Below are 442,621 nucleotides of genomic sequence, written 5' to 3' on the forward strand. Positions count from 1 at the left end.
TTTAAACCTTAAAAAAAATAAACTGTAATAAATAGAAATTTCGACGTAAGAGAGAAAATGCTTAAACACAGGTCTCACAGTAAATGGTGTGCGGATTCCGGAGAGTTCGATAAAAACACTGTACAGTCTTGGAATGACGTACTATCATAAGAGAAGAGAGACCTACTTAAAGAAGGCGACAGAGGCAAATATCTGCTGCATTGGTAGAAATCAAAAGCGAAATCTTGAAGAAAACAAACTTGAAAACATATTAATTACGATGAGCACGACTTTCCATTCCAAAGTTTTGACGAAGCTGCAGGTCTAGTAGAAGAAAACTATGATGAGAAACTATTAAGAAGCATCTGATCCGAAAAACTGACCCATTTAATAAGCTCACTTAACTAGTTCTTTCAAAATCGAAAACGAGGTAAGCAAACGATTACGGTAACCCAAGCAATGGTTCCAAACACCGAGAAGAGAGCTTAACCCCTTTCCAAAGAGTTGAATGCTTATGAGGCCTGAAAAAAATACGGGAACAATAAATCGAAAAAAAATCCAAAATAACGATTACAAATGTTTTGAAAGGCAATAACAAAAGCCTTTATAACCTTTCAAAGAATTATAAAAAGTAGTTACTATTGATATGTAAGACTCTCTACCAATAAAACAGAAAACAAATTCCCAAGTCTCTTTGAAACCGGATTTGGCAGCATTTACTTCTTCTTCTACTAACTGTCCACTGTGTCTAACACCTATAAGAAAGCATCGCACACGTCGGTTTCTCTCCAAGAAGGTGCTCATTTGTCAGAAAACGCCGAGATCGGACCACTATGGCATATATGTAGGTTAGTTCAGATTAGATAGCAGATCCAAAGAAAAAGAAAATAAATAGAAAAATAAAACTGCTGTGTTGGTTCTCATAAGTTAGCAAAGCGCCTAGTTTTCAATAAAAATTGGGTAGAGTTGATGCGCTCCCAAAAATTTCAGCCTTGAGCTCCCGAACGCGGAGCAATCCAGACGGAAGGGTTGAGATGATTCCACCTCGTCTTCTTCCATACTGCATCTGCAGTTGGCTTCCATTAACATTTCCAATCTTACAGCATGACCGCCTAAAGGGCAATGGCTCAGACAACCAGGATGAAGCTAGCCTTACTGAGGGCAAAGAGTTCACCAGATCTCTTACGATCGTACTTGAGTCAAAATAGTCTTGGAACAGCTCACGAACCGATCGTAGCTCAACATTGACCAAGCTCCCGGAAGATTAGCTATCTAGTAGCAGTATATGAGACAGGGGGAGCGACCAGTTCCCATTCTCCATTCTACTGATCGTGGGGCTAGGGTACCCCTTCTTGCTAACTCAACAGCTTTACAGTTACCTGCATTTCTGCTGTGTCCTGCCAACCACATTAGTCTTATCACAAAATTGGACGATGCCTTTGAGATCCCGTGAATGCTAGTAACGCTACCTTTCTATCGGCTTGAAAAACACTGCAATTGTCAGTAAGTTTGAACCTATAGCTGACAGAGAGTTCCTGACAATACACCCCTCTACCAATGATCCCTCGCCTGTATATGGACAGAAATGAAGGCAATAAAGTCCGGTTTGGCGCCCTATGATCCATGAGATCCGATATAAAGTCAAAGCGTGTGAGGATCTCCGAGTGTTCAGACTTGTTTTTATTTACAAACCCAGATTCACTGAGGCTGATAGCAACTTTCGCGGCCATACACCTTCCATCGATATCTTTGGGCACTATTTGCCATGGTTGGAGTGAACCTCAGTGCACCACACGTATTTTCTAGAGCCCTCCACCACACAAAACTCCAGACAACATAATGGGCTTGATTGTAGTGTCGTGGAGTCAGAGAACCACTTTCGGTGAGAGACTCCACCTATTGCCAAAGGCTCCTCTGCAACAGTATAAGAAAATCAATGCCTTCTTTGGTCTGTCTTCGGTATCTGACAATTAGTCACGACGCTGAGATGCCCGCAACGTATGCCCTTTTCTTTGAGAAGGTATATCAAAGTAGAGTAATAGGACAATCTCCGAACATATTTTTTGGATCGGACTACCGTAGCATATAGCTCTCTTTGATTTCTTGCAGGGTAACATCCACATCCACACAAACTTACACATTCTACAAACTGCAAGCCTGTCGTGGTGCATGCAACGTGCAAATGTGCCAACGCCCGCATCGTCGTTTGCATTAAATTCAATGATGTGCCACTTCGTGTGGCAGCCGCTACAGCCTATTTGCAGCCACCAATGCATATGCGCCACCTGTCGTCCCTCGGCCCTTTGCCGGCAAACTTATTTACTCAGCCCATTTGTTGGTAGGCGTGCCGAGTAGAGTGATTAAAACAATCCACACCCTCTCCACTGCCCATGCTTCCGCGCGCTTCGCCACAAATACACTTAAGCATAATGTGAGACGGAAGTGTGTAATGGGAGCTCAGTGCAACGCTGCAACACGCTGCATGCGAAGCGCACCACGCAAATTATGATTAAACAAATGGGGAAACTGGAAACTGCTTTCGAAGGCGGCGCGCATAAAGCGGAATTTGATATTATGAATATTGAATGAAAATGAGTCGGTGAAATTTATACCAATATAAATAATCATAATAATGGTAACGGTAATTTAATGCTTTCTATTTTGTGCGCTGCAGTTTAACTTCAACATGATAGTTGCTTAACGGCCCTTTTTTAGATATTATATCGTTCGAAGGCGTGCTCATTGTTTGATTTGATAATATAGACGACGTGGTTCCTGTAAGACCAAACCTTAACATAGCAGCTACAGAATTCCAATTAGTAAGAGATATATCATAACTAGGGCCGACCGATCTCGAAGCTGACAGACAATTTAAGACTATCATGACTCCAATGAAAACGTCTCACCAAATTTAAGGGCCACAACAGTATGAAATTTCGAAAGATCAAATTTTTTATTCTTGCATACTTTTTCGAGTGTCAAAACCTTCAGTAATAGCACATCACTTTCAAATTCTGATTTTTTCCACCGTAAGTCATTGTGAAAACAATTTCTTCTTCTTCTTTACTGGCGAAGGCACTACTTACGCGATTATGCCCGAGTTTACAACAGCGCTCCAGTCGTTTCTTCTTGCTGTTTGGAATCAACTAGTGATTTCAAATGAAGCCATGTCCTTCCAGACCTGGTCTTTCTAACGGAGTAGAGGTCTTTCTCTTCCTCTGCTTTCCAAGGCGGCTATTGCGTTGAATACTCTCAGAGCTGCAGTGTTTTCGTCTATTCGGACGACATTACCTAGCCAGTGTAGCCGCTGTCTCTTAAGTCGCTGAACTATGTCAATTTCGTCGCATATGCGTAAAGGACCATATATCTTCCGCAAAGAGTTTCTCTCGACCGACTCATCAGTTGATGTCATCGTCCAAGCCTCTGCACCATATAACAGGACGAGGATGATGATTGACTGTAGAATTTGGTCTCTGTTCGTCGAGAGTGGACTTTACTTCTCAGTTGCTTACTAAGTCCGAAGTAGCATCTGTTGGCAGAAGTTATTCTGCCTTGGAATTCGAGTCTGATATTGTTGTTGCTGTTAATAGTGGTTCCAAGATAGACGAAATTATCTACGACTTCGAAGTTATGACTGTCAACAGTGACGTGGGAGCCAAGTCGCGACTGCGACAACTATTTGTTTGATGTCAGCAGATATTTCATTTTGCCCTTGTTCACTTCCTTAATCATTCTGGGAAAAGGAGAACTAACGGTGCGGATGTTGAGGCCAATGATATTAAAATCATCGGCAAACACTCTTACAGAAGATTGTGCCTTCTCGATTCTGCTTTGCAGATCGAATTATTTTCTCCAGCAACAGATTGAAAAAGTCGCACGACGCAGTCGCTTTGTCAGAAACCTCGTTTTGTATGGAAAGGTTCGGAATGTCCTTCCCGAACCTGATGAAGCTTTTGGTATTACTCAACGTCACCCGTATTAGTTTTTCGGAAATACCAAATTCCGACATCGTGGCATAAGGGCAGCTCCTTTTCATGCTGACAAAAGTGGTTTTGAAATCGACGAAGAGATGGTGTGAGTCGATCTTTTTTTCACGTAATACGTTCGATAGAACCTTATAAGCGATGTTGAGAAGGCTTATACCACGGTAGTTGGCGCAGATTGTGGCGTCTCCCTTTATGTGAATTGGAAAGAGCGCAGTTAAATTCCAATCATTAAATTTAACTTAAAAATTAAGGAAAAGAGAATTCAATCCAAAAGAAAATTTAACAATTTTACAACATCGATTTTGACTTGTACAAAATGCCGTCAAACTTCTTTCCAATTTCATTTCGTTTTCTTTCATATCATTTTCTTGCCCGAATATTTATTTTAATTATGCAATACACTCATATAGTCATGTACATACATATATTTTTCCATGTATACAAACATATGTATGTATCTATGTATATTCCCACGGTCGCAAAGAAAGTAAAGGGATATGTGAATGATTCGTCATTATTTATTTATGCTCACGCATTCACTGCTTCTCAAATTCTTAAATGTTTTTTAAAGTGTTTACAATACCGTTATTCAATGTGACAATATTATAAACACATAAATTAATTTTTTTTATTGAAATACATATGATTATGAAAGGTTATATTCATTCCTGTAGTAGCAGCGGAAGTATTAAAGCGTTTGATTGTTGTTGTTAATGAAAGAAAAATATTATAGAAATACGAGTTAAGCATCACTTTCTTTTTAATTTTGCTAGACATTATTTAAAAAAAATTCTTTTTTCATTATGCTTTCTTATAAAATACATTTTTCGAACACAAAAGCGTCAAAATTCACTCAAGTTAGTCTTTTGTTAATAACCGTTAGGTAATAAGTCTTATAAATAAAGATAAATGTTGGAAAAATAAAAAAAATATTAATATCAAATTAATGTTTATATATTTTTTTTTATTTTTTATTTTATATATACGTATGTACATATGTATGTATATACTATACATATTTTTTTCGATAATATCGATTTTTTTTTCTTTTAATGGCCGTCTCTATTATTTTTGCTACATGCACAATTAAACAGGAAAAAACGCTTATCCATGCATTTCCATGTTATTTGGGCAAATATTATACTTTTTTCAAATAAACGTAAATATGTATATGTGTATATATTTGAAGCATTATACGCAATCAATCAAGGCGAAACCCTTACAATGTGCCGCATAATCAATCAAAGCTTCAATTGAAAAGGATTATACAACCCACACTGTGCATATACATACATACGTAGTATATACAAATATGTGTATGTACTTATATAACGGAACTTTTTTACAATATGTTACATACATATGTACATGCTTTATAAGTATACATATATGTACATATGATATATTTCAACATTCTACGATGTCACTAAGGCAACAGATGAGGCATGAAAAAGAAACATATTTAAATCAATTCGAACACACGTATAAAAATGCATCCGTCCTTTGATATACCTTCACACATACATACAATGTACATGTACACAGAGTGATACATACGGTGGATTTTTTAAAGAATTTTTAATATTTATACAACACCACACGTTTGATAGAGTATTGTTACTTTATTTTCTCAATCCGCTACTTGTAATGTGTACAACTGAGTTTCCCAATCTCCGATTTTACATATATCACGAAAGGTTTTCGCATTCTCCATCTAATCAGAATGATTTGCATAAGATTTGCTTCAAGTTGCGCTCCTAAAAATGTTAAAATTACAGCTTAATTGATATCTATGAGACGACTGATAACGGTACTAGCGAAATGAATACACAAAATATTGACTTTGGCAGGGATTGCGATAGATACTTACTTATATTTTAGAAGATCTGTAACATAATTTTTCATTCAAGATTAACATAGGCAAGACTGAAATATGGAAAAGGAATTATATAGACCACTCTTTTACATCAGAAGAAAAAAATGTTCTCAGAATTGCTTTAAGATACCTTTACGAACAATATACATATACATACATGTAATATCTGAAAATCCAGAAAAAAATCCAAAAAAGTAAATTTTCCCTCGGTTGTACATATCTATTTTAAGCACAAAGAAACACTGTTGTTGGCAAGAGACACTCTGTGAATTCTATTAAAATAACTCACATATTGACTGGTAAATGCCTTGGAAAGTCACTCAAACTTCGAAAAATCTTCCTTTAAGGTTTGTGAAGTCTAAGAGCGGCATTAGCCCGATTCTACCTAATTAGCACAGACAACCACACCAAAATCAAGAAAATAATCTCTCCGAGTTTCAATAATATATTACACAGATTGACCGACATTTTTGCTAAAAAGTTCGTAGTTAATACCGCATTGAGGTCTATATATTCGGTATATGTATAGAGGTTCGAACAGTTAGGGTCCGATTTCGACTTTTAGTCGTGAAATAGCAAACCTTAATCCTATATGTGTATAGATTGGTCCTGATATATTCATTGTTGCTTGATTTGTATATTGGAAAGTGAAAAAACAGATGGAGTTTATAATTTTATTATATAGAAAGCCCGATTTCGCTAATTTTCATATCCTAATATAAGAACGACAGGCTAGCTTAATCTACCGAATTTATTCAAAATTTATCAAGTAAGTTCAAGGATATGACATTTCACGGTCACGCCAATTGTGCTGTTTTGTCACCAGTCCAGAGCAGTAAAGAAACTCAACTGGTAGACTTAATTCTGGTACCACGGGAAGGAAGAACCTTTGGAGTTCGCTCCAACCTGATTATGCGGACTGGACCCTCTGGGAGTATCGTGGTGGTTGTGGTTAAAACCCGAATGCGAGAAGAACTGACGCTTTCTCAGTTGAATGTACAGTTGTATTGCAACCGGAAGCCGGACCCAAAGTACGGCATAAGTTTCAGATGAACCCTATCAAGTTGATTAGTGTGTGCATTCCACGCCATCAATTGGTACTGAAAATGTTTGGCATTTTCAAGGCGCTGATCATGAAAGATGAAAGAAATCATCCTCAGCGAGTTGCATGGAGGGATAGATTTCAACTCGTCTCGTCTTTATCAGCATTTATCGATTAGTCTTAGGTGGTTATTTGTATCCATTAGGGGAACAGAACTATTATACTCTGTAGCTAGACCACAAGTATTTAAATTTATTTAGAGAAAAAATTAATAGCCACTTAAAGACTCAGTTCATATTCCGATTCTGCCTTTCTTTGAATATTTACATATTTCAACTCTTACTAAAAACATCGCCCCTGCATAACAACTCAGCCATGGGTATAAAAATATCTGTGAATTTTGGTTTCAGAATCGCACTTCTTCACTTCGAATTGTTGATATCAAATCGAATTCTTGTTGTGTAAGCATCTTATGCGTGAAGCCATTCAATGGCAAAGAGAAAATTTAAATTGAATCTTATGACAAATGCAAATAATCGAAAACTCATGAGCATGAACCCACACAAAGTGAGCTTCGGATTTCAGTTTGAGTCGGGTGATATTTATGGTAAATATTTCAATGATTGTGGCACACAAATAGAAATGCATACATATATATGTATGTATGTATATTAGGGTGTTTTTTTTAACTATTCGTTTTTTTTAGTCCCATCATGAAATTTCCTTGGAAATTCCCTAAAAAAATTCCCTGCAAATTTGAGCTCTTAATATTAACATTAAGAACTGGACCAAGGCATGTAAAAATTTTCCATAGAAAATACAGGACAACCGTGATTTTTTATCTTTTAGATTTCTATAGCTCAGTGGCATTTTATGGTACCGCTTTGCCTTTAGACAGATATTTCTCAGAATTGAACACTCTACAAAAGCACTCATTGCGTCAAATTCGAAACTCACACCGACGAGATAGTAAGGGGCTCTAAACCTGACTTTTCACGAAATTCGCATTTTTTTGTATATATCTCGTAAACGACAAGAGCTATAGAAAAGATGTGCATGACAAACTTGTAAGAAATTTTATTTGCTAGAAAAAAGATCCGAGGTCAAAACAGTTATCATTAATACTTCTCGAGATATTCGGCTTTTTAAGTAAGGCTTTATAGAATTTTCATAGATGGTATGTAATCAAAAATCCGAGTTGACAGTCATTGGCCAAATAGATAATCCGGGCCTGTTCCGATTACGTAAGCCCGACTGTCGTGGGAACGGAAGTTAGGTAAGGTTAAACTGTCCGGCTGTCACGTCATACATAGGCCTAATGATCCTTAGCAATGCTAAAGATGATTGGTTAAAAATTCCTGGAAAAAAACGGTTTCTAAAAGTAAAAATAGTTTCTCACAGCAAACTCAGAGTCTACAAGTAATTCGCTCAAAGTAGCAATGACAGCATAGATAATAATATTTTTGCACCGGCGAGGAAACTTATTGTTGACTTAAAAACTAGTTAGTGAAGTCAAACCTGTGATATTATCCTAGTATATCTAAATCAATTCTCTTCGAGGGATCTTTAAGTGATCAAGCTATGTTCCAATTATGTGGACGCTTCTTTCGTAAGGTTGTCCAGAAATACTAGTATTACCAAACCTTTAAGATTTTCTAATAGAATTTTTGCCTTCCGTTCACATTTGCTCAAATACTAATATCAATCATATTCTACTCGCAAATTCTTACCTCGTGAACTTCTTGCCAATCCAATTTTTTTTATAGTAAAAAGTTTTTGTGTGATATTCACATGTCTCTTCGTCTGCACAAATTCACGTTAAAACATTTATGCTTGCAGACCACACAGTGAACTTTTGCTCTTACTCCCTTAGGTCTGTTGTAGTTTGATTTACAGTTCCAGTAGGTGGTTTTGACTTCATTTCTTATTTTGCGAAAAATTCTTTATTGAAAAGTTTCATTTCACACTTTGCCTTTCACATTTCGATTCGATTTGCAAGTTGGTGAAATTAAATTTCACAAGATTACCCTGAGGGCGTGTACAAAAAACAAGAATTTATAGAATGTATTGACACACAAGTAGGTGTTTGAGCTGTGGATAGTCAACAATCATAATTCCTAAAGCCACCAATACACAGAAGTGAATTTTTTTGTGACACTAAAAATGTATTTGTTATCGGTATAACGGTATTGTGTGTGTCTACCTTGCGTATCGACATTTACTAAACTTTGTGTTTTTGTTAGAAAAGTTGTTCACCAATTGAACCCAGTCAGCATAAGATCGGCAGTAATGTGGGTAGTTAAAATTAGAAGTTCAAAAGAATACAAATTAAGATGGTATATAAAGCATTGAGTAAACACTTACTGATCCCTTTACTACAGATTTTGGAATATGAGTGATGACAAGCAAATTGTACGACTGCAATATACAGCTCTCATCTAATCGATTCTTCAAATTGTCACAAGTGTTCAAGTAGTTGAAAAAAATAGTTAAGAGAACCAATGCTAAGCTCAAGAAACTATTCTCTTACACCGAATTTAGTGTGGTGGAACTTAGTCCTATCAAGATCTAAATTATCATATTCAAAAGTAGAATGAATTCAGCAGAATAATACCTCTGAAAGAAAAGCGATTAAATACTCTAAGATTAAAAATTACCATCTTAAGTTTATTATAACTGTTTGGTTAGGCATATGGGATCAGAATTTGTGACAGTACATAGAGCGCAGCTGATTCTACGCCTTTTTATTTTAGGACAGCCAGGATTGTTGGACAATCAACTACCTACATATGTGGGCAAAAGCAAAGTTCTTAGAGGAAATGAAGAAGTGTCTAAGGAATAGAATATGTAGAAATTTACGGGATTGAATTGATGATCTATGAATTCGGTATATTTACAAAATAAAATACAAAATAAAACCCTTTTTTCTCCCAAAGAACATGATCATTTCTTTTATTTTCAAAGCACATTATTCTATAGTTTTACCTAAGTGGATCCTTGCTGCACTATTACTTATTCGAATTACGGATAACTGTCATGTCTCCAATGAGGAAATATTTTCAAAATAGAGTGTACATTTTTTTAATAAGATATCCAATCAGCATTCCACTCTTGCCTCTGAGTTCGAATATGAGTTTTGTGAATTTCAATTTATTGAAAAAGATAAGACTAACAGTCGAAACTCTCAATAACATTTTATATATTATCTTCAATGAAAGTATAATCGATAAATCATTAGGGGTATTATTAAAGACTTTTAATTAAAATTTGAAAACTGTTTAATAAAGACTGTAAGTCCTCTTTAAATTGATATGATATAAAAAGCATTTTTGAGTACTGTAAGGTCTCCTTCTGGGCATGTTAGTTTGTATGAAACTAAACTAACTTCAGATGAGGATAGAGCCATGTGTAAAAGTTCGCGCAAGTCCGGAAAGTTCTCTGAGCACAATTTACTAGAAATTGGCCGGAAACGATTCTTTTACATATGGCTCAAGCAGCTCACGGCATTCGGTTTTAGACCAATTATGCAAAGTGAGGAAGGGAATTATCCCTCCTCAGGATTGTGAGCTGGGTTCGGGACCCGCCACGTAAAAAAACACCTCCAATGAAAAGGACAAATCAGCCTTGGATGAGAGACCACCTTTTTGATGACGAACCTATAACTGCGTAAGCGTTGTCTACGCCAATAAAGAAACTAAATTTAAACAGAGGGTCAATTTGAGCTTCTATGATATTCATTTCACTAGAACAAAGCGGCGTTTTTCGTCTTCAGTTATTCTAGATTCAAAGCCGTTTTTTCGATTTTCCTGCGAATTTCTCATTGCAGGAGCTATAGTGAAAATAATTTCCGCGTAACGCGAGTGTACGCATATATCACGCTTTGTTCATAGATATGTAACTTATTTTTGATGAATAACACTGATTTGTTACCCATTAATCAATTAATATTTTTGAGTCGGATGTACATATGTAGTTTAGCTTAGAGTCAAGCATCATTCCTAAATATCTATTTAGCGGGTTTAAAGTATGGTATTCTTCTGGTTATGTATGAAAATAAAGCGTACAGACTTAGCTTCATTGAGTTTTATCTGCCATTTCTTTGTCCATTGTAGGACTTTCTGTACAGTTTTTTGGAGATTAGTATATAGTTGACTCGTGTTCACTACTACCAACAGCAAGCAACTCGGTATCACCTGCAAATGTGACTGTTGTATAATTGCATTCTACTGGCAAGTCACGCGTGAATAGAATATAAAGAAGAGGAACCAACACACCACCTTGTGGAACTGTTGCTTTTTTACGTGTTTATCGTGGAAGTAGCGACTTGATAAATATGATTTTATGATATCAGAATGCCACTTCCGAAAAATCAGTTTGTGACACACTTTATCTAACGCTTTTGTAACATCCAGAAACACGGTAGAACAGAATTTTTTCACCTCAAAGGCTTTTTCAATAATGTGTATGATTCTGTGGATTTGATCAATGGTAGAATGGTTAGCTCGAAACACAAACTAATGCGCTGGAATTATGGTTTTTCGTCTTATAATTTTATTGAGACGTTTTCTGAGTTTTTTCAATAAGCTTCGATATTATCATATCTGGTTTCCCTGACTTTTGAATCATCATAATTTCAGCAATTTTTCAATAATTTAGCAGCAAAAGAATACGAAACGACGCGTTAATAATGTTGATAATTTTTACTGTACTAATTGAAGGAAGCTGTTTTAGAACCTTGACAGTAATCAGGGGATTTTTTGTTTTTCAGATTTTTGATTTCCTCACTCAGCTTACTGCTTGTGCAACTTGAGATTCCTTCGCATTCTTGACTGGAAACAGTAGAATAATGAAGATGTGTTTCATATGAGGAAAATATTTTGGCTAAATAATCTCAAAATACTTCCGTTTAGGATCGGTTTTTTAGTCACTCTGAAGTGTAAATTTTTTCACAGAAATGAACTTTTTTGGGAAACCGCCACTTTGCCAAAGACCAACATTTTGCCTAGTCCTTCGATCATTGTCTGTATTCACTTATAGTAATAATCAGTTTTACCATTTTTATTATACCCTGAACAGGGTACATTAAGTTCGCCGCGAAGTTTGTAACACCCAGAAGTAAGCGTCGGAGACCCTATAAAGTATGTATATGTATATATAAATGATCAATATGTTGAGCTGAGTCGATTTAGCCATGTCCGTCTGTCCGTCTGTCTTTCTGTATATATACGAACTAGTCCCTCAGTTTTTAAGATATCCTTTTGAAATTTTGCAAACGTCATTTTCTCTTCAAGAAGCTGCTCATTTATCGCAACTGCCGATATCGGACCACTATAACATATAGCTACCATATAAACTAAACGATCGGAATCAAGTTCTTGTATGGAAAACTTTTGCATTTGACGTTGTATCTTCACGAAATTTGGCATGGATTACTACTTAATATAATAATCTAATCTCCTAAAAAATTGGTCAGATCGGCTCACTATAGCATATAGCTGCCATACAAACTGAACACATAGTTACTTAAAGAAATGCACCTGTGAAGGGTATATTAACTTCGGTGCAGTCGAAGTTAACGTTTTTTCATGTTGTTGAATTTGAAATAATTTTAAACTGAAAAATCCTCCTCACCGCCAGATACGTTTTTCACAGATGCTCTTGGAGATCGACTACGAGATCGGGGTAGTCGAAATTTTTAATTATGAGTCACGAATCGTTTTATTCAGCAATTTTTTAGCTTTGTCCATTTTTTAATGTTAAAAATTTCGATTTTTCATTGCTCATGCCATATTTCAAGAAAATTGACTTATTAGAACTTGAGCTGTATGTAGCAGCTCCATCGACAAAAGTAGTTTCGAAAAAAGACGTTCAAAGTTTTACTGTCGGCTATTGTGTCGATCGTTCGCTAAACCTGTTCAGTTGACACGACACAAAAACGGTAAACAATAATTTGGAAGTAATGTGTATTTCGAAAAACCGTTTTAGAGGGATATTTTTGAATATCTCAACTATCGAATAAAGAAAACAGTTTTTTCGAATTGTTTTAATTTCTACACCTAATACCGCCTTAAGGATCGCCATTTCCTCAAAGCAAAGAGTGCAGGGTTGTTTAAAGTTCACCAAAGCAGATATGCTTGTTTGAGAGACATATTTCATAGATGCTTTCAGCGAGTTGGGGTTTAAGCTCCCCTTAGAACTTGTAGCTAATTCCAAAGAGCTTAAGGGATTGAAGAAAGCAGAAACAAACATCGCCTCAAGGTTGACTTTTGTATTCACATACTTATATGTATGTATTTTCATACACTTGCTAACAAGATTGTGGCACAGCTGAATATTTACATTTGTAGATATGTAACCATATAGCTATCTGATATGCCAGTGATATTTTGGTACGCAAATAACCTTATAACTGTCAAAATTGTCGAAACTTTTATTTTCGACGTTTTTTCACACTTAACCGGTTATTTGTTTCAACCATTCGCAACCCCACGCCCCCCACTCTCTTACCAAGAACTCACGACGAGCGGTGTGAGTGAAACTTTCAAGTGTCACATGAGCGCTTTTCGGCGCAATAACTTTGTATATACGTAAGTATGTAATGTGTGTGGCAAGGAAGTATGCGACATTTCTAAAATACAGACGAGGTTGTCTATATATGTATGTATATGTAAGTATGTGTGTGTGTGTGCAACGTGCCGGGACCAGAACCGAAATTCTATTCAAACCAACTCGAATACGAGAAAGAACATGGAATGGAGAAATAGGCGAAAAATAGCAGCAGTGGCAACATGTGGAATGTGGCATGGTAATATGATGTCGACGCTGCACCGGAACCGGCGATAAAACAATCAAATTCAATTGAAATTCAATAATTTTTCCAAATTTTCTCACTCTCTCGTTGCAGTTGACTCAATTTACTATCAACGCTGCTGTTGTTGTTATTGTTGTTGCTATCCCCAGTCACCGGTGGCGCTGCCGCACATTGCTTCTACTTATGCCACAATCCATTGGCTACACATTTGGGCAAGATATTGATTCACCTGTCGATTGGGAGGCGTGCTGTGGTCGGGGAAGAGAAAGAAGCCTGCTGATTGCTATTCGACGCCTGCTGCCGGCTGCTGTAGCACAATAGCAAATGTTCCAACAGTCACTTAGTTGCAACTTGTTCACATTTGAGTGCCAGCAATTTTCGCAAATGTTGATAACTGTTTGTTTGTATTTTGTCCAATGCAATGGCGTTGTCCATAACAAAGTAAGTTGGGATGTAAAGGAGTTTATCGAAATTTCGGTGTTCTTAGAAAGCTTAGATCACCATCATGGTATGGATGAAGGTGCTAGGGTCATCATTTTCGAACTGACAGGGCTTACTAAACTTCATAAATGCTAGGGGCTCTGATACCGTGTAATACATAAATCCGAAGTAGAAGGTCCTAACAATGCTTAGAGTAGGTGGAGATTATTATATTTAGGACATATGAATAATATCTGGCTAAGTGGTTTGAAATGTTTACCATATAATTCGAAAATATATTACAAAGGGAAATTCACCTCCGCCGAAGATAAAATTGTCAAGAACGAAATGTTTACTGAGAATTTGTATGGGTTCCTTTTTTATATCTGTAAACTTAATACTTTATATGGAATACTCAAACTCATTTAGATTGCATCGAGTCGTAATGAAATTAAGGCTTGTCCAGGAACTCCGTGGATTTGGTAAAATACCTGCTCCAACTGCCCAATGTCTCTTAAGTTGGAGCATTGGGAACCGGGGAATATATCCCATCTCATCCGGCTGAGCATGGGCAAAGATAATATTTTAGAGTGTGATCAGCCTCCGCGCATTGAAATGATCTGCATTCCATCGAAACCACTTTTCCAATTTTCCGGAGGTGGGATCTTAAAAGCAGGTTCCCTGTGATGACCCATTTTGCTTAGTAGGAGCTTTTTGATCTGCCCACCGTCAATTGTAACATTGTAGTATGCCCCGTGTTCAAAAACTGAGGTGTTCCTCTGGGATTCATTGCTTCAAAGAACCCCTGAAGTAACAGAATGGTCTGATCTGGACACTGTGTTCCCAGCTGTCCCTGATCATGCCAACTCTACTATACCTCTTCGTGTGTTTTTTCTATTCCTATGTGGCTGGATACCCAAATAATATTAACTGACTGAGGGCTAGTTATTGTCTCCTTGTAAATCTAAGGCAGCAAGACTTAGTTTTGGCGCTACGGATACCCTTAAATGCCACTTGGCCGTCCCCTAGAAGGTTTGTGGACCTGCGGGTTAGAGCAGAAGCCTACTCGGAACCTTCTGTTATGCCAACAATTTCGACCCGAATGAAAGAAAAGCTACCTTCGGCATATGGGTTACTACAGAAGAAGCCGGCTCCTGTTCCTATTTCACCGTTCGATCAATCGATGAATGTGTAGACTTCGTCGTTGAAACTGTGTTTCACAGAATCATTGGTCCATTCTACTCCACGGAATGAAAACGTTGTGTTTAATTCCTCATTGTTTTCTTTTTCTCAGAAGCATTACAAATAAGCTCGAGTTCATTAACAAGTTCGAGCATGATACCATTGCAGTAGTGGCACCGAGGCTGGATCGTAAGCATTGCTTCATGCTTTACCTAAATATGTACTGGCTCGATATCAAGGATAACCTCCAGAGCTTTTGCTGATTTAGTTTTGATTGCGCCAGTAATCCGCAGCAAGCAGGCTAGTTCCACCTGCTCCAAGGATTTAATGCGACAATTGTTCGATAATACTATACAGTACACCATCGCACCATATATTGACATGGGACACACTTGTATAGAGCCATTAAACCACGTGGTCATAAACCCGCCTTTGAAGCCATGGCTCTTTTGCATGAGTTCTATAAGGGCTATGGCGGCCCTGCTCCTAATGTATTCTCTCCAACTGGGTTTTTTATTTAAGCTAACTCCAAGATATTTGACAGAATCGAGAGTATAATACTTCTACCCCTTAAAGAAACCAACAGAAAGAATTAATAAGACAAAAATTATATGGTTGCCAACTTTTGGAAAATTTTTACTGCAAAAACTTTTACAGTTTAAATGAAGACTAATAATATATATTATATCAAAATGCAAGATTTTTAAGAAAACTGCTACCAAAATTATTTTTTACTAAAGGTTGCCACCTGATTTGAAAATGTTGCCGAATATAATGAATAAGATAAGCGATTTATGGAATATGAGTATGAAACTAAATAAGTTTAAGCAGCATATTGTTAATTTTATTTTTGTTCAGGGTTGCCAGATATTAAAAAATATGTATCAAATAATGACTATCTAACACTGCCAAAACTTATTGAATTTAATGCTCAGTTTAAGACACAATTTTTCAAGAAAACTGCTACCGAAATATTTTTTGATAAAGGTTGCCACCTGATTTAAAAATGTAGTTGAATATAATTAATAAAATAAGGGAATTGTGGAATGTGAGTATGAAACTAGATAAGTTTAAGGAGCATATTTTTATTTTTTTTGTTGTTGAAGGTTGCCAGATTTTAAAAAATATGTATCAGATAATAATTATCTAACACTCCTTAAACTTATTGAATTTAATGCTCAGTATACAGTTTTTGTTTTTGATTTTATTTCAGAACACAATGTATATTTTCCTGCAGGGTCTCTTGAGCACAAACACTTCTGCTACAAATGTTTATAAGTTCAAATGTCTGGGCATCCGCTGGCATAGCTGTCATTACACACACATGCATGCACACGTGTACTTATTTGCGCTTTGCAACTGCCATGACGTTCAGCTGTCGCAACTACAGTTGATAGCCTTATACTTTCAAATATTTCCTGCGTTACTATTTACATAGATATGCACATATGTATGTATGTATGTGTGTGTATTTGCATTTCGCAAGCAATTGTCGAGCGTGTCGATTTTTATTGCTCAGTGCCACTTTACGCGTCTGCAAGTGGTGGCTGGTGCTTCAGCAACAACTTACCTTGGCACTTCTTGGCGTAACGCGCTCTGCCGCCATGGCAGCCCTATCAGTTAACACCTTTCACATTTGCTGCTGCCATCAGCGCATTATGCCACATTCACTTTTCAGCGCATTTTTTACCTTTTTCTTATTTTTTCAGGCTATTTGGTGCTATTTTGTGGCGCCAATAGAATTTGCATGAGTTCACAAGCGCATATGTTCCATGTATGTATGTATGTATGTATGAATGTGTATTTGTATGTATGTATGTATATGTTATCGAATATTCGTGTGGATGTTGCGTCTGATTATTGTCACATTGTCATTATTTTCTTTGGCTGGAAATTGCAAATTTTCGCTTAGTTTTATTTCGATTGTTGTTGTTTTTGTTGTCAAAATGACAGGCAAACAAACTTTGTTGTTTTTTATTGTAAATTTCTTTCTTGTTTGCTTTTGTTGGCTTTTTATTTCATATCAAAAGCAAATATGCCACATTTGAAATTGGCAGTAAAGGAATTGCTGTCATGATGAGGCCCCTCCTGTATCTGCACGTATGTATAATGTCACCTTCCACGTATCTACTTTTTTTACAGCATCGATTTAAATCAGATTGTTATGAAAGGCATTTATGTTTAGACACTTATTATAAAAGTACTATGTACGTATGGCAGTAAGCCGAAGTGAAATGGAACCACGCTCGACCGGTTACTGAAGGGCGTCACTATCCAGTGGTGCACTGACGGCTCGAAAACACCTTAAGGCATTGCGGGACCACATACCAAACTATCCATACCAATGGGAAGTTTTCCGAGCATCTTCCAAGCAGAAGTCTCTGCTATAAGTCAGTGTGCCGAAATCAATATTCACGGCAACCCGCGTATCGCGATACTTAGCAATAGTCAAGCGGCACTAAAGGCGATCTCAGCGTATGTGGTTAAATCGCGTTCAATGGAGGAGTGTATAGGAAGGTTGAACCGCCTATCAGTTTGCAACCTAATCTGCGTACCGAGGCACAAAAGAGTACCCGGCAATGAGCTGGCCGACGAACTACCATAGCCCACTCTGAGGCAGCGACCAGGATGATTAGGCTAGAACCATGAATTGCGGTGGGGTTCCACGCCATAAAGAAGTTGCTCCGCACGAAGGAGAGAGTGAGGAGAAAACAGCTTTGACTTACGCCATGCCAAGCTACTTCTGAGAGGGTAAAACCTTGCAAGATATAAGGAAATGATCAACCTCCGCCGAAACCAATTCCGCCTCCTTGTCACGGTCTTTACAAATCACTGCAGGCTCAGGAAGCACTTTTCCAACATGGGCATAGTCTCTTGCGCAAACTACCGGTTCTCCGACATGGAACAGGAAACTCCAGCACACCTGATTCTGGATTGTCCAGCAATTTATAGAAACTGGCTCTAGACCTCTGGGCTCCATCCACGTGGATAGGGATCACATCACCTCAGTCGCGCCCAGCAGGCTCCTTAAGTTGTTCAGAATGCTGAACTTTTGTAACCATATGTGATATAGGAGAGGGCGCAATACACCATAGGTCGCAATACAAAGCCTCAATTTTTCAATCTCTATGTATGTTAAAAATAGGCATAGTAAAAGGATATCCATTATTTTTCCAATATATGGATTCAAAAATCTTTATCTCGCGTTGTATGGTATAAGTAAGTGCGACCGGGCTACGCTATAAAGTATTATAAACATAAAATTATATAATTAATAAGACCACAGGGAAAAGGCAGTTTTCCGCAATTTGCAATTTTGGATTCCTCAATTCATGTCCTGTAATTGTCAAAGATGTACCATGGTCAATTGTCGAAAAAATCAATAAAATATTGGAAATCGTCGTGCCCGACCATTATTTGATCACTGTTTCAAAATGCCGATTGGATCCATTTGAAGTATGGATACCATACCTCTCACGGCAAAAAAAAAAACCTCAGAGCCTGAGTTTCGCTGCTGAATCACAACAAAAACAATTCATTTCTGAAGCGGATGTTTACTGGTAACGCAACTTGGATCATTTACGACAACGTCCTCACGCATCGATATTGAATAGTCAGCAGCTCCGAGAGTTGGTTGGGAGGTTTTTTTGCATTCATCTTATTGTCCAGATCGCATCATATCTATCCCATTACATGGCGAATGAGTTTGCTGCTGTAAAATTCACCTCAGGAGAAGCTTTTGAGGCAATAAGACCTAATATTACTTCAAATTGCATCCGTACGTACCATATGGTAATTTCTAGATATCCGATTTTTTTTCTAATCTCAAGCCTCAAAAAAATTCGCTGGAAAAAATACCAACAATAGAGACGTAATCTCCAAGTATGAGATTTATTTTGATGCAATTTATTCCAAAAATAGGCTTTTCTTACTTGTTTTGCAGTAAACCGAGTTGGGTCAAAACAAGTGCAGCACTATTTTAATAAGAGGATGAGTGGAATTCTTTTATATAAATAAACAGATTACCTAAAGCTGTATAATTTATATTAATTTGACGTCTCATACAAAACAGCAATTTTCACCTCTTTACTGTATTTTTCTTCATGATCATAGAAAATAATTTATTTATTATAGATTAGTAGGGATGTTGACATAATGTAAATATGCGAAATTGAACATTTTTTACAAGTCTGAAAATGAAAATATGAAAAGAATTTTAGATGGACAGCCGTTCCCAGCCTAATTGATCCATATTTCGGTGACGATCACGAAACATCTCAAAAACTATTTCGGATTGCGCTTAAACAAATTCATACACTGTTGTGAATTTGTCTCACGGCCTTAAGGTCAATTCTCCATGTAAGATATGTATGAGATACCTACTGTCTCAGCTATTTCGTTCACTTCCAGTCTATGATCTACAAGATTTCGTAATCTTGTATGTTTTAAATCTCTTTAAGGGGTTATAGCAGTGTGACACTTTCAAAAAAAAATTTTATTTGATTTTTCGATAGTTTGTATTTTCAAAAATATTCTGTGAAATCGGCAAGGTCGTATTTTGAATAGTTTTTGGATGGCAGTGTTCTAAAAAACGACCGCTCGCAGGTATAATCATATATGAGTGAAACTTTAAGGGGTCAGTAGGGTAATTTTTTTCAAAAAAAATATTTTTTCAAGAAAACCGCCTAATTTTTCATGCGTTAAACCATATTTTTCCCGATAGCTATCGAAGGCGAAGAATCGCCGTATACAAAATCAAAGCATTTCTTGCCTTCAGGATACCAAAATTGATAATCAAGTGATAAAAGGTTTGGTAATAGGAATATGAGAAAAGCTGTTAAAAGAAGGTTATGTTTAAGGATTAATGTAAATTAAAAGGAAATTACTACTATGGACAAAAAATAGTAAAACTTTGTTCATAATAATAAAAAACTTAATTTATTCTTCAAAATATATGTCATCCCCCCAAAGTAATCCCTCTCGGCGCCTTTACACTTGTGCCAACCTTTTTTTTCCAATCTTCGCAATAGATATTAAAGTCAATTTCCGGAATAGCATTGGTTTTTTCGGCTTCGGCTCACCACGAATTAATTAATTGCCTGCTTCCGGACTGTAAGCATAGATACATGACTCATCGCCAGTAATGGCCGATTCGCATGTACCAATTCCTTTATTTTATTGACTTGTTGATCATCGGTTGATGTTGATGGCCATCCTGAACGTGGTTCATCGTCAAATCGTTCTCGACCCTCTTGGAATAATGTGTTCTAATCAAAAATACTTGCTCGTGATAACCAGTTATCATCAAAGGCCTTTTACAACAATCTAAACGTTTTGGCGCCAGATTCGAATACAAAATTTAATGGAATGAATAATTGCACTCATCGAAAAACTCGACGACTTTATGTCTTCAGAAAGACATTTGACACATATGTCACTGACAGTTATACCAATCTGGAAAACAAATATTTCAATGAATGGGTTTTTCGTGCGAAATTTTAATTAGAAAGTCTTACTATTTTTTGCCTACAGTAGTATGTTGAAAAAGTAATGCATGAAAAATTGCTAAAATTTTTCGCTAAAAAATTGTTTAAAGTTGCTGAATTTCCAAGTAAAAAATTACACAAAGTTGGGAAAGGAATAACATATTTACTAAATCCAACTTTTTGGAACATTTTCTTATGCTTCACTTAGGCGTTATTTCACTAAAAGTTTTGTATAATAATTTAATTTGAGAGTTAAAAATATGTCAAGGAATATAAAAGAAGCGCTTCCCTAAAAAATTACTCACTAACCCAAAAGCATTTGGTATGCAAATCAGATATTCATACCTAAATTTCATTGACCCCTCTTTACCTCGCGTACACACCTACATGCACACATCCATATAGCAAATTATTATATCCTGGTGAAATTCAAATATTTCATAAATTAAAATGTTCACGTTTCACGCGAGAAATTTTTGCTTTTAATGCAAAACTCCAAAAATAAATTGGACAACAAAAACAATTTTTTTGGATGCAAAATAAAAGTGGCAGTGCATAAAACACCGAAAAGCACACAGAAATAATACACAAGCAATGTAAATGTACATACATACGTTTGTGAGAAATGTGTATGTGTGTATGTGTATGTGCATGTGGTGGTGTATCGCTTGAAAGTTCTAAAGCTCATAAAAGGAAATAAACACACACTTTTGCTGACATGTGTGACTACATAAACACGAATATTAATATATGTACGTATGTATGTGTACACATAGATATGTATGTCCAAATATATGTATATAGATATATTTATGCATGGGTTTTAGGTGCTTGCCTGTGTGTGTTCATCATCACCATCAAGTTATGCTTATATCTTCACCGCATTTACTATACAGGGTGCTTCGTGGTAATTACTTCACGATATAATTTATTATACCTCATACATAATATTACTGTTTTTCACAGAAAGACTCTATAATTTAGCTATAATTTAGGAGATTATATTTTTTGGCAATTATTTCTTGAAGATTAGCTCTTCGCCAATCGACCGCCCCAAAACGTGAAATTATCTGATCACCGTAGTGTTCTCTCAGTAAATCCATTGATTGAAGCGATGTGTAGGAATTGGCGTCATCTTGTTGGAACCAAAATGTCGCCGAGATCACGAGCTTCAGTTTCAGGTATCAAATTGTAGGTTATCAAGGCGCGATAATGGTCGCCATCGACGGTCACGATCTCAGCGGCATTATTTTTGAAGCAACATAGACCAATGGTTCCACCAGCTCACAAACCACACAAAACTGTTGTTTTTCTGTATGAAATGGCAGATCTTGAATCTCTTCAGCTTGCTCTTCGTCCCATATGTGGCAATTTTGCTTGTTTACACACCCATTTAGCCAGAAATGTCCCTCATCGCTGAACAAAATTTAGCTCGAAAACGTCAAATCTTCTTGGAACTTTTGAAGCCCATAGAGCGAAGCGATGTCGCTTGGGAAGGTCGAGCGGCTTCAGTTCTTGTACAAGTTGTATTTCGTACGCTTTCACCTTAAGATCTCGACATAAAAAGCCCCAAGTCGTAACATAAAACAGACCGAGTTGCTGCGAACGGCACCGATTCGACTCTCCACGGTCTTCGTGTATACTCTCATCTACGGCTGCTAATTTTCTTCACAGCCTGCTGGACGGGGTCAATTCGGTCGAATGTTATCCAATAATGAATGCTGGGTCTCAAGATTGGTGATGCTGTTGTGAGTAGTACTCTCAGTAGGCCGATTTTGTTGACCATAAGTTGAGCGAAGCGCGCGAAACAAGTTCTTTACAGAACGTAAACTGTCGTATTTCGTTGAACGATTTGTAAACTTTGTTCGGGCGAAATTCTTACCACGATGAAATGCCAAACAATATTGAACAAAAATACCATGACAGCTTGACACAACTCACGCGGGATCTATCAAAAAAGACTATAGAAAAAAGTACCCGAACTTGGATCAGACCTTAGTGTTTTGGTTCCTAAAACAATTAATTTCGTTCCATACCTTTCATTATATTTTTCTAGACAGTAGCAACCGCTCTAGTCTTGCTCAATGTCTTCTTAACATCTAATTATCTTTACTTTCTAGAAATAATGTAAGGACTCAAACTCTTAGGATAGAAACCACCAAAGAAGTCTTGCGAAATCTGTCAAATAAAAATTGTAACTACAAGTGCTGTTGTTTCTAAAATGGATTCTGCGAAAAATTTATGAAATATATGTTTAGTTTGAGTAGAAGCATAATCCCACTTGGATAGCTGCTGGTTCTTTGTGATTCTAAAAAACTGCTAGATATGGGCCTCCAAAACCCTATAGATAGACGCTTTGAGCCTACCACAAATTTGTTAAGACGACTAATAACAATCGCAGCAAGTTCGCCAGTAAGCTGAAAGTGTGTATCAAACCAGTCTGGCAAATGATGGACAATTAAGGGTAAACAAGTATTTGCTAAGCTAATTCCTTCAAATCAAAATTTAATGAAATTTTGATCTAGTATATGCATATATCATCTCAATCATCTGATCACCGACAAATTTAATACTGCTAATATGCCTTCAATTGGAAAGTCGAAGATTCCGTTTAGACGGTCTTGGCGCTTCTTCAGTTACTTTTCTGTAAAATAAAACATGATAAGCATCACCCTATACCTACGTAAATATTACCACATATCAAACCTTTATACCTCTCCACAAATCCCTACCTTACGCTACCAAAACAAACGAAACAGCGCCAACAACAACTGCGCATGTCGGCGGATTTGCTGAAAACAGCTAAAATGATAAAAATATTAAAAATACCCAAAGAGGCGAAAAATGCCAAACAAACGAAAATATTCGACACCACAAAAATCCTCACGAAATGGCAGAATAAATTAACGGCAAAGGCAAAACGGGTAAAGATTAGCATAGTGCGGAATTAAAATACACAAGAGACACGTCCTCCGTATGTGTGTGAGTGTGTGGGTGGGTATGTGCCGCTAGGTTGCAATGATAACTTTTACATCCGCGGCCACAGTGTGCGCAAAAAGTGCACGGACCACTGCGCTGGAGGAAGACTTCAAAGCATTCTAATCGCTGTAATATAGCGGCTTTCGCTGGCGGCTTGAACTCGTAACTAACTACCAACAACAACTTCCACTTATTTAATTCACTTCAATGGAGTAAAGGAGAAACAACAACAAAAGCAGCAAATATACTCCAAAAGCATATTTACCCACTCGAAGTTAAATTTATACCGAAAATGCCAAGCCAAAATTGAGGTCTAAGCAAAAGTGAAGGAATGGAAGGAGCAGAGAAATGAGAGCAATAAAAACAAAAAAATAAAAACAACACAAATTTGAAATTAAAACAACAAAGCAAAAACATACTACAACAACAATGAACACAACAAAAATAAAATAAAAACTATAACATGAAAACAAGAACAACAACACAAAACCAGTAAAAGCAGAAAATAACAAAAAAAGAAAAACCAACAGCAATAAACAGTCAGTACAACAACAAAAGATCCGAAATCAACAAAAAACCAACAACAAACGAACCCATGTTGCCACTCATACACACAACATCAACAACAACAATAACAGCAAGAACAAAAACAACAAATTCAGTAAACAAAAATAAAAACAATAAAAAACAACAACAACACAGACAGCAAAAGCAGAAAACAACAAAAAGAAAAAACGACAACAACAAACGTATCCGTGTTGCCACTACAAACAAAACTTCAGCAGCAATAACAAGCAGCACAACAACAACAACAAACAAGCAGTACAATAACAATAACAAACAATTCAATAACAAGCAGTACAACAACAATAACAAACAATACAACAACAATAACAAGCAGTACAACAACAAGTAATGCAACAACAACAATAACAAGGAGTATAACAGCAATAACAAAAAATTCAACAAAAATAACAATCACAACAACAACAACATGTTAGATGTCTGCAATAACACAGCAACTTGAGCCACTAAAAACTGTGAACAACAGCCGAGCAATTGAAATTGGTAAAAAGGAAGAAGAAGAAATTATTGAAAATTGAAACCATAGTAAATAAACAGAATTCGAACAGCGCAGCACACAAATCGACTACCAGGCAACCAAGCCGCTGCTGCTGTGCCCGGCAACCCACATGCCAAGCGCCCCACCGCTGTGTGAGTGGTGTGTGTGACTGTGGTGGACTGGTGCGCTGTGTCTGCTAAGTCCAGTCACCGACCCGTTTGACTGCTGCCGGTCGACCTGCCTGCTTGCCTGCCTATCGCTTTGACAGCCTAACAACCGTGCTTACCATTATTGTTGTTGTTTATGTGTGTATGAGCATTCTACTCCTTAGCAGACCTGTCCGCGACTGTCCACCGCAGTGGCATAACAACCACATGAGTTATAGTGGACATGTATATATACATACATGTATATGAGTATGTGATCACACAACAGGCTGCAAGTGAAGTGTTAGTGGAAAGGTATGCGCTCACTCAACTCAGCGGAGCAAAAACAACTTCAATGGAGCAGGAAAATACTATGACGGTCATGCTGATTGCATGGACTGCCGTCGCTGGCACATACATATGAGCCGAAAAAAACAAGAATAACAAATGAGTACGGTCAATAATGTTTAACAACTTCACTCATGAATGCGAGGCAGCGAAGTGTGTTCTTATGCTTTTATATAACACATACATACATACATTTGTATCTGAATGTACACATACAAATACATACATATGTATACTTTTTTATACAAACATACAGACAAACGATATGAAAGTCCATAACAAATCTTATATAGTAAATCTACTGACCACTTATTTCTCCTAGTTCCAGTTTTGAAGAATTAGATACTGTTGTTGTTGTTGTTGTAACATTTGAATACAGGCCTTGGCCGGTTTTGAATCCGGGTCTGTTTCGGTTAAGCAATCCTGACAATGCTAGTAATGGTCCTATAATGTCTAGTAAAAAGAAATCCATTAATTGAAGGTTTTATTTGGCAAAGCTTAAAAGATACGATTTAAGTCAAATATTCCGGTTTTTATGATAAATTTTTGCCATTTTGAAAATAATTTCATAATGGCACCCTCAGATAAACGATCCTTCTTACTGTCACCATCAAATCATTTGCCATAGTCAGGAATAGATAGTCAGCACTTGTCGCCAGATCTAGATTATAAGTTTGATGCATAAAAACCTTACTGCTAAGCTACCGAAGCTTCTTAGGAACTACAAACGCTGTGTGTCATATAACGTTGTCCTGGCATAACACTATTCCCCTCCTATTGGTCCACAATTATGGTAGGTAATTCCTTTCGAATCCCATCCAAACCACATAGCAAAACCTTACTGATCGTGAATCCTTACCATCAATCCTGGCTTAGTCACTTTTTATGGCGGCTTTTTGTTACTATTTTTTAAACAAATAAATAAAAAAATATAAAACAAATCGCCCCACTCCGGGATTTAAAAAAAAATCTCAAATTTTCAAAAAAGAAAAAAAAAAATTAAAAAAATATAAAAAAAAAATTGATCCACTCCGGGATTAGCAGGGATAGTTGTCAAACTAATTGAAGTTTTTTTTTAGGAAAAAAAAAACAAAAATGGCGAACTTTCAAACAATGGCGATCTTCCAAAAAATGACGATTTTACTTAAAAAAACCGATTATTTTATATAATTGATCGTGCTAAATTTTTTTCGTGTATTTTTTCGAAAAGTTCGTTCAAAAACAAAAATTTAAAAAAAGGTCCCCAAAAGTCAATTTCTACAAAAGTTATGGCTATTTGAAAATAAAAAAGCCTTTTTTTGAAAAATTCATAACTTTTTTTGAAGTTGGACAAAAAATTTTGAAAAAATTCTCAAAAATGTTTTTCCAAGGGTAGAAAAGGATGGTTAAGTTTCAGCAAAATCTAAAGGGGTCGGGTACAAAAGTGGTCGATTTGGTATGGAATACCCCTTATGTACTTATGAATGTATGTATATGTATGTATATGCGAGCTACTTAATGTAATAGTATTTTAAGGTAATATATCACTAAAGCTCTACCACACACAGCTGTCTGTATCAACTAATGTAAACATGTATGTATGTATGTGTGCGTGTGCTTTCAAGACGTTCAATGACCTCACATAAAACAACTTAAGTAATCTCAAACATAAATTGCCCTACCTCAAACCATAAAGTGCGCAAACGCATTAACCAAATGTATGTACATATGTATTAATATACATATACATATGTACATAGGTATATGAATGTATAATGTACGTAATATAAAATCAAAATATTAAAGAAGACATTAAAAATATAAATTAAAATAATTATAACTAAAACTACTTATTAACATAACTAAATATGGACGAATACATACGCACCGAGCATTTGAATACATGAGTATAACACCTCACACTACCTGGCATATTTACATAGGATATATGTACTTACTTAGCTATACAGATATCTATTACTAACAAGCTGATTGGGGAAAACACTTTCTTGTTTGCCAGTATTTCCTATACATCTAAACAAATATAGAGCTAAATATTAGGGTGAAACCAACAAATTTATATTATTTTTTTACTTTATATTCAGAAGAATTGGTTGGTAGACACTTGCGAAAACTTTGCAGCCATTTTGCAACAGTGATGTTAGAAGGCTGTTTCTTGCTAATTTTGGATAGCTAAAACTGAAAATGTTAGTAAAACTTTCCTAACACGTGGGTCAAACCACCACATTTTTCTGAAATGACAAAAAAAGCTCTCCTTTATGGTACCTAAAACTCCTATATAATAGATCATAAGACCCTCATAAAACGACAAAGCATTTCGAGCCTAACACATTTTTTTCAGACGGCTAATGTCAGTTTCTGCTTAATATGTCGCCTCCCGCTGTTAAGAGCATTTAGTTAAGAAGATCTCCTGCGTTTCACTCTTAGCCAAAAATAACTTGAAGTCCTCTGTTCAATTGCTAGAAAGCAAGACACCAAACTAGAACACACTCGGTGCCATTCCGATGTGAGCTCAGTTGCCAGCGAGTCCACTATGATAAGGCACTGAAACGAGTGTGATGATAAGAAGCTTGATGCTATTTCTAATGAGGACAGACACTCCTTGCCTAGCTTATTAGTACTAGTAATGCCGCTCAGCTGACGGAGTGAATGCACATCTCCCTAAAAGAGTCTGCACTTCGTAGCAGTACGTCTACCGCTTCTGCCTGAAAAACACAACAGTGGTTCGGTAGCCTAAGGCTAAGATTGACGAAGAGCTCAAATTTCAGCAATGCACCTGCTGGCAATATCTACGGGTACTAAGACATTATTCTTTCCTCAATGCTTAGCCTCCATAAAAGTTTACTACCACGGATAAACACTAAAGAATTGAATTTCTTACAAATCTAAAAGACAAGATATTTTTTTCACATAGTACATACCAAGATATAAACTTTTCATTCTAACCTTCTCTTTCTCTTCATTAGCGTAGACACCGCTTTCGCAGTTATAGCCAAGTTTCCATCAGAGCACTAGTCGTTCTTCCTTCTTGCTGTTTGTCGACAATAGGAGTTTCCGAGTGTAGCCAGGTCCTTCTCCACCTGGTCTTTCCAACAAAGTGGAGGTCTTTTCTTCTTCCTCTGCTTCATCCGGCGGGTACTGCGTCGAATACTGGAGTGTTTTCATTCATTCGGACGACATGACCGCTGTCTCTAAATTCGCTGAACTAAGTCAATGACGTCGTACATTTCGTTCAGCGCTTCGTTTCATCGACTGCGATATTCGCCGTCGAGTCTCACGACTTCACAGTTATGACGTGGGAGCCAAGTCATGAGTACGACGACTGTTTGTTTGATCACAGGAAATATTTAGTTTTGCCCTCGTTCACTACCAGATTCTTGTATTTGTCGTTTGTCCATCCTAGAGAAAGCAGAACTAACGGCGCGGTCGTTATGGCCAATGATATTAATGTCATCAGCATACGTCAACAGTTGTACACTCCTGCAGAAGATTGTACCTTCTCTATTTAGTTCTGCAGCTTGAATTATTTTCTACAGGAGGAGATTGAAGAAGTCGCAAGATAGGGAGTCGCCTTGTCTGAAAACTTCCCGATGTCGATTGTCTTTGCACAAGTTTTTTTCAAGATTTGGCGCACAGTGAATATCTGGTTAGCTTTTGATTTTCCAGGCTTGAAGCCACACTGATAAGGTCGACTCAGTTTGTTGACGATGAGCTTTAATCTTCACACAATACGCTCGATAGAACCTTATATGCAATGTTGAGGAGACTTATCCCACAGTAGTTGGCGTAGATTAAGGAGTCTCCCTTTTTGTGGATCGAGCAGAGTACACTTAAATTCCAATCGACGGGCATGCTTTCGTCCGACCATATTCTAGAAAGAAGCTGAAGCATACTCCTTATCAGATCTTCGCCGCCGTGTTTAAATAGCTCGGCCGGCAATCCATCGGCCGCCGCCGCTTTGTTGTTCTTCAGGCGGGTAATTGCTATTTGAACTTCTTTATGGTCGGACAAGGGAACGTCTGCTCCATTGTCATCGATTAGGGAATAGAATTCGCCACCTGCTGGTGTTATGTTTTCACTGCCATTCATCAGGCTGCAGAAGTGTTTCCTCCACAATTTCAGTATGCTCTGGGCATCAGTCACGAGATCACCTCTGGGGGTTCTACAAGAGTCAGTCTAATTGTAAGGAAAAAATAGGAAGCTGAAAGGTCCAGGACCTCCCTATTAATTTTAATTAAATTAATTAAATATAATAATTAAAAGTTCATTCCTGCAGCGAATTTTTTGAGGTATCGACCAACCAATTCTTCAGAAGAGAAATTAAAAAATAGCGATTTTGCTCACCCTAATCAATGCAACGCCACACTTTTTCGCTCTAATTTCAACGCTTCAATTGCGGCATAACCCGCTTTGACAAGTTATCACTAACGAGAAATGTATGTATGTACATATGTATATAAAATGTGCGTGTGTATGTGTGTGGAAATTGAACATAACACAGTTATTCGGTAACTCTAGCGGTACAGTGTGGGTTTGGAATGGTATTTTGGTATCTCCCACCTTTCCAATCATAAATTATACAACGTACCCGTTGACAAATAAACACTAAAAACAAAAAAAGGCACGCATATCAATAACTACAACAATAGCAACAACAACGAAGAATAAATAATTTTTATAAAAACAATTTGAGAAAACAAACGCTTATCAGTTGAGCATTGGGACTAAAAATAAACGCCACAGTTGATTAATAAAGGCACGCATACACACAAGCAACAACACACACACACACACATATGCATACACTTTTAATGGAGCTCTGTGCAGTAAGCAAAACAGAAGCGAAATGCAAACAACCATCGAATGTAAACAGAGTCAACAAAATAGTAAGTAAACTGTGTGTAGAAGCAAAAACAACAAGTACAAAAACAAAAATAAACAAACCATGAAAAAAGCAAAGTGAATTAAGCAAAGCGCGTTGCAGCAAAAACATAAAAATTCTCGACGAAAAAAAATAAAAATCTCGACAAAAAAGTCGGCGGCTATCAGCAAATGCGCCATTTGGACGCGCTTATCGCTCGTGGGAGAAGAAGAAGCAGCAGGAGTCGCCAAGGCAACAGTGCAGCGCCGCTACTGGAGCGTGAAAATCGTGAAGAAGAAGTCACTTCGCCGTGCAGCTTGCAGCCGGTCATCCATCTTGGCTCTGCAAATAAACATATACATAAGTATACATACATACATATGTACATATAGACACGCATACAGCCACAGGGATAACCATTTAAGAGGCCAGACGGCACCAGGCACTGACATTCAAACGCTCGACGGCCCACCACCAGTAATAATCCCCGTGGAAACCAGGCATTCAATTTGTAGACGGTAATCAATCATCAAAGAACTTTATGAAAATAAGCAAGTATCCTGCAGGATAAGCAAAAGTGGTGACTAAAAGGTTAGACGTAAGCCGAACGATACATAAAATAAGAAAGAATGCTAACTTTGCTTGCACCGAACTAAGTATGTGTTCAGTTTGTATGGAAGCTACTTATATGCTATAGTAATCCGATCTGAACAATTTCGGAGATTACATTTTTGCCTTAGAAAATAATCTATACCAAATTTGGTGAAGATACATTGTCAAATGTGAAAGTTTTCCATACAAGAACTTGATTCCGATCGTTCAGTGGCAGCTATATGTTATAGTCCGATATCGGCCGTTCCGACAAATGAGCAGCTTCTTGAAGAGAAAACGACGGGAGCAAAATTTCTGATCGACATCTCAAACGCTAAAGGACTAGTTCGCATACACATATACAGACATACGGGTGGACTTCATATTCATATACTTATGTATGAGGATATAACGATGAAGCAACTTCAAGCTATAATAAATTTCCTTAAAAGTTTTATTAATTCACTTGGATGTCTGAAGGCGTAAGATCCGTGGTTTTTCCAATTTGATCTCACAAAAGTTGAACATTCACGAAAAAAGAGTTGAGATCATTTTACCTATTGTTCTTCCAAACAACTTTGGCTAATTTTTGGAACGCCATTTGCTAGACTGTTGGACACTTTCGACATCATATTCATAAATCGACGTCTTGGTCAACAGCATTAATGCCTTTGATAAATGTAGGACTCTCAGCTACGTTGATTAAAATTTAAAAAAATTGGTATCAGTCTAGCATTGGCACCTTTCATAGCGAAGACATCAACCAAAATGTTTTGACTAGATCCATAAGATGTTGTGATTTTCTGCTATTCCTCTGATACCAACACCATGATATCATAGCGCTATTTATAATGCTTTGTGTCACTCAAATACTTGAGTTCATGATAAAGTAGACTCCCTAAAGCTCTTTTGCAATATTTTCGACTATTATGTAGATATAATTTCATTGGAAACACAAAATTTAAAGTAAACTTCCAAGATAATAATCGCCAAACAAACCTTCCTCGTCATATAGAAACAAACAAAGTAATTGACATATGGATATCAAATTTCACGCCAACATAAAGAAGTTGTATCCCCATTATAGTAGCTGTAAATCTGTGTATACTATTTCTGGACCTATTCAATAAGTTCTTGGTTCTATTCCTGCGTCACATGGGTCATATCTGCTTTATGGTCTTGCAGCTTGTTATGGATTCGCATCTGCTAGGAGGTATTTGTTCTGAATACATATAGAGCGTTTTTTTTGTTTGCTCTCAAGGGTGATGAAATTAACTCCGTCTCAGAGGCGCCTAGCTTGACTAACTTGTCTGCCTTCTAGTTGACGAAAAATTTCGTTTAAATGGTAACCCAAAGTATGAGCATGTGGAGCTGACGTGCCAGCGAGTTTAAAGCATTCCTGCAATTGTATTCTCCCGTAGTTATTCAATGGAATGAAGATCCATGCATTGTCTATATGACAATCTTGACAGTAGCATGGTAAAGAAAATCAAAACCCGATGGAACGAGCTACCTGGCTGCAAAACTGCAAAAGTCATGTACAAAAGGGTAATTCGGAAGTACACAAAATACCTATTGGTACTCGATAGAAGAGACTGTAGGAAAATGATGAGAATTCTAACTGGTCACTGTCTGGTGCTGGTGCTACGCTGTAAGCATCTGGGCTCCCCGCGGTATGTTACACTGTAGGAGGTATCGATAGTGAGGCCGCACAGTCTGTTAAAATTCGCGTCAAGCGATTACTTTACAAAGGATGACTACTCCTCTTAGATTTAGCAACTGAACTCTATCTGACAAAACTGGTATATGCGTGGCTTTTTAGCCTACCAGATTAACATAATCTAATAATAAATATAACCCGTTCAATGGATCTAGACAGTCCGCTTGGAAGATGCGGCCTGAGTTTTGTTGACGAACAGAAAGAGAGATGTCAAAATACTTGGAATACATATGTACATATATCCCCGCCCATACTTCGCAGTCCATTTTGGACTCCTTGTATTAAGTTTTTTTTAATCTCTAACATAAAGTTTGATCTGTCATGTGGAAAACTTTGAAAAATTTATGAAATTTAGGATTATTTTTGCATCTAAAGTTCTATCTCGTAGTCGAGTAGTTGGATGTCTTAACTAGATCTTTAACAGGCTCTTTTATTATATGAGACTTTATGTTATCCATGCAAATGCGGAGTCTCAAGAAGTTTCTACAAGCCGACTCGAAACCTAAAGTCGACTTTATGATAAAGTTTCGTTATAGAAACGCGCTTGAAACTTTGATACTGCCTGGAACGTGGTGATCCTGGATGTTTGGATATTAGACGAATTGTGATTCTCTGGTTGGTTAAATAACGTGGTTCAATTTGTCTAATATTATTATGCCTTCTCTTTACAAGAAAATATGGCTACTAATATTTCATATAGAATCCGAGATATTTTACGTGGACCTACCCACCGGCACGAGCATCAAATAATCAACAAGCAATATGTGAATACTTTTGTATGTATACATATATACTTATGTATATGTATGTACGTATTATGTATGCTTACATATAAAGTAGTTGCATTAAAGTACTAAGTGCTGATAAGAACCGCAGCGAAATAAATATAGAAAAATAATGGACTATAAAAAGTTGTAAACAATTATATAATGGAAAGTGCGTATTTACATATATGCATATTCCCCTTTATTGCTAGAATGGAGCACAAGAATCTAATAAAGTTATGTGGATATGTACATACATATGTATGTATGTGACTTGGCTACAAAACTCCACATGTGTGGCAGTGCCACTAAAAAAGCGCTGACCCTAAGAAGCTCCCATTACCATTTGTCAGTTCATGAGAACGAAGACAATCAAAACACAGAGCAAAGAACCTGTTTAAATTAAAACAAACAAAAAATAAATTATAAAATTCTCAGTAAACTAAGGGCACTCAAAGCGCAAATAGGGACTTAGACTCAATACTAAACTGAGTTGAAAGAGAGTATTTTTGTGATGGAGTGAAAATAAAAATCTTGCAAGTACTGAGAAAATGGGCACTCAACAAAAATCTGCCGGTTAAACAGCTTCGCTCAATACTAAGTTCCAAAGCACTCAGCGCTCCAACGAGTTTACAGCTATAGAAAATAAACACACTCATACTGTGGTAATAATTACTCACTTTTCTACGCTCACTCACAAATTAAACTCTTCGCAGTGTATCTCATGAGCACTTAATCTACTCACTCATCCATTCATTTGCTCACTCTCTCTCCCACTCACTCAATGGTGTCAAATCAGAAGTTCACCGCTTCACAGCGGTCTCAAGAGCACTTAATCCACTTAATCCACTCAATCTCTCTCCCACTCACTCAATGCTGTCAACAACCAGTCTGCGCGCATTGTCTGGCCAAGTAGTGAGCACATTTACCTCCATAACCATTGCCCGGCGCTGGAATTGTACGCCACTTGAAATCAGTTTGACTTCAACGCGCTCAAACGATTGTAGTGATACGTAATAACTTCGAGAAAATCTTATATATTTTCGGTAATTAAATTGATACAAAGAAATAGCGATTTTTAATTTGAAATTTTCAATGCAAATAAAGTGAGTGTTTCAAACAACAACGATAAGTAACAGAAGGAGCATTAATTGCTCTCAAACTCAGACACAGCATCTCTGCGCAAAAAGAGTCCTTGCTGAGCGCCACATATCCATATCCTTTTGGGAAAGCATCTCAAATTCTTTTAGCAGAGCGTCTCATATCCTTTTCGGAGAGCGCCTTATAGCTGAATACCGTTATAATTGTGAGCCGCTGAGCCTAGTGAACTGTTGAGTAAAAGCGTTTGTGTAGGCGTTGTTAGCCATTCATTCGCTCACAAAAGGACTTAATAGCAATAACAACAACACTGTGCTATATCCTCCTTGAAGCTCATGTTGAACTACTGCGTACGTAAGTGCTTATAACGGGAATTGTATGACAAGTGCGCGCGCATACTACTCGCAAAACCTCAAATTTATTCACAGGAGAGTGCAGTGAACGCTTCATTCGCTGACAAAAAGCCAAAAGTGTACGCAAAAAAAAAACAGAACACGAATTAAATGCGAATAATTTCGAGAGTGACTTCGTCGTATTTGTTTATTCACCACAATTTGCATTTGTTCGCCGCTTATTCAACAAATAGGGCTTGAGTCAGCCAGCATCGCCAGCGGCATCCTTCAGCCACACAGCAAAGTAAAGGCAGCAGCAATAACAAAAACAACAAAGCAATTGCTTGCGTGTTGCGCAGTTTTCTTTCCGTTGCCATTTATTTATCGCCTCCGCTCACACACAAGCACACACTCAACCACACAGAAGCAGGTAAGATAAAAAGTCGGCAAATCCGCTGTGATTATAAGTGGTAGTCACACACACACATGCATGCAATTCCACTTGAATGAGTCAATAAAATGTCTGTATGTATGTACATATGTATGTATGTATCTGAAAAGGTAACAAAGCTTATCTGCATATTTCATATGCTTAATAAAATGCAAACAACAACAACAAATGCGTAGGTGTCAAATCGATTTTTCCCTTCACCACCCTTCATCACCCTTTGTTGGCTTTACACATTATCCTTTCTGGTAATTATTGAAATAGTTGACATCCCAAAACGAAGAGAAATAATTTTCCGAAGTCTTATGTCGAAAACTATAAAAAATATTACGACCGAACTTACTTGTTACCGCGTAATTGCCTCTTGAAGGCTGACTTAGTATTACATTACACTAACACTAAGCGACTCAAATGTATGAATCGGTGCACTTTAAATAATTTTGAAGCCGACAATCAACAGTTAGAACACAAAATGCTCGAAGCATCAAAAGGAGTCCCCTTTCAAAAATAATCAGCACACAACAGTTGGAACCACACTACTCTATTGATCTAGCCATTTCTCGATTACATAACGGTTTGTTTTTTAAGTTACAGGGTGAATTTTAAGTTAAGTTTGACGAAAATTAAAAATAAAGCTCGGTGGAAATATTTTTGAAATTATCCTCGCTTTACAATATTTACATACAATTTAAATTTGATTAGAAACCAAGATATTCAGGAATTCAAATGGCTATGTTAAACTTATTGGCCTGTAAAAAATCTCAAAAAAATTGTGTCCTAGGTCTAAGTAACCCAGTAATTTCAAAGTATTCTTCTTCAAAATACTTTTTTTTGGTATTTCATCAAACCATTTTTTACTTGATATAGACAGTTGCTTTATGGCTTCGATTTCGGGTCTTCGCAAAAAATTAATATTTTCTATATCAACTAGTACGGAAATATTGCATACTTATGAATGTAACCGTACAATTTATACTCCTTCAACTTAAGCAGGGAAAGATCTTAAGGTGCAAATCGTCAAGCAGTTATGTATACTGTTGAAATTCCCCAACCTGAATCACCATGATCCCCAAAAGAAGACTTCGATTTAGAGAGACTTCGAGTTATGGAAAGACATCTAAACATATGTACATATGTAGTATAAAAAGGTTGGAAGTATTATTGACCCGATTTTATCTAATTTTGCCAATACCACATGCCATTAATATGCCACATGCTAATAAAATATTCCCTGAAATGCATTAGGGTACCTCACATACCATTTCCAATCATTTGGAGTAAAGTCACGCGTATGTTTTATGTTTATTATATGGTGGCTAGATCAAGTTTTCGCCCAATTTTATCTATTTTAGGCACACATAACAACAACAAAACACGCTCTCACATTTTCATTGAGATAATACACATGTTGGCCAATATATGTACATATTCGGTTTAAAGGCAACTGAAAGCTCGAAAAATGCAATAATCTGTAGCAACATGTCGCAAGAGCATAAAAATATTGGCCTGATTTTGATCACTCTTCGCATTTGTTTAGTAAACTTGATCAAAACACATTTATCACCATTCAAATGAGAGGAAAACGTTGATGACATCCAAATTTTTAATTCCTTGAGAACTCACATACTAAAATTAATGATTACGTTTATTGTATATTGAAACTCCAGTTGGGAATTTAAAGGCAAATATTTTGATTTTCAAGACTACTTTCGAAAAGCGAAACAATATTTCGAATGAAATTCTTTTGGTCCAATACTCAGCTAACTGTTGTACAGTGTACCGCCAAGTATATTACAGATGTTCAAATTTGGCACTAAAACTTGGGACAATTTATGAAAAACTAGAGTAAGTCTCTCTTCTTGATCGCAGAAGCTCTAAAATATCCTAACAAGGAAAATGAATGTTCTATCTGTTAAAGATTTCAGTTCATAAGCTATTGGTTGTCATTGATTTAACAAACTTTGGCGAGTGACGAATCGAACAATCAGTTCTATAAATATTATGATATTGTATGTACGTATAATGGAATGCGTTACTTTTTTGTATATAGAAAAAAATTATGACTAGAGAGAGAGAGATATGAGAGAGATCAGCGCTAAAATCAAAGACGAAAACTTTTTACAAATTTATGTGTAAAGTAAAATTTGTCTAGCTTGACTGGTTTTGGAAACTTACTCTGGGGTTTAAACTTATTTTTATTTACTATATCTCAAACATACATACATATGTACATATAGTATATTCTACTTCTCATTTCTAAAACTTTGAGTGCCACCTGGCCACTAAGACATGATGCTGTCAGCCTAACCAGGTTTGTTCCTAAAAAAAAGTAATATACCAGATATATATTCAGTAATACACCAGATGTACTTGGAAATATATTAATATACCAGATGTTGACTTTATGCATTAATATTAGGTAGTCGAAAAAGTCTTGCGGTATTTGCGCTAGTTGGCGCTGAAAGCGCGTAGTTCTAGTTTCATTCGTCGCATCAGGTCATGCTTTACCTCTTTGGAAAGCTCATTTCACGCGCTAACCTGTGTTTGATTGATTGTAGTTTCTTCTAAGTCGTGCATGAGTTATAGCGTTGCAAACATGGAGTTAAATGAAGAGAAAATACGGCATATTTTACAGTACTACTACGATAAGGCAAAAATGCATCTAAAGCCGCCAATAAAATTTGTGCAGTTTATGGACCCGATACAGTTTCCATTTCCATCGCACAACGAGGGTTTCAACGTTTTCTCCGGAAGGCCTGTCGTCGAAAATTGCGATAAAATCGCTGAATTGGTCGAAAGAGACCGGCATAGTAGCAGCCGTAGCATCGGTCGTTGAGCTGGGCATGAGTCATCAGAAATTCATTTCAATTTCAATAAAAAAAAATTCAATAAAAATACCGCAATTATATGTCACTGAAAAGCAAAGCAAAATGGTGTGAACCAATTATGAAATCTTCATCAGCATGCTAGTGTGGGATTATCTTCAGTCAGAACAGCACTCTATTATAAGTATATACATATATGTATATAGTATACATAACAATCTAAGGTGCTACACAATATAGTGAAACAGATATTCTAAAATAATTCAGAATTTTGCATAAGTCACTGTTCTGCTCTACTCTAGCCAACGACGTTAGGAAATCCAAGTTACAGAGTTATTTGCTTACTTTATAAGTTAAAAATTAGGTCTAAATTAACTTTACGGCCTCAAAATAAATTTTTCATAGGTAAATAGTTCCTTTCTCTAATTGTGGGAATATTCACCAAGAATAATATCAAACCAAGAAAACGTTTCATAAATATCAGAAACTTATTGAACTTAAAGGACGCTCGAGAAACATAATAAACGAATTTCGAGTCTGATGTAAAGATTAATGTTTTATTTTACAAGTATGCTTGACAACTACAACCAAGAATTAAAATCTCCAACGATCCCACATCACCAGCTCACAATAGAGCAATTAAGGTGCCTCGTATGAATATTAATTGCTCGATTGTCAAATTGTCAGCAGTAATCTATGGTAAGAAAAAAGCACTTAGTCTCTAGGTATGAAATTCCGAGAGAGCTGAATTTTTGATTTATCGGCTGGAATAACCGCTTTATCACTGATTGAGGTGGCTGAATGCTCATGTGACTATAAGTAATTTCATGCGCGGAAGTTTGATAAACAATTATGGATTTTCATGAAAGGGATTGTTACTGCAGCGTTCAGATATATGAGCTATGCAAAAGCAATGCTTGAAATAAGTATACATGTATGTTTGTGTGTGAGCTTGATTGCAACGCGAGCTGCAAAAATACACAGCACTTAGTGTTGTTGCCACAGCAGATAGTTCAAATTGCATTAAAAGGAAGTGATAGCACAAATAATTACATATATATGTATGTATATCAGAATGCATGTATATGATAATCTGTATATGCATGCATTTATATTTGTACATATATATGCCGTAAATGCTTCTTTTATGCATAGCAAATGGCACAAATACAGTTTAATGCTTTGTAAACTCATTACACACATTTATGGTAATAAATATGTTCATATGTATGTATGTATGGTTGTCTCTTCGTAATGCATAAAAATAATTCTCATATTGCAGCGTTTAAAGATAGTCGTTAATTTCCGTGATATGCTGTCATTATGTGTGAACTATAATAATAACCCAATGACAGTGCGCTTAAACACAGACATATTTATATATGTATGTATGTATGTCTATACGTGAATAAATACATATAAGTATAGAAAACAGGAAAAGGCATTAACTTCGGCTGTAACGAGGCTGAAATACACTTTATAAAATTTATAAAAATATCTTTGTCCTAATTTTGTTTGTGCAGTTTGTATGGCAGCTATATGATATAGTGGTCCGATCTAAACAATTTCTTCGGACATTATACCGCTGTCTAAGGCAATTATTCTTGCTGAATTTTGTAAAGTTATCTTCTCAAATAAAAAAGTTTTCCATATAAGGACTTGATTATGATGTTGAGTTTGCATGGCAGCTATATGGTATAGTGGTCTGATATCGACGATTCCAACAAATAAGCAGCTTCTAGGAAAAAAAATAAAGTGCGCAAAGTCTCAGACCGATAACTTTAAAACTGAGAGACTATATACATATATCCTACTCAGGGTATAAAAACAGGAAAATTCCAATGCATAGAGTATATTTATAATGAAAAGACAATGCAACGACAGAGACATAATAAACTGCATGAAAATCCTGGAAACAATGCAATTTGACAAGCGACAATAAAAGCCAATAATGCGCTTACACACACTCCCTCACATGCCAGTGCATAAGTACTTATGTCTAAGTGTGTGTATATATGTAGGTGTGTGTGTGCTGGTGACACCAGCAATGACACTGCCAATCAAATGTGAAGCGAATTTACTATTGCTAAGTAGACGCATGCACATACACACACACATATCGTAACCGTGGCGATAATCACATGGATAATGCGCGTATATGTGTGTGTGTTTGTGTGAAAGTCCGATTGCATTTAATGCACAATCAACAGTCACAGTGTGCTGTGCATGTGTGCTCTTATTGGCCGCCATTGTAAGTCAGCGCTGATTGACACTAACGCTTATACACACACATGCATACCTACATACATAAATATGTATGTTTCAATACTCACGCAACTATTTAATATGTTGAAATGTGCTAATTACGGTTGTGTATGCCGTTTAATAGATAATATGACAACTCTTGCATGTGTGGGTGCACGTAAGCTGGAAACAGAATTTGATTCACAAAGGTGAAAGTATTAATTTCATAGTTTACTTATATTCTCGACGGACCGAAAAAGAGCCAAAAACATGTGTATGCACTGAAGAGGGTATATTTTCTTTCCCCCAAAGTCCATAGCACGCAGCGTTGGAGATCCTATAAAGTATATACATATGTATATGTAGATATAAATGATAATCGGGACGAGTTGAGTCAATCTAACCATATCCGTCTGTCTGTATATACCCGAAATAATCTCTCAATTTTAGAAAAATCGATCTGAAATTTTGCACTTGTCACTATCTTCCCAAGAAGCTGCTCATTTGTCGGAACCGTCGATATCGAACCTGTATATCATATAGCTGCCATCCGAGAAAAATCAAATTCTTGTGTGAGAAACTTTTGACAAAATATCTCCACAAATTTTGGCGTAAATTATTTTTTAAGAACACGCTGCAATATTCGAGAAATATCCCAGTTCTGGCAACTATGTATATCACATGTTCGTTTGTCATATGTCAGGTCTTAGGTTCAAATCTAGTGTGTCAGCCTCAGAAATATAATTTTTGGAAGATGTATTTTAATAGAATGTAAAATGTTTGAAGAAAGCAATTAAAGTCGCAAAATCGACGGCACTTGAAATAAAAGGTCATCCTGTGTTGTATTGTTTTCGACCTTCTCCGTCGATGAAATCTAAAATCGGTTGAATGCAAAATATTGTCTGTACAATGACCGTGGTGATAATCGTGTAAAGAGTATGCGGGGGTTCTGTTAGGAGCGTTCTTCCCTGGTCAGAGGTACAGGCACCTCAAGCACAAGAGGTTCCTTTTCCTCTGTTAGACCATGAGGTCATTATTGATAAGGTCATCCGGGAGGGATATTTACCTCACAAGTCTAAAATGCTATAGTTGTTCACCTTTTGAACTCCACTGATGAGATTAGAATGACCCTCCTTATCAGGACATCAGTCTCTTTCCAGTACTTAGGAAATTACATCCAGGACTCCGTTTCTTGAGCGTAACCCAGGTTTCATATTTTGTCTGGGACTAGGTTTCTTGCTTCTTGCTTAGTCGGTATGCCGAACAGTTGGGATCGTATGTTATGCTTCCATTTGAATTGTTAATGCGGCGAAGGCGTTTAATTTAGAATTAGAGTTAACTTTTTGTATGAATGACACTATTAATAATTTCGGATACGAAATATGACGGAAGACTTAGTTCTGGTACAATGGGGAGCAGGAGTCCTTGAAGTGCGTTTCAATATGCTCATGCGGCATGGCCTTACGGGGACGATCGTGGTGGTCGTGGTTTAATAGGCCGTGGGGTAAGGCCATCGTAAAAAGCTACCGGTACGGACACCGGAAGTTGTCCATACAAAGGCTTATGGTTGAAAAAAACATAATTGACAAAAGTTAGATTAGGTTAAGTTAGTCTGGTAGTTCTAGACCAGTATGGTCCTTTGCGATACCAGTTGGAGTTAATAAGATGCTAAATAATTGAAAAAAAAAAACAGCAGCGTTTTTTCTAAGAGTTAATTGGAAAGTCTCCGATATCATAGTAAGCGAACATTCTTTTGAGATTTGAGAACAGTAAATCGTCGCTTGGGAGCCAGATCTGGAAAATACGGTGATCTCGGAAGCAATTCGAAGCCCAATTCTTGGATTTTTGTCATTCTTTTTACTGACTTGTGTCACGGTGCACTGACTTGGTGAAACTGCACTTACTTTTTTTTCAAATGTGGGCATTTTTCAGTGATTTCGGCAAACGGTCCTTCCTTTTTCAAGAAAAATTGTTTCATGTGCATCCCAGAATACAAGCGCCATAAATTTGCCAGCCAACTGTTGCGTTTTTTCGCACTTTAGAGCGGGTTCCTCGTGTGCAGTTCACTCGGATGACCGTCGATTTCACTTCGGAGGGAAATGATGCATCCATGTTTCAACCATTGTTACATATCGTTGCAAAAACTCTGGTAAATTATGCTTGAATATCTCCAAACACTGCACCGAATCATCAACTCGTCGTTGTTTTTGCTCAAAAGTGTGCTAGCGCGGCACCCACTTTGCAAAGAGCTTTTTCATACCCAAATATTTGTGAATGTTATGATGTACAGATTCTATTGATATCTTTAGTGTGTCTGCTATCTCGAACAACTTCACTTTACCGTAATCCAAAATTAGTTTGTGGGTTTTGTTTTTTGATATTTTCTTCGGTAACAAACTCTTTTGGGCGTCAATTGTGACCATCGTCTTCGGTGCACATTTCACCACGTCTAAGCTTAACATACCAATCCTTGAGGGTTGATTTTCCTGGGGCAGTGTCCGGAAACTCGTCTTCACGTCATATTTTTCTTGAACTCTGTTTTCTTCTTTTTTCACAAAAACAAAAGTTGCTACACTCAAAATGATATAATTCACAAACTAATGATCCGACAGCAGTCAAATTTATACACGCGCCTTTTTAAGGTTAGTGCTAACTAAGTCCATATAGATTTAGTTCTAGTAAATACATCCAAGTGTCAGGCTGGAGACCTAAATTGACCTGTTAAGTTAAAATTTACCCAAAATTTTGGTCATTTTTGGTTTACCAAAGTTTGATTTTTCAGCCGATCCCTTCGCACTAAGACCTTAAAACTTTTTTCTACGAATCGGTCGTTGTATATATATGCATTAATTCCCATAAATGTCAAACAAAACTTATTGCAAATGTTGCAGAAACTTTATTACATTGAAAACTCTCGCTTAGAAGGTGAAATTCTCAACCTAAAGATCGCTTACAGCGCATAATTGCCTCATAGTTGAAACTGTGTTTGTACTTCTCAACTGACTTATGAAATAAGAAGCTCATCGCAAGCCAAGCTTATGACAATTAATTACCTCAAGGCCCAACTCCACACCATAAAACTTTATAACCACGTATAAATTAGCACCTGTGACATCTTGGCTGAAGTTGCAAGTTTCAGATTATACAACATATACATACATATGTATATAAATATATGTTAGTTGCTTGTTATTGCATAATTTAGCCATTAGCTTAATTATTTTACGCAAATTAAACGCTTGTTAAATATAAATTATATGAAAAAAGTGCCAAATTATGTCGCCTAACATGACTTCCAGCTATGTGATTATGTAAGCAAGTTGAAAATGTCACTCACATGCTAGCGTGCGCTTACGCAATGACTGATAAACGCACGACAACAAAATGCATAATCATTTTCCTTTCAACAATTTCAACAGCATTGGTGTGTTTTGGGCGCTTAACCGTTATTGTGCATAATTCCTGGTTGCACAAACAAAAACGGTTAAATAAATATGTTTATATATGTGTGTGTGCATATAAATTTATTATTATTGTTATTATAGCGAAGCAGTATGGCATAACATTTTATTAATAATATTTATTTATGGTTAGGCTGCTAAGTGATTCTAAGCCGATTTCATAACAAGAAATGCGGTAAATATGCCATGCTGTGTGCGTGTGGAGTTGCCACATGTACATAAAGCAATAATAAAATTAAAAATAACTGCCTGCTTTGGTGCATATATGCGTTTGTCACTCACTTTAAACGCTTGTCCGCCTTCATTTCACGCGCTGACATTTTCAAAAGCAATTTATGCGCCCATAAATCATAAATCATGAATGCTTGGCACCCCAGCTTAGCCATTTCTTTGCTACACTTTCGTGCCGGCTTTGAATCGCCTTCCCGCTTTTGCTGCAAGCTTTTGCTTTCTTTCATTTTTAATAGTCATTTGAATGAAAAAAGAGCAATAAGAAAGAAAAAATGAAGACAAAAATTAAAAAAAAGTAAGAAAGAAATACAAAAACAACATGTCACTTAAGGGGATTAGCGTTAATCGCTGACATTTCTTTGTTACTTTTTTACCAGTTTTATTGGATAATTCGAGTTGAGATTATGTAAATTATGAACAAAGAAATTGAAAACGCATATTGAGCAGGTTTTGTTGAGCGAGCGTGTGGGGAGTGACAACTCTGTCACATATTTCTGCATTTTTTGACAGCTGCACGCTGATTAGTAAATTAGACCACAAATAAGCTTTGTCTGAGCTTTTGAAAGAGTCATTAGATATCTTCTTGTTTAAATAATAATAATTGATTTGCAAGGAATGGGCTTAGATTAGACCAGAGTGGAATGAAGATCTTAAACATGGCACTAAAAATATAGGAATTAAAGAAAGAAAACAAAGGGAGAAAACTGAAGGGAATCCATTTGAACTTTTTCAAAGAAAAAACACTTCAACTTAAAATTTAATGGTAAGTGTTTACTATCATTCGAAAGAACATTCTTTTGCATATATTTATTGAAGACTATCTCTTTCAAATGTTGGCCGTTACTACGTCTCAGATGGTCCATCCATTGAGTTCAGTTTTCGATGACTCGTTCGAGCATTTCGACTGATAACTGTTGAATGACACGCGTGATGTTTGGACCCAAAGCCTGGATAGGAGCGTGATTGTCCGCATAGGCTTTGAACTTTACTTATCCTCAGAGGAAAAAGTTTAGTGGTGGATAGCTCTCGATATTGGTGGCCAATAGACCGGCCAATAATGTGAAATTATCTACTCACCGAAGTGTTCTCTCACTGGATCCATTGATTATTGATGCGATGTGCGGTAAGTGGCGCCGTCTTGTTGAACCCAAATGCCGCCGAGATTACGAGTTTCAATTTCAGGCATCAAATAATCGGTTATCATAGGACCGATAATTCAACCACACTAAAATGTTGTTTTTTATTAGATGAAATGGAAGCTCTTTAGGTTGATCTACGTCCCAAATGCGGCATTTTTGCTTGCTTTCATTCCCATTGAGCCAGAAATGGGCCTCATCGCTGCCATAAGGTCAGCAACGTGAACGTGACTTTTCAAGTTCGATCTATTTGACTAAACCGATTTTAAGACCGCTTTCTGCACCTATTACTATTCTCGATTAACGTTCCTTCATCTTTTCCTCGTATTCTCACGTTCTTTTCATATCTCATTAGTAATACCGTATGTGTCAGAGTAGCTTATCTTACTTCCAAATGTGTAATACTACATCTAATTCTTAGAAATGGAAAAATTAATTAAAATAAATAATAAACCTAGCAAAATTCCTTTGCTATGACCTAAACTTAGCTTAGACCGTCAAAAACCAATTCAAATTATTTTCTATAAGTGAACAAATCTCAGTATATTGTATTTTCAACCTAATTTTTGTCCAATCGGTAACAACAACTGTAGGGTCCATTATGAGAACATTAGATTAGGCGAGTTCAAAATAAATACAAATTACAAGATTCAGGAATGTAAAGACAAGACCGACTGTCCAATAAACAAGAACGATGTGAATAATAATGATGAGAATTTTGTGCAGGCATCGCCATTGATGCACTCCCAATCCACAAAACTAAGCTTCAATCTCAATTCCAGACGAACATCGAAAAGTCTAACGTTCCCTGTAGGCCGCCCATTGGCTGTTCGGCACAGGCTTAAGACTTTTAGGCTGCATAAAGGGAGCAAATCACTACAAGAAGTACATACTTACTTAATCAATTGTCATAATGTTCAAGTGCCAATAAGCCAAGGAACCGAAATAATGAAAATATTCCCGCAGTTCAGGCAGTTTGTCGATTCCAAGATGTTCTCTATAATTGGGACTGTCTCAAACCGCAACCTGGCAGATTTTGAAAAAGGATTTGGGCTTGCACTCAAGAGCTGAAGCTATTGGAATAAAATTTTTTTAAGAAAATCATCTGCTCCGATGAGGCTCACTTTCATCTGAGTAAAGCGGTACATGAACAAAACTCTTGATTCTGTTGCAAAAAACTACACAAATTATTCATGAGCAACATAATTATTCGTGAATTTACCTAAATTGACCGTTTGGTGTGGTATTTGGTTTGGTGGAATCATTGGACCGTACTTCTTTCGAAATGAAGCTAGTCACATTGTTACTGCCAATGGAAAGCGATATAGATCGATGATAACCAACTTTTTATGGCCGCAATTGGAAGAAGTTAATCTTGACAATATATGGTTACAACAAGACGGGGCTAAGTGTCACACAGCACTTGCAACAATCGAATTATAGCGAGAAATGTTTGGAGATTCGACTACTTGAAGACAATTTTACATTGAATGACCCCAAGAAGTTGTGATTTAACACCGTTAAACTACTTCTTGTGGGGTTATTTGACATCATTGTTGTCTTACAATAAGCCAGACTCTCTTCAAGTCGATGTAGAATGTACTATTCATGACATACGACATGATTTCGTGGAAAAAATAGTCAAAAATTGGGTTAATTGGATTTTATGAGTTAAAAGCGATCAAGTAGATATTATGAAGTACATAAAATTGTTTTTCCAACTTTTTTGTTTAAATGTGTTAACAAATCTCATTTATTCTTTCTTTAAATTAATGTATAAATGCACTTAAATCTGATAGTTTAGGTAAACATTATTCTAACAAAAAAAGTTTGTGAAAGAGAGTAATGATAATAAAATTGTGTAAAAATAAGTACTTGTTAGTGAAATTGGATGAATTCAAATTAATTGAAACCGAATTTGCATGAATTTTAAAAAACAAAGTAAAAAAATGGGTATTGTTTTCAGATGTGTAAAAATATATAGTATTTGGATTTTAATGAAAGGATTTCTCCTATCAAAACTGATGCTTACATTTGACCGTGTTCGTAAAAAAAAAAACAACATAAAAATTTATGCATTCATTAGGCTGATAATGTCAATTAATTTATGTGATTAGAAAAAATGAGTACGCGACAAAACACCTAGCATATGTGTCTGTCTGTATATGCAAGTATGTATATTTCCAATATATGAATATTTTAATCCAGCTAATGAACTTATGTATGCATAGGTAATCAACATATAGTCTTTAAAAAATTAATGCAAACAATATTTTTTATAACAATTTACACAACGAACACATGTGTAGGTTGCCTTTTAACATATAGTTCGGCATTAGCGAACAAAAAAAAAACTAATCAACGAAAAACGCTTTATTGTTTTTTTAAATATTCTCAATTAAGATCCATAATGACTTGTGGTACATGCTACATATCGTCAACTAAAATGACAAAACAAGGTATCAACAAAAACAATAGAGTTTTTTATCGCTTACGATTCCGCTATCAGATATAACCAATATACTTGTATGTAACTATTTTCAATCAATGTTTGAAGTGTTCAAAAATCCAGTGGTTTTATTCGATGTATTAGAGCTCATATTGTGGTGATCCGTCATCAGTGGTTGGTTTTCCAGATTTCTTGAAAGACAACAAAACAAGAAAAAACGTTAACTTCGGCTGCACCGAAGCTAATATAACCTTCACAGGTGCATTTCTATTAGTAACCATGTGTCCAGTTTGTATGGAAGCTATATGCTATAGTAATCCTATCTGAACAATTTTTTCGGAGATTATGTTATTACCTTAAGCAGTAATCCATGTCAAATTTCGTGAAGATATATCGTCAAATGTGAAAGTTTCCCATACAAGAACTTGATTCCGATCGTTCAGTTTGTATGGCAGCTATATGCTATAGTGGTCCGATATCAGCAGTTCCGACAAATGAGCAGCTTCTTGGAGAGAAAATGACGTTTACAAAATTTCAAAACGATATCTTAAAAACTGAGAAACTAGTTCGTGTATATACAGACAGACAGACGGACATGGCTAAATCGACTCAGCTCAACATACTGATCATTTATATATTAGGTTGTCAAAAAAGTCTTGCGGTATTTTCGCTAGTTGGCGCTGAAAGCGCGAAGTTCTAGTTTTATTCGTCGCATCGGGTCATGCTATACCTTTTTGGAAAACTCATTTCACGCGCTTGATTAATTGTCGTTTCTTTTAAGTCGTTCGTGAGTTATAGCGTCGCAAACATGGAGCAAAATAAAGAGAAAATACGGCATATTTTACAGTACCACTACGATAAAGGCAAAAATGCATCTCAAGCCACCAATAAAATTTGTGCAGTTTATGGACCCGATACAGTTTCCATTTCCACCGCACAACGATGGTTTCAACGTTTTCGTTCTGGTGTAGAGGTGGTCGAAGATGCGCCACGCTCCGGAAGGCCTGTCGTCGAAAATTTCGATAAAGTCGCTGAATTGGTCGAAAGAGACCGGCATAGTAGCAGCCGTAGCATCGGTCAAGAGCTGGGCATGAGTCATCAAAAATTCATTTCAATTTCAATAAAAAAAAAATGCAATAAAAATACCGCAAGACTTTTTTGACAACCCATTATGTATATATACTTTATAGGGTCTCCAACGCTTCGTTCTGGGTGTTACAAACTTGGTTAAAATGGTTATGTACCACTAAGAATTTACCGTTCTGCGTTGTTCTAGTGGTATGGTTGCGACAAGTTCTTCCAAACAAACGAACAACCATTTGCTTGAAGTGCTTCGTGCGTAAATGGCTTTTATTGCATTCGGCTTATCTTGAAACACCCAAACTTTCGATTGCTGCTTATTTTCAGGCTCATATGTATAAATCCACGATTCATCACCTGTCACATTGTCAAGAACCTGCTTCGAACCGTTGTCGTATTTTTTTAACATTTCTCGCAACCAATCGACATGAACCTATGTTTGAGCGACTGGCAAATTGTGTGGGATCAAACATAAACATTTTTGTACTGTCAAATCATGCAATATTGAATATATGTTGGTCCCAATCTACGATATCTAACGATAGATCACATGACAACCTTGCACAGCGTCGCGTTAACATCTGTGAAACAATATTTTCCGGCTACCACGATGTCATCAAACGTACTATTACTAGCGATGAGCCTGGGATCTATGCTTACGACCCGGATACAGACAATCAATCGACTAAATATCCTGGTAAAAGTGAGCCGAAGCCGAAAAAACCACGTCACAGCAGGTCAAACATCAAGGTTACGTTAACAGTTTTCTTCAATTATCGAGGTGTGGTGCACTCCGAATTCCCTCCGACCGGCCAAACTGTCAACAAGGAATACCTCTTGAGTGTTGTGTGTCGTTTCCGCGAAGCCATTTGTAAAAAGAGGCCGGAATTGTGGGCCCACAACTCTTGGTTTTTACACCACAATAATGCACCGTCGCTCCGTGTGACTTTTTGGCTATTCAGCAAACTCAAACGACCGCTCCGGGGAAACCGTTTTAAGTCAATTGCAGATATTAAACGTGAATCGCTATGCGCATTGAAGGCTATTCCGGAAATTGACTTTAACAACTATTTCGAGGAGTGGAAAATATTGGGGCCTAGAGGGATTAATTAATAAATTTAAAATTATGAACAAAGTTCATGATAGTATATGTATAATATATAAATGATCAACATTACGAACTGAGTCAACTTATTCAAGTTTAGTTGTATGTCTATCCATCTATATGTATGCGAACCAGATCCTCAGTTTTTGAAGTATCGATCTAAAATTTTTAAAATTTTTCGGAACCGACCTTAACGAACCACTGACATAGCTGACATACAAACTGAACGATGAAAATCAAGTTTTTGCATGAAAACTTTTATTTGTAAAGGGTTTTATGACTTCGATGGTGCCGAAATTAACATTTTTTTTTTGTTTTCTAACATATTGGTATGTTTTTAGGTAATTAATTGACTCTCTAGCCAAAAAAAAAAATTATACTAAGCTATTGTTACTAATAGAAGTAGATGACTTTCTCTATTTGTAAGAAGCGGCTTTCCAAAATAATCAACTAAAGAGTTAAATAAAATCTGGGAGTTGTGAATCGAACAAGCAACTGATATGAGACAAATAGACCCAAAATTAATAAGATATAAAAAAAGATTATAGAAAATGTAACAGTATCATTATACTCTCTTCTAAATAAAGCAAGTGGACAACTTGTTGCTCTGACCTGTAAGTTTTTGGGCAAAAGAGCAGAGCTCGAACTTATTGAGCTAAGAAGTGGCGAATCGAACATGGCAGTAGAGGGTGTATAATATTCAACGGGGTTTGATGAAATTAACATATAATAATTAAATTACTTTCTTAATTTAAAACAAAAGTATAATATTAGATATGTTCTTATTTATTGGTGTAATTAAGCACAGCTTCAATAGATTTCGCTATTTTGTCGCAAATTAGCAATGAAAAACAATGACACAGGCGGCATCAATAACAATAATCACGCTACATTAATGCAATTAAATTATTTAATTAGTTTTCCAAATTCAAAAATCAACTAATGATTCACAAACTGATTTTGTATCAAAAAAATTTAATAACGATTTTATCGCCGCACTTGAACAGCGCTGGAAATTTCGCACAAATCGTTGGACTTTTAATTACAAACAAATAAGCTTATGAAAAGCCATATTTATATACACATATGTATGTATATATGAAAACTTGCGAAAATTTACTTTCAAAAGATACAAATAAATTCCACGAAGTCTCTAAAGACTACTTCGAGATTTGCTGGCATGGAGGTTGGCACAAAAACACATTGCCCTCGCAAGTAGAATTCATGCAAATGCTAAATAGCGCGCTATTAATCAAATCTGCAGTTGAAACTGAAAAATTCACAAACGTAAAAGTTTACATTACCACAATTAAATGTTGAATTTTGTGGCGTTAAAGTGAAACATTTATTTTGTTTGGGTGTTTGGTAGTTTTGTTGATTAAGTTTGGGCGCTGTTATAAAGCATATGGTTGCCACATTATTCACGCGATGATAAGTACTTCTATGAATGATAAATAGATGTTGTACAAACATACATAAATGCATATCTATTTACAGTTATAAATATGCATAAAAAGTTATGAAGAATGAGAAAAACGATGTTTTGCTTTAAAGCGAATATTTTCATAATATTTTCCTAGAAATATTTTTTTTTTACCTTTGATTAATTTTTCTATTTATAAATTCGTTTTCATTTCAATCACATTACCTGTGTGATTATTGACAGATGTTTATATCGAAATATATATATATTTCTCTGGCGGATATTAAATCGCATATATATGTATATATCGGTACATACATATGTATATATTTGTTCTCGTATATCTAATTGACTGAAATCACATTAGCCATATGGCTGGCATCAAGGCAATCAAATGAGACCCACAAAACTGCCTGTTTGCTGATTAGTTGGCAACGTCAGGGGGGTAAAGGTGGGTCGGTATACCGATAAATATTTACTTTGCAATTAAAATTAAAAATAAAATGTAAATAATGCTAAATGTCAAGATATTTGTGTTAAAGCAAACTTAACACAATCAATCTTAAATCGACTTAAGTTTAGTTAGGTATTTTGTTTTTTTTTTGAAAGTGTCACACTGATATAGCCCCTTAAGGGAGTTCTGCATTGTCCGAAACAAATGGTAGTCCGAAGGCGCAAGGTCAGGGCTATATAGTGAATGCTTCAAAGCTTCCCAGCCAAGCTCTACCAGTTCTTGCCGAGTCATCAAAGATGTGCGTGGTCTAGCGTTGTCCTGATGGAAGACGAAGCCCTTTCTGTTGATCAGTTCTAGTCGTTTTTTCGATTGCTTGCTTCAATCTCATCAGTGGTTGACTGTAAAAGGTAGAATCAATCGTTCGATCAGGCTGGAGCAATTCATAGTGGATGATTCCTTTCCAATCCCACCAAACACTCAGCATAACCTTTCGAGGCGTTAATCCTGGCTTTGCGACCATTTCTGGAGCTCCACCACGCTTGCACCTTTATCTTTTTCGCACATTATTGTCGTATTTGATACACTTTTCGTCCCCTGTTACATTCGCTTCAGAAATGTTTCGATCTCATTTCGTTTCAGTAAAGAATCACAGATGTTATTTCTGTCCATTAAATTTTTCACAGACAATTATTTTGGTATTCAAACATTAAGCTTCTTTTTGTAGCCAGCCTTTTTTAGATGGTTCAAAACCGTTTAATGATGAAAGTCTAGTTCCTTAGCGATGTAATAGCTACTTATGTGATGGTCCTGGTCAATCTTTTCCATAATTTCATCGACTATTTCAACGATAGGTCATCTTTCAGAACGGAAGCCAGCAAATTATTGTTGTGCTACACGAACTGGTACAGCATCGTCTACGCAAACTTCACAAATTTCATTGGTGGCTTGCGTGGCAATCTTTCCTTTTTTCAACTTCCCCGAATTTAATTTGGTTAAATCAAGCTTAAAATCTCACCTTTCCAACATTATATGGTATTACTCAATGTGATTGGTAGCACTAGAGATATACGACTGTAACGACATCTATTGACAAAATACGAAAAAACTTATTCGACTACCCAATATTTTAGCAGACTGGTCCATTTGTAATATTAAAACCCGATCGCAGTGTCGATATAAACTTCTTTCTGTGTCGGTAAAAGACTAATGAATATTTTTCAATTCAAAGATAACTAAACACGAACCAATTTTCGAGAGAACGCTCACCAAAGAACGCCTTGACGCATCTTCATACCAAAAAGTCAAGTTTCCAACCTTTATATAGATATGAGTATAGCCTCTAACCAGCGAACCTTACCAGTCGGCTTCGCATCATTGAGTTGGCATACAGAGATCGACTAATCGAACTGCCATAGTAAACTTTGTACACTTGTGGATATGTGTACTTGTAGATATGTATTTACTATATATTTCAGTTCATTTCGTTTGCGCTGCGTGAGCTGCGAAAGCCACAAAGGCCAACTCGTGAAATGAAAATTCACCGTTTACCACAACTTCGCAGCGGTGCGGTCGGACAAAAGAACCAAGGAAATGGAAAAGCTGGAAAGCTGAAATGTTGAAATGTTGAAAAGCGGTCACAACCGCATTCCTGTTGTCGATCATTTTTTCGCATATTTTCTTGTTGATTAGTTTCCGGCTTAAGGCATACAGGTGCTGCTCGTCAAGCGGAAAACGCATGCAGTGGTTAAAACAACAACAACAAATACATAGAAATAGCAACCACAAAGAATTAAATGTCAAGGAAGTATTAGATTTGTAGTGTTACACTAACAACAACAACAATAATAATAGCAACAACAACAACAATCCCCATTTTACTTAGCATTGCATGCCACAGTCAAGGCAGTCAAGTAGTCGAACAGTCAGGCCACTAGCCAACCAGGAGGCAACCGTTTAACCAGTCAACGGCTGTGATTCTCGTTTTCCGCATCATGCCACATGCTATTGCCACGCCAAAATCACACTGCGGCAGCGACAACACCAAGTTGCATGCCACATACATAAGTATATATACCGCTATGTCTCTCTGTATATATGTGGAAAGCTGGTTTCTTTGTACGTTCGTCCAGCACTTACAACACCAAGCGTCGTGTGTATGCCACAGCTGCTGGAGCATAGCAATTTAACGTCTTGCACGCGCATACCACATGTGCATTTGCATGTGTGCGTGTGTGTGTGTTTGCAAGCATATCTTATCGCAATGCTGCAACGTGTTTCCCATACAACCAAGTACAATTAAAAATGTGGCATGCAACAAACGCAGATTTGTAATTGCAGTTGCACCGCCAAACTGTAGTCGACACAACACAACTTCGCTGACAACAACAACAACAGCACGACTGCGAGCAACAGCGTGTGCACCTGTGTAAATAAACGCTTTATATGTGTGTATGTGTGTGTGCGCTTGCATAGTTGAGTGCATATGCAAAATGAAGTTGCATGCCTCGCATTGCTTGCCTTGCAGCAAACGAGCAGTGAATTGTTAAGGTAAATGCTGCATGTAATTGCGAAAACAGTACACCACAGTGTATGTTTGTATGTTTGTATGTTTCTGGATGCAAGTGTGTGCAAAAAGCGCTGAAATGCATCCACATTGGGCTGCAGTGAAATGGCAAGGCGGCTGCGCAATTGCTGAGTTGGACACATTGTGTTGCAAGCACTCGTTTCTGATTGTTTGTGCTCATTTGCTTGTATGTACGTATGTATGTACATATATGCTCGTACATATGTAACATTGTATATTGCAATTGTGCAACTTAGCCCGCCCATTGTTTTTCTCCACGTCTTTCTCAGCGTCGACTTCAACAGTACTTCATTTGGTTATGTCTTCAATTAACACAGAATTAAACATGTTGCAACAGCACAGCGTGTAAGCAAGTAAATAAGTTCCTTCATAGGCGAATACTACATATTGTTACTTATCTCAGTCCCGATCTCAGACTTTCTTACAGTCTTTTATAGCCTTGACAAACATCCAAAAATTTCAAGTATATTAGGGAGGAATGAATTCCATTATCTATTTGGATAGCAATATTTTCAATGAAAATTGATAGAAAATAAGCATTACGGTTGTTAGCCGACCAATTTTTACCAAACCATTTTTTATTACAAAAGCATATCAACACATTATTTTTAAAACTGCATCATAACATAGAAGTTTTATTGATATTATATTGAGAATTTGATAAACAGCTGTCAGGGGTTGTTGTATTTCATTCACAATGGATGATTAATTGGCTATTTTTAACAATGTTGCCAACGAAAATCTCACAAACTCCCTAAAATTTTGAGAGTTATTTTTGGATTCAGCAACGGAGTTAGCTGTGGTAACTCCTGAATTAATCCCGAAAAATGCAATTAATCTGGTTTAACGCTGCCGTCTGTCAATGCTATTACGCTAACATTGGGATCTCAAACATCCAAAAATTTCAAGTATATTCGAGAGGAATGAATTCCATTATCTATTTGGATAGCAATTACTCATATGTGACCGATAATGTTGGAAGATTGAGTACTATATTACTTGGTAAGATGCCCAGCAGCATGTATTTGCTATGATTTGTTGGAAAAAAAGCTTGATCTCTTTCACTTAAGATGTAGAGAAATGTAAGTTGTATCACATGAATCTGTAGTTGTTGTTGTAGTTATTTGGATTCGTTCCGGTTACGTAGATCCAACTTTCGTGTGAACAGATCACATATTCTTCTTAAATGCTTCATAACTGTAGCCCTGAAGGTGAACTAACCGTTTTATAGACACTTTTGTACTTTGATCCAACGATACATTAAGATGCATTACTTTCTTCTATTTTCTCCTTTTTGCGATTTCTCAAATATAATTATAGACTATGTCTACGCCAATTAAGAAGAAGAAGAAGAAGAATTATAGACATGCAATATATACTTACGTACATATTGTGTCCCTCCAAGTACGCCCTCCACTACGCCCATTAGCAGCAATAATCGGTAACTTCCGATTTTAAGTGAGTAAGGAAACAGTTTTTGATATTTGCCTTGCCTAAAAGAGTGCTATAGAAATTTGGGTTGTATCGAATATACTGAAAATATAAAAAATAAAGTTATCTAGTATCGAGGTCCCAAATATGTACATAAGTATGTACATACATATATAATATATTCTAATAGTTTCTGAAAACATTTTTTACAAAATTATTTTCAGAGCCCATTATCTTCAACCAGCATATCTGGATATCACCAGCTTCAATTATACCATCAGATCAAATTTGACCCGGACTTACAAAAGACCTTTTTACTTATTTTAATACAAATCTTTATTATCATCCATTGCCCAATTTTCTCTTTTTGGACACATTTTTAGAGCGCCATTCGCTAGATTTTGAGTTTGGTTTTTGTTCGTCGAGAGAGGACTTTACTTCTCAATTGCCTCAGTCCAAAGTAGCGCCTGTTGACAATAGTTATTATGCGTTGGATTTCGAGGCTGACGTTGTGGTTGGTGTTATTGCTGGCTCCGAAATAGACGAAATTATCTACGACTTCGAAGTTATGACTGTCAACAGTGCGACGACTGTTTTCTTGATGACAGCAGATATTTTGTCTTGTGATCGTTCACAACCAGACTCATACCATAAGCTTCCTTATCCAGTCCGGAGAAACAGAACTAACGACGGGGTTGTTAATCAATATCATCGCCAGCAGCTATTATAAATACCCTTATGGAAGATTGTACCGTCTTTATTTAGCTCTGCAGATCGTATTATATTCTCCAGCAATAAATTAAGGTAGTAAGAATATAGGGAGTCTCATTGTCTGAAACCTCGCTTGATATCGAACGTCTCGGAGAGATTCTTACCAATCCTGACGATCCTGCTCAACGTCAGCTTACAAAGCCATCTTAGCTTCGCGGGGATACCAAATTCAGACATAGCAGCATAAAGACAGCTCCTTTTGTTGCTGTCAAAATGGACGAAGAATTGGTGTGAGTTGCTCTTTTTTTCACGGGTCTTTTCCATGATTTGGCGCACGGTAAATATCTGCTCAGATGTTGATTTTCCAGGACTAAAGCCAGTTTATTCAGGACAAACAGTTTGTCGACCGCGGGCTTCAGTCTTTCACACTTTATCTCGATAAGACGTTATATGCGATATTAAGGAGCGTTTAATTGGCGCCAATTGTGGGGTCTCCCGTTTTGTGGATAGTGCAGAGCTCACTTATATTATAAAGAAACGGATGCATGCAACTTACCAGTTCTTTGCAGCCGTATTTGAATAGCTCGGTCGGTAATCCATTGGCCTCTGCCACTTTATTGTTCTTCAGGCGGTTAATTTCTATAGGTACTCCATCATAGTCAGGCAATAGAACATCTGCTTTATCGTCATCGATTGCGCAATCGGGCTGGCCATCTGCAGATGTTACACATACACTGCTGTTCAGCAGGCTACAGGTCCTACAAGAGTAAGCTCCGATCTTAAACCTTCCGTTTGTCGGGCTGGCTACCGCATCTTACATAAAATTTACTCAAGTTTCCAGCACACAAGAGTAGGAATTGGGTTTAGTACTATGACTGTAAATGCTCACCTAGAAGCATGACTGTTCGCCATTACACCTCTATGACTATACCCCTGTACTCGATTGCTTTTTGCAAACGATTCAGAGCTTTTGGTACGAGTACTGCACTTACACACATCATACCCAAAACATTAACCAAAATATGTTGAACCAATCCATAAGAGATGTTGTGATCCTCTGCTATCTCTCTGATGCTAACGCGACGATTTTCAAAGATGTTTTTTTTTAACTTTTTCGATGTTAACGTATTTAACAGTGGAAGATGGACAACTCGAAGTTGAGACTTCACGGCCTTCACTGAATATGTTCAAATATTTCTTTTCCATGATAAAAATCGCCAGGAAAACCTGGTGCAAAGGTCAATCAGATGATATTGCGTTTCTGCAATATGCCTGGTCGGTCAAAGTTGCGTTCGTTTCTCAACAAATTTTCAATTTCGTTTGCAAACAAATAACTTACATAACCACAAAAATTTTTAGAATTTCTTCGAACCGGCAACCGACAGGCGATAATTATGGTAAAAATAAGTATTATGACATAACACGAAGTAAAGAACGCCTTAATCACCAACAACAGCAAGAAAAGGCTGTATGTACAATAGAAAGATTATACATATATATATGTACATATACATATGTAGGTCTCTATATACATACTTGTGTATGTGTATCCCACAATGCATCTTCTATTTTCATCAAGACTTGGCTGCTGCTACTTTGGCTGCCAATGATTCCCATTTGTGTCCGATTTCAAAACAAACTTTTCTACAGAAATTATACAAGTACCAATAGCAACAACAAGAACAAGCAAAGAACAAACTTGTCGACAAAAGCAACTACAGCATTAGTAATAACAACAATAATAACAACAACAGAGTAGACAAGTAAGAAACAAAGCACAATGTTGCCACAGAAACCAACAGGCTGCCCCACCAGAAACGCCACAAACACACGCACACATATGCGAGAACAACAGCGCTGCTAACAACACACACAAAGAAAAAAACACAGAAGAAATGTGCTTGTGGAGTTATACATATAGGCAGCAGGCAGCTCCAACTTCTGGTGGCAGTGGCAGTGGCAGTCATGGTCGCAGCAACCAGTTTGCCGCCGTCAGATTCTAAGATGCGCACTCAGATCTTTTGCTTTTTGGCGCTGACGTCGCTGCTCAGCGATAGCTTGTTGCCAGCGCTGCATTTTTCCTCTATCTAAGTTTGTTTGCCACTTTTTCTACAGTTTTTTTTTGTGTTTTCTCAACTTCAACTTTATACGCATTGGAATTCCCACATGTGGCACGAACGCCCGCCAAGCGGCTGCTGCGCCAAAGTCAGTTGGCAGCAAAGTGCTGTGCTGGAGTTTGCTTGGGAAATGCTTAACCAATATTCGCGCTTGTTGTTGTTGGTACATTTGTTATTTCTGTTGCTGCCGTTGCTTTTGCATTTGTTATTGTTGTTGTAGTCTTAGTTTGTGCCGTTTTTGTTGTTGCTGGCACGCATGTCATCCGAACCTTTCGTTTCTCGCACGCAACATAGTTGTGATGCTAGTTGCCACAACAATTTGCTGTTGTTTTTGTTCTTGTTATTTATTGTTGTTGCTGTTATTTGTTTAGTTCTATCGCATGTGCATTGTTGTTGCGCCGCTAAGAGCATTCTGCAGGCAAAGCGCTGTCAACGCGCTGTTATCTTAAAAAGTTTCAACCAGCAACAACAGCAATGACAAGAATGACTTAAAACGCAACACTTCTGCGCGCAAAACAAAAAAAACTTAGCTGCCATCAAAGTTGCATGAAAATTTATAGAAAACATATATTTTTTCTGCGCACGTTGCACAAACGCCCATATTGCCGCACGCGCGCAAGCTCCGCAAAGTGGCGAAATTTGTACGCTGTCAGTCGCATTGCGAAACTAGGCGACCAAAAAAAAAAAAGCGAAAAACTTTGAACAATAACTTCGCCGCGGCTGGGAAAAACTGAAGTTGCACCAAAATATATATGATATAGATGCATATATGTGTGCGTTGTTGTTGCGCTCTCATGTGCCAAAGTATTTGGGTCTATTTTCAAACAAATAGTCAGCAATAATATGTTAATACAAAGCAGTGTGTCGCAAAATCTGCCAGAATGGCAAACAGTGTGCAACGTTGTGGCATGCAACATGCCTTAATATGAGCGCCAACACAGGCAAAACAAAAACGCAATAGTTGCAAAAGTTACGAAAGTTTCGCATAATTCTTGCTGCTGGGAGATAAAGTGTTGCGTTGTCCTATTGGTTTGATGCAATATTTTCAATTAAATTTGCAGAGATTTTGCGCAAAATACTTGCAACAATTTATAATAAGTAAAAATATATGTCAATAAAAAATTTGGAGCGCCTTGGCAAAAAAATTGATCATGGATTATTTTTACATCTTACATTTTCAAGTTAAAATTTATAACCGAAACATTTTCAATGGCAACCCTACGAAATATTTTAATCAAAATTCTGACGTTTTCTTGTAAGTCCAGAAAATATCATAAACCAAAAACTTAAGCATTAAAAATTATTAAAACTTTTATTTTTAAAATCATGTGGCAAGGTTAACGGAAAACATTTTTTTCTAATAATAATTTCATTAAAAACAATTATTTCATATTATAATTTATTTGAGTTAATTTTCAAATTAAAATTTAGGCACAAATAAATTTCAATGGCAACCCTACCGACAAATTTCAAGCAAAATCTGTCGTTTCCCTGTAAGCTTAAAACCTAAAATACTATATGGAAAGAAATTTAAGCATTTACAAATATTTAAATTTTTATATTTCACGTCAGCTGGCAACGTTGTCGAAAATATTTTTGGAATAATAATTTCTTTAAAAACAATAATTCCATACCCAAATTGATTTGATATTTTTTTAATATTTCAAATAAATATGTACATATATAATATGTAGATATGTATGTTTAATAAGTGTGGCAACTGCATTTCATCTTATACTAAAACTTTAGTTTTAGAATACATTTATGACTGCGTACACACTATTGTAAGTTTGTGACTAAAAATATTTTTCATTAAAGTTTCGTTTTATTTAAAAAATGTGGCAGCTTTGCCTCATAATAAAACTATTATTATGTGTTTGTTTGTTCTTAATAAAATCTATTAAATGCTGTTTCTTGTGACTCTATTTATAACTATATTTTTTTATTAAATTTATTTTTTATTAAAAACATGTGGCAACTCTTAATAACTATATTTTTTCTCGAAAAAAATCATATGGCAACTCTATAATTTTTTTCTCTAGTAATTATATTTATAACTACATTTTTTCTCGAAAAAACCCATATGGCAACTCTATATTTTTTTCTGTTATGCGATTTTTTTTTTTTTCAAACTAAAGTATGTACAGTAGAGGCCCGCTAATCCGGATCAATTAAAACCGGCCCCTATCCGGAATATAAGAAAATCCGGATTACCAAAGACATATCAGAACTATGTATTAAGAAAAAATATTTATAAATTTCTGTTTGTTTATTATAACAAATAATACACATGTTCCAAAAAAAACAATAAACGCTTTAACCAATAAAGCATAAAAGCGAATGTAGTGATTAATAAACATGTGATCCGGATTATAGAATACGGATAGAGAATTTCGGTCCGGATTACAAAGGACATAATAGAAATTTTGAGTTTTTTAACCCTCTCCGGATTACAGTGGAATGCGGATTAGGCCATGTCCGGATTAGCGCACCTCTACTGTACCAACAACTTCCCTCTCCTCATCTCGAAAAGCAAGTTTTAAATAATATTGCCAAGTTTTTCGTTCTCAAGGTAGTTATTACGGATATTTTTAAAATTAATGTACTCTTGATAAAATTAGACTTTTTTGATCGGGTGGCAACTCTGTTGCAAAGAATTTTCTAAAAGTTTGTTTTAATGCTATTACTTTGCTTTTTTAAAGGTATTTTCGTTTTCTTATAAAAAGGGTTGCCACCTTTTTAATTTTTTCTTTGTATTTGTTTGATTCTGCAATAGATCGAACTTTTTCACAGCAACATTATAATAAATAAAATAAAAAAATTACAAAACTTCTAACAAAAATCCCTAACAGCTAAAATTATTAGTTGTTGGGAGGGTAATTTTAAGTTAATTAAATTTACCAACTTCAATAACCGAATCCACGAAATCAAATGACATATTTGAAATCATACAATAATTCCAGTATTTTAAATTGCTATGTGAAGTACATTTCTGAGCAAAATTAAATTTTTTAACACGAGAGCATAGCTCATACATATTAAACAGAGAAGTGGTGAATCGAACACGACATTAGAAAAACAATGTTGATCAAACTTCAATTTTTACAACTTCTTTTATCTTCCAACAAAATATTACTTTTAAATGAACTTAACAAAAAAAATTAATTTAGATAGTGAACTAACATTGAATCAATTGCAAAAAACATTCATTTCATTCCAAAACTCTGTCAATCAAAATAATTAAATACTTCCACGAACCATGATGTTTGTATTGTAATTCACACTAATTGCTTTGTTTTGTTTCTTTTGCAGGTGAGTTTAAGGATTATACAGAAATTTGTATGCACACAACTCTTCGAAAGGTTGAGCACACAATTAACAAAAATCAAGAGCTTTTGTGCAATTAAAGCACTTAAACCGTCGAATATATGAGTACTTTATAATGTATATGCGCATTATACATATATATGTATATAATGTAAACATACATGCATACTTATGTAAATCCTCAACAATGTGAGTATATTTAAATTTAAATGATATCATTTGTGAGTCTGATATTTGCCTTAATTTAAAGTCAAATTTATTAAATATTTGAACTCATTTGAATTAGGAGTTCCGCTCCTGTTTGATGTATGACCTATATAATCTTTAAAGTATAAAATTGACCATCAATCACAAAAAAGCGGTTCTAAATAATCGGAGTCACAACTTTTCTAATTAAAAACTGTATATAGATTCTTGAAAAATGAAAAAGTCATTAACTTCGGAGGCACCGAAGCTATACTAGCCTTCAGATGTGCATTTTTTATAGCAACTACAAGTATTTGTACTATATGTATACCGAACTAATTCTGAAACCCAATTTCTAGCACAGACCCCTTGCCTGAACGAAGCTCAGGTCGAATCTGAAATCACACAAAAAGTCTGTCATTAGAAATGCTCTTTTGAAGAGGTACGAGTATCACCGTACAGTTGTGTGATTGTCGAATACATACTATCGTAGCGACCATGGCTCTGTGATTTTTATTTGCCGAAGTTTTTATATAAAATAATTTGACCAATAATAGCTTATTCAGATAGAACACGTAAACCAAAGCAAGCTGAAAATGTTAACGGCTTCATCAGGAAATCCCCGAGAGTTTTTTTGAACCAATGCCAGTTTATTCTGCACTCTTGAAAATATAACATTCCATAAGCAGTTGGTGGTTCATAAAAATAACCACTTCATAGTCTTCAATGGGCTCATGCATTGTAATATAACCTACTAACTAGAGAACTGCGGTTTAGTCAACTTCGACTATTTCTGCGTTCGGAGAAATCTAAGAACCTTAAGCATATTCCATCTCAGGAAAGCAGGGTGAGTGGTTACAAGTGTGGAAGAACAAAGTTCCGTATTTTTGATATCGCAATTTCAAGTTAGATGGCTTATCTTTTCTCTGCTAGAGAGTCATAATTAAGCGTAAGAATTTTTTGATATACTATATTTTTAATGATCACTATTTAAACTTGGAACACGCTCTGCTGATTAAGTTGCTTTTGGGCTTAAGCTTTTATCAAGAAATGGAACGAATCAGGGTTCTGTACCTCGACAAACCAAACGCTTAATAAATCATATAAAACATAGATCGACTTGGTACATTTTGGTTAATGTTTTGAGTACAAAGCAGTTCACTGCTAAATTCGTTCCAAAAGGCGTAAAACTTTTGCAAAAATGACGTTGATGCCCAGGCAGGCCGGGCAGCTTTGAATAGACAGATCACTAAAATCTCACAGCGTTTCGTCTAAGTTAGCGAAACAATACCTTGATATCTTAATGGATCTAACATCACGATAAACCTGCAATGAATCCAAGGACAAAGCGACATCCAAGGGAACTGTGAAGCAGTTGAATTAAGCAGAACAGGAATGATATATGAACATTAGTAGAAACCAGTATAAATACCACCAACAATTATCAGCCTGGAAATCCAACGCAGGATAACTCGTACCAACAGGTGATACTTCGGACGGAGTTGGAAATTGAGGGCAAGTAAAGAAGAAGAAGAAGTAGGAATACTAACAGGTCACTGTCTAATAGACAGACATGCATATATACTAGGGACGTATTATAACGACTATTGTAGAGGCTGCCAAGAGGTAGAAGCAGAGGAGACAATCAAACATCTTTTATGCGATTGTTAGGCGCTATATAGGAAAAGAATCCCAACTATCACTCGAGGGTTTCTTGACGACTTCTCGGAGGTTGCTTCGATAAAACTTTTCATGCTGATGAACTTCATGAAAGGCAGGGAATGGTTCAGAGACTTTAGTTCCGGTGGTAATTCAGTGGGCCTCCTAAAAGCCCAGGAGCGTTGTGAGACAGCCACCTTCCTAACTACTTACCTTATCGGCAGTTGTTAGCTATAATTTTCAAATAAATATATTCTTATAATATAATTTTTTCAAGTGTAGTTCCTTTAACCCAGAACCAGTTTAACATATCTCACCTTTGGCTAAAAATTTAGTAAAAGAATATCGAGTTGAGGGTCACAATGCAACGCAGCCTGCCAAACTGAAATGAAACCGTATGCCACCAAAAACCGGCCGAGTAACATTGACTTTAGCGCTCCACTGCTGTCAGACTCGTTGTCCAACTAGCACAAGGTGCCTCATTATGCGCAACACTCAGAGCTATGTTTTACCTACTCGTATGCACAAGTACAAGTGTTCGTTGTAAGCGCTAACAAGCACTCGGCTCAACTTACAACACTTGATATTTTGAACAAGGAAAGCAAATTTCACAAAAATAAAACAGAATAAACTCTATTGTTTAATTAAATTTTTATGTGCAGCCACATCTTGTCGGTGGCTCATCATTCAAAGCACAAACGCACACGCAAATGAACGTAATACATACAGACATATACAGTTACACTCGAGCTGTCAGTGGCTGCTGCACAAAAATTATAAATTTTCACTTGCTGACTTCAAAGCATTTTATTATTTTCTCTTTTTTTTTGATGGCTTAGTGCTTGTGGCAACCCTGCCAAAGGCAGCAGAAATATGGCAAAATAAATAAACAACAAATACTCATCATAATAATAACACTGAAAACCGCACTTATGGTAAAAGCTAAAAACAATCAATTATTACACTGTAAAAGGCATTGTTGCTGTAATTTACTTAGTACGATACATAAATACTCTTATAATATTTATGTATTTATATATATTTTGCTACTCAGCCTTTGTAAAAGTTCTCTGCATTTCTTAAGTGTTGGCAGCAAAGTTCACCTCAACGCTTGTTGTTGTAAAATGCATTCATTTCCTCAGATTTTGTGTTGAAAATATGCAGTTATTTAATTTTGTTTTAAATTTAATTCTTTGTCTGGTTTTCACTGCACTTCACAGGCACAAAGCCTCTTTAGTTATAGTTATTGTAAGTAGCTTACAAACGAACTTAACCTCAAAGTAGAATTAATAGTATGTAAATTTAAAAAAAGCAGTAAATTTTCGTTTTTACTTTTAATATAGCAATAGTTTCTTAAACAAAAGCTAAAAATTTTTTTTTTTTATACTTATTGAGCTTCAATGGTTTTCTTCTTAGTAAGTGGAGCAAAAGAACAATCGCTTACGAGTCAAGGCTCGCAAGTCAGAAGAACGCGTTGTATTTGATAGTTAAACAAAAAAAACTGTACATTTAAGTACGTTAGCAATGAATGATTTTCAAAAATTATGATCTTATGAACTTTGATCCTGTAGCCAATCTCCAGCAGGACCTCTGAAAACAGGTGTCAAGATAAGGAGAAAATTTGTTTGCTTAAATTTAATTCAAATCCAAAATCCCCAAAAAAATATTATTATTATAGATGAATAGAGGTAATAATCGAAGGACTCGTCAAAATTTTTATTTTTGATAAAATGGCACTTTCAAAAAAAATGCGTTTTTTGTTTAAAAAAAATTGCACTTAACTTTTAAAGTACACCAGGTTGCTTATAAAATATGCGACTTTAATAAATGTAATATTACAAGATAAAAATAATTTTACAATTTAAATTTTTACGCTGCCATTTTTCTCCAGTCTCAAAAATGATTGAAAAAAGGCCCTCCACTGCCTAATTGCTTTTTCTTACTAAATGCCTCTGCCTCAAGTGGGCTTAGCCAACGCTGGTCAACTACTTACTCGACCTAAAGCAGTCGCAAGATCCTTCTAACCCTTGATCTCGGCAGTTCTTTGCCCGTAACAAAGTTTACCTTCCCCAAATTGTAGGGGCTCTAACTCATCATTGCCTTAACGGTATCTACATAATAAGGTTAGAAATCTCACCGAATACCATTTGTAGCAACTGCTTGGAAGAAAACGAAAAAGAATCATCAAAATTACCTCGTATCTCACATTTTTAGTCGTGCAGGTTTATATCAGATAAACTGCAACTATAAGTATTTTCAGTCTACAGAAAAGGCTATTTACGTATATAACAATACAAATGGGATCAAATAATAATGGGATCACTTAATTTCAGAAAAACATTCAATTAATGATCTAAGGATGTTACACCAAGGCTTTGATATTAAACTTTACAAAAATACCTTCACAAAAGATTGTCTTTATAACAATTCAAATGAGATCAACCGCAGAAACGAAATGAAGAAGCTAACGTAATATTCACTAACTTTAAAGCTTTAACAAGAAACTCAAACTTGTATATTTTTCCACAAATTTTTGTTCAAAAGCAAGTTAGTCTAAGTTAAAGTCTTTGAACGTCAATGCCCTGACTAATGGCGACCAAACTTGTTGAGCTTCACCGCGCTTGGACCACGATTCTTTATCCACATTATTATCGTATTTGATACACTTTTTGCCTCCTGTTAACAGTCGCTTCAAAAATGGTTCGATTTCATTTCGTTTCAGCAAAGAATCGCAGATGTTAATTCGGTCCATTAAATTTTTCACAAACAATTTAAGTGGTACCCAAACATCGAGTTTCTTTTTGTAGCCCGCCTTTTTTCAATTCTTCGAAATCGTATGATGATGATTATTTAGTTCCTTAGCGATGTCATGGTTGCTTATGTGGTGGTCCTGATCAATCTTTTCCATAATTTCATCGACTTTTTCAACGATAGGTCGACCAGAGCGAGGTGCATCTTTCACATCGAAGTTTAAAAAACCGAGGCGAGCGAACAATTTTATGCTACACGAACTAACACAGCATTGTCTCCGTAAACTTCAGAAATTTCATTGGTGACTTACGTGGCATTCTTCCCTTTTTTAAAAAAAAATTGCACTAATTTTTGAACAGCTGTAACTGTTTTTCACTTGCTCGAATTTAATTCTTTTTGATTAAATGAAGCCTTCCTTTTCTTTCTAACACTATATGGTATGACGCAATGTGATTGGTAGCACTGAAAATATACGACTGCATCGCAATCTATTGACAAAATACGAAAATACTTTTTCGACTAACCGATATATACTCCAAGAGTAATACAGCGATATGAGTACAAACACATTGGAAATAAACTAAAAGATCTGTGAACACTAATTGACAATTCCTTTTATTTTATCGTCTCAAGTGTCTAGAGCCCACAGCAAAGCTTCTACTAAATTAAATCGTAATAATCGGCCAATACCAGGAATGAATGGAAAAAATGTCACAAAACAAACTTGTTTTAAGTGCAGTTATATCTAAGCGTTCGGCAATAAGATGGTTCACTGCATTACTAGCTCAGATACATACATATGTGGCTAAATCGTCTGATGAAACAACATTTTCATGTATTTTAATTGAATTTACCAAACACTTACTAATACCACTGTGAGTATTCGCGGCACTAATGATAATAGCTCGGCCAATTGCAAGCCAAAGGAGTCTTCTGAAGTATTCCACAGCTAATTTGACCTGGACTTAGTATAAGCCTTGGCTGCGATGGCTTTCATTACGTTCAGAGAAATTTGTGTTTCTCGGTTTTGGCTGCTTTTAGTAGTGCTATTCACTAGATTGTTGTACAGTTTTGGCGCCACATAATGTGGCCCACATTCATATCCCACCTCTGGCCTGATGTAATGATACATTCAATGAATGTAAGGTCCTCAGCTACCTTGTCAAACAACTCTTTTGCAATTTCTACTCGACTATGTTTTTGCAAAAGATACAGTTGTTTTGATACAGTTCTAGCATTGACACGCATCATACGCAAACATTAACCAAAATGCGTTGAGTCGATCCTCGCATTTACAGCGATGGATGGACGACTTACATGAAGTGAGTTGTTGATGGTTTCACTGAGTGTTTTGCACATCTAAAATATTTGAATTTGTGATGCAATATACTCCTCAAAACCCTTTTGCGACATTTTAAACGACTCCATAGCTGCGATTTCATTGAAAACACAAAATTTCAAGCAAATATTTTTATATATTTTTTCATGATAAAAATCACTAGAAAACCCATTATGGTATAGAAACAGCCGTAAAACACATACATTATAATCGACATATGGAAATCAAACTTCACACGATCATAAGAGGGGAATAAAATTTTATAGATTCGGTGTGCGCGCCCACCTTAAATGCACCTGTCCAAGTGAATTGATTATTATAAAGTAAATCTTATAATAACAAAAATTTAGACAAAAAATTTTCAAACGCAGATATTGCATATTCACATCCAATAGATTTTCGAAATTTTTGTGAATAGCAACCCTACCATAAATATCATGTTCTCATGATCTACGAAATATTTTGCTAATTTTGAGAAATTTAGTAGAGTATTCATAGATTATCACTACTCAATTTTCAGGCGAATTAAGTTATATAAAATATATTTGTAAGTCTGTGGAATTTTTACATCGCGTCAATAATAATCAAAGCACTTAACTAAATTCACAGTTACACGTACACCGTTATGCGCAGCAGTTCTAATACACTTAAGCAAAGTTCAAAGCATTTTCGTACGGATGCTACATGCAATAAATGTGGGAAAATAAACGAAAATTTATGAACCTGCAGCCAGGCACACACACACACACAAACAAATACTGGAAGAAAGGTCTAGATAAATACAATGAATGGGGGCTAAAATAAACTTTTGCACATGTGCCTCGAAGAAACTTTGCAATATTCCTTGGGCGCAAATCTCAAACAAAAAACAACGTGTTATAGTACACACACACTCAACCAAAGACTAATTTGTGGCTCTGATGCTTTTCCTCACTTCATTGATGTGATTCTTGTTGTTCGGCGCAGCCTTCGGGGCATTTGTGGAAAACTCATTCAAATCGCTTTGCTTTCTGCTTTCAATTTGTGTATTTGCTTTTGTTTGTGTTTAGTGCTTGTACTTTTTGGTTGTGCCTGCTTCACTTTCCATGCAATCACATACATATCCGTATATATCTATAGCGTGGTATGCACATAATTTACCGTTTTTATCGCTTTTAGTCCCGTTTATGCTCGCATAACTCGCATCTTGTAGCTCTCACCGTCTTCTTCTGCTGTGGAGCACATCACTTTGGTTGCTTGGCAGTTTCTGCTTCGTTTCTCAGCGCAGCGCAGCGCTACATTCGCACATTTGTGCCAGTGCCACGGGGCGTATGAGCAATCAAGCGTCGAATGCTTGGCGTCTGTTGCGGCGTTTGCCAGCAGTTTACGTATGAAATTGTTGCAGAGATTTGTGATTTTTGCGGTTTGTTTGCATATTTCTGACAGTTTATGAAGGTTCGCCAGTTTTTGCAGGCAAATCTTTTGGACCGACGGTAATTTGAATATAATAATTTCGCTGGTTTTCGGTTTACTCACGTCAATTATTTATGTTTGTATGCGTGTATTTCACATGCATAACGGGAAACTGAAACTGTTTTGATTAGTTATTTTTGTTTTATGCGCATGAATGCGTGTATATATTTTACCACCGGATGCTGGCGGCGTTCTTTAAGGAAGACTTTAATGCCTTTTCAAGTGTTGGGTTTAAAGAAAAAAAAAAATGTTTGGTGTCAAGTATCCAGCTTTCTAAACAAGAGTATCTTATTTGATTTCATTTCTTCAGAAAGACTCTTTAACCTACATATAATTTGTCTATCACGTAACCATTTCATAAATTTATTGAATATCAAGGCAAAATATTAGGTTGTCAAAAAAGTCTTGCGGTATTTTCGCTAGTTGGCGCTGAAAGCGCGTAGTTCTAGTTTTATTCGTCGCATCGGCTCATTTCACGCGCTAACACGTGTTTGATTGATTGTCGCTTCTTTTAAGTCGTTCGTGAGTTACAGCGTCGCAAACATGGAACAAAATAAAGAGAAAATACGGCATATTTTACAGTACTATGTACTACGATAAAGGCAAAAATGCATCTCAAGCCGCCAATAAAATTTGTGCAGTTTATGGACCCGATACAGTTTCCATTTCCACCGCACAACGATGGTTTCAACGTTTTCGTTCTGGTGTAGAGGTGGTCGAAGATGTGCCGCGCTCCGGAAGGTAGCAGCCGTAACATCGGTCAAGAGCTGGGCATGATCATCAAAAATTAATTTCAATTTCAATAAAAAAAAAACATTCAATAAAAATACCGCAAGACTTTTTTGACAACCCATTATATCGGTGATTCAATTCATCAGAGAAGTCGACTAATGAAATCAAAAATCGTTTGCATGCTGCATACAGTGACTCTTCTCCTTCCATTGCGATCATCAAAAAATAGTTACACAAGTTTCGGTTTTTGTTTAGCCACGCCCAGCTAGCGCGAAACAGCTACCACGAAAATTAATTTCAAAAAAGTCCACGATACCGTCCGTTACATTGGTCCTTGCTCAAAATTCTACACGAAATATGTGGCATGAGAAAGCTTACAGAGTAATGGATGCCGTATTTGCTCACTCCGGATAACAAGCACAACCATGAGACTACTTCACAACAAAGTTTGACGATTTTGAAGATCAGTCCGAAGGAGTTTCTGCGTCGTACCGTGGTCATCGACGAAACCTGGATCCGATCCCAGGACAGTTGGGTATACGTAACCGGGAGGGACCCGGATTTTTTAACCGTTTAAGGACTGACAACTCGGAAAAATTCTGCCGCTACAATAAAAACAACAATAACGAAACCTGGATCTACTGGTACATACAAGAGACCACAATACAGTTAAAACTAGCTTACTAGGCGAGATTGTGTCTAAGAAGACGTAGACGATCGTCGATCAGAAAGATAATAACCACTGTTTGCTGCGGTTTATAATATGTGATCTACATCGACTATCTGTAAGAGGTCAACACGATCTAAAGAACTCCACTACGCCGAATTATTGAACCAATTCGATGGAGAATCGAGAAAATACGATCCTATTTAGCGAAAGAAAGTTGATCTTCTACCACGACAAAGCATCCACTCACACTGCCGCTTTTGTCACTTCGAAATTGTTCGAATTTGCTTCCGAACAAGTCTCCATTCTTCAGATTTAACTCAGGATATTTTATTCCAAACTTGAAAAGTCAGTCGCTGAGCAATAATTTGCGTCGAATAAGGACGGTCGCTGCTGTACTGACGTCCAGAACACGTATTTTCGATTGATAGAGCCGAATTCGGATTTTGTTCCCCGCCAACTTTGACAAAATGCTGTTTAGGTTAGGCTTCTTTTCAAAAGTTTGTATTTTTCGTGGAATTTCAGCTCCTTCTCTAACTTCTCCTCGCCGTCGTCACGATCAAATTAACCGAATTAGGTAACTAACTTCTACCCTATCTACCGTGTACTCCGAATTTGGTGCATTGGACATACTATATTTAGGTGCTGACCTCCAGAAAATGTATTTTTCAGTCTTTACAGCCAAGGTGACAGCTTCAGAGCAAAATCGATTTTAAAAATATATTTTATAGGTTAGATTTTTTCAAGACATTATAATTTTTACACCCTGGAATTGCAATATTAAGTTTTCCATGTTTGTAACACCCAAAAGAAAAGGCCAGAGAGATAAAGAGATCATATAAAGTATATACTACATGATCTATGTTCGTCTGCCTGTATATTCGCGATCTACTCTCTCAGTGTTTAAGATATCGAACTGAAATTTTGCATACGTCATTTTCTTCTCTAGAAGTTGCACATTTCTCGGAAATGCTGATAACGACCTCTATAACATACATTTAATTGCCCTACAAACAGAACGAACGGAGTCAAGATCTTCTAAGAAATCTTTTGTATGTATTTGTGAGGGGTTTAATAGCTTCGGTGGAAGCGAAGTTACCGTTTTTTCTTGTTTCTTTCACCTGCTGCTTCTTCTCTATCTTTTATAAAAACACGCTCAAACATATGTAGGTGTATAATGTGAGTTAACCCATGCTTAAAAGCTTTAAAAGCACTATGCACTTTTCCCCACAACTTACGGAACTGCACTTACATAAGATATACAAACACACACATACACACACCTACATTTTTTAGAATTTTTCCCGCGCCAGCAGCATTTCAATGAGCATTTATCAATAGCTTTGCCGCAAAGCGTTATGACAGCTCAGCTTACAACGAATGCCTGTCAACGTTGCTGCTAGCTTTCCTGGGCATCAACTGAAGCCAGCACTTTATTGTTGTTGTTTACACTTATTTGTTCTTCGCACACATGCATTTTTCTGCACACTTTTGTAAACTTCAGTTATAGTGTCAAGTGTATGTATTTATTATATATGTATATACATACATATATGTATGCGTGTATTAGTGTTATGTGACTTCCAATCATTTTTCTAGCACCAAAGTTATTGACTTTCATAGCTTCCTCTCAAATGCTGTCAATTCTCTTGTAACTCGCTAGCATTTTTCACACTTATGTCATTTTGTTATTACTTTTACTGTTGCTGTTGTTGTTGGTGTTGTTGCATTTTTATCTACACTTTTAAAAGGGAATATGGCTCTAAGGCGTTGAAGTGCGCTTGACTTAATATTGGCCAACACTTTATGTCAATGTGCTTATGAAAATCGTGTTTGACACTTTAACGGCAAATATTGGCAAGAATATGTTGCAGAAAGGTACACAATGGAGGTATGTGTCGAATAGCGGTAAATAAATATGAGTGTGTCGATTACTACTTACCTAAATCAAGCAGTGAAGCGTAAAAGTATTTTATTCTTATTTTCCAATGCTTTGAGACTTGCCCTTGTCATTGTAAGCGGATTTTTGAATTATGTTTGCATACCCAAGGGCCCAATCTGATACGGACAGTTGACATATTTCATTCTGAAGGAAACAAACGCTGAGATTCTTAGATGATAAGAGTCAACTGTCAGTTATGAAATTGCCACCAAATTCTTATAAATTTTCAAAGGATCGAAATATATTTCTGACTCTCAAGTGGATAGTAGTCGCTTTCACTAATAATGATATTACTTGACTATCTTATATAATAATAAATATTATATTTCGTCGTAGATCGGTTGGTAACTGTTCTTTGCTTCAAAATAGGCCTCACATTTGGTGATCACCTCTTCATTCGGGTGGTGTTTTGTGCCATATTTCTCAGGTATTGAATTTATGCCCAATAATGCAAGTATATCCCGGGCAAAATTTAGTTCCTTTTCTCTTTTAAAAACCAAAAGGCTGATATATCAATAATCAAATACGACAGAGATATAAGATTTTACACCCGAGATGATATGACAGGGCTTTATAGGAGACAGAGTAACTTCCACTTCATTTCTTCACTTTCCAGTACAAAAATCAAGAAGAAATTAATAAAACGGGATACAACTTTGCACCAACAATTTATTTAACGAATGCCACCTTATGACCAAAAACAGTCTAAATTCTACCAAAATTGTTCAAGACCCCAAATACCGGAAATGTGGACTCCACTATCTAGGTTTGACATTTGACCGAAGATATCGGTGAACAATTAAAATTCACAGAACATCCTCCCCTGATAAAATTATCTCTGTGCAAGGTTTGTCCGGACTGTACTTCAGAGCGTGCGCGCACCGACTGTATTCGGTAGAGGGCGTTCCTAGCCAACGAACGAGCTACATAGACGTTTGATATGATCAAGCAGACTTACCCAGATGTTGCTTTTAGCAAGAAGTAGTGTGTTTCGGTAGCACCAGGTGTTTTTGGAGGGCCGGGAAGAACTCGCTGATGAAGACCAGAAGAATGAGCAAATCCAAAGTGAAAACGATGCTCATTGTCTTTTTTGACATCAAAAGCATCGTCCAACAGTAATTTGTTCCTCCTGAACAAACCGTCAACGCCAAGTTTTACGTGGAAGACCTCAAGACACTCAAACGAAGGGTCAATCGGGCCCGACAAGACATCGCAGCCGATTGGAAGCAGCATCTCGACAACGTCCCGGCTCACAACGCCTTTCTTGTGAACAGCTACCTAACCAAGGCCGGCATCCCAACGCTTCCGCAGCCTCCCTACAGCACAGATGTGGTCTCCGGACATTTTTTAGTTTCCGTGTCTGAAAAGACCGATGAAAGGCAAGCATTTTGAGACGGCAGAGGGGATTCAAGCAGCATACACTTCGGCTTTCAAAGCTATTCCAGAGAATGCCTTCCGCGACGCCTTCAATGCTTGGAAATCGCGCTGGCAACGCTGCATCGACACATCGAATTGTAACGATTGGTTCAATAAATTTTTTATATTATCTATATTATTATTAAATTGAATCGGGTCAGTACTTCCCCCCCCATATCTTCTTCTTTATTGCCGTAAGCACCGCTTTCGTGGTTATAGCCGAGTTTACAACAGCGCTCCAATCGTTCTTTCTTCTGAACGTTTTGTTTGGCGCCAATTGGAGATTCCATGTGTAGCCAGGTCCTTCTCCGCCTGGTCTTTCCAACGGAGGGGAGATCTTCCTCTGCTTCCAACGGCGTCGAATACTTATAGAGCTGGAGTGTTTTCGTCCATACGTACGACATAACCTAGCCAGTGCAGCCGATGTCTCTTGATTCGCTGAACTATGTCAATATTGTCGTATATCTCATACAACTCATCATTCCATCAACTGCTGTATTCGCCACTGCCAATGCGCAAAGGACTATAATTCTTCAGCAAAACCTTTCCCTCGAAAACTCGTAATGCCGACTCGTCAGATGTTGTTATCGTCCATCTCCAGGCACCATATAGCAAGACTGTGATGATGAGTGGCTTGTAGAGTTTAGTCTTTGTTCGTCGAGGAAGGATTTTACTTCTCAATTTCCCACTCAGTTCGAAGTAGGACCTGTTGGCAAGAGTTGTTCTGCAGTGGTTGTAGAGGCTGACGTTGTTATTTGTGTTAATACTGGTTCCAATATAGACGAAATTATCTACGACTTCGTAGTTATGATGTCAACAGTGATTTGCGTGCCAAGCCAAGTACCAACACTACCCTCAACTCCCATATTTTCCTGAAGGAGCTTCTCGGACTTTGATTCTTGTAAGTTACAAGACTATAAAATTTTCGGTTACAACTGAACTTAGCCCTTCCTTACTTGTTAGTAATATCATAGTCATTCAATAATTTATTAAATATTTTCAATGTCAGACTCCCTCGCAAATATTTTGAAAGTGTCCCTTGAAACGCTTTCACAAGACTGTAGATATTGTACGACATTAATAATGACTTACACACGCAAATCTACATATTTTCGTAATTTTTCGCATAATAAAAATAAATTTAAAATTTCGCACATGAAGAGTGTGGCGAAATAGCCACTGAGATTTTGCTATCTCCGAGCAATAATTCTAACACAAAATTCCTTTTTTTTTGTACTTGAATTTTGTTCCAATTTCAAGTTACAACACATTTACGCTTTCACACACTATGAATAGGCGGACTTATGCTAACTTATGCATGTAAGCATTTATGTGGAAATGTTGCCACCTCCTCACCCTGCATATACCGGCTCATAGCTTCCATTAATTACAGCATTCGCCAACGACGCTATCACGTTGCGTCTGCTCCATTTCACGCCATTCACGGTATTCAAGGCATTGTCTTACCAGCGCTGCCACACAGATCGGCTGCCCTCTGCACCCCAACCGCCACCAATAAAAGCACCATCAAACTACCACACCTCGCGCTAACCATTCCATGGCAATTTGTTCAACGAAGAGTGAAGCGGGTGCTCGCGTGTGCCACACGCACGCACACAGCCATAAAAGGCTAATAAAGCGTTCAGAGCCAGTTCCCGCTGCCAGTTCAACAGCGACTGTCAACTGCAAACACAGACACACAAATACACATAATATAAGTATACAATAGACGTCTGCATATATTTGCGGTTGATTCATGTGGGTGGCAGCGGAGAGGCGGCTTGTATTGTCTCTCATCAAATACGCGCACAATATTCTGGTCGACGAATTTTTTTTCGGGCTCACGCTTCCCAATTTTATTCTTGCATTTATCACTTGTTCTGAAGTGTAAATCTGTGAAGTTGCCTGCGAAGCGCGACGACCGTCGAAGCAGCCGCGTGAGCTGTGTGAAGGAACGCCGCATACCATCAGCGGCAGGGGTGTTGGCAGCAATAGGTGTAGGAATGGGTGCGGTGCGAGTGACGGCTCGCGCACGCGAGATGTGTGCGTTGAGCTAACAGTAGGGGAGCTCCGTTGAGGCGCACGCACACGCGTCAGCACGCAATCGATGCTGTTGAAATTTAAAATTTATGCGAATTCAAATAACTGAACAACACTGGCGCTGCGGAAGTGGGCTGGTGGGTGGCGGAAGGCTGTCTGAGGATATTGACAAGGAAAACTGTTTCGGTATTTTAAGAAGAGAGGATACAAAGGGGTTTTTGTCATTTATTTTTTTTGTTGTTGGTACAACTACAACTTTCTGACCAGTTCCATATGTATATCGGGCCAATAATTCTACATGGTAGAACCTTGTGACCATTTTTACCATATCCAAGTAGTTACTGTGAATCACATATAACGGTGTTCATTATCTTTTCGGCAGATAGAACAGTCTTTCGGCAGATAGAACAGTCTTTCAGTCGCATTCTTCAAAGCGGATTCGTCGGGGCAAGACCTTTGTTTCGAGTGGTCCTTGGTCTCTGGCGTATACCATCGGATCCATGTTTCTTCAATACTCCTTCGGCTTTGACGTTCGAAGTGCCGCGACGACAGCTGTCTCTATTTCAGAAAAGGATGGACATCACCTTACGGACAGATAAGACAATATTCGTCTTCTTCAGAACAAGTTCATCAGGTGAAGTCCACTGTTTTGAATATTGGATTCATATTTTGGTCTTTGCTGGTTCAACTTGTTGTTCGGAGTGCCATAAGGCGACAGCTTTGTCAAGCCCAATATTTCAGAAAACGGTAAATATCACCTTTTTGGACAATAAGATTGTCTTCACCTTCATCGGAACAAGTTTCTCAGGTGAAGTTCATAGTTTTGTGTACCATTGGATCCATGTTTCGGTAATTAATGGTTCAACTTGTAGTTTAGAGTGCTACACCCCGACAGCTGTTCCAAGCTCAATATTTCAGAAAACCATGGACCTCCCCTTTTTGTTGGATAAGACGGTCTTCGCATTTCTCGCACCAAGTTCCTCGGATGAAGTTCATTGTTTTGACTATTTCTTAGCCTCTGATGTGTACCATTGGATCAATGTTTCGGTGTTTGATAGTCCCTCCAATCTCGCTTAAATTTTGCTTCAAAGTTTTCCTAAAATTGAACTTGTTTTTGGAGTGCCACCATTTCGGCAGCTTTCTTTAGATTTCGTGTCTGGTCTTCTGAGATATCTGTCTCATCTATCTTGTGTATCTACAATCCCCACTCGAGATAGAGAACTTTTGCCGCGTTATCCTCCGTATCAACACGGATGTGACCACGTCGAAACCCATTAAACCAAATTTTAACAGTTACTATCGAATAAGAAGTGCCATAGTATGCAGCACCCACACCTATTTGATATCATTGCGGGATTTCTCTTCCAAAATTCCAAAATCGAATCACCGATACTGCTCTTTCTTCTTCCTGAAATCTGCGGACCCTCCTGCTTTCCCATGCGCCCAAACCAAAAATAAGAGCACGATTCGGGTACAATTTTGATAATAACCGTCGTCCGATGGCGTGGCCAAGTACAAAAGCCTTTGCTGCCTGAAGCTTTACCATAAAACAAATAGGCTTCTCAGGCAAAGAGAAAGTATTCTTGGTAACTTATGAGATTTCCACAATATCTACTTAAAAAAGAGAGCTAAATTTTAGCTAATTCGTCCTGAGAATTTTCGGAAAGAAACACTACTCTCGTTCCTGCTTATCACACCAGTTTTACGTTAGCTTGGTTTTTTTCAGTACCATAAAAATATTGACAGAAAGTCTGGATTACTATGAAACAGCTCAGGGACCAATTTGGCTGACAAATTTTGATTCAACTGTAAAAAATGCTCCACCAATAACTCAGATAGACCCCAATGGATCACATTATCTCAAGTTTTAAACCAGCCACTACTTGAAATATTTTTTCTCACCACCTCTCCCACTACGCCTCTGTTTATTTTAATGGCAAACGGGCGCCGCTTCACTGTCACGCACTCACAATGCCTCTTTGCGCCAATTTACCTCTTCTCTAGGCGACTACACTCACGTCCTACGCCAGTGATTGCGATCGTTCACAAGTAAATAAAAGCGAAATGGCAGCCTAAAACAAAAGCAACTACAAAGTATGCGCATGTAAGCAAGTGCAAAGGTGAGAGGGGGCAATATGAAGCATGTCGGTTCATGTACCACCACACGGAAGTGAAATTGTGCGAAGCATATTTACGGGCGCAAAGGACAACGCAACACAAAAGTCGTTGCTGCCGCATGGTAAGCAGCCAACATAGCGGCCTTTGTAGTATCGCCGAAATTTGGTTAGACAATGTGGCTTATTAAAATTCTAAGCTTGTCGTCACAACAAACGCCGACAACGCCAAATACACGGCGTGCGGATGGAGTGCACAAATATTTACACGTATCTAGTTAAAAATTCAAACTTTGGTGGTCTCGCATGAGCCGTGGCAGATCGCTGCCAAGTGATGCTGGTTGGCGGAATTTTCATGTATGTGTGTGAGTTTGTAATTTATTTTCTGCGCGTCAGCTCACAATATTTTTGTTGTTGCTTATGAACTTTTATTATTTAAATTGTTTTTTTTTTTAATTTTTTTTATCACACATGCACACAAACATACGCAAAAGATATAATTGCTTGTGTAATTTAGCGCTCGTGTGTGTTTTTTTATTATTTTATAATGTTTTTCAGCAACAAAAAGATATGTAAATATTTAACTTTTCATTTCATTCATCAACGCAATTCTCTTGTGTGGCACAAATTTAAATTAAATTCACCATAAAACCGAAATAAGTTAAAAATGAAAAGTTTCTTCTGGCGTGCCGAAAGTGTGGTTAGAATGAACTTGAATACTTGTGGGCTGGTTGCTGATTAAAATCACTTAACTTTGCTTAACTTTAAACAAAATACAACAAAACATTTGAAGCGCGCTTGTGGAAGCGCTTTGAAGCTTTTTCCATTCCGCTTTAATGCGTCATTCGCAGCATGCAAGCCAAGTCCTGCTTTGGCTACTGAATCCTTGCTTGCTCCATAGCATTTATTTTCAGAAATGTTGGCTACATTTATATGTCTATATGCTATATGCACACACTCACATAAGTACAGTTTCTATGGTATATATACATATATATAGTATATATGTTATATGTAAATATATACATATACATTGCCCTTTTTATCAAATACTTTGTAATTAATTACTTTTTTCTGGCTTCTTCGTTTCTACATTTTTTTTATATCTCCCTTCTGCCTACAGATATGCATTTATTGTTGCATACTTACACCCGCACTAACAGTTATATTCACAATTTACTCGCTATCAACGACTCAATCGTTTGTAGACGTCTGCCTCGCTCTCTAAAATGCTCATATCCTTTCTAGTTACTTTGTAACATTCAGTCTTTTATGAACTGACCTTTCGTGCAGTCATTTAACATAGCATACCCTTAGGCCATGTAAGTACATTTGAAAATTAAAGCTCTTGAATTGCTGCAGTTAAAATGGTTTTCGAGGAATCCTTTACATATGTAGACTTATATTTGAATTTAAAATTGATTTATTTGCAACAACAAAATCATAGATTGATTTGATCTAAAGCAATCTTTATAGGCGCTCAAAAGTATGCAATGAGTTTTTAAATTGCCTGAAAAATTATATTTATTGCGTTTATTTTTATTTCCTTATTTTTTATATTTTCTGTATCTAATTGCCTTGAATTAATTACATTCAAATATTTTCTTTCATAACTTTAGTTTGGCCGGAGCGTTGACACAATTTTACTTTAATTTTTTCTTATAAAATTGTTGTAAAAATTTGTTATACATATTTGTAAATCAATTTTGATTAAAATAGATAAGATCTGATTCAGAAGTACTGCATATGTTCGATACTAATGCCATTTTGAGTATTAATAAAGCTAGCATAATACTTAGCAAGGCCTTTCCCAAGTCAAAAGGGTCTTCTTAAGTATATACATATGTAACACATTAAATTTGCTCCGTCCTAACCAAAAACACATCACATTTTTACTCCATTTCCATATACTTATTATAAGTCTCTGCTGGTATTTCCTTCACTGCCTTCAGCGAATTCTGGTTGTTTCTGTTTCGACTAATTTTGTGAAATATCATTCGCTAGATAGCTGGACAGTTTCGTTAAAATATTCATAAGACCACATCTCGCACACTTCACAGCAATGATGCGTTTAATGAATGCGGGGTCCTCAGCTACGTTGTCAAGCATTTCTTTTGCGACCTCTACTCACGTCGTTTTTGCCAATAATAGCGGTATTTTGGTACGAGTTTAGCATTAATACACTTCATATCCAAAGCATTAGACAAAATGTGTGAAGTCCATCCATAATAGATGTTGAGATCCTCTGCTATCTATCTGACATTAACTATCTATCTCGGTAGATGAACAACTCGCATGGGGTCAGTTTTCGAAGACTTCACGAATTCCTTCACTAAATGCATTCTGATACTGAAATACGTCTGTTCGTGAAAAAGTGGACACCCCAAAATATTTCAGCAACATTTTTAACAATTCCGTAGTCTTAATTCTATTGCAAACCCAAAATTTCAAGTAATCCCGCTGTTAAATTCCTTTTGTGCTAAAAATCGCCAGACACACTGCACGCCTCGTAGACAAACATATGCCATTGTAATTGACATATGAACATCAAACTTCAGACGTACTTAAAAATATGTTATGTCGATCAAGGAAGAATAATTCTGTCGATTCGGTTAATACTCAAAGGCAATGAAAAAATATCCACTTCGATAGAAAATCAACATTTTCTTCGGCAACATATAAAAAAGAAACTTCAAAAATATCATAAAGAATATGTATTGTACATTTAATCACAAAGATCTTGAATTCTGGAAAGGCAATATATGGTATTTTTATCAAGATAATTTATCTTCACAATTCTGTCAAATTTTAAGTAAATTTTTAACAAAACATGAGACAGAAGACTTCATTGAGCCAACTTTTTTGCTTCATGCGACTTTTTCCTGTGCCCGAAATACAAACACCGGAAATATGCTAGCGGAAACGTACAATGAATCAATTGATGTCATAAAAATTTCAACAGAGTTGCATTTGTATCATTAAAAATTAATTAAGTAAAATATTAGATATTAGTTCAGAAATATAAAATTTTGGCGGTTTCAAGGAAAATTATAGAAAAACAAGTAAGGAAGGGCTAAGTTCGGGTGTCACCGAACATTTTATACTCTCGCATGGTAAAGTGATAATCGAGATTTCATTATCCGTCATTTACATATTTTTCAAATACCGTATTTGTGTAAAGTTTTATTCCGCTATCATCATTGGTTCCTAATGTTTATACTCGTATTATACAAAGAAGGCATCAGATGGAATTCAAAATAGCTTTATATTGGAAGAAGGCGTGGTTGTGAACCGATTTCAGCCATATTTCGTACATGTCATCAGGGTGTTAGAAAACATTATATACCGAATTTCATTGAAATCGGTCTAGTAGCTCCTGAGATATGCTTCTTGGTCCATAAGTGGGCGGCGCCACGCTTTTTCAATTTTAAAAAAGCCTGGGGCAGCTTCCTTCTGCCACTTCTTCCGTAAAATTTAGTGTTTCTGACGTTTTTTGTTAGTCGGTTAACGCACTTTTAGTGATTTTGAACATAACCTTTGTATGGGAGGTGGGCGTGGTTATTATCCGATTTCTTCCATTTTTGAACTGTATATGGAAATACCTGAAGAAAACGACTCTGTAGAGTTTGGTTGACATAGCTATAATAGTTTCCGAGATATGTACAAAAACTTAGTAGAGGGCGGGGCCACGCCCAAAATTTTCCAAAAATGTCTTCCCTAATGCGATCCTTTGTGCCAAATTTCACTTTAATATCTTTATTTATGGCTTAGTTATGACACTTTATAGGTTTTCGGTTTCCGCCATTTTGTGGGCGTGGCAGTGGGCCGATTTTGCCATCTTCGAACTTAACCTTCTTATGGAGCCAAGGAATACGTGTACCAAGTTTCATCATGATATCTCAATTTTTACTCAAGTTACAGCTTGCACGGACGGACGGACAGACGGACGGACAGACAGACATCCGGATTTCGACTCTACTCGTCGCCCTGATCACTTTTGTATATATAACCCTATATCTGACTCTTTTAGTTTTAGGACTTACAAACAACCGTTATGTGAACAAAACTATAATACTCTCGTTAGCAACATTGTTGCGAGAGTATAATAAGGTTGTAGTGAAGTTTACACAAAACTTTTGATACTCGATAGTATCAGAAAATTACTCAAAAGATGTGAGGTATATAAAAGATATCGATATTATTAAAGTGAAAGGTCTAAATTTTGCTTCAAAACGTTTTTACTAATATTTTTACCTTACTCCATATACAGAATTATATAAGTATCTTTTCATAAAGTATCTCAGAGGTCACTGAGTATATTAGTAAAACTTTTAACGATCATTACGTTGGTACCTAGGTTGTTATAAAACTCGACTATGGTATCACATTAGATAATCTCTGGGAGAATATCTGGAGAAATTGTGCTCATAATCGACGATGCGCTACTAATATTATCTTAAAATTAATTCCTGAAACTGCAATAAAAATTAAGGTTCTAAACCGCAAACCTCAGCATTAAGTAATAGGTTCCTTCTTAAAGAACTAATTTATATTTAGTAAGATTCCATCGGAAGCTTGAATTAGGAACAGAGGCTTGAAAACCGTGGACACTTCAACATTCACAGTAACGACAGGGCGATCCATAAAGGATATTCAACTCATTCCGAATTAAACAAAGGAACAATGGAATCTTCTTTTTTTACAATTTTCCCTCATTAATGAAAAAGATATATTCATTTTGAGACGATTAGAGCATTATCGCACAGTTAATCAATGGTTTCACTTTAAAAAAGTTCTTTGTCGCTTTTGGAGTAACTTCCTGTCATAATTTGCATTCTCAGTTATTTATTGTTATTGTTGTTATACTAACTCACACGCACAAACATAAGCACACTTGTTCATTATAATATGTTATTCAATCATCCATTACACTCAATTCTAAACCAATTATTTGAATACTACAGTTCACTGATATGTTTGTATTTGTGTATGAGTACTTGTATGTATTTATGCAGGAAAACAATGAATACTTAAAATATACGTACTACAATATTTCTAAGCAATTATTATAATTATATAAATGCAAATATCGACAGCAGTCATCTAATTGAAATTCAACGGTGCAGAAGCTTTTATATACAATGATGCAAAGTGTAGGCAGCGGTTCCCAAACTAGTTGAACGAATTGTTTAAATATCAAAATTCAAATGAATTTTTTTTTTTGGTGCAACATTTCGTAGAGGATGTAATTATAAACCTGTGAATTTGTATTTTTTTCATAATGTTAAAAATTTGAGCTTCGAGGATACTTTTTTCTCGTTATTCAAAAAATATAAAAATTTTGTACATAGACCTTTTTGAATAACAATAGTCTTAAATAATGTAGACACCTGTTGGATATCTCATACTTTTTCCATCTCTTGTCGACCGTAAACATTTCATTATGTGGTGTATTTACATAAAACATTTTTGAGGTTATTTAACTAGTTTAGGTGTTTAAAAATGTTTCCCAATTCAGTTCTTCTTAGTTTTCCTTAGTAGTAGAATAGTTATAGAACAAAAAATTAATTTTTTAACAGCAAAAACTTATTTTTCACAAGTTTTATATAAATTAAGTTCCTCAACAATTTTCGAAAACTTCCAAAAAAAATTATAAAAAATGGTATTTAATTTTTTTAATTTCATTAAATAAACTTATTGTATTTCTCATTATTTTTAATTAATTAAATAAATACTTTTTAAATCATTTATTTTTTTTGTGCATTTTTCTGCAAATGTTCTTTTTTTACTCATTATTTTTAAGTAATTAAATTTGTTATTTATTATTTTTTTATATGTACAATAAATATCTTGTAATTCATTATTATTTAATTAAATTTTTATTTTTAGTCATCTTTTAGAAAATGTTAATAATAAAATTAATAATTACATTTTTTTTTAATAATTGAAAATTTTAATTCAGTTTTAATTTTATTAAATGTGTATTTTTTTAAATTAATTATCTTTCAATTAAATTTTTAATTTCAATATTTTTTTTCGAAAAATGTTAATTTTGTTATTCATTATTTTGAAGAAATAAAATATTTAATTAATTTTTAATACTTTATAAGTTTAATTAATTTTATTCAATATATATTTCTTAATTAAATTTTTATTTTTAATAATTTTTCTGAAAACGTTTATTTTATTATTCATTATTTTTAAAAAAATTTTAATTAATTGTTAACTTTTTAAATATATATTTTTTTGAAATGAATTATTGTTTAATTAAATTTATGTTTTTAGGAATTTTTTCTGAAGGTGTTAATTTTACTACTCATTATTTTTAAGAAATTAAATATTTAATTAATTATAATTATTTTTGAATTTTTTATTTAACTAAGGTTTTATTTTTACTAATTTTTTGAAATTTTAACAAAAAATTAAAATTAACATTATTTTTAATAAATGAAATATTTAATTAATTTTAATTAAAATAAATATATTATATATTTTTAATTAATTATATTTTAATTAAATTTTTATTTTAATAATTTTTTTCTGATATAATAATTAATAATTTTAAATAAAATTTGTATTATTAATAATTATATCTTAAGTGTTAAAGTGTTCTATAATTTTCTCGTTATTTTTACTTTTACCTTTTCAATAATATAAAGGGAAGTAAGAGCTAAAATTGGTTATGAAAAAATATATGTATACCTTTAAATATTTATCTCAGAATTTTAAATTAATTTTTTTCTAACTTCCTTCCTCTTATTGGTTTTTCGTAACCTCAAATAAATTTTCACACGAATCGGTGAACCCGTTTGTGCCAACCTGACCCAGTAGCATTGCTTATAAAGCCTTTACAAGTTCGCATGTACACATATACAAACAAACAAAACGCATTCCTATGCTGTAATTGCAAATAAGTTGAAATAATAGGATAACAGCAGAAGATAATGACAGGAAAACAAAAAACGAAAGCAACAATTGTTACAACAACACTAGTGTAAACAAGTACTCGAGGCAAATGCGAACTAAATACATGCAAGCAAAAAGTGATACCTAGCTATGTACATATGTGTGTGTGCAAGTGTTTGTTGAATTGTGAAGAAAAATCAACAAGAAAATTTCACTGTCAAGACACAAACTAAGTTGGTTTAATGATTGTCAGCGCGCTAGTGTAAGTGCTCAATTATAAAGAATACCGTAAAGTGCATGCAAACAGCAAGGCTGCATAGCAACAACAAAATAACAACAATAACAAGCAATTGCGCTTTCAAAGCAACACTTTTTGAGGAAGACAGAGCAGCGCTTCCTCCCTCCCTCCTTTTGAAAGGAAGGAAGAGAGGCTTTCAAATTCCTAGAGAGAGTGCGGTGTGGGTGCGCTTACTTGTAGACGCATATAAAATTATGGTGCATTGTATAAGCATACATATACATATGTATGTATACAGTGCCACACTTGCCACCTAAAACGACTGAGTGTAACAGGAAACGGTTGACTATGATGCTGTGAGCAACCTGCAATCGGCGGAGAAGAGAGCGGTGCCAAATGGCGCTGAAGTTGATGAGACGACGGCAGATTGCCTTTGTAACGGTGAAGTGTAGCAAATTGTCATGCAACATTATTAACAGGATACTGCAGCAGGCAACGTGCAACGTGCGCGTGTCGCCTGAGCCGAGCCGTCAATGTAGCAAAACTAGCAATTATATTGATGCACATCACAGACGAAAATAGCGCTTGGAGAGCTGACGTAAAACCGTTGACGAGTAAGTAACCCAGACAACAGCTGCAGCCAACAACAGCAACATTGCTTAGTGAAAGCGCAACTAGACGACAGTGTGGCAAGCACAAAAACAACAACACATTTACATAAGGCTGCCTATATACCTGTGATATTGAAGACTTGCCTTGTCTTACAACCTAAATTGCCGTTATATTTACGTAAGTTCCCATTGCTTTTGGCATCACCTCCTCCACTTGCGCTACTGTTGTTGCAACATTACTTTGCTGGCTTCAAATATATTCAATTACCTTTCGTCACGCGCACTTCCCTTTCATGCAACAACAAAAATAACAACAAAAATTTTATAGTAAGCGACAGTTGGTTAAATTATTATTCAAATTGCTTGTTGCCGCAGCACATAACTGTTTATGCAGCCGGCTATTGTCATAATTAATAAAAGCCATTTGCATTGAGAGCTTCGAAAGATCACTTCGAAGGACTTAATCGGTACTGTAAGAGAAATAAAGGAAAAATGTGGTAAATCCGGGTGTTGAGCATATATACCTTTCTGGTTTTGAAAAACACCGTTATGTGGTACTCGTATTTATATAATGACGTGATCATCTATGAAGAAATATACGGAGCTTGAGCAACTCGTTTCACTTATATGTATCACGATTTTTCTTATACAAGGCTAGAAAAGATGCACCATTCTTCTGACTATACAACAGCTGCAGAGAAGCGAAAAACGAAGACGGAAAATCACCCACGGAACTGAGACTTCATCCCTCAAGTATGATTTTGATGGATCAATTTGTATGACAGATATATCCTTTTGTGGTGCGATACGGACGATTCTGACAAATTTGCAATTTCTTGAGGAGAAAAAGACGTGTGGAAAATTTCAGATCGATTTCACAAGAATTTGTCCTTCCTTTTCCAAGTGATGTCAGGTCCTTCTCCACCTGGTCATTCCAACCAAGTGGAGCTCTTCCTCTTCATCCACTGTCTCTTGATTCGCCGAACTATGTCAGTTGCGTCGTATATCTCGTACAGCTTATCGTTCCATAGGCTGCGCTATTAGTCGTTGCCAATGAGCAAAGGACCATAAATCTTCCGCAGAATCTTTCTCTAGAAAACTCGTAACGCTGATCATGCCTCTGAATCATATAGCAGAACGGGTATTATGAGTGGCTTGTAGAATTTGGTCTCTATGCGTCGAGAGAGGAATTTACTTCTCAATTGCCTACTCAGTCCGAAGTAGCACCTGTTGGCAAGAGTTGTTCTGCGTTGAATGTCGAGGCTGACGTTGTTGTTGGTGTTAATGCTGGTTCAAAGATAGACGAAATTATCTACGACTTTAAAGTTATGACTGTCTACAGTGACGTGTGAGCCAAGTCGCGAGTGCTTGTTAGATGACAGCAGTTATTTCGTCACTACCGGACCCATTTGCTTCACTTCTTTTTCCAACCTGGAGAAAGCAGAACTAACGGCGGGGTTGTTGAAGCCAATGATATCAATTTCATCGTCGTACGCCAGGAGCTGTACACTCTTGTCGAAAACTGTACCTTCTCCATTCTAATCTGCAGATCGAATTATTTTCTCCAGAATTAGATCGAAGAAGTCGCACGATAGAGAGTCGCCTTATCTGAAAGCTCGTTTGATATCGAATGGCTCGAAGAGGTCCTTTAAAGGTTTACGCATATTACGTTACAAACTTCGCTGTAAATTTAATACCCGTAGTACCTGTTCAACCTCTGTTCACTGCAGAAATCTTTGACTCAATTAATATTTTAAATTTGAGACCAAGAATAGATTACAGGGTTAAAAAGCAAGTTTATATGGACATAAACCGAAGTCTGGATCCGAAAAACTAGGGTTATACGTGCTCAGAAACAGATTGTTCTTCTCTTTCTTAAAGAAGACAATACCAGTATAATAAACTTTGAAAAAAGGCTCAAAACTTTACTGCGCAGAAAAAGCGACTTTGCAGCAACCAAGCGAATAGGACTTTGTTGTGAACTCCATACATTTCGAGAGAAGCTACGGGAGAAGGAAAAGGGGTGCAGTGAGCATTTTAGCATTTTCAGAGATGGATTGAAGTTAGGGGGGTAGTGAAGTTTTCTGGCGGGAGCTCTATATCAACTCTAGTTTCAGACTACCAGACCACTACAGCGTCTTTCAAGTGAAAGTAGCTGCCAATAGCAGTAGATATACTACAAGCTTCCTTCAGAGAGGTGTTCATTCACTCCGACGGCGCAGCGTCTGTACGGGCTTTGAGCTCTAAACTAGGCTAGGAGTGCATGACCTCATTAGCATTCCCATCAAGCTTCTTCTACATTAGTTTCGTATCGATGGTCACAGTGGAATTGCTGGAAACTGCAAAGCCCATGAGGGGACTAGGGAGGTTGGGGTCGAGTCGGTTCTCCGATGTCTGCTTGCGTTCTCGCGTTAGACCTTTGGACCTCCAGTGAGCTCATCAAGTGGTGGTCAACAATCAGAACGCTGATAGACTCAAAACCATTCGCTGATCTATGAGGCACTGGTGATCAACTTTTGAAGAGTTTATGTGTAACAAACGGACGAACTTCTGGCCAAATGAGATTCATCGATTTAACCACGATGTAACCTAACCTAAGCTGGTTGCGATTTGTGCAGGCAGGCCATGGAACGTTTGAGATTAGATTTACTGAGATTTTGTGTTAGTTAAACAGATGAGTTTTTAAAAGATTAAATAATTTAGGTATAGAAATTAGATTTCAATGAGTAATAACTCTTCGAAATGTAAAAAAAGAAGGAGTTCGGGCTCTCACGCAATTCTTTATACGAACATCTTTAAAACATTAAAAGCATCAATTCGAAGTCTATATGATCCGACGCTTATTCTGAATTCGGTTTCTTAACGTAGTACATCACTATTCGTCTTTTCTCGACCGAAAAAAATATTGTATGTTCAAAACATTCATAAATTTTTCAAAGATAATGAGGAAAGATACGCAGTAATTGAAATTTTTTAAAGGGAATTGAAATAAAATTTTGTGCTTGAAAATTTTTAATTTTGAAAAATAAAGTTTTGAAAAAAAATGTTTGAAAAGTAAAATTTTTGAAATATGTTTTTGAGAAACAAAACTTTTCGAAAAATACTATATTTGAAAAATACAATAAAAAAAAATTAAAAAATGAGAATTTTTAAAAAATTAAGTTTTTGAAAAAAAATTGTAACGAAAATATAATTAGGGTTTTCACAAGTCTCATAAAGTTATAAGTTATAACGATTCGAAAACATAGCATTGAGAGTAGTTAATGTGTAAACTCATTTTTGTATGAAATCCAACAACAATTTTTTTAAACAAGTGTAAAAATGTATGATTTTACGATTTTACGATGCTTTACGACGGGTTGTGAGTACCCCAAATATTATAAATTATAGAAAAAAGTAAAAAAAAAAAAAATTGTGAAAAACTCATATTACGTCAACAAGAACAATTTCAACAATTATTTTATTTTCGATTTGACGAATATCTTTTACCACAGAATAGATCTCTCACAAATGCTTTTTGTAACGTTGTTGTACAACAACTCCATGATCATTAAAAAGATATTTAGAATTTAAATAAGTACAGCGTATGGGAAACAGACAGATTTATTTCTGTGGAGAGGAACATGCAACAGACACTGGAGGAGCAAACAAACACACCAACAACATGCATATGTGCCACAAATCTAGACAGTCTGACACAAAAACGAATAACAGGCAGACGCTGACACATCTATGGAGCGTAATTCAAGCGCCACGGCCATATATCAATTCACACCAATTTTATTTTACGAGCGTGCAACACAAGAAACAACATGCCCCCACATGCTTACAGATACATATGTAGGCATAAGTGCAATAAGGCAGACACATACTCCTATATTTGTATACAAAGCGTTTAATTGAATTAAAATAGAAGCTATACGTGTGTGTATGTATGTATGTATGTATGTTTGTGGATGGAGCTCATGGAGCCGAAAAAACTGTTTCAAGTAAAGCATTATTAATAGCAGACGTTGCACGCGTAACACCCACTCCATTTTTCAAGTGCACACACACACACACGCACAGAGAGACATTTGCATACCATTCCATGTGTGCGTGCGTCGTGTTAAAGCACCGTACGCGCGTGTAATTGGGGGTTTGAGGCGACAAAGTTAATAAAGCATTTAACGTGCCACATCTGGTGCGCAAATGTTGCGATAAAGCAGCTACAGCCATAATGATCGCTCCACAAAAACATGCTTGTATATTGTACAAAGAGAAGAAAAATTAAAAAAGCATCATAAAAATGTTGAAAAGAAAGCAGTTACAAAAACAAATAAAAGCCCAGCATTTGGCAGTGGCAATGAAGCAGCGCTGTTAATAATAAAATCTGTGCATCTGTGGCACAAATGTGTGGCACAGACGCGCTACATCAGCAGCTGCTGGAGATTTACTTCACATTTTTTATTATTTTTTTTTTGTTTGCATACAATAATTTTAGTGTTGGAATTTCATGCCAAAAAGCATATTCACATATGCAACCATGCCACAACTGAGCGCTTTCATTATTCAATTAAAATAAAGTGAATAAGCGGCGTAATAATAAAATGCATAAATTTGAAAAGAAAATGTGTGGAAATATTGATTTTATGGAGTCGAAGTTGTACTGTGGGGTCAGTCGAATACACAATGCGTACAAAACTTCCATAGGCTTAGGTATTGATATCCGATTCTTTTAAGAAGAAGAAAAAGACGAGTCCAAAAAATTTAAAACATTGTTCGGAAAAAAGAAAAGAGAAGAAGAAAAGGAAAAAGCATTCACTTCTGCTGCATAACATTTCAAAGGAAAAGCCTATGGCCTATCATCGTAAAACCCGTTTTTTGACAAAATTTGTCTTTTTTTATTCAACAAAACGGGTCTTTCAATAAAAGCGCTACAAAAGTTGTTTAAATAAAACAAAAACAGCTTGGGATATCAACGAAATTCTTTATTCCTATGAAAGTACATTCGATGCCATTGTGTATGGAACTCGATTTCTTTTGCATAGCCACCGCGGGCACGCTTGCAGAAGTCCAGACGCTGAACCCCATTTTCGACGGTTCTCAAGCATAAATCGGCCGATACTGCTGCAATTTCACGTATGATATTCGTACGAAGTTCATCAATCGTCGCTGGCTTGTTGGCATAGACTATAGACTTGACGCAGCCCAACAAGAAATAGTCTAATGGCGTCAAATCGCACGACCGAAGCGGCCAATTGACAGAGCCTTTCGTGAGATAATACGTTGTGACATTCGTGGTGTGGCTAGTGGTGTAGTCCTGTTGGAACCACATATTATCCAAGTCCATGTCATCCAATTTGGGCTGCAAATATTCGGTTATCATTGAGCGGTAGCGATTCCCATTCACAGTAACGTGCCGGTTTTGATCGTTACGCAAGAAGTACGGACCAATGACGCCGCCGGCCCATAAACCGCACCAAACCTTAATTTCTTCAGGATGCAATGGTGACTCATGGAGTACATGTGGATTGCTGCCTAACCAATAACGCATATTTTGCTTATTGACGAAGCTGTTCAGCCAGAAATGAGCCTCATTGCAGATGATTTTCGAAGATGATTTTTCGATGAAAATCCGGTTCATTTTCAAACTCAGCTCAATTCACGAAAATACGACAAATCTGGTGATCAAGCGGCTTCAGTTCTTGCGTCAATTTGATCTTGTAAGGATTTAGGCCAAGATCTTTTCCCAAAATTCACCTTAACGACGTCACAGAGATGCCCAACGCTTGAGAACGACGTGTGAGAGACTGATTCGGGTCTTCCTCAATTGATGCGCTAGCGGCAGCAATATTCTCGACACTATGGGCACGTCTTTGTTCTTTCATTTTGTACTGTGCATGTGGATTCAAATTTTTTCACTAGAGGCTTAATTGTTGATCTGATAAATTGGACGTAGCGCTCTTAATGTTTAGGCCACAGGCTCTGAATTTCGGTAGTAAATTTTAATAATTTTGACTCGTTGTTGGATCGTATATCTTTACATAATGAAATGAACTGAACTTACTGAAGAGAAATGTCAAAACGCCGTTAAAAAGTTTGGCGTCGTTTGCTGTCCCTATCGGTCTACATTTGTAGCATTCTTATTGAAAACCCCATTACATTATCGAAATAAGGGAAAGAATAGATTATATCGTCATTTAAGAAATTTTGGATATAAACTAAAATATTTTCTGCCTACTTAATTCTTCACTGCTGGAATTATACATACATTTTCTGATTTTATTTTCAAAATTATCGGAGAAGTGACGAAACAAAAATTTTCATTATTAGAAAATAATGCGAATAAACTGACTTTAAAAATATGAAAGATACTTCTTTAGTATTCTCTCTCAATTGGTAAGGTTTTAAGCAGTCACAAATATTTTCGGATATCAACAAAACTTTATTATAAATAAGATACACAGTTTTATAAAAATTAGTGAGATATCTCTTATACTGACATTTTGATTGCAATATACTATAAATAAAAAGGAAAGCATATTCGTTCTGAAAAACCTTAGGTTTGGCATACGTATGGAAGAAAATATATTCCATTTTCGGCGCTAGGCATAAAGATCAGTCCCAATTATACATATAATATTTTTCAATTGTTGTTGAATATATGAGAAGTATGTTTGGATTAAGGACTTGAATGCTATATATTAAGTATAGGGCAACTAAAATAAAGCTAGACGGCGTGTATCCAGTTTTGAATATGAGTTGCATAGAGTATGGAGAGTACTTAGTCTTAATGTAAGTAACATTCCTCTGCCGAAATCTGGTCATTAGGTGAACGACGCTTATATACCCTAATGGAAAATATTTTAAGGATGCAAAAATAAACTTTAATATGCGCGCTCTAAACTCATATATATTGTGACAAAAAACACATGGAAATTGTCAACCAATTAATTTACAGCAGCTGCTTAAGTCGATAAACCTCAGTAGTGCGTTGCGGTTTTTACAATGTATAAGAAATCGAGCAAACAATTTTTCTCAAATTTTTTATTTCTAACCAAAATTCGTGTGCGGAATCGTTGCGAATGTTGGAAAAGGCTAACGGTGGTTCAGATTTATCAAAAACAAAGCCTTCACTATAAATACTTTGGTCTATCTATCTAACCCAGAGGTTAAGTACAATAGTACTAACTAAAAAATAACACACGGACCAGCTTAATAATAACTAGTTGGGCAGAAAAAAAACAAAAAAAGCTTAAAACCATATCTTAAAGGCACCTTTATTCAGCATTAAGCGTTTCTTTAATACTAATTCGTTATTGTTATCTATCTGTCAAATCACCCTCGTAGATTTCAAAAGACTTTAAGCTGCTTATCGTAAGCAGATAGACACACGTATCAATGTGTCAATTAAGTTTGTTTTCTTTACAAAGGGTTCCAATTTAAAACTTTGCCTAAAATTACAACAACAAAATTTGTGCAATGTCCACTTATGACCTTCGGAGCATTTGAGTTTGCGATCTTTTTGCTGTAAAGGGTTATTGTCCTTTAAGGATTTGTCACACGCCACTAAAAGCTCCCAAATATTGTCCAAATTTGAAAGAGAACATAGCAAAAAGGTAACCGAACAAAGTTTTTCTATTAGCATACAAGCTTGAGCTGTTTTGGTATTAAATTGTTAGGTAACTGGATGGATTTCACAAATTTTCCGGATTTTGTCACTTTTTTCTCTCTTCGTTTGTGTCTGCTCTTTCAATTCCATGCCAGCGATTTCAGTCGAACAACGCAAACAAATCAGTTGCAAATAACTGGACAAAGAAAGCAACTAAAAGTAAAAAGAAAGTAAAGTTTTTTCCAACAAAACACAACAACAACAAATACATTTTTGCATTGTGTTGAAAATAATAAATTTTACGTTATCAGGCAGGGCAAGTTTTTTTGTGCCACGGCACCACTTTTTGCAACACATACATGTGTAGTTATTGCAAGGGCATTTTCAAGTGTGTGTGTGTATAGTATATGTGTGTGTGTTTGAATCTACAAATAGTTAAACAATCGGCAAATATAACAATGTGTATGCTCTTTATCCACACTTTGTTGGCATTTATTTGCATATTTGTTGCACAAAGTCTGCCAGCAGAAATAAATAGAATAATGTAATGCATTTGAATATAAATAAATTCAGTGAAAATGGCGGAAGAATCGGTAGACAGCAAAGAAAAAATGTGTAAAAATGTGAAATCACAATAGAATTGTACGGAAACACGAAGCCAAGGCAGAGAAAAATAAATGAAATTAGCATGAGGATGTGGGTGTGTGTATATAATATGTAAATATATGTTTGTATGAGTATGTATGTATGTATGGGTTACAAGGCTCCTAAGTAAATGCATTCACTAGCACTCGCACACACAAGAATACACAGAAACACACATATACACATACATTTGCACACTCCTAATATATTCCGTAACATTTGCGTTATCATCTCTCTCGCTGTATTCTTTCCATTTTCTTATTTGTGTACGCTCTGCTCTTCTGGTCATTTCTAAATCGAATTTTACATACATTTCATGCCGTTTTTATTGTAGCCATACACTTCATTTCCTTTTTCCAGTTCGTCGCATTTTTTCTTTCGCCTGTTTTTGCTTTTGTTGTTGCAAGTAAAAATATTACCAGCATCACATTTACTACTACCGAACTACCGTTACTCCCGCAATTTGTGGGTGTAACTCAGCGACATGCGCCAATGCATTTAAAGCACAAATACTAACTTTATATTGCCTACTTGTAGGCGCATTGCACTATTTGCTTTGCCGATTGTTTGCTTGCAACAGAATGCAGCATGAATGGCCATTTCCATTTACACTTGAATGGTTTTTAGTGCCAATACATACGTTCTTTTTATATGTATGCAACCGAACAGCGAAATTAAAATGCATATTTATATATGTATGTATTAGTAATAATATTTGTACATATACGCACACAATAACAGTTGTAGGATGCTGTATTTACAATCGAGTATATAGTATAAAATTTAGTTGCCCACTTTGTTGCCTTGTTGCACTGCATTCAGAAAGGCGCGTATTTATTACTTTCTCAATCATGTACACATGTCAAGTTAGTGTTCGGAATCCCGAATTCTACGCGGCTTCAGACTGCAAGGACTTTTGAGTTTCCCACATTTATTATACTTATTACAAATATGAGTAAATAAAAAAAATTAAAATGTCATATAACAAATATTTGGTAGAGTTAATAAATAATTTCGGGATCCCGAAATTTTCATAAAATATTAAATGCGTTTATTTTATAAAATTTCAAATGTGAGTTCCATTAAAAGCTAAATTTGATATTAAAAATGTTGGTATTTAAATTGATATGTAAATAGTTTCGGGATCCCGAAGTTTTCGAATATATCAAAAGTTTATTTCTTTCACTTAATGCTCGTATGTAAGTTTACTGAGGCCCTAAACTGCATTTGAAATTTTTCGGGATTGTAAATGAATAATTTCGGGATCCCGAAATTTTCAAAAATATTCCATTTACATGTTTTTAATTAAAATTCAGTTTAGAAATGTAATAATGACAAAATAAATTGAGTAGAGGCAAATTTGAAGCACTAGCCCCTGAATGTAGGCAACGTTTATACCTAGTTAATATAATATATGCAATATAATAATACTAGAAAGTATTTATTAATACAATTAATGTGAAGTCATCTTATTTATACTAAATTTTAGCGGATAGAAAGCGGTTTGTAGCAGCGCATTATTTCAGAATTCAACTAACTTTTAACTAAATAAATAACTGTATTAAAAAACATTATATAAAAAAATCGGCAGATATACATACATACATACATATGTACATATGTACATAAAATTACTTGCATTATGTTGCAAGCAAACAATCGGCAAAGCAAATAATGCAATGCGCCTACAAGTAGGCAATATAAAGTTAGTATTTGTGTACATATGTATGTATGTACGTATCTAAAAGTAATTTCGTATTTTATTTAAAAATATTTCAAAGTCAAAAATTTTACTTTGAGTGTGCTTAAGCTTCTGCATCCACGCCAAATTTCAAATTTTCCGGTGAGTACTAAAATAAAAATAATATATTAATAAATTCCGAAAAATATCGGGATCCCGAAATATAAATTTTCCCATAAAACCGAAATCCTTGCATACACTAAAATATTTCACATAACACTCCTCGCCGCCCACGTGCACTGCACTTCTTATTTTATGCATTGCCTACATCCAGGCGCACTACCATGAAATTCACCGACTTCACTACCGTTCGCGTAGCAAGCCTTACATAACTCTGTTTATGGAAAATACTATTTTCTTGTTTCTTTTTCCTGCACTGTTATATTTAGTATTTGCCTGCGTTAATCGTTCAACCGTCCGACATGAGCTCTATTGATGTTGCCACATGTGCAACATCATCAATGTAAAGATAATGGCTGCTGAACGGCAACGTGATGCTTTTACAATTTACGGTGGGATGGTCAGCTGTACTCACCTCGTAGATGTAGACGAATTTGTATATTTTCTTTGGATGTTGTAGGGAAATGAGTGCGTATGTGTTCATGTGTGTGTGTGTGTGCGTGTGTAAAGAAGCTGTATACCTGCATATAAATACGTATATATACAAATGCACTTAAGTTGCTAATGGTGTTGTCCATCACTACCCTCACCTAAGCACTTCCCACCTAGCCACCTCACTCTTTTTCTCCTTCTCCGTATCTCCACCACCCACCTTGCTTACTCCCCACTTTGACGCCATAAATCACAGCTCGGCGACAGTTTGTTGACTGTTATTGCCTTCAAATGAAAATATGCACTAGTAATATAACGGTTCTGCCGGCAACAATAACGCTTTAGTAACATCTTATAACAGCAACAACAACAAAAACGACAGCATAAGCGTATATTGCAATTGCATTTAACAACTACTTTCCGAGCTGTTACATTGTGATGACAGCATGAAAAATGCATTTATTAAAGTGCAAAATACATGGAGTGCACGCCAGCGTAGTGCGCAAGATGAATTCGCTTTCGGTTAAGCCTTCGTTGCTTGCTGAAAGAATTTCCATGCCACCTTAACGTTTTCGCAGAAATTGAGTAAAACTGTGAAAATAATCGCATGCTAGTGAAAAGACTTAAACTGTGGTGGCATGTAAATAAGCGTTAAGTAAGAAAAAAAATTTCGGGATCGGGATCAAGTTCGAGATTGTCTTCGCGGTCGAATGGTTGCATGTGTATAAGAGTTAAACATTTTCGTAGTTGAAAAAAATTTCGGGATCGAGATGAAGTTCGAGACTGGCTTCGGGATCGAATGGTTGCATGTGTATAATCGTTAACTATTTCCTTAGGTAAGAAAAACAAATTCGGTATCGGGATCAAGTTCGCGATTGGCCTCGGGATCGAATGTATGCATGTGCATAAGCACTAAGTATTTTCGTAAGTAAAAAAAGAAAATTCGGGATCGGGATAAAGTTCGAGATTGGCTTCGGGATCGAATGGTTACATGTGGATAAGCTTAAAGCATTTTCATAAGTAAGAAAACAAAATTTCGGGATCGGAATCAAGTTCGCGATTGTTTTCGGGATCGAATGTATGCATGTCCATAAGCAATAAGTATTTTTGTAAGTTAGAAAAAAATTTTCGGGATCGGGATCAAGTTCGAGACTGGCTTCGGGATCGAATGGTTGCATGTATATAAGGATTAAGTACTTTCGTAAGTAAGAAAAAACATTTCGGGATCGGAATCGAATTCGAGATAGGCTTTGGGAAGTTAAGTATTTTAATAAATAAGAAAACCATTTTCGGGATCGGGATCAAATTCAAGACGGCTTCGGGATCGAATTTGGGATTGTTGACCAATAAAGCCAATAATATCAATAATTATAATTTAAACGATGTTTATTAGTTGATATAATTTTTTTGAGTTACTTCCTGTCAAAGATCGCCTGATTTTCGTGATGAATAAGGAAATAACAATAGAATCGGATAAGGATATTGACAAATTGAAATTCACGAACTCGCATAACTCTTACTGATCCGAGCAGATTTTTTCGAGAGTAAAGCTATCGCGCGGAGCTTCTTCAAACTCTCCAGTTCACTGTATTTCACAAAAAAATAGTTTTTCAGAAAGGATATCTAATACAAAAACGTTTCGACTTAAATAATATGTTCAGTCTCAAAAAAGGAAAATCCATAATTTTTCATCTCATTCGATAACTGTTGCCATTCGGAAGAAAACTTCATAATAACGCTCTCCTGAAAACCTTCGACCCTATTGGCGAAAAACTAGAACAATCGATTTTCACAAGCTTCTCTCAAAGCGAATAATTCAACAAAATCATTCACCATCTTAGAAACAGATAGTCCGGACTATAAAGTGTATGCATAAGAAAATCCAAACCAAGCTCCCGGAGTTTCTGTAGAGTGTCTATTGATATGTGTGGCCTGGCATGCTTCAGATTGAACATAATTCCTCTCCTAACGGCTAAAGATGAGCAACAATCTAATAGTTAACAGTACGTGTCCGAATTAAGGACGTGGACTTAGAGGAATAGCTCCTTGTAGATGATACCCTGCCAATCTCTTGTATAAGGTGAGGCACAGATTACTAGAGCTGTCTATTGAAAAAATTATGGATTTGTTTTTACTAGACCTATCACCTTAAACCTACAGACTGTATATAAAATGTTGGACAAAGCTTTATTTTTATTTGTTTGGACTTCTAACAATACCGTTCTATAAGATTTAAGACACTTTCGATGGACGTCAAACCTTCGTTGACTTTATAAGTTAACAAATGCTCCTCAATCGAAATTTGAACTAGTGAACCACCACCCGCCGGGGGAAGCAGAGGAAGAGGAAGACCTCCACTCCGTTGGAAGGACCAAGTGGAGAAGGACCTGGCTTGGCTTGGAATATCCAATTGGCTCCACGTAGCGAAAAGAAGAAACGACTGGCGCGCTGTTGTTAACTCGGCTATAATCGCGTAAGCGGTGTCTACGCCAATTAAGAACCACCAAATGGAAGCTATATCACTGAAGACCAGCCGCGATGATCCTCGTATTTCGGGTACTTAAAGTTTGAATTCGTGGTCGACCAAGTTCAACCTAACCTTATTTAGTTTATTTTTGCGACAGTGTGAGATAATGGAAAATGTTTGCTTCATGTCCCACCGTTTTGATGCCAGACAAAGGCATGTAGAAACTTTCCTAGACCACTTGTGATAACAGTGTAGATTCTTAAGTTACTTGGTCTTCACAACATCAACGTTGGCTAACTTTAGACACGCAATCAGCTAAACTACAAAATGGTTATCGGAAAATTCTAGCTAACGAAATCACTCTTCAAACAATTTTCGTCACCATTACCCACCATTCATCCACATATATGAACATAATTCATATTTATGTACACTCTAGTAGAGTCTTATTAAGATTCCACAAATTAACCTTAATTATAACTTTGCGTGCAATTCATGGAACTTCATTGCATATTTATAGGTAAATCGCTGGAATTTCGCCTGAACACAGTAACCATAAAGCGGCTGTCTGGAGCCACTCTCTAATGCATTTGACCCAAATTGAGATATTTGCCGAGATGTTGCACCGCAAGCAACAAATACCGACGTTTCGGGGCAAATATTCACCTGCAACTTTCTACAAATGGGTGCAAACATAGTTGCACCTACTCAAACATGCCACACACGCTCCACCCACTCAATCACTCGCATCTTTAGTGCCGAATTCGCCTATAAGCTCGAAGCTATCTCCAAAGCCACCCACTCTGCTCGCCTCTGGGGCAACCAGAATCCACTATATGGTACTTAAATGAGATAACTTGCCAATAAATTCTTAAACTTTGCACACAGCTCGAGCGAACAAGCAAACGAATGGTTGTTTTTTGTTTATGCCGCACTATGAGACTTAAAGCCACCTATGCACCGTGGCATGCCGCATGCCACAGATGACGTGCATAGCCATGTTTTCATTGTATCCTTTGCATATTTTGGCAACTACATACATGAATACCGGCGCAGGTGTGTGCATGGGTGTGTGTGTGGACTGCGGCAACACGACGCCATGATAAACTAACTATTAGAAAACTGTCATTATGCAAAATTTGATTACCACGAAAAGTTCATAAATGAGTTGAGCTGGTATGTGAGCACATTATACGACATACTATATACATATAAACGCCTTGTAGTGTCTGAATATGTAAATGTGAAAATTCTTTAAACTAGTTAAGATACCAGTTGAAGCTAGTTCTTGAACTAGTGCCTTTTGCTCAGTATAATCGTTATAACTTCAACTGTACTTAGAGTAACATTTTGATTTCAGATAGAGTCCAATAATAGAGGTTGTGGTGGAGCCTTTTCTGGTTAGGGCCAAGCGGATTTTGGTTATCCTTTACTTGTGGAAATTGAGGCAAATATTATGACTTTAGATATTGGAAGGATTGTCCGCATAGACTTTTGACTTTACATATTCCCACAGGAAAAAGTCTAACGGTGTAAAAGCTTGGTTGGAGCTTGGTGGCCAATCAACCTGCCCAAAACGTTAAATTATCTGCTCAACGAAGTGTTCTTTCAATAAATCAATTGGTTGATGCGATGTTTGGAAAGTGGTGCCGTCTTGTTGAACCCAAATGCCGCCGAGATCATGAGTTTCAATTTGAGGTATCAAATAGGCAGTTATTATGTCCCGATAACGTTTGCCATTGACGGCTCTTGATACTCTTCAGATAGTTCTTCATTCCAAATGCGGCAATTTTGCTTTTTTATATACATATTGAGCCAGAAATGGGTCTCATCGATTAAAAAAAATTTGGCTCGAAAAAGTTGGATCTTCCTAGAACTTTTCAGGACCTCATAGAGCGAAGCAATGTTGCTTGGCAAGGTCGAATGGCTTCAATTTTTGTAAACTCGACGTAAAATGCGCCAAGTCGTTCCATACGTCAGTCCGAGTTGCTGCGAACGGCGCCGAATCGACTCTCCACAGTCTTCGTGTGCAGTCTTAGCTACGGCTGCTATACTGTTTTCACTGCGTGCTGGACGTGGTCTGTGCTGGGTCTCAAGATTAGTGTTTGTGTTGCGAAAAGTAAGCTTAGTAGACCGATTATGTCGACCATAAGTTGAGCGAAGGGCGTGGACAGGCGTACCCCGTCCCTAATAAAATCGGATGATGACCCCGCCATCAAAACTGTTATGTTAAACTATACTAAAAGTGCGATTAATCATTGAATTAATGCATCAGAGCCATTAAATTTTACATCCAGGATGGCACAAGAGGGTCTTATAGGAGCCGGTGTCAAAATTCGATAATGAGCGTGGCGCCGCACACTTTTAAATAAAATCACATAACTCAGGATCTCCTCGACCGATTTGAACCTATATAGCATTCTTATAATAATCCTATGCAACACTGTAAAAAATGGAGGCAATCGGATTACAACCACGCCTACCTCCTATATAACACAATTGTAAAATCCATCTGATTCTTTCACATTTCAGCGTATAAATAAAGCTCCAATTAATGTAGCGGGAAAAAACTTTTCCAAAAAAATATTGAAATCGAACCGAAACTGTTCAAGTCCCTAGATACCGAGGTAAAATGTGAGCCCTAGTATTTTTAGTTCACTTTTTAACGAAAATATCGGTCAATATATGAGATATATAACTGAAATTCCGAGGGAATTTTCTACTGATGATAGTATGTCTGCATGTCACAAATGGGCTGATTCCGGTTAACACTTCCCTTTGCCCATTATACCTAATATAAAGATTTTCGAACTCGAGATCGGAAATTTTGAAAAAATTTTATACTTTTAACAACAAATCGAATCACCCTCATACATTGGTATACGCGAGTATGTTTCAACAAAATCAATTTCACGTCAATGGCATTTGAGAGGAAATCAAAATGTAAAATAGGAACTCATTTTGTATAAAATCCTTGCACTTGAAGTGAGAGCACCGTTATTATCGCACTTGAATGGTGATATTCGCTGCGAATATGAAATGAAAAATGTGTTGCACTGGCTGTTGTTGGTGTTGCTTTAAAGTAGTTGCTACTGCCACGTACATACATTTGTACTATGCTATGTGTTGCCACCGTCAGGCTCATTGCGAGCGATTTCTGCAATTTGCAACTGCGTTGCATGTTGTAACAACAACAACCTTTTTGTTATTGTTGTTAGTAAAATACATAAGTGCATGCATACATATACGCATTTGTAATATTACATAAGTAAACCGTTAAATGTTTGAATGTAATACGAATGTGCGCTTTGCCATCAGTTGCTGACAGTTTCATTGAAAATATGAAAATCAAAATTTTGACAGGTGTGCAACAACAAACACGAGCGTGTCGAGTCATAGAGCAATGATGTATACAGTCTCTCTAAAATGCATTTCATAATGCTATGTTTAGTATTTGTTAAAATTAAATTTATTTCAGCATAAATTTATTCGAAAAAGACATTTTAATAAGCTTCGCTATGAAGTTCGTGTTAGGCAGACATGATATTGACTGACGTTTTTTTATCCAAAAAGAATTTCCACTTCTGCTTCTGAAACTATCTTTTAATCAGCTATACAAGTATTTCCTATCCACTTTCTTAGGTTCAGTTATGTTAAATTGTATATGGGGAAATCTGTTTTTATAGCCTTTTGATATAATTTCCAGTATATTTGTACTGGACCAAATGTTTCTTTAAGTTCCTCCACTGGTACCTCTAAGCCTAAACCATAAAATAAAAGGAAATCGAATTGATGTTCCTATGTCACTTCAATTTAATACATCTTTCTGTGGTCAATTTATAACCTTATCTTTAACAAATCGATTTCACAACGTGATTGGCCTCCCCTGTTTGTACATGCTTCAGCAGAAGTTTACGTTACTGTAATCATATTTAAAAATGATACTTATGAGTATATGGTACATATGTTTTCAAAATTTCAAGTTGCCTGAAGAAAATATTCCATGCGTGAGCTCACACCACTTCATCTAATAAACGGTCAGGTAGCCAAGCACACACTGCAACAAATGACAGCAGAAGGATGTGGCAGCGGTAAGATAATCTCGTCGTAGCGGATGAAAGCGTTAAATAGTACAATACCTTTGGCCCTTCTGCCAAGTAACAATTACCAAAAGGAATGAACTTCACCAAGAGTTCAAGGTTACCCTAGGCAGCAAGGCTGAATGGAATGATTCCACTCTCGAGCTACAGCTTAGAGATGGTACAATCAAGAGGTACAAGCACTTAAATACCGTGACGAAAACGTCGGACGGAATCGGTGCAGGACCACACACCAAACTCTCCATACCTATAGGAAGTTTTGGGAGCATTTTTCAGGCAAAAGTCTTTGCCATAAGTCGGTGCATAGAGATAAACCTTTAACGTGACTATCGCAATGTACATATAACTGTACTTAGCGTTAGTCAAACGGCACTTGAAGCAATCTCCTCCTATGAGATCAAATCGCTACTGGTGCAGTGGTGTAGAGAACGACTGAATAGCCTAGCGAAACATAACCAAGTACACCTCATCTGGGTGCCCAGTCACAAAGGTATAGCCAGGAATGAACTGGCTGATGAACCCTCCCGCTTCGCAGCATCCACTAACACGTGAACCCTACACTTAGGTGGGTCCCCATACCATAAAAAAGCTGCTCCGCTAGAAAGAAGGAATAGGGTATTGGTAACAACTATAATACATCTTGCCAAGTTGGTATTGGGGGTCTAACCTCAGCAAGTTTAAATATGCAATCAACCTCCCAAGGGATAAACTCAGACTACTGGTCGCATTTTACACTGGCCACTGTAAGCTGAAGAAGCACTTACACAACATGGGCCTAGCTTCTTGCGTAAATTGCCGGTTCTGCGACAGGCCCTTGGATCTATGTTTCCAAATAGGGATCACATCTCTTCGCTAGCACCTAGCAGAATATTGGACTTTATCAATATTTTGAGGCTAGATGAGTCTTTGTGATTTAGGAGAGGTACAGTAGACCTAAGGTCGCGGTGCATTCCTCGCTTATCAAACAAATATTCCAGTACTATGAGAAAATTGCCGTCTCGGTTGATACTTTTACTCCACAAAATAAAGTATTGTTAGGTCCATTAAAGTCTTATCTTCGCTGACGAAGGCTTTTGTCATTAGTAAAAGATTAGTTTAAATAACTCATTAAAATATTGCAATCTACAACCTTTTTCATTGCCTTTCTTCACAATATGTCAGTCTATATGACTTATACCAGTTATTTTACGACTTATTTATTACTTATTGATTTTAGTGAAGAAAAGGTTCTAAGTAGCTTTTAAAATTGGTAGCATATAATCTAATTCCATTGCAGGTACATAGTTATGCCAGTATTTTTGATTTATACCAGTTGCATGTTCGATTCGCAGTATTGCAAGCTTTTGGCAGCTTGCAATTATATTTATAGTAATACTGAAAAGAAAATGTCAGTCTCAATGATTTATACCAGTTACTTGTTCGATTCACCACTTCCATGTTCTTCATATTTACAACAACAACATTGTTGCACCTTAATTTCAATATACGTGTGTAGCTTATAAAATTTGTATAAGCTCCTTCTATTCCACCACTCTAAGATTATGCTAGTATTTGTGATTTATACCAGTTGCATATACGATTCGCCAATTAGCCTTTTTATGTGTCGAAAAGAAAACATTTTATTATACTATATTTAGATATTTATATTATATATCTTGACAAACGTTTTTATTTACAGTTATATGCATACATATCTAAAACTTATTAGTTTTTTTAACTTTTTTTGCAGACAAAACTGTAGCGATAGCTGCTCGTTAAAGGCGGTCATCTCATAAAACTGGGCATTCCAATTAAAAGCAAAATGTAAGTAAATTTCACAATTACACCGTTAGTCAACAAATGACGATTTCGAAGCAACTATGTACCGTGTATTTCTGTGTATGTGTCAGTATTTGTGCGTATCCCCTCGAAAACCGCACTAAAATGTAAGGGTTTTTAGCTAGGATATCAACAACAAAAATTCCAAAAATAAAAATTAAAAAATTTCTAAAAAACATAAAATATTGCATATTCGTGGTATTCGTGATAAACATAGACAGCGTGGCACTGTGGCTTATTTTATTTAATTCCTATACCCTGTATAGGGTATTTCAGTTCATACAAACGCGAACTAATCCCACAGTTTTCGAGATATCGAACTGAAATTTTGCAGACATCATTTTCTCTGAAAACAGCTGCTCATTTGGCGGAACAGGCGGTATTGGATAACTATAGCATATAGCTGCCATACAAACTGAACGATCAAAATCAAGTCCGCGTATGGAAAACTTTTTAATTTAAAGAGATATCTTCATAAAATTTGGCATAGATTATTTTCCAAGGCAACGTTACAATCTTCAAAGAAATTGTTCAGATCGAACTACTATAACATATAGCTGCCATACAAACTGAACGATCGGAAGCAAGTGCTTGTATAGAAAACTCTTTCATTTGATGCGATATCTTCATGAAATTTGGCAGAGATTATTGCCTAAAACAGCGCTCCAATCTCCAAAAACATTTTTCAGTTCAGACCACCATAACATATAGCTATCATACAAACTGACACATCAAAACTAAGATAAATTCCTTTTTTTTATACCCTTTTAAGCCATAAGAAATGCACCTCTGAAGGGTATTATACTAGCTACCGTGAAGCCGCATTTTTCGAATTCTCATATTTTGCGCACTTAAAGGGACTGTAGTGCCGCTGAGGCGAATAGCAAACGCAAACTCCATTGCCACCAACTAAGCCGCTCTCAGTCAGCTGAAAAATAATTGCGTACTTCTAATAGCGTTCATGCATAAATTTTTGCGCATTTTATTTTATTTTTTTGTTTCCTTTTTTCGTGTTTTTGCTTTGAGCGCAACAATAATAATGGCGCTCAACATCAGACACTAGATAATTTGTGTCAAAAATGATTTTTATGCGGTTTCTCAATGACTCTTGTACATAACCTATAAAATATGGTTTGCATAAAAAATATATAAAAATATATATAAAGTGTTAAAAATATCTTTGCTATCTTATGTAACATGGTAACAAGTAGGTGAGTCAGCAAGTGCGCGTTGCGACTTCTTAATTGCTCTTTATCCTTACTATTACCGAAGCTAGCCTGTCATCTTTTGTGCCACAAAATACGCAACAAGGCATGCTTTGGCATATATTTAACTTGCCACGCTTTTAATTATGTAAAAATGGGATAAAAAAATTAAATTTGCCCAACTCATTTGCAGGCTGACAAAAACCGCTTTTGAAGCTTAAGCAACGCCCCTCACCTTCCACCCACGGCGTCAACAAATTTATTCTTATTTCAATAAATTCTTCAGAGACTTACGCGCTCAATACCCTCAACCAGCTTTTTTCTTGTTTTACGCCTTTGTTGCTTATGCTTGCTGCCGTCTTATACAACATAATACAGCACTCCGCCACTTTTGTCTTCGTGACTTTTGCGGCGCTGCCGGTTTGGTCCTTGGCATGAAAAATGCGCGGCTTTGTCACTCATTATACAAACTATGTACGGTTATGTATATGTTTTTGTATGTGTGTATGTAGGTACATGGCATCTCAATTAGTAGTTAACACTTCCGTGAGCCATGCCCACTTAGCCCGCCCTCTCGTGAACTGTTTGTGAGCGTTAGTTCATTTAAATTAATTCTTACCCATACTTTGTGTTTGAGCAGGCAACCACAATTACTTAAATTTTGTTGTTGTTGTATTGTTTTTTTCCTTTCTGTTTTCTTTGAACCAGCTTCTTTTGGTTATATACGAGAAACTTGAATAAATGTACTACAAAAACTACAACTACAAATATATGTATTCGTTATGTAAGCAGTTGGCACTCAGAGTCACGCACACACAGCCACGCACCTAAACACATATACACGCCAGCTTCGTCAGCTTCAAATTTTACACCAACTGCCCTGCTTCTTGCCCTCCCAAACTGTTTGCTGTTCCTTTAAGACTCTTGAGTACTGCAGTATTTCATTATTTCCCGCACAACTACAACCCTTTTCGCAATAAGCACTCATTTATACTCGCACACATACACACATACATATATTTATATAAGTGCTACTAAATTTTTTCAATTACTACTTTTGCACTAAGTTGTTACTTTTTGCCATACCTTGCCACCTTCCTTTTCCATTTGCCACTTCCGCTCCGCCAGCATTTTTGCTTTGCCAAAAGAAATTTTCAACATTTCGCTTCTTCTTTTTGCCTTCTGTTTTTTACATTCGCAAATTAATTTTTTCTCCTGTTCCTTTTTTCCATTTTTCTCACTTTTCCGTTTTTTCATTTTTTTTTTTAATTTACTCTTTTTTTTTGTACTTTTCTGCTTTTATTTTGGCACTCTCTTCGTATTTTTTAGTTATCACCAGCCATTAAAATAAGTATGTAATAACTAAAGTGCAAAAATCGTCTGTTTCGTTCAGTCATCCATCACTGGCACTCTATTTTTCCTACTAAAATTCAACTTAAGTCTTTTTTAAATATTTTTTAATTATTTTATGGTAGTTATTTTTATTTGAAAGGGTTTTTATTTTCAAGCATGACTTAAGAAAACGTTGGCTCAGGCAATAAATGGCGAAGCGCTGAAGTAGGCATTATAATGTTCTCTAAATGAAGTCCTTGCTATGTGAGGGTAGTTTGAGCAGTCAATGAACTTTTTGTATATTTCAGATGGTAAAAAGTATTTTATTCCACAGTATTTCCGCGTCGCGCAATGATAGAAATAAAGATTAGCTTAAATACATATAATTGGTTAAGAAATAATAGAGCAGCTCATCCAATTTTTCTAATCTTTTTTGTATAAGGTAAACACCTTACTCACATGATGCATTTGAACTGTCTAAAATAGAGATGAAAATGTACTATATGTACATATATTAACCCTGTGTAGACCTTAAGTATGTTGTGTATATGACTGAATTCAAAAAATATAAAGTTATAAACATAAGAAAAAGGAATTAAAAAAACGTCTCTTGTATTCACTGTTAGTGATGACTTTGTTGTCATTTTACGGCTGATCGAACATCGCACGTGGACTACTAAATATAGTGCTTTAGGAAGCCATAGAGAAGAGAACTCCTGTTTCACACTTATGAATTTGCAAAACGCTTAGTAGCCAATACAAATTTGCTCAGGCGTTTAATGTCCACTCCCCACAACTAGGGAGAGGCTAGCCTTACTGAGGGCAAAGAAATCACTATATCCCCCTCCGAACAAACTTGGAGTAAACGGCTTTTGCGACAACGCTTGAACCAATGGTGACTCAGTGCTGGCCAAGCTTCTGCGAAGCTCAGCTAGTAGAAAACAAGAATATACAGGAGCACCAACCCGCTCCCATTCTTCCGATAGCGGCTCCAGGCTGCCTATCCTAGCTACCTCAGCTTTGCAATTTCCTGCATTTTCACCCATGCCAATCTTCTCACAGAGACACTCGATGCTATTGATAGCGAGGTTAGGCACTCCTCGACCTACCATGAACGCACTGTAAATGAGTTTAAGGCTAGTATCGCCGCTCTCCTATCTGAGTGATAGAAAGCTCGTGACAATAAACCCCTCCACCAACCTTCCCCCAAGCTTTGTCACATGCCTTTCTCCTCCAACGGGTTCTTCTCACCCGCAACTCTCTTGTCGATATATGGCCAGAGAAACAGCCGCCTGAGTTCGGTTTGGCGACTCCATGATCCAAGTGATCCGGTACGAAGTAAAAGTGTGTGAGAATATCCGAGTGTTCAGGTACGTTCTTTTTGTTCTTTTAAAAATCGAGATTCTCTGAGTCTGATAGCAACTTTCGTCGCCATACATAATGTGCTTGACTATGGTGTCGTAGAACCAGAGGACCACTTTCGGTGAGAGACTCCACATTTTGCCAATGGCCCCTCTACAGCAGCACAAGGCAATCGATGCCTGTTATGCTCCCTCTTCGATATTCAGCTTCCATGAAAGCTTCCTATCCAGTATGGGCCCTAGATATTTCACTGTATCCGCCGGATGTCTCCCATTGTTGTTGCTTTAAAATGAAAACATTCTTCAGGAAATTGTAGTGCAACTAAAGTGAGCGCAATGACGAATCGCAAATTACCTACATATGTTTGAATTCAAAAAATTTAATTGAATACTTTTTCTCATTAAACTGTTACAGGAGCTAATTTTAATATTTATTTCATCGTACTTATTATATAAAAAAACCTAAAATAATTTCACATATAAAGTTTTAATTTTCATGTATGTGAATCCGCTTTGCAATTCATCTTTTTTACCCCTCTCACCTGTATTGTACTATACAACGACAATAACAAGATACATTTTCCAACACTTTATCCAATATTTTAAGTTATGGCGCGTTGACTATTCTACTTCTCCCCCACAAGGTTTTTGACATTGTAATGCTGATACCTTGGTTTTTATTGCTTTTTTTAATATCCACGCAGGTAGTTATTGTACATACATAAATTTATACATGCAGATAAATATATAGTACATACATTTATATATAGATATATGCACATATACATACTTCCATACATAACGCTGTGGCCAATTCAGACATTGTTTTTATTACTAGTCGCAAGCGTTGGGGGAATTATTAGATTTTTTGTTTCTGGTATTTCTTTCCTACCCAAAAGTCCTTTATATACATATGTGTAGTCTACAAATTCATATACATATATCTGCGTGGTGACATATGTGTGCGTATTGGAGATCCCGCAAACTGTATTTCATTGCTTATTCGTTATTTTTTAATTAATAAATTGCTTTGCTGACAAATATTTCATGCGATTGTGGTATTGGTAAGGTGCAAAATATGGTATGCCATGAAAGGTAAAATACAAGTAAAAATGTAACGAATTTATTGTTGCAGCAATATTGGCTTGACAATTTGGCGTGTGAAAGCAATTGTTTGCATTGCCATAAAAAGAAAAACCAAACAGAGATTTTATGATTAGAAAGTTTATGTGCATTTACATATATGCATACGAGTATAGAGAAAAGTATTGTTCAATAGTTTGATCAGTCTTTATACTACACGCACACGCAACACTACATCTTCCTGTAGCAAATTATAATTTTGGTTTTTGAGGTACCAATAAAGATTAGGAGATTAGGAGAAATTTTATATTTTTATGTATAAATTAATTAAAATTTTCCATCGTGATTAAGTTTATGAATTGTTTAAGATGCAGCGAAGAGCAACCTGAAGAGATTCAAGAGCTGCTATTTCATATAAAAAGAATCATCGGTCCATATTTCTTTAAAATAGATTTGATTTTTTAGGTACCAATAAAGATTAGGAGAAATTTTATATTTTTATGTATAAATTAATTAAAATTTTTCCTCATGATTAAGCTTATGAATTGTTTAAGAGGCAGCGAAGAGCAACCTGAAGAGATTCAAGAGCTGCTATTTCATATAGAAAGAATCATCGGTCCATATTTCTTCAAAATAGACTCCGATGAGCTCGTATCCGTCAATGACGACCGTTATTGCGCCATGACAATCGTCTATTTGATACCTGAAATTGAAGCTCGTTATCTCGGCGACATTTGGTTTCAACAAAACGGCGCCACTTCCCACACATCGCATCAATCAATAAATTTATTGAGAGAACTCTTCGGTGAACAGATAATTTCTCGTTTTGAGCCAGTCGATTGGCCACCAAGATTGTGTGATATCACACCATTAGACTTTTTCCTGTGGGGATATGTAAAGTGTAAAGTCTATGGGAACAACCCCGCTTCGATTCTGGTCTTGGAACAACCATCACGCGTGTCGAGACAATATTCCAAAAATAAATGCCAAATAATGTTCTTTCGAATGATAATAAACATTAGTTATTATTAACATTAAGGTTTCTAAGTTTTTTCTATAAAAAAGAAGGGAACCTCGAAATGGATCACCCTTTAAAAAAAAATATGATCCATTACAAGATAGAAAAAGTATATATATTTATTACAGTAAAATTGTCAAAACATAAGTAACATCTATATTTTCTAGAATGCACAAAAAATATATTTCTTTATAGAAAACTTGAAATTAAAATGACTGGCAACCCTCGCAACAGTTCAATAAATGGCATGAAACAAATTTGCAATCAATATTGCACACTTATATGTATATATATGTACATGAACATGTATGAACCCTCTAGGATTAACTACGTAGAAAGTATGGTTAGGTGAAATATGCCGTTTCACAGCTAACTTTGTATTGGCAATATTTTCTCTTGAGAATTGTTGATTGGAAATTCCATATCAAACCACTTCTGAAGCGCTCATGTGCGTACAGACGAGTATTTGAATGATATTTTACACCATATCCAAAGGATATTGCTTCATGTGAGACGATGTATTTATGCCGTTATGAACTTATGATTGATTCTTTTGCACATAACATAACCAATGAACGTTTGAGAGGCACTGGCACTTCAAGAAGGTTAAATGTACGCATTTTTATCTTTCATAAATTTAAACATTAACTTTATGACGAAGCGATGCAGTATAAATTTTGATGATAAAGTTAAAGACATGAATTTCATTTCTACAACATATAACAACCAGTTTTATATACCTATTACTTCCACTACTAAATTTAATAAAAAAATACTATTTTTTCATATTCTAAACCCTTTTCCCTTACGAAGGGATCGGCTTGATATATATTTTGTGTGGAAATCTCTCTAAAATTAACTTTAATCGCTGGAGGATTCAGTTACCTCGGGGTCTACATCAACCGAATCGCATAAGAAAATCAGAATAAAAAATTTATTAAAGAAGAAAAGGCACTGATTATACAACTCCTCTAATGAAGCAGATGGCGATGTTTTTTTCGACTACCATCGAAATGTTTTTTCAGCTACGTCGAGTAGCTAGGAAGTAGTGGAGCCTTATCTTCGTCAGGGATAACATTGAGTAATATCTGAATCTTAATCAAAGTAAATTATTTTTACTTCTGAGTATGGCGTTCAACCAATTTTTCAAAAAAAAAAATCAATTAACTTGGAACAATTAAAAGTTATGAAGTAACTCTGATCATAAAAACGTCGAATTCCGCATGAAACATCAATTATGTTTCAAAACATATGTATGTTACATATACGTGGTACACACACATTCATACTTTTAACTTTAGAAGTTAGAGATGTAAAATTTGTAATATGAAATCGATAGATATGTGTGATATTGAATGGAAAGACCTCAATGGATAATCCAAGTTTATGTCGAAAATATCGGTCTGCGACTTCAATTGATAGATAACAAAATCGTACAAAAGTAACTGCCTGAAACTGAGTATAATAATCAGTTGCTAAATACACCGATAACCACTAGCTACATGTCGTAGCCACAATTCGATTAGTTTAGGATAAACAAGTGGAACGTATTTGTTCAAACTTTGTCAACGTATAAGAAGAAACTAAGCGAAAATATTTCTTTAAACGATAAATTAAACGATTCCAAAATAGCGATTATTTGAAAAATCGATATATAATTTCGAAATATCGATTATTGAAAAAACTACATATATAAATTATTTCGAAATATCCATTATCGAAAGTAAGCCAAAATATTTTTTTCCGAAAAATAATCGATTCCAAAATATTTATTAATGAAAAATCGATATATTATCACTTCGAAATATTGTTTATTAAAAAAAATACATACATTATTTCGAATTGTCGATTATTGAAACTAAGCCGAAACTTTTCTTTCCGAAAGTTAATCGATTCCAAAATATCGATTATTGGAAAAGTCGAATTATAATAATTTCGAAATATCGATTATTGAAAAAAAACAACTATGCATATTATCTCGAAATATCAATTATTGAAACTAAGCCAAAATAGATGTTTCCGAAAATTAATCGATACCAAAATATCGAGTTTTGGAAAATCGATAGATTATCATATCTAAATATCGTTTATTGCAAAAAACTACATATAAATTATTTCAAAATATCGATTATTGAAAAAATCGATGACATGCAATCAGCCCTAAATGCTGTTTAATAGGCAAAATGCAGCAACGTAAAGTACCAAATGAATAATCATTGAAAACTATTCAAAATGTAAAAACAACAATGAACAACTGCGATAAAGTCAGTTTGAAAAAGTGTCAGAAAATATTTTCAGCGAACAATCCGGCCAACTAAATTCGTTAGTGTTAGTAGAAAAGCGCACAAAAACAATTGTGCAGCAAAATGTGCTATAAATTTGCTAGTGCTTCCTATACATACATATCTACATATACATATATATATTTATTCAAATGTATGTGATTGTAACTGTGTACATCTAGCTATGTTTCCGATTTAAGTGATTGTGCATAGACGGTTTATACCCAACGGCATTCATCATCCATAAATTGAGTTGTGTGTTGGTGACCAGTGGTTTCCTGCTAAACTGTCAAAAATATTTCAATATCCAGCAAATGCACTGCATGTCAATTAAGCACTTTTCCATGCATTGCTCCGTAGCTGCCAACTTCAAATTTTCTATGAAACGAAACTCGATACGATTCACATACACATAAGTATATATACAAGTACATATATGTATATGTACAGAAATCCATTCTTTAATCTATATGCACACACATACATACATAACAATTTGCATATGAAAAATGATTGACGAGGAGAGAGTAATAAATTGAAAATGGCTAATAAACAAATGACCATCGGTACGTCTCTTCTGTCTCTGACAGTTTTAAACTCTCCAATGAGTTGGAACACAAAATTGTGCTAATAAATAAAGATGTATGCAGTGATTTTTAAATTAAAATGTATTCAAATGACAGTCAATCAAATAAAAAAATATTGTTTTTTGATTATTGGAATAGCTATTTGTTAAGTTTTTGGTCGCAAAAGCGGTTAATGAACCTTGACTTGAAGTCAATTTTGCACCGAAATCAGATCCATTGGAAATACATATCGTTAATATTTATCCTCCACGCCAAAGCGGGGTTTATAATGGTGCTATAATGATTAAATCAAGCATAAAGAGACTATCAGTTAATTGCAGCAAATCAATATTTAAAGTTTAGGCGAGTTACAAATGAAATACCATCTGATTAAAGTAGGTTAAAGCCGTCTGCTTAAGCTATTCACATAAATAAGTTGGCTTAATTTTAGGTTAGTTCAACCTATTTGAGTGCATTATGAAGGTGATAAGAGACTTTAATGGGTCTTACACTAGTATTTCTTTATATACCTTCGAAAATATTTTATTAAAAATGCAAATTTTTAAGTGACACAAAGAATTACGTAAGGTCATTTCTTCATGAATAAAATTGTACTCGAAATTGATATTAGAAATCAAACAAATTGAGTTATCTTAGCTTTCTTTCGCTAAGCGTAGAGAGTAGCGTATCGAACAAACTATGCCAACTATTGTGGTACTATTGCGATGCAACCTTTAGTTTATTTTTTTGCTTTTGCATACGCAGTTGTGTTGAGCACCTCTCTTTGGAAGAAATGTTTCTTTCGGCATAAAAATACATTTCAGAAAACTCGGTTTCTATAAACAAAATATTATTTTTTTAAGTGCCTTAAGGGGTACATGGGTTTCCTCGGGTAAAAAACAGCCTTTTTTCCACGATTTTTTTCTCATATAAAAAATGAAATATAAAAATATTGTTACAAACATACACTACCATATCAACAAAGAAATTCTCAAATTTTTGCAAAAAAAAAATGTTTTACACATGGCCATTGCGACGCTATTCCGGTGACCCCCCTGAAAAAAGATGCGCCGGCATTGGCGGGACAACTTCTTACAAGATCTTCTAAAGTGAAAAACAAACGTGTTTTAGTTAAAATCTTAACTTAGAACTTTGACAAAGGAAAAAAACTGAAAATCAGAACTATTACTCGGATCAACTTGAAAATTTAGGACACTACTCTAGAGGTGTTGTAGAATTAAATTAAAAATCGATTCTTTGAAACCCGTAAACCCATGTAACCCCTTATGCTTCTAAAGGTTTTAAGATCAATAAAAAGTGTTTTTGTTTTCTATGCAAAAAAAATTATAGTAAAGATCGCTAAAAGACATTCTTATTTTCGATGTATAATCCAGAGCCTACGTCTAATCAATTTATTCATAATGTAAATCAAACTTATTAGTTGGTTTTGCTTCCCATTTATATTTGTTTGCTTAATCAACAAATCTTGAAGAGCTCTCGATTTGGCTCTCTTAGTCGCATATTAACAGCCGACAAGGTTGCATTTTAGGCTAATGGACGGTAGACGAACGCTGAAATGACACTCGTTTAACGAAACGAACAAAAAACACAAGTTTCAATGGGTGTCCATCCTAACTTGAATACTGGCATAAAAAACATTTAGCCAAACATACACATATGTATGTCAACGAACAGTTTTTTGGATTTTTTTTTTTAATTTTCAAACGACCTTCTGAGGCATAATTGGCCAGTAATGATGTATAGAATAAGATGTTGAATAATAATTTCGATTTTTTATGCCACTCTAAAGTGTAAATTTTTTAAGAAAGTACGAATTTTTTGGGAACCAGATATTTTACCAAAAATCTAAATTTTCCCTCGATCATTGCCTGTATTTATCTAAGAAAATACTAGTGCCTGCAAAAGTGAACCAAAAATCGAGATCGAGCAGCGAACGCGAGCACCTAAGTTTTGGTATACCATATGATCAGAATTGACCCGGACTGTCAAAAAAACATTTATTTTTTAAATATATCTTCGCCTCCAAAATAGGTCCAAATAGCATTTTTGTACAACACTAGGGCCGTAGCGGATTTTCCAGCTTAGAAAACAGAAAAAACGTCACAGGAAGCCAAATCTGGCGAATGAAATAACTTAACGATTACTCTCTTGTTGTGTTTAGCCAAAAAGTCAGTCACAATCATACAAGAGTAAATATTTTTTTTTTGGTTTTGAAATAATTTTAAGCCGAAAAATCTTCTTCGCCACCAGACACCTTTTGTCGAAGGGGCTCCTAGAGATGTTCTACGGGAGCAAGGAATCCACAATTTTTCAAAACTAATCACCGATTTGTATACACATTTTTTCTAACTTGATTTTAAGCCGAAAAATCTTCTTCGCCGCCAGACACCTTTTGGCGAAGGTGCTCCTAGAAATGTTCTACGGGTAGGAATCTACAATTTTTCAAAACTACCGATTGCTACACACATTTTTTCCAACTTATTTGCAAGAAGGGGTTCTGCTTAACTCGCAAAGATATTTCCGAAAATAAAAAGAAAACATAAAGCAAATTCTAAGAAAGACTATAAACGCAAATCAAATTGGTCTAAAAAACAGTGAAAATTTCTAATTTCACATAAAATTAAAGCAACAGTTCTTTAATTTATTTCTTCCTCAAACTTGCGCTCAAATGCTCACTTCAGCAAGTAGGTTACGTATACGGCGCGTAGCACCGTGTGAAATACTCTAAAATTCATTGCAAATGTCAAAGTAGCAGCGCTATCTCGCTTTATTTCCACCAACTAATGCTACTAAAAATGAGAAAGGCCATTACTTGCAACCACCACTGACATAGAAACTTGCTTGCAACGACTTTCACCGTTTATTCAGCGGCCGTTTTTATTGCAGCACGTTTAAATGTACGTTGCATCGCCTTGTTGTTGCACATGAAAATGTGCATTTTACGCAAATGTGTGCACATAATTTCGCTATAAAGTGTGGCAGGCTAGTGTAAATTGCAATTAAATGTAAATTGCAAGTGCAAATTTTATTTTATTTTTATTTTATTCTTGTCGCTCTTGAATGGGTAATTAATTAAGCGTTAATTGCCGACCACAATGAGAATGTAATTAAAGTTGTTACAAAAATTACACCCACATGCATGCATGGCATTGTTCGGTGGCTGAAATATGCTTTTGGTTAGTGTGTTTGTGTGTATGTGTGTGTAAGTGATTTGTTTTTAAAACTCTTAATAAAGTTCAAGAGCGACATAAATTATTTTTAAAACTTTTCTTCACTCGTGAAAGTTTAATATTGGTGAAGAGATACGGCCAATTTAATAGATATATATTTTCTTTTAAAAACAGTTAGTACAACTCATTACCAAAGAGATATTAAAAACGCTTGCTGCCGTTAAATAAGTTAAACGATAGCTTATACCAATGGCAGACGTAAAAAGAAAAAGAATCCATAAGCAGCAGTTTAGCCGCAGAAATAAGATGGATTTTTTTAATGCGCCACCAGTTTTTTCGTGAAAGCTCTCTCTATCTCCCGATTTTTAGTGCAGCAATAAAAAGCTTCGTAAAGTTCACATTATTTTTAATAAAGCGGTTTCAACCGGTTTGAAGAAATTTTTACAACTACGAATTTCACATGAGTGAGTTTGTACATAAGTACAATTGAAATACGCTCTTCTATAACTGAATCAGTTGGTTTTTAAGGCAGTTAAATTGGGTTTTGGTGCCACAAACAAATCCAATTCAAAGCTTGCGCTTTCACGTAAAGTATTTGCTTGCACGATATCAATGAAATGAACTAAAAATGTGACGAAAAAAGTTACCCAATGGCAATAAAATGTACACAAAAGGTCCGAATTAAATTTTTCAATCCATATTTAAGACATAAATTCGCAAAAAAAAGTATTTTTTTTTTACTTTTACTTTACCCCTAACCCCTCCCATAGCAAATTTAATCCATCACTGAGTAACACTACATTCGAAAAGTAAGTCTGAGAACTAGGGAAGAATGCATAGACCTTTCTTCAATCAATAAGTTGAATTTCCAAGGTTGGAAAGAAAATATTTGAATTTATACCTTCTTTCCTCAGAAAGCCATTTAAAGTATATAGGATCCTCAGTTAGTCGAACAACGCAAACAAAAAAATTGATAAAATGGTTCAAACAACCGAGAAAGATCTAAGATTCTAATACATGTCAATACTAGCACCTTCAAATATATACCAAAAATCGAGATCGAGCAGCGAACTCGAGCACCTTAAGTTTTGGTATGCCATCTGATCAGAATTGACCCGGACTGTAAAAAAAAAATATTTCACAAGCTGTATTTTGTATGCTTTCAATTTAATATCTCGACGTAAAATGCGCCAAGTCGTTCCATATGTCAGTTCGAGTTGCTGCGAAAGGCGCAGAATCGACTCTTCACGGTCTTCGTGTACACTTTCAGCTACGACTGGTACACAGCGTGCTGGATGTGGTCTATTTGGTCGAATATTATCTAATAATGATTGCTAGATCCCAAGATGGGTGATAGTCGTGCGAATAGTATGCTCAGCAGGCCGATTAAGTGACCATAAGTTGAGCAAAGCGCGCGAAACGTGAGTCTTTAAACTACAAAAGACACTTTTTTGTGCTAAGACATACTTTAACTCTACTCAGTTAGACATAACTTAACGCAACATAACTCCAACTTCAGCATAACCTATAATCCAACATAGCCTTTAACCTAAACTATCTTACCAACTAACCGAAAACCCATTTCACATGCATTCTTCACTACAACACGGCGTAGGAGAATGTACAAGACAACGATATCATTATTTCTGAAAATCGAATTTCACAGATAAATGAAGTTTTTGATTTGCTACATCTTCGCGCATTTTCAAAAGAAAAAAGAAAAGGGAGAGACTTGTTGGCTGTTGGCGCAAGTAGGAAAAACGACACACATGTTTCCGATCACGCCTTATTGATTTGTTGCGAAATGCGCGCTTGGAGAACGGCATGCAACCACCCGCACATGCGGTAGTATATGCATATGTGTGCGTATGTGCTAAACTGCAACGAAGCAAATAAAGCAAGTGTTGCATTTCTGTGCCATCCAAGCAGCAGCTGGCGATGATGGAAAATTGGTTAGTAGCGGATTTTGTGCTATTTCGCACTTTTCGTTTCCCTTTCTATGCACCGTTTTTCGATTCAGCTGTTAACGTTGTTTTTGTTTCAGTTAAGTGTGCACTTTTTCCTTCACATTTGCTGCATTTCTTTTACTTACGTGTGTATACTTGCATATACTTGGATGTGTATACTTGGAAACGTGTTTGGAAATGTGAGCGGCTAATGTTGCGCTGTGCTGGTATTAATGAAGTTTTAAACGTTTTACTACTCGTGACGTGTTATCTTTTACTTTTTTTATATGACAGCAACACCATGCAGCTGCTACAATGCATGACAAATTCCAAAAGAATTTGCTTTTCCGGCTTATTCTCTCCCTTAACTTAGCTTGCTCGAACAAATGCACGACTTCATGTGAAAACACATGAAGACTCGATAGATATAACACATCCCTAATTTCAGATTTTCAACTCTCACAAACTCAACGCACTACATAAGTCAAGCTGAAGATCACTTATTATTTCGAAATTTACGGTTATGAGACCATATTAATGCCGAGTTTTTGAGACATTGTTCCAAAAAGAGTTTAAATATATGTATGTACTACTTCAAGAAATAATAAGACTTTGTTCACAATTTTAAAATTCTTAACTTTCTCTTCGGAGCGTTCGTTTATAATTGCTGAATAGCCAGAAGTCACATGGAGCTAAATCAGATGAATATGGTGGTTGCGGCACGAAATTGCTTGAAAATTTGGCAAGAAACTCACGTAGAATCGACACAGTAAACGACGGTTCATTGTCGTGCTGCAAATACTAAGAGTTGTCGGCCCATAATTTCGGCCACTTTTTACGAATATCTTCGTGAAAACGACCCATAACATTCAAATAGTATTCCTTTTAACAGTTTGGATGCTTGGAAAGATTTAAGAGGTGTGGTGCCTCGTAAATCGAAGAAACCTGGCATCATAACCTTGTTTTTTGACCTGCTTTAACGTGGTTTTTTCAACTTTGGCTTACCTTTGCCACGATATTCGGCCGACTGATCGTCTATTTCCGGGTCGTAATCATACATGCAAGACTCACTGCCAGTAATAATACGTTTTTTCGAAAAAAATTAGTGTCTTTGGACCAAACGTGCTTTCACTTCGGCTCAAATGATCTTTCAAAATGGTTTTATTGATTCTGCCGATATGACAACGATGGCAGAAAGATCTCTGACTGTTGATCGTCGATTTTCAAACACCAATTCCTTTATTTTACATAGAGCTGAGAAACAGACTGTCAGGGTTTGCGATGCAACCTTCCGCTAACATGTCCTCATGGGGTTTCGTTTCTCTCTTTGATGGAGTAATACTTCTTTGAGCGTCAATTACATTTTAGTAACCTCTTAGTTTCGAGCCTTATCTTTTCTATAAACAACTAAACCCCATTTCATGTCTTAAGGCTTTAATAAACCTTTTTCTATTTACCGTAATTTTTCTAATAAAACTGGTATATAATTTGCAAAAAGAAAAACCTGAAACAATGAAGGAAGCAGTTATAACATTTCAAAGAGTTATCCGCATACTTCTTTGTATCAAATTTGACTCATTATCTTTGCTCTTGTATTCACATGTAAAATTTTTAACTGACGTTTACGAAACACGAATCTTATTAAGAGCCAGGAGGTGGTGGCCAGTTGTAGTAACAATTTAGCTGAGGATCGCTGGTTTTATGAATATGACGTTGAAACTGACCAACAATCTAGCGAATGACGCTCCAAAAATGAGCCGAAACCAAAAGCACAAAATCCAATAAAAGCACTGAAGACATTGAAGGCACTGAAAGCCATCCCAGCCGAAGCTTATAGCAAGTAGGTATATAGAAATTTGAATTAAGCGTTGACATACTTGTATCGGCTCAAAGAAGCCTATTTTGAAAACGTTAATAAAGATTTGTGTTAAAATATATGAAAATTTTATTTAAATGTCCGAGTCAAATTTGATCTGATGGTATAATAAGTAATTAAGTAAGTAAAAACATAGATATATATCTATTGATTCTTATTGTTTCTTATTCTCAGAAATCGCTCATTTCAAAGTAGTTATTGGGTTCCTATATCATATAATTTCTTTCTAAAGAAAGACCTCTTTATATCGACCTCTGGCTTAGACCATCATTTGCCTTTTAACTTTATGGCATATAGTTTTTATCAGGTACTTTTGGGGTACATGTCCAATGGTTTAACTCTTTTTTCTCTCTCAATTTTCAGCCAATTCCACTCACAAAATATATGTTTCTATTGTTACCACTATTTATCTTGCACTTCAATAACTCTCCAAATTTTTTTGTTCTCCTAACGTCATTACAGAGATTTCTTCTTGGCCAATAGTTCACCATCAAATCTGCACACCAACCGACAGCTACAACAACAGCAACGGCGTTGGACGACGAGAAAAACCAGCCGCAGCACACGCACTGCGATTCGGGCTAGCAACGCTGTCACCAGGGCTAGAAAACCGACACCACTCGAGGCCGAGCAACAGCAACAGCAGCAACAAAAACAACAACACCAATCAAAACGTCAACTCTTTGTTAAAATGAATCTTCTAATGGTCTGCGTACTCTTGCTGGTGGCATTTATCTGCCAGCCAACATTGATTTATGGTCTACGCGGCAGTCACAACTCCGCCGCCGCTGCAGTCCCCAACACCCACGGCGACCACGAGCTCGTCCACCATCAGCGTAGTATCAAAACATTTGGCGGCAAAGTGAAACGTTCACGCTCCCATTTACCACACGCTTCGGCCGCTGAGCAGGCGAATGCCAAGCTTGTCATGGCGATGGAGTCGGGTGACGTATTGGTGCGGCGTGCAGCGCGTGGTGCCAATGTTGAGGGCGGCGATGACAGCGCAAGCAACGTTGATGCAGCTGCTGTTGGCGGTGGAAAGCGCAACAAGAATGGCAACAACAACAATAATAAGAAATTGAACAAGAGCTCGGATGCGTCGAACGGCGGTCGGAAACAGGACAAAAAGTTCTCAGCTGCAATTGGCGGTCAAGCACAACAACAGCATCACGGCAGTGGTAACGGTAATGGCAGCGGCAAGGGCAGACAACGCCAGCAACTGCGTTCGCAACAACATCAGGGACACGGCAAACGCGGCGGCAACGGCAATGGCAGTGGTTCGGGCGCCAAAGTGCGCATGGAGAGCGTGGAGAAGACCTCAACTTCGGAAAAGTCACGTAAGTTGTGGACAAAAAACGAAATTAATCAGTTGTAGTTGCAAGATTATTAGATGTAAGTAGAAAAAATGTATAACCGGCAAGGCAAGAATACATTTTCGAATATCAATTTTGAAAGTCAAAGTCAAAAAAAGAAGCAGCTGGGATGAAGACAGCGTTTTAAGATATTATCTGATGAGTTTGTTATAAAGGTTTCGAAGATCCTTTCTTGCAATATATCAAAAGGAGCTGTCTTTAAGTAAGATCATGATAATTTCCTGCGAAGGAAATTTTAATCTCAGATCCAAAGAGTTAATATGAATATAAAAAGTTATCCATTTTTATTTTCACTTCTCCCATACAAATACTACAGTTCCAAAGGTTAAGACCGATTTAATATAAATTATTCACCTAGCTTCCTTAATATCAAAACTTCCTAGATAAAGTCTATAGGGTAAACTCCAGGTCAGCTCAAACCAAGACAAAGCCGAAACCGGTCTTACCAGTAATCCCTATAAGTCTAAACTATTTTGATTCACTGGAAGAAAAACTGACAAGTTTTGGAGGTTGCGTGGATGGTGAGCTAGAGAAACGCATGTTAACGGTAAGGTCGATAAGACATATCAATAGTGTGATCCCCAAAAGCTCCTATTTCACACCTTCAGACCATTTTATGGTATTGATCGAAGCGAAGTGTCCAATGCACATTCGATTGCAGATTATCGCTATTGACACTGAGCTTAGTAATTATATGCCCCAAACTAAAGATGGATCTCACTTTTGATTGCCTATTTTTTCCGTTAGGAGCCATAAGGGTTCCAATAATTGCCATTCGATTTTCATTATATCTAGGCAAGAGACTAAAGAAATTGGTAATTTTTTTTTGTTTAAGCAAGCCTTTAATGTTACATGTCTTAATTTCCCATTTAGAATACATATTAACGCAAAATCACTTAACCTAAGGCAACAAAAATAGATTCAATGCCAATATTAATAGCAATACTTACGACGAAGAGTATACATGTTTATTAAAGGAAGCCGAAAGCAACGTCATAACATAAACTGGTTTGCATACCCACTGAGAAAGTGCACTGCTTGACATACCCAGCAGGAAAGTACTCTGTTTAAAATGAATTGATCACGACATCCAACTGAAAAAAAAGTTTCGACAATTTTAGTTATACAGGTACCATTGTATGTTTAAGACACCCAGTAGGAAATTCCAGGACAAATTTTCGATTTTTTTTTTGATAGGATTTCTGATAATTATACCCTGAGCAGGATGTATTAAGTTTGCAACGAAGATTTTAAGCCCAGAAGGAAACGTGGGAGACCTTATAAGTTATATATATAAATTATCTTATCATCGATTCAGCCACAAGTAGTACCCCAGTTTTTGAAATATTGATCCATTCAAACTGCGTACGAAAGGTTTGTTTGGCTACTTTCACCGTGGAAAACAACAATTTTGCCGATTAATTTTGTGTTTCCAATGGAATTACGGCTTCTGAATCATTGAAAAATCATTGTTGACGAAGTGTTTTGGGGAGTCTATTTTATCACGAGCACAAGTATTCGAGCACAAAACAGTCAGTGAAGTCATCGAAAACTTGTCTCATTTGAATCGTCCATCCACCTTTATTAATGAAGATAACATCGAAAGAGTTTGAGTTACAGTGCTGCTTGAGAATTATTGTGTTGGCATCAGAGTGATAAAAAAGTATATGAACAACTTTAATGGATCAACCCATTTTAGTTAATATTTTGGGTACGAAGCGTACAAAATTTAGACTCCTATCAAAAGAACTCAGTTTTTTGCAAAAACGATCCCGAGTAAAGATTGCAAAATAGACGGTTTATGAATATGACGTCTACACTATCCAATAATTTAGAGATAGAATATGAAGTTAAATATTTTACGGAAGGGCATCCAAACCGCTGCTTATAACAAGCGCATGGAAATTTGCATTACACAGGAACCTGCTTGTCTTGACTCACAAGCCTATTTTGAAGGCTATGCCTCCTTATTGACTTAAATAAATTAAAATACCTGCAAATGTGTTTTTTTATTGACAGTTCAGGTCGAATTTGATCAGATCAAATTACATTTTATTATATTTTGATATTGATTGCATTTATATTTACTTTTGCTAAATATTTTCCTACTGGCGCGCCTTGCAGCAATACATACATATTTAATCCTTAAAGGGTGGAAACACGATACACTCAAATATTCCGTTACTGACCTCATTCGTTCAAGAAGCTGTGCATGTAAATACTCCTATTTGCGCTGGTATTGATGCCCAAGGGTGATGAGCTGCTGGAAAATTGCGCACAACCTTTTTTGCATACAAATTAGCCAATACGAACGAAATGGTTGAGAGCGTCGGGCAAGAAAATAACCAAAAGCAACTGAGCACTTTATTGTATAAATATGTATATATATGTAAATATACATATATGTATATATACGTACATATGTATATTGTATATTTCTGCTCATCAATACGCGCCCTTCACCCACACACACACACACACACAAACACCTCAGCACTGGCCAAAGCAATTACCCATTTATTTATGAACTTAAGCAAGCAGGAAAGTAATAAGCGTAAAACACTATCCCGACGCCGGCAACTCACGCTTAAGATATGAATGTGGAAACAACAAGCCATGCTAACTGCTTTTGCTTTCAGTTAAAGAAAATTTGTATGTTATTGTTGTATTTTGGCTGAGAATTTTTAGCTGGGCGTTGTTAAGCGTTTCGTTTGTGGCTGACAGCAACAGTCAATGCGGGCAACGATTGATGAAGCTATTAAAGGCGTGTCTAAATGGAGACGTTAACTTCCCAGAGGTTCTCATAAGCAATACGCTTTGATTCGAGCCCAAATACACACAGACACTTAACAATATAATAGCTTAAAAAGGGCTTACTCTTAACCCAATGAACTTGAAAGTTGCTGATAGAAATGTTTTCTATGCTTGGGACTGAAAAGTGTTGAACGAAAGTAATTGAAAATGGGAATCAATTTTCTAATCATTACAACTAACATCCATCAGCAAATTTCACCATAAGTCATTTTGTATGTTCGCCAATTTTTAGATGTTCTGCAATAAAAAACGTATGTGACTACTCAGGGACCCTTTGTGCTTTTGAGACAAAACTGGTGGAGCTTTAAAGAAAAAAGGGGCTTATAAGATATTAACAACTTCATTAGTATGGAAATCTCCCAATAAATCGTTGAACACTATTAATGGCTTTGTACAATATCAAATCAATAATGCAAAGGTTTGGCCAATACACATCGATAATCGAAAGTGACTAGCCAAAATCTCCGAAAGCTTGGGTAGGAGGTTATTTTTCATCCACCTCATAATTCGAACCTGGCACCAAATAGCACCAATTTCTGTGTATGGCGATTAATTTTCAAAGGTAGCTTATCAAAGTCGACAGTTTCAGTCTTTTGCCAATAGTAACGTGAGTTTCAATGAGAATTTACTTTCAAATTAGTAAGTATTTATCGATGCATATTTGATTTAAGTCGGCTCTAACTTAGTAACGCATCGAATAATGGTTTCAATTTGGTTCGCCGTAGCTTAGATAGTTTCAAGTGCTGGATTTATTGTTTTAACCAAAAAATTCTCGTTGTGCCATCTTCAGTTTCAAGAAAGTATGAACCAATAGTGACTTCGTCTTGAAAACCACTCCAACCATTCACTTTTCTCACTTCTCATTGCTGATTTAGGTACCTTCATATTCTTTACTTGCCTTAACAACGCTTAGGCGGTTATAGCCGAGTTAACAGCAGCGTATCAGTTATTTCTTCCTTTCGCTATTTGGCGCCAATTCGAGATACCATGTACAGGTCCTTCTCGACCTGAGGGTACTGAATCGAAAACCTTCAAAGCTGGAGTGCTCCGTTTATCTCGTACAGCTCATCGTTCCATCGATTGTGGTACTCGCCGCTGCCAATACGCAAAGGACTTTATATCTTTCGCAAAACCTCTCTCTCAAAAACTCCTAAGGCCGGCTCACCAGATGATGTCATTGTCCAAGCCTCTCCACCATATAGCAGAACGAAAGTGATGAGGGACTTATAGGGTTTCATCTTTGTTCGTCGAGAGAGAACTTTACTTTTCAATTGCCTACTTAGTCCAAAGTAGCACCTGTTACCAAGAGTTATTCTTCGTTGGATTTCACGGCTGGCTTAGATACCCATTAAGCGAAAAATGTGAACACGGAGGTTCAGGGGTGAGTCTTTGCTAGCCTTTTTTTTATTCACTGTAGCATTTAACTTCTTCCTTTGATCTTTGTTACTAGGCCCGACTGTATTGAGAAATAGATTTTGAACGAAGGCATTGGTTCTCATTTAGATACGTTGCAGGTCTAGCTCATGTCGTTTCACAACTTATTGGATAACTTCTCAAAGTCTAAGATAATGGACGACAAAAGCTTTAGAAATTAGTCGCTTCGAAATTTTGCAACTCATCCGTCAAATCGTCTCCCACAACTTAAACACTTTTTCCTCGAAATGCTTATCAACATGAAATCGATATTTTTAAATATATTTGTCAGATAAAGATCGCAGCAACGTCCAGTGTGTTTAATGTGAGTAAATGCTGACAACAGCCTTACCCCGCGGCGCTCAAAAGCACAGCGATTTAAGCGATTCGAGGTCGGTGGGTTTTTAACCACAACCACCACGATATTCCCCAAGGGGGCAGTCCGCATAAGCCGGTTGGAGCGAGCTCCAAGAGCTCCTGCTGCCCGTGGTATCGAAATTAAGTCTCTGGTCAAACCTCGCAAAAGATCGAAGGAATAAAATTTTTGATACCGGTTTCGATTTTTAGGCTGGACTGAAGTTTTGATTCTGTCACAAAAATACATTTTTTTTGAGAAGCCGCCCTTTTGTCTAATATCAAAATTTTGAAGTAATAACTTTTTTGTTTTTGGATATTTCTTAGGTAATTTTCTGAAGAGCAATCTCCCGCAAGACATCTTTTGTCAGAGGTCCCGTAGCCCCCGTAGGGAACCCAAAATTTGATTTACATGTCGATATAACCCTTAATACATCTTTTTCTCTCTCTCTCTCTTCAAGAAGTGAACCAAAAAGCCTTCGACTTCACTTGCTTATTTATACAAAATCTTGAGCCATGCTTCACCGCGATCTCATAAAAAATGCCTTAAGATTAAAATGCCACAGTTACCCTGTGCTTAAGTCACTTTCATCTTTATTCAATCTTAAGGCGTTACATGGGTTTACTGGTTTCAAAATATCAAATTTTTTTATTACCTTATTGAACTCTACAGCAGCACCACTAGACTAATGTCCCAAACTTTCAAGTTGATCCGAGTAATAGTTTCGGAGGTCCAGCCTTGAGAAGTTGTGCCCACGAGGTTAGCTAGGCAAAGTGCGCCGTTTTAAACGCGTTTTTCTCGAAACTGTTTTTAAAACGCCTGACAAGACTTTTGGAGAACTACCCAACCTATCTTCATGAAATCTTATACTGATTGTTTAGCATGGTTTGCGTAGAAATCGACTTGCTTTATAAACTGTTTGAGAACCAAGTGCTCAATACTTTCAGGTACACTGTACAAACTCTTTACTCTTTACGTATATACTTTTCAAAGCCTTGGTACATTAACATAAATTGTGAAAATGTTCTATTTTTAATATAATTACCCTCATTACCAACACACATTCCACGTTGATTCCACTTTATCTACAACAATAAAAAGGATTTTTTCACGCAAAGTTTCGCGCCAAGAGCTTAGTTCAGGCCATTTTATGTATTTGTGGTAAATTTTAAAATAGCAGTAAACGATTTCGCCATTATAAACATAGCCAGGGTTCATAATATTATCCGAATATGTACAAGCGTATGAATTCCCAAGCGAACGTTTGGATAATCTCACGCGTTCACAACATAAATAAAGCGAAATCATGCACTGCATTTACGCATACGAATTTTACTGCCGCAATTTATTGCCATGAGTATTCATAAATACACACATCCATACACACCTATGTATGAACCGATGCTTGTGTGTGGCATGAATGGGCGATTTTTGAGAGCTACCAGGTCACTGTGTGAATTTGGGGTATTCCATTGAAAATCTCTAAGGATACGCACAAAAATATGTTTATTGCCGTTATGTGCACTCGTGTTCTATATGTATGCATGTATTTTCAGTAATACTCGTATAACCACTTTCATACCCAGCCAGAGTTATGATAAGCAGTTGAAAGCTATAAAGTGCAAAATCTTCGAGGATCGTAAAATAATGACAGATATTGCCGAACAACATCAAATATGCACCTCCAAACATGGCAAATCAATTCTCATAAATAACTGCATAAAAAAATACTAAGATTTACCATTGCCAGCGTTTAAGGGTATTCCATTTCCATTTTAGCATCACCTTGACGTTTTTCACCTTTTCCTAAGGTATGCTCATACAATAAAGGGAAATAAAAAGATTATGCAAAGTATTTAAATATTTTCTTCGGTTATTGTGGAAGTGTTAATTTGCGAAGGCATTCGCCAGCCCATTGCATATACCTACAGCTCGAGGCAAAAAGGACTGTTTTAAAGCTAATTATTTTTTTTTTAACAAAATATGTGAAATTTAATGGGAGGGATTAAAAGTTTATGTTGCTAAATTAAATAATATTACATAAATTTTATACCAGATACGAGTGTACCCTAGAGAGACGAAGTTTATATAAATGTTTGGCGCAACAAGCTTAGTCGATTAAATCAACCTATTTTCTTTCGGTCTGTCTGTCAACATATTTTATTTTTCCATTGGCATAACGGCTACGGAATCGTTGAAAAGGTTCCAGAAGTCTTTTGAGATATTTCCATTAACATGAACATAAGCATACACTTCTGTTAATCTTGATAACCTCGAAAACTTCTAAGAAATAGTGCTTTAAAATCATCGTATTGTCATCAGAAAGTTACAGAGGGATCTCAAAATCAGTTGTGGATCGACTCATTTTTGGTTAATATTTTGGGTATGAAGCGTGTCAGTAGCACGGAACCCTACATTCATTCAAGGCAACAGTACTAGTGACGAGACGTGAGCTTATGAATACCTACATTTATTTGCTATATGAAATGCTCTTGTGAAAGGTATTATGGTTTCGGTTCAACCGAAGTAAACGGTTTCTCTTTTTTAACATTACTTTAATAAGTAAATTTTCGGACAGTATTAGAATTTGTCTTGAGCTATTACTTTTGACTTAGACAATAGCGCTGCTTTTTCGCAATGGGTGATTGTGAAGGGATCTAACTGTTTTACAGCAATTCTCCAACTTTTTTCACGCAACAGAGAAATATTTTTTTCTGAAGGTCTTGAAAGTAGACCGCCGTGAATGTGAACATCTTATCATTTAACCCAAATTTTGAAAGAATTTTGACTATTTCATGTTTGAAAACATAAAAAAGTTCTACGAAGCCAAATCTGGAGAATATGTTGAATAGGGGAGTGGTTCGTCCAATTTAGCAATTGCGATTATGAAGGAGTGAACTGATACATTGTCTTTGGGAACCTTTTTTCTGCAATTCGATGTTGATTTAACTAAATAATTCGGTGTAGGAGAGTTCTGTGATCATTTTTTCCTTCCGCAGGCTGGTCGATGTGGATCAGACTTTGTCTATCTCGGGCAATCTCACCATTGCGCTTGTTGCCTGAAGTGAGCCACCGTGGCATCCAATGCGTCGACTGCTTTCTTATACCACTCATATTCTTATATAAGTTACTATGGTAAACATCTATACGAATGGCTCGAAAATGGACGATGAGTTTGGTACAGGAATATACTATATATTCGTATGTGCGTTAGACATAAGACAGCCTTTTAAGTTGCCGGACCATTGCCGTATATTTCAAGCTGAGGTCTTTGCTATTGGGAAAGCCCCGGAGCTGGCCTCTAATGCACTTGCAGACAATTCCAAAATGAACATCTACATCTAAGCAGCAATAAAGGCGGTAACCTCATATCGCATATCGACCAGAAGTGTCTTGGGAAACAGGGCAGCAGTAGAAAGTGTTGCCAGAAGCAGGTAGCTTCACTTCTACTGGGCGCCAGGCCACAAAGGCATAGAGGGCAATGAAATAGTGGTTGCCAGAATGGTGTACGGCGAACATCCGATAAAGTGATCAGCATTGGGAAAGAAAATCAAATCCCGATGGAACGAGCTGCCTGAGTGCAAAACTGCAAAAGTCATGTCAAATGGTAGATCGGAAGTACACAAAATTCCTATTGGTACTAAATGTCTAGAGCAGATCACCAGGGAAACAATGGAGCACTTGTTTTGCATTGGCAAGACTATGGTGTAAGCATCTGTGGTCCCCTCGCTGAAGGTGGTATCGATAGTGAGGCCGCAGGGTCTTTTAAAATTCGCGTCAAGCGCAGGCAACCTAAAGGATGACTATTCCTCTTGCACCTAGCAACTGAACTCCATCTGGTATCGCAAAGGACCAAAACTGGTCTATGCATGGCTTATTGGCCTACCAGATTAACCTAAAGTAACATAACGTGTACCAAATATTTCAAGCATGATATAATATGAGCCACTCAAGATCAAAACGATACGATTTGGCTGAAATTTCGACTCTTATCTCGCGTTAGTGCTGAGGCTATGGAATACTATGTACCTGTCCTACCCTTACCATAGATCTTCTGATAATAATTTCTCCTACTGGGAGTTGTATAAAAAATTGATAGCTGAGACAAAACCATATTACAATTAAAATGGTGAATTTATTAAAAACTTCTCAAAAAACGCTAACAGAAAAAAATTAAGTAAGGAAAGGCAAATAAGAAAACTGCCAGTGCTTTTTTTTTTTGTCAGAAAATCATGAAAAAGTTGTAATTAAGTGCAGACTCGTACTAACCCGCATTTACTTCCACAAACTAGATGAAAGAAATTTGGAAAAAAATACCAATCGGACTCATGTCAGTAGCAGCTGAAACTAAGGCTTAGCTGGCGTTTGCACGGCCAACTTTTTGTAGAATGACACGAGTATGTATGCTAATGGCCGATGTATAATGATAACAGACCATAATTGATAGAATTTTACATACATATACATATGTATATATTGGCAATACAACACTACAAACACACATAAATATACCTAGTATACAGAGATACATATATGTGTAGTGTGTATATAACTTGAGCTTGGGCTTACTGACTCCATACACAAATGCGCAGCATTCCCTACATTCCTTGCAATTTCTCTGCACAGAAGTAGAGACAACCGTTAAGTAGTTTCATGGTTGTGTGCGTATTTATATAGTAACCCACACGAATCACTGTGCAAAACATACGAAAGGAAAATTATATTGTCCAGCTTCCTGCGGGAGTTCCATTCGAGAATAAAGTGGAAAAAGATATGAAAACGAAAAACGTATGGATAATTGCTTTACGTGTGCATGCGGCAAGGTTTTTACGAATATGGGAATATATTGTGTCCTTGCGCTGACATACACAAATCCGTACTAAATATATGTATATGTATGTAAGTATATTCATATGTGCGTACATATTTTGGTGGAGAATAAATAAGCTTGAAAGCATTTGGGGCAGCTTTAATGTAACGGACAAACTACACGTTTTGTTTCCCGTAATGTACTCATTCATGGTAAAACATTTGTATATGTAAGGGAGAATACATTGGGTCTGCACACAAAGTTATGGCACAGTTTTTTTCAAACCCTTATAACTGCAACCAAAGACATATCATGATAAGAAGCTCACGATATGTAGAAATTTAAAAAACAGGTATATAACAATAAATCGAAAAATAATATCTTGTCTAGACGATAACTTCATCTTTTATCTGTCACTCCCATTAAGTAAGTAGAAATAACGAAAAAGGATGGCTGTATAAAATACCTTTACACTTAACAAAAGTTCAAACTTAGGCTCAGTACCGTTATGAGCACAATATCATATAAGCTCAGTTGCAGAACTTAGATCAGATTTGATACGTAGATGATGGTTTAAAACTCAAAGGACTTCCACTTCCAAGTGGACTTCTATCGTATAAAAGTAAAGTGCATTAGCTTTCTTTCTAGTGAAGTGGAAATATTTATCAAGTCCAAATATTTCCAACTAAGCACTGAAATATTCGATGAGGAACAAAGTGAAGACTTGACTTAAGGGTGTTTTGACATTTGGTTTTCAAGAAAAAGTAAAACTTATATAATTCAATGTAATGGCCAACAATTTTCTATAAGGATACGAGATTGTCATTTTGTTCTAAAACTGCTGGCTCGACTAAATTTCAGCCAAAAGGCCCAATTTTCGACAACTGTTCGCTGCGATTGGGGCCATATGTCTGCAGTTAGCGCCGAATGATCTCTTTCAAAGCGTCAATCATCTCGGGATTATTTGCGTAGACAGACGACTTCACATACCACAAAAAATAGTCTAGCGGTGTTAAATCGCACGAGCACGGAGGTCACGCCACAAGCCCACGAGACGAGATAATGCGCTTACCAAAAGTTTGCTTCAATAAATTGATTGTTTGGCATATAGCGCTTCTTGTTGGCACCAATGCATTGGTCGTCCACATCAACATACTTTATCAATCAGACACGAAAAAGTTTCTCATTGACTGCAACATGTTTGAAGAAGTATGAAAAAACGAAGTGGAGGTCTTCCTCTCCTCTACTTCACCCGGCGAGTACTGCGTCGAACACTTTCAGGGCCGGTGTGTTTTTCTCCATTCAGCCGACAAGTTCTAGTTCCTCTTAATTCACTGAACTAGTATGTCTATAGCGTCGTACATCTCATACAGCTCATCGTTCCGTCGAATGCGGCATTCGCCGTTGTCAATTCGCAAAAGACCATAAATCTTCCGCAAAACCTTTCTCTCGAAAACTCGTAACGCCTACTCATCAGATGTTGTCATGGTCCATGCCTCTCCACGATATAGCAAGACATCGAGGATGGGTGACTTGTAGAATTTGGTTTTTGTAAGTCGAGAGAGAACTTTACTTCTCAATTGAATACTCAGTCCAAAGTAGCCCCTATTGGTGGGAGTTATTGTATGTTGGATTTCAAGGATGACATTGTTGTTGCTGTTAATACTGGTTCCAAAATAGAAATCTACGACTTCGAAGTTATGACTGAGTGCGACGACTGTTTGTTCGATGACTGAAGGTATTTCGTCTTGCCCTCGTTCACTACCAGTCCCATTCGCTTAGCTACCTTATCCAGTCTAGAGGCAGTAAAACTAACGTCGCGGATGTTGAGGCCAATGATATCAATATCATCGGCGTACGCCAGCAGCTGTACGCTCTAATAGAAGATTGTACCTTCTCTTGAAGCTCTGCAGCTCGAATTATTTCTCAAGCAGTAGATTGAAGAAGTCGCACGCCTTGTTTGAAACTTCGTTTGGTATCGAACGGCTCGAAGAGGTTCTTCCTGATCCTGACGGAGCTTTTGGTATTACTTAACGTCAGCTTACACAGCCGTATTAGTTTTGCGGAGATACCAAATCAGCGGCATAATGGCAGCTTCTTTTCGTGTTGTCGAAATCGGCTTTGAAGTCGGCGAAGAGATGATGGGTATCGATCCTCTTTTCGCAAGTCTTTTTGGCGCAAAATTTGGCGTAAGGTGAATATCTGGTCAGTGATTGATTTTCCAGCCACACTGATAAGGTCAAATCAGTTTGTTGACGGAGGGCTTTAATCTTTCACACAATACGCTCGATACGCTATGTTGAGAAGGCTTATCCCACTGTAGTTGGCGCAGATTGTGGGGTCTCCCTTTTTGCGGATTGCACAAAGGCCACTTAAGTTCCAATCGTCGGGCATGCTTCCGTCCGACCATATTCTACAAAGAAGCTGATGCATGCTCCTTATCAGTGCTTCGCCGACGTATTTGAATAGCTCGGCCGGCAATCCATCGGCTCCCGCCCGCCCCTTTGTATTAGGTTATACAGACAAAATATAGAGAAAGGAAGAGGAACCGAAGAAGAGAATAGGTAGGAAACTATATCGGAAATAGAAGATTTTTTTTACTTTAAGTATAATGGTTAAGAAAATATGTTTATTAAAAGACTAAGACTACAGAGTTACGAAAAACATTTCAGAAAATTTCGAAATTTCTTTTGAACTTAAATTTGCCAATAAAATATTAAATATATTTTCAGTGCTATCGAACCCACCTAATGCATTTATAGTACATATCAGTTATTACTGCTATGTACACATACATACATACAATATACTGATAAAATAGGAAAATACACACATTTATGTATACAACTATACATACATATGCGTATGTGAGCTGCTGCGGCTGGAATTGCAATGACAAGAGTTGATGAATTTTGTGGGTTTTTGTGCGCAGTTAAAGCCAATTTGCAACTCATTTGCCGACATTGAATGGAAGTTTGGCACAAAAACGTCGATGCTACAGCTTAGCTTAATGCCCAACAAATATACGTACACATACGTACTCACATAGTTATATACACTTATTACTCGTACAGCAGCTGTATAGTTATTTGTACAAAAATTGCGTAACTCTGTGTGTTTGTATGTGAGCTATGTAAGCATACTTGAGTGCAGTGAAGCGTAAAAGTTCGAAGGTCACGAATTTAAAGAAATACAGATGTCGACCATTTGTTCTCGCACAAAGGTTAGCCAAATAAATGTGCAGTCCATATAATGCTGCTTTAACTTGGAAAACTTTGAAAAGTATTTCAAATGTTAAATTCAATTTTAAGCGAATTGCCTGAAGCCATATTGCCTTAATAAAAATTCTTTGTATTCTTTGTCGAGCTTATAGAAAGTGTGTAATACAAAGAGTCGAAATGTGAAAGTTAGTGGAAGTGCAAACACATGTTTGAGAAAACTGTACAGAGACACGTTTTGTACAACAAGTTTACACTGAGAAATAAATGTACGCGTAAAATAGAGAATTTTTTTTTATTTGAACTATTCGTTTGCTATTATAAACTGTTACAAATACATATTAGAAAATTAAACTAAGTTTTAAGGCATAAGGCAAATACTAATACTAACTAGAATAGATGAAGACATTTTTAAATGCTCCAGAATGAAACTGTGTAGAATAATTTTTAGAGCCATAACACCTAGCAAAAATTCAAGCATCTCCCACACTATTAAGTCATGAGCAAATATGGATACAATATACTGATACTGCTTTACTCGAAATCGCTAGACGAACTAAATATCTATTTTTATTCTATCTATTTATCGAAAATTCAATAAACTATATTAATTTTGCCAGGATGTTTGTAACACCCAAAAGGAAACGTCGAAGTCCCGATCGATATACATAAATGATCAGCACGACGAGCTGAGTCGATTTATCCATGTCTTTCCGTCCATCCGTCTGTATATACTTGCGCTAGTCTCTCAAGTTTGGAGATATGATATTGAAATTTTGAACACGGCCGGAAACGCCGATAACGGACAACCATAACATATAGCTATCACACAAACTGTACGATCGGAGTCAAGTGCGGTTTCCCAAAAATAAGAAGAAGCTCGTGTTAAAATTTGAGACTAATCGGTTTAGCCGTTTTCGAGTAATATTGGTCGCCGATATGAACTATATGTACTTTAAGAAAAAAAAAAACGATTTTTTGAAAATTCTAACTGTATATAACCCCAAAGAGCCACAACTAGTGTGACAACCTAAAAAAACCTCGCCTTTTGGGAATTAAAAAAACTACTATATCAATTGTTAAAATTTTCAAGGTATATTTAAGCATGTTTCAAGAATACACAGCGAAAATTTTGAGAATACAAAATTAAATTTGTCCGAAGATATAATCCTTACAAATCTAACCCGATCAAAAAAAATCAAAAATTGACAATATGGCGGCGTTACAAAAAAAGTTGAACTTTAACCCAAATTTTGGGTCTGCCAAATTCGATTTTCGATCAGATAAAAACAACTGGGAGGCCATTGTATGGAGAACTATGTATATACACAGTGTGCAGAAGAAATGTATTTCGAGAAAAACGCGTTTAATGATAAATTGAAACTCAGAACCTATGAAGGAAATTGAATTGCAGTTTTAGTATGAAGATATAACCTATAGAATAATTAAAACAAATATATTATTTTCACACTAAGTGTACTCCCTTAAACTGGTATAAGTATACAAGAACTTTCGTAGTCTCAGCTCTATAATCATTCTTACATGTAATACGAACTGAATGTCTAGGAGTCTTGCTGTGTTTCGTCCAAATATAGCAAGGGCGGTATGGACAGTGGTTTCTGGAAAATCTTTCATTTAGTGTTGACTTTGTGGTCTAAGCGGTTACGAAAAAAATCCTATAGAATGATATCGCGATACTATGATATCAACTAAAATAATCAAAAAAATTTAAATAAAAATTTAATTTGAGATTTGAACGAAAGTGAGATCGTGATGGTAATGAAATCGAAGATCAATTAATTTGAACTCAATTAACAATATTCCAACCCATTGAAGCTTCTCAATGTAAAAATAGGAAGATTTTCATTAACTACTTTATAGAAGCTTGAATATATTGGAAGTTGGAAAAGTATTTTGGTATTTCTAATAAAACTTCAATTTTTTTTATATTTATACTAATAAATAAATAAACAAACATGTACCATTTTGGTCGACTACTTTTTGCCATTTTTCCGCTAGAGACATTATTCCATCAGTGTAAATCGAAATTTCGAAATTTCCAGAATGGAAGCGAGCGAACCATTGTTGTACGAAAAATAACAAAAATATAACGAATTTCTTCATTATTTTCCCTCATTTTTGAACAGCTGTAACTTTTCTTCAACTTCCCCAAATTTAATTTGTTTTTGGTTAAATGAAGCTTAACTACGCTTCTCACCTTTCCAACACTATACTGGAGATATACGACTACAACGACATCTATTGACAAAATACAAAAAGACTTTCTTGATTACCCAATATTTTCCTCTCAGGTGATTTTTTAATCATTAGTAGGCAATTTATTATTTCCGTTCGCTTTTGTTACAAGTATTTTTCAGCTTTTTTTAATTTAATTTTTTGTTTTAATTTTAATTTTACTTTTTCCTTTATTTTTTCTTTATCATTATTTATCGTATTTTTTATATTTTCACTTGATTTACATATTATAGAATCCAGTTGTCGTTACTCGAAAGGCGCTTGGACCGATTGCGATCCCAAAACCAATGTGCGCACACGCACTTTGACGCTGAAAAAAGGCGAGGCGAATTGCTTGACCACCAGAACCATGCAAAAGAAATGCAAGAAGCGTAAGTACAAACATATCTGCGAGTAAATAACTACAGTTAAAGAAGCAAAATTGTTTAAAGGGATAAATAAATACATAATCAACTTTTGGAGGTAGCATCAAATGTTGCACAGGGTGTTACAAGAAAAGAGACTTCAAAAAATCTTTAAAATCTTCCTCCAAAAAAAGTTGTAAAAAAGAAGAATTCAAAACTAAAGTTTACTTTTTCGGTATGTTGATATGTAACAAATTTACCCACTTTACAAACCTTGATGTTTGAAATAATTTTTAAAATGTGCTGATTTCACATAAAATAAAAAGTATTTGTTGAGGTTCCAGGAATCAAGAACCCTGCGGTCTCCCACGAAATTTTAAGCTTTAGCATTTTTATGCATTAAAATTGAATGAAACCCAATATGTACCACATATAAGCAGCAGAAGTCAATTAAAGCTAGCATACTAAATGCAAAACCCTGTATTTACAATATAACCGAATGGGAACAAAAATTTCATAGTGCGAATAAAATTGAGTGGAAAAGGAAATGAAAAATTGGCCACACAAAGTTACATTCCGGAGAAAATGAGAAATTTGTGGGCAAAGAACAACGAAATATGCTGTACACACTGTTAAATATATATTTTTGTATTAAAAGGCTTGTAGTCAGTTAATTAGGCCTTTAATAGCTGATTAACTGCGCAGCTTGGATTGGAGTGAGACAAGTTATGAAGCATAATTATGCAAAAAATCATCGAAGGGTTGGAAAACACGCATACTCCCCGTTGGGAGATTCAGTAAATTAAATGTTATCGAACTTGGGTAAATATTTGGTTAAGCTTTCATAAAAAAGCGTGTTTCATATAATCAAATAATTTGCCGACGAGATATTTGTATCGGTAAATTATTTCGAAGTTAAGAAAGGAATGCGTCATTCCAATTAGACATTTCCTCAACATTCCTCACGGATCTGTAATTTAATAGTACAATTTTCATTCATCCACCTTCACCAATAGAGGTGAAAGCATAAAATTCAATCAAGGATCATTCCTTCAAAAGCTGACTGTGTGGCGATGGAAACAACAGAGCAGCTACTGCTTGATAGCCTTGCAATTACAAGTAGCAGGAGTGAAATGTTGTGGCAAGAAGGAAGGCCTTCTTCATCAATCCATCAATCGAAGTTGATTTTCTTAGAATATTTTTCACCAAAGCGGTATATACATATATGTATCTGTATATCTGTCTGAATATAAGCGAAATAGTTACTCAGTTTTGAAATAGAAGTTAAGGTATTTCCTTAACTTCTTTCTACTTTTCAAAGTGGTCATGAGGACATAAATGAGGATCAATATGGGGGCCAATCAAAATCCATGATCACCGGAAATCCCATCGAAACTGTGCGTGAATTCGACAAAAATCAGTCGAAATTATCATTGAAATTCATGGAAATGGAATTGAACATCTCTAAAACATCGATTTATCGCATTTTGACCGAAAATTTGAACAGCTGTAAATTTGTTTCAACTTTTGGTAGCACTGGAGATATACGACTACAACGTTATCTATTGTCAAAATACGAAAAGATTTTTTCGACTACCCAATATAAGGTATATGGGGAGCTCAGGGAAGTGAGTGAGATTTCACCCACGCCCATCGTACAATTTTTACCCCGGCTCCCATAAAGTCTTCTTATACAATCTCAATCGTAAAATTTTACACCTCTGACATATTTAGTCATTGATTTATCTCACTTTTAGTAGTTTTTTACAGTGAAGTTATATGGGGAATGATCGGAGTTATCTTCTGATTTCAACTATTACAGTGTATATAGGAGTGCTAAAGGAATTTGCTGTAAGCGAATTTGGTTATTGTAGCTTAAGTGGTTTAGGTGATATATACAATAAACCAAATAAAATGCAGGGCTACGCCCACTTTTTCAAAAAATTTGTCAAAGAGAATCACCGCTATACTTTTTTGCAAAGGAACATGGGTACCAAATTTCATCAAGATATCTTAATCTTTACAGGTTACAGCTGGTCACTCAGATTTCAACTCGACTCATCATCCTGATCAGTTCTATATATAAACCCTATGTCTATCTCTATTAGTTTTAAGTGATACATGCAACCGTTAGATAAACAAAACTATTATACTCTGCAGCAACATGTTCCAACAGTATAAAAATAGCGAAAAACTGTATTACCACAGCTTTCTAGGTACCTTGGTCAGGCTAGGATAAGAATATAAACATATCCATACATAAATATTGTATGTATAAGCTTCTCTTGCTCTTTCCAACTCCCAAAGCAATCAAGCAAGGACACAATTTTTTTTTAATTTTTTGCAATCGACAACATACTCGTACATATATACATACATGGATATTTTGTGTAGATTTCTCTCAATGTACTTTTATACATGCATACGGTACTACCATATACCATATATTTATTTGTGTAATTATCCACGTGCCTGTCATTCAGCGCAAGGTCAAACAAATTGTACAGGAACACAAATTATTACAAAGACTTCGCAGATGTCAAAAACACAAGTCATTAAGATAGAATGTCACTTTATAAACATACATACATACGTGTATTATGTATGTACATATATGGCCACATATGTAGTATTAGAGTATTACAATGATAAGCTAGGAGTGTTCTGAAAGTTGTGTCCTTTCCACCAGGGATGCATTTTTGTACTTTCAAAATGTTACCGTTACTTCGCTAATGAATTACTATCAACAAAAATTAAAAATTTTCAAATCTTTCCAATATATGGTATTTTTTTGTGAATTAAAACCAACAAAGTATTAAACCTCAAATATATGCCCATGCATTAACAATAGCACTTTTATATGGGAAACTATAAAGTCAACTTGATTCTGCATTTCGTATTTAATTATACCTTCAGGCCAAAAGTTATCTGCTTGTTTTTGATCCTTTGACGCAGCCAGCACACCCTCTTGACCCGCATGCTCCTTTTGTATATCAAAGGCGTCTCTTTCATGTGTCCTTTTTATATTTGCAGGCGTACTGCAACAGAGAAATTTAAAGACACTCACACACATACATACATACTAATGCATACGTACCCATCGATTCAAATTCGTTATGTGGCTCCCAAAGTGGAGTACATTGTAGCAAAAATAATTTAAGTAATCACATCAAAGTGCTTGCAGTGCCACAAAACGGAGCAAAAATGCCCTACAAATTATGACGTATTTTAATCTCAAATATAATTAAAATACTTTCATATTAAATATTTATATTAATCAAATCATACAAAATATAAATCTTTAAAGAAGTTTGGAAGACATTTTCACATATATTTGCAAAAATAGTTAGTATAGTCCTGTTCCCGTTCATACCATCCAAAGAAGGAGAAATCACTCATACGCTCCGTAGTCTTTCATAATTAAAATTCCCTCCAATACTAAAGCTGTCCTATTATACATGACCTATTATTAAACGCAAATTAAAATGAAGGTTAAATAAACGTTTTATTTTTCTGAAAGCACTCTGCTTTCAAAACGTAATTACAAATGATTGGAGTAGTGTTTTAAGCAAAGTACCTCTGTTGAGACATCGTTCTATTATTTTGCATACGTCGTTTTTACACCAAGAAGATGCCCATTTGTCGGAATCGCCGAGATCGGAAAGTTTATAGCTATCATATAAAATTACCGATTAAAATCAAGTCTCTGCAAATAATGGAATACAGTTTTATTTGATTAAATATCTGCGCGAAATTTGACAAGGACTATTTTCAAAGCAGCTCTGCAGTCTCCAAACAAGTTGATTAGATCAGACCACTTTAGCAAATAGCTGTCAAGATAAAGAATTTTTATGGAAAGCATTTAAATAGAAGTCCCTTATCAGAGTAGGTCAGAAAGCAACGAAATAAAATAACTAATGGTATTTTTTAAATTCCAAAGCCAGGTCCTTCTCCTCCTGCTCTTTACAAAGGAGTGGAGGTCCTCCTCTTCCTCTGCTTCCCCACGCGGTATACGGTTTTCATACATTCGGACGACATGACCTAGCCAGAGTAACCGCTGTCTCTATGTCAATGTCGCCGTATATCTCATACAGCTCATCGTTCCATCGACTTCGGTATTCGCCATTGCTAATGCGCAATAAATCTCCCGCAGAACCTTTCTTTCGAAAACTCGTAATGCCGACTCATCGGATGTTGTTATCGTCCAAGCCTCTGCACCATATAGCAGGACGGAGATGATGAGTAACTTGTAGAATTTGGTATGTGTTCGTCGAGAGAGGGCTTTACTTCTCAATTGCCTACTCAGTCCGAAGTAGGACATGTTGGCAAGAGTTATTCTGCATTGAATTTCTAGGCTGACGTGTTAATGCTGATTCCAAGACGAACGAAATTATCTACGTCTTCTATGACTGTCAATAGCGCTGTGCGAATCCGACGTCTGTTTATTTGATGAGAGGAAGTATTTCCTGTTGCATTTGCTTCGATTCTTTGTCTAATCTGGAGAAAGCAAAACTAACGGCGCGGTTGTTACGGCCAATGATATCGATGTTATCGGCGTACGCCGACAGGTGTACACTCTTATAGAAGATTGTACCTTCTTTATTGAAATCTGCAGCTCGAATTATTGTTTCCAGCAATAGATGAAAGACGTCGCACGAAAGGTAGTAGCCACCTTGTCGCTGACTAAAATAGTGAGTCAACATGGATGGTTATTTATTCCCATCTTCTGATTTCCGTATTGTTCCAAAAATATGGCGAAAGTTTTGACTCAAGCATTATCTTGAATGTGAAATGGGTTTGATCATTGAGACAACACTATTCAGAGGCTTTTTTCAATGTGAATTGTAACTTTTTGACTCATCGTTTATGTGTAAAGCGATTTACGATAGAATTTTCCCAAGTTAAGATTTTAAAAATATTTCTGATAGCAAATGGCAAAGTTACACAATGTCTACATACTAACAGAAAAGATTATGCACCCTGTAGAAAACTCAAATTACCTTCAGGTCAGATTCGATCCGGATAAAGAAAAAAACTGCACTTTCACGTATTTTAATACAAATCTCTGTTTACTATCCAATTTTCCATACACATGTTATAAGCCACGACTGGGATAGCTGAAGACACTCGAGCGAATTTTGATTTTTCGACTCATTTTTGAAGCGCTTTTCGCTAGATCGTTATTCAGTTTCGACGTTATATTTATAAACCCACGTCTCGTCACCACTAATGATACGATTGATGAACGTGAGGTATTCAGCTACGTCGTCAAGCAGTTTTTTTGCGACCGCATATCGATTTAAGTTTTTTGGTACGAGTCTAGCATTGACATGCTACATACCCAAAATATTAACCAATACATTAACCAGCACATTAACAAATACATTAACCAATATATTAACCTATACATTAACTAATAAATTAACCAAAACTGGTTGAATTAATCCATATGAAATATTGGGATACTCTGCTATAAGTCTTATGTACGTCGATACGAAGATTTTTAAGCACTGTTTATTTAACTTTATCGAGCGTCAATAGCAGAGGTGGATGGACGACTCTCTTGAGGCAAGTTTTCTTATAACAAATACAAGCTATTTGCATCTGCTGAGTTTTTCGGCCTATACAATTATTCTCTACTATTTAATTAATTTAAAACCAAATCGGGTTTCTTAAGCATACTCATCCTGCAAGATCTGTCTTTCCTTACAAAAATGTTTCTCTATTTGTAACCGATGTTTGAACGCATCGAATTTTAGTCCATTCTTATTCCTCAAATTCAGATTTTTTAAATAAAGGAACACGTAATCACAAACTAATAATTCGCTTAATTAAACGGCATTACGATTTATTTCAAAATTCCATATTTCCGCTTAATTAAAACTCAAACTACTGGTTTTCCAAATTGCTCACGTTTCGTCCTTGAAATTTTTCGAAAAAAACAGCAAACTCATTGCATTTTTGCTCATTTTCTGTTCATGCAATGAACCACACCACACCATTTGTGATTGCTTTAAATGTCAGCGAGTCCTCTTCAACCTTTTCGCTGCTCGCTGAAGAGCAAGAAAAACGTGGCCAAGTTGATGTGGCTTTGAATGGCGACGACGGCGCTGGGAAGAGGTGAGCAAATGCAGCAGCACATTTTCTTTTATCACGAAATTTCGTTTATTTTTTAGGAATTTTTCGCTCAATTCATGCACACACACACACACAAATATAAACATACACACACACAGCACTTTGCAATGCATTTCAAGTGCCACCAGCAACAAATGGGTTAGCACCTGGTGAAACAGACGCTTGACCTTCGTGTGCACTAATACGCACACAAACACAAAAACCTGCAAATATCTTCAGCGCGAGTGCTAGCTTATATGTACATGTGTAATTTGTGGATGTGTGTGTGCGAAAGTAAATACAATCTTCATTCAAGTGTAACTGAAAGAAGAAAGAAAACGTGAGCGTTGGAAAAACTTGTGAAAGCAATTTATTGCATATGTAGTAGTATATGTAGTTCTATATACCATATATATATATGTATATATATAACGTTGTAAGCGAATGCAAGTGCATTTGGTACACGTTTGACACACTCTATTTATCACCCGCTCACTCTAACACTATCACGTTGCTATGAAAATGACTTGGAAAAAAATTTTGCTTAAAGGAAAGATTTCACTTCAATAGTTTTAAGTGTGAAATAGCACACTTGATGCGACGGTAGGGACACTAAATGCAACAACAGCACAGAGTGCATGGGAAAGTGTTGCACTTGCCACATTTTATCTGCCTTTTGTTATTCTTTGTACACATGCGGCGCTTTAGAAGAAAGGCCAGTTAACCTGAAATTTTCACACTGACAGTTATCACAGATCTAACCTCTATATACGTCTACAGGGCAAATGCTTATGACTTGTACCACGTACTACGTGTATATATTTAAGACGATATTTTCTTCTTTGCTCTGGCAAAAAGTGTTTGCAGTAAATTAGGCACCAACTCGCTGAGTTGACGGTACGTTTCTCATAGTTCATATAACGATTATTTTTATAATATATATAAAAAGATAATTTCATTAAACAAGATGACTGAATATGAATTTGGGAAACATACAATGAGCATTAGGCTGAAATTGCTTGGATGCTGTTTGCGGTGACTATTCTCCTTAGAAAACGTTCGTCAAAATATAGAGAAACAATTTTCATTAAGATCGCAAGTCGTTTTTGTTGTGACAGTCCCAGGTGCTCCGAAAATGGCTACCACGGAGGAAAAGAGTACGCGATTTGGATTGACCGATTGACCGGGGGGACCACATCTGGGCTGTAGGGCGACTGCGGAAACGTTGGGATGCCAGCCCTGATTAGGTAGCTGTTCCCAAGAATGGCGGTGTGAGCCGGGGCGTTGTAGTGGTGCGACTTCCAATCGGCTGCGATGTCTTGTCGGACCCGATTGACCCTTCGTTTGAGTCTCTTGAGGATTTCCATGTAAAACTTGACGTTGACGGATTGTCCAAGGGGAACAAATTCATGGTGGACGATGCCTTTGGCGTCAAAAACGACAATGAGCATCGTTTTCACTTTGGATTTGCGCATTCTTCCCTTTTTAGGGCGAAGAGACGCCGGCCGTCCTAAAAAGCCTGGTGCCACCGAAACACACCACTTCTTGCTAAAGCGATATCTGATCATATCAAACGTCTCTGTCGGAGATTTACGAGTTTCACACAGAATTTAATCGCGGAGCTCTGCTCTAACGAACGATGCATTTTCAGTTTGCACCGCTCACAGGAACACGCCGCACGAACTATCAATATGGCCTGGCGAACCAGCTCCGAAAAAGAGATGCCCACCATTTTTTGCGACTATTTGTGGAGGAAGAAAATGATCACAGGTCTTTACTATGCCGAATTATTGTACCCGGCTATTTATGGCAGACCTCCAAAAAAGTATTTTCAGATAGATTAAAGAAGTTTGAGCACCATTGGTTGAAGTATGTCGAGCTAAAAAGAGACCATATTATCCTGCTTTGTGGGCTAAGTTCTTAAGTAGGCTTATCGTGCCGACTTGGTGCTTGCATTATCAAATGAAGCAGTAGAAGCTAAATCAGAGGTTCGGTATAAACTTCGATAGTAATTTCTCTTACCTATCCTTGGCTTTAACCAATATGACTGATCTTACATTGTTAATTACACTCGGGTGTAGTTTTGTGACTTCAGCCTAGCGACCACATTAACCGATGCAATCCATGGTTCTTGAACTAAAGCCATGTCGTAGCCGCCGTTTTCTAAAATTGAACCTCTTGTGGAGGTTTACTTAGAGTATCCTCAGCTCTTGGTTTTGGACCATCAGACTGCTGACTATGTCCTTTCTCCACCTCCACCTCCAGTAGGATAAGTGAAGTAGATCCCGAGATGCCGAGATCCTTTTCTACTTCACCTATCACTAACGTGTTTTTATTGCCTTCAGCGGAATGGCATTTCTTGAGACGAAGAAACACACTTTCCACGCCCACGTCATCTGTTCGAACCTCGCGTACAGAATATCCTCTGCCACCTTATTGATCTGGAGGATGTAGCTTTGGCGTCCATCTTCGTTGATCGATTTCTCCACGCTTAACAGTCTCCAGTCGTTAATTGGCACGTCCGGATTATGTCTTTGTATCAGCCTACATGGCTTCTTGGCCTACCAGTTGAACCTAACCTATCTTCAACTTAAGATTAAAAGAAAACATTAGCCAAGAACTTTCAGTTTTTATTATAACAACAACATTTTTTTCCCCCAAAATCAAATAAATCGTTCTATTGCAATAAGACACTTTTGTAGTTGTTGTTGAAATGTCAAAAGAATGAAAAATCAAATGAAGTAAAGAACAAACACTTACTCGGAAGTCAAATATATGGAAAAAATGCAAAATAGGATACGCTTGGCCAAAGCTTAAAAGACGCACACAAAACACAGCCATTGTTGCTGGCAAAAGTTACACACTAAAAAAATGCCTACATGCTTAGACCAGAAGAAATAACAGTGTCAGAAATGAATTTCACACTTCACTATCGCTCCAACTAGCTTGCGGCAAAGTCCTAGCACCATACATATGTACATATGTACATACATATATACCGTTTAGGTGAATATTGCATGCACTTGAGTGTTTCGGTGTGTTGCGTGCCACTTTTGTTGCAATTTATTAATGGTGGCACGTCTTCAGGCAGAGCTTTTACGACACTGATTTTTTCTACGTGTCACAATGCATGGCAAGAGAGACCTTTTCCAGTGTTTTTGCAACACTTTCCATTGGAGCAAGCACGTAACTGCATTTTTATATGTATATAGGAAGTTGATTTTTGTTAAGTTGAACGTTTTTTTATTTTTGAAGTGAATGGTCAATAGTGGAAATTGATAAACCAGTCATTTGACTCTAGTATATTTTTACTGGGTTTGCTGGGAGTAATTACTTGAAGTGCGAAGTTTGGGTGGATCCAATTGATTGTATGGTGGTTGTTTTGTTGGAACCGAAGGTCATCCACATCAACATACACCAATTCAGGCACGAAAAAGTTTAACACATTTTTATCAGAAAAATGTTATCTACTAATCTCAATAATATATATCCCACACATTGATTGATAATTTCAGTATAATCAGACATTGACACTGAAGTCCACATATTCGGTATATGGGGGCTTGAAAAGTTATTGTGCAATTTGAACAATTTTCGGTTATGAGATGGCATTTTATACCGATATCTTTGTAAGTGCTTGTTTTACATATACTAAAGTAAAAAAAATCAGATGAAAATCATAATTTCGATGCATTGAAAGTATATACAAGGTGCGTTCCAAAGTAAACAGGACTTAAAAAAAGCAGAACAAATAGTTTTTTTTCGGCAAAATCAATTTATTTTATTCAAAATAGTCTCCTTCTGCTTCTATACAGCTTTTTACACGGTCCAAAAGCATGTCGAACGAGTGTTTTAGTTCGCTGGCCGGTATGGCCGCCAGTATGCCGGTGCAAGCCTTTTGAATGGCCTCTACGTCTGCATAACGCTTTCCTTTCATGGGCAAATGCATTTTTCCGAAAAGGAAGAAGTCGCACGGTGCCATATCAGGTTAATACGGGGAGTAGTTAATAGTTAAAATGTTATTTTTGATCAAATAATCGGTCACAAGCGTCGATCGATGAGACGGCGCATTATCGTGCAACGAACGCCAACTTTCATATTCGCGATATTCGGGCCGAACACGTCGAATACGGCGCACCAAACGCTTCAAAACTGCAAGGTAGAATACCGCATTAACGTAGATCGCCGGGTAGATCAAATTCTTTGTGGACAATACCCTTGGAATCATAAAAACAAATCAGCATTGTTTTCTCTTTTGACTTCTCCATGCGGGATTTTTTGGGTACCAATATTGTAAAGGAAGTTTTTGTCATTTTTGACCTCTTTAACGGTGACCTTCGAATGTTGGATTCTGAGCAATTTTCGGTCGTCAGTCAATTTGTGCGGAACAAACCGTGCACACACCTTTCGTAAGCCCAAATGTTTGGTCAAAATGCGATAAATCGATGTTTTGGAGATGTTCAATTCCATTTCAATGATGATTTCGGCTGATTTTTGATGAATTCACGCACAGTTTCGATGGAATTTCCGGTGATCACGGATTTTGATTGGCAATTTTAAAACAAACTTTTATGTTGGCTTTTTGTTCGAAGCTCATTTTCGCACCGATGACACAAACATACTGTCACTTAAAAAGCAATAATTTCACTTCCAATAAATGAAAGTCATGAAATTTTCATTGGACCATCGATAAAGATAGCAGATTCTAACGCACCAGTCGATATATAGGTGGCGCTAGATTCAAAAGGTCCTGTTTACTTTGGAAAACAACTTGTAGGATGCAACCACACATTTGTCGCACATTTTCACACCGTGTATCGATCGCGTAGTTGTTGAGATTGTTACCAAAAGTAGATCTAGTACATCTACGCTGTAAAATGTACTGTTTCTGCCATATTGATAAAACTTAACATTTTGACTGTAATAATAAATTTATTTGGTATATAGAATTTTGATAAATTTAATTAGATAAATCTTTTTCACCGCCCGACACATTTTTTTCCTCTTAGAGATCGAAGAATCCAATATTTTTCAAAATGAATTACAGATTTTTTACATTCTTTTTAGTTATTTATTAAATGAAATACGATAAAAAAAATTAACAAAAAATTGCGTTGAGGTGTACAGGTATAACGTAAGGATAAACAATTGCACCTACAGTTATTTTAAATTCCTTCTCTCTCTTCTTTAACTATTTATCCACTTTTTCAAGTGTTTATAGCACACTAAAGATGCATTACATATTGTATATAAGCTTCATTTCCAAATTTAAAAAAATAGCATTTTTTAATAAAATTCGTTAACAGTTTTCCAAACTTCTTCGTTATTCAACTCACTTATAAAAAAAAAAATCAAATAATAAGCAAAGGAGACCGTCCATACACCAAAAGCTTATATGCATACACATTTTTTTAAATATTATTAACTTTTGAAAGTACTAATCGCATTAGAGTTGCACCGCTGAGCCACTGAAGGCAGGGTTTTTGGGGGCGTATGAGTAACAAACAGCGCAATGAAATACACGCCTGCTATGAGAGTTGACGTTTGCGATTTTAATGCAACTATGAATTTGAAAAAAATTAATACATTTCTTTATGAATAATTTCAATTTCGGCTATTGCAAATGGCCTTTCACATGCCCTTTATTGCTTCGTAATATGTTTGGGGTAAGCACACTGAAAAAAGTCACTCATACGCCATGGGGGTGCGCAAATATTTATGCCCGCTTTATATTTGAAAATTCTAATTAAAATATTAAAATGCGCTTGAGTGGCACGCATGAATGTAAAAAACTGCACAATCACGAAGCGTTTTTATATATGTGTGCGTATGCATGTATTTATGTTAGTGTGTGCGCATAAATGTAATGTGATTGCAGTTGACATTTTTAAGCCGACTGTCAGAGACCGCTGATTGCTGAATGTTGGCTGCCAAACAGTTTAAAGTCCTTTTTTGCAGGATTTCCAGCGACTGTTTTGTGCGTTTTCACTCTCTTGAATTTTAATTATGCTTTGTGCTGTGCGCAGCTTCTACTGCATGCACGCAGGGTTGCATTTGACTTATGCGTATTTATTCCGTTGCATTTGTGCAGGTATATATGCCGGTGGAGAATGAAGTAGTGCCGGACTAGTTGGGCTTTGAGCCATTTTGGCGTAAAAACTTTGATTTTAGAAAAATCGAAATAAAAATCTGTCTTAAGGTAAAAATGTGTCTGTCAAACCTACTGCAGTTTCACGTTAACCCCCAACAGGGTCTCGCGCAATTTGTAATACCCAGAAGAAAACGACGGAAACTCTATAGAGTTTATAAGTGCAAGTATAATTATATAAGTGATCAACTTGACTAGCTGAAATGATTAGTCATGTCATCAATCTGTCTGTCTGACTGTCTGTATATACGCGAAATATGTAGATCCCCAGTTTTTCAGATGTCTTAGTTGTTGGAATCGCCCACAACGGAGCACTTTAACATACAGCTACAGCTACACCGATCAAGATCAAACTTTTGGCCGACGCCAGTAGACATCCTATTGAAGAAGGTGATTGCGAGGATTATATCGTCAATTTGTAACAAAATATGAAATAAAAAAATTTATTGTATACTCAAATATGTATATGTTTCATAAAGCCTAAGAGAGAGAGTCTCGATTTATTAATTTTTCCTTACTCCCAGCATAAATTGTCAAAGTTAGAACCATTTTTTAAAACACTATACTAAGGCGAGAGTATGAAGAGTTTGGAAAGCTGGCCGACAGGGGAAATGCTCGAAATTTCTGCAAAAAGATGCGGCGACTAACGGAAGGTTTCAAGACCGGAGCATACTCTTGTAGAACCCCCAAAGTTGATCTAGTAACCAATGCCCAGAGCATTCTAAAATTGTAGAGGGAACACTTCTTCAGTCTAATAAATGTCAATGAAGGCATAACATGAGGAGATGGCGAACCGGAGACGGTCCATTGCTCGACCATGAAAAAGTCCTAATAGCAATTACCCGCCTGAAGAACAACAAAGCGGCGGTGACCGATGGATTGGCGTCCGAGCATTTCAAACACGACGGTGAAGAACTGATAAGGAGCAAGCATCAGCTTCTTTGTAGAATATGGCCGGACGAAAGCATGTCTAACGTCTAGAATTTAAGTGCGCTGTGCCCAATTCAACATAGCATATAAGGTTCTATCGAGCGTATTGTGTGAAAGATTAAAGCCCACCGTCAACAAACTGATTGGACCTTACTGACCAGATATTCACAATGCGCCAAATCTTGGAAAAAAACCGTGAAAAGAGAATCGACACGGACCGCCTTCTCGTCGATTTCAAAGCTGTTTTTGACAGCACGAAAAGGAGCTGCCTTTATGTCACGATGTCTCAATTTGGTATCCCCGCAAACTAATACTAATACAGCTGTGTAAACTGACAATCAGCAATACCAAAATCTCCGTTAGAATCGAAGAAGACCTCCCAAGCCTTTTGATACCAAACGAGATTTCAGACAAGGCGACTCCCTTTTGTGTGACTTCTTTACTCTACTCTTGGAGAAGATAATTCGAGCTGCAGAATTAAACAGAGAAGGTAGAAGGCAGAAAGAAAGAAATATTGATATCATTGGCCTTAACATTAGTTCTGCCTTCCCTAGAATGGATAAGGTAGCGAAGCAAATGGGTCTGGTGGTGAACGAGGACAAAACGAAATATCTTTTGTCATCAAACAAATAGTCGTCGCATTCACGACTAGGATCCCACGTCACTGTTGACAGCCATAACTTCGAAATCGTAGATATTTTCGTCTACCTTAGAGCCATCATTAATACCAACAACAACGTCAGCCTCGAAATCCAACGCAGAATAACTCTTGCCAACAGGGGCTACTTCGGACTAGGTAGGCGACTGAGAAGTAAAGTCCTCTCTCGACGAACAAAAACAAAACTCTATAAGTCACTCATTATTCCCTTCCCGAATTAAAACCAACGCTGACTAGATCAAGTCGTCCGCATGGACGAAAACACTGCAGCTCTGAAAATATTCGATACAGTATTCACCGCGGGAAGCAGTGGAAGACCTCTAGTCCATTGGAAAGACCAGGTGGAGAAGGACCCGGAATCTCCAATTGAAGAAGAAACGACTGGCGCACTATTGTTAACTCGACTCTAACCACGTAAGCGGTTTCTACGCCAGTAAAGAAGAAGAATAGAAAGACTATACTAATCCGTTTAAACACTAAGTTTTAAGTATAAAATGTTAATTTGTTTCCACGGACGCTACAACAAAATTTCTCCAATCGTTTTTTGAGGTTATGTTATATTACACCGAGCTGAAAAGGCCTTAAAAAATTAATTTTCGCGCTGATAAAACCCAGAACTGTGCCAACGACTCGTTACACTGACAGGGAGCATAACCGAGGACTCCGCGGTCATTTCAAAAGCGATGTAGTTCCAAAGTGGCTATTTATGTAACCAGTTCGACTAGTTTCAGTTGCAGTGTGCATTTGTTGCAGCTCTTTCTCCACGCATTTAATATTTCTATGAATATGCATCGGTGTGTGTGTGAATATGTTTGTCTGCACGCGCGCTTGCTCTAATTAAATTGACTATGCTAACGGTTAGGAGCAGCCATGGCAGCGCATAGCCTCAATAGTTGTATGTGGAACCGCAGTAGCTCAATGCCTCACTGCACTTGCCACTTTACAGCTTTTGCTCACTTTACCGCGCACGGTGACACACTTATACGCTTAAAGTCTGAATGCATGTATGTGTGTGTATATAAATTTGTATGTAAAGAACGCTGCACTGCATATTAACGGTGACAAAAGTTTGTTGTATGTGTGCCATATGTATGTGTGTGAGTGTGTGTTTATGCGACTTTCACTTTTTGTGGCTACCCCCAATTAAAATTGTAAAATTGTATTTCATTTACTCTTTTTTTTAGAATTTTTTTCTGCTTTGCACAAAGGCATTCTCGCATTTTATGCAATTGCAGTAGACGCTTGACGCAGCGGAAGCTTAAGAAAACCAAATTTTTGCTCTTCATATTCGCGTTTTGTGGAATGGTGCGGCAGGTTGTGGAACTGCAGCAGCGCACAGTTTATTTTCCCTTCAAATGTATAAAAATATGGCGCATTTCCGTTAGTTTCTGTGCATTGTGAGCATTCTGAGAATGAAAAGTTTACTTTAAAGCGGATGTTGGGGAGTATAAAGCCAGCGTCTGATCGAGCATTATTTTGTTGTTATAACTATTTAATTATATAAGTATGTACATACATATAAACGACGTAAAAAAGTCGTTGTATGAATCAATTTTTTACTTGACAAGATAAGAAGTCAATTAAAAAGTCCCCGGACTACCAAAGTAAAACACATTTTTTTTTACATAATTCGTTCTGTTTATTCAAGGATGATACATTGTTTATAGCGACCCTCCAACTTTTCAATACCATTTTTGTAAAGGGTGATTCATTTCGAGGCGATTGACACGCTTGATGTTTTGGTCAAAGGCCTGAATCGAAACAGGATTGTCCGCATAGACTTTAGACTTTACATATCCCCACAGAAAAAAGTCTAACGTATGATATCGCACGATCTTGGTGGCCAATCGACCGAGCAAAACGTGAAACTATCTGCTCACTGAAGTACTCACAAAATCCATTGATTGATGCGATGTGTGGAGTGGCGCCGTCTTGTCAAAACCAAATGTCCCCGAGATCACAAGCTTCAATTTCAGGCATCAAATAATCGCTTATCATGGCGCGTTAACGGTCACCATTGATGGTGACGTTCTCACCAGCATCATTTTTGAAAAACTATTGACCGATGATTCCACCGGCCCACAAACCACACCACACTGTTGCTTTTTCTTGATGAAATGACAGCTCTTGAATCTCTTAAGTTTTGCTCTTCGTCCCAAATGCGGCAATTTTGCTTGTTTACATACGCATTGAGCCAGAAATGGGCCCCAACGCTGAACCAAATTTGGCTCGAAAACGTCGCATTTTCTTGGAACTCTTCAAGAGCCCAAAGAGTGAAGCGATGTCGCTTGGGAAGGTCGGATGGCTACAGTTCTTGCACAAGCTGTATTTTGTACACTTACTGTTTAAGATTTCGACGTAAAATGCGCCATGTTGTTCCCTACGTCAGTCAGAGTTGCTACGACCGGTGCCGAATCGACCTCGTGTACACTCTCAGCATTCTTTAGAATTCTGAGAACATCAAATAATTACTGAGGGACAGATCTCAATTCAATGGGCAATTCTAAACCCAATTCATGGATTTTTGTCATCGTTTTCGCTGACTGACGTTGAATTGTCTTGGTGAAACACCACTTTCTTTTCCTTCAAAGGCGGCCGCTTTTTCGGCGATTTTGTCCTTCAAATGGTCAAACAAAGCTTCCGAGTAATCAACTCTTGGTTTTTTTTGGTCAAAAGAGCCCTCGCGCGGCACCCTTTTGCCCAGAGCTTTCTTATACCCAAATATTCGTGAATGATATGATATACTCGTTCATATCTTTATTTATCTTCATAGTACCTACTTTCTCGAACTACCTTTTTGATGTTTCCTGAGTAATAAGCATTTTTCACTCCTTTAACCTATTTCTTTATTCCATTTTAACGATCTTTCACAATTTCATTCTTCAACAGCTTGCCGTTATGAAAAGGGCGCCTGGTCGGAATGTACTAACGGTCAAATGACGAGACAAGATAAATTGAAATCGGCCATAACAACTAATCCAACTGTTGCAACTGACACCACTGATACCAATCCAGATTCAAGCTGTGAGGCAATGCGCAAAATCACCAAGAGATGTAATGTCGGCGGCGCAAAGATGGCTAATAAGTCCAACAAGGAGCGTAAACATAAGGATAAAGGTAAATGTATAGAAAAATTTAGATTTATATTAACATAATGGACGTACCTAACCGAAACGGAATAAGTTTTGTATTGTCTTGTAAAATCTGCTGTCGCTATGTCGACAAGTATTCAGAGATTGTTCTTTGCTAATTTATTAGGTTATGTTTGATTTTTCGGTTGTCCCCTGTTTCCTTAACTCAGGTCCACGAATCTGGAACGGACCAAGAATCTCGAAGAAGATCCTTTGTAATGCCAAAAATTTGTACTAAGTTCTTTACAATTCGACTACCGGTAGTAAATTGCTAAACGACTAAAAGCCAATTGAACAAAGAATCAGTATGAATCCGTAGAACTAGAGAAATACATACGTCAACCGAAAGAGATTAAGTGAAAATACCAGCTTACTTACAGTTTCTTAACTCGTTGCAATTGAGAGTGGGTTTAAGCAGAACACTAGTTTTGGATCATGGCCTTGGATCTTAGAACTTGTATTGCTACTACAAATTTTTTAAGGTGATTAATATCAATCCTAGCCACTTCAAGCGGTTTCCCGAAAATGTGACTACCGAGATTTTTCAATCCCAATCCGGCAAAAACTGGACAGTTACGATGAACGTCCCCAGTTGAATCCCCCTAAGACAAGACTTGCCGATCTAAACCGGGTTAGAACTCCGAAATAACAACCCTTTTCCGGATAAAATCCGGGTCAATTACGGTGAGTAAAACCGGCTGTTGTGGGATTTGTTGAATCCCTTACTTCTATACTACTTTGGCTATTTGAGGTCGACAAGGTATGTAGGTATGAACCTATTGGACAGTGTCCAGTCAGAACACCTACATTGATGGCGAGTAGTACCTTGCTAAGAGCTAATAATTCAGAGGATCTCTTGCGCTCCACTTTGGGCCAGAAGTGTATCACCGTATAAAATTTACCTTCCTAAGAAACTCATTGGCTTTGTAGTATCAGGCGAATCTGCTGTGATTAGGCCTAAATATGTCGGATAACAGAGTAGCTTAGTGCTATTGATAGGATTATTATAGGGAAGTCAGACACTCCTGACTAGTCTTGAGCATACTCAAACCTGGTATTGCAACTTAAACTCGCTAACGAAAGGATGCTGAATTTTGGAGCAGTAAAACTACTGCTACCTTTTTGGCAGCCACCTCCACTTGCAAGTTACTCTAGTTGCTACCGACTGAAGATTCCCAATCACGTCTTCCAACTAAGCTTCGATTAGGTAGCGGAAGATTTCAGAACGTCCCTTCCAAGAAACCCTAATTATTCTCAGCTTAGCTGAGTCTTAAAGCAGCCTTCACCGCAATATCACTGCCACTATGTCCCTAGGCGTAATATTACCTAGCTTAATCATCGATCTCATTGCTCTTTCATCAATCTAAACCAGTTTGAATAGAATAAACATATAATTTAAATATATACATATATATTATTATGGTACCTCAATTACATTATATTCATGTATGTTTTTCCTTCTCATTGCAGGACAACGCCGAACACAACAGCAGGCTCAATGAGAAGAGATATAAGAGAGAAAAAAATTATCAAAAATGTGCTAAATGGACAAGGGCACGCGGTTTTAAATTAAAATATCATAATTCTAACATTTATTTTTAAAAACACGAACTAGTGTATACTTAAAATACATATATACATACAAACATTTTACATAATATAATAAAGTATTAAGTTCTAAATTTGTAGAGCAGAACGCGCAGCGGAGGGACATGCATGTCTTTTACAATTAAAATACCTTAATATATACATACATACATACAACATTGTACATGTATTGCACAACAAATTAGAATAAAACAAACTTCTTTGAAATAAAAATAATAAAACTTTATTTTTTTTCTTTTTTTTTGCTTCAGTATTTGCTGTTGTAGCTTTATTTCCATGCATTCATTTCAATTACAAATGTTTAAATGTAAAGTATTTAAAACGAAAATGTACATATTTATATATGTGCACTTCTTTCCTTTTTGCTGTATACAAAGCGATAACTCTTCTTTCTTCTCTATCTTCTTTCCCCAACGTAAATACCAAGGGTTTGATGCATTAGTAAAATAGATATGCCGAAAATATGCCAAAAAATAGTAAATTCGGTTGCTGCCATCCAAAAGTGTTTAAATTCGAAAATAATTTCAGCTTACAATTGAGCTGTTGTAAACTTATGACTTGGTGTGGTGCGAATGAACATGCTGCCATCGATTGTTGCACCGCACATCAAGCACAAGTGATATGGATTTTCAACATGCGCGCTCATGCCAAATTCATACTTCTTCTTTGTCTTAAGAAACGTTGCGAAATTCGAAAATCGAAACGAAATTAATGCGAATTCATTTTATACCCTGTATATGCTTTGTATATGTTAAACAAAACCAACTCTTGCAGTTGACAAGTTCTCTCCATTTTTACACAATTGTCTTTACACAGTATGTTTGTTTTTAATGACGGGAATTGTAGCTACGCGACCTCGAACCGCCGCCAGATAAATTGCCATTCGAGTAACCACCACCTGCACCAGTACCACTATTGGCACCATAACCACCATTGCCGCTATGACTGCCAGCCATAGCAGCACCACGATAACCATTCCCGTAGCCAGGACCGCCAGAACTAGAATGTCCGCTCATACCACCACCAGAGCTGAATGCACTATTATTGCCACCACCAACACCGCCACCTCGTCTGCTCGACGTCATATTACCACCACCACTATTGCCATTTCCACCACGACCACCACGACTGCGCCCACCACCAGTACCCGAACTTCGTGCTATATACTCCAATTCGGGATTTACATTTTGGTTAGCTTCGCGCAGTATGTCGATTAGAGCGCGCGCACATTTGGCGTTCTTGCGTGTGAAAAATGCATACGATGTACCTGTGGAATGTTTACGCCCAGTACGTCCGATTCGATGTATATAGTCCTCAGACGATTGTGGAAAGTCGAAATTGATGACATATTTGATGCCATCCACATCTAAACCACGCGCCGCTACATCGGTGGCGACTAAAATATTCGAGCGTCCACTACGAAATTCGGCCAACACATTATCGCGATCAACTTGTGATTTGTCGCCATGTATTGAACCGACACGTACACCAAAACCATTGATAAAGCGTGACAGCTCGTCCACTTTCTTTTTTGTTGCGACGAATATGATAATTTTACCCGGCGCATGTGACTGGTCATAAATGTGTGAAAGTAAATCCTTTAGTTTTGTGCCCTTATCATGCTCATTGCAAACGTCGACATATTGACGTATGTTGTGATTTGCGGATAACTCTAATGAACCAATATTGACCTGTAAAGTTATAAATGAAATTAAAACAAAATGGATGGTAGATTATAACTCAATATATTTTCCACAGCAATGTGAAGCGGAAAATGCATACCTGTATATACGAACCGAGAAAGTCCTCAGCCAGTTGTCGGACCTCTTTTGGCCAAGTGGCGCTCCACATTAAAATTTGTCTGTCAGGTCGTATTTGTCCGAGAAGTTTTCGTATTTGCGGCTCAAAACCCATATCAAGCATACGATCAGCTTCATCCAAAACTAAGTAAGTGCAGCGTCGCAAATTTGTAACGCCAGTTGCTAAGAAATCTAATAGTCGTCCCGGTGTGGCAATTACTATTTCTACGCCACGTTCCAAATCATTTGCTTGTTTACCCTTTGGTGCACCACCAAATATGCATGTATTGCGCACGTAAACGCTCGAGCCAAAATCATTTGCTACAGTTTGTATCTGTTGGGCCAGCTCACGCGTTGGCGCCAAAACAAGTGCAATGGGCCCGTCACCGCGTTGCAATGGTGGTTGATTATTTATATGTACGATAGCGGGAAGAATGAAAGCAAGGGTTTTGCCAGAGCCGGTCTTAGCGATGCCGACGAGATTGCATCCGCTCATTGCGATTGGCCATGATTGTGCTTGTATAGGTGTTGGCTCTGTATAACGCTGACGTCTGATCTCGTTGAGGCAATAATCGGGGAAGCAGGCTTCGTCGAAGTATTGTATTGGATTGGGTGCTGGACCACGAACCGTTATTTGGTGAGCTGCGCGGTATCTTTCTACGTCTTGTGGTAGGCGATTTCGCGTTTTTGGATGTTCTTGGTAGAAGTTTTTCTGGAAAGGCGGCAGGCGTACGTCTGACCAGTTTATGGTGCGTAGTCCTAAAAAAATAAGGATTATTAGAAGAATATTTCATAAGAATAATACGTTTTGAAATATTTAAGCCTACAAAAATTTAAATAGTCGATGCATTTTTATATTATTTTTTCACGGAAATTTTAAATTTTGATCTATTTTTTTTTTTTGATTTTAAAAGCAAAACCTGGTTGTTTCAAGAAAAAAAGGGAAAACAGAAATCAAATTAATAATCTACTATAATTTTGGGTGAACAGTAAGTAACATAAAAAACTTTTTATCCCAAACTTAAATAAAAATAACAGATCTTTGATAAATAACCAATTACATTAAAAAACATTATTTCAATTAGTCGCTATAGTGTTAATTGCGGTACACCATGTAGATACATAAGTATATAAATTAGTTGTACAATAAATTTACCGGCAAAGTCGTTGTTGTTACCGCCGCTATTACCTCCTCCACCACCCCGACGGCTTCGATCATCATAGCGCTTCTCTACACGTCCGGAACGTACACCATCATCGCGTCCTCTGCCACCTCCACCTCTGCCACGCCCACCATCACGCATACCGCCACTTCCTCCACCACCACCTCCTCTGCTATTTTCTCGACGATTACCAATCCGGCGTTGTGGCATTTCCTTTATATACTCTTCAATTTAACGGTTCGCACTTAGTTTTTACAACTTCTTTGTTTATTATGCACCCTTTATTGACAAGTAAGAAGAAATATTTATTGGGTTTCAACTAATTATTATTATTTTCCTAATTGCCCACAAATATCGCCAAAACGGCACAGAGAAAATATTTTGGCATTTTTTGGGAAATGTTCGGAAAGTACAAAGTATATTAGCAAAATTCGCGGTAGATGCATTCAAAAATAATAATTAACTTAAACTGAAGCTAAAACTACAATACATGCGAAAATATATTCCCAAGCTTAAACGTGCGAAATGTATTTATTTGCGTGAAATTTTCACAACTTCAATGTATGCATTTATATGAGTAAAATTTTATGTTATAAAACATAACGTAATGTAATAATTTAAAGTAAATCATGTGTGGGTTGCAAGCCACGATATCCCGATCTATTCCTACGACAGTCGGGTCAAAGTGACCGAGACGGACCCGGTTCTTTATCAGGTCAAGAACTATCAACCATTGAATAAATCTATATTTAAACCTTAAGTCTAGATTTATACAATCTTTAATTAGCAACAGTCGGATCTTCGTATTCGAAACAGATACAATTTTCAAGCGATTAGTACTGTCAACTCGACAGCAAAAGTTTATGTAAGAAAAATATGTGCATATTAAAAGTTTTAAATAATAATTATGTTTTACTGTATTATATATGTTATAACAATAATCTGAAAGAAATAACTATGATTCTGCAATTTTGTTCTTCTAGAACGAATTCGCAATCATAAAAACCTGCTATTGTGAATAATAACATTATTGGGTACCGGCCATTATACAATTGCAAGTGTATAAATTTGTAAATAAATATAGTGAACGGGCATAAACATTGCATTTTGTAAAAATAATAGCAGTTACTTTAACTTACAACTTTGCATATGTATATAAAATCACATACTCAAAAATTAATTTAATAAAATGTCTGTGGAAGAGCTAGAAGGATCTGAACTTGGTACCAAGAACTACTGGGATAACAGCTATGACCAAGAAATTGCTAATTATAAAAATCATGGAGACGTGGGTACAATTTGGTTTGACGAAGATTCTCAAATTCGTATCATAAATTGGATATTGAAGCAAGATACATTGAGTAATGATGTAAATATTGTGGATATGGGCTGTGGCAATGGTATGTTCTTAATAGAGCTAGCTCGTGAAGGTTTCTCCAATTTAGTTGGTGTGGACTACTCGGAAGGCGCTATTGAATTAGCTAAGCAAATAGCCAAAGATCAGGAGTTAAACATTCGTTATCAAGTTGTAGATTTATTGAATACGGAACTCTGTCGACAACTCGGAACTTTCGGAATCGTTCATGACAAAGGCACCTATGATGCCATCAGCTTATGTCCAGACAATCCAAAAGAAAAACGTGACACATATCTTAATACAGTTTATAGTATTATGGATGAGAACAGCTTATTTATTTTAACATCTTGCAATTGGACGGAAGATGAGCTCTTAATTAGTTTAGGAAATAAGTTCCTTAAGCAATGTTCAATTCCTACACCTACTTTCAAATTCGGTGGCAAGATCGGTAGTGTTGTCACTTCCATGGTCTTTTCAAAAAAGTAGATGTACACATACTTTTAAATAACGATATTTTAACATAATAATAAAAATAATTAAAAGTGGAAAGTTTTTAAATTCTTTATTTACAAAAAAATTCTACACATATTAAAACACACAAACGTTAATGCACATGCACATACATGCATATATGTAAGTCTGTGTTCAGATGCGTCTTATAACGCCCCTCGCATTCGTGTTAACTTCAATTCGCCATAAAAATTTGACATTCCTCTTCATTTTGAAATTCTTAAAATTATTGCGTTTGCATTGATTTCACAATGAAGCATTCCGGTTTTCTTCAATTATCGTACATAAATTTAAAAGAATTTTAGCCTTAAATAAAACGTGTATCTTTATTCATTCATGACTCTTGGAATTCCTTTTTTTAATATATTTGTTAGAATATTTCCAATAAAATCTTAAGGTAATGTAAAATTTTTAAAATTATTTTTGAATTTTTTCAGTTTAAAAATTTAAGAATTTTTGCGATATTTAATTTACAAATGTTAATATACTTAATTGAAAAATTTTACTCAATCCACTTGATAATTAAAAATACAAAAAATTATATTAATTTCTGTGATGAAAGCAACTCTACGGTGTATGACGTCACATGACACCTCTTCAATATTTGACGTTTGTTCGTATTCGTTGCAGCTTCTGTCAAACCGAAGCAAAATTTCACGGGCGGTGGTGTGTTCGTACTCGTGCAAACGTGGAACGGACGAAGCAGAAGCAGATAGGTGGACATCGAGTTCAAGCAGAGGAATAATTTTTCCCCGTTTTCAATTATATTTTAATTGCAGAAAGCAAGAAAAAAGTTTATTAAATAGCGCATTCGCTATAAATTATCAGTGCTAACACACCCGCTCTAAAAAGTGATTGAAAATTAAAGAAAATGAGTGGACCCGCATCGACAAGTCCAGCCACGGCGACAAATAAGGATGGTGATTCCGCGTCGTCGGCACCAAAACGTCGTGGTATTGTGAAACAGGTCAGTAAAATAATTTCAAAATCTTATTTTTTTTTACTTAATATACATATGAAAGGCAGGGAAATTTGAATTAAATTTAAAAGATATTGGTGTTTGAAGATTTTCATTTAAGGGACGGTAAGAAAAAGTGAATGAAATTGAGGCAGCGTGCTGACGACAAACGAATACGCCGACAGAGTTGCTTTTATGTATGTGTGAATGCGATATGTATATAGACATTAAAAAGTGAGTGAGCAGTACAAACAGCAATACATGAAATGAAAGTTTCATGGAGGTGCCAACTTGGCAGATTTTGAAATAGACTGTTGGTATTTTCATATATGTACGCGTATATACTGAATGACTTCAGCAAAGGATTCTGCGTCGAAGGCTTCAGAAACAGCCATGCATTGTTAATTATTATCCATATGCATACAATACTTAATTTGCCGGTTGAATAATTGCATTATTTCTCACTTGTATTTACCAAACAAGCACATCATTGGCAGCGTCAGCTGGCGTCGCTGCCCCTAACATCGTCGCAGCAGCAAATTTTGATGTTTGCCTGCTCACCGCTTTCAGAATTCATAGTTCGTTTATAACCTCAATTTCGATAAAAATGCTGCTACCACATACATATTTTAACATAATATCCAAGATTATAGGACTTTTCACAAGCATAACTTTTCAACCCAAACCAATTGTAGAGTTTTAATGTTTCAATAGATAACAGATTGGCTATTCCACAAATCTATATTCATTTTTTAAATTTCTATATTTAATGATCGCATTTTGTTATGCGGTTTTTACAGTTTACAAATTTATATTACTTTTTATTCGAATATATTGTTCGACATTGGTATTATTTCAAAATAATATACACTACAGAATTCATATTTATTTATTTATTTTGATTATAACATAAAAATCCTCGGATACAAAGAGTAAAAACTAATGGTAATTGAAGAAGTGTTCTTATACATATTTTATATAATTATGAATATCCATGACTTTAGTTCAACTCAAAACATTCATACAATACTAGATAAGATTAACGAAGTTTTGTCTGTAATTAGAATAATGTTTGTAAGGACCAATTTAGTTAACTTAAGGAAATTGCAATTTCATATTTAATCAAATTGTAAGTGTGAACTCTCGTATTTGTTTTTTACTTCATGTGCCGAAGTGCACAAGTGTTAAAGGTTTACACAACTACCGAATCAAATAATTCGTTTTTGTGCTACGTAAACATAAATTATTATTTATAATTATTATAGTTTACAATCAAGAAAAAAATTTAAAATGCAAAAAAGTTGACAAATTTTTTTTCGTGCTCCTCTATCAAAAAAACTTCTGTCGATCCTCACTGCTTACACACAATGAAATATAGATGGCGCAGAAAATACCTAAGCTGTTCATTTTTTGCAGCACACTTCACTCATTTCATGTTAAAACACATGCCTAAAAAAATTACAACATACCAGTGAGGAAGACCAGTAATTTCAATATACCTGCAATTTGTATTTAACCTTCTTGTTATATGTGTATAAATAATAAATAATTTTTTATTCTCAACAGGTACTTTCGGGAGACACTGTGGTTATTCGTGCATTAAAAGGCGCACCACCACCGGAAAAGCAAATTACATTCTCTTACGTTCTTGCGCCCAAGTTAGCACGTCGTCCCGGTGCAGGAGGTGATGAGACTAAGGATGAACCATGGGCCTGGGACTCACGTGAATTTCTAAGAAAGAAACTCATTGGTGAAGAAGTTTTGTTCTCGTTTGAAAAACCTGCCAATTCTAATAGAGAATATGGTTTCGTATGGCTGGGCAAGGATGCGGAATCTGGTGAAAATGTTGTTGAAACCATGGTGCGTGAGGGATATGTAACTGTTCGTCGAGAGGGAAGACCTTCCAGCGAATTGCAACGACTTATAGAGTTGGAAGATCAAGCCAAAAGTGCAAATCGCGGTAAATGGTCACATGTGCCACCTGTTGAAAAAGTTCGCCATATTAAATGGACTCAAGAGAATCCCGCCCATATCGTTGAATACTATGGTGGTAAACCCGTCAAAGCGATTATCGAACATGTTCGAGATGGTTCGACGGTTCGTGCCTTCCTCCTGCCAGATTTCCAATACATAACATTGATGATTTCGGGAATCCGTTGTCCAGGTGTGAAACTTGATGCCGATGGCAAACCAGACTTAAGCGTGAAAATTCCTTTTGCCGATGAAGCCCGTTTCTATGTAGAATCACGATTGCTACAACGCGAAGTAGAAATTCGTCTCGAGTCTGTAAACAACTCAAATTTCATTGGTACGATTCTGTTCCCAAAGGGCAACATTGCTGAATCATTGCTGCGCGAAGGTTTGGCCAAATGTGTTGACTGGTCTATGGCCGTAATGAAGAGCGGTAAGTTTTGATAGCATACATTTATTTAAATTGATGTTTATTGATAGATTTTCGCAAATTGTTAGCAACGAAAGCATCATTTTGTGTTACTAAAGCACTAATTTGTAATATCATTGAACTGCTTTTGTTTAACACAATGTGATGCTAAATTAAAGACGGACTCCAAGATTTTGATGCGTTTAAATTTATAAGCAAAAAGATCATTTCACCCCGTCGACATTCCAATTTCAACTCACATGTATGAATGAATAAGGTTTTATTATTTGTACATTTGTAAAATTACTATTACGAGTTTATCTATCTATAAATGCAAATTTACATGTGTGTACCTAAAACATATATTATCCTGTTTTAAATAGGAGCCGAGAAGTTGCGTGCTGCCGAGCGAACTGCTAAAGAAAAGCGTTTACGTTTGTGGCATGATTATCAATCCAAGGCGCCTACTGTTAATGCTAAGGAGAAGGATTTCACCGGCACAGTGGTAGAAGTTTTCAACGGGGATGCCGTTAGTGTACGCCTGTCAAATGGACAAGTTAAGAAAGTGTTCTTCTCTTCGATACGCCCACCACGTGACCAACGTTCAGTTGTCGGCGCTGATGGTGAGGTTGGTGTACCTCTACGCGGTAAGAACTACCGTCCGCTTTATGAGATTCCATTCATGTTCGAAGCTCGTGAATTTTTGCGTAAAAAGTTAATCAACAAAAAAGTGCAATGTAACTTGGATTACATTTCGCCAGCACGCGATAATTTCCCAGAGAAATATTGTTATACCGTGAATATTGGCGGACAAAATGTTGCTGAAGCTATGGTTGCTAAGGGTTTAGCAACCTGCGTACGTCATCGTCAAGATGATGATCAACGTTCTTCAGTGTACGATCAGCTTTTAGCTGCCGAGAGTCAAGCTATTAAGGGTCAAAAGGGCATGTTTGGCAAAAAAGATAATGTGCCATTGCGTATCAATGATTTGACAGTTGACCATTCCCGTATCAAAGTACAGTATCTTCCTTCTTGGCAACGTGCCTTACGTACCGAAGCTATTGTTGAATTCGTCGCTAGTGGTTCACGTCTGCGTTTGTATGTGCCGAAAGATAGTTGTCTGGTAACATTCCTGTTGGCTGGCATTTCTTGTCCGCGTTCTTCACGCCCTGCTCTAAGCTCCCCACATGTCCCAGCTCAAGATGGCGAACCTTATGGTGAGGAGGCGTTAGCATTCACACGTGATCGCGTTCTTCAACGTGATGTATCAGTACATATTGATACCACCGATAAAGCCGGCTCTTCCGTTATCGGTTGGCTTTGGACGGACAATAATGTGAACTTGTCGGTTGCATTGGTTGAGGAAGGTCTTGCTGAGGTGCACTTCAGTGCCGAAAAGTCTGAATATTACCGTCAGCTTAAGAATGCCGAAGATCGTGCCAAGGCGGCTAAGAAGAACATCTGGGCCAATTACGTTGAGCAAGTAATTGAGGAGAAACCCGTCGTCGTTGAAGAGGAGAAGGACGAGAAAGTACCCGTAGAACGCAAAGTTCATTATGAAGATGTTATTGTAACTGAGATTACTGCCGATTTGACTTTCTTTGCACAAGCCGTGGAAAATGGTGCCAAATTGGAAGCGATGATGGCCAAATTGCACGCTGAATTTCAATCCAATCCACCAATCGTGGGTGCCTACACTCCAAAACGTGGAGATGTGTGCGCAGCGCAATTTTCTGCCGATAATCAGTGGTATCGTGCCAAGATCGAACGTTTGCAAGGCAACAACGCTACCGTGCTTTACATCGACTACGGCAACAAGGAGGTAAGCATATCCAAAATTTGTTAATATACTTTTTTATGCAATCATTATATTTGTTTGTCATTATTGCACGCTCCTTAGATCCGTTACCGTTTCAAAGTGTAACGTATGAGTCATAAGCTTGCTAGAGAAAATAGCGAGAAAATCGGGCAAGCCTTATCGGCATTGTTCACTGCCTAATCATTGCTTGTCGTGAGCATAAACCCTATCGTCATTTTGACTGTAGCGTCATTCAATCCGATTGCTGGACGTGGTTGATGGTGTAGAAACAATATATTTTTGTTATGTAACGCCGTGACGCCACAGATAACGAAACGGTTGAACCGCCAACGGTAGATGTTAGGGGATTAGATTATGTGTGCAGTGAAGCTCGGTTATCACGCAACAATTTCACTATAATATGACATACATATATTAAATACAATATCTTACGAGTTTCTACCATTTTCAGACTGTGCCTACAAGCCGTTTGGCCTCCCTACCAGCCGGCTTCACCAGCGACAGGCCGTACGCAACGGAGTATGCACTGGCCTTGGTACAACTTCCCTCCGACAATGAAGACAAGGAAGAAGCCTTACGTATCTTTGCCGAGGATGTGCTCAATCGTACTGTTAAATTGAATGTCGAACTAAAACCTGCCACTGGGCCGGCATTAGCAACGGTGCATGATCCAGCCACCAATGTGGACATTGGTAAACAGTTGGTAGCCGATGGTTATGTGTTAGCCGAGAAGCGTCGCGAACGTAAACTCAAGGATTTGGTGGAGCAGTATAGAGCCGCTCAACAAGCTGCCTTGGCTGCACATTTGGTCATCTGGAAGTATGGTGACATCACCCAGGACGATGCGCCTGAATTCAGCCGCTAAAACGGACGTGCGCGATAGCGTTTTTAATGTTTGTCTGCCACATACCCGCCCTACAAAAACAACAACAACATTCATAGCTACATACATACATACAAGAATATAATGGAAATGAAATTAAACTGAGGTATAGTAAGAATACAAAACAAAAAAATAAAAAAAAAATACAATGAAAAGACGAGTATTGATTCAGAACATGCTCTCGAGTGGAGTAAAATCAAAAGAAAATTCGAGCAGAGATTCAGTAACTATATGTAGTAATTACATATAATAAAAAAGCTCAGAATTTACATGTAAATTACAACACATGTACAAAAAATTAAATCGATATCGTTGTGCAAATAACAACAGGACGTTCACATAAATTGTACACTGCGCAACAACGTCGACAACAATTCCACTCTATATACAGCTCGATATACGATCAATGTCTCATTATAGAAATGCTGAAGTAGCCACACAGTCTTCGCATATAAATATATATACTTCCATGGCCACGAAAATTGTAAAATAATAAAATCCAAATTTTTTATGACAAAACGTTCTATTATATGCCTAAAAATATCCTTACGCTTCCCACTTTATGGACGGTAATTAGAGACAATTAAAAAAGAAACAGTTTAAAAGAAGCATGTGGAAGAGAAAATGAATTTCAAATACAACTTCAATGCTGCGCACTTACGTATATCATTGCTTATGTATGCTGTTACACTACAAAAAACAAAACAAAACATACTATTAATGAAAGCATTTCAAATTTAACTACAAAATCAACTATTACAAACAAACAAAAATCCAACTTTTATGATTATAAATTTTTTTCTTTACTATGATTTTTTATTAAAACAATGAGAAAATGCTTTTTATGAATTAAATTCAGTGTTTTTCTAAATAATATACTACATATATACAGTCAAACGATAAATATATCACATTATAAAAAGAAACATATTAAAAAAAAAAATAAATAAGTACAAGGTTGAGGGATAATATGAAGACAAATGAGATTTTTTCAAACGCAACATGATAGCAAGTCAATAACGCAAATTATAAACTCAGTGGATATTCTTCAATTCCATTTTCATTGTTGTGCGCAATTTCATTTCACCGCATTATTGTGTGCTGGTCACTTCATTCAACGTATTTTGTAAATACCATCTGATTTGTCCCAAGCTGACAAAAAAAAACTGCATACTGACATATTTTAATTTAAATCTTTGTTATCGTCTTCAAATATACACTCTTTTTTGGAGCACCGTTCGCCAGATTGTTTCACAATCTCACGTTCCAACATGACATTTTTCAAGCAATGTTTTCTTATGTTTAACAGAGGTAGATTGACACCTCGCTGAGGCAAGTTTTCGATAACTTTACAACATTCACTGAATGCTTTGTGCCACTCAAATGTTTGTGTAAGTGATAAGGTAGTTACCCCATAAACTCCAGCGAATTCGTAGCCGTTTACGTTACTTTACGACTCCCAACAAAGTCAGTTACCACAATGAGCCATCAGATTTACCACTTAGTGGTTGGTGGTGAAGTGCTTAATACTTGAGAGTAGGAAAGCTCTAAATATGTTAATTACGAATTATCACAATTATCACATTTCAACTTCGCGCCCAAAAACAGACTACGGCCGTTATAAGCTTCGGCCATTCTCTTCTGAACTACTTTAATTATGTCAAGGTAGGCTTTATGCCACACGCAATCACTGGGTGTACCACTACTCTTCTGGTGATTTATTAACCTTCAAAATGAAATAAATATTTTATATACATATATATATATACATCTTATTAAATTATAAGCAATGGAAACGTACTTGCAGAGATAAATCAGCGGCGTGTATAGTGTATCAATTTCATCAGCACTGACCATTTCTTCGGCGTGTTTGGCAATTAAATCAACATCATATGCTTCTGGTTTGTCGGCGCTCTTTAACCAAGCTAAAATCATTTCTTTACAATTCACTTGCATGAAAATATTGTCGGCAGATATTTGTATTTCCGGCCGCTGTGCGTCAGTATTAGCAGCTGTCTGTGTGCTAGGTATTTTCTTAAGATCAGGTGACTTGCTTTTTCCCGGTAGCTGCGCATATTCCTTCTCAAGTTCCATACGCAACTCTTGTGGCAACGCCGCTAGAAATTCCGGATCAACATGCGGCACATCTGATGAATTATGTTCGTATGGATGATTTTCTTGTTGCTTTTGTAATTTCTGCAGCTGTTTACGTTGTTTTCTGTGTTCTGCTGCTTTGGACGTTGATGGTTGGAAATCACTTTCGTTGAGAATGCTTAAATTCGAATTGGTTGGCGGTTGAACTGGCATAACTGGTTTCGTTGTTTGTTTTATACTTTCATTATGAGCTTGCAAAATTTCATTACGTATGTCGGCTGGTAGAGCCGCAAAAACATCTGGATCGATATCCTTCGGTATGGAATTATTAATAGTCGCAGCGTTACTTACAGATACAACTGGTTGCTTTTGTTTGGCCTTTTGCATCAAGTCCAATATATCAGGTGTTTTTTTGGATTTCTTCTCCGAGACAACACTAGTGGCCTTACCCCGAGTGCGCTTTCCAATATCTTTATTGTTTTGTTCGTATTTGTGTTCATTTGATGCTGGCTTACTTATTATTGGCACATTGGCATTTGTGGTACCAGCATTATCGCTTATGACAATACAGTCACTATTATTATCGGACGGTTCACTGATTTTGTCTGAGAAAAAGTTTTGAAAATTAGTAATTTGGTATTAATGTAAAAAAACAGCATTTCACCTTTTTTCTTTTCCACCACTTTGCTAAACATATTCATTATTGCATTCTCCTTATGTGCTTTGCCTTCGTTAGGATCATTTAGTTTAGAAAGTTGAATGCCTATGCCACGCAATTCATTGGGTGGTATCGTTAATGCCTTCATTGTAGCAATTACGGTTCGTATGATTACTTCTACATCGCTTGTATAATCTGATAGTGAAACTGATTTTGTCACGTGATCACATACGCCATGACCCATAAACTTGGCTGCCTCAAGGGGCGCATCTTTGGCACGCACCATTACCTTTAGGGTAATGCATTTCGTGCGTCGTTTTAAGTCGGTAAGGCGAGTGTGCACTTCAGTGCATAATTGCCCCAAAAATGTTTCCAATTCACTAAATTCTTTGAATCGTATACCATAATTTACTTCGGCTGAAACAGATTTACGTATCTGAAATTAAAAAGAAATGTGTACTTAATTTTTCTACTCAATTTAATTACTATATTTCTTACTTGACCATAAGTCAGCGGTCGATTATCGATACCACGGCAGAACTGATAAAGCGTCTCTCCAAATTTTTTGCCAACATGCATTTGCAATTTCAATAACGAAATCATTTGAAGATCTCCGCAAGTTACTAAATTATTATTTTTCAAAGTATAAGCCGTGCTACTTCCCACACCGGGTAACTCTTCGATTTTTATATTTGCCATATATTTCTCAGCAACTTCTGGTAGCAACAAGTATTGACCATCTGGCTTGGCTTGTTTTGTTGCCATACGTGCTTGCAATCTGCGAAATAAAAAAATCCAATTAACATCTCACTGGCAGAAATTAGTACTTTGATACTGACTTATTTCCACCTACACCTGCGGAACATGGACATCCAGTTTTTGCTCGCACTTCTTCGCGCACAGCACGCACAAAATCCATGGGTTCCACTTGCATCTCGTCTAATACCTCCGTTAAATCAACAAACATTTCATCACAACTTACAGCCTCAATATTTAAGATGTACTGCGCTATAGTATCGTATAAGGTGTAAGCTACTTCACGATAGCCTTCGAAATCATAAGGTATGGTCTTTAACTCGGGACATAAATTTAAAGCTTTTCCGACAAACATGCCATTGCGTATACCTTTGGCGCGGGCCTCGTAGCTACAAGAAGCAATTTCCGAAAGTGACATTTTAGCTTCGAAACCTCCACGTACCTTCTCAGATAAAATATTATTGTGTAAATGTTGTTCAAAACGCTTTGCAAACAATTCCATTTCAGTTTTGCGATCAGCGCTAGGGTGAACGGGCACTTCATTTGCGCTGGATCCGCCTGCAAAAAGTACGATATATAAAGAGTTTTAATAACACTTATGGATGAAAACTAAAGAACATTAAACCTTTAGAATGTGTCACAGCCACTGGTTGACCCTTTAATTCGGGATATTTCCGCAGGCCAACCGACACAAAGAAGCAATCCATATCGATATGCATTACATATTTTTTAGATGTTTTAGTGTTTAGATTTCCACCAACATTTAGTTTTTCCTTTAGTTCCTTTCGTGCTGGAAAATCTTTTGTGCCATGTTGATCACGCAAATCGGAGACGTACTGCTTAAAACCAGCACCAAGTGTTGCGATATGATGTAATCTCGAATTATTATAAAATTCTGAAAGAAATTTCGGATCCACAGCAGTACGCGCCAAATCTTTTCCACTGATTTTATCAACATCTGTCAATGTACTTGTATCGGGCGAAACTACAGCGTTATTACATTGTGTAGCGTTGTGATTTTCTTTTTTTGATTGATCATTCTCACAAACACTCTTTTTAACATTCTTAAAGACTAAGCTTGGTTGCGATACTTTTTGATTTGTATACAATAAATAACGGGTATAATCCAATACGCGCATTTCTTTTACCGAGTCGACCACCCATTGTGGGCTTATAATTTTACTGGTATTCATATTACGAACTTTTACATCTGGCAAATTAGATGCTATAATATATGTAGTATGTGAACGTTCATAATGATGGTAGATCCCTCCATGAACCATCATGATTCGTTTTAACTCATCAGCTGAAGGATTAGTTAAACCGTTAACAAATATGGATATTCCAGAAAATAAATTAGATTTTCTATAGGGATTGCTACCAGCGGAAAATTGTTCCTCGAGCTTGGTGATTTTTGCTTCCATATAGCCTCCCTAAATAATTCAAATTAAGTATGTACATTTTTCTTCTGAAAAAATGCATTTTATTAATGTTTACCCATTGTTCAAACCCATTCGCGTTCATACTGGAAGCAAAAATAAAAAAAACTTTGAATGATATTATATTTAAAAATTTAAATAATGTGATTTTTGGAGATGGATGTTTACACATTTTGCACAACCAGTTATGGTGAAATTGATAAAAATCGACTTATTAAAAGTTGTATATTTATCGATAATTTATAGAAATCGTTGTAAAGGCGACAGAAGCAAATCCGTACGGTTTCGAAAGTACACGCATTTTAAGCAGCCAACGCTCAGAAATAAAAACTTAAGCAAGCATAACAGTTAACTTTTATACTTTCCTGTGCTAAAAGAAATACACTAAGAGATTATTTCTTGGAGTTTCGCTTCCCATGTCTTGCTGGGTACTTTCATGCACTTGAATTTGTAAGCACAACCAACTTCAGGTTGTTTTGGTTTTTTATGAGAAACATTGAATTTTATTTTTTTATATCCATTTGTAGTCAGATAAAATTCTTGTAGAGCTGTAACTAATCTGTAAAATATTATAACATTTCTTCATTTAATTGTTCATCGTTTGCTTCCAACAAGCATAACATCATTATAGGAAATAAACGGTTCCATCATTTGATTCTTCATATAAATTAATTTGTTGTTGAATCGAGTCTTCCTGGTTGCCGGTTTTGTAAAAAACTTAGATTGCTCTTAGAACCCTGACTTTTTGAACAGTTTTTTTTTATAATTTTTCAATAAGTAATGGAAACAATTACTTCTGAAGAAAGTTATTTGGTGTCTCAGGCACAAAAGCTCCGGAGCACTGATGGTGCATCAGCCAAGGCCTGGTTGATAACAGCAAAAACATTGTATCCCACCAGCTTTGAAATATTGGTAAGCGCAAAACAAATATATGTACATATATATTATAATCTATATATATGTATATTATAATTTATTTCTAATTTCAGTTTGAAGCATATAAACTAGAGAAAGAATCGAAAAACTTTGAAGAGGCTGCGAAATGCTTTAGCAATATGTAAGTAATATTACCGACATTTTAAAAGGCACATTTTAATAGAATTATTTGTAGAGCGTTAAACTTTCAAAACCAAAATGCGGAATTGTGGAATGAAGTAAATGAGCTGACCAATGCTCTGCGAGCTCCAGAAAATGAAATTACTCCGGCACAAGAATTCTACGTGAAAATGTTCCAGCATGTATCATATGACGTGCAGCATAAAATATTATTGCTTACAGTTAATAATGCCGAAAACAGTATCCATCAATGCAAATTATTGCTACTCATATTGAAACGTTTCCCACAAGCTGCCATCACACACTCGGTAAGTTTAGAAGTGACATACTTTGAATAATAACTAATTATTTGTATTGTAGCCAAGATTACTAGAAATGATAGCGGACGGCATGAAACAAAATCCTCAAAAATACCAAGAAATGCTTGTAGAAGAGGCATTACCACTGATTTACCACAAAACACCAGAGCTGCCTCCTGTACTCGTTTGCAGATTATTCACAATTTCATTGGAATATTATATACGTCAGATAATTGATGATGAGAATAAGTGTGATAACACTGAAATATGGAAAAAGATATTTCAAGTTTTGATGTTGTGTGGTAAAATTTTACGTTGGGAAACATTTTTACCGTTCAATAAAACTTGGGGCCAAAATGTTTATTGGGATAAGCTTATAGAAATTGTGTCAATTAGTCCAGCTGGCAGTACCCAAGTGCTTTTTTATGCTACAACTTTATTTATTTATTCACTACATTGTTATATCAAGAATTGTTATACACAATCAGAAGATGCTGGAATTAATCATGTTTTGGTGGAAGGTTTCACAGGTAAAATTAAAAAAAAAAATTATAAATTTTTTATAAACTGATATATATTGTCAATAAATTTCAGTTGACTGGAAAATGGAAGCACCAGATGTACAAAGTATGGAGCCTCCACAGATCTCACTAACCACACCAACAAGCAAAGATATTTCCAAAGCATTTGTTCACGCCGCACAATGTTGGCAACTTTTAAATACGGAGCAATTTCAACGTGATTTCAGCAAATTACTACTCACCTTACCTTTGGCTGCATGGATATCGCGATTTCTCTTTGATTTGGCGATATACTTCGGCCACCAGGAAGAGGCAAAGAAATTAATGTCTGAGATGATAGTAACTAGTAGCTTGGTACAGAATTTGCAAATATTAAGCTTAAACCTATTACAAGGAAATTTGACGGTAAGTAGTTTGGACCTACTTATATATACGTTTTAATACAGTAATTTAAATCTTAAATTACATTTTTAAACAGCTACAGGGATTCGAATGCATAGTCAAAATTATTGACGAATTGCCAGCAACCCAAGGACATAATTTGGAACATTTAACTTTAAAGGTGCCCCGCCATATGATATTTATACCATTGACACAGAAAGCATTAATACAGTACTGTACGAAAGCCATCATTAATACCCTAAGTGTGAGTATTAAACAGAAATATACAACAGAAATATCTTTAATTAAATTTATTTTATTTTACAGCGAAAGCTTTACGAACCTAACTGTCCTGATCAAATACTGGGTGACTTATTGGTATTACTACAACTTGAATATCCGCGTGAGACGCTAATGGCTGAGCAAATCTTTACGCTGATAACATCGCGAAGAGCATTCGCTTATCGCTTATTTACTACCTACATAATAACAATCGATTTTATCGAAGAATTCTTGCATATTTGGCATGCACATAATGAAGACTTTGCGTTTGATTTGTCGCCTGCGCAAACCGGCTCAAGTGTTTGTCGCGTTGGTACCCGTGGTGCTGACAAAGGAGCCCGTGAAGATTTCCGAATTATCATAAAGCAGCAGATTTTAAGAGCAAATGAGGTACTTACAACATTAATGGCCAATTTTATTCAACAGGAACATATGCAGTTAGCGCGAAACATGTTCGGTGTTGCAGTCACTGATGACGTAGGATTCCAATAATTTGCATACAAATGTGTATTTTTTGCTTAATGCTTATTTGTGCATAAATAAATAAGTACAAGTTGAAAATAATATTTATAAACTATAAATATAAAAAAACACAACGCGGATTCTTCTTATAGCTATTTATTCTACGAATGGCTATTTATTTAATATTTTATAATAAATAATTTTTTTTATTTCTAAAAAATTAAATTAAAACTACATTGTGTTATAGTTATCCATATCATTAATCCTGAGCGTGATAAAGATATTCCACACCGTGAAGTCGTGCTGGTGGAATAACCGTTTATTTGATTTGAATTTTTTGTTGTATAACAACAATGCCATTTCCATCAGAAATTTATTTCTGGTATAGCCTGTTACGATTTACTCAATTGCTTATTTAAAAACAAAATTTTCTATTAGGTACGATATCACACGTATATTAAAGCAATACAGCAAAAGTTCACATTAATAGTCATGTTTCATATACGAAAGAAATATATTATAAACTGCTGTGCATACGTTTACGAACATAACCCGATATTTGGTATCCAAATATCTAAAGTTTATATATTGTGCTGCTGGCCACATAGCCCAATCCATTAAATAAATAATTGGAAATTTATCACACAACTCCTTATTTGTGTCTTGCACAGACCTCTGCTCGAGATAGCAAGCGGAATAAAAAAATATTAAAATGCAAGCTGGTGACATAAATATTTGGTCAATTAATATTTTCCAAAGAGTGTTCTTCACGTTACGAACTGGCATCGCATAATCCATCCACTTGTAAACATAATGGTGTAATGGCCCTTGTAAACATCCCACCACAAACATACGAAAAACTCGCTTTGTGTCATAGCGTTCTTGCTTGATATCGAATTCATCCAACTCGTTGTGATGACGCCGATATTCAATCTCTTGTGCAACCAAATCTCCAATTACCATTAAAATACCCGAACTCAGAATATTTGTAGCTAACAAATATTTTCCGAAAATTTTGTTCCAAATATTTTGAGTTATGGTTGCATCAGTAGAAGATTCACTACGTTTTTGATAGAACTGACGAGACTGAAATGGCGTCAGTCGTTGCCTGCTTAGCTGAGGTAACTTCTTTGTGTTTGGGGCTACGTTAAGGAAACATCTTTGGGTTAACAACACCAACGGCCGTCTGTATGCTATATGGGCAAACATCGCGCTTGTTCCCGTTGTTTGCGTAAATCAAGAAATAATGTTAAAAACACTTCTATACCGAAACTATCACATTTTCGTCACAAGATTTTCCGAAATCCATTCATCTATTTACTTTTGGTTAAATTAACAGCTGATTGACATACGCATGTAATCAGCTGATTGCAAAGACAGAGTGTTCTAGTAAAAACTAAGCAAAATAATTGCTTTAAATCTAATTTAAGTTTCGGCTCTAACTTTAATTTAATAGTTACAAATTGCTTCGAAATTTATAAGTTAACTGTAAATAATACACTGAAATAGAATTATTTCGAGTAACGTGTTCGCAATTTCGTATTATAAAGCTACGAAAAACTCTTACTATATGGATTATCATGGATTTTATTCTAGTTTTTCTATATGCAGAACATCATTGAACATATTTGGAGGGGGTTTGCGAAGAAAATATATATCTGATTGGTTGTTTCAGAAAAACATGCCCAAAGTTATCATTTTAAGCTATCGATAAAGGCAATTCGGGGCCAAATATGTTTATTCCGCCGTTATAAATTGGAAATGGCAACCATGTAACAGCTATCGATGCTTCGTGTTCACATCGTTTGATTTCTTTTTATACAATTCCACCGTCGCGAAAAGAGCAACGTGTGAAATAAAGCTTTTGTGATTGGATCGCGTTTTTCAACAAAAGTATTTAGGAACTTTTAAGTTTGATTATAAATCTATAAAAACCAAATTCGAACGCTTAAATTGGAATTTGTTTTAATAGCTAATAAACGTAGCTTGCCTAACTGAAAAATAAAGTTTTAAGCCTAGTTTTTCCATTAAGGGACTGAAAAGTTAAATTTCGTTGTCCATCTGCATTGAACGAGTAAAATGGCCGAAGTTGAGAAAGAGGTTCCAGAGAAAACCATTGCTGAAGATTTGGTGGTAACCAAATACAAATTGGCCGGTGAAATAGTCAACAGTGAGTATACATATAGAATAAATATGTGTTTGGTGCAAAATCTATTATAAGAATATAGTCAGTTTTTCTATTTTTCAATTAACAATACAATTGTAAACTAAAGATATATATTATAAGTATAAAACTAAAGCGCTGACATGTACAATGAAGTATGTAAGCAAGCCACGCGGCGCGTAATGCATTACCACTGAACATAACCTCTAAAAATTGTGAACATTACAAATATAATGGTAAATTCATTATTAATTGTGGAAACAATATTTGTGATTATTTCTAACTTATTACTCCATTCTATATGACTGGTTTTTTAGTTTGCTTGTATTTAAATGTCAACGAGAAATAATCCAACTGGTTAAATAGTAAAAATGCCACGCATTTGTTTTCAAAACACTCGTAAAGAGCACACGTTTTAAGTTTGTCTTTTAATGCATTGTATATTAATATTTACACCTTTAACGTGGGATTTGAGCAATTTTCAATTTATATTATGTTGTGTTCTTAAAAAAAATATTAATTATTTCCTTGTATTTGCAGAAACACTTAAAGCTGTTATTGATCTCTGTGTGGTCGAAGCATCTGTTCGTGATATCTGCACTAAGGGAGACAATCTTATTGTCGATGAAACCAGCAAGGTAAGATTTTATCAGTTTATCCATTTTATAATTTTTTTTTTTAACTTACTGTTCCATGATTAAAAACAGCGCTTGAGAGCTAGATATATCACTTGAATTAAAATTGCAGTAGTTCATTTGAGTTACTACTTCTGGTTATCGACATTTCATATGGTAACTGGTTTGGCGCATTTTAAAGTTGAGAGATATTGATGCTCAAAGATAGTAAGATTATGAGATCTGAGAACAAAATATCTATAAGAAACATTAGTACAAATGCAATGGCAGATACAATTACATTTTTAATTTCTTTTAAGGTATACAAAAAAGAAAAGGACTTGAAAAAGGGAATTGCATTTCCAACATGTTTATCCGTTAATAACTGCGTTTGCCACTTCTCTCCATCCAAAAATGATGCCGATTACATTCTTAAGGAAGGAGATGTTGTTAAAATGTACGTGCGATGTTAGAAAAAAAGAAATTCAATAGTAAACTATATGTTAATTTGATTTTTTTATAAGAGGTATTTTAGATAATACAAATATGTCGAGATATTTCAAACTTGAGAGTAACTAATCTTGCAATTGCACATTTTTACAGTGATCTTGGCGCACATATTGATGGTTTTATTGCCGTAGCAGCACACACAGTAGTTATTGGTGCCTCAAAGGAGAAAAAAGTATCTGGACGCCAAGCTGACGTAGTTTTAGCAGCTTATTGGGCAGTGCAGGCTGCACTGCGGTTACTGAAATCTGGAAATAGCGTGAGTGTTATACGGTCCAGTCTTGTATTAAGTAGTTTAATCAATTTTTATTTTATATCTGAATGAAACGAAATTTTATATAATATGCAAACAAATTAAAAATATAGTTTCGCTTTTGTGGCAAAATCAGACCATTTGTTTGCAAAAGTAAATTTGTCGAGCCACAATGGTGCAATGCCCTTACCATGCATTTCTCCCTAACTATCGTCAAACATTATTAAAATTAATCTTTAGTTATATACTTAAATATATCAAATTGCAAGCAAACGGATTAACTCTTGTATGTTCAATGGAAGAGTTCATCTCAACACTTGCATAAATAAATATTTACAGTCCATCATGAGAAGTTTGCGATACTGGAACTTCTCTTTTTTCGACTGCCGACATCAATAGCTATTTGTTCATATTACAGTGCAAATATATACATACCAATATATATAATTAATACCTTGCAAGCAAACGGATTAACTCTTGAATGTTCAATGGAAGAGTTCATCTCAACACTTGCATAAATAAATATTTACAGTCCACCATGAGAAGTTTGCGATACTGGAACCTCTCTTTTTTCGACTGCCGACACCAATAGTTTTTTGTTACATATTACAGTATAAATATATGCACATCAATATGTATTTTTATTAACTAACACTTTGCAAGCAAACGGATTGTCTCTTAAATGTTCAATGAAAGAGGTCGTCTCAACACTTGCATAAAAAAATATTTACAGTAATACCAAGAGAATTTTGTGCTATTACTGCCACTTCTCTTTTTTTCACTGCCAACATTTGAAACAATGCAAGAATAAATGTGTATGCTTTTAATGATAATAATTGTTTTTTTGGCTATAAGTATTTTTACATTACTATTTTCCAAAAATTAAAAAAAAAAATAATTTTGTTGCAGAATTATACGATCACCGACGCCGTGCAACAAGTCAGCGAATCATACAAATGCAAACCCATTGAAGGTATGCTTAGCCATGAGTTGAAACAATTTAAAATTGATGGTGAAAAAACGATCATACAAAATCCGAATGAAAGTCAGCGCAAAGAACACGAAAAATGTACTTTCGAGACGCATGAAGTTTACGCCATCGACGTAATAGTGAGCACCGGCGAAGGCATTGTAAGTTTGAAAAATATTCATCACACATCTCACGTCTCACATATCCAATGATTAAAAAATAGCGCTTGAGAGTTTGAAGTCAGTCGGTAAAGTTCATGTGAAAGTAATCGATTGAATTCTCTTTTGATTATTTTCCAATTCATAAGTTGTTCTACTCATCCGAATTGGCACACTTGTTCTGAACCGTAGACGGATGCTCAGAGATTGTAAGATTATGAGATCTGAGGACATCTATACAAAAACTAATTAGTCTTTTTTTAAGAACTGTATTAAACAAATATTTTTTTCTATTAAAGGGTCGCGAGAAGGATACAAAGGTCTCAATATATAAGAAAACAGATGAAAATTATATGCTGAAGCTAAAGGCATCACGTGCGTTGCTGCAAGAGGTAAGGTACAATAAAGTTATGTAGTAAATAGAAATATGTGTTTTGTAATTGTTAATTGTAAAATTTTTTGGCGCATTCAATATTTCTTATAAAATATTAATAATTCGCCCAATTACAGGTCAAAACAAAATACGGAAATATGCCTTTCAATATCAGACACTTTGATGAAGAAACAAAAGCGCGTATGGGTGTTGTAGAATGCGTATCGCACAAGATGATTGAGCCTTTCCAAGTTCTATACGAAAAACCAGGTGAGTTTTTGTCGTAGCAGTCAGGTGATATCTTCTGCAAGCATTAATTCCGTTAATGAAATTCAATTTCGTCTCACGGCCAGACACCTTGCAAGATAAAATACAGTTATAAATTTTCTTAGAGCACTTATTGCCTGCTTTAAGCAAAATTTACTACTGCAATAATTTATTCAAAATTTTTATACACTAATTTTGCAAGAATTTGTTTGCTACAATTGCTTCCTTAATTTACTGTAGTACAAACATTTTTGCATATATCAAATTGCGGTCTATTCGTGGATGACATTATCTCTACATAGAAATGCCATCTTACAGAACGTATACAATTTATTCCTCACTCTTTGATTGTTGTGCATAAATTTGTACAGATTTTTTAAGCATATTTTTTTTTTATATTACAGCTGAATATGTTGCGCAATTCAAGCATACTGTGTTGCTTATGCCCAATGGTGTCAATTTGGTTACTGGTATCCCATTCACGGAGGAGTTGTATGTCAGTGAGCATAGCATAGCTCAGCCAGAACTGAAAGTAATTATTAAAATCTATTGATGGTGAATTAAAATTTATTAAGTATATTTGTTTTTTTTTTTTTTTTAGGAACTTGTCGCTACACCTTTGCAACCCAGTAAGAAGGGTAAAGGTGGTGCTAAGAAGAAGGGTGGTGCCGGCGCCGCAGTTGGTGCGGATGCGGCGGCATCGAAGGTCGAAACCACTCCGGCAGTGGAAACAAAGGCCTGAAGTGTGGCTACCGTTACTGCCTTTTAAACAATATAAACACAACCTAACAGAGATGAAGTCAGCGAATCCAACAGCAGCAGTTACAACAATATATTAGAAGCAATAAGGTGTTAACTAAAATGGAGCAAAAGTAACAAACACAGCCATTTTCTATTAACCTCCGCTATATATATATTTTATAGGAGCGGATGTTTTAGGAATTAGTGTGCGTGTGTATTCTTGTCGATGCAGGAGCAACAATTGAAACCATCGATTAGATTTTGCACTGCAGTTAATTTCTATTTTAACTGAAAAAAATAACATAATAAACTTATTATCAACAAGAACGAACTTATCGATATGCAAAGGACCTTTTTGAACAATGATAGTCGTAATTAAATATAAGAAGTTAATGATAACTACTTACAGAACGTACATATAAGGTTGCACCTTTAAAAAGAAAGTAAAGTAAAAAAACTGCACGACTTTTATTTTATAAAATTATTAAGATTGTATATCGATAGCTAAGCAACTTAAGAACATCATATATGTGTGTATTAAAACGCATTATATTATCATTTGCGAAGCGGTAAAAATGCAATTTGGAAACTGAAAACTAAACCTTAAATGGTAGCAGTTACACAATAAAATTAGTATTTTGTAAACATGGAATAAAATCGTTTATTATCCACCGAAACATTGCTAATTGCATTGGTATGCTATTCATTCGTTACATATTTATTGTTGTTGTAGCGAGCTGCACATTCCTCCATTGGCGCTACATGTTTAATGCGTTTCTAAATTATTAAATAGTTTAACAAGAAGATTCTTGGATAATTCTAATCTTTTCCAGCACTAAAAAGCGAGTGTTTTAAATGGAGAATTTTTATTAGAGCATGGTTTCGTGGCGTGCCTTTTTTGCAATATTCGCATGTAACTTGCAGATATAAGGATGGTTATATCACACAAATCCTTATAGTTTTCGTATAATGTAGATCAATCTGTTGTGAAGATTTCATTACTCACACGTTGTTGAATTAAGTCTTAATATTTGTTTAAATTAATTGGTAATTCGTTTTTACATAATTTTATTTAATTTGCATTAGCTTTTATAAATAGAAATTGTAACATCGAGTATTTTATACAAAAAAATAAAGTTTTACTTTTCAGTACTAGGGGATGGGGGAGTAGAGAATTTTTCGAATTCCACTTTAGCTTTGTGCAACAATTGACCCGTATAACATGGCAACATTTCAATAAAGTGGAATGTGCTTTTAACTCCTTCGTTATAATAATGCTTAGCCAGGAAACGTGCTTCTCCGGTTTCTGGTAACGCTGGAACTTCAAAAGGTAATTTCTTTTCCAACTCTTTTGCGTGAGGGCGAATGCTCTCTTTTAATTCATTGTATAGCTTTTCCGATTCTTCTGGGCTACCCCATACTCCCAGCTTCTTCGAGTAATATGCAGCACCAACAATAATGCCGGCTCGTACAAGAAAGCTATAAATGTTCAGATAATTGCGATGGACATAAATGGTAAAAACCCATTACGTAAATATGGGATCTGAAAAAATTTATATTTTAATACGTACCCGATCATTTTTAAGTAATATAGCAGAATTTAAGTTGGTGCGGGAGTTGTTTGTGTTAAGACAGTTTTGCAAAATCCTATCAGTTCCTATGGGATTAACGAGTTACCCTATCCTTTCCAGCAATACTTTAAAAGAATTGCAATATAAAACAGCTGTAAATACAGTGTTGGTAAATAGATATTTAAGCAAGAAAAACGTAAGTGGAAATATACAAAATTCAAATTTTGTTGATTTCCCAAAAACATATTGTATCAACACATTTTTCAATATTTTAGAATATTTAAAAAAGTATTAGTATTACATAATTAGTACATATCACTTTAATAAAAATTAGGTGTAATTAATTTTAGAAATCGAGAAATTAAAATATAAATACAGTATGGCATCTCTGAAAAATGGCTTATAAACAAATTAACTACAGCTGATTAAGGAATTATTTTAATTGCATATTTAGCAACTCCTCTGTTTTAAGTGCAAATAAAGACTTTTTCATTAAAAATAAAAGGAAAAGTAGAGAAAAACTAATAAAATGGAAACACTCCATTATATTGAACTGTCCAAATGTCCGATACGATTTGACGCAGCCAGCCAATTAACAAATGTATTTTTTGATGACTCCAATTGCCAGGTATTAAAACAAGTGTGTAAGATAAATGATACTAAGTAATTTTTTATTTAGATTTTTGCTGTGCGTAGTGGTGGCGCAACTGGTGTGATAGTTAAGGGCCCAACAGAGGATTCAGTTATATCATTCTGTATGAATGATCGTGGTACTATTCGTTCCATTAAATTTTCGCCAGACAATAAAATATTGGCAGTACAACGTCGAGAAAATGCTGTGGAATTCATTTGCTTCCAAGGAGAGCAGCCGTTACTACAAGAAAGTATTGTTCATCAAATTAAAGCACTCGTATATGGTTTCGTATGGGTTCATACGCGCGAGGTTGCAATAATTTCAAATAGTAGCATAGAGATCTTCACCGTTATACCAGAAAAGCGACAATTGCGTGCTGTAAAGTCTTTGAATATTGGCATCAAATGGTTTGCTTGGTGTACTGTATCTAATATTGCTCTGATTTGTTCAACAGACAACAATTCTTTGGTACCAATATTAATCAAACAAAAGTCTATAACAAAGCTACCAAAGCTGGAAAGTGAGTATTATTCAATTTTTAATTTAAGATTGTTATTATATATTTATATATAATTTACAGTGGGCAATACTAATAGTGAAGTTCAGGAGAGTAAAGTAACGCTGGGGCAAGTATACGGCACAATGGCGGTGTTCCTGCTACAAGCAAACCCGGAAGGTATGATGGAAGTCGAAGTGTACCTACTTAATGGACCCGGCTTAGCACCACGCAAATGTCATGTACTTAGGCTTGGCCATGTTGGACGATTTGCAATCAATACTGTAGATAACTTAATAGTTGTACACCATCAGGCTTCAGCTACCTCACTTTTATTTGATATTGCTTTAAGTGGTGAGCAAGCAAATGGTGTCACATATCACACTCCCATTACGCCAGGACGATCGATTCGCCCGTTTGCGCTGAAATTACCAAGTTTATCGCCGGACGGACAAACAATGCAATGCGAATTGTGTAATGTGTTAAATAATTACATAAATAAGTATTTTATGCTTCTAATAATTGGTTTTGGTTACAGATTCTATGCATTGGGTGCTATTCCAACCGAATATTGTAATTGATGCCAAGCTCGGTTGTATGTGGTATTTAAATCTTAACGTAGAACAACTTTGTACACTTATATCTGACCGCATACGGCTCACAGAGTTCTTGCTGCAGCGTACAAGTGGCAAACAGGCACTTTTAAAAATAGTGCATCAAATGGTAGACGAACAATACAACGGCACACTGTTGCCTGTGCTGGAGACCATTTTTAATAAAATCAATAAGGTTTATGCGTAAGTATTAATAATAAACTGGGTAATGGGTGTAATTATTAAAATTTTCTCATTAATATCTTGCTTAGCTCATGGGTGCAATTAGAACTCCAAACGCAAACTGCCCAACCGTCAAATGTAAAAACAACTATAAAACTGCCACCTGCTCCGAAAGTGCTCATCGAACAACAGGATATGTTCCAATACGTCTTCCAGCTTATAAGTGAGCGCGCAAATACCGAAACGATATTAATTCTCTATTTATACTCTTTGAACAAACATAGTATCGCCGCGCAAGAAGATCTTAGCAAGATGATTATAAGTGAACTTATACGCAATCGCAGCTTTGATACATTGCGGCATTTAGTCAGTTACTCACTGTTGTTGGAGTCAAAACCAATCGCGTGTTTTTTGCTTTCACATTCCGATGTTGATCCGGCTATTTCGCAAATAGCGCTCGACATGTTGAGTAAGATCGAAGCGCATGATGTAAGTACATATATAACATATACTATCCAGTAGCTATACCCTAATAAATATATATTTTGTATACTTATTAGATAATAATCGAGGTGCTCTTGGGTCAAGGTAAAGTGGTGGATGCCCTACGATTGGCACGCAATTCGATGAACAATGATAGCATATCGGCGCGCAAATTCCTCGAAGCAGCGCAAAAGGCTAAGGATGATTTAGTTTTCCATAGTGTTTTTAAATACTTCCAATTGCGTAATCTGCGCCAACGTGGCACAATGGACTTTTTGAAATGTGAGTAAATTAAATACTGGTAACAATGTTATAAATAAATGAACTGTTTTTTTTTTCTTTAGCGGAGCAATGTGCTGAATTTGTTCAATACTATAGCAATTTATATCCCAAAGAACTATCATCGCAATGATAGTTGTTTTTCGCATTTTAAAACACAAATAGTTCATTTTATGTAAATATTTATATTTAACTACATTCGGTTTGTGTTTTAATTAATTATTTGTTAGTTAAGTTACAGTATTGTATATATAACTTTTCTTCAAATGCATTGCAGGCATTTTTCGAATAATTTCGATTATTATTATTATCGTACATACACACATATACATTAAAGCTTAAACAAAAACTTATTCGTAAATTTGTGACTTAAACAACACATGATTTTCGCTATTTAGAAAATTTTAGTATGCAGTAAGTAAATTGCAAGGAATACTGTTGGCTTAATCATGCGCAAAAGAAAAACGAGTGCTGCGGATCAAGTGATCAACTGAATAACAAACTGCCATGATTGTGTTATCTAACTTGAAGGAACTATTTTTTTCTTCTTAAAAAAATCAAATCAATTGCAAACACTGAATCACTTTCATTGAGTCTCGAAAATATATTATAAGCCGTTTAAATTGTGCATAAATTAACGTACATGAAATTAAGTTAAAAAAAATAAGAGGAACAGATAATCTAAAAACGAATACTAGATTTTTTATATCCTTTTAAAAATGTACGAAATTTGCATATATGGTACATATGTTTATGTTAGCATCAATATATGCGAATTACCTGGTATCATTAGTTAAAATGATTTTTATTTTTATTTCGTTGAAATACAGTGTATAAATTTATGTATGGAAAATCTGCTTGTGTGTTGTTTACGTTTTTGTTTGTAACTGCAAAATCTCGGGCATGTAGATATATAGAAATGTTAGATAATTTTTATTTGGTTTAATTAAAATATTTTGCAATAGTTTATGAGTATTTCAATTTTTTTAGCGAAATTTCCCCGACTGATTTTCAATAATTTGTAGCATTGAAAGTGATTCAGTAATCATAGATGACACATTTTTCTTTACAAAAACAAATAATAGCAAATGAAATACATAGTTATTTATGAGATGTTTAAACGAAGGAATGCAAAATGCCATATTTAACTTTCATTATTATTATTAGTTGCAAGTAAACTTTCGTGGTGGCGCTTTTAATTTCAATACACCCATTTGATTTACATTTTGTTGTTCTTGTTGTATATTAAAAGCCGCATCACACAGCGCAAACACTGTAGGCTTAGGTTCTGATAGTTTAATTATATTATTGTAAAAATTGTTTCTCATTTCCGCTGAGCAATGCGGACATGCAACATGAATACCATTATATGCATCTTTCTCCGCTTGCGTCGTTTGCGAAATATCACCGTTATTCAAGCGCGATTGCACTGTTTCATTATATGTTGCTGCACATTGGTCATGGACAGCATGTCCACAGCCGCCTAGGACAAGTATATCACTTTGGTTATACAAACGTTGTTGGCAAATGGCACAACGCATTGCCGACACTAGCAGACCGCGCTTAGCCTCGGAACGTTTACGTGCAAAAGCGTTTGCTAGATCTTGACATTTGACTTGCAGCGTTTTCTCCATGGTATCTGTCTCGAGACGAGATTGTGACAACATACTCATTAGTAAGTCTTTAATATCACCGAAATTTCCCGATACATTACGGGTGTTCATCACAAGTTGCACCAGTTTTGGTAAGTCGACATACTGTGACGACAAATGTAACATATGCTTTGTGCTGGATTTGAGGTCATCACGTGGCAATATCTGCTGTAGGAGCGTAAACCAAAACTGTTCGCAATCCGCTTTTGGAAGCACATTTGTGGCACGTACACACAAATCGCTTATTTCTTGGGCAAAAGTAGCGGCCGCTTCTCCATGTAATGTAGCCAATAATTCTACGGATAACTCGAATGCATTGTGATAGTTGGCTTGCTTTTCATATAGATATATGGCCGATTTGTTCAGTTTATACGCTAAGACTAAGCTTAGCGCCTCATCTACACGATACTCGTCGCATTGACGCACAAATTCGTCGACTTCTTCTGGTTTAAACTTGCATAAAAGTGCTAGCAATTGTGCACTTTGCGCGGCAGTTAAAACAAATCGTCGTCTATGTAAATGCTCTAGAAAAGTTAATAATGATTGATCATCTTCTTGCACCACTTCGAGTAATTTGTCAATTTTCGCACTAAAGTGGAAATCTACTAAACGCGTTGTTTCCTTGGCGTTTATTTCCAGCATACGTTTGAAGTGTTTCTCAATTTGTTCGTAAATTTTACGCTCTGGTTGTTGAACATGCCGCTCCATATAGCTGAACATGGTGTCATGACGCTGATCATTATTTAGATAACATTCAACAATATCATCGTAACGCTGCAGCTTCTCCAGTAGGTATTCTTCCACATAGTAGCAGTGTGCGCGTTTCGCCAGACGCAACTGTTCCTCATCCGTACTAATTTCGTCTAGACAATTGTTGATGAGCAGTTCATGCCATGCACTTTCGCGTTCAGAATGTTGCCGTGTAGTTTCGTTAGTTATTTTTTCTTTCGCCAAGTGATTGAGCACTTTCTCCAGCAGCTGAGTGTCGGGTTTTAAACATTGTTGGGATATTTGCTGGGCGATGAAATTCAGAAGGCAACCGATCTCCGCCCACTATTTATTTAAAAAAATATAAAAGAGTAGAAAAGTGCGTATCAAAATATATTTTATCATATTTATATTCCATATGTAAAAAACAAGAAAAAAAACATCAACTCCGGTTGCACCGAAGCTAAAATACGCTTTACAAATACCGTTATCGGCGGTTCTGACAAATAAGCAACTTTTTGGAGAAAAACAAACGTGTGCAAAATTTTACATCGAGATCTCAAAACTGAGGAACTAGTTCGCGTATTTTATTGTTTCTTCTGCGTTTCTTACTGGGTATTAGAAACTAGGTGACAAACTTACCAGGATATAAAAATATATAAAATATTATCTTACCGTTGTGTTTTCAGGTGTCATTATTTCTAAAAGTATGTTTATTATCCGTTTGCGATGCGAGAAGCCGAGTTCACCATTAAATTCCTTCTCCTGAAAAGCTAACGAAATCACATTTAAGGTTTCTCTAGTATCGAATTTTAGTAGCGCACGCAAGTAAGGATATGGCAGTTCATTCGGTACACTAGTATTTGAATGTAGCGAAGTTAAGCAGCGTAGGACCTCGTGTTTGACATTTTGAACCAAATCGGTGGGTATTTCACCACTTGGATAACTACGTCCCGCCAGGCAACTTGATATGTACACGAGTAGCGCGTTCCCTAGACCCGATGGTTCTTGCGCTACTAAAGGTATCAATTCCGTAAGCGGACTGGAGTAGTCGTTAAGTGCATGTGTATTGAGGTAGATTTGTGCGCGATAAAGCTTATAACGTTTGGCTGCCTTCAGCACTTGATTTAAATCAAGGCAGGTCCAGTCAAGTTTAAGTATAATTTCTTCTAATTTTGTTGGTGATATTTCTAGCCAATGATCTACTAATGCTTGCGAAATTGTTGGGCTGACACGATGAATATTATCGTTTTCTATGTGCTCGGTGATATGTTGTAGATAAAGGCTTTTGTTTTGTAAGCGCTCCCACAATTGTGTCCATAGCAATTCCAGTTCACCTATTGTGATCAGACACTTCACAATAGGCCCCAGACAGTAATCAGGCGCTCTAGCCGATGCAGCCAAATACTCTTTGAAAAGCATTATGATACGCTCTTTTGCTTGTGCTTTACGTCTGGGACGCTCCGCAGTGGCGCGATAACCATCTAACGCAAGATCACATGCTTCTTGCCATCTTTGATTTTTCACCTAGATATCGCATATATTAGGAGAACTTTTAATACAATTTATAATATTTCTAAATACAATTTTCTTCTTACCAAGTAGCTAATGCGCTCTGTCCATGTACGCACAGCAATCATATGCAAGGATCGTGCACCCAAAATGTACAATTGTGTGCCTCGTGACATTAGGGAGTTGTAACACGCATGTGTGCCGGCCAAAGCTAAAGCAGGTGACACATTACCGCCGGTCGCAAGTCCTTTGAATTGCGCTGAACCATATACTAATCCTGCATTAGCCATATCAATACATTCAAGTTCTTTGCTGGAACGTACATCTATTAGATGTAGTATTTCCGATATATCCATGCATGCGACACACTTTGGGCCCAACCAATGAACCGATAATAAATTTGTCTGCATTTGTACATGCCGCAAGTACAGTAAAGAAATACGCCCATTTGTCATAAAAAGTTGATGGAAAAACAACTGATTGCCGCGCCCTACTACAAGAACTGGATCAAAAGATCGTGTAGTATCTGCTGCTTGTATTAGAACCATTTGCCATGCCAATACGGGTAAACAATCAGCTGGCCCCTGAAGTGCGTGATACTTAATCACTTTAAGACGTGGACGTATGGTTACAATAAAGTATTTGGATAAAGTGGCGAGTGCAATAATGCAATATTGATCTAAGTCATGCGAACTATCTATCAACAATGGTTCCATGGTACAAACTTCTCCACGTGCTCCACTGAAAAGACAGCGAGAGGAGCAACCACGTATGCCCAACTTTCTTGTGAAGCTCAACGACCATACTGAACCTCCTGAATCGGAGCACAGCGCAAGTGCCGGTCTAGAGGTCCATTTTAAATGCAGAACTCCAGTATTTGGAGTAATCGCGTCAAATAGATTGCGTAAAACGTCGCCGGATTGTGTGTCAATCATTACAACTAGTCCACGCGCATAGCCAGCTAATAGACGTGTACAGTCCGGATTATAGGACAATGCTGATACAGCACCTTGTCCGTGTTTGTCCTGATGTGCCCAACGTAGTGTCTGTGTTATGTCGAAATTGAGAATGTGACCATGTGAGGTACCAATGCCGATTAAGGTTGACACAGCGCACGCAGTTGCAAAACCAGCATTTACCCGATCCTGAAGGTTCCATTAAAAAAAGATAAATTAATTAAGAAACTACATAAAATATTTCTAATACTTACAGCAGCTGACGCAATTTGTGCAGATACACCGTGCATCATGGCATAACGCATTATGGAACCGCCTCCGCCTGCACCACCATTGCGTACTCCACCCTCCTCTGCTAATGAGGGCGTTGGTGTAGGTGCTGGTGCTGGTACGCCCAATTCCGAACCTATGTCCGAATCAGCTTCAAATTCACTTAATGCCGACTCTAAGGTCGGCAATTCACCACTGGGAGGAATTGAATATTCCACATCATCCAACTGAAAATTATGCAAAATATATAGCATATATGCGTATATAAATTATTAGCTATTTATTTACATCGTCCACATCAAGAAGCGATTCGGCAAGCAAACTGTCACTAGATCCACGATCCGACTCCAAGAGCGATTGTAGAGACGGTGCTTTCAGTTCGTTCATGCTATTTCACTTTCAAACTAATATACACAAAATTTTGCTTCCACTTTTAAGTTAGTTAATGAAGTTAACTTTTCCTTTTTTCGTTATCAATTAAATTTGCACCCCCACATTCACTTATTTAATATAGTTTGTTGACTCCTCCTTCCGCTTGATCATCGTACACTTTGCTTTGTTGTGACACAATCAATTTGACAGCACAACAGCTGATTCTACAAAATATACTAACTTGCCACTTACCAACAAATAGCAATCATGTATACGTTTGCAATTTGGTTGAAGCTATTTGTTTAATGTATTCATTATTTTGCATAATTAATTTTTCTATTGTGAGCAACATTACTTTAAATTGTTAAAAATTGACACTTTCTTACAGAAAAGATTTCAAGCAGTTGGTAGGTAGGCAAGATCTTCGTAGTTAAATTTATCGTCCTGCGCACTGCGTGTAAATTTTATCATTTGTTATCATTTTAGAAATTTTTTTAGACATATTCCACAGATGTTGCCTCAAAAACAACTGAATGCCAAAAAATACATCATTTTGCTGGGTCTCTGTGTGCTGGCATTTCTACCATTTCTACGATTTATCATAACTGGTTCGTCGAATATGGGGCACTGTATATTTTGTGAGATTTCTGCGGGAAAACAACCAAATACTGTGATTGATTTTGAAAATGAGGATTTTGTTATATTCAAAGACATAAAGCCGTCATCAACTTATCATTACTTGGCTGTTCCAAAGCGGCACGTAGAGAGTTTGAAGTCACTGACAAAGAATGATATAGGATTAGGTAAGAGGAAATTTCCAGTACTTACGGCCAAATTTGGTTCATCCTCGAAAAATGTAAACATTTTGCATGTATTTCCGGATTTTCCATAATATTGGAAAGCCACAAGGAGACTATATTATTGATATGAATTTATTGAACAGTGCATTGTAGTCAAATATAATTGGACACAAACTTTTTGCGTTCAATTTTAGTGAACAGCATGGAACAAGGTCTAAAGTCGTTTTTTGAAAAGAATAATATCACCACAACAGATGCTTTATTTGGTTTTCACCTACCGCCTTTCATTACCGTAAAACACTTGCATATGCATGGAATAGCTCCGCGATCCACGATGTCCTTTGTACATAGGATGATGTTCAAAACTGGATCCGCGTGGTTCAAAACGGTAAAATTTACACATTTGCACAATAGTTTAATAAATAAATTGCTTTTTTTTAGGTTGAAGAGGCGCGACAATATTTGCAAGAAAAAGCATAGATGCTGCGTGTATATATAAAATAAACAATATGTATTATAAAATTCAATACATATATATTTTTGAGAAACCGATGAGAGTTTAAAAATCAAAAAATACTTCAAGTATCAAGGAAGAATTTATTTGAGTCTAAAGGACTAGGTTTAGGGTGTAATTGTAGGGTTATTGCCAGTGATATATTATTTGAATAATTATTATACATAATGGTAAATAAAAATTAATTTTTAAAGCTATGACACCAATTTTTTTAAGATTTGTGTATATGAAGTTCTTGAAAGGTTATTCAACCCTTATTAAATGACAGGCGCCGAATATTTACAAGTTTATTTGTATGTGCATATTTTTATATGCACAGTAAACGAATATACAATGGAGTTGACACGGATATTGGTTAATTTGATAATAACTGTAGTGAATTTTGGTGTTTCTACATCGAGTCTCTACGAAGAAAAAGGTGCTGCTGGTCAAACATTGCCAAAGGCAGCAACATTTCACTTTCCTGAGTATGCTTACAAGGAGACTAGCAAAAATGTGTGATTATTGATTTTACTAAGTTCACTTCTTGTGTAAATTATCAAATTGGTTTAAATATATAACATGTATAGGAAATTCTATATCACGAATTCGAGACAGCATGTGAACGGAACACCCTATGTGAAAATTTGGAAGCTGTCATGAAGAAATCATGTGTGCGGCGTTGTATTTCGTATACCTGCTACCAGGATATTTACGGATTCGATGAGGTACACATATAATTATTGAAACTGTTACCAAATATTGTTATACTTCTAAATCATAATTTTCAGCTTGAAGAGGGCGAGATTGACGTTCGTCTGAATTCTTTTAAAGGATGTGTAATTCAGCGCACTGGAAAAAACCATCGCCGTTATCCGAGCACACAGGGATTATTATTTAACCGCTTCGATTTAGGAGAGTTTTTCTTCAATGTGCAGTGGAAATTAACCAATTTTCTCAAAAATATGCTTTAGCAAATTTTTATATTAAATCTGGTGTTTTTTTTTATCAAAGAATAAAGGAATAACTTATCAATTCTCATGAAAGATAAACATTGAAATCTTCATTTATCGTCTGGTCTTGATTAATTGTGAACACTGCTGTTGTTGTTGTTTTAGCGGCAGAATTCTGCCAAGTTGACAGGCCTTGACCGGTTAAAAAATCCGGGTCCGTTCTGGTTACGTAGACTCGACTATCATGGGAACGGAATTTTGAACACTCATAGCTGCTGTTTTAAATCAGAATCAGCTATATGAGAGAGAAATACTGGACCACTTCAGCTGCCGAAAGCTCTCGGTACTGTTAAGCACGTAATTTAAAAACCTAAAACGATCATCCTTTAATGAGAGTTACCAATGCGAATCACGTATTATCCTAACGATAAGCAATTTCGCTTCGTTCGGTCGTTTATATTTTCAGATTATTATGCGGTTTAATATGATTTGATAAATTTTATTTACTTTTTTTAACTTTCTTACTTAACTAGTGTATGACCGCACGATAATGATGTGGGAAAATGGAAACCATAATATATTTTTGGTAGTATATGACTCTCTTTTCGATCTTGCTCTCTTTTTCACAGTAACTAACCCAAGCCTTTTATATTTTCCCTTAAAATATACAAGGATTCACTTTAACAACTGGACGATGGGGTAACAACTCGAACTAAATATTGAGATTGAAAACATGTAATGGTCTAGTCCCTCTTTTATACCCTGATCACTGTACTATATTATGTTTGCCATGAAGTTTGTAACACTACGAAGCAAACGTGTGGATTATACATATGTTATAGTTGCCCTTATGACGGATTCCCACAAATCATCAGTACAACATCAAAAAGAGTCTATTTATCATATTTCATTCGGATATCTCAAAAACTGACTAAGAACTTTTTAATAACCCCTAAAGCTAATCCTCGTCATAAAAATCGCTGGATCGTAATCAATTTTCGACCCGTATTTTCTTAAGCAAAGTTGTTTAGAATGATCCGTAGAAGATTTCCTCAAACTGAACCAACTGACCAGATTTCGCAAAGCGCACAGTACTTAGCTTCATAAACGTCCATATAGCTCGTGGCCTTAACCAGAAACCGCCCTATGAGAGGGCTGTACTCGTAGCGTTGGAGTTGTCATAAGCTTTTAATGTAGTTAATCATACATGTAATCTTATGCTTGACAGTGTCGCCTTCTAAGAATATACCTTAATACGTCAACGAACTGGAACAATATACTGATCAAACTTCGGACACGACGAATTTCTGACAGGCACTGAACGCTATTCACAGTAGAGCTATTAGTACCTTCATTGACCCCCTGCCAGTGAATGGCGTACTTGGAGTCAAAACTCCGCCATTTGCATAACAAGAGCACGACTTGCCGCCTGAAACAAGAGCGCAACTTGTATGAAAAACTGGGTCTGGGTATCAGATTAAACTTCTGCTTATTCAGAATAGAACCTGACATACAATATCTATGTCTTGCATACAGTTAGTCTACGCATGACACTAATAATCTCTTTGCCTGTCCTATGAAATCAACTTCACTCTACCTATGATCCGAATCCGTCGAAACAGCTCGATTCTTGATTCTTGTATGTAAAACTTTTTTATTTGACATGATACCTTCTCAAAATTTTGCATGGATTATTGTTTAAGGCAACACCACTACAATCTCCGAACAACTTATTTAGATAGGACTACTATAGCATAAAGCTTCCATTCAATCTGGTCGATCAAAATTAAAATAAAGGTTTTTATACCCTAAACAGGGTATATTCACTTTGTCACGATGTTTGTAACACCCAGAAGGAAATATCGGAGACCCAATAAATTGTATAACTAAATGATCGTTTTCACGAGCTGAGTCGATTGAGTCATGTCCTAAAGTCATTAAGTTTTTAAGATATTGATCTGAAATCTTGCACATGTCCTTCTCTCCGCATGAAGCTGCTCATTTTTCGGAATTGCTGATATCGGACCACTATAGCATATAGCTGCCAAACAAACTGAACGATCCGAATCCAGTGCTTGTAGGGCATTTTTTTGTATCTCAAGTTAATGTTTTTTTAATTTTTATCGGCAAACAGTGTTCAAAAAAATAAACACAGTAAATGCGAAAAACCAAAAAGTCAGTTATATGTGATAATTTATTGCTTCGTCTTAAATTAGTTAAATTTACATAAAAATATATTTTTGACTTACTTTATAGTTACTATGTTAAATACGATACAAATAAGTAAAATTAATATGTTTACTCACTAATGTGTAGTAGCTAAATTATTATGGCTGTCAGCGAAATCTTCGAGACTCATATCCAAAATAAACAAATTTAAAGGATAAAGACGATTTAGGCAAATAAACAAATCTCACTGGGTGTATTTTCAAATACAGTATTATTTTATTAAAATTTTGATGCCCAAAGTGAAATTCAGAATTAAAATAACATATGTATGTAGTTAGGAAAGCTAGACTTTGAAGTACATTCGAAAGTATCGAATAAAAAATCAAATTAAAAGTTATTAAATTTTTCAAATTATAGGTTAAAATTTTTAAATTTATATACATTTGTGTGCGCAAATAATATAATAATTTTATTTAGGCACATAACAAGTTGGGGTAAGTATTAAAAAACTTATTGCTTTTGCAAGAAAGTAATGAACAAATAGTGTGTAAATACATTAGGGTATCCGATATTTCCTGAGCTGATTTTTTTTGCAGATGCGGCCTGAAGTTTCAGATTTTTCCCATAAAAAGGGATCCAACGTAAACAAGCTCTTTATTTTCGATTTAAGCCGTGCCTAAACATTTTATTTGTCCTATATATTTTTGGGATTTTTTGATCTTTGCAATTAAACTTTTATCTCCAAATCAAATATACCTAAAAAATTTAAAAAATATTAAATAATATAATATAAATATATATAACATTAACACGTTTTTCTTCTTTACAAAAAAAAAACATACATTAAAAGTTATTTACACGCAGTTTAAGTTATGCATCAAATCATATGTCAGTCTTATGAATTCTGTGTTGCTCATACGACATGGTGTACTTTGGGATATGAATGCTCAGTTACCGAATTACTGAGACTCATTATACTTGATGTATAACCTATAACATTTAAAAGAGTGGTTTTATGATAAAATAATTCAGAACTTTTTTTAAGATCACAGAATTTTTTATTAGAATATCACTTTTTCAAATTCGTAAATTTACTTTAATTTAATTTAATGCAAAATTTCAAAAAAAACTTTTTTAAATATATTCATGGGAATATATGTATGTATATTCATTGGATAAGTTTTTTAAAAAATAAAACTGAAATTTTAGGCGGCGTTTGCAAAAAAAATCTATTTGGAAGCAACAGATACCCTAAAATATACATAAAATAAACGAATTTTACTTCGCGAATTCTTTATAAGATTTTCTTTAAACGTAATCACTGCTCGCTTGTTTCTTAAGAATATATGTCTGTATGTATGTATGTATATCCTTCCTCCGACTATCTTACATACATGCGTAGTGTGAATTCATTTCCTTATGCTCAATTGGGTTCGGGCTTCTCATGCAACCACGGACGAAAGATAGGCAACGTTGACGGGTAATGTGTGTCCGGTTTTAACACTGAATCTGGCCAAGTATTCGAAACATCATTGCCGTTATTGCGAAATGGATATGTAGCTAAAACTATGGGCAGCTGTAATTTGATTTCTTTCTCCAAAGATTTCGGCTCGATTACGAAAAACACGTCGTAGGAGATTTTTATCAAATGGCAGCCATGCAGATTTGTCGGCGGCAACGGTGGTACATACAAACTATCGTTTTGCCACTCATCCTTACCGCCTGGACGAATTTTTCCACGCGCCAAAGTGGCCAATGCGCGTTTCTCCGTTTGCACCACTTTCCCACGTGCCAAGTATTCAATGGTCTGTGTGAAATAAATTAAAATATTTTATATACAATTTCTTTATAACAACTATATTCAATCGCACCTCGGTTAGTGAGGCCTTTGTCCGTTTAATCGTCACATTACTGTGATTCGAAATGTATGCGGTAATCAATATGCTCTCCCCCGGCACGTAGCCGCCACGATCGAGTGCCACTCGCGCAACAACTTTGCCGCCGCCCACACAGGCCACGCCAAGTTTGTGCTCGATCTCACACGTAAATGGTTGCTGAAATGAAAATATATAATACTTGTGTATTTAAATAATAAATGTATGCAATTGCATGACATACCGACAGAATCGGACGCTCCAAATTTAGATCGATCGGATTCATCACTATGAATACTTGATGATTTTTGTGTATCAGTCCGTTCGGTTCACGCAAAGCCGCCTTGCAATAGTACTGTATCCAACCATAACGTCCTAAAAACGTGGATGGCAAACCCACGGGCAGACCCAATTTAAATGGAAAACTGTGTATGCCAGGCGAGAGCACTGAGGGTCCTTGATCCACATCGCCCAATAGTCGCATACGGAAATCAATATAATTCTCTTTGTCATAAGTACGCTCCTGCCGTGCGGTACCTGCGCGTACTACACCTTCGCCGACAACGTGAAAGTGCAGACCCAGCGCGGGTGTGTCATCTTGTAGTTCGATAAGTACGCGACCGGATAGAAATTGGCCAGGGAAATACAAGAGTGATGTATTATCGAAGATTATGAGGAATTTCAAGAGTTTTCGTGGCATTTTTTGTAAATTACTGCTGCATTACTTTCTATTTCGAAAGCTGTTATGGTGATTGGTAACCAATTCGGTAGTGTTATGAGTATTTATGTAAATAGTGTACTATATTATAGTCTGAAAAGAAAATATACAAAGCGTAAATTATAATGATGATATATATACACGCTTCTGAATTAATTAGGTTAGGTAATGGCGTTGATCGTCGCACCAAAGATCACGAAGGATCCTACTTGAACAGCTGTGCACTCTGTTTCTTCAAGATTTTTATCAATTTCTAGATATAAATCAAAGAACCCTAGAAAATCGAAGTACTTTGAGGCTATCAGAAAATTTCTTATTTAGTTACAAAATATCGCTTCCAACCAATTTACAAAGTTCACCGAAGTTTTGTCTACCGAAATGTTTTAACCTAGGTCTAGCGAAAGCTGACGTAAAGGGGAAATGCATATTTCTAAAGGGAGCATCCCCTTTCACCGACAAGATTTTTACCCTCGCCACATCTATGCCGATTGCGGCGAAATAAGCTAAAAGCAAGTAGTTTAGACAAAGATCTATTCTATCTGATCAATCTTGATCCGCCTGGCGATTTTTACGATGAAAAAAATGCAAAACGAGCTAACTTGCTTGTTTCCAATGGAATCACGGCAACAATACCGTTGTAGAAATCTTTTTGAAAGTCTTTATTAGTCATAAAGGCACACACAACTATTTGAGCGGCCCAAAAAAAATAATGGGTTGTCAAAAAAGTCTTGCGGTATTTTTATTGAATTTTTTTTTTTATTGAAATTGAAATGAATTTTTAATGACTCATGCCCAGCTCTTGACCGATGCTACGGCTGCTACTATGCCGGTCTCTTTCGACCAATTCAGCGATTTTTTCGCAATTTTCGACGACAGGCCTTCCGGAGCGTGGCGCATCTTCGACCACCTCTACACCAGAACGAAAACGTTGAAACCATCGTTGTGCGGTGGAAATGGAAACTGTATCGGATCCATAAACTGCACAAATTTTATTGGCGGCTTGAGATGCATTTTTGCCTTTATCGTAGTAGTACTGTAAAATATGCCGTGTTTTCTCTTTATTTTGCTCCATCTTTGCGACGCTATAACTCACGAACGACTTAAAAGAAACGACAATCAATCAAATACTTGTTAGCGCGTAAAATGAGCTTTCCAAAATGGTATAGCATGACCCGTTGCGACGAATAAAACTAGAACTACGCGCTTTCAGCTCCAATTAGAGAAAATACCGCAAGACTTTTTTGGCAACCTATTAGTAAAGGTCATGAAGTCATTCAAAACTCAGTTCATGCGAGTCCACCTCTGTTAATAACGATGACATTGAAAAAATTAATGAAGCAGTGCGACAAAATCATCGTGTAGACTTCAGAGAGATAGCAGATGATCTCGACAACTCTAATGGATCCACTTGGATACGAAGCGTGTCAATGCTAGACTCTTAACTAAAGACCTGAAGAACGACTTGACAACATAACTGAGGATCCTGCTTTCATGAAACGCATCATCACCGGTAAAACCAAAATTCGCTGAAGGCACTAAAGGTTATCCTAACCCAGACATATAACAAGTATATGGAAAATTGAATTAAACGTTGGCATGCTTGTATTAGCTCAGGTATTTTGAAGACGATATATAGTTTTGGTCAGTCCTGACCATTTATATCACAGTTACTGCTTTCTGCAAAAAGCATATATTGTGACAAAAAAGCACCCGGAAATTGTAATAAAATTCCCCGGGAAAATGAAATTTCAAAAGAATGTAGTTTCCTAAGTTGGTGGGACTGTTCTTAATTACAATGCCAAATATCATCTGTTAACCGGTTTGTTTACAGCAGCCTGTTTATGTCGGTACACCTCAATAGTGCGTTTCGATTTTTACAATGGATAAAAATATAGAACAAAGATTTCATCTCAAATTTTGTATTTCCAAACAAATTCTGTATGCGGAATCGGTGCGAATGTTAGAAAAGGCTTACGGTGATTCAATCGTATCAAAAACAAAAGCTTATGAGTCTTGCAAAGCTTTCAAAAACGGTCGAGGGATCGTGGAAAGCATGCCTCGTTCTGGACGACCTCTTCAACTGATGAAAAAAAGTAAAGGATATGGTGCTTGAAAATCGTCAGGCAAGTGTAAGAGAGATGAGAAGAGAGCTCGACATCTCTAGCGAGTTCCTGCGAATGATTTTGTTGGATGTTTTGGGTACGAAACGAGTTTTTTCTATATAACTGCCGATGAGACATGCAAACAAGTCAACAATCAACACAATGAAACCCGTTTTCAGTCAATAGAAGAGATAAAACAAAATTTTTTGAAGGCCATACCAAAAAATGCTTATGATAAGTATAGGACTGGAAAAATCGTTCTCATTTAGTGGGGATTACTTTGAAGTTGACAAAATAAATATGGATGAATATTTAAATATTGTGTATTTTATTTACAATTCCCGCGTAGTTTTTTGTCACATTTTATAATATCTGCTTATCATTGAGAATCTACTAGTATGCTTAGAGCAATTGAAAGGTCGCTACCTATGTTTTTTGCCCGTGATTCCATAGCACATTTTATATTTGACTTAGTGAATACTTTCGAAACTAATTTTTTCTGAAATAATGAATGAAAAGCAGAAAAATTCACTAATGAGTCCAACAAATAATTGCTATAGTTCCATTTTAAATATACAATATATCTCTACACTTTGCGTGGGCTAACATCAAATATTTACGACAGTAAGAAGAATAAACTATTTCTGTTTCGTTTCCAGCTTCAAACCTTCCTTACTTGTTACAAGTATATACATATACAGGTATATTGCAAAGGTATTTATTTGTGCGAAAAGTCAGCTCGTAATTAAATACATCCGCTGATATAATAGTTAGTGTGTCTGTTTACACGTGCGTAACATTGCTGTAGTCTGAGTGTTATGATGCCGTAAAACTTGTTAATTTGCCGTTTTCACTTTTATTTTACAACTATATGCACATAATAACTTTACGCATACATTCTTATGTAAATATGTAGGCATACTCATAGTCAAATGACATCAAATAGTGATGTATACCTTTGCACGCTTAATTACGAGCAATTATATATATTCTTCTAATTAACAAACCAATTTTGTAGATTTCTTATACATATGTATGTACATATATAGGTAGATTTGTACTAATGTAGGTATATTTGTTATACATATATACACCCTAATGTATTGGCGAAAACTAGTTGTTGAATCAATAAAATTAGATTTTCGTTTGGGGTGTTTTAAAGTGAATTGCATATTTGTTAAAACTGTTATATGTATCTTTTCAAATCTGGGTGAACATTGTAAAAATATAATAAATTGGGATATTATTTGAATTTTTTGTTCATAAAAATTAAACTTCGAAAGTGGTTATATTAGTTCTAACTAGTGACCCAAGTAGAGATAATTTTTTCAAGAGCCTGTTTTGACAGATCTCAGTCATGTCACTTTTGATCAGTATTCATCATGGAAAGACTTACGCCTGAACAACCTTTCTCAATCCTTTAACTTTATTACGAAAATTGACGTTCTGTAAAAAATATGTTTTTCGCGTTTCGCTCAACTTATGGTTAACATAATCGGCCCACATATCGTACTATTCGCAACACCATCACCCATCTTGAAACGCAGCATTCATTATTGGATAATATTCGACCGAATAGACCACGTCCACCTCACAGTGAAATAGCAGACAAAGACCGTGGAGAGTCGATTCGATGCCGTTCGCGGCAACACGGACTAACTTAGGGAACGACTTGGCACACTTTACATTGAGATCTTAAATTGAAAGCGTGCAAAATACAGCTTGTGCGAAGAACTGAAGCCGCGGACCTCCTCAAGCGATATCACTCTTGGAAATTTTCAAGAAGATCGGACGTGTTCGAGTTAAATTTTGTTCAACGATGAGGCCCATTTCTGGCTCAATGGGTATATAAACAAGCAAAATTGCCGCATTTGGAGCGACGAACAACCCGAAGAGATTCAAGAGCTGCCATTTCATCCAGAGAAAACAACACAAAGTAGGCAGCCAGCTTCTCTTGAAGTCAGCTTGTGACTTTCAAATCAAATCACATCGTGGCATGAGACTCATCTAAGCTCTGGTCAAACACAGTACCTGCTTTACTTATATAGAGCCACTTCCCATGAAGTAACCTCACTCTTATCAAATCACATTACATCGCGGCTTGAGAGGCATCTTAGCACTGGCTAGGCCCGATAGCTGCTTTACTTATATAGAGCCAGATTTCCCTCAAGTCACCTTGTTACTTTCAAATCTTATCACAACAGGGCATGAAAGTCACTTTGGCACAGGCAGCCAGCTTCCCTTGAAGTCACTTCATGCCTTTGAAATCACATCATATCGCTTTGTGAGGGTCACCTAAGTACTGGCCAAGCACAGTGCCTGCTTGACTTATATAGAGAAGCACCCAGCTTGACCTGAAGTGATATCATGCTTTTCAAATAACATCACATCGCGATGTGAGAGTCACCAAAGCACTGGCCAGGCTAGATGCTTGGTTCACTTATATAGAGCTAGCTGGCAGGCCTGAAGTCACCTCGTGACTTAGACACAATTATCGGTCCATTTTTCCTCGAAAATGATGCCTGTGAGAACGTAACCGTCAATGGCGCCCGTTATCGCTTCATGATAACCGACAATTTGATGCCTTAAATAGAAATTCCTGATCTCTGCGACATTTGGTCTTAACAATAAGGCGCCATCTCCCACAAATCGCATCAATTAATGGATTTATTGAGAGAACACTTCGGAGATCAAATAATTTCACGTTTTGGGCCGGTCAATTCTCCTCCAAGACCGTGTGATATCATTGATTAGATTTTTTCCTGAGGAGATAAGTAAAGTCTAAAATCTCTGTGGACAAAAACCTCACGCTTGTTATTCGCCAGTTAACAGTCGAAATGCTCAAAAGAGTCATCGAAAAATGGACTCAACGGATGGACCATCTGAGACGAAACGACATTTGAAAGAGATAATCTTCAAAAAATTAATGTCAAAGAAAGTTATTTCGTACGATAATAAACATTCCCCATTAAATTTGAAGTTTCTGTGTTTTTTCTTCTGTAAGGAACCTCGAAATGGATCACTCTTTAGTAAAAAGAAAAGAAACTGTGCTTAGATGGGAAGTTTTATGCATCTACCTTAGAGTCCGGAGATCGAACCAAGTGATATTCATCTGTTTTGGTCTAGGGCGAATAATTTTGCTGATGAAAAGTTCACTTCAAGAGAATCTTGTGAAAATTAGCATTATGAATTTGCTTTTAAAATTGCAACAGGTTATTGCACTGACGGAAATCGAAAGCAAAATTTAATGCATTGATTTAAGATATAAATATGTAATTTAAGGACAGGTCAGCTACTTACACGTTTCTACTACAATACTAGAACACTGTAAACACCGTCAAATACCGCATTTTCAAATGTGGAGCAGTTAATCACACAGTAGAAGGACTTATGTGGTTTTGCCATCTAGAGTAAATGTGACTTCACTATCTAATAATTATACCCCGCACAGGTAATGATCGAATGACTAGTTCAAATTTTGATTTTTGTCAAGATGGCGGCTTCCAAAAAAAAAGATTTTTTATGAAAAAATTTTCACGTCAGAGTGGCTTAAAAATGGTAGTAGGTCAAGAATCTTATACCTGCGATCATTACCTAAAAAATATATCTGGGAAGGTCGTTTGAAAATTTCAAGTCGATCGGTTCAAGCTGGATCAATATTCGTAGAATATTTTCAAATATATATGCATACGATTCAATACATTGTGTATGCAAAAAAAGATATATTTTTAAATTGACAAGTGGATATATCGCCTTAAGGGGTTACATGGGATTACGGGTTTCAAAAAATAAAATTTTTTATTGTCTTATTAAATTTTACAACACCTCTAGAATATTTTCCTAAATTTTCAAGTAGGAGATACAGCCTTGAAAACTTGTGCGCTCGAGGCTAGCTAGGCTAAGTGCGCCGTCTATAAACCCGTTTTTCTCGAAACTGTGTTTTTGAAGACCGTTAGCAAGATTTCTCGAGAACTACTCAACCAATCTTCCTGCAATTTTACGCAGGTCTTTGAGATAAAATTCTTAAAGACTTGGACGAAGGATTTTTTTCGATTACAATTATTTGAAAAAAGAATGTCGCGAAATTTTCACTGAAAATTTCATTTTTTTGTAAAAATTTCTGCCAACAATCCAATTTTCAGTTTTTTTTCCTTCGTCCAAGGTTTTAATTATAACTCGTATATTTTCCTTTTAGATGTCCCTGAAAGGAGTTATTCTGCCAACGCGGGCGCATCATTTTTCCGAGGGATCATTATTTATTTTTACCCGAGGAAACCCATGTAGCCCCTTAAGTGAGGTTATCACTCATCCAAACATTTGTATGTTTTAAATTCCAAATAGCAATTAAACTACCATATTTTAATATTAAAAGTCCAAAATACATTTTTTTTTAATAAAATTTTGGAAAATCATAAATGAAAATCACTTAAAATCTCTCAGTACGAAAAGCCTCATTTTCTGCTTCGTCATGTAAGTACTTACTGTACGCAAATAATTAATTGCTTTTCGTTTAAATAATTAATTAAATGCGAAAACTTGTATGTATTATTTAACGAATTATCATTACGCTGCCAAGCCCATCTCTACTGTCTTTTTACGACCTTACAGCTGTTTCGCTTTTATAATATTACGAGTATTACGGGTACTCATACCAAATAAAAAGAACAATAGTAAATATATTTACGGTATGTACATACATACATACATATGAAAATAGCTGAATACCTATTTTGCACGTCACATATCAAACGCTCACGTAATTTATACGCGAAGATCAAATATGCATACATACATACAAGCATGCATATGTATATACATATGTACATACATGCCATACGTACGATTTTCCGATCGTGGTCGGCAATAACGATTACTGCTGCGCCGGCGTAGACTTTACTTATATCACTGCTTACAAACACAACTTTTTTGTGATGCATATTCAAACAAATACTCAATTTAAATAAGTAAGAAAGAATAATTTCAATTTTTATACAAAAAGTCTTAATATGTATGTATGCATAAAATATGCCTAATAAGTAAACACATGCATATACTATGTATGTATATATTTATGTACATATGTATATACAAATATATATATGTATGTACATATTTAAATATGTTGTTTGAGTATCTGCATAAAAGTGCTTTAAAGGCATATTCATATATACATATGTACATTTGCATTTTTTAAGAGCTATTTGATACATGAAATAACACCAACACAAGTACTTATTTGGTAGAATTATAAATCTGCTAGTATTTGATTTCTGATGTGGTGGGTGCAATTCACTTAAGCTCACGATCACATCACTTCTGACTACACATATGTACATATTATGTATTTATGTAGATAAGTATTTGTACTCTACGTCACTTTAACAACTTGTCATTTACCTATTTGTCGTGAATAATTCGCGGAGAGTTTAACGCGGCTTCAAATTATATTTATATATATATTCTTTGCATTTTCAACTCTGCTCGATTAATTAGATTTGTTTTTAAAGTATTATATCACAATTGTAACTTTATTCCAATTTTTAATATATTTTTAAATTATATATATATATTGAAAATAAGTCGATCGTGCGTCTTTCCACATCCGTCGGTCATTTCAGAGTATAACAGCGCCCAACGTCGATCGTAACACAACTAACCAAGCACTATTCGGCTAACTTGGCTCAGATGTTGGGCACAGCCGTCGGTATATACTGGTGTATGTGTGTATGTGTACTTGCAATCGTACTCAACTGTGTCTCTTACTTTGGGCCAAGCTCAAAACACGTTTATATCAACTCATTTGGCCTATTGAGCACTGAGAGGCCAACTGATATTCAAATCGAGCATTTTAAAGCATCATACACCACACTTATAACCATCTATGTGTGTGAGTGTATGTGCATAATGTTGATCGAATGTGGCGTACTGTGATTTAATTCAAGCAGAAACGTGATTAGAGCGTTTCTTAAAGCTTTGCTTGGCCTGAGATATACCTTTGTAGATAATGGTGCTGCTAATTAACGAACATCTCTTTTATAAATAAATTGTATGGATAGCTCATTCTTTGTTCCAGGTACAACTATTGATAAAAAAAGCTTCAGAAAGTTTAAGCTTAGTTGAAAATAAATTCATAGACACTGCTTAAAGCTTTGAAGCTTATGTAAAGCTAATATTCGCATATACAATTTTCATATGGTGAAAAGGGTATATTAATAAGTGCAACGTCGGAGACCATATAAAGTATAAATATAAATTGTTAGCATGACGAGCCGAGTCGATTTAGCCATGCCCGTCGAGCCCCTCAGTTTCTTGATATCGATCTGAAATTTCGTACACGCCTTTTTCTCTTCAAGAAGCTGCTCAATTGTCAAATTCACCGATATCGGACAATTATACTTTGATAAGATATCTTAACGAAATTTGGCATAGATTATTGTCCAAGGCAATGGTATAATAATCTCTGAACAAATTGCTAAGATCGGACCACTATAGCATGTAGCTGTCATATTTTCTGACTGATCAAAATGACGTTCCAGGATAGGACACTACGTAACTTGAACACACCCGGATTTTTATCCGACCGCAGACTATCAACTCCGAAAACATTGTTCAGATCGAATCACTATAACATATAGGGTTTGTAATATGGTTTGTTGCTTAAGTCTTTTGTTTTAACACTTCTAACTATTGGATATAAGAAAGTTATTTCTCCTTGCAATTTTTGCTTACTTACTTCAAGTTTGCTAACTATGTAATTTATAACTCACCCTGTGTGCCGTTTAATGTTACATAATAAAAATATTAAAGAAATAAAAAAAAAGATATTAAAAAATAAAAAAAAAGAATATTAAAAAAAAAACAATTACTTTTTTCGTTTTTCTGATTCTTTATTAAAGTGCATACATACATATGCACATTTATAACATTATTCACTTTAGTTTGTAGATAGTTAAATAGCACACTAATTTTTCTTATTTGCGCTTGTTTCTTCAAATTGCAATTAATTGTATGCAGCTTAATAAAAACTTTGTTTCTTTTTAGCTGACAAATAGGATGCTATGTCTTGTTATTATTATTATATAAAATTTAATTGCATGCAGCTCACGTTTGAAATAAAAGTATTGAACTAGGCAAAAATATTTTGCACGATCGCTTAAGTAATGTAAGTGTAAAGTGCTGTGTATATTCTTAACTCAGTGCATATTTAGTGTATTTACTTGTTCATGCAAGACATTAAGAGAGTGCAGAGAAATAATGCTTACATTTTATATTATCAATATATTGGCCCGAGCCCGAGTATATTATTTTTTGGTGGTAATATTTACTATTTTATGAATTTAGTTTGACTATTTATTATTGTGGCAACTGTGTTTAAGATGTCTTTGTTCATAATTTTCGCATTTTATTCTCGGCAGTTAGGTATGGAAATGTTTCACTGTACGTTTTTGTGTTTTTGTTATTTTTGTTTTATTTGCTTTAGTAATCGTATAATTAATATACTTTCAATCATCTTTTATTTATCACCAAACAAGCTGTCATATTCCACATTTAACTTTTTACTTAGTTGATCGCTTTAATATGTGCCTTCTCCTTAATGTACATTTCGGTTGTTGAACGTTTCACTTATGCTGCTGCTTCCTAGCTTTTCATTAAATTCTAGGCTAACTCCAGACGTTTCATCTCTTTGTACAATTCCTTGCCCATTTGTGCCGGGCTTCTGGTTACAATAACACCAGCTTGTTCGAGAGCTTTAATCTTGTCACCAGCACCTCCTTTACCACCAGAGATTATGGCACCAGCGTGACCCATACGACGACCGGGTGGAGCAGATAGACCGGCAATAAACGATACGACCGGCTTCGCTTTAATGCCCTAGAAAGAAAAATAATTTGTTAGCAAAATTTCGGCGTAAAAAAATATTCAAACTCACCGTGTTATATTGTGTCAGGTATTCGGCAGCCTTTTCCTCAGCTACACCACCGATTTCACCGATTAGAATAATACCTTTAGTGTCTGGATCCTTCAAGAATATTTCCAGACAATCGATGAAGTCGGTACCGTTGAACGGATCACCACCGATACCAACACACAATGTTTGTCCAAGGCCAACTTCAGTAGTTTGATTCACGGCTTCATAAGTGAGTGTACCTGAGCGTGACACAACACCGATTTTACCACGCTTGTGGATGTGACCAGGCATAATGCCAATCTTGCACTATAACAAAAAAAAAATTATAATGGCAATTACAGGCTACATCAGCATCTAACTCAAAATTCGGTTAATTTTTTATTAATAAAAAAAATTGTTAAATTGTTGCTACTATTGACCTTTTGATTTATTATGGAAGCAACCAATGAAATAGATTTCATTGTAGTAGATGTATACACCTAAAGTTTAATCTGAGCGCACTTTGAACCTTTGCTTTAACGTATATGTATACATACATATGTGTATGACTACTAGCCTTATCAAAGGAACTATTGCAACATTAAGTAATTGCATAATTAATTAAATTATTAGATGTGTGTACATACATACAAATATACATTGTATAGTACAGGACATTTTTCAAAAACCTTAATTACATCGAAGACTTACTCTTTCAGGTGCAATGATACCGGGGCAATTGGGACCAACAAGGCGTGATTTATTTTGCCTCAATAGAGCGTGTTTTACGCGCACCATATCATGCTGAGGTACTCCTTCGGTGATACAAACAATCAATGGAATTTCAGCTTCCAGAGCTTCCAAAATAGCAGCCGCTGCACCAGGTGGTGGCACATAAATAACAGTTGCGTGGGGATCGGTTGCCTTTTTCGCTTCAGCTACCTATAACAAATAAATTTTTAACATTATAGTCATCAGTCATATATAACATAATCCTATTAATTACCGAAGCAAATACTGGCAGACCAAGATGTGTAGAGCCGCCTTTCTTGGGAGAGATTCCACCAACGAGTTTGGTACCATATTCCAAAGCTTGTTGGCTGTGGAAAGTACCTTGTTTACCCGTAAAGCCTTGGCATATAACACGTGAATCAGCGGTTAATTGCAAGTTGCCACGCGTCTTGGCATATTCCGAGCCAAAACGTACACCAACCGAGATACTATCTATTTGAAATTAAAAAATTAAATCAATAATTCTATATTTTGTATATGCACGTATTAACAGGTTATGAAATAAAAAAAAATATTCAGAGTATGCCAACAGATGTTTTCGCACAAATTTATATACTCATGGGTATTACATGTGTGTGTGTACATATGTATGTATAATTTTAATGCATAGTGCCGAATGATGGAAAAATATACTTTTCCTTTCTGTTATATATGGTCAATGCCACTTCATTGTCACAAGTAAACATATTTTACATTCGTTTAGTAGAAGAACCATATAGCCTACTACGTTTCAGTATTTACTATAATAATTTTATATTTTTTATATAGCGGTGATTTTGATTATTATCAAACCATTTCTGGGTCCAAGTATATGTGGTGCACACAATTTGTTACTAGTTATATAATTTTCACTGTAGCAATACCGATTTTAAAAGTAATTTTCTTACCTCGAAGCTTTAGTAGTGATCTAGCTGTAGCAGCCATTCCTAATTCGAATCTTTTATAAAGATGTTGACCCCTTCAAAACTATAGAAAAGCAAAAATTAATCAGACTGTGCAAATTAATTTTTCTTTCGTTCGTTCGTGTGTGATATCAGTGCCGACTTACAGCAGTAAAGTAAAATGCAGCCAGAGATGTTATTTTTCAGTAATTCCAAAAAGGGAATTTTTATTCCCCTAAATGAAATAAAGCCATGATTTAGCATTAAGTGCGCATTTAAAAAAATGTAAATTAACATGGGTTCAGAGTAAATTAAATAAATGCAATTTAATTACGTGTATAATTCAAACCAATAAATATCAACTATACTTTTTTTTCAAAGTTTAGTAAAGGTGAAGAGTGATAAGTGTTACATCACTGAAATAAAAGGTGCCATAAGTAAGGAAAACAGAGGGAAATAATCATAAAATGACAGTTTGTCAGTTTACAGTTATGATCGCATGATCGATGTGTCATAAAAATAAATTGTAATTGTGGAGTTTAAAATGACAAATATTCAACTATATTTATAAATAATGATCATTAATCTTTAATTTCCTACTGAAAGTTACAAAATGGAGGTGTAGATCACCCATATCCACACTCCTTGTGCTACAGTTGTTTAAAAAACGGTTTCAGTCGTTAATGTGTTAGAAATAAATATACACAATTAATAACTATTTTTTTATAATGTAAAACTTTATTTAAAAATGTATTAATTCCTAGAATCTCTATTTAATTGTAAAATTTTCATAGCTTAGTTTCCCAGTTTTATGAATAACTCCTAGATTAATCTATTTTTTTAATATAAAAGACTTATGACAGTTCTGGACATGCAAAAATGTACATACATTTATACACCGGTGGTTTAAACTTATTATTGTAAAAGACGTACTCATGTACACTTCATTGACAAGATTTTTAAACATTTATAGCATCTGCATGTTTTCGGTTTCTTTTCTTTTTTAAGGAGATTGGTAGTATATTCAAAAAAATAAATAAACACAAAGTAAAACTTACAAATATATGTATATACGTGTGTATATAAACATTTGAGCAAATCTGCTTTTTGCACTACTTAACTGATATAAGATGTTTCTTTGAGAAACAAAATTAATATCATCATTGAAATTTATTGTTATATTGCATCGATAGATATGCAAAAATTATGTTGGCACTAAATGTACCGAACAATGAAGCACCCACGATTGTGTACTTTCACGTTGCACTTTCTAAAGTGTTTTCATAGTGTCAGCTGTTTAATTAAACATATTGTGTTGCTGCTTCAATTCTTCATTAATGTTAACGGGTGTATCGTCTTTTACTTGAGATTTTTGCGGAATCTTGAAGTCATCTCTATTGAAGGTGTTTTCTTCTCCCGCGAGAAGGCGTTGATACACCAATATATTCTTACCTATGCGATTGCGTACATTTTTAAGTAATGATTCAATGTTTACGTCTTCGTCTTTCAGTACTCTTGACCATTCATCGAGTAAATGTTCTGCCTGAATATTCTCGTTCACCTCAGCGTTAAAGACACGATGTAAAATTTTGTAGTTAATTAGAAATTCATTTATGACCGGTGCTAATGGTTCAAAGAGCACAATATGTGAGGGCATAGCAGTGCGCGGATACGAAGGTATGTGTGAGTGGAGCCAATGGACTGGTGATCTATAAAATTGGTCGGCCTCGTCGACGTAATTGGCTGTATTTTGTAAATTAGGCTCACAAGTTAGAAACCGCATGGTAATGTTTTCATGGACGTGGCTGAAAAAAATATATAAAAACAAAGCAATAAATTAATATTACAAAAAAGTATATTGAGCAAACCTATAATATGGTGTAGAATGGCAAGGCATTAAAAAGAGTATGCTTGCACGATGTTCGTTTTCATCTCTGTAATCACGGGCAATTTGCTGGACATGTGTCATAACATCTATGGGTCCTTTCTGATGTACAGTACTTAAGTACCATGCTGGGAGCGCATTGCCAACAACTATAACCAACGCAGCGAACCAAAGAACGCTCCTATAAAATAATTTAATAACTCCGAAATAAATATTTAAAAAATAAATCAATTTACCTGGAGGCATTATAACTCCATCGCGTTAATGTATCAGCAATTATGTAGAGACATAGAGGCAATAGAGACGCAACAAAACGGAACTCTTTATGCTCGATGGTACTTAACACTACTAACGACAGCAAAATGATAATAAGTAGCTGCTTACGTACAGGATAATTCCTCTTATGGCGTACGGTATCAATGACTCCGAATATAAATGGTATTGTATTGATGCCCAAAACCGTTGGTAAGCCAACAGTGAAGTACCAGTACCTTAAACAAATTGATAATATTATGTTTAAGTTAAAAGAACTATATATAAAAATTTAATCTACCATGGATGTGAACCATAAAAACTGCCAATATTATGTAGAATGTTATATCTGAAGAATTCATACGGTGTAATGATAATCCTACCATGCCAGTAAGTATCTATTGCCACACAAACTGCACCAACTAACAATCTATAAAAAATTAAAGCGGTTAAAATGACAAATTCATGACTTTTTTATTTCGTCTCCACTTACCCAATAACCAAAAAATGTTTGAAGATGAGATCACTTGCTGACAAACGACTTTTACGCAAATGATAAATGCATAATGGTATCCAAATAATGGCTGAAGTAGGCCTTAAGAAACAACAAATTGCCGCAAACCATAAATATGTGGTATTTTCCCCACTCCAAGGAAAGTAACTCAAAGCTATGGTAGTCAGTGATGTTTCTAGAGTATTTGATAAAGTTCGTGAACCGATATAGAACCAAAACCACGGCACAAGGACTAAAAACAACGCCCATTTCTTTTTACCAGACCACACAAAGAATCTATAGTCTGAATAAGCCGACAATGTGGCCTGCAGTATGCGGGGTACAATTACCTATAAAATATTATTGCAGAATTAGTTTTGCATAAGGGTACATTAAAATAATAGCATACTTACCAATAACTGCACCGTATCTAAATTAAGTAAGGCTAATAATTTGTAAACACCTGCTATCAATAATGGGTACACATAGCTGCGTATTCCCTGCACCCATTCCCACGTTAGATATCCATATCTGTTTAAATTAGCAAATATTGAGAAAATCTCAAATGTTACTAATTAGTTCTAAATTAAAACTAACTTACCCAAAAGTTAATTTATGGGCCACCTCCAAGCTTTGCCAATATTCATCCGGCACATAGGACGTTTGGACTATAAACACCGATGCAAGTCGTACTGCCAATATTAGCAGAAATACCAATAGCAAATTCATCTTATTCCTAATATGTAAGTAATTTTTTATAAAAATGTATATTCTATATGAACAGTAATAAATATTTTGTATATCTAAAAACTAGAGTGTATAACTATTTACGTAAGCAATGCTAACATAATTTTTCTAAATAATGAATAAAACACATATTAAAGTATTAAAATAATAAATGAAATCACATAAGAATTTTAGTTTAGTAGATCATTGGGTAATTATACAACTTTGATTGGTCTTAAACACACGCAAGAAAAATATAAGAACGCTAAAAAAATATAAGAATTGCTTCATTGGTTCTCTGTGGGAGGTTTCTTCACATGAATTCTGTTTATATTGTTTGCAGAAGTAATGCGTTAATTATAAAATTTGTTACAATTATAATTCACTTTTTGTAAATTCTAAATTTTCATTGATATGTCGAATTCCGCGCGACTATCAAACAACCATAACCTTAAAAAATTGGTATACACGTCAACTGGTAGCAACTTTTACCTAGCTTATATTTATTTTCTAGAATGTAATAGCGAAACTGGCTCTGATAGCTCTTCACATATATTTATACGTTTGGCACAATTAAGTCTTTTACAATTTAATAGAAATGGTCATAAAGACCTACTCGAATTTTCACACATTCAATGGCAAAAGAATCTTTATTTTGCTCTGCTAATTCGCCGATCACAAAATGCCTAAAAATAACACAACAAAACCAGTCATGAACTCAGTACCAAAATAAAATCACTGGAAATGGTTGCTAAGTACGCCATGACGTCATCAATAAAAACGTTGACAACTGCTTACACTGGCGTTCATTAATTGTTCGCCATATGAAGTTAAATTCTTCTAAATTTGTATATTTATAACTAGGATATTTCAAAAAAAAAAAAATAAATAAATACTATACTTTTATATACTGCATTAATTAATTCATTTGAATACCTATTTACCTAAAATTTAACTAGATATTATAGTTAAAATATATGGTTCTCAATTTAAATGTGTCACTAATCAGTAGTGTAAGCACCTTGTTAATACAAAGTTGCATTTTTTTGAAATTGTAGGGTTTCCTGTAATACTAAAACATGTGCACCCTATATAACAATACAGTTGATAATTTTAATTTATTATTATTTTTTTCATTTAAAAATCTGCAAGTTTTGCGATCATTATTTATAAAACTGCCTTAACTCATGCGTTTACATATAAATTTGAGCATTATTGAAACGATGTATAACTGAAATGAAAACAGAAACAGAATACGATAAATTAATAACAGAAACAAAATATTTTAGAACAGAAACCTTTTATATACTCATAATACATGTATGTATATCGGTCATATCGTTAATGAAAAAATCTGTTGTTTTATTGATGGAAAGCTGTTTCACTGTGAAAATTAAATAATCAAACAAAAAAAAGAAAGATATTTTCGTTACTTTGGAACTAATTTTTATTATTGAAAAAATAAAATAAAACATTTAACGGAACGCGGCTCGCAAGTTCACTTGTTCCTTATGACGTTTTAAATATTCATAGACAAAAGCACGGAAAATTTTATTAAAATTACGAATCGATGGCCAATGCAAATTTGCCGCATTATCGTTCGGTGTGTGCCACTGTGGTGGAAACGGTGTTGTTATGAGATGTAAAACCGGCACATCTGTAATAAATACAAAAAATAGAAAACGAACAAAAGCCGTTACTAATAAGTATATAAACAAAGTAAGTGCAGAAAATGAGAATAAAAAAATCTCAACGTACTTTGTTGTAAAAATGGCCTGTGATCGTCATCGATAAACCCGGTTGATGGGCGTCTCATAAACATCAGATTCTTTCCCTCAAGTTTCTTGCCTGCTGACAAAGACAGTTCAATTTCCGATAAGCTATGATGTAAGCCATAAGTATTTGGATAAAAACTGTAGAATTTTGGATTGGCAGCGCCAATCAAGTCGAGTAGCACCAAGACTTCCTAGAATACAAAAGTAAATGAATAAGTTCGACATTTAAGTAGTACTAGTTATCAACTACTCACAATTCGATCTATGCTGCGCCCTAGACCCCCTGAGGTACGTGTATTTGACAATTTCGTTGCCAAGTGACGCGATCCATATATCGAATCGGTATCCGACCAATCCTTTATAGCTTCCTCACCATCGAAAAATATTAACTAGAATATGTTGGTATGTTTATTATAATTGTTAAACGTTAAAATGTGTATATCACCATTAACCCAATATCGCTGCGATCTTTGAAATTGCCCAAAAGGTACGATGATAATGTCTTAGCAGTATTCAACATAGTGGCACAAGGCACTGCTGAATCTATAGCTGCTACGAAACCGGGATCATCTTGAAAATATTTGCTGTCATAATGGCAAGCCAGCGCCAAAAAATCGCGAGCGTTGGGATTTAAGACGCCAATAATGTTTGTGAAAGTAACATTTCCGAGAATGGGGACCCTTTCGGAAAATTGGTCAACTTCTGTGCTGAATCCGAGTGTCTTTAGTTCCCTGTAGAAATGTAATAAAAAAGTAATAAAATGGCATGTAAGAAAGCGATTTGTTCGGACGGAACCGAAATAAACCGAATTAATTGTAAGGTTCGAAAACATTCGTTATATAGAGTAATTAATATCCAGTACAGGGTATATTATTTTTATTTTTTTTAAGTTTGCCAGCCAGAAGAAAACGTCGCAGTCCCTATAAAGTACATATACATATGTATAAACGATCAGCGTCACGAACTGAATCGATTTAGTCATGTTCGCACGTCTGTCGAACGAACTAGGCCATCAGTTTTTGAGATTAAATTTCGCATTCGTCGGTTTCTTTCCAAGAAGCTGTTCATACCTCGGAACTATAGTAATTGGACCACTTTAGGATACAGCTGACATATAAAGTGATCAATCAAAATCAATTTTTTATTTCGCAATATATCTTCACCGAATGTGGCGCGGGTTATTATTTAAGGCAACGGTACAATTTCTAAAGATATTGTTCATCGGTCCATAACTGCTCTGGAAACTCATTGAATAAAATAAAATTCTTGTAAGGAAAACTTTTTTAGTTGACGCTATATCTTCACCAATTTTTTCATAGAATATTGTCCCAGCAATTCTACATTTAGTAGAGGGAGGAAACATTTCTGCAATTATTTTGAAGAATGCTCCCGAGTTGACAGTCCTTGACCGAAAAAAACTCGCCCTGTTACTTAGATCCGATTGTCGTGGGCTATAGGCCTAACCGATTTGATGTTATTGTATAGGTGGAACAATTAGTTCCACATATCTGGAACGGACATAAACTTTCATTCGGGAAAAGACTGTCATCACCGCATTCATTCTCCAACAACAACATGGAAGGCACCTGTTTCTGTCTCTGCATGGAATGGGAGCTTTATAACTCATTTTATCAGAGATTTGTTACCACAACTTTTTTTCAAATAATATTATTTTAAGGTGTCACGAAAACGCGTTGGGTCAAACTAACTTTAAAACTGTCGCAGCTTCTTATGAGAGCATCAAAAACAAAATCATACAAATATAAGGTTCCATGATTCATAATATTTATCTTGAAAACATCATGCCGAAAATAGACACTGAAAGTAATACACAGTTAAAAGAAATGTAAAGTTAAGCTACCAATCACCTTTTTATGAAATCCTCAACTTCTTTGTGGCCAGTCGTGCCCACCACTCTGGGTCGCATAATACCCGCCAATGTCCGGTTGAAATGCTGATTGTCATCTGGAAACTGCACAAACAAATATGTGTACATATTACATATTAGTTATGCACATATATACATATATGTATATATATAAATATGTAAATTGATATTTAACCGACTTGTGTGACATCCAGCGCCAAAACCGCCAAGACCAATAACTGAATGGTTAGACCAGAAACTAAGGCAGACCGCAACATTTTGTCGTTAAAACTTATTACTTCGTAAGTAAGCGATTTCTTATATTCCACCGTTAAATGGAATCACAAATATTCGCACATCACACGATCCGAACAAAGTTTACGTGTTCACCAACATCAAAATACACCGACCAACTAAAAATAAGAGTGCCAAACTGTTGTTGATACAAGCGGAGCTTTCCAATAAAAAAATTACAACAACAAAAACTGCGAAATAACAAACTAAATTTAAACTAGCTTTTAGAGAGAAATAGCGCCCAGTTATGGATGCAGTGCTCAAAGTGAGTCTCTCAGATTTTGTAGTTCACGAGTTGTTTGTATATACATATGTATTTACTCATGAACATTAGGTTTGTGGGCACGCTGGGCATTAACTCAGTAAACTCAAACTGAAGTATTTTCAACTACATTTAGTCATTGTGGTTTTTATTTTTTATATTTAAGTCTTGTTCAAGTCTGAAATCAATGGGTTATATACAGTTTGAAGGCCGAAAAAAGTGAATTTTCCAGAATTTTTTCTGAGAAAACTTTTAAATTTATTAATCCAAAAATTTGTACACATTTTATGGTATTTCTTAACTGTATTTTAAGACTTAGTACAAGTATTAGCCCTCTCTGAAAGACCTTTTGCGATGACCACTATATCTCTGAACTGGATCCTCTGAAATTAAAAAAACTAAACAGATTTCATTAAAGTAATGTTAAATCTAGTAAAGTAAATCAAAGAAATAAGCAAAATAAAATTATTTGACAAAATGGCGGTTTCTAAAAAAAATCGATTTTTGACCAAAATTACGGCCTTAAATTGTTTATAAAAAAATATTTAGCGATGAAAAAAAATATTCGTTTAATTATTAAAAATTGATTTAAGAAGCTCGTGTTAAAATTTGAGACTAATCGGTTTTGCCATTTTCGAGTAATGTTGAGTTTGAAAAACTATACTGAGAAAAACGCGTTTAAAGTTTGGTCTTGTACTTTCGAGCACACTAAACGGGCTTTTCAAATTTGCGTGTGACTTTGAAAATATTCACCGGAACGATATGAAATATTCTGTGAGCTTTCTTAAATATAATATATTATATATGTATATACATATGTATTATGTACATTGAGAAAAAAAATCGATTTTTATAAATAAATAAATAAATAAAAGTGCTCATTATAGTGATTCTAGAAATATGAAACATTCCCTTATACTCTTTTTTGTTGTCTTTGACGAGATTTATACTTTTATTGTTGTAACGATGATTTTTTTTTCAAATTCAGCTTATCACGTGATCAAAAGTATAAACAATTCGAGCTATGAAACTGGTTTGATCCACCCTAATGTGTAAATATTTATATAAGAAATTGCACTTTAGCTGAATAAAATATTTGGAGTTATCTGCAAACAAATATAAGTAGGTATTTCCCAAAATATGTAAAAAATCATTTGCGTATTCGGAGAGAGCCCTCATATACAAACATATACACGTACGTTTGTATGCTCTCATACTTGTATGTAATTTTTTGTTTATGCGTTTTGAAAACTTTTGTTTTATTAGAAATACTTTTAACAAAGAACGTTGGTATTTAACTTTTTTACTTCCTTGTACAGAGTCAATCAAAACCGCTCATTCATGTAGATTTGTCTCATTGTATACAGGGAGCCAATAAATGTACATATGTAAGTATGTGTGTGCATATACTCGTATACATACATATGTATGCTTTTACTTTGAATTTCATTTGCGTGTTCTATGACATAAATATGTTTATAAATTCTATTAACAGTTACGTGCATTGAATTGAAGTTTCTGTTTCTACATCATAAAGTATATATGCGTATACATTTATATATGTACATACAGTTGTGCTCATGAAAATAGTAGTGCAACAGCTTCTTATATTTAAATATCTTTACTAACATATTCTGACTTGCCAAGTCATCGAGCGTAATTCTTTTGGTAAAATAAACATTTTTAGTTTTAGGAACTAAAAAGTCTCCTTACTTTTGTTTCCGCAGTCTTTTCGATGGCGCATTTTACTATTTTATAAAAAAACGCTGTTCATTCGAATAGTAATGCTTGTCGTTAAATTAAAAAAGTAACAACAAAAAACGTTAACTTCGGTTGCACTGAAGCTTAAATACCCTTCACAGGTACATTTCTTATATACTACAAGGTATAAAAAGATCTTTATCTTGATTTCGGCCAGTTTAAAAGGTAGCTGTATGCTATAGTAGTACGATCCGAACTCTATGTTATGTTCGAAAAAAATCTCCCCCAAATTTCCTGAAGCGATCTTGGTATATAAAATACTATAACTAGATTATGATTGGTCAGTTTACATGGCAGCTTCTTCTTAAAGTGGTCCGATATATGTGATGCCAATAAACGAAAACATGTTACGATTTTTACGACGATTCTGCTGAAGCGGTTTCAGTTCTTATGTCAATTTGATCTTGTAAGCATGTAGGCCAAGATCTTTTCGCAAACGTCGTCACAGAAATGCCTAACGCTTGAGAACGACGTGTGAGAGATTAATTTGGGTCTTCCTCATTTGATGCGCTAGCTAGCAATATTCTCGACACTACAAGCATTTATTTGTCTCACTGGCACGGGAAAATTCCGTACTGTGCCTGTGGATTCAAATTTTTCCACTAGACGCGCAACTGTTGATCTGACTGGACGATTATGACAACCATAAGTCTTCCGTAGCGCTCTTAAAGTTGGGGCCACTGATTCCGAATTTCGGTAGTAAATTTTAATAATATCGGCTCGTTGTTGGATCGTATATCTTTCCATAATAAAATGGCAAACCTTCCTGAAGAGAAATGTCAAAAAAAGCGGGAAAAAATATGACGTCCTTTGCTGTCCCCATTGGCCTGCTTTTGTAGCGCCCTATTGAAGAACGAGTTACATACACATTTATTGGTATAGAATGATAATAAAATGCTTAGTTTATTTGTAACAATTAAGCTCTGTTCCTAACCCGAGTAAGACTTGTTCTTGTTTTTGTATATTAATAAAATTAATTACATTAAAAAGAAATTGTTAACAATTCATTTTATGCTTCAACAAATTTATGTACTTTTATCGATTTTTGTAAAGCTTCTGACACGTCCATCTGTAACTTTAGTTGAGCTCAAGTCTAGTTCATCCACATTCTGCAAACATTATTTCTTTTTTTTTCTATTTACATTTATAAATTCTTCTCATCCACTCGACGTTAGAAAATTACCATAACCACATAGCATAAGGAAATCAAACAACCATAAATTATTTGTGTTTATTTGACAACAGTTGTCATATATTGTTCTTTAGTAGTGTTAAAAATGGTTTTTAAAAGTTATAATCAGGTACTTTAAGATTAAAGTAGCTGACCAAATAAAAAAAACATCTTTCAAATCTAACTACGTACGTACTCGCAGGCATTGGCCTTCAATCGTATAACAAACATATATACATACATACATTTGTATGTATGTGTATGTTATGATGGTTGCTCACATAAAATGTGTTCCTTCGTTAATTCTTTCAAATTCAAATTAAAACTAAATATAATATACAATTTGTGTAATATGATATTAACGAATTTCAGCAACAATATTTCATGTAACTATAACTAAAACTTTGTTGTTGCTTAATAAATTATATGACTGTTAAAGAATTGTATATAAATTTGGTTTATGTTTCTGAGTTTTCGACTACGCACTCGTTTGACTCGATTAGTAAAACTGAAATCTGCCTTAACAGTGAGACGTACTTACATAAATATAAAGTATACATATACATATAATTTTTTGTTTATAAAATTAAGTGTCAATCGTTGTTGCGCATTTCTCAACATTTAAAGGTGAAATTAGATGCGAAAAATAAGATTGCAACTAAAATTAATTGCTCATGCTTATCAGTTTTCTATTACACGGCTGAAATGTTTCATGTACACACACATACCTACATAAGTATGTATGTACACTAAACTGCAATAAGAGATGAAATCTAAAATGAGGTATTTTACTTAACAATAATGTTGATTAAACAATTTTGTACATACATATATGTACATACATATGTATTCTATTATTTGTTATGAATGCCCATGAAAGTGTATGCGTCAGTTTTTAACATTTCAATGAAACCACATTTGCCTGGAGCCAACAATTCAATATTGATATACAAATACAAATTTTTTTGTAAGAACTAGGGCTTTGCTAGCAATTATTTCACTGTTAATAATTGTTTAGGTTGTAAACTTTGCAAGGTCGAATGTGTTTTTTGTTTTCATAATTTAGTTATTCAACAAATGCGATCACTATAGTGAAACCTTTATTACCAATTGCAAATAAATCAATGTCAAATCATAGATTCAAGGTACTTGTTGACTATTCAACAACACATTTTTTGTTTACACTCAATTTGTAAGTTTGGTATTTTTTGTTCATAAAAAATATGATAAGTAAAATTTTGAATTTAATTTTTTTGTTCAATTTTGTTTAAAAATTAAAATAAATAATATTTTGAATTAGATTTTTTACTTAAAGAAGAAATATAATAAATAAAATAATGTTTTTTTACTAAAAATTCCAATAAACAAAGCCAGCTTAATAAGGTTTGGGAAGTTACTTGTAAATAAATTTAAATCGAAAACATAATATTTTGGTTTTCAAAGTTTCTTACATAATAAATATAAATGAAACCGCATAAATTGACACAATACATTAATTCAATCCGCTAAAAGAATTTTAAATAATATAATAAGCAATATTTAAAACAAATCAAGTTTCGAAATATGTTTAGTCACCTGCAGGGTTGGAAATAATGCATTTAAAAATAAAATAACTAAAATTTGATTTAAATTTTTTTCATTTTGTAATCCGGAAAATTTTAATTAAGCGCAATATTAAATTTTTAATCCCAAATACCGGTTTGACAAATAAAAAAAATGTAATCTCAATCTTCTTATAAACAAATTGTTTTAGAATTCACATTTTTTCAAGTTTGCGTATTTTGTTTTCTAACATGTGAAGCAAATATGAACATAGTTTAGATTTTTTTGTCTTATTTACACTAAATACCTTCTAATTATTGTTTTCTGTAAAAAAAAAAACATATGCAAATCTTTCGTTTTTATCTCTTTATAAAAATTATTATTACTCAAATTTTGAAATTTAAAAAATGTATTTTCAGATTCACAATGTTTAATTCAGGGTTTTAGTTTGAAAATTTTTTTATTTGTTACTTAAATTTTTAAATTTGAAAAATGTTTTGGAACTAAAGTTTGAATATGCAATTTTTCAAATTTTAACTTTTATTATTACATTAAAAATTTAAATTTTCAATCCAAGATATTTGGGATATAGGTTAACATTGGAATTAAAAATTGAAGTTTAATCCGAAATTTAATTTCAAATTTCGCAAGTTTGATCATCCGAAAGTATTATTCTGCAATAGCGCGCATTATACGGTAATTAATTAAACATTAACATTCTTAATAAACGGCTATAAAAACAATCTTTGGAAATAAAATTTTATAAAACATTCATAAGAAAATTTTTCAGACTGCAAAAAAATTAAATAAAAAAATATTTAAGAAAAAAAATTATTTATGAAAAAAATATTTAAAAAAAATATTAAAAAAAAAATATGAAAAACAAAATCAAATTATCAAATATTTTTCATAAATATTGTGGTCGTTTATTCTTGACATGATTTTAGCATTCACTATGTACCATATGTATTAAAAATTACACATATTGTCATTTTAAAATGAAAAAATAAAAATATTTGTTACTTCACATTTGAACGGGGGAAAATAGTCTAATTTTATTTTAAAAAAAGTGTGTGTGTGTGTATATATAAAAAAAAAACAACGATTAAACCAGAGTTCATATGGAGATATATGTATTCATACATACTTACGCATATGTAAGTAAATTATAAAGCCTAAAATAAATATGTATATTGTATACTGTGGCTCCGCGGGGGAGCAAAGGGCCAATAAATATGTGTCTAGTTTAAGAACTCAAGTACATACATACATACATGCATGTCCATATGTTTATATTAATTTTTTAACTTCACAATTCGATAACCAAATCATCACTCTCACTGCATAAATGATATGGCACGCGATTTTTAAATCAGGCGCCATAGATGGTTTCCTAAAAATTTCTAAAAACAGCATTTTCTCTCTCTTGGAGCGGGTGTCCTCGGAATTGTGTGAGGCAGCAATTAACAAAAACCAGTTTATAAGTATGCATTTGACTACCTACGTTTGTCTATATGTTTTAGTTTTACTTTTGCATTTTTAAAACAGCTTACATTCAAAAAGTGAGTTGTTCATTTTAAAGATAAAATATGTGAAAAATATATATAAATATTTCTTTTGTACCAATGCTTGGTGCGTAAACAACGTATGTAGCACTAAGCTCACGCTCATTAAATACATACATACATATACCAAAAAAGATTCACAAAAAAGTGTACGCCCTTGTACATTTCTACCATTTGCACTGACAAAATTCATCATGCATCATGCTCTGGTGCATTAAAAATGGACTTTGTTGCACAGCAACTAGTCTTCTCTTCAAAATGACACGCTGGTACAAATCTGGCTTCAAGTACATAACCTCTTCAGTTTTTTACATTTGCAGCAATTTTTTCTTTCGTTTTTCGAATACAAATATTGATATCTTGCACTCCATGCAAATTCAATTTGCACTAGTGGAGTTAAGACATTATGATTAACATTTTCTTTTTTTCAATTAAAGGTGGGACTTAAAAGATGAACACCTTTGAACCAAAGTCAAAGGTTAACTTGGCCCACCTTACAAACAACAATTTTTTTTTTGGTCTCCTGCAGCCACTGCTGCTGGTTCAACAATAAATAGTTTTCAAAGTATCTGCAGCACACTTAACGCTTTCAAATGGATTCCGTTTTGGAATAGAGTCGCGTGCTACTGCCGCCACTGCCGCTATTTCCACTCCTGCCGGAGGTACCTGAGTAAGATTTACTATTGCCATCATTGCCGGATGAAGTATTTGCCGCTTCATTGTTTTGCCGCTCGTGATACTCTTGAAAACATGGTACAATGCATAAATTCGTTTGGCATTCGGGACAGTGGTATTTGGTTTTGCGCCGCAAAATTCTACCATGTCCGTCTATAGTGTTCCAACAAAAATTACAGCCCAGTGCCGGACCGGGCCGTATAACGGGACAATGACTTGAACGAGGATTCTCCAAAGTGATGATCTCCCGAGAGGTCTGAAAAGAGGGATATACAATAAATGCATTTTAAAACAAAGTTGGAAAGTCAGAAATCACTATATAGGGAAATTTGGGGACAGAAAAAGATTAGGCAAGATTGCATCAACTTTTGACATTACTCAGGTATAGCTAAGGAAAGTATTGACCCCATTCAACCCATTTTTTACAGAAATGCATCTATTATCCGGAAAAGCTTCTCCAAGAATTTCGATAATATATCTCACAGATTCACCGATGCTTTCGATAAGATATTAGTCCGTTCCCACGACAGTCGGGTCTATGGAACGGGCGTGGATTTTTATACGGCCAAGGACTGTCAGAATTCTGCCGCAACAACAACAACAACATAAAATATTAGTTTTGGTCCACATATTCGCTCTCTGGGGGTTTGAAAAGTTGTAGTAAGATTTAGTCATGCGCAGGCATATCTTAAATGCTCCAGTCGTTTCTTTTTTTCGCAAGGTGGCGCCAATTGGAGATTCCAATCGAAGCCAGGTCCTTCTCCACCTGGTCTTTCCAACGGAGTGGAGGTCTTCCTCTTCCTTTTCTTCCCCAGGCGGTTACTGCGTCGAATACTTAAAGAGCTGGAGTGTTTTCGTCCATTCGGACGACATGACCTAGCCAGCGTTGCCTCTGTCTTTTAATTCGCTGAACTATGTCAGTGTCGTCGTATATATCATACACCTCATCATTCCATCGAATGCGATATTCGCCGTGGCCAACGCCCAAAGGACCATAAATCTTTCGCAGAACTTTTCTCTCGAAAACTCGCAACGTCGACTCGTGATATATTCATTGCTAGAATGTGAAAGCATTTAAAAGCACTTACTTGTGGAGAAGACACTGATCTTTGCAATTCCTCGCTCTTGACACGCAACGAAGGTAAGTGTTCAAATGAACTGCTGCCCATGGCTGCGGTTCCAGGATGCAAACTACTCATTCGTTCCGGTAACATAACACTAGATGTAGATTTCGAGCTACGAATCTTGCCTGTTGTTGCTGTTGGTGGTGGTGTATTCGACTCCGTTGAACGAACACGCTCCAATGGTGCTGAACTAATACTTGACGTATTAGTATGGACACCGCCCATGGATGAGGGAGTAGTGGGTGAATTGTTGCGACCACGTGAATCGCTGTCATCAATGTAAGTAGTGGTGAAGTGTGGTATGCTGAGCACTTTTGACGGACTGGCTGAAGAAGCACCGCTGCCTGGCTCGTTCGACGTGCCACTACTACCGCTGGACACAATTTGCTGCGGCACAACATATTGCGACGAACCAACAGGTGGTGGTGAACCGCCGGACGTGTACATTGATTCAGGTAGTGATATGTGGTGTGAATGCTGTAGTGGAACGCTGGTGATATGACTAGTGCCGGCACTGTTGTTAGCGCTACTGGTTGTTGTACACGATAGTGGATGTGAATACTGACGATGTAGCGGTGCAAAAGGATTTGTGCCACCAATACCACCACCACCGACGATTAATGCGCCAGCGCCACTAAGTGAATGTTGAGTGGGCAGTAATGGATCCGAATGCTGTTTCATCAGAAAAGGTGTACTCTGCGGTACAGAGAGCAAGTGTGGAGAGGATGGTGTTAAACTCGGAGCCGGTTCGGATGAGTGACGCTCTATACGCGGCGGCACTGTCAGCAGGTGATGGTGACTGGGATGTGTGTGCAATTGCAGTGCATGGGCTGCGATGTAGTTCGAATGTGAACTACCACCAGGCGAATTGCTAAATGGATCGAAATCTACACAAGATCCCTGATTGGGTTCGGGTGAAGCCTGAGCATTTGAAAGACTATCACTGTCGCGTTTAACACGCGGCTGACGTGTCAGTATACGATTACGTTTCGTGCCCATTTGCTGTTGTTGTGAATGTTGATGTTGCAATTGCGCTGGAGAATGATGTTGTTGTTGTTGAGAGAGTAGATTGCTAGGTGACGGTGACATCGCCATATTGACAGCGCGTGGTGAACATTCCGGCTGAGCGACAATTGTGGACATATTAGCGTTTGACGGCTGTGATAAATCTGTAAATAAATGAGTTTGCAAATTAGTTAACGAGAAGTACTAATTGAGTGATTACTAAATCGAAGATGTAGAACTTGTTGCTAAGTGGATAAGCGAAAAAGTTGATGAAAAAAGTAGCGAGTAACTATATAACGCCTGTAATTTTATCAACGCATATGGTTATAAATCTTCATATGAACATCGTATTTGAACTTCGGCTGTATTTTCAAATTGCCGAAATAACAGCCCTCAGTCGGAATTGCGAATTGGAAAAATATACTTCGAGCCTAACGCTTAGTTGATGTTGAATTTTCTTGAGATGAGAGTCCATACGAAAATGGTCTAATATACCACACCGAAAGTTGTGAAAACTATACATCATTTACATGGAGTGGTTTTTTGTTAACATTTTTGATTTTACAATAGCAAATTAACCGTTTTTCGCAAAAAATCGTGTACTTCCTTCAAAATTTTCCCCAAAAGGTGAAAATTTAGTTTTTTACTTCAGATAATCTACTGGTAGATGAAAGTTTAATTTTTTTCGGGGAGTATTTCTCCATGAAATTTTCATAAATATTATTCGAATTTCATACTATAATGTACCATCAAAAATATATTTTAACTATTTCATTAAAAAAGGAAAAATCATAAAAAGGGGTCTTGGGCACGAATTAACCCTACTAACCCTTAACCTAATACTAAACAGAATGGTTATTTTATAAAAAAAAATATCAGTCCTTAATGTTTAGGGTACTGCACTACAACAGATCTATAGTCACGGTGCAAAAATCAATTTAATTCTACTCTTAGTATTTAACACACATAGTAAAATTATACCAACTCATGTATATATTTTTTTATAAACTATTTATATTTATTTCTTTACACGTATATCGCACATTTATTAAATTTAAGGATATCATTTGTATTTATACTTTAATTCTTAATTTCGCTGGTTTGAAATATGCAATCTAATTCTTATTTTTAGTTAAAAAACAAATTTTTTTCTTTATAATAAATAGTTACGCAGTTAAGTCTATCAGAAGATGGCGCACTGCTTGGTGTGCTTTGTGTATGTATGTGTTTTTTTTTCTTTTTAATTTTTTTCACGGTCGCTTGCTTGTTCTTCTCTTTACTGTACAAAAAATTGTTTCCTAAAACTACAAAAAAAATCGATCTCAAAAATTTTTCTTAAGGAACGCCTTTGATGTGGCATTGCTGCTTCTTGCTTGTTGAGATGTCGGTGTGTTTGTTAGAAGAATTTTAATTGCAATTTACATTTTGCACTACTGTAGTTCACGATTGCAAATAGTTTTAACTACCAACACTAACTATGAATGATGATAGAACTTGTTGTTTATATAAGAAAAAATTAATTAATATACAAATTATAATAAAATGACAATTTAAAACTCAGTAATTTTTTTCTTTGCTTGCGAACTTTACACATAACTTTAACATTATTTTAATATATATATATATATATATGTGTGTGTAATGCTTGTAAATGTATTATATATATATATATTATTTTGCCAAGAATTTTTAAAAAATATTTACTTAATTAAGCTACATACGATCTTAGGGTATTTAATGAATTATTATTTTTTTCAAACAATTTCGAGTTTACGCTCTACGCGTGTGTATCTATTTCACTTTGTTATCAATAATAGTTGTTACACATCAGTGTTTTTGCGGTGCACAGAAATATGAAATGTTACGGCCACCTTTCCACATGGGCAACCCGATAAAATGGTATTAACCATGGCTCCGCGGGAGCGCAAACTGCCACAATTTATGTATACCGCAAAAACTCCTTGTATTATATGTGTTGTTGCTGCTTTTTCGATGAATTTGATTCAGTTGAATTATATTTCCTGTATTGCCATTTTCTGCCTATGACTATCTGGTTATTGGATGACCAATTTTGGTTTATTTCATTTAAGTTCATGTTATGAAGAGCGCTGTCCCAGCTGGTGCACCGCTATGAGCGAGCGCCAGTGGATGTGAGTGAGCCAATACCGTATGATTGCCACCACCACCACCACCAGCACCACCTACTACACCAGCCGCACCAGTCACACTAGCAATGCTATGATGTGTGGGATGTGTTGTTGTTTGTATTATGGCTGTTGTTATTGGATGTGTATGTGTGGTGGCGGCTACTGCTACCGTTTGTTGTTGTTGCTGCTGATGATGCTGTTGTGCTGCTAGGTGCATCGAAATCGTCGTCGCAGTGTTTGCACCCGAAACTGAATTCTATATTGAATTGAAGTTAATACTTTGTAAATTCATTGCAGCTGCCGGATTAACGTTGATTGTGCCCGTGCCGGTGCCCGGACCGACACCGGTCGCATCAATATATCGCTGCCTGGACACTGTATGCAGACCAGCCGCAGAGAAGTCCATATGTCGCGGATCTAAAAAGTTCATTACGCCCATTGCGGGGTGTGCACCGCCGGCACCACTACCTGAGCCAGTATGGTGTGGTGTACACATCACCGATGGTGTGGGTGTGTCGGCTGGCGGCGGTATTTGCATATTCAATGCAGCTGATTGAGCAGCCGCAGCTACTGCTGCTGTTAGGTGTTCGTAATTTTCATTGGTCGTATCATCGGTAGCGGTGTTCTGTGGTGGTGGTGATGGTGACATATTTGGTTCTTGTTTAACGACACGTGCTTTAATGCTGGGTCGCGATACCGGGTAACCGCGTTTTTTGTATTCCAACCATAATGTACGATTATTTACGCCGAAGAGGCGTGCAGCCTTACAGAAACCTATACCACCGGAACGTACGGCCTCTAAAGCGCGTATGAAATTTTCATCACCTTGAGGGTTGACCGAACGTTTACGTTTACCACCTTGATTGCCACCACTGCCGCTAGTTGTATTTCCACCACTTGAGCTACTGCTGCCGCCAGCACCACCGGCGTTACCGGCACTACTACCGGCACCACCACCACTTGGCGTGGCGTTGGCGGTGGAAATGTTACTACCACCACTGCCAGAGGCATTGCCTGCCACATCGTTGGGATGTGCTGGTGATTGTATGGGCGTAGGACCTTGACTGTACACCGATTGCACCATGCTCGATTCATTGGGTGAAGTTGGTGATAGGTTTTGTGCTGCCGCACCGGCTCCACCATAATTGCTGACTAGGCTATTCACTGTGATAATCTGTGGCGAATAAGTGGTTGCGGTATTTTGTTGCTGTTGCTGCTGTTGTTGTTGCTGCTGCTGTTGTTGTTGCTGATGTTGCTGTTGTTGTTGCTGCTGTTGTTGTTGTTGATAATGTAACTGTTGAAAATGCTGCTGTTGCTGTTGTTGCTGCTGTTGACCAGCAGCGGCTTGTTGAGCTGAGTCCTGCGCATGTTGTTGCCGTTGCTGTTGATCGTTATTTGCTGATGCGTTTGCTTGTTGTGCGCCAGCGCTGCCACCAGCATTTCCGCCGCCGTTGCCAATCAAATTTGGCTGACAAGTCGATAGCGAAAAGCGTGAATAGTTCGAGTCAACGACCGTCCATTGCAGACCTGGGAAGGGGAGAGAGAGTAAGAGAGTGTGAGAGGTTTGTATTTTTTTGTTTTTGTTTTGTTCACTAACACCACTATTAAGTGCAACTATTTTGGTGTATCGCAATACTTTATTTTCATTTTATTATATTTTCTTTTGTTTTTTGTTATTAAGTTATTTCAACTAACTAAGTATTAACTACAATTACTTTATCACAAAATATACACCAACAAATTGGCTCGTCCATTGGATTGAGAGAGAAACAGAGGCTTTGAAAGTAATGAAAAACAAGGGACGCTTACGCTCAAGAACTTTGTAGAAATTATTTCACAAGCTTTATATAAATATTTTTCAAACAAAAGCATTATATCAGTCCTATTTAAGTTTCGTTAATATATAATTTAGCAACGATCACTCTTTGCTTGCTACAAATGAGGTAAATTACAAAATTTATAATTTTGATCAGACTCTGTGCATAGCTCTCTCCTGATCCCCAAGTACAGCAAGATAGGTCTTATAAAATATGATCAGCTTTAGGTATTCTTAAAGCTGTAGTTTTTTTTAATTTTATTTTTCTTACTATTATCTTAAATATATATAGTGTAAAATAAATTATTATATTAATCATTTATTTAAATTTTACATTTACATTTGCCGTTAGGTTACTCTCCTCCTATGCCTATTGTTATTGTTATTATTACTTTATGAATAAAACCCTATATAAATTTTTTTAATTATTTTTTTGCCCCTTAAATTATACATATGTAATTGCCTGAATATTAAAAAAAATTAATTATAAATATCTTACCGGTTTTATGAATAGAATATGAATGATGCAATAAATCAAGTCTAAATATAAGGTATGAATGTGTTATGATGCAAATTTTATATTTCAAATTGAAATGGGGAGTTATTAAAGAAGAAATTGTAGAAAAAATATACCAACACAAAAAAAATGTGGTGGTTGTTGTTGTAGCAGCAGAAATCATTTCTAAAGGAATTTTGAGGAATGGTGCCTGTCAACTCGGTCCATGTCCGGGTCCGTTCCGGTTACTTAGACCCGACTGTCGTGTGAATGGATTTTGATCAATCAAAAAATAGCAACCTTTATTTGCTGTAATGGATCTGAACAATTTGTTGAGAGATTGTACCGTTGTTTTGGTCAATAATCCATACATGGATTTGGCGAAGACATCTCGGGAAATAAAAAAATTTATAGGGCCTCTGACGTTTACTTCTGTTTGTTACAAACTTCTGGGCATAAAAAATATTCTATAACACAGTTTGTGATTATAAATTTATTTACCAAAATTTAATCCGCATAGTGCAGAAACGACGTTCCTTTCGTAAAAAAAAAATATATTCAAATACCTCACTTATAAATCTTTGTTTGAGTACCAACAACTACGAATCGTATTCGATGAAACTATCAAGCTAAATATTCTCACTTAGCTTGAAAAAACGCGATACTAGCTTACAAGGAACACTAGAGGAAATTTGTTATGATACGCTTAAGTTTTTACCAATAATCATTTATCAAAAAAAAAAAAATAATAATAATAATAATATAAATAATAATAAATAAGAATTACACTAAAATTTATGATCCTACGTCATGCAAACTATGAAATCTAAATGCAATAATTACTACTTACCAGAATGAGATGATTGAGAATTTGGTGCATCATGTTCCGAAGGTGTTGTAGCAGCAGAAATATCTAATGGCATCGATTGCTGAACGCTGCTCATGTCAACTTCAGGTTTCTATTTTAATGAAAAAAATAAAGTTTATTTATTGAAGAATTCAATATAATGAGCAATATTTAAATTACAATTTGCATGTGGACGTGTCCATGACCATCGTCCAAGCTATCATCCTGTGGATGTGGTTCAACCTCGGTGCTAGACGATTCTTTTAACAATTTTGTAGCGTGTAGAGTGTGAGTTGGTATGCCACTGATGGAACCACCTGTGGTTCCAAACGACATTTGACTCATCTGTGTAAGACTTATGCCACCAGTATTGTTTCCACTGTCCAAAGAAGTATTATGTTGCTCGTCCGAATTAGTGCGATCGCCAGATCCTGAAATATGAAATTAAATATGATTATAGAAACATTTGACAAACGATTATTTTCTATTAATTTAGATGTAGCAGAAGATATTACAGTATTTTATTGTTGTAACATACCGTTATTTGAAGATTTGCGAAGTCGTTTTCGTCTAGTTGCCGGTGAAGCCCCCGAACCTAATGGTGAGGGAGTGCGTCTTAATTGATGATGTTGTTGCTGCTGTTGTGATGTTTGCGTTTGGCTGTTTTGTTGTTGTTGATGGGGATGAGACTGAAACTGTGTTTCACCGTGTTGGCCATGGTGGTGCTGGGGCTACGATGACAAAGAAACAGATTACATTTATATTTAGCGTAATAACGAATTTTTATTTATAACGACTTTAACCAAATAAAAAAATTTACGTGCGAATTGGAAATATGTACAATCCATGTACGCATTTGAATGCACTTACCTCCCAAAGTGTCTCATTTATGCTACCACCGGCACTACTACCCATGCCACCGCTAGTAACACCACTGCTACTTTGGCCGTTACTGCCAGTACTACCGCTACCCACTAAATCGGTGGGTTCATTCGATGATTTACTTTCAGATTTAGTTAAATTGGCAGGATCGGTGGGCATTTCAGCAAGTCCTTTGATTTTAAGCATCTCAGCCGTTTTTAGAATGTGTGGTAACTGCTCTTGTGATACATTCACTTCCCCATAGTACATAAAATCAACCATAGTCTTGAGGTCATCATATTGGACATCTTTAAGTATTACAATTGGATGTTGACAGGGATTCGATGTAAATAATGTCTGAGAATAAAGAATTATGTTAAAATTTCGTTAAATTTCTTATTAGTTTTAAAAACTTACTTGAAAGTATGAGCTGCAAGCAGAGAGGACAATTTTGTGAGCTTGAAGTTGTCGTCCTTCTGCTGCTAAGGTAACGTCTACTAATGTTCCATTATGTAGTAACGAGGAACATACCGAAATGAAATTCGGTTGATGGTTATTCCAGCGCAAACAAAATTGTTGCACCGACATGATCAATGCTTATTTGACCGACGTTGCCGGCAAGAAATCGTTGTGGTCGTCTATAAATGTTTATTTTTCTTTTTTATCCACTAAAAGTAATGAAGCATGTATTTAAAAATTGTTTCTTTGTCTGTTCAGCAGTGTTTTCTAGAATTAGATTTTCCTTCAGTAGCGCATACGCATGCTGCTTCCACCACCGTACTAACGCGCAATGTTTGTTTTGATATTCGTAATTCGATATACCCGCTTTTCTTTACATGGTCTAGATAAAAAAGAAAACTGTAGTTATATAGTATATAAACTATTTTTTCGAATATTTTATATTTTTTAGTTTTTGGCCCAAGACATAAAACGGGAATTAATTTTAAAACAATCCACATTTTTCGTCAATGTACAGACATCAAATATTTGCTCCCCGTTTTGTCATTTCTGCTGCGTATACACATTTGTTCTCAAGCAATACAATAACAATAACGACACGCCAGCTTTTATGCTATCGGTCAGCACAGCTTTCTTATTAGACGAAAAATAATAACAAATAAAGAACATCTACGTAACGAAATTTAATAGTTTTGCTAGTATGCGTTTGTGTTTTGTGGAAGACCTTGAATGACGTCATTTGCGCGTATTTTTCTTTACAATGAAAATTTTCCGACACTTAATTTTTTCCTTGCACTAGTCTTAATATATGAAATTTATTGTTATGTGCTTTTTATAAATACGCATGTTATTAGACATTTCCTAATTTTACGAACGTTTAGTTTTGTCAGCATATAAATTTTGTATGTTATCTTATTAACTATAGATCAATTATACTGTTTTTTGTATAACCAACATGTAAATAGATAAATACTATGTCCTCTTGTAAGTTTTAAAATGTTAATAATTAAACGAAGCGTGTTTTAACTAGTATGGAAAAGTTTTTCTTCAACACTTCAGTCCTTGAACTTTGATGAATGAAAACTTAAGAATAATGGTGAAAACACTGTCACACTGTCGCACTGGCGGGTATGTACATACATGGAAAAGCGTACTGTATACATTATGAATTTTACAATTGTTCTCCATTTGGTTTGAGTTGTTGTTTATCACGCATATGCCAAGCTATAACCAATATTTCTAACTATCACAAAATTATTATTAAAATTTTTACTTTACTTTACTTTTTAAAAGTTATAAGCCAACTTTAATTCTTCTATAATCCATTTTTATTTTTCTCATTCACTTTCGGCTTCATTCTACTAAATGCAACCGTGCGCAAGACGATTAAGAACACACGAAGCAGAAGGGGTGCTATGTTCGTCTTCGTCTTCATTTGCATACTTAGTTCAATGATTTTTTTCATTCACACATATATTTTTTTATTTTTAAATACTTATTACATTATGCGACTATTGCATAAACTTCATTAAACACTTTCTACTAATAACACAAATAAACATCACGTATATATTCAGTGAAGTTTTTCCCCGACTTTACACGTTTCAGAATGTGTGGAATATGAAGAAACCAAATACAAAATGGCGCGTTCGCATAGAATTTTCGCTACATCGCAAACAGCACACCCTGGCCCGTCTTCGTATGTTTACTTTCTTTATATTGCATACCCAAAAGACAATTTATTCAATTATTTCAAATGCACAACAACTGTATTTTATGAATTATTATATTTACAAATACAAAATATGCACTTTTTCAATTTGTTGCGAAGAAAACTGTATCTTACTTTGATTTTCAGAGGATAGCACAGCAAAAGAGCAAAAGAGAACTAACCAAGAGCTAACACCGAGGAACTGTTTCTTTATGTAATGAGCATTTGCGTTGTGCTGCCTGATGTACGCAAATAACTGAATTTATAATTTTATTGTTTATTTAAGAAATTAGATAAATAAATATATTTAAATTTAAACAGCATAAACAAACCTTGAACAAGTAATCTTTATTATAAATTAATAACGCTGCAACGTTGAATATTCTGATATTCACAAACGAAAATTAATTTTAAATCACGCAGCTTGTCAACACTGAAAATATGCTTCTTCTTCCAAAAAGCTGCACATTTTTAATAATCTGGCAGTATACTTTTGCATGAACGCGTCGGTTAACGGTTCGGTAAAGTGAATTAGTAAAAATTGATTTTTATTAAATATTTAAGTGGAATAATTATGAAAAGTGTAAAAAGGAACCGCGAAACATGTTTATTCGTTTGTAATTAGTGAAAAAAGTGAAATAGTGTGGTGTGATCTAAGTTAATTAAGGGACTTGCAAAGTGCTTGCTCTGATGGGACGCCATTGCTTTAAGCGCCTTAATATTTGTTGTTTTTAAGTACATTTTTGTGAATACGCTGTCATAGGCCGCTATTGTTTTAAGTGCACTAATATTTGTTGTTTTTGAGAATATTGTTGTGAATACGCAGTGCCATACATACATATAAGTATGGATGTTTCCGATACCGTTCCGGATATGAGGAAATGAATTTAAGCTCACGGTAGCAGATGAACGACAAAATCTATCTTCCGCTCTAGACCTTGACTACAGGGTGCGCATTATAATTGAAATTAGAAGTGTTATTAGCTGTGATTAGTACATATGTATTTGAGTTCTAGTTGTTACGGTTGAAATTGCGGGTAGTGATAATTATTGTTTTGTTATTGTTGGACAAAATATTAAAATTCTTCATGTAAATAATATTGTTTATAAAAGTTAAATGTTATTAAAAGTTGCCATGAAAATGTAGTGCTTTCAATTAAATTTGTTTTGATAATATTAGTTATTTCGAATAACAGTTTGAGAGCTTTTGTAGTGTTGTGAAAATTTGTTGTGTGTGGTTATGCAAAAATGTTGCTTTAAACGCCGTTACTCCGTCGCGTGATTTAAAAAATAAAATTTAATCTTTATTGTCGACGTATCTAGTGTTTGCGTTCATATGTATATGTAAGTATGTAAGATTTTAAATTATTATTATTTTTTAAACTTCCTTATGTATTTTAAATTTTTTTTATATAAATCTTATAAAATATAGTAGTAGGCTTATAAGTTCAATGTTATTTGATCGCACAAAAAAAGTATTGTTTTTAATTACTTGCTTACATATTTATATAGCGACCGTTATCTGGGCGCGCAAACCGAATCGATAGGTATTTTTTGCCTAGATTAGGTACAACCTTTTTAACTTCTCAATTAGTGGAAAAGAATTGCTTGTTTACTTGAACTTTTGCTTTTCCAATCACACTTACGGAATCGCAGAAAATGTTACAAAAATGTGTGATGTCCACTTTCACTTCTGTTAATTACGATAACATCGAGCAGTCCAACTACAGTCGGGTCGAGATTGGATCGGAGCCAGAATTTTATATGGCGAAGGATTGTGAATTCGAAATTACTTCAGGAATGTTTTTTGCCGCTACAACAACAACAACCACACCGATAACATTGAAAATGTAGAAGAAATAGTGTTTGAAAATCGTCGTCTGGCATAGGAGAGATAGCATATGTTCTCTTACCGAACGATTCAAAACATTTTGGTTAATGTTTTGGGTATGAATGCTAAAAAGGTTGAAATTAAACTAAATGAAAATGTAGTTTGTTTTGTCAGTCCGGGTCATACTTGATGAGTTGGTATTTATATAACGACTCGCATCTACATATGTATTTATATCTACTTAAAATAAATCACATCCTTATTAAATTATTTTATCTTTATTTATGCATTCAGAACAATCATGTACATTTCGTAATATACAATAGTATACATACATAGTAACTATGCATGCACCAAAGCACAATATCTTTGACGTACAAAAAGTAAATTTGAGAATACAAAGATGAAGTGAAGTTGAATTTAAGTGAGTTCCTTTAAAAATGCTCGCACCTATATTTGCATTTGATGATGTCTCCCAAAAAGTGAACTCATAATTTCTCCTTCACTTTCAATAGGAATATACAATAAATAATAACTATTTCGCACCAATTATTATTTATTGTATTTACAATTTACATTTAGTTCACTTGTTCTCTTTTTACGTTTTCATAAATTTTGCGACATTTTTAATGTTTTCTTTGACATTTTGACATTTATCACAGATTTAATAAATAATAAACAAAACTAAAATTTATATAGTATATGATATCGAAATTAATTTTTTTAAATATTTCAAAATTTTTTTACGATTATTTTATGTCTTCTAAAATTGGTATTTATATCCTTTACGTTAATATTTGCCTCCTTAATTAAAATTCTTCACAATCCATTGGTTGTAAAAATTCTCTTCGCTCGCATTTTTAAACCTCTGTAGAAAAATTTCAATTGTCGGACACAAATATTTATGATTTATGATTATTTTGCGTAACACATTTTCAATGAGATTACATAATCGACATATTACAATTAATTAAAATCGCTGAATGAATATAAAACATTTTCAAAAAACTATTACAATTACGTGCACATACATTCACACATAGGAAAGTATGCTGTATAAATATGAAAATTATCAGTAATTACATAAATTAAGTGATTTAGTAAAATTAGTAGTTTCGAAGCTTTCATTGCTTTGTTGTTTTCTCTATTATGATTTTTACAATTTTTGCAAATTATGCAAATTAGCTATGCAATGCATCGCAGTTTTTTATAATTATTTTGAATTCTTCTTCTTTTTGCTCTTTGGCAATTTCGCCCAAATGCGGAAGAAGTATTCATCTCGGCGCAGCAGTTTACCGCGTGCATACGAATGTATATCCGCATCCATATTATGGTCACGTAGCCACGACGATGTGTTGCATGAACTCATTTCTGTGCGCGGTTCGTCAGGTAAACTCAAATGTCCTGCAAAGTGGAATAAAATAATAGTTGAATATATTATATAAATATATTTTTTTACTTATTCTGACTAAAAAACTAGAAAAATCGACAAATTCGTCAGCTCAGAAGCTGCAATATCACACAGGTATAAAAAGATAAGGAATCTTGATTTTGATTGACCAGCTTGTAAGGGGGTTATATGCTATAGTGGTGCGATCTGAACAATATTTTCGGTGATTGTAGCGCTGCACCAATATCGGTGATTCCGACAAATGAGCAGTCTCTTGGGGATAAAAGATAGATTGATATCTCAATAACTGAGGTACTAAGTCGCGTATATACAGACAGGGATGCCTAATTCCAGTCAGTTCATCACGCTGATCTCTTATATATGGTACAAACATATGTACATACTTTAAAGGGTCTCCGAAATTACAAACTTTATGGCAAATTTAATATACTCTCTTCATAATTATATTCTTTTCTTACCTGCAGTGATAGCCACATATGGCTCCTCCGATTCGAGCGGTTCGCTCAAACCGATTTCATTCTTTGCAAATATGCGTATCATATATTCATGATTCTCTTGTAAATCACGTATTTGGAATCTTTGCACACCGGCCGGTACACGGCCCACTTCGATCCACATGGTCTTCTTCATGTCACGTATGGCAATGTGATAGCCGAGCAGTGGCGCACCACCATCTGACTCGGGTAAACCCCATTCAAATACATGAGCATTGGCAGCCAATACGCGCGCCTCCAATGGCGCAGTGGGCGGTGAGGGAACAGCTATAGGATAAAAAACGCACAAGTTGTAAGTGTGCTACATTCAATGTCTTTCATTTGTACTCACTTGCATGTGTTTTGAGTGCGACGCTCTCGGTTACGGCTGGTGCACCTATTCCAACCGCATTTTCCGCCGACACTCTAAACCAGTATTCGCATTTTTCCTTCAAATTATCCACTGTGTATTGGCGGCAGTGTGCGTCTAACGTAATTACCTTTGTCCATTTGGTCGACGTTGCCGAACGTTTCTCAATACAATAGCCTTGTGTTGATGAAAGTCAAGTGAATGATAGGAAATTGATTAATTTCTATATTGTATAAAAGTTACAAGGTAGCAAAGTTCTGGCTTTTTAAGCGGCTTAAATTTGATCTTTACTGAATACTAACTGGTTCCGTAGGTTTCACAGAACCAAAGTATGAGTTCTGCAAGACACATGCCAGTTTTTCTTAAGTCGAACTAACCTCTAAACTTCAATTGCACTGTTAAAGTGATTTTAGCAGCCCGACAGGAATTAAAAATAGTCTAAACTTTCTTGAAATAGTGTAATCTGTAATTCGCTTAAACTTACCAGTTATTTCTGAGCCTCCGTTGTTCGCTGGAACTTCCCAGTCGAGGGTTACGCTGCGATTCGTCACATCCGGAATGCGCAAATTTTGCGGAGGCGATGGAGGAGCTGTACAATATTTGCGTACAAAAAATATTAATAATTATGAACATAAATAACATTATAGACCTAAGGTCGCGCTGCAATCCTCGTCTATTAATCTTATGAACATAAATATATGGTTATATATAGGTTCATTATATAATAAAAATTTCGTTAGCACTTTTATAAATGATCTGAATTATTACATATACATATGTATATTTTGATGAAACAATGATAGATTTGGACATTATACCTTCTGATCAAATTTGACTCGGACTGGTCCATTAAAACATCGAAAAAGTTAAAAAAAGAACATTTCTAGAAAATCGTTGAATTATTAGGAAGTATCAGAGGTTTTCAAAATCTCTTATTGGTCCACTCATTACATTTAGTTTAATATTTTGGATATGAATTGGTTAAAATTTTGGGTATGAATTGGCTAATATTTTAGGTATGAATTGGTTAATATTTTGGGTTTGAAGTTGACTTGTACCAAAAGATAAAACCGAAGGCCATCCCAGCCGAGGCTTATAACACGTGTATGGCAAATAAGTTTAGACGTTGGCATGCTTGTATTGACCAATAAGCTTATTTTGAAGGCGATAAAAAAAGATTTGTCTTAAACTACGTCTAAATACGGTTTCCATGTCAGTCCGGATCAAATTTGATCAGCTAGTATTATTATTATATTTTACATGAAATAGACTTATTATGTATGTTATTATGTTTGCATGCTTCATGTATGCCGTGTACATACCTATATTCTCCCAAGCACGTACTGAATGTAGCACAATTCATTTTAGTTAGTGGCATTATTTTAAGCGTGACAGCGTTTTGCGTGTGAGGAATTAAGCAAAGGTTTAGTTAGATAATAATTGGCTAATTCTTATTTCAATGCTTATTAAAAAATAAATATTCTTAATAAGAGCATAATATAAAATATACCATCAAAATAATGTAAGAACGTCGAAAATTGTTGATTCATTCGATTAGTTGGAATGTTTTCGAATCCCCCAATTTCATTAATTTAGAGCGATACTACTTCAATACGATCAGTGGCTACTGAATTGTACCTCTAAAGGGTAAATTTTGGCGGGCTAGGAATGTAAGATTTTTTTGAAGTCTATTTATTTTTTTATTACCTTATTAAATTCTACAACTAGAATATTGTCCTAAATTTTCAAGTTGATCTGAGGAATAGTTTCGGAGGTCCAGCCTTGAGAACTTGTGCGCTCGAGACTAGCTAGGCTAAGTGCGCCGTCTTTAAACACGTTTTTCTCGAAACTGTGTTTTTGTGGTCAGCTAGCAAGATTTCTCGAAAACTACTCAACTGATCTTCATGAAATTTTACACAAGTCTGTGAGATTCAGTTCTTAAAGATTTGTACGAAGAATTTTTTTCTATTACAACTATTTGAAAGAAAGAAAAAAATTGTCGCGAAATTTTGACCGAAATTTTAATTTTTTTTTGTAAAAATGTCTGCCAAAAATCCAATTTTCAGTATTTTCCTTTGTTCAAGTTAAGGTTTTAACTAAAATACGTATTTTTCACTTTAGATGATCCTGTAAGGAGTTATCTTGCCAACGTGGGCGCATCTTTTTTCCGATGGGTCACCGGAAATGGCGTCGCAATGGCCGAGTTAAAAATATTTTTTTTAATTTTTTATATGAGAAAAAAATTGTTGAAAAAATGCTGTTTTTACCTGAGGAAACCCATGTAACCCCTTAACATCAATGTTTTCTCTTGATTTTGCAATGTTAATTTAATTATATTTTGTATTTTTGATATAATAACCGCCTTAGATTCGCCACTCTTCTGCTCGCTATCTTGACATCTGTTCTCTTATCAAGCAAAATTTACTTTTGAAAGCTATAACAAAAGTTATTCAGTTGAATTTAGTGTAAGAGAGTAATAGCTTATCAAATTGTTATACATTTTATTCTATCATTTCATAATTATGCCATTCTATTGCATTTATGCCAATTGTTTGTTCGATTCGCTACTATTTAAAATTTGACGAATTTGATACTAAGCACCTAATTTAATTAAAAGCGGGTTTTACTTTTCACTTTTCTCTATATCTCATTGCGATTTCTTCATTCTAAAGAGTAAAGGTAAAGAAATCTCGGACCTTGCTAATTACTTTTAGCCATAGCTTAACTGGCACTTCGACATTTTTCGAAGGTTTAACGATTATTTCGAAATTAGGATGACTTGCTAAGCAGCTTTAGTACAGTTAGCACAATTATAATAGCTCTCAAAATGTTTTAAAGCAAAAGCAAAGATTAGATGAAGCAGTTAGTTGAAGTTGCTGAATTTGAGAATGCCAATGCAAGCAATTTTCAAGTTAAAGCCCATAACAATCATTAACTAGTCATAAAGATCCGTAAAACTAACTAATAAAATATGAAAATATATTCTTTATGTATATATGTATGTTTTTAAATAAAAAATATTACAAATAGTCATCGCTGTGCGGCACTTACTTATTCTGCGGCCTACAACTATTTTGTCTTCAGTCTCTAGAGCTTCACTAATGCCAACTTCATTCTTTGCATAGATCTTGAATTGATATGCACGATCCTTTATCACCTCGCTAACGAGTATATTTGTAACGTTGCCGATCGTGCTGCCGAGCAGACGATATTCGGTTTCATGGAATTCTTTGATTTCGACAATGTATTCGATAATCCTTGAGCCGCCATCGCTTTCCGATGGTTCCCATGAGAGCGTAAATGCTGTATCTGTCATGCCGAAGACGTCTGTAGGACCACGTGGCGCTGATGGTTTTTCTGTGGCGTGACAAAAAAGATTATAATTTTTTGTAATTGTGCAACACAACTAAACTCTATAGATCTTTGAATATGAATATGATATAATTACTTACCGAATTTCTTGGTAATTGTCACCGGGTCACTCTCAACTGGTTCAGATTCACCGACCGGGTTCGCTGCTACGACTCTGAACATATACTGAGCGTTCATGGAAAGTTTTTGTATAGCATAGGAGTGTATGTCTTTTTCCAAATCGGCCACCTTCATCCACAGATTATTTTGCAAATCACATTTCTCCAGCACGTATTTATTCAACTCCAGACCACCATCATCGATTGGTGGCGTCCATGCTAGTGTGATTGCGTCCTTTTTCATTTCCTTAATTTCCAGCGATTGTGGTCGACTTGGCTTATCAATAACTTGTATTGTACACTCCGTTGTCGTCGTACCCGAAGTGTTGGTCGCTGTGATCTTATAACGCCCGGAATCTTCACGTGTCACCTTCTCGAGTGTATATGTTGAGGTGGTTTCTGTGGTTTCGATTTGCACACGTTCCGTTGTGGTTGTTTGTTCGATGGTCTCTCTATACCAAGTGGTTTTCGGTTGTGGATAACCACCTATCGTGGCCGGAATGTTCAAAGTGGTGCCAGCACGTATTTTCTGCGCAAGATACTTCTCATCGATATCGATGGTCGGTTTCTCCTGCAGTATAACTTTACATGAAGTCTCCACGCTGCCCATTTCATTTTCAGCTACGCATGTGTACGTCGCTTCAGTCTCAATTGTTGTCTTCTCGATTGTATACTTCGATACACGATTCTCATAGCGTATGCTCTTTGTGGTGATAATCTTACCATTCTTCTTCCACGTCACCTTAGGCTCTGGAATGCCACCGAATACGCAAGACAATGTAATCTCCTTGTTCAGCTCGGTTACGATGTCTTGTAGTGGTTCTTGTACTGTGGGTTTTTCCTTCTTCACCTCAGCCACAAGGCGTATGGGTGGTGAGAGTGGTGATGGCGGTGACGGTCCAACCTCATTTACAGCGATGGCACGGAATACATACTCCGTATCGATTTTCAGTTTGCTGATAGTGTATGTGGTGTCTTTGATTTTGCGTATCTCAATCCATCTGCGTATTTATATATAAAGAGTTTAATGTTTGTTCCCAATTAGCAATAAATTATTTTTAAATTACCTCTCCTCTTTCACGTCTTGATATTCCAAAATGTATTCTGTGATTTCACATTTGCCATCATCTTCAGGCGCCTTCCAGAAGAGTGTAATAGAATCGTGTGTGACCTCTAAAGGTTCCGGTGCACCAGGTGCCGTTGGTTTTCCTATAAAAAGTTTTTAAATCGTTAGTGTTGGATCAATTTTTTAGATAATTAAGTTCGATTAGGTTCAAAAATATCATTAAAAAAGAACATCAGAATTTCTATGCTTCCAAAAAACTGGGTCGTATATGATACGGAGATTCAAATCAAAAATATTGGATTTCAGAATATTTAAACCGCTCTTGAACAACTGACGTACTTCTTATATTTCTGATTTCAAGTTCCATGATGCCCCCGAATTTAGAAGCCAAACATTTTTCAAACTACTTTAAGTTCCAATAGTTCACTTTATTGCAGGACCATAAAAAAAAATTGAACACGTTTTTAATCTCAAATACTCACTCATTATGATCAAGTTAAGCGTGGCTTCCACTTCGCCAACTGGATTCTTCAGTCTTACAGTATATATACCTTCGTCATCGTCCACCACCTTCTTGATGGTAAGCGATGCCGATTGTTCATCTAATGTGGGTATTAAATGCTTATTCTTGACAACAACATTCTTTGTTGTACTCCATTCGGCATCTGGTTTTGGCGTGCCAGTAAATTTGACTGTCATCGTAACATCATCATTCTCCTTAACCTTAATCGTTTGGTCCTTGTCACTGGTGATGATGGGTAATGTTTGAATTTCCTCAACACACAATTTACTTGCTGTTGTTGCATTAGCAGCGGTACAACTAATCTCACCACTATCATCATCATCAGCATCGTGTATAACCAAACGTCTAACGGTACCCTCAACAAATACTTCATGCTTTTTGTTGGGTTTAATGGGTTTAGACTTTTTATACCAAGTAACCTCGACATCAGGTTGTGACAATTCAACTGTGAATTCGGCATCTGTACCCTTCGTGGCGATAGTCACATCAGGCAATGGCAATACAAAGTTCACCAACGGTTCCTCGACGATTAGTTGTGCCTTTGAAGTTTGTGGACCCACTTGTATGGTATACTCTCCGGCATCCGATGGTTTGGCCTCTACGATTCTTAGCGTTTGTTTCTTACCATCGATCGTTAGTTGCATGTGTCCGTTCAGAGGCAGCTCTTTGCCATCCTTAAACCATTTAACTAAAGCATCACCCTTGCTCAATTCAATTTCGAAACCGGTGTTCTCGCCTTGTGTTACGGTAACATCCTTCAATGGTTTCACAATTTCGGGCGGCAATTCAATGACTGTGAGTTCAGCGCTGCATTCCTGTTCGTCTAACTTACAGGTGTATTCGCCCTCATCGTGTATGGTGATGTCACGTATTATGAGTTTACGCACCTTACCCACGTTGACGAATTCTACATTCTTCTTTTCGGGTGTGATCTTTTCACCGTCCTTAAACCATACGACTTCAGCATTATCCGTGGATACTTCAACATCCAAAACTGCAGTCTCCTTTTCGGTTACTTCGTAGTCTTCGAGTATTTTTATGAATTCAGGTTTACGTGGCAAAACTTCAACTGTCGACTCGGTCTCCTTATTCTTAACTTTGCAAACATAAGTACCGCTATCACGCAAATTGGTATTACGTATAACTAGTTTATGTACTTTGCCATCTTCGACGACTACACGATGATCCATACCGCTGAGTTCTTTGCCATTGAAGAACCATTTTGTTGTGACCACATGTGAGGTTTCACACTCCAACGTGAGTGATTGTATTTCTTCGATAGTTATGGTTTTCTTAAGTTTCTTGGTGAACGTGACCTCATCAACCTCGACAATAACACGCGCTCCATGTGATGTCTTACCGATCGGATTGCTGGCGATACACTTGTAATCACCGGAATCTGTATCGGGGTTGGCGTCCTTGATAATGAGCTCAATATTCTCACCATCGTACATTTGTTGTATACGTTGCGACGGATAAAGTGGATTGTTATTGAAAAGCCATTGCACCTCAGGCACTGGATTACCGGTCACCTTAGCTGGCAAACGGATTGTGCCCTTTTGCGGCACAGATTGTTCCTCGAAACGTTCGACGAACAACGGTGGTTCGGCATTGCCGGAGGAAGGTTCTGTTTGGAGATTGGAGTACAGAAATTTTGTTTAGTAAATGGTAAAGTAAACTTTTATATTTATTGAAGGTTTAAGCTAAACATAAAACAATAAACAAAAATACTACCTTCAATAGTTAGGTTAGCCGTTGTTTCTACGCTGCCCAATGGATTCTCTGCCTTTACAGTATATTCACCACTTTCGGGCGCCTTCGGTGAGATCAAAGTCAAAGTATGTGTATCTTTGTCAGATTTAGTATTCTTTGTGATTGGTTTGCCATCTTTGTACCAGGTCACCTTAGGACGTGGATTGCCCACAATTTGTGTGGTTAAGACGACGCTCTCACCCTCACGCACAACAGTGTTACGTAGCGGTTCCAAAACTTGTGGTGGTTCTTTATCACCAGTGCGTACCTTCAAAACAATCGGCAGTCGTGATTCGCCTTCCCGATTGGTGGCAATCACCTCATAGGTACCTTCCTGATATTTCTTTACTTTCGTAATGTGTACAACACTACAATACATATGCATATCAGATTCGGTAACAACGCGTATATTTTTGGTTTCCTCAACATCGATTTCCTCGCCATTGAAGGTCCAAACAATATCAGGCTCGGGTACAGCCACCAAACGACATTCCAATATAACATTTGTATCTTCATCAACATATTGTGCTTTCGGTTTGCGTGAGAAGGTCGGTGGTATGCCTTCGAGTATATCGGCTAGTGAGGACTCACGTGACAGACTCTTACGCGATAAGCCCGTAGCATCGGAACCATGATCAGACAATGGTGTTTCAACAATCAGTTCCGTTGTGGATGATGTGAAACCGGCAGCATTTTTAGCCACACAAGTAAATTTACCAGCATCCTCTGGGAATACTTCGCGTATTATCAATGTAGCCACATTGTCATCATCATAGTACATTTGGAAGTCTTGGGAAGGCTTTATTATGGCAGTCTCACGGAACCAAGCGATTTGTGGACGCGGTATACCCTCAACTTTGCATTCAAATTGTACGGTATAACCATCAGGTGTTTGAATGGGTTGTAATTTTTCAATGAAACGTGGTGCCAAAGGTTTCTCTTCAGGTCCGGGACCTTCAAACATTGATGTGTTATAGAAGAAACAATAGAACAGAACACGTTGTGTTAGACATAAAGTAAACAAGACACATTCTTACCAAATTTTACAAAAACAATGAACGATATTCACGTACGTTAAGAATTAGGTACATTAATGGCTATACAGGGTGAGAAAAATTGATGTTTTCGAAATTAATAAATCTTTAATGCCAATTAGGTTTTATTTATTTGTATTGAATGCGGTTCGCTTAGGAGTTTGTTTATATTTTTATGCTGGTTTTACATATGTATATACTAGTTTTTGTCACCCTGTATGCCATATATTTTCAAACAATTATAGTCCTCTTTCCATTATAATATATGTAATAGGAGGAGCTTACGTTCAAACACTGGCAGCTTGTCGATTTTCTCGTGTAATTTCTTCTGTACATAATGTTGGTATTCGACTGGTTCCATAAGATATTGTGCAGGTACCCAGCCCTCCTCTTCGGTTATGTTCTTCTTCACATACCACCATTCTGAGCTGTGCCGTCCGATGACATAAACCTTTTCACCCTCGACCAAATTGATTGCCTCGTCGTTGTCGGCGATATAATTGCAAATGGAGTACATGGCATTCTCGTCATCGGTTTCTGAAAGGAAGGTACACTCGTTAGTTACCAAGGCTTCCAAGTTATACACCGATTCAAAAACTTACCTTCAATATTCATTTCGCGTGTGATATTTAATGAAGCGCCCTCTGTTGGTGGGAAAAAGTAAACAAGAAAAGTTAAAATTAATGCCAAATGGAGAGTAGTTCCATCATTTTTGACAAGTGAAATGTTAATGGTGCAACAAATATTGATTATGAGTACATTGAGCATGGAGAGACATAGATGTATGCATTAAAAGCCATTACCTCACATTACTAACGCTGTTATCATATAAGCCTGCTAAATTAAATTTACGCATTTGAAGATAAAGAATAATATTAAATATTTATTGCCAAGCAGTTAAATGATCAAATGCGATGTATATACTATAATTCAGGTGCTATCATATATCTCTTATAATAAAAGGTTTCGTATTACTGACCTTCGTTGAAAATCTGTTGCACAACCTTTCGTTTCTTTTTGAATGTGAACGAGTCCTCATCGTACGTTACCGAATCGCTTTTCGGACGACGAATTCCAATCAAGAATTGCTCCTCTTCCACATCTTGTATCGAATATCTGGGTTTAGCTAATTTTGGTTTAATCGTGAAATCGAAATCGTCAGGTGGCAATTCTTCCACTTGATATTCTTCGGGTTCTTCCACATCGTACATGGTATCTTCAATACTACTATCATCGCGTATCTCTTCAATAATAGGGCCTTCATCATCATCATAATCTTCAAAGACCTTGACTTTAACCTCATCAGCCGCTTCAGAGTATGTCTTAGTTATCGGTTTCTTTAACTTAACTTTGCCGGACATTGAGATCTCTTCCTCAGCATATTGATCTAATGCAATATTGAATTCTTGATCGACATCTTCTTTAGTTTTTGTCGTTTTAGGACGGAATGTAACATTTTCGACATCGGTAAATTCGGGTATTTCTACACCCTTCTTGCGACGTCTCAATTTCTTAACCGTATATTCTTGTTCGTTTTCTTCGGTTATTTCCAATGGTTTTGGTTTTGGCCCTTTTTCGACGATAAATTCTTCGATATCTTCACCCTCTTCGTATTCCTCTTCCCGTTTGATAGAAAGTTCTGCACCAGCTTCGTCGAATACCATTGGTCGTGAAGGACGTTTCTTTAAAACTGTTGCTTCTTCTGCCACACCTTCGTTTATGCGCCTAGGTTTCTTCAAAGACAAACTAAATTCTTGTTCGTCATGTTCTTCAACGGTTGGTTCGAATGGTTTCTTCGGTTTTCTGCGCATAACGACAGCTTCCTCGACAATTTCTTCTTCCTCAATTTCAACTGGACGTTCTTCGATGACTTCTTTGGTTATTTTCAGTTCATCAGCCGCCTCTTCGACAACTGGCTTGGGCTTCTTCTTCTTTTTCAGCGCAACTGTTTCGTCCGTTGTTTCTTCTGTTGTTTTCTTTTGTTTAGGCAATTGCACGTCGACTGCGAACTCCTCAGTTTCAACTTGTTTAGGTTTCTTCGGCTTGAGCACAACGTCAACTTGCACATCATCTGGAATTTCTTCTGGCACAGGTTTCTTCAATTTCACTTCAACCTCTTCAGTTTCTTCTGTATGTTTTGGTTTTTTAGGCACAAATACCTCTTCGATCTCTTCTATTTCTTCAACAACAGGTTCGGGTACAACTTCTTCCTCAACTTGTACTGTAAACTCGGTTGTCGCTTCTTCCTTAGGTTTCTTTTGCTTCTTCTTTACAACCTTCAGTTCTTCCTCCACTTCTTCGACCTTCTTTTTAGGTTTCAATGTTACTTCCGCTTCAGGTTCTTCAACTACTTCCGGTTTAATTGGTTTCTTCTTTGGCAACGCAACTTCCTCCTCGGCAATTTGTTCGGGTTGTGGTTCAGTTTCTTTAATTTTGAACTCATATTCTTTTGGCTTCTCTTCAGGTTTTTCTTCCTTAGGCACTATCACTTCTTCTATTTCTTCCACCTCTTCCACTTGTACTAGTTCTTGTGGTACTTCCTCTTCAATTGTAACCTTCAGTTCAGCCGCAGCTTCTTCTGGTTTTGGTTCTTTTTTCGGTTTCTTCTTAATTTTAATTTCCTCCTGAACCTCCTCAATTGGTTTCTTTGTTGTCAATTTAACCTCGGTCTCCGGTTCTTCTGTGACTTGAGGAGTTGGTTTCTTTTTCTTCGGTAGTGTTATTTGCTCCTCAGAAACTTCTTCTTTTGGTTTTTCAGATTCAGTAACCTTGAACTCATATTCCTTTGGTTTCGGTTCTTCTGGCTTCGGTTCTTCAGGTTTCGTTTGGATTTCTTCCGCTTCTTCAATTTCTTCAACCACTTCAGGAGCGGCAGGTACCTCTTCCACAACAGTCACCTTGAGTTCGGCCTGAGCTTCTTCAACTTTAGGTTCCTTTTTGGGTTTCTTCTTAATTTTGATTTCTTCCTGCACTTCCTCTGTTGGTTTGGTTGTTGTCAATGTAACCTCTGCTTCTGGTTCTTCGGTTACTAGAGGTGTGGGTTTCTTTTTCTTCGGAAGTGTTATTTGTTCCTCAGATACTTCTTCCTTTGGCTTTTCAGTTTCTGTTACCTTAAATTCGTATTCCTTTGGTTTCTCTTCCTCCGGTTTTTGTTGAATTTCTTCCACTTCCTCAATTTCTTCAACCACTTCAGGTGCAGCAGGTACCTCTTCCACAACAGTCACCTTGAGCTCGGCCTGAGCTTCCTCAACTTTAGGCTCCTTTTTGGGTTTCTTTTTAATTTTGATTTCTTCCTCCACTACCTCTATTGGTTTGGTTGTTGTCAATGTAACCTCTGCTTCTGGTTCTTCAGTTACTTGAGGTGTGGGTTTCTTTTTCTTCGGAAGTATTATTTGTTCCTCAGATACTTCTTCCTTTGGTTTTTCAGTTTCTGTTACCTTAAATTCATATTCCTTTGGTTTCTCTTCCTCCGGTTTTTGTTGAATTTCTTCCACTTCCTCAATTTCTTCAACCACTTCAGGTGCAGTAGGTACCTCTTCCACAACAGTCACCTTGAGCTCGGCCTGAGCTTCTTCAACTTTAGGTTCCTTTTTGGGTTTCTTCTTAATTTTGATTTCTTCCTGTACTTCCTCTGTTGGTTTCGTTGTTGTCAATGTAACCTTTGCCTCTGGTTCTTCAGTTACTTGAGCTGTGGGTTTCTTTTTCTTCGGAAGTGTTATTTGTTCTTCAGAAACTTCTTCCTTTGGTTTTTCAACCTTACTTTCCTTAATCTGAATTTCATATTCCTTTACTAATTCTTCTTCAATCACTTGAGGTGTGGGCTTAACTTCTTCTTCCTCCACAATTTGCTCTTCTACAGCAGGAACAGCTGGCACCTCTTCAATAACACTGACCTTAAGTTCAACTTCTGCCACTTCTTCTGTTGGCTTCTTCTTTGGTTTCTTTTTGATTTTAATTTCTTCTTGAACCTCTTTAACAGGTTCTACTGTTGTCAGCTTAACTTCAACTTCTGGCTCTTCTTGAACTTGTGGAACGGGCTTCTTCTTCTTCTGTGGAAGAGTAACCTCTTCTGCAGTAACTTCTTCCTTTGGTTTTTCAGCCTCACTTTCTGTTACCTTAAACTCATATTCCTTTGGCTTTTCTTCTTCAACAATTTCAGGTACAGGTTGTACTTCTTCCACTACTTCCACAACTTCTTCGATTTCTGGAACAACAGGTGTTTCTTCTACCACCGTTACCTTAAGTTCAGCTGTAACTTCTTCTTCGGCTGCCTTCTTCTTAGGCTTCTTTTTGATCTTAACCTCTTCTTGCACTTCTTCCACCGGTTTCGTTGTTGTCAATGTAACCTTTGCTTCTGGCTCTTCTGTAACTTTAGGCGTTGGTTTTTTCTTCTTTGGTATGGTAATTTGTTCTTCAATGGTTTCTTCTTTAGCTTCTGTTTCTGTAACTTGAATCTCAAATGCTTTCGGTTGTTCTTTTACTTGCTCTTCAATTTGGACTGGAGCGCTTATTTCTGGCTGCGCTTCTTCTTCAACAGGTTTTGGTACTTCTTCTACTACATCGACCTTGAGCTCTTCTTTAGTTTCCTTCGGTTTTTTAACCTTTTTCTTAACCACAGATACCTCTTTAGTTATTTCCTCTTTCGGAGTAGTTGTAATAACTTTTACCTCTTGTAATGGCGCTTCTTCGACTGTTTCCTCTTGTTCTTGTGGGATCTCGATTTCTTCAACTGGTACTGGTTCAGGTTTTTCTGGCATAGACTCCTTAACACCAATAACATATTCTTTGGGCTTTTCTTCGGTCACAATTTTTTCAGGAACGGTAACTATCTCTTTTACTTCCTCCACAACTGGCGTGGGTTCTTCTGGAATTTCCTCGGTGACTTTTACTTTTAATTCAACTTCTTGCGTCTCTGCTGGCTTCTTTTTGGACTTTTTGGTCTTTATCTTAGCTTCCTCCACGACTTCTTCTACTGGTTTACTTTCTTTGACAACAAACTCAGCTTCAGGTTCTTCTCTTGGCTTCTCAGCGATTACTTTTTCCTTAACCGTGAATTCAGGCTGCGAAATTTCTTCTTCAACTTGAGATTCGACAATGCCAAATTGGTATTCTTTAGGCGCTTCCTCCTTAGCAGGCACTTCTGTGATAACTGTTACCTCTTCTATAGCTTGCTCCAAAATTTCTTCCTTTGGAATTTCCGTTTCAATAATCTTAATTTCATGAACGGCAGATGCTTCTTCTTTAGTCTTAGGTTTCTTTGGCTTCTTCTTTATTTCCACTTGTGTTTCAACTTCTTCCACAGGTTTTGGTTCGGTTAAAACTACGGAAGCTTCAAATTCTTCAGGAGCCTGTTTCTTTGGTTTCTTCTTGATTGAGAAGATTGCGCCATCTGGTTGATCATCTTCTTCAACTACTGGTGCAGCTACTTCTTCCACTATTCCAACTTCATATTCTTTGGGGGTATCTGCTACCTTCACCTTTTTAGGCTTTTTCTCTTTAACTTCAACTTCTTTAACTTCTTCTATGGGCTGTGGAATCTGAGCTTCTATATCTGTTGTAGTAATTTCGTATGTTGGGAAATCTTCTACAATTTCCTCCTCTACTGGTTTAGGTATTTCAATTTCCTCTTGTATTTCTTCAACCGGTTGCTCAGGCACTTCTTCAGCCTCTGTTTCAGTTATTTTAAATTTGTAGCTCTTTGGTTTCTTCTTTTTAATAACTTCTTCAACGACAACATCTTCAACCTTTTCTATTTCTGTTATTTCCTCCTTGACGTCCTCGATGAGAGGTACCTCTTCAACTTCAGTTACTTCCTCAGGTTTCTTAGCTGGCTTCTTCTTTTTCACAGTGACCTTCGCAACTGGTTCTTCAGGTATGTCAACTACTTCCTTAACTTCCACTACCGCTTCTTCAATAATTTCTTCTTCTGGCTGCTTAGGCTGAGTTGAAATTACTTCCTCCACTGCTGGAACTTCCTCTACTTTGGGTTCCGTAACCGTGTGCTCATATTCTTCCGGCTTTTGTGGTTTTGGCTTCTTCTTGCGTGTAACCACCCTTTCTTCAACCACTTCTTCTACAGTAACCTCCTTTTGATCGTAATCAATAACACGTACTTTATGCTCTTCTGGCACTTCCTCGGGCTCAATGACAGTGGTTGTAATTTTATACTCAACTGGTGTTTCTTCTATGATTTCTTCTGCAGGAACTTCTTCAACTACTTGTACTTCAGCCACTGGTACCTCTTTAGGTTTCTTCTTTTTAATCTTGATTTCAGCAGATTTTTCTTCAGCTGGTTGCTCTGGTACAATTACTTGTTCCTCGGTAACTGAGATTTCAAATTGTTCCTCTGGTTTCTCCTCAACAGCTTCTTCCTCCTTTTGCTGTGGTTTCTTTGCTTTCGGCTTCTTTTTCTTCTCAATTTTTTCCTCAGCTTCGATTGTAGGCACTTTTTCAACTTCCTCTTCGATAGGTACTACCTTAGCCTCCTCTTCGGTTGCTGGTACTACCTTTTCCTTTTTAACTGGTTTTAGTTTGACTTCTTCCTTTGTTTCTTCCGGTGTTTTGCTCTCTGGAATGCGGAATTTAACCTCCTCTTCAGGTGCCTCTTCTTGTTCTTTAGGCACCCCGGGCACGATTTGGGTTATATTTACTTCTGGCTCAGGTTTTGGTTTGGGTTTAGGCTTATGCTTTTGTTTGGGCTCCTTCTTGCTTGGTTTCGGTTCTTCAGGAAATTCGATGGGTTCTATTTCCTCCTTTTCGTATTCTGGATGTTCAAAGTCGGTTGGCTCAAATGGCTGCAATTCATAAGTGGGCTGTTTTGCAGTTTCTTCAACCACTGTAACTGTTGCCACTTCCTTCTTTTTGGTAACATCTTCTTCGACAACTTCAGCCTCTTTGGGTTTCTCAGGTGTCTTTTTCAATGTTACACTCTCAGGCTGTTCCTCAACAATGGGCTTCTTCTTACCTTTACCTATCTTTAGTTTAACTTCTTGTGGCTTTTCTTCTGGCTTTGGTGCCTTTTCAGGTTTCTGATAAGGTGTCGGTTCTTCTGCTTCCTCTTCACTGCTCACATATTTCTCATATGTCTCCAACTGTGGTCTTTCCAAATCATCTTTAATTGGCTTCAATTTCTTTACCTTACGTGGCTTGAACTTCAAAACTTCCTCAGCTTCCTCAATATTTCGCGTAAGCTCACCACTTTCCCGTGTCGCCCCGATTTCCGTTATTTTCGGTATCAATACTTCTGGCGGATATGTAACCACCTCCATACGACTCTTCAGCTTAAATTTAGGCAATTGCACGGTCTGTTCTTCGGCTACCTTTGGCTTGCGTTTAGTTGGCTTCAACTTAATAGATTGTGGCACCTCTGCTGCCTCCACAATAACCAATTTCGTTGGTTTCTGCTCTTCACGTATGATTTTCTGTGGCTCAATATTGGCAAATTCGGCCTTAACCTTTTCTGGCCTCTCAAACTCGAATTTCTCATATTTCTCAAGTTCGGTTTTTTCAATCTCCTGTTCCAATAGTTTTTGTATGATGAGATCATGCTCGTCGATTTTTTTCTTCGTAGTCTTCTTCTTCTTTCTAGGTTTCTCCGGCTCACCCACAGTGGGCACTTCTACTTCCTCCTCCTCTGGCTGCTCCTCTTCTATCACTTCAATCGGATGGGAATCCGCTACCTCGGGCACTTCTTCGATGATCCTCACCTGTAATGGACGTTCCTCTTCTTCTTCTTCTTCGATTATCGTTGGCTCCTGCTCCACAATGCTGAATTCGTAATCCTTATGTACCACTGTTTCTTCTCCTAATATATAAAACATATTATATGAGTACAAAGACGGAAATAAAACAATATTTTTGGAAAAAACGATTTTTTTGTTCTTTATCCTTGTGGATAGGCTTTTGACATATATACAGCAAAATATTACTAATGTATAGTATTGGATATTTTTTCATTTTTTAGCTAATGTATAACGAGGAAAACGAAGCTGGACGGACAAGAGAGGTACAAATGCAGTACAGAAATTCGAAAAGTGGCAATTAATTTAGGGAGGAAAAGTAGTATTGTTTTTGTTTTTTTTATAATACTTAAATTTTCAACCATTATAACAGTATTAATAAGATAAAAGAACACATAAGTCGGCTAAAAACTAATTTCTTAAAGACAAACACAATTTTTTTGTAAAGGTTTTGAGTTTTTTTAGGACAAAACGAAAATAAGCGGACGAACACTATAATAAATACGGGGAAAGAAAAAGTGCAGTTGACAGTTGGTGCAGTTGGCAGAAAAGTGTTACAAGTAGAGTCTGGTTATAATATAATTGGAAAGTGATAATTTATAGATAAAGAAGAAACATATTTAGAGGTTAAGGCATAAATGTATTAGATATGGCGCATAGCTTTTTAGAAAAATATAATTTCAAAATTTTATCCAAATTTCTGGTATTTTGGGTCTTTTATTTTTTATTAAATGGAATGTAATTTTAATTTAGGTCTTTTTGACTTTCTAATTTTTGTTTTTGTTTTGATTTTTTAGTCTATTTTGAATTTATGAATATTATGATTATAATATTTTTTTAGCCGAAATTAAATTTTTTTGTTTAAAATTTATTGTGTATATATTTTTAATTTTTTTCAGATTTCTATTATTTTTCAAAATTTAAATTTTTAAAATTTAAAAATTTTTTAATTTAGGTGTTTTGAATTTCTGAACCGTTTTTGATTTGTTAGTCTATCTTATTTATTAAAATATTTTTTTTTTATTTTTTATTTATCCGACAGTTAATTTTTTTGCCTTAAAATTCATTATGTTTGAATTATTTTCCGATATTTATAAGTTTTAAAATTTTTTTTTACTTTTCGAAGGTTTTATGATTTTTTTAGTTTTTTGTTATATATTTTATTTTAAAATAATATTATTTTATATCATTTTATTTTTTATTATACTTCATAATTTTAATTTAGGTTTTTTTGACTTTCTCAACCTTTTCTGACTATTAAATCTATTTTGGATTTATTACTATTATGTATTAAAATATTGTTATGTATTAAAATATTTTTATTTTCTGATATTTTCGGACTTTTTTGTTTAAAGTTTATTATGCATATATTTCTTAATTTCTTTCTGTTTTTAATATTTTTTCAAAAAATAGTTTTTATTTACTTTTCGAACTTTTCATGATTTGTTTAGTTTTTTGTTATTATTATTAAATATTTTTATATTTTTTTATTCGAAAGCTAGTATTTTTTGTTGAAAATTTATTATACACTGATGTTTATATTTCCTTTTACAATTTATTCAAATATTTAAGCATTCAAAATAAAAATATTGTATTTTTAATTTTCTGACTTAAGGTTTTTTATGTGTTGTTTTTACTTCCTGCGTGAATTTTTTGGAATGTTATTTAAAAGTTAAAAAAAAAAGTTACATTTTATGTAAATTTTGGTAGATTAAAATTTTTTTTTGAAATGTTTTTTTTTCTTCTGATACAATAATATTAAATTTTTATATTATCAATATATTTTTTAACCCAAAATGTAATATAATTTTTGAATGTTTATAGATATACGTTTGTTTACTTTATTATTAAAAGTTATTATATGTTATTTAATTATTAATATATTTTTATATTTTGTAAATTAATGATGTTTTTTTGATGAATTTTTATAATTAGAACAAAAGAATAAAAAAAAAGACATAATATGTCAGTTATAAAAAAAAACTAAAAATATTTTTCTGTTTTAGGCTTCATAAAAATTTATGTCAATACAAATTTTTCATTTATAAAATGATTTTAAAATTTAAATTAAAAAAATATATTTGTTTAGTATAATATTTATTAAACAATATATTTTTGTTTACTTATTTCTTCTTCTTTTTCGGTTTACTTATTTATTTTATTTATGTATATATTTTAATTTTTTTCTGATTTGTATTATTTTTCAAAATTAAAATTTTGAAAATTTAGAAATTTTTTAATTTAGGTTTTTTGAATTTCTGAACAGTTTTTGATTTGTTAGTCTACCTTATTTATGAATGTTATCTTTTAAATATTAAATAAATTCTATATAAAATATTTTTTTTTTTACATTTATACGGTATATTTATAGCTTTATATTTTGTATTTGATTAATAAATATCTCTAAAATTAAATCGTGATTATTTTTCAAATTTATCGGAATAAAAAAATTTATTTATATTTTAAGTGTAATTTGGCACACTTTAAAATATAAAATTTTTACTCTGAGAATTAAAACATTATTTAGTTATAATGAAATATTAATTATTATTTTTTTTTGTCCCAAATTTTTATTAAATTATTAAATATTCTCGGAAAAAATAGTTGAAAACATTTTGTGATAATTTATTTTTATTTTTAAAAGTTGTTTAATTATTTCTATTTCTATTTCAAAACAAAATTTCAAATATATTATTTTGAACGCAAAAATATTTGATCAAATTGTAAAAAGAAATATAATTAATTTTAAAATTAAAAAAAAAATATTAGCACTCGAATAAAACAAAATATAAAAACAGTTTAATAATAATAACAAAAAAAACTAAAAAAAATAAAAAATTTCGAAAAGTGAACAAAAAATATATATATTTTTTTAAATACAAATACAAAATTTTATGTAAATTTAATTTTTTTCTTATAATTCTGTATTAAAAATTAAATTTTTCATAAATAATTATGAAAGATCGAGAAGTTAACAAAAAATATTTTTTTGAAAAATTATGAATAAAAAAATATATTCAAATTTTATTTTTTTCTACTTGTCTTGTATCAAAAATTTAATTTTTCCTAAATACTATAATTAATGAAAAATAAAAATTAATGTTTTTAATTGTATTTGTAAAATTTTATTTAATAATTTTATTTTCAAGTAATTTCCTTGATGCTTATTTATATTTTTTTATAAGTGCTTACATTTTATTTCAAATTAAATTATTTTGAGTTTGCTTTTTAAGTTTTTTATTCATTTATTTAGTTTTATATAATTTATTTTATTATTATTTAATTGTAGTTTTTTTATTTTTTATTGTTTCCGTTATTCATTTTTTTTATTAAATTTTAAAATAAATTGCTTAAAGGTTTTTTATATTAAATTATTTATATATTTTAACTAATTTATTTTTTATTTCAAATTAATTTAAACTTTATTAATTTGTTTTAGTTTTTTATAATTTATTTTAGTGTCTATATTGTTATATTAATTACTTATTATAACTCAAATAAAATTATTAAATTAAGAATGTGAAAAAATATTTAAAATTTTCGAATTAGTGCTCAATAACATACTATAGAGCTTCAAGCATTTATGCCTTAGCCCAGAAAATTTTTAATACATACATACATTTTGCTTAAAAATAAATTTTATGTTTTTTATTTGCTCAAAAATAGTGTGTTATGTTTATTTGTGTTGTAGGTAAAATGTTTAGTATTCAACATGTAATATATGGGAACTCAGTAGCAGAGAGAAAGGGGGGAATAGTAGGCACAGCAGATAGTTTAAAAATATAAAAGGCTCTTTGCTTTATGCAGAGGGGTTTTATGCGTTTTTGTCGCAACAAATAGAAGGTACGAGTACATAAGTAGAAAGTAAATATGTGTAACGAAGGTTTTGAGCATGGCAACACTTGCTGTGGCGGCAGCAACAAAAGTCGCAAATGCACTTACTTGTATCTTCAGTGATTTTTTGTTCTTTTGGCTTATGTTTTATTGTTTTTGGTTTTGTATCAGTGGTATCCGATGTTGTGGTTGTTGGTTCTGTGTCCTCTAACTGTGTTTCTTGTGGCTTTTCTTGTTGTTGTTTTGGCTGTTTACGTGTTTTGGGTTTAGTAGTTTCTTCGACTACGGTAACTACCTCGTCTGTTGTGTCTGTAAGTGGTGTTTCCTCGACTTGTGTAGTCTCAGTGGTTGTGGGGTTTTCAAAAGGTTTCTTTGATTTTTTAGGTTTTTCTGGTTTTTCAATGTCTTCGAGTGTTTCTGGTTTTTCTACTACTTCAGTGTCTTGTGGTTTAGTGGTTTCTTTCTTTTCTTTTGGTTTCTTTACTATTGACAGATCTGGTTTTTCGTATTGCTCAAGTTCTACTTTCGGTATTTCTTCTTCAATCAATTTCTGCACATATTCATCTAGTTCATCCTTTTTAATTTTCTTGATTGTCTTTTTAGGTTTCTTTGGTTTTTGTTCTATGGTTTGTACAGTTTGTTCTGGTTGTTCTTCTTCGAGTATTGTGGGCGCTGTTTCTGGCTCTTCACTTATAATGACAATAGCTTCGGGACTACTATCATCTTGTACAGTTATTATGTTTATTGTGGCATCTTTTTTGCCTTTTTCTTTCTTTTTGAGTACACGTTTGGTGGTGACTTGTTGAATTGGTTCTCCTTTCTGATCTGTTATCTCTTCGACTTTAATTTCAGCTGGTGTTTCCTCTGTAACAACAATGGGCTCTTCTGTTTCTATGACCTTAATTTGTGCTTTTGGTACGTCGATATCGTCCGTTGGCTGTTCTACAATACGTACTTCGGCTAGTGGTTGTTCTTCAACGCTTTGTTGTGGTTTCTTATGTTTAGGCTTTTTCTTCGCCTCTGGTTTCGTAGTTGGTTGTGGTGTTTCTTCTTCCACTGTGATATCGGCGATTTCTTCGCTTTCCTTTTTAATCTTTGGTGTAGTTTCAAATTCGATTTTTTCATACTTTTCCAATTCTGTTTTGGGTATTTCTTCCTCAATCAATTTTTGTATGTAATCATGCAAATCATCCTTTTTGACCTTCTTCACTTTCTTTTTCTGTGCTTTAGGTTTAGTGGTTTCTTCTTCCTTGACTGGTTGTGTTTCAATGATGGTTACCTCTGCCTCTGGTTGGTCAGCGGTTTGTATTTCTATTATTTCGATTACATCTTCTCTTGGTCCCTGTTGGCGCTTTAATTTTCGTTTGGTTACTACTTGTTTTTGCACATCACCTTTGTCATCGACAATTTCTTTAACTTCCGTTTTAGTTTCGATTTCTTCTACATGTACTGGTTCTTCAAGAATATCTTCAGGTTTAACCTCTTCTTCAACTTGTACCTTCGGCTTAGTGGGCTTCTTTTTCTTTGATTTTGTTTGTTCTTCTGTTACTGTCACTTCGAAATCTTCTACCTCTGTAATTGGTAGATCATTAACTTCTTCCACAGTGTCTGCAACATCAACACTGTCTACAGGTGTTTCTTCAGGTTTGTCTTCTTCAATGACTTTAACCTTATGTTTGACAGTTTTCTTTTTCTTTGGTTTTTCTTGTTTTTCAGTTGGTGATACTTCGAAGTCTTCAGTTTCGGACGTTGGTTGTTCTTCCACAATAATTACTTCCTCCGATGGTATTTCCTCAACTGGTTTAGGTACTGCTTCATCGACAGTAACTATATCCGAAGGTTTATCCTCAGGTTTCTCCTCTTCGACCACTTTAACTTTTTGTTTACTTGGTTTCTTTTTCTTTGGTTTTTCTTGTTTTTCAGTTGGTGATACTTCGAAGTCTTCAACTTCGGACGTTGGTTGTTCTTCCACAATGTTTACTTCCTCTGATGGTATTTCCTCAACTGGTTTAGGCACTAATTTATCGACTGTAACTATATCGGAAGGTTTATCCTCAGGTTTCTCCTCTTCAACCACTTTAACTTTTTGTTTACTTGGTTTCTTTTTCTTTGGTTTTTCTTGTTTTTCAGTTGGTGATACTTCGTAGTTTTCTGTTTCGGATGTTGGTTGTTCTTCCACAATGTTAACTTCCTCTGTTGGTATTTCCTCAACTGGTTTAGGTACTACTTCATCGACTGTAACTATTTCAGAAGGTATATCCTCAGGTTTGTCTTCTTCAACGACTTTAACTTTTTGTTTAGTTGGTTTCTTTTTCTTTGATTTTATTTGTTCCTCCTTTACAGTTACTTCGAAGTCTTTGGTTTCGTCCACAGGTTTTTCTTCGGTAATTGTTATTTCTTCAACGGTAGTTTCCTCATTCACATCCTCAGGCTGTGTATCTTGAACAGAAATTTTTTCAGAAGGTACGGTCTCGGGCTTATCTTCCTCAACAACTTTAACATTTTCTTTAGTCGGCTTCTTTTTCTTAGATTTAGTTGGTTTTTCAGTGGATTTTATTTCGAACTCTTCACTATCAGAAGCAGGTTGATCCTCAACAATCGCTATAACCTCTGACGGTACATCCTCAATCTTATCCTCTTCAACATATTTAACCTTTTCTTTGGTAGGTTTCTTTTTCTTAGGTTTCTTATGCTCTTCCGTGGCTGTTACTTCAAAGTCTTCAGTTTCGGATGCAGGTTGTTCTTCCGTAATTTTTATCTCTTCTGATGGAGTTTCCTCACTGACGTCTTTTGGTACCATTTCTTGAACTGCAATTGATTCAGACGGCACTTCGTCGGGCTTGTCCTGCTCAACAACTTTAATTTTCTGTTTAGTCGGTTTCTTTTTCTTTATTGGTGTTTGTTCTTCCGTCACTGTTACTGAGAAGTCTTTAATTTCAGTTACTGGTTGTTCTTCTGTTATCTTTATTTCTTCTTCCTGTGGAGTTTCCTCAATGGTATCCGTTGGTACCGTGTCTAGCACAGTAACTGTATCAGAAGGTGTGTCTGCAATTTCATCCTCCTCAATTATCTTAACTTTTTGTTTGGTTGGCTTTTTCTTCTTTGGCTTAGATTCTTCTTCTGTTGTTGTTACCGTATATTCTTGTTCCTCAGGAGAGGTCTTATCAGCTTCAACAATTTTTATATTATCAGATGAATCCGGTATGGTTTCGATATTTTCAACTTCACTTTCCTTAACAGTTACTTCAGCCAGTTTCTCCTCTTCAGATTTTCCTTCGTCCGTTATTTTTACTTTCGATTTAGTGGGTTTCTTTTTCTTTGGTTTAGACTCCTCTTCAACTGTTGTGATCTCATATTCCGTTACATCGGGCTGTACTGGTTCTTCCTCTACAACCATTGTAGTGAATTCATGTACATTCTCCTCTTCTTTAACACCTTCATCCACAGTTTGTTTTATCTTATGCTTTGGTTTTTTCTCTGGTTTTCTTTTAGTATCTTCAATTTCGTCGTGTTTGTATTCCTCGAATATTTCTGCTGGGATTTCATCCACAACTTTGGCAATATACTCGGGCACATCTTTAGTCTTTAATTTCTTAGTTTTCTTTTGTTTAACTTGTACCTCTTGTGGTGTGTCCTTATCCTTGCTGGGCGTTGTGGCTATGACAGTGATTTCAGCTTCATCACTGCTCTTATCGTGTACTTCAATAATGTCTAATACTACTTCTTCCTTCCCCTTTGTATGCTTAACTTTTTTCTTTTTAACAATTTTCTCTTTGACCTCGCCACTTTCGTCGGTCGTCTTTTCCTTTTCGACAGTTTCCTCGATGATTTCTATTTTGTATTCTTCATCGATATCTTCCTGTGGTGTAGTTTCGGTAACAGAGACAGGTAATTTCTTGCTCTTCTTTGGTTTTTTAGGAATATCCTCTTCAACTAGCGTTACAGACATTTCCTCGTTTGATTGCGGCGAGGAGACATCCTCTTCCTTAACTACTACATCTTTGGATGGTTTCTTTCTTGGTTTCTTCGCCTTCACCTCTTCGACATCCGTAACGTCGATTTCAAAGGATTCAAGTTGCTCCTTTGAAGGTTCTTCTTCTTTTACAGTAACTTTCTTCTCGGGCTTCTTCTTCTTTTTCAATTTTATTGGTTCCTCCAAGTCGACTCTCTCATATTTCTCCAATTCAGTTTTTGGTATATCTTCTTCAATTAGTTTATAGATATACTCCATAAGATCATCTTTTTTAACTGTCTTTGTTTTCTTTGGCTTCCTAACTTGTGGTTTGTCTTCCTCCTTTGCATCGGGTTCTGTTTCTACCTCTTGCACTATTACGGTAACCTCAGAAAGTGGTGAGTTGCCTAATTGTGTCTCAATTATTTCTATTATTTCCTCTTTCGGACCAACGGTTTTCTTTATCTTACGTTTCTTCGTTGTCTGTTTTACTTTTTCACCACCTTCATCGACAATTTCCTGTACATCTTCTGTAGTTTCAATTTCTTCTACAACAATATTATAATCGTCCACGGGTTGTATTTCTTCTGGCTGAGTTTCGGTTACTTGCTCCTCACGTGCAATAATTTCGGGGGCTTCTTCAAACGATGAGACGCGGACCATAAAATCTGGTGATTCTTCATCCGGTTTTTGTGCATCTGATTTCTGTTTCTTGATTTTCTTGGTAGTCTTTTTGGTGGGCTTTTCAGACACTATCGACTCGGTAACACCAATCAGGTATTCGTCCGTCGCTTTATCAACTGTTTCGGTGAGTTCCTCTACCAAAGCAATTTGATCCTCAGGTACATCCTCAACTGACTGTACATCTTCTTCTGTGACTTTGACTTTATGCTTTTTGGGTTTAGGAATGCGTTTCTTGATGTCATCCGTTGGTGCTTCGATAATTTCTTCCTCATTTTCGGACACTATTTCACGTTCTACGAATTCATCGATGACATTCACTAAATAGTTCTGTATGTCTTCCTTTGGTACATGTTTTGGTTTCTTTACTATCTTTTTAATTGGCTTAGCTGGTTTTTCCTCATCAACAGTTACAGGAGTTTCGTCTATTTGCACAATTGTTATTTCGGCTATAGGTTGATCTGATCCTTCACTTATTTCCGATATTTCGAATACAAACTCTTTAGGTCCTTGCTTACGTTTGACTTTACGTTTGGTAACTGTTTTTTCTTTGACTTCACCAGTTTCATCGGTCTCCTTGACCGTTGCAACGGTTTGTTCAATTTCTTCCAAAGTAACAGGAGCTTCTTCAATTACTGTAGTTTTGAGTTTCTTTGGTTTTTTAACTTTAGTGGGACGTTCTTCCATTATTTCGTCATCGAATTTCATTGGCTCAACTTGTTCATCAGTCACACCAATTCTGTAATCTTGATAATCTTGTGGTGCTGGTTGCTCGTCTTCGACCACCACCTCAGCGATTGGTTCTTCAATTTCTTCCTCCTTTTCGCTGGGTATTTCTTCTACGTCGAATTCATGTATTGTAACAGCTGCTCCGTCCACGACTTCAACTGTTTTCTTGTGATGTTTAGTTTTCTTTTTAGGTTTCTTTGGTGTTTTACCAAATTCGATTGGTGTAAATTCTTCCAATTCCGTTTTCGTTATTTCCTGTTCTATTAACTGCTGCAAGTATTCGTCGAAATTGTCTTTTGGCGATTTCTTCTTTTTAATCTTCTTAGTAACTTTAGTTTGTTCCACAGCAGGTTCGGTTAAATTAGTTGGTGTGACTTCTGTTGTTGAGACGGTAATCTCAACTTCTTCGGGTTTATTTTCTTCAAATGTTTCCACTACTTCTATGACATACTCTTTGGGACCTTCCTTCTTTTTGAGGCGGCGTTTTGTTGTTGTCTGTTTCGTAATCTCTCCCTGTTCGTCAACGATTTCTGTGGTCGTAACTTCAGGCAGCGATTCTTCAATTCTTACTACATATTCTTCGATTTTTTGCACTTCTTTCGGTTTGACACGTTTCACTTTCTTTATTTTCCTTAGATCCTTTTCTTGCACATCGATGACATAGTCATCTATGATAGGAGTTTCCTTAATGTCGATTTCCTCTTCAGATTGTATTTCTACCTTTTGTGGTAATTCTTCTTGAGTTCCTGGTTGTGTCTCCGTAATTTTGTATTGTTTTGGCTTCTTCGGTTTCTTCTTTTTCTCTTCGACACCTTCTTTAATAGGAGAAATATCGTCAGTTATTGGTTTTTCCGTTTCATCGGCGGTCTCCTCTACTACAGTAGTTCTGAAGAAGACATCTTCATCTACCGGTTTTTCAACTTGTTCCGGAATTTCTTCATATTCTTTAGGCTGCACTGCAAATTCTTCTGGCATTTCTTCTACAACCTTCATGACGTAATCCTTAAGTTCTTCCTTTTTGACTTTCTTAGACGTTTTCTTAGGCGCACGTTTTGGTGTTTCTGGCTGTGGTGTTGCTGTTTTCTCCACATCTTCTGTTGTAATTACAGTTACTTCGGCTTCAGGTTCATCCTTGGCCTGAGTTTCAATAACTTCTACAGTGTAGATCTTGCCCCCCTTCTTCTTCTTAAATTTACGTTTTGTGACCGTTTCTTCTTTAATTTCACCACTTGGTTCTTCTTTTGTGACGACCTCAACATATTCAGAGATTTCTACAATGCTTACCACATCATCTGTAGTCTTTTCTGGCACTGTCGGAAGTTCTTCTGTCGTTATGACTTCTTCCACCACATCCTCTTTTTCTGTTTTGCTGGGCATAGTGTCTTTAACTTCAACTGAAAATTCAGCCGCTGGCACCTCTGGCGTTTCTTCTGTCGGCTGTTCCTCCAAAGGCACTATTTTCTTCTTCGGTTTTTTCTGTTTTGGTGCTTCCTTTGGTGCGGACTCTACAACGTCAACTTCCAATGTGTCCGGTATTTCAAGCACCGCTTTTTGTGCCACCTTCTTTGTTTTCTTTGCCTTTTTAGGTTTGCCGTCCACATCGATTTTCTCATACTTTTCGAGTTCGGTTTTGGTAATTTCGGCGTTGATTAGTTTTTGTATGTATTCATCCAGTTCATCCTTTTTCAGTTTCTTCGATTTTTTCTTTTTCGGTTTTTCTTGTGTTGAATCCGTTGACGGCGCTTCTTCGGTATCTACAACAAGCACTTCGTAAACAGTTTCCTTTGAATCAGGCGTTGTTTCCGTGGTTTCGACAATTTCGATCACTTGTTCCTCGTCGCCCTTCTTATGTAGTAGCTTGCGCTTTTTGCGTATTTCTGTTTTAATTTTGCCATCATCCTTTACAATAGTTTCCTCAATGAATTCTGGCTGTAGTTCTTGTATTTTAATCTCGTAGAAGTCCACCGTATTGAAATCATAAATCTTATCTTCTGGCGCTTCCGTCAAATCGGCGATGAAGTCATCGAGCTCATCCTCCTTCATTAATTTGACACGTTTCTTTTTCAATGTTTTAGGTTTCACGCGCTTCTCAGTGGATTCACTGATATCTGTTGTCGTTACCGTAACTTCATATGTTGGCTGATCTTCTATATTCGCCGCTGGTATTTCAATGATTTCTATTATGTTTTCCTCAGCAGGAGTTTCTTGTTTAATTTTACGTATCTTCTTTATACGTTTCTTAACCACTACCGGCGCTTCTGGTGCCTCCGGCTGTTCAACGTCCTCTGGCGCGAATTCGAGTATTTCAATTTTATGGTATGGCTTCAGCTTAATACCTTCTTCCTCAACATCAGGTTTATCACCTTGGGGTTTCCGCAATTTCAATTCGGGTTGTGTAGTACCTTCTGTTTCTTTTGGTTGTTGTGGTTTGATAGGATATTGTATTGTCTCTGGTTGCGGTGTTGTCTTCTTCTTGCGTTTGTATCTAGGTTTATCTTGTGCTTGATCAGTTTCCGGTTGTGATGTATCCGTTCCCTCTGAAATCAGTTCTTCATCAGATTCCATTTCATCAAAATCTTGTGGTTCGAATTGTATGGAAGTATCACCAACACCCGGTTTACGACCTCTCTTCTTCCGTTTTGGTTTCTCTTCGGTTGGCTTTTCGGGTGTTTCTTCAATAATACCTTCGATAACATCCTTTGATATTGGTTTCAAAGTAATCTGCTCAATATCATCCGCACTCTCGGGCACTTTTCCTTTGCCTATTTTTAGCTTCTTCGGCTCGGCAGCAGTTTGTTCCTTTGACACCTTCTTTGGTCGTTTATATTTCTCCACCTTTTCAGGTTGTTTTTCCTCTTCCACTTTCGTGTCCTCATATGTTTCGAGATCCAATGTTTCCAATTCCTTTTCAGGTCTCTCGCTGTGTTTTACTTTAACGCGTCGCTTTTTAATAACACTCATTGCTTCTTCCATCGTTCGCGATAATTCACCGCAGCCGCGTATTGGCTCCAACTCGGTTATAGTAGGCTTAAAGCAATATGGTGCAAATGGTATGAAATTAATCCAGCTTTTCAATTTGAAATTCCTAAAAGCTGCTGTTTCCTTCTTCGGCTTCTCTTCTTTAGGTTTCTGTTTCGGTTTCTTTAATTTCAACATTTGCGGAAATTCCGCTACCGATGTAATTTCAAGTCTCTCCGATTTTTTCACCTCAACACTTTCGATTTTCATTGGCACCAATTTGATGGGTTTCGGCGCTGGCGTTGTATCGCTACGCGCCTTCTGTGGCTGCTCCAATTCCGTACGTTTATATTCTTGTAGCACAGTTTTAGGTATTTCTTGTTCTATTAAGAATTGTATATATTCATCTAGGTCATCCTTTTTCACCACCTTCTTCGGCTTACGTTTTTTCTTAATTGATGGCTTTTCATCGACCTTTGCCTGCGGTGTATCAACCAACTCTTCAACGATTTTAACTTGTTGGACTGTCGGTTGTATATCTTCCGGTTGCTCATCATCCTCCGAATGTACAACCACTGTACTCTCTTCTTCCTTACCTTCTTCTTGTTTAGTAACCACTTCAATAACCTGTTCACGACCGTCGATCTTCTTTTTAATCTTACGCCTTTTAACCACTGTTATTTTGGGTTCAACCACAATCTTTTCTTTTTCTTCGTCTTCGACCACAACCACTTCAACCGGTCGTTCCACTTCGTAGACCTCTTCAGGCATATACTCTATAATCACTTCTTCGGGTGCTTCGTCGATATTTTCAAATGGTTTATGTGTAGTTTTCTGTTGTTTCTTAATTTTATGTTTCGTTTTCTTATCTGTATCTGGTGTTTGTGTAATGTCTTCAAGGACATCATCTGGTTCTGTTATTGTGTACTCTTTGCTATCTTGGTCTATACAAGAGAAAATTTGGGTCTACGTTAGCTCTAAACAGTATCGGTAGCACTCATCTCTTCTTCATTCTCTATCAACTAAGTAACTGTATATTTTCTATAACCTACTTAAATCTAATTAGACATGTTGTGCAGTCACATTCAAATAAATATTATTTAATGTGCAACACAAACTGCATGAAATTTAAATACAAAGAAATACGCGAAGACATTACTAGTCTTTTCATTTGTGGTTATGTTTTGTTTCTGCTTTAACTTTTCAGAAGCGCTCTTACGCAATAATACTTATTTCGAAATACTGATATGTCAATATGTACATAAAAAAATGTTATGAAATAAAAGAATATCTACAATGTTGAAACCACAAAAATGCCAACTTATAAAATTTATTTTCAGTGTATAGTTTAAATTGTTTGTAAATATGTGTAGAGAGGTACGTATGTAGTTTAATAATAGTATGTATAATAATTCACCTGTGTATCCGTCGACTTCTACAATTTCAACATTCTTTAAGGCAGTCTGATCATCATATATAACTGGCTCGGTATCGCTAAGAACTTCTTCGATGACGATGCCTTCCTCCTCAGTTATTTTCTTACTTTCTGTTTCAATAACTGTTTCGCCGTCTTCATTTTGTACCGATTTGAATGTAGTAACGAAAACTGGTTTTTCCGTAGTTAAGTGTTCGGGGGTGGGTTTTTCCTCTAATAAAGGTTTGTATATTGATGAAATGTTAATATATATATATATATATATTTATGTTGTTCGTTTTTTTTAGTTATATAAGTAAAAGTTTGCAACTGCCATTAAAAATGTTAGTTTATAAAATAATCGAGCTCAGGGTATACAAATATATTAAGTGATAGTGTAGTGCTGTAGTGTTGCATTGTGTAATCATCTTACCCTTGGTTTTGTGTAGTGTTTTGGTTTTCTTTTGTTTCGGTGTCTTTTCTTTTGGTGTCTTTTCATCGTCTAATTGGCTAATATCGATTATATCCGCAATGCTATCATCACTAACAACACGTATAAGCGAATAGGGCTCTTTGCCTTCTTCCTCAATTGTTTGGATTTGATAAAATTCAGGTTCTGGCGATACTTCTTTCTTAAATGTTCGCGTTTTGGTTACTTTTTGTTTGGGTTTTCTATTCTTATCTATAATCTCCGAGACAATAATCTCCTCCGGCAATTCCTGCATTGGGGTCGGCGCAACAGTTTCGTTTGTTGGTTGCTCCTCCGGGAAGGGCTCATCGTATTCTTGTACAGTCACTTTAGTTACAGGCATTTTTTCGAATTCTTCTATGGTTTCAACTTTGGTAATTTCCATTTTTGGCCCGTCAATCTTCTTAATAATTTTGGTTTTAATTACTTTTTTTGTCGGAGTGCCATCTTCCTTTTCTGACATGACAATAGTTTTTTGTTCTGGCATCTCTACGATAGATACTTCGTCGGTGGGTTTCTGCACACGAATTCTTTTCTTTAAACGTGCTTGTGTTATTGTTTCGACAAACGGTTTTTCTTCAACGCTGACAGTTGTTTTCGGTTGTTTATCATCTTCTTCGACGGTTTCGATTTTGGTGATTTCCTCTTTGTCACCCTTGACTTTTTTTATCACACGTGTGCGTGTCTTCTTCTTCTTCGGTTTACCGTCTTCGGAGATGGTTTCGACCACACGCACCTCTTCCGGCATTTCTCTAACTTCCTCGGGTGCTTCTTCAACAGGAGTTTCTTCAACTGTGACTGTGGTTTCTGGTTGTTTATCATCTTCCTCAACGGTTTCGATCTTTGTGACTTCTTGCTTATCACCCTTGACCTTCTTAATTACACGAGTGCGTATCTTCTTCTTCTTTGGTTTACCGTCTTCGGAGATGGTCTCAACCACACGCACCTCTTCGGGCATTTCTCTAACTTCCTCGGTTGTTTCTTCAACAGGAGTTTCTTCAACTGTGACAGTGGTTTCTGGTTGTTTGTCATCTTCCTCAACAGTTTCGATTTTCGTGACTTCTTGTTTGCCACCCTTGACCTTCTTGATTACACGAGTGCGTATCTTCTTCTTCTTTGGTTTACCGTCTTCGGAGATGGTTTCAACCACACGCACCTCTTCGGGCATTTCTCTAACTTCCTCAGGTGCTTCTTCAACAGGAGTTTCTTCAACTGTGACTGTGGTTTCTGGTTGTTTGTCATCTTCTTCAACAGTTTCGATCTTTGTGACTTCTTGTTTGCCACCCTTGACCTTCTTGATTACTCGTGTGCGTATCTTCTTCTTCTTTGGTTTACCGTCTTCGGAGATAGTCTCAACCACATGCACCTCTTCGGGCATTTCTCTAACTTCCTCAGGTGCTTCTTCAACAGGTGTTTCTTCAACAGGTGTTTCTTCAACTGTGACTGTGGTTTCTGGTTGTTTGTCATCTTCTTCAACAGTTTCGATCTTTGTGACTTCTTGTTTGCCACCCTTGACCTTCTTGATTACTCGTGTGCGTATCTTCTTCTTCTTTGGTTTACCGTCTTCGGAGATCGTCTCAACCACACGCACCTCTTCGGGCATTTCTCTAACTTCCTCAGGTGCTTCTTCAACAGGTGTTTCTTCAACTGTGACTGTGGTTTCTGGTTGTTTGTCATCTTCTTCAACAGTTTCGATCTTTGTGACTTCTTGTTTGCCACCCTTGACCTTTTTGATTACGCGTGTGCGTATCTTCTTCTTCTTTGGTTTACCGTCTTCGGAGATCGTCTCAACCACACGCACCTCTTCGGGCATTTCTCTAACTTCCTCAGGTGCTTCGTCAACAGGCGTTTCTTCAACTGTGACTGTGGTTTCTGGTCGTTTGTCCTCCTCCTCAACGGTTTCGATCTTTGTGACTTCTTGTTTGCCACCCTTGACCTTTTTAATTACACGTGTTCGTATCGTTCTCTTTTTGGGTTTGCCTTCATCGGAGATTGTCTCAATGATGTGTACTGCTTCTGGCATTTCAGTGGTTTTTTCATCTTCGGTTATAAGTGTCTTTTGTTGTGTTTTGTGTTCTGTAGTGTGAGATGTTTTCGGTGTGTCTGTGTAAGAGAATGTACTTGGTTAATATGGTAATGTTGTTGGTTGTGATTTTTTGTTGTTCTAGTACTAAACTTGTGTGTAATATGTGTTTTGTTTAAATTTAGGGGCTCGATGGGGTCGGAATAAGTAATACGCCATATAGAAATTTCCCTAACATGGAATATTTTGTACTTACCGAAATCGGTTTTTACACTTAGTGTTTCTACTTTTTCTAATTTGTCTTTCATGGTTTCATGTATGTACTTAGGTTTTTCGTGTGCTACACTAATTGGTTGTATGTCATCGACAGTATGATATGCCGGTACTACCTCAACAGTTATTCCCTCTACAAAATCACTAACACCGCTCGTTGTGATTGGTGTTTTTAAGGCTTTTGACGTTTTGTCTTCTGCTATTAAATCGGAGACACACTCATTTAACATTTCTTCACCTTCTATTGGTAAAATATGATTTGGTTGTGCGCTTGTTGTTTGTAATTGTTGTGCGTTTTGTTGTAATGTTTTAAGTTGTGTTTCTTTTTCGTATTCAACCACAATTGATTGATCGAATGTGATGTGTGGCTGATAAGTACTGATAGCTTGACCAGTTTTTGTTTTTGTATCTTCGTGTATATCCGAGTGTTCCGCTATAAATTGTGTTGTTTGCAGCGCCGTTTGTCCTGTTGTTGGTGTTGTGGTGATTTGTGGTGTTATTGTTGTTGTTGTCGTAAGAACTGTGGTATGTGGAATCGTATGCTCGTATGTTTGCGCATCGCTACCAGCTAGCGCATACTGTGGCATAACGGTCATTTCGGCCGCAGCCGTTGTTGGTGTTGTGTGTGTGTCCAATGTGTTGAGATTATCCTGTATTTCGGTTTGTTCATGCAAATACGTACTATGTTGTGGTGTTATGCTAACATCGGCATGCTCATCGGTATGTCTAACATCCTGCAGTTTAGCGGCACTCTCGTTAACAAGTGGTACGTCGGTGATGGTTGTCTGTGCGAGTGTGTCTGTCACACGCACTTGTGCCTTGCGCTCATCTACCGCCGGCTGATTTGTGATCACAGAAGCACTTTCATAGGCTACTTGTGCACTAACGCTTAAATTGTCGAACGCTGTGGTGTTGGTTGTTGCAGTTTCCTGTTGCGGCACACTTGCCACCATGTGTTCGAGTGCCGGTTTCACGGTAACCTCATCGATGAGGGGCGCTTTGAGTTCGCGCACAACTACGCTGCTTTCTATGCCCGCCACGGTGTGTGGCCTAAAGTCGCCAACTTCTTCTTGTATACTTTCGTAAATATTTACTTCGGTTTTCTGCGCCGATTTGGTTTGTTCTGTCGGCACAGTGCTGCCGATTGGCAATTGTGTTGCGCGCTCCTCTGTGGGCAATGTCGTCGCTTGCTCATACGATAGCGATTCTGTGACTGTTTTACTTTCATTCAGATCGGCGTGTGTACTGTGCGCTATACGCTCCGGCTGTTGCTTCAAGTCATATGTGTCGGTTATCAGATTCAGACCAATCGTTTCCTCGGTCGTGTGCGCTATATTCTGCGCGGTGACTAAAATGGCGCTTTGCTGCTCGGGCTGTGCGCTTGTCAGGCGCTGTTCTTTGGTGAGGCTTTCCTGCAGTGTTGTGATTTGGCTGTGCGTCAATGTTGTTGTTAAGCTGGCGCTGGCATGTTGCGGTTTCGCGCCATCGCCGGTTTCAAACGGCAGCACGCCTTCGTAGGGCGTAAGCTCGGCGATGATTTTGTCATTTTGCATTGCGGCAGTTTGTGGCTTTGCCACGTGCTTTGTTGGCTCGGTTTCGCTTGTTGGTGTTTCTTTTTCTAATAAGATTTGTGTGCTGATTGTTTGTGCTTGGCGCATGCTCTCCTCTACCAGCTGTTGGCGTGCTGTTTTATCTGTTTTTTCCAGACCCGCTGGCAAATCGCTTAGTTGTTCTACAGCTGCCATCTCCGTAATGAGCGTTTCGTGTTGCGTGCCCTCTATATACGGCTTGGCGCTTTCTGTGTTCACCTTAATTTCAAAGGAGTTCTCCTTGTCTAACACAACATCCAGTTGCTCAACCTGTAACTGTTGTTGCCCATCAATGGTCGGCTTGGCCGCCTTAGTTTCGAACTCTGGCTTATCTAAAACATCGGTTTTTTCAAACGCTGTCACATCACTCGTGATGGTTTCTGTGTACATACCCTCCACATAGGGTTTGGCATGCTGCTCATCGCTCTTGAAACGCTCTAAATCACCTTCTTTGGCGTAGACGGCAGTGAAGGTCTCGACCTGCGCTGGTCTTGGTATATTTTCTAAATTGACCATCGTTTGCGCGGTTGGCGCGTTGTCACGTGTTAATAAATCGTCCGTTTCCTCGTAGGTTTGCACTTGCGTAGTCTGAACTTCGTGCTGTGCGCCGGTAAGCATCGACTTTACTTCTGTTAAGCTTGGCACCTCCGTTTCTAGCAGTTTTGGCGCTTCAGCTGCATTGGTTTCGCTGACTATTGGCAGTCCTAAAGTTTTGCTCAAGTCCGCTTCATTCGCTTGCTGTGGCGCGACTTCTTTTGGCAACTTCAGTTTACCTTCCCGCTCGGCAATCTCTGGAGCTTGTATCGTAGGCAAATGTTGTGTGGCGTGTCCGATGTTGGCTTGTGCCGTGGGCTTTGCCTCTTCATCCTGCACAGGCTTATATTGCTCGTATATGTTTTCCTCTTTAACAACATTTGTGGTGAGTAATGTTTGCTCCGTGCCCGGTTTTGCCATATCTCCGAGCTCTGTGTGCGTTGGCAACTCTGTCGCGGCATCAAGTAAGCTCGTTTCTTGCAGCAATGGTGCATGCATTTGTTGCTCGCTTGTTGCCTCGCGTGCGTTCTTCTCAGTAAACGTTGGCTTATCTTCGTAGAGCTGTGCATCCTCCATAACAATATTTTCGCTAGCGATTGCGGTATGCTCGGCGAGTGTTAGCGCAGCTTCAAGCGGCTGTTCGACATGCTTTTGCAGTAACATTGCATCGGGTCGGGAGTCCTCATAGGCAATGATTTCCGAAATAATAGTTTCATTTAAGTTTTGATATTGCGAGATGGCCGAGCTTGTCGTAAGTTTCAGCTTGTCGATGACACCCACGCTCTCCAAGTCATAAACATTTTCGTTTAACGGTAGTTTTAAATTTTCCGTTGGTGCTGCCGCTTGCGCATTCATCGCAATCGGTTGTACTTTATCGAACGTCTGCTCGCGCTCGTACATTACACTCTGCTCTATTTGCTTAGCATCTTCGGTGTTGAACGTCACGGTTGCCGCAAATTCTTTACCTCTTTGATAAGGTTCAAGTGAGGTCTCTTTCTCATAGACACTTTCTTGTTGTATCGAGATTTCATAGCTGCTATCAGTCGTCGGCTTGCCTGTGGTCTCCAAGGATTCCACACCCTTTAGCTCACCGGCACTCTCGTGCACGTAAGGCGCTTGTGTTATGGCGCTCTTTTGCGTCAACTCATTTATTTTCACCTCTGCTGGCCCTTTAGTGTGCGGCATGTCAGCGCTGAGTGTTACTTCTTTCTCATTGAAGTTGGTTGTGCGCACTTCGAAGGCGTTCTTATGCGACACCAGCTCCACACTGGCGACGGCATCTGTGGCCACTTGCTTTCTTGCGTATTCTTGAATACCCTCTAGCGTTACATCACTTGTCTGCACTGTCGATATGATTTCGGTGTAACCGTAGCGCGCATGTTTTTTATCCAATTGTGTTTCGTCGAGCGACGTAAAAGCTTCCATGGGTTGCGTACTTTCGGTATCAGCTACAGGCAATGTGTCCGTGGTTATCGTTTGCACTTCCTTTGCGGCAGGCATGTCGGCTGGTGTTAACTTGGATTCCTTGTCGTGTATGGCGGTTGTAATGATCTCCAAGGGTTGTGACAACTCAATATCACTGCTGATTGTTTGCTTGACTGGTAATTCCTCCGTTACAAGCACATCTACCGCATCCAATGTTGTTTGTTGTTGCACTTTTGTGCTACGCTGCGTTTGTAAGCCAAATTCTGCTTGAGCTGTTTGTGGTTTCATTTGCTCCTCGACTTTTTTTGTTGTATCCAAAGTCATAACTTCGGTGCGCTCGAGCGGTGTATAAGTTTCAGGTGCGGTTTCCTGTAGAGCTTGCATAACTGGTTTTTCCGGTAAATTTAGTGCTTGATCCGTTTCCGTAATTTGCACTTCGTAAACGGTTAATGGTTGCATTTCTCTGCCAGGCAGCGGTTGTACCGTTTTCTCCGCCGGCTGTTCCAGCTCGTTGAGCTCGGTATGTGTCTCTAGCACAGCCTGCATTTCGCTTAAACCACCATAGATAGTGTCGATTGTTTTTGTGGCGGCGACTTGTTTCGGTGTGTCTGTTTCTAATAACTCAGAGCTTGCTTGCGGCTGTACTTCGAGCACGTTCGGTGCGGTCAACCTAATTTCCGTTTGCTTGTGACTTGCGATTTGACTAATTGGTTGCAGTACAGAATGCCAATCGCCTGCCGCTTCCAGCATTTGATCCGTTTTGATCGACAATGAGGTCTGCTCCACGTAACCGTACTTCGCTTCAGCTGTTTCGGGTTTTTGTGTCGGCAGTGTCTTTTCCTTATCATGCGTTTCTACAGCGCCTATGTTGGCTACGGGAGCCGCGCCTTCGTAGTCGAGTTTTGTATGCTGTTCGCTGGGTTGTGTGCTCTCAATCAACGCGGTGGCATCACAAATTAAGTCTTCGTTGCGTAACGCTACCGCATTGGCTGCGGTTAATGCAGTTTTAGTTAGCTTACCTGGTGTTGGCGTTACTTGTTCGAGCGTCTCGGTGCGCTCTTCCGTTAATGTTTCACTTATCTGTCCTACAATTAGACTCTGCGTGTGTTCGCTTTCTGCCACTGCCAACTTGGGTTCTACGGTAGGTATTAAATCCGTTGGTTTCTCTTCGAGCGCGGTTACTTCCGCACCGACTATATGTATATTTTCGGTTAAGTTACCCATGGCCGTTTGAGTTATCATATCCGTTTTAGGCACTTCTTCCAATGGGCTTTGCAGATCTGGTTGTGTACCAATCAAGCTCCGTTGCACTATTAAATTTTCCAGCGCTTTGCTCGTGTCCGGCAACTTCTGTGCTTTGAGCTGTAGTACCGTTTCAGCCGTTTCACTTTGTGTTACTTCCAATGGCACAGTTTCTGTCGTGACCTCCACGTCCGCCGTCGACTTCAGCGGTGATTTGGCTTTCTCAAATACATCCTCCTTGTCGACAGTTTTCTCTTCTTTCTCTACATATGTTAAATGTTCGACCAATGTCGGCACTGCATCTTCTTGTTTTATATGTGGTGTGTCGTACGTTGCCGTCGTATCATGCGGCTGTACTTCCACCACTTCAACGCTTGTCTCAGCCATCACAACACCGATTGGTATTTGTTTCTCAGCAACTTTCTCTTTAATAACATCCTTTTCAGTAGTCTCGCTACTTACTAATTGCTCCACTATGACACTCTTATGTGGCACATAATCTGTTGTGGCCTTTTCAGCCGGTTTTTCGCGCAGTACGTCCGCGGGCAAATCACCCACCGCATCGGCGGTTGTCAACTCCAATTGTTGTTGTGAAATATGTGGCACTACAGTAGGCATAGCATGTTCTTCTGGCGCTTTGGCGCCTCGCAAATCTTCGACTGCGTCTTCTACTAGTGGTTTCTCCACCAATACAGTTTCATTTTCGTCCACAGTCGGTTGCGCTTGCGCCGCTTTCGGTTTTCTTTCGCTTACGAGCTCAACTGCGTTTTGCTTCGTCTCCACTTCAGTTACTGCGGCGGCACGACGCGTGACTTCCGTTATGGTTTCGTGTAATTTTTCACTTGGTCGCCGACGTTGCGGCTTTAGACCTTCTTCCACTTCGAGCATACTCGATTCCTCTTGCATTGCCACAGCCTTGACGGGTGCGATATCGGCATGCGCCACTTTCGGCTCGGGCCGTTCAGTGGACACCTGTAAAACTTGTGTTAGCGCTGTTGTTTCGATAGTCTCTTGTGGTAGTGTTTGAATCTGTATGGTTTCGTATGGTATGTCTTCGGGTTGTATGCTCGTAACTGTGTCGGTGGTGTAGAAATCTTCGAGCATCTGATGTGATTGTAAGTCTTTATGAATACGAGTTTCTTTTTGTTCTTCTTGCATTTCTACAATTTCTTGAGTTATTTGTTGTTGTTGTGATACTTTCTTTTTCTTCTTTTTAACTTTTTCGCTTTTAATAAGAATTTCTTCTTCCGCTTGTAGTTGTTGTTGTTGTATGATAACTGTTTGTTCATGTTGTTCTTGTTGTACTAGTAGTTGTTGTTGTTGCACTTGTTGTTGTTGTATGATTTTCTCATCCACATGTGTGGCTATCAAAGGTGCTGTTGTTTCTGCGAATGCGAATGTAAGTAAGTAAAAAACTTGTCGTGCTCATGAGAGAATGATGGTTATGTTCATATGTACATATGTCAGTAAGTACTATGTAGTTGCTTTGTGAGTAGTGGTGGCCCACTATTCGCTGTGGCATTGGTTATGGTGTCAGTAGTTTGGTTTTAGAAAACTTGCAGATTTTGTTACGAGTTGTGTTCCAAAGTCTTCTTCGGTGTGTGGTTATGTCATGACAGTATTAATATGTACATTTATTTTATGGAAAAGAATGCAGACTCCTTAACGGCTAATTTGTCGGATACTTTAGTAAAACAAATAAAGTTTTTAGACAATTCAGATTTCGGCTCTTAAGGTTTCGTAAAAAACACTGGTCTCTTAGCTTTGTTTTAAAATCTTTCTAATCTTTTTTGCAAAACTCTTTTCCTAAAGCTTTAAGATTTGTATTGAAAAATTTCGGTAAAGGCTTATGGCATCTTGGCAGTTTTTGTATAGAGTTTAATTGGTCTCTCATTTATTGTACTTGAAGTTTTCAACTAAGACTTTTGAGGTCACTTTGTGAAAACATAACAATTATCACATACCGAAGTGAGTGTGCAATGAAATTGAAAATACTATAAGGATTCTGAATCTAAAAAACTGAAATCAAGCTTCGAAAGTGGCTGGCTCTTTTTATATCATACTGCTACTTAAGAAACTAATGGTGGCCTCTGTGCAAGCTTATGCGTCTCTTAAAAAAGTTTAGATTTTATTATCTTTTTAAGGCGTTTTGAAATGACAAAAGACAAATTTCGATCTAGTTTGATATATTTCGATAGTTTGATGTTTTCTTCAGTGAACCTCATATAAATTTTAGTAATCAGGGAGCTAAGGTTAGTTAACTGGAAGATTTTTTTTATCTGGATATAGTAAATAGTCCTTGATTTTAGTCGGAATTTTTCACTCACGATTCAGACCTAGTTTTTGACTATTAGTTGGATTGGTTTGAAACCTGTTCCGGTGTTTGAGGTATTCTGTAACCTGAGCTTGCATGGGTGACACCAGACTGAAATTTTTCACGGGTGAATACCAAGGCGGTTTCCGTCCCGCACCGGCTCTGCACGCACTGCCTCAAAAGAGCGTGCGTCAACTCTCGCCTTGGCCTCGTAATTGAGATAACTTTAGGACCTTATAAGGCGACTACCTTTTCGGGAGGTGGATAGCGGCTCTGAGTGGAGAGTCTTATCACATGAACAGGAATGACAATACAAAATTACAAAAAAAAGAAACGAGTTAGAGATAGGTCGAGATGGATAGTCTCTTGGAGGGCACGCCATCACACAGAGCAATGAAACTGTCCCCGAAAAGGGTGATGGCAGAACCGAGAGAAAATGGCTTACTACTACTAGGGGTAAGCATGTGACGGTAGCTAGAAAGCTGACGTTACGTCGGTTGGCTGCCAAGATTTTGAACGCTACGGTGGCCTGAACACCGCACTCGGTAAGAATTGTTTCTCTCTCTCACTCTCCCTCACTCTTTGTTAGTATGGTAAATTATTACGAAGTAAAATTTTGGTTTGATACTGGGGAGGAGATCTCAATTGTTTTAGTTCCTAAAGGAAATTTAGTTGACCAAGTCTTCGCTCCGTAAAAAGGTGAAATATATTTTTAACCTATGAAGATTAAAAACATTTACCGCTTAGTGAGAGGAGTTAACTAAATAAGGAAATTTATACTGTCGTTGAAGATCTTTGCGTAGAACACCTGATGATCCCACGACTGAGTTTAAGGTAGCTACAACAATTCTTTGATCCGTGTAATAGTTTCGGAGATTCAGTCTTTGAGAATTTGTACGCTCGGCAATAGCTGGGCTAAGTGCACCGTTTTTAAACGAGTTTTTCTAGAAACTATGTTTTTGAAGTCGGTTGGCGAGATTTCTGAAGAGTCACTCAACCAATCCTTATTAAGTTTTACACAGGTCACAGCTACAATTCTTAAAAACTTGGACCAAGGTTTTTTTCGATTAAAGCTATTTGAAAAAAAATGTCGTTAAATTTTCACTGACATTTTCTTTTTCCTTCGTCCAAGTTCTAAGTTAAGTTTTTTTTCACTTTAGATGATCATGTTATTCCGCCAACGCGGGGTCACCGGAAAAGGCGCCGCAAGGTCCGAGTTTAAAATGTTTTTTTCCAAAAATTTCAGAAATTTTTTGTTAATAGTCTTAAATTCAAAATTAAATATTTTATTTTTTAATGATAAAAAATTTGTTGAAAAAAGGCTGTTTTTTTACCCTTGTAACCCTTATAGTCGTAGTCAACTGAATTTTCCATTTTTTCACTGATTTTGATTGTAATTTTGTATTTTATTTAGTTTAAAAAAACTAATTTTTGTGATAATAATCCAACATTGCCGCAAGGAATCTTCATTTTTAACCATAACCTATAAATTTGCTTTGTTGTTACATACAATAAAAGCTGTGAGTTCTGCATAGATCTCGGCTCATACATATACAATGTACTCTATGACATACAGTACAAATACAAATAGTATTTTTGGGTATAAGTAAAATATTTTTTTTTTGTTTTTTCCCTTTCGTTTTTTTCGGCTTTTTTACAGACAAACAATTTCGCTTACACATTTAAATACAGATCTACTACTCATATGTAACCAAGTGCTTACCTTGTTACTTACATACGTTTGCTTTGTTGTTGTTGTACGAGGTTTGTGCTGTACTGTGTTCATAGCATAGAAAATAAAGCTTAAGGATTAAAAGCAAGTGCATAAAAGTGGCTTTAAAAGTACTAAATATGAAAAATTAATATTGGCAGTTAAATAGAAAAAATTAGTAAAAAATTTAAAAATAGTTTGAAAGCATAAAATATAAAGGAGAAAAGTAATAAAAGCTAGAAAAAATGCTATAGAAATTGAAAATTAAGTAGTGGCAGCGAAGCTTATATGATAACAGCGCGGCGGCGCAGGCGTGCAATGCGAGCGGAAAAGAGTAGAGCAAATGGCGTAGGGCGTCCACACATTACGCTTACGATTTGCCTGAGACGCAGCCTTCCAAAGCGAGTTTGTAGTTACTACACTTGTACACATGTGGCATAGTTGTTATTATTGTTTTTGTGTTTATTTTTTTTTGGTACTCAGATTCGTAGTAGGACAGTTGGTAGCAAAATTAGTAGTAATAGAGAAAAGCAAGAGTGGTATTTGGTATTAGCATTAGCACAGTAGTTGTACGGCTGACGGGCGGCAGTAGTAGTGGTAGAGGTGGTGGTGGTAAGTAGTGACTTCAGTGGGGAAAATTTTGTAAATTTTTGAAATTGTTTCAGAATTCACTGCGAAAAGATAACTTTCGAATTGCGTTGATTAATATTATTGTTGTTTTTATTGTTAAAACAAATTGCTATTAATAGTATTATTACGTTTTTTTCATATAAGTATGTATTAATGCTAAATTATTATATATGTAATTGGCATAATTTTGGGTTGTTTTGATTATTATTAATTTTTGTATCTTTACAATTTTATTAAATTTGTTTAAACATTAAATTTTAATCAATATTTGGTTTTTGGTGGAGACACTGTTGGATTTTGGTGGCCTGCTTTGGTTACTACAGTTTTATTTATTTATTTTTGAATTAAAATTTTTTTATTAAATATTCATCTTTTGGGCATTCTACAATTCTTCAATTTCTACAGTTTCTACAGTTTCTATATTCAAACCTTCTTCGACGACTACTGTGCGCTCCTCGACGAATGTTTCCTCTGTTAATTTGGCATTTGGCATTGGTGGCGGTTTGCATTTGGTATTTGGCATTGGTGCGACAAGCGGCAAGCAAGCGGTTTTTGAAAGCAAATTTAAAAATAAAAAAAATAACAAAGAAAATTTGCATTTCCATTAAAGCTGTTTACAAGTCTTAACTCTAAAGCAAAACGATTTATTTTGCTTTTTAATATTTTTTTTTGGCTTTTTTAACACTCGCTTACCGTATTTTATATGTGTTATGGCCTCGTGACTCTCAATTATTTGCGACGTTTCAATTGTCCTCTAAATGTGCGTGTGTTAGAAGTGTTAGGCGGAAAAAGAAGATTTACACATTTATATACATAAATATATACAGATAATGCATTTTTATATTATTAAGTAAATAGTAGCAAGCATAAGTAATAATTTAAAAAAAATAAATTAATTTTTGCTTTTCCACGCTAAAATCTTCAATTCTCTCTTTTCATTGCAGAATTTCCTCATACCTGAGTTTAATATGGCTAAGCTATTTTTGAATGTCATATCCTATACCTTAAACTTTCGGTGAGTACTTAAAATTGCTATCTTTTCATACCTAACCTAACAATAATTTTATAATGAGTTATAAAACATATACAAATCGAAATATTAAGGAAAAACATTGATTTCGGCAACACCTTAGCTTTAGCCTTCACAAGTACATCCGCTACATATCATAGAAGGCTGTAAAAAGTTCGTTTTCTTGATTTGGATCGATTTTTTTTTGAGATTCTATCAATACCTTTGATAATATTTCGTGCCACATTTCATGAAGATACATTGTCAAGTAGAAAAGTTTTTCATACAAGGATAGTTTGATCGTTCAGTTTGTATGACAGCTATATGCTATAATGGCTTGATCTGAACAATTTTTTCGGAGATTGTAGCTGTGCTCTGGCGAATAATCTATGCCAAATTTCATGGAGATATCTTGTAGAGTAAAAAAGTTTTTCATACAAGGACTTGACTTTGAGCGATCAGTTCATAAGACAGTCATAAGCTAAAGTGGTTCGATCTGAACAATTTGTTCGGAGATTGTAACGTTGCTCTGGAAAATTATCCATGCAAAATTTCATGAAATCTTGTCAAGTAAAAAAGTTTTTCATACAAGGACTAAGTTTGATCAGGCAGTTTGTATGGCAGCTAAATGTTATAGTGGCCCGATCTAAACAATTTATTTGAAGATTGTAGTCTTGCTTTGGAGAATAATCCATACCAAATTTCATGAAAATATCTTGTCAAGCAAAAAAGGTTTTCATACAAGGACCTGAGTTTGATCGTTCAGTTTGTATGACAGCTATACGCTATAGTAGTTCGATCTGAAAAATTTCTTCGGAGATTGTGGCGTTGTCATAGGCAATTATCTATGAGAAATTTCGTTAAGATAGCTTAACAAATAAAAAAGGTTTTCATACAAGGACCTGAGTTTGATCGTTCAGTTTGTATGACAGCTATATGCTATAGTCTTCCGATATGAACAATTTGTTGGGAGATTGTGGCGTTATCTTGGAAAATAATGTGAATAAAGTGCCAATTTTCATGTATATATCTTTTCAAATAAAAAAAGTTTTTTTATTTTTATGGAAAACACTATGAAACCCAACTAAAAATCTCGTTAGTCGAAGATTCTATGCGAAAGTTACTAACTCTCCTAATATCTAAATCCATAAACTATATTAATAAAAACAAAAAGCAACAAAATTAAAAACAAACTCATGCAAAGCGTGGCAAACCTCTTTCGCGGATATCGTCCAGTCTTGCGATATAAAGTCTTCCCTTACAAAGCGCCTAATCACTGTCTCAATTGTTATTTCACACGTCTCGATCATGCGAATGAATGCCTTGAAGCCTACGGTGGCGGCCAGCACGGTCTCATCCTCGGTCGTCGATTCACCCAGTATTTGTGTGATCAACTCTTCGTGACCCTCGCGTTCGACCACTTGCACTAGCGCCGCTTGCGATTCAGCCTTTTGCAAGGAAATGAAAATATTCTGCTCATACATATAGATAATTTCATAGGTTGTGCAACCGTAGCGCAACAACAGTCCAATGCTGGCTAAATCACGCAACGCGGCCTCGCCGGTCGAACCAAAGGAGCTGGCATCGATAGTTTCGAGCAATTCATTGACCTCCTCGTGTTGCCGTATCACCAGCAGATCTTCAACTGTTATGATCTTCTGTGAGATCTTTTGACGTATCGTTTGTACGGTTTCGGTGATCTCAATTGTTTTGGTGGTCTTTGTTGTTGTTGTTGTGGTTGTTGTTATAGTTTTACTCTCCTGTTGTGTGGCCAACAATTCCGCGTCAGCGATTTTACGATCTTTCACTTCCATCACTTCGGAAACGCCACTCTCTTCGACCAATACCGAAACGGGTCGTTGTACCTTAACCACATTTACGGTAGTCTCCACGTCACTATCATCAGTGGGTACAATTGTTATTTCAGTTTTATGCAATTTTTGCTGTTGCTCACTGGACTTTTTGGCAGTCGATTTCTTCACAACTGTCTTCTTTTTACTCTTCACTTTCTGTTCGCTTTCGGTTTCGGTGATTGTTGTTGCCGCTGTGGCTAGATCGAATTTGCCACGCGACATGGTCATGCCGATCTCGTTGATCAATTTGCATGTATAGAAGCCGATATCCTCGTACGTGACATTGAGTATTTCTAAAGAGGCTATGGTCTCTTCGACGCGCAAGCGATATTTGTTAGATTCTCTAAGCTGTACATTGTTAAAATACCATTGTATATCTAATGCAATTAGAAAAGGTAAATATATTTGTTAGTGCCACTAATACTCGTACTAGCTGCCGGCATTCTATGTTATTTCCATATCTTCTATGCCCATTAATTGCATGTGGCAATACTGTACCTGGTTTGGGGTTTCCGGCAAATTGTATTTCGAATTTGGCAATTTCGCCGGTGGCTGCACGGCAATCACGCAATTCGTTTACTATCGATGGCGAGCATTTAGCGGCTACAAGCAAAGAGAATTGCAAGTTTCATAGTTTTTAGTTAAAGCTAAGCTAATGTACAGCGCTCACTTAAAACTAGAACGAAGAATTCGAGGAGAAGTGGTATATAGTAGGCGGAAAATAGTTCAGTTAGGTACTCAAATTCACCAGGATTGGGTTTATGGTTGTTGCTTTATAGTTACTTGAATTGTTTGTAATGTTTTTGAAAGAGGTTTTTAGAAGAATCTAAGAGTATTATCTAATACAAGACTAGAAACATGGTTGTTGCAACAGAAAACTTTTTATATCGATATCATGAATATAGTTATTCATCTTGACTGTTCTGGTTCTGGAATTGTCTTGTTAAAGTCTATTTTGTTCGACATCGAAAATGCTCAACATAAAATTTTGGTGTATGGCAAGATCTTTAGAGTTTATGGCGTCCTCGTTGTAACTCCTACTAAAAATAATTTTCACTTTTTAAGGAAACAAACTGAAGGTTTTGAATTTCATCCGTGATATCTAAGGTTCTATCTAAAGACCGGAGATTTTGTCCTATTTTTGAATTTAAAAGGTATTTATTGCTTATCTAACTGTACAATGTCTACGAAGTGTTACCATATTTAATTTTTAAAACATTGAAGATAATATCTGCACATATTCGTTTTATCTTTTTTATTCTTTTAGAAATAAAATCTGGTAGAGAAGGAAATTGAATTTTTTTCTTCCAGAAATAAAATGCAGAAATGAAGGTTACCTTAGAATTTGGTAGCTTAATTATAGATAATTAAGATAGAAAATAAACTAAGGGTGTTTCATTAGCTCGTACAAACTTTTTGTTTTAAAAAGTAATTCACATTCTTGAACTACTAGTAGGAGTTTTTGCGTCAAGAAATAGATAATGCTTTCGACAAAATGCAATTAAATGTGATTAACATTCTATGTGAAAAATAGCTTCATCGTATATTAATATTCTCGAAATAATATTCACTTTTTGGGATCGGATTTTTTTACTTAATTGAAGTAAGACTTTAAGTTTGTTCATAAAGTACGGGAACTATAGGATTTTGGATTATTGCCAGGTATTCCTTGTCATAAATAACATAGCTCTCTTGGAATTACGTTTGTTATCAAATCAGTACTTTATCGGCATAGAAAAATGAATTTTGGCGGTCTTCATTGAGTTACATTTTACGCGGAAACGTATTTTTTGAACAAATGTAGTATTGAAGTACTTTTACAGTGTTTGTTCTGAAACCGTTTTAGCAATCAAATGGCTGGAATGGTATTAAAATTTGTCTTTATTTCTCTTAGAATTCCGTTATTCTATCTGCATAAGAAAATGAATTTTTAAGGCCTTCATTGAGTTACATATTATTCGAAGATATATTTCTTGAATAAAACAAAGCAATGTTTAACGTAAGGACCAAATCAAAACAGTTATATTAGACAAAGTTTCAAGTTTGTGCAAAATCTGACAATTTTGTAATATGGGATTAATTTTTAGCGCCTTCATTGAGTTACATATTATTCGAAAACGTTCTTCTTGAATAAAGCAATACAATCTTGAACGTAAGGACCGAACCAATACAGTTGTTTTACACAAAGTTTCAAGTTGATGTAAGATCTGAGAATTTTGTAATATTAGATTACTTTCACTGTTCATACTAAAAGACCAAACTACGGCTTTAGCAGTAAAACTGCTGGAAAGGTATTGAAGTTTGCCTTTATTTGGAAAGAATTATTGATTTGGGACTATATTAAAAGTTTCATTTTCTCTACTGATGAAATAAGATTTAGGTATGTTCTCTTTAAGATCTAAGTTTTAGTAAGCCTGCCTAGTATTATGTATTTGTTTATATAATTTGTTTGACTAATTGTAAAGGCGTAAATCAGCAAAAGGTTTTCAAAATTATGCGTGCTGTGTTATTGTATTATTTGTCTCCTTTAAAAAAAAAACGTTATAAAAAGTTGTTGGTTTTTAGTTTTTAAATATCCTTATGTTCGAGGGTACTTACATGTGACGTGTGGCAAGTCTTCAGTGTTCTGTAAGTTTCTTTATGACTAAATTTTTATAAATATTTGTGAAAATGCTTGTCTGTTTTCAAAAAATATAGAATGGGGTTCATCTTTGTGTATGAGAATATATTGTATTTGTATGTAATTATGTGAAGTGAAGCAAAATAGATGCTGAAAACATAGTGACAATAACGGAACAATATGTATAACTGAAACACCGTAAAAGCTAGTGACTGTATGTAGTGTATTAGAGAGCGCTAAGTGATAAGTGGAGTTCAACAAATGTTTGGAATGGGATAAATACGGTTAAAAAAGAAAAATTTTCAAAAACTACTATTTTTTCAAATCTTCGCTTTTTATTTTTTTTTTTTAATTTTCAATTAATAATTAGTAGTTTATTAGTAAGGCAATTTAATTTTCTAAAATTTTTTTTTGTAATTTTGATAATTTTAATTTTTACCATTTGTACTGTTAAACCTTTTTTATTTTAATTTTATTTAATTAATTTTTTTTTAATCTTAAACTATTTTTTACTACTACTTTTTAAATTTTCGCTTTTTATTTTTTTTTTAATTTTCAATTAATAATTAATAGTTTTTTAGTAAGGCAATTAAATTTCTAATTCTGTTTTGTAATTTTGATATTTTTAATTTTTACCATTTGTACTGTTAAACCTTTTTTATTTTAATTTTATTTAATTAATTTTTTTTTAATCTTAAACTATTTTTTACTTTTAATTTTTTTAAATTTTTTTTTAATTTTAATTTAAAATTTTTTTAGTAGGATTTTCATGTATTTAACTTTTAAAAGTTGTTAGTCAATACTACTTGTTTAGTCTCGAATTCACGATGCCAATGTTGCTTTGATGAGCAGTGATTTAACTGTATGTATACTGTAAAAAAGATATGTAGGTACTTTCCAAAAATGTTTTTGTAATGCTAAAATGTAATCGAAAACTGTTTTATGGCGTATACTTTGTTTTGTGGGGGGCTGGGGGGTATTTGGCTAGTATAGACATATAATTTTCACTGTTTAGGATGGGGCTTGGGGGTAAGCTTTTATGGCTTTATGGTGCTAGCTTTTACGTTACACACACATAAAAAGCTTTATTTATACAAAAGGAAATACATACATACGTTTATTAGTATGTACTTGTATGTATGTATATATTGTTTTAATTGAATTTTAACGGTACTTGTCGCTTATAATTTTTTTCGAGTAAAGTACATGTTTTTGTTGCTTGTTTTTTGGACTTGGACAAGACAGTACAGTGTAAAAAAACAGATAGAAACACATAGAAAATAGCGACAGTGGGGAATTTTCAAATTTTTCATATAATTTTTTTTCGAAACAGGGAAGTATTAGGGTATTTGTTGATTTTTTATTGCTAATTGGTATGTTGAAGTAGATTAAAACACATATACACATATATTTATATAGAAAGGATAACAAAACACAGACAATATTTAGAGAAATTTACAAATTTTATACCAATTCACATGAAAATGGCATAAATTTGTAGTGACTTAAGTGAATGCCGCTTACCTTTAAGCGCCTTCTGCATTTCTTCCATATGCGTTACCCATTCCGGTTTGCGGTAGTCCTTAGTTCCAACGATGCCTAAATATATTTTTGATATTTTTATAGTAAAAAAATAGTAAAGTAAAGAAGTTAATTAGTACGATTGCCAGCGAGTAGCTGTAAGAACCTGTGTGTGTGTACTTTCTGTGAAAAGAAGTGTCTTCTAAGCATATGGTATATGTATTAAGATAGCTTATGGTAGTCTAGAAATATTTTATGGTAAATAACCTAAACTAAAAAATACTGTTAGGTGTTAAAATATGTAAATTAGTTAGTTTAAAAATACTATTTGGCATAAAAAATACTGTATAATATGTATTTTTTGTAAACAAAATACTTTTGAGGTTAGGAATTTATGTACAGTGGATTTTTGGGATAAGGATTTAATTTATAACGCTGCTAGCTGAAAATCAGAATTTTATATTAAACATACATAATGCAATTCTTATAATTGCTTTACCAATAAAAGTTTTCTACATAATACAAAGATGCTACGCCTTGCGTAAGTCCTACCTTCGACCGCAAAAAGCGCCGTTGTCACGGCTACACCCAATGGATTGTGCGCCTCAAAGCTAATGACGCCCACATCATCGGGATAGACGTGATTGATGACCAGCACTGAGGTGCCATCTTCGAAATTTTCGATTTGATATTCCTCGGAAGCGAATATCTCTTCGTCGTCGCGCAGCCATTTGACCTTGGGTTTTGGTTTACCAATAACTTTAACTTCCAATTTCGCTAGTTCACCCTCTTTGGGTTCGATTTTTTCAGGTAATTTCTTAATGATTTTCGGTGCTTGTTCGTCGATGGAAAGAGTCTGCAATGTGATTTAATAAAGAAATGGACGTAACTAAAAGTAACCTAAAACCCAGAACATTTGTTTGGAATATACCTTATCCAGGAGATCCTCTTCGGAGCCAGTGAGTCCAGTGATTTCAGAATCGGGGATATATTCAAATGCTATAAAAAGAAAGTTAGTTGTAAATATATATTTCATATTTGAATGCAGTTTTAATTGAAAAAACCGCTATTAGTGGTACTAAGTGAGAGTCACATAATAAAACAAGGCATTCAAAAAAACAAAGTAGAAAGAGAGCAGCAAACAAAACAAGTATCTTTATATACATTATATTACAAACCACTACACAACTCACAATAGTCTAAAGTTCCGAGGACTTTTACTCAAGAAATTACTAAAACCCAGTTTTGAGTCTTCGTCGACACTCGGTCTTCCTTAAAAACTATTTATGTCCTTCTAGAGTAAGGTTTAACAATTAAGGATTTTAATTTGGTCCCGATTCTCACAAGTTATTTAGGTCGTTGATGACCTTGCTACACTAATTGTGTGCCCTCTATAACTATTTCATACAATACCAGTCTCTATTGCTTCAACTATGACCCATATTTTGAAATATTACACAGATATTGTTTTTGTCACTTGTCACTTGTCATTGGATTATCGTCGTTTGGTCATCAAACCGTATCAGTAAACATTTTCTTTCCAAATTGGTACTATTTTTTATGTTCGAGTGAAGTATTGATCTCGATATGCCAATCACTGAAATCGTTGCGAAGGATGAATTTATCACATTATAATAAGTATTTGAGTGGCACGAAGCATTCAGTGAAGATCGTGAAGTCATGAAAAACTTTCTTCCTACGAGTCGTCTGCTTCTGTTAATGGCGATAACATCGAAAAAGTTAAAACAGTGCTTTAGAATCGTAGTATTTGCTTTAGAAAGACTTAAGAGGTCACAAAAGAGATGCTTGACAAGGTAGGTTAGGGTTTCACATTCATCAAACATAACATTACTGATGGCGAGACGTGGGTTTATGAATGTGACGTCGAAACTGTTCAACTATCTAGTAAATGGCGCTCCAAAAATGAGCCGAAACCAAAGAAATTAAAAGGCATTGAAGGCCGGTCATGTCAGCCGGAGCGCATAAGAAATGCACGAAAAAAGAAGTCATTTTGCAGGTGAGCCTATTTTATGACAGTCCGGGTCAAATTTGATCAGAAAGTAAAACAATATATTTTGCCTTCCATTTCACTAATCGTTCTTAAAATCTTTGGATATTTTGCAGGTGAGCTTATTTTTTTTGTCAGTCCGGGTCAAATTTGATCAGAGGATAAAATAGTATATTTTGCCTTCTAGTTTAATTATTCTTAAAGTCTCTGTGTATTTTGCAGTGGGGCCTATTTTTTGTTACTCCGGGTCAAATTTGATCACAGGTAAAACAATATATCTTGAATTCTACTTCGCTAATTATTCTTGATCATGATTAAAAGGAGTAAATTGAATGATGACTAAAAACTTTTCTTGCTCGAAACATTATTTCATAGTAAAATGTGTAATTATAAACCCCAAAGGAATTAAGAATTAAGAAAGATAATTTATTTTAATTCCCTAAATGAAAGAATATATACAAATAGTGTTATTTCTGGTTAAAAATTGTTTCAAAAAAGTTATGAGTTGTTTTCATAACTCCTAATACTAAATTCATGAATAATTGTAAGACAACAGAATTAGTATATAGAAAAAATATTAAGCGATTTCCAAAACTCTAAATTATTTATGTACACAAAAGAGAGAAAAAGATAGAGATAAGGAGAGGGTTAAAAGAAAATACAGTAGATAAACAGTTAGAGGAACGGAAAAGTGGGAGTAATGGCTCACTTCCGGGAAGTGCATGCTTTTAACCAACAGACAATAAACAAAACAAATAACAAAAACCAAGTTAAATAACGCTAAACAAAGAGAAACACACGGCAAGACATCAAACTTAGAACAAGAACAAGCAGAAGTTATATACGAGTGGGGTTGAAGGATTCTTTGTGAATGGGGTTGAGGTTTTGTTTTCTGTACTAAGTAGAATGCTTGTAATTTCTAATTGGTTTTAGTGTTGAATGAAGTGCTTTTGTGCATTTGCTGCTCTACCTTGTATATTAACAAATGTCGTTGTTAGCGCTTCGCCAATTTTATTGCTGGCCACACACTTGTATTCGCCATCATTTTCGGGGAATACTTCGGTTATTTGCAACTGACACAAGCCATCGGCATCCTGTGATATTAACGTCTCTTTGGTCTCCACAATTTTCTCCTCATTATGATACCATTCGACGCGCGGCGTCGGCTTGCCAACCACTTTGCAGGTGAGCAATAATGCCTCACCGTCCATTACCGTAATCGGCTCTAACAATTCTTCGACGAATCGTGGCGATTCGAATTCTTCCACACTCTCTTGTGGACTATCTTCCAGTAATTTAACGGTTGCAGTCGATGTAACTGAACCGCCAACATTCTCCGCACGACACGTGTACGGACCAACGTACTTACGCTCGAAGTTCTCGATCAGCAGTGTCGATTTGTTCGCCTGCGAAACTATACGACATTCGTTTGAGCTCTTGATCGGTTCAAGATTGACAAACCATTGGAATGACGACAGTGGTTCTGATGTGACAACAGCCTCCAATATGGCAACTTCATTTTCACCAAAGTATTTCGGTTGTAGCGGTTGAATGAAACGTGGTGGTATAATCTCTTTGTCGGGCGCTTGATCGGTAACCATTACCGAACCCGAAGATTTAGCCTCACCAACTGGATTCTTGGCACATACTTCATATTTACCACTACGTTTGCGATTCATATTGATTATTTTGATTGTGGTCGTCGTCTCGGTGGTTTCTATTGTGACGTCTTCATTGATCTGTATTTCACGTCCATTGCGCAGCCAAACGATTTCCGGCCGTGGCGTACCCTCATATTTGGCCTCGAACAACAAGGTACCACCGGTTGGTATAACTAGTGCACTTAGCGGGGTCACCTTAGGTGGTTTCAATACCTCCAGTGGTGCCTCTTCGACGCGGCTAAGTATGTTGGCATTGCCAATGGCACGTCCGAAATCGTTTTGCGCTTGCACGGAGTATGTGATCGCTTCATTCGGTGTCGGGTTTATGACCTCCAAAGCGACATCGCCCGTTTCTTCATTGTAGAAAGTCTGTACAGTTTCGCTGGGTATGACCTCTTCAGTGCCGCGATACCATTTCACTTGTGGCATTGGCTTGCCGACGACTTGACACGTAACAGTGACTCTCAACAATTCGGGTTCCTTCTCTTCGGTGAACTCGATTTTGAGCGGTTTTGTGAATTGTGGTGCAATGCCTTGTTCTTTTTCTAGAGTTTTGAATATTTCAAGAGCAGGTAAATTATGTTTTAATTACAAATATATTGAGTGTATTGTACATAGAGTACTGTAAAAGTGTGTTGTTGTGCGTATATAAATTATGGGGACACATACAATAGATAGATATACAAATTTGTACATAAGAATTATTAGATGGGCTTACAGTATAGAGTTACAATACATATGTATATGGTAAAGAAAGAAAAAGTACTCAAAAGCCACTGCAAACAGTTACATATAATCCCATAAGTCATACGGAAAAATATCTCAAGCTCGTACCATTCCCTAAATTCGCACTTCCCCACACGTAGACCCCGTACTCACCCAAAAAGATGTTGGCACGACTCGTTGCTACGCCGGCTTCGTTGCGCGCCTCGCAAGTGTATACGCCCACATCGCTGGGCGTGACCTTAGCTATTTTTAATTTGGCTACATCTTCCATTACCGTAATTTCGTATTTCTCCGAAGCGAATAAGAGCGCATCGTTGAAATACCAGCTGATTTCGGGGAATGGTGTGCCCTCAATCTTACACTCCAGCTCTGTGGGCTCTTCGGGTGTGCACATGACTGGCCGTAACTTTTCGGTAATACGTGGCGGTTTGATTTCCTTCTTCTTCTTGCGCACCAATTTACGCTCTTGCCGTTGCACTTCGGATGTTGTGGTCTCTTCCTTTTGTGGCACGTTTTGATCTTCGATCAATTCTTCGTCGGGCAACATATCGATACCCTCTTGTATGCGTTTTTGTGTGATTAGCTCAAGCTCGGGTAACGGTTGACTGTCGTCCAGGATGATACGTCGCGTTTCTTTCTTGACAATATTAGATGTAATTTTCATGTCAATACCGCGTCGCACATCATCAACATCGAGCTCGATCAATTGCTCTGTAGTTATGAATTGTGGTCGGTTGTCTTCAGTCTTTTTAAGTGTAATTGTCTTTTGTGAGACTTCTTGTGAAGTTTCTTGCGTTATGATCTCTTCAGCTTCAAGATCCACAATTTCGGCTTCAAGTAACTGTGGTTGATCTTCGAAAGATGCATCCTTTAGTCGCTTTGTGCGTTTCTTATGTGCCTTTTGTTTTGTGGTGATTACATCTTCTGTTGGCACAACCTCCTCTTCGGGTAAGACCTCTTCGGAGACGGCAACTTCTTTGATTTCGTCAATCGGTATTTCATCGACTTGATCTTCTTCGGTGATTGGTTCATTGAATGGTTCAGCGATTTCTTCAGTAATTTCATCAACTGATGGTGTTGCCTTTTGTAATTTCGGTTTCTTCTTCTTTTCTTTCTTTGGCTTCTCCTTTTGTGGCTTGGTCTCATCTTCGACGGGTATGGGAGTGATTTCAAGTTCTTCCTCCTCGGGTTGTGGTCGTTCTTCGGGCGCCAATTTAGGTGCTGGTACTTCTTTAATTGGTTGCACTGGTTCTTCTTTCGGTTTTTGTGGTATTGGCTTGAGTTTGACTTCCTCTGGTTGTTCTTCGGCTAGTGGTCTTCTCTTACCTGTAGGCAATTGTTTTTCTTCAATGGGTTCTTCGACAGGCTTCTTCTTTTCGCCACGCTTCCAAGGCACTTGCGGTTGTGGTTCCTCCACAATAGGTTCCTTTTCAATATCATAATGCTCAGCTTCTTCAAGTTGCACTGGCTCTGCATCTGGTATTTCTGGCAATTCCTCTGTCTTTGGCTTTTTAACGCGCTTTGTCTTTTTCTTTTCTTCAACTATGATTTCTTCTGCTTGTTTCTCGACATGCTGCAACACTACTTCTTCAAGCTGTTGCTCTTCTGGCGCCTGTTGGGGACGTCTTACAGGCTTAAGTTTTACCTCCTCGATGGTTTGTTCTTCAGGTAAAGGCTTTTTAACTTTTCTTATTGGTTTCAGTGAAACTTCTTCCACCTTTTCTTCTACTGGTACTGGTTTAGCTATCGGCTTGGGTTGTGGTACAATCTCTGTTGTTTGTACAACTTCTTCGATTGGTTGCTCTTCTGTTTCTGGAGCAGGTTCTACAATTTCCTCTTCTTCCTCTTCTACTTCTTCGGTAGGTTGTTCGTCTTCCTCCTCCTCGTCTTGCTCAGCTGTCTTTTTCTTGGGCTTCTTCTTCTTGATGCGTTTCTTCGTGACTTCTTCGATGACCTCGACGACGACTTTTTCAGGAACCTCTTCATGAGTTTCCACCTCTGTGGGCTGCTGCAGATCTTCAGAAACTACATGTTTCTTAAATGGTTTGAGTGTGACTTCTTCTGGTTTTTCTTGCTCTGGTTTCGGCAACTGTTTGCGTGGTACCGGTTTAAGTGTCACCTTTTCTACTTGTTCAGGCTCTTGTGGTTTGATCTCTTTACGTTTAATCGGTACCTTTTCTTCTGGCACTGGTTCTTCTGGCACCGGTTCTTCTGGCTGTGTTTCTTCTTCTTCTTCCTCAGGCTGAATTTCTTCAACATCGTCGGCAGTTTTCTCCTTCTTAGGTTTCTTCACCTTTTTGACTTTAGGCTTCTTTTCTTCAACGGTTTCTTCTACAATACTGACATCTTCAACAACTTCTTCTGGAGTTTCCGTAACTTCAATTTCTTCTGGCTTCACTTTTGGTTTCTTGACTTTCTTTGTTTTGACTTTCTCCACAATTTCTGTTGTCTCTTCTATCGTTTTGTCTTCGTCAATTATTGGTTGCGTCTCTTCGGGCACTTCTTCAATAACTTCTTCTTCTTCAACCGTTGGTGCTACGTCTTCAGTTTGTACTATCTCAGTCACGCTTGGGCGTTTCTTAATTTTCTTGACCTTCTTTTTCTCAACTACTTCTTGTTCTTGTACTTCTTCTTTCTGCGTTTCGACAATTTCAACTTCTTCGGCCTTTGGTTTTTTCTTACCACGTTCCCACAGTACAGGTTTCTCTTCTGGTTGCTCTGGTTTGGGCTCCTCGATTACATCAACCACTTCTTCTTGTGTTTGTGGTACGGGAATGTCTTCTACCTTCTCTTCTGTGTGCTTAATAGGCTTCTTTTTCTTACCACGTTCCCACATAACAGGTTGCGGTTGTTCTTCAACTTGAGCTGTCTCTTCGGTTATTTCATCTACAGCTTCTTCGTATGCTTTCGTTGGTTCTTGTGGCTTTTCTTCAACGACTTGTGTTGGCTGTGGACGTCTAGTTGGTTTTAATTGTACTTCTTCCGCCTTTGGCGTTTCCTTGGGTTTCTGTCTTGGTGTAGGTTTGAGCACCACTTGTTCCATTTTTTCTGGCTCTTGTGGAATAATTTTACGTGCAGCCTTCTTTTTAGTTTCCTCAATGACGGTCACTTCTTCCGAAATGTGTTCTTCTACCTTTTGTTCAACCTCTTCCACCTTTTCCTCTACAGGTTTGATAGGTTTCTTCTTACCACGCTCCCATAAGACCGGTTGTTGCTCTGGTTGCTGTGGTTTCGGTTCTTCAGGAAGTTCATCAACTGCTTCTTCGTATGTTTTCGTTGGTTGCTGTTGATCTTCTTCCGTAGCGTGTGTTGGTTGTGGTCGCTTGGCGGGTTTAAGTTGCACTTCCTCAGCTTTGGGTGCATCTCTTGGTTTTTGTCGCGGTGTTGGCTTAAGCACCACTTGTTCCATCTTTTCTTCTGGCTCTTTTGGTATAACCTTACGTGTAACTTTCTTAACCTCTTCCACCACAGTTTGTTGCCCAATAGTTTGCTCTTGTTGTTCAACTTGCTCTACCACTGCTGGTTGCACGGTAGGTTTCTTCTTGCCGCGTTCCCACAATACAGGTTGAGGCTGTTCTGGGATCTGTGATACAGATTGCTCTGGAAGTTCATCCACAGCCTCTTCATAAGTTTTCAGTGGTTGTTCAGCAATTACCTCCTCAACCTTAGTGGGTTTCTTCTTTCCACGTTCCCACAGTACTGGTTCGGGTGCAACCGGCTGTTGCGGAACTACCTCTTCCTCAAGTGTATCCACAGCTTCCTCGTATGCTTTCGTCGGTTGTTCTTCCACAACATGTGTCATTTGCGTGCGTTTCAAGGTTTGTGAGTGCACTTCTTCAGTCTTTTGTGCTATCTTCGGACGCGGGCGTGGTGTGGGCTTGAGTAAAACTTGCTCCATTTTCTGTTCAGGCTCCCGTGGCGCAATTGCTTTACGTACGCTGGTCTTCTTGGTTTCTTCAACAAATTCTCTTTGTTCCATTATTTGTTGCTGTTCCACGAATTGTTGTTGTACTACTTCAGTGGCTTGTTGTATTTCAGTGATTTGCTGTTGTTGTGTTGTCGTTTTCTTTCTACCACGTTCCCACATAACGGGCGTAGGTTGTTCGGCTGGTTTTACTGGCACCGGCTCCTCAGGCAGCACATCCACTGCTTCCTCATAAGTCTTAGGTTGCTCAGGTTGTTGCTGAGTGGGTTGTGGTGCTTGAGATTGTGCCTGTTGAGGTTGTGGCTTCTTCCTACCACGATCCCACAGGGTCGGTTGCGGCTGTGTAAATTGCTGTTCCTCCGTATCTTGTCGTTGTTGTAATGACAACCTCGTGGAATCCTCAGTTTGTTGGAATTCTTGCACTTGACGCTGTTGACGCCATTCTACAGCCTTATCCTCTTGTGTACGCTTCATCATTTGCAGATGTTCATACTCTTCGATGCTCATCATCTTTGAATCCTCGACGGTGGTGTATTTTTGTTGTTGCAAGCTTTGCTCGAACTTTTCCTGGGTCGTAACACCAGTCTTCAATATTGAAGTATCCTCCATCGAGGTGAGTGGCTGCAATGCGGGTACTTTACGTCCTTGGCGCCAGTTTACAGCTTGCTGCTGTTGAATGATGCGTTGTGCTTCCAGTTTCTCACGTTCAGCAACACTCAGCAAGTTAATGTCTTCACTTATGACATACTGTTGTTTGTGTACCTCATTGACATCTTCATACTGTTGCAATTGCTCTTTGCGTACCACCTTCTGTATTGAGCCCTTAGAGCTCTCATCGACCATCATTGAGACAGTGCTTTGAGTTGTCTCACTTATTTCCTGTGTAGTTGCGGTCTGTGTTGGCAGTGGGCGCAATTCTACTTCTTCAATTTTGAACTTCTCAATTTGATTAGTGACACGTTGTACACTCTTCAAATGTTGACGCATCTCCTTCCATGGTATGGCATCTTCCTTTTGATGTTTCGTTATCAACTTCTCGATTTGTTCCGTCATCTCGTTGATTTCAATGCTCTCCATGCTACGCAGTCGCTGTATCTCTTTGGTACGTTCAATTTGTTCTTGTTGTTCTTGTGCCTGTTGTGGTACTTTTTGATCTGTCACTATTGGCTGTTCGAGTGGTCGCAGATACACTTCATCCAAATCGAATTTGTCTAATTGTTTTTGCACACTTTCGACATGTTTCAATTTATCACGCATTACAATCCATGGAATGGCTTCCTTTTCAGTCTTACCAGCGATGATTTGATCGAGCGTTGCCCCGATACCCATCAAACCCTGATTACGTTGTTCCTTAATGGATTTGAGTTCAACCTTAGCGGCTTCCATTTTTGGAATGACTTTCTTTTCGATTGGTGTCGGTTTCAGACTTATCGTTTCCTCTTTCCATGATTTAATTGGTTCCGGTTTGTAACCGGGGAAGAAGGGTTGCTTATCTAGCGAACGACCACGTCGTGGTCGGGATGATTTACGCCATGGTACTATATTTGATTGTGGCTGCAATGATTTACTGCGTGGTTTCTTCGTACGTGGACGCCCCTGATGTGGTGCTTGCCCATTGATAGCCAAATATTGGCCATACTGTGGTGCGCCGGGCTGCTGGGCGTGTGGCGACTCAGGTGAGCTGTCTTCTTTGCCTGAGGATGAGGTCTCATCTTCAACGGAATCAATTGGCCGTAACTGGAAAGCCGAAATGCGTCGCTCTAAAAATATTACAATGGATTAATAAAACGCGTTGCAAAATGGATTCAGTTTATAATTGTTTAAATAAGCTTGTGGTCGAAGCAAGTCCATGTCTATCGTCTAAAAATTTCATTTATTGCGCTGATTTAAGAGCGAAAGCATTGTAGAAAGCTGAATGCAAAGCGGCTGGTTTTCTAGTTCAGCAGGAAGTGAGTACATACCAGTTTTTGTGATTTCGTTCCATCTTGTTTATACGTGAGGGTTTTTAGATATTCGTATTATAAGATTTGTGTTCAAGTTTAGAATTTTAGAATCGATATATAGAGATTCCTAGAATTAAGATTTATGGTCGCTGTAGCTGTACTGGTTTGAGTGCTAGATTAATACTCGAAGTATCACGGGTTCAAAGTCTAATAGCAAGCCCTAAATGCAATACTTGAATGAGTTTATTAAAATATTTATTCATTAGGCATCCGAATTGAACCCGTATGTTTCCGTTAATTGCATTCCAACACGAAAACTACCTTACATAAAGACTTCTGCGAAATCTCAAGTCGAGAATCGCAGTCGATTTCTGCATATGAGGTTAGGCAAAGGACTATGTAGAGAAAATTTTTATATTAAGAATGCTTCCACGTAATAACAATTCTACAATATTTATCATTAACGTATACTAATGACGTGGACCTTCTGAAGCGGTCGCTTCGAACTGTTTTTCGGTACTTGGGACTCCAGGCAATTACTGAAATTGAAAGTAATTTAGTATATCAGCTATAAAAAACAAAAAAACTTTCAATCTAAATGCAGGAAATATCAAAAAAATATACTACAGGCTTTGAGTTTCTTAGAGGGATAACTGTAAATCAGAATTCTAATATGAAGTTCATAAAAATTTAAATGTTGAGCAGAATATTGCTCTTTAGAACTTTACTCCCATCACTTTAGCACTATCTTTATTATACACATTTACTTATATTTTATATTAATGGCATATTAATTAAAGCCTCATTTTACATGCCTGTAAACAATTCCGCCACCTACACACTTTCCATTGAGTTCAGTGATCGTTTATTAAGTGGCGAAGGCTGTTTAGTGCCCTCTTAATATTGAAGCCACAAATTTCTTTAGAAATACATAAATATGTATAATTATATACCACAATATAAAAAAAATATAGTATATAAAAATGTATATATACTACTTAAATCCCCCGCGTCATTTTATTGAATGGGCGTATTAAAGGTATTTTAAAAACTATAAATATTCATTCTGACAAGTTTTATCCAATTTATAGCCGCATTTATATTCGGAAGATTATTAATGGATATTTTGCTTTTAATTTTCTTCCTATTTTAAAATTATTTTTAAAATGTATATTTTTGTTCGGCAATTTACTTTCCATGACTAAACGCTTAAGAATGTATATTTCTTAAGTATAAACAAAAACACTTTGGGTTCTCTAACTATAAGATATAGAAGCTGAACTTCAGTTTGATAGTTTTGAGTTAGTTATTGAGATAGACATTGTTAGTCCATTTTTAGGTATGTACAAATTAATGTTTGACGATTTGTATTCAAACTATTAAAAATTATTCATTTAAAGAATTCGTGATATATAGTACTATATCTTTCACATAGCGTCTATTAACTACTTCAACATAAGACTTTATACACCAAACCTTTACAAGTTACTTCAAAAGTCACAGTAACTTATATTGCATTATGCCAAAAATTTGATAGCACAATGGGCTTATTGATAGCGAAGTGTGACCTCTTGCGATCAATCGTTCCTGGCTTTTGCTCTTCTACCAAGCTACCAAACACTTTTAACCAAATTGAAAAAGTTCGGAACCTTTCATGATTCCTATCGAATCTTTAGTTTTCAACGAAATCGATATTTAATAAGTATGATCTACTCCCAAAAGAACTCAACTTATTTTAATTGATGTAGCTTTTTTTCTAGTTTGATGCATATATGGTACATATCTAACTTCTTAATTTTGTAAAATATTGTATAAATATGTCCGAGAATTTACTTCATCTTCCATATAAGTATCTGCTATGAAACTACCTGTTATACTGTGTCCAAAAGTAGTTCTAATTGGACAATTAAGAGAATATCGGTAACTCAACAGCTTATTGTCTTCATGTGCCACACAATGGAGCAATAAACTAATTGAATCAATTAACCAATTTAGTCAATTAACCAATTGAGTCAATTAAGTAATTGAGTCTATTAACTAATTGAGTCAATTAACAAATTTAGTCAATTAACCAATTGTCAACAAAGGTTTGATATTATTACTTTGGCAAGTTGAACTTTTCTTTCAAATGTATACACTGAAACAGATCAATGTTTACCCTTTGAGTAATATTCTAGTCTAGAGGTATTAATTTCAGGTAATTTTTGAAGACTCGTATTTTCAACGCGTTTAAAATTTTAGTTTCAGTTTGGATGCCGATTTGGGTCCTCTTGTAGACATATTCTTGAATAGTTAAGTTAGGTTAGGTGAATAATTAAATTTTGAAAATACGAAAAAAGAAAATCGTTTGTTTATTCCAGACTTAATACCTTCTTAAGTTGAACAAATCTGTTGAAATAAATGGTCTATATTGAATTTTTTTTAACAAACCAAATCCAAACTCTTTCTATCAAAACAAGTTATTTAAGCTTAATTGAGTACATTTAGTCAATTAACTAATTGATTGTTTGGTTTTATTAACGTTTTTGAAAGTTTCTATATATTAGAGTTGTGTGCTTTATAGATGACCTTCAATCTCCATATTAAAAAAAAACGAAAAACCTATAAAAACAACAAATCGGTCTAAACACTTTTTATCGGCAGACTCAATCAAGTTTGATCGAAGTCGTCTGAATAAATTTAAAGATTTGGACCCTATTTATTTATCAAAGTCGAGACGTGAGTTTATGAATTTCGAAACAGTTTAACAATATACTGAAGAGCGCACAAAAAATTATCCGAAAAACTCAAAATTTGCAGGCACTCAAGACCATCTCAGCCGAAGCTTATAAAAGAAGTTCTGAGAATTGGATTAAGCGTTGGCATGCTTATTTCGGCGCAAGTGTATATTTTGAAGGCAATAATAATGAATTGCGTGCAAATGTAATTGACAGTTCGGGTCAAATTTGATCAGATGGTATATAACATTTTCTTCCCTCGCCAAAAAAAAAAAAATCAAAACTTTTTTAATAAAACAGAGTTATTGCGTTTTTGATCTCAACGAGCTGTGAATATTTATCAAATTTGTTAATGTACATATATATGTATGTATGTATGTATACATATTTGTAGTTCTATAGCATCATAAGATAATGTGAGAATTCACCGTCCATTTTTCGCATAGTTTAAGGTGAAAACTTTTCAGCGCTAATTAAATTAATAATTTCTAAAAATTCTCTACTTTGAGCTGCCCACCACTTAAGTGTGTGCGTGTGTGTTCGCATTGATTAACACATTTTTATTTATATACGCTCGTATAAATGTATAAATTTAACACTTAATTTGATTTAATTTTGTTTATTAATAATAATTGTATAGAGAAATATGTGTATATACAGATGTTTATAATATATAAAATATATTTTCTCTTTGCATATGCATATATTTTTATATTAATATTTGCACACGCCTGTGACTTCATCACACACAACTGTTTGTATGTGGAAAAATCTATATTGTCTGCCCGTAAGCAAGCATAAAGTAAGTTTATACATATGTAGTTTTATAAAATACATAAAGAAGGTACCTGCACGGGTGCAAAAATAGCAACGTGACTCTCATCATTTGCTTACTTTTTTGTTTTCTTTTATTATTAAAAAGCAGCATTTCAAAAAATCGTTTTATGCAGATTTTTATGTAAATATGTATATATATTAGGGTATCCGTTATTCTGCAAGTTGATCCAAGAGATCCAACGTAAACAAACTCTTTATTTTCAATTCAAACCCCGTCTAGAATATTTTACTTTTTTTATATATATTATTTACGTTTATATTATTTTACATGGAATTTTTTTTAACTTTTGCAATAAAATTTTAATCTTCAATTTTCAAATTTTTCGTCCTACAAAGAAGGTTTCGATATTTTTTTTCGTAAAAATATTCAAGTAAAAGTTATACGCTGTTAAATTTATGTATTAAATATGAGTACCTACAGTATTCCTACAGTACACCATGTCGTATGAGTAACATAGAATTTACATATTTTTTATCTTTTGTAATAAATTTGTAATCTCCAAAGCAAGTAAATTTTTCGCCCTAAACAGAAGTTAATTTGTTTTCTATAAAAAGTATTCTTGTAAGAGTTATAAGCAGTTAAAGTTATATATTCCTAAAGTACACCATGTCGTATGAGTAACCCTGAATATATAAATCACTTGCATGAAAGCTCAGCACAACTGATGTATAACTTTAACTGCGTATAGTTTCTAAATGAGCAGTTTTATGGAGAAAATGATTAAGACCTTTTTTGTAGAATGGAAAATTTTGTACTCAAATATCATTTACTCAAGTTTCTAGGTTTACTTGTTTAAGGCGAATCATCAAAAAATCCCATGTTATATACTTACATGGAAAGTTAAATATATATTACGCACGATTTAAATTGAAAATAAAGAGCTCATTTACGTTGAATTGCTTGCTTTAAAAAAAACTGAAATTTCAGTTGACATTTGTGGACATCCTAATGCGTATACATATATATTTATTGTATTTTGTACAGTCATCCCAGGTGAGACATTAGTACTTGTACTAAAATTAACTATGAGACATAATTATTGCTTTTGCAAAGATATTTGTTGGTGCGTGTCATATTTAGCTATATATTTTATGTGTATAATGTATAATTTTTATGAGCGAATCATAGTTAGCCATGTGTATATACATATGTATGTTTATAAATTTGAATTTTTTTCATAGAAACTATACACTCATCATCACAGGTGGTCAATATAGCAAATGCATATGGTGTGATTTGAAATTATAATATAATATATATTTATATATATATATACATATACATATATACATGCACACACATATATCTCTCTCAAGTTTTGCACGCTTATAATTATTTGTCTGATTTATAAACATATTTATGCATTTTTCAAATATTTTTTCGAGTACAAATACATATATGTATGTATATATACACCCCTATAAATTAATGTATAGATATATATTTTTATACATATGTAGACATATATACATTTTTCTATGATTTGTTGGCAACAGCTAATTATTCCTAAGTGCATTGCATATTTCATCTTTCATGGCCCTTGATTGCGGATTTTTGCGCGAAAATTATGAATTTGGCATGTAATTTTTTCCTTTTTTCTGTGCAAAAATATGTAAACATTGATATGTTATTAAGCGTATTTACATTCAAGTTCATTTTGTTTGATAGTTGATCTTCACACTACTAAATTTTTGTATGAAGGCGAAATAAATCTTAATAATGCTGCTTTCAAGCGCTTTTGAGGTGCAAAATTCATGGTCTAAAACTTAGCTGATTTAACCTTAAACAATTTTTATTTAATTAAATGTGTCAGGTGAGCAGCATATATACCTATAGACAGACGTTTTCAGATATAAATTTCTAGTGTGGATTTGTAGACACACGCCTTGATGGATGTATGTTCTTTTGTAGCTTTTCATCAGCATGCGCTTAAGTATATAATTTTGTATACAGACAGAAAAATATTATATTGAAAATAGTAAAATTGACTGAATAATATGACTTTTTATAAATATACATTTTTGAAATTTTTGTATATTATAAATTTTATAATTTTTTGAATGAATATATTAAAAGGTCGAAAAAGTCTTTTCGTATTTTGTCAATAGATGTCATTGCAGTCGTATATCTCTTGTGTTACCAATCACATTGTGTCATACCATATAGTGTTGGAAAGGTGAGATTTTAAGCTTCATTTAATCTAAAAAATTAGATTCGGGGAAGTTAAAAAAATGTTACAGCTGTTTAATAATGAAGAAAATAGCTACATTTTGAAGATTTTTGTAAAAAAAAGTAAGAATGCCACAAGCCACCAATGAAATTTGTGAAGTTTACGGAGACGATGCTGTGTCAGTTCGTGTAGCACAACAGTGGTTTGCTTGCTTCCGCTCTGGAAAATTCGATTTGAAATATTTACTCATGTCTCTAGCGGAAAAATGGCAAAAAGTGGTCAACCAAAATGTTACTTTTTTGCTGATTATTGTTCATTATAAATATAAAAAAATGTTGAAGTTTGATTAGAAATACGAAAGTACTTTTTCGACTAACCAATATGAGTATAAAATTTCCAAATTTTTTAACTAAATTTCGTAAAAATAAATGAAAGAGGTTTTGTTTGCGTCTCTTACATAAATATGCAACTCTACTAGCGGCGATTTTCGACTACTTTTCGAAAAAGAAATCTATGCAGCAGTTTATAGATTTTTCAGAAACCTTTTTCATTTCAGCAATACGTTCAGCGATTGTTTATCGTGGTATTGCATTAACCGACTTGCTACCCACTACTAAAAAAGCACCAAACGAATTACTAACCATTACTAAAAAGCACTAACCGAATTGCTAACCACTGCTAAAAATATGCTTGCATATTGAAAAAAATGCAAACAAAACTCAAAATTTTACTTTTTTTTATATAATTTTTCATCTTCTTTCCCAATACTATATTTTCCATCCCACTGAGAGTACCAACATATACAAATTTCTGCTCAGCTCATTTACTGTAATTGTTCGGAACGCCTGAAAAATTCTTTACACCACAGAAATCACTTCTGTAATGCAATTTCGTAGGCTAAACAAACAAATGCTTACTTAATTCATCGCACGCCCCATGAAGAAATCACCCATCTTGGTGCAACATTGTTGCTCTGTTGCGCTGTTGCAACAGCTATGTGGTATGTGTTAATCTCTGCATTTTTAATCTACAAATTACCCTAAACTTTGCTGCTCGAAAGATATTCAGTTGAGCATTTCCTGCTCAAAATATTAGCAGCGCAATGTTAGCTTCATGAACTGCTGTTTCCTTGCCTAAATTTTAAAAATAATTCATTGACCCCATTTGCGGCTTGAAATATTGCCCGTTGCTACAGCATGCAATCGGGTATTAACATACTCACTAAGTACCATGTAGGCAAAAAATGGTTTTGTAATTTGTTCCCTTTAGGAAAATATTTAATGTATATTTAAATATTTTAAGCGAAAATTAAGACCTGTAGGAAATATTTATGGTTGAAATTTTAGTAGTTTTGTGGTAAAATCGAAAGACTTAGAATTTTGATGAGTTTGAAAGTAAAAATTTAGATGCAAGACTCCACTTTTTCTATTTAGAAATTTTTTGTAAAATACCTTTTAGCTATAAAACGATGAAAAATCAATAATTTTAGTTCAATGTTCACCTGAGAAGTAGACAGGTAGATAGATAGTTAAATTGAGGTTTTGCACTGCGACCTACGGTCTCTTGTGGCCTCCCCTATGATCATATTTGATCACTAAGTTCAAGCATCTTGAATAATTCCAAGAGCCTGCCGGGCGCGAATGTGGTGATCTGATGCCTGTATACATAGATGTATCCTAAAGCTTTGAGTCTGCTTCGGCAAATTTCTGGGTAATCCATAATATGGTGTTGTGTGGTTTCATGATGTCCCAGAACCGACAGTTTGCGAAAGAGACTATGCCCATGTTGGCCAAGCGCGTCCTGAGCCTGCAGTGCCCTGTATAGAGCGCGACAAGGAGGCGGAATTTGTCTCTGGGGAGTTTGATCATTTTCTTAAACCCTGTGAGGTTGTACCCGCCAGAAGCAGCTTAGAATGTCGCATTCCTTTAGTGCCGATTGACTATCGCTAAGTATAGCGATATGCTGGTTGCGATAGTTGCGGTGGAGATTGAGTTTTGCAGACTGTTTTGTGTGATTTATAGCAAAGATTTCTGCTTGAAAGATGCTCGGAAGCCTGCCTAAAAAGTAACTAAATATTTAACATTTTGTTTCTCTAACAAATTTTTCCAAAAATCCATCAACTTTTTAGAAACACTTTGGAAATATTGAGACTTTTTCTTCATTAAATTAAAGATGCTTTAAAATTATTTTGGAGAGGAAATGGGTTGAAAATTTCACTGGAAATACATACGTATATACTAAAAATAGGTTGCATATACATAAAATAATTTTTACACGAAAATTGTATGAAGAGTAAATGTTTAGACGTGAGACAAAAAATTCCTGTCGACCCTTTCATACATAATTAATTACTTAGGTACATACATATATACATTTGTACATTTACAAAGCTCATTTTATGTGGTCGTTTGCTCCAATTCTAACATAAACATTTCACACAAGTTTTGAAGTTTCTAAAAGCAGCATCCCAGATCCCACCATATTATTTATACTAATTTCATTTCCTCTTGTCGGTTGTCTTGCTTACGAAATGTTGCGTTTTCCCTTCACTTCCCTTTGGGTGAAATAAAATCATTTAAAATACGTTGACCCCATTCGTTTTGAAATTGTTTTTGACATATTGACATGAGATTTTGTAGCTGGCAACATTTTGAAACATAGACAGATATACAGCATATATTGTAGATGTTCGTAGACATACATACATATATATAGTAAAAATATGAGTAATTGGTCTGTTTTTTTGGTCTAAAAATAATATTGTCCAGGTGCTCCATTGTTTGCCTCTGTTTTTTGAGATGAGCGTGTATTCGAAGCTGTTTTTTGCGAGTTTTCGTGCAAAATAGCACATATCCATTGTAGCATGTATAGTTGCTGTTGTTGTAACTAAATAGATATATTTTTTGACAATTACAATTTTTTCTGGCAACTCAAAACAAAAGTTTAGTTAATTTCCCAGCTCAGAAAAGGATATAAAAACATTGGAAAACTCTTAACAATATTTCTCTTGTAATTTGTAAGTAAGTGTCTACGCCAATTAAGAAGAAGAAGAATTTGTAAGTAAAGGAAAGGTTTCTGGGACATTTTTTTCATTAAATAAATTTCACTGGCCACATCAGCAATCAAAGTACCTGTCACCTGTATAGGATGGCTTATTTGAGCGGTTTTTTGATCCAGAGGCTGCAGATCCTTGAAGTTGTCACTATTTTTTATATATTTGGATAAGTGACCAAATTAGTCAGAAATTCAAGTGCCCTCGATCGAACGAAAGGAATGCCACCATCCACTTAGCAGCCCTCGAAGTTCAAAACGAGACAGAAAGAGTTATTCAGTTTAACAGCTGAAATCTAACTTTTAATGAAGAACTATAGTTTCTTTAATGTTTTTACATTCATTTTGGATCCTTGTGCGAAACTCATTCCAACTCATCTCTCTTTCCACCTCCTTCATTACAATACCTTACTATGAATGATTTTTTTATGAGAATATGAAATAATTGAGAAAAGCGCTGGTTCTTTGATCCATTTAATTTCGATCTTTGAAGTTGTCACTATTTGTTATATTTTTGTATATTTAAGTGAGCAAAGTATTCTACTAAAATTTTGGTAATTCTTTTTTTGAAATTTCGGAAATGAATGTATATGTATATTTTTTTAGTATAATCACAAAAGGTAGCTTTTTATAAAACGAAATCTTGGAAATCAGTTTGGTGAAAATATTTTCCGTTAATTTGTTTCCTTGAATCAATTATATGTCTTTTAAGTGCGATTTGACAAAAAAACTTTGCTGTTACAAAAAATAGTCCAAAAGCTCATATCAGAATCTCCGAAAGTCAGAGCATTTTTTACGTCAGTCGAGTCCACAAAACCAGAAGAAACCTGGATATATTATCCAAAAAGCACTGCCATCTCGTAAAAATTTTCAAAAATCGTTCAAAAGGTGCTATACCAACAACTATGACAAGAAATAAATGTAAATAGCTAAAAGATTCGTTTGATTTCTCATCTTACAACGGCAACTCTCAAAACATTACTATTTCAAGCAGAAAACCGTTAAATTATGTATAGTAGTGACTTCTTATTTTTACAAAGAAAATAAAAGCTACGAAATCGTTGAAAATATCGCAGAAGTGTTTTGTGAAGTCTACTTTATCACGAACACAATTTTTTTGAGTGGCAGAAAGTAGTCGTATTCAGTGAAGATCGTGTGTCAAGTCATCCTTCCAGCTCTGTTAATTTCGATATCATTGGAAAGAATCATAAATTGTCGCATTAGCATCACAAAGATAGCAGTGGATCTCAATGGGTCGATCTGACTATTTTAGTTAATGTATTGGGTATGAAGCGTGTCAATGATTGACAACGTAGCTAAGGTATCATTGCTGGTAACGAGACGTGGGTTTATGATTATGACGTCGAAACTAACCATCAATCTAGCGAATGACTTCTGAGGGTGCCGAAGGTCATCCCAGTCGAGGCTTGTTATAAGTCTATGGCCAATGGGCTCGGGTGCCTATTTTGAAAAAAAAAAAACAATTTTTCAACACTTATTTGTATTAAAATACACGAAAATGTTGTTGTCTTTTTGTCAGTATGCGTGGAATTATGTACTATACGCTTGAGGTTGGGTGCATTTGCTATGATATGATATCAGGTTTCTTCGATTTATGTAGATTCAGTGAACGTCTCATTAATACAGTTATATTAGTTTGATGTCAGTAATTTTGGGAGCTATTTACAGATTTATACTAGTTTAATGATGGTATAAGAAAAACATAAATTTAAAGTAGTACCTCATTCTGTATATCATACAGATTATAGCTGATATTAACGCCACATAATTAAGTAAAATTATAGTCGAAAACATTTTTAGAATAACACCTCATCTCTAGATACTAATAAGCCAAGCAATTGGTATCACAGAGAAAGTTGAATCATTTATGTATTTAGACTACAGTCTATATACTAGCTGATAGCAAAAATGCTTGCATCTCTTATTAAAAACCAAAAACTTCGGGAAAATTGGCATATTTTTAAAGCAACACCTCATTTATATATATATCACCGTTATATAGATTACTAACCACATTTGAAAGCATACTAAAATAATTTTAATTAAATATATGTACATACGCTAAAAAAGGGTCAATAAAAACAAATGATGCATTCAAAGCCAATTTGGCCATTAAGCAATGAGTGCGTCACAGACTATATCGGAAGCACTGATCATCAGCTGCCACACAAGGCAGACACATGTACTATGTATTTGTGCATATACTTGTACATTCTTACATATGCGCTCGTAGGTGAAAACAAATCGAAAGGGAATTGATGCTCTATATGCGCAATTATCTGGTTTTTCTTCGAGATAACTCGGTGATGACTTTTCATTGACGAAAATATATTATTCTGCATGTGAAGAACGTTAATTGAAATTGGCAGTGTACCATGTGTGCTTACTTGTTAACCACGAAAATAACCAAAAAAAATCACCGAAAAAAATATTTTTTTTAATTTGAAAGGAAAAAAATAGATATAAAAAGAAAATTTATAGAACAATGAAAGAAAAATAAATAGAAAGATATTTAAAAGAAATAAAAGAAGGTAAAGAAATAAAAATAAAATTTTTTTAAGAAAAGAATTTAAAGAAAAAAATTTTAAAGAAATTGAAAACAATGACAACAATTGCTCTTGACTGCCTGATCGAGGAATTAAGAGATTGCATACGAAGATGGACGGTTCGAGATGAACGAATGATATATGGCATTTTGGGGCACGTTGCGCTTATATGATAGGTAAGTGATTATAAATATATGCGGTATATACATATATATGTCTTTGTTTAAATTTTTTCTTCAAGAATTTTTAATGATGCTGACATTTGCCGAAGGACGAAGTCAATAAAGCACACCGCAGCGTTCATGGCAGGCACGTAAGCTATGCATACAGAGGTATATACATATGTATATGCATGGTATACATATATTATATATATATATTTTAATATGTATATCTATATTTTTATAAATAAATTGTATTACTGTATTTCTCATCACCTGGCATACATACATATGCAGAAGGTGTGTCGCCTTGCATACCGAAATGTTGCTAACGCGCTTGTCTATGCTTATACGTATGCGCAACATGTTGCCGAACGTGTGTGTTGCCAGCCGATTGCAGTGCTGTTGCTCACGAGCGCAAACGCTGCGCGAACAAAATCGACTAAGAAAAATTGAAATTTTCAGCACAGTCTTCGACGACGCTTCGAAAGCGAAAGGTGTACTGTATTGAGGAAGTGTTTTTTCTTCCAAGCAAATTAATTTAGTGACGCGTTCAGACGACGAAAACTTACAATTGAGGAAAGTACCAAAGTATTTGAGTTTGAAATTCGTTTAATTTTAATTTTTTCACTTACCTGGTTTGCTGTGTGCAGTGTAGCGTTAAAATATAACGGTAGTTGGCCGGTTTTTTGTTTGTTAGCTGAAAAATGGCGTTTGACAGCAGCGCACAGCTTATTAAGTATAGGATACGCAGGCGTATAGTAAGCTAAAGGGGAATTTAAGGCATTTGCAAAGCTGTGAAATGATAAAGTTATTATGTTTTAGAATGAAAAAGTTGTTGCTAATTTTTTAGCCATGTTGTATTGTGTGATTTATTGCGTAAATTCAACGTAAATTCAAAAAATAAAATAAAAACGAAATGAAATGAAAAATCATTAAAATAAATATACATAAATGTTTGTATGTATGTAAAAAATATATATATATGTGTGTATATAAACATAAACAACAATTAAAATAATATTAGTTATGCTTACAGAGGAGTAATATAAACAGCATATATGCAATATAAATATAAATTTAAATATATATATATAAGAGTGTGATTAAATTAATTAAATAAAACACTTAACAACAAAAATTAACATCGAAGAAATAAAGTCGCTTATTTTTCGAGTAAAACATAAAAAACATTTATAAATTGTTGTGCGTTTTACAAGAAAATTATACAATACAAATTAAATAGTTGAGTTGGCGTGGTTGACATTAAAGTAAACGCGCTTATAGCCTAGTCGCATGAGTATTTTATGATTAATTTTTTAAGCCAAGCGCTTCTTATGCGTTAAAAAACAACAAATACTTAAGTTTTCAATTGGAAAAAGCAATAAAACGCTTTAAATATACATAATTTGTAATAACTTTTGCAGAAAACAGCAAAACACGACATGAAATGTGCATTGTGTAAACAAAATTTTTTTTGGAAAATATTTATAAAAAAATGTTAATTAATTAAATTAATTTTTTAAATTAATTAATAATTTTTTAAATTAATATTTTCTATAGCATTTTATTTAATAAAAAAATTTAAAAATAATGTGCTTTTGAAAAAAACACACAAAATGTAATAATAAAAAACTTTAATTAAAAAATCAAGTAAACAAATTATTTTATTTGAAAATTTAAATTTTGAAAACAAAAAAAAGATAATTTTTAATTAATTTTTTTAAATTTAATTTTTAATAATTAATTCTTTTTCCAAATTTTTAATAATTAAATTGCAAAATAACAAGCGAAAAAAAATTGAATTCCAAACAAACAAAAAAAATTAAATCAACGCACATTTGTAATGAAAAGTAGTATTAGTATGAAGCGTTTAGTTAAAAAAGTAATTATAAAAACTCATGCAACACTACTACAGTACAGTTATACAAAGAGAAATAGAAATTGTTTTTTCAAAACATTATAGAAGACATTTAAGAATACACATACATATTTATGTAGGTAGTAAAGTATATAGGTAGATATGTATGTATATATGTATGTGATATGAGTTATACAGCGGCAAGGTAATGCACAGTAATTAACATGTTTATATAAAGTAGACAGTCCAGTGTTGACAAATAGTCGTTAAAGGATTGCATTTAACTTAACTACACTTTTAGATAAAATTTGTTTTTTCAAAATTTTCAAAAACATTTGTTCGAAATTTTTTCAAAATTATAAAAAAATTTTAAAAACTTTTTTCCAATTATTTTAAAAAATTTCCAAAACTTTTTTTTTGATTTTTTTTTTTTAATTTTTTTAGATTTTTTTCCCTTCGAACTAGTCTAGCTGCGCAACATTTTGCTGCTTTAGTCAAAGTTTGAAACAATATTTTCTTATATTTTATCTTTTTTTATTCTTTTAGGTAATATACATTTTAATTATTTTTATATTTAATTTAAAACCATTAAATACTAATTCATCTTTTTCGTTTGTCAGCGCATAGCAACAACTATACAAGGCAGTGGAGCGCATAATCAACAACACATGATCACCTCGTCTATATCGTCTATGAGCTGAGCTGGCTCGAACGCGAAAACTTAAAAATAACAAATCTTATACACACGCCATATGAATCAACCGAGGAGCAGCAGCAGCGTTTGTGCCGGTGACGAATATTGCTGACGATGACAAATGTAACGGCAAAGAATCAAACAACATTTCATTTGTTTTTGTATTTATTTGTTTAAAATGTTTTTCCTCGAATTAGCTATGTATATTAGGCTGTGTGTACAGTATGTGCTTGAGCGCGACTAATGCCAACTAATCGTTAGTAAGTGTAGTGTCTGTAAACTATACTCGGCTAATCATACAAATAATGATTCATTAGGGTAAGTGCCAAAAGTGATTTGTTGTAACGGTGAATTATGGCGCATATTGCAACATATGCTGCTGATCTAAGCCAAATTGCCGCTCGAAAACACTAGTGAAGACAAGCGCAAAGAAAATATAAATTACTCTTCCAACTATTTCTTCGGCGTTTTGTTACCTCAAGTGTCGCTAAAATATATAAGGCGCTTGAAAGGTAACAACTTCCTACTTTTTGTCACGGTTCCTACAGTTTTTTTCCACACGGTGCATGCAAAAATACTAACTTTGTTCCATTTCGCTTTATTTATTAATATATTATTTATTTTTAAAAAATTCAACAACAAATTGAAGTTGATGGAAAACAAATAAAGTGCTGTCAGCCGACAGCGAAACGATAAATAATGTCTTTTATTGTTTTATTTTTTAAAATTTCAACTTAAAATGCTGCGGCATTATCTTTTCTGTTTTTTTTCTCCCGTTTTTGTTTGGCAGTGTTTCAATGCACGGCGTGTCGGGCAACAACAGGTGTTGTAGGCGGGTGGTGGCGGGCGTATGGAACGCCAGCTAAAAATACAATACACTAATCGACATAATTTCAAAATAACCAAAAGGCTAATCTCCATAAGTAGGCAACTACTGTTGTGGATTATAAAGAAAAATTAAAAATAAAAATTCTCAAAAATGAAAATTTTCAAATATATACAAATTTGTTAAAATTAGAAAAAGAAATTCAGTTTTTGAAAAGTATAGAAATTTTGAAAAACCAAATTTTTGAAAATTTTGATATTGAAAAATACTAAAGTTTTATAAAAAAAGGAATTTCTAAAACTAAAAGTTGTAAAAAATAAAAATTATCAACAATTATGATTAATTAATAATTTTCAAAAAATAAAACACAGAAATTTTCCAAATATAAAAACTGTTAAAAAATATAAATTTTCGAAAAATTTAAATGTTAAAAAATATAAATTTTCAAAACCATATAGCAGTTAAAATTGAGTATTTTCAATAACTATGAATTTTCAAGAAAATTTTCAAAAAATAAGTTTTCAAATATTTTCAAAAAATTTAAATGTTTAAAGATATACATTTTCAAAATCATAAAAATTTCAAAAGCAAAAAGAAATTAAAAAATGTATGGTTTTCAAAAAACAAAAGTTTTCAAAAATTAAAAATTTTCAAAATATAAAATTTAAAATTTTAAAAATATAGAAATTTCAAAAAATTCCAAAAATTTCAAAAAATTAAGCATTTTCAAAAAATAAAAATTCTCAAATAATTGTAAATTTTCAAAATATCAAAATTTCCAAAATTTTTTAAATAATTGATTTGCCTTTTTAACCGTTATAGAAAATCGAGCAATATTCAATTTCGCACGTACGCTCAGCTACACACATACCTACAATACATTGTACATATGTATCGACGACGACTTTCCTATCAGCAGCAGCACACACGGCAATATGGATGAGCTAAGAATAGCAGGCGGGCGAGCATTCATTTAATTTTTAATTTGACTGCGCGCGTTACGCTACTTCATGTCAAAATTTATGTTGTTTCCACAATAAGAACGCATATTTTTATGCATGACTGTACATTGCTACATACAAAGCACACACGCGCACACTCACACACACATATACCTGAGCGTATGCAACTATATGTATTTAATGCACACTTCGCTAGTGGTTTTATGTGTTTTGAGCTGAGGAGAGAGGAGTGCAGGGGGGTGCCGCAACAACCTAAATTTTGCGCACGAAACAGTTGTTCCCCTTTTTTTGATTTTTTTCACAATGTTTTTTGATTGATGCACACCGTTAGGCAGGTGTGTCCAAAATTGTGTTAGAATGCATATATAAGTATATATGTATATATATTTATATGTGTATGTACATATATGTATATGGCGTCTAGTCATTGTAACACTTAGTGCAACAATCCAATGGAATTTACAGTTATTGCCCAGACTCTATACATTTGGCAATAATGTTCAATAATTGTCGGCAGTGTCATTAAAAATTATATGCCGTTATTATTATTATATACTATGTATATACCTAGTATATACATACACACATATCTACAAACGCACAAGCATCCTGCTAATATTTCAACTTATTACCAATAAAGCGCACTGTGTGTATATACGTACATATGTGTGTAGCAAGCTGCAACATACATATATATGTACAAATGTGCGTCTCTTCGAAGTAGGTCCGTGTGTTCCTAAACATTGTAGATGACAGAAAAATCTTGTAGTCAGTCGCTTTGTATTTTTAATTTCTTTCATTATTACTGTTGTTGTTGTTTTGGTTTGTTAAAATGAATGTGCGTTTTGCGCACGGCACTAAGTAAAAATTTTCGAATTTTTAAATTTCTGCTCGCTGCCCAATATTCTAATAAGCGCTTCACAATATCTCCACATTCATAAAGGAATTATGCGTGTGTGTGTGTGTATCCGCGCGCTAGAATTAGAATTTTTTACTTTTGAGTCTCAGAAGCGCGCAGTGGCCTGATATTTAGTATGTCTGTTCATGTGTGTGTGTGTAAGATTTTGACTTTGAGTAAAATTGTAAAATGTTGCTCATACGCCCTGTACTACACTACTTGAGCAAATTAATAATTCCACATCTTATGTGTGTATTCGTGTGTATATAAATAAAATTATGCTCATTCACTCGCCTGCTTGTGTGTTTATGCCACATTTGAACGGAAAATACAATGTGGAATCTATTGTACACATACATTCCACAATTGAGCACTTGCTGTGGTCGCGTTTGTGGCACTCAACTTTTGTTTTCCACTAAATAATCCAGCAATTTTTCATACATATTTTACTTGAAAAAATTAAATTTAGTTTTTTCATTTCAATTTTCGATATTTTTTATTTTTTTTGTCAGTTGCGCACTTTTTATTATTATTATTATTTTAATTAGTAATAAAAATGTTTTTTTAATTTTTATATAAATTTTTTTAAATTCGTTTTATGTTTTTTTTTTTGTATAAATTTTACTTTTGCATAATAATAAAATATTAATATTTATATAGGTAAGTGGTTGCAGAAAAATTTCCTTAATATTGTTTCAAACTTTTTACGACTAGTAATTGCGGGTATTTTTTAAAATATGTCTCATACTACTTAAAGTGAACACTTTGTTTTGAAAGTTCTTTTTTGGGTTTGTTTTTTCTCTATTCATCAACGTTTTCGGGATTTGTTATTGTTGTTCTTATTTTGTAATTTGAGTATTTTTTTTCTAGATTAGCTAAGAACTCCTTTCGCTTTTTGTTTTAGCCTACGTCCGTCAACGTTTTTTTTGCATATTCGTTCACTATAATATTTGCTTTTCGTTTGCTTGTTTTTTGTTTGTAAATTTCTTATTAATTCAATCCTTACTTTTAACAGTCAACTTAGCTGATGACTCGACCTGTCCAGTTGATGAGGTTACGCGTACGGTGAATATGCCTGAGTCCTCCTCATAAGTGGTTCCAATAAGTAGTACGGCACTATTTCCATCGAATATCATCTGTAATTAAAATGTAAACAATAAATAAATTTAAAAAATATAAGAAAAAAATAATAATAAATACACTTAAGCGTATTAAAAATATTTCCATGTATTTGATCTAATTTAAAACCTCTTCTTTTTGATACCCATATCACATTGCTGACATAAAAATTTAAACATGTGGCAACACTTATCAAAAATATTTTCGCTAAAAATTATTCCTAAATATATGTATTTAGGTTGTTGCTCATTTTATATAACTTCGTTTATTTCATCAAATGAAAATTTTTCGCTAAAGTGGCAACATTTGTCGAAAATTATTCCTAAATATATTTTTTTTGTTGCTCATTTTTTACAATTTCGTTTACGTTATAAAAAAATATAATGAAAAATTTTCACACAGGTGGCAACACTTCCAAAAAATATTTTTACGTAAAATTATTCGCAAATGTATTTACTTTGTTCCTCATTTAATATAATTTCATTTCTTTTGTCAAATGTAAACTTTTCACGCAGTTGGCAACACTTCTCAAAAATTTTTTTGGGAAAAATTGTTCCTAAATATAGTCAGTTTGTTGCTCATTTTATAAAATTTCATTTATTTATCCAAAGAAAATTTTTGGCGCAGGTGGCAACACTTGTCAAATACATTTCGACAAAAATTTTCCTAAACATACATATGTATGTATGTACTATGTACATACTTTGTTGCTCATTTTGTACAATTTAATTTATTTTAATTTATATTCATTTAAACAGGTGGCAATCTCTTATAAAAATGTTTTTAGTAGTTGTAGGTCTCTTCAGTTAAACACCCTACAATGTGGACCATTTGACTCTTTGATAATGTTATTGAGTTAAAATTTGAAACAGGTGGCTACGCCATTACAAATTTTTCCAACTCTTTCTTCCCACATTTGTTTGGTTAATTGTCCATATTGTACAATTTCTTCTATTTTATCAGTTGAGAATTTTCGTCAGATGAAAAATAATAAATAGGTGGCAACCCCTTTTAAAAATTGTTTTAACATTCTTAAATGTTGTTATTTTGATAGCATAATTGTAAAAATTTGTGTTTTAAATAATTTTATTGCGTTAAATTTGTAAACAGGTGGCAACCCCCTTAAGAAATATTTTCAACATATCGGTTTTAGACTTGTTTAGTATGTATATTAACTACTGTACAATTTGATTTGCTCTACAGATGGAATCTTGAAAACATGATAAATTGTAAACAGGTGGCAATCCTTTATAAAGATGTGTTTAATTTCCCTAAAACTCTAAGTTCTTATACCGATATTATATATGTATATTCTTAAAAATTTATTAAGTTTCTCAAACAGTTGGCAACCCTTCCAAAAAATTTTTTTTATACCTGTTGAAATGAAGGAACATATAGTTCAATTTAAATTATTTTGTCAAATTAATATTTTTATTCAATGAAAAATTATAAACAGGTGGCAATCCGTGATGAACACCACATTTTAAATGGGCTTAGTCATTTATTTAAGAAAAATGTTGTACCAAAAATATAAATAAGTGGCAACCCTTGCATTTAATGGAAAAAGTGGCAACCTTTTACTATTTAGATTAGAAGGATCCGAATATTGCACCAAGCAATCAAAAAAAAATTATTCAAATCTTCCCCTTGCTCTCTCAGTGCCTTTGCAACCTTTAGATACTAACTCTTCCAGTTATTTAACAATAGATTACCGAAAACTTGTAGTTTTAAAAATGTTTTTTCTTCGCCCTGGGATTACTGAATCTCCAGCTAAAATTCATTTCCAATATCATACTAAATGTGTTGGGAAAGTAGGCATCGCTACTTGAGAATTAAAATTTTTAATAAACTCAGATAAGAAGACGTTTCAAGGTCGTTATGAGCATTAAATTGTATGAGTTTTTATCCAAGGAAAGGATTTTCGGAGAATTCCGTTGAGTACACTATTTTATAGAGTTCTTAATATGAATTGATTAAAATGTAGGACATAACTCGTGGAATTTCGGTAAGAGAATTTATATATGTTTTTTATTAAATAAGAAGAGCTGTCAGATATATTTTTTTCTGTACTTAAATTCCTTAAGAGGCCTCTGAAACTTTGAACTTTGTATTCTTATTCGATACTCGAAAAGAAGCATACCCCTTAATACAATATTTGAGTCTAACTTTAATAAACCTTTATATAGCTTATGTTTTGCTTTTTATATTCCTACTATCAAACTGGGTTGTCAAAATATGAACCATAACAAAATACTCACTTGGAAGTCCGGAGTTTCTGGTATAAGTGAACCCTCACGGAACCATTGCACACTGGTCGCCTTCACTTTACCGGTAACGGTGGTCTTGAATTGTGCTGGCATACCCTCCGACACGGAGACATCCTTCAGTGCGGTAATGGTTGGTGGGGCGTCGAGATTCTCAATTGGACGCACCTTCAATTGAGCGCTGGTCTGAATACTGCCCAGCTTATTCTCGGCGACACACTTGTAAGTGCCCTCATCCTCGGGGAAGGCTTCAGAAACCACCAGTTGATAGTATTCACCTTGACGTGTCATTTGGAAGTAACGCGATGGCTTTACAATATTCTCACCACGCAACCAACGTGCTGTCGGTGTGGGTTTACCCTCAATGCGACAACGGAAGATTACTTTGCTACCCTCCTCCACCGATTGACTCTTCAATTTCTCTACAATATGTGGTGGTTTCTCGCTGCCCGGTGTTGTGGGCTTATCTGGCTTAGTCGGCGATTGAACAATGCAATCGGCATCGCAACGTGCTTCACCGGCTACATTAACGGCAACACACTCATAACGGCCCGAATCTTCAGCAAATGGCTCAATAATGAGTAGTGTGTAGACGTTGTCCTCTTCAAGCATTTTGAATTTAATGCTTGGTTGTACCTTTTGTCCATTCTTCAACCAATAGACATCCATCGGACGTGAGCCAGTTACCTTGGCGTCGAAACGTGCCAATTGTCCAGTGGCAACAGTGGCGCTTTGAATCACATTCACAAAGCTAGGTGGTGTTAGGCCACCTTTGCCGGCACGACGACGTTCCTCGACCACCAAATTGGCGCTACACTTGGCAGTGCCTCCACGATTCTCTGCGATACATGAGAATACAGCCGAGTCCTCGACGAACACTTGGCGTATGATCAGTATGGATTTGCCGCTGAAGGTGTGGATTTGCAAATCCGGTGAATTCTTGATAGGGAAGTTTTCACGGTACCACTTGACGGTGGGCATTGGTTCGCCATCGAATTCCACCTCAAATTTAGCCTGCTCGTTTTCGAACACACGGCATGGTTGTATCTTCTTGGTGAACACTGGTGGTTTCGAGGGTTGCACGGGTCCCTTGACAACGCGCTCTTGCACGGTGCCCTTATGCTCCATTTCCGTAGTTTCGGTAGCAGTAATCTTGCGTGTAATCTCCAAATCGCCAACAACTTCCTTTTGTGTTTGTTGTTGCTTATTCATAATGACTTCACGTCCATGCACCGACGATTCAGCGGGTTCAACTGGTGGCTTCTTTACAACCTTCTTCGTAGCTGCTGTTGTTGTTGTTGAGGATTGCTCTTCCCTAAAATTTAAAATATGTGGAGGGATGAAACTAAGTCTCGTTTAGTTTAAAATTAAATTTGTGTTTTGTAAACTTACAGATTCTCTTCGTAGGACTTGGCCATGCCCTTGGCAGCAGAACTCTGCACAACCTTCTCGCCGGGTATCGCATATTGATGTGTTTCCTTGCGCAAATTGGTCTCCTTCAGCAATTGCTCGGTTTCTAATTCTTGCAATTTACTATAGTAATCCTCACTGCGTTTGGCATTAACGGTTTGTTGCCATTCGGGTGTTTCGGTTTTGACTTGTTTGGGTTTCAAGTGTTCAACACCCTTTAGTGGTTTACCTTGATCGGCCAAATATTGTTTGCGCTCATCGAATATCTTCTCCAGCTCGGTTTCTTGACGTTCCTTCTGATAAGCAGTTAGCTCATAGTCATACCAAGCTGTAGGCAGGAAAATTAGTGGATACGGTGAATCAAGTAGTCGATATATATTTTTATGGGTATATATAAATTACAGTTATAAAGCAATACTTAGAATTACGCAAAAAGTAGTAGTAAAACTTTAAGCGAAATTAACTAAATTATACATTTTACTAATTTACGTCTAACGATCCGAGGTCGGTTCTAACAGAGTGGATCTTACCTGGTTTCGGAACATTTGGCGTTTAAAAACTAATTTGGAACAAGCATGCATACATTTTACATTTCTTTCAGTTAATGACTAAATTTGAGCCTTCAAGTTTTATGTGAGGGATCCAAAATTGTTTTAGGTTATGATTTTTGGATCGTGATCATTTTTGATCTATAATTATATTGAAGTAACTTTCTTCAGATACATATGTATGGTACCTTATATCATTAAAGGCTTTATCGAAATTCTTCAACCGACGAATTTTCTCAAACTAGAAAGCTCAACGGTTGAGATGAGATCAAAAAAGGTGAACAAAATTTGTATAGTTTTTTCGAAATTATATTAAGGATACAAATATGTTTATGTTTCGAAAGGATCTAAAATTTTTTAAAGTCTATAATAAGTTTATGAACGTGATCTGTTGATTCTAAGCATCACAAGAACTTCTGAGTTGGAATCTACGAAGTTCGTATAGACACAGTTTAGGATATCACCTAACTTTATTCTTGAAAAACGTACTGTTTGAATCTGACGGCTACTCAGAACTCTCTTAGATAAGTCTGTTAATTGTTAGATACTGGTATTTCTATGTCAGTTACTGTTCATCAGTTTGTGAGATAGTTCAGGCACTGCACTATTTGCTGACATTTAGACTTTACCAGTCATCGACGTGTTCTTAAGTTTTCAAGTCTACCTTCTTACTGGTAGTACTATTATGTAAATACTGCTCGACATTCTATATCAAGTTTGCTTTTATAAAGCCAACACTTTTAAAGATCCTCATTTATAATGAGGTATTAAACTATTATTCACCACTTTTTTGATCACATCTACCTAATATTTTTCTAATACATAGAATAGCCGTCTTTGATTCGCCATTTCTATGCTGCTGCTAAAAAGTTTTTTGATTGAAGCTTAGGTGGGTAATATAAAAAGCTATACAGCTTTGGTAGTTCATTCGGTTCGTGCTAGTTGCCTGTTCGTTTCGCCGCTTTCCAAAAGCTGGCGAATCGAAGACGGCTAATGATAATGCTTAAATTTATCACAAACGAAGTCATGCAACAAACAGGCAAATGCTTTAAAAAAAATTGTTGAAAGGCGAGTTGTGATTTGGTGATTTATGGTACAGAGACCCCATGCATTAAGCCTTCATTGAAGTTGAGGCTAATGTTAAGATAAAGAGAGATCTTCGAGTGAACGGATGCTTTTTATATAAATTTGTGAGTTATAAATGCACGAGTTTGAAATAAATGATTTTGAAAATACCCAAAAATATTTTAAAGATATAGATAGGTACAACGTTCGACGGATAGTGAACGAGCACATAGTAAAACAGCGATAGAGAGAGAGAGAGCGTTTGTGTAAAGCAAAGTGAAAAATAAAGACAGAGAGTGCATGAGCGAACTCTTGCAACATGCCTCAAAAAATTTTGTGATTTTCAAAAATTATACAAAAAAGTAAACAACATTTTTATCAAAAATCTCTACAGTACACTGCAAAAAACTATGTTAAACTCAAAATACTCACTGATTATACACTAAACCAAACAATTATTACATAAACATTTACAAAAGTACTGCTTTTAATGACACACAGAGTACTATATAATTATAAACCTTAGCGTTGCATCGAAACTCCGCATTGAGTCAGCTATAGACGTTGCGCTCATCCAAAAGCGTCAGCAGGCTGGAGTGGTAGTACTTCGTGGATAGAAAGCAGCTTGGACGTGTGATTTTTTGGGGATTTTCTCAGAGAAGGAATATCAGGATATATGACATTTAGGAGGGGAGTAGGTATGGGAGTTCTTTCAGGTCTTATTGTATGTGTAAGAAGTACTTGAGTGTTTGTGTTCGTTTATTTTAATAATATCTATGGTACTTAACGGTAATTTGCTGTTTCGAAAATTGTCAAAATATTGCTTACGCTCTGAGTTTTGATGTTCTGATCTTTTTGTGGAGGGAGCCACAGTATAGGTTACTCTTTAGTGATAATTGAGTTGTAGTTTTGAGTAGTCTTATATAATATTTGGGTATAAATATTTTTTTGTATATATTATATATTCGTATTTACGAAAAATTGTGTCGAGTTGTTCGAAAAATTTTTTTAATTTTTTTTAAGAAATAAAATAAATGCGGTTCTGTCAGTACTCTGGGGTATTGTGGTTATCTCAAATGCAATAATTGTTTGTGTACTTGGAAAGAGTCTGAAGCTTGTTGTTGCAAGTTTTTGAAACACGCTGTTTTTGTACCGTTAGCATTTTGAAAAATGCTTACATTTAGGGTTACCTATTGGTTACCTATCGCTTTGAATATACATATGTTTGAGCGTGTTTATTTTGGTCAAATATAATAAAATATGCTTGCAGTGGTGGTTTTTTGGTTGTGGTCGTGGTGAAAATGTTTATGTATATATATACAATGCTTAATGTAGTTTTTGTTATTGAAAAAGTAGTAAATTTGAATTTGTTTCAAAAGAGAACACCTATAAACTACATTCGTTTGTGAGTATCGAAAAATAAATGCGTTTATATATACATATATATAATTATAGTATATAAGTATGCGTATTTATATATATAAGTCTTTTTGTTATTGTTTTTGGAGTGCATAACTGTCTATACTAGTGTTTTTTTTAATTTTTTTTATAAACTAATTTCGTATTAGAAAAGCTAAGAGTAGTTGTGTTAATTTCTGTAGTGCTATGTAAGTAAATGTACATAAGGTATCCAGCGTGTACTTACGACGTGGTGAATTCTTCAATACACCGCGATAATCGTCTGAACGTTCGACCACATTCAATTCGGTGGTGGCGATCGATTCGCCAACTGAATTTCTAGCGATCACTTCGACTTTGCCTGTGTCGTATTGTCGTGTTTTTGGAATATCCAAATGGAACATTCCATCGTTCGTTAATTTGTAACGTGAGCCCTGTTTGTTGTGGGGAGAATTTCCGTTAGTAACTGGTTACTATTAATCCATTTTTATTGTTGTGTTGACTTACATGCACAACGGTGTGTCCGTTGATGAGCCACATAACTCTGGGACGTGGATGGCCAGTTACGCGTACACAGAAACGTGCGGGTTCGCCCTCCTCAACGGTTTGTGGTTCCAATTTGCTGACGAAAGTTGGTTTGGCTCGTGGTTTTGCATCGGGATCGACCTCCTCTGGTACACTGTGCAAATATTTTGAAAAGGAGATTATTAATATTTGAGAAATTTTGAAAGTTTTTCTTTGATTTTCGTTTTTCATTGACTGGTAAAGCTTCTTCGAAAGTTCACAATCACAAAATTCCTAAGAAACTAGTTTTTTGGAAATAAATTTTTCAAAATCTATCGAATAAACGAAATCTATCTATTGCTTAATATGGCAATGTTAAATTTAGTTTCTACCAATGAAAATATCCCAAACTGTATATAAATTTTTTTTCTATAATGAGTAAAATATGGCAACATTGTTTTAAGAGAGTTTGTCTTCTCTTCTTCTTTAATTATACCATCAATTTTTTTTTGAAAAAGTATGGCAACGCTGTTAAACCGATTATTGTTATTAAAAATACTATATATTATTTTCTAAACATTTGGTTTGAAAACTAAGTTTGTCATGTTTGTTTTTGAAAAAATATGGCAACTCTTCTAAAACAGTTAATGTTATTGAAAATGTGGGTAAATACATATTAGATATTTATAATTGAGGGAATCAATATTTTCTATAATTTTGTTATTGATTAATTAAATTTGAAATTTAAAAATAGTGTTGCCAGACCGAACATTTTTTGTTTGTTTATTTTTTAACGAATTTTATTGGTAACGAAATTTAATGAGCTAATTATTATAAAATTCAATGGTAGAAATTTTTATGAAAAATATGGCAACACTGTTTGCTACTTAAATGCGTTAATAATATAAATATTGATGTGGGAAATCTATATTTGCATAGTGCGTTAATGTCTAACTAACAGGAATGTAAATCTGTATTAAAATAGTTAAAATGGCAACCCTAAGACTTTGGTTAATGAAGTACAGAGCTATTAAAAGTTTCTCAAAATTAGTTACCAAAAAACTTCGTTTTATAAATGACTACTTCACTGGTTAAATCATAAATCAGATCAATATTAAAAAAGGTGGCAACGCCTAACAACCATACTGCTTATAAACTAACATTTATTATAGAAAAATAAACTAGCCATTAAGGCACGATACTTACACTTGCCAAGATGCTTCCATTTCGCGAATGCGCTGAATAGATGTCTCCTGCATATGAGCTGGCAGCTGTGAGTCGTAGACGATGCCAGGCTTGCCAGAGACCTTAATGATTGCGCGAGTCTCATCCTTGCCATAGAGATTGGTGGCACGGCACACATATTCGCCGCTGTCCTCCGGATAGACCCAGCCAAAGTTCATAGCTACATAACCGAAATCGTAGATGGGTTGGAAGCGATTCTCTGCAAGATGCAAAGTAAAATGTTAGAGAAAAGGTATAGTTTTTGAATGCTTTAGAGAAAACTGATACTCACTGTACAACAATGGTTTGCCATTGAAGAACCATTCAACCTTCATGTTCGGATCACCAACTGGCGCCAATTGGCATTCAAATTTGGTTTTTGCCATCTCGGTAAGCGTGGTCTGATCCTTGATTTGTGTAACGAAGCGTGGTGGTTGCTTGCGATCCGGATCGAAAAGATCATCCTCAGTCAAGTGCACCTCTGAAGTATATTTCTTAATGGTGGCCTCCATTTGAGTGAGTGTTTCATTGGGTTTCATGCCGCGTGGCACTTGGTTTTGCAGCATAATTGTTGGTAGTTCTATAAGCAGAACATAAATGGTCAGTAACAAAAATTTGGAAATATTTTTCTTGCTTCTCTACTTACTCTTGCATGAAATTGTCGCCTTGGTGCGCGCCTCGCCATGTTTGTTCACCGCACGGCACACGTATTCGCCAGAGTCTTCAGCGTAAACGTAAAGAATATCGAGCGATACATAACCCATATCGAAAATGGTTCTGTAACGGTGACCGCTGGGCAACAACTTGCCATTGCGATACCATTCCACACGTAAATTGGGATCGGTCTTCGGTTCCACTTGGCACTCGAAGCGCATAGCTTCGGATTCCTCAGCTGTGACATTTTGAATTTCCGTAATGAATTCTGGTGGACCGAAATCGGGTTCCTCAATCCTAGGTACATCGGGTATGCGACCACGTTCGAGTTCCTTCAACTTCTCGGCCGTCATGCCATCAGGCAATTGTGTATCGTACACAATGCTATGCTTACTCTTGCAAGTAACCTTGGCAGTGGTGGTAGCAGTGCCCCATTTGTTGGTGGCGCGACAAGTGTACTCACCAGCATCCCGTATATAAATGTAATCGATATCCATAGCGATGAAGCCAAAATCGTTGAGCTGATGTACACGAGAGCCAGTGGGCATGGGACGTCCATTGTAGAACCAGTCAATGCGCATGGTGGGATCGCCAACAGGTTCAACACGACAATCGAAGTGTATTGGACCACCTTCGGGTACATCGAGGTTATCCTTAATTTCCTCAATGAATTTAGGTGGATTCGGTTGCTCCTCATCGATGATGATTTCTTCACGTTTATGCATGCTCTCTTCCAATTTCTGTAGGCTTTCAGTGCCTGTGCGGAAGTTCGAAGGCAATTGTGGTTCTACGATGATGCCTTGACGGCCCTTAACTTGCAATTTGCATGAAACAGTCGCCTCACCATGTTTATTGGTGGCCTTGCAAGTGTACAAACCGGTATCACGTTGATAACAACCGGCAATTTCCAAAATGACAAAACCGAAATCATTGATTGTCTTGATGCGCGAACCAGCCCACAAAGCTTTACCATTGTGGAACCAATCGACCCGCATGCTGGGATCATTAACTGGCTGCAAGCGGCATTCGAAGTGCGCCAGCGAATTTTCGGTGATGACCATATCGAATGGTGTTGTAATAAATTCTGGTGGCTTGCCACTATCATCTTCAGGCACGAATTCTGTGCTGCGTCCACCCAGACCCTCAAGTTCGGCAATACGATCGATAGTACCTTCCATACCCTTGGGCAGTTGAGATTCCATGATAATGCTGCGTTTGCCTTGTATTTTCATGGTGGCAGTGGTTACAGCCTCACCGTATTCATTGATAGCACGGCAAGAATATTCGCCAGAGTCTTCGGGATAAACAGGTGAGATCTCCAGAATAACAAAACCGAAGTCGCAGAATGTGCGGAAACGTGAGCCAGCTTTAAGTGGACGTCCATTCCAGAACCATTCAACGCGCAGGCGTGGATCGTCGGTCGGTGTGACGCGTGCCTCGAAGTGTGCATTCTCGCCTTCACGCATATTGTCGATATTCTCGAGTGGTACGGTGAAAACGGGTGCTTTGCCCTTGGTTTCCTCAACAGTTTCGTCGCGTGTACGAACCATGCTGTATTCGAGGTTAGCGATCTTCTCCAAACCGCCTTCCATGCCCTGTAAAAGTGAATAGGCATAAAGGAGAAAGTTACTATTTTGTTCACTTTTTAAGAAATTTTAATTTGAAATACTTACGCGTGGCAGTTGTGAGTCCAGAATCAAGTTGGCCTTAGATGTGCACTTCAGCGTGGCGCGTGTCACATCTTCACCGTACTTATTGACGGCGCGGCATTCATATACACCTGAGTTTTCTTCGTAACAGTACAAGATGTCCAAGATTACAATGCCGAAATCGTGGAAGGTGCGGAAACGATGACCATGTGGCAACTTCTTGCCATTGAAATACCATTCGACCTTAAGATCTGGATCGGTGACCGGTGTAAGACGTGCTTCAAAGTGTGCACTCTGTCCCTCAACCAGTTTTGTGATATCAGCAATTTGTGTAATAAATTTAGGTGGTTCGGTGACCACTGGTGCACCGGTATCGCCCTGTTGTCCTTGTGGGCATTCAAGTTCACGAATTCTTGGCAGTGAATCGGGTTGCAAACTGTCATAGAAGACGCCACCACGACCGCCGCAGTTGAGTGTGGCGCGTGTGAAATCTTCACCATACTTATTGTAGGCGCGGCACATGTACTCACCACTGTCGTGGTCTTGCAAATAAGCAATATCCAAAACAACATAGCCGAAGTCGGATACGGTCTTAATGCGGTTGGAGTGACGTAACAGTTTTCCGTTGTGATACCACTCAACTTTAAGTTCAGGATCATTGACTGGTATGAGTGTGCACTCGAAATGTGCCGACTGTCCATCCTTGAGTCCCTCCAATGATTGAATGTGTGAGGTGAAACGTGGTTTCTGTCCACGTGGCTTTTCAACACACTCAAGAACGCAGCTAATTTCAGCGCTGCCATATTTATTGGTGGCGCGACAAGTGTAGGTGCCTGAATCTTCGATCTTGGTGCCAAGAATTTCCAAAGCTACCATACCGAAAGCGTAGATGGTGCGCACACGATGACTAGCCTCCAAAACTTTACCATTATAGAACCATTCAATGACCATACTTTGGTCGCCAGTTGGCACAAGATTGGCTTCGTAGTGAGCAATCTCACCCTCACCAATATCCTTGATGTCAATGAATTCAGTGGTGAAGCGTGGTGCCATACCTTCTTCTGGTTTCTCTGGTTTTGTGCCATCCTTACGTAGTGATTCTTCCAAGTCTTGAATTTGTTCCAAACCTTCTGCACCCTTTGGATGTTGTGTTTTCTCGATAATGCTTTCCTTACTGGTGCAGAAGATGGTAGTAGTGGTGAAGGCTTCACCAGCCTTGTTGTATGCCTTGCATGTGTAAATACCTTGATCGCGTTCGTAGACCTCAGTTAAGTCCATGGTGACGAAACCGAATTCACTAGTCATCTTGAAACGTGAGCCATGTTGTAGTATCTTGCCGTTGAAGTACCATTCAATGAAGAGATTAGGATCTTCCTTAGGTTCAACATTACCTTCCAAATGCAAGGCTTGTGCTTCTGAGAGATGGAACTCAGCTTGCAATGGTTTGGTCCAAACTGGTGCTGGATATTGGGTTTCGGGTTTCGAAACTTGGCGCGAATAACGATTGGCCAATTCTTCTTCAGTTTCTTTAACAGCCTCCAAACCGGCTTCACCTTGTGGATGTTGGGTGTCCAAGTAGAAGGTCTTACCGCCTGTGCACTTGAGTGTGCCAGATGTAGTGGCTGAACCCTTGCTGTTAGTTGCTTTGAGCGTGTAGACACCACTATTCTCTGGATAGGTGTTCGATAAGTCCAAAGCGCAGTAGCCAAAGTCATAAATTGACTTAAATTTAGCGGCAGCTTGTAGCGGTTGTCCATTGTAGGACCATTCAATTTGCATTGTTGGGTCACGAGAGGGCTCGACCATCGATTCGAAACGTACATTATCGCCCTCCTTACATTCGATATTATTCAAATGAGTAGTAAACACAGGTAATTCATAAACTGGTTCTGGTGCCTCAGGGCGTCCTGGTTTGGGTGCTTCCAATTCTCCAATGCGTGGCAAAGAGTCTGGATGTAATGACTCACCTTGCAACCAATGACGATCTTCAATCTTGAGACTGCATGTCGATACAGCTTCACCAATTTGGTTGGTGGCCTTGCAAGTGTAAATGGCAGAGTCATCAGAACGTAATCCATTAACCGAGAGTGTAACCAAGCCAAAGTCGAAGGTACTGCGTATACGGGAGCCGGTGGTAAGTGAAATACCATTTTTGAACCATTCAATACGCAAGTTTGGATCGGCACGTGGCTCAACTTGAGCTTCGAGCAGTACATGTTGACCTTCTGAGAGCTTATCGTAGCTCTGTAGGTGTGTAGTAAAGACTGGTGCCTGTTGTGGTGTTGTATCTACAAACATTTCTGGTACACGGTTCATGGCAGCCTCCTTCAGACGAATGGCTTCCCACGATTCGGGAATCAAAGGTTCGCCGGCAATGTTAGATTTGGTTTTAACTTTCATAGCGGTAGAGGAGACAGCTTCACCGGCAGCATTATAAGCGCGGCACATGTATACGCCAGCATCCTCAGGCACCACTGCGTTAATGTCGAGTGTAACGAAACCGAAATCGTGTGTGGTGCGTAGACGTGAGCCCATTTGCAGTTCAACACCGTTGATGTACCATTCGAATTTCAGTGATGGATCACCAACTGGTACAACACGTGCCTCGAAGTGTGCATGTTGACCCTCCCATAACTCTGATGGGCCGGTGAGTAATTGCGTGAATATTGGCTTCTCAAAAGCACGTTCTGGTTCTTCAGCACGTGGTACGGATGGGCGTTCAAGTTGATGGATACGGCTGATACTATCTGGATGTTGGGTGTCCATTTGAATTGAGGCTTCAGAAACTACACGCATAGATGCGGTAGTGACTGCTTCACCCAATGGATTGACAGCGCGACACATGTAAACACCTTCATCTTCTTTGCGAATATGCGAAATATCCAGAGAGACAAAGCCGAAGTCATGTTGTTTGGTGATACGTGAGCTATCCTCTATGATCTTCTCATTACGATACCATTCCACCTTTAGATTTGGATCGCCAACCGGTATAAGGCGGCACTCGAAGTGTGCAGTTTGATGTTCATTAATGCGATCAATATTTTGCAGTGGTTGAGTAAACACTGGACGTTGACGGGTGCCAGGTGTTTCTACTTCGGGACGTTGGAATGGAGCGTTCGATTCGAGTTTACGAATCTTCTCCAAACCTTCGGGATGTTGAGTTTCCGAAATAATAGTACCACGTGCGTTGACCTTCAAACTAGTTGAAGAAACGCATTGACCCAAATTGTTGATAGCACGGACGGAGTATTCACCAGCATCTTCTGGCACAGCGTGTGTAATATCCAAAGAAACATAACCGAAATCGAAAGTAATATGGAAGCGTGAAGCCGATGGCAGTGGTTTGCCATTGTGATAGAACTCAATGCGCAAATTGGGATCATGAACGGGCGCAACCTGTGCCTCAAAGTGCGCAGTTTGACCCTCAAAGATCTCGGTGGTGCCGCGAAGTTCGACAGTGAAGTGTGGTGGGCCGATAGGCAAATCGCCAGGTTCGGTGCGTGCCGGTGCAGACTTGGATTCCAATTTTTGGATTTTCTCCAAAGCATCTGGATGCTGGGTGTCCAGAATCATGCTGCGTCGGTTCAATATACGCACATTGCAGGTGTTGACAGCCTCACCAAGCAAATTGGTAGCTTTGCACATGTACGTACCAGTATCTTCACCGTATACATACAAGATATCCAAAGCGACATAACCGAAATCGTGTGTAGTTCTAAAGCGATGACCAGTTGGCAATTGTTTGCCATTGCAGAACCATTCAATCTTTAAGTTAGGGTCATTAATTGGTTCGACACGACACTCCAGATGAGCATGTTCGCCTTCCTTGAGATGTTCCAAATTGCTGAGCGGTGTTAAGAATATCGGTTTTTGACCCTTCTCCTCCACTACGGCTTTAGTGGGTGGTGCATAATTCTCAAGTTGGCGAATCTTCTCCAAACGCTGGGCATCCATAGTGTCGAAGTCCAATGTCTTATTTGCTGTAAATAAATGAATTGTTTAACAAGTTATCTCATTGTGCCTGTGATCGACACTTACCTGTTACGTTTACAGCACAAGTCGTGACAGCTTCCCCTACGGCATTCTTAGCCTTACACATGTAAGTGCCTGTATCTTCAGCATGTGTGTATAAAATATCTAAAGCGACGAAGCCGAAATCGTATGTGGTCTTAAAACGATGACCAGTTTGAATTGGCGTGCCATTGCAATACCATTCCACCTTCATGGTTGGATCATTCACAGGTGTTAAGGTGGCTTCCAGATGTACGGGTGTGCCTTCATTCACATTAGCATTGCGCAATGGGCGTCCGAATTGTGGACGTTCGGCCAAGAATTGATCTTCTTCGACCTTTCGCTGATAGCGCGACTCATCTTCCAAGTGCTGGATCTTTTGCAAAGCTTCCTCGTGTTGTGTTTCGCGAATGATGCCCGACCTCGACTGTACATTGAGGTTAATAGAGTTGACAGCTTCGCCCAAGTTGTTGGTAACACGGCAGGTATATTCGCCACTATCCTCAGCATAAACGGTAAGGATATCCAAAGCGGCGAAACCAAAGTCGTAAGTGGTGCGGAAACGATGACCTGTGCTCAACGCCTTGCCGTTGTGGAACCATTCCACTTTAAGGTTGGGATCAGGATATGGTTCAATGCGACATTCGTAGTGCGCGCTCTGGCCTTCAACCAAGTTGGTGGGGCCAATTAGTTTCGTGACAAAACGTGGTGGTTGGCTAACCACATATTCTTCTTCTTCACGGCGTTGATACCGGGTGTGGTCTTCTAGCTGATGTATCTTATGCATAGCCGCCTCATGTTGAGTTTCCAGTTGAATCGAAGTCTTCGATTGAACAATGAGCGAAGCTGAGGTGACAGCCTGACCGAGTTCGTTGACAGCACGGCAAGTGTAAGTACCTGAGTCTTCTGGATTCACATACTTCATATTGAATGCAACATAACCGAAATCGTGCATTGTGGTGGTGCGGTTTGAAGCCTCAATCGGTTGTCCATTACGCAACCATTCAACCTTCAGGTGTGGATCACCAACAGGTATCAAGCGTGCTTCAAAGTGTACGGCTTGACCTTCGGCGACGCGTACATCGCGCACAGGCAAAGTAAAAACTGGTGCCTGGTTGACAACCTCGTCTTGTACGCTGATGCGTTGACGTTTAGCGCCATCTTCCAAATGTTGTAGGCGTGGCAAAGCGCTCTCATGTTGCGATTCCAAGTAGATGGATTTTTTGGTGTGAACAATAGCAACAGCTGAGGTTATGGCTTCACCGACAGCATTGAAGGCACGGCAAGTGTAAGTGCCGGCATCTTCGGGCAAGCAGGACATAATGTCCAAAGCTACGAAACCGAAGTTATTGGTTTCAGTAAAGCGTGAACCAGATTTCAATGGCAAGTTGTTGTGATACCATTCGACACGCATGGTTGGATCTGACACCGGAATCAAGCGGCATTCGAAATGTGCGCGTTGATTTTCCTTGATTTCGACATTCTTCAAAGAAGTGGTAAAGACTGGCGCTTGCTTGGTAGTTTCATCGATTTCTTCACGACGCGAATAGCGCGAACGATCCTCCAAATAATGGATCTGCTCGAGACCGGCTTCATTTTGTGTAACAGTAACAATTTGTTCACTGCTGCGGCATTGCAATTCTACACGCGTCTCATCGGAGCCAATCAAATTGACGGCACGGCATGTGTAAATACCAGAATCCTCAGAAATCAAATCAACAATGTCCAAAGCTACATAACCAAAGTCATGAATGGGACGGAAGCGATGACCGACTGTGATGGGACGACCATTCTTAAACCACTCAACCTTTAGGTTAGGATCGGTAACAGGTTCGATTTTACATTCGAAATGAGCATGACCACCCTCACGTGTATTGGTCAGACTCTTGGGGTGTGTAAGGAAACGTGGACGCACATTAACTATCTCATCAACGAATTCGCTACGACGATAACGTGATGAATCTTCCAAGTAAGCAATCTTCTGTAGACCAGATTCGTTCTGTGTTTCCAAGATTAGATCGCTCTTAGCAATGATGCGTACGGAACATGAGGTAACGGCTTCACCAAGCTGATTACGTGCCTGGCAGGTATACACACCTGAATCAACGGCGTAGCAACCGAGCAAATCGAGTGCAACATAGTCAAACTCATATGCTGGACGGAAACGATGACCAGTCTTGACGGGTTTACCGTTAACGAACCACTCAACGCGCATGCTGGGATCACCCACCGGCTGCAAGCGGCATTCCAAATGTACATTGGTGCCCTCAACAGTTTCGATATTATGTAGCGGACGTGTGAATTGTGGCGCCTGCATAACGGTGATGTCTTCTTCGACATGATGGCGACGACGTGTGGAGTCTTCCAGTTGGTGAATCTGCTCCAACGACATTTCGTTTTGTGTTTCGGTCACAACATCCGAACGATCAATGATGCGTACACAGGAAGAGGTGTGCGCTGAGCCCAAATGATTTGTGGCGCGGCAGGTATACTCGCCCGAGTCGGCTGCAATGGCCTGTACAATATCCAATGCAACGAAGCCGAAGTCATAGTAGGTGCGGAAGCGTGAGCCTACGGTAATGGGGCGGCCATTGTGGAACCACTCTACACGCATGGTGGGATCACCCATTGGCTCTAGACGGCATTCCAAATGTATATTTTTGCCTTCGTGAATCGGTTTGTGATCGGAGAGTGGTTGGACGAAGATCGGCTTCGACTTGGAGATCTCTTCGATATCATAATGAGGCTCAACAAATGGTTTGTTTTCTAAGTTTTGAGTCTTTTCGTAAAGACCGCGGTGCATGCTTGATGTATCAATGCTGGAACGAGCTGTAGAGTAATGAAACAAATTATTAGATTTTATGCTCCAGAAATCCTTTTAGCAGAGTTTCTACTTACTTTCTACTACCATTGTTCCTTGCAACTGTGCTTCACCTAACTTATTTCTGGCTACAACAGTGTACACGCCCGCATCTTCGGCACGTACTTGTGAGATATCTAGAGCCACATAACCAAAGTCATGGTAGGTTTGTATACGTGTGGCTGCGCTAATGGCACGTCCATTATGGTACCATTCAATTTGCAAGCTTAGATCGCTTTGTGGCTCGACACGTGCTTCGAAGTGAGCTCGCTGACCCTCCAAAATCTTGTTGGTGCCCTTCATTGGACCAAGGAAGCGTGGTATTTGTGTAACCTTGGTCTCTTCCTCCTCAGTGCGTCCGTAACGCGTCGAGTCCTCCAAGTGTTGTAGCTTCTCCAAGCCACCGGGATGTTGAGAATCGGAGACGATATCCTTCTTTGAAAGAACGGTCAATTGGGCGGTGGTTGTATCTTGACCGATGGCATTGTAAGCGCGGCAAGTGTAAGTGCCGGCATCATAAATTGTCAGTTGCTTAATGGTTAGTGCAACATAGCCAAAGTTAAAGAAGGTTGTGCTACGTGAGCTGGCTTCAAGCGGTTGACCATCTTTTAGCCATTCCACGCGCATAGTGGCATCACCGATGGGCTCAAGACGTGCCTCAAAGTGAGCGTGTGCGCCCTCACGTATGTCCAATTGATTTTGGATTGGACTTTTAAATTGTGGTGGTGCAATTGATTCAGGCACCTCCTGTACATGACGACGCTGCTGGGATTTTCTGTAGTCCTCCAGCTCTTCAACCTTCTCAATATAACGTTGTTGTTCGGGTATGCCCAAGTCGGCGGTTACTTCGGAACGTATGTTCACACGGATGTTCGAAGTACTGGTGGCTTCGCCCACGCGATTAACTGCACGCACTGTATACGAACCAGCATCTTCAGCCCGTAGGTGCAAGATGTTTAGGGAGACGTAGCCGAAGTTGAAGATTGCAGTGATTCGCGAGCTAGCAGTTATCGGACGGCCATCCTTGTACCATTCGACACGCATAGTGGGATCATTAACGGGCGTAACTTGAGCTTCAAAGTGCACATTTTTACCCTCCTCGAAATCGCCTAAATCTCTTAATGGACGAATAAATACGGGTGCTTGTTTCATGAGTTCTTCTGAGCTCTCTTGACGCTGATAACGTGAGTAATCCTCCAATTGATTGATGTATTGCAAACTATTTGGATTCTGAGAGCTTTGCTCGATAGAGGGACGCTGGATGACAGAGAGAATTGCACGGGATTCGGCAACACCGGCCGCATTGGTGACGCGACACATGTACTCACCGGAGTCGTGTGTCATAATGCTCAAAAGATCGAGCGCTATGAAACCAAACTTAAATACAGAGGTAGCGCGTGAGCCTATATGAGATAGGGAGAGTTAAATTAGTATAGGAAAAACTTAATTTTGGTTGTATGCTGTTAACTTACTTGCTGCCAATGGTTGCCCGTTCAGGTACCATTCTACGACCATAGTTGGATCACCAACTGGTTCGATGCGTGCCTCCATGTGCACTCTGTTACCCTCGACCTGTTGCACATTTTGCAATGGTATAATAAATTGTGGTGGTGGGTAGACACGATCTTCCTCACCAGGGCGCAAGTGTGGCTTTGCGCGTTCTACATGACGTAGGTAAATTATCTCTGGACCAGGCACGGGCCTTTAGTGTTGGAAGAAGAAAGTGACAAAATTAAGATATTGCTAGATATATACTATAGGTTGGAATTAGTTTACTCACTCTGGTTCGATGACTTTCGTTGGACGCGGCAAATTGAGACGTCTTTGCTCAGGCGTTGGTTGTTCTCTGGGTACTTCTACATAGAGTCTAGCACGGTTCGCAGACGAACCGGCAATGTTTTGTGCTGTGCACTGATACCAGCCGGCATCGGTGGCTTTGACGCGTGGAATTTCCAAGCATGTAGCGCCACCATCAATACCGATATAACGTTCAGCAGTCGATGTAATCTGCACACCGTCCTTTTGCCATGTAATACGTGGCACGGGTGTGCCAATGGCGTTGGCGCTCATGGTGATGGGTTCACCTTCACGTACGGTCATTGTGCTGAAGCGTTGCACAAATTGTGGTGCGACAACTTGTTCCTTCTCCAACACATTCAATTGCGCTTCGATGGCAACGTCACCAGCCTTATTGCGCGCCAAGCACTGTACTGCGCCACTATCCAAACGGCTAACACTGGTAATCATCAACGAGTGACTACCAGATTCGTTGACAAGTATTTTATGCGACACATCGTCTTTGACAGGACGACCGTTGATCAGCCAAATAACCTCCGGATAGGGATTACCAGTCACACGACAATCGAAACGTGTCATGCGTCCCTCGGTGACCTCGCGATCGGTGTAACCCTTAACGAAGGCGGGTGGTAAGGCTTTACCAGCTTCCAATTGCTCAGCCGTCACATCGACAGGCTTCGGTTCGTGTGCGGTTTCGGCAGCTGGTTCGACAGCCAAAACGGCCGACGAGACTACACAACCCTGTGTATTCTCGGCGAGCAATGTATAATGACCAGCATCCTGGTAGGTGGCATTCTTAACACGCAACGTTGCTATACCACTGGAATAAGTGGTCTCGTATTTTTGCGATGCTACCAAACGTTGTCCATTATGGAACCAAGTTAGGCGTGGCTTGGGATTAGAGCCAACCTTAGCGCTGAAAACAGCATCAGAACCTTCAATAAGTTTCGAGTTGCGTGGTTTCTGACTAATTTGTGGCGCATGTGCTGGACCCATAGTACGATCCAATTCTTGCGTCAGATATTGGTCCAGCTCGTATGCCGAACGACGTGTAATAGCCTCACGATATTGCACTTCACGTAGCAAACGATACTCAAATGTATCGACACGGAACTCCTCCTCGACGGAAGTGTACGAATAGCCGTTGGTATACAATGACTTTTCGAATTTTTGCACAGGCTGCAGTACAGGCATTGGTGCGCCCTCTGGCTGAATGTAAACACTGCATATGGCCTCGCCATATTGATTGCGCGCGGTACAAGTGTATTCACCCTCATCGCCGGGTCCGATTTGATTAATCAATAGCGACACTTCACCGGTGGCCTCATTGTAGCTCATACGAAACTTTTGCGACTCGAGAAGTGGTGCGCCTTTTCGGGTCCAAGAAACGAATGGCTTTGGATTGCCACGAAGTTTACCCTCGAACAGGGCATTGCCGCCCTGAGCGAAACGGGCATTCTTGAAAATTTGCTCGAAGATCGGTGGTGAAATATCGCCTTGACCATAGACGTGAGTCAGTGCGGGCGGAGTGTAGGCACCGCCTGCGCCAACATGTTGTACTTTAAGAGAATAGAGAATTTAAGAAATCAATTAGTTTTATTTAGAAATCGTAAGTTTATGCTTACAAGAGAAGCAGCTGAAATATTTTCTTAAGAATTTGCGAATAAAATGCGCACCATTTTTCATAATGGAATCATTTAACGAGCTTTGGTCCCTCACTGAGAATTTGGACAAGCTCTAATAGCTTGTTTAAAATTTTCACTGGAAATTTTTGTTTACGTGCCGGAAAATGAATGTTTAGAATCGGGGGGAAGTTTGAAAAAATAAATTTGAAAACTGTCTACTTATAAATTCAAAATCAAAATAAGAAAATGGAAAAAAAGTTGAAAGGAAATAAAAAATTTCGTACTCAAAACAAGAAATTCAAAAATACAGGGTTCTTAAATAAATTTGAGGGCATATATATACATACAAATACGATATGGGATATATGCCATACATAGAAGTATATAGTATATTCCATATAGATTACAAGTATGTATGAAAATAAGAGAGTAGGGGCTCTTGAAATCTTAAAATTTTGTTTTTAAAGTTCGATTGCCCCGAGGCGCGTTGCTCTCGATTGCCAATGTCAATATTTGGGAATTTTTTAGTATCGCCAATTCATCTTGTTCTCTTAGACTGCCAACGGACGCCTCCCCAATTTATGACTCACCGCTGAGTTATTTCTGTTTTTTTGAATGCCAAAAAGGTCATTACGATTCGGTTCACTTTTAATGTTATTATTTTTAATTTCGAAAATAACGTTCTTAAAAATAGATTTCGAACTCGAAACAGCTGATCTGCAATTCTCTCTCGCATACTCGCATTGAAAGTAAGCATTGCGCAGGTGCTAACAGCTGTTTGTCGCCACATAAAAGAGAAAGTACTCATTTGATTGAAAGTTTATGGGAAATTCTCTGCTTCAACTAAGCGTCCGTGTGTTAGAGCGAGTTGACTATATATGTAACACATTAAAGCAATTTACATAGAGCATATTTTGTATTTAGTCTCTCCGCATTTTTGAAGACTCCTATTTTTATTTTGTCTGTGTGTATTTAGTGCGACCAAATACTATATTGACCCACTTTTCTGATTGATGGCTCTTTGGGTGTGAAGGGCCAGGCCAATAGTTGACAAGGTACTAGAAAGCGCCGGTGTGATGAGTTTATGTGTGTCAAGTGGTTGAAGGAAAGCGGGTCGGCATATGGAATGTGACCTATTTTTAGATATTTTTCCATGGTGATTTTTCATTGAGCAATTTTCAAATTTTAATATGTGTAAAATGTAATTTTGAAAGTAGCACATTTTTCTGAAGGATCTTTATAGGTTTTCTAACTTTTGTGCGGTTTGTTTTTTAGAAAATTATCAAAACTAATAAAATTATTAGAATATTGGGAGCTATAAGAAAGTATTTACATATTTTTCAAAACAAAACGGTTGACTTTGAGTGGACGTGGGTCTTCTGGACAATCAAATTGACTCAATTAACAATTTATTTGTGTGTGTTCGATGCGCCACACCACCTCTGGAATGAGCTAATGACATGCGCTTTTGGGGTTAACGTTCTAAGTTATTCGTTCTGACTTGATCCTATAACTTAGTACTAAATATGTTGCTTCAGAAAAATTTATTTTTAAAGTATAAGAAGGTTTAAGGATTGCCATTGTTTGCCACGGGTGGGCCGTTGAGTCATTATTAAGTTTTCATGGATTCTGTAGGTTAAATGCAAAAAATCCTTATGAAATGTATAAGATCAGTGTACATTAAATTACACCATTCGCAACTTCAATATAATTAGAGCATACTTTCACAGCTTTTCTAATTACCCATTCGAGGAATATTTTCAGTCAGGCAGTAAATTATCTGCTTAAACGAGTTTTGGTTAATTGAATCTTGCGTTAACTTATTTATAAAAATATATGTAGCTATCGAGCATATTCACTCTGATTCTGATTCACTGATTCGAAAAGATTCTCATAAAAATCTGGAGTCTAATTAGTCAATAATTATTTGTTCGAAGAAAATTAATAAATTTGGTATATCTTGAACAGCGTTCCACGAAAATAGTTCCAAATTGTGAAAAAATATTTCTTTAACAACCTAAACCCTTTGTTTTCGAAAAATAGGTCTAAAAATGTCAACGTATTTTTCAATTGAAGGTTGAAAAAAATCGTAAACATTACGAATTTTTACTTTTCGAGGGTTTAAAATTTTGAAAATTCATGACTCAAAATTGTTTCAAATTGTATTGAAACAATAATAAAAACAGAAATATGGTTTCAATATTTTGCATCAAAGAACAAAGTAAAAAAATGAGCCTTATATAAATCGTTAACGTAATGAGAATGTATTCCTCATTTTTGTGGTATCGATCTTGATGATCCATTTTTCCTTCCAAGAAGCTGCTCGATCATAATCGAGTCCTTGTTTATTATAGTTTCGGTGCAAACGCAGTTAATGTATTTTCTTGTTTTTAATTGAAGTTTACAAATTTATTAAAGGCATTTAATCATTTTTTAAAAATAAAATATAAATAATAATATTATATAATAGAAAATAAAAATAAGTAAATTAGCGGAAAATGTGAAATAATATTAAAAATTGATCAGTTTTAGTCACAAAAAGTCATAAAGTCTGAATAAACAGACACAAAACTGAAAAATATTATGAAAAAAAACTCTATGGCAACTCCTTACTTGTAACCATTTAATTTAGAATGAGAGAAACGGCTTAAATTTCAACAAAATCGCTGTGACAACCTCCTACTTTATGATATTATTTACTTTGGTTTTTCTTGATGAAAATAAAAATTTTTAGGCACCTAAAATGCATTTTTGGTGACGATATGAAATTCACACAGTTCCATTATGACCGTTTTATATATTTATTGCTTATTTAAAAATGTATATCTGAACGTTAAATTTAAAATTGGCATAAAATGATACGATGACAATAAACTGAAGACTAATGTCTAAAAAAATTTAGAAGCAAAATAACATAAATTTGTCTAAATCATAGTTTAATGACGCTTTCATAACCCCAAAATTAAAATCAAATAATTTTGACACTAAATTAGAGATTTTTAGGTATTAAATTTTTATTTAAAAATTAAATATTCTTTAGATATTAAAAATAAAAATTTCTTTAGGTATTTCTTAGGTATTAAATTTTTATTTAAAAATAAAATGTTTCCAATAAATATCAACGATTCCAAACATTTACTGCATAAATTTATGACAGTGCTGCGTCAAAATGCGCATTCATCACCAATTATCCTTAGATGCCGTTTCAAATGGCTAATCAAACAATTCATCGCCGGTGCCAAGTGTGGTCAGCTTATGAGCGCTGGGCAAGTGCCAACGGCGAACAGTCACCGGCAAAATGGCAAGAGCGACCTTGTAGCGCTGAGCAATGCAATATCCGAAAAAGCTCATTGACACCAATACATAGAGGCATTTGTGAAAATTAAGTGGTGTGAGCCATAATATTTTTCTCAAATAAGCATATATGTATAAGTAAAGTTAGTATATACATACATACATATGTATATGTAAACGATAAATATTTATGTGCCAACACAGCTATGTTCAAATTTGCACATAATAGTATGTATTTATGTACTATTATACATATGTACAGCTTATCATACATATATAAGTGCTGTACATATGTACATATATGAATCTGCATTTTTGGCAAGCTGACAAATTGCTCGGTGATGAGTGGACACCATGACAATCCACCACAAAATAAATATGTATTTTATATACATATGTATATGTTTAGCGACAGAGATTCTAAATTTTCCAACTGAATCATTCCACAAATGACTGTGCTGATGCAAACAGCGCATAAATGCTTTTACAATGTGATTTTTGACTGGTGGTGGTGTTTATTTTCTAATAAAATTTTATTTATGGATTATTTTCGAAAGTAATTAAGACATATATACATTTTTTTATTTTTTATTTTAATTTTTTAGGCAGGAAAAGTATGTTTTCATGTAGGTTCTTTAAAGTTGAAAGTTAGTTTTTCGTATTTATGTGATATTTAGACACTTGTGGCGTAAAAATTTAATTTTCAATTAATTTTTTTGCAATATTTGCCTGAATTTATAATTAAAATATTAATTTTTTCGGCAAACCTTTCAAATACAACTAAAATTAAAATGTTACTCCATATCCTTCGGCGCATTCTCTATTAAATTTGAACTGTGCGCCATAGTTTTGAAGCTACGGGAGTGCTTTTCAAACTGTTACAAGCAATAATGCGATTTAATGTGGTATTCACATTTTTCTCTTAAACAAATGCAGAATATTAATACATTTTACTAATTTATAATATTGAACAATGATAAAATTAAAATTACATTTTTTAATTAATTACATTCGCAGAGTTCCAATAATCATGCATTGAAATCGGTTTAAAAATTATTGATTATTTTACTAGTTTTTTTTGTAATGAAAATGAAAATCATTGAAATTTTATTTGGCCACTGAATTATGTATTCATATAAACTAAAATATAATCAATGCATTTATTGATAATTAAAAGGGTAATAAAGACAGATATCCTGCGGTAGACTATATTTGGTATATATGTATATACATTGGTTATTAAAGAATGTTTAATTGATATTTACCCAAATGGTTAAATTTTAATTTTTTGCATACAACAAAAATTTCTGCATAATTTGAGTTTTAATTATAAAGAATTTATGGCAGCAAATAAAAAGTTCCTTTTGTATGAAAGAAAATTAAATTTATTGAATTAATTATAACAAATTTTGCAAAAATATCATATATGTTTTTCTCTCAAAATGCTCCATTTTTTTTATTAAATATCGTCACCTAAAATGCAATAAAATCGAAATTGAGTTTTTTATTGCTATTACACATACATATGTAGCATGAAATTTTCAGCTCCCGCTGTCAGTTATAACCAAGATATAATAATTTTATAACTAAAACTGAAATTTTGGTAACATACAATTTTCAGCTGCTTCTGTCAGATATATATATCCATTTTATACCCAAAACTCAAATTTCGTTTCAATATGAATGGTTTCTTTTAGTATTGTTTCCTTTGCCTTCAAACTTATGAAAAGTGATGTTACTTTAGTTTGTATTTTAGTTGACGGTATGTATTATAGTGAAATATAACTATATGTTAATAATATAAGTCTCGGATTTATTATTATTATGTTGTGTTTTGGTTAATAATGAGACAAGAAATTATCCATATAAAACAGAAAAGGTAATAATTAGTAATTTTAATTAATTAGTTAGGTAGGAGTGCCGCCCTATCGGGCTCAATTAACACTTGATGTGCCATTTTGATGAATTAATTAGTTAGTAAATATATTTAATTAATTAGTAATTATAAAGATAAAATAATTCTATCTAATAAAAAAAATATAATAAAATAAAAACAAATACAATGAAATTAAAATAAATAGATAATAAAAATAAAAATTATAAGAAATTAATAAGATAAAAAATATAGTGCATCAATAAAATATTTAAAAATAAACTTAAAAACAAAAAAAAAAAGAAAATAACTGTTTTTTTTTGTTAAAAATTGTTTTTATCAAGTTAATTTTATTTATTTATTTTTATTTTTTTAAATTAAAAAAAATTCTAATTTCTAAAATTTCTAAAAGTTTTTTTGATTTTTCATTATTTATTCGGCTTTTGGAAACTGACTCGGAGGAATTTTAATATTTGTAAGTTAAATATATATATTTTTGTTTTTAAACTTCCAAAAGCGGGGTAGAGAATAAAAATTGCAAAACTACAAGATAGCCATATATTAAAAAAGAAGTATTTAAATAAAGGCAAAATTGCTGAAAGAAAGTTAATGTTGTACCCATAAACATTAATAATATGTATTTAAAAAAGGGTAGCATAACAAAATGCTGAATAATGTAAAATTGAAGAATGTATGAAAATTAAAATTTGATTTATTAAAAAAATTAAACTTAGAAGTTAACTAAGTAAAAAAAATACATTCACAATAATTAAATATGATAAAAAAAGACATTTTATGAAATGTATTTTATATGAAAATATATGCATATACTAAATTTACAACATAAAAGTACTCAAAAAATGTGCAATTAAATCAATGTTTTCTGTTTTGAAACTTTGCTTAAGAAAAAATCATTATAAAAGACTTAAGCTACATTTTTAGTTGAAGGAATTAGAATTTGTTTTTTAGGACTAGTGCTTTCCTCTCTTTAATACATATTTTCCAGCTTTTTTTTAATCTACAGTTGAACTTCCAGAACTAGAACTTCTATTACTCGAAGTTCTCCATAACTCAAACTCTTGAATTGGCAATAGAAGTCAAATTTCATACAAATTTCTTTCCATAACTTGAAGTCGCTCTAACTCGTAGCTTTTTTTTTATGGATTGTGATGATTCGAGTTAGGGAAGTTCTACTGTATATCATTTGAAAAATATATAAAAATATATATAATTCGTCTTTCATATGGACATTTCTTTCGTAAACCAGTGCACCGTTCTGAAGTTATTAAAGGTATCCTAACAACTTTTTGCTGGCGAGTTATAAAGTTCTTGAAAAAAAAAGTTATACAGTTCTTGAAAAAACAGAAAAATAATTTAGTTATTTTAATAACTTTTGAAGGATAGGTCTTCGAAAGTGGACAATTTTTTTTAAAGAATTTGATATCCTACAGAGATAAGGGAAGAGAAAATATTAGATATAAAATAGTAGATTATGAGATATGAATTTTTCGGTTTAGTAAACGGATAAATTGATGGTTTTGCTATAAATATTAAGAGCCAATTAGATTAGATAAATAAACGAGGATTGCAGAGGTTTAAGAGCCCATATCTAAAGAGCTATTTTTTGGTGTTTCTACCAATCGATTACTCATAGTAGAGAGTGGAAAAAATTAACGATTATTTTGAGCCATCTAAGGTGTAAGAATTCAAAATAAAATAAAAGTTAATTATAGCATTTCAATATAAAATAATTTTACAAATTAAATGTAAAGAAAATACACTAAAATAACTAAAACAAAATTAAATAGCAAAAAAAAAAAAAAATTAAATAAGATAAAATTAAAAAAAAAATGTAAAAATGTCTTCAAATCAAAAAAAAAAAACTTAGAAAATTTATGAAATAGAAGAAGTGCTTTAAGTAAAATTAGATGAATTGAAAAAAATTAAATTACATAAAAAAAATAAATAAAATTAGATAAAACAAAATAGAAAAATGATAAAATAAGTTAAACAAAATAAAGCTAAATTAAAAAAAATTTAAAAATATTAAAACTGGCCTCAAATCAAAAAAAAAAAAAATTGTTGAAAATATGTGAAATAGAAGAAGTGCCTTAAGTAAAATTAGATGAATTAAAAAATATCCAATTAAATAAAAAATTAAAATAAGGTAAAATAAACTTAAATATTAGAACCAAATTTTAAACAATAAAAATGACATCAATTACAAAAATAAATGTAGAAAATTGATTATATAAAAAAAACTACTTATAATAAACATCAGAAAGATTTGAAATTCCATTAATTTCAAATTCAAAAATTATTAAGTATAACTCAGCTCTCTTAAGTAATTTTTGAAATCAAAAATAGTCGTTAATTCGACAAATTTATGATAAATAAAAATCGTATTATGAGAATTTAGCCATCACTTAAAAAACTTCCTCATAATAGTAAACAGCTAGAAGCCTTCTTAAAAGGGACTGAATGATTACTTAAAAATATTTTGTACACGAATTTCGAAATCAGAAAGAAAAGCGCATCCTTTACGCCTAATTTTATGCACCACACTCAATGCTTTTGTGGCTAAACAAGCATACAAACATGGCAAACTTTTCGATCAAAGCAAATCATGGCAAAAGCACAAAGTTTAGCATTTTCGTATTGCTCAACTGACCTCTTTGCTGAGTGACTTGCTGACTCTGGACGGTGCGCTGTTCGGTGCGGCTAATCCTTTGCTGCTGCTGCACGCTCGAGAATTGTTGTTGGCTCGAGTATTGTTGTGTTTCCTGATGCGATTGCATTTGCGTTTGCTGTTGTTGCTGCTGCTGCTGCAACTGTTGCTGGTACGGATTCGAATTTTCTCGTTGCATTTTCGTTATATAACACTATATTGCATTTAAAAATGATAACTGATTGATTTTGAGTGATCTGAACGCAGCTGTAACTGACTATATATATTCGTTTGTAGTAAACTCACTGGCTGTTACAATTAATCGGATAGATTGAGACTGGCTATTTATTTGTTGGCTTGCGGTGCGATGCAATCCAACAATAATATTACCACTTAAATGTATCTATCCGATTTTAAACACTATTCGAGTTGTGGATACGACGTTTGCGATATATATTTTCGAAACGCTGCTGCTGCTGCTGCTGCTTTGTATTGACTGATTTTTCCACTATATATATATTTATATTTGACTTTATCAAAATTTCACTTCAAACACGAATTTATCTTGCTTCCTGTAGGCGCTAAAGAAAAGAGGAAATAGAGAATAAGGTAACTAAACACTGGTTTTGGGGGTCAAATACACTGTATTGATGCAGAAAATAAAATTTTTGAAATGTATATATTGTTTTTTCAATATTTTTTCACTGCTTTTTTAGTTTCAGTTGCTAGCTTTCGTTCGTTTGGCACATTTTCGTGCGCTAGTTTCGGCTTTCACACACTTTTGCTTGCTAAAAATATCAAATTTTCTTTTTGGCGATCACTTTTCACTTGGCATTTTTTTTTCTTCTTTTTATTTCGTTATGCTCTGAAGTTTGCTCACAATTTCCGACTCGCACAAACCACCGTGTTGAGTTCGTCGCAAACGTTCCGGCTGTGCGAAATTTCCGTGTGTAAGGCCACAGAGAAAGTAGTTTAGTGTATTTTATTGGATGAAAATTTCTATTTTCGAAATATAATTCCGGCGCAGGCCGTCCTTTTCGCATTCCTTGGCGGCTAGCTATACTCCATCTCATTTGTGTACGAAAATATATCACCGAACCAACACAAACACAAACAAGTGCCGCTATGCGCTCAAACATACAAACAAATACAGGCGCAAGTGTAGCGAGCAGCTAGTGGCTTCTTATTTTTCAGTGGCTATTTTTAAAAATTGACAAACTTTCGTTAAATTTAAATGAACTGAAAACTGCTTTAAAAACTTGAATTCAATTTGTTTAGAATTTTTTTTTCAAAATATATTTTTTATACAGAAAATTTTGTTTTTTAATATTTTTTATGCAGAAATTTTTTTTGACAAAATATTTTTTATACAGATTGTTTTAAATTGTTTTTTAAATATTTTTTATAAAGAATTTTTTTTCAAAAATACTTTTTATAAAGAAATTTTTTTCAAAAATTACTTTTTATACAGACATTTTTTTAACAAATTTTTTTATTCAGATTTTTTTATACAATTTTTTTTTTGTAAAAATATTTTTTAACAGAATTTTTTTTTCGAAAAATATTTTTTATGATATTATTTTTTATACGCAAGTTTTTTTTCAAAAAATATTTTTTATACAATAATTTCTTTACAAAAAATATTTTATAAGCTAATTTTTTAAATCAATTTTATAGAGTTTCTCTTCCAAAAAATATTTGTAATTTTTTACAAAAAATAATTTAAAAGCAGTATTTTTTTAAAATAATTTTTATACATTTTTTTTCGTATTTTTCAATATTTTTTTATGCGAAAGGTTTTATTATATTTTTTCAAAAATTATTTTTATTCCGAATTTTTTATATTTTTCGTGTGTTGTTGATGTTAGCTAAAAATATGTATTCAAAACACTGTAATTCTTTGGTTGTTGAGCAGCACTTATTTTGGTTATCCTTGAGCTTTGAGTAGTACTTTTATTATTATTATTATCATAATATTATTATTTTTTGTTGTTGCTTTAATCCTTGGCAAGCACAGTCATAATTTGCTTTTCACATGAATATATAAATTAATCATAGTAATTAGTCAGCATAACTAGCGTATATATATGTATACATACATATACACATATATACATATATACAAATGAGTGTATATATATTTGCATTGCGCGTGAGTGCAACAATTCGTGCGACGGATCCGGATCAGCCGATCAACCGATTTACCCACAAACCGAGCAACCGAGCAACCGAGCAACCGCACGACCTACCGGCCACACGATAGCCCCTCGAGCGCAAAACTTGACCGAAAACAACACCAAAAACCACAAGCAATCGTTCGACGGTACGGTTCGTGTGTGGCACGATCACCCACCAGCACTAACACCACAACACCGCGCGTCCGTTCGCTGCTCCACACAAGTGTAACGAATCTTTTTTTAGATATTCAGCGCAGCGAAAAATATTTTCTTCATAAAAATTTGTTACGAAACCAAAAAATTTTTGAATATTTTTCACACTTTTCATACAGTATTATATTTTAGCAATTTTTCAGTTTTAATAATTTTCACTAATTTCATGCACTTGTTCAGCCTTTTTTATATTTTCTTAAAGAAAATTCTTTCGAACTGCTTACTTTCGTTATCCTTTGCGGCGTTATAATGTGATTGGTAACTCGTTTAAATTATATTTATATATATATTTTCCGTTAGAAATTAACTCTCTTTTTTCACCTCAGTTATTATAAAAAAAATTATACGAAAAACTCTATGTAAAATATATATTTTTTCCTTCAAATATATATGTATTTCTTTATATATATACTATATATGTATATTTTATTGGTGCGCGTATGAAAAACTTAAATTTCAGAAATTAAAAATCTTCTGGTTTAAGTCATAATCCCCGAGACTGAAACCAAGACGTCGATCGTTTTTGAGGTGCGAGCGAAGAATGATACAAGATCGTTCCGATTGCGTTCAAATAGCTCGATCGGCGTTGTTGCCTTGCATATGTATTTCACTCTATATATATATGTTGCACATATGAGCATATCACGACGTGTGAGAGTACTTTCTTCATTCGTGAAACACTTCGTCTTTGATTCGTAGCGGCCCATTGTTGTATGCGCTGTGTTTGTTGTGCTATGTTTTTGTTGTGTTGTAGGAAAACTCATCGATTTTATTTTTGGGAAATTCGTCGACTGCACAGCCGTCGTTGTTGGAGGCCAAATTGATGGGGTTCATTTAATACTGTGTGCATAAGTTTTTATTTTTTGAGCTCGTTTCTGCTGGCAGATGGTGTTTTGCAAGAAATTGATGGAGTTGTAGAGTTGAAGCGGTAAAATGTTTATAATTTATAAAAGGAAATATTATATTGCATGGATTTGCAGACTTGAATTTGAGACAGAGAGGAAATCAATTTTAATCGATTTAATTGCCTTAATACTTCTAATGATAATTATTAAATTTTGCTCCTAAATGTATGCATCAATTGGTTCTTATAGAAGTCGCAAACATTTCTTTATTATTAGAAATCAATAAGTTTTTGGCTAATTTATTTAAGAAAATATTGGATTTAATCGATTTTCCCACTTGAAGTTGAGACTGAGAGGATTTTGTAATATTTTTCTTAAGTCCTTTTAAGTCAGCATGATTTTCACTGTTCGAGATCCATAATTAAATTCACTAAAATTTGTATTGGTTTTCAAAAAAATTCATTTTAATTTTCAGACACTTGTATGTGTATCATCCAAAACACGGCAAAAAAAGTGAATTTGAGAGAAACTATCGACAGAATTTCCCGAAGAAATCGACGGAAAGTTGATTTCTCTCAGAAAATTACATTCTACAGCTTAGCTCTTTTTGTTATATTTATTAAAAAATCCATGTCTTAGTAATTTTAACTAAATTTATTAAATTTTGATCCTAAATGTATGCTTCAAGTGACCTTCAGCGAAGTCGCAAACCTTTCGTTGGTATTAGAATGCAATACAATTTGGCTATATGAAAGTAGTTTAAAGAAGTTAACTTAATGCTGGAATGCTTTCTTGATATCCGACTAATAGAATGCGAATACGATTGGTAAATGAATTTTATGATAATATATTTTATGGCAAAATTAATCAAGGCGGCTTGTCGTTGCTTGTTCTGATTAGAAAAAAGTTAGTTCATGGTATTTTATTTTTTAAAACCGCTGAAGAATTTTGAAAAATATTCGCAAAAAGTCAACAATTATCGCCTGCCTTTAAATATATTTAGCTTTACAGTTGAAAAGTATGACTTGTCAAGTCTTATTATTTTATTAGAAATTTTTGAAACTTTCATGAAATTATTTCTTCAAAAATTGATTCCTATTATAACTCTATATCAAGATAGACTATCCTATTAAATTATATCTTTATATCTATCTATATGTTTTTGGTGTTGATTTTCATTTTCAAAACCAACCCATCATTTTGACTTTTCGTTTTCCTCAGAGTCTATACTGGTCAGTTTAATAAGAGATCCTACGAGAAAATTCACGCTCTCGGCCGCAGTGCGCTACTCGCCGTTACTCTTCGCCTTTCTTCTAGCATTTGTAGGTGTGTATGTGTATATCGACTGTAAGATTTTTCGGTATTGAGTTAAATTGCTAAAAATAATTATGTGATTTATTTTTGAAAAATATTTTTCAATATTTGCTGGGGTAAAATAAAATAATTTCTCTTCAGCTTTTCGAATTTTTTTAAATGAATCTTAACTTTTTGTGTACTATGTGGAAAGAAGAACAGTGAATACTGGTGATAAGACTGCAAAAAAATTATTATTTTTTGATAGTATAAGGCTGAATCTATAAGTTCTGATTATTGGCTTATTATGATAAAACGATTATTACTATTTTTATATTTATACCCTGAAGAGGGTTTGCCACAAAGTTTGTAATACCCAGTCATCAGTCGCACTATAAAGAACATAGTTGCTCAAATTTTGAGATATCAATCTGAAAATCTGTATATATTCTTTTCTTCTCATTAAGCTGTTAACACATAAGAACCGCCGATATCGGACTACTATAATGTATAATTGCCATACAAACTGAACAATCAAAATTTAGTTCTTGTATAGCAAATTTTTTTATTTGATGAATTATTCACACGAAATTTTGTGCATATGGTTGTCCAAGATAATGCTTTAATATCCGGATATATAGTTCAAATAGGATCACTTTAGCATATAGCTGCCATACAAGCTGATCGATCAAAATCGAGTTTTTATATGGACAACTTTTATATTTGTTGAGATATCTGGACGAAATTTGGCGTGGCTTATTTTCTAAGAAAACGATATAATTTCTGAAAAAATTTTCAAGATCAGACCACCACGCCATATAGCTGCCATACAAGTTGACCTATCAAAATAAAGAAAAAGATTTTCTTATCCGCTTTTATGCTATAAGAAATGCACCTGTGTCGGATATTTTTCAGTATAAAATATTAAATGTTTCAATTAACTAGTGTTTACTGTAGAATTGAAAAAATGTCCCAAAATCGCTAGAACTGTCCAAACCATTGCTTGGTACTCGCCTATGCAATCGCATATACTTAATGTTTTTCTCGATCACTCATGACTATACTATATTTCTGTATTGCATAGACTATGAGCTAAATAAATACATACATATATAATTATATTTTACATATACATTTGCATGTCACCTACAATATTTAGTAAATAAAAAATTTTGAAAAAATATTCTTAAATTCCTAAATTAAGGAAAATTTGCTCGATTTATTACGATTTTATATAAAATCAGAAGAAATTTGCTGCCCGTTAAGTGCATAAATATTCGAAAATTCTACTGTGAAGCAAAAAATAATTTTGAAAAATTATTGTATCTCAAAAAATTTTCGTTTTGACTCAAAAAAGTTGGCTGCCTTGCAGCGCAGGTGGACAAAGCTCATCATAACTATTTATATACATAATTTCCAACCACAAATATATACATATGCATATATGTAAATATATGTAAAATAAGTAGTGCAAGTTGGCAGCATGGAAGTGAAATATTATAACAACAAAAAGTACATTTTTTTCTGCGGCACACTGGCGCACTCTCACATTGTTGCCATCAATTTACCTGCTCATATGAATAATTAAGTTTATTTTCGCTTGCATGACTTATGCACAAGCGATTATAATTTTACACGCACACGCATACACAGATACATATGTTTGTTGGAACATCTGCATAGCCAGCAAAAAAGCTTTAATTTTTTAATTTAATTATTCGATATTTGCAAAGTGCTTGCAACATGCATGCCACAAGCGTCTGATTATTGATGTTCGCTCCTAAATGCATATGCTTAACATACAATAAAAAAGATGTAGTTTGCACACACATATGTATGTACATATACATTAGGGTTTTTTTTTTTTAACTATAATTTTTTTTCAGTCTCGTCACGAAATTTCCTTGGAAATATCTTAAAAAAAAATTCCCTGAAAATTTTATCCCTTAATATGTATTAACATTAAGAACTGGACCAAGGCCCGTAAAAATTTTCCATAGAAAATACACTACAATCGTGAGTTTTTATCTTTAAATTCCTACAGATCAGAGGTATTTTACGGCATCGCTTTGACTTTAGACGCATTTTTCTCAGAATTGTTCACTCTACAAAAGTGCCCAGTGCAGCAAAGTCATAACTCACACCGGCGAGGTAGTACGGGGCTCTAAACCCGATTTTTCCAAGAATTTCGCATTTTTTTGTATATACCTCGTAAATGACAAGAGCTATAGCAAAAATGTTTATGACAAATTTGTAGGAAATTTTATTTGCTATAAAAAAGGTTCGAGGTCCAAATCGCTATCATTAATACTTCTCGAGATATTCGGCTTTTTAAGCAAGGCTTTATAGAATTTTTATAGATGATATGTATTAAAAAGTCTATGAAAATTGCACCCTAATATACATACAGATATACACATCCATATATACACATACATCCATACACACATATTAAACTCGTTGCCAGTTTCATTTTTGGCATTATACTAAGTATCATTGTTATTTTTTTCTGTTTGTTTGTTGTTTTTATCCGTCAACCTGCCTGTCGATTTACCATAAATGTCAAATTTTCGAGAACAAGTTTATTGGTAATAAGTTTTTATGCGCTCATTTGCACCATTGGCAATTGGAGGACGTGCAAATCGGTTTATAGTCAATCACATGTGCCCTATATACATACAAACATATATATTTTAAGTAATAAAAAACGTCTGTTGCGAGTGCTAATTAATTTTTTCCCCATAAAAATTTATAGTTTGCTCTTGGCATCATAGATATAAAAGTTAAGGATCTATTATAATTCGATTTATATTTATTTTTGATTGAAAAACATTTGTTTTTGCCGATCTGGCTATTTCCACGCAAAAAGAGTAAAAAGTAGTTATTTTTCTATGAAATCTTTTGTCTTGGAAATAATATCTCTTAGGGTTTTTGAAGAAAATATCTTTCTGAAGGAAATATTTACATATACTGGTATTAGTGTTCAATACTAGCATACTCTTGTAGAACCCTCAGAAGTGATTTAATGACTGATACCCAGAGCATAATGAAATTATTATTTATTCATGCTGCTGAATGGCTGCAAGAGCATAACAGCAGGAGATGGGGAACCCGATTCTCTAATCGATCACATTGGAGCGGACGTTCCATTGCCCGCCCATGAAGAAGTTCGAATAGCAATTACACGTCTGAAAAAAACAAAGCGGCGGAGGCCGATGGATTGCCTGCCGAGTAATCAAACACGGCGGCAAAGAACTAATAAGGAGTATGCATCAGCTTCTTTGTAGAATATGGTCGGACGAAAACATGCCTGATGAATGGAATTTAAGTGTGCTAATCCTAATCCACAAGAAGTAGACCCCACAATTTGCGCCAAACACCGTGGGATAATCCTCCTCAACGACGCACATAAGCTTCTACCGAGCGTATTTTGTGAAAGACCAACGTCCACCGTCAACAAACTGATTGAACCTTATCAGTGTTGCTTTAGACCTGAAAAATCTACAATCGATCAGATTTCCACCATGCGCCAAATCTTGGAAAAAACACGTGAAAAGAACATCGACACACACCACCTCTTCGTTGATTTTAAATCTGCTTTTTACAGCACGAAAAGCCGCTTTGTCTGAATTTGGTATCCTCGCAGCACTACCACGGCGGTGTAAACTTACGTTGAGCAATACCAAAAGCTCCGTCAGAATCGAGAAAGACCTCCCGAGCCTTTTGATACCAAACGAGGTTTCAGACAAGGCTACTCCCAATCGTTCGACTTCTTTAATCTACTGCTGCAGACAATTATTCAGCTGCAAAGTTGAATAGAGAAGTTACGATATTCTATAAGGGTGTACAGCTGCTGGCGTACGCCGATGATATTGATATCATTGGCCTCAACATCCGCGCCGTTATCTCTACTTTCTTCAGACCGGATAAGAAAGCGAAGCAAGTGAGTCTGGTAGTGAACGAGGACAAGACGAAATTTCTCCTGTCATCGAAAAACAGTCGTCACACTCGCTGCTTGGTTCCAATGTCACTGATGACAGTCATAACTTCGAAGTTCGAACCAGTATTAACACCAACACCAATGTCAGCCTTGAAATCCAGCGCAGAATATCTCTTGCCAACAGGTGTTACTTTGGACTGAGTTGGCAACTGTGAAGTAAAGTCCTCTCTCTACGAACAAAGACCAAACTCTATAAGTCACTTAATATTTCCATCCTGCTAAATGGTGCAGAGGCATGACGCTGACAACAACTGATGAGTCGACGTTACGAGTTTTCGATAGAAAGGTTCTGCGGAAGATTTATGGTTCTTTGCGCATTGGCAACGGCAAATACCGCTTTCGATGGAACGATAAGCTATACGAGTTAAATGACGACTTTGACATAGTCCAGCGAACTAAGAGACAGCGGCTGCGCCGGCTAGGTCATGTCGTCCGTATGGATGAAAACACTCAAGTTCTGAAAGTATTCGACGCTGTACCCGCCGAAGGAAGCAGAAGAAGAGGAAATATTAGGTGGAGAAGGACCTGGCAACACTTGGAATTTTCAATTGGCGCCAAACAGAGGAAAGAAAAAACGATTGGCGCACAGTTGTAAACGCGGCTATAATCGCGTAAGCGGTTTCTACGCCAATAAAATAAAAGAAAGAAAGACTACACTTAATACTACTTAATCTCATAAATAAGTAAATTCATTCAATTTACTATTTCACCGAAACTATGTACTAATTTCCTACCGAAAATGTTCTGGAATATATTTTGAAGATATTTTAAAATAGTTATTAATTAATTCTTACAGCAAAATCGCAATGTTGATATGACCCAGTTGCCTAGACAGATTTCATTACAATTGGTTTTTTTTGTTTTTTTTTGTATTACTAATTAAGCAAAATACTATAAGCTGCTTCTCTCAATAGATTTCAAATCTTATTTTCTATTTATTGCAGATAATGACAAGTAAATTGCAGCTCAATTAATTTGTGAAAATCTCTTCATGCGCATTTGAATACCCAATCGAGCGGAACAGATGTGCAGAGGTGCAAAACTAAACAAACAAACAAATAGATCTCAATTGACGCAGTCGAATGTGGCGGAAGTTAGTTATTTGTACAATGTAAATGGAATTAAGGTAGGTGAAATTATTGCAAAACAATATATAAATTATTAAATTTATTTTTAGGTTTTTCGCATTTAATTTTTAGAATTAAATATAAACATATTTAGATATACATATGTAGGTATGTTATATATAATACATGTTATATATAATATGTATAAAATATGTATGTAAAAGGAGTTATATAATTTGAATCATCACAGCGGCAGTACTTGTGACAGAAAGCCCTAACGGTGCTTAAATTCGTCAAAAGAAGTAGAAAATATGCTTATAAGAATAAAAACATTCGCAATTATCACGGCGCATAAGCAAGCCAAGTTAAATAAACCGTTTGTTGCGACATGTGAAGGTCTCATTAAATTACACAAAAAAAGAAAGAAAAGCAAGCTAATGGGTATAATAGCCTTCACAGGTGCATTTCTTGTAGCATAAAAGGGGATAAAAAATCTTTATTTTGATTTTGTGTAGTCAGTTTGAATGACAGCTAGTATATGTTATTTTGGTCCGATCTGAACAGTATGTTTAGAGGTTGTAGCCTTGCCTTGGACAATAATCCATGCCAAATTTTGTGTAGATATCTTGTCAGATAAAAAAGTTGTTCATATAAGCACTTGATTTTGATCGATCAGTTTATATGGCAGCTATATGCTATAGTGGTCCGATCTGAACAAATTTTTTGGCGATTGTGGTACTGACTAGGATAAAAATTTATGCAACATTTCCTGAAGATACCTCGTTAAATGAAAAAGTTTTCCAAAGAGGGACTTGATATTGGCGAATCCGTTTGTATGGCAGCTATATGCTATAGTCGTCCGATCTGAACAATTTTTTCGGGTATTGTGATGTTTCTTTTGGTAATAATATTTGTCAAATATCTTGCAGATACCTCGTCAAATAAAAAAGTTTTCCAAAGAGGGACTTCATATTGGCGGATCCGTTTGTATGGCAGCTATATGCTATAGTGATCTGATCTGAAAAATTTATTCGGAGATTGTAGTACTGCCTTGGACAATAATCCATGCCAAATGTCTTAAAGATACCTAGTCAAATGAAAAAGTTTTCCTTACAAGCTCTTGATTTTGAGAGATCAGTTTGTATGGCAGGTGTATGCTATAGTGGTCCGATATCGGCGATTTTGATAAATGTGCAGCTCTTGTATGAGTAAAGGACGTGCACAAAATTTCAGAACGATAGCTCGTAAACTGAGGGCTATCTCACGTACAGACTGGAGGACATGATTTTAAATTTTTGAATAAAGCGTCTCGCTGATCATTTATAATAATTTTTTTTATTGCTCCAACGTTTACTTTTGTAAAATTTTTTGGTTCAGGGTATATAAAAGCAATTGTTACCAACAAATTGTTCAACAGCGCGTATTATGTTGCTGTAAACTATATCTTACAAGCGGAAGATCAACAGCTATGATTTTTATTGTTGTTTTACTATTATTTCACCTCTTTCTTAGCGCACAGTAAGAATATTTAGCGAAGCATTAAGCCATTTACCCGCAACAACTTTGCTGAATTTCCAACTTTTCTTGTTGTTGTATATATTTTTCTACATATATTTATTACACAATAAACACGCGCGAGTGCAACGCCGCTGCATGGATGCTGCACAAAGCGGCGAATTGCAGAATTATTTGTTGTAGTATGTCGGTCGGTGTGTGCGCAAGCGCTTTGGAGTCGCGGCGTTCGTATGCGCCGGCACTTCATAGCCACACAACGTTTAGTTTGTCACTGACAGCTGGCAACATTAAGTTGTAGCGTTTAAGCTGTTGCATGCACACTAATAAACACTTGCAACACAGCGAGTGTAAGCAGAAACAAAAAAAAAAACAAAACAGATCAAAACAACAACCGGCAATCAACGCTTGATCATCAGCAGCAGCATCACACACATGTATTTGTTGGCGCAGAATGTTTATAAACATTTTCTCAATGTTGTAAGTAGTCGCTGCTGCGATCGCATGTCTTGTTGCCACAGTTGTTGTTGCAGTTGTGCACTATAATTTGCAATAATTAATTTTAAACGCCACATGCACGCTGAAAGGCTGCTCTGCATGCTGCTGAGGAGTTCAATACTTCATTTTTTCTACTCCACTATAGATATGTCTGAGTGTGTGTGTGTAAGCGCTGCGTGTTGCAAGTTGTTTTCGTCGGCAACATGCACGCACAAGTATTAAGAGTTATTTAAAGCCCATCAAACAACTTCTGGTGTTTGGCTTAATATTAGCATACACATGTATGTATATGCAGACACATATACATATATATCTAAGTAGCAACATATATTTTTATATACTGACATGATCGGCAACAGCTTCTACTCCGTGTGATCGATTTGCGCTACGCATACCGAACTGATACCCGAGATTTGCCAGCATCCATAGTTTTTACTTGCCTTTATGCTCACTTCCACTCATCTCCATACACTCAAACATACATATGTATGTATGTATATGCATAAATGATGAGCAGCACGCACATATTCGTGCAATTAATTTTTTTTACCATTAATACGTTGTTTAACTGAATTTTTTACGCTTTTGTGCTCGTCTTCCGCTTGGAGTGTGTTACCTGTTGCTTTTTCGTATTTTCCATTTTTTGTTTGTTTTTGTTGTTGCATGTAATTGGAGCACTCTCTGACGCACGTCAGACTGCCATACACAGTGGCATCCTTCATGCAATGCAATGCCTGCATTGTTGGGTGTTTTTTGGTTGCTAACTAACTTTAAGGTGCACCCGTTTTTTTTTCAATGAAAGCCTGAATCAAAAGTAAACTTTTTATACTATTGCAACATGTTGCTACAGAGTATAATAGTTATGTTCACCTAATGATTGTACATATCATCTAAAACTAAGCGAGATAGAAAAGTTGAAAACTGGGTAACTTTCTGTCCGTCCTTTTGTCTGTCCATGCAAGCTGTAACTTGAGTACAAATTGGGATATCTTAAAGAAACTTCGTATGCAGGTTTCTTAGTACAAATAAGTTCGAGTTCGCAGATGGGCGCAATCATACCACTGCCACGCCCACAAATCGCCATTAACCGGAAATATAGTATAAAGCGCCACAACAAAGCACCGGTGTGAAAATTTACCGATAGACGTGGCACCGCCAACTTTTTGCTGAAATCACATATCTCGTGAGCCTACCGACCGTTTTCGGGAAAATTTAGTACGTTTGATTCCTTTCACATCCCTATATCTAAAATTGGCGAAATCGGACTACAACCACGCCTACTTCCCATATAGCACAATTTTGTGTTCCCATTTGATTCTTTAACTTTCCAGTGTACAAATCAATAAGCAGCAATTAAATAATGGATAAAACTTAGCACGAATAATGCTTTTAGAGTATGCCACCTTATGTCCAGAATTCAACCCAAAACCAATGAAAACTGTTCAATCTCCTAGGTACCGAATATGTGGACCCCATTATCTATAGTTGACTTTTGACTGAAAACATCGGTCGATGTACAATTGAAATGTAGACAGAATTCTTTTCTCACAATAGCAACTCTTTGTATGAAAAATGGGTTGAATAGGATCAATACTTCCTTGAGCCCTCATACGCCTAATATAATCACTTCAATTTTTCAAAAACATTCGCTTTAAATTCCTAGCAAAGTTATAAATTCCATTACTGTTCTTTAATGTATCTTGAGAAGTTACCAAAATCGAATTCATAGTATCAGTCGTTACAGATTACCATAGTTCAAGTCGAAACCTTCTTCAAAACTTTGAACATCTCAGGGTTAGATTATTTCAAAAAATTTGCATAGCCCCGAAGGACTGGATATAATTTCAAAATTAAATGGTAAAGAGCTCAATATATTTTTTTGACAAATCTGAGTTCAGGATTTTAAATATCTGCCCTTTAAAAGTACTACCGGATGTACTTACTTGGTCAGAATTATAAAATGAGCATTCTGAAATCTTCAAAAGCCAGTTGGTTAAGAAATATTATGGAAATAGTGCATAGTTCTTGATATATATGTACAACCGATTTGTGCATATTTTAATGGTTTGAATTCAACATATGCCTGTAGAAACATCGCTACGTGTTTAACTGAACATTTCCTTCTGACGAGGTCGAATTGGCTACCCTAATGCAATCAAATTCAAATCTCGCTTATGGCCATCATTGAGTTATTTGGCTTTTAGTTATTCGCTTGTGTTCTTCTTTTGTTCTAAATAAGTAATTTAAGATGCTTTCTTTTTGTTGGTTTTTATCCAGTATTTGCACCTGTATGCATATCACTACGGCCAACGTGAATATATAGTATTTAAACTAAAGAGAACGCCATTAGAACATAAGTGGGATTACTGTTATAGTGTCTACCGATTCGCTTGATGGAGTATTAGGTTCTACATGGTAGCAAAAACGGCAGCACTGTTATAAAGGTGCATACTTTCTAGAATTAATATCAATGATTCAAATCAGACTCCACTCTTCTCTCATTTCCCTCAAGCTGTAATATTGAGGAGTTTTTATTTAAAATTATACAAGATTTTAGTTACAGAATAATTATCAAGGACAGTGGTTGAAAGCCCCGTGTATAAATTTGATAGCTATCGCATCATTAGTTTGAGAATTATATCATTTTGAGTCAACTAACTTTTGTTATTGTGAAAAATAAGGAATAAAAAGAAATTTCGCGTGTTGATAAAATATATTTAGCTTTTTGAAGGGAAAAATGCAGTTGATGCAAAAACTTGGTTTGATGACGAGTTTCCAGACACCAATGAACCATTGGTGTGCTAAGTTTAGAGGTGGTCAAATGAGCACCGAAGACGGTGGACGGAGTAGACGTCCAATTACCTACGAAAACCTCAATAAACATGAGTTATATCGTTGATATGGGACAATGGATGTAACATGGCTCCATTATTTCACTCCGAAGTTCAATCGACAGTCATTTATGTGGACTGCATATGATGAACCCGCTCCCAAGCTTGGAAAAACGCAATAATCGGCTGGCAAGGTTATGGCGTCTGTATTTTGTAATGCGATGAAATAATTAAAGGAAGGATCATCAACAGCAAACATTTGAAGGAAAAGATTGTGTTGTTTCACCAAGACACTGCATGTAATAAATCAGTGAAATTGTTTGCTAAAACCCATGAATTGGGCTTCGAATTGTTTCCAAATTCACTTTATTCTCCAGACTTGGCGCCCAACGACTGGTTCCTGTTCTCAGATCTTAAAATAATGCTTAAAATAATGGGGATCATCGAAACCGAGACCTATTTTGAAGCAAAGGACAAATTGTACTACAAAAATGGTACCGAAAAGCTGGTGCGTCACTATAATCAGTGTACCACCTTTGAAGGAAACTATGTTAAATAAAAGAAACGAATTGGGCGGAGAACTTTTTTCATGTTATTAGGTCATTCTCCCTCAAACTGCGAAGCACACAATCTAAGCACTGCATATACTGAAAAGTATTAGACCGACCGAGACCGAGAGTTGGCGCCATAAACAAAATCTCTATCCTTATCCTAGAGGACTAAGTTTAATTTTTATCAGATTATTGATCTTAAATGTATACTCTTAGTATGTAGTAATGTCTGCGATTTTTGGTTACGATGGAAAAAAGTGAATTTTCGAAATAAGTGTTACTCAATTTTTTCGTTTTCGTTTGCCTAACTCATCTTTCCAACACTAGTAAAATTAAATTAAATACTATTATATTATTTGGTTCGAATTGGTCAGGTGAAAAGGAGACCTTTTAAACCTTGGCCGGGTTTGAGGTCGTCCTAAAACCTCTGCCGTGCTGTGGGTCCGGCACCCGACCGCAGTGCGACTCCACACCGAACTGAATTTTCAATTCTACCGGCTTTTAGGTTTAAACCACCACAAATCTTCCCAAAGAGCTAAACCCATGAATTGGAGTACGAACTGGGTCAATAAGTTAATAAGTAAACACTGAACGCTTATGACTGTTTGACAAACAGCGCACGGGCTTCCAAACTGTTGTCAGCCAATAAACAAACAACTTTATTTCGATAAAGCAATTGCGATAAATCAAAATAAATTTCTATTTGTATTTTTTGCATTATATACGGCTGAGTTTATATATGTTTTTATGATTTTTTTCATTTTGTATCTTTACGATTTAAAAGTATAACAACGAAACATGTTTTCTGATCGACAAATTTACAATCGCGCGCCGTCAGTTCATGTGGAACGCAATGTTTATCTGAGTTGCATATAATAATTCATTGTGATTAAGGGATTTTCTTGAGCTATCATATATATCTGTCAAATTTTGGTCACAAATATTTTGTTGTTGTTGTTGTTGTTGTTTTCTTTTTGGTTCACTGGATTTTGTTTGTTAATATTGCACAGTTTTTTGCGAGTTGTTGCCGCTTTATTTCAACTTCATCAAAACCAGCACAACTAAATATTTATTTTGCATATGTAGTATAGCTTTATATACATACATGTGCATGTGTATGTGCAAATTACGGTTAATATATTGTTTATATGCTTTCATTTGTTTTACATACTCAAAACTGTTGCTTGAAGCCACACTTTCTTCAGCATTTTGTTCTACGTGTTTGTGTGTGTGGGTAAAAACTTACATTTGTTTTTCTTTTTTTGTTTGTATTTTTCATTATTTTTTGTATATCTTTTTAAATTTAAAATTTTTTTTAAATTTTTTAATATTAGATCGGAAGAGCTTTTAATTTTTTAATATTTTATTTTTTTTTAATTTTTATATATTTTTAGGTTTTTTAATGTTTTTTTTATATTTTATTTTTTTTACTTTAATTTTTTTTTTGTATTTTTTTTTTTAAATTTTTTTTGTATCTGTTTTCGACTTTCTATGTACCGCCAGTGCGTTTGGCAGCAACAATAATTAATTTTCGCTAGTCAAGTGGCTGCTGCCAACCGCTAGCATATACTTAAAACGAAAAAAAAAAAACTTTTCTTAATCTGCTTTCTTGTCGGCGTTAATTGTACTGTTGGTGATTACTTTGTTATTCGTACTGAAATGGAAATTAGGTGAAGAAGAGCACTTAACAGACGGTGAGATGTGCATTATAATTACATACATAGAAGTAATCTTATCGTTTATTCGCCGTTGACTTTTACGAATGAGTGAATCTCTGAGAAAAACAGCTGGAATTATGATGGAGTGGAGCATTTTGTGTGAGCGTGTGTGTAATGCGAGTCAGCGAACGTTTCTTTTGAATTTATATATACATATGTATGTACAAAGATATATTTATAAATATACGCGAGTGTCTTAAACTATGCGCATAATTCATACTGAAAACTGCAGCAAAAGCGTGTGAACTCAACTAATTAATTCCAGTAGGCCAATAAAAAGTATATATTAATAATAATTAATAGCTTTTTTGGATGAATTTAGATGTTTGTTTTTATTCTTTATATAATTCAAAATTTTTTAATTTTTTTTAAATAGTTTTTTCTATGGTTTTGACACTGTCTATATTTTCAGTTCTGTTTTTTATTTTTTTATAATTTTATTTTTTTAATTTTTTTAAATTTTTTTAGATTTTTTTATTTTTTTTATTGTTTGAATATTCATGTTTCTTCTTTTTTTAATAATTCTTTTATTATATGTTATTTATTTATAATTTTTATTTTATTTTTTTACATTCCATTAACATTTGTTTGTTTTTTGCCAACTTTACATTACTTTTGCTTTAGAGAGCTAACTCTCATATTTTTTCGCGCTGTTGTTTTAGCCTTTGCCCAAAGCAGATAAAATTCCTCACACTTTTCATCGAATTGTGTATTTGGTTGCTTGTTGAAAGCTTTTTATTTATTTTTTATCCAAACAGCGTTGGGTTTTATCTCTTTGCTCTCGTCAGCAGCCAGGAATGCTTCTATGAGTATATTTATATATATTTTTTTTCAATTATTCCATGTTCAATGTCGCACTAACTGTGCTTGTTTTTCGCTAGATATTTCTTTTTTTGCCATTGCTTTGGTATTATCTCACACTTAGCGTAGTATTTTTGCAATGGCAAATATTCTTATCTCGCGCTTTATGATACAATAGCGGGAAGGAAATATATCATTCTTCAAATGAAATTCCAACTCGTCAAATAAAGCAAAAGAAAGTGACAAGGTGTTAGTTGTAGAAGTTCAAAGCAATAATTTTTCTTATGCATTTTGCGCGCATTAGTCGTGTGGTTGTATAATTTTGCAAAAATTTCCTAATAGACACATATCTGACTACATTTCTAAAGCTAAAATGTCAAAAAGCGAATATAAAAGATCTATAACTTCAACTGCAGGTATCTTCGAACAACATATAATATTTCCAAATATTATCCTGGAACAAAAATTTTACCTCGCTTGTCAAGTCTTTGTCAACATTTGTCTCTCCTCACTAATTTGATAATTTAGTGACAATTGATCGTAGTTTACTTCAACAAGCTAAGCTAACCGAAGGAGATAATATTTCTATGAACTAGTTTATATTATATCCGATAGTAAAATAAATAATTCGAAAATGAGAATTTAACTCTTTTATTTTATATGAGCCCAGTTACAACTTCGGCGGAGGTGATCTCATGTTTAAGGGGTCGCATTGGTTTACAGTTTTAAAAACTTAAAGTCAATTTTTTATTATGTCATTAAATTCTATCTCACTAAATTCTATAACACCTCTTGAATATTGTCCTAAAATCTCAAGTTGATCCGAGTTATAGTTTCGGAGATACAGCCTTGAGAACTTGTGCGCTTGAGGCTAGCTAGACTAAGTGTGCCGTCTTTAAACGCGTTTTTCTCGAAACTGTGTTCAACCGATATTCATGAAATTTTATACAGGTCTTAGATATACTATATAATTCTTAAAGATGGATGAAGGACTTTTTGATTACAACTATTTGAAAAAAGTCGCGAAATTTTCACTGAAATTTTCATTTTTTTTTGTAAAAAATGTCTGCCAAAAATCCAATTTTCAGTTTTTTTCCTTCGTCCAAGTTCTAAGTTAAGGTTTTAACTAAAACATGTATTTTTTAATTTTTTCCTGCCAACGCGGGCGCATCTTTTTTCCGAGGGGTGCCCTAAAATGACATTGCAATGGCCGAGTTTGAAATAGGTTTTTCCAAAAATTTCAGAATTTCTTTGTTAATAGTGTATGTTTATAACAATAATAAATTCTAATAAAATATTTAATTTTTTATATGAGACAAAAATTATTGAAAAAAGGCCCCTTAAGGTCTAGTTTAAATAAAAACATTATCCAGCCAATAAATGGCTTTATTAATCAAGCGCGATTGGCTTACGTACTAAATGTCGTTAGAAGGATACGATTTTGAGCTACAAAAACTACTCAGACAGTTTTGTGTTTAAGCGGCTCAGAGCTTTTTGAGAGCGCTGCAAAGACGTATACCTCAAAAAGAAAATATGCCATATTTTAGCCAGACGACTGAAAATGTCAGTAGTATTTCTGATTCTGATACCAATCACGCGCAATTTGCGTTTCGCCGATTCCCACTCTGGTAATTTTGTTGTCAAAGTTACAGCAACTTCTAGAAGACCAGTTGTTGAAAATATCGATAAAATAGTGAAATTCATTAAGTCCGAGCATCATGTCAGCAGTATTTCGATTGCCCATGAGCTTTGATGCTACACGAGTTAGGTTTGACATTCAAGGTTTTACTATTTGTTTGGTGGGATTGACAAGAAGTCTTCTAGTATGAGCTGGTCTCTTGTTGTCAAACTCTTAACCCTGATCTGTATTGTCAATGTCTGAAGTAAGCAATGGCCCGGAAGCTAACAGTTTTGGTCAATAAATGGGGAATTGTATTATATTAGGGCAACGCTAGGCCACACACGTCAATAGTGCCTTACCAGAAACTCCCGGAGCACGATTGGTAGGTTTGTATGTGACCACCTTATAGTCCGGACGTAGCAATAATAATTACTAAGGGTCTATGGTGAATATGGCTTCCGAAAATCGACTGTCAAAGCCTTTTGTGTCCATATGGAGGAAGGGTTATATAGTAATTATGAAAAGCAGTGTAAAAAAGAGATCGTAGAACCTATCATGAATATACGCCTTAAAGTGACATACAATCAAATTGAAAGGACATGAACTTGACTTAAATGGTACCAATAGTTCATCAACTTCCTAACTATCAAACTTCTTCATGGGTTTAGTATTCTTGCTGGTTTTTACAAGGTTAAACTTTAACCACGAAGTTCTATGTTTTGGAACAGTACCTTACGATCGAAAAAATATCTCCCTGATCGGTTACAAATACTAATATAGTGAAGATACTACTACTAACCTAGTTATCTTATGGAAGAACCGTAGGATATACCAATATGAGGTAAGCTTATGGTATCAATACCAAAAACCAAGTTTTACTTTGCTGCCATCTTTTGACAGGTCATTTAAAAAAAAAAGCCAATAACTCGTATGTATATTTCAAAAATATATGTATTTTCTCAAAAATTCGAGATTCAATCTCATACAATATTTGGACATATTCCTTAGTAAGTGTGTTAGTTCATAAACTTTCTCTTTTGCTTAAAAAATATTTTTTAATAAATTATGGTTCATAAATTTGGGAACCCACTGTATATTACAACTACAAACAATATTAGTTGTGTTCGTTAATATGACTTTTATTTTATTAAAAGTTAATTTATTAGTGTTCAATAAAACTGGGAACCATTCATCTACTGGGTTCAACGTCTCTTGGACTTATACAGAACTATTTTGATAGCACTTAGTTGTGTTGTTGCTGTTGTTGGTGTGGCTTTACAATTTACAAAGTAACACAAATAAAATACCAAACATTGCATATAACGGTTTAATATTGTAATAACTGTTTGTTGCTTTGTAGGTGTTAGGTTGACGGGTTTCACTATCGTTTTAGTTTTGGGCGCTCAAACCGCTGCAAATAAGAAGAAGAAAAGAGTACGGGGTTGGTAAGTTGTGTTTGGTAAAGAACAAATCAACTACGTTTGTGCATATATATATATATATTTACATATGTAAATATGTATGTAAATGCATGCATGCAGGTGGGTTTATGTATAGTATGTGGAAAGTGCGGAAATGCTTCAAAGTGGATAGAAACTTGCAGTGAAAGTTTGAGAACTACTATGGCGGAAACTTTGGATTCGAAAACATGCATTATAATAATTTTGCTGAAGTTTTAGTGCTAAATAACATGTTAATTGAGAATAGTTTGTATGAGTTCCTGATTTTTTGATATGTATGTACATGCTGATACTTATATACAGTTTATTTGAACATATGCCATTTTTTCCAACGAAAAACCTTACACACTATTTTTTTTTTTTTTTAATTTTGAAAAATATTCACCATATATAAATTATTACAATGGTTTTTGGAAAAAATATAGAAATTATATGAGCGCTCGAGGTCGAACCGTGGTATATATGGTATTTAGTAATGTAGTATGTGTCTTTATAAAGGCAATAGTTTAACTTATATCCAAATATGGTGATTCTACCACTCAAGTCTGGACAAGTACAAGCGAAAGAGAAAACAACTTAAACCGAATCTATATAATACCCATGACAGGTGCATTTCTTATAGCATAAAAGCGTATTAAAGGACGGTTCTGACAAATAATTAAATTCTTAAATTCTTGCAAAATTACAGATCAATATCTCGAAACCTGAGTGACTAGTAATGGGGTTTTCAAAAGTATAAAGTAAAAGAAGTCCAGTGAAGTTCTTTATTCCTGTGAGTGTACATGCGATGCCATTATGTATGGAACTAAGTTTCCTTTGCATGGCCACCATGAGTATGCTTACAGAATTCCATATGCTGAACCCAATTTTCGACGGTTTTCAAGCATAAATCGTCCGATACTGCTGCAATTTCACGTATGATATTCGTACGAAGTTCATCAATCGTCGCTGGCTTGTTGGCACAGACCATAAACTTTACGTATCATAACAGAAAATAGTTAAACGGCGTCAAATCGCACGACCGAGGCGATCAGTTGACTGGGCCACTTTGTGAGATAACACGTTTAACAAACTTGGTTTTCAATAAGTCGAATGTGGCATTCACTGTGTGGCTTGTGGCGGCGTCCTGTTGGAACCACATATCGTCCAAGTCCATATCATTCAGTTCGAGCCAAAAATATTCTGTTATTATACAGTGGTAGCGATTCTTCATCGTCACGGAAGAAGTACGGCCCAATGACGACGCCGGCGGCCCATAAACCGCACCAAACCGCAATTTTTTCGGAATGCAATGGTGACTCATGGAGTACGTGGTGTCAAGAGTAGTTCTTGTGGCCAAGCCGCTTCAGTCTTGCGTCAATTTGATCTTGTAAGGATGTAGGCTAAGATCTTTTCGCAAAATTTGTCACAATGACGTCACGCTCAAGATCGACGTGTGAGAGACTGATTTGGGTCTTCCTCAATTGATGCGCTAGCGTCAGCATTATTCTCGACACTGCTGGCATCTCTTTCTCTTACTGGCGCGGGAACATTTTGTACTGTGTCTGTAGATTCAAATTTTTCCACTAGACGCTCAATTGTTGATCTGACAAGACGATTAAGGCGATCATATATTGGACGTAGCGCTCTTAAAGTTGAGGCCACTGACTCTGAATTTCGGTAGTAAATTTTAATAATTTCGATTCGTTGTTGAATCGTATGTCTTTCCATGTAAAATGGCGAACCTTACTGAAGAGAAATGTCAGAAGAGCGGAAAAAAGCGTCGTTTGCTGTCCCTATCGGTCTACTTTTGTAGCGTCACTTTGAAAACACCGTTACTTGTACATCGTGGTTGTAAACAAGAATATTATCCATACAATGGCGAAAAAATTCTTATGTTGCATTAACGACCTTTTCATATGTCAGTACATCAAACCCTCTATTTTCTTTAAACTAAAACATTCCTATAAATAGTTTTGGGCTAATGCTTATAGGTTAATAGTTCTTATACATATCCGTTCGTTTGCCCGAAGAAGCTTTTTTCCTTTCCTTTCAAAGTCAAATACGGCCGCAAAAGAGGTTTCAACCATTCGATCATCTGTTTGATCCATAATAATGATCATTGATAGATGTCGACATAACACGGCAATTCGATACTGCAACAAGGTTTTCGCTTTGAGCGACTTTAAGAACGGAACTTTACTCCATAATTTCACATAGATTTTTGAAGACCAAAACACTCTCAGATTTCTTATAATCGAATGGTGTTTTTCATGAACTCCTTGCTAATAACACTATCACGTGCGAGCCCTCTCGAGAGAATCAATCATTACCAATAGCCAGGGATTTAAAGATATACATATGTATTAAATTTGTTATATGTAATGAAGAAATTTATAAAAATACAAGTACAATGTGTTGAGGTTATGACGAGAAAAGTGATAAGTGATATTCAGCAAGCAGACCACAAGCAAAGCCGAGTGGCGTCTGCAAGCGCAACAGAAGAAGTACGACTTTTTATGAACAAAGGCATTTTCATGTTGTATAAGGGTGATTGGATATATCTGTGGAATTTTTGACTTAAAGAAAATTCCACATTTCTGAACCTTAATTCAAACGTAATGATGTTTTTAGCAAGCTACGAAAGTTTTAGAAATCCTTAGTAATGACTTGTGCAAGAAATCGAAATTTAAATTGCAATTGATTACAAAGTCTTAGAAAAGATCGTTGAGAAAACTTAGAGGGTTTAGTAAAAAATGTGATTAGCTCTGGACACCAAACTGAGCAAGTGTAGGAATGAAAGCCCGTAATGAACGAACTTTGCTTCTATCAAGCTTCTAGCACCAAGAATTTATTTCAAAAAATCCCATCAAGGTTTCTTTAGTCGCTCTTCTATACCATTGGGTGCTCGTGTCAAAAATAGGAAGAAGTAAAGATAAAGCCGGTTGTGTAGAAAACGATTACTACTTTGATTAATGATGATCACTTTGACTCAATGAGGAAATAGAATCGGGATTCATCTCAAATGAGTAGCTTTGATATAATGGTCATACCATATTATAAAATTTTGATGTCCGATGTACTGCTGCGGATAAAATAAAATAAACGAAAAATGATTTAAAAAAATATGAAATGTACTTTTGGCCATAACATACAACGAGTAAACAGGTACCTAGCGCCCCCTGGTAGCGCCATCTATATTTCGACTGATGCTTTAAAATCTGCTATCTTTATCGATTGTCCGGTGAGAATTTAATGATATTTCATGGGTTGGAAGTGAAGTTATTGCGAAAATGAGCTTCGAACAAAGAACCAACATTAAATTTTGTTTAGAAATTGGTAAAACTTTTACCGAAACATTTCAATTGATAAAACAAGTTTATGGCGATGACTGCCTATCCAGTAGCTGAGTGGACGAGTGTTTTCAATATTTTCAAAGTGGTCGTGAGAACATAAATGCAGATCAAGATGTAGGTCAATCAAAATCCGTGATCATCGGAAATTTCATTGAAACTGTGCGTGAATTCATCAAAAATCAGCCGAAATCATCATTGAAATTCATGGAAATGGAATTGAAAATCTCCAAAACATCGATTTATCGCATTTTGACCAAAAATTTGGGCTTACGAAATGTGTGTGCACGGTTTGTTCCGCACAAATTGACTGACGACCAAAAATTGTGCAGAATCCAACATTCGAAGGACGATTATTTGACCAAAAATCACATTCTAACATTAACCACTCCCCGTATTCACCTGATATGGCAACGTGCGCCGTTTTCCTTTTCGGACAAACGCATTTGCTCAAAAAAGGAAAGGGTTATGCAGACGTATCGTAGAGGCCGTTCAAAAGACTTGCACCGGCATACTGGCGGCCATACCGGCCAACGAGCTAAAACACTCGTTCGACATGCTTTTGGACGTGCAAAAAGCTGTATTGAAGCAGAAGGAGACTATTTTGAATAAAATAAATTGATTTTGCTGAAAAACCCATTTGTCCCCTTTTTTTTTTAAGTCCTGTTTACTTTGGAAACCACCTTGTAAAATCGGTAGTGATTCGAAACTAAATCGATCTTATATGTGAGTTTTGTTGTCAGTTTAAAAACTCTACTTCTATGGCAGTGACGAAATGGAATTGTTTCCCTAGATTTAATAAGATTTTGGATGTTGTTGCAGCGCTAAAATTCTGCCAATTTGGCAGTGCTTGGGCAGATAAAAATACGGGTGGGTTTCGGTTTCGTCATGTTCTGACTTTTAATACAATTGCAGAGGCGTTTAATTTCCATTCCCGCCAGCTGGGCGGGAAGTCTGAAGGTATGCGCTTCCAAGTGTTTAAGTCTGGACCTTCCAAACGCGGGACTGTCAAGAAGGAATCATATCATCTTCTTCCACACAGCTTCGGCAGATGGAGTCTGGTAGGATTCCCAGCCTTGTTACGTGTACGTCAAAAAGAAATGGCCTTAAACAAGCTAAAAGCTAGCCTTACTGGGGGCAAAGAGATCATTAGATCTCTTGTGATCGTTCTTGATCCAAAAGGCTTTTGCGAAAGCGCATGTACCGGTAGTGGCCCATCGTTGTCAAGCTTCTACAAAGCTCAACTATCTAGTAGTATAGAAATTATCTAGATATGATTAAAATACAGTTGAGCTTCTATAATTCGAAGTTCTTCCTAACTTGAACTCTTGAATTGGCAATAGAATTCAAATTTCATACGAATTTCCTTCCGTAACTCGAAGTCTGTCTAACTCGAAGTTGCTTTTGTGTATTACGGTGATTCGTGTTGGCAAAGTTCAAGTGTATATAGAAAAAAATGCTCATGAATTTAAATACATAAGTGGTCATTAAGTCACTGATTTTTCGAACATCTCCTTGTTTATAAACCGAACTTTTATACGGCGATGCCAACCAAGAGACCATGAGTGATTCACCAAAACCCACAAGCGACGTTCAGGTCATATAGTATCTACTTACATACGTACATACTTATTATTTTTACAGACATACATACACATGTGTGTAATAAAATTGCAGCATAAGAAGTCGAAGAAGAAATTACCACAAAACCACATGGGGCACGATTCAGATGCAATAAGTCTGGATATTACATATGTACATACATATACGCATATGTTTGTATGTGTATATGTGTGTTTTTGAAGAAATTCATAATCCATTCACATGTACATACATACATACATATGTGAGCAAACATTAATGCATAATGATGTGTTACAACTCGAATGATGTGATCGAGATGCCTTTCGCAATACAAAATAAATTTTAATTTTTTTTTTGCATTTTTTTTTCGTTACATTCGAAAGTGCTATCGGATTACATTTTACACACAATGAAATTAATTTGCAATTTTTGCTGCTACATTAAACTCCAGCATCCAACATCGCTTATAAATAAACGCACACACTCGCACGCTACGTAACGCATAGCAACACATACATATATATATGTATGTATGAATGTGTGTTTATTTGGTGTGAATGAGATTGGATATTTCAAGAAGTTGCCAAAGTGCCCCACAGACAGACAAAAGCAGAGCGCCGACCGGCATTGTGACCATATGGAGTAATGCACATACATGCATACATACAGATGTAAATACATACAGATACATCATCTAGAAATACCGTTGCGACTTGACGATTACCAACTGATTACCCACACATATTCGTGCATGCGTGCGTGTTCATGTTCATGCATATGTATGCGCTTAATTGTTGCGCCGACTGAGGTGGAGTTCGGCCCCGGAGGCTGCGTGTGCCTCTATGCACACTTGTGCGATCGTCTGTGCTGTGCGTGTGGTTCGAAAATACTTTATTGCAGGTTTCGGCAGTTTCTGCTTTTCTTTGTTTTACTTTACGCTTTGGTTTGCTCTGGATCTGTCGCAAGAATTTTTTTGTTTTCTGTTTTGATCGTGACGGGAACTCTACTGCGAACTATATTTAGTGACTTTACATGGGTTTGAGGTGTTGTGCGTGTCTGGGTGTACAGCGCGTAATGTGGTATTTAGGGATGCTGTAAGTGGTGTATGATACATTTATGTATCTTATGTTGGTCTTGTAGAACTTGTCAAAATAATTAACTTAACTTTGGCAGTTCTCTAAAGTTTCGAGCCTACAGTTATACTATTTACATACTTATGTGCTGGATTATTGAATCTGAAGATTCGCAATACAATACATTAAAATAAAAAAATGATCCCAGGTTTCAGAATCAGTCTTCTGAGCGAATGTTTTAAGTCGTCGCTATTGACAAATTGCAAAAATGGTCAACGTCAGGTTATAATTTTGTAGAATGCGTGTTTTGGGCGAACATTCAGATTGTACTAGGCTTTAAAAGAGAAATATCTTAAACAGCTACGAAATAAACGAAAAAATACATGAAACCCCTACAGGTGCAATGGATAAGAAGCGATAAACTGACCGCTAATCGAATTCCAAAGTGTGATTTGGAATTAACGTTTCTTCAACCAAGTATAATGAACAAGATTGGATTCGACAGACTACCAATTGAGCCTAAAAACTAACTATATACATATGTATTACATATAACGATAAGGCGTTCATAAAGTGTTCTTTACTAGTCCCATAAAAGGAGGTGATCACACCTGATAGACTTTACACGAAAGGATTATAATATTCCCAAAGTAACTTAAGTATCTGTAAATATCTAGGGCTCATCTTGGATAGGAAGGTTTCATGGAAGCCGAATATCGAAGAGAGGGCAAAAAAGGCATTAGAGAGCGTTCTACGGACGGCGCTCATCAGTATGTGTGGTGCACTAACGTCCATCCCAACCGTGGCACTTAAGAAAGTTGCCATCAGACTGAGTTCTGAACACTCATTGAAATCTTCACTCATTTTGACTTAACTTCGGATCACTTGGATTATGGAGTCGTCAAACCGTTCTATGGCGGCTCCTTCTCTACCCATATACCGACGAGGGACTTGTGGGTTGGAAGAAGCCGTTAAAGGAGAGTGCCAGTGAGCTTCTGCACGGATGGGTCAAAGCTTGCGAGAATGCTGGTGGAGGGGTCTACTGTCGCTATCTCTCTGTCAACTCCAGTTTTAGACTTCTTGATTATCGCAGCCCAGGCTGAGATTACAGATATTAAGGTAGCAGTATATTACTGCTTCGGAGTGCAGCTTCCTTCAGAGAAGTGATCATCCACTTAGATAGCAGAGGGCTGGTTAAGGAGTGGGCTGGTTAAAGAGTGCCTAACCTTGCATCGACTGCCTTTGTAAAAAGACTGGTATAGGTGCCAGGCCACAGCGGAATCACAGGAAACTGTAAAGCTGTTAAGCTAGCAAGAAAGGGACCCCTATCGATAGAATGGGCACGGATCGGTGCCACCGTATTCTCTTACGTTCCACTACTAAATAGCTGTGCTTCGCGGAAGATTGGTCAGCGCTAGGCCACCATCGGTATATGCGCTGTCGCAAAAGCCTTTTGGCCCAAGATCGATTGCAAGAGATCTAATGATATCTTTGCACTCAGTAAAGCTAGACTCTCCCTAGTTTTGGGGCTTTTAATGGGTCATTGTCCTATTGGCGTCCACACTGTAAGACTGGGCATCCTACCAGACGCCGTCTGCAGAAGCTGCATGTAATAAGATGAGGTGGAAACAACCCAACACTTCCTTCTTGACTGTCCAGCGTTTGGGAGGTCCAGACAGCACTTGGGAGTGCATACCTTCAGACATCCCACCGAGCTGGCGGGAATGGAAATGAAGATCTAGTGAAAATTTCTATTGGCTACTACCACTAACTTCGAACACAGGAGTTCATATTTTTCAATGGCCTCACAAAGGACCTCATATAGTAGTTAACGTGCTATCTTTGATCAGCCATTTAAACTAACCTAACCTATCTGTAAACTACGCTTTTCGCATCGTCGCTCGTGCGACCAAGCTAAATTGTTTATTCAGATAAGATATTCTACTAACTTACGTACTTTACAAATACAGTACACTTTCTAGTCTTCCCTAAGATCACTGTATTTTGGATCAAAAATAACGAGATCTTCATTTGGCTGTATCACAGAAGATGTTCTTAGTGATTTTGTCTGTAAATAGATTTAGAGATTTAACAGCAACCCTTTCAAAGAAAGATAGGAACATGTTAAGGCCAAAATTAATAGCATTTGCGGCATCACTTTTCTAACCTTAGCGCTTGTCGAGCTCGCCTAAGACCCAACCATCCTGTAGCGTACCTCTAGAATTCAGTGGAGCCCCTACTTTTTCCCATCCTGTACCTGACCTTGGAACCCCGGCAGCCTTGCAGTTTTCTACAATTTTGCTGCTGCTGGACATGCAAGCCTGTCGAATCATGAAGGTGCTGCTCAATAGGCGACAAATCTATTCTAAAATTAATATAAGGATTTTCGAATTTTTTTAGAGCATGTATCATAGTTTCTCTTCTTTTTCGGATAATTAATATGCCATTATATGGTATATGCCAAAAGTCGGCTCAAAATAAAGTAACTTCAAAAGTTCTTCGAGGATCAACGAGTAGCCCTCTACAATCTATTAACGAAAACTTAAAAATATATGACGAGCAATCACAAATAAAATAAAACACACAAAACCATAATGAATAAGTTTGAAAATTAGCGAACAAATAAGTTTATTTACAAAAATACATTGATGACTGTCGAAGAATGTATCGAATGATGCCTTAAACCTTCAAGTCATTTGTGAACACAGATGAAACACACAATGAATATTTATGTATGTATATAGTGATATTTACGAACGAATGCGGATATGAGATGGAATGCGAAGAATAAATACGCAGATGTGCAACTAAGTATGCCACACAAGCACACAAAAGTAATAAAATAATAGAAATGATGTTTCACACATGTAGAGGCGAGCATATACCGAGGACAATAATGAAGACCCACACACTGGATGTATGTGGACATGAGTCAATAAATATGTACCAGAAGCCAACGAATCATTATTTACCTACCTGTCTGTTTGACTGACAGCGGCGAACCGTTAGAAAACGTATGCAGCTTTGATGTGGGCGAAGCTGCATGACTCAACCCCCCATTGCCATTGATGCGACTGCATGAAGTATTGCTATTGCTGCTGCTGCTGCTGGTGGTCGTGGTGGCTTTGTAGGTGGTGCCCAAGCCACAGCTGCTGCTGTCGATGCCGCTGCTTGTCGTGCTGGTGCTACTAAACATAGCCGCGTTGTTGGCTGACGGCGTGGCAGTGGACGCATTGGTACTCCTAGCCGCCGGTACCGGTCCCGGCACGGGTGTTGTGGTTGACGAACGCGATTGTGTCGTTTGTGAATTGACTGAAACCGAGTTGGATCTAGGCCTTTCCACATCCGAGCCATAATCGGAAATGGCTACCGTCTTACGCGACACATAACTGATGGACTCAACGGTACTTTCCCACTTTTGATAAGTGCTGATGGAGTCACTCTTGAGTGTACGCGCAGCTGGACGTATTGGCGAGTAGTGTAGCGATGTGGTGGAAGTGGCCGAGCCGAGCGGCGAGGAGCCGCCCAATGAGTTGCCGGAAGATGAGGAAAATGAGGCGGACTTGTGAATTTTATGTAGTATCTCACGTTGTGGTGACGGCGAGTGTTCGTTTGCGCTGCGAGCACCATCTTCGCTGCACTCGCTTTTGCCGCGCTCTTGCCTATTTTGCTCGCGCTCGGTTGTCGTCTCCTCGGTAATTAGCAGCGTATCGGTTTGTGTGCCCTGATCTGCAAGTGCAAACAATGTAACACAAAGAAATGTTATTAATCCAATTGCAATTAGCGTTATTTAAATGAAAATATCTTGTGTTTTGGCATTTCCGCGTGCGAAACTCGCCAATTTGTCTAATTTAGTGCTCTCGCAAGCGCTAGCAGCCGTAGTCTGTGTTATAGATTTATATGCAAGTGGTCTGTTGCGAATTATACGCAAATTATTCGCAATTAAAATTTAATACATTATAACCAAATCGCAAATCCAAACGCTAATTTAGTGTCTGCGAAGTATTTTTGGCGCGCGCAAAGGAGATTAACACATTGCTTTTGGTATTTAATGATTTCAGGAAGAATTTTAATATTTTCAGGCAGATTGCCTCAGTTAATGAAAATTTATTTCGAGTTTGAAATTTATTTTGCGCCCCAATTTATATCACTTTAAAGCGAAATATCGACGTAAGATTTTTAATTTTATTAAATTTTTTTTCAGTTTGAGACGAGTATTATACTACAGCTCCTTAACTGTTTAGAGTCCAAATAGATCAGCAGAAAAAAACATAGATTGTCGGATTTTAGTATTTTTTCTCTCAAAATACTGGTATATAATCCTAGAGACGACAATAAAAAATAATAGTCTAATCAAATCAAGTTGAGTAGACAGTAGGTACTCTCTCTTGTAGTTGTAGTTCTAGTCTCGTGAAAGGCAAAAAGCTAATGGATTAAGAAGAAAACACGATTCATGTCTAAATGAAATATCCACAGTGATCCTAAACCTAAAAAAATCTAGGAAGCCATTTTCACCTTTGTTTCTCTAGTTGCCACGAAAACCATATTTTCAAAACTACTCTGCTGAAAGTCTCATTACTAAATCTTCTAAGAAAGATCAGATATTTTCCTTTAGAGCTCCATTGAGCGGTAGTTAGATTCATCCGAGAAGATCTTGAAGGCATCAAATAGTTGACTTATGCGAGTCGTCCATCTAGTACGGTTAATAGGAATGTGTTGGCATTAGAGAGATATGAGACGATCTCAACATCTCTTATGGCTCGACTCCGCACATTTTGGTAATGTTTTGTGTATGGAGCGTTTCAATGCTAGAGTCGTGGCAAAAACGACATTCAGTAAAGGTCGCAAAAGAGATGATTGCCAACGTAGCTGAGGAGGCTACATTCATGAAACATATAATAACTAGTGACGTGACATGAATTTATGAAGCTGTCCATCAATCCATGAATAGCGCTCGAAAAATGAGCAGAAACCGAAGATCGGGGCTTATAAAAAGTATATCTGAAATTGGATTTAGTGTTAACATGCTTTTATTGCCTTAGGTGTCTATCGTGAATCGGGATAGTTCTTTTTTGTCAGTCCGGGTCTAATTTGATATGGTGGTAATTTCACGACATCGACAGTGGTAGTACCAAATTCAACGCATTCGGCAGAGGCGATCGAAGTATACAAGGTGCGTTTCAAAGAAAACCGGACTTTAAAAAAACGCATAACAAATGGTTTTTTTCGCCAAATCAATTTATTTTTTTCAAAAAGGTCTCCTTCTGCTTCAATACAGCTTTTTGCATGGTCAAAAAGCATGTCGAACGAGTTTTTTAGCACATTGGCCGGTATGCCGGTGCAAGCCTTTTGAATGGCCTCTATGTCTGCATAACGCTTTCGTTTTATGGGCAAATGCATTTCTCCGAAAGGGAAGTAGTCGCAAGGTGCCATACGGAAGGTGAAAAGGTGAATACGGAAAGTGGTTAATGGGTAAAATGTGATTTTTGGTCAAATAATCGTCCTTCGAATATTGTATTCTGAGCAATTTTTGGTCGTCAGTCAATTTGTGCCGAACAAACCGTCCACACACCTTTCGTAAGCCCAAATGTTCGGACAAAATGCGATAAATTGATGTTTAGGAGATGTTCAATTCCATTTCCATGAATTTCAATGATGATTTCGGCTGATTTTTGATGAATTCACCACGGATTTGATTGACCCACATGTGATCGTCATTTATGTCCTCACGACCACTTTGAAAACGTTGAAACCACTCGTGCACTCTGCTACCGGATAGGCAATCATCGCCATGAACTTGTTTCATCAATTGTTTCGGTAAAAGTTTTACTAATTTTAAAACAAAATTTAATTTGGCTCTTTGTTCGAAGCTCATTTTCGCACCGATAACACAAACATACTGACACTCAAAACGCAATAACTTCACTTCCAATCTATGAAATTTCATGAAATTCTCACTGGACAATCGAAAAAGATAGCAGATTCTAACGCATCAGTCGACATATAGTTGGTGCCAACAGGGGGCGCTAGATTCAAAAAGTCCTGTTTACTTTGGATGGCACCTTGTAGAATCTGGGGAGTTATGATTTTAGTTTATCCATCTTCTATAAATCACAAAGAATTGCAATAAACAGGGATATTATTACAAGGTAGCTCTACCTGATACCCTATTCTGCTTTTGAAAATTATAGAGACCCAGACATGGTACACTGTACTGAATTGGAGCGCTCATTTTTTTTGTGAGCTAATGACATTAACCGTCCATATCTAATTCAATTTGTAAAATTCGTCTACAGCATAACCTAAACCCTTAAGGAAAATGTTAAATATCAAAAAAAAAAAAGGATAGTAATGATTTGATTCTGAAACATCTAAATACTCTTTTGTTTTTTTATTATTAGTAAAAATACTTATATATTTATGGTTTGTAATTTTCATTAATTATCTATTTTCGATAATTTTAAATAATATTCTATATCTTTCAAAAATTCAGTTCAGCTGTCATTAAATATTTTTGATCGCCTTACAGAAATGCGCTTTCATTAATTAAAATACTTTGGTTTATAGTTTATTATTGTATAGTATGTATGTTTCATTGAACACTTCTTCGAAATAAATTCTCTTGAAATTCTTTCACTTTTAATTATGTATACAATCGACAGCCCGAAATAAAAAATAAAACAAATTCCAACTATTTATAAATTGTTTATGCCGAAACATCGTAAAGATTTTCGATTTTGCATGAAGCGATTTTATTGGGGAAAAAGTCGAAGGTGCCAAAAAATCAATATTTCTGAACGGAAATATTTCAAAAACATACTTCCAAGTGTTTATACATAGCATATTAAAATTACTTATATATACATACATACATATATATGTAAATACATATGTACATGTACATATTTTTCAAGGGATGTGAAAACAAAACTCCTTTAGATGACTTTGCTTTATTTTGTTGAAGATTTCGGTGGGTGAAGTGAACATTTCAACTAACTTCTCCGCGTGGTACCAGATTTAAGTCTGCAGTCAGACTTTGTAGCTTTTGCTACTACCAGTTGACCAACCATCATCCTTAAATATAGTAGTTCAAGTGCTATTCCCATCTTGAAGATCAGCCATTGAGCCTAACTAAATCTAAACCAATACTTTCCGGGACATTTGTTTCGGCGTGAAGATATTTATGTTTAGAGCTGCATTGATCGTTCCCAAAATATTCCTATCTAAGTAAATTGATTAGGTGTTTGGCTGATAATTTGATAGTGAACGAGATTGAAACCCGAAAACGTGATAAACATTGGGAAACTCATGCATTGCATGTACGACGATCTGGACAGAAGCATTGTTAAAAGCAAAACCCGATGGAACGAGCTACTTCGGTGCAAAACTGCAAAAGGGTAGATCGGAAGTACTCAAAATTCCTACTGGCAATCGATAGAAGAGACTGCAGGAAGATGATCGGAATACTGGTCACTGTTTGGAGACTGCAGAAAATGTCTAGAGCAAGGCATCAGGGATACAATGGAGCATCTATTGTGCACATGTCCCGTTTAGGCACGACTATGCTGTGAGCAGCTGGGGTACCCACGGTATGACACACTGGAGGAGATGAGGCCACGGAGTCTGTTAAAACTCTTGGACCTAGTAACTGAACTCCACCTGGTATCGCAAGAACCAAAACTTGTCTATGCGTGGCTCATCCGCCTACCAGACTAACCTAACCTAATTTTTGGCGGATAGAAATTAGTTGAGTTCTTAACGCTGTATATTTATTTGAATATTTCAGAAATCCACATCTTATTATCTCGAAATTGAACTATTTGTAAAATACTTCGGAATATAAAAATAATTTTTTTTAAATTGCTATGCTTTGGTACCATTTAAAAGCGATTTTTTTAACTCAGAATGTTTTCATGAATATTTTTTTATAGCTACATACTTGTACTATGTATACCACTCGACAATTATTTGCGAAAATCTTTTACTCTGCTTATCTTATTAAAGTGGCAAAGAGCAAAATTAATTGGCTTGTTTATTTTATGTTTAATGTATCCTGACTATCTGGCGCAATCAACCCTGTGTCTTACGCAAATATTTAGCAAATCGCTTGAAAGTGTGAAAAATTAAATTGTCTGTTTGTGCAGAACATGAAAGCACAACGGTACTTTTTAAATAATGAAAACACATTCTAAATTGTTTATTTAATTTTAAAAGCGCCAGCATAACGGTATATCCACATACATAGAATTGCACAAGAGCGTAATTAAAAGCATTTTTTGTTAACAATTGTGTAAAACAGACATTTTGACAATGAAATTTCGAAATAAAGACTAAAATATATTTTTTAGACTCAATTCTATTGTTATTCATAAATAAATACGTGTAAACAAAAACAAAACATGTTTGGCTAAGTGCTTTCTTTGCGTACCGCGATCTTGTAGCTGGGGCGCATCGGGCTTTCTAAAATAAAAATTGTCATTAAAGAAATATATTTTATTGTGCGAGCAATTTGCGTACGCAGCAAAGTAACTGCTTGCTGTGGCTTGGTGTCGTGAAACCCGTGTTGTCGGGATTTCAGTGTGACAAAGTTGGGAAATCTGGTGCCTTTGGCGCTGATAGAAATATAATTTATGGTTATTGATGTTATCAAGTTAACTCAGTGCAATTATATATCTAGTAAGGTAGGCTAAGCTGGGTGGAGGCGGAAATTTGTGATTTTAAATGATACCTGATAACTTGTATATAAAATATCAGCATTCTGTCTCAATTTCGCTATAAACATCTATAGCTCCATAGTACAAATACAATTGGAATTGAAGCGATTTATGAAATAACTGTATTTGTTATAAGAGATATGCGTACGACTCAGAATTCTTTTGACCTCCCTCCCTCTTCCTATGTTTCTCTTTCTCTCATTTTCTTCAAATTTTCGTCATCAATGCATTATTGAATAACACCGTTTTATAGACATCTCAAAAGTGTAATTTCAATCTTCAATAACTCTTGCCAAAAGTCCTCTCTTAACGAACATAGACCAAACTCTATAATTCACTCATTATTTACGTTCTAAGGCATGGACAATGGCAACAACTGATAACTCGGCATTACGAGTTTTCGAGAGAAAGGTTCTGCGGAAGATGTGCATTGGCCACGGCGAATATCGCGTTCGATGGAACATTCGAACATAGTTCAGCGAATTAACAGACAACAGCTAAGCTGGCCAGGTCATGTCCTGCCGGGGGAACAGGAAAACAGGAAAACGATGTTAGTGTGAAGTTTTGATCGAAAAGTTTGTCGGGCTGTTTTTACTACGGAAAAATAGTTTATCGAGTTTGCATGAAATTTTGTGTTTACATAATAATCACGGCTACAGAATCGTTGAAAATTTGCAGAAGAGTTTTGGAGAGTCCACTTTTACGGCAACAGCTGTTTGAATTACACAAGGTATTCAGTAAAGACTGTGAAGCCATCGAAAACTTGTCTTATGCGAGTGGTATATCTCGTGTTTACATACATACTGGATTGAGGGAGCAGAAGATCTCTAAATTTCTTATGGATCGCCTCAACTCGTTTTGGTTAATATTTTGGGTACAAAGCGGGTCAATGCTAGACGCATATCTAAATCCTCGAATCTTTTGCAAAAGCCATATTGAGTAGAAATCACAAAAGAGGTGTTTGATAACGTAGCTCAGAACTCTTCAGAACTACTCATCCAACACATCATTACTGGAGATTAGACATGAGTTTATGAATATGATGTCGAAACGGTGCAACAGTGTAACGAATAATGGTCCAAAAATGAACCGAAACTGGAAAACCAATATGATGCCACCAAAAATGATGAATGACTCACCAAAAATAAGGAATACTACTGGGCTGTTTTGAGGTGTCAACATAAAACAATTTGGCGCAAACGACTGAAGATAAGGGCATATGCATATGGGTATAATATACATAGATTTTTTACCACGATAATGCCCCATTTGATTATATCATGATTTTGACTGACCTTTAGCCAAACACGAAGTTATAGTCTTCGCTCGGCAACTCTATGCGTTAGATTTGACTCTCTGATAGTCATTTGTGCTTACGACCTTTAAAAAGTCAGCTTCGGCTTGTGTCGATAACGAAATCGAATATATTAATATGACCTCTAAATATAAAGTTGGATAATTATTTGCTTCATTCATGGTTCCAAATCGGAACTAGCATTTGATCGAATTGGGATCGATTCTTGAATATGATAAATCAGGCACTTAGTTGTTTCTATTAATTATCCCGTGAGACCTCATACTTGCATACCATATATGACGTTTCGAGACCAATCATAGAAAAGCTTTAAGGGGTTACATGGATGTTTAAAAATTGTACATCAAAGATCTGTGTAAAATTTTATGAAGTTTGGTTGAGTAGTTCTCGAGAAATCTTGCCAACCGACTTCAAAAGCACAGTTTCGAGAAAAAAGCGTTTAAAGTTCTGAAGGCTATATCTTCGAAACTATTACTCGGATCAACCTGAAAATTTCGGACACCTGTAGAATATTTTAATAAGACAAATTAAATTTTTTGAGACCCGTAAACCCATATAAGCTCTTAAATGTAAGGTATGGTACTGGGAGGGATGTTCTTATGATGGATCTCTTCAGGCTTTATAAATCAAAACCCTGAAATTGCTATTTTATGTCTTAATATATAGAGTTTTATCTAGTTAGATGTCCATGTCCCGTCGGCAACACAAAAATTTTTGGTCCTTACTTGTTACTTTAATATTTTATCTTGTTAAAATAAACACTTTGGGCAACACTTTCTCTGACCATCTTCAGCAATTTCATTTAAACTTCTTTTTCTTTAACTTTTTATATCCGTGAACCTGTGTTCAGAAGCACTCATTCTTGAGTACAACTATATAACGAGCCCTTTTGATATACAAGTGATACAGTGAATTAGAAAAGTTATAGGTTAATTAAAAGGTTATGCTTATTTGTAGAAAAAATAGAGAAGACATCTCTAGTGTATTGGAGAAATAATTTTTATGAACACTTTTTGACAATATCTTCAGTATTTCAGGATTACCCATTGAAGAGTAAAATAATAATAAGTATAGGGTTTATACTAAACATCTTCGACTCTCGTCAGGTCATTGGAACACTGTCAGCGGGTACGAATATTCTTGAGTAATTCAGAAACAATTTAAGATCTAAGTAAATGGAACATTCACGAATTACTACACTGTTTCTGTTAAACCAGTTTTTAAGCAAATAAAATGTGTGTTTGCATTCAAAAAGCACTGAGAAGAAGAATTTCAAAAATGCGGCTCAAATCAAGTAGCGCGTGAAGGTATTGAAAAATCTGCGTCATTTGAGAAAATCCTGCCGTTTTCGCAATGAAATGTACGCGCAAAAATTCACACATAGACACATAGCTACTAAGTAAGCAAATACATATGTATATACGTATAAATATTTATCGAAATTTTTATGTTATTTGTGGCAAGGTTGTTATTGTGATAAATCGTTTTCACTGCCAAGCACCCGCAAAGGCGCGCCGCTGCGTACCAACGGGTGGCTTATGGCATACTTTTATTATACATAGACCCACATACATACAATGTGGCGTATATAAATATTTATGGATGTCAAAGCAGTTTTTGCACACTTTCAAAAGTGATTATAAAAGAAATTCGAAAAATATTGCAAACAATTTGCTTTTTTCACTCAACAATTTCGATTTCACAACTTTTTGGGGCGTAATTTTTGTCAGCCTACTTTTAACGCCGTTATACGCTTCAAGATCGTCATTTCCTCTTACAAATCTGTGGGTTGAAATTTAAAATCTGTTGGGCATAATTTTAATTTAATATGCCATTAAATAAGTGTAAAGTGAAGGATAATAAAAGTAAATTAAAATTATTAACGAACACATGGCAAATTTTAATATTTGTAATATGAAAGAGAGCAACAATCAGCGTCTGGCTGGCGACAAATATTACAGTTATAATATAAGTATTTTTAAAAATTAAAATTTTGAAATTTTTTTTACAAATAGTATGTATGTAAAATACCATTAATATGAAAATTTTATATTTTTGGTGTTGCCACCTGTCTGAAAAAATCGTAATTTCTAACTAAAAGTGCAGATATTATGTTTCAGTTATTTGAAGGAATATATGTACATACATATTATTATAAAATATAAATGCATATCCAAATTTTCAAAATAGAGTTGCCACCTTCGTAAAATTAATTTAAATTATTAAGTTGCCTTTCAAGATCAAATACCACAACATTGAGGTGTTTATTTAAGCTTAGGTTGGAAAATTTTTTTAACAGAGTTGCCATCTCCCCAAAATGTTAACTTAAAAACTATTAGATTCAATATAAAGAGCATTTATGAAAAATTTTTACTGCAAAAATTTTGATTCGGGCTCGAGAAAGTTTTTAACGAGTTGTCATGAGATAGAGTTGCCACCTTCGTGGAAAATACATTTAATTTATGAAGTTCATTTTCAAGATCAGATCAAACACAGCAACATTAAGGTGTTTATTTAAGTTTAAGCACGAAAAATATTTTGACAGAGTTGCCATCTTCTCAAAATTTTAACTTAAAAAATATTGACTTCAAATAAAAATCCAGCACAAAAAGGAGGGAAATAAAAATTTTCTACTGCAAAAATTTTGCTTCGGGTTCTATTGTACATGAGATATAGTTGCCACCTTAATAAATAGAGTAATAGCTTCTTAGAAAATAAATTGAAATTAATAAGTTGGTCTCCAAGATCAAATACAACAACATTAAGGTGCTTATTAAGTTTAGGCTGAATAAATTTTTTAATAGAGTTACCACCTTGCCAAAATTTTAATCTAAATTTCAAATTAGAATCCAGCACAGAGAAGTTTTTATGAAAATTTTCTACTCGTTTTAATGCATGTTTTTTTATACATATATGAAACATTTTAAGTTAAGTGCCAGATTATGAAGGTTTTAATCAAAATTTTCGCCTGCATAAAGCTTTCAGTATATTTGAAACATATTAAAAATTAAAACTTTTTTATAACTATTCTATCTGTTTTAAAAGAAAATTCCAAAATATAATATTATTTATGAATGATGCCATGAGAAATCTATATTTACCATGATTATCGAAAATCGCATACAGAGAGCTCTTGTTTTAAGCGATCTATTTGATAAATTGTTCGGCATATTCTATGTTTTGTGGATCATTCAGAACAACTTTGCCTAAGAGATTATTTTTATAAAACTGGTTTAAGTCAGTCATTTTTAAGGCACAGTTTTGTTCTTCCGTTTTTGAGGTATCCAAATGAAATTCATTACGATGAAGCAATTTGATATCCTGTTGATCAATGTCGGTAACAGTCAGATAGGACCGCTATATCACACACCTCCCCTACAACCGATTACTCAGGTTCATTAAACTTCGCCATAAAAATCAGTAGCTCGAAAACATATTTATACTCATAGTCACTTAAATAAAATTGCTGAGAATAAACCGGAGAATACTTCGCGCATACTCGACTTTATAGAAGAAAAAATCGACTCGTTCTAATGCATATATCCACCAAATTTACAGAATAATTTTTGAAATAAAATATGGAATCTTATACACACTCATTACCACTTACTTTTGGGGCGGATCTACGTACATAAAAAAAAGTTCTAAAATGTTGTTTATTCTACGCTGTTTATGTCTTTATCCATCTCAGTTGGTGAAAACCCATAAAAATACATGTCAATGCTCATACATATACATATATACATATATAGACAGACAACATATATCGCTGTTCGACTTTGCAAAACAAAACATTAGCATTCGAGAACGAAGGAGGCTACTGCAAACTGTGTCTCATCTATTTGACACCCACCAATTGTTAGACAAATATCTACATACATACATATGTATATATAACTTATTCTGTAGTATGTTTCTAGGTTTCTTGAAGTGTTTTCTATTGTGTCCATCAAAAATATATATTTTTGAGTAAAACAACATATGTATATAAGCATCTAGCTATATAGATCCATACATAAATTTGTACATACATAAATGTATATCAAGAAATACATATTTACATTCACTTTAGTGGTGAAATCGAAAAAAAAATAATAATTTCATGGTTTGTAGCATTTGGACTCGATGACTCTGAAGTGGGCACCAATTGGCTGCCACTCAAATGAGTTCATTCGATAATTTTAGCATTTAGCTAATTAATTTAGATAAAATCACAACAACAATGTAAGAAAAAAAATAATTTTAATTTGCATTTGTTGCTTTACTTTTACCTCACGTCGCATAGGTGAGTCAATCTCTACTAAAGTATTTAGTGAACATCAGTATTTACATACTATATATACAAAATATATGTTTTTGACAATCTTACTTTGAGTGGTGGCATTTCTAGAATATTATTGAAGTGTTTTACAGTAAACAGGTGAATCCATTACATGTTGCGCTTGGTGACGAATCTTTTGTTCTCAAAATGATATTTTGAATAAGAACAACGCAAGAACGGTATCTAAATTTTGATTCTCCAGTAACCGCTTCAGCAAATTTAAGCCCATCGCTTCGAAGATCACGAGCAATTCATTTAGTGGTAGTACCCAGTTCGAAATAGTAATCCCTAAATCGTAGGACAATGTGCAGTGTATACAAAGGATATTTTGGTTCCAACATAAACGAAGGTGATTTCTTGAGTAACGATAGTGGTGGGGGAGCCTAAGTCGAACACGCTGTTGCATTTTACTCTTGTTTGCACTTTTTTCTCTCAATAAATGTATTTATCTTATGTTCTTTCCACAGAAGCGTGATGTTTCCCGTCGTACTTGTTCATCTTATGTGTAGCACTCAAATCCAATAGACTTTGGTGCGACGACAAAACGGTAAAATGCTGAAATTGGTTCCAATGGGATCGATTTTTATATTCTCGCAACATGTTGCTAGAGAGTAAATAACTCACTGAATAAATGCGTCACAAGCGCTAATTTTAACAACCAGTAAGTTAGGGATAAGCTTTATAGGAGCAGGTGTACAGGTTACATAAGTTTACAGGTTTCAAAAAATCGAATTTTTTCTTATTGTCTTATTAAATTCTACCATACCTCTTGAATATTGTCCTACATTTTCATGTTGATACCAGTAATAGTTTTGGAGATACCGCCTTGAGCTAGGCTAAGTGCGCCGGCAAGATTTCCCGAGAGCTACTCAACCGATCTTCTAGAATCCGATTTTAAGTTTTTTCCTTTCTCCAAGCTCTAATTTGAGGTTTTAACTAAAACACGTACTGCCCGAGTTAAAATATATTTTTTCCAAATTTCTTTATTAATGGTGTATGTTTGTAACAATCAAAAACTCAATATTTAATTTTTTATATGAGTAAATTAAAAAAATGCTGTTTTTTACCCAAGAATACATGGGATTCCCCTTAATACAAGTATTTAGATAGATTAGTATCAATCAAAGACTCTTATCAAAGGATCTGTACCTTTTGCAAAAACTAAGTCGAGTAGAGATCGCAAAAGATATGTTGAAAGGCATTTTTACTTTTGACGAGACGTTGAATGACGTTGAAACTGTTCAAGAATCTAGCGAATGGCGCTCTAAAAATAAGTCGAAACCGCAAAAACCAAAATTTGCTGTAGCCACTGAAGACCATCACAGTCGAGGCTTATAGCAAGTATATGGAAAATTGAATTTGGCATGCTGGTGTTGGCTAATTAGCATATTTTGAAGGCGACAATAAAGATTCGTATTTAAATACGTGGAAATGTACTTATTTTTAGCCAGTCCGGGTCATATTTGTTCAAATGCTTAATCATCACTATAACGGCGTCTCGCAGTCAGCGACTCCTAAATATGTTTGAATAAAAAATATGGCGTTCACTATATATCATATACATATACATATAATATTATTTCTATAAATAATACACATGTATATTCATATGCATATATATATAGTATGTAAGTTTAGTGACACACCCATAAACAATTATGTATGTATGTATGTAATATACACAACATGGTCATCTGAAGACAAAGTTTTAGTTATCTTTATTTTTTTGATTTTTTTTGATTTTTCAACTTTTCCACTTTATTTCTATCTGCACATCTGACTTATGTTAAAGCGTAATTTTTAATTTTTAAAATAATTATTAAACAAATAAATAAATTAAGAAAGTAAACAGTTCCCATATGTCAGTGGGATCGATGGAGCGCTGCATACAATTTGTTTGTGAATCAAAGCAGTATTAGATAAAATGTTGCGAATAAAAATTTTAATTCAATGGTATAGATACATATTTTCTATTCTAGATGTGTACAAATGTACATTTATTATGTATATTAATCTTTTTCTGAAATTATTTTCGTGAAATTATCTGTGACGCGACTTGCTGCTGATGTGTATGAATTTCCTTTAGAAAGTTTGCAGGTGTGAGAAAATTTTCTGATTTGCAAAGAAATGTTGAATTTTTCATTTGTTCTACTGCATTCCATGTTTATTTCAGATTGAACGGACCGTAAAAAAGAAAATGTCGAAATTAAATATTTTTTTATGTTTTTTTTTTATTTAAGGCATAACTAATACCGTTTGAGAAGTACCATATTTATTAGTGAAACGATTTCTAAAACATTTATTCTTTAATCCCCATCCAATCAACTGTATTTTTATTCACGTTCCATATTTGCATCTTAGAAAAAGACGCTGATATTATTAACTAAAGGAAATGGAAAAAATCATACTTCACATACATGGTGCGTTCCAAAGTAAACTTTTTGAATCTAGCGCCACCTGTTGGCACCAACTATATGTCGACTGGTGCGTTAGAATCTGCTTTCTTTATCGATTGTCCAGTGATTTCATGAAATTTTATCTATTGAAAGTGAAGTTATTGCGTTTTAAGTGTCAGTATGTTTGTGTTATCGGTGCGAAAATGAGCTTCGAACAAAGAACCAACATTAAATTTTGTTTTAAAATTGGTAACGTTTTTACCGAAACGTTTCAATTGATGAAACAAGTTTATGGCGATGATAACGTGGTCAATAAATGACGATCAACATGTGGCCTAATCAAAATCCGTGATCACCGGAAATTCCATCGAAACTGTGCGTCAATTCATCAAAAATCAGCCGAAATCATTATTGAAATTCATGGAAATGGAATTGAACATCCTCAAAACATCGATTTATCGCATTTTGACCGAATATTTGGGCTTAAGAAAGGTGTGTGTACGGTTTGTTCCGCACAAATTGACTGACGACCAAAAATTGCTCAGAATCCAACATTTGAAGGACGCTTGCGACCGATTATTTGACCAAAAATCACATTTTAACCATTAACCACTCCCCATATTCATCTGATATGGCACCGTGCGACTTCTTCCTTTTCGGAAAAATGCATTTGCCCATGAAAGGAAAGCGTTATGCAGACGTAGAGGCCATTCAAAAGGCTTGCACCGGCAAACTGGCGGCCATACCCGCCAACGAGCTAAAACACTCGTTCGACATGCTTTTTGACTGTGCAAAAAGCTGTATCGAAGCAGAAGGAGACTATTTTGAATAAAGTAAATTGATTTTGCTGAAAAAACCATTTGTCCTGTTTTTTTTTTGAAGTCCTGTTTACTTTGGAAACCACCTTGTAAAACTTAAATTTCGTTTCAATTTGAGTGGTTTCTATTCTATAAATAATGCACTTATCACTGTATTTATTTTTAAATGGTCATAAATAGAGGAGAACAACCCACTTCAGTATCCGATAGTTGTTAGATAAAACGCGTCTTCGGAAGGACTACGCATAATCTTCTGTAGTTTGCTTCCAATACCTTTGCGACTTTGCTCTTTTGAAGAAAAGTGTCAGAACCGCCTGCTCATCATTCTTCGGGCGATTATGGTGGTTGCGGCACGATATTAGTGAAAATTTGACAAAAAACTTGCGAACATTCAATATAATATTCGACGGTGCATTATGACGATGCAAAAACCAAGAGTTGTCAGCCCATAATTTCGGCCTCTTTTTATGAATAGCTTCGCGCAAACGACGCATAGCACTAAAATAGTATTCCTTGTTCACTGTTTAGCCGGTCGGAAGGAATTCAGAGTGCCTCGCATCACGATAATCGAAGAAAACTGTCAACATAACCTCGATTATCACCTGGTTTGACGTGGTTTTTCGACTTTGGCTCACCTTTGCAATGATATTCGGCCGATTGATCGTCTGCTTCCGGGTCGCAAGCATAGATCTAAGACATCTTTGTAGTCGGAAAACATTGTTTCACAGACGTTATCGCGACGCTGTTTTTCGAAAGAATTGAAAGATTTTGGAACCAATCGGGTATTATCTTTTCTTAGGCCCAAATGACCTTTCAAAATGGTTTTCACTGATCTTCCTATATTCCAACGATGCCAGTAAGGTCTTTGACTGTTAATTGTCGATTGCTAGTCATCAAGTACCAATTCATATATTTTTTTTACGTGATGATCACCAATTGATGTTGATGGCCGTCCTGGAAGTGATTCGTCGTCAACGCGTTGTCGATCCTCTTTGAATAATTTTTTCAAAACAAAAACCCTTGCTTGCGACATAAAATTATCACGGAAAGCGCTTCCTAACATTCTGGACGTTCAGACACCAGAAATTTCAATCCACACAAAAAATTTAATGGAACTTCTTGTTGATCCTTTTTGTCAAGAAGTACCAAAAGTTAGCCAGTAAAAAAGTGGCGATTCGAACACTGCAAACAATTCTTGCGAAAATATCCCTGCTTCCCTGGACTGCACCGAGCGCATATGCTTGCTGAAATGAGTTATCGCACGAAGCACTTGTCACATTACATTTGTTTAAGGAATATGTAAAAAGAAAAACGAAAAGACAAATAAATCAAATTAATTTGGGCTGCCCATTTCAGTTTCAAATGTAATGCGAAGTGAATTTTCTTGTTTACTGCCCGATGGCAAACGTTCAACGCGGCGCTGCTAAATTTAAAAATAAGTGTGTCAGCAATGAAGACCAGTGTCTCACGCAGGCACGAGCAGTGTATCAGGCAGCGCGAGCACGAAAATTTCCTGCAGATAAAATTCGGATAAACAATTCGACTTTAAATCTTTTGCCACGACTGAGGCGCTGCGAAATTTCGTTGTAGCTGAAATGTCTAAAATTACACTGTGCGCAAATAAACAAATGCATTCGCAGCTTTCTATGTATGTGTGTGTGTTTGCTTGCTGTCTGCAATGCAACGCAAAATATCTAAACAACCTCCGACAAAAAGGAAAATATCAAAATAAACCGCAAAGTGGAATGACATCCGTCGATGGTCAGCAATGTCAAGGATTTCAACTAAGCGTACGTGATGATGAGCGAATGCGCCCGTTGGCGTTCTGGCCGATTACTCATGTTGTTGTTGTTGTAGTGACTACTAGATTGTCGTTTGTGCATATTCATATTTAGTTAGACCTATAATAAGTAGTTGTAGACAAGTGCATTGGATCTTTTGGCTAACGACAAAGGCGTTAATCATGTCGAGTTATTGGCTAACGGTAATTATTTTCGATTCGTAAAATTAGATTTTTCGAATGTCAGCGTAGATTGTCAATTATTGCAAGCTGATGGCGATAGATTTTGGCGTTAGAGTAGAACGAGTCAAGGCTGATTAAAAATCACCGAAAATTTTGATTTGAATGGCATATTTTGTATTGCATTTTAAGAGAGGGATGGAAATGAGTATCGAGTATTTAAAGAAAGGCTAAGTTTAATTGGGGCCAAATAATGAACTTGTAAAGGGAAATTCATTATTTTTGCGTTAATTTTAATAAGCATAGTTAGATGGACCCGATTTAGGGCAAATATGCACCATTTTCTTCGATAACCTGTTTCAGTATTTCCTAATGTTACTCCTTTTTGGCAAAAAACTTGGACTGTCGTTTATCCTTAACTTCTATTGAGACGAATCTTTCACCAAAAATTTGCAAAATCATACGCCGTAGACAGGAATAGGTGTGATCACTTGGTGCAAGGCCGGTACTATAAAGTGGATGCATAAGAACCTCCTAACTAAAATCCCAGACCTTCTGATGCGGAACTATCAGTTTGTGAAACCTGGCGTTGTCCTTATGGAACACAATTCCTCTCCTATTGGCCAAAGCTGACCGCTTTTGGACGATTTCATCTTTCAGACGGTCTAATTGTTGACAGCAAAGGTTATATTTAAGAGTTTGAGCGTAAGAGAGCAGCGCATAGTAGATGATTCTCTACCAATTCCAAAAAAATATGAACCAAAATATTCCTAACCATCAATTATCGCTTAGCCACCTTTGACGCTGAGTCATCGCGATTCGAACACAATCGTTTTCGTTTGACTTTGTCGTAAGTGATCCACTTTTCATCACCAGTAACCCGATTAAGAAATGGATTGAGTTTTGTATCTAACCCCATTTAAATGACACTAAGCGTTCTTTGTGCTTATGTTAAGTTTTGGTTAGGTTAACCAGTCGATCCTTACAGAGATCTCACTTGCGCAGCTTAGAACGTCGACCTTTTGTGTCACCTTAGACTCCTATATAATGATCATAAGATCCTTACAAATCGATAAAGGGCGTTGAACCTATAACAAATTTGTTGAGACGGCTAATGTCAGTTTCAGCTTTTATTCCTGGTTCGCTGACAGCAAAACTACTGAGATGTTTCGTTCTCAGCCTGGCAAAAGTTGCACTTTGGAGGAAAAAGCGTCTGGATACTTCCACCTCACACTCCTCTATACAGTTTTGGCAACTTGCGTCCATTAAGATTTTAGCCTTATCGCATGATCGCCTGTTGAAGAAGGTTCAAAATAAGAACCCTTACTATTACAGTGAGATGAATTTTGCTTAGAGCAAGTTGTTCTGAAGATTTCCTGCCCTCTTCATTTGGCCAGAAGGATCTTGCAGTCGCACAGGAGAGTCTTGTCGATCAGCGCTTGCTAAGCACCCGTTAAGAACGTATGGAGATTCAACTCGGTCGCATTTCGTTGTGAGCGGGACAAAGGTGCGTCCACTAGCCAGATCATCGGTTTTTCAGTTGCCACCAGGCACCGTCTGGTGATGAAGTAGCTTCATACTATTTCTAGTGAGTTCATACACTGCTTGACTAGTCTTGAGCGCATAGTTAGCGAGTATAGCCGCTGCTGTCGGAGTGAATGCTCATCTTTCTGAAGGAGTTGGCACTTCGTGGCAGTACGTTTACCGCCATCTTAATAGCAGCCACTTCTGCCTGAAATACACTACAGTCCGGTAACCTAAAGTTAAGCCTAACAAAGTGCTTCTTGCAGAACACTCCTCATCCAATATTCCCTCCTAGCTTTTTCTGGGAAAGCGCTCACTGCACCTCTTCTGCAGCGGTCCCTCCGCATCCATATATTCTTCGTCAATATGTGAGCAGAGAAAAAGACGCCACAAGTAGCCTGTGCAACGCAATAACGATACAAGTTTTCAGGATTGCATTTGAAGAAGCAGAGAGTTCGGCCTTCATCATATACCCAGCTTCCATAAGCCTTAGAGCGCGCTTTTTAGCAGTGCAACCACGGATGTTAGGTGTGCAGTGGTATTAAGTGCTATTGTTGGTATAGTTCGCAGTGCTCCGAAGATACCCACAAGAGAAGTTCTTTGGACATGTTCACGCTTCTTAGCAAGTTGAGACTACGCTTTCGTAGTGCCGAAACATTATCTTAGCGGAGAGTCCCCACTTTTCCCCTATACCTATAAAGTAATATAAGGCAACCTGTGCCTTTCCTACTCCTCTCATTTTTTTCTTCCAGAAAAGTTTTCCATTATCGAAAAAATATGGCGCATGATCTCCATCTTTCAACCGTGCTCAAGCTTAAATGGATTTGCTTTTACTAAAACTGTATTATATACTTGTAATCTAGCAATTTGAAAGAATTTGAAATATATCACAAGAACTTTAGTTTGATCGGTCAGTTTGAATGACACTTGTGTATATGCTATAATGGCCCGATTTGAGCGATTTGTATGGATATTGTTGCATCGCCCTAACAAATTTTTTAAATACATATATCTTGTCAAATACGAAAGTTTTCCTTACAAGGACCTGGGTTTAATCGGTGCATTACTAGATGCTATAGTGGTATTTTAAAGATAAACCCAGCTGTGCAAAATTTCCTATCGGTATCTCAAAAACTGTACTATAATGACTCCAATATTTAGAGCTTTCCTGAGTTAGCACATTTTTTTAGCAGTTTTGTAGTATTCCAACAATCAGACTGGATAACCAAAATATAGAACTTTTCAAAGATCATGAGGGTTTGGGGGATAATAAATGAAACATTAATGCCGAGGTTCAGTAGACAAACAGGATTTCTGAATTAAAGCCGAACCAAATAAACTTTCTAAGAGAAGAGCAACTTGGAACTTTCAATGGATTCTATAAAGTCCTCCATATCTATATATATATGAGCGAAAAAAATATGCTCAGGGTTAGGAAATACTTAATTAAGGTATTATTTTAGAATATGTAGATGAAAACCTTATCCGAACTTTGATTGATAATATAGGATGTCGCATCCATCTCTCAACTCAAAAAGTATGCAAACAATTTTTAATACAACTCAACTTCCAAAAATCTTACGAAAAGTGTACCTTTTCATGTTATTACAAGTTTTTCTTTTCGCAAAAAGTCCAAACGTTAGAAAAACCGAGGTCAATGCGCCTAAAACCACGCAGACAATACTTTCGAAGTGGTTCGAAAACAAATAATCTCTTATGGCCACACATACTCGCATATACAGTATATACAGTGAGAGGTGTTAAGAACCCAGATTTCTGCGGAATTTGCTTTCGTAGTTTCGTAATGATAAATGGGTTGCCACTAAATACCCGTTGACAATTGATTTTTCACGGCACGTGTCGCAAAGTGGACGTATCTGTCTTTTTGTGCCAATTGAAAAACGCGTATGAAAACGTTTCCGGCGCAAGTTGCTCGCCTGGCCTGCAAGTATGTGGTAAATCGAGAGTTCAACTTGTCAAAATAATAAAATAATAGTTTCGCAAGATTTGCCAAGTATTCCGTGGCAAAGTGCCAGCGCCAAACAAAGCGAACACAAATATACATTTCGTGGGCGTCTAAATGAATTTCGAACGTCGGCGCTCTATGTATGCAAATGAGTTGTTTAAGAATTTCCCCTGCGTGTAAAAGCTTTCGAAAATTAACAGTTCCGAATAAACACCTGCGAGAATATATGTATGTAATATTTTATAAAACAATACTACGCTATAGTACATTGTTGTTGTTTAGCTAGTTAGAAAATTCTCATTTTATGCACTGTGGCGGCATCTATGAGAGCTTACGCGTTGAAAGCTCTTTCCGAAAGATCATAATTAATATTAAAGACAGATGACGCTGAGCGTGTTGACAAACTTAAAAAAATGTGGAGGTTAACTTTGTCAAAACAGTTTTTTAAAGCTTTAAAGCTCCTTTGGGAAGGTTTGTGGAGCTTTTCGTTACTGATTTAAGTTTTTAATATATATGCTTTATGTCAAGGAGGAATAATCTTATCTTAAACAATTTTAATCAAACAGATATTTATATATTTAATGCCACTAGGAGAAAAATATCCGCAATATTTCTAAATTTTTTTCAAAAAGTACTGTGATACCAGTTAACGTAGACTCTTAACCTGATATTGCCGTATTGTTGTGAAAAATGGGTTGCATTTTTTATACTCTTGTCAATGATAACTTGAAGTTAGCCTTGATTAATCTCGTTGTATATTTTGTTTCGTCGCGTCTTTTAATAAATATAGCAAAGCGACTTGTGCTGTGACGCTTGGCCTACTGGAAAGTGACGAAAAATTTATTGCAGAATATTTTTTACTCATTGTACTTGGCATAAGTTTCAGTGTCTTGGGAATTTTTTGAGTCCACATGTTGGACAATTCCCACATTTCGTGTTTTTTAAGGAAAAATAATCTCTATTTTTATCATTTTATTTATTATTATTATTATTATTTATCAAGAAAAGCGTCACCCTAAGGACGAGTTGTTACATTACTTATTTGGGGAAACTTTGAAAAATATATTTTTCCAGCTCAGATAGTTCATCGCTTCAAAACTTCAAAAAAAAACCTAGCCTTCTGCACTCAGTTGCATTTCTACACTTGGGCCTGCTGCCCGAAATAGCTATACTCTTTGCATGTACAATGTACATTGTACTACATACATGTATGTATATCTATTGAAAAGACCCGTAAAGCACATAAGGGCAGGAAATGTTGTTCAAGCTTTTTTGATTATGTTATGGTGAAGCTAAAGCTAATTATCGGCTTCAAAGAAAAAATTCGAGATCGAAACACCTATTGTCTAAAAGTAGCTAGAAGGTGAGCTTGACATTTTCCTTCTAAAATATATCTCTTGGCAACTATTCCTGCTTTCGTAATTTAATTTTAACTCAAGCTTATTTTTTATTGTTTTCTCAGGGTCTGGCCATTAGGCTCTTACAAAACTTCGTTTTCATTTTTCGAACTTTTGAGAATGAATGTATGAATGTATGTAGCTCAGGAAATTTGACTGCTGTGTAAGTCATGTTGCTGCCGTAGAAAAAGGCCCTAGCAGTTTTTAAGCCTTTGGTAATAATGAAGAAAAATTTATTCACGAGAAAACGAGCATCGTGACGAGCTGTAGCAGTTTAACCTGCTCATTTATATAAACGGAACTGGTATCGCAGTTTGTGAAAAGAAAATCGGAAATTTTTTCCTTTTCTCCCTAAGAAGCTGCCCACTATAAAACAGCGTCTTCTAATAGGAATAACGTGATATACATAAATAACTCAGCTTGCGGCGACCATATTTGTTTACGTATTTGTCTCAAATTGTTAGTGTTCAGTAAGCTTTGTCATTTCAACATATCTCGTTTCACTTTCGTACAAGGCTTGGAAATGGTGATTATTACATAAATTCAAGCTCTCCGAAAAATTCCCAAACTCACGTTCATCGAAAGATTATCTTCTCAGATGAGGCTAATTGCCGACTTAATGACTTTGCCAATAAAAAAATTTGTCAATATTAGGGTGAGTCAAATTCTTGTGATTTCGGGAAACGCAATTATTTCCAAGAGTTTTCGTTTGGTGCGTATTATGTTGGGGCGGCATCATCGGATCTCAATTCATTCGAAATAAAGCAGGAAAATAACACTATGTTTTCTCGGAATTTGATGAAATTGACGCTGACGATCTCTATTTCCAACCAGACCGTGCGCCACCTCATGCTTAACGTCCAAAACTGGACATATTGCATGTAAAGTTTGCCCCCCCTAAAGTCCCTAAAAACTTATGTAAAAATTGCCACCAAAATCATGCGATTTCACGCCTCTGGATTACCTACCCAGTTTTCGACTGTTTTCGGGCCAAAAATATTCGGTTATCATTTAGCGGTAGCGACTCTCATTCACAGTAAAGTGCCGGTCGTCATCATCACCGAAGAAGTACGGCCCAATGACTCCGGCGGCTCATTAACCGCACCAAACCGTAATTCTTTCAGGATGCAAAGGTGACTCATGGAGTACGTTTGGATTGCTGCTTGATCAAAAACGCATACTTTGTTTATTGACGAATCCGTTCAGCCAGAAATGAGCCTCATCGCTGAAGATGATTTTTCAATGAAAATCGGATAATTTTCAAGTTGTTGCTCAGCTCAATTCACGAACATAAGACTATTCTGGTGGTCAAGTGGTTTCAGTTCCTGCATCAATTTGATCTTGTAAGGATGTAGGCCAAGATCTTTTCGCAAAATTCGCCACAAGGACGTCACAGAAATGACAAACGCTTGAGAACGACGTGTGAGAGACTGATTTGGGCCTTCTCTCAATTGATGCATCAGAGGTAGCAATATTCTCGACACTACATGCACTTCTTTGTCTCACTGGCACAGGAACATTTTGTACTGTGCCTGTGGATTCAACTTTGTCCACTAGACGCTAAATTGTTGATCTGAAGGGACGATTATGACGACCATAAATTGGACGTAGCGCTCTTAAAGTTGAGACCACTGACTCTGAATTTCGCTGGTAAATTTCAATAATTTCGACTCGTTGTTGGATCTTATATCCTTCCATGATGAAATGGAAAACCTTGCTAAAGAGAAATGTCAAAAGAGCGCGAAAAATAAGGCATCATTTGCTGTCCATATCGTTCTACTTTTGTAATGTCCCTTTGAAAACACCCTTTATTTTAGCTGGTCATACAAACTGATCGATCAAAATCTTGTTTAAAAATCTGTTTCCGACTTTTTATGCCATAAGTAATGCATCTGAGTATGATAGCTTCGTTGCAGCTTTAACTCAAATAATTAATTTTCATGTGTGTAATCGATTTTTTCAGAATTCGGTTTGAAAACACTGGTTAAGAAAATATAAACATCAAGTGCTTGTAGAATATATTGCAAATATATATTTTTCTAAGTCTGAACTCAAAATCGGTGTTTTATGGAGTCATAAAAATGTATGATCCTCTTCTTGCTTCCAGACTCCGATTTATACTAAAGTCACATAAAATATTTTTATCTCAAAACAAAGTTCCACGAATAATTTATTCAAATAATAGTAATAATAATAATCATAAAAACACATGTAATACTATTGTTATATAAGCATAAATAATGACAAATTCGGCACATAAATATAAATTCATATCAATTTCAAATCGGCTTAATAGCTGCGTAATACAATAGCTTCTCTGCTCGTATATGTATGTATGTATGTATAAGTATATAGCTTGAGTATTTTTTTCATTGCAAATAAATTTGAAATTTTCCATTTGACACTAAAGAAAGAGAAATTAAACACACACATATACATTTTCAGCAACTTAATTGGCTGTGTCTGTGCGCATGCGTCTGCCTTGAGCATGAATTTGAAGCACAATCAATACATTAACACATTTTTTTTCACTAACTGCTTAAAATACAACGAAAAGTCTGCAAAACTTTAGTATATTCCGTATTAATTATATTTAAAGATAGTCGCCACAAATTTTCTAGTGTGTACTTGGTCGAATTTTTTTCATTTTACTGCCTTGAAGTTAATTCATAAACGCTTGGCTTGCACGAGTAGCTGTCCGGAAGTGGTGGCTGTGCCCAAAGGATTCGTGGCGGTGCAGGCGTAGACACCGGCATCATCTGTGGTGAGGGTTGGAGAGGCGGGAGATTTAATATATTTATTTCAAGAGTGTGTATGTGTGTATATTTACCTGGATATGCCTGTGGTATGGTCAGACGACAGACACCGTTACGGTACTCAATGACGTACTTGGCGCTGTTCTGCAAGGCGACGCCATTGCGACTCCATGTCACATTCGCTGTTGGATGCGATTGCACGATGCATTCGAAGCGTGCGATTTGACCCAACATAACGGCGTATTCTTTCAGTGGCTGGGCGCAAGTTAAAAAGCGTAGAATTTATTTTATTTTCTATTGCAATGAAATTAATTTGAAATTAGTTCGCTCTGGCTACACTTACCGTTATGAATTGTGGCGCGCGCTTCGGGTAATCGTCACGATTGAGGTGTGCATTAACGGGTACATCCGATGGCAGTTCTGTTGGTGTGATTTTTCGGGAGATATTTGTTTGAAAATTATATTTATTTTTTAATTGTTTTGGATTCTTTTAATGCAAGTTATTAGTTTGACACTCACGACATGAACTTTAGTATATATTTTTTTAAAGCATTCACTGGTTGCAACACAGATTAGCAGGCACGAGCAGTAACAAAAAGTTTTTGTTTTTGTCATTATCAAAAATAAACAGTACAAAACAAAAGCATAAACGCAAGCTGCATGCAGGCGGAGAAGCGTACCGTAAAGCAGCGATTTGGCATATGCATAGCAAAAGTTAAAAAAAAATTTCTGTTTTAAAAATAGCATATGATTTTGCAGCAAATTTTAAGCGAGCATATTTGGAAATAAGTATTTGAAATTGTACCGTTTTTCGGTACATCTTCATTCGCAAATTATAAAATTTTGAGCTAGCGTTTTAAAAAATAAGTAAATTTATTTGTACCCTTTTCGGTACATCTTCATTCGCAAATTGTTAAATTTTGAGCGAGCACATGAAAAAATAAGCAGATTTATTTGTACCGTTTTTCGGTACATTTTCATTCACTCGGTAATTCATTCATTTCACAAATTGTAAAATTTTAAGCTAACATATTAAAAACTAACGGTACAATTGTACCGTTTTTCGGTATTTTTTCATTGAGAAATTTTAAAATTAGCAAGCGAGCATATTAAAAAATAAAAAATAAGTACGTACAATTGTACCGGTTTTCGGTACATTTTCATTCAGTAGGCATTTCATACGTTCACCAAAAAATTATTGGTATATGTTCTCCTATTTTGCTATTGAAACCTTTCATTAGCTTATCGTGATCAGAAAATTTATTTGTCAACACTTATCGGTACTTTTTCGACTATACTATTTTTAATTTAACCTTATTTTTAAGACACGCGATCTTAGCTAAACATCTATTACTTATATAAATAATGTATAAAGGTAGGTAAATAAACCTGAATTCATGTGTACCGTTTTTCGGTATTTGTTACTTAAATGCGTTTTAAAGTCAAACCTTTACTAACTAATGTATACAGGTAGGTGTTTACATCCTCCTGCGACCTGTTTTTTTGCATACCTACTTAAGTATTTATACATATTATCCTGTCAATTTCAGAATAGTTTCAGGGGTATAGTGGTATTTCTTGAGATTTTTTAACTTAGTGCAGTCAAAGCTAGTTAGGAAAACGTCTCCAAAACGAATGGACTGATTGAAATTTCAAATTTCAAATATTTGTCAGCTAATGATAGAAGGAATTTTGAAGCCAAACGCAAAAACCTTTTTTTGCCAGAAATCAAAATTTTTACTAGTTTTTTGGCTACAGTATTTTTATTTTTTCGTTTGTTGTTTTTTTTGAATGTGAGAATTTTTTAAACATTAAATTCACGCCGCGAAAAACACTTTTCGGAAGTCTCCCTAGAGATCGGCTACGGGAACAAAGAAATCCAATTTATTCAAAATTTCTCACCGATTGTTAAAATACATTTGATTTTGTAAATGCCTTTATTTTATAAATAAGATTACTCTTAAAAAATCACGACGTTTTTTCTGACTTGCAAGTGGATATAACTCCTTAAGGGGTTACATGGGTTTACGGGTTTAAAAAATTCAATTTTTTATAGTCTTATTCTACAACAATATATGAATATTGTCCTAAATACTTGTGTGTAAGTGGGTCCGAGTAATAGTTTCAGAGATACAGCCTTGAGAACTTGTGCGCTCAAGGCTAGCTAGGCTAAATGCACCGTTTTTAAACGCGTTTTTCTCGACACTGTGTTCTGGAAGTCGGTTGGCAAGATTTCTCCAGAACTACTCAACGAATCTTCATGAAAATTTTCACAAGTTTTTCAGATACAATTCTTAAAGACTCGGACGAAGGATTGTTTTCGATTACAACTATTTGAAAAAAAATTGTTTAGAAATTCTCACTGAAGTTATTAATCTTTGTGTAAAAATGTCTGCCAAAAATCCAATTTTCATTTTTTTTTCGTCCAAGTTCTAAGTTAAGGTTTTAACTAAAATACTATTTTTTCACTTTAGATGAACGAGGGGTCACCGGAAATGGCGTCGCAATGGCCAAATTTAACATATTTTTTTTCAATGTTTTCAGAATTTCTTTTTTAATAATGTATGTTTGTAAAAATTAAAAATTCTAATAAAATATTTAATTTTTTATATGCGATATAAATTGTTGAAAAAAGGCTGTTTTTTACCCGAGGAAACCCATGTAACCTTTTAAATACATTTTTGAGGTAATGATCGAAGGAATTTTTTAAGCCGCTCTTAAGTGTAAATTTTCAACGTCGCTATTTTGTCAGAAATCAAAATTTTGACTGGACTTTTAACCACTAGTATTCATCTATTATTATTATATTTTTTCGCTTGGTTTTTAATTTGAGAAGTTTTTAAACATGAAAATCTTTCCCGCCGCAAAAATCAACTTTGGCGGGGTCTCCTTGGAGATCGGCTACTGGAACAAAGAAATCCAATCTTTTGTAAATAAAATACGTCTTAACAAAATTAAGATGTGTTTTCTGACTTGCGAGTGGATATAACTCCTTAAGTGTAGAAACACATATCTGATCGGGAAATATATTATGTTTCTGAGACTAAAAACTCTGGGACATGACCTAAAATAATCAAAAAAGTGGGAACATGATAAAAATCAGCAGTCTTTGAGAAAAGTTATAACCGATACATCGAAATTAAAACAAACATTCAAAGCATGCATATGAGAGTCCACAAACTTAGTATAAAAACACAGGCAACAACAACAACATAGAAAAAGAAACACAACTCGTTAAAAGATATATTCTTTTGCTTCGTTTTTTGTCAGAATGTAAAAGCTATTCCATATATTAATTATGCCTATGGTTTCTTTTCTTTTCAGGTAAGACAACAACTATTTTTACAACATCAATTTGGGTGAAATTCTTAGCGGATCTATAATGGGGTTTGAGGATTTGATTTACAAAGGTGGAATGGGATTTGTCATATTACAACTAAAACTAGCGACCACCGATTATCATACGATGCTTATGTGATTATGAACAACTATAAAGCGTATGTAGTTCCTTAACTTACTAACCTACGAGTTCGTATAACGGAAAAGTATACTCGTTTTTTATCCAATGAAGATTTAAAAAAAGAAATAATAACAACGATAGACTTTTCCAACATTGAAGCAGGTATTTTAGAGTAGTAATCATCGAGCTGAGGAAAGAACGCGACGGCTTTGTTTTGTTAAATATTATAAAGTAGCGATAGAGAATGAATATTATAATGATTGAGAGTATAATACAATGATAACGGTGTATTTGCGCAGAATTCTCGGCAAGGAAGTAATGAAATGACATATTTCTTCGAGTATATACAACCTTGTATAAGTAGATGTATATGGTAGATGTGGGTTTATGAGTTCACTTAGTGCAAGCTTGGCTTGAGAGAAGAAGTGCTGCGCTTGATTACTTTTAGCGATCAGTGTAATTGCTTGATTTGTGCAAATTGCTCTTTGCCAGAAAGTGCGACATTCCATATTAACCGCCTAAACGGCGCGAATGCACAAGACATTACAACAACAATTGGTTAATACAACATCCATTTTTGTGATTTTCTAATACGTGTAGCAGAGAGAGAGTATGATTATCGCATGAGATAGCTAGCTAGTAGTATGAGTCGACCACGTTCGAGTGCAATCAATACCTGTATTTAAATACGATAGACGATTCAATGGTTCATTATCGTGTAGACGATCGATATTTATATCGATAACTTGTGTGTTGGGTAGGCTATAACGCTTCTTGAGTCTATGCACACCACTTGCAGCACCACCGCCGACACTGCGCACACCCAGCGGCGCTGGACTACGACGACTCGCGCTGCCGGTGTCCGAGTGATAACCGCTCAGAGCTGATGCTGGACGCGCATACGGTACACTGAGTCGCGTTGGGGTGAATGCGCGTGTCGGTGTGGCTGTAGTGGTGCGTTCATGTTGCACCGGTATGACGAGCTCATCGACGCCACCACTTAAGGGGTATGGTGATTTGCGACCACCTTGTAACAACTGTTGAGTGGGTGTAGCGGAGGCGTGACGCGGTGGCAGTGCTGACGACGAGCTATTCCATTGGTTGCTTACGAATTTGTGACCCTCACCCGGGAAGAGTATACCGAATTCATAGCCAAAATCATATTTAAAGTAAATTAGACCGGTGTTGGGATCGACACATTTTGTACCTTTTTTGTGTGTAGACAAACGTAGTTAGACACGTAGATTTTTGGATGGGGCAGTTGGTTGGTTGGTTGTGGGTACAGAGTGTGAGAGAGACAGCGTGTTTTTGTTGTAAATAAATAAATATAATATAAATAATATGATCATATTTAAAATATATTTGAAAATAATTATTATGTGTAAAAAAGGGAACAGAACGAAGCATTCCAGTTTTGAACATCGGTAAATATAAATATTTGTATATATGTATGTGTGTGTTAGTCGGGGATGAAATCGTAAAACTCGCAAGCTAATTTCGAATTTTGAAAACTGTAAAAAAACTGTAAAATTCAGATACCAATTTGTTATAGTACATACACCAATAGACAAAAGTTTTCGTCACTTAGCTATGGAAATAAAAAACTAGAAATTTTTATGAAATTATTTTGATATATTTGATATCTATGTATCTTATACAAGTCGATAGCATTTTTTTTGACTTCACAGCCTAATATTTGTAGTCACTAGCGCTAGAAAGAAAAATACCTTATATGAAAAGGGGTCGTAATTTTCATCCGATCGCAACTATTTTTCTACATAGTAATATTTAAGAAAAAATGTTCGACAGTTTCGAATTTCATCTCGGTAGCTTTACAGTTAGCTGAGAAAACCGTTATATATGAAATGGTCTAGGTATTCTACCCACCATGCGGTTTTCTTGTAGTCATGTTATTGTGTTGAATTTCATCGCGATATCTTTACTGTTGCTCATACAAGATCTGAGTGAGAAACCCGTTATATACAAAATGCTTCCGATTTTCTAACGAGAATGCTATTTTCTTGAAATAGTCTTATTATATGGTCAAAATATGCGACCAAACTGAGTTTCAGCTGGATAGTTTCTTTAAATGGCCGGTATACATTAGAAGAATACGGTTCTATGATTCTGTCATTCTAATCCTAAACTCCGAGCTTGAACTAAATTATATGAAACAATACACATTTAAAATGCGATTAACTCTGTACTTTCAGCCTTTTAAAAGACAGAAAGCAATGCAGATTCGGACTTTAATCCAAAATCAACCACTAAATACCTAAGATTCAACTATTAGAATCCTTATGAAGATATCTTTGAACTCATTTTTTGCAGCCAAGTCCAAAAACTTTTGTCTGCCGATGTATATACTGATAAAAATTTTCAATAGAACGCCCATTATTCTAGGCATATAGGCAAAACTCTACAACTACGAGAGCTCTCATAAGAGCCACTTCATCTTCGGTACTTACCGTATTGCGAGACGCGCGATTCGTCGCGATAAGCCTGCGGTTTGTTGTCACCCTCGCTCGGTGCACGTTTGAAACCCGGTCGGAAGGAGTGCGTAATCACTTTCGGCTCAGCACTGCCATTATATATTTTCGTGGTCTTACTACTCTTCTGCTGCAGATCACTGGTGATGTCACTGATGAATTGATGTGACTTTTGCAAGAAGGTCGAACTCATCTGTTTGCCTTGTTGATCGATTTGCGACTGTATGTAACCGTATTTAGGTGGAGAACCGACTTTCAAGTTCATATCGTCACGTGGAAAGCGTTTCTCGACCACGGTAGCATCAGGTTGCAAGGTCTGATAACGCTGCTGATAGCTGGAGCTAGTGCTGCTCTTCATGGACGAGTGACGATTTAGCGATTGAGTACGCTGACTGGTCGCGCTGAGACTACTACCGCGTTGTGAACGCAATTCATTCGGGTCGACTTTTATTTTCGCGGGCATTTCGGGACCGCGATCGAATTCCATTGGTGAGAGTACACGTTCATAGGCGCGGGGCACGCTACAAGCACGTCCCATTTGTGGCGGTTCGACATGCCTAAAGCGCAGCGGACCGTTTTCACCATGTGGCGTCCATAGAGGACGTATTTTAGCATTCTCTATTTCGCTATCATAATCGCTCTCACGGAATTCGCCCGGTACGAACTTAGTCGGTGTGGGTGGCGGTGGTACACGCGTCTGTTGTGTTGGCGTGTAGCGACTCGGCGATGGGCTGTAGGGGAACGGCTCGAGTGGTGTGCTTACTTGACGTTCTTGTTGCTCCTTCTGACTGTCGAAGTGTATGACGCGCTTGGTCTGCTGCATATTCACCACGCGCTGGCAAGTTTCGGATGATTCTTTCATATGCATAACATTTTTCGTTTCGGTCGCCATTTTCGCCATATGCAGCGGTGTGCCGGCAATGGCGTTGTAGTAAAGCGCCGGTTGTGGGCGTGGCTCGTATCTTGGCTGTTGCTGCTGCTGTTGTTGTTGCTGTTGTGTGGCAGCGATAAACTTGGCGGCGACTGGTTTCGGTTTGTACACCTGTTGTTGTTGTTGCTGTTGCGTTTTTTGCTGCTGGAAGTATTGTTTCTGCTCCTTGGACTCGGTCTTGATTTCATGTCGTACTTCCTTCTTGATCGGCTCGAACTTCTGTCGCGGATAAGTGCTCACCGCTGGCGGTGTGGGCTCGAAATCCATGGGCGATGGTGTCACCACCACAGCTGGTGATTTATGTCCATTTGTCAGGTGCGATTTTGGTGTTGGCGTTGGTGGGAAGACGACACGGTAGCCCTTGATCTCGTTGTCCGATTCTTGTGTGCGTGAGACGGAGCGGAAACGTTCCTCGACTTCACTGCTGTAGTCGCTGAATTCGGCTGGCGTCTTACGCTGTGCCGGTACGGGTGTGACGGTCGGGGTTGGTATCTTCAAAGGCACTGATTGGTATTTGGGTGCGCTAATGTTGCTGATGTTGCTTATATTGGAGGCGTTGTAGTAGCTGCTGCTCATGCTAGATACGCTCTTATAGTCCTGTGAAGTGATTTGAGAGAAATAGAGGTTAGTCATCAGCGATACGCTAAGTTTTGTAGTTAGCTGAGCTTTTAAAACGGCGAAAAGTAACAAACACCAATCAAAATGAATACAAATAATAATTGTTGCAGGAGTAAATAGCGTGTGAGAGCAATGTAAATAAATTATGAGTGCTAATGCAAAATGGTTCTACTGAAATATCCAGAAGACAGAACAAGGTCGAAATTGAATCGCTAATAACCTCATTCTGAAACCTCATTAACTGAATCTCTGAGACCTTTCACCTACTCCATGAAAGCTATGTTCAAAACTGACAGCTAAATTTTTCGCACTGCGACTTGTGGTCTATTGTGCCCTCTTCTCTAGCACATATGGTTACAAAGGTTCAACATTCTGAACAATTCCCTGCTGGGCGCGACAGTGGTGATGTGATCCCTGTCCACGTAGATGAAACCTAGGGCATTGAGCCTGCTTCTACAAATTTCTGTGCAATCCAGGATCAGGTGTTCTGGAGTTTCCTGGATAAGTGCTTCCCGAGCCTGCAGTGCCGTGTTTAGACCGCGACAAAGAGGCGGAATTTGTCTCGGGGAAGGTTGATCAGCGTAAGTTTACTCCCTCTCTTAAAGGATACTCACTTTAGAGTGCATTTGCTCTCAACTGAGAACAAAACTGAGTAACTAATCTCTATAACAGGTCGAAATGAATATACAAAATATAACAATTAAATGGGTAACCTCCCTCTCTACTAGGTACTTTAAACCTCCAAAGTAATTCTTGTCTTGAAAAAGCATGGGATGGTACCTAGAGACTCGGTTAAAATCCCAAGAAAAATGTACGCGATAATAATTTAGTCTAAATTATTCTGTATTTACATATATATGGTAAATATGGTGGGTAAAAAAACGAATCGCTCCAAGCATGAGCTCTTAATGTATGCTCTGTCAAAAGGGCTCTTACTATTTTTGACCCACATAGGGGTATTTCTACCGTTAACATCTAATCATAGCACTTAACAAAGGCTTCAACATAAGACAGGATTATTAAAAGTCTTAATGATTTCGAAAGACTTGACATGGATGAAATAGGAAATTCGATTTAAAAAAACTAGAATCACACAGTCGACATACGAACTGTTTTTACTAAATCATTCCAGTGCTGTTCAGTGGGCGAAACCTTTAAGTGGTGTTTTCTAGTTAAACAAATTTTGAGAGTATTACGGCTAGGAAGTTGATTAGAATAGTGAATAGTTGCCAGTCTAAACTTTAAAACCGTGAAGTTCATACTTTTAGTCATACAATCGATAGCTGAGATCACTTCAATAGTTCTCTGATAGGTTCAAAGTTTTTAGCCGAGATTTCTGTTGGGTTCAAGGCTTCTGATGAGTTCAAAGCTTGTGTGTGCAATTTCGTATTATAAGATTTTGAAACCTCAGAGAACTAAACTATAAAAGTTCATGCGATCTTTGATCAGGCACCTAACCTATACATTGGTTACTTGATTTTAAGTTAAATATATTATTTTGTTCGCATCTTACTTAAGCTTGTTTGCTATAATAAATAATAAAAATATGAAAAAATAATATATATATGAATCAAATATAACTAAATATGTTCGTGATGAAATCTTTATTTTTACATATGATAAATTTAAAAAAAAAAACATGTGATAACGTGCATGACATGACTTTTTCGCATTCCCAACCATGCAATTGTATTTATAATTTAATGGAATACTACTTTTATATATTTTTTTATATATACTATATATATGTATATTTATTAGTGCTTAATATATGACTTTAATGAATGCGCGAATGAGTCCAATTGCTTAAAGCGGCTTATTTATAGGCGTGCAACTGCTTGCTGTAGCATACTTTTGCGCGTAACCATAAACTATTCATAATCATATTATACTTGTTTAATGCAATGCGTGTGTGATGATGCCTTTGCTTGACTACGTAATATATAGTAATTATGATATTTGCGGCGATTTATTGTTTTTAGTGCATTTTTTGCGCTGTTTTTTACAATGGAGGCTTTAAATGCAGTATTGATGATAATGATTGCGGATATTACGAGGCAGCACAGAACGCTAAACGCCTGAAAGCAAATACAGCGAAGCTTATACATAATTTTTTCTAATAAAAAATAATTTAAATCAAAATTCAAACGAAATCATAGTTTACAAAAGTAAAAATTAAATATAAAATAAAATTTTTGCTAATTATAGCTTTTCTAACGTTAATGCACAAACTAAATACAAATAAAAATATACAAATTTACTAGTTTACAAGAACAAAAAAAAATTAAAAATAGAAACAGTTGCATACTTATTATTTAACACATAAATCATTCTGAAGCTGAATTTACTTGATTTCTACGACAATTTTGGAATTTTGAATATTTGTAACTGGGCTTTAAATGATATTTTATTCAGAAAAAAATAAAGAAAAATTTAAATTAAAAATTAGAAAAATATTCAAAAAAAATTGGAAGTAATTTTTATAGTTTTTTTGAATTTGTATTCCCATACAAATAAAATAAAATCAGCTTCAAAAACTATATCCAAATCGGTATACATCTTTAATACATACGTAGAAATTCATAAATACTAGTACTAGATACAATTGACAACTAATCTTTTTTGGCACTGAATGAAGCCAGAAGAGTAGTGAGAAGAACCTATCTAAAAATCACTGACTTAGAAACAAAATACGATATTTAAACGCAGCTCTGCCTTAAGAGGTTATATGCGTCTGTGGATTTCTAAAAATTGAAACAAAATATGAGTTTTGGTTATAAAATGGTTATATATTGGTAATTATAACTGACAGCCGATATATATATGTATATTTATTAGTGCTTAATATATGACTTTAATGAATGCGCGAATGAGTCCAATTGCGTAAAGCGGCTTATTTATAGGCGTGCAACTGCTTGCTGTAGCATACTTTTGCGCGTAACCATAAACTATTCATAATCATTTTATACTTGTTTAATGCAATGCGTGTATGATGATGCTTTTGCTTGACTACGTAATACATATATAGTAATTATGATATTTGCGACGATTTATTGTTTTTAGTGCATTTTTGCGCTGTTTTTTACAATGGAGGCTATAAATGCAGTATTGATGATAATGATTGCGGATATTACGAGGCAGCACAGAACGCTAAACGCCTGAAAGCGAATACAGCGAAGCTTATACATAATTTTTTGTAATAAAAAATAATTTAAATCAAAATTCAAAAGAAATCATAGTTTACAAAAGTAAAAAATTAAATATAAAATAAAATTTTTGCTAATTATAGCTTTTCTAATGTTAATGCACAAACTAAATACAAATAAAAATATACAAATTTACTAGTTTACAAGAACAAAAAAAATTAAAAATAGAAACAGTTGCATACTTATTATTTAACACGTAAATTATTCTGAAGCTGAATTTACTTGATTTCTACGACGATTTTGGAATTTTGAATATTTGTAACTGGGCTTTAAATGGTATTTTATTCAGAAAAAAATAAAGAAAAATTTAAATTAAAAATTAGAAAAATATTCAAAAAAAATTGGAAGTAATTTTTATACTTTTTTGAATTTCGAACTTAGTTCAATATAAAAATATTTCAGTATTCCCATACAAATAAAATAAAATCAGCTTCAAAAACTATATGCAAATCGGTATACATCTTTAATACATACGTACAAATTCATAAATACTAGTACTAGATACAATTGACAACTAATCTTTTTTGGCACTGAATAAAGCCAGAAGAGTAGTGAGAAGAACCTATCTAAAAATCACGGACTTAGAAACAAAATACCATATTTTAACGCAGCTCTGCCTTAAGAGGTTATATGCGTTTGTGGATTTCTAAAAATTGAAACAAAATATGAGTTTTGGTTATAAAATGGTTATATATTGGTAATTATAACTGGCAGCGATTTTCTATTTTTTCTTTGATGATATGTTGGTAGATATATTTAAGAATATTTATATACATTTAATAAAAATATCAAAATTATTGAGTTTAAAATAAGTGTTTCGAAATTTTGGCAAAACTCATGGTGTGTGACTTTGATAAATATTTACGAAGTTGCCTAAATGTAGGCCTTATATTGTCGAATGATAAACAAGTAGAAATGGACGTTAGTTCTAACGGATTCACTTAAAAAATTAAGCGGCTTTGGCATTCAGTAATCTAATTTTCACTCTGATATCCAAAAGATATGAGAAAATTCAGAAACAAGAAGGTGGGTACTAAATATATGGTATTCTAATGAGAAAAGTTAGATATAATTGAATTATCAAAGTATTTTAGTTTTGAGATCTATAACCATGCCTGTTTAGGTACTAACAGTCCTAGTTGATGCACCTATGAAATTATACTCAAGTGACCTCACACTTCTCTGTTGAATTTATCAGTGCCAAATACCAAAATATACAAATAAATAATATACTAATTTAATGCGATAAACCATACACTAAGTTAAAATAAATATTAAAAAAAATCAAAAGTTGCACGTTAGAAACAAATTGGTGGTAGCAACAACACAACATCAATAACAACAACGATAACTAGCGAACCTTCTCCTCACGCCTGTACTCATTCTTGTCCGAGTACTCCTGCTTCTCGTGACCGCCCTCTTCCTTGCTGGTATAATAAATCGGAGCTGGCGGTTGCTTCTCCAATTGGGGCTGCTGGTAGAAAGTTTGCGCGGCCGCCGGTGTTGGTGCTGGTGTAAATTGTGGCGTGTATTGTTGTTGCTGTGGTGGCGGTTTAAACACTGATGTCATTGGCGCTTGCGACAGCTGATGTGTTGATTTCGAACTGGAAGTGGATTCGTAAAATGAACGACTCTCCTGATGGGTCGATTCCATTTTACGGTAACTGGAAATCTCCTCAGTATCGGCTGCATAACCGCTTGTCTTGAATGTATGATGAGTTGTGGGTACACTTGGTGCACCAACCAAACCTTCTGGTACACTCTTGCCAACCGGTCGGAATGAGGCTTCATCCGATTCACTGCCACTATACTTCCAGCGATCGCTTTCGTAATCACTCTCATAGGGTTGACCGACTGTCAGTTTGGTTGGTATTACTGGCGGTGGTGGCTTATAGGTGGCTGTTGTCTTGGCGGCTTGTGGCGCTGTTGTTGGTGTGAGTGTAGGCACCGACATTGGCAACACCTTTGTGGGGCCTTGTTGCAGATTTTGCTCTAAAGTTTTCTCCATTGTCTCGACCAAAGATTGACGACGCACCTCCGGTTTGGGTGCAAAACAAATCTCTGGCGGTGAACCGGGCACCAAATGTATATCATCTAAAGGTGTTTTCTCCCGCTGCGGCGTTGTGGGTACATGAATCGCTTTACTGATCTCTTTCACCAGATACGGTGCGCTCAAATCGGCCGCTGGTGTTGGCACTTTCTGTACCCTAATCTCGCGGTGCTCCGTTTTCGTATCAGTCTCCGCTTCTGCTTTATACCTTTGTTCCAACTCACTTGAAGCGCCATCATAACCGCTCAAATTACTAGGTGTCCACAACTTTGACATTGCTACGCCCTCCGCGGAGGGTTTGGGCGACGGTGAACGTGTGAATTGCTGTGGTGCTGGTAGTGTAGCCGCAGGCCTTATGATCGGTTGCCCATACTCGACTTTGACCTCCTTCGACCTGGTGGACTCATGTTTAAATGTCTGTGAGACGGGCAATAACGGTAGTGTGCATATACCGCCGGTCGGTGGCTCTTTTGGTGACTGCTGTGATGCTTCTAATATTTTAATACGATCATTAATCATTTGTGGTTTGGCGCTTGCGGTGTCCAACTTCGGTATAAAGCATATTTCAGGTGGAGAACCCGGTATTAAATTCAAATTTTTGAGATCGTCTTCAAGCGTTGCTGACTGCGCCGTGACACCGCTCGGTCTTGAGATCGTCAGTGGCGTCGTCCGTTTGTTGACCACATTAACCTCTTGCTTCTGATATCTTTCACCAGGTGGCGCTGGTTGCGTGCCACCTTGACTCTCAATTTTCTTAAAGAAATCGAAAGATGAGGATTTCTTCTCACTCGTTGTGCTCTCGTACTTGGAAGTTGATGTCGTCGTGGTGGCTGACGTCAGCAATGGCGTTTCCCCTACACCTCTGTAGCCGCCGTCGAGTTCTGTGCTTAGCGTGGATTGGAATTGTGATTGCTGGGTTGTTGGGGTGGGGGCAATGTTGTTAGCTGTGGTATAGGGTTTGGGTGGTACTTGCGGCGGTGTTTGTGTGGAGCCGGTTTTAGAGCGTGTGCTATCGGTATTGGTTGATACCGATTTCAGGTGCTGCCAATCGGGCAGTTCAGTGTTGGTGCTGATGTTGGTCGCAGCGGTTGGCGTCTTGGGGCGTTCACTCAACGCGGGCAGATCTAAGTACGCTTGTTTGTGTTCTAGACGCATTGTTGCCTCGGTGGTGCAACGATGCTCAGTTACTATTTTCGACTCAGATAAGCCATGCAGATCGGATGCGTTGGAAATTTCGGTTTGTGTCGTTTCAAAGGACGGTGGCTCTTTAGCGAAGGTCTAAAGGTGTTGGATGGTGTTTGGTCAGCGGTGGATATTTGGATATTCAGTGATGTTTTTGTTATATTTTTAGTTCATGTATTGTCGGTGTGGTTGAACACGTGGTTTTTCAATTTATTGGGTTTTGGTGTTAAATGGATGCATGTGAAATGGTTTTGATGCAGAATTTCGTATGTTGATGGTTTATGTTTTGGTTTTTGTTTTTTTGATTTTTGATTTCAACATAAAACCCCATAAAGCAATGAGAGAAGCAGTTGGATATAGACAGACATTTTTTTAAGCGAAAATGCGAGTCGAAAATCGAACAATTGAATTTTATTGGTAACGTTGGCGAAAAAACAATGAGAGAAAAAGGTTTACAATAAATTTAAAATTTAATTATATATGCGTATGTATTATATGTAAAATTAAATATCAATCGATATTATTTATAAATCCAATTATTATATGTATTGGTCAATATTTCTATGCATACAAATGCAAAGGGTGACATGTTTTCGGTTTTCATTAAGTTCAATTAGTTAATTTATAGTAATAAATAATAATTTAAAAAATAAATTCAATATGAAATTCGTGTGTGAATTCCTTGTCATTTAATTATTTAGACTTTGTGAAAGTGTGTACATGCAGACTTACTTCGGTTTTGAGTTCAGCTGGCGTTTCGTAGACAATAGTCTTAACGACCTCCTGCAGACGTTCTGGCGATGGTTCCAATATCGCACAATCGGCAATGCTTTTGGCCTCGCCGCCGGCATTTGTTGCCTTCACCATATACTTGCCCGAGTCACTGGATTGTCCTGAATTGTTATATGCAAAAATTGATGTCATAAAACTAACTCGAATACTTTTAGGAGAGACGTCAATAATATACATAGATCAATAGATACATAGATGGATAGATAGATAGATAGAGGGAATAGAAATTTAAGAAAAAATATGCTATTGGCAAAATTAAGTCTTTGGATGAAATTGTTTTAAGTCCAAGGCATGAAAATATCAAAAATATTGTATTTGAAAGAATTTTTCGAAGTTGTGAAAAAACTAATGGTGTGTGACTTTGATAAATATTTAAGAAGTTGCCCAAATGTAGGCAACATTTCTTACAACTAAAAACAAGGAAAAACGTTAATATTACTCTCCACAAATTCCAAGGACTCATTACAAGAACTTTGATCGATAATTTTTGTATGGCAACTATATATTAAAGTGATTTCATTTAAACAATTTCTTCGGAGATTGCATAGCTGCCTTGGAAAATAACACATGCTAAATATGGTGAAAATATCTCGTCAAATAAAAAATGTTTTCCATTCAAGCATTTTATTCCGATCATCATGTTAGTATGGAATCGAAACACTCTGGTATGTGTTTCAATATCGGCCGTTCCGACAAATTTCTAAAGAAAATAACGGGTGCAAAATTTCAGATCGATATCTCAACAACTGATATACTTAATCGAGTCAGTTCGTCACACTGGTCATTTACATATGTATATACTGTATAGGGTCTTCAACGTTCTTTTAAGTGTTGAAAAGATCGTGGCAAACTTAGTATATGCTGTCAGGGTATAATTAAAAGTTCGTGACTGTGCTAAATTTTTAATTTTTAAATTGGCTAAATGTAAGCAACAATCTCTATAACTAAAAATTAGCTGCCCGACTTTGATAATTATGTAGAATATGTCCCAAATTGAAGAGATCTATCATTTACATTTTTATAAGCTGCTCTGTGTCACATTTAAATCATACGGCTTCGCTTTAAATTACTGAAATCTAGATGCTCTTTTCTTTTGGTCCTCACTATAAATACCTTATCCTCTTATCCACTCACCTTTCTCGATAATCAGCTTGTAGGAGTTGCCTTGCGATAGCAGACGATGCTGTGACACGCCCGCTTCTTGTATTGGTTTATCGTCTTTCATCCAGGTTACCGTTGGTTCCGGTAAACCGGTTACTTCTACTTCCATTATGATCTTTTCACCGCGTTTAACGACTTGCGCCTGCAGGCGTCGCCCAAAGACAGGCGGGAAAATGGTTTCTATTCAAAATAAATGGAAAAAATTATTATGGATTTCATATCTTATAACATTTTCAACGAGAAATATTATTATTAAAATTTTTTTTATTTCACAATCAGGTGGCAACATCACAAAAAAAATTTTTTGGAGCAACACCAGCCTATAGTGTACGAACTTTATGCGTTGATGTTATAGTTTTGATTTTGCGAATAAAGTTCTAAATTTCTAGAAAAGTGTTTGATAATAATAGTGGCAACGTCTTCCCAACTCTTATTTAAATTCAAATTTTGAAATATTAATGGCTTAGTACATACACTAGACTTAAAGTTTCCAGATTGTTTGTTTATTCACCAAAAATTTTATATTAATTAGGTGGAAACACTGTAAAAAATATTTTTTAAACAAAGACTGTTTAAATAATAAGACTTATTCATTTGATTGTATGGTCTGCAAAGTTTTCTTTAAAAACAGGTGGCAGCTCTATTTTTTTGTTTAAATAATAAGATTCATTTATGTATGTATGGTCTGCAAAGTTTTCTTTATAAACAGGTGGCAGCTCTATTTTTTTGTGTCAATAAAAATTATGAAAATTCGTTATATAAAAGATTTTTGTTAAAAATTATTTATTATTATTTTTAATTCACCAAATATTTTTATTTTATTAGGTGGCAACTCTATAAAATTATATTTTTTTAAATCTTGCTTTAAGTGCTGATTTAGAGTAAAATTTAGCAACTATATTTATTTTTATAATTTTATTTGGGTGGCAACACTGTAAGATAATATTTTTTAATAAAGCCTGTTAAAATAATTTTAAATAACAAGATATATTCATTTGATTGGATTATCTGCAAAGTTTTATTAAAAAACAGGTGGCAGCTCTATTTTTTTTTGTGTCAATAAATTTCGTTTCATAATACATAATATTTTCTATTAAAATATAAATAAAATTTGCAGTTTTTTTAATTTACCAAATATTTTTATTTTGTTAGGTGGCAACTCCATAAAATTATATTTTTTTAATCTTGCTGAAAAAGTTGGCCTACAACAAAATTTTTTAGATTTTGCACAATTTTTCAATTAAAAACAGGTGGCAGCTCTATTTTTCTGCTTTTTGTGCCAATAAAAGTTATGAAATTTTACCAAATGATATTTTCGTTTAAAATACAAATAAAATATTTTGTAATGCTAAATATATTATTTGATAACCGCGCGAACCAACCGGCGCATAACACAAACGGCTCAAAAAGACAAAAGAAAATAAATAATTTTCAATGGTGACTGATTCTGTAGAACATTGTATGCTGTTTACCTCATCATCATTGCCAACAATTGCTGCACCGCCGTCATTCAAACACAAGTCATTCTTTTGCTTTAGCAATTTTTGTTGCTATTATTTTTTTCCTTCATATATTTCTATTTAGCGGTACTTTTTTGTTATTCACCTACATTTTGTATGAAAATGCCAAAAATCATTAAATTCAATATGAAAAGCTGAAAATGCTGCATTGCAGACTGTTATTCAGAGAATTTCAAGTTTTTTACGCTTTGCTATTCCTCTAAATTTAATAAACGCACATGCATACATACTGTATACAAACGCACATACACGCATACATGCATATACATATGCATTTGTTTGTGCTGGCTGTGCCTATTTCAAACGCCAGCATCATAGCCGTACATCGAGTGACGAAGGAAAAATGTTGGATTTTTGGCAAATCGCCTCATAAAATAAACATTTTTTTGAAAACTAAGTGAAGAAGGAGATGATGATCATCATGTTGCCACTATGATATATGTACATATGTATATGCACCACACATGTGTGTGGTCGTTATTGCTGAGCATTGATTTCGTTTGTAGCTCAATGCTTGAAGTTCTAACGCTGCATGGTTTTTTGCTCAGCTGGCTGATTGTGCAAAATTTGATGCGTGTGGCCCTGAACTGTTTTCCCGCCACCCACTATCTGGCTTCCGACAAACATTCACTTGCGGAAAAGAAGCCATTAGTGCTGCTCCAAATTTCCAGCAGTGCTATTGAAATGTTTATCGATGGGTTCTTGAGAAGCTCTCTTTAACATATTCGTACACTGTGTGGTGAAAATATTCGTACTATGCTTTACCATTACTTAGACAAAATTGATGGTAAAGGTAAGTATGCTTTATAATTTAGTTGATATAGAAAATAGATCCTTCATTTTTCGATGTTGAACAGATTTACTGCTCTTCTCAACATCACCAACCAGTAACAAACATTCTCTCACTTCTATTTGGTTTCCCGTAACAGGAGCTCAAAGTCAACTTTGTCAAAAAATTCATAATGATTAGTAATTCATCTTTGAGCTCTTGCACCGCCTGAAAATTCATAAATCAATGCACAGGAAAATCTATCTCTGAAACTAATTGAACCCCTCTCATAATCTTTTAACTATATTCTTGCTAATTTTGAAAAAAGATCGGCGTTTTTAGGATACTTATATTGGGTCGATAACTATATTTGTGCAATTGTTTGTCAAAATTTGAACGTTTGATAAAAAAAAGACATATCCTTAGTATTACCCATCTGAAGCTATAATATTTTTTCTATCTTTGTGGCTATTTGCGAATCCCATCCGAAATGAACTGCGCCAGCTTGATGGCTAAGAATGAAGCAATCCAATTTTTGATACACCTGATGTGACCTGTATGCCAGTGAAGACGTTCCTCAACGGTCAGAACAAATAGTGGTCAGAAGGGACAAGTACTGAGCTATAAGGCGTTTGCGGCAAAGCTTCCCAGGCACTGTTTTCGAAATAGTTTTTAACCGACCTTGCAACATGAGACCAAATGTCGTTAAGATAACCTTACTTCCTGTGCATTTTTCGGTAATCGCTCACTTCAATTTAGTGGGTTGTTGTCGGTAGCTTTCCTCAATAAGGGTTTACTTGGTTATGTGACTTTGCCGTTGATTAGTCTGATTGACCATGTTACATATATGATTTTTCGCATTTAAGGCTATCGTTTCTGCAATTGAATGTATCCGGCTGCTTTTGGAAGTTTTGAAATGGCTATTTGAGTGACTCCAAAAAATTCTGCAATTTATTGCTTTTAGCAGCAAGGTTAGGTTAATCTGGTAGGCCAATTAGCCACACATAGACCAGTTTTGGTCCCTTGAGATACCAGATGGAGTTCAGTTTCTTTAGTATGTCTGCGTTAAAGGCGAATTTTAGCAGACTCTGTGGCCTCACTATCGATACCTCCTCAGTACCGTGGGGACCCCATATGCTTACAGCGTAGTCTTGCCAATGAAAAACAAGTGCACATTGCTTCCCTGGTGCCTTGTTGTAGACACTTTCTGCAGTCTTCTCGATCTGTCAGCCCCATTCTGCGATAGTATTTCGCCATCACACAGTGGCCAGTTAGTATTTCGATCATGTTCCTACTGTTCCTCCTATCGAATGACAGTAGGAATTTTGTGTACCTCCGATCTACCCTTTTGCAATTTTGCACCCATCTAGCTCGTTCCATCGGATTTTGATTATCTTTCGGGTATTAGCCGTAAACCATTCTTGGCAATCTCATCCACTATTTCATTGACCTCGATGCCTTTGTGGCCTGGCACCCAGGCTGCCCGCTGTCGCCCTGCTTCCCAAGACTCTTCTGGCCGATATGCGATATGAGGTTACTGCGTTGATTGCTACTTGGCTGTCTACGTAGATGTTGATTCTGGAATTGCTGCAGGTGCATTAGAGTCAAGCTCTGCGACTTTTGCAAAAGCAAAGACCTCGGCTTGAAATATATTGCAGTGGTCCGGCAACTTAAAAGGCTGCCGTATGCCTAACTCTAGACAATATATTCCCGCACCAACTCCATCGTCCATTTTCGAGCCATCCGTATAAATGTTTAGAGTCTTTATTCATAGTAAAGCTCAAAAATTCAAAAAATCCTTAGCTTTATTTGATGACAGTGACAAATCTCTGACTCCATTAAAGTCAGAAAAGCCTTTCCAGTGCAATACTTTTGACACAATGACTAGAAGTAATCTTAAAAAAGTCAAAATCTTCTCGGCTAATACTTGAATACAAATTTTCGAGAAATTTTCAGCTTTGAATCTAACTAAACTAAAATTCGGACTAAATATATAACTTTCGTCACCGACATCCGTAATATTTGAATTAATCCCAATGAGCTACCAAATTGTTTTAATTTTATTGTCACTTCAGAAAAAAGTGAAAAGGAAGAAGAAACAAAAGGCTGCATACTTTTCAGTACAAGTGTACATGAGTTTGTCCGTATTTTTTGCTTGTTTTTTGCCAAATTCTAATTAATTGCTTCCCCATTAGTGTTTTTCCATTCTATAAAGATTTTTTTTTTATTTTTTAACTTTGCTCTAATTTTGTTTTGTTTTGCACGTTTTTGAATATTTGTTGGTATTTAATGGTACTTACTCTTCACAACTAGATCAGCAGTGCTCGTTGATTGTCCCATTGTATTTGTGGCGGTGACTGCATAGCGTCCCGCATCTGCCACACCCACCTGCTTCAGCTCGATGCTGACGCGATTGCAGCGATTTTCGATCTTCAAACGTTGATTCTCGAACAGTTGTTCGCCATTCTTCTCCACTTTGATTTCGGGTGAGGGGAAACCATCGTAGATCGCCTCCATTGCCACATCTGTGCCCTGATCGACAATCTTACCTGTCAGCGGTGTGGTGAAACGTGGCGCTATTTGCTTGCGTAGGCGCGTCGGTGATTCAGGCACCGCCACACCAGCTGTGCCGGTTATAGCTGGCTGCTGACTCGGTCCATTGCCAGGCGATTGCACCAATGTAAATAATTTTTGTTGCACATTTGGCGTTGACATGTCTTTGCTTTTGTGCAGCTCCTGGTAGTGATGTGTCTCAATGACTTCGGGTTGTTGTGCGCCCAGCTGTTTTAGCGACTGATCGATATGCGCCGAGGAATGATGGATCTCGGTTTGCGGCATATTACCTTCGAACGAACTGATTTGTGACGTGGATGTGGTGGTGAAGGTCTGCTTCTTGATGGTGACACGCGACGATTCGGTATTGTGTTCCTGTGTAGAGGTTTGCAGATCACTAGTGGCGGGCAGCAACTGCATGCCTGGGCCGAGTAAATTCAAATAGGCCGCACAAGTGGCTTTGCCAATCTCATTCTCGGCAATGCAGCTTATTTTGCCCACGGTTTCAATGCTGGCCTTCTGTATGGTCAGCACTTGCCTATCGCCACTGGTCGATACGAGGAAGTTGTGCCCATGTACAGGCTGTTCGTTGAAACACCAATGCACTTTGGGTGTCGGCTTGCCTTTCACAATACACTCGAACTTCACCATATCGTCGGCGTAAGCTTGTTTGTCCGAGAAGAGTTCTTTGAATTCGGGACAAGTCAACTTCTCAACCGGTTCCACTTGTTGACTGCGTTGATTTTCAGGCGCATTCACGCTCTTCACATTCAATTGCGAGAAGCATTTCGCATCGCCCGCATTATTCAACACTTTCACCGTATACACGCCGCGATCGTCGGAAACTACATTTTTTAAGATTAATTTGAAGGCACCGACCGCCGGATTAGCACTCATCGAAAGCCGTTCACTTTCGCTCAACTCCTTATTGGCCAGATACCATTTCGCGGTAAGTGGTTGATCACCACTAACGCTCACCTCCATTTCGACGGTTTCGCCTTCGTCCGCCAGCACATCGGTTAGGAACTTATCGAATTTCGGCAGTGTCTCCTTCGGCACGGACTGACGCTCGGTTTGTGCGCGTGTCGCAGGCTCGGCAATATTTAGTGGCGTCACTTTGAGCTCACAACTGCTCGCGGCTTCACCAGCCGAATTGATGGCCACCACTTTGTAGTTGCCCGCATCCTCTTGATACACTTCTTGTATGATCAACGAGCAGCGGTCACCTTGGAAAAGCAACTGCACATCGGCTGATTCTTTGACTGGCCGCTCATTGTGATACCAAATGACTTCGGGTTCCGGTTGACCGACAATCACACAATCCAAACGCACTGGTTTACCCTCGAATATTGACACATCTTTGAGTGGCAATTGTACCGAGGGCTTAATCGGTTCCATATCGGAGGCCAACTCTGAGTCGGATGTCTCGTTCGGCAGGCGTCCTTTGACGACGACGTTACACGAACTATATGCTTCGCCTGCTAGATTTTTCGCTGTTAACACATACACTCCGGCGTCGTTGGGATAAGCTTGGGGGATTATGAGCGTTGCGCGGCCGTACTCGTACTGAAATGAAAAACGTTGCGAAAATATTGAAAACCATTAGTGAACAATCGCTAGTGTGTGAACATATATTGTATGTGTATGTATGTGTGTGTATGTGTATTTGTGTAAATATGTAAGTTCTTGTTCATTTGAAAATAATGTGGCAAATGAAAGTCGAAAACTCGCAGTGCCGTGGTGAATATTTCGCAAAATACTTGCCACCTCGTGCGTGTGTGTGTTCTTGGCTGTGTGGTGAGTTGTGTAGAAAAATTTGTATTCAATTACTGTTAGTGGTATTTTAATTTATTTTTGCTTGCTTCCCTGTTTTGTGTAATTAAAATTTTATTTACACAATTTTCGACTTTATGTTTTGATTGAGCAGAGGTTGCATCCGGCGGACTAAACGCGCTGCCATTTTTTATGCACTCACATTTTATTGTATAGACTGGGCGTTGGGTGTGTGGGCGGAAAAATATGGCACGAATCTGTTGTTTTATTTGACATTGATATATGTGAACTTTGGTTGAAATATTTTTGTGGGTCTTGAGAAGAAAATGTTTAGAAAGTGGTAACTGCAAGTAATCAATAGAATAAGGAGTTTGTGCTGAGGTAAAATCATTACCTATAAATAATATCTTTTAGCTTCTTCTAACACAAAAAATGTGTCATTTAAGGGGCAGACCTAGTTTGAAATTAAAAAAAAATGTATTTTATTTATATCGATATCTCAAATAGTTTTTGAGTTACAGCTTTCCAAAGTATAGCCGCTCAGCTCAAGCTGCTTCATGAGTTTGTCTTTAGACGCCTTTTTCTCAAAACTATATTTTTCAAATTTGCTGCAGTGATTACTCGAAGACAAATATGTTCTGTGTACTTCTCTAAATAGTGGCCTAGTTTTTTGATCTGATAAAAATGAAAAATCAATAAAAATCAAATTTTGGCTGGCAAAAACAACCATAATTTAAGTAAAATTCAACTTTTTTGAAACGCCGCCATTTTGTCTATTTTTATTTATTTTTTGTTTGTAGGTCATTGTACCGACAATATCGCCTATGAGAGAATTTACCCTTTTTTTCATCCACGGAGAAAGTCTAAATTAATGCATCAGTTGAGGACTTTTTTAAGCGGCGTCGGCGATCACGGTTTAATCGAAAAATAGTAAAGTACTTTCATGAAAAATTTTGCTTTATATTATTAAAAAATGTATAAATAGACACACAAAAATTTAAAAAATTTATATAATTTACAAAAAGATTCAAAATAATTTTTTTTAATTCCAAAGGAATCGTATTTTTTTAAGACTTGCACAATGGGTGTATGAGGTCTTAGGACTAGTAGTTTTTATACTGATCAATCTTCAATCTTCAAAGATACGGACTCTCTTATACCCTCTTGGTTTAAGAAGATTTTTTGCAACTGTGAAATAATATTTATTCCGCATAAAACAGAAAACAAATCGAATTCATATAAATTCTGAAACAGTTTAAACAAGTTTATGGGATTTTACGAAAAACCTCCCAGCCGTATTGTAATCTGGACTCAAACCAACCACCAATCGTGGAGTTTTCGCGCACTTGACTGCAGATGTCGGTAGTCTGGACCTATTGAATGGTGTTTGGTGAAGATTTCTCTCGGGACTATGATGTAATCCAATAAATATTTAGTCTATGTTTATATGCTGTGATCGACTCGAGGTACCAAAGTCATCCCGGTTCTATGAACTTTCCTTCTTATTCCTTTTATGAACTATGAGTTCATACTTATATTTGAACATACCTCCTTTATATTAAAATTCTACCTAAAAAGTTATTAATTCTACTGAATAAAAAATTTTTCATTTAACAACTTACTATCTTCACCAAATTTTGTATGGTTTCTTGAAATAAGTAGTAATCCTGAAAGAGCAATAACCTCCAAAGATCATTATTTTCACCTTTTATTTTTTTAAATCTTATTATTTTGCACATCCAACCTCAAATAAATTTGCTTTCCACATGGGTGGTATTATATATTTAGATATACTGTGGGCAAGAAATACTACGACTTTTTAATGTATTTGATTTCGAACGAAAACCTATCGAAAACGTTTTTTTTTTCTAGATTGGTATGACTGTCAGTGACATTTGGCACAGAGATTAGAAAATAATAGTGTTTAGTATACCCTTGTCTGTCTGAAGTACATAAAGTGAATTCACCGATTTTTACGATGATTCAAATTATTCAACAAAGAGCCTCCATTAAATTTTGTGTGCGGAATAAAATTTCTGGTGCCGAAACGTTCAGAATGTTGGAAAAGGTCTTCGGCGATAATTCTTTGTCGCCAGCAAGTGTTTTTGATTGGTAAAAATTGTTGAAAAAGGGTCGAAAATGCTTTGAGGATGAACCACGTCCAAAACGGCCTTCAACATCAACTAATGATCAACACATCAATAAAATAAAGGAATTGGTGCTTGAGGATCGACGGCTAACAGTCAGAGATCTTCCTGGCATCGTTGGAATATCAGAAGGATCAATGAAAACCATTTTGAAAGAACATTTGTACCTATAAAAGTGAAAGGCTCTATAATCACCCAATTTTTTCGAAAAGCAACGTCGCGCTAACATTTGTGAAACAATGCTTTCCGACTATCAGGAAGACATGAAACGTATTATTACTGTCGATGTGTCTTGGATCTATGCTTACGACTCGGAAACAGATGATCAATCTGCCGTATATCGTGGCAAAGGTAAGCGGAAGTCGAAAAAACTACGTGAAAGCAGATCAAAAGTCGAGGTTATGTTGACAGTTTTCTTGCATTATCAAGGTGTGGTGCACTCTGAATTCCTTCTGACCGGCCAAACTATCCACAAAGAGTACTATTTGAGTACTCGTAAGAAGAGGACGGAATTATGGGCCGACAATTTTTGGTTTTTACATCACGATCACGATTTGTCGTGAGATTTTCACCAAATTTCAATAAATAACGCGCCGCAACCACCGTATTCGCCTGTTTTAGCGCCGTGCGACTTCTGGCTGTTCAGCAAACTTAAACAACCGCTTCGGGGAAACCGTTTTGAGTCAGTTGAAGACATTGAACCAATTGAAAGCTATTCCGGAAGTTGACATTAACAACTGTTTCGAAGATTGGAAAACACGTTGACACAAGTGTACTGGGGCCGAGGGCGATTACGTTGAGAGGGACGACATAGATTTTGAAGAATAAATTTAGTTCTGAATAATTTTAAAATTATGAACAAAGTCTTACTATTAATTTTTTTTTTTAATTTTTTTAAATGTAGTAGATTTGTAGATTAGAATAGAAATACTGAACTGTCTTATGTTCATGAATATCATTAGAGATTTGTTTACTGGAGGCTATGTTTAGAACGTCTAAATGTAAACAAACCTGTGGGTTATGAAAGTGCGAGTGTTTACATTATGGCACGATTACTTTTTTTTATTTATTTAGACCCATTAGGAAAAATTAAATGTTTATGATTTTCATTTATTATTTTATTTTTTTCAATAACATTTCATTGAGTCCCCTTTTAAGTATATCATTACATCATAGATAAATATATAACTTAGATATCAAAGAATTTATATTCACTTGTTCGCAATGGGAAGCAAATACACGTTCATATGTATTTCAACCACATGTGGGGGATATCGCATATTTTTCTTTTTGTGGCTACAATTGGATATACGAATATACTTGTACAAGTGTACCAAACAAAAAATATTTTATTTTGAGTTTGCAAAATATGCAAAAATAATATATGTTTACATATATGTATATCTATATGTGCGGCTAAATATTATTCGAGAAATAAAATCTTTTATTACAGAATCATTTAGCGAACATTTTTCAGCGAAAGTGAATAAGAAAAGCAAATAAATGAACACTGGCTGTCAAATCTTGTGCGGTGGCGAATGGAACACGCAACTAGTATAAATCTAATACAGTAGTATAATAAAAGAGAAACATAATAGTAAAGATAATACCATTTTAATGGCAAAATCGCCAATTTACGCTATTCTTCTTGCTCTGCTCGAGCGAGGGCCGAAAGAACGATGATAGGGGAACTCCGCTTTCCAGCTTGATGGAATTCGATTAATAAAAAATTTTTGATCGGTCCTAAACCTAATTAATGTTACCTAAAGAGGATAATGTACAATTCAAGGCAATTAACGTGTGATCTAAGTAATGGTACTTTTTTCAATAGCCAGTACTGTTTGGCTTTTCATCATGTAAAGATTTACGCCAGAACAAGGTTTACAAATCGTTAATTTTATTATGAAAGTTCACGTTCTGTGACAAATGTGTTTCGCCTTTTCAAGCGACATCGATTCGCTCTATGGGCTCTTGAAAAGTTCTAAGAAGATTTGACGTTTTTGAGCCAAGATGAGGCCCTTTCAAGAGCCGCCATTTCATCCAGAAAAAACAACGTTCTGGTGTGGTTTGTGCGCCGGTGGAATCCATGGAGCCGGTGAGAACGTAACCGTCAATGATAATTGACTATTTGATGCCTGAAATTGAAGCTCGTGATCTCGGCGACATTTGGTTTCAACAAGACGGTGCCACTTTTCACACATCGTATCAATCCATGGATTTATTGAAAGAATATTTCGTTGAGTAGAAAAATTCATGTTTTGGAGCGGTCGATTAGCCACCAAGGTCGTGTGATATCACACCGTAAGACTTTTTCTTGGAGGGTATTTAAAGTCTAAAGTCTACGCGGATAATCCCGCTCCTATGCAGACCTTGGAGCAAACCATTACGCGTGTTATTCGCCAGTTATCAGTCGAAATGCTCGAACGAGTCTTCGAAAATTGGAATCAACGGATGGACCACCTGGGACGTAGCCGCGGCCAGCATTTGAAAGAGATAGTCTTTAAAAAATAAATGCCAAAGAATGTTCTTTCGAATGATAAACATTCCTCATTAAATTTGAGGTTTCTGTGTTTTTCTTTAAAATACTCGTAGTAGGGAACATCGAAGCTGATCACCCTTCACAATATGTACATAGATATTTTGAAACTAAATCCTTTCAGTGATCATGTAAAGAAAGAAAAATATTGTTTCATCTCTTTAACTTATTCGTTATATCTGTGCACATCTCTATATCCTTCTTTTCTTGGTTTAGTATCTACAGTGTTTGAACTCGACGCTAAAGCTGACTTTTATAATAATGTTTTTTGAATAAGACTATATTTGTTTTATGTTTACAATATTATAAAAATTATTTGAAATAGTCTGTCCTTATGTCTTATAAACTATTATCTCTTCTTATTTCAGAACAACTGTTGATTTTGACATCAGAATCTTCAAGTGAACGGAATTTGTGATAGTTCAAGTAAAAGACAGTGCAAAAGAAGGAAATACTTCGGTTGAAATGGATTATCTTATGAAAGCCGTAATTTTTCAAAATTCATATATATGTGTAATAGTGTTAATCTTTTTAAATATGTGAAACTTGATATCAAGATCAACTTAACTACCATGAAAAAGCTTGGGTAAGTTCAATTTTTGTCTCACTCATTACATATTTTTTGATTTAGCTTTTTTCTCACATCGTTTTATTTCTTTAGTTCTATACGCATATTCTCAAAAAATATTTTGATATTTGTTTTTGCACACAAGTGCCTCATAATATCTTTCTTCACTCAATTTTATAAAGGCAGCTAATTTTTTGTGCCAAAAGTCAAATTGCTTTCGACTAAACCCACAATTTATTTCTGCAGCCTGCGATATTTCGCTGTAAAAATTTAATTCTGATATTTTTCGACTGACAAATTGCCGCTAAACAGTTGCAAAGTCGTGGGGAAGATATGGTAATTTGTAAATAAGTATATGTAAATATGTGAAAATGTAAGTTAACATTAGGGTTATACTTTATACTAAGGACTTTGCCTAAATACATTTTTATTTAGTCATTTATTTTCAAAATTCAAATTATAAAGTTGCTGATAATAGTAGTAGTGAAATAGTTCAGCTGATGCATCTTCTTAATAAGTTGGAAAATTAGGCATTGCCAACTCAAAGATTTATGTGCGGTTCTGTTCTACGGAAAGGCTAAGAATCCTACTGCATGCTGACCATTTTTAAAACCTTTAGTTATTTAAGCTTCAAACTTTTTTTGGATTTTTCAAGCTTTAGGGCTATTTTGTAAACCTAAGTTTAAAATATTTAGCAGAGCTTGATTCCATAAATCAGTATATAATATATATTCAAACCTTACACATATTGCGTCACCCATAAATATTGTATTACTCTAAAAAAAAAATTTCGGAGACCCTAAAAAGTGAATATTTACATACAAGTATGTTCTATATAGATGATGACTCAAGCTGAATCGATTTAGCCACGCCCTTTTTTCTGTCAGTAACCACGCAAACTGGTTCTTCAGTTTTTGAGATATGAATCTGAAATTTCGCTCACGTTCTTGTCTCCTCAAGAAACTGCTTATTTGTTGGACCCACCGATATCGGACTACTATAAGAGATAGCTGCCATACAAATAGATCGGACAAAATCAAGTTCTAGTATTGAAAGCTTTTTTATTTGACAAGAAAACTTCACGAAATTTGTTAAAAGGCAATACTACAATATCCGAAGATGGTGTTTAAGGAAGGGGTTACATCAGTTTGCGGGCTTCAAAAAGCGAATTATTTATTTATTGCTTTATTAAATTCTAAAAAAACCTCTAGAATATTCTCCTGAAGTGTTAAGTTGATACGAGTAATAGTTTCGGCGATACAGCCTTGAGAACTTGTATGCTCAAGGCTTGTTAGGCTAAGTGCGCTGTCCTTATACGCGTTTTTCTCGAAACTGTGTTTCGAAATCGGTTGGCAAGATTTCTTGAGAACTACTCAACTCATTTTCGTGAAATTTTACACAGATCTATGAGATACAATTCTTAAAGACTTGGACGAAAGATTTTTTTCTTCGTCCAAGTTCTAAGCTAAGATTTGAACTAAAACACATATTTTTTCACTTTAGATGGTTCTGTTAAGAGTTATCCTGTCAACTCGGGCACATTTTTTTCTGAGGGGTCACCGGAAACGACGTCGCAATGGCCGAATTAAAATTTTTTTTTCCAAAAATTTCAGAATTTTTTGTTAATAGTGTATGTTTGTAACAAGAAAAAAATCTAATAAAATATTTCTTCTTTTATATCAGAAAAAATATGATTGAAAAAGTCAGTTTTTTACCTGAGGAAACCCCTTAAATATTTTTATTTTTGTAAAGTTCAGTATTTTTTTTTTTCAAACTACTTAATAGTTTTTTTTTATTTTGTAATTATAAAAGTAATATGCATAATATGCATTTTTTCAAAATATTTTGGTACACCCTAATATTTATTTACTACAAATTTGTTGAATACTGCTGCTGGCACCGAATAAAAGCAATATTTCTTCCCCTAATTAATTATTCTAATATTTTTTAAATACTTTATTGAAAAGCGTGTTTGCCTTAAATAATTATAATAATAATTAATTCTCAAAAATTACCGCAAAAGCTGTCAACAGCAACGCCCACTACCCATTCCCAAGTATATACATTCATATGTATAGGTATGTATCTATGTGCTGTCAACAATTTCCGTTTCAAGCACAATGCCCGTTTTTAAGTCATTAATAATATTGCTAGAATAACTCGAAGCAAACTTTCAGCTCGCCTTGACCCGCTCAACAACCGCCGCCATCGCCACCGCCACAGAAATTGTCATAACATAATTATGTCTGCAATGCGCCAGCGTTACACTTTCGCTCCTATAAATTGCACACAATTTCAATAAATATGAATATTAAGAATCTTTATCGTCGGCGGCTACGTCGAAATTCATTCAGGCCACACAGTTCGGTCGTATTGCCACGCACTATCTTCACTGGGTTTATTTTTGGCAATCGTCTAAGTAATATCGCACCGCCTGCTCGCCATTTCGCCAACTGCCCACGCTAATGCCATTGTGGCCCCAAAAACATATTAATGCAATTAGCTAAATTTTTTATTGCACTAAAGTGATTCTATGGCTTTTATTCACAGTGAGCTATATATAGCACGATTATTTGGAATAATCGGACGTAGTGAATATAGTTAGTGCTTTTGGCTCCTTTGTTGGGCGTAATTTGATGGCGATTATATTTGTGGGTGGCATCTCGGCATAAGTTCGTGAGTTTGATACTCTTACGTACGAAGCTTAGGGCTAGTTATTAGCTCATGAAACCAAGAGCAATTTTGAAAGAGCCTCTCCCGACAGGATATTGTGACTATTTCAGTACAATGTTTCGAAGAAAATTAACATTGGTCGTTGCCTCCCGTAGATTCTGATCTTTATCTAATCACGGTCATATGACTTAACCACCTTTTCGAGACCCAAAAGTGTTCTCAAAGTTAAAACTCTCAATTACACATTGTAGGGTTCTGGCACTGGATCCTTACTTTAGTTATGTAATCATGTTTGTGAACAAAAGAAGAACTCCAGCCAGAAGAATGACATTCCTTGTCATGTGAAGTAATTTTGGCATTGTCGATACAACATTAGTTAAACAAAATGGGACCTTATATACCGAATTCACCATTTTCAGTTCAACTACATTGGTCCTTGCCGATGTTAATTAATAATTTTTCTTATATGATATTGATGAAGATAGCCCACTTGAGCCTTTGGTTTATTCCGTATGCATTTCTAGGCTCCCACCATCCCTCTGCCAGTTTGATATTACACTGAATATCATATTTACCTTTTCAAGACTTCGGTCTTTAACCCTAAGTGTGTCGAATCAACTATCAATCATCGTGATTTGTAAATAGCGAGCCCCGTCCAAGATTAAGAACTTATGTATGTCTTTAATTTAATGGAATACGTATAGTATACTCACTTTGCTATCTCGCGGTACATAAGGCTTGCCATTGTGCATCCAGAATATATCCGGTCTTGGTATACCACCGATAAGAGCTTCAAGCTTGATTTTTTGACCAACTCGCGCCATGGCATTAGAGAGCGGGATTTTGAAGTGTGGTACTTCTGTTGGTTCGAGAGCTGAAATCAAATGAAAAATATTATTAAAAATATTGTTTATGGACAAGGCAATTATCCCCGTTATGTAACTATGTATATCATTTATATGTTAAGTTGGAAAATCCACCTGAATTTTTGAGTAAACAAACAATATAAATTCATAATTAATATTTGAAAAGCTGTTTTGAAATAATTTAAAAGAATGTTGCCTTCGTTTCAGCGCAAGAAAATACCTAGTTTTTTCTTAAAATAAAGAACAGTCGTCCTGAGCGCCTCCACTTGGCAACTTAATTTGGAAAAATTTTGAAAAAAAATTAAAAAAATGCTGCCTACATTTCAGCGCAAAGAGCATAATTTTTGCTCCAAAGTAGGATATGTTAAATGATCCTTCTGAGCTCCTTTATTGGCAATGGGATTGATAAAAATTATTTGGAAAAATTTAAGAAATGTTGCCTACATTTTAGCGCAATGAAATAAGGTACAACATCGAATGTAAATAATATCTCTCAAAAAACTTATTCTTTTAGTTTTTGTGTTGGAAATGCATAGTTTTTGTCAAAAGGAGGAATAGATATGTATGTTAAATGATGCTCCTGAGCTCTTCAATTGGACTCATAGAAATTCAAAAAATTATTTGAAAAATTTGCCTACATTTCAGCGCAAAAAATATTTTTCCCCTAACAGGGTACAGCATCGAATGTACATAATATCTCACAAAAAAAAACTTATTCTTTTAGCTTTTGTAAGGGATCTCTGAGAAAGTAATGGAAGCCAGATATAACAAAATATTGCTGTTTCTTTTTAGGTCGATAGAGAAATTTATCTGAGCTACAGACTTGATCTTTCGAAAGTTAAACTATTCTAATAAGAACTGAAAGCATCGAAACTCTTTAATTATATTTAAATATTTCTGAATATGGTCAAAACGAAATGAACGAAAACTTATTCTTAACTCAAAGTGGTACCCGTCGCTAGAATGGCGTCAGTCAACCAGCTGGAGCCCCAACGAAACCGTTTATAGGCGAACAGTATTGATATAAAAATGTTAGGGTTATGTAATTCAGGAATAAATTACTTACGTTCCACAATTAAACTCGCCGAACAGTGTTCAATGCCGGCTGGATTTGAAGCACTGCACGTGTAGACAGCGTCATCTTCCAAGAAAACCTCTTCGAAGCGCAATGTGGCCTCACCATTATTGTAATTGATTACGTAATCCGGTGAATCATCAATACATTTATCGTTTTTATACCATTGCACCGTGGGCAGAGGATTTCCACTGACGACGCATAAAAATTCAAAGGTGCTGCCCTCTGTTGCCTTGCCACTCTCCAGGAAACGTACAATTCTAGGTGGCACCATTTGCATTTCGATGGCATTCTCGCGCACCGACAAGTTGGCGCTGGTCTCATTGCTACCCACCAAGTTCGAGGCGCGACAACTGAAACGCGCCGAATCGGCAGTGAAAGTCTCTTCGATCACCAAACGACAAATGCCACGTTCATATGTGGTTTTGTAATCGGGATTATTCTGTATGGATATGCCATCTTTGAACCACTCCACGGCTGGTTCAGGGTTACCGACCACCTCACATTCGAAGGTGAATTTGTCACCCTCACGTGTGATTGCATCTTTCAGTTGACGGTTGAAGCGTGGCGATGCATATTTGATTTCCGTGAAGATTTCATTCACTTGTATGTCTTTACGTATATTTTCCGTTACGATGCGCTGATGATCGATTTGATCGCGTACGCTTTGCAAGCGCGCAAATTCGTCACGTTTCGTTTGTTCGCGTAGCGCTTGCAAGCGCGCCTCCTCTTCACGTGTTGCTTGTTCACGTAGCGCCAACAAACGGTTTTCTTCTTCGCGTCTTGCTTGCTCGCGTAAAGCTTGGATACGCGCTTCTTCCTCGCGCGCAGTTTGTTCACGTAACGCTTGGAGGCGCGCTTCTTCTTCGCGTTTCGTCTGCTCGCGCAGTGCTTGCAAACGCGCTTCTTCTTTACGCAAAGTCTCCAGTCGCGCCTCCTCCTCGCGTCTAGCCTGCTCGCGTAACGCCTGCAGGCGCGCTTCTTCTTCGCGCGCAGCTTGTTCGCGTAGCGCTTGCAATCGCGCCTCCTCTTCGCGCTTTGTTTGCTCGCGCAGCACTTGTAAGCGCGCCTCTTCCTGACGTAATGCTTCCAGTCTTGCCTCTTCCTCACGTCTAGCCTGCTCACGTAGCGCTTGCAGGCGCGCTTCTTCATCTCGTTGTGCTTGTTCACGCAGCGCTTGCAGTCGCGCTTCTTCTTCGCGTGCTGCTTGCTCACGGGCAGCTTGTTCACGCGCCGCCTGCTCGCGTATGGCCAGCAAACGCGCTTCCTCTTCACGCAGCGCTTGTTCGCGTGCAGCTAATTCACGTGCTACGCGTTCACGTTCCGCAGATTCGCGCGCAGCGCGCTCTTTGGCTTCAGCATCGCGTGCGGCGCGTTCACGCTCTTCCTGCTCGCGCGCTTCCTTTTCACGTTGTTCACGCAGGCGTTCCTCATTCTTGAGGCGCTCCTGTACAACACTAATATCAGAGCGTAGTTTCATAAATGCCTGGAATATACCGCGTACATCGTTGTACAGCGTTGAAACTTTATTCAAATCGTGTGCGCATTGTGCGGCTTGTTCGAGTTTATCAAGCAACGGACCTTCGCGTGTCACTACGTACTTTTCAATATCATTGACTAGATTCGATGCCTCGACAGGGTCGCGTAAATATGTGATCTTATTCGAAACGCTGTTGTAGAAGTAGCTGATTTCTCGGTATTCGGCATCGATCTGTTGAGATAAGCATGTAAATAATTTTGAATTTTTAGTTTGTTGGGAACAACTTACTTTCTCCACCTTTTCGAAGAACTCCGTTGCCTGGTCGAGCGATTTGCGCTTGTTCTTCACTTGGTCCTTGAAGTGCCGCCATTTTTCGTTGAGTTTTTGTAGTTCCTCGCGCACATATGTTTGACTTTCAGGATTCGTAATCAACAGCTGTTCCGACGTTGTCTCGGTAAACTTATCAATGCGCTTCTCAAGCAGCTGAAATGAATGTGAAAGAAAGTGTTTAAGTTTAATATTATGAAAGAGCATAGAAGAGAATGTATTTAAAATCAGTGCGTTTTGAGCTGTAGAATGTAGGACTGCTGTAGCTTAAGTATTCTTGGTATTGTTTTTCACTTTTTGTATTAAAATTTATATGGGAAATGTTTTCTTAACCAGGTCTTCTTATGAGATTTTAAGCGAAATGTTTTTCGAAAACATACTCAAAAGAAAGGATTGTAATCGAATGATAATTCCGTCTATCCCTTCCATAAAGGTTCTCTGCGATTTGTTCTGATACCGAGAAATTGTATAATACTAATATTAAAATCATTATTAATCCCTGTTTTATTTTTGTTTCAAATAATATCTCTTCTACCGCCTATGTAATTGGCTCATAGCTATTTCCGTTAGGTGAGGTGATCTAGGTGAAATTTTATGTCTGTGCCTCATTTGCGCTGTTGCCAATTTTCCTCTTTTTGGTCTTTCAAAAAATTCTATAATAATAACAGAGCATCATTGTCATTTACTTGAAGCCAGAGATTATCATTTCGGGTACTAAAAGTATTTAGTAAATTTATTATTAATTTATGTTTTAAGACAAACTTCATAAATTATTTAAAACCTAAAATAACCTCATAAACTTATATATCTTAAGTACATATAATAAAAAATATATCTACGACTACTTGTGCTGGACGGGTTCCAAATCAGATATCTATGTGAAATTTTATTTGTGTGTTTTTTTTTGCGCTGTTGCCAAATTTCTGCTTTCAGCTATTATGATAAAATCCTAATAGTTTTTTAAAATTTTATCGGTAAATTTAATAGTAGTATTTAAAAATTTATGGGTTAAAAAATAAAGTGTTCTTGTCAAAAATACTATAATAATAGTAAAGCATAATTAACGTTTCCTTGCAGCCAAACATTAGTATTTAGGCTACTGAAAGTATTTGATTTGTTTTCGGACAAACTTCATAAATTATTTAAAACATAAAATAACCACACCCACTTGTATATCTTAAGCGGCTGTAACCGCGTAAGTGGTGTCTACGCCAGTAAATAAGAAGACTTATATTTAAAAATGTATTTACAATTTCTTGCTTCTTCAGCGTTTGCCATTCTAGACTTTTTTTTTTTCTAAAAATATTTGCATTTTCCTAATTTATTTGCCTATTACTTCTACCCATAAATCTTTCGAGCATAATTCACGAATCCACAAATTTTCTACAAAATGTGCAAGTGATTTCTGGAAATTTCCTACATAAACACGCAACCAAAAATCGCCATTGCTTGGCAAATAGTCTGTGTGCGTACTTGCCACTCTATATTCGCTCGAGCATCAATCAGTCCAAAACAATTAGAGGCGCATCAAGCGATGTTGTCTCTAATTAAAAATGGCCAACAGCTGCGCTGGCTATACGTCTGTCAGTCTGTCTATCAGCGGAGCATAGCATACGATTCGCAGAATTCTAGACCGGCATAAAGTGTTGCAGTTGCAACAGATACTCGACCGTTGCAACTTGAGATATTTGGAAGATGCGCGAAATTCACCACAAAATGCATAAAAATAAAGTGTTTAAGTGTATGTACATATGCATGTATATATGTGACTGGTTGAGTGGTGCCGAAACCGAAAAAAAGTGTTTTTTAAAAAATAAACGTTCCTTTTTGTTGCAAGAACACTGTTGCATATGCTACATGCATTCATTCGCTTCTATCTATTCTATGTATGCGTGTCTATGTCAGCCCATACACCCCAGCCCAGCCTCGTAAATGTTTTATGTATTTGCTTGTGTTTTTATTTTATGTCCGTATTTTGTTTCGCTTCCTTTTTTTATTGCTCTGCTTGTCCGAAAATATAATCAAAACATATCAACGCATGTTTTTGCGATTTTTTTTCCAACATTTTGTTTATTAATTGTATATGTATAAGGCTGTAGCTGCACAGACTTTCCACCGAAATTCATAGTCTTGGCCGCAAGACGCATTAAGAAACCGTGCACTTGTGTGTCTTTGGGCAGCAATAAATTTCGAATTATTTTCAAACATTCTTCATTGCACTTTTTTAGCAGACTCATATTCGAATTGCTCATAAATTAAAATGCTTTCAGCATAATTGTGTAAAAGAATATTTATTGCTAAGGTTTTATATTTGATAGACGCAACCAAAAATAGCGCGCACGAGAGTTTTCTTTTCGAAAAAAATTAAAAAAATAAATTCAATTTCAGAATAAAGAAAATAAAAGGTGAATATTTGAAAAAAAAAATCAAGAGTTTATCAATGCTTTGCACACTTTTTCTATTTGATTTTATTAAGGTTTAGAGTTTCCTCGTCCATAAAATTCTTTCCAATTCAAGATTCTTAGAAGAGTTTACCGCAGTTAGTCTGTCTTTGGACCAAAAATCATCGAAAAATCTACGAAACATTGAAAATTGTTTAAACGTTTCACGCAACTCCTCCTAATCTTCGAATAATTTCAATTTAACACAGCTAGGGTCGTTCCTGTGATCTAATTTTCAGACCTCACTATGCAATATGTTATAATTTACAGAACAAAACTTTCTGTCTAAAACGGATTAGTCTTCAAACATCATTTCGTACATTCCTACATTTCGTTACGATTTCTATATCACCACTTTGTATGTAGAAACTTATTTAGAAATAGATATTTAGGGTCTTCCATTTATAAAACATTTTACACTGACATATTACAATTTCTTAAAAATCTATTATTTCCATATTATACTTGATCTAAGTTGTATCTCTTAATGATACAATTGAAATTTGGACCACTGTGTCAACTCTTTCAATTTCATTTATCGTTTGATGTCAACGCTGATCTTATTGACTTTTTTCGCAGCCAACTTCACACTTAACCGCCTTATCGTTATACATTTGAACAGCCATAGTAAGGCTTCTTTGTAAAGAATTTTCTAAATGTTTTGGAATAGTTTTTGTTTGGTATTCAAAGATGGAAGATCGAATGCATTATTTTCGATATATCTACTATCAAAAGAGTCAAATGTAGTTCAAGCAAAACGAAAATTATGTAATGTGTATGAAGAAGATGTGTTAACCGAACGCCAATACTAAAATTTTCAGTTTTGATCTCGAGAATGCACCACGTATTGGAATGACTATTGAGCCAATGTGGATAAATTAAAGTCGTTGGTCGATGTAAATCATCGAATAAGAAACCGGGCGATTGCTGAAAGATTAAATTTGTCTAGGGCGACCGTTCATAACGACATGAAGCTACTAAGATTAATTTCAAAGTTATACAGATGGGTTTCCCATGTTTTCACCTAACGAAATTTGCTTCGTCGCGTTAACGACTGTGATTTGCTTATCAAACATTAAAGAAGCGTTCCATTTTTCAGGCACATTGTTACTGGCTAGGAAAAGCGATTTTTTATTATAAGAATGTAAAGCGCTTATCATCTTCAATCAAAATAATGAACGCGCTCAAACCTTTTCAAAAGCCGATAGTCAGCAAGAAGAGGTTATGTTGTCTGTTTGGTGGGATTTCATCGTTTATTTTGAGTTTATGCCCTAGTCTCTACAAAATTTTTTAAATGAGAGAAAATTCACCTCAAATCAGGACGTTAAAAACGACTTTGAATAGTTTTTTGCCTGCAGTGCAGAATCAATCTCTGGCCCAATAAATAGCAAACGTCTTGAATCAAAATCATAAAATATTTTTCACAATAAAAAATTTGTATTTAAATTGCACTGAAAAGACGAAATTACTTAGTGAACCAATACCAAATAGAAATAAATAATTAAAAACTAAATTTATGAAGCTGTGGCTTTTCAGAAATACAGTTTCAGAATTAAAATTTATTTCAGTTCGTATGACTTATAGGTCAAAGCATACTGAGCAGGCTCGTAGTTCTTACGAAAACCGCTGATCCTATTGATAACATTTTTATATGTACATCAAATATAGTATCTCAATTATTATTCTTTTGGTGCCACTATTAATCTATTGAAGTAATGTCTCCATATTTTTTAATTTAATGTTCCAACTCGGTGGCAACTCTTCTCAAATTTTTCTTTGACAATAATATGGTCAATTTTTATGTTACTTATGTTACTTATTTTATCAATTTAGTTTAATTGAAAATATAAAAGGTGGCAACGCTTCTTAATAATTTATTTTCTAATGTAAGTCTTCTTATTTGTTAGTTTCATACTTAAAATAGACTTTATGATACTGAATTATTAATTGTATTCCAATAAAATTATTAAACAGGTGGCAACGCTCAAAATAAATTATCAATCGGGAATTTTTTTACTTTAAATTATGCTTTATGATACTAAATTATTACTTTTATTGAACTAAATTTATTAAACAGGTGGCAACGCTTAACATAAATTATTAATCGTGAATTTTCTTGCGCTCTTCAGTTTCTGTATTATATCATCTTGTGTTTTTTTACAAAACTTTTTTATAAGTGTGGCAACCTTCTCACTTTCTGTTTTAAATAATATGGTTATTATCAGAGCAATTAGACAAAAAATATTCAAATCGATTCAGTTATGAAAATTTATGACGCAAAAGAAATTTTTTACAAGCTTAAGACTTTAGTGCCGAAATCAAAATAAAATAAAGTAAAAATAATTAAATAAAAAAAATTTTAAATAAAAAAAATGAAAAAAAAAATTTAAAAAATGTTCAGTTAATATGATAAGTTTTATAACATTTTGCTTTATTTTATTTATTTTTTTTTTCTAAGAAACAATATAAATCGGCTTATTAAATACTCTCAGCGTACGTTTAAGAAGTGTACCGTGTGTATTTACAGTACTGCCATATGTCCGGGGCGTATGAGTAACATTTTGCTTGAGGCACAATTTTTGCTTTCAATTTTATGATCGATTTATAGTAGTTTAAGTACATATAATATTTTAAAAAAATATATGAATTTCCAAAAGTTTGCTTAATATCGTAGATATACATATATTAATCTAGAAAAATTCTTAATTCGTAGTTGTTAAATCACTAATTTTTGGAAAAAATGTTGAAAACCCTAATATGAAAAGTTTTAAAATATTTAAAAAATGTCTATTTCGTTATAAATTCTCACATATTTTAGCACTTAAATAATATTAATATTCTATAACTAATAAATATGCTTGAATCTCTTAAGTGGAAATGTTCTATATAAAGCTTTACCCCAAAATATAAAACTTGCTGATTTCTACCAAACGTGTAGGCCTCAGATGCTCTTTAAAGTTTACATTATTGATATAATTTTCTAACATATTGAAAATATTAAATTTTACAAAAATGTTCCATATGCTACAGTATTAAGTATTATAAACAGTAAACGTCCTTCTTTTAAACCAATAAAAACTGTAAGGTTCTAGCAAAAATCATCAATCTTGCTCACAATTTGTCCTAAAATATCAAAAATCAATTTTTATATTTTCCATTTTTTTTTATTTAATTGCAGTGTTGCATTTAAAAATAAACGCGCTTTTACTAAACTATACAAATACCGCTATACAACAGCATTGTACATCCGGATTATTTAGACAAATCTCCACCACCGCATGACAGCCAATTTCGAAATGTAATTTATTGAAAAGTTTTCGCACAAAATGTTTGGCTTAAACAAATAAAATGTATGTGGCATTTTGGTAGACAGTTTTTCATAGCAAATTTTCGCGAATATTTATAATGGCAAAGTGCCACAGCGCAGCAACGCCCAGTTGCCTTTTGTGTGATTTTGCTTGAAAGGAAGATCATTCGCAGTTGTGACGTTTGCGCTTGTATGTACATGTCTATACATATATATTTATGTATATATATATTTTTTTTGTATGCATATATATTGTATAAATATGTGTATGTGTGTCAATTTGTTGTTGCTTTCATGTGTGCTGCTCAACGCGTGGCATTTTCTTCTTTGTGTTCAGCAAATACAAACAGGAAGATTTGCGTCATGCTTATTGTTGTAACATTTAAACGCCGAGCAACGCATAAATAAATTGAAAAACCAAAAATAAAAATAATAACAACAATAAATTCAAGTCGAGCAAATAATGAACTTGTCTTGTATGCGTTGACATTTAGCGGCTGCTTTGGCGCCGTCACTCAACTGATGGATCGATGAACCGCAAATGATATAGAAGTGATCATTTGTTTATATGTATAAAAAGAACGTATATATGTATTGGTGTTTACATATGTAGCTGCTTAAAAGCTCTGTAATTAATTTGTTTGAGTTTTGGGAAATTTAAATTGCATAATTGCCAGTTATTGAATAGATAATAATATTAGAAAAGAAAGCATACAAACATTCAGAACGATCATTTGTTGTAGTGTTGTCGAAAAAAGTCATTGTAATATAGTAATTTTAATGGCAGATAGTCAAATGAAAAGTATTGTTTCAGCTAAACAAAATTAGTGTAGAATCTCGTTGCGATTTAAATAGAAGTTAATTAATAATTAAATACCTTTAGTGTTTTGCTATTATGACCCCAACGTAGCTGATGCTTAACGGGCACCAAAAATGTTGGCATTGAGTTCTGAAAGATTTGTTTATATACAGTTTTATATGCAGCTCATTACAATAAATAGCGGTTTTGTCATAAAATGCTTGTTTATAAATTTCTAAAATTATTTATTTTTAATAAAAATAAACAGTTCAAAAATGATGCGAAATTACACAGAGATCGGTTAAAATATGGGAGCATATTATATAGATTGGTGATATGATTTGTTTGGATTTGAAATTTTTGGAAAATATTGAAGCAATGGTTATAAGATGTGAAAATTTTTCTTATTCTTTTTATATTCTTCTCAATGAATTTCTTAATATGAAAATCTTTTTTTATTTCGGGAGATACCCCCCCGAAAATTGGCATGATTTATTGTCCAAAGCAATAATATATTGTCTAAAGAAATTTTCTAGATCGCACGACTATAGCTGCCATAAAAACTAATCTCTCAAAATCAAGTTCTTTTAAGGAAAACTTCAACCTGTGTACTGCAAGGCTATGTATAGCTTCCTTGTAGCCGACGTTAGCATTTTTTCTTGTTTTAATATTATAATATTATTATTATTTATTTATTAATTATTTACATACATTTTTTTTTAATAGTGCCACTATGAATCTATTGAAATAATGTCCCCACATTTCTTAATTTACTGTTCTAACAAGGTGGAAAAAATTTTTTCGACAATAATATAGTCAATTTAAGCTATAAGTATAGTATGTTACTTATTTTATCAATTTATTCTATATCCAAATATAAAAAGGTGGCAACGCTTCTCAATAATTTATTTTCTATGTAATGTTAGCCTTCCTCCTTGTTAGTTTCATACCCAAATTATATTTAACGATACTAAATTATTAGGTTTATTTTAAAAATTTTAAACAGGTGGCAACGCTAAATATAAACTATTAATGGTGCATTTTCTTGTGCTCTTCAGTTTCTATATTTCATCATCTTATGGTTTTAACAAAAAATTTTTTTTTTATAAGGGTGGCAACCTTCTCATTTTCTGTTTTAAATAATATGATTATTATCACAGACGTGCTGTAGTCGATCCTATTTAGGGTTCTACATGTCTTAATTCGATTCCTTGAGGCTTATGACTAACGTATGAGAAGGTTTTTCATGTTTTATTTCCGCTTGGTTGCTTGGAATTGCTTGTCTAACCCAAGTTGTATGTTCTCCGGTGTGATGTGTGGCGTACTATTAGGAGAATTTTTTTTTATCTTAGTTGGTGTCAGGATCGTATCTAGCTACAGTACTGTGTTAGTGTATAACTCTAAACATTGCACTACTTTAGTTTCTTTCTAATTATTTCCGAAAAATATTCTATGTAAAATATTTATTTGGGTCTCTGCATATGAGGAATAGTCTCAACTCGGTTTTATATATGTATAACTTTTCGTTTCGGGAGACTTTCAGCAATAGACTCAATGCTATGCCAATTTTCGGTGAAGGTGGTCAGGATCTAAGCAGGAATTCGCAGTTACTTTGTTCCTTAAAATTAGGTTTGAATTTCATATTTAAGGAATCCAGACTTCCAGTTCCTGCTTAGATGCGACCACTTTCAAAGTAATGACTATTCCGATAATTTGTTCTTTATTGAAAGCACTTTGAAATAAATACTATAAATTACTATATTAGACGGTGATAATTTCTCAACATTACATAATTATTCTAGTTGTTGGTTGAAGGATCGATTGGACAATGTGTTTTGAGGAATTAAAACATTATTTTTTTTAGCCTTTAGCTCTTTCAGCAATTTTCATCTATCATGTAAAAGAACGTCTCTTAAAATAGAAAAGGTCACACATAGCCATGTCTGGCGTATTTGATGATAAAATTGTTGCTTTTTCTGTAGAAGCCCTCTTTATTTATAAATAAGACACACTTTTATTCTTCCATATATTTTTTTGCCCGAAAATCTAACATTGATTTTGTTTTATAACTTTTCACTTTTTTGGGTCGTTTGTAGAGTTATGTGCCAAGATGAGTATCAAGGGGTTAATGGGCTTACAGGTTTTAAGAAATCATTTTTTTATTGTCTTATTAAATTCTACATCTAAAATATTATGCTAAATTTTCAAGTTGATCCGAATAAAAGCTTTGAGAACTTGTGCGCTTGAAGCGTCTTTAAAAGCGTTTTTCTCGAAACGGTGTTTTCGAAGTCGGTTGGCAAGATTTTTCGAGAACTACTCAACCGATATTCTGGAAATCTTGCACATGTCTTTGAGATACAATTCTTAAAGACTTAAGCGAAGGATTTTTTTTGAAAAAAAGTCGCGAAATTCTCATTGAAATTTGTGTTTTTCGAAATCGTGTGGCAAGATTTATCGAGAACTACTCAACCGATATTCTTGAAATTTTACACAGGTCTTTGAGATACAATTTTTAAAGACTTAAGTGAAGGATTTTTTTTTTTAAATCGCGAAATTTTCATTGAAATTTATTTTTTTTTTTGTAAAAATGTAGACCAAAAATCCAATTTTCAGTTTTTTTTCTTCTTCCAAGTACTAAGTTAAGATTTTCGCTAAAACACGTATTTTTCACTTTAGATGATCCTGTCTTCACGGACGCATCTGTTTCCAAGGAGTCACCGGAAAGTTGTGGCTGATATTTAAAATTTTTTTTTTTTTAATTTCAGAATTTTTTTGTTAATAGTGTATGTTTGCAACAATAAGAAGTTCTAATAAAATAATTCATTTTTTATATGAGAAAATTTCTGTTTTTTACCCGGGTAGCTCATGTAATCCCTTAACAAATGTAATTTTTTTATTTTTTCGAAACTTTTGCAAGAAAACATGTTTTTAAATCTGAAAACAAGCTTTTTTCATTGAAAATTGAATATTTCAAAATTAAAAAATAAAATTCAATTTCCAACTATCTAAAACTTCGCGCAATATTTCGAAGACCACACTCATAAAAATATCAAAATTATTTTTAGTACCGACTAACACACCATTAACGACAACCCCACGTCAATCGAATCTACTCTCAATTCGAAAAGTTGAAGTCACTAATTTTTTATGGTGCAGATCTTATTAATTATTTTTTATATTATTTTGATATTTATTGTAGTGATTTATTCTATTTTTTATTTCAGAAATACAGTTGAAAATAAAAATTTAGCGAATATCATAAGGCCTTGCTATTTAGGACGATTAGCATTTTTGGTTTAGGCTAATTATTTGATTTCCTGTTTTTAATATTTCTTACAATTTTCATTCAAAAAATTTCTTTACATTTTTTTTTTATTAATTTTAAATTTTTTTCACATTTTCTTTGATTTCACTGATTTCTGGCTTAATCAAACAGTTTTTTCAAATAGCTGCCGCACAACACCTTGTTCGTTGTTCATTGAACCCACAACAAAAGCGTGTCCAACACAAAACAAAAAAAATAAAAATAATTAAAATGCGAAAACAAAACATCTGGCGCAGCAACGCGCACCTGCCACAATACGTTACACACCCATTTTCGCACACTTCTACACATACATGCACTACTAGATGCCAACACTTGCAAACTATAATGATTTTACCGTTCGCTTCAATACACTTGTCTTTGAAATTGTCCATTATACACAAAACCAGCAGCTTTACAGCTCACGTGCCACCCTCCCAAACACACACCCACCCCCACAAATACTCACCTCAATGGTGCGCTCAAAATACTCGAACGCCAACGATGTTGTCTTTGCCGCCGCCAAGCTGTCAACACTTTGTTCATTGATCTCATGCAATTGCTTGCTAACACTATCCAGACTGCGATTAATATCGCACAGATCCGTTTTGAATTGTTCCAGCTTGCCGAGTCGCTCCAGTTGCGACATTCTCTCACTATTGCCCGCCTCGAAATGAAGACGCAAATTCTCCAGCAATTTCAGTATGCGATCGGTGTCGATTTCGCGTGCGCCCGGCGGTTCCAGTGCACGCACGCGATCGATCAGCAATTCGGATTGTGTGATTAACGATCTAAATTTATCCATACAAGTATCGCGGAATTTCTCATGCTCGGTAATGGTGCGCTCAATATCGGCCACGTCACCACCGCTACCGCCCAACTGACTCTGCTGTTGCTGTTGCTTGGCGAAAAAGTCATCGATGTTGCGTTGCAGTTCGGTGATCTCGGCCAAGAATTTCAGTATATTCTCCAGCAGCGTTTTGTAGTCATAGCGTATACCCTCCAATTTGGATTTCAGCGCACGCAAATTGCTAATGACCTGTTCGATTTTTTGCAATGATTCGGGATTTTTCGTTTGTATGCCGAGCGTGGTGTGTATGCGATGCTGGAGCTCATCCTGCGCCTTGTCGATGTCCTGCAGCACATGTGTGAGCTTATCGCTGGTGATCGTGTGCAATTGACGCGCGTCCAGGGAGGATGAAGTGAAAACTGGATACAGCTGTGTATCCACTTGGGTTGTCTTTGTGGCCGTCTGCAGTTAATGTTGGTGCGTGAAATGAAAAATATAAATTTTTTGAGTAAAAAAACACAATTGGCGTGAGAAGTGATGTGTAAAATATTTATGTGAAAATTTTTTTTTTGAACGACGAATTTGTTTATTTATTTCTGATTTGTTTAAAAAAAATTGTTTTTGTTTATTTTTGCCATGTTATGTACTCGTATGTGCTTACTTGCAGTTTTGGATTTTTATTTTTATTAATAAATTTTCTTAATTTTTTCACTTTTTATTTTTTTTTTTCTAAGAAGATTTTAGTTTTATTTTTCAAATATTGTTGGTTTTGCGTTTGCATTTTTTTTTGTAAGAATTTAGTTTTAAGTTTTTAGTGTATATTTTATTTATTTATAATTTTTAAATTTTATTGGTTTTCTTTTTTTTATTTTTTCTCTATTTTTTTAGATCGGAAGAGCATTTTATTTCATACTTTTATTTATTTTTAACTTTTTATAAATTTTTTTT

General features: G+C 35.8%; 20 protein-coding genes across 39 annotated transcripts in view; 8 read left to right on the plus strand and 12 right to left on the minus strand.

Annotated features, from left to right (window-relative positions):
- Window positions 1-34,190: 34,190 nt before the first annotated feature.
- LOC120776701 lies at window positions 34,191-155,941 on the plus strand. 2 transcript variants are annotated; one of them, XM_040107586.1, is made up of 6 exons: window positions 34,195-35,114; window positions 104,592-104,665; window positions 121,003-121,877; window positions 137,013-137,150; window positions 153,866-154,093; window positions 155,578-155,941. In XM_040107586.1, the coding sequence occupies exons 3-6, from the start codon at window positions 121,232-121,234 to the stop codon at window positions 155,607-155,609; spliced, it is 1,044 nt and encodes a 347-aa protein (XP_039963520.1). In that variant the 5' UTR covers window positions 34,195-35,114; window positions 104,592-104,665; window positions 121,003-121,231; the 3' UTR covers window positions 155,610-155,941. The 2 variants fall into 2 exon arrangements, with proteins under 2 accessions (XP_039963521.1, XP_039963520.1); XM_040107587.1 differs by lacking the exon at window positions 137,013-137,150 and having other exon boundaries at window positions 34,191-35,114.
- Window positions 155,942-156,030: 89 nt separating this feature from the next.
- On the minus strand, window positions 156,031-159,072 carry LOC120776700 (ATP-dependent RNA helicase p62-like). Its single transcript, XM_040107584.1, has 3 exons — window positions 158,671-159,072; window positions 157,498-158,273; window positions 156,031-157,406 (listed from the first exon to the last, which is right to left on the minus strand). Exons 1-3 carry the CDS (start codon window positions 158,885-158,887, stop codon window positions 156,543-156,545), a joined length of 1,857 nt encoding a protein of 618 aa, XP_039963518.1. The 5' UTR covers window positions 158,888-159,072; the 3' UTR covers window positions 156,031-156,542.
- A 636-nt stretch (window positions 159,073-159,708) lies between these two features.
- Window positions 159,709-160,583, plus strand: LOC120777364 (EEF1A lysine methyltransferase 2). Its single transcript, XM_040108632.1, has one exon. It carries the CDS (start codon window positions 159,867-159,869, stop codon window positions 160,518-160,520), a length of 654 nt encoding a protein of 217 aa, XP_039964566.1. The 5' UTR covers window positions 159,709-159,866; the 3' UTR covers window positions 160,521-160,583.
- Window positions 160,584-161,171: 588 nt separating this feature from the next.
- LOC120779153 (staphylococcal nuclease domain-containing protein 1) lies at window positions 161,172-166,882 on the plus strand. Its single transcript, XM_040111371.1, has 4 exons — window positions 161,172-161,511; window positions 163,069-163,906; window positions 164,266-165,704; window positions 166,153-166,882. Exons 1-4 carry the CDS (start codon window positions 161,416-161,418, stop codon window positions 166,564-166,566), a joined length of 2,787 nt encoding a protein of 928 aa, XP_039967305.1. The 5' UTR covers window positions 161,172-161,415; the 3' UTR covers window positions 166,567-166,882.
- A 275-nt stretch (window positions 166,883-167,157) lies between these two features.
- Window positions 167,158-171,664, minus strand: LOC120779152 (DNA repair protein Rev1). Its single transcript, XM_040111370.1, has 7 exons — window positions 171,590-171,664; window positions 170,718-171,525; window positions 170,176-170,650; window positions 169,835-170,114; window positions 169,343-169,772; window positions 168,386-169,283; window positions 167,158-168,310 (listed from the first exon to the last, which is right to left on the minus strand). The coding sequence occupies exons 1-7, from the start codon at window positions 171,614-171,616 to the stop codon at window positions 168,145-168,147; spliced, it is 3,084 nt and encodes a 1,027-aa protein (XP_039967304.1). The 5' UTR covers window positions 171,617-171,664; the 3' UTR covers window positions 167,158-168,144.
- A 391-nt stretch (window positions 171,665-172,055) lies between these two features.
- Window positions 172,056-174,634, plus strand: LOC120777919 (integrator complex subunit 10). Its single transcript, XM_040109503.1, has 7 exons — window positions 172,056-172,443; window positions 172,521-172,588; window positions 172,643-172,895; window positions 172,948-173,416; window positions 173,481-173,812; window positions 173,886-174,053; window positions 174,116-174,634. The coding sequence occupies exons 1-7, from the start codon at window positions 172,312-172,314 to the stop codon at window positions 174,560-174,562; spliced, it is 1,869 nt and encodes a 622-aa protein (XP_039965437.1). The 5' UTR covers window positions 172,056-172,311; the 3' UTR covers window positions 174,563-174,634.
- Window positions 174,635-174,964: 330 nt separating this feature from the next.
- Window positions 174,965-175,877, minus strand: LOC120777920 (mpv17-like protein 2). Its single transcript, XM_040109504.1, has one exon. The coding sequence runs from the start codon at window positions 175,739-175,741 to the stop codon at window positions 175,016-175,018; it is 726 nt and encodes a 241-aa protein (XP_039965438.1). The 5' UTR covers window positions 175,742-175,877; the 3' UTR covers window positions 174,965-175,015.
- Window positions 175,878-176,353: 476 nt separating this feature from the next.
- Window positions 176,354-181,256, plus strand: LOC120777230 (proliferation-associated protein 2G4). 2 transcript variants are annotated; one of them, XR_005705498.1, is made up of 10 exons: window positions 176,612-176,702; window positions 177,237-177,334; window positions 177,631-177,767; window positions 177,914-178,076; window positions 178,980-179,201; window positions 179,498-179,590; window positions 179,709-179,841; window positions 180,243-180,370; window positions 180,440-180,710; window positions 180,763-181,256. XR_005705498.1 is itself a non-coding variant. In XM_040108411.1 (9 exons), the coding sequence occupies exons 1-9, from the start codon at window positions 176,612-176,614 to the stop codon at window positions 180,578-180,580; spliced, it is 1,206 nt and encodes a 401-aa protein (XP_039964345.1). In that variant the 5' UTR covers window positions 176,354-176,611; the 3' UTR covers window positions 180,581-181,256. The 2 variants fall into 2 exon arrangements, 1 of the variants encoding a protein (XP_039964345.1); XM_040108411.1 differs by having other exon boundaries at window positions 176,354-176,702; window positions 180,440-181,256.
- A 374-nt stretch (window positions 181,257-181,630) lies between these two features.
- On the minus strand, window positions 181,631-182,297 carry LOC120777231 (MICOS complex subunit MIC13 homolog QIL1). The gene is made up of 2 exons (XM_040108413.1): window positions 182,151-182,297; window positions 181,631-182,058 (listed from the first exon to the last, which is right to left on the minus strand). Exons 1-2 carry the CDS (start codon window positions 182,156-182,158, stop codon window positions 181,719-181,721), a joined length of 348 nt encoding a protein of 115 aa, XP_039964347.1. The 5' UTR covers window positions 182,159-182,297; the 3' UTR covers window positions 181,631-181,718.
- Window positions 182,298-182,575: 278 nt separating this feature from the next.
- LOC120776576 (regulator of MON1-CCZ1 complex) lies at window positions 182,576-185,016 on the plus strand. Its single transcript, XM_040107340.1, has 7 exons — window positions 182,576-182,778; window positions 182,830-183,304; window positions 183,365-183,754; window positions 183,819-184,077; window positions 184,146-184,545; window positions 184,617-184,821; window positions 184,884-185,016. The coding sequence occupies exons 1-7, from the start codon at window positions 182,680-182,682 to the stop codon at window positions 184,949-184,951; spliced, it is 1,896 nt and encodes a 631-aa protein (XP_039963274.1). The 5' UTR covers window positions 182,576-182,679; the 3' UTR covers window positions 184,952-185,016.
- Window positions 185,017-185,961: 945 nt separating this feature from the next.
- LOC120776575 (vacuolar protein sorting-associated protein 8 homolog) lies at window positions 185,962-190,487 on the minus strand. The gene is made up of 5 exons (XM_040107339.1): window positions 190,205-190,487; window positions 189,901-190,143; window positions 188,777-189,835; window positions 187,854-188,705; window positions 185,962-187,523 (listed from the first exon to the last, which is right to left on the minus strand). Exons 1-5 carry the CDS (start codon window positions 190,301-190,303, stop codon window positions 185,982-185,984), a joined length of 3,795 nt encoding a protein of 1,264 aa, XP_039963273.1. The 5' UTR covers window positions 190,304-190,487; the 3' UTR covers window positions 185,962-185,981.
- Window positions 190,488-190,559: 72 nt separating this feature from the next.
- On the plus strand, window positions 190,560-191,799 carry LOC120776578 (histidine triad nucleotide-binding protein 3). Of its 4 annotated transcripts, none has more exons than XM_040107345.1 (4): window positions 190,560-190,699; window positions 190,775-191,091; window positions 191,283-191,476; window positions 191,530-191,799. In XM_040107345.1, the coding sequence occupies exons 2-4, from the start codon at window positions 190,800-190,802 to the stop codon at window positions 191,566-191,568; spliced, it is 525 nt and encodes a 174-aa protein (XP_039963279.1). In that variant the 5' UTR covers window positions 190,560-190,699; window positions 190,775-190,799; the 3' UTR covers window positions 191,569-191,799. The 4 variants fall into 4 exon arrangements, with proteins under 4 accessions (XP_039963279.1, XP_039963277.1, XP_039963276.1 ...); XM_040107343.1 differs by having other exon boundaries at window positions 190,787-191,091; window positions 191,530-191,593; XM_040107342.1 differs by having other exon boundaries at window positions 190,560-190,695; window positions 191,530-191,593.
- Window positions 191,800-191,864: 65 nt separating this feature from the next.
- LOC120776577 lies at window positions 191,865-192,627 on the plus strand. Its single transcript, XM_040107341.1, has 3 exons — window positions 191,865-192,097; window positions 192,172-192,309; window positions 192,373-192,627. Exons 1-3 carry the CDS (start codon window positions 191,936-191,938, stop codon window positions 192,553-192,555), a joined length of 483 nt encoding a protein of 160 aa, XP_039963275.1. The 5' UTR covers window positions 191,865-191,935; the 3' UTR covers window positions 192,556-192,627.
- Window positions 192,628-195,911: 3,284 nt separating this feature from the next.
- Window positions 195,912-205,286, minus strand: LOC120778844 (arrestin domain-containing protein 17). The gene is made up of 4 exons (XM_040110867.1): window positions 204,795-205,286; window positions 196,822-197,388; window positions 196,575-196,757; window positions 195,912-196,510 (listed from the first exon to the last, which is right to left on the minus strand). Exons 2-4 carry the CDS (start codon window positions 197,275-197,277, stop codon window positions 196,127-196,129), a joined length of 1,023 nt encoding a protein of 340 aa, XP_039966801.1. The 5' UTR covers window positions 197,278-197,388; window positions 204,795-205,286; the 3' UTR covers window positions 195,912-196,126.
- A 1,085-nt stretch (window positions 205,287-206,371) lies between these two features.
- On the minus strand, window positions 206,372-209,108 carry LOC120777857 (succinate--CoA ligase [ADP/GDP-forming] subunit alpha, mitochondrial). The gene is made up of 5 exons (XM_040109401.1): window positions 208,965-209,108; window positions 208,292-208,509; window positions 207,997-208,227; window positions 207,328-207,612; window positions 206,372-207,269 (listed from the first exon to the last, which is right to left on the minus strand). Exons 1-5 carry the CDS (start codon window positions 208,999-209,001, stop codon window positions 207,054-207,056), a joined length of 987 nt encoding a protein of 328 aa, XP_039965335.1. The 5' UTR covers window positions 209,002-209,108; the 3' UTR covers window positions 206,372-207,053.
- Window positions 209,109-210,121: 1,013 nt separating this feature from the next.
- Window positions 210,122-213,044, minus strand: LOC120778157 (GPI mannosyltransferase 3). 2 transcript variants are annotated; one of them, XM_040109883.1, is made up of 8 exons: window positions 212,807-213,044; window positions 212,190-212,324; window positions 212,002-212,119; window positions 211,589-211,938; window positions 211,397-211,525; window positions 211,080-211,334; window positions 210,827-211,024; window positions 210,122-210,763 (listed from the first exon to the last, which is right to left on the minus strand). In XM_040109883.1, the coding sequence occupies exons 2-8, from the start codon at window positions 212,315-212,317 to the stop codon at window positions 210,256-210,258; spliced, it is 1,686 nt and encodes a 561-aa protein (XP_039965817.1). In that variant the 5' UTR covers window positions 212,318-212,324; window positions 212,807-213,044; the 3' UTR covers window positions 210,122-210,255. The 2 variants fall into 2 exon arrangements, with proteins under 2 accessions (XP_039965817.1, XP_039965818.1); XM_040109884.1 differs by having other exon boundaries at window positions 212,931-213,037.
- Window positions 213,045-213,735: 691 nt separating this feature from the next.
- Window positions 213,736-216,376, minus strand: LOC120778600 (glutaminyl-peptide cyclotransferase-like). Its single transcript, XM_040110473.1, has 6 exons — window positions 216,157-216,376; window positions 215,958-216,061; window positions 214,535-214,820; window positions 214,344-214,478; window positions 214,073-214,280; window positions 213,736-213,971 (listed from the first exon to the last, which is right to left on the minus strand). Exons 1-6 carry the CDS (start codon window positions 216,232-216,234, stop codon window positions 213,790-213,792), a joined length of 993 nt encoding a protein of 330 aa, XP_039966407.1. The 5' UTR covers window positions 216,235-216,376; the 3' UTR covers window positions 213,736-213,789.
- A 6,087-nt stretch (window positions 216,377-222,463) lies between these two features.
- LOC120776538 (longitudinals lacking protein, isoforms N/O/W/X/Y) lies at window positions 222,464-233,892 on the minus strand. Of its 2 annotated transcripts, XM_040107276.1 has the most exons (8): window positions 233,828-233,892; window positions 231,940-232,363; window positions 231,532-231,879; window positions 231,200-231,392; window positions 230,842-231,092; window positions 230,665-230,773; window positions 224,315-225,519; window positions 222,464-223,482 (listed from the first exon to the last, which is right to left on the minus strand). In XM_040107276.1, the coding sequence occupies exons 2-8, from the start codon at window positions 232,108-232,110 to the stop codon at window positions 223,141-223,143; spliced, it is 2,619 nt and encodes an 872-aa protein (XP_039963210.1). In that variant the 5' UTR covers window positions 232,111-232,363; window positions 233,828-233,892; the 3' UTR covers window positions 222,464-223,140. The 2 variants fall into 2 exon arrangements, with proteins under 2 accessions (XP_039963210.1, XP_039963211.1); XM_040107277.1 differs by lacking the exons at window positions 222,464-223,482; window positions 224,315-225,519 and adding an exon at window positions 227,735-229,029.
- Window positions 233,893-236,228: 2,336 nt separating this feature from the next.
- On the minus strand, window positions 236,229-343,312 carry LOC120778786 (titin). 8 transcript variants are annotated; one of them, XM_040110773.1, is made up of 36 exons: window positions 343,117-343,312; window positions 333,637-335,212; window positions 333,329-333,558; window positions 331,895-333,259; window positions 329,024-331,825; window positions 325,010-328,965; window positions 323,329-324,931; window positions 322,975-323,262; window positions 322,665-322,902; window positions 321,462-321,633; window positions 321,202-321,388; window positions 317,926-318,271; window positions 316,528-317,848; window positions 314,157-314,286; window positions 290,691-296,222; window positions 289,121-290,356; window positions 287,074-287,141; window positions 286,695-286,998; window positions 286,146-286,220; window positions 269,678-275,869; window positions 267,363-269,501; window positions 266,933-267,163; window positions 257,304-266,459; window positions 246,602-253,426; window positions 246,225-246,266; window positions 245,908-246,159; window positions 244,571-245,542; window positions 242,796-244,463; window positions 242,315-242,456; window positions 241,230-242,248; window positions 240,829-241,134; window positions 239,100-239,120; window positions 238,262-238,366; window positions 237,760-237,954; window positions 237,393-237,695; window positions 236,229-236,927 (listed from the first exon to the last, which is right to left on the minus strand). In XM_040110773.1, exons 1-36 carry the CDS (start codon window positions 343,310-343,312, stop codon window positions 236,737-236,739), a joined length of 51,384 nt encoding a protein of 17,127 aa, XP_039966707.1. In that variant the 3' UTR covers window positions 236,229-236,736. The 8 variants fall into 8 exon arrangements, with proteins under 8 accessions (XP_039966707.1, XP_039966710.1, XP_039966708.1 ...); XM_040110776.1 differs by lacking the exon at window positions 244,571-245,542; XM_040110774.1 differs by lacking the exon at window positions 239,100-239,120.
- Window positions 343,313-363,173: 19,861 nt separating this feature from the next.
- The window catches only part of LOC120778787 (muscle M-line assembly protein unc-89), a 171,294-nt gene continuing 91,846 nt past the window's right edge, over window positions 363,174-442,621 (minus strand). The window contains exons 6-19 of one of the 6 annotated variants that reach the window (XM_040110783.1): window positions 441,353-442,135; window positions 437,658-437,729; window positions 430,994-431,188; window positions 429,217-430,936; window positions 427,998-428,158; window positions 417,335-419,153; window positions 412,719-412,925; window positions 411,525-411,685; window positions 408,921-410,888; window positions 402,785-404,333; window positions 400,993-401,523; window positions 397,200-397,276; window positions 396,931-397,111; window positions 396,282-396,859 (exon numbers count right to left, since the gene is read on the minus strand). In XM_040110783.1, coding sequence (XP_039966717.1) covers window positions 396,768-396,859; window positions 396,931-397,111; window positions 397,200-397,276; window positions 400,993-401,523; window positions 402,785-404,333; window positions 408,921-410,888; window positions 411,525-411,685; window positions 412,719-412,925; window positions 417,335-419,153; window positions 427,998-428,158; window positions 429,217-430,936; window positions 430,994-431,188; window positions 437,658-437,729; window positions 441,353-442,135 — 9,516 coding nt within the window. In that variant the 3' untranslated portion in view covers window positions 396,282-396,767. Of the gene's footprint in view, window positions 363,652-372,661; window positions 373,419-396,280; window positions 396,860-396,930; window positions 397,112-397,199; window positions 397,283-400,992; window positions 401,524-402,784; window positions 404,334-408,920; window positions 410,889-411,524; window positions 411,686-412,718; window positions 412,926-417,334; window positions 419,154-427,997; window positions 428,159-429,216; window positions 430,937-430,993; window positions 431,189-437,657; window positions 437,730-441,352; window positions 442,136-442,621 lie in introns of those variants that run through there. The other 5 variants (XM_040110782.1, XM_040110784.1, XM_040110785.1 and 2 more) reach the window with 5 other exon arrangements.

Source organism: Bactrocera tryoni, chromosome 5 (genome assembly GCF_016617805.1).
Source record: "Bactrocera tryoni isolate S06 chromosome 5, CSIRO_BtryS06_freeze2, whole genome shotgun sequence".
NCBI classification, from domain to species: Eukaryota; Metazoa; Arthropoda; class Insecta; order Diptera; family Tephritidae; genus Bactrocera; species Bactrocera tryoni.

Bases quoted from the DNA above. Each gene is read 5' to 3' on its own strand.
- LOC120776701 (XM_040107586.1), top strand. From the start codon at position 121,232: ATGAATCTTCTAATGGTCTGCGTACTCTTGCTGGTGGCATTTATCTGC. The intron at 121,878-137,012 runs GTAAGTTGTGGA...TACATATTATAG, and splicing joins CTCAACTTCGGAAAAGTCAC to AATCCAGTTGTCGTTACTCG. The intron at 137,151-153,865 runs GTAAGTACAAAC...ATTCTTCAACAG, and splicing joins GCAAAAGAAATGCAAGAAGC to CTTGCCGTTATGAAAAGGGC.
- LOC120776700 (XM_040107584.1), bottom strand. From the start codon at position 158,887: ATGCCACAACGCCGGATTGGTAATCGTCGAGAAAATAGCAGAGGAGGT. The intron at 158,274-158,670 runs GTAAATTTATTG...TTATTTTTTTAG, and splicing joins TAACAACAACGACTTTGCCG to GACTACGCACCATAAACTGG. The intron at 157,407-157,497 runs GTATGCATTTTC...ATAACTTTACAG, and splicing joins TTCTCGGTTCGTATATACAG to GTCAATATTGGTTCATTAGA.
- LOC120777364 (XM_040108632.1), top strand. From the start codon at position 159,867: ATGTCTGTGGAAGAGCTAGAAGGATCTGAACTTGGTACCAAGAACTAC.
- LOC120779153 (XM_040111371.1), top strand. From the start codon at position 161,416: ATGAGTGGACCCGCATCGACAAGTCCAGCCACGGCGACAAATAAGGAT. The intron at 161,512-163,068 runs GTCAGTAAAATA...TATTCTCAACAG, and splicing joins GTCGTGGTATTGTGAAACAG to GTACTTTCGGGAGACACTGT. The intron at 163,907-164,265 runs GTAAGTTTTGAT...TGTTTTAAATAG, and splicing joins TATGGCCGTAATGAAGAGCG to GAGCCGAGAAGTTGCGTGCT.
- LOC120779152 (XM_040111370.1), bottom strand. From the start codon at position 171,616: ATGAACGCGAATGGGTTTGAACAATGG. The intron at 169,284-169,342 runs GTGAAATGCTGT...ACTTTTTCTCAG, and splicing joins AGTGGTGGAAAAGAAAAAAG to ACAAAATCAGTGAACCGTCC. The intron at 168,311-168,385 runs GTACGTTTCCAT...TTCATTTTGAAG, and splicing joins CCGCTGATTTATCTCTGCAA to GTTAATAAATCACCAGAAGA.
- LOC120777919 (XM_040109503.1), top strand. From the start codon at position 172,312: ATGGAAACAATTACTTCTGAAGAAAGTTATTTGGTGTCTCAGGCACAA. The intron at 172,444-172,520 runs GTAAGCGCAAAA...TTCTAATTTCAG, and splicing joins CCACCAGCTTTGAAATATTG to TTTGAAGCATATAAACTAGA. The intron at 172,589-172,642 runs GTAAGTAATATT...AATTATTTGTAG, and splicing joins GCGAAATGCTTTAGCAATAT to AGCGTTAAACTTTCAAAACC.
- LOC120777920 (XM_040109504.1), bottom strand. From the start codon at position 175,741: ATGTTTGCCCATATAGCATACAGACGGCCGTTGGTGTTGTTAACCCAA.
- LOC120777230 (XM_040108411.1), top strand. From the start codon at position 176,612: ATGGCCGAAGTTGAGAAAGAGGTTCCAGAGAAAACCATTGCTGAAGAT. The intron at 179,202-179,497 runs GTAAGTTTGAAA...TTTCTATTAAAG, and splicing joins TGAGCACCGGCGAAGGCATT to GGTCGCGAGAAGGATACAAA. The intron at 179,591-179,708 runs GTAAGGTACAAT...GCCCAATTACAG, and splicing joins CACGTGCGTTGCTGCAAGAG to GTCAAAACAAAATACGGAAA.
- LOC120776576 (XM_040107340.1), top strand. From the start codon at position 182,680: ATGGAAACACTCCATTATATTGAACTGTCCAAATGTCCGATACGATTT. The intron at 183,755-183,818 runs GTAATGTGTTAA...TTTTGGTTACAG, and splicing joins AACAATGCAATGCGAATTGT to ATTCTATGCATTGGGTGCTA. The intron at 184,078-184,145 runs GTAAGTATTAAT...TATCTTGCTTAG, and splicing joins AAAATCAATAAGGTTTATGC to CTCATGGGTGCAATTAGAAC.
- LOC120776575 (XM_040107339.1), bottom strand. From the start codon at position 190,303: ATGAACGAACTGAAAGCACCGTCTCTACAATCGCTCTTGGAGTCGGAT. The intron at 189,836-189,900 runs GTAAGTATTAGA...TGGAACCTTCAG, and splicing joins CACAAATTGCGTCAGCTGCT to GATCGGGTAAATGCTGGTTT. The intron at 187,524-187,853 runs GTAAGATAATAT...TTAAATAAATAG, and splicing joins TGACACCTGAAAACACAACG to TGGGCGGAGATCGGTTGCCT.
- LOC120776578 (XM_040107345.1), top strand. From the start codon at position 190,800: ATGTTGCCTCAAAAACAACTGAATGCCAAAAAATACATCATTTTGCTG. The intron at 191,092-191,282 runs GTAAGAGGAAAT...GTTCAATTTTAG, and splicing joins AAAGAATGATATAGGATTAG to TGAACAGCATGGAACAAGGT. The intron at 191,477-191,529 runs GTAAAATTTACA...GCTTTTTTTTAG, and splicing joins GATCCGCGTGGTTCAAAACG to GTTGAAGAGGCGCGACAATA.
- LOC120776577 (XM_040107341.1), top strand. From the start codon at position 191,936: ATGGAGTTGACACGGATATTGGTTAATTTGATAATAACTGTAGTGAAT. The intron at 192,098-192,171 runs GTGTGATTATTG...TAACATGTATAG, and splicing joins ACAAGGAGACTAGCAAAAAT to GAAATTCTATATCACGAATT. The intron at 192,310-192,372 runs GTACACATATAA...CATAATTTTCAG, and splicing joins ATATTTACGGATTCGATGAG to CTTGAAGAGGGCGAGATTGA.
- LOC120778844 (XM_040110867.1), bottom strand. From the start codon at position 197,277: ATGCCACGAAAACTCTTGAAATTCCTCATAATCTTCGATAATACATCA. The intron at 196,758-196,821 runs GTATGTCATGCA...TTTTCATTTCAG, and splicing joins TGGAGCGTCCGATTCTGTCG to CAACCATTTACGTGTGAGAT. The intron at 196,511-196,574 runs GTGCGATTGAAT...TATTTCACACAG, and splicing joins CAAAGGCCTCACTAACCGAG to ACCATTGAATACTTGGCACG.
- LOC120777857 (XM_040109401.1), bottom strand. From the start codon at position 209,001: ATGGCTGCTACAGCTAGATCACTACTAAAGCTTCGAG. The intron at 208,510-208,964 runs GTAAGAAAATTA...AATTTCAAATAG, and splicing joins ATCACTACTAAAGCTTCGAG to ATAGTATCTCGGTTGGTGTA. The intron at 208,228-208,291 runs GTAATTAATAGG...TATTTGTTATAG, and splicing joins GTCTGCCAGTATTTGCTTCG to GTAGCTGAAGCGAAAAAGGC.
- LOC120778157 (XM_040109883.1), bottom strand. From the start codon at position 212,317: ATGAATTTGCTATTGGTATTTCTGCTAATATTGGCAGTACGACTTGCA. The intron at 211,526-211,588 runs GTAAGTGGAGAC...AATTTTTTATAG, and splicing joins AAACATTTTTTGGTTATTGG to ATTGTTAGTTGGTGCAGTTT. The intron at 211,025-211,079 runs GTAAATTGATTT...ATTATTTTATAG, and splicing joins TGGAGTTATAATGCCTCCAG to GAGCGTTCTTTGGTTCGCTG.
- LOC120778600 (XM_040110473.1), bottom strand. From the start codon at position 216,234: ATGTTGCGGTCTGCCTTAGTTTCTGGTCTAACCATTCAGTTATTGGTC. The intron at 214,479-214,534 runs GTGATATACACA...AACATATTCTAG, and splicing joins GCAGCGATATTGGGTTAATG to TTAATATTTTTCGATGGTGA. The intron at 214,281-214,343 runs GTGAGTAGTTGA...TTTGTATTCTAG, and splicing joins GGCGCAGCATAGATCGAATT to GAAGTCTTGGTGCTACTCGA.
- LOC120776538 (XM_040107276.1), bottom strand. From the start codon at position 232,110: ATGTCGGTGCAACAATTTTGTTTGCGCTGGAATAACCATCAACCGAAT. The intron at 231,093-231,199 runs GTATGTTACAAC...TTCATATTTCAG, and splicing joins TCGCAAATCTTCAAATAACG to GATCTGGCGATCGCACTAAT. The intron at 230,774-230,841 runs GTAATTTAAATA...TCATTAAAATAG, and splicing joins GACACGTCCACATGCAAATT to AAACCTGAAGTTGACATGAG.
- LOC120778786 (XM_040110773.1), bottom strand. From the start codon at position 343,312: ATGCAACGAGAAAATTCGAATCCGTACCAGCAACAGTTGCAGCAGCAG. The intron at 333,559-333,636 runs GTGAGTAAACTA...CCAACACTAAAG, and splicing joins ACGAAAGTCATCGAACCAGA to GCCCGTGCCTGGTCCAGAGA. The intron at 324,932-325,009 runs GTAAGTATTTCA...TCACTTTTACAG, and splicing joins TGGACTCACAACTGCCACGC to GGCATGGAAGGCGGTTTGGA.